Genomic DNA, 576716 nt, shown 5'->3' with positions numbered 1-576716 from the left:
TTAGAACTCTGACTAAACCAATAAGCTAGATCTCCAGGAAATTGGGAAGCCAGCGCATGGGCAAAGTGCTTGCTATGCCAGCATGAGGACTTGATTTGGATTCCCTACCATGCACATAAAAACCAGGCATGGTGGTATTCACCTATAAGACGGCTCTGGGGGACAGGGATAGGACAAGACCCAGAAGTTGCTGGTTAGTGAGCTTTTGGTTCAATGAGAGATGATACTTCAAATGGTAGGGGAGAGAATGAGGAAGACCCAATGTCAATCCTTCTCCCACAGCAAGCACATAATAGCAACAAATACTATCAAGAATTCCTTAGCAATCTAAAATGAATCTCAAAAGGGGGATGTCCCAAGTTCTTACCCTATCTAATTATTCTATTCCCCTTCCTTCATCCAGCCATGATTAGAGAACTGAGACCTAGCAGGAATCTTTTAAGCATGTGAGCTAGAAATCAAACATTCTATTTGCATTGTTCTTAGATAAAAATGGGAAATACCAACCGTTTCCCAGTAGAGAGAACATCAGTTAAAGCTTTTCATAACTATCTTTTACTAGGTCTCAAAGCTCCTCACAATGTGGGGTGGAAAGACATTTATCGCAAATGCAGAGTTGCTATATATTTTTTCTAAAAATTGGTTTTAAGTTAGCATTTTAATCCTGTACACTTGTGGGTATGGTGTCGTAGCATGTAACTAGTGTTCAGTGGTAAAATCAAGGTAGTCAGCTTTGGTGGCCAGCACTCTACTCTCATGTTATTCTTTTTACACTATGACATCTGCAAAAGGGCTTAGAAATGGGTCAAAGCATGTATATACTCAATGTATTGTTCTGAATCAGAAACAGCTTTTCAACATGGTAAATGCAAAGTCCTCCATGAGGTTAAGAATCACACAGTCCTTTAGTTTTGGATTGAGCACTGCTATCTTAAACATAATAAAGATTTCATGAGTATATTTGAATAAATTACCATCTAACTTGTTAATTTAGTGGCCTATTTTCTTGCTCAAGTGACTATGGTGATCTTGCCTCCAGGAAATCGCAGAATGAGACTGACTGAGAGCTGTCTCCTCCCATCTTATATTCTTCTCTAGTGTTGGGACTAAGAGCATGTACCACTACACTCCTGGTTTCTAGTGTGGCTACTGGGATTAAAGGTGTGTGTTACTACTGCCTGGCCTGTGGCTGGCCATTGTGGCTATTGTACTTCTCAAATTTTCAGGCAAGCTTTATTTACTAAGATGCAAATCAAATGCCTCTATACACAATAATAGAATTCATTAAATTTAATACAAACTAGCATGTTAATATCTACAGTATGATAAAAAGATAACTAACAATTCTAATTTTCAGTAAATTTCTCTAAATATCAAAAGGATTGCATTGTGTTCAGCATAACTGGAGTCTTGGTATATTATTTTTATAATGTTTTGAAAACTACAATATCAGGTTTACATGGCAATTCTTTACAATTTTTAACTAATCATTTCACTACCTAACATCATGGAATAAAAACACATAACACACTGAGTATTTCTTATCCAGAATGCTTGGAATTCAAAGTGCTGAAGGTTTTTAACTCTTTCAGGTTGTAGAAAATATTTGGATATAAATAACGTGCTAGGAATGAGACTCAAGTCTAAAGGCAAAAAATTCATAAGTAGTTTATATGTGAAGGATGGAGATAATTTAATATAGCATTTTTAGTGTATCTCTATAGCTGGGCATGGTGATATATAGTTAAAATACCAGTATTTGAGAAGCTGAGTCACTAGAATGCAAAATTCAAAAGCATATTGTAAAATTCCATTATATACAATAGCCCAGGAATTGTAAATCAAGTATGTATGTACTTTCATTGTGTATCCTTTTAAACCACAACTTACAAACTTACACAACTAATACCACACATATCTATGTTTATCTTCATAAATATTTTCTTATGTGTTCATTTGTAAGAAACCAAATTAAGCTTGTTTTACTAATTTATTAAGAGGGAAATCAGAACAATCCTATCTGGTAATTCATGCTAACAGATGAAAAAAAGTAGAAGTATTTACAAAATACTATCATTGACTAATATGTTACTTCAATTTATTATTTTTAAATTTGAAATATTTTTTACTTACCTGTTGCATGTAACAAGCTGGCTTCTACTCTGTGGGGAATTCTCAGTGGGATTTTCATTGATGCACGAATTTGGTAAAAACTAAAATCAAAATAAGAATATCATTTTAAAACAAATGTTCCTATCTCTACAGTTTGCATATATTAAAAAAAATGGCCCAAATCTACCAGTTTCTACAGTTCAACAAGTTTCCCTATAACATTTTGCTATTTAATTACAAAATATTAGCATAGATTAAAACCAAGAGAAACTTAGCATATATAAAGATGAACAATAACCAAATCGAAGACCCAGATATCAATCCACACACCTACGAACACCTGATTTTCGACAAAAAAACAAAAAAATATAAAATCGAAAAGAGAAAGCATATTCAACAAATGGTGCTGGCACAACTTGATATTAACATGTAGAAGAATAAAAATATATCCATACCTATCACCATGCACAAAACTCAAGTCCAAATGGATCAAAGACCTCAACATAAAGCCAGACACACTGAACCTCACAGAAGAGAAAGTGGGAAGTACACTTGAACTCATTTGGCAGAGGAGATCACTTCCTAAATATAACCCCCGTAGCACAGACACTGAGAGTAACAATTAATAAATGGGACCTCCTGAAACTGAAAAGCTTCTGTAAAGCAAAGGACACGTCAACAAGACAAAATGACAGCCTACAGAATGGGAAAAGATCTTCACCAACCCCACATCAGACAGAGGGCTGATCTCCAAAATAAACAAAGAACTCAAGAAATTGGTCATCAAAAGAACAAATAATCCAATAATAATAATAATAATAATAATAATAATAATAATAATAAATGGAGTACAGACCTAAATAGAGAACTATCAACAGAAGAATCTAAAATGGCTGAAAGACATTAAGGAAATGCTCAACATACTTAGCCAACAGAGAAATGCAAATCAAAACAACTCTGAGATTCCATCTTACACCTATAAGAATGGCCAAGATCAAAAACACTGATGACAACTTATGCTGGAGAGGATGTGGGGTAAAGGGAACACTCCTCCATTGCTGGTGGGAGTGCAAACTGGTATAGGCCCTTTGGATATAAGTATGGGGATTTCTCAGAGAATTAGGAAGCAACCTTCCTCAAGTCCCAGCAATACTACTTTTGCGTATATATATACCCAAAGGATGCTCAATTGTACCACAAGGACATGTGCTCAACTATGTTCATAGCAGCATTGTTTGTCATAGTCAGAACCTGAAAACAACATAAATGCCACTCTACCGAAGAATGGACAAGGAAAATGTGGTACATTTACACAATGGAGTAGTACACAGCAGAAAAAATGACATCTTGAAATTTGCAGGCAAATGGACAGATCTAGAAATCATCATATTGAGTAAGGTAACCCAGACCCAGAAAGTCAAATATCATATGTACTCACTCATAAGTGGCTTTTAGACATAAAGCAAAGTAAAACCAGCCTACAATACACAATCCTAGAGAACCTAGACAACAAAGAGGACCCTAACAGAGACATATATGGCTCTAAACTACATGGGACATAGAAAATGACAAGATCTCCTGAGGAAATTGGGAGCATGGGGACCATGAGAGAGGGTAGAAGGGGAGGGGAAAGGAAGTGAAGGGAGTGGAGAAAAATATATAGTTCTGTTGTAGGACACTTTTCCCGGCCTCCCAGACTCCTGAAATAATCATATAGAAACTGTATTAATTAAATCACCGCTTTATCTTCTTATTGGCTAGCTCTTACATCTTAATTTAACCCATTTCTATTAATCTGTGCATTGCCACATGGCTTGGCAAGGTGGGCAAGGTTCCAGCCAGCATCTGTCTCTGGTGGAGCTATATGACTTTTCCTGACTCTGCCTTTTTTCTCCCAGCATTCAGTTCAGTTTTCTCTGTCTAGCTCTACTCTACCCTATCACAGGTCAAGGCAGATTCTTTATTCATTAACCAATAAAGGCAACACATATTCAGAAGGACTTCCCACACCATCTCTCCTCTTCTGTCTAAATAAAAAGGAAGGTTTTAACTTTAACATAGTAAAATTACATATAAGAAAACAGGTATCATGCAAGAATTACAGTTATAACATTTATATCTACTTTATCTTTTATCATAACTAAGGAAAACTATAACTATCTATTCTTCAACTCCATCAAAGACTCCAGAAAGATATAATATTACCAAAGTTAACAAGAAGTACATCGCCATATTATTGTGTTTTCTTTGAATTTTTGACTGTGAAGGAGCTAAGTACAGAGAGACATTTCATTGTACGGGCTGCTAAGCTAAGCCAGAAAATATATTTTAAAGGTATCTTGATTTCAGAATTTGGCTCTAAGAATATGTTACTTTGGAAAGAGGTTCTTCTTTTGTTTCCACAGAGGATGAGAACCTGAGCAATCCTTCCAGATTAATGTGGTTTGATGGACCAAGACCACCTGAAAGATCTCTGTGAAAGCCCCCCAAAAATACTTCGCCCATCAAAAAGCAGGAAGCAGTTTGGAGAGACCTACACCCAAACTCGGAAGTGATTGTTTATAAATGTTTGTTACATTTAAAGGGGGATAAGCTATAGGGATTTGCATTGGTATGGATCTTGGTTTATTGATCCAAATTTAAGGTTAATTTTTTATACTGTGTATATGTATTTCTGCTCTTGATCAGGGTATTGTGTTTGTTCAGTTTATTTAAATATATAATGTATAATTAAGAAATATAGGTTAATAGATAGTTATCTATAATAATCAAACTTGTAGTTATGTTAGTTAGGTTTTCTAGATGTGCAGATGTATTTCAGATGGATAGGTATTCTTCAGATCTTTCAAAAACTACAGAATATGGCATTTAAAATGTTTTTAAGAAATTGGCACTTTTCATGACAATGAGACACATCTACTTCAAGAGGAAGATAGGCATTGAACAGGCTCCTTAAGGCATTGTTTAGCCATTTGGGTAAGAAACTGCTCTTGCCTGAACTGCTTGATGCTATGCGGTATGAACTGGACATGCAGGACCCACAGAGAAAGGAGTGCTGAACTTGCCTAAAGGTGAGACGATCCTTCTGGATTTCTGCTTCATGAAAGAGTCTGTAAGACATTCTGCAGGACACAGAAGAAAGTGACTGACAAATTGCCAACATAGGCAGAACTGTCTTTCCTGCTTCATGGAAAAGTCTGCTGGATAATATCTATGGGCCTGTAAGCTGAAGATGGATGCTCCAACAATACAGAAGAACTTTGGGTGACTGTCCAGGCAGCAAGATATCTCTGTGAATTCTAGAGTTTTGGAAGTTGTTTACAATGTACTTCCTGTTTACTTAGGTAATATTATATCCTTCTGGAGTCTTTAATAGAGTTGAAGAAGAGATAGTTATAGTTTTCCTTAGTCATGATAAAGTAGATATAAATGTTGTAACTGTAATTCTTGCTTGATACCTGTTTTGTTATATATAATTTTACTATGTTAAAGTTAAAACCTTCCTTTTTATTTAGACAGAAAAGGGGAGATGATGTGGGAAGTCCTTCTGAATATGTGTTGCTTTTATTGGTTAATGAATAAAGAATCTGTTTTGGCCAGTGGCTTAGCAGAAATAGAACTAGGTAGGAAAACTAAACTGAATCATGGGGAAAGAAAGGTGGAGTCAGAAAGCTGCCATAGAACCACCAGAGCAGAATGATGCAAGCTGCCAGCCAGAACCTTGCCAGTAGGCCAAGAGACTCAAGTAAAATATAAAATAATAGAAATGGATTAATTTAAGAGATAAGAGTGAGCTAGAAATATGCATAAGCTATTGGCCAAACAGAATTGCAAATAATATAGTTTCTGAGGGATTATTTCAGGGCTGAGGAGCCAGGAACAAACAAGAGGGCTCCTACAACATAGCTCAACAAAAACAATAAGAAAAAAATAGAAACTAAGGATGAACAGCAGAAACAGAAGCAAATGTATACATGGTAGCTTCTACTTTACAGCAGGGAATGTGACAGTAACCTACAGGGATAGAAATGCACCTAAGATAATAAAACTGGGGTGACAAGAGGGCCAGCAGCTAACGGAACTTGCTCCTACTCCTTAAGTTCAATGCTTACAACCTTCATGGCAAAAGAGAACTGACTTCCAAAGGCTGTCTTCTGACTTTCACATGCTAGTAAGTGTGCACTTGTATATGTGTACACACACACAATATAACAAATGTAAAAAAAAAAGAAAATGTTCTTAATTGTGGCTTTGAAAAAGACATTAGATTAATTTTAAATAGATTTTCAAAATGGTCTTGACACACATCTGAAATTTTAGTATGCAAGAATCAGGAAGCTGGGGCAGAAAGATTATAACTTTGAAGCCAGCCTTCACTTTGAAAGGCCTTTTTCTCAGAAAAACAACAACAAAACTCCTCTTATTATAAACTAGAAGGTGCAATGCATACTACTGGGGGAGAAAAGAAATTACTAGTGTGACCAGCTTGAGCCCTTTAAGTTATAATGATGATGACTTGCACAAGATCAGCTAACTGGAATCCCAGCATAAACAGGGAGGCACACATGAAGTCCTACCTACAGCTAAACAGTTATTGGTAACTAATGCTTGTTGGGAGAGGGAGAATATCCATTTTCACTGGGATGAAACCTGATAGGTTGTTTGTTTTCTAATGAGACAGAAGCAAACTTCAAATCACACAGCTAAGTTTTCTAGGAGCTTTTCAACCTTCCATGTGAAGAATATGGTTAAATATTAAGTGAAATATTGCAATTTTTAAACATAAGTATGTAATACAAAAGCTTATTAAGACTAAACAAACACTAGGCGATATTTCATTTTAAACTTCTGAAGCAGTACTATTTATTAAGTGTCCAACTATAATCCTATATTTAACAATTTACACAAAGGTAGGCATTTAATATATGTTAGCTGGGAAAAAAACTCATAAAGTCTAAATAAAATTCATAATTATTTATCACAGAATCACAAATATCAAAAGGAACAAGATTGGTAAGGCTACGGAACCAAAGGAACCTCTCTGTAAATGATTGGTGGGCATACAAATTATCACAGCCATCAAGGAGAACAATAGAGTAGTTACCCAAAAAAGCTATAAATAGTATGATCATATGATCAGCAATTGAAATTCCTATGTGCACTCACATACTGTAGCATTACCCACAACAATTAAGTAGGCAAGCTGTTTACCCATGGACGATACAAGAAAATGGAGTGCACACCATAAAATGAGCTCTTAAAGGAAACTGTCATTTGCAGTAACACGAATGAATCTGAAAGGCAGTTTGCTTTGTTAAATAATCCAGGCACAACAACTTCTACGTCAACTTAGTTATCTGTGAAATCTCAAAAAGCTGAACCTGTGAAAGAGGCATGCAGCATGCTAGTAGAAGACAGAGGTAGGAAGGGTGAGTGGTGGGGTAAAGGCCTGGAGGGTGGAGTGTGTTGGTCAAAGGATACAACATTTCTGTTACAAAGGAAAATTAAGTCTCTGTGAGATTGTACAGTATGGTGACCATTCAATAATAATGTATTGCATACTTCAAAATTTCAAAAGAACTTTAACTATTTTTACAACATACTAAAAGATAAGCAGGTGAGGCAATAGCCAACCTCACTAACTTAAATAGCTTCAAAATTTTCTATATCAAAACATAACATTATATCCTATAATAAACCATGACTATATATTTCTTCTAAATATGAAAACGTCCCAGTTAGAATACATTAGGGAAAACCTACTGGATAGTTCTAAAGGATAGGACACTACCTAAACATTCTGCATCAAAGACCAATGAGCGCAAGGGTTCAGTAATACACATCTCCTTAATGGTGGGCCATGCACCCTGTTGTGACTACTCTTCCCTGTACTTAGGAAAAGCAACTATACAGTGAACCAACAGATAGGACTGGATCTGGCCCATGCCTAGTTTTCCACCCTGTTTAGTATTCCCATAATTAGCACTATCACACACTGTCATAGTATTTTGCCTAGTTTTATATAAAATGTTAGCTTAATTAGCAAATAAGGATATCACTTTGTTTCATACTTAGATTTTTTGGTAATAACTATCACCAGCAAAGCAGAGATTAATGTGAGAGAAAAAACACCAGAAAAAGAAAGAAAAGAAAATACTGTTAGAAAAGCCAATTCCAACTGTATCCTATAATCACTGGTTCAGAACACAGCGATTAGATACTATAAAAGAGAAAAATGAGACAATATCATTAAACATGCTAAGAATTCTATGAGTTCATTCTGCCATTAAATAAAAACTATAACTGAAAGAGACTAAGGCACAAAACCCTGAATATAACTAAATAAGAGAAACAAAACCTTATGCCTTTTCTATACAGGCTGCACTTCAGAGTAACCAACAAGTTAAGGAAGCAATGTTTCTCTTTTTAGAATCCCAGGTAATAATGACAAAAGAAGTAAGAATTAGAATACACTGTTTGGAAACGCCTAGTAAAATAATCACTCTGGGCAAAGACCTTCAAAGGACACTATCTATTAGGTTATAGAAAACTTTGTAAGAGCCGGCCAGGCTGATAGCACTGGAACAAATCTTGTTACAAAAAGAAGCAGCCAGACACTGTAATGTTCTGTAATGTATCCAAAAAGGGCACAGCACCACTTGAGCATTATAGCCTTTAAAAAAAAAAAAAAATCTAAGAGAAAATCAAATGCACAATGTGAATGTAAATTTTAATAGAATAAGAATGCATTTCTATGATACATTTCTTTTGGAACTAAACTTAACTGTATGAGGCCAAAAGTGTTGAAAACAAGGTAGTAGGTGGTAATGATGGCTCAGTGGGTGCAGGCTGCTTGCTACCAAGTCTGGTGGTTTGAGATTTGTATCTGGAAAAGAAAGAACTGACTCCCGCAGGCTGTCCTCTGATCTCCACACATGTGCTGTGCCACATGAGTGCCCACAGGCAGGCAGATAGACACACACACACACACACACACACACACACACACACACACAAAAGTACATATAGCATTAAAATTTTTGATTTCATTTATTCATCTGTTTGTATGTATGCATACAGATATGTACATGCTACAGTGTGCCTCTGGCAAATTCTGTTAAGAGGTCTCTCTGAATGGTTTCTTTCTCTCTTTGGATCCTTGCCTACTCCATGACAAGATGTAGGATGAAAAACTAAAAGAAAGCTGTGTCTGCCAAGCTGAGGTCATTCTGCATCAGCTAGTACTCACTCAACCTGTCAGCTGACTGCATCAATCAGTGAACCCAGCAAAGATTAGCCAAGCCAAACCAGCTTAGCAAAACTATTGGGCCACAGCTTTAGGAGTGGAAACACATGTTTGATGCAATGCTACTGTAAGTTCTGTACTTGTTATTAGCTGTTTATAGCTGCAGTACCACAGTAATAAATAAAAAATATAGAAACCAATAACTAGGATTGTTACCTAATGAAAATTTAAAGCACAATGACTTCATGGACAATCTAAATTATAAGAGGCAGAACAATAAAGAAGAAACTACAGAAGATGAGAAAATGGTAACTTATAGTGTGAAATGATAAAATATGTTATCTATAATAACTTAAAATGAAATGCCTTCAGAAACTTTTGGACATGAAAAAGCAATCATGAACAGCTGCTACTAGCTGAGCCCTGTAGGACGGAACAGGAGAGGAAAGGCTGAAGAAAGAATCAGTCACGCTACATCAGGCTTTCAGAACTACAGAGGGATGAGGACTTGGGTGTGGGGAAATAAAAAAGTCTTTGCTTCTGGTCTCCTAAAATAAGATGAATCAAAGATTATATCAAGAATGTTGAGCCGGGCGGTGGTGGCACACGCCTTTAATCCCAGCACTCAGGAGGCAGAGGCAGGAGGATCTCTGGGAGTTCGAGACCAGCCTGGTCTACAAGAGCTAGTTCCAGGACAGGCACCAAAGCTATAGAGAAACCCTGTCTCGAAAAACAACAACAACAACAAAAACAAAACAAAACAAAAAAAAAAAGAATGGTGATAAATATTTTTCTTCAAAATTAACCAAAAGGATTAAGGTAGGCTGTAAAGTAGGCATCCTTTGATTGACAAAATGCTTTTTAGGAAGTTTATAGGCATGAGCTCACAGAACTCTGATCCCCAAGTGGTTTTTGAAACATGTTTCAAAAACAATTACAGGTATGGACTTTTAAAGTATGGACTAGTCAGCCCATGGCCATAGCAGGCATACAGAATGCCCATAAAATATGAGTCCAAAAGGCTAGCAGCTAAGTTCTGTAACTTTCTAAACCAACAGAATGCAATGGAAGAAACAATATGCAAATTCAAGGGGCTTATAACTTCTGTATAAATATATATATATATATTTTTTTGATTTTTCGAGACAGGGTTTCTCCGTAGCTTTTGGTTCCTGTCCTGGAACTAGCTCTTGTAGACCAGGATGGCCTCGAACTCACAGAGATCCGCCTGCATCTGCCTCCAGAGTGCTGGGATTAAAGGCGTGCGCCACCACCGCCCGGCATAAATATATTTTTTGACTTCTGTTGTGAGAACTAAATCAGGCTAACCTACTGATGAATGAGAACAGAGTGGGGCAGAGAAAAGCATAGCAGGTTATTTTCATCTTTTTAATAAGATGGTAAAAACAAGCTAAATCCTCTCAAAAACAAACTCTTTTAAAGCTAGGACATCTCTTCCTGTACTTATGTAGTTATTGATCACCTGTGACCATGAGAACCACCTAGCCCAAGACGTGGGCTAAATTCTACAGAAAGATACTTAGTCATGAACCACTTCCCACTACTCCCCTACCCTGCTCCACCCCTCCCTTTTCCCTTGCCCAAGTTGTCATTAGGAAGCAGGTTGAACTTAGCAAGCAGGCTGAGCTTGAAGCACATCTCCAAAGAAAAGATACAAAAGACTTCCTGCCCTCCATCTGCCAAAAGAAAGGACATAAGGACGAAGAACTCTATGTCCCTGAAAAAGTGGGGATCTTAAACCTACATTCCGTAAAACCTAAGAGCTTCTCAAAAAAATGAGGGACCTTTAAGAACATTTAACCACTGTCCCCTAGGGCCTCAATAAAAAATGGACTCCTAACAGAGGATGAAGGAAACAGAAATCTGCAGCCAGTGGCCTTCTCCTTGGGAAAAGGATCTGTTAGTCAAATTGTCTTACAATTGATCTACATATCTTCTAAACTCTGTCTCATGTCTTTCTATAAATTGTTAGACTGACATAGGAATAGTGGAATTAGTTTTTTTTTTCTCTTCTCTTCTTGTTTGGCTAGACTAGAAATAGATCCAGTTACTTTTACCAGGTTTTGCTACACTGTTTCTTCTGGAATATGGGGAACTGAGTCAGCAGGCTGTGGACGTGAGCACTGGAGAGCACAGCATGCCGTACAGCCTTCAGAGTTACAGCTGAGAGCTACTGCAGATGCCTCACTGTGCTAATCCCTTTTTGTCTTTGAAAAGTGTTTCCCGTGCCTGAAACATTCATATAATTCAGGCCAGCCTAACACTAATTTTTCTTTGTGCCCTTTCCCAAGTGCTAGAACTTATACACATGAACCACCATAGATAGTACACTGCAACCATAAATTTTGCTATGTGTGGTGGTTTGAATGAGGATGGCCTCCCTAGGTCTGTATGCTTGAAATCTTAGTCCCCAGTTGGTGGAACTGTTTAGAAAGGGTTAGATGAGGGCTTGGTGGAAGAAGTATATCACTGGAGAGGGCTTTGAGGTTTCAAAAGACTGGGCCCAATTCCCAGAATGTGTATTCTCACTCTCTTTGCTGCCAACCTAAGGATCAAGATATTAAATGCTCAGCTGTTTCTGCTGCCACGCCTCTATTTCATCACCACAGACTCTAATTCTATGAAACTATAAGACCTATATTAAATGGTTTCTTTTATAAGTAGCCTTAGCAATGGTGTCTTATCACAGCAGTAGAAAAAATAACTAAGATGCCACATTAACAAAGTACTCATAGCAGTAGTAATAATAATTCTATTCTCACTTGGAAATGACTCACCCTAAGTCCACAGTATTAACTCATCTCCAGATACTACAGCTTTGCCTTTCCTTAGGACCTTCTCTCTAGAACTCTAGAAAACAACCACTTTCCTACATAGCCTTAAAGAAAGGACATATTTCTTGATGGTACATACCCAGCACTTGGAAGACGTAGGAACAAGAATTGTCATGAGTTTAAGGCAGCCAGTGCTATGTACCAAGATATAATAATAATAATGTTCATATTTCCAACCCTTAGCTTAAGTTGCTTTCCTATTAAAAGAATCTTTCATTTTATCCTTTGCCTATTTAAGTCTTACCTGAATTTTAGTCCTATCTCTCTGAGGTAAGACAGACAGATGAAAAAGGGGACACAAAGGGAGGAAGAAGTCCCTAACCTTATGCTCTAGCTTGCTGCTGAAAAGTTAAGAAACTTCAGTATAAAGCCAAAATTGTCTACAGATAATGACTGTTTTTCTAAAGACTGTTCAAACAAGGATCTGCTAAACACAAATGGGCTGGAGACATGGTTCAGTGGTTAAGAGAGGATAGTACTCTTGCAGAGGACCCAAGTTAAGTTCCCAGCTCTCCTGTCAGGTTACCCACAACCAACTGTATCTTGAGCTCCAGGGGATCTGATGCCCTCTTCTGGCCTCTGTAGGCCATGAATATGCATACACACACATAGAGGATTATTTAGGCTTAGGGTCTTTGTAACCTTGACATTCACTATACTAGTACTTCTTTCTCGCTATTAAACCTAAACAATGCACCTCAGAAACCACCTTAAATTTTCATTTACAAAAGAAAATTAAGATAACAAAAAGTAAACCAGCTCATATAGTCTTCTTTAATTTTTAACTTAAATTTTAAGATGTGCTTAATTTTTAAAACTTATTGACAATTACACACTTTATACATACTACGGAGATAGAGAATCATATAGACAAGATCGTACTGGCACTGAAATGAGACTTTTCTTGAGAAGCTCACATCCATGTTTTGGGTATGAACTGTGATTTTCCTAAACAATTCTCATTCTTTGTTCCTCTTAAATGCTGACTCTTGAGAGCACATTATCCTTTATCTTGGTAAGCTAACTGCTTTACCCTGGCTCACTGTGAAGTACTTTTCCTTAGAGCATCAAAGATATGGCTTTCTCTGAATGGAGATCTAAGTGGGGAAGAAACGCCTCAGGCTACACAACAGTGTTGGGCTGTGTTTTCCTATTGCTGCTAATATCAATGTAATGACTTTACTAATAGACAAATCCAGAAAAATGTCCTGCTTGATTTCTACACTTTCTTATACCTTCCAAAGCTTCATTATGCATGCTTTGCATATCTGTTTAGCTGTTTCTTTGTAAACAACCTTTCCTCCATATATGCTTTTAAACAGTAAAAATGAGACAGGACATTTTCACTAAAGCACCTCCTCAATGATCAATATAAATTCACAAATACATATTGAAAACATTCAGCATTATCACTAAATCCATGAGCATAATCCCCAAATATCTACTTAAATGAAATTACTTAAAGACTATAATAACCCGAATACAGCTCATTTTTAAAATATATACTTAAATAAAAATCTGTAATTAAATTCTTACTATAAAATGCATACCCTCTTTGGAATAAATCCACGTTGTAGAACTTGTTTAGCTCCACGGAGAATTCTACCATTGCTTGAACTTCAGTCATGTTTAATTTATACCCAGAGGACAAATCTGGCAACAGCACCTTAGTGAAAAGGGGGAGGGGTCATGAGAAGCACAACAGAAATGCCAATTTATAAGCCTAACTAAGCTTAATCTAACTAAATAGTACCCGAGTCCAAAGACTGCCAAAGAGCAGTACTATTTTTACCACTTAAGACTGGTTGATTATGAAGCTTTTCCAACATTTGTTTCCCTGATGACATCCATGTAATAATCTATGAAAGGATTTTTTTGTTAAGAAAATATTGATTAAAGAGCAAAGTAATTTTTAATTTAAAAAAGAAATTTCCCCTTCATTATAAAAGCCTAAAAGCATTCATTTTTACATAAGTTAAAACAAAAGGTACACATGCGAGTGAAAATGAAAACATTCACAGAGCCACTGAGATATATACTCATGAGTGCATTACTACGACTTTTATAAAACTGGTGTCAGCGGCATGCATATTTTCTAATCTGCTCATTTCACATAATTTTCTGATAAACATTTAAGCCAATAAGTTCATAAGTAACATTACTTTAATGTGACTATGATACCGTGAGTGTGTCACAGTCTAAACAGCCATCTCGTGCTGGTGGTGCTCCAGCGGCTTCCATCTTAACTATCAGAAAATGACAGACACCCTTACCAAGAGCACAGGCTTTCAAAAGCAATTTAGAGAAAAGAAGTGCTAGGAGACAATTCTCCACTGATTCCTGGTGTCTCTGCACCTGGTCCCAGCAGAGACACTGCAGTCTTTCCTCCAGGTTCTCTATCCTGGGACATTTGCGTACAGTTCTAAACATCAGAGACTGGGTCTCACTTTAGAAAACAGCCGATGTGAGACTATTCTACACAGTAAAGTCTTCCAAAGCAGAAAACAGGTAGGCCCACTGTCCACTAATCAGCGTTTCCAGACCGTCTAGCTCAGGGTTCCTCTTCTATAATTTATCCCTGTGTAGCTGTCACCTGGCACACTAGCTCGAACGCTCTGACTACAAACCATTTTTCTCTGACTGGTGAGTCTAGTGTCTTCTCTCAACCTTTTGGCACCATGGCAAGCAACTCTTTAGCATGCAAGCATAGTAAAATCTCCAACTTTCACAGCTCTTGAAAACATACTTCCTTAAAATTCTGCAAATATTCTAACTTATAATGAATTACAAACAAAAGAAATACCATATGCTTACCTCTGCTGATCAAATCTTCACTTTACATTATTAAATAACCAATCTTGTATTTCCAGTTACTGATTCTTGTTAAAAATATATTGTTCCCCCTAGGAGGAAGAAGCAATAAAATCTCAAATAAAATTAGAGATACAAAATCTATTTTAAAAATACCTATATATCTTTATGTATTACTTAATATTCACAATTTACATACAGGACCTACACCCTCCTCAAGGCTAGGGAATACATTTTAACTTCAGCACTATTATGTGTTTCTATTAAGGATTCACATATATAGACTGCACAGTGAAATATGGAGTACTTTCTTAATTCAGTGGTTCAGAAACACTTCTCAATAATACCTAAAACACTGGAAGCTTATCAATAATTTTTAAGATGTAGAATTTCTCATTTATAATAATAAAGTAGTGATTTTTGAAATTTCATGCATATGCATGCATTTCATACAGACACATATGCATAAAACATAGTATCTAAAATAATGACAAAAGGTTGTTTGACTACGCTGTAGTTTTCCTTACATTTCAAATATTTAGATGAAAAAGTCTGCCTTTAACATAATTGTATTCCAAAAACATTAAAATGATCATGTTCATTCTTCACTGTTTCTTTTGTCATGAGGGTGTAGAATGTGCCAAGTACTAAGGCTGCTACTTTAGTAATCTCATCAACAATAATAAAGATTAATATCGATCAAATCAATGTATCTTTAGATAAGAGGCTCCCCATTTCACAGAAGTAAGTATAGGTCAGTTCTGGATCCCGATGGGCTCAGTAATCACAAGGAAAGGTGTAAGCACATACAGTATAGTAGAAAGATAACAATAAGGTTTTGAGATTTCAGGCCTGAGATGTTGCCTCCCTCAGATTTTCATCGGCTTTAAGGTACACAGCATCCATCTCACATAAACCAGTAGTAACCCATTACATGGGCAAGAGATAAGTTTAGATCTCTTGTAAGTTCCTTTCATTTTGGGATCTCTGCTACAATAATTGGGCTTTTCTTATATAAAGAATTTAATATGAGAAGTAGGGTACAGCTATAATAGAACCCTAAAATATATGAATCAATTACCAGAGGTAGGGTACAGTTGCAACAAAATCCTAAGGTACCTGGTTTTAGCTCAGTAATTGCAGGCAACAAGGAAACACACTACTAAAATACTGATAAGCTCCCTTACATATAGCAAAAACAACTTGCAAAAATATCTACAATGACCTCTAAGACCAGGTGTCCAGAGCCCCAGAAAAGTAGCTGAACCACACTGGTTGTGTGTGGGTGGTTCTTTGCTGTTTACTTTGGCTGATTTGTGAGTCAAGATGGAAGGAAATAAAGGGGCAGAAACTGGGGCCTTGCAGCCAAATATTCCAATATCCTAAAACAGGATGACTACCTTTCTCAAAGGAATTCTAAAAATTGTTGATATAAAGAGTTAAGATTGGGTTAAAGGTGTTGCCGACAAGTGCCTGTTATTACTAATAGTTTAAAGACAATGGCCACTAAAATGAGAGACAAAGATGAAGATAAAGATAAAAATAAGGCTATTAAAATGAAGTAGGTATATAAAGAAAGGGCAAGCATATGAACCACATCCACAAAGGAAGTTTAGTGAGTTGCTATCACAGAAAATAGAAGAGGAAAATATTATGGAAGTCCTTTTATGGTGTAGGAGGTCCTTCTGTCTTTGTGTTGCTTTCACTCGTTAATATAGAAACTGCATTGGGCCCGTTGATAGGGCAGAACTTAGGCAGGTGGGGAAAACTAAATGGCATTCTGGGAGAAAGGAGGCAGAGTCAGAGAGAGACACCATGGATCCACCAGAGACAGACGCTGGAAATTTTACCTGGTAAGCCACTGCCACATGGCAATACACAGATTAATAGAAATGGGTTACATTAAGATGTAAGAATTAGTCAATAAGAAACTAGAGCTAATGGGCCAAGCAGTGTTTTAATTAATACAGTTTCTGTGTGGTTATTTTGGGGCTAAGCTAGCCGGGTAGCTGGGACAAACAAGTGGGCCCTCTCCTTGCAACACTTTAATTTTTTTACAGAACAGTATTTGTCAAAGAAATAATGGACAAAAGCCTGTGACTAGGTATAGAATTTGCAATAGCAGGAAGCTATGAAAGGAAGGCTATGAAAACTGAGCGTGAGCTTTAATGTAGCTGCATGGAGGTTAACACAAGGAAGAATCCAGACAGCAGCAATCAGAGGCCTCCTAATGCAGAGAACACAGGTGTTCTTCCACTGCAGGACAGAGCATCTTCATCATTCCAGTCCAGCATTGCTCTCAACTACAAAGTCTTTCCTACTGTTTGTTTTCCCAAATGGGAGACTTTTTACTATTCTGTTTCTGATTTTATCATAAAATATTGGCACATGTAGGAGGGATGGGGTGGGGCAGCCTGGTGTTTTATTTCTAGGTAACCGGACTTGCAGATCTCTCAGTGACCTAGGATTAATGTAACACACAGTGGGTTCATTTAGTTCTTTAGTTTTGTTTTGATTTAGGAAGGGATGTCATGTGTTTCCGACAGGTTACACATGGAACATCTGATGGCTAGAGTAGCAGACTGGTGCACTGCGTGCCACTTCTTTCCTCTTTTCCAAGCCAAATGGTTAGCTAGTCCGAGACTGAGAACAATCTCTTTTGATGTCAAATTATTCTGCCCATGGAATGTGGCCAACCTGACCCTACTCATGGAATATAAACTGAAGAAAAATCTTCGCTCTGAACCTCACTTTCTTCATTGTGTCTAGGATGGAATACATTTTTGATCACACAGATTAGGACTAGCAAAGAAGGAAAGGACTACGGACTCCAGTGTCTGAGCTGCTCAGACCGCTCAGTTTTACAGTCTTGAGTCCTCTGACAGTGAATGCACGTATCCATACCTGGTCTATGCAGTTCTTTCCTAACTTCTCTGACCTCAACTCCTAGCAGGCTGCCCTCTCCAGCCATATGCAACTCCTTTCTATTCCTTAAGCATGCTAGATGGCCCCAAAGTTTTTGCATCCACTTTTCTCTGGAGCTCTTGTCCCTCCAGGTATGTACATAAGTCACTCCTTTACCTTCTCTGGGGCTAGACTCAAAAACCAGCTTCTCAATTAGGCCTGCCCTGGCCACATCATCCTGCCACACCCTATTGGTTTCCTAAGTTCTTATGTCTCTTTAAAATATTAAAGACTTTACTATAGTAAGCTTTTTCATTGGCCATCTGCTCGCAAACTAACAGAGACTTATTATTGATTATGAAAGTTTGGCATTTAGCTTAGACTTGTTCCACTAGCTCTTATAACTCAACCTACTGATATTGATCATTGTTTTTACATCATAGTTTTTTTTTGTTTTTTGTTTTTTCGAGACAGGGTTTCTCTGTGGCTTTGGAGCCTCTCCTGGAACTAGCTCTGTAGACCAGGCTGGTCTCGAACTCACAGAGATCCGCCTACCTCTGCCTCCCGAGTGCTGGGATTAAAGGCGTGCGCCACCACCGCCCGGCCATAGTTTTTTTTTTTTTTTTTTAATCTTTCATTCTGTATGTCCAATTCTCTCCATGTCTCGCTGGAGTCTCTCTGGAGTAATTGGCACACCTAGATTTCTCCTCCTTTTCCTCTCTCCCTGGAAATCCCGCCTATCTCTCCTGCCTAGCTATTGGCCATTCAGCTCTTTATTAAACTAATCACAACAATAAATCTTCACACAGTTTACAAATAACCTACAACACTTTGCCTACTATCTTTTAAAATCGGGGTATCGCTACATATCCCATGCTGGTCCTGAATTTCCAATCTGTCTACTTCTTCTAAATAACTTAATTGTAAGTAAATGGTACCAAATCCAGTCTTATTACTCTTATATCTAAAATATAAACTTCTATAAAAATGGGAAATTCTGGTTACTGTTTATTGAGCCATATCTATGGCCAGACACATGGAAGGTTCTCAAATTTAATTTAGAAATATTTAAGATACTATTATTAAAGATTCCATGAACAGAAATGATCATTTTTCTCCTATCTAAAATAAACCAATTTGGAGAAAGGACTTATGATATGGATATATTGAAAACAGGCACCGATAAACAAGCGCCTTTACTGGTGTATATTCCCTCTCCTCCAGTTCCTATATCCTGCTGTGCTCTTTGTTATGTTGCTGCTATCGCCTTTCCTTACATCCTTCCCTTTTTACTAAGCAACTTTAAAAAGAATCATATAAATGTACAAATATGCAGATGAGGCTTATAAATCACTGTGACTGTCACTGTTACCCTCTAAAACACAGGCAGTTATATTTTAATGAATTGCGAAGAGAAATAAAATTTTTAAAAAAAGGTAAAGGGATAACAGGAAAAAGAAAAATTTAGGGCTCTTAGGGTCATTAAACATGTCTGTGATTCTCTTGTCACAAACTAGGTTTTTTTCACCTATGAAACGCTAAGCAAATGCTGCGTGACTCCTTCAGTTCTTGCTGGCTCTCTGCAAGAGGAACCAAACATATTCTGTGATCCTCAGTTTATGCTTGGTGGCAATTATTGGTGATATAAAATTTTCAAGAGGAAGTAGGAAGCCGTTTTTTTCCCCTCAAGGTAAAATCTTACTTTTAAAAGTTGTCAACTTTTGGTGAGGGAGGGGGACTTGATCAGAGGACGGGAAGGGAAATGGGAGGCGGTGGCGGGGAGGAGGCAGAAATCTTTAATAAATAAATAAATTAAAAAAATAAATAAATAAAACTTAAAAAAAAAGTTGTCAACTTTAAAAATTTAAAAATAAGGACAAAAACTGTACACTACAAGCCAAATTCAGAAAGTGCAAATTCATTCTATGGATCATCAAATCAATCTCTAATTTATACAGATTTTTATGACACTCACAAAAAAAAGGTCATGGTCTGTCCTGTCTCAAGAACTAAAGCAAGTGCTAGAAAAGCCTTCTTTCTTTTGCTACAGTTACGCTTAGGGCATTCTCCAATGCAAGGACCTTTCTGCAACCTCCACAAGCCATGAGAATCACAGCCTCTTGAACAGTCCAGGGCTGGCTCAGAGCCCATCAATTTAACCCTGGCCTCTGAAGCTATTAAAATCAGCTGACTTATCTGAGACTAAATGGTTTACTCTTCTAGCCCTGGCAAAACAGAATGCAGAACTCAATAATCTGGAGGCCAATCAAACGATCCGTTCTGCACAATTTCCTAAATCACCAACAGATAATTCAGTTGAGCAAGCCACAAACCCTAATCCAGACAAGGAGATGACTCTAGTACTCAGTGAGAAATTTATGTCAAAAAGCCCTTATGGAGAAAAGAAAGGATTTTGCCACTCCTGCCTAGCAAATCTGATAAACAGGGAGAAAAAAAAAATACCTTGTAATACCTCAGGAAAAGTTAGTTCAAGAAAAAAAAATTCAGTGATAATCTGAAAGTCATTTTTGTTCTTTCTAAAACGCTCTGTCCAAAATGGAGAACACAACAAAGGGGTGTCTAGTATGACCGAAGAACCGATTTCTTAATTTAATTTTAATCTAACGTGAAGCCACGTTAGATTTCCCTGCTGTGGTGGTTTGACTACAAATGGTCCCCATGGACTCATATTTGAATGCTTGACCGATAGAGAGTGTCACTATTAGAGGTGTGGCCTTGTTGGAGGAGGTATGTATTGTGGGGGCAGACTTTGAGGTCTCACATGCTCAAGCTACACCCAGTGTGGGTCACAGTTCACTTCCTGTTGCCTTCAGATTAAGATGTAGAACTCTCAGCTCCTTCTTCAGCCCCATGTCTACCTGCTTGATGCCATGCTTTTCACTGTGATGATAATGGACTATACCTCTGAAACTGTAAGTCAGCCCCAATTACATATTTTCCTTTATAATACTTGCCATAGTCATGGTCTCTCTTCACAGCAATAGAAACCTGAAGTAAGATACCTACTAAACCTAGCTTTATTGTGCTGGTACTACTTTGAGCATTATATGTAGCGAATTAAAAATATTAGGGCCAGACATGACATTACACACTTTTAATCCTAACACTCAGGAGGCAAAGGCAAGAGATCTCTGTCAGTTTGGGGCCAGTCTGGTGTACATGGCTAGTTCCAGGCCAGTCAGGTTATTCAGTGAGTGCTATCTCTAAAAACAAAACAGAAAAGGTGGGGTAGATTAAAATACGCTGATATATTTTATATATATATATATATATATATATATATTGAAGATTTAGTACAAAAATCATGTTTCCTCCGGGCGGTGGTGGCGCACGCCTTTAATCCCAGCACTCGGGAGGCAGAGGCAGGCGGATCTCTGTGAGTTCGAGACCAGGCTGGTCTACAAGAGCTAGTTCCAGGACAGGCTCCAAAACCACAAAGAAACCCTGTCTCGAAAAACCAAAAAAAAAAAAAAAAAAAAAAAAAAAAATCATGTTTCCTTTTTTATATTGACATGTATCTTAGTTAAGGGTTTGCAAGATTGGGAGGAAAAGATTTATTTGGTTTTGGTTTACACCTCCACATTACTGTTCATCATGGAAAGAAACAGAAAGTCAGACAGGGAAGACCTGGAACTGATGCAGGCCCATGGAGCGTGCTGTTTACAAGCTTGCTCAGCCTGCTTTCTATAGAGCCCTGGACTACCAGCCCAGGGAGAGCCCATGTAGGCCCTTCCCTATCAATAACTAATTAAGAAATATCCTAGAGCCAGATCTTATGGAGGCATTTTCTCAGTTGAGGTTGCACCTTTCAGGTAACTCTAGCTTGTATCAAGTTGACATAGGACTATCCTCCACAACATGTCTTTCAAAAATATTTAAAAACCTTTTATGTGTATGTATGGGTACTTGTGTATGGGTGCCCTCAGGGGCCAGATTCCCTAGTGGCTATGAGTTGCCTGACATGGGTCCTGGCAACCAAACTCGAGTCCTGTGCAAGAGTAGCAAGTATTGTTAACCACCAAGCCATGTCTTCAGAACTTCATTTACTGACTGACATATCTCAAGGTAGTATTTTAGATATAATATCCTTCAGTTGGTAGCTGAAGAATATTATATTTTTAGATATAATATTCTGTATACATTATCTGAAGGATAGTGTATCTAAAATGCATATATTATATATAATATATAATATATAATATATAAATGCATATATATGTATTTTAGATACACTATCCTTCAGATACTTCAGAAACTGACATATCTCAAGGCAGTATTTTAGATAGAATACCCAAAATTATTTGCACCTGTTTCCCCATTTCTCAGCATTTTTATGCATTTAACATGCAGAAGCACACAATGTCAGCATGCATGAGGAAGTCAAAAGTACATCTTGCAGGAATAGATTCTTTCCTTCTACTGTGTGGGGTCCATATCATCAGACTGGGAACAAGTACCTTGATCTACTGAGACAGTTCACCAGCCCCTCAAAACTAATTTCATCAGTGTTTAAAATGTGTGGTCACTAGAAAATTGTAAATCTCATGCACTCACAACCTTCTACTGTAAACCAGTCTATTCTGGCTAGTGTGCATACACTAATTGCCCCAGAAGTAGTTCTAAATGCATAGTGCTGCCATGCACAGCTTAAGAGCTACCAAGATACCAACTTCCCATCAGGGCAGATGAGACAGCTATTAGTACCAAATAACTGCCAAGGGATACTTTAAGAAACTGCAAGAAATGCTCCTACATCACCCACACTAATCCTAAAACACTTCCTCAACTTAGAAGTCATTAGTGTTTTACAACACTATGGATGGGGAAGCACCTGAAATTGAGAGGCAAAGCTCAGAAGTTCCTTAAGATGGACTGGACACCACAGAAATTAATTGCTCTCACAGAAATCAAGAAGCAGCCTTAACTCTTCAGCTATGGGATCACAGATACCTGTGGGATATTCTGTTTACTAAGGCAGATGGAAAAGGAGCTGAACAAATTAGAAATGCCATACTTGTCAGTCCAAGGAATATAAGGGCCACCCTTCCAGCAATGGTGGAGGCAACAGCTAGTTTCTGAATTCTGCCTGTAATTTAGGGTCTATAAGATAAATGGAATCAGAACCTGTAATAATGATAGCCCAAACAATACCCAAATGATACCAACTACAGAAAAAAAAATGTTCCCTGAAAGGCTCCTTGTTAGCATTTAATATATCATTTTCTCATAAGACATGAAATACTTTTTCCTTTAGTACTGTGAACAAGTTCATTTTTTCCAGATAAATACTATCTAACATAGTTTAGCTTGCACTTAAGGAGCCATACAGCTCACATTATGACAGACATGGAAACTGATCTCAAATGAAGGAACAGCAGATTCCCTCACAACAGGAAGACTATCTAAGATGCAAAGTTAATTTAAGTATGCTAATTAGAAATGATAGAGAAATGTTCTAATGAGGTTAAAAATGGGGTTACCTCAATGCATCTAATAGCAATGAATATAAAGTCCATGTCAGTTTCCTTGGGTTTCTCTAAAGAAATAATTAGGAGGCCTTAAATAGAAGGAACCTAGAAGTCTTGAGAAAGCTGTTTTCTTGTGAGTAACATAAAGTTCTTCTAACAATCCTGATTGTAGCCCACAACTAGCAGAAAGCTGGGCCTCCCGATGAAAGGAATGCTTAGCTTTCCTGAGTTTCAGTCTAAATTTAGAACTCTAAATTTACATAGCTACTTTGAGTTAATCTTGACCAAGTCATAAACCACAGCATATATACTGAAAACAATCAGCTGATGACATCTGGATTTGCAGTTTTTGAATCAAGTCTGCTATCGTCTGTAAATTCTGGTCCTGTGATTAAGTGTTCACTGACTGGCTGATTCTGAAAATCTGAGCAAATCTTATTCTTAGGTTTATATTCTTTTCTGGTTGACTGAGGCCATGACACCCTATCCATCTTTGCAAGCTTCTTGCAGACGCTTACCACGCTCAGTACTGGATCATACCCTGCCCTATATGGCCCAGCCAACCTGGCATGCAGCACCCTCTAAAGATCACTACCACTCAGATAACTTGTAACCTTTTGTTTTACTCAGAATCACTTGTACATGTACATATACTCAGCAGTAAAGCCAGCCACTCATTTAAAAGGGTGACTTGCTGCAAAACTGAACTCATGAGTGTTGTTACAGTAAAAAGGACACATTAAGTAAGGAAAATCATACATCTAGACATTTTGGATGGCATTCCTCACTTATCAAAAGTGAACTCTGAACTTAGCATTTTACCAGCCATTTGCACACTGCGTGAATACAGAAAATTTAAAACTACAGAACTAGATTCTCTTCTTTGGGGAGGGGAGAGGACAGACCTTCCAGAGGAAAGGAAAGAGTAGCTTGACAGACATGTTTCTGAACAGCTTTATTCTCCACTGATGATATCAAATATAGACCAAACAGCAAAGTAAAATAAAAGCAAATACAGGCGCTTACAACTTGGCACAACAACTCCTGCACTGGTAGCTTTAATTATGCTACTTGATTTATTTCTCCTAGAAGTCTAGAAATTAAGGTTCAGATGTTTGCTTCAAAGTCACATAGAAAAGAAACTATTTCAAAGTCACTTAGAAAGGAAATAACGAAAAAAGACAAAGAATTAAAACGTGTTCAACCCACTGCCTATATTTGTACTTACAATACTCTAAAGTCCATATTAGCACTGCTGTAAAAAATAGTTAATGATCATGAAGCCATAAATGAATGTGTCCACTAGAGGAAAAATTAGAACACAACACTAGTGGGAAAAAATTACCTTACTGAATTAACTATATTCAGTTTCCCATGCAATCAACAGTATTTCCAATGAAATTCTAAAGTTCTCACACCCACAGCCACACAAACTAAAGTATACTTTGAAGAGATCATCTATTCTCATTTCTTTAAAGTTTGTCTCTAAACAGCTGACTACTAGAAAGGAAATGCATTATTACCAATATTAGAACTGACATTAATTAGGAACTCTTTAAGATAAACAACAAAAAGAACACTATGTCAACGGCATAAAAAGGGCAGCAAATTTTAAGAAGGACAATAGGAAGCATTAGTTATTCTGAGAGTTTGTCTAGGTTTCCTTCTGTAACAAAACGGGTGAACAAAGAACTTTTCCTGTGGCAATGGACAAACCCTACTTCCATTATTATTTAGACAAAAGGAATATTCAATTTATTAAAAGCAGTTCATATAAACTTTTAAAGGATGCATTAGTGTAAACACAATTCTCCCAGCACCATAGACTAAAATGCCTTTGAATAAGCCACGCTATTATAAACCTTTAAGACTTCAGACGAGTCAACAAAACAAAAGCCTAGTGAAGCACCATGATCATGTGATGTCTAGTTCAAGGGTATGTTCAACAGTGCTTGAAATATTTCTTTGGTTACTTCAAGAGAAAACAAGACTCAGTAAAAATAATCAAACCTTTCTAAAAAAATATTGTAGGAAACCAAGTTTTCTTGACATCCTACGCTTCCTCGGAGTTGTTATTCTACTAGAAACTTTAATACCAGACCTGAATTCCAATTCAGATTTAAATCTGTTTTCTCAAATGGAAAAATTATATAATCTCTAGCTGGAAAATTAATGTTTAAAAGATAATATACACAAAGCACTAAACATGGTATTTGGTGCATGATGATCAATAAAAGCTGATCTTGTGACTTTTATCATCATTTTTAAATAATTCTATTCAGGGAAATATCTATTCAAAATAATACAGATCAAGTAAAACTAGTTATAATTATATTTTTCAAGTGTATCACTTGAAAATATCTTCATTTATAGGACCGGGGACTTTAAATGGAGAATGATTAGCTCCAACTAAAATTCAATGAATCTATTTGCAAAGGCTGGGAGAAAAGTCTACTAAAGATTTCAATTAGATTCTCAATTTACTGATTTCACTCCTAACATTTCCCTGGCTCACCTATATGAGGACTATTTCAAAACTCCTCTACAAGCATTACATTACTATGTGGTGGGAAAGTCGTTATGAATTTTACATAAAGGAGCTGGAGAAAACCCGCATTCTAGCCTTGTTTACCTGAATAGGGGACTACTTTTAAGTCTTAAAACCGAGTAAGGATAGAGCAGTCTGAAACTCTGGAGCTCTCAATTGCAAAAGACAGAAGTGATGGTTGGTACAGGCTTCCAGGGAAGTGACAGCTGGGGGTACACAGGCTTCCGAGGTCCCACACAGAGATGATAATCCCTGATGGTGTTACTTAACGCCCGAGGGGGGAGCAGCATTTCCAAGTCTAACTTACTGGCAACTTGAACACCATGTGACAGTCACCACTGTTCTAAAAACAATTATGAATGCTGCACTTGCATTCTATGGGGCAACCTCAAGGGATTCAATAAAGGAATACCAATTCTAGGTCAGACTAAATTAATTGTAGCTAAATGCAGCAACAGAAATGTTCTAGATGCCTACAGAGAACCCACTACGTTTGGTCAGACCCAGATTTCTATACTCACAAGATACTTTAGAAATAATTTCTGATTACGACTGGTCTAACAAAACTCCTTAAAAGGAAATATACACTATAATTTTCTCAGAATGGTTTCTTGGTTGAGAGATAATTCACAAAGTTGGCTTCATAATAACAAGAACTATGTAAAAAGTATTCTAAGTAGGAGATATCCTTTAATAGCACAGTATACCTGGCACCTTTATATATCTATAAAAGAGACCAATTTTTATGTTTAGCATATATAACTTGATAACTAAACATGTAGGTACATGTTAAAAACTTCCAATCTTTAAAATATGCAACCACTGTGGCGGTGCCTCGCTAAATTCCTGAAAACATGCGTGCTTCTGACATGTGCATGCTACTTTTCTGAAAGCCTCTGGATCCAGTAAGAATGCTCTTGGTATCACGACTCTGCAGCTAGTTCCTATTCATTCCTCAGCCTTTTTCCTGACACTCAGGACAAGCTAACCCCACGCATTTTAAATATCCATGCTTTATCTCCACTTGCTCTCTGAAATAAACACATGCACGGATCACACAGTTCTCTAAGTAGTGTTTTCCTCAATATCTCAATTCAAAGCAAAGGAAATCCTTGCCTTTTATATCTCCTAAACAATCTCTAGCAACCCAGAAGTCTTCAGGGACTATAGTTTACAGAAACTAAAGTGAATATAAAAGACAATAGCAAAAAACTAGAGAGTTACTAAAGATAGAATTCTTGTAGTTCCTTTGAGTACCAACTCCTGGCAAATAAAGCATTTATCTGCTTTATATACTGAGTGATCCAATGTCTGCTCATTGTGTCTGAACATTAACTAATCTAAGCCGATCCATAGTTCACTAGTATTCTACTAGATATTACACAGAAATCTGAAAAAAAAATTAAACTGTTTAGCTTGATCCTCAGAGATCTAAGTAGTCAACTTAATTGTTACTAATAGAAAATTAAACAAACATAAATGGCATATTTACACAGAAATTTCTGTTTGTGGTGGCCCCAAGCACGTTTAAATGATGAGGGCTGACTACAGTTAGATTACTGGGTTGCCAGCAGTATTACTGCACTCTACAGGTGGAGACACTGAGGTTAGAAGCTAAATGGTTTCTACAAACTACTACTGAGTTATACTATGGGTTCAAATCTCTTGACATTTAGTCCTGTGCCAGCTATATAACAGAAACCCCTTATTTAATTGCAAAGAAAATAAAAGCAGTTCACTACAATAAGAATGTGCAGATGGTGACTTTCTAATGGATAATTCCCTACAGATAAAAAGATCTGCTTTTCGAGGAAAACAAGCTTCTTTGAGAAACAGCAATGATTTTATTTGCATTGGAAAAGCATTTAAAATGTTAAATGTAGGGCGAATTCGTCATCATTCACGCGGAATGCTAGCTTTTCTAAGAGAAATGTGGTTTAACAACACCAGATCCTTCTGCTTTCTATGAGTAAGCCACCTTGAACAAGGAGCAAAACTATTTTTTTTTTTGCCTTGGTATTTCCCTTCTTAAAATAGAAATAGAAAAATTTAATTCCTACCTGGCATAGGTAGCATAAGAAAGAATTTATTGTCTGTGGGCTGCTTTGAGATTCCAGATTGAGATACATAATCCGGTTGGTCTTCAACCCTAGAATAAAGGCAAACTTTACTGAAAATAATTGCCTCGGCAGATGCCTCCAGAATACAACACTACACCACTATCAACAGAAACAGAAGTTTTACTTTAATTAGATCTGGCTCGAAATGAAGAGAAGAAAGACTCCAATTTTTTTTTATTAAATTCTTTTGCCCAATTCAAAAGATTAATACTTCTATTCTCCTTTGTTCCTCCTCAGTGAGCAGTTACCCTATTCCTGTTAGCAGAGACCGCAGACATTTATTAAAGAGAACAGACTCAAAATGATGCGACCAGGCGTGATAGTGAGTGAAAACACCAAGTCAATAAATTTGATATAGTAAGTTTTGGTTAAATTTCATTTCAGATTTGTTCCTGGACAACTAGAGTTACTGGAGCATTAACCTTTGCCAAATCTTAACTCTTTATAAATGGCCAGAGTGTTTCTCATAAAATAAACTGGTATACGTTTCTTAAAGATTCAATAACATGTACTGCCATTCTTCAGACGATATTTTCAGGAGAAGAAAGATGAAATCGACTTCTCAGGAAGTAACACTAGGGATACCGAGCGTATCTCCAGATTAGGTCGAAAGCAGAAGAGGCAAGGGTGTGTTACAACTTTTTAGGGATGTAATAAAAAGTAAAACAAATGGACTGAATAAAAAGGCTCCATCCATACAAAGAAGAAAAAGTTTTATGATGAGAAACCAAAAACCACCCAAGACGAGAGAATAGAAATCGGTTCAGCACGGAGGTTTTGGGAGCCACTGGCCAGAAAGCAATGAAGCAGGGTAGCCAAAGAGGTAAGAGAGTGAGGGCCTATGAAGGCAAGGTGGAACACAGAGAGAACACTAGCGCAAAAAGATGCTTAGGCACAACAACAAAACAAGCAAAAAGCCCCCCCCCCAACCCCACCCTCCCACAAGCTAATAACTAATAAAAGAGCTAGGATGAAGTACCAAAGAAGGAAAACAGTGTCAACACTCAGAAAACTGGTCAGCGAAGGCTGAGAGCTATCGACTGGGGATACACAGTCCAGGGGAGCAAATCGCGCAAAGCAGGACCGACAACAAGGGACCACCGGGGCCGAAGGGCACGCAGGGGCGGGGGGGAGAGCGGACGAGGGTCGCAGGGCCAGGCGGAGAAGACGGAGCGGGACGAGGGCGGGCTGGACAGCGGGCGCGAGGTGCGGGAAGGGCCGGCTGGGAGCGCCAGGCTGCGTGCCGCGCCCCTCGTGTCCCCGCCGACCTTCAGCGGGCCCAGGACCGGGCTCCGACCGCCGGCCACCGCCGGCTGAGGCCAGGACAGCGGAGTCGGACCAGACGACGAGGCCGCTTCCTGTCCGGCCCCGCGGCAGAGGGACCCGAACCGGGTCGCGGGGTCGGAAGTCGCGCGGGGCAGTGCGGGGCTCACCTCTCAAGCCGAGCGGCCTCGGCTCGCGCCTGTGCGGTGGAGGAGTTCTGCGTCCGGCTGGAAGGCGTCCTTCCCCAGGTCAGCACCATCCCGCCCGGGGCCCACTCACATCGCCATCGCAGCCACCGCAACCACCGCAAGCCTGGAAGTCGGTTCGTCACGGGCGCTCGGCTCCCGGCCCAGCGCCTCCGGAGAGCATGCGCAGTCGCATCGGTCCCGAGGGAGCGCGGCCAGCGAACGATACCTGCGTTCAACAGGTCCCGGCCCGCGGCCCCGCCCCTAGCGCGCTCCCCTCCCCCTCGCGCTACGTCCCGCCCTCTCAGGAGCGAGGCCCCGCCCCCTTTTGGGCTCCACGTCCCGCCCCTTTGGAGCCGCAGCCGCTGTGGCCGCGCCGGCGCCAACCGAGATTTCAAGATTTGGTCTCCTTTCCCGGCTCGCTCTCCCAAGATCCCGCGAGAACGGGAGGCTTGCGTCAATAAAAGGCGCGAGCCCGGTTGAAGTGGGAGTTTGAGGGATAGTGTGGAGAGCTTGTCAAGACTTAGAGGAGCCCGAAGAGGCCAGAAAGGTCAATTTAAGACTGTAGAGATTGCTCTTGGAGTCAGCCCTTCTCTCCTTGCAGCCCAGGCTGAGCCGGCCCCTGCGCCTCTGTTAGGGCAATAGCAAGGAAGCTGCTGAGGGTCCGTGCTGCCCCTTCGGGCCTCCTATATGGTTGTGGCGATGCGGGGATGCTGATCCATTAGCTTCTTGATTGATGGCATCTAAATAGAAGCTTTCAGATCTTAAACTCCATTAACAGAAGCTCATGTGAAATAGTCCCTCATTGATTAACCTCATCCTTCCTTTCCCACGGTCCCAGCAGAACACTGTATAGCACGCTAAAGCTTCTGTGTGTGACGAAAGCAGGGTTGCAGCAAAACTCCTCAACAGCTTTTGCTAAAAATGAAGGGGGAGGACGGATAGTGGCGATGGTTATGTATAATGAGAGTGGGAGTGGTGCCACTGATCTAAAAATGGCAAGTTTTCTGTATATTTTGCTACAATAATAATGAACGAAACTTTTCTGTTCACTTGGCAGTGATGATGTTGCCTTGTACCTTAGGCCCTTTGAAATTAACTGTTAAATATGATTTACCCCTTGGCTTTCCTTCATTTTTGAACAGATTTTTAAACAGGACTGAAATGCCTCAGTTGCCCTATGATAACCAGTCTGTTAACATTTGCATAAATGACTTCTATAGACAGAGCCGTAGATACTAAGGTGGGTGCCCACAGTATGCAACGGTAAGTGAGTATATTTCTGTAACAGCTATGAGACTGAAACTGAGGAAAGCGAAGTTTAAATATTGCACTTCCGTTATGGGTACAACAGCTACAAGTCCAAAGAGTAAATCTATCACTTCATCATGTTGTGATGTTATTTCATGACTTGATGGCCATGGTCCTGTGGGAAAAGCATGACATAAAAGTAAGCATGCCAATCCTCCAGTTAAAAAGAAAGCGTCTGACAATGCTTCGTGGCTCTCACCTGTAATCATTCTGTTTGACAGGCTGAGGCCAACCTGGGCTGCAAAGTGCTACCCTGTCTCAATAAGTGAATGAATGAATTGCCTTCTTTTTTTTTTTGAAGCTGATAGTGTTACTTGCATATGATTGTTGAATGGAGATAAGTGTAATCGAAGGCTTTACTACTTGATCTAAGTGAATGTATTAAAGGAGAAGATTGGAATCTATGAAAAAGAAATCCAGATTTATAATGCACGTGCCATAGTCTTCAATATATTACCAAGGAAACCCTGATTCTGCATAACTGATTAAACTGTAAAGTAGTTTTTACTATACAGTGCGAAAAGGTGCAAACAGTTACTTCTGGGTCGCAACTCAGGTTATTTGGGTTTTCAAATGACGAAGCATTTGCTTGGCTCAGAACCTGTCAGACAGGAGGTATTGCTCCCAGCACCACACCTCTGAATCACCTCTAAAAAGTGTAATTATCTAGTATCAAGTGGCAGCAATGGCAGGGCTTCATGAATTGTGCTCGTCTTTCTATGCCTAATGCTTACCTTGTTTTTTAATAATGTGATATTTATGCTAATTATCCCTAGCTTTATGATAGCAAACACATCAGGGCAGCTATCTTGTTCTCCTAATGACTCATGCATCGCCTCAAGAACTTTTAGCCAGTTCCAGCCGCATCTCTGGGTCCCGTCAGACTGCTTTTCTCAGCTAGCCTGACGTATCTTCTCGTTCACTGTAGCTCAGACCGAGCTCTGACCATTTCCCTTTTCCCTTTGTGTAGAGATCTGCTGCTCACAACCTTGTAGTTTCTGACAGTGTGACAGATTCCCTTACCAAGCCTGGAACCTCCCAGTCATATTGGATACTTTTCTGTGTCTCCTGTCTATTGCATTTCTATATCCTATTTCAGTTTCCAAAACTTCTGTATTTCAAAATGGTTTTCAACTCCAAGGGAAAGTCTGACTTGGAAAAAAAGGAAAATCACTTCTAGTGAGACCAGAGAAAGGGATTTAAAGCATAGTATTAATGGAAATGAAGGAGATTTGTCAACTTTAAGTTATTTATTGCATGACAAGATTTTTTGATAAGACTGTCTAAAATAATCAGTCATGCAATCAATATTTAAAGTTATTCTTTAAACATTAATTTACTATGAATTAAAGTCTGCATAAAAGAAAAAACTTACTGCATCAAATAAAACGTTTTTTATGTGTATCACTTCATATTTGCTGAACATTGAAATCAGTGTTCTTGCCTTTTTCAGGTACAGAAAATTTTAAAGCTGTGTACTTATTTTGAGTTCATGAATTCATGACCTAATTTAAATTTTTTTGTTTGTTTGTTTGTTTGTTTTTCGAGACAGGGTTTCTCTGTGGCTTTGGAGCCTGTCCTGGAACTAGCTCTTGTAGACCAGGCTGGTCTCGAACTCACAGAGATCCGCCTGCCTCTGCCTCTCAAGTGCTGGGATTAAAGGCATGCGCCACCACCGCCCGGCTTGGAAATCCTATTCTTACAAAGAAAGACCTTGTTACAAAAGAAAAGTTCCGTGCTTTTAAATAGTTCTGTCCCTAACTAGATCAATTGAATTTCTAGGCAATATCTGTAATTAATACTGGACAGCCCTTAAAAATGCATCCAACTCTAAACTCCAATGTCCACACAGAATGCAAAAGTAAACATTTAAAAATTCTTTTCAATAGGAAGGTTCTTCTTTACAGTTCTAGGTTTGCATTGGAACCATCACTATAAACACAGTAGTCAGAAAAGCTACAACAATAAAATGACATTTTTCTACTCCAGCTATCATTAGGCTTAATTTCCTTTACGGTCAACTACAAATTTGTTTATCCTTTTGTTTCCTATTTTTGAAATTATTATTAGTTGCTGAATTTATCTAGGGTGCAGAAAAAGAAAAATATACAGTATCCTGAAAAATGAGAATCTAGTTCTTGAATTTTTCCCAGCCAGATACTAAGCAGGCCCCACTCTGTTTAGCTTCCAAGAACAAATGAGGTTGGTCAAGTTCAGTATAGCATGACTGTTGACTAAAAATTCTTGAAATGTTATTTAAATAACTATGTCATTCAAAAAATTCAATTTAAACTTACCTAGGTCAGTAGCAAATTGTCGTAAGTGACTCTGTTTATAAGAACACCTTGAACAAACTCGCTGCATGCTTGCTTCTGCAGGTTAAGGGAAAATAATAGTCTTGGTGACGGATCTTCTTTTTGGTACCTTCATCAGAGAATATAAGACTACTTAGCAGTGTGTGTGTGTGTGTGTGTGTGTGTGTGTGTGTGTGTGTTATAACATTCACCTCTAATCCCAGAGTCAGATCCCTTTGTGAGTTTCAGGCCAGTCTGGTCTATATAGAGGATTCCAGATCAGCCAGGAGTACATAGAGACTTTACTTTACATAGAAAATTTGCAGGTGCCGTATAACCAATGTTTGTTCATTTTCCTTTTACTGAGTGAGCCCTGGAGTTCTAATGTACCATAGTGACTATAAGTAATAATAATTTATATGCTTGAACTTTGGTGACAATGTATCTTCAGTATTTTCATCACATACAGATTTGTGAAATGTTGGTTAACTTAGCTGTAATCATTTCACTATATGTTAGAATATCACTTTGTATACCTTTAATATGTATGTGACATTTATATGTCAATTATACCCAAATAAAATACATTGCTTTTTTTTCTTGCTTTTATCCTCCTTCCCCACTCTGTGCCCTTTCCCTTCTTTTCCTTGTATTTACCATCTACTGGTATCAGGTTTATCCCAACTTTGTTAAATAAAATTGGAAGTACTTTTTAGTTATATCACATATTATTGAAGATAATTATTTCTTTACCAATGTAACCTTAATCTTTTTTTATTTTCTCATGCTACCCACCTCTTAGTTTTTCTTCTTATATCTGAATATATCTGTTAGTTAAGACATAAAGCATATGTTCATAAAGAGCATAGTCAAAGAGCATAGGGATTATGGCAAAATGTTCTACATAAGTAATAATCTGTGTTTTAATGAATATATTTCTACATAAAAATCTCACGTTTATATCTGTATATATGCATAACCCATCCAGTATAGCTGGAGGTTTCTCTCCTACCCACTGGTTCCCAAATAAACACTCAGAGGCTTATATTAATTATAAAAGTTTGGCTGATGGCTCAGGCTTATTACTAGCTAGTTATTATAACTTAAACCATTTTTATTATTTTATATTTTACCATGAGGCTTGTGTCTTGTTACCTTATCTTACTTCCCCAGGGGCTGCTGGCATCTCCCAGACTCCACCTTCTTTTCCCCTGTATCTTTGCTTGAATTTCCCACCTGGCTCTATTCTGCCTGAATATTGGCCAGATCAGCTTCTTTATTAACCAATGGTAATAAGACATATTCACAGCACACAGAAGGGCATCCCACATCAATCCAACCTATCTTGGTCCAATCTGAAAACATTAGTTGTGCTCTTTATGGCTTTCAGCAACATCACTCACTACTTTGCCACTCAATCTTAATACTGCTTAGATTATAAATTTTAGGTATGTTTTGGTGGAATTCTCTATTTCTCACTATTTTGAAAATTTTGTATCATTTTGTTTCAAGAATGGTAAACGACTATGCCAAAACAAGCTTTGACATCTGTATATGTTTTATATATGTACAGCCACATCAGTCATAGCTTGCTGTGTGGGGTACATGCTAGTAGTACTCTATTTTTAAAACAATACTACAGGAGGCTGGAGAGATGGCTCAGGGGTTAAGAGCATTTGTTGCTCTTGGAGAGGAGGGGCTTCAGTTCCCAGCACCTACATGAGTTCCCAGCACCACAACCATCCATCATCCCATCTGCAGGGGATCTACCTCTTCTGGCCTCTAAAGGCACCAAGCATGTGCTTGATTCACATACATGCATGCAGGCCAATACCCATACCAATTAAGTTAATAAGTCTTAAGAACATTACTGTATATGCAATATACGTATCCTCAGTTTCTTCCAGGCAAATGTACTGTAATTTAATAGTTCTAGTTCTTCAGAGCCGGGCGGTGGTGGCGCACGCCTTTAATCCCAGCACTCGGGAGGCAGAGGCAGGCGGATCTCTGTGAGTTCGAGACCAGCCTGGTCTACAAGAGCTAGTTCCAGGACAGGCTCCAAAGCCACAGAGAAACCCTGTCTCGAAAAACCAAAAAAAAAAAAAAAAAATAGTTCTTCAGAACAAATGTCTCCATCTGAGTTTGATTCACCTGTGCAGCTCTGGGAAAATCATAATCGTTTAAAGCTCGACTGTACAGTGATGGAATATTGGAAATGTTGTGAGCATCATCACGCACAAAAGCACACAAGTTGTCTTTGGCTTAGCACTTATCACATGGAACGAATTCAATAGGAAAGTAACTATCATTTGGTTTTAGGAGGATTTTTTTTCCTAAAATAAATTTCCTATGTCTTAACCTTTGGAAATTTATCTGTGTTTGTGTTTTTACAAATTATCAGGGTTATTTTACCTCTTAAGTACATGGTACTGTTAGGTTTACTCCTGTTTAAAAAAAAAAGCAGGAGGGTGGGAGGTGAGGGAAGGCTACCCAACATGCTGTCTCTCCCCAGCCTTCGATTCTTCTCTCTATGCATGTTTGGTAGGAGAAGAGTGATGGAAATTCTGTCACTTGGCATCCTTGCAACACCAGCTGCCAGAAAGCAAACAAGCCAGTGAGTCAAGCAGTTCTGACAGAGAGGCACATGGTCACGACCTCGACACCAGCAGAGGTAGAGCAGCTCATTTTTCAGTCCTGTTTCATTACAAACTGTCACTTTGGCTTTCTCACTCTATACTCTCGAAGTCAGAAGGCAGCTTTGTGCTTGATGGCAAGCCTTCACAGCTTCATCTTGATCAAGGCAGGCAAACGTGACCTTTTATAACAAACGGCAATGCCAGACAAAAGAGAAACACAAAACATGATTGTGTTAAAGCAAACAATGCACCTTTCTGGGTATTGGACCCTTGGCCTTTGAAGTATTGGAAACCTGAAGAAACTCTGGGTGTTGGGCATTCAGCCTTTGAAATATTGGAAACCTAAAGACAGATTTTCCAGGACATTCCGCCTTTAGCTGCAGCACCCAAGGCAGATTACTGGTTGCTAAAATATGAATATAAAAACACCTGACTCACCAAATTATTTCCTAGAATAGTTAGCTGGGTGGAGGCTCAGCAAGTTAATAACTAAACCCAACCCTCAAGTCTGTTGGCAAAGGGCATATTTAAGCTTAATGATGCTGTATCCACCCAGCAAGATAAACGAGCCTTTGAGATCCTACTCTGTCGAGTGGGGAGAGGAAAATGACTCACGAGCCACCTGGGACATAGGCTGAGTGGCCTGTACTGGAGACAGTTTGAAAGGTGAGTCGGTGTGCTAAACCTGTCTTCCAGAGAGGGCTCTGAGGAAAGCCTGAGGCGGATGATGATTCAAGAGATGAGACTGTCAAAAATTTTGCAAGAGAATCACAGAATTGAGCAAGTTAACCTTTCTTTTCTTTGTTTTGTTTTGTTTTGGTTTGGTTTTTTTTGGGGGGGTGGGGGGTACAGGGTTTTTCTGTGTTGCTTTGGAGCCTGTCCTGGAACTAGCTCTTGTAGACCAGAGATCTACCTGCCTCTGCCTCCTGAGTGCTGGGACTAAAGGTGTGCACCACCACCACCCAGCCTGCAAGTTAACCTTTCTATTATGAATATGCAAACCAAGTGTTATGCTGGCTTAGAAAAAAAACTAGTCAAACATGTCCACAGCCCTGAAAGGTTTCTATCTGAATGTTATTATGTTAAGTCACCAAAAACATGTGAGGTGTCACCCTCAACGTCTGGCCAGCGCACAGCACACACATTTCTCCCTGTCTCTTATCTTTGCCTATTGTCTTGCCCATTCTTCAGTACTCTAAGATGGTATTTTGATAGAATTTCACGCAAGTTTATAGTTCTGAGAGATCATTGTGTCACATCTAACTCTCTGTGTTGGTTTTTACTATCAATAATTAACAAGCATGACAGCAAGTTTAGCCATCTGTATCAAATTTCTGCCATATGGTTCAGAATTATTTGAGGCGTAGAGTACTTTAGAGTAAATAGTCTTAGCTCATTTTGACAAAGACTATAATTTTGCTAGAGCAACAACCTATCTGTATATAGCCGGAATACAAGTTTTTAAGATATTGTTGGTAACTCTATGTAGCTATAATATATATACTTTTAATATTAAACTACCAGTGAGTCAAGTATCAAAAATATCAAAACTGGTATTTTAAATCTGGAACAAAAGTTGGGCATGGTGGCATATGCCTGTAATTTCACCTAGTACTTGCAGCAGAAGCGTCAGGAATTCAAAGTCATCTTTGGTTACATGGTAAGTTTGAGTCTAGTTTGGGATACATGACATTCTATCTCAAAAGAAAAAAAAAATAGGCAGACTCTCCCTGGTCCTATTACCGAGAAAAAAAAAATACATTGATATTAGTAAACTGAAATGTTTTTTGTAATAAATGGTTCCCCAGTACAGAAGAAATAAGACCATAAATATTATCAAAAATAATTCTTTCTTAATCAGGGTAGCATATACTCTAATACATGACATATGTATAACAAACGATCTATCTAGCATATTTGGCTGTCTCTTTTCCAGCTCCACCTAGTCACGTATTTCATGTTTACTCAAGCTATGCATGAAATAATTCATTAGACTCACGTGCACGAGATAACCAAACATCCCATCTGCAGCGTTTGCTCCTGAACCCTCACTTCGTTTTTTACCGAAGTAAAGATTTTCATTTCTAGAATAAGCTAGAATCTTGTAGGTCAAAATAAGGTTAAAACCTCTGAGGTTTTATAAGACTGAGTGTGCATGCCGTTCTGATAGGCTACATTCTTAAACTTCTGAGCATCTAGTTTCCTATTTCACACACCACTGTGCCGTCCCTCTCCTCTGACAAATGCCCCGTTGGGCAAGTTTAATTACAACAGATAGAACCCAGTAGTCAGGCCAGTCCAGTTACAGACAGGCTGTAACTCGTAAGGAGAAGTTCTGTTGTGTTAGACAGATTGTTCACCAGCTGGAGTGCACGTCTGCCTCTTTGCTTGGTTTCCTTATGCATGCCCGCAGTAGGTCATTATCATGAAGGACCTCCAGAAGCTGTGACTGACCCAGGATCTTTATAAGAAAGAGATGCAGTGCACCCAGCAAGGTATAGGGTATAGGAGAACGTAAGGTGAAGGGATGCTTCCAATAGAAAGGAAAAGGATAGTTCAAGAATTCAAAGGCTTAAGAACTGTATTCTGCAGGCCCTGTGTGTGGGTGCGTGTGTGAATGTCTACACAGGAAGGAACTGCATTGTGAAATAACCCCAGAAGCTGCCGTCATTCTGTGAAAGACAACAGCTCAAAAAAAAAAAAACCTACGTTAAATAATTTCATAACAGGAAGCAACACAATGGAAACTAGAGAATTATGATGTGGAAAAAAATTCTAAGAACTTAGAACAAAAGAAGCTAAAAATTTATTAAAAGCATATGTAACTGAAATTAAGAATAAATACAAAAAGAGTTTTAGGCATTATGGAAATAAAAGAATCAACCACTTGCCAGATTTTCAAGTGTCTATAGATTTATAGAATTCTCATCTATGTATTTTTTGAGATGATTTTCTTTTTTATTGATTTTTATTGAGTTCTACATTTTTCTTTGCTCCTCTTTCTGCCTCTAGCCTCCCCTTCAACCCTCTCCAAGGTCCCCATGCTACCAATTTACTCAGGAGATCTTGTCTTTTTCTACTACCCATGTAGATTAGATCTATGTATGTCTCTCTTAGGGATGCTCTTTGACCGAGGAATGGATAAGGAAAATGTGATACATTTACACAATGGAGTACTACACAGCAGAAAAAAATGATATCTTGAATTTTGCAGGAAAATGGATAGACCTAGAAATCATCATTTTGAGTGACATACCCAGACCCAGGAAGACAATTACCACATGTACTCACTCATAAGTGGTTTTTAAACATAAAGCAAAGAAAACCAACCTACAAATTTCATCTATATATTTTTATATTACAACTTTTTTCTTTTTTTTTTTTTGCTTGTTTGTTTGTTTTGTTTCAAAGATATGATCTCTCTATGTAACCTTGGCTGTCTTGGAATTCACTATGTAGACTAGGCCGGCCTCTGATTCTTAGAAATCCATCGGCCTCTGCCCCCTGAGTGCAGGGATTAAAGTCATGCACCACCCCACGCCAAGCTGTATTGAAACTTTCTGAAAGTCAAATAATATTAGCAAAGAGCTGAAAATTTTGATGGGACAGATTTAAAACACTGAAGGAGTGCAGCGGAATTGTTCTACAGGGTAAAGGATGTGTGTGCCATGCTTTATTTTGTTCACATTAGAAAAAGGCTTTGTTACTGTTAAGAAGTAGAAATGCCATGTACATCATGAGGTGAGGTGTCAGAGAGCTATTGATTTATTGTGGTGTAATATCCAGTAAGAACACTTCTGAAAATCATCTGTACTCATGTCTAAACAGGTGAATACAGGAAGAGGCTACTGAAGTCAGAACTTATCACACCACGTGGGCCATCATGGAAAGTGTAAAGGAATAAGATTCTTTGCCATGATGTCTAATTTATTATAACAATTTCCCATGACCTGTGTGGACTGCATTTCCCCCTTTACCTTTAGGCACAAAATACCTCTGTTGTCTTATAAGCTCTTTCCTTCCTTCCTTCCTTCCTTCCTTCCTTCCTTCCTTCCTTCTGTCCTTTCTCCTTCTTTCTTCTTTCCTTTCCTCTCTTCTTTCTTCCTTTCTTCTTTTCTCCCTCTCTCTTTTTCTCTTTCTTTCTGCCTTCCCCTCCCTTCCTTTTTTCCTTTCTTTTTTTTCTTTCTTTTGTCTGTTTTTCTTTTCGGCAGTTGAAGAAAGGCATTTACTGGGGCTAGGAAACACTCATATGCAGCAGCCACACAGAGAAAAAGACCCTCTGCAAAGCAGAGGTGGGGGTTTGGAAGGCAAGGACTCCAGTTTCCTCATGAGGACTGGGGTTTTCAGTATCTGAGTTTTCCTCCCCTGCTTTAGGGCTAGTCCGTTAGAAGACAGATAAGATGGTTGATTAGCCCAGAACTGTTGAGTAACATGCCCTGATCAGGTCTTTGATTAGCAGGGGCCAGCTGGTGGGAGACAAGTCCATAAGGCCTTCCTTTCAAGCTGCCAGGTTTTTCTTCTCAAGTCAAGAGGTTGAGGAAGTTGCCAACCATCTTGGAAATTAGCCCCCTTTTTGACCTACCCATGGCCTCTCTCCCTATCTTTCTGCCTACCAGGGAGTACTAGATTATTAGAGAGGCAACTGAAGAGAGATAGAAAGAGAGGCTCAGTCTGACCTTAGGTGGGACCATGTGTGTTCGTGGTGATGGGCATCTTGTCACCCATTCGTGTTGATGGTCATAATGTCTACAGAGGAAGATGGGATATTGCCTCTTATAGGGATGGAAATAGGTGGTAAATGATGTCCTTAGTTCCTTAGTTATAGGGAAGCTGGGAAGTGTAATCCTTCAGCAGAAAATTAGTAGGGAGTTTGTCTAACCTGGCCTCTCATTTCTCCTTTTTTTAAGGTCGCTGTAACTGCTGTTAGGGTACTTGGGAATGACAACTGCTCTTCTCTGCTTCAGGCTGACAATGGTCGAAGATGAAGATGCAACAGTCAGAGTTCCTCAAATGAGTGCTCCTAAGTGGCCGTACTTAGTCAATAGTAATGATCCGGATCTTAAGACAACCATTTGGTGATGGTGTGTATCTTTGGAGTTTGTCATATGAGTGGGGTAGCATCACATAAAACATGGGATGCTTAGTAATCTATAATCCCTGCTGTAGACATAGTTAGAAAAAAATAGTTGGGGAAAGATTTTTGTCCTTATTAGAGGAAAAGAATGGGCAAGAAAATCAAAAACCCTGTGCATGTTTTGTCATAGGCATCAATGAGATTGATGATTTTTACCGTTGCCTACCATAAGATGTACACCACAGAGGATACCATTTGTCTCGTGCAAGAGTTCAAAAATCCTTTTATCCATCAGTTTAAGTTGAGAAGTTGGCCATTGAAAAATTTTTTTTCCTGTAACCTCACGGGAACATTACAAGACGAGGTTGATGAGTGATGGAGGAAGGTCATTGATTAAAAAATAAAGAAACTGCTTGGCTGGGCCTCATAGGTTAAAACATAGGTAGGCGGAGTAAACAGAACAGAATGCTGGGAGAAAGAAGCTGAGTCAGGGGATCACCATGATTCTCCCACTCCAGGCAGACGCAGGTTAAGATCATTCCTGGTAAGCCAGCTCGTGGGCTACACAGATTAATAGAAATGGGTTAGATCGATATGTAAGAGCTAGCCAATAAGAAACTGAAACTAATGGGTCAGGCAGTGTTTATAAGAATACAGTTTCCGTGTAATTATTTCGGGTAAAGCTAGCCATGAGGGCGGCTGGGTGCCGGGGACGCAGCCCCGCTGCCCTTATTATAACAGATGAGGAATGTTTTGATATTTGTTGAAGTCACTACTAGACATCAGCATCTGTCAACACAGTTTCTGGCATCCTTGTTGAACCAGGAAAGCATGATGGTTAGGACACATAATAGAGAATCAACAGTGGGAAAGAGTGTCCAAACAGCATCTCGTATAGTTAAGTATAACATCTGAGGACTTTAAAGAGATACACAAATTGGTCATTTTAATCCTGGTTATACATTCCTTCTCGGTATTTAACTGGGTCAAGGCCAGCTGACTCTCTGTTCCTGAAGGCTTATGTGTGCTTGGGAAGAACCTTGGCTCTTCTAGTTCCTCTTTAGCCAGTTAATCCACCTGTTGCCCGTAAGTCAAAGGCCTTGCTTGACCACTGCTTTGTTTGGAATTGTGGAGGTGTTTTTCCTCTGTGCTGGCCCTCCTCTTTGTGGACTGGAAAGTAGTTAGAGTAAAACCAGTGTCATCTCCATGGCCTCCCTGAGCAAGAGAACAGGTGATGTTCCACAGCTGCAGGACTTTAAGAGACGTCCCACCACTTCCTGGGATTAGATGATCTTGGATGAAAAGGGGGAAGGCATTTTCCCTATTCGTTCCTCTGTCCACAGCAGTTTAGGCCTCCAAATACAGTGACTGAACACTCAAAGGGTCAGTATCAGCATTTTATTATTTTTAATTAACCTGTAGTGTTTAGGTGAAGCTTGAGCAGAAACTAAGTACTTTTAAAAGAAACCTTGATTAAACACATGAAGTTTACTAGAATCTGTTAGCTAGACTCTGTGGGTCTACCCTGAGGTATACTAGACTGTCTCCCTCATTACAGAGCACCCCTAAGTGTAGAATGCCATTATAATTAAAGGGCTCTCCTGGGGGCCACTTTTTATTATATCCTAGGGGATATCATAAATATTTAGACCATGTATAGATTGCGAAAAAGACTGACTGTTATCATTTATGATGGGGGGACCTGAGGCCCATCCCACTAGGTGGGGGGTGACCTGAGGCCATGCAAGTCCCCTGGCAGGTGGAAGACAAATACAGCATGTAGAGAGAAATTGGGTATAGATTTTATTTGGTGGGTATTCAGAACAGGGTAAAGAGTAAGGAGTTATGGAGGTGGGGAGAAGGGGAGAGAGAAGAGTGGGATAGAAGAGAAGAAAGAGGAAGAGAAGGAAGGGAGTGAGGCAGAAGTTGCCTCTTTAGAGAGAGAGAGAGAGAGAGAGAGAGAGAGAGAGAGAGAGAGAGAGCACTCACAGGCTGGAGAGGAGGCAGGAGAGGAGGCAGGAGATCCACTTGCTGGGGGTGGGGCGATTGAGAGTGGGCAGAGCTTGTCTCTTAAAGGAACAAGGTACCCAGGTGACAGGCCAGGCCAGCAGATTTACACTGACTCCCTCTTCCTAAGCACCTAAGGGTCTAACTTGCTCCAGTTACCTAGGGGGCAAACTGGTAGAGAACTTGAAGGATTGGTGGAGGGTTCTGTCCCCATCTGTCAAGTGAAAACAAGGTTAGGAGAGACCATTAGAGGTTCTATTAATCCCAAAGATGGGAGGAGAAAGACCACCGACCCAGATCATCATGGCCAAATTAATTAAAGCCAGGAGTTAATTAAAACAAGCTTTTTTATTCATGTACATGGGCTGCCTCCCACTAAGATGGGTTTGAGAGGTCAGCATTGGATGTGAAGACAAGGATTTTAGGGTTGGGGGTTCCTAAATGGGGAACTTGGCAGGCAAAATTGGCAGGGTTATAGGAGCGGAACATAAGCATAACAAGTTAATCCTACATGGGCTCCTGAAACACAGACAACATGGAGGCAAGGTAGTCATAGGTGGTCGTATAACCCTTTGAAACAAAGGTAGGGTTCAAGTTGGCTATCAACAACTTTTTGAAACAAAAATAAGCTTACCACTCCTGGAACAGGCAGTACAGAACCATTTGTATTTAAGGTTACAGGTAGGTGACATTGCCCATGTTTGGTTGGAAGTGTCATCCCAGCCCCTAGCACCCTAATATCCAAGGAGTCTGGAATGTTTGGGTGGAACTTTCCATCCCAGGCCCCTGCCCTGGGAGTTGCCTCAGTCCAGACTTTGTCTCTGAGAAAGCCCGCCAAACGTGACCCCTCCCCAGGGAGCCTTGAGACCACTCCCATAGGCTATTTAAACTGTTCCTCAGAGACAGAACACGTGACCTTTGCCTCTCCTGCCTCTCCGTGGTTTCCTTCCTGTCTCCATCCCTGGGGGGCCTGGAAGGCCACCCAGGAGTGCTGGCATCCATTAAACCTGGCTTTTTCTAATTTGGCTTGATTTGGATCATTGTGTTGGCGGAGAGGTTTGTTGGGCTGTAAAAAAAACTTTTCAGTCCAATCTTTGAGAAACAAAAATTGATCAGGGATGAGCCTAATTTGTCTTTACTATAAGATGGCTTTTACTCCTAAAATGGAGGCAGGTTCTTCAGTTCTTCTAAGCCTTCTTGAGTCTCTCACTCCAGCATCAGGAGAGGCTGACTCCTAGCCAGTCAAAAGGTGGTGACTGGCTCAGAAGTGAGGAAAGAACCACAGAGCTAAACAACCTCACGTGGAAGTTTATCAGGAAGTTAGGGGTTAGAGGGGGCTAGAGAAGGAAGTGAAGGGCTGAACAGGTGGGCGGAGCTTACTTAAAGGGACCCTTTGCTGCCTACTTACAGAGCCATACACAGCCACACAATACTCTTGCAATAGGTGATGGGGGCCCCTGGGCTGGCTAGGTATTTTCTGAATGCCCCTGGGTTGCGGGCTGACTAAGTGTGTGGGGAGGGGGGGAGGAGGATGGAGTGGTGGTGGGAGGTGCCAGATGGGGGAGTGGAGGGGTGGGGTCAGTACAATGTGGGAATCCTAACACAGTTTGGTCCTGGTTCTAGCTTACCACACCTGCAGCTTCTGTCCTCATCAGTTTTCACTTTTACCCTAGGTGTCATTGTTAGGTGTCAGCTTCGGTCCTCATCAGTTTTCAATTCTACCCTAGGTGTCATTTTTAGGAGGAACACACCAGCTCCCTTCAAACTTCCCCTGCAGGAGGCACTGAGGTAAGAGCATGCTACTTGAACCTTCCCTGTTAGGACTGATCAAGGTTAGGGATGACATGGACTCACAGATAGAGCCTTTTGTTCCATTTCTGGTATCTACATAATGGCCTGGATTTTTTGTAGTACAAACCTAAGCAACCTCTAGCTCCTGCAGAGTGGACTTGAAACTTTGTTGTATCTCAAATAGTAGCCTAAACAGAAAGGACTGGTTGTGGCTTTGGGGTCCCCTTGATCTCCTGTTTGTCCTTTCTCTTAACTACTTTTTGAATACTATTTACATCAGGAGAGATATGTGAATTGGGTTTAAGTCCCTGGAATCTAGGGTAGTAAACAGAAAACAAAGCAGAATAAAACATTAAAAAAGAGCTTAGGTGGTGATCATGCTAGGTTTTGTTGTCGTTGTTTGAACTCTTGTTACTGCACCTGCAAGGCTCATAACTAAAACTTTAATGAAAAAAAAAAGAAATAAAGGAAAGAGGCGGACATGACTGCTCCTTGTTATGGTGGAGGAGAATGTTTATTATAGACAAGTGGGAGAGTATAGCCAGAGGCAGAGACATCTGAGAAAGTCCACTGAGGACCTGGACATGACTCTGACTGAGCTGAGCCATGTCGGGGAGAGGCAGAGGAGAAAGGAGAGGGGAGAGAATGGGACCAGGTGTCATAGCTAATAAGCACTCAGGCAATTTACATAGCCACCCAGGGTCCTCAAGCCCTATGTGACCTATGTGCTGCATGGTCACATCACATACACATGGTGCAGATACTTAAGCCCTTGTGCACATGTGTGAACTGTGTGCATACACTGGGCAGCCTTTAAAAGCTGGACACACCCGCTCTACTCTATCTCTTGTTCTGCTCCTCTTTTGAAGAGGTAACTACTGCCTCCCTCCACCTCTCTCTCTCTCTCTCTCTCTCTCTCTCCCTGCCTCCCTCTTTTCCTCTCTCCTCTACCTCTCTCTCCCAGCACCAACTTCCTCAGCCTGCACACGTGTCTTTCTCCTAATAAACCCTTAAAGTGGGTTTTGTTGTGTGTCTCATGATCCCTTCTCACTCACGCCCGGTAATTTCAGTAGCCAAGAGGACAAAGATGCATAAAGGGGCAGATAACCCAAATAATCTGTATTACATAGTGAAGAGCTTCTGGGGAAGGGCAGACCAGCCCCAGGACTGGAGAGTTCTGGGTAGAGGGAGGAGTATACCAGTGCCATTTTGTAACAGGTAGGGACTGATGGATGCTGGCAGAACTTTGATATGTTGAATAGGCACCTCAGCTGCCATCTGTCCTGGATTTGAAACTTAACAAAACCCAAGTAGAACATTAAGGGAGATAAAATAAAACAAAGCATCTTGGAGACCTGGTAGCATCTCATTAGTCTAATAAATAGGAAAGAGAGAATAACCTGAGGGCTCAGTATGCCCTGGAAGTTATAGGGATGTTACCATACTTGGTTTATGTTATTTGCTTACATTAACCAAGATGGTGGTGAAGTACATGACTGCTTCCATATTGATGAAGTCACTAGCCAAGATGACAGCAAGCCACATAAACCCAGATTCCTGATAAAGCAAATGTAATAGTTTTAGTAAAATGCTGCAGGTCCCTGAGTGATGAGTCCTGAGACCATGGCAGGTCACGAAGGCAGCTGGGTCCCAGGCAGGAAGCTGCATGGTGGGTGAGAGACCAAGATGGATAGGCATACCATGCAAAGTGAGGTTGGATATTTATTTAGTGGGTTATGGAAGGAAAGGGGAGAAAGGAAAAGAGCAGAGAGAGGGCCAGAGAGAGAGAGAGGGGAGGGGGAGAGGGAGGGAAGAAGGGGGAGAGAAGGGAGAGACAGAAAGGGACTCATGCTAGAAGCTGAAGATCAGCTTGCCTGGGGGGTGGGGGTGGGCGTGGCTTCTCTCTTAAAGGGACAGGACAGACCATTACAGTGACCGCCATCTCCCATCAGGCCCAAGTAGTCCCAGTGATATCCACATATCTCACAGATTAAATGTGTACCTACCTGATAAGTATTTTTGAATCTCTGCCAATGCAATAAATCAAATCAAGTCAAATTAATAAAACCAGGTTTAATCTAAGCAAAACAACGCCCTCACAGGTGACTCTCAGAAAAGGGAGGAAGAGAAGTCACGTGGCATATCTATTTGACCATAGTTTAAAGACTCTGTAGGTGTAGTCTTGAGATGCGGGGAGAAGCTGCCACTGCTTGGTGGGCTTTCTGGGGAGCAGGATTTGGAGAGGGAGGAAGGGGAGGGGTGTTAAGACAGAGCTTCTAAGGAAACAGTACCTTTATAGCCTCTTTTGAAAAGAGGACCTTTAGTTGTTAGGATAAAAGAGGAAGTAGTTTCTATGACCCCAGTAGGTAGGCCCCAATTAGCAAAATAAAGAAACAGGGGAATGAATTTCATAGTGTCAGCTTAAATTAGCTGTAATCAGTTTGCCTCTCTCAGATAATTTCTAGTGAGGGAGAGAGAAGAATCTTAAGCATCCAATTTTAATTTAAAACAGTTGTTGGCCTAAGTGTTGCTGAAGAGACAGACAAGGAGATACAGGAGCTCTGAAAAGTCCAAATATACCAGCACCATTTGCCTCCGGGTAGAGGGTAATGTTCTAAATTTCCCTAAAGATATGGCTTCTTTAGGTACTCTCATCAGAGTTCACCCTAACCACTGAGGTAACATAACTAGGCCTTAGGTTAACAGTGCAATTTTAGTGCTCGTTTACAGATCTCTAGTTACCAAACATGTCCACTGGCCTTGTAGGGTGCACAACCATGAGAATTGGGAGGTCTGAGTGAATCCTTGTTTGAGAGAAGAGAATAAAATATTCAGTCCCATTCTAGGATGAGGAAAAGGTACCTGCCGTTTATGGACACACTTTCCTGTCCTGATTTCTTACCTTGGTGATCCTCAAAAGAAATCCCAAGTTGAGGTCCTCAAAAATTACTATCTTCGGAAGAAATCTGGAAATGATACAATTCAGGTATCTGGGATGGGTTCATTTTCTCTGCCAGTTATGGAATTAAAAGCCAGGAGAAATCTGAAGCCCAAATCTGAATCACCACAGACAGAATCCGCAGTTGAAGAGGGCACTTACTGGGGGTGAGGAAGCACACACACATGAAACAGATTCAGAGAAAAAGACTCAGGCAGTGGGAAAAAATCCCCATGAACTCTTTCCTAAGTGACATTTGACCTTTTTTTTTTTTTTAAAAAAAAAAAAAGTTTTTACAGTTTTTTTTTTTTTTAAAATAAGAAGATTATCAAAGGAAGAAGCAGGTAAAAAAGATTTTAAGATGAGCTGCCCAAAACGAACTTTCCCTATTCACTAGCTTTGTCTGGCAGGAGGCCTGCTGGTAGCCACTAGTTCCTACCACTCTCCCATGGGCTGTGAGAAAGCCCCATGGCGGCATTTTGCAGACTTCTGATTTAGTGATAGGTAATTTTGAATCCTTGATAGTGGGTTTCTCTGCCGACACAATAAGCCAGAATAAACAGAATTAGAAGTCCAGGTTTAATGATCCAAGCACTCTCTGAGAATCTCCAGTTAGTCAGAAGTGAGGCAGGGGAGGGAGGAAGAGAAATCACATCGCAGGACTATAGACAGGAGCTTAAATACTCTGTGGGCGTGGTCTTGCGCTTTGGCGGAAGGGCCTGGACTTTTGGGGATTTGGGGGTGGGGGGCAGGGTTTGGAGAGGAAAGAGTGGGGCTGAGGCAGAGCTTCTAACTGAATTTAAGATTTGTTTATTTTGAAGAGTTTATCACCCCCAATTTTATTTATAGATTTTACCTTACTAATTTAATGCTCATTCTTATTTTTATTTTCTTCATCCCCACTTACTTTGCTGCTCCAATTTCATTGTCTACCCACATTTATTAACTAATTATTGAAACTTTTTTTAAATTTGTTGTGCTAGACTTTGAATCAGGGGCCTTATGATGCTAGGCAAGCACTCTACAACTGAGACAAACCCCTCCATCTTCAAGGGAGTGTTATTCTTAACCCTCCAATGTTTTATGAATAGCTGTCCAAATATGAAAAAGACTGTGTTTTTTAAATGATCCCTGTAGAGATTAGTTATTTATATTCTACAGCCAAGTGTGTATTGTCAAGGTTGAAGAGAACCGTATTTCCTTGTATAAAGTGCTCTCGACTGCCCTTTATGTTAGGAGTGATACGTGTAAGCGCTTTAGGCCACAGTCCTGTACAAGAGAAAGCCTCTCAGGCTTGTGTACTACGCGTGGAAAGCTCAGGTGTTAGACTGGTGTTTCTTGGATTCAGCCTGGTACTTTAGATAGCTTGTTATGTAACTGGTTATCTAATCTTTCAGAGTAGCCAAAAGAAAGGTTGTTAAAACAATGACCTTTCGACCTTGCTTTCTTTTTCCAATAACAAATGTACAGGTTAATCAGCATACCCAAGGCTTCCTTCTCATTAATTGTTTTTAAATTCTAGGAAATGTCACTCAGTGGGTGCTGGGTGAGATTTTATTTTAGGATTGAACTCTTTCTTTTCCTCCTACTGATACTCGTCTTATTAAAGATAGTTTTTGAGTGTGTCTTACCTGCAAACTGTATTTACATTTTCCCATATTTTGCTCTCTTCCCTCCCTAATTCTCTCTTAAAATCATGGTCTTGTCTTTAGCCATTGTTACGTGTGTGTGTGTGTGTGTGTGTGTGTGTGTGTGTATGTGTGTGTGTGTATGTTTGCTCATCCTGATATTCATTTGGTTGCCATTATGGGTGTATTTAGAGCTGGTTGGGACTGGGTAATTTGTAGGGCAATTATCCCTAGAGGAGACTGATTATTCTTCTCTCAGCAACTATTAATTGGATAGCTCTAGGGTAGGACCTTGGAAGATTTCTGCCATCTACAGCGACATGTCTGCTGGTGCTGTGATTGTGTGGGTCTTACTTAAGCAACCATATTTTTGAGATTTCATAGGTGCACCTTGCCTGTCATAGAAGACGCTATTTTGTTGGCGATGTCCTAGTCTTCTGGTTTCTTCAGTATTTCTGCTCTCTCTTAATCAATAGTCTCTGAGTCATAGAGGTAGGAGTTGTGTCGTAGAGGTATCGGAGTTGTGCAGACCATAGTCGGTGATTCCCTGCCAGTGGACCAGCTGTGGTCTCTACTACAAAAGGGAACTGCAGGGATTGAAGGCTACACTTCTCTGTGGATATAGGGATAATTATTTAGAATGCAGCTAGAAATTATACTGTTTTAGGATAATGGGGATAATAGGTACTCATGTAGGTCGGTGATATTAGCCAGGTTAATAGTTAGCTAATTAACTATTAGTAGTTAGTTAGGCTTATAGCATTGGGAATGAATTCCGTTCCACTGAGTGGCCCTTTGGCCAATTGGATAGCTGTTGGTGACCCCTAAGATGTGAATGCCACTATTGCATCCTTAGGGATACACCATGCTATTCATTGTTGTGTTTTACAGCTGAGTGGTGCCATCCCTGGGCTGCTGGTCCTCAGTTCTGTAACAAAGCAGGCTGAGCAAGCCATGGGAAGCAAGTCAGTAAACATCACCCCCACATGGCCTCTGCAACAGCTCTTGCATCCAGGATTCTGCTCTGTTTGAGTTTCTGTCCTGACTTCCTTCAGTGATCAAGTGAACTATGGAAGTGTAAGCTGAACAAACCCGTTCCTCCCCAACTTGCTTTTTGGTTATGACCTTTCATCACAGCAATAGAAACTCTAACAAGTCCTCACTCTGTTTCATGGTTCTACAAATCTGTTTTTGTAGCAGTTTTATGCTGTTTTTATGAATGTGATTCTGTAATATACCTTGAAATCAGGAATGGTGGTACCTCCAGTATTGCTTATTTTGCTTAGGATTCTTATGACTATACCATCAGTTAGGTTCCTTTGCTGCTTTCCAATTTATTGATTTGTTGACTGATTGATTGATGAGACAGGATCTTTCTCTGAACCTAGAGGTCAGCAATTGTAGAGAGGCTGGATGATCAGCAAACTCCAGAGATTGCCCCTCTCACCTCCTCCCTTTTCCAGTGCTACACGACTGGCAAATGCCACCAAAAAGGCTATACAGACTTTTCTCTGCTTCCGCGTGAAATTTAGGACTGTGTTTTTGTGAAGAATGGTGTTAGAATTTTGATGAGAATTGTTGAATCTGCATATTGCTATCAGTGGCTGCATTAGTCAAGGTTCTCTAGAGATTCGGAATCAGTTGAATATTTGTATTCACAGACACGCACACAAGACATAAATGAAAGGATTTGTGAAATTAACTTATGCAATATAGTTGAAATAGTTCAACAACACCTGTCTCATACCTGAGAAGAAAAGAAAATCTATGCTCAGTCTAGAAGGCTGGAGAGAAGGCTCAGCAGTTAGGAGTACTTGACTACTCTTTCAGAGAACCCGGGTTCAATTCCTAGCACCCATGTGAAGTTCACAATTGCCTATAACTCCATCTCCAGGGGATCAGACACCTTCATACAAACATACATAAAAGCAAAACACCATCAGTGCTCATGAATGAAATAAATAAATTATACTTAAAAAAATAAAAGCTTGACGTTGGTGACAAGCGCCTTTAATCCCAGTACTTGGGAGGCAGAGCCAGGCAGATTTCTGTGAGTACAAGGCCAGCCTGGTCTACAAAGTGAGTTCCAGCACAGTGTAAGAACCATTAAGTCCTGTCTCAAAATACCAAAATTAAAAAAAAAAAAACCGTTTAGGTTTATAATTGTTCTATAACTTTAGTGTTGTTACACATACATACCTATCATTCAAGACTTCTCTTGGTGTCCATGTAGCACTAATCAGTTCCAATAATGAATGATAAACCATAATTGTTTCCATGTTTAGTATCTTGGTTAACATTTCAATTTTGTTTCTAGGTTAAACACAAATAATCAAAGATTGAGACATAGTCTCCCCATGATAAAAAAGGCAATCTCTACCCCGGTGAAAATCAGAAGCTCACTTCTCTTTCCCTTTAGGAAGTGGGTTGTTTCTCTATTTGTGGCTAGGAAACTATAGAAACTGTATCTGAAAACATTGCTGGAACAAGAAAACTTAACTCTTTTCAGACTGATGATTTGACACGACCAGTGCTGAACCTGTCAGTCATCTGGAACTAGGTTGATGGTATATTTAGTGTTGAATGGATCTTGGCAACGTCTGATCAAATGTTTCCCAATTAGACTTCACCACAGCCTTGGGGTGTGAGTCCTCTGAGCCAGGACATGGGTAAATATTTATAAAGACCTGATGCACAGCTGCATTCTTGTTAGTTTAGTAGGCCATGTGGGGAGATCATGCTCATGTCTAAAATAGGGATGCCTGATAATAATATCTTTGGATTTAATATACTATATTTACCTTTTAAAACATTTTAAGAATTTATGTTATTTTTTTTAAATTATGTGTTTGTGTATGCATTTGTGTGTGGATTTGTGCACATTATTCCTTTGCCCACAGAGGCCCAAAGTGTCAGATTCTCTGGAGATGGAACTATAGACAGTTGTGAGCTCCCTGGTGTGGGTGTTTGATCCAGTTCAGATCTCTGGAGGAGCAGTATGTGTGGTTAACCACTGAGCTATCTCTAAAGCTCTTAATACATGTAAAATCTTCCAAACATAACCTTCGCACAGACCCAGAGGCACAATGTGACCAGCACCCTAGTGGGAGCTGCATTCCCAAGAAAGGCAGTTTACTAATTCCTCCCCTCCCCCATCTCAGTCCTCTTCTTGCTCCTCCATCTTTTCTTCTTCTTAATCCAGTATTGGGGATTGTACCTAAGACTTTGCCAACGCTGGACAGATGTACAGCCACTGAACTGATCCTCAGCCCTTATTTATTTTGATAAATAAATACACTCTCAGGGCCAAGAGTGTAAACACGGAACAGAGAGACTGCACCAGTTCTACCCGATTGTCAGCATTTCGCTGTGTGGATCGGGCAAGCCATTTATCCTCTCTGAGGCTAAGTTCTATGGCGTGTATATAAAGTACTAATTGGCAATTTTCAACCTGAAGTTCAAGGACCATCCTAACTTCTTATTTTAAGTGTAGATCCCCGAACCTTGTTGAACCCGCCGAGCCTTGGAACTGGCATGTTTATTAAACTCTCAGAAAACCATGAGGCAGGTGATTGCTTATGTCCTGTTTGAATGGAAAATGATGAGATAGAATTGAAATCTTGAGAACTTAAAATATATTTTCTTTCACAGCTTTGTATTTTATTTTAGAGTTCTATGGTTATATGAATAAAAGTAAATGTATGGGCATTCTAATACAAGATACTAAATATACATTGGTTACCCTTGTTAGGAGTAAGCTGTAACATAGGTCTAAGGTGCCAGTTATCAACATAGCTTGAGATTATTCAGTGTGCAGGCACAGAATTAAAAAGATTGTCCCCACATCATTAAAACCTTTTAATACAGGAAAATAGTAAAAAACAGGCAAGCTTTTCTCCGGGACCCAGCGTTGTTAGTGTGGTAACAGCGGGCAGATAGCATGGGGAGTGCTACACAGTCTTATTAGGAAAACTAAGTAGTTGTTGCTCATGTTCTCAAAACAACTTTATCACACAGCTCATTTAATTATAAAATAAGCTAAATATAACACCCAACAGATTGGAGATGGCCTGCTGCCTGGTTCGTTTTTACTTTGATTCCGCATTCCTTCTATGTTTTCTGAACTCTTTTGTGACGAGTAAGAGGGCGAATGTAACTCCCTATAATGTTAAGCACCTTCCTAGGGAAATTATTTTTCTCTCTTTTTTAAATTTCCTTTTTTCTCTTTTAAGTCATTATAGAAAGTCATGGGTCACATGGTATTTTCATACCTATGTGACACAACACGTGGTTTTCATTCTCTCCCTGCTGCAGTTCTTACACTTTTCTTTCCTCACATAGCCCCCTCTGCTGCGTTCACGCCACGTGTACCTCATCCTCTCCGGCTTCAGGATGTAGTACAAGCATCTCATCATTGCAGTCAGAGAATGAACTAACTCCAGCGGGGAACCCCGCCCCCCCTGCCCCAAGCATCTCGCACAACCTTGCTCAAGTGATTAGCTTCTCCTCTATTCACGTGAGATGATCATGTGGATCTCTGACTTCGCTCATGTGTTTCTGCGGTGGTTTGAATGAGAACAGCTCCCATAGGCTCATACGTGTGGATACTTGGCTCTCAGTTGATAGAACTGTGTGGGACGGATTAGGAGGTGTAACCTTGTTGGAGGAGGTGTGTCGGTCATTGGGGGTGGGCTTTGAGTTTTCAAAAGATACCTGTCATCTCCAGTGTGCCTCTTACTTGTGAATCAACATGTGAGCTCCCAACTGCTCCCATCATCAAGGCTTTGCTCTGCCATCTTGGACACTAACCCTCTGAAACTGTAAAGTTCCTTTTATAAGTTGCCTCAATGCCAGGTGTTGTAGTGCACACCTTTAATCCTAGCACTCAGGAGGCAGAAACAGACAAATCTCTGAGTGTGAGGCCAGCCTGGTCTACAAATTGAGTTCCAGGACAGCCAAGGCTACACATAGAAACCCTGACTCAAAAAACAAATAAACAAGCAAAAGTTGCTTTGATCATCATGTTTTGTTACAGAAATAGAGAAGTAACTAAGACAATGGCTCATAGTGATATTTATTTGTGTTTTATTTATTTTTTTAGTTTATTTATTTATTAAGGATTTCTGCCTCCTCCCCACCACCGCCTCCCATTTCCTTCCCCCTCCCCCGATCAAGTCTTCCTCCCTCATCAGCTTGAAGAGCAATCAGGGTTCCCTGACCTGTAGGAAGTCCAAGGACCGCCCACCTCCATCCAGATCTAGTAAGGTGAGCATCCAAACTGCCTAGGCTCCCCCAAAGCCAGTATGTGCAGTAGGATCAAAAACCCATTGCCATTGTTCTTGAGTTCTCAGTAGTCCTCATTGTCCGCTATGTTCAGCAAGTCCGGTGTTATCCCATGCTTTTTCAGACCCAGGCCAGCTGGCCTTGGTGAGTTCCCAATAGAACATCCCCATTGTCTCAGTGTGTGGGTGTACCCCTCGTGGTCCTGAGTTCCTTGCTCGTGCTCCCTCTCTTTCTGCTCCTGATTTGGACTTTGAGATTTCTGTCCGGTGCTCCAATGTGGGTCTCTGTCTCTGTCTTTGTCTCCTTTCATCGCCTGACGAAGGTTAATATTCAGGAGGATGCCTATATGTTTGACTTTGGATTCACCTTCTTATTTAGCTTCTCTAGGATCGCGAATTATAAGCTCAATGTCCTTTATTTATGGCTAGAAACCAAATATGAGTGAGTACATCCCATGTTCCTCTTTTTGGGTCTGGCTTACCTCACGCAGGATAGTGTTTTCTATTTCCATCCATTTGTATACAAAATTCAAGAAGTCCTTGTTTTTTACTGCTGAGTAATACTCTAATATGTATATATTCCATACTTTCTTCATCCATTCTTCCATTGAAGGGCATCTAGGTTGTTTCCAGGTTCTGGCTATTACAAATAATGCTGCTATGAACATAGTAGAGCATATACTTTTGTTGTATGATAGGGCCTCTCTTGGGTATATTCCCAAGAGTGGTATTGCTGGGTCCAGGGGTATAAACTTTGCCTGAAGATCAGAGAGTAAAACAGCTGCACTGGTCGGCCTTACAGACCAGGCAGTGGTGACACACACCTTTAATCCCAGCAGACACCCTAGTTGTCACAGAAACCAGGTGGTGCTTGCTTTTAATCCCAGTGGTGCAACCCTTTAATCCCAGCTCTAGAAAGGAATAAAAAATGCGAGGAGACAGCTCTCAGTCAGGCTCATTCTGGGATTCCTAGAAGCAGGATCACCATTTCAGACTGAGGTAGAGATAAGAGCCAGTGGCTGGTTGCTTTGCTTTTCTGACCTTAAGGTTGAACCCCAACATCTATCTCTGCATTTTTCTTAATCGTGCTACAATGATTCATTTCTTCTGCCTTTCCTCTGAATTCTTTAGCTAATGAACTACCTTTCTTTCCCCTTAAGACAAGGCCATTTTAGGAGAATTCTGGTTGAAGAGGATTGATTCGCATCAATTAGACTTAGCAGCACTGTAAATGTAATTGACCCAGTGTGTTAATACACCCGTCGAGCAGATTTAAAGTTTATGATTGTCAGCGTGGTGACTAATTCTTAACAGCAAAATTTCCAGGGGATGATAATCATCTGCAAATTATTGGGTGAACAAGGAGATTAAGTTAGTTGCTCTCAATGGTGGTTGCCACCAACATAAAAGCCTGATGTATACTTCGGCACTGTTGAGTAAATGAATCTACTTTTCCTTTACCTTTTTCATGAAGATGGATATATTTAAAAGTAACATCAGAACATATATTTCTATTTTTATTAGGAGGAAATCTACTTTGTAGACATTAGTTAATGTGTTTCAGATAAAAAGAATTAATAGGGTATAAATTGGTTCCTGTATGTTTGTACTTGTCAACTGCCACAATCACATGAGCTGGTCAAAAGACTTTTAAATACAGATTTTTTTTTTATTTAAAAGAACCTTCAAATGCATCCCACCAACAACTATTGGAAATTTAAAACAACAATTACAATTACTTTGAATGTGATTCAAGAGTCAGAATTTATTGTCTATTCTATTATTTTCTGTCTAAGTTTCTAATAATTTACATTTACTTTTCAAATCATTGTTATTCTTCAATGGTACTTTTATTTGAGTAAGTATCCATAGAGTCTTAAACTCTGCTGTTGCAGCTTAGCAGAGGCCAAGGTCATGTGTTCAGTTCACACACAGTTCAATTAACTCCACTTGCCTAGGGCCTGCAGCACCACTTCAAACTGTCTCCGGCCATTGTGCAAATGGATGTTATTGGACCCCTGAGGCATAGTCTGAACGAATGGATGGATGTGTGCACATCTGTAGTTATTAATGGAAAATCAATCAGAAGTCCATTCACTCTATGTGTAGTCACTCAGGAATGTATACAAAGCGCACTGGAAAACAGAGTGCTCGTGTTTTAAATTCACGTCTTTAATTATTTATTTGTGTTTTATCTTTAAAGACGGAAGAAATGAGAATTATGTGGGAAACTTCCCTTTTCATCTTTCCTTATCGGTAATCTGGAGATTTTTCTAGTAATTCATGTGTTTCTCAGAAGGATTGACCTTTTGTTTTATCACCACAAGGGTGCCACAAATCTTGCCTCTGATTCTCCTCTTACCCTACTTGACAGATAACCACATCCTCTCATTTGGTGCTGGCTGTGTCTCAGACATGATGACAAAGGCCAGATTTGACTGTATTGGGCACCTTGTCACCAAGGGTGCTTTTAGCTCTGGCAAAGTTGACTTGTCAAAATCAATGACACTTTTTTTTTTTTTTAAATTTCAGCTACATTGTCTACGTGTTCCAGTGTGATTCAATTCAAGGACATTTCAATGACACTGTGAAGGCTGAGATTGGGAATTTTGTTGTGAAAGGAAAGTCGCCTCCATCTTCCGGGAGCAAGGTCTCACCAGGATCAAGTAGGGTAATGCTGGAGCCGTCCACTCTGAGGAGGTCCACTGGGATCTTCTTTACCATGGGGAAATCCAGGGATCACTTGAAGCCACAAGAGTCATCTTTGCTCCTTCTGCCAATGCCTCCACATTTTTGAAGTGTGAAAGAAATGAAATAACTTCTCCCAGATGATCTATAATGAAGTAATAGGAGCGGCGGGGCTGCATTCCCAGCACCCCAGCCGCCTGCTCGGCTAGCTTATGCCTGAAATAATTACACGGAAACTGCATTCATTTAATCACTGCTTGGCCATTCTCTTCTAGGCTAATTCTCACATATTAATTCAGCCCATTTCTAATCATCTGTGTGTAGCACCCCAAGGTGCGCTTACCGGGGAGATTCTAGCCTAGTCCATCCTGGGTCGGAGCTTCATGGCGTGTGTCTGCCCAGGAGCGGGGCATGGCGTCTCTGCTGAGGCATCTGCTCAGGAGAGCAGAGCTGTGGAGTCTCTGACCTCACTTCCTCTTCCTCCCAGCATTTTGTTCTGTTTACTCCACCCACAGGGCCAAGCAGTTTCTTTATTGGCCAATGACCTTCCTCCATCATTTCCCCTTTTTCGGTTTAAACAAAAAAAAAAAAAGGTTTTAACATAGCAAAATTACATATTACAAAACAGTTATCAAGTAAAAGTTACAATAATCTTTATCATAACTAAGGAAAACTATAACTAACTATTCTTAACTCCATCAAAGACTCCAGAAAGATACAGTACTACCTAAGCAAACAAGAAAAAAGCAACTTTTAAAACTCTAGAAATGACAGAGACATCTCGCTGCCTGGACAGTCACCCAAAGTTCCTCTGTACCGTTGGCCCATGGTATCCAGCAGACATTTCCATAAAGCAGGAAAATTCAAAGTCAGTTCAGTCACTATCTGTTGTGTCCTGCAGAATGTCTTGCAGACTCTTTCATGAATCAGGAACCCCGAAAGATCATCTCGCCTTAGGCAAGTTCAGTAGTCCTCTCTCTGCGGGTTCTCTGTGTCCAGTTTATGCAATAGTCCAGGCAAGAGCAGTTTTTTGCCCAAATGGCTATCAAACTCCATAAGGATCCTCTTCGATGCCCATCTTCCTCTTGAAGTACATTGGTGCTGCCAGGAGCAGAGTGTCTCATTGTCATGAAAAGTCCTAAGTTATTAAAACATTAAATGTCCTATTCTGTAATCTTTGAAAGACATGAAGAATGTCTATCTAAAATATATCTCTATATATCTAGAAAATCTAACTAACATGACTACAAGCTTTACTATTATCGATGATTATCCATTAACAACCTATATATATTACATTTTTAAATGAACTACACAATCACAACACCTTAATCAATATCAGAAATACATATACATATAACAAAATTGACCTTAAATCTCTATCAATAAAGCAAAATCTATACTAATGCAAATTATTCATACCTATATCATATCCCCCTTAAAATGTAAAAGAACGTTTATAAACCATATTTGGGAACATGGGCGCAGTTTTTTCTCTCCAAACTGCTTCCTGCTGAATGGGGGCGTCGTTAATTAGGTCTTTTGTGGCGGACCTCTCGACCGGCGATGAAGAATGACCACCACACCAGGATTCCACTCAGATCACGCTTTTACTGGAGTGCCCTTGATTGACGGGGAGCATGGAATGAGGGGCGGGAAAACGAGGAACAGGGAGCAGACGGGAGAGGCAGCAGGAAGCGAAGGGGCCGGGGTGCCCTAAGGCAGCCGCTTAAATAGGGAATTGGCACACGGGTAGCCCTGTGATTGGCTGCCAACAACAGCTGACACCAGACCGCATCGGGATAGGCTCAAGGATCCTCATCCTCTGCGCATGCGGGAAGCGGGGACGCGCAGCTCTCAAAGCCATAGCCAAATATGGAGTTGTTTATAACCAACAAGACAGGATGTCGGCACCATCTTGTAATGGCGATCCTGTCCGGCTCACTACAAATCCCCCTTATTGTTTGTAAGCAATGAGCGCAGGACTAACGTCATCCAATCTGACCCCCACCTCATGATGTGTTGGTCGATCGAGGATGGAAGATATTTTCCATGGACACACCTTCCCCTGTGCAATGGGTACTCGAGGAACCCCGGGGGTGCAAAGGCTGTGTCGCAGGAACCTACAACCACACACCTTCCCAAGTGCAATGGATCGACAGATCCCATGGGGTGCAAAGGCTGTGCAGGAGGAACCTACATCCGCACACCTACCCAAGTGCAATGGATCAATCAACAGATCCCATGGGGTGCAAAGGCTGTGCAGGATGGAAGCCCTAAGCGTCTCTTAGTGCTGACAACCATATCTGGGGGAAGGAGCCACACTCCAGGGTAGCTAAAGCCTGAGAGATTATAACCTTATCCCAATATAGCCTTATCCCTATTGGTCTGGGCTCGAAGGCAGCAAACCAACCACAGGCACAACATATAGCCACCCAGGCAGCTTGCCAAAAAACATGCCCATGGAACTGAAAGCACAGGGACCCTTTCTCTGTAATGTTACGTGCTTCTCCTAAAAGGGCCACTTTAGACTTATAACTCAAGGTTTCTATCGGTGGTAAAAATCTGGGGAAATCATGGCGAATGGGCATCGCCTTTGGGAAGGCTGACAGGCTTCTCCTTCTGTGCTCCACCTTCCCCTGGATCCACGTCATCAGGGATGTTAGCAGGAACTTTCTCCAGCGACTCAGCCTCTTCCTTAGGAACTTCCTTGATCATGCGTGTCAGCCGGCTCGGAATCCAAAGTGGAGCCTCTTGGCCCTGTGGAAAAACACATACAGCTCCCCTGGATCTTGCCACCGCAAGATCCGGTCCATACCATTTGTTATCCAATATATCTTTCCACATCACATATTCCTTTTGTTCCATAGGGCCTGCTGCATGCTTTTTAGCTGCTGCAGTACCCGACTCATTCAGGTTTAAAAAGTTAAGTGTGAAGAGAGCAAGGGAGATTCTTTCCCTGGGGGAGGCGGATTCAGCTATTCCCCCTTTTTGTTTTTGTAGAATTTCTTTAATATTTCTGTTGGCTCTCTCCACAATACCTTGTCCTTGTGGATTGTATGGAAGACCCGTAATGTGGGTCACTTGGAGCTGTGCGCAAAAGGCACGAAATCCATGGGAGGTATATGCCGGGCCATTGTCTGTCTTCAGGCGTAGGGGTTTTCCCCAGGCAGCCCAGGCCTCAAGGCAATGTGTTTTTACATGAGTCACCTTTTCTCCCGCTAGGGGCGTGGCATGAATAATGCCAGAAAAGGTATCCACTGATACATGTAAATATTTTAATTTGCCAAAATCAGGCAGATGGGTAACATCCATTTGCCACAACGCGTTAGGTTGTAGCCCTCTAGGGTTGACCCCAACATTAGGAGGGTATAAAAAGGTCACACATGAAGAACAGGCTTTAACTATATCTCTGGCTATCTGTCTGGAAATATGAAAATTTTTTTCTAAGGGTATTGGCAGGCACATGCCAAAGCTTATGAAAATCTCGTGCTAATTTTACAGGGTCCGAGACGACCAAAGCCATGGACCGGGTAAGGCAGTCAGCCAAATCATTGGCCTCAGACATGGGTCCTGGAAGCAAAGTATGTGCCCGAATATGTCCAATGAAAAAGGGATTATCCCTTTGTAGAATGCACGCTTGAATTTGACATAAAATATTGGAAACTGTACTTGAATTTTTAACAAAGGCAGCCACCTCCAATGAGGCAACAGTATTTACCATATATTTAGAATCTGAAAATAAATTGAAGGGTTTTGAAAATCTTTTAAAAACTTCCAGCACGGTCATACATTTCGTGACTTGTGGGGAATCAGGTCGAAAATCAAGCAAAATGGGTTCCCTACCTTGAATTACTATGGCACCTTTGCCAGTTTTGGAGCCATCAGTAAAAACAGTCAAGGCCATATTAATGGGCTTTTTAAAGGTAACCTTAGGAAAATACATTAAGTTCCTTTCCACAAAATTCAATATGGGATGTCTTGGATAATGATTATCAATAAGGTTAGGAAAAGCGCAAACCAAAACAGCCCATTTATTTACTGTAGCTGCCAATGTCTCCACCTGTCCCTTGGTATAGGGAATAATTAATTTATCTGGCATGGTTGCAAAAGATGTTAAGCAATGTTTTATCCCCAATACCGCTTGAGAAGCAACCAACTCAGGATAATATTGAATAGCTTTGGTACCTGAAGAATTACCATGGAACCACCATAAAGGGCCATCTTGCCATAGCACCCCAGTAGGGTAATGTGTAGTTTTTAAGATGCATAAGAATATGGGCAAAGCAGGATCGACTCGGCACAATTGTGCCTTAGTCATTGCTTTCTCCACCTGTTTTAAAGCCTTTTCAGCCAAGGGGGTCAAAGTTCTGTTCGAGTTAACATTTGGATCACCTTCCAAAATAGAAAACAAGGGCAACAACTTTGCCCGGGGGATGTTTAAATACCCCCTAATCCAATTAATATCCCCCAATAATTGTTGAAAATCATTAAGTGTCCTCAAATGATGGGTGCGAATGGAAATCTTTTGAGGGGTCACCCTCAAAGGGGATATAATTGCCCCCAGAAATTTTATAGCAGTAGTCTGTTGGATCTTATCAGGTGCCAAGACCAGGCCCCAACGGCGTAGAAAAATGAAAATATATCTACATCCATCTTCATGTACAAAACTTAAGTTCAAATGAGTCAAAGGCCTTAGCATATAAAAATTATGTTGAACCTCATAGAGAAAAATTTTTGAAGCACATTTTGTCACGTCTTAAACATAGCCTTAGTGGCACAAACATTGTGAGAAACCATAAATTATATCTCTTGAATTGAGAAGCTTTTGTATAACAAGGCTAGAGTGGGAAAAGATCTTTACTTATTACAGACCTAAACTGAAAATTCTCAACAGACAAACTTAAAAATGACTGACACATTTAAAAAATGTTTAAACATAACAACCTTTAGCCCTCAGAGAAATGTAAACCAAAACTTTGAGATTTTATCTTAACCTTGTAAAAAATGACCAAGATTAAAAATTATTGTTAACAATTTATGCTTAAGAAAATGTGGGTAAAGAAAAAACCTTATTGTTGGAAGTGTAAATTGACACAGCCATCTTTGGATCACACATCGTATTGAAAAACCTGAACAAATCTAGACTCCTCCAGCAGGAAGAGAAGAACCAAAAATCCAGGACTAGCCGCTTCAGCGACCCTGCATCAGGAACTAGCTGAAGACAAAACCAGACTGCAATCCTGATAACAATCCCGATAAACAGTTGAGTTCTCTCCTTGTGATTATTAGCTTGCTGTTTTAGGAACTAGCTGATTATGACCTGGGGAGTGGTCCCGAGGCAGGGAGTCCCCCTGAGACCACCATTGGATTTTTGGAATTTATGACCCTCCCTGAGTATAGGGCTGTGGCCTCTTTTCTTAAAAAATTTTTTTCCAGGTCACTAAGGGTCAAACTCCTCCCCCGCCAATCAAAGCCATGTGACCTCAGCAAGGACGGTCTCCGGCGAGCCATGTGGGGGCCCGCGCCATCCCTAGACCTTAGTGAGAGTCTCCCCAGCACTGGGAGTCTCCCATTAGGTCTATCTTTTAAAATTAGGCAAATATTTACCTCAAAACTTAGCAATACCCCTTTTGGGCCTAAATACATAGTTGTTTAACCACAAGAACATGTGCTCAGCCTTGCTTGGAGGTGTGGCTGAGTGGAGCAGTTGTGCCGACCTGATCCAGGCCGGTTACTCCGGGCTAGGACAGAGGTTCAAGCTGGTGAGCCTCACCAGGGTCCCGCTGCGCTATGCCCTGAGGCCCACACTGGGAGTGGCCTAGCGTTCTAGCCTGTCGGTCCTCAAGGCAGGTCCTGTGTCTGTAGCTTTGCATCTTGGAGCCACAGCTGTTCACATTCTACAAAATCTGGAGGCCTCGGTAACTCGAACCAGAAGAATATAATTCCCTTCCTTAGCATATCTTGTTTAGCAGCCAGATCTCTATCAAGCCTATCATAGGATGACACATTAAGGTTGCCAGAGGCGGCTTTCTCCAGTTCTTCCTCCTCCTCAGACCGATCCAGGCCCGCAAATTCCTCCAGCGCTGGATAGAGGGGACTTCTCCCCTTCTCATTAGCCTCTCTTTTAGAGAGGTTTGTACCAGGATCCTTTTCTCTTACTTTTTTTCTTTCAGGCCTTTCCAAGTTTCCTCCCTTTGAATCTGAATCTGAAAAACTGTTCTTGTGTTTAATACGGGCCTTTCGCCCCTCTCTCGGAACGTCAACGCTGTTCCCTGTTCTGAGGTTGCGGCTGGACTTACGGCAGTGCAACCAGAGACAGCAGGCCAGTATAAACATCACAAACGCCACGAACACGAGACCAAACACCCAAGAACCCACTCCCACAAACAGCATACTTGGGGAGACTGAAATTAGCATACTGGGAGAAACTTACCGACGTCGCCACTCCGCGTGTTGAGTTCAGAATCCTCTTCGGCCCTTCGCCTGGCGACCGAAGTTCCCGGGTTTTCGGCACCAGCTGGCGGACCTCTCGACCGGCGATGAAGAATGACCACCACACCAGGATTCCACTCAGATCACGCTTTTACTGGAGTGCCCTTGATTGACGGGGAGCATGGAATGAGGGGCGGGAAAACGAGGAACAGGGAGCAGACGGGAGAGGCAGCAGGAAGCGAAGGGGCCGGGGTGCCCTAAGGCAGCCGCTTAAATAGGGAATTGGCACACGGGTAGCCCTGTGATTGGCTGCCAACAACAGCTGACACCAGACCGCATCGGGATAGGCTCAAGGATCCTCATCCTCTGCGCATGCGGGAAGCGGGGACGCGCAGCTCTCAAAGCCATAGCCAAATATGGAGTTGTTTATAACCAACAAGACAGGATGTCGGCGCCATCTTGTAATGGCGATCCTGTCCGGCTCACTACAGTCTTTTATGGTATAAACTGTGTGCTAGTTTCATCTCAGTTGGCAGTTGAGTGAAGCAATTTTTTGAAGGCGTTCACACCAACCCTTCAGGAGGGTGTGGTCCATCATACCAAATCAGAATAGAAGAAATGAACAGCGTCTCATCCTCTGTGAAAACAAAATAAGAAACTCCTTTCCAAAGCATCATGTCCTTAGATCCAAATTTCAAAGTCAAGGCATTTTCACAATATTTATGTTGGATTAGTTCAGCAGCATTTATAAATAAATATCTTTTAGCATCTGTTGCTCCTTCCTCAGCATTTAAATAATTTAAAGAGAGCATAATAGCATACAGTATCAAAATTCTCTGTGTATTTTCCATCTTTGTGCAGCTTTGTTTTAACCTCTATTTTGTTTATTTTTACTTTTAACTCTTTGCTTTTTGAGACAGGTTCTCTGTATCTTTGACCTGAAGTAACTCTGTAGACCAGGCTGTCTTTGAACTCTCAGAGATCCGCCCGTCTCTGCCTCCCCAGCATTCGGGATTAAAGGTGTACACTACTACACCTTGAACTCACAGAGATCTGCCTGCCTCTGCCTTCTAGGCCCTGGGATTAAAGGCGTGCGCTACCACACACAACAACTCTCTTCCTTTTTTTTTCTTACTTTAAGAACTTCAACTTTTAGCTTGCACATATTTTTAACACACTTTAAACCATTCAGAAATTTTCTCTGTCTTTGAATCTCTCTTTACTGTATATCTCTCTTTTTCTGACCACATGAATCTTTAATTTACCAAGCAATATCAGTAGGATTAAAGGCGTGGCTTTGCTGGCTGGATCCAGCCCATTCCTTAGCTTTCCAGCCTCATGGCTGAGGTACTGGCTGTAGCCAGCAAGCAAGCTTCAGCAGCCTTGCTTGCAAACCGCACAAACCGCCTGCGTAAAAGAGTCAGAGTTTGCCCTGGCAGGACAGCCCAGAAAGCTGGCATTTTTAAACGGCGCAGCTTTTTTCCTGCTATGGCTGAAAACCAAAACGCATGTGTTCAGCTTTTCGTCAACACCATTTAAGTGTTTCGTGGCAGGACCTCTTAATGAGCTGCAGGCTTTGCAGCTAAAGCTGAGTCAGGAAGCCTCTCTTAGATGAGGCGCTTGCTTGCCTCTAGCAAGCAGAGTAGAACCGAGAAATTGCTGCTACCAAGAAACCAGGCACAATGCTTTCATTTTGTTCTAGAATTACTTCCCAAGCTGTCTCAGGCTTTATGTGGAAGCAGTTGTCCACGTGGGCGCCATATGAAGTAATAGGAGCGGCGGGGCTGCATTCCCAGCACCCCAGCCGCCTGCTCGGCTAGCTTATGCCTGAAATAATTACACGGAAACTGCATTCATTTAATCACTGCTTGGCCATTCTCTTCTAGGCTAATTCTCACATATTAATTCAGCCCATTTCTAATCATCTGTGTGTAGCATCCCAAGGTGCGCTTACCGGGGAGATTCTAGCCTAGTCTATCCTGGGTCGGAGCTTCATGGCGTGTGTCTGCCCAGGAGCGGGGCATGGCGTCTCTGCTGAGGCATCTGCTCAGGAGAGCAGAGCTGTGGAGTCTCTGACCTCACTTCCTCTTCCTCCCAGCATTTTGTTCTGTTTACTCCACCCACAGGGCCAAGCAGTTTCTTTATTGGCCAATGACCTTCCTCCATCACTATAATGTCTTCAGGACCCCTAGCCACATAGCTCTTCTAGCCGAGGCCGCTCACGGTGACAAAGTAGGCACTGTAGAGGGATTCATGACCTCAATATATGATCTCATTGTCACCCTGAAGACTGTGGATAGGCTGCTCTTGGAAAATGTAGCACAGTAGCTAATATGTTACTAAAAAATTATCTGTGTATCTATTGGTGTTACAAAGGCTGGTGGGCCAGACCATTCCTGAGCTGTGTGGGAAACTCAGTGACTTGGCTTTTTGTGTACCCATCCCTAGTACATCAGACTTGCCAGATGGGAGAAAGGTGCTAAAACACCATGACCTCAAAGGTAGTGAGGCAGGCTTTGGAGGGGCACTCAAGAACATCTTGGATGTCACTGATGACCGGGCAGCCTCCTGTGACTTTGAGAATAGAATCCACACTTTCATATTTAGTGCCAGAACTTGAAACGTCCCCAATGACCGCTTTACCAACTTTTATTTCCTGATAGGACAGTGAGTTCAGGTCCTTCATAGCCCACATGGCCTCCTGAGAATAAGACCACCTTGGACTGGTGGCCCCCACAAGAACACAAGAAGAGGGGCTCTCATGCTGGAGAGTGTCTTGTTCCAGGTCAATCTCCCAACATACTGAGATTCTCCTCTTCGGTTTCTGTCTCAGACTCTGTAGACTCAAGCCCTGTACCATCAGGAAATTCTGTTGCCCTCAGCATGTACCCTATCCCCCTCCCCACTAGACTACTTTCACTGGGTTTCTGTATGGCACATGGAAACAAATGTAATCTTATCTCGTACTTTTAGAACATTTTAGATTAGGTCATGATTTGGAAAGCTTTTGGAGAGACTTGGCACATAAACAAATGACTTTCTCATTATTCTTTTTTTTTCACCCTTATCTTACCTTTAAAAAATGTTCAAAAGTGTTCAGAAAGATGGTTGGAAAAGTTTTTGGCGTGGCGATGGGAATTTCAGTTAGTGAGGTATATATAGTTCAGGGTTAGGGTTAGACAGAACTGGAGGTAAGATTAGGGATAGGGCTGGAGTAATTAAGAAATGACAAGCTGGAAAATATTTGAAAGATTTATTTCTTAAAATTAAAATTGTGTGTATATCTTTGTGTGTGGATGCATATATGACTGTGTGTGTGTGTGTGTGTGTGTGTGTGTGTGTGTGTGTGTGTGTGTCCATGAGTACAATGTCCTTGGATGTCAGAAGAAGACAGATCCCTAGAGCTGGGATTACAGGTGGTTGTGAACCATCTGATGAGGGTCCTGGGACCCAGGTAATAGGTACTGAACTTGAGTCTTCTGGAAGAGCAGCATTTATTTGCTTTTAGCCATGAGACCATCTCTTTGTCCTGAAAACAGTTTTTGATATTTCAATTTTAGGCTGTGGTTTGACTGGCTACCTGTCATTTTGTTGCTCCATGCTTGTTCACAGATAGTTTATTTCGTGTGAGACACCCCAGACCTTAAGTCCTTACACAAGAATCCGTATCAATATATTTGTCAGTTTCCTCCCTCTGTAACTTTCAGACAGAGACATCCTTTTCAGGGTTATCAAAGTGGGAGGGAAAGTTTAGAGTTCATTTTTTTGTTTTCTGAGAAATTGAGCTCCAAAGAATTCTACCACTGTCTAATCCTAATCATTACAGTTTTCCCATGTGACATCACTTAGGCAACTCTTATGTCTTCTCATCTTAGTGAACCGCTGATATCAGGACCTTGCAAAAGCATTATGTCAGAACTTGGTAATATGAATTTGCAAGCCTTAAGCCATTCCGTCCATACTTCATAAGCTGGCTAACTGGATCCTTGTTTTTTCCAAATTATTGTACTTTCCAGTTTTTAGTAATAGTTTTCTAAATAATGAAGAAGTATATTTAGTTAAGTCTTTCTCTACTTCTGTGTTTATTACTGTATATGACAGACTGGGTAATTTATCCCATAGTTCTAGAGGCTGGGAAGTCCCAGAGCATGGCATTGGGTGGGGGTCTCTTTTTCTTGCATCATAACGTGGAGGTGGGTATTGCATGATGGTACAGGGCAGGGAAGAGAGAATAAACTGGATCTTATAACAAAGCCACTCCCAGGATAGCTCATTAAGCCATGAATGCCTTCGTCCCTTCCTGAGGGATTTGCCTTGATGATGTAATCACTTCCCAAAGGTCTGAGCTCTCAAATATCACTGACTTTGATAATTAAGTTTTTAATGCATGACTTAAGGAACACTTTCAAACAATAGCAGTCATGTAACTTATTCATGAATATATTCTTGCCATTAAAAAAATCAGCCATTTTAAATAAAGCCCGAGTTTTCTCTGACCACCTGCATGCATCCTCTAGCAGCTTTTCTGGAAGCAAGAAGTTTCTGGTAACATGTACTTTTACAACCCTTTGTGTTGTGCAACCCACGTCACAGGCTTTTGTAGTACACCCGGCTTGTTATGTGGATGCTGGGAGCGGAACGCTTGTCCTCATGATTGCACAGCAAGTGGTCTTAGCTTCTCACTCAGTCACCTTTCCTGTCCCCAGAAACAAAACAAAATACTATGTACGTATGTGCCATACACACATTACTATAGAATGTGGGAATAGGCTGGTTAACATGTATAGTAGTACCCTTATTGATATTTTAGCAGTTTTCTCACTCAGAATATCTATTAGTTGAATTTGCTCCATTTGGTTAAATTATCTGTAGATATGGTCATGCTCCAGATTTCTTTTCTTTAGCAGGGCCTGGCTCAGTTCTGGTCGTAGCCCCTCGTGTTTCCTTTTTATTTTGGACCCACATTAACACGCTTAGAACCCCTGTTTTCTTTAGTTGATGAGCATATTCTAATCTCAGCGAGGAAACTGGTGACAAGTCAAATAAAATTGGCCATGGAGATTGTCTTTTCTTATGATTTTCATTCTCTCTTTGATGAATATCTAGTTCCAAGTGTCAAAGCTTATTTTTTTTTTTGGGGGGTTTTCGAGACAGGGTTTCTCTGTGGTTTTGGAGCCTGTCCTGGAACTAGCTCTTGTAGACCAGGCTGGTCTCAAACTCACAGAGGTCCGTCTGCCTCTGCCTCCCGAGTGCTGGGATTAAAGTCCTGCGCCACCACCGCCCAGCTAAAGCTTATTTTTTTAAGTATAAGTTGTAATATTTTTACCTTCTTTCCTTTTATTGTTTTTTTTTTATTTTAAAAAGATGTATTTGCTATTTTTCCTTATGTATATCCCTAGCTCTTTTAGCTACTGAGACATCTACCCAGGACCTTTCTTAACGTTACAGAGGAGTGAAAAAAATAGAGAAAATAAAAGATTTTGGATTCAGTGCTAGTTTTTTTTTTATATATGACACCCAAAGAAAAAGTGACAAAACAAACGGCAAACTGGAATTTAAAAGATTTATTTTAATTTTACACACACACACACACACACACACACACACACACACATTGAGACAGGGTCTCACTATATAGCCTCATCTTGTTTAGAACTTGCTATGTAGACCTGGCTGGCCTTGACCTCAAACAGATTTACCTGCTTTTGCCTCTGAGTGCTGGAATGAGGGCACGTACCACCATACCTGGCTGATTAGCATATGTGTGTGTGTGTGTTACTTGTGTTAATGTATGTGCATGTGTAGCCTGGGTATATGCACCTGTGCACCTGTGGAGGCCAGAAAAGGGTGTCAGATCCATCGGAGGCTTTTGTAGTACACCCGGCTTGTTATGTGGATGCTGAGAGCGGAACGCTTGTCCTCCTGATTGCACAGCAAGTGGTCTTAGCTTCTCACTCAGTCACCTTTCCTGTCCCCAGAAACAAAACAAAATACTATTCCGGTGTCTGTCTACAGAGTATGCCAATATGAAGTGAAAAGATAGACAGGCATCTTTTTTTTTTTTTTTTGGTTTTTCGAGACAGGGTTTCTCTGTGGCTTTGGAGCCTGTCCTGGAACTAGCTCTTGTAGACCAGGTTGGTCTCAAACTCACAGAGATCTGCCTGCTTCTGCCTCCCGAGTGCTGGGATTAAAGGCGTGCGCCACCATCGCCCGGCTGACAGGCATCTTTATAGTCAGGCACATGGCTTTATTCCCAGCACTTGGGAGGCCGAGGCAGGTGGAACTGAGTTCCTGGCCAGCTTGGTCTGAAAGCGAGTTCTAAGACAACCAGGGCTACATTGAGAACTCCTGTCTTGAAAAACAAAGACAATTAACAAACCAAAGGAAGTGAAAAGATATGTCATGGAACAAGAAAGACATTTGCAAATTATGTACTGGTTAGAGACATAAAAAACTATATAGAGGACTTCATACTAAAAAGACAATGCAACAGTAAGTTAGCAAAGGCTTCAAATAGGCATTTGTACATAGAAAACAGACAGTCCGTATGAAAAGATGATTAGCATCATCGGGATGATGTTAGGGATATGCAGATTAAAGGCTTAGTGTCACATTGTCATGCACCAGTCATCAGCAGGTATGGATGAGGAGAAACTTGTTATTAGCTGATTTTGTTGTGCAAACATCACAGTGTGTTTATATAAACAAAGATAGTAGGGCCAGCTGCCCCACATGGCTTCTTGATGCAATCGAGAGACTCAGGAAATGAGACTGGTATGGGCAGCTGCTATTATTATACAGCACAGTGTTTGTTTTTCAGTGACTTAAATAGAAGGCATACACTCTGCACTAACACAGAAAGCAGAGCATACTGAACACATAAACCAGTGATAAAGGTGTTTGTTTTCATTATCAGGTATCATGAACTGTGCGTGATTGTATATGCTGCAATTTTACAGGACGGGCCAGTGCAGTGGGTTCCTGCCGGCATCTGTGTAATGCATTGCCCCAAGCTGTTACAATGGCTAAAGCACTACTGGAGGACAAAAAATTTTCAGCTTCATTATGATTTTATGGTGCCACCAACGCATGGGGTGAATACTGTTAGCCTAAATGCCGCTCTGCAGTACGTGGCTCCGTTTCGCACCGTGTAGGTTGATCCTAAGAAACAGACACACATTGAATGCAGTAGAACACTTAATCCTAGCACTCAGGAGGTAGATGCTGGTTGACCTGTGTGTCCGAGGCCATCTTGGTCTACAGAGTGAGTTCCAGGCCAGCTAGCACTACTCAGTGAGATCCTTTCTCAAAGCAAACAAACGAACAACCAAGAAATCACAACTCTTCCTCCGAAATACCGGAAACAAACAAACAATCATAGTCCACCCCAGAAAATTGCTGTTGGCAAGCAGAAAGTAGAAGGTTTATACACCCCTGGTGGGACCGTGGCATGGTGGCGGGCCAATGAATACCTGTTTGGTAGTTCCTTAAAACTTCAGTATAGAATGATCAAGAATCCATGGATTCTACCCGTAGGCATATGTTCCAAAACCGGGAAGAGAGATAACTGAATACTAATGCTCATGACAGCATTATTCACAATAGCAAAAGAGGTGGAAACAAGCTAAATGTCCACCAACTGCCGAATGCATAGAAAAGGCATTAGAGAATGTTTTCAGCTGTGAAGAGCAGTGAGGTCATCACATGCAACAGAGGCAAACCTTGAAGACATGCTAAGCGAATGAAGCCAGTCACAAAAGACCATGCATTATATGATTTCACTTATGTGAGAGTTCTATAAGAGAAAAACCCACAGATGTACATACAGTAGGTGAATGGTTGGCACAAGGGTGTGCGTGCGGGGATAGGCATGAAAGCAATTTTAAGGAGTTAGAAATATTCTAAAATTAAAATGTGGTCACGGTCTTACAACCTGCTCTATGTATGAAAGCTTTGAATTGTGCAGTTTCAGTGGTTGAATAATATATGTTTTTTTCTTCCAATAAAACTGATACTACAATGGCAGTGAAAATTAGCATGGTGATTTATAATTAGCTAACTCAATTGAAAGGCATTTTAATGGTTTAATTGCCCTCGTTTTCTTTTTTTCTGGAGAGAAGAATATTCCTTTAATATCAAATAAAGACACCATGCAACAGCCTAGGGAAGAGGTGACTGCAGAGGGAAGATGGCTGAGCTTTCTTTCCCTAGCCTGCCTGGACCCGAACAGCAGATCACCAGCAACTTAGGAGTCTCTCAGTGAAGGGGAGGGGGAGAGGCTGGAAACCAAGGCTTGAAACTTAAAGAGAGGATGGCAAACAAAGAGAGGCCTGGTAGATAGAGGGGTGTTAAGGGCTGAGGCATCGTAGTGAAGTTCTTCATCAGTGGACATGCCCTTGGTAGTGCGCAGGATGGAGTCTTTTCTGAATCATTGGGATGCTCCTTGGATGGGATCTACAGATCTGCTGGAATTGAGTACTGGCGGGTACCAAAGGCAAGGAGAACCCTCTCTGTGATGTACTATGCAATGTTGATGAGAATAATGCCAAAGTCATCCCGGTTTGGAAAACGCCTAAAATGTTTTCAGTTTCATCGAACTGGAAATGACGTTGGTGTTTCTTGAGTTCTTGTTAATCTCCCTTATGCCGCCCAGCAGGAAACCAGTCCTGTGTCCCTGCCATTGTCTCCAATCATTGAGATTAATTTACTCCTGCCTGCCACTCCATAGGCCTTGCAGAGTGTACTCCAAGCACCTCGTTTATGTGTCTTCCCTTTATATCTAACTAACTTGCAGGCGTGTGCTCCTGATGGTTTATGTGTATGTAATTTATATATACCTATGTAGAATTCAAAAGGGGACCTGTGGGTTTTAGTTTCTATAGTTCTCCCTATTACTATTCTGTTGTGATATTTATTATAGTAAAAATAGATAAATTTAATGGAAAAGATTTTATTTTTACCACTAATTTTCTTCCTTATTTCCACATATGCTAATTTATAAAATTCTACTATCCTAAATTTTCATCCAAGAAAGCTAAATCTGGTATGAGGAAAAAAAAAAATCCTTACTAATTCTTCTATTTTTTTCTTTGACTCAAGGTATTATAAATTTTTTGATGTACACTATACCCACAGGATTTTGTGTCTTATTTAACATTACTTTTTAAAATTTTTCTTCTCTGTTTAATTATAATAAAATTGCACAATTCCCCCTTTCCTTGCCTCCCTTAAAACCCTCCTGTATACTTTTTCAAATTTGTGGTCTCTTTGCTCATTAATTGTTGTTACATACATACATGAATAGTTATATGCACATAAATTCCTACATACATAAATATAACTTGCTCCATCTATATAGTGCTGCTTACACATGTATTTCAGGGTTGACTGTTTGGTATTGGGTAACCAATCAGTGTGGTTTTTTTCCCACTCACTCTCAGTATTTACTTAGTTGCCTTCAGCTCTTGGTGTAGGATGGAGGTCTCCTGGGCTTTAACATACTTTTAGGGGCTGAGTCTCCAAGCCCATGCCATCTAGTGGTAACACTGGAGAATTCCTGGTCCTCTAAGGAGAGCTAATGCACACATGTCTAAGAAATTTTAAGAATCATCAATAAATTAACAATTAAATTTTATCTTTATTCTTTAATTCATAGTACAGAACTATGTGCTTAAATAAAAGTTTTATAAATTTCTCTGTTGTAATAGGAGCGGCGGGGCTGCGTCCCCAGCACCCCGGCTGCCTGCTAGCTTATGCCCCGAAATAACAACACACAGACTGTATTCATTTAAACACTGCCTGGCCCATTTCTATCTAGCCTCTTCTAGGCTAATTCTCACATATTAATTTAGCCCATTTCTAATCTTCTGTGTGTAGCACCGCTAGGTGCGCTTACTGGGAAGATTCTAGCCTATGTCCATCCTGGGTCGGAGCTTCATCGCGTGCGTCTGCCCGGGAGACGGGAGCATGGCGTCTCTCTGAGCTCACTTCCTCTTCCTCCCAGCATTCTGTTCTGTTTACTCCACCTGCCTATGTTTTAACCTATGAAGGCCAAGCAGTTTCTTTATTGCTTAACCAATGAAATCAACAGATTGATATATGACACTCCCACATCATTTCTCTGTCATTTTTTATGTTGACTGCTTGAAATACAAATGGGGGAATTCAAGACACATCGATTTATTACTAGTTCCAAAAAGTTTATAATTGAGACAGTTTGATTTTAAAAATATTCATGTTTCTAATATAGACATATGACAATTCAATAATCTTTTATTTTTTCAGCAATAGAATTGACCAACAGTCAATTTTAAGTTGGTACATACACATGTAAAATGGTGGTTACAGTCATTGTTTTTGTTTGTTTGTTTGAGTACAGCTTTGGAGCCTGTCTTAGAACTCACTCTGTAGACCAGTCTGGCCTTGAACTCACGGAGATCTAACTGACTCTGCCTCCCAAGTGATGGGATTAAAGGCATGTGCCACCACCACCTGGTCATAGTCATTGCTTTAAATTAAACTTTAATGAATTTGTCACAAGTCACATTTTGGGGTGACTTTCATCGTGGTCTAGCCATGATGGGTTTGTACATTCCAGGGTAGAAGTGTGTGAATTAGCAATGTTAGGTAGGAGGAACAAAAATATGAAAGAAATACAGAGACACAGGATACTACCAAGAGGGCGATTCAATGTATACTAAATATTGAATTTGCCTACATTTAATTTACGTATGCTTTTATACCCCAAAACAAAAGGGGACAAAGACGGCAAAGACTGCTTTAACAATGATACAAAGGACAACCAGAACATTTACTTGTATAGTACTATTAATAAAAACTCAGAGACAGATATTGGGGTTCAACCCGAAGACTAGAGAAGCAAGCAGCCAGCCACTGGCTCTTACCTCTACCTCAGTCCAAAAATGACAATCTTGCCTCCAGGAATCCTCAGAATAAGACTAACTGAGAGCTGTCTCCTCCCATCTTATATTCCTTTCCAGTGCTGGGATTAAAGGCGTGTGCCACTATTGCCCTGGTTTTTTTTTTTTTTTTTTTTTTTGAGACATGGTTTCTCTGTGGCTTTGGAGCCTGTCGCCCTGTTTCTATGGCTAAGAAATGTGGCTACTGGGATTAAAGGCGTTTGTCACCACTGCCTGGTCTGTAAGGCTAACCAGGGTGGCTGTTTTACTCTCTGATCTTCAGGCAAGCTTTATTTATTAAAATACAAATGAAATATTATTATATACTTGCTTCAATACTTGAGACATCAAGCCATTATTTCCTGAGTATAGCATTTGATGTTTTGGGCAGGATATGCAGTAAACACATCCTAGACCAAGTATCCTGTAGGCAGCCATTTTCTAGGTCAAACCTATTTTAAAGTGAAGGAGCAGGGATAGGCTTGAATTCTCTGACCTTTGGTCAGGGTGGAACAGATGCTCCTCTATGGGCCATCCTAATGTCCAAAACAGCAAGTAGCCACACTTTAGGTCAGGGTTTTTATTTTGTAGCCACACCTATTGTCAACAGCTTTGTTAGAGCAAAATAAGCTCAAACTCTTTGACCTCCAGTCAAGGTGGAACAGGCTCACATATGTGGGCCCTCACACGAATTGAAGACAGTTTTGAATCACAATAGGTCTCTGTATCATGTTTTTGTTTAGGAGATTAACGAAGTTCTGTCTGTCACATTGAAAGTCAAGAATAGCCTGTCTCCTTTCTTAGAATATGTAAAACCCAATGGTAGTAATGTCTATATGTACTGGCAGCATTCTAATGGTGCTATTTTAAAATTGTGTTATAAGTAAGAACGTTGTATTTCATAGCAAGCTACACTTACTTCAGAATAATCTATGTCAATAAAATTGTCAACAAAATTTACTACAATGAGTTGGTTTTATTCAGTGGCAGAAAATATGCTTTATTCAAATTAGAAAATTAATATAATTTACAGTGTCTCCTTTTCCTCCTATTGGTAACATTGATATAAATGCTAATGTAAGAAACAAATCACTGTGTGGTGTCAAAGTTTGTGTTCCTCGGACTCATCAGCTCCTGGGACATCCAAAGTTTTGCCTTTGGGCTTTTCTCTATATTTTGTATGGCAAGCATGATGGGAAATTTCCTCATCCTTTTGACCCTGGCTTCAGATCCTCACTTACACCCTCCATGTACTTTCTGTTGGTATATTAATAGACTAAAATGATATTAAGACAAGTTATAAAAGTCCATTTCTACTCTAACATGTAAGCCAAACTAAGGGCTTGCAGGCCTATGAAAGAGAGATGAGAACCGTTTAATATTGAGAAATGAACTTTTTTTTTTTTTGGTTTTTCGAGACAGGGTTTCTCTGTGGCTTTGGAGCCTGTCATGGAACTAGCTCTGTAGACCAGGCTGGTCTCGAACTCACAGAGATCCGCCTGCCTCTGCCTCCTGAGTGGTGGGATTAAAGGCATGCGCCACCACCTCCCGGCTTGAGGAATGAACTTTAAAATAAAAGTGGAATATCATTTCCCAAAAAGTGGAAAATGTCCAAGATTAATTTAAAGTGTAAAATACGATGCAATTGTTTAAAAGAGAGAGGAGAGGATTTTATTTCTTTAATTGTGAACTCATTTTAGCTCATTTCTCAGTAAAAGCTAATTTACGTTTTGAAAAGTCATGTTAGAGATGTAGGTAGCCTCTTCGGTCATAACTCAGGTAAGGATGTTGACAAACCTGCTTCCAGATACGCAGTTGCTGAATTTATATTCAAAAGAACCAACATGTTATTATTGTGGATGAGTTTAGAAGGCATAAGCTTAGAAATTAGCCCTGTGTGGATTGTGTGCTTGGAGAATGATGGAGAAGCTCTATGTCCCTGTAGAAAATAGACTGAGGGCTGTGTGTTTATAAGCCTTTCAGTTGCTCTCTGTTAGCAGGGCTGTATGGTGAGGACGGAGGATGAGCACAGGATCAAATTCTAGCAAAGAAAATCAATGGGTTTGTCCCCTCTGCTTCTGGGATGATGGCATTCTAAAGGAAAACATCTAGGTTTTTGTTTCTTTGTTTGTTTTTCTTAGCAGATTTCAATTCATGATCATACAATCTAGGGTGAAGGCTACTGTAGAAAACCCCTTGCCAATGTCCATACAATTTGTCTTAGTCCACTTCTGTCTCAGTTTGAGTGCATATTTTCTTCTCCTTTCTTCCAGTTTTGCTGAATCTCCATCAAAATATTTTTGGACATCTACATGGAAAATAATAATTTGCCTTTCTTAGGACAGCCTACGTGATTTACTCCTTAGAGGTTTGGGTCTCACATTCTAGACACTTGAATGCCAGGGTCGGAGAAGCAAGCCAGGGTGTTCACTTTAGCCCATAGGTGTCCACTCACAGTTCTTGGGAAGAAAAGCAGATGAAATTAGTACCACAGTGAAAGCGAAATGTTCCAACTCGCCATGGGAATGCACAGCTTCTATTGAGATTGAAAGTTCGCAAGGGTATGGTTTTCCCGTAAGAACTGATCCAAGCAGAAAGTATGCGGAGTCCCTGAGTTGTCTCTTTGAATCTGTCCATTATTCATGAGAGAAAGAAGAGGAGATCTAAGAAGTTGGGAAGAAATCTAGGGGAGCACGTTATTCCTGGAGCCAGACCAGAGTACTCAGCAGGAAGAGGTATCCATATTTCAAAGAAAACTCTCAGGATGGAAGAGAAAAAGAACCAAGTCAGGGGTTTTCAGCAAGACTTACCAGAGGGCTGCTAACGTAGTTACAGACTGATAACAGAAGGGGGCAGCAGAGAGCTGCCAGTGTGGATGGTTGAGAAAGGTCAAATTCGAAGATAATCAGCAGTAAAAAACAAGGACTTCTTGAATTTTGCATACAAATGGATGGAAATAGAAAACACTATCCTGAGTGAGGTAAGCCAGACCCAAAAAGAGGAACATGGGATGTACTCACTCATATTTGGTTTCTAGCCATAAATAAAGGACATTGAGCTTATAATTCATGTTCCTAGAGAAGCTAAATAAGGCGAATCCAAAGACAAACACATAGGCATCCTCAGGAATATTAACCTTCATCAGGCGATGAAAGGAGACAGAGACAGAGACCCACACGGGAGCACCGGACAGAAATCTCAAGGTCCAAATCAGGAGCAGAAGGAGACGGAGCACGAGCAAGGAACTCAGGACCACAAGGGGTGCACCCACACACTAAGACAATGGGGATGTTCTATTTGGATCTCACCAAGGCCAGCTGGCCTAGGTCTGAAAAAGCATGGGATAAATCCGGACTAGCTGAACATAGCGGACAATGAGGAATACTGAGAATTCAAGAACAATTGCAGTGGGTTTTTGATCCTACTGCACATACTGGCTTTGTGGGAGCCTAGGCAGTTTGAATGCTCACCGTACGAGACCTGGATAGAGGTGGGCAGTCCTTGGGCTTCCCACAGGTCAGGGAACCCTGATTGCTCTTCGAGCAGATGAGGGAGGGGGACTTGATCGGGGGGAGGGGGAGGGAAATGGGAAGCGGTTGTGGGGACGAGGCAGAAACCCTTAATAAATAAATAAATTTAAAAAAAAAATGTGTGAAAAAAAATGCAGGGGGCGAGGCTGGCGGGAGAGTCAGAACTCCTCCCTGTGAGGGTTCTGAAGGATCAGAGAGGATAATTAGGGGTCTGTGACCTTCAGGAGACATTTGACTAGAGTTTCTAGCCCTAGGATGCTTGTCCTAAAAGACCATCCAATCCAAACAGCTGTCAGTGTGGCTGGGCGGTGAATGGCCCAGATCCTAAGAGAGTCAGGTTCTCCTTTTTCTTCACCTAGACTTTTACATATCTCCAGCTAAATGAAGGGCACAATATTCTTAGCTATACATGTATCGACGAGCAAGTCTTTGTCTTTCTACTCGTTGCACGTGAACAGGGTTTCCACAGAGTCTTTCAGCACTGTCTATCTGTGCCACGCCTGTTACTGATGTCTGTGTAACTGCTTGGGGACTCCCACTTGATATTAATACAAATTCAGAAGAACGGGATGGTTTAAATACTCTGAATGAAGCTTCCCCACTGTTTCTGGCCAGTGCTTTTTGTCACACTTGCTCCTAGAAGTGTGATGGGTGAGACCATTGGCGGGTCTAAGCTAGTAGGGCTAGCTGAGAAGTAAACTGTGCTCTAGAACTAACCTCCTCATCAGCACAGGTTCTGCATATCCAAACCCAGGGGCTCCTGCTGGCTCAGCAAACATTTCATTCTATCCACTGAGATGTCTCACCAGCTCCATCACTTGATTCCACCTCACATCTTTTTGTTTTGTTTTCCTTCTTCTTCTCCCCTCCTCCCCCCCTTCCTCCTCTCCTCCTCTTCTCTTTCTGTTTCTCCCTTCCTCCTCTTTTTCTTTCCCTCCTCCTCCTCTTCTCCTTTTTGAGACAGAGTCTCATTATGCAACTCTGGTGGGCCTGGAACTCACCAACACAGCCTTGACTTAAAGAGATCTACCTGCCTCTGCCTTCTAAGGGTTGGAATTAAAGGTGCACATCACCATGCCTGGCTTTGACCTCATCTCTTGAATGCTGGCCATTGAGTTTTGATTTTACCTGATAGATAAAGGTTTACAATTCTTTTTAGGGCTTTAAGGAGGATTTGAAAAAGTGGATATTGTTACCAGCAAAAAAAAAAAAGTGCATCATTTGAAAGATTGCACAGAATCTTAGTGGCTTTTAAAATGGCCCTTCGTCCTCTTATGAATGCATGTATATAACCTATGTACATGATGGGGAGACACCGAAAGGTTTTAAGACTTTAAACTTGAAGCTAAGTTTATATAACATCACAACACACACACACACACACACACACACACACACACACACATATATATAGCTATATATAGTTATATAACAGTGTAACATTATAATGAAAAGAGGCTTTACCATAACCTGTGATGGGAAGTCTGGAGAATTATCAGATCTAACAGTAGGAATGAGAAATTTGAATAGAATATGATACAGTATAAATAAAGAAGTCAGCAGGTATAAACATACTTTAAAGGAAGAACAGAGGGGCTTAATTAGCTATCAGATGTATGGGGGAACCAACTGATTATTATTGAGTGTTGATAAAGTGACACCTGAAGATGCTAGAGTCTAGCCAATTGATGGGCCAACTGACACCAGAGCACTGCCCCCTTTAAAGACGGATACTGTTCTATATGAAGTAAATCGGTATTTGTAAGTCTCTATATTGATAGAAATTTCAAGAACAGTAAACTAGCATGTCTACACATCTTCTAATTTGGCATTACCACTTTAAAAATTTCATGAGAAGGAAAAGAGCCAGGAGGGGAGAGAGATTACAACTTACCAAAATTTCAGAGCTGGCATATTCCTGCATATGCTCCCTATCCCTTTCCCACTCCACAATCTGTTGCTTTAATTCAAAGCAGAGAGCACACTTTTCTGTAAGTTATATCTTTCCCATTATTTCTCCAATTCTTTATGTTTTTTTCCCCCTTCCATTTGATTCTCAGCTCAAACAAATCACTTTTCTGTGAAACCTGCAACTAACTATTGCTATTGGATTTCTATTCAGTTCAGGTTGGGAAACTCACGCAAACTTCTGCAGTTTCCAATCTGAGTTTGCTGTATTGCTAGGGTGCATGGAGCGTGAATAACTTTGCCTAGAATTGCATTAAAAGCATATAAGATTTAGAAGATATCAGGCTTGCCATAAATTAAGAACAGGTATTATGTGTGGTCTGTGGAGGATAAAGCCAAATAAATTCAAGCGTGCAAGAGAAGATTAATAGAAACTCAGTCACTTGGAAATTCCTTTGATTGCACCTCTGTCAGGAGGTATTCAAAACGGTCCATGTTTCTTAATTCAATAGGTTTTCTGAAAATTTTTAATAATTTCTCTAATTAGTCTCTCCAGTTATTTCATTTGCTCTTGTCTCTGAGCAAGGATTCCTTCAAAAACATGTCTTTTCATTTCTATAATTAATCTCAACTTTTCATCTCTACATGAAACAGATCCGCTTTCTCCTGCTCTTTCCATCGCCATGTCTCCTTCCTGGCTCCTTCTCACCTGTTTGTGCGAAAGTTCATACGAATTCATTATTCTTTCATACAGTCTATCTTCCTTCTGTTCTGTAGCCAGAGGTTTCCAGCATAGCCTGATTTTTGTCAGCTCTACCTCATCTCCCAGGCTTGTTGTACAAACCAGGTTGGAAAAGATAAAACTGTATTAGCAAATAAATACAGGTCTCAATGTCCTGATGAAGGTTAATATTCAGGAGGATGCCTATATGTTTTCTTTGGGTTCACCTTCTTATTTAGCTTCTCTAGGATCCCAAATTATAGGCTCAATGTCCTTTATTTATGGTTAGAAACCAAATATGAGTGAGTACAACCCATGTTCCTCTTTTTGGGTCTGGCTTACCTCACTCAAGATAGTGTTTTCTATTTCCGTCCATTTGCATGCAAAATTCAAGAAGTCATTGTTTTTTACTGCTGAGTAGTACTCTAATGATGGAGGAAGGTCATTGGTTAATTATAATAAAGAAACTGCCTTGGCCCATTTCATAGGTTAGAACATAGGTGGGTGGAGTAAACAGAACAGAACGCTGGGAGGAAGAGGAAGTGAGCTCCAGAGCAGACACCTCAGAGAGACGCCATGCTTCCAGCTCCCAGGCAGACGCACGCCATGCCCCAGCTCCGACCCAGGATGGACTTAGGCTAGAATCTTCCCGGTAAGACCGGTGCTCACAGATTATTAGAGATGGGTTGATCGGGATATCAGAATTAGCCAGTAAGGGCTAGAGCTAAAGGGCCAAGCAGTGATTTAAAAGAATACAGTGTCCATGTAATTATTTCAGGGCACAAGCTAGCCGAGCAGGCGGCTGGGGTGTTGGGGACGCAGCCCCGCCGCCCTTATTACTACAGATTGGCGCCCACGTGGACAACTGAATCCACAGAAAGCCTGAAAAAGCTTGGGAAAGAGTAAAGCATGTTTTCTTGATAGTGACAATTTCTCGGATCTACTCTGCTTGCTAGAGGCAAGCAAGTGCCTCATTTAATAGAGGCTTCCTGACTCAGCTTTAGCTGCAAAACCCTGCAGCTCATTAAGAGGTCCTGCCGCGAAACACTTAAATGGTGTTGATGAAAAGCTGAACGCATGCTTTTCGGTTTTCAGCCGTAGCAGGAAAAAAGCTGCGCCGTTTAAAAATGCCAGCTTTCTGGGCTGTCCTGCCAGGGAAAACTCTATTTGAGGCAGGAGGGCTGGCTACCGAGAGAGGACTTGAGTGTTGTCTGTTGTAGCTCGCTGGCTGGCAGGGACCTTGAAACGCCATAGAGTTGTGGCTATAAACATGGCTGCAGCCTGTATATCTGCCATGAGGTTGGAAAGCTAAGGAATGGACTGGATCTAGCTGGCAAAGCCACGCCTTTAATCCTACTGAGATTGCTTGGTAAATTAAAAACTCATGTGGTCAGAAAAAGAGAGATATACAGTAAAGAGAGATTCAAAGACAAAGAAAATTTTTAAATGGTTTACAGTGTGTTAAAAATATATGCAGACTAAAAGTTGAAGTTCTTAAAGTAAAAAACATAAAAAAAGGAAGAGAGTTGTTGTGTGTGGTAGTACACACCTTTAATCCCAACACTTGGAAGGCAGAGGGAGATTGACCTCTGTGACTTCAAGGTGTGGTAGCACACGCCTTTAATCCCAGTGCCTAGAAGGCAGAGACAAACAGATCTCTGTGAGTTCAAGGTGTAGTAGTGTACACCTTTAATCCCGAATGCCTGGGAGGCAGAGACAGGCGGATCTCTGAGAGTTCAAAGACAGCCTGGTCTACAGAGTTACTTCAGGTCAAAGATACAGAGAACCTGTCTCAAAAAGCAAAGAGTTAAAAGTAAAAATAAACAAAATAGAGGTTAAAACAAAGCTGTACAAAGATGGAAAATAGACAGAGAATTTTGATACTGTATGCTATTATGCTCTCTTTAAATTATTTAAATGCTGAGGAAGGAGCAACAGATGCTAAAAGATATTTATTTATAAATGCTGCTGAACTAATCCAACATAGATATTTTGATGCCTTGACTTTGAAATTTGGATCTAAGGACATGATGCTTTGGAAAGGAGTTTCTTATTTTGTTTTCACAGAGGATGAGACCCTGTTCATTTCTTCTATTCCGATTTGGTATGATGGACCACGCCCTCCTGAAGGGTTGCAGTGAACATCTTCAGAAAATTGCTTCGCTCAACTGCCAACTGAGATGAAACTAGCACACAGGTTATACCATGAAAGACCTAATTAATGACGCCCCCATTCAGCAGGAAGCAGTTTGGAGAGAAAAAACTGCGCCCATGTTCCCAAATATGGTTTATAAACGTTCTTTTACATTTAAAGGGGGATACGATACAGGTATGAATAATTTGCATTAGTATAGATTTTGCTTTATTGATAGAGATTTAAGGTCAATTTTGTTATATGTATAAGTGTTTCTGATTTTGATTAAGGTATTGTGATTATCTAGTTCATTTAAATATGTACTGTATAATTAAGAAATAGGTTGTTAATGGATAATCATCAATAATAGTAAAGCTTGTAGTCATGTTAGTTAGATTTTCTAGATATATAGAGATATATTTTAGATAGACATTCTTCATGTCTTTCAAAGATTACAGAATAGGACATTTAATGTTTTAATAACTGAGGACTTTTCATGACAATGAGACACTCTGCTCCTGGCAGCACCAATGTACTTCAAGAGGAAGATGGGCATCGAAGAGGCACCTTATGGAGTTTGATAGCCATTTGGGCAAGAAACTGCTCTTGCCTGGACTATTGCATATACTGGACACAGAGACCCCACAGAGAGAGGACTACTGAACTTGCCTAAGGTGAGATGATCTTTCGGGGTTCCTGATTCATGAAAGAGTCTGCGAGACATTCTGCAGGACACAACAGATAGTGACTGAACTGACTTTGAATTTTCCTGCTTTATGGAAATGTCTGCTGGAAACTATGGGCCTGTAGGCCGAAGATGGATGCCCCAATGGTACAGAGGAACTTTGGGTGACTGTCCAGGCAGCGAGATGTCTCTGTCATTTCTAGAGTTTTAAAAGTTGCTTTTTTCTTGTTTGCTTAGGTAGTATTGTATCTTTCTGGAGTCTTTGATGGAGTTAAGAATAGTTAGTTATAGTTATAGTTTTCCTTAGTTATGATAAAGATTATTGTAATTTTTACTTGATAACTGTTTTGTTATATGTAATTTTGCTATGTTAAGTTAAAGCCTTCCTTTTTTTGTTTAAACAGAAAAAAGGGGAAATGATGGAGGAAGGTCATTGGTTAATTATAATAAAGAAACTGCCTTGGCCCATTTCATAGGTTAGAACATAGGTGGGTGGAGTAAACAGAACAGAAAGCTGGGAGGAAGAGGAAGTGAGCTCAGAGACTCAACAGCTCTGCTCGCTGGAGCAGAGACACCATGCCCCGCTCCCGGGCAGACACACGCCATGAAGCTCCGAGCCAGGATGGACTAGGCTAGAATCTTCCCGGTAAGACCGGTTCTCACAGATTATTAGAGATGGGTTGATCAGTATATCAGAATTAGCCAGTAAGGGCTAGAGCTAAAGGGCCAAGCAGTGTTTAAATGAATACAGTTTGTGTGTTGTTATTTCGGGCATAAGCCGAGCAGGCGGCTGGGGTGCTGGGAACGCAGCCCCACCGCCCCTTATTACTACACTCTAATATGTATATATTCCATACTTTCTTCATCCATTCTTTTATTGAAGGGCATCTAGGTTGTTTCCAGGTTCTGGCTATTACACACAGTGCTGCTATGAACATAGTTGAGCATATACTTTTGTTGTATGATAGGGCCTCTCTTGGGTATATTCCCAAGAGTGGTATTGCTGGGTCCAGGGGTAGGTTGATTCCAAATTTCCTAAGAAACCGCCACCCTGCTTTCCATAGTGGTTGCACAAGTTTGCATTCCCAGTGTACCCCTTTCTCCACACCCTCTCCAGCAAAGGCTATCATTGGTGCTTTTGATTTTAGCCATTCTGACAGGTGTATTCGTGATCCTAGAGAAGCTAAATAAAAAAGGTGAACCCAAAGAAAAACACATAGTCATCCTCCTGGATATTAACATTCATCACGTGATGAAAGGAGACAGTGACAGAGTCCCACATTGGAGCACCGGACTACAACCCCAAGGTCCAAATCAGGAGCAGAAGGAGAGAGAGCACGAGCAAGGAACTCAGGACCGCGAGGGGTGCACCCACACACTGAGACAATAGGGATGATGTTTCGGGAACTCACCAAGGCCAAATGGACTGGGTCTGAATAAGCATGGGATAAAACCGAACTCGCTGAACATAGCGGACAATGAGGACTGCTGAGAAGTCAAGAACAATGGCACTGGGTTTTGATCCTACTGCAAGTACTGGCTTTGTGGGAGCCTAGGCAGTTTGGATGCTGACCTTACTAGACCTGGAAGGAGGTGGGAGGTCCTTGGACTTCCCACAGGGCAGGGAACTCTCATTGCTCTTTGAGCTGATGAGGGAGGGGGACTTGATTGGAGGAGAGGAGGGAAATGGGAGGCGGTGGCGGGGACGAGGCAGAAATCTTTAATAAACAAATAAATTAATAATAATAAAAAAATACAGGTCTCTTAGTGACTCAGCAGACGCCTCTACACTTCCATGTCATTCACTTCATGCCCAGCAGGTGTCTAGGCAGCTTTCTTGCACTGTTCCCTTTTGGTGGCCACCCAGGGAGCCAGTCTCCAGGACTGGATGTTCAGTGCAGCCCTGCAGTAGGTAAGCATTCTGTCTTTAGCCTGATAGCCACAGAGAGTGTGTCATATAGAAGGTACATTTGATTTCATTTGCCCAGACCAAACCGGACTAGACCTGGATCTGCTCACACTCACTTGCTGAGACCTTGAGAATGCATCAAAGAACATGGATATTTGATGACTGCTTATTGTCTTGATTTCCACAGTAGCTACTGTCTCATAGTTTCAATGTTACAATCACGTAGCTTTGAAGGAATGAAAGAGCAGCCAGTTTGTCATGGGCATATTCAGTGTCCTTCAGGTCATGACTAGCTAGTGTTTTGCACGACAATAGTGTGCAGACAAAGCAGAAATACTGAATCTGAAGTAGTAAACTGGCCTAGAATGGCCTGACGTTTTTAAATGGTCAAAGTGAAACTAGAAAGCTATGAGAACTGCCTGGGATAGTTGGAAAGGGAAACTTAACAGTGTTTGAAAGGTATTGGGGAAAAAAAATTAAAGCTATTTTATTTTTCTACTTTATTATGTTCAAAAGTATTCAGATGAAATTCATTATTTTATATCCTTGGATATAAAGGGAAGTATGTAACATTTTACAGTTAAATTTTTGAAATTTAAGCTACACAGGAGAAGAATAGTCATTTTTGAAGAAGCTTAAAATGTCTTTATTGCAGTTTATTAGATGGAAAAGGGAAACAAATGAACAAACAAGAAAATCAATAAAGCAAACATTCCAAAACAAAACGAAGTGGAAGATGTTAGGGTGGATAATATGATCAAAATGCATTGTATAAAAAATTTAAATACAGGAAAGGTGGTGGTGGCACACACCTTTAATCCCAGCACTCGAGAGGCAGAAACAGGGGGATCTCTGAGTTCAAGGCCAGCCTAGTCTACAAGAGCTAGTTCCAGGACAGACTCCAAAGCTACAGAGAAACCCTTTCTTGACAAAAAATTTTGTAAATATAAATTAAAAATGGGAAAGGGAATTTTATCACACTTTAAATTCAAGTTGGAGGCAGAACTTCTGAAAATAATTGAGGTTTGGGGAATGTCTGCTAGGAGTTTTGTGAACATCATAATTAGACGGATATGTTTAATCCTTCTGGAGTGTTGCAATGAACAAGAATCAGCCTTCATAATAAGCTACATCCCATCTAAAGAAAGAAACTTTAGTACACCCTTACCTGCCTGCCTGCCAAGCAGAGTTTTCAAATTCTTATAAGTTCTCCTCTGTACTTTCAACTCCTAGAGACTTGAGCATGAATTATGGTTCAAAGACAGTCTGCTGAATAATATATGCCCATGGATAATTAAAAAGTGCTCTTCCTTATGGAAGCAATGCTTTAGATATGAAGAAAATGTTTCAGATACAATTCAGAGGCCTGGAATGTGTCTGAGATTCCACATCTCCCTCATCTTCCTTGAGTCATCTTCTGCTCTTGAGACTTGGTACAACCGCTGGAGAAAATTCCAGCATTTCACGGTCCAACCATCCTTCTGACCACAATTAGGTCTATGCAGCATTAATCATACTGAACTTTCTTCATTTTATATTTCTCCATTTTCTTGCTCTTCTCCTTCTGTCTTCTTATACATAAAAACATCAATATTGCAAAAATGTTATTGTAATGCTTTAACCCATGTGGACATGGCATAGTGTTTAAACTATTTATTGCTCATATTTTTTTATGTTACAAACACTGAAAACCCTTTCTGCCTATGCCTGTTTTTATGCTAATACCATGTTGTACTGTTTACTACGTTTGAATATGAAAATTTCCCCATGGCTTCTTGTGTTTGAATGCTGGTGGCACTATTTTGGGAGGTTGCAGAACCTGCTGATGGACATAGAGCTACCGGTGTGGGTCTTGAGAGTTTCTGCTGGCTTTTACTGGCTTAGCTCCTTGCTTTCTGATCAGCACTTAGTAGCAAACAGTGGACACACAATTCTGCCATCACTGGCCAGGCTTGTCTGGCAGCTCTATTCCTTCACCACCACTTAGAACTGGGAACCAAAAGTGAACTCTGATTGGTTGATGTCAGGTATTTGGTCATAGGGGAGAGGCAGGTAATTACTATAGAAAATTGGTGCCAAGAAATCGGGTCATTTTTGTGAAAGATCTGACTTTGTGGTTTGTAGCAACTGGTTTGTGGAAGGGATGCAGAAGTTTGGCCTCCAAACTGGATGCTGTTAGAAAAGCTTCACAAGCCCTTCTGGTGGGAATGAAGACATGCAGAAGTCTCAGAGAGGTGTGAGCATTTAGGACCAGCCTCACCAGTTTTCATAGAGAAAGAATCAACACTTTCAGGGGTTTGGTTAGAGCCTGTTCATGTTACTATTCCTCTTCTGGGAAAGAATGTTTTTTATGTCCTAACCATATGCTGAAAAATTAAGTAAATTTTAAAATAATGGGCTAATGTATTCAGTGTAAGAAATTTCAAGGCAGCGTAGCAATTAGACTGTGTCATGGTTATTGTTGACTGATTACAACCAAGCTTGTAGTGATAATTCAGATCAAAAGGTAGTGCATAAAGATGTGAAAAATATGTAATTTGGCAAGGACAAAAACAGGGATGAGTTTAATGTGGACAAGGTATGTATAGACAAAGTTGCTAAAATTGTTATAAAGATTAGTGCCATTAAGGAGAAACTGGGGATTTGTGCCAGATAATATGGGAGACACCTTAAGGATAATATTCTATTCATCGAAGTGGTTTGTGTGTGAAAATGTAAGCCTACTTGAAGAATTTTTCATTGAAAAGGAAAGTGACCGGCAGGAGAATGCCTAGGTAAAGAATGGTACTAGGATACGCTGCCCCAGACAGTTGCCTAAAGAATAGTTTCCATCGCTCAGCAATGCAGGCCCCTGGATGCTGATGCAACGGCGAACAAAGCGGGCAGGCTACATCTTGCATAGTGTTCTATTAACCTTGAATTTCTTAATGCTTATGAAAAAGGAACAGCGTCAGCAGAGAGACATTGGATAATAAAAAAAGAAACTTTTAAATCAAATCAACCGGTGTATTTCAAGGCTGTGCTGATTGCAGATTGGAAATCAGGAGATGTGCTACATTGGGGATGGGGTTTTGTTCTTGTTTCCACGAGAGAAGAAAAGCTATTAATACCATCAAAATTCAGATTTGAAAGGGAGAAACCTTGTGAAATGACAGCTCATATGCAGAGGTGACAATCACTCAGGTGATAAGAAAACCTCATAAGGGTTGGGGCAGGATTTTTTTGAAGATGAAAATACACATCTTCAAAAAAATCAAGAGACCTTGGGCATTTAGATGACTAAAGAAAGAAAGGAAACTATCCAGAAAGGGTCACCAAGCAAGAGAAATCTGATTTATGATGACATGTCATCTGCAGGGTGAAATTTCATCACCTAAGCATGTATACACCTCTTCTTAAAAATCAAAGCTGGCTTTGGAGTTAGACAATGGCTATCCTTCTCTAAATCCAACATGTTGTTAAAGAAAAATTCAGAGTTTTTGTCTTTTATCAAGAGCTATCTGGTATGGGACAAAAAAAAAAAAAGAAAAAAGAAAAAATTTAGGAAAGATTTTACTTTTCCCCATAAATATGTATGTCTATATGAATGATGTTTACGTTTTCCACAATGAACAATAAATCTTCCTGCAGTAATCTATAAAGTTTCCAGGAAGAAGATCGGATCCCACAACAATGACTCTACCTGATTGATATGACATCATGATGCTGATAGCGCTACTTTAAGACCAGTTTTGGGTACCAGCTGCTCAAGATGACTCCAACTTGGTTAGCTGAAACGGTGTGCCATCTTGCAACACTCTGACCAGAACTTCAAATGAGAACTTCAAAAAACCCCTATCAACTACAAAGAGACTATTTGCAATTATACAAGATAGTAAACTTGAAACTTAACCACCATTTTAGTTTAACAGGATCCCATAAAAAGAACGTCACCCCTGTGACAGCTGGAAGTAATTAATTCTAAAAGATGATGTTCCCTTTCCCAACAAAGTTTGTCCTCAGGGGTAGGGGCATCAATTAGGGGTTGATTATAAATGGTATAGGGTTGGGGTTTGGGGTGGAAATTATGTAGGCTCAGGGATCTTCTTTAAAAAAAAAAAGGAAATTGAATGGGATAATAGATATATTAGTGTGAGCTTACTCACACTAATAATAATAGTGAGTAATAGAGTGAATACAAGTGAGCTATTTTTATAGACAATTTACATTGCTATAGATTCTTGTACATTGATAAAAATTTAAATTATATTTGTTATATTGAATATGGTCTTATTTCTGTTTATGATATTTGTACAGCTATGCAAAGTTATTTTGTCATATTGTATGCATGCATGTTTCTACCTCTGCTTAAGACATTTTGCATGTTGATCATTTTTAGGATATATTTATCATATTGCACTATACATTTCTACTTCTTTTTTTTTTTTTGGTTTTTTCGAGACAAGGTTTCTCTGTGGTTTTGGAGCCTGTCCTGGAACTAGCTCTGTAGACCAGGCTGGTCTCGAACTCACAGAGATCCGCCTGCCTCTGCCTCCCGAGTGCTGGTATTACAGGCGTGCGCCACCACCGCCTGGCCCTACATTTCTACTTCTAATGAAGATACTTATACATTGTTTACATTTTGAGGTCATTGTCCTCATTTACTGCATAGTTGTTTAAAGATTGTCTAATATTCTAATATGGAGCCTTAGTCTTTAAGGTAATAGGTATTAATAATTATAGGTCAATAGTCATCCATGTTTGTCATACTTATATTCAGACTAATCAGGTTCTTTTAGATACACAGAGATTGTATTCTGCGTAGATAGGTAATCTTCATCCTCTTCAAAGAATTGTAAAATATGACATTGAAATAACTTAGGGTTCTGTTGACGTGAGACACGACTGCTCCTGGCAGCACCGATCTATTCCTGAGAGAATGTTGAGCACCGAAGACACTCTACTTGGAGCTTGTTTTCTTCTTGGCAAAACTGGTCTTTGGGCAAGGAACTGCTCATGCATCAACCACTGACAAAATACACGATGTCCAGACAGGACAAGTAGGAAAAAAAAAAGACTGTCAAATCGTGCCAAGACAGGGTAAGATGGTTTTTGAAAAATTTTCTGCCTCTGAAAATGTTCTGTCAGTTAATCTAAACCTTTAGCCAAAGTTTGTTGCTCCAATGTTGTAAATGAGACTTTGGGTGATTTCCCAGGCAGTCAGTTGTTTCTGTCATTTATTGCACATTTTGGAAGTTGCTTGATTGTACTTCCTGTTTACTCAAGTAATATTATTTCCCTTCTCAGATCTTTGATGGGGTTAAAGACTAGATAGTCATAGTTACTTTTATCTCATGACTTAGCCAAGCCAATTTTAATACAAAAACTTAGACTTCTTAGAATAATTATTAAAACATTTAGCATATGTTTCTTGCTTAATATTGTTTATACTGGTTGTAATTCTATTTTTTTTTTATTTTTTTCGAGGCAGGGTTTTTCCGTAGCTTTTTGGTTCCTGTCCTGGAACTAGCTCCTGTAGACCAGGCTGAGATCCGCCTGCCTCTGCCTCCCAAGTGCTGGGATTAAAGGCATGCGCCACCACCGCCTGGCTGTAATTCTATTTTTTATACTTGATATTTGTTCTTACTGTGTATAGTTTTGTTTTGGGTTTGGACCTCTCTTATTTAGACAAAAGGGGGGGGGGGGTGCTGGGAGAATTTCAGCCAATGGCCTTTGAGATGTTGGACCACTTTGGGCGTGGCTTTGGAAACTATAAAAACAGATGTGTAGAAACAAAATGTGTGTGTGCTTTCTCTCTTGGCTGCTGGAATCAATTCCCATTTCCTGTGCATGCAGAGGACTATTGATCTGTGAGTTCACCCCTAAATAAAGAACCCTTTATTATACTCAATTCTGAGCTAGTGTGGGACTTCTTTATCCAGTCCTCTACTGCTCTTCAATGTGAACATTAAGCTTCATCTCTCACTCAGTCATTCGACCATGGTGGTAGAGACTAAAGAAATGATACTCTAATATACCACAGTACTAAGTTAACATTTGTTTAGCGATAGTAAATAAACGCCAATGTACTGTACAATATTTTCAACTTAGGATTTCCTTTCTTTGGTCTTTTGCTGTACTAGTGATCGACTCTAGGACTTGTGTATGCTGTGCAGGCACTCGGGCACTGAGCTATATCCACAGTCCTCCCTTCCCTTTTGGATTTTGAAACTTCATCTCATTAGGTTGCCCAGGCTGCCCTCAAACTTGATTAATAGTCCAGGCAGCCCATAAACTTGACATTCCTGTCTCAGTCTCCCAACTGGCCTGTACTACCTGGCTTGGCTCAACATCAATTTCTGTGAATCTATTTACTTAAAGAATTTTTTTTAGAGGATTAGACAAATCCTACCTGACTAGAGCAAAGGCATAAAGGCTACTGTCCCTTATCATAGTAATATATAGTAATGCATAGAAATTTTCTTATAATAGAAACTTGGGTCTGGATTATATGAATCACCCTCACTAACCAGGCGACTTGATTGCAGTAGCAGATGTAGACATGTAAATCATATTAAAATTGATTATGATACTTAAATAAGAGCGTTCTGGATCCCACAAGAGTGTGTTGGAATCTATATGAAGATAGTATCATTTCCCTCTGTCGTAATTTTAATCATACTGCCAGTGTGATATTTAAATTGCTTATACTAGAAAATTAATCAAAGAGCCTCCTCATTCATTTCAGTTTGCTTCTCTGTGGTGTTGGCTCACAAGCAGAGAAATAAGATGAGATACCATATTTAGCTTTGCACTTAATTCAAGGTTATGAGGCTCAGTTAGGTGTCTTTACACCTAAAAAAAAGCCCTGTTTAATGCTTTTTTTCTCTGCCCTTGTGGCTTTCTTTTTAAATGGGATCATTGCTAATTCTCCTCCACGAGGGGAACTGGAAGTATTCTGAGAATTCAGAATAAACCAGTGCTTGGAATTTAATGAGGAAGACACATCTTACATTTAAAAACTGTATTTCAATTATCAAGAGATTGGCCTTAGGTCACAGTAAGGTTCCTTTCAAACCCTTCCCTCCCCTCTCCTGTTTATTCCCTCTTCTTCCTCCCATTATGTTTTTTTAAGAGGTGAAATATAGATTGTGTTCAGTCTGTTTTTCTGATTAAGTTCTCCACGACTTTTCTCTATAAAGACACACGTGTGTATCATGTTGGCCATCTTTTTCTTACTACGTCTTCTCTACCCCCAGAATACTTAATTCTATATACTAGTACTTCTTAGGACATTGTATTTGACCTCTTCACAAGAGCATCATTCTTTCTCACCCGGAGCTCACTTTTTTTTCATCACGCCTTGACGATCTGTGGAACATGGTAGAGGAGCAGACAAAAGTTATGTCTAGTCTCACCTAAACACAAAACCAAATTATATTCTCTGCCAGGAGTGGATAAATAAGTCCAACTAACTGATTGTCAAAAGAGGCTTTGAAATACACTGGGGATTTAATACAAAATATTTCAAAGAATTTGCACTGGACTCGATGGGGAAAGGCAAACTAAAAGAAGAAATCTCAGAGTTGGATGCAGGAGATGTGAGGGTTGAAGGTGGAGGGGAAGACTCGGAGGAGTTAGGGGTGAAGCTATTCAAAATGCACTGTGTGCACTTTTCAAAGAAATTGTTTTCTTTTCTTTTCTTTTTTTTAAAGAAAGAATTTGCACTGCAGACACTGGAGGTTTTCTGTCCCTTGGGATCAGTAAGCCTTCAGCCCAGAGCAAGGCGCTTGCTAGCTTGCTGCTTTTAGGCAAATGTGTAGTGGAACTGCTTTCAAGTATAAAGGAGGTTTTGACTTTTAAAGTGTTCACTGAAAGAAGAGCTTTTGCTTCTTGTCCTAACCTAGTTAGACTTTACCCAGCAGACACTTATTTATGGAAAAATAAGCGCTGTCCTTGTCTGCTGTTAGGATGCCAGAAAAATGATGAGAAGAACACACTGGGTCCATTTATAAAATAAAAATATTTTAAGCCAATACTGACAGCATTCCACCTAAGATGCTTCAGATTTTATGGATGTCTGTAAATTTACAGAAACATTTTTTTCCCTGTTAAAAAGTTTCTCTTGGCTTTTGAAGTCTGAAGTTTTACTGTTTGATATTGAACTTAAGAATTAATGGGTATGTGGGAGCTGCTAGTTTATTTGAGCATCACACTAATCTTTTCGGATGTATAAAATTGCGGCTATGAATGCATTGGTTTTAGAGCTATGCGTGTCACTGATGGACTCTGCACATCTTGAATTAATTGGAAGTAGGATTTCCTGCGGAGAAATATTTGTTCTAGCTAACATTTCTAGGCTACTATGTACCCAAGACAAGGTCAATGCATATTCATAAGGATTGCTTTTTGTTAATGAGGTTGAAGTTGAGAAAAACGTTGACTGGTGATGTTATGGCAAATACCATGTATCTTGTGAATATTGGTGAAATCACTCTGTGTTTATATGTGTATGTGTGCATGGCTGTGTATGTATTCATCATTCTCTGTGTGTGTTGCATGTAGAGGCCAAAGGAGGATATTCAGTGGCTTCCTCTGTTGCTTTCTACCTTATTGCCATACAATAGTGTCTCTCATTGAACTGGAAGCTCACCATTTTGGCTAGTCTGTCAGTCTAGAAAGGTCTGGGATCATGTGTCTTTGTCCTCTAGTGCTGGGGTTATAGGCATGCACAACCACGACTTTTTATATAGCTATTGGAGATTTGAAATCAGCTTTTTCTGTTTGCAAATGAAACAAACTTGCTCAGTGTGCCTTCTCTCCAGCCCCTAAACTCTTAAATTATGCTAGTGAACAATTTGTTTTTGACTTCTTAGCTCATTCAGTATAAATTGTTACAAGTTGGCTTTATTTTCTACAAGCAACAAAAATTTTTATTAAAATATTTCTGCAATAATAATTAATAACAACATCTAACAGCCACTGAATACTTCCCTGTGACAGGCACGTGCTAAGCAATCGACACATTGAATATATCATTTGACAGTACCATCCAACACAGTGGTATCACTAGTCGATGAAATTCGTTCTTTGAGGTTTGGTGACTTGACCACATGTCTGATGATCTGTGTAGTTGGGTTATACCAACAACTCTAAGATTTATGCAGCAAATAGAGATGTAACACACTGAGTCTTCCCATCAACCCAACAGCATGTCAGAATAAGAGAATAAATAGTGAAATGTTCTAGAACTTCTCAGTTGAACTCCAACTGCATAATTATTAACCTGTAAATGTTTGTGGTCACATATGAAAACCACTAGCTACATGCTACATATTAATTAGCTTTTTTAAAAAAGTACAGCTGTCCATTCATTAGTTACGTTCAAGAACTCAATAGCCCTTTGTGACTGGTGGGTACCGCGCAGATTACATACAGGACACTCTGCCAGCACAAAACACTAGGTTGAGCAAGGGTTCTTTCTCAGTTTCATTCTTACCTTTTTCTGATGAAATTTCTGTGAAACATGGACTCAGGGAGAAGTCCGGCAGACACCTTTCTATTCTCAAAACCTTAGCAAATCACGGTTTGAGATGGATCTACTTGGCTGGTGACTCACTTCATTAATTTTTTAAAATTCTGTTTATTATAAATTTTGAGAAGAAAAGCATTTCCAATATTGTCCTCAAGTTTTGTGATCCTCATTATTTGGGATTTGTAATGGACTTTGCATGGATTCTGTTGCTGTTAATATCTTTATACTCAGGAATATTAGGTGTTTAAAATACTTCCAGAGACAAGAAGAGAGTATTTAACGTTCTCCAAAATTTGGAGTTCTTCCAATAAATAGATTTTCAGGTTTCTCTGCTAAGGAGAATAATGCTGCTTAAATGATCTGTTTCCTTCACATTGAATTCCCATTATTGTCTAGTCATTTGAAAAATGGCCTTGTCTTTTGGAGATGGTGCATATTGTTCTATTTTAATGTGGTTTCATGAATAAAACAAACAAGGAGGAATGGCCTTTCCTTGAATATCTTTTTATTACTATGTATTTGTAAGTAGGAATCACCATTTTTCACGTCTTGACTTTAAAATTAATGAATAAAAGGAGAAAATGCAGCTTATCGTCTATATGCTGACATTATGGGTACCTGCTGAATTTTTTTTTTTTTTTTTTTATTTTTTATTTTAATTTATTTATTTATTAAGAATTTCTGCCTCGTCCCCACAACCGCTTCCCATTTCCCTCCCCCTCCCCCGATCAAGTCCCCCCCCCCTCATCTGCTCGAAGAGCAATCAGGGTTCCCTGACCTGTGGGAAGCCCAAGGACTGCCCACCTCTATCCAGGTCTCCTAAGGTGAGCATTCAAACTGCCTAGGCTCCCACAAAGCCAGTACGTGCAGTAGGATCAAAAACCCACTGCAATTGTTCTTGAGTTCTCAGTATTCCTCATTGTCCGCTATGTTCAGCTAGTCTGGATTTATCCCATGCTTTTTCAGACCTAGGCCAGCTGGCCTTGGTGAGATCCCAATAGAACATCCCCATTGTCTTAGTGTGTGGGTGCACCCCTCGTGGTCCTGAGTTCCTTGCTCGTGCTCCGTCTCCTTCTGCTCCTGATTTGGACCTTGAGATTTCTGTCCGGTGCTCCCGTGTGGGTCTCTGTCTCTGTCTCCTTTCATCGCCTGATGAAGGTTAATATTCCTGAGGATGCCTATGTGTTTGTCTTTGGATTCACCTTATTTAGCTTCTCTAGGAACATGAATTATAGGCTCAATGTCCTTTATTTATGGCTAGAAACCAAATATGAGTGAGTACATCCCATGTTCCTCTTTTTGGGTCTGGCTTACCTCACTCAGGATAGTGTTTTCTATTTCCATCCATTTGTATGCAAAATTCAAGAAGTCCTTGTTTTTTACTGCTGAGTAATACTCTAATATGTATATATTCCATACTTTCTTCATCCATTCTTCCGTTGAAGGGCATCTAGGTTGTTTCCAGGTTCTGGCTATTACAAACAATGTTGCCATGAACATAGTTGAGCATATACTTTTGTTGTATGATAGGGCCTCTCTTGGGTATATTCCCAAGAGTGGTATTGCTGGATCCAGGGGTAGGTTGATCCCGAATTTCCTGAGAAACCGAAACACTGCTTTCCAGAGTGGTTGCACAAGTTTGCATTCCCACCAGCAATGGGTGAGTGTACCCCTTTCTCCACAACCTCTCCAGCAAAGGCTATCATTGGTGTTTTTGATTTTAGCCATTCTGACAGGTGTAAGGTGGTATCTTAAAGTTGTCTTGATTTGCATTTCCCTGATCGCTAAGGAAGTTGAGCATGACCTTAAGTGTCTTTTGGCCATTTGAAGTTCTTCTGTTGAGAATTCTCTGTTCAGATCAGTGCCCCATTTTATAATTGGGTTGATTAGCCTTTTACGGTCTAGTTTCTTGAGTTCTTTATATATTTTGGAGATCAAACCTTTGTCAGTTGCAGGGTTGGTGAAGATCTTCTCCCAGTCAGTGGGTTGTCTTTTTGTCTTAGTGACAGTGTCCTTTGCTTTACAGAAGCTTCTCAGCCTCAGGAAGTCCCATTTATTCAATGATGCCCTTAGTGTCTGTGCTGCTGGGGTTATACATAGGAAGTGGTCTCCTGTGCCCATGTGCTGTAGAGTACTTCCCACTTTCTCTTCTATCAGGTTCAGTGTGTTCGGACTGATATTGAGGTCTTTAATCCATTTGGATTTGAGTTTTGTGCATGGTGATAGATATGGATCTATTTTCATTCTTCTACAGATTGACATCCAGTTTTGCCAGCACCATTTGTTGAAGATGCTCTCTTTTTTCCATTGTATACTTTTAGCTCCTTTATCGAAGATCAGGTGTTCATAGGTTTGTGGGTTAATGTCAGGGTCTTCTATTCGATTCCATTGGTCGACTTCTCTGTTTTTATGCCAATACCAAGCTGTTTTCAATACTGTAGCTCTGTAATAGAGTTTGAAGTCAGGGATGGTAATGCCTCCAGACAATCCTTTATTGTATAAGATTGTTTTGGCTATCCTGGGTTTTTTGTTTTTCCATATAAAGTTGATTATTGTCTTCTCCAGATCTGTGAAGAATTTTGATGGGATTTTGATGGGGATTGCATTGAATCTATAGATTGCTTTTGGTAGAATTGCCATTTTTACTATGTTGGTCCTCCCAATCCAAGAGCAAGGGAGGTCTTTCCATTTTCTGGTGTCTTCTTCAATTTCTTTCTTCAAAGACTTATAGTTCTTGTCAAGTAGATCTTTCACTTCCTTGGTCAGGGTTACCCCAAGGTATTTTATGCTATTTGTGGCTATCGTGAAAGGTGATGCTTCTCTGATTTCCCTCTCTGCTTCCTTATCCTTGGTGTATAGGAAGGCAACTGATTTTTTGGAGTTGATCTTGTATCCTGCCACGTTACTAAAGCTGTTTATCAGCTGTAGGAGTTCTTTGGTAGAATTTTTGGGGTCGCTTATGTACACTATCATATCATCTGCAAATAACGAAAGCTTAACTTCTTCCTTTCCAATACGAATCCCCTTGATCTCCTTATGTTGTCTTATTGCTATTGCTAGAATTTCAAGCACTATATTGAAGAGGTATGGCGAGAGTGGACATCCTTGTCGTGTTCCTGATTTTAGTGGGATGGCTTTGAGTTTTTCTCCGTTCAATTTAATGTTAGCTGTTGGCTTGCTGTAAATAGCTTTTATTATATTTAGGTAGGACCCTTGTATCCCTATTCTCTCCAAGACCTTTATCATAAAGGGGTGTTGAATTTTGTCGAATGCTTTTTCCGCATCTAGTGAAATGATCATATGGTTTTTTTCTTTCAGTTTATTTATATGGTGGATTACATTGATAGATTTGCGTATGTTGAACCAGCCCTGCATCTCTGGGATGAAGCCTACTTGATCATAATGGATGATTTTTCTTATGTGTTCTTGGATTCGGTTTGCCATTATTTTATTGAAGATTTTTGCGTCGATGTTCATGAGTGAGATCGGTCTGTAATTCTCTTTCTTGGTTGGGTCTTTTTGTGGTTTTGGTATCAGGGTAACTGTAGCTTCATAAAAGGAATTTGGCAATGACTCTTCTGATTCTATATTGTGAAATACCTTAAGGAGTATAGGTATTAATTCTTCTTGGAAGTTCTGGTAGAATTCTGCATTGAAACCATCTGGTCCTGGGCTTTTTTTCGAAGGGAGATTTTTGATAACCATTTCTAATTCTTCGCGAGAAACCGGTCTATTTAGATCATTCACCTGGTCTTGGTTTAGCTTTGGTATATGATACTTATTTAAAAAAATGTCCATTTCTTTTGTATTTTCCAGTTTTGTGGCATACAGGCTTTTGTAGTAAGATCTAATGATTCTCTGAATTTCCTCTGTGTCTGTGGTTATGTCCCCCTTTTCATTTCTGATCTTATTTATTTGCGTGTTCTCTCTCTGTCGTTTAATTAGTTTGGATAGGGGTTTGTCGATCTTGTTGATTTTCTCCAAGAACCAGCTTTTTGTTTCATTGATTCTTTGGACTGTTTTCTGTGTTTCTATTTTGTTGATTTCAGCCCTCAGTTTTATTATTTCCAGTCTTCTACTTCTCCTGGGCGCGTCTGCTTCTTTTTTTTCTAGAGCTTTCAGGTGTGTTTTTAAGTCCCCAATGTATGCATTCTCCGTTTTCTTTAAGTGGGCACTTAGTGCTATGAACTTTCCTCTTAGCACTGCTTTCATTGTGTCCCATAGGTTTGAGTATGTTGTCCCTTTATTTTCATTAAATTCAAGGAAGACTTTAATTTCTTTCTTGATTTCTTCCTTGACCCAGGCGTGGTTCAGTAGTTGACTGTTCAGTTTCCATGAGTTTGTCGGTTTTTTGGGGGCAGCGTGGTTGTTGCCTTCTAACTTTAATCCGTGATGATCTGATAAGACACAGGTGGACACTGAGATTTTTTTGTATCTGTGGAGGTTTCCTTTGTTTCCGAGTATGTGGTCAATTTTTGAGAAGGTTCCATGAGCTGCAGAGAAGAAGGTATATTCTTTCCTATTTGGGTGGAATGTTCTATAGATGTTTGTTAAGTCCATTTGCTTCATTACCTCCAATAATTCTCTTAATTCTCTATTAGGTTTCTATCTGATTGACCTGTCCCTTGGAGAGAGAGGTGTGTTGAAGTCTCCTACTACTAGTGTGTGTGGTTTGATGTCTGCCTTGAGTTCTAGTAATATTTCTTTTACATAAGTAGGTGCTTTTATATTGGGGGCGTATATATTCAGGATTGAGACGTCCTCCTGATGAATTGTTCCTGTTATGAGTATAAAGTGACCGTCTCGGTCTCTTCTGATTGATTTTAGTTTGAAGTCAGTTTTGTTAGAAATTAGTATGGCCACACCTGCTTTTTTCTTAGGACCATTTGCTTGAAACACCTTTTCCCAACCCTTTACTCTGAGTAGGTGCCTGTCTTTGTGGTTGAGATGTGTTTCTTGCAAACAGCAGAATGTTGGATCCTGTTTTCGTATCCAATCTTTTAGCCTGTGCCTTTTTATAGGTGAATTGAGCCCATTAATATTAAGTGATATTAATGACCAGTGGTTGTTTACTCCGGTTATTCTTATTGCTTTTGGTAGTAGAGATTGTGTGTCTCCTTTCTTTGAGATGTGCTCGTGAAGGGTCATTAGATGCCTGGGTTATTGTAGGCAGTGTTGGCAGTGTTGGATTCCTTGGGTTGCGATTTTCCTTCTATTACTTTCTGTAGGGCTGGATTTGTGGCTACGTATTGTTTAAATTTGTTCTTACCCTGGAATGTCTTGTTTTCTCCGTTGATAGTGAACGATAGCTTGGCTGGGTATAGTAGTTTGGGTTTGCATCCATGGTCTCTTAGCTTCTGCAGAACCTCTATCCAGGACCTTCTGGCTTTCATAGTTTCCATCGAGAAGTCAGGTGTAAGTCTGATCGGTTTACCTTTATAAGTTACTTGCCCTTTTTCTTTTGCAGCTCTTAATATTCTTTCTTTAACCTGTATATTTTGTGTTTTGATTATTATATGGCGAGGAGATGTTTTTCTTTGATCCAGTCTGTTTGGTGTTCTGTATGCTTCTTGAATATTTAAATGAATATCTTTCTTTAAGTTGGGAAAGTTTTCTTCCATAATTTTGTTGAAAATATTTTCTGAGCCTTTGAGCTGTGACTCTTCTCCTTCTTCTATTCCTATTATTCTTAGGTTTGGTTTTTTTATTGTGTCCCATAGTTCCTGAATGTTTTGTGTTGAGAATTTGTTGGCTTTGCTGTTTTCTTTGATCTGTTCGTTTATTTTCTCTATGGTGTCCTCAGCATCTGAGAGTCTTTCTTCTAGCTCTTGGATTCTATTGATTATGCTTGTTTCTGTAGACTCAGCTCGTTGGCCTAGATTTTCCATATCCAGCTGGTCCTCAGTTTGTATTTTCTTCTTTGCCTTCATTTCAGTTTTCAATTCTTGAACTGTTTCCATTACCTGTTTGATGGTTTTTTCTTGGTTTCCCAGGGTATCATGTACGTATTTACTCATTTCTTCAAACTTTTTGTTGTACTTCTCATCCATTTCTATAAGGGCATTTTTTACATGTTGTTTAAGGGACTCTATTATCTTCATAAAGTCGATTTTTTCCACTTCTTCTGTGTTAGGTTGTTCAAATACTTCTGTTGTAAGATCATTGGGTTCTGATGTTTTCATGTTGTTTTTCGGATTATTGGGTGAGTTCTTGCCTTGGCGCCTGCCCATCTCCTCCTATTGATCCTATCCAATGGATCCTTTAGAAACCGGATCAGGTTTCCCTGCTGGCCAAGGGCTCCGCTTACAAAATGCCCTCACTCTCTTTTGTGGTTCCTGCTGCAGGCCAAGAACCCTCTCACCCCTCCGAAGGATCTTCAGGACAGGACCAGGCTCCCCTTGTGCCAGTGACCTGGCCAACCAAAGGCCTACCTCTTTGATTCAATTGTAGTAGGGCGATCTGCTCTCCTTATTGCAGCCTGTCCCAGCTGCTTGGGTCTGGCCACCGCTCAGCCGCGTCTGGCGCCGCCGCCGCTGCGCCGCGTCTGGCGCCGCCGCCGCTGCGCCTCTGTGCGTCTGGCGCCGCCGCCGCTGCGCCTCTGTGCGTCTGGCGCCGCCGCCGCTGCGCCTCTGTGCGTCTGGCGCCGCCGCCGCTGCGCCTCTGTGCGTCTGGCGCCGCCGCCGCTGCGCCTCTGTGCGTCTGGCGCCGCCGCCGCTGCGCCTCTGTGCGTCTGGCGCCGCCGCCGCTGCGCCTCTGTGCGTCTGGCGCCGCCGCCGCTGCGCCTCTGTGCGTCTGGCGCCGCCGCCGCTGCGCCTCTGTGCGTCTGGCGCCGCCGCCGCTGCGCCTCTGTGCGTCTGGCGCCGCCGCCGCTGCGCCTCTGTGCCGTACCTGCTGAATTTATTCTAATTTGTGAAGGTGTATAGAATGATAATTTCGGAATTGATGGGCTATATTCCAGATGGAAACCTGTTTCTATGGTAACATTGGGTACTGCATTAACTAAAATTGCATATGAACAAGATGATTCCCCTTCTCCAGAAAACTCATTAAAAACTGTGAAAAAGGGCCAAACCCCATTCCAGTTCCCCATAATGATTATTTTTGTGGGTTGTGTTAAATATTCCTAGATTGCTCTTCAGGCTGACGAGGGAGGGGGACTTAGTTAGGGGAGGGGGAGGAAAATGGGAGGCGGTGGCGGGAGGAGGCAGAAATCTTTAATAAATAAATAAATTAAAAATAAAAAAAACCCAAAAAAATCAGTTTCATAAACATCCAGGTCAGTGCCAGAAGACCATGATTAGATAGGTATCTTCACTAGCATTTCCATTGCTGTGACAAAACACCAGGGGCAAGCGCAGCTTGGGAAGGAAAGGATTTAGTTCAGCTCACAGCTTGTATTCTATCACAGAGGGAAGCCAGTACAGTAACTCAGGGTAGGATCCTGGAGGCAGGAGCTGAAGCAGAAGCCATGGAGCAACGTTGCCTAGCTGCCTGTGCTTGTTCCTTGCGGGTTTTTGATAGCATCCCAGGCCACCTGCCTAGGCGTGGCTCTCCGACATCTCTAACCAATCAAAAAAATGCCTACAAGCTTGCCAACAGGCTAATCTGGTGGGGGCACTTTCTCTCCTCAAATGATTCTAGCTGGTATCAAGTTGACGTCAAACTAGCCAATACAGTTGAGACTCTTAGTAATCGGTTATCTGCAGGAGCATTTCTCTAGAGGGATTCAGACACAAGAAGCAAGTAGGAACTAAGACCTTGGGGTAAGCATTTCTGACATCGGAGCAAAAACAAGCATGAAGAGAAGGCGTAAATAGAAGACAGAGAAACTACAGTGGTGCAAGAGGAGAAGATGGGGCAGTTGAGACAGGGAATGGAGAATGCGAAGATTCACAGAGAGTTGTGCTATCTTAAGCTTCTTGGAAGTTTTTTTTTTTTTTTTTTTTTTTTTTTTTTTTTTTTTTTTTTTTTGGTTTTTCGAGACAGGGTTTCTCTGTGGCTTTGGAGCCTGTCCTGGAACCAGCTCTGTAGACCAGGCTGGTCTCAAACTCACAGAGATCCGCCTACCTCTGCCTCCCGAGTGCTGGGATTAAAGGAACAGTCATGAGCTACAGAGTATATCATAGAGTATATCATATCATCAGGTATTTCACTGCCTGACCAGTACTGGGAGATAAATCCCGATGGGAACTTTAAGTCGGGGCTATGAGCAGAAGTACAGATTGTCTTGGTTACAGATTGTATTTTCGAAGATGTCTCTGTGCTGAACAGCTTTGGAAATACAGATAGGTCTTTACATGGAAGAAAGTCAAATTTTATTACTCTCCATATGATGCATATAACTGCTTCCAGAGGAATGTCTGACAGGCTTCCTGCCTCCTGATAAACTCTTGTTTTCTGAAACTGTTGTTCAGAATACCCCGCTGCCTATGCAGGTATCCTTGACACTGTGGTTTTGGAGGCTCAGAATACGGATGCTTATACTCGTGCTATAGCTAATACTATGAATTATAAACTGTCCTTTATCTTTGACCCATGAATCTCATGTCTGCCAGCATCTGTGGATATATGGCAGCCCTCTATAAAACTGGCTCCTTTAAAGTAACTCTGGCTTGGAAATGATTTTCCCCTCCAGCGACTCAAGCCCTGTAGTATTTAAAAATGATATAACAATCAGGTCCCTGTTTCTCTGGGCTCTGGCAGGGTTGGAGGGCTGCTGCTGTTGGATACAGTGCTTGTTCTTCTTCTTAGGTCTGGCCGTTCCTCCTATATTTTTTCTAGTATCTGTAACTTGTAGTGAAGAGAGCCACTAGTTAGTTCCTGGCCACTTAGCCCTGAAATAATCACACAGAAACTGTATTAATTAAATCACTGCTCGGCCCATTAGCTCTAGCTTCATATTGACTAACTCTTACATATTTATTTAACCTATTTCTATTAATCTGTGTATTGCCATGTAGCTGTGGATTGCCAGATAAAGTTCCATTTGGCTCCAGCGGTGCTACATGGCTTCTCTCTCACTTCACCTCCATTCTCCCAGCATTCTTTTTAGTTTTCCCCACAGAGCTCTGTTCCCCTATACCTGTGCTATAGGCCCAAAGCAGTTCCTTTATTTATCAATGGTAATCACAGTATACAGAGGGAAATCCCACATCACATCCCCTTTTCTATTTAAATAAAAAGAAAGGTTTTAACTTTAAAATAGTAAAATTACATATAACAAAATAGGTATCAAGTAAGAATTATAGTTATATATTTATATCTATTTTAACTTTTATCATGACTAAGGAAAACTATATTATTCTTCAACTCCATCAAAGACTCCAAAAGGATACAATATTACCTAAGTTAACAGGAAGTACATTATAAGTAACTTCCAAAACTCTAGAAATGACAGAGACGTCTCACTGCCTGAACAGTCACCCAAAGTTCTTCTGAACCATTGGGGCATCCATCTTCAGCCTACAGGCCCATAGTATCCAGATTTTTCCACAAAGCAGAGAATTTCAAAGACAGTTCTGTCTATATTGGCAGTTTGTCAGTCACTTTCTTTTGTATCCTGCAGCATGTCTGGAAGACTCTTTGATGAAGGAGGAACCCTGAGGAATGGTCTCACCTTTAGGCAAATTCAGCAGTCATTTCTTTGCAAGTCCTGCATATCCAGTTAAGCAGTCCAGGCAAGAGCAATTTCTTGCCTAAATGGTTAACCAATTCCATAAGGAGCCACTTCGATGCCCATCTTCCTCTTGAAGTTATTGGTGCTGCCAGGAGCAGATGTGTCTCATTGTCATGATAAGTATTAAATTCTTAAACATTTTAAATGCCATATTCTGTAGTCTTTGAAAGGTTTGAAGAATGCCTATCTCTCTGAAATACAGCTCTGTGCATCTATAAAATCTAACTAACATGACTATAAGTTTGACTATTATAGATGACTATCTATTAACCTATATTTAATTATACATTACATTTTTTTTCTTTTTTTATTGAGAAAATGAGAAAAAAAACAAGTTTCCACCTCCTCCCAGCCTCCCATTTCCCTCCCTCTCCTCCCACCCTTCTCCCCCTCCCCCCACTCCTTTCCCCCTCCCTCTCCAGCCCAAAGAGCAGTCAGGGTTCCCTGCCCTGTGATAAGTCCTAGGTCCTCCCCCCTCCGTCCATATCTAGGAAGGTGAATATCCAAACTGGCTAGGCTCCCACAAAGCCAGCACATTGCGTAGGATCAAAACCCCTTGCCATTGTCCTTGGCGTCTCATCAGCTCTCATTGTTCGCCATGTTCAGAGAGTCCAGTTTTATCCCATGCTTTTTCAGTCACAGTCCAGCTGGCCTTGGTGAGCTCCCAATAGATCAGCTCCACTGTCTCAGTGGGTGGGTGCACCCCTCGTGGTCCCGACTTCTTTGCTCATGTTCTCCCTCCTTCTGCTCCTCATTAGGACCTTGGGAGCTCAGTCCAGTGTTCCAGTATACATTACATTTTTAAATGAGCTGGACAAACACAATACCTTAATCAAGAACAGAAATATACACATAATAAAATTGACCTTAAATTTCTATCAATAGATCATAATCCATACAATGCAAATCTCTATATCATATTTCCCTTTAAATATAAACAAACATTTATAAACAATATTTGGAAATTTAGGCATAGTTTTCTAGATCACTTCCTGCTGATTGGGGGCATTGTCAATCAGGTCTTTCATGGTGCATCCTGTGTGCTAGGTTCACCTCAGTAAGCAGTTGGATGAAGTAATTTTGAGGGGTATTCACAGCGACCTTTCAGGGGGTATTGGTCTATCAAACCATATTAGTCTGGAAGCAATCTACAGGTTCTCATTCTTTGTGGAAACAAAGAAAGAACCTCTTTTCCAAAACAACATATTCATAGACTCAAATTTTGAAGTCAAGAAATCTTTAAAACATATATGTTGGCTTATCTTAGCAATCCCCAAAATCAAATGTTTCTCTGCAGCCAAGAATGTTTCAAAGAAAACACATAGTATATATAATCTAGACTTTCTTTGCATGTTCCATCTTTACATGGCTTATTTTTTTTTACTCCTGTTAATCTATGATTGTCTGTACTTTATCTCTTTAAAGATTTTACCTTTTTAAAAACCATTTACTTCTTTTTATAACTGTCTTTAGTCTTTTTCTTCTCTCTCCCAAGCCTACACACATTTATATAACACTGTGACTCATTTAGGGGTCTTTTATGTCTGAATCTGTCCTATTGTGATTCTGTAATTCTTTACTGTTTTGAAGAGCTTTTAAAATGAATGGTAAGTAGTTTGGTTGCAGACGCTCTGGATGCTGGCTCTGCCTCTCTCTACTTTCAAAATGGTGGAGGTACCATTACTGACAGCTCTGGGACTGCCAGGTAGGAGCCATGCTCAGCACTTCAACTCTGAGAATGAACATGCAGCACATAAACCCTTTTTTTTATCTGAGTAATAGTTAAATATGCCCTATAGCACACTGTGTAGCCTGGGAATATCTCTGTGTATGGTGGCAGGAATCTGTCATGTTCTTGGCTTGTGCACACCAAGTAGATCTGATCTTGTTGCCTGTCCAGGCAGAGAGTGCTGAGCTATGGGCATGGTCTCAGCTACTTTCTTCCTGACTCCGAGTGGGCACACAAACACCCAGACCCACAAATGCCATTCAAATGCTCCATAGCTGGAGTTCATGCTGGCAGCATGGCCCGGAAAGCTGTCTTTTTAAAATGGCATGGCTTTTTCCTGCTACTACTGAATCAGGAAAACCACTCTTAAAGGAGCTGCAGCACACCACCAGCAAACAGCAAGAAGCTGTGTTAAACTTTGTCTCAGGTTTTTAAGTGGATTTTAGTTTGCCATGTTGGTGCCAATTTGTAGGGAAGAGAGCTGCTAGTTCCTGGTTGCTTAACCCGAAAATAATCACACTGAAAACTGTATTAATTAAATCACTTCTTGGCCCATTAGGTCTAGCTTCTTGTTGGCTAACTCTTACATATTTATTTAACTCATTTCTATTAATCTTTCTATCGCCATGTGGCTGTGTCTTACTGGCTAAAGTTCCATTTGGTTCTAGCAGGGCTACATGGCTTCTCTCTCACTTCACCTCCGTTCTTCCAGCATTCTTTTTAGTTTTCCCACCTAGCTCTGTTCCCCTATAGCTATGCTATAGGCCTAAAGCAGATCCTTTATTTATCAATGATAATCACAGCATACAGAGGGAAATCCCACATCAGTAACTTAAAGGGCATAGAGACATAATTTTGCACATTCATTGCCTTATACTGTTTTTTTTATTTAGTAATACCGCCTAGTTTTAATCTTTTGTGATATAATTGTGTAAAATTATTGTATGGCAAATTTGTTTAGTTGGCTTAATTTCTTTCACCAGTAGATTGCATTCCCCCAATGAACATTGATATCTGCGTAGTGAATTGAGATGTCCTATTCCTCCTTGGTTTTGGCTGCTGTAAACCGTTGTTCAGTATTCATACTGTGACTTGCCTGGATGCAACAGTGTCTTGATAAGGTCGTTCTAGGAGAATTTGATGATATGCTAATATTCAGTACACAGAGAAGACATTGATGTGTCAATCAAGAAAGACTACAATTTTTACTATAAAGGCAAATCTGCCCAAGGATATAAGAGAAAAGAAGCATCTTTAGATTCTAATTTTGCTCCTGTTTTGTCCCTTGCATAGAAACAAAATACATCTGATTTCGATCAGCATAAGTTTCAACTTGTTCTCCACTGGTAAGAAGTTCATAGCATTTGCTCTGTGATTTTCCAGCATGTCCTCCATAATCCAGACCAGGACAGCTTTTAAATTCCAAAAGCAGCAGCAGCAGGGGCAGCAGGAGCAGCAACAACAAAAAACAAAGGCTCATAAAAATTTCTGTAAATTGCAACAGCAGCTTCCCCACTCAACAGTTTGAGAGTTCCTTCTTCCAGTCTCTCCACTTGCAAGCTCCTGTGGGACAATGTGACCTTTGGAAAAACATACAAATTAGGGTTTTAATTAGCAATATTATTCACACTCCAGAAATATGGGAATTCTAATGCATGGGCAATTAACTTGTCAATTTGTGCCCAATCTTATCTTACTAATGTGCAGTGATTGGTGTGAAAAAGAGAAGAGCCTAGGTAAATAGAAAATATGACCTATAATTTATAATTATACACATGCATTGGCTTGCATTGAAATTACATTTTGAAATACTGTGTAGCTTTTAACTCTTTGAACTAGGTTTTTGGGCAAAAGCCATATTTTATTTTGTTATTTCCTTTTGGAGCTTTTTTTCTGTTTATATGGCTTAATTTGTATCTCTAGTCAGAATGCCCATCTGTTCTTTATGGGTTCTGGGAATAAAGTGCAGATTGTACATTATTTTTTTTTCATAGAGAATGAAGCAGAATACAGTTAAAGGAAGAACACATCTGCATATTTATGAGACAAATAAAAATAATACAACCATTAAAAGTTTCAGGAGCTTACAGGTTTACAATGACAAAAATTGGTTTGCTTTTCTTCAGGTTATCTTTCTTTCAATGTTTTTTTCTGATAGTGCAGCTGAATCAGATATACTAACATTAAACATATTTGAAGACATTCAGATTATGTCAATTCCAAAAAGTATCCAACTTAAAAGGAACTAATTTCATCGCTCTTTCTCTTGGATTGTTTTATGTTTGCTCTCAGCTGGAAGAGTTCCCAACTGTGACTGTTCATGCCCACAAATACGTTATGAGAGTTTATTTAATTTACATACAAAGCTCATGGGAGCTCATCTTTGCCACTAGGAAAGACCACACACTTTTTGAGTCTTTAACTCAGGTTGGTCAAATTCTGTCCATCATATCTATCATGGCTGAAGGAATAAATCTGGTAAGAAATACATACTTGGTGCATTCCTGGAAGTATAATATTTCATTGGTCCCTTGTCTTTCTACTAAGGAAAAAGGCATATAGAATGTTTTTGGAAAAAGACACAAATCTCTAAAATGTGCTCTGTCCATGAGAATGATATTTTGCTGATAAAAATTATTTCTTAGGGATATCCCCGCCCTGCTCCAAAAAATGTCCGGAGTTTAATAATGTTTGATAGAACCACAATATTAAGCTTTGAGTGTATTTAAGAACCAGCTCTGTTATAACTGCTTGTTGACTCTGTCGCTTTTAAGTCTGATAGACAACCATTTCTGACAGGGCTTAGCATTTATAAAACACTGTTGAACAGCCTTAAGGATAGAATGAAGACCATATGTTACAAAAATGTAATCCAAGGTCTGCCACATCTGCTCCTCCACCGTGCTGCTGAGACATGCCCGGAGAGCTTGCCCTTAGCTGCTGTGTGTTGTCAAGATTCCCTCCCCTTTCACACTTGCAGAGTCTGTTCCCCTTCACAATGTGCTGGAGGGCAATGCTTTGGCTCGCGCCTTTCCAATGACTCAGACAAAATAGCACTTAACAGGCCTGGTGTGTCGTAAGACACTGGTAGCATATAAGAACATCTCTGAGACTAAGCTACTCCAGAAACACAAGCTGATTTAAATGTATATGAGGGCAAATCTGCATAGTTGGGATTTAAATCATAAACCAATAGTTTAATCACACTTTCAGTAAGTTCTTACATAGTAACTATATGATTCCATGTTATTTTTATTGCATGTTAAATAAAAAGCAAAAATATTTTTGTTAGGCATCTTTGCTCATTATGACTGGAAATATTCATATGAATAGAAGATCATTTTTGAACTTAAAGTGATATTTTTACTTGAATACTTGAAAGCTATCATAAAGAATCCCATGAATTTGACATTAAGCAGTTTCCAATCCATCAATTAGCTGCTTGTTACCTCATTTGGGCCCTATATTTGATTGAATTTATGTAGATACTGTATTTCTATTCCTCCTCTTTTTTTCTTTAGCTCATATGATCTTCATTTAGGTTGTCTTCAAGTTGGTAGTGATTGATGACCTTCAAAATGCAATACAGTGACTATGAAGTAGACTGAGCACAGTCTTTGACATCTGGTAGACCTGAACCTGAACCTCAGAAAGACTCCTTACTTCCATTTTGGTCCTAAGGAAGTCAGTCTCTCAGAGACCCGAGTTCCTTATCACAACACTGAATCAGGAGAAGTGATTTTACACTATTTCTGGGAAGATTCTACATAACATATTTGTCGCATGGAGGAATCACTCACATAATGCCTGGTGGTACCAGTCTGGTTCTCTTTGGCTGATATTATTTATCAATATCGGAAGAAAAATCGGCTTCGAGGTTGGGAACAGTTATTCATAGTTTATAAGAGATTAGATGCTGTCTTGTTTCTGGGGTAACCAATCATCCTGTGAGCCTGGCTGGAATGAGGATGAGAAGATGTAGCAGGTTTTCTTTTGGATCACCAACCAGCTCCCAAACCATGACACAGAGACTTAGTTACTAGTTATGAGTACCAGCCTTAGTTTAGGCTTGTTCCACTAGTTATTATAACATATTAACCTGTTTCTCTTCATCTACATTTTGCCTTGGGGTTTTCTATCTTTTTTTCTGTATGGCCTACATTATGTCTGTCTATCTGTCTGACTGGCCCAGGGCATCTCCCTTTCTTTCTCCCTTGTTCTCTCTTGAGTCTAGATCTCTCCTCCTACTTATTCTTTCTGCCTGACATTCCTGCCTCTCCCTCTACTGCCTAGCTATTGGCCATTCAGCTTTTTATTAAACCAATCAGATGCCTTAGGCAGGCAAAGCAACACATCTTTACATTGCTAAACTAATGCAGCATAAACAGATGTAACACATATTTGTCTAGTTATGGTAATATTCCACAATATGAGGAGGTTCCCAGGATGTGGACTTTTGATACTAAAGTTGAGGAACTACTGAAAAATCCAGGAAGAGTTGATCACCTGAGATGTTTTACTATATATAATTGAGGATAGGGGTCGGTGTTTTTGAAGAGACACTATGCTTGTAAACCAAAGTCAAAGGTTTGAACTGATGAAGGGCCATTCACAATAAGTATTAGGACAATTAGGCTTTACTATGTTTTATGTATTGAAGAAAGAAAGTACCTGTCTCCTGAGAAAAGGGTCTTTGTATTTTTTTTTTTTATTCTTCTCTCATACAGTACATCCCAACTACAGATCCCCTCCTCTTCCTCCCAGATTCACTGCTTCTCCATATCCCTTCAGAAAAGAGCATGCCTCCCAGGGATAGCAACTGAACATTTCGTAACAACATACAACAAAGGAAGGCACAAGCCTCATATCAGGCTTGGGTGAGGCAACCCAGTAGGAGGAAAAGGGTCCCAAGAGAAGGTGAAAAAGTCAGAGATCCCCCCCACCCCACACTACCATTATTAGGAGTCTCACAAAACACCAAGCTAAACAACTGTAATATATATGCAGAGGACCTAGCGCAGACCTATGTGATTGCCTCTTCTATCTCACTGAGCCCCTATGAACCCTGCATAGCTGAGTCTGTGGGCCGTATTCTCCTTGTGTCCTTGATCCCTTTGGCTCCTATAATTCTTTCTACCCCTCTTCATCGCGGTTCCCCTCCCCCACTTCCTGCCCAACTCCAAGGGGAGAAACCCAATGGAGGCCTCCAACCTGAACTCTCCCTGCCTTAGGTTTGCCTAAGGGCCTCTGCATCAGCTCCCATCAGCGACTTGAGAAAGGTTCTCTGATGATGATTGGACAGAACACCAATAGGAATCTTTTTACTGATTTGTTTTTTTGTTTGTTTGTTTAGTTTTTTTGTACCCTGGGTCTCAGGGCTATCCAGCCTGAGATATCCAGCCTGAGATCCTGGTCATTCCAAGTAGTGTTGGGCATGGGCTCCAGAAGGTTATCTCTTAATAGAGCTGTCTATCCTGGAAAATGGACCCGCCGGGAATGAACGGTAGCTGCAAACTGTAACCCAGCTATCTAACAGAGATCATTGCTTCACACAGAGTGTGAATTATCTTGCTTCATGACCTCTGATTTGGGTTTAATTCTTTAGGCTTCACTGATGATTGAAGGGAGAATGGTTTTGGAACTCTGGGAGCTGGCTGGAGTTACAGACAGCTGTGAGCCACCCATCATGGATCTCTGGAAGAGCATCAAGTGAACCACCTCTCCAGTCCCAAGTTTTATTATTTTAGATATGATCATTCTTTTCTCTAACCTGAAGGTTGATTTATATATACTTGGAAGCTGGGAATTAAGAGTGACATTTGCATCTCAATGCTCCCTATATATACAGATTTGCAAGTCCCAGGCTATGCGAGCTTTTTGATGGCATGGTTGTTTAAAAGACTAAGTAAGTCCTTTTCCAATTACTTTTAGCAGTAACAAGCTTCTGCTGCTTTCTGGGCTGAATCTTATTAACATACAGTTTTCTGTCTCAAATTACTTTGCTTCATTGTTGATGCTGCACACATCTGGTATAAATGAGGTCAGGTTGCCTGGTTTGTCCTGTGAATAGCCTTGAGCATGCTCTCTTAGTCTAATGTTTGTGTGCATGTTTGTAGGAAACAGAGATTATTTGGTGAATAGCTTTGACTCTAGTTTAACCTCACATAAAATCATTATCTTAATTAAGAAGAATCTAGATTTAGAATGTATTCCTCTATCCATTGTGTGTCTTTGTGTGTATTTAACCACATGCAAAGTTCTTAGGTTTCTGTATTGTCTCTGAACCAATGGATCTTGACTGGACTATTTTTTAGAATGACTAGGATAAAAGTGCAAGATGGCGTGAAGGATTTAAGAAGTTCTTGTGCCTATGGCCTATTTCAGGTCAAATATCTATGTATTTCTGGGGGGTGGATCCTTGTATTTGAATTCTTTTAAAAGATATGTTGTTCCTTCTTTTCTTTTCTTCTCTTTTCTGAGACAGGATTTCTCGGTGCAGGCCTAGTTGCCCCAGATCTCTCTCTGTACACCAAGCTGGCCTTGAACTCAGAGATTTGCCTGCCTCTGCCTCTAGAGTGCTGAGATTAAAGGCAAGTACCACCACCAGCTAGCTGATACCTTGTAATTTTAATGTGATCTTCTCAATAGCTTTAACGTTGGCAATAGGTTAAAACAAATGAGGATGGCAAAAAGTTCCCAGTTATCAGGCCATGTGTAGCAGCACCACTATAATTAGATTGAAAGAGAAGTCTACGTTCTGTTTTGAAGGCCTTCTCCCCTCATTCTCTAGTGAGCCCTCAGATTCTTGTGTCTCAAGGAAAAAGTGGGAAGCATGTGCACAGTGAAATCAATGCCCTCCTTTCCTGATGCGGATACTGAATGCAGGTTGATGCAAGGGCCAGCATCTGGAAAGAGGATGCTGTAACTGTCTCCTCTCCATGGCAGCCTCATTAAGCCTGTGTTGGAATTCAGGATGGAACCTGTGAAGAAAGTTTCCTTTTTGGAGTTCTGAATGTCCACTATGGAAAAACCTCAGGTGAATGAATTTCAGGGATGCAGTCACTAAGAGGGAAGGAGGGAAAGGGGGTTGTATACACACATAGAAATTAATGACAGAAGGGGCCATTTTGCCTTATCCACCCCTTAATTATTACCACCAACTAACAACTGAGCAACTAATTGTGATAATCATTAGGTTAGAAGACAGCTAAACTATTTTAAGATTGAGTGTAAAAGACTGAAATTTAGTTCATAACTTACCCCAGTCTGTAACCACAACAAAGGAACTAAGTGGTAATATCCTCGAATGACCACTTGGCTATCTATCTCATCTCTTGAGTCTCTACAACAAGGAAATAAGAGCAAATCATCCGCTGGTCCCAGAGGGTGACTCTATTTTCTATGGTTTAGGGACAATGGTGGTAGGAAAAGCAATAGTGGAAGGAGGGGTCGAGGGGGAGAAAACTGAAAGTAGATTCTAAAAACACTTGAGGACAGCAATATTGGGTCATTAGTATAGTGAAAGCTAAGTTTGGGGAAATATTACCAAGAGGCTGGTTTATTGGAGCTAATGATTTTTCCTTTAAATGTATAAATGCGCACACATGCACACCCACACAAACACCCACACAATACACACACACACACACACACACAAACACACACCCCTACCTCATCATATACCAGGGGCTGGATAATGGGGATAGGGAAAATTAAGACTCCATGCTCAAAGTTCTTCTTCTTCTTCTTTTTTTTTTTTTTTTTTTTTTTTTGGATTTTTGAGACAGGGTTTCTCCATAGCTCTTGTAGACAAGGCTGGCCTCGAATTCACAGAGATCTGCCTGCCTCTGCCTCCCGAGTGCTGGGATTAAAGGTGTGCACCACCACCACCCGGCAACCTTTGGCTCCTTTATTCACGTATTATTTTCACTTAATAAATTTTAATATTGCTTAAAAATTTTTGAGGATTTCATACATGAGACAAGGAACTATATTATCAGAAAGAGATTTTGCTGGTTGTGTGTGTGCACACATGTGTACGTATATATGTGGGTATGCATATAAATAGAGTCCAGAGGTTGATGTTGAATGTCTTCCTCAATCTCACTCCTACTTTTGTTCAAATTTTGTTTTTTTGTTTCTGTGTTTTGTTTTGATGACACGGCCTCTCACTGAACCCTGCCCTAACGAAATTGATGACATAAAAAAGAATACAGAGGTATCTAAACTTCGAGAACTCGGATTTGAGTTCTTACTCCCTCTGTGCGCTTCCCCTCACTGATGTTAAAACACCTCTGCAAAGTGGGGACTCTCCATAAAGGTTCATTATGAGACTGAATGAGTTATTCTTCATAGGGGAGCCTCAGAAGGCATAAACATTCTACTCTGCAAAGGCAAATATTATTTCAGCAACGTTTGATAAAGACTTATAAGTTTTATATGCGGGATACAGATTGAATACTCTGTAGCAATTAAACCTGAAAAAGGCAATTTCCCAAATGTCAAAACCCTTACAATATTGGGAAAGAATAAAGATGTATGTGTGAATGAATAACTGAAATGCAAGACAGCAAATAGTAACCATCTTAAAAACATCCCCAGGACATTGGGTCTTTTTAGCAAACCTCCATGAAACTGGCTCTCAAAGTATATACAGGGAAACATGGCAGTCCCTGTCAACTGTCTAGCAAGGGCAGACACACAGCAACAATACGTACAGGTAAGTACAAACTCTAGAGAGACAGTGCACACTGGATTTGCCCAAGTCGGACAGAGAGATATGCAGGAAGGCTTGGTCTAGATGCTCAAGAACCAAGTTTGTTGGTAGGAGTTAGAATTTGGAATTTGTTTTCAAAGCCTGGATTTTCACTTGTAAATGAGGTGGAAAAATCTGACACTGGATAGACCAGCCCTATATGCCTCCTTCCGCTGAAGCGTGCTCAACTTACCAGGAGCTAAATTCTTAGAGGAAACTGACACGGATGTTTAACAAACGCTGCTGATGAAGCAAGTCAATGATACAGAATTCAGAGTAAGAACCCCGAAGCAGCAATGGTCACAATCCACCTGACAGTTTGCATGAAGCTTGTTTACGACTCCCATTGGTATTTTTGCCAAAATACCACTGTGGTAAACCCTTGAACATAACTCCATCAGAGCACTGATTTGGCAACCAGTAAAAGGGACACTTTTTTTTTTAAAACTAACTTTTGACATCCTTTAATTTAGGAGTTAATGGGGGAAAAAGAGAGTAAGAGTCAACACTCTGCTGCAGAAGGAAATGAAGAGCTTTCTTCAGCACCGTGTGCATGAATAGGTGTTTATGAGCATAGTCCTAAGTAGGCAAAGCCTCTTGTCAGAGAATCCTGAGGCCGATATGGCTTGCTATATATTTCCCTTAGCAACTTAACGTTTTGAGCCTCATTTTGTCACTCGTAAAACGATAATGCTGATGAGTTATGTATTTTAAAAGAGAAAACTTTTAAACATTTAGACATAATTTCTGGCCGTAAAGAAGTGTGCCTTCTTCTATCATGCTCAGGGGAAGTCTTTAACCAGCATAGACTGAGACCACACCAGTTTGATTCCTCCCCTTCCTTGTCATCCTCGTAAGTCCTGTATACCCTGATGTCCTTGCTGGTACTCTCTGAGCAGGCCACCTCCCGGAATCACTGCACTGATGTTGGTGCCCAGTCAGACCCTCCTGGCTATAAGCTCATTCGTTAAGAACAACGGCTCTTTCTCACCTGTCCAGATCCAAGCTGCGACTGCATCAGTCATGGTTTCAGAGGGACTGGAAGTGAAAGAAGGCAGGAGGAAGGACTCCTGTGGGTGCCCCTAGGAACCACTGGAATGTCTGTGCATGTCTTTGTGGCTTTTCTGGCTAGCTGTTTGCCTGTGAGCTTACAATCCACATGGCTCTGGGTGAGAAAAGGTATCCTTTAAACGCCATGGGCTGCTGGCAGAGTCTCCCCCAGTTACTCAAACGTCTCTTTCTGTATAGATGTTTTTTTTTCTCTCAAGGTTGTGGCAGTTTTGACCTCGCCTAAGATTTTTACTCTTGGAGTTTGCTATTTTATGAGGTGTGTGCTCTATGGCTGAGTTGCATCCCCAGCTAGAATTTGATATGTTGTCTGTAACATAAGATTACATTTAGATTTTGTGAAAGCAAATGCATACTTTCTTTAAGAGATGTACATTCAAAGAGGTAGTAATGTTTTGTGTTATGTCCCCTCTGCCCACAGCTGTGCAGAAAAGGAACTTAAGAACACCCGCTAAACTGTTGTAAAAGTGTGTCATCCCAAAGTAGCAAAGCTACCAGTGATTGTTTTATTTCCTATTGCTGTATTTTCTAAAATGTTTGCATATTAGTTCCAAAGCAAAGAAACTGTGTATGCATAAGAATGCATACACACACACACACACACACACACACACATATATAAATAAAACAAACTTGCTTAATAAAGGGACTCAGGGCATTTGGTCATCATGAATGAAGGTGTTTTGTAGGCACCAGTTACTGGATCTGCAGTGATTGGTAGTGACTTTTTTTGACCTATTGACAATTCAGTCAATAAACCAAGATATTTTCTTCATCACTGACTGTGAACACATGCAGATGCCTTCAACTTAGTTTCTCTGCCAAGAAAGCAGAATGGCTGCATCTATTTTGTTGGATCGTTACAAAGTACAAAAGAGATTATGATGAGAAACATTCTTGAAAAAAATCATAGAGTATTATTGCCAGGAAGGTATTGATGGCGAGGTGAGCTTGAAGGACAGGTGTGCAGCAGCTTTGTGAGAAGAGCCAGAGTAGTGATAGCTGAAAGTAGGAACTAGAAGGAGGCTGTCAGCTGGTTTGCCTTGATGGTGCTAGGTGGATTTATACAAATATTTTTCTTGATTCTTTTGGAATTTTACATCATGCATCCCAACACGTTTATTTCCCAGTCCTTCCAAGTCAGCTCCCCACCCTCGTGACCCATCGCCCAAAACAAATTAAAATTAAAAAGAAAAGAAGAAAGAAACAGGTGTAATTTCTGTTATGTATATCCTCACTGGAGCATGGTCAAACTCTTAGTACCTGCCCGTTAGACAGAGCTGAGTCCTTCCCCTCCCTCTCCCCCCACCAGAAGCCATCAGTTGTGGAGAGCTAACTTCAGCATCCTTATCACACGTTTAAAACTCTTCGGTGGCTTCCTGTTTAAGCTGGAGAGGGAGTGTTGGGGTGGGGGTAGGGCTAGTTACAGAAGCCTTCCGTGTCCCCCTTTCTCAACTGTGAGTTTGCACTTATCGATATCACTGCAAAAGTAGCCTGCTGCTCTTTCCAGTCAGCTGGAGCACAGACCACGGGTTTCCACATGTTTTCTGGTGAGAGCACAAACCACGAACCTGCCTCCCTCGCTCCTTCCGCTCCTCCCACCCCTCGGTTGCCTTAGGACCATGAACCCAGACAAGGCCCTTGGAGGCAGACAGAACCATGGATGTCAGCTTGACCCTCAGGTGACAGCACAGACCACCCTTATCAATATGACCCTCAAAGGCAGCAAGGCCTATAGACATTAACAAGGCTTCAGGCTGCAGCTCAGACCATAGACATCCACATGGCCTTCTGTGGTAACACGGCCTCAGATGTCAACACAGCTTCCAGCTGCAGTAGAACAACAGACCCAGATATGGCCTTCGGTGTACTTCATCATGGGATCAGATGGCATCTCACATCAGCCTGGTCCTCCCTGCTGCGCCTGCGCATCTCCAGTTCTCCCGTTCCCACTGCTCTGCTTCCCTATTTTCCCTATCTCTCTACCACATTCTTGCTCATAGTAGTTGGCCCTGTCCTTGAGGCAAGGTGATGCGAGGCAGGGCAGCCTCTCCTGGTGGATGTTTTGAGTAGCTGTGGCTATTGTCAAGGGATGTTGTTATTTTATTTATTTTTTATTTTATTTTATTTTGCATGTAGTCACATTTTCTCCCGAGAGCTAAGTGAACCACCACTTACTGAAACAGAGTGAGGTTGAGGGAGGAATAAAAGCAGAGGAGAATGAGTTACAAAAGCAAAACAAGTCAAGCTAAAATTTTTGTGTGCCAGGTTCTGTATAAAGCTTTAATTTAATTTATAATGTACTTCCATAAGAAAAGTGCTGGTATGGGAAGTCCTTCTGTATATGTGTTGCTTTTATTGGTTAATGAACAAAAAAAAAATTGGCCTGTGATAAGGCAGAGTAGAGCTGGGGGATGGTGGGAAACAAGATAGGACACTAAACTGAATGCTGGGAGAAATAAGTTGGAGTGGAGCTTTCAGAGGAGAAAGACACAAGCTGCCAGTTGGAACCGTGCACATAGGCCATGACCCTCGTGGTAAACTATAAACTAATAGAAATGGGTTAATTTAGGAGATAAGAGTGAGCTAGAATTATGCATAAGCTAATAGGCCGGGCAATGTTCTAATTAATACAGCTTCTGTGTGATTGTTTCGGTTCTGGGCAGCCAGGAACAACCAAGCAGCCTCCATACGACAGAGTGCTTTTATTATTTATTGTTTATAATAAGTAAACTGAGTCAGAGAGATTCATTTTTCTTGAAACAAAAAAGCAAAATTTCTAGAAAGTTGAAGTTTAAGCCTAAGCTGTGGGGCTTCCAAGCTCACTCCTTAGGGTTGGCTTTGTTAGCTAGAAGGCTCAACTTGCGGTAGTTACTGAAGAGAATGTATATGGCTAATCAAAAACAGAGTTGTTTTTAACTGTTCATTTTGTCTTTCTTTAACAGACCTTTTTGAACAATCAGAGTGCATTGTATTTGTGTATTTGTCTTTCGAGCAGTCCTAAAATGGAATCAATTATAACACTTCACTTTTTATACATGCAAAACAACAAAGAATTAAGTATTTGCATAAAGTCAGTTTTCTACTCCATAATAGGAAATCAAATTCTTTGATGCCATAGACCAGAATCCAAATTTCAGGATTACACTGCCATCTAGTGCAGAGAGAACATCTTCCCACAAAGCAGAAAGTAGTTAATGGGCAGATGCCATGGGATGAAACCTAAGGAAATGTATGTTTAAGATTTCTCCTAAAAGAGAAAGAAATTTCAGGATCTTTCTATGTTTTATTACTGAATGTTAGCAAGTAATCCAGGAGCTCAATTTTTATTATTGATATTATTGAGTTAAAGAATGATGATAGTGCAAAAGAGGAGACATAGGTGTCTATACTTATTCTGCCAGGCATATTTTAAAATAGACGTCTAGTAAGGAATGTATTGCATGTGTTCTTTTCATGTGCTCTAGAGGTCTCATGAAGTCTTACGAGTTAAACTGATAATTATTCAAAATCTTATTCTGCAAATGATGATCATACATTTACAGCTCACAAGTCAATACCTGTGACAACAAAGGGGAGAGGCTTAACGGAGTTGAAAACATGGCTTGAATAGGCAGTTCTCAGCGGAACTTCATCATCATCACCATCATCACCATCATTATCACCATCACCACCACCACCATTACCACTACACCACTACCATCATCATCATCATCATCATCACCATCATTATCACCATCACCACCACCACCATTACCACTACACCACTACCATCATCATCATCATCATCACCATCATCACCATCATTATCACCACCACCACCACCACCATTACCACTACACCACTACCATCATCATCATCATCATCACCATCATCACCATCATTATCACCACCACCAGCATTACCACTACACCACTACCATCATCATCATCATCATCACCATCATCACCATCATTATCACCACCACCAGCATTACCACTACACCACTACCATCATCACCACCACCACCACCACCATCACCACCACCACCACCACCACCATCATCATCATCATCATCATCTGCAGCAGCATTTTGGAGCCTGTTAGAATGTAAATTCTTGGACCTGCCTTAAATCTTGTGAATCTGAAGCTCTGGGACCAAGGCTCAGTAATCTGCTTTAAGCACTCCAGTGATTGATTCCAATGGAGCTTTTGGCTTCACTGCTAGAAAAGAAGGTTTGCTCTACATAGAGAAACATGCTGATGAGCCAGCACGCATGATTTGGAGGAAGAAAACGAGGCTTAGGACACGAACCAGCTGCTGTAAACTTGGAGACCCACAGGCAGCAAATACAGCAACAGCTCCTCGAAGCACGTGTGCTATAGGGGTGGGAGCCTGGGGGATTGATTTTTCTCTTCTTTGGGGAACTGGAAATGAGCATATTTTAAAGGAAGCAAAAGTAATACCCTGAAAAGCTCTGGGGTAGGAAAAGGTTAAGGCTGCCGTGTTTTTTTTTTTCTTTTTTCTTTTTTGTATTATCATTCCACAGTGCGAGCACATTTATTTGTGAGTGATTGCACAGAGAAATGACAGTACCACGGGGCCCTGTTTGCTTGCTATGGGCCTCGATGATTAGACTACAATTACAGGCATAGAAGCAAAATAAACAGATTTTAAAATAGAGCTTTGATCATGGTGGAGTTTCTTTACAGTAAAACTGAACCCAGACTAGGACAGTGGGAGTCTTAGTTTTAGCAACTCTCTGATTGTTAATCAGGCTCCCAGCCAGAGATTTCTATGATAAATTTCAGCTCTGGCTGTGGCTAATTTGCTGCACCCTGACACAGGTGCCATGTGCTCCCGGGCACTGTGTATCCTTTACTCTTAAAACAAAGACAGATTAATAAGCTTAAAACTAGATTTCATTAAGAAGCTAGTTAAAACACTCCTCTTCATTTAAACCTATAAAGTAATTAAATATGGTGATCACAACATCTTTAATTATTGTCATCAGCTCATTATTACTTCATGCAAAACCACCTTTCAAAGAAAATCAGATACTCGTGTAGAAACCAAGGAATTCGCCCTACTAGTCTGTGAGTTTTGTGTGATGCCCCAAGTTCTGTATCAGGAAGTAAAGGGCATTTTCAGGGGCCATTGTGCTCCAATCCAGTGTAAACATGAGTTGAGACCCATTACTGGCTCTGTGATCAATAAATTGACTTGATCATCTTTGATGAAAAAAGGGGGGGAGTAGAAAATAAATCAAAAACTATAGTATATTTACATACATAGATGTCATTTTCTGAAACTTTCACTTTAGTTTTATGTATAAGTTCTGCAAATTGGTTTAAGCCATTTTTCAAGCAACGTCAGAATCCCTTTCAAAGACACACCTAAAAGTCTCATTGGGTTCTCAAAGACTTATTGTAGTTTCCATAGCAACCAGAACAAAGTCTCAACCCTTCAGTGCCATTCAAGATCCCTCACCCAGTTTCCCCTATTCACTGTTTTACAAAATTTCCTGTCTTTTTAGTTTTCAAAAGCTCAAAACTAGAAATACAATTTTTGTTTCCCTAATCCTTCCCTTTCCAGTCTGCTTCTTCAATCTTTTCTCTTCATCCTTATTCAGTCTTCCTTAATATTGATCACCCTAGAGCAGCCTTCCTTTGTAAACAGAGCCCTCTTGTTCATTTCCTGGCTGCCCAGACCTGAATATTCACACACAACTATATTAATTACAACACTGTTTGGCCTATTAGCTCAGGCTTCTTATTAAGTAACACATCTTAAATTAACCCATTTCTATTAATCTATGTATCACCATGAGGCTGTGGCCTAGCGGTAAAGTTCTGGTGTGTCCTTCTCCTTTGGCAACTACATGACATCTCCTTGTCTTCGCCTACTCTCTATATCTCTGTTTGGATTTACCACCTGGCCTTACTCTGCTAAGACACTGGCCAAAATAGCTTTATTCATCAACCAGTAAAGCAACACATATACAGAAGGATATCCCACATCATTCCTGGCCCTTCTGTCTCCACTCCTCTCTCTAGCACACAGTTTCCTCATAGTTTTCATTTAAATTCCAACTGAAATTGTCTTATAGTGTGTTTGGTGTCTCTCTCCCCAACCACATGTAAGCTCTATGGGACAGAGACCTGGTCATTGTGTGTTAGAACTCTAGGGCTGAGTTCAAGGTTTGATGGAGGAGGGACACGGCTGACTAATTATAAAAATGTCTCTGAGCTCAGCTTGTTATTCCCCCTGTGTTTCCTCCCTGCTTTTTTTTTCTATGATATTCTGTTTTCCTGCCTAAGATGTATTGATATTCCTTATTATCTTGGTAGGCTTCTGTTCACCCTTTCAGAGTTCAGCTCCTGGATGAAAGATTTCCCCATGCCCTTGGATTGAGTTCATACTTGGCAGTCATTTTTATTATCAGTAGTGCAGTCATCTTTCATTCCCTGATATGTTGTGAGTTTCCTCGAGGCAAGCATGTGCTTATTCATGTATTTTTGTCTCCTAAACTCCTAGTATGCTATGCAATACAGTTATTGGATAAATATTTATTGAATGGTTGAACAAACAAATGAAAGACAATAGATGATCAAGAAAGATGATTGCCTGCGACAGAGCCCCCTAATTTAAGTTATAAGTAATGAGTCATTTTGATTTATAGAAAAGGAAAGAGGGTATATAATATATACAGTATAGCATATTTGCATATAAGGTGGAGAGTTAAGTTAACAAAATTATTTATTCCATATAAAACTGATTACTTAAAATGTCATGTTTTCTTACTGAATTTACAATCTGTTGTAAATGACCAACTTTCCTTTCCATGTGACTTTTCGGGGAAGAGTCATTAGGTAGGGGGAACAGTGGTTAAAAACTGGGCCTGGGGAGATGGTTAAGAGTGTTTACCACTCTTGTAGAGGACCTGAGTTCATTCCCTAAGGCCTGTGTTTGTTGGATCACAGCTGCCTGAAATGCCAGCTCCAGCGGATCCGATGGTCTCTAAAGGCATCTTCAGTCATGTAAAAAATCCGACACAATACACATAACTTTAAAAAAGAAAAATATGGAAAAGCTTAAGGGTTTTCAACTTCAGGGTACAGTTTGATCCAGACCAGACAGTGAAATTCCATCCTGATTTCTGTGAGACCTTAATGCCACGTTAGGAAATACAATTAATGACAGATAAGTTAAATGGAAGAGACAAAAGTATCTTTAAATGTTGTGTGTAGCTTTTTCCCCCTCAGGTTTACTTTTTTTTTATTTTTTTGGTCTTAATAAAGCTGTTACCTTGTTCTTCACTATTTAAAATAAACAGCCAGCCTGGAAAGAAGTCTTGTCACTCATGAGCAAGCTTAGTTCCCCTCGATTCTTTTATCTTTTATTTAAAGGCCTGATCACCTGTTTTCTTATTTTAGTTGTAGAGATTCTTTCAAAGTGCGCTGGGGAGGGGCACACATAAAGGGGAGTTCTCTAAAACCCTTTGCAGGATTTCTGAAACACTTACAGGGATAAGAAAATCTGTCCACCCCATCTCTTTTTTCTTGCAGATCACAAATACTTAAATAGAAATTCCTTTTGGGAAATGCCTTTCTCTCTGCAGAGAGATGCTTGATGCTGCAAGATGGCTTGTTTCCCATAATTTCAGGCCATTAGGATGCTCCCCAAAGGTACAATCCTCTTTTTACATAAACTTCAACTAGCTTAAAGAAATAAGCAGGGCTCAGGCCATTCATAGCTCTATTCTGAGCCTTAGGGATTGGGGATTTGGACAGAGAGTAAAAACCTTGTGGATAGCACCACATAAGAAACAAATGTCCCTTTCTGGGAGAGAGAGGAACCTCTGATGAGTGGGCCAGAGAAGAACGCTATAAAAAGAGAGTAATTGCTTAATCAAAGTCCAACCAGAGCCTCTCCAGTGAGCTGAGAGAGGCTGAAGCAGAAGAGATCTTATTGAAGCTAGAAACAAGTAAGGGCTGGGGAGATGGGTCAGTGGGTAGTGTTTTGGCCTCACAAGCCTGCCAGCCAGAGGTTGAATCCTGGAACTCACGGAACAGAGAGGCAGACCTGGCAGTTACCTATAATCTCAGCCCTAGGGGAAGATCCCCCAACACAAGCTGGCTAGCTACGTTAGCTGGAATTGGCAAGTTCCTGGTTCACTGAGAGACTATGTCTCCTTAAATGAAGTGGAGCGCTAGGAAAGAAGACGCGCACTGTCAATTTTCAGCCTCTGCGGGGTCACGCACTCCATTCCCCACCACATGCAAACACACACACACACACACACACACACACACACACACACACACACACACTAAAATAAAATAAAAACAGCAATACTACTTGTTCTGTAATTAAATAAAAATTTAGCGAGGTAAAAACATTGTCTGTCCTCTAAGATGGAACCAGAAGTAGGTCATCCTATGCTTGGGGGGACAGGCCATGGGGCCTGCTGTTCCTTCTCCAGAGGTGCTCAGGTTCACGACGAGGCCCTGTGCAATTGTGACAGTGGTGTGGGCACACCATCTCTCAAGGTCTGCGATCCTAGTAATTTTCTTGCTTTGTTGTTCATCAAAAAGAATGTGTTGTGTACTCCCGTGTATGTGTATGTTCAGTTTGACACTATTAACGTCAGAGATTGAGAGAAAACAAGTAAAAGTATTGAGGTTACTTCTTATCAAACTTTCCTGCGGCGATTTAGAGTTGACACGCAATGCCCAGCAGCAATGATGCTTGGGACAGGCGCCCGGGTCTGTATCTTCATCCTCTCATCTAGTGGATAATGTTGGGTTGAGTCTAACTTCGTGCACGGCTGTGAGAACTGTACACTGCTAGGCTGTAGGCACGGACAAGAGGAGGAAACAGACAAAGAAGTGTTACCAGGAGAATAAGGGTGCCAAGGAATGAGTTTTGGGTCAGATCTGTTATCTTTGCCTGCCTCACCTGATTCCCCCAGTAACTGTAAGGGAACTGTTTTCATCCTGTTTTATACATAAGGCAGTCAAACAAAGGAAGGCTAATTACCCTGCTCAAGTTCATATAACTAACTGATAAGCTAGGAGAAGTGGTTGTCTAGGTTGTCTAGGCAGCAGGGCTCCAGTGAGTTCCTGCACCTTTGCCTCCTGATAGGCAGCTCTTTGCTGGGCCCAGGGGCCACTAAAAGCCTCCTCTGTGCCCTTGTAACAGTTCTAAAAGCCTCTACTGTGCCCTATAGCTGCTCTAAAAGCTCCCACTGTATTCCTATAGCAGCGGGCTGCATTTTTCTGGTGAAACTCCCCACATCCTGATTTTTTTTTTCCCTTGCAGCAAGGCTTTCCCCCATTCAATCCCTCCTTCAGTGTAACCTTGTTAGCTCTGAGGGCACACCCCTGGCTGGGCCCCGGCTTACAGGCTGCCTCTCCCCACCCCTTTCCTTTGCTTCAGTTTAAAGAGTTGTTAGACATTGTCCCTGACTCACTCTTTGCTTTTAGCCCTGTGAGGGGCAAGAAGGACCAAGATTGGGGCCCAAACTCAAGAGCCTTAGAAAGAAGGAGAAGGGGCCTTAGGGGGTGTAGTGACTCCCCAACAACCCCTTCTTCTTAGTGACTATTATAAACCAAAGAGAACTGACTGGAAAGATGAAGACCCGCTGGTAAGCCCAGGACTCTGGAGGGAGGTGGATGAGGCTTTTTGCAGTAGTGGTAACGTGAGGGGAGGTGAGAGACAGCGAGAACCAAGGGGCGATCGGAGGTAAAGACAGATGAGAAAATATAGCAAGTGAGTAAGCATTTGAGATAGGAAAAGAAGAGGCAGCTATGGGAAGAGAGGGGCAGGAAGCAGAGATAAAAGAAAGCAGAGACAAGAAGTAGAATAGTAAGTGAGATAGGGAGACATTGAGAATGTGTGATTGGGACAGTAGGAGTCAGAAATGCTTTTATCTGCAAAATTTCTTAGTCAGCTTTCAAAATGGAAATGTAGGCAGTGGTATGCCTTGGGATTTGGTTGCTGCCATCTGTGAGGTTTTTGGGATTTGGTTGCCGCCATCAGTCAGGTTTGGCAAGTTCCCATAGGAAGGAATTCCCGTTTGGGTCATTTCTTGTTTTCTCCTCTTCAGGAAGATTCCAGTTTTCTTCTTTGCATGCAGTTTTCTGGGACCCTGGGTATCTGCGACTCCTAAGCGTCGTCCAAGTAAGAGCCATGGTTTATGGAGTTTGAAGTAGCTCTTGCTACTGGAAGCAGGCAGGGCTGTGATGGCGCCGGGCTGTGGTTGGGTGAAGACTGGTTATGCCTCCAGCAGTCCTTTACACCTTCCCTCCTTGTTCTGCACTGATGGGTTGTCCTGTACAATGTTGAGCCTGGAAAGGGAGTCCGCACTGAGCTCAGTAAGCAGGAAGAACAGCTATGCCTTTTCTAGAGCCTAGCATGATGCCTCTTCAGACAGTGAATGGTACATGTTGAGTGAATGCTGGGGTGGATGGATGGGTAGGTGGATGGATTTCCTCAAAACACTGGGGTCAGGAGGATAAGAAAAAAAAAATATTTGATGTACTTTTGCTGGGTAGGCCAAAGCTTAGGTTTTATTGAAACATTTTGCTGCTTCTGCCTTTTTTTTGGGGGGGGGTTGTTGTTGTTGGTGGTCGGGTGTGTGTATGTGTGTGTGTGTGTGTGTGTGTGTGTGTGTGTGTGAGGTCTAAGACATCTCTTATCAATGCAGGAGGGGGCATTGCAGTTATAAAAACTCATCTTTGATGGTGATGATTCCCCAAGAACTTCACTTGTCTGGGAGTCCCGTTGAGGTGTCTCAAGGCTGACTCTGTCATGTCATTGTATGCTTAGAATCTGTGGTATTTAAGCAATATTTCTAGGTTAAACCACCAGAAATTTTCCAGACAGGCTCTGACCTGTGCCATCCAGGACACTCTGCAGCTCTGGTTCTACACGGAACAAATCCCCAACTTTTCCAGGCAGGAACATTTTTCCATCATCAATTATTATCCCTTCAGGAGAAGCTGAAGGTGAATAAATTCTAATCACTGAGGCATTGAGTTCAAGCTAAACACATGACTTATAAGCAAAGCTGTATAACATTGTATTTTAAGCAGTTGCTTGGTTTTAATATTAGTAAATATTAAATTAATTAATTAGCATCTTGTAGTGGATGGATTGGATGACATGGTACTACCTTTGCAGGGGTTCCTGCCAGTCCCAATGGTGGAACTGAACTGTGTCCCAAGATCAGGATTGGCCAAGATGACTTGCCAGGCAAGTAGCCCTGTATCATACTGGAAATTCAAGCTTTTAAATATAATCTATTTGGGGAGGGGACATAACCAGTCTCATTTCCAACTTTCTTTCCTTATCTCTTTCTGTAGGGTTTGACCTGATCTCTCAGTTCCAAGTTGAGAGAGCTGCATCCCGAAGAACGGTCCAGAGGGTGGTGGGGTCCACGGCACTACAAGTGGCTTACAAGTTTGGGAGTGATGTAGACTTCAGGATCCCAACAAGGTAACCCATCGGAAAGGGCTCTAATGAGCCTCCTTAAAGGCATTTGGAAATGCTTACAGCAATGCAATGTTAGAGGACTTTTTACTTTTCGGTAGTTCTTGGATTATTTTAAGATGAAGGGCGGGCTTGGGGTACAGCTCAGTGGTAGAACTTACCTGGCTTTCATTAGCCAGTGGATTAAATCACCAGGAACTCCTAAAGAAGAAAGAAAGCCAAAGGAATGTGTTCCTATCAATCATTAGCACCTGAATGCTGCTCCTCATGTTAGGTTGGTAATTTACTTTCCATTCCAGGAATGAAAACATCCCTGAGACCATTAGACATCAATTCGGGATATGTTCTTAGTATTTTGTTTTCTGTTTTTCTGTAATTTGTCTGGTTCTGACTGAAAGGACCCTCTGTGAAAAGCACCAGAAGTGAGGCATAAATTTAACCAGGAGCCGCAGTGTGGTTTGAAGGCTCACAGTGGAGCTGTTCAAGAGTCCCAGTGCTGAAACAGAACCACACACACACACACACACACACACACACACACACACACACACACGGGAAATAATTATAACAGAAAAACTGATGGAGATATACATACAGCTTTCATTTTACTGCTATCATTTCTTGGAATTAACGTGTAAATTCTTTATTGCTGAGGTTCTTTGGTATATGTGAATTGAATAGCTGTGTCATTGTAACAAATACCCTTCTCTGATCTAGGTTTTACACTATCAGCATATGTTATGATCAATAAGATTACTATATGGTTTTGGAGTCATTATTATTTTACATATGTCAATTGTACAAGCTAATGGTTTCATCACAAAATTTTCAGACATGTGTATCGTGTACTCTGCTGGTGTCCAGCTCCCAGTTCCCTCTCATTTCTCCTCCTGAAATAGTCTTCATATGCTTCTGTGATGAGGAATGAGATCTGCGCTTCTGTGTATGTGAACAGAAGGATATGTATTTTGAATGGAGTTAGAAACTGCACTGGTTTAGGAAAGTGCCATTAGTCAGTTCTCCTACAGGGTCCATGACCTCCCGAGCCGCAGGTGGTTGGCTAGGTTTGCAGTATCAGGCATGAATTCCCTCATATTAAGCAGGCCTTAAAGCCAATTAGATGACAACTGGTTGTCCCCAAGATGCGGTGCCACTATTGCACTTTTGAAATCCTTTGTCATGCTGGTCACTGTTGTGGTCTGTAGGCGGCACAGCTGTGAAGGCCTTCTGGTTGCTTTTCTCCCTAGGCACCTTGCATAAGGCTTTTCCTCAGGAAGAAAGATTTCAGGTCAGACCCAGTTCAAATCCTCCAGGTTCTGTGTCTAAAGTGTGTGGTATCTTCAGCAATAAAGTCTTGCCTTCAAATTCTTGGAAGAAACCAAGAGCAGTAGCAATAACTACATTGTTTGAAGACTCTCTTGACTCCCCGGGTTTCTCATGCCTAGTACTAGGCTTTTGGTTAAATAGTTTGTGGTTCTTAGGGTGATCAGTATTGATTGTCACCACATGACATAACTTTATTTAGACTACATATATATGTACTTTAAAAATACTATACTATATGTATTTTTAAGTAAAAATAATCCAGTGTGATTCTATGGCTTTTCCAAATATCCCGAGTGTGATTTATCCCTGCCCATTATCCCCTTTCCACTCCTCTCCTACGCCATTCCCTCTGTTTCCCACTGTCCCCCCTTCATTTCACCTGTATCATATGCTATTTCCTTCTCTCACGAGACCCTTCTTACCCCTCCACCACCACCACAGTCCCTTCCTACTTTCTGCTGATATTCAAGGTTATATACACAAATCTAGAGATTCAGAGCCAAGAATGGCAAATAAGAGAACATGAGGCTCTAGATTTTCTGGGTCTGGGTCACTTCACTCATACATAATATTTTCTAGTTTCATAATTTACCTGAAAACTTCATTTTTCTCAAGCAATTGAATACAGATCTATCACCTGACCGTGTCTTTCTGGGGGATAGGCACTTGCTCAGCTGTGCTTGTTGCCACCCTATTCACAGTAGCCAGGAAATGGAAGCTGCCATCGGTTTGGGAATGTCCTCCAACTGATGAATGGATAATGAAAGCTGGGTCCATATCCACTATGGAATGTCATTCCTTCTTTTTAAATTACTCACGCAAAAGCTAGATGACAAAGAAGGAGGGGATTGGAATCATTCTCAGGGAGCAGAAATGCTTTTTTTTTTCCCCAGAGAATATTCTGAGACAGTGAAAAAACATTCATAGGCGGTTTCTTCATTGGAGAGAAATATATCATACAAAGCAATGCTAGACAGTCACAATTTTTACTTATTTGTCTTTATAATTACTGAAGAATCAAGAGACATGATTCTGCTTCCGTTTATTCTTTATTTTAGGCACAATAGCTTTCCATTCTCAACTGCTGTTTACAGCCTAGTCTGCTTGTTTTCTCTAGCAGCACAGACCTTAGCTGTCTTCGTATTAAGGTCATAAACAAATATTTCAAGGTTCAAAAACTTTTGAATCTTTTATTTGAACCCACATGGTTCTCCATTTAAGGAACTTCGTGAAGATTGGAATACAATAAATCATTTATAGACGTAACTTCTTTTAAATTATGTATGCTGTTGGGTTTACTTATTGATAGGCATAGCATATTTTCAAGAACAGAATCTCAGGTGTTTAAAAATACATTAGGCAGCCTGTTCTGTATATTAGGCTTCAGAGACATTTAACAGTCTTCGGTACACTCAAATATGTATATTTTATTCATATGAATAATGAGGCAAATTTTCTTTATTAACCTCTTAACATAGTATATGCTAAAGTATTATTAACATATTAGTCATAGTTACATTTGTGAACAGAATCATTTGCTCTTCATATGTGTGGAGGGAGATGACATACACATATGAACATACTTGGTATGCCCGTGCATCTAAGAATGAAGCATTCTGTGAGTGTTCCAAATGAGGATATCTATGAATGAATAAATTTGGGGTTTTTCTTAGAGATTATTTTGGAATAGGCATAGTTCCAAAAAATATGGAATCAAAGGAACTGCGACAATCCAGTTGAGAAAAATTATATTTAAAACAAGTATCTGATCTTGGCCATCCTGTTTGGGGTGGATGGGTGTGGGGTAGGTGGAAGGTGGGGGGAAGTGGGAGGTGGAGAGGGAGAAAGAATTGGGATTGGTATGTAAAATGAGAAAAGATTGTTTAAAAAAATAAATTGAAAAAAAATCAAAACAAAAGGAAAAGAAGAAAAAAGTATTTGGAGTGATGTGGTAGTTCTTCTATTGTGGAAAAAATAGGACTTTAGATAGTTCTTTTGTCTTTCTCAAATGTATTCTAAAGTGTTTTTTTTTAAGCACATTCTAAAAACTTTTGTATACTTTTACAAAATCGTGTGTGTGCGCGCGCAAGTGTGTTCATGTGTGCTTGCATGTACACCTGCACACACACACTATGCTTCAATTCAACAAATGTCATATACATGAAATCAATACCCATTGTGATATTTCTTCTTGCCTTTCTTCCCTTCATCCTTTGTAAGAAGGAGCTAAGCACATAAGTTTGACCTTCAGGAAGGTTGTTTGGAACTCTCTGTCTTAGTGAGTAATTGTTTTCAATTTTCCTATTAGTAAACACATTTCACATTTAGTTTTCCTCGCGTTTCTTGTTGAGGAATTTTCTTATACAGAGAAGAAGATGAAACGAAATAACTTTAAAGACTTTGAAAGCTGACGTTAGTATTTAAAACCCTGCAGGACTTGCTTCAACAGAAGATCTGTAGATAAGTGTAGATAGATAGGTGGCAGATAAGGATGGTCTTAGGGATGCTGCTGGCTTTAGCTTCCATTTAAAGCAGCGAGGAAAGTAACTATGATGTAACTTTAGGAGGTGGACTGAGGAAGCGTGGAGCTGGAGGGGAGAAGGAAGTGCTGGTCGCTCACTGCCCGTTATTCCTCCAGTCACCAAACAACGAGCTACCGCTTCACTATAATCCTTGAAATCCCTAGAAACGCCATCCTTAGGGTGAAGAAGCCTTTAAAGAGATGCTGGGTTGTTTGTTACTAATTCTCAACATATGGGTCCAGAAGGCAAAATTTGAGAATAGCCTGGCCATTATAAAAATACCAAATAATTTTAATGTGTGTAAAAAATTAAAATCCAGTTGAATTAAATAGTTTTTTATAAGCTAGTAGATTTGATTTAGACTTCAAATGATCACCCTCCCTCACTTTTGAAGGAAATGTTGCCCCGAACATTGCAAAAAAAAAAAAAAATGTGGTTTTGGGTGGGGTGGCATTGCTAAATGGTGGCTCTTTGGGTAGAATAAATAATAATATCGTTGAGAGCCTTCACTAGTTATGAGGGAGGGGGTTCTTAAAACTGTGTATTTTAAGGTGGAGCATTGATGTGCATGGATGATTGAACTATGATGGTCTGTATAAGATGTCATCAGAGAACAAATGCTGCATAGTTTTCCTACACTCTAACCCTTCTGCAGGGCTAGAGTCTAAAATAACACAAACACCAGAAATGGTAAATATGTATAAGCACAGAAAACAAGGTTTATATTTATTATTTTCAAATTTTGCTCAGGCATTTGTATCCCAGTGGACTGCCTGAAGAATATTCCTTCTTAACCACTTTCCGGATGACTGGAAGCACACTTGAGAAGAACTGGAACATTTGGCAGATCCAGGATTCCTCAGGGAAGGAGCAAGTTGGCGTGAGGATAAACGGCCAAACAAAGTCTGTCTCGTTCTCCTACAAAGGACTGGATGGAAGTCTCCAGTCGGCAGACTTTTCACGTTTGCCGTCCTTGTTCGACTCCCAGTGGCATAAGATCATGATTGGTGTGGAAAGGACCAGTGCCACTCTTTTCCTCGACTGCGTCAGGATTGAGTCCTTACCTATAAAGCCAAGAGGCCAGATTGAGACCGATGGCTTCGCTGTGCTGGGGAAGCTTGCAGACAATCCTCGGGTTTCTGTTCCTGTGAGTATAAAACCACCAAGTTCCACCACTAATTCTAGCTGAAGACAAACTCAGGTGGCTAAGCTCAGCGCCCAAACATTCTGGATCATTAGCTACAGGGCATACAGTGAACAGTGATTCACTTTGTAAGGTTTATTAAATACATCCCACTACTCATTCAGAAAGCACTCACCACCAGCTTTGAGTGCCATGTGCAGTACTGACTTTTAGTGAAGCAGATAATCTTTTTTTTTTTCCTTGAAGGAGGTTAAGGTCTACTTGGAATTAAGGTGTTAGACACTCACTCGGAGCATTCATAGCCTTTGAGACCACTTACAAGGAGACCCACACTAGTTCAGAACATACCATGTATGTATAATGAATTAGATTTTTTTCAAGAAAAATTAGAGATAAATCGTGAATCCAGTTAGTCAGGGAGTTTATCATTTTTGAAAGCAATAAATTTTGAAAGGGAAGGATTTGGATCAGCCAAAGAAGGGAAGATAACAGTAAAAATGACTGAGGGAAAACAATTCAAGAACAACTAGGATTAATTCAAAAGTCTAGACACTAATTGATTTGAGTAACATGTATGTATGTAAATGGAGTGTTTGTGGGACATAAGTGAAGGCTAGTGAATGTGGATGGTAAAATGTAAAGTAAGGAAATCAAATGATGTTTGATAAGCTATATTATATAAAGGGCATGAGATGTATTTACTTAGAACTAGACTTTGTGTAATAGACATCTGAGGGCATTGAATTCCCTGGTGCTAGAATTACAGATGTTGTGAATAACCGATGTCGGTGCTGGGAGACGAATTCTGGTCATCGGCAAAAGCAGTGCAGGTTTTAAACTACTGAACCATCGCTCTTACCTGAAGTAAAGAATTTTAAATTCTGTTCATTGTTTTGCTGGAGAAATCCATTGTGATGGAAGTAAGAAAGTGACATCACAATTGTATCAGCTAGCACCTTCTAGCTCTATCATTTTGAACACTGGGTAGCAATTCTTTCATAGAATTTTGACAATAATTTAAAAATACAACCTTAGAGGGCAAGGATTCTTTGGGGGAAACAGAAGAGGATAAAATTCAATATAAATAAACTGTTGATGCTAATACAGCTCTCCTACTGTATGGAGCTGTTATATTCTAGTCACAGAGTCTATGTCACAGAGAGAGCAAGGGTGACACGGTAGTTTTGAATTGTTTCTGCGCACTTCTCTGGGAAAAAGAGGCTTTCGGGGATCTCAGTAATGGAATTGTTCAAATGACTTGTTTTTACAGGAAGTGCAGTGATGAGTGTGAAGGCTGGTGTGAAATTTCTATATTCTGTGATAGACAGGGAGCAATTTGGAGCTGCCACATTGCTGCTCTGGCTCGTAGACTCTTGAGGAAGTATTTCTTCACCTCATGAGTCATCATGCTTCAAGCGGCTGGGTTAGAAAGCTGATGCGGCCACTGTTGTAAAATGCTCAAATTCTGTGTAGCAGGAACTCTGAAATGACCCTGGAGTGTTTTTCAGACAACACAGCCTCTGCGATGCCAGTGCCATTTCTGGACCCGGGCTAGGGAGTGAAGGCCTAAATGCCTTCTCAAGGCACTGAGTATTAGTTGATTAAAAAATGGATTTGTTGACCTTAAAAACACTCCAAGATCTTATAATTCTGGTTTCTGGATACTATTAAAGATGCCTTCCAATTGTTTTATTTCCAGTGTAGCAAAGTCTCAGTATTACTTTGCTATGCTGTATCTCCTTTGGCTAGTTATAGATTTTCTGAAAAACCTAGTCTCACACCTCAGTGCGTAGAAGTTTATGTTGTCATCTTCCGTTTTCTTCCTCACATGTAGGAATGCATCTGAGTGTTACACGGTGCTTCTGGGATAGTAAGGAGCTTTTTAAAGTCATCATGCTGACACCAGTGTTAAAATAATTTGGTATAGGCACATGCAGTCTTTCCTTTTCAGAATGAATTCTGGATCCTTGACCCCTTCCTGGAAACAAAAAAGATCTGAGCCCAAATCCCCACTAAAGTTCATTATTAAGTGGTGTTGGTGGTATGGTAACATTGATAATTATATGGAAACTATAGGCTAACAAATAAACTCTGCTTCCATCAAAAACATCAAAATGATATTATCATACTCAAACTTTTCCCTGATGTAGCCTTCTTCCCTTTCCTCCAGCTCCTCATCTACTTTCTTCTTACCCGATACTTCTTCCTCTTTTTTTTCTCCTCATCCTTCTTAGGAGAAGAGTGTACAAGAGTAGTCCATTTTCCTTGAAGAAATCATTTCAGTGTCTTTAATATAACAATTAGATGTTTTCAAAATCCTGTTTTTCTAACTTTCTGATCTTTAGAATAATTTTATAAGATAACCCAAGGTCTCCTTATTAAAGGAGATGGTGTCCAAGAGAATCCTGGAGAGGAGAAAAAAAACGGTATTTGACGTGGATGGATTCTCACTTGGAAACTCATATATACCAATTTATTCCTTTCCAAACGTCTAAAGACTTTTTATACTACCCCTCATGGTTTAGAACTAAAGCAGTCAAGCATAAGTCTTCAAAATCCAAGTGCCCCTGAGCTGGCCCAGATCCTGTTTTTACCTTATAGCCTGTCATCTTGGGTTTTGCATCAATTTTCCTAAAGGCGGAAGTCCTTGGAAATTATTGAAGACCACCGCCAATTAGCTACTTCCTTTAAGGTCTTAAAGGGCAATGGCTAGTGATATGCATGTATCTCAAGAAGCAGAAAACTCATAATAGTGGGTCACCTGTCTCTCAGTTTGGGACAGCAAGTACTCAGTGTCAGTTTCTAAGGATTTTTTCAAGTTAAAAATAACATGAAATAGCTTGAAACCAGAAAAACATCTACATTTTTTAGTATTTTCCGAATACAATTGGATTATTTCTAATTTTCAACATGTTCTATTGGTTGAATATTTGTTTCAGGGTCAATTCTTGCTTTTTTTTTGTAAATAAACCAAAAGCAAGATATTCTCTCCACAGGCATTATCAGCTATCAAAGGTAGGTATAAGAACTGCATAATAAAAATGGAACCTAGACATTTGATAGATCACTAATGCTGTAAGACTCGCTTATGTTGTAGCTGTTTGTGACTTTCCCCATCCTTCCTATCTCGTGTTCCTTCTCTTTTTCTAAATTGGAAAAAGAAAACAATTTCAAGAAGCTTTCATGAACATTCTTGTGGGCTACAATTCAAACCCATTCTCATCATTTATAGTTATTTAGTGGGCTCAGAGAATTTTGTATTTTTCCCTTTGCATATCTGTAAGTTTGTTATTTTTGATTTTAAAGCAATAAATTCCTCATTTCCTATTCTCCCCTGTGCCTGTAGCTTAGGATGGTGCCATTTATCCTACTGCAAAGCATGGTTCCCTGGCAGATTACCATGAAAACATGTTACTTTATGACAGGTTCTTTATTGTTTGTTGTCAACATGATTGCCTGGGAGAGTTATTTGGTACAGCTCTATTAGAAAACAAAGTTAGCCGTTCTCCCTTTCCAGGGATGCACTGCATTGGGAGTTTGGTCTTGTTTGAGGGAGGATAAAAGTTTATGTGGATTTCCCCATATATAACTCAAATCATTCTTCTCTTTACCTGTGCATATTCCCAATAAATCACCATAGAACATGACGGATTTGATGCTATGTGAAGTGTATCTCGGAGGCCTTGCTGTAATTTTTTTCCTTCAGATTTAGAGAAAAATGACTGAGTGGGAAAAACCATTGCTAGAGGAGCTCTCTGTCTTTTTCTTTACTCTGTAGCACTGGGTCACTTTACATGAAAATGTGAAAACAGTGCAAGGTTCATGAACAATAACCTGGGAAAAAAGATGTTTGATGTTGTAATCAGCATTTCTGGCATTTGAGAAATATACGAAGCTATGGTTTTAGTGATGTAAGCAATGTACAATCCTTGTGTTCTGTATTAATACTCCTTTTTAAATTGTTTTTGAGACAAGGTTTCTTTGTTGCTTTGATGCCTGTCCTGGAACTCACTCTGAAGACCAGGCTGGCCTTGAACTCACAGAGATCTGCTTGTCCCTATCTCCCAAGTTCTGGGATTAAAGGCATGCACCACCCACGCTTGGCTGTTATTAATATTAAACAACTATTTTTAAAAAATATTTACTAAGTTACAGGTGTACTTTATGTGACTAAGAAATACAAAAGTTAATGCCTAAATGGAGGTTACATTCTGGGGAGAGGCACAAGGAGGAGCTGAATAGTTCATAGTGTACCAGGAAATCATAAATGTTATCAGGGAAAGCGGAATGGAAGGTTGAGCTGGGGCTCATTCAGGAGTAAACACTTTTGAGGTAGCTTTAAGGACCTGAGGTAATGGCCTGAAGATACCTCAGAGAGGAAGGTTGCAGGAAGAGAGAACATGAGTGACAAGGGACAAGGATGGGTGTTACCTGATATTTGAGTGCTACTTGCAAAGCAGGGAGACTAGGAGAGGAAATGAGAAACAGCCAATGAGGTTGCAGAGTCATGTCATTAAGCTTCTGAGGCAAGACGTTGAGCAGGCTGTTAGCTGTGAGCTTTTGGCGTTTACGAGCCAGGATCATACAGGAACTGAACCCTGGGAGCTGTGAACATTTATGCATTATGAAAGCCATCAAGTCACGTCGTAAGTGTAGGACTGAAGACTGTCTTCTGAGATGTCCAGGATTATTGCCACAACGAGGAAAGACTTAATAAAAAAGGTGGCTGTCATAGCGAAGTGAAGGAGATTGCTGTGTCCTGAAAGTTGAGGGGAAAGACTGATTCAAAGTGAATGGCACAAGAATTGTTTCAGATGCTGGATAAGCCACATAAGAGGATGACTGACAGTTGCCTGTTGGTTTTAGAGACCCATGAGAGTGGTTGGATCAAAGATCCGCTGGCCTGGTGGGAGTGGAAATCAAGGTGGAAAGGATTCAAGAGCAAATGTGGAGAGGTGTTGGAGACCGAGTGTAGATTGTTTTGAGCTCTGTAGAAGGAGGTACAGGTAACTGAACAGGAGCTGGACAGCTTGTGGAATTAGGAGAGGGATTTATTTCCGCTTGGCAGATACCTTAGGACGCATTGCCAATAGCGCAGTATGTAGGACTTCTTGAAGCCTACTGTAATAGCTTCCTGCCTGAAGTATCAGACATGCATGATCAACGGACTCTTCATGAAAGTCCCTTCGAATTCCATCCACTTGTTACCATATTTATCCACTGAAGAAAAATCTTTGATGCTCACACTCGAGCATTGAAATTCCTCAGCTTAGAATTCATAGTGTGGAAAGCCCTGATGCGTGCTCTGCCTCAGCTAATCCCGGTCCCCCTCTGCATACTCTGTCCTACCTGTGGGCTTTGTCCTAGTCCCTCTCTCCAAAACCCCGGGTTTAGTCTTTCATTGCTGCATGGGAAAATCTCACTTGCCGTTTGGAACTATTCACATATTATGTGTTACATGATGGCTTTAGCCAGGAAAACATTTTACCATCTCATGCGCTTTAGCAGTATTGCTAAAAATACTTTTTCAGTACATATACACCCTTAAGTAATATTTTGTGCCTTCCATGATGTTTATATCTAAACACACAATTTAGTAAATGAATATATTCCCAGTGTGCTAACTCCAGGTAGGACATCTTCTCCTGTCACCATTCTGCCCATATTTAATTCTATTTCCAGCACTATGTCTGAACTGCACTATGTCTGAACCACACGACTCATTTTACACAACACTTGATTCTGAGGCAGTTCAGAACTTCCTGCTCAGTGCCTAGGAAGTGCCATCTGGAGACATTTCTTGATGATGGAAGAATGCAACATCTCAGCAAAAGTGGTACATCAGGATAAGATCTGAACCCTCAGTATTGTCAGCAAAAATTAGCTTAGGTGCTTAGTACCAGCAAATTGTCAAAATAATTTCGTTAACAAAAATCACAACTTGTACCATTCTAAGTTAGCTGGAATTGAGTTCAAATACTTAATCTTTCTCAACAGCCTAGCAAAATAAGTAGCCATGGTTGTAACACGATTAATAAAGACTAGAGAGTTGGCATCTGGGCCCCAACGCTAACGTCCTTCCATTAGCTGAGCACTACCTTAGCTTCAGAAATGAAGTTCTCTGAAGGTTTTTTTTAGAGATGAAACATTTGGATAAGGCCAAATCTGCACAGGTGTGAGGACTTTCCACTCACATCATCCCATTCTCCCTGAGAGAAGGAGAAGAATTTCCTGTTGCAAACAACGGCATTTCCTGAGGCGCATCTTGCCTTCATAGATTTTTTAGAAGGTTCTAGTTCTCTATTCGCATTTTCCCCTCATCTTACAGACTGGGAACTGTTTGTGCATGGGTGCTATCTGGCTTCCATACCCTGTCTCCTCGGTGCTTGCATTATCCTGGGCTTTGAAATGTTGACTGAAAACCTAAGTTAAAATGTTTGTCACGTATGTTTTGTCAGGGAATATTCAAAGAGCACGAGGATCCCAGGTATGAAAATGAGAAATCAGCATTTTGGCTGCATAATGAAACTGTTACAAAAGCGCTCTGCCAATCTTCCTTCAACATAATTAGCATGCAAATTGGAATTCACATTGCTTGCCAAAAAAATGGTTGTTGTATAGCTGATTATTAGTGTGTAGGTGTTTATGTGGATATGCAGGTGTGTTCGGAAACCCTTGATCACTTTGAACAGCCCAGCTTGTATTCACAGATGAAATGCATTTCATTTCTCCATTTTTTTGTGCCACAATTGCATTTTCTGCATATTTAAACAGGTGCAGCAATTTATCCAGAGCGTTTTACAATTTTAGGATGACAGCTTAAAGAATGACTTCAGGTTTGGAAGAGGTGGCTTTGACAAACTATCTCAAAGAAGGATCTACATTCCCTGGATAGCCATCTGATCAATGTTCCTCAGGGTGATCACTTTTCAAAACTAGTATTTCATGGACCTGCAGTGCATACCGAGTTTGCATGACCAATCCACACAGGCCTTAGTGAATAAAATTGTGTGGTGTAGTCTTCTATTTTGAAGATTGGGGATGAGAAATATATATTTTCGTATTATGTAGTTTGTTGGAGAAAAAGAGCGATAATTCTCTTTCCCATGTGCTATTTTGCAATGCATGTGTATATGCAGTTGCGTATAGGCACAGCTGTTGATCTTCAGAGGATGTTTCTGGGTGTGTTTCTATAACAAGCACACAAATGGGGAAAGTTTTGACTCTTTAATGAAAGGTTCTTAGCTTAGCTCTGGTGGTTCTAGAAGATGATAGATTTAAACATGTACAGTTTTAATTTTTAGTTCTTGCTTCAATCCCCCTTTAATATAGATGATTGGTTGACAAATATATTGGTTACCTGTATCAAACAATATGTCACATTATGGAGATAGTGTGCATTTTTCAGAAACATTGGGAGATGTAGAAGAAAAACTATTAATTTAATATCTGAGACATTTAGAAACTTGCCCTTTCTCGGCTCTATGAGCCGCTACAAGTGAGTTGACTTCTTCTTCACACTTTGTCTGTGCCCAACCTTAAGTGACATGCATTCCGCTGTCATTAAGTCAAAATTCATTTCAATTCTTCTTCTCATCTTCCTTTTAAAGCTTCTATTGCAACTGAAAGTAAAACTCAATTTTTTTTTCCCCCAGTAAACAAGACTAGTCTGATAAAGGTAGTGTTTTGCCGAAGTGGTTTCTTTAACTCTAAGAGGCTGTGTAGCTTTGCAAACTTTTTGAGGAATGTCTTCATTCTATTGTTAAGCCAGCACAGCACAGTGCTCATGCAATCTGTAGATTTCCATTTTAACGTCTGTCCTGATGGCTGCTCAGGGTTTTTATTTCATTTGACTCTGTCCTTTTCACCTCCTTGTAAGAGGGGCACTTACCCACTTACCCTCAGCTTTTCTCTCCCTACTTTTTTGGAAGTGGACGACTTCTCGTTGTTTTGTCTCAGGTTTAATTTTCTACATCCACATCTCAACTCTGGATGTGTGTGCGTGCAGCAGTAGGGAAACAGGTATCTCATATCTTTCTAGAGCTGGGAGTTCTAGAATCCATTCGGCAGGTAGGAAAGAAAGGGAATCATGATGGGCTGAAAAGAAGGCCATGGTGTTTAAATCTGAGACCTAGCCACCTAACCAGCTGCCTAGGGCCAGTAGAACCTACTGACCAAGAAAGAAGGAGCTAATTTTGATTGCACAGCAAGGAACCTACCTCCCCAGAAGACAGGCTGGCATGTCTTTGGCCTTCTGGTGGGGTTTGCAGGTTTTCTTGTCTTTCATTTAAGACTATCTTCAGATTTAGACCTGGAAACCCTTGGCTTACCCTGTTTCTTCCTTGTTTTAATCTTTCTCCCTTAATAGCCTACTGAGAGCATTAGAAGTTGTCAGGACTAGGTTTCAAGTTTTTAAAAGTTTATCTCTCTTCAAACATGAGTACTCATATACAGAATTGAAATAGTTTGAACTCTCTTCCAAAATAGATTTCTCCACTATTCTATGGAGGATGTTTTCTTCAGGAGTAAGTTTTCTTTCTTCCATCTGTTTTGTCTGTAGTCACCTCTTGCTATTTCTATCTCTAATCTCATAGGTGAAGTTTAAGAGTGTGTTTCCTGTGGAGATGGCAATCCTGGTTTTCAGGGTTTGCTTTGGCCATCCATGAACCATGTTTTAATAGCATCGACTTCTAGAGGGTGTGGCCAGGACAGAAATTGTTGACCAAGGTTTTCTGTCCTGCCCAGTTCTGCAGCCGTTAAGTCTTAAAGAAACACACAGAGGTCTATATTAATTATAAAACTGATTGGCCCATTAGCTCAGGTTTCTTATTAACTCTTATAACTTATCTTAGCCCATTATTCTTATCTATGTTAGCCACGTGGCTCGGTACCTTATTCAGCAAGGCTGTCACATCTTGCTTCCTCTGCGTCTGGGTCACGACTCCAGACTGAGCTTTCCTCTCTCCAGAATTCTCCTGTTCTCATTGCCCTGCCTCTATTTCCTGCCTATATTTCCTGGCCAATCAGCATTTTATTAAAAATAATACAAGTGACAGTGTAAAAGACCATTGTCCCACAGCATTCAAGAATAATAGGCTAATGTAAGTTATAAGAGTTAATAAGAAGCCTGAGCTAATGGGCCAATCCGTTTTATAATTAATGTAGACCTGTGTGTGTTTCTTTGGGACTTAATGGCTGCAGGACTGGGTGGGACAGAAAACCTCTGTCAACAAGAAATGGGAAGTCAATGCCAATGGTCTGCTTCCAGGCTAGGGCTACACTGGAGTGAATCAAATCTAAGGACATCCCCTGCCAACGAGCAGAGGAATTTGGAAAGGTTTCCAGACAACTCCACTAAAAACTCTTCTCAGGAAAAATTAAGAGCTGTGCTTGCTGTTCTGCTAAGGATTATAGACCATATTAAAAAAAAAAAAAAAACAACAACAACGAAACACTCCTCTTTGACCTGATCTCTCCTGTCTCTCGCCAGTTTGAACTCCAGTGGATGCTGATTCATTGTGACCCACTGAGACCCAGGAGAGAAACATGTCATGAGCTGCCAGTCAGAAGCACGGTGAGTCCTTGAACCACCTGCAAAAGCGACTTCTCCCCACCTCACCTTCTCCTCAGCACCAATCTCTCTAGATCTCTCCTCCCACTTTCTCTTTCCCTAGAGTCTGCCTTGCTATACTGACTAGCTTGGAATTAAAGAAACACAGGTCCTTCTTGCAACCTGGGGGCAGAAGCGATCTCTGAACAGGCCAGTGTCTGCTACACTTGGCAGCTCAGCATCTCCAGAAGCACTGGTAGTCTGCTCCTCTGTAAGGCACAGAGCCTTGGCAGGCTCCTGGCACAGTCAGCAATCACACTGAGGAGGGGTATGCATTCAAGCTGGGTGCAGCTGCCAGGAAAGAGTTAAAGGGGACCGTTGTCATTCTATCCCTCCTCCCAGACCTGTTAGCTCTCCTCCAATCCCCAGGACCCTCTCCAGGCCATTCATAAACAGGAGGAACCCAGGTCCCCTTAGCAGGGCACCTTTGCAACCTCTACTCCCAGTGCATTTGAATGTCCAAGTGCCACTTTACAGTGCTCAGCTGGGTCAAGGAGTCTGGAAGGCATCAGGTTGCAGAGTCCCACCAGAGGATTAGCAGAGAGCAACCAGGATGGCCTGGACTGCCTGGGGCCCTGGAGCACTTGGGTTGCCACTGCTGCTGTCAGGGCTCTGCTTCTGTGCTGCTCAAGTAAGTTGTGCGTGGGTTTGCGGGGTGCTTGCTCACTTTCTCTCCATCTTTTTGTCTACAGCCCAGCCAGACCACTGATGACGAGGTAAGCTGGGAACGGGAAAAAAAAATGAAAAATGCTGCATTTTCCAAGTGTATGGTGAGAAGGCACAGAACACTCTTAGGGCTCTCTGGCCAGCTGCCCTGCAGCCTGGAGTACCTCCAGCAAGTAGGGTCCGAATCGGAACCTCGGGGGACCCACTGATGTGGGAAAGGGGGCCATTTCTCCCACTCGAACACTGGCACTAAAGGCACAGTACTGGAGGGCTTAAATCTGCCTCTTGTTTGTTTGTTTGTTGTTACTGTTGCTTACTTATCCTTCCCCTCGATCCCGGCCCTATTCAAGGGCAGGCTGATGGGCAAGGCAGAAATTCGAGCAAGCTTTTTCCTGCCACAGGAGAGAAACCACTAAACCTCAAGATCCTGCTAGCAGTTCAGAAGTGAAGCCTGGCGGTCCTGGATCCCTTTAGAACTCTAGTAATGTCTCCAGAGTCTTTCCCCACCCCACCCCTGGCAAGGGAGAGTGCAGCAGCCAGGCAGGGAGGCCAGGGGAGGTATGAGGTTTCACTTACAGAGACCCCATTGTAACCTGTCTGGTCCTTGGAGTTCAGGAAAACAAAGTCTTTCTTGATGAAAGCAGCCTTCTTCTCTCTCCCTCTTCTCTCACCATTCCCTCTCCCTCTAGAAGCAGAGGGGGGAACACATTCCCTAAAGCAACAAATTAATACCGTTTCAGGCGCCAGTATTCCCTGCAGACCCTTCGAAACAGTAGCCTGCTTGTGACAAGGGACACACAGGGCTCGCAAAGCGAAGGGTCCTTCTGAAATTTGTGTAACTTTGGAAGCAAGGCGCAAACACCTATTGTCAGGGAGTGTCATGTGAAACAAAGTCAGGTTCCTGAATTCAGGGCTCTACCAAGCCATACCTCCCAAACCTAAATCCCCCCCCCCCCTTACCCCCACGCACGCAGCGAGCTCCCAGTCTACTGGACAAAGAAAGGCTTGCAGCTGTAAAGAAACTGTTTGTCCCGGGACTGCTCGAGCCTGACCTGCTCCATTCGAGACAAGACTGACCTGCAGTGACGCTATCAATGACCCCCATAGTCATTTCTTAGTTTCTGTTGGGGGAACGTTAGATACCCGCTTCTTCTTCGCAATTTCTGTCTTTCTGAAGCCTTCTGAGAAAGTGGTGCCAAGCGAACTTCTATTTGTAGGCATTAATTCTACTCCACCATGGACAGTGTATCTCATAGGAGGTGGAAACACACTATATTTTGGTTCTAAAACTTATCCCATCAGAGAGGCGTTCTTGTCGGGGTGTGTGGGGATGGAGGGGTGGCAAGATTTTGCTCGGTTGCTCTCGATGGTGCACAGTGTTCTTCATTAATCCCTGTGCGTTGTTTTTGGCAGAGAGGTCCTCCTGGTGAGCAGGGGCCTCCAGGGCCTCCTGGGCCTCCTGGAGTTCCGGGCATAGATGGCATTGATGTAAGTTTGTATCTCCTTTGTTCTACAAGACAGACCTTTCCCATACTTCTTTGGCTTTGGATGAGTTTTTAGAAAGCACCTCGTGACCCCTTCCTGTCACCCCCAAGAAGAGGTGCCAGTGAAAGTTCGGGGTTGGATACTGTAACCTGGGGATTGTTATAGAGGAGACCTAGACCTGTTGCCCCATGGGGCATGAACTTTCATCTTTAGGCCCTCATCCTGGCTTCGCTCCATAATTTTGGGGTGTGAACGCCTGAGACTGTCCCGTGGGTCCCCAGCTACTTACTCTTGCTTACCTATTGCTTTTACTCTTTTCTCTGTCTCCAGGGTGACCGAGGTCCAAAGGGTCCCGTGGGCCCTCCGGTAAGTTGACTGGCGTCATGGCACCTCACCTCCTTCCTTGAGATATGTTTGTACCCGTGTGTGTTTGGAGAATCTTAAATTTGCTTTGTTTTCTTTCCCTGCCTCTCCTTCTTAGGGTCCTCCTGGAGACCCGGGCAAGCCAGGAGCGCCAGGCAAGCCAGGCACACCAGGCGCTGATGTGAGTAGAGAGAGAGAGAGAGAGTGTGTGTGTGTGTGAGAGAGAGAGAGGGGGGGGGGGGAGAGAGAGAGAGAGAGAGAGAGAGAGACTGTGTGAGTGTGTGTGTGTGTGTGTGTGTGTGTGAGAGAGAGAGAGAGACTGTGTGAGTGAGTGTGTGTGTGTGTGTGTGTGTGTGTGAGAGAGAGAGAGAGAGAGAGAGAGAAAGAGAGAGAGTGTCTGTTTGAGTGAGTGTGTGTGTGTGTGTGTGTGTGTGAGAGAGAGAGAGAGAGAGAGAGAGAGAGAGAGAGAGGAAAGAGAGAGGAGAGAGAGATATGCTGTGGTACCCTGCAAAGTGTCATGGGAGGGTTCCACCGCACAGAGCTTTGGCATCTCAGAAAAATGGTGAATTTATGGGTTCCCGTCTCAACAGTCTCTCCCTATTCACCCTATGAACGCGCACCTCCACTGCCTGCATAGGGAGGAAGGTGGCGGCTTGTGGGTTCTGGTGAGTGGAGGGCTAGGTCTCACAGTAGATGAGCTCTGCTTTCCTCTGGAACTCCCTGGATTAATTAGAAAGATGGAGTTGCAGTGACGGCTCAGTGGTTAAGAGCTTTGGCACTGTTCATCCAGACGGTCGGGGATTCTAGTCCCAGTATCCACAAGGCAGCTCACAACTATCCCAAGGGATCTGAGGTTCTCTTCTGGTCTCTGGGAACACAGCGTGAATGTGATACAGGGGTACATGCAGGCAAAACACATGAAATAATAAAACAAAAAAAAAATTAGAAAAAAACCCCCGGCTGAAATCAAGATGGATGTAGGAAAGAACAGGAAGTATTTCAGTTCCCAGTAATATAAAAAATGAAAATTTGTTCAGAGTGAGTGGAGGAGTGTGTACGGATATAGTAGGGGCAGGGAGTGGTCAACACAGAGACACAAAAACTTAAAATTCAGCTTGGGAAACAGGAAGCTAAGGATCGGTTTGAGATGTTAGATGCTCAGTTATATGGTAAATAATACCTCCCCAGAGTGAAGTAGTCCCAGTTCTCAGCATGCCCACTACTCATAGCTGATTTGGTCCTTCATCAGGACTTGGCATTTGTCTGTCTCTGGGTTGCAAAGAGATGGCATTTACTTTCTAGGTTCCTCAAGTCTCTCTCCCATCAACTATCCCTTACTTGTTTTGCAAAACCCAAAGGCTTTTCTAAAGAAAGCCAGCACCTCAAAACCTATACCTGCTATTTCCAAGAGTTTTTGCCAGTGACAAACAAAGCTCCATTGTTACGAGAGAAGCAACTGGCTGGATTTTAGTTGTTACTCTGACATGTGTATTTTGTTGTGATTAACTTGGTGCAGATGTCTATATGTGTATTATTTAGTGTGTCAGGAGCCACCCTTTGTTTTACAGTTCAAAGTGTGTGTGTGTGTGTGTGTGTGTGTACATTTCAAATATGGCGACACATGAGCTAGCTCCTGTGGATTAATGTATGGATAATATCAACTCATGTTCGGATACTACAAGTGAGATTATGTAACTTGTTGGCTATCAAGATTTTTGAAATTGAATTACTTGGAATTGTCAGATCCTAGTAAGGCTATTTCTTAAATGCCAGGCCACTAGGTCAACTACTAGTATAGTATCAGTTGATTTCCTCACTAGTTTTTTTTTTTATTGAGCTCTACATTCTTCTCTGCTCCCCTTCCTGCCTCTCCCCTCCCCTTAATCCCTCCCCCAAGGTCCCCATGCTCCCAATTTACTCAGGAGATCTTGTCTACATTTTTTTTTTTTTGAAATTTCAACCAGACTTTCCTTTTGGAGGAAGAGAAAATTTCAGATTAAATTTTAAAAATTGTGCTAGAAACATAAATAATTTATTTAAAATCTTGTCTTCCTGTTGAACTTTAATTTCAATTCAGTCCGAATGCTAGAATTCAGTGTCCCTCAGTCTGTCTGTCTGTTTATGTGTCTAAGGTGTTGCAGTGTAGCCCAGCCTGGCCTGGAATTCACAATACTTCCTCAAAGTGGTAGAATTACAGGTTTGTACCATGGTGCCTATAATGGCCCAGGTAGTTCCTCAGTTTAGTGGTGCTTTTGAAACTTGCTTAACAGTTTTTTTTTCTTAATCTCAAATTGTAAGTAATCTTTTTTTTTTTTAAATTATGCTCCCATTTGGACAAACAAACAAAAGTGTTCTGAATTTTGTAGTAGTAGACTAGGAAAACAGTTACAGGTTGGTTTGTTCTGTCTATATTTATAGACAAGAGTGTGGGAAAGACGCACAGGATGCAAAAAAGACACCATTTTCAATACTGGAAGCTGTACGAGCTTGTTAGATGATTACTTCTATCTCTAAAGGGTTCCATAAGAAGAAACCAAGGACAGAAGAAGAAAGCAAAAGAGAGGAAAAGAGAGGTGGGAAAGGGAGAAAATTCACACATGTGCCAGTGTCTTAGGCATTTCTCAATCTGAGAGAAAATTACTGTGGCATTTTCATATACTTGGGGCATTTTTCTCAAGCATGGTCACAAATATTCTCCCTTCATCCTTACCATAGCCTAAGAAGAAAGTTGTTCTAATGCTATTTTTCCAATAAAGAGGAAAATAAAAAAAATTATAAGGTTAAATAACTTCCTCAAAGACCCAGAGTTACATAGGTGCTAAGACAACAAAGACTTTCATATTTATTGAATTCATTTTGGCAACTCAGTTCTACCTCGAGCAGGTACAAATGAGTTTCTTAATACATTGGCAGTCATACCACCCTGAATATGCTGGATAGCATCTTCTTAATAGATGGGTGGATGGAAAGAGTAGAGGAAAAGAGTGGCAGTGGATTTTTAGTACCCAAGTTACCAGCTAAGAAGAATGGCATGTAATACGGTAAGGGTTGAAAATTATTGATGATTGGCACCCAGTGATTGCTTGTAAGTATTTTAATGTTGCATTTCCTTCAGTTTTTGAATTAGAGTCATTTAGGACTTCTTTTTTAATTTTTATTGAGCTCTACATTTTTCTCTGCTCCACTCCCTGCCTCTCCCCTGTCCTTCAACCCTCTCCCAAGGTCCCCATGCTCCCAATATACTCAGGAGATCTACTTTCCATGTAGATTAGATTCATGTCTCTCTTAAGGTCCTCATGATTGTCTAGGTTCCCTGGGATTGTGATTTGTAGGCTGGTTTTCTTTGCTTTATGTTTAAAAACCACTTGTGAGTGAATACATATGATAATTGTCTTTCTGGGTCTGGGTTACCTCACTCAAAATGATATTTTCTAGCTCCATCCATTAGCCTGTAAAATTCAAGATGTCGTTATTTTTTTCTGCTGTGTAGTACTCCATTGTGTAAATGTACCACATTTTCCTTATCCATTCTTTAGTCGAGGGGCATTTAGGTTGTTTCCAGGTTCTGGCTATGACAAACAATGCTGCTATGAACATAGTTGAGCACATGTCCTTGTGGCACAATTGAACATCCTTTGGATATATACCCAAAAGTGGTATTGCTGGGACTTGAGGAAGGTTGTTTCCTAATTTTCTGAGAAATCGCCAAACTGATATCCAAAGAGGCTGTACCAGCTTGCACTCCCACCAGCAATGCAGGAGTGTTCCCTGTATCCCACAACCTCTTCAGCATAAGTTGTCATCAGTGTTTTTGATCTTGGCTATTCTTACGGGTGTAATATGGAATCCCAGTGTTGTTTAAATTTGCATTTCTCTGAAGATGTTGAGCATTTCCTTAAGTGTCTTTCAGCCGTTTCAGATTCCTCTGTTGAGAGTTCTCTGTTTAAGTCTGTATTCCATTTTTTTATTGGATTTTTTTGATGACCAATTTCTTTTTTTTAAAATTTATTTATTTATTAAAGGTTTCTGTCTCTTCCCCTCCACCGCCTCCCATTTCCCTTCCCCTCCCCCAACTAAGTCCCCCCCCCCCCTCAGCCCGAAAAGCAATCAGGGTTCCCTGTCCTGTGGGAAGTCCAAGGAACCCCCACCTCCATCCAGGTCTAGTAAGTTGAGCATCCAAACTGCCTAGGCTCCCACAAAGCCAGTGAGTGCAGTAGGATCAGAAACCCATTGCCATTGTTCTTGAGTTCTCAGTAGTCCACATTGTCCGCTATGTTCAGAGAGTCCGGTTTTATCCCAGGCTTTTCCAGACCCAGGTCAGCTGGTCTTGGTGAGTTCCCAGTAGAACATCCCCATTGTCTCAGTGTGTGGGTGCACCCCTCGCGGTCCTGAGTTCCTTGCTCGTGCTCTCTCTCCTTCTGCTCCTGATTTGGACCTTGAGATTTCAGTCCTGTGCTCCAATGTGGGTCTCTGTCTCTGTCTCCTTTCATCGCTTGCTGAAGGTTAATATTCAGGAGGATGCCTATATGTTTTTCTTTGGGTTCTCCTTATTTAGCTTCTCTAGGATCACTAATTAGAGGCTCCTTGGTTTATGGCTAGAAACCAAATATGAGTGAATACATCCCATGTTCCTCTTTTTGGGGATGACCAATTTCTTGAGTTCTTTGTATATTTTGGAGTTCTGTTTGATGTGGGGTTGATGAAGATCTTTTCCCATTCTGCAGGCTGTTGTTTTGTCTTGTTGACTGTGTCCTTTGCTTTACAGAAGCTTTTCAGTTTCAGGAGGTCCCATTTATTAATTGTTTCTCTCAGTGTCTGTGCTACTGGGGTTATATTGAGGAAGTGGTCTCCTGTGCCAAAGCATTCAAGTGTACTTCCCACTTTCTCTTCTATGAGGTTCAGTGTGGCTGGCTTTATGTTGAGGTCTTTGATCCATTTGGACTTGAGTTTTATGCATGGTGATAGATATGGATTTATGTCCATTCTTCTACGTGATATCCAGTTATGCCAGCACCATTTGTTAAATATGCTTTCTTTATTCCATTTGATATTTTTTGCTTCTTTGTCAAAAATTAGCTGTTCATAGGTGTGTGGATTAATATCTGGGTCTTTGATTTGATTCCATTGCTCCTCCTGTCTGTTTTTATGCCAATACCAGGCTGCTTTCAGCACTGTAGCTCTATAGTAGAGTTTGACATCAGGGATTGTGATGCCTCCAGAAATTCTTTTATTTTATAGGCTTGTTTTGGCTATCATGGGTTTTTTGCTTTTCCGTGTGAAGTTGAGTACCATTCTTTTGGTCAATCAGGACTTCTGGATCTGTTAAGTTTTCTTACTGCTCTCTCATTGAGTTGACATTAGAGCCTTTCACAGTCATTGAGAAAGGACATTTTTGATAACAGTGAGTAATAGCTCCCTCAGAGGGCATGGGCGCCTCTGCCTAGCCTCTGGGTAATAAAACACTCAGTAAGAAAGCTTTGGAAGAACTCTTTTGACAGTGATATCAGGGATATTGATGTCCAATCTCTTTGTCTTCTACTCTTTATTTCACAGTGAAAGTTACACATATTTTTGGTGATGATTCTGAAATGATTATTGGATGATGTTTGTCCAAATCTGAGAAAGTGACTTCATTTCCCATGGGCAATGGATTTTGATAGGTTTGTCATTACAGCTATGCTTCTAGTAGTACACTTTGTTGTCAGTAGCTGAGCTGCTGGCGTGCTGGAAGGAAGCAAGAGGCAGGATGCTGGGGACAGGAATTTTCTGACTAATGTGATCAAAAGGCTCAGGGCACAACTCCAATCCTGTTCTATATGAAGCTCTGTCTGCCTAAACACCCATATAAAGGCAGTTCCCCCTGCCACTGGAGAGATTTTTCTCTGTAATTTCTTTGAAGTTAGATTTAGAGGGTTTTATTGCAAATTGGATTTTGAAAATTGTGCATGCTGTGTGTGTTCATGTATTTCCAGTCTCTCTTCCCACCTATCGACGCCTGGTCTTCTTTTCTTTTGTATTTATATAGAATAGAGAAGCCAGAGCCTTACACCCAAAGGACAGCTGTGTTACTCTTATGGATAATACTCGATAGAGAGGTTGTGGCAAGTGATGTTTGTTGCAGAGTGCCCAGAAAGCTCTGTAAACAGTATTTAATTCTTACAGGAACCACACGAGACAGGTGCACATAGGAATGTGGTTAAATTATATGATACCAGACAGGCATGATGTTAAATGCTTTTTTCCCTTTCAATGGGATATGTGTCCCAGCAGGAGTAGTTGGTTAAGACATTATTCTGAAAGGTCAGTGTTCATTGAAGAAATCTGAGGAGGCAAAGAAGTGTCAGGCTGTGGTTAATACCCAGATGTTTGTTTGTAGGGACCTGTCTGAATGAGGAATAGCATTAGAGTACTGTATAGCTAAGCAATGTGCACAAACCTGCAGCAGTAGGTAGGGTCAGAGCTGGGCCAAATAATCAAAGAGGACATAGAAGGACCCTTCTACCCAAAAGGTGAACCAAAATGTAAAGTGTTCATTCATCATGCATTGACTGTGTTAGATGCCAAGGGGCAATGTGCTAGGACTCTATTAAGTATGGAGTCCTTTCTCCTCCTTTTTCTTTTGTCTCCTCTTCTCTCTTTTCTCTTTCCTCTCTCTCTCATTCCCCCTCCTGTTTCTCATCTTCTCTCCACTCTTTCCTATTTTGCCGAGACATGGTCTTGCTTTATAGCAGCCAAACAACTTGAATGTAGCCGCAACTGGCTTTGAACTAATAGCTTTCTCACCTCAGACTCCTGATGATATAGACTTTATGAGATATTTATATGCATGTATACATAAATACACATACGCATATATACACACATATTTTTATCTTTAGGAAAATAGAATTTCAAGATAACATTACATAGACAGCATCTGAAAATATCTGGATTAAACAGAAAAATAGTAAAAACTGAAATTTATCTGTCAAATGTGGAAAATGTGGCCTGCATACAGTATTATTATGGTTTCATCTCTCTACTTTTATATTTAATAAGATGATTAAATAATTATTAATAGAAAAGAATAGATAGAAAGTACATTTAATACATCTTAGAATGGGATATGATCACTAGACATATATACTAGGCTTAAGCTATACCCAGCAGATAACATACATTGTTACATGTTTTAATAAGGAAAATGAATGCTTTCAAGTTTTTTTTTAATCAAAAGTTAATATTCTTTACTAAGTCGTTGCTAGAAGATGGCTGGAGGGTATAAGGTGGCTCTAAGTAATAATAAAATTATTTGTCTTTAATTTATTCTAAGAAAACATTGCATTAGCTTTCAAAACATTATTGACCCACATCTAGGAAGACATACAATATTTTTATTTTGTAGGTGAAGTAAAGTAGACACATAAACATAGCAAAGGGGCAGAATCAAAGCCCATCAGACTCAACTGGAGAAAACTGAAGACACTGCATTTTCTCAAAGCAGAGATTTCAAAATTTCACTAAGTTATTGAACTTGTGGGCACTGCAGTTACCAAATCATAAAATTTTCAAAAAAAAATGAGAAGTCAAAAGCAGATCCCATGTAAAGGGTTTTAAATAAGGATATGTTCGAAAGTGTTACTTGATAAATACTTGTGCTATCCATGTGCAAACCAACCTACAGTTAATTAGTAAAATAAAAAAAAAAATCTGCCCAGTGGTTTTTCTAGGCTATTACGACAGTGCTAACATCATTTTCTTGCTTCATTAGGGATTAACAGGACCTGATGGATCCCCTGGCTCTGTTGGACCAAGGGGACAAAAAGTAAGTTAGCCTCTTGGTGTTAATTATATAGTGTCCTCAAATGCCAATGAAAACACCTCAAGAGAAAGTTTGCGAATCAACTGAAACGCTGAACATCTAGTAGGCTGGATTAAAGATTTCGGTATCTATTCAGTTTTCTTATATTCATATTCATGCTTCAAAGAAAGAAGAACAGTGAAACTGGTTTTATTTATTTTTTTTTTAGGGAGAACCTGGTGTACCTGGATCTCGTGGTTTTCCGGTAAGTACTAGTAGCGAGAAAGCAACAAAACTGAAAACCTATATTTAGATAAAAATTCTTCCAGTGGGAAGAAAAATGTAACGCAGTTTCCTACATAATACACACAACAAAGGGCCTATGAGCCATTGGGATAGTAAGTACACTATTGCGGCCACAAAAGGTCAAAGGTATGGGATAAAGCAGGCGTCCCTATCAGGTGGGGTTTCTCAAAGTGATTTTCTTTGGAGACAGAAGGAGTGAGTCTTACTCTTATGTAGCCCAGGCAGGATTTAGTCTTGCAGTGATCCTCCTGAGGTGTGAACCACAATGCTTAGCTGCGTCTGGCGCTTCTGCCTCAGTGCTAGGAACCATTGAGCAAAGGTCCAAGTGTGGTCTAGTGTAAGTCTCATGATGCGTCACGCCCCTCACAGCTGTATATCCAGATGAGCTGTTGCTCAACAGATGTGTTCTTCACCAGAGAAGCGCAGTGGTATCTCTTCGCGTGCAGGAGGACTCGGCTCTGTTCTCCTTTCTTGCTGTTTTCATCATTCTGTGTCCTCTCCCCATTTGATCTCCTTTCTTTGCTTCCTTTTTATCAACCTTTCTCTTTTTTATTGGTTGTCTTGGTCCCCTGTGATAGTTTTATTTTTGCATCATGTATACAAACATATAACTATTATATAATAATATATTATTATATTATAAATGCATTACAATATAAATATTATTTGTATAATTCTCTATAAAAATCTAGAATACAACAACTTTAAAAAAAAGTGATGTTTGTCTTTCCAAGACTGATTTGGTATGCTCTCCATGCTCACCTCCAGTAGCACCCGTTTTCTGGCTTGCTGGAGTTTGTTGTATACAAGACTCTGCACTGGGAATTGCGAGGGGAGGATAAGTAAGATGTGGCTTCAGCCTGAAATAGTCTGGCGTGAATAAAGGGATATGAAGGACAGAGGAAAGGGAGAGTCAAATCATGATCTTTAAAACCAAATAGTATATTCCATAAAGATCCCATTATGAGAAGTATTATCAATTTAATTTAAATATCTATTAAAGTGACTGTGCAGAAATATAGTCATACTTGTTAAAAGGGGTACATCTGTTTTCAAAATATTTTTATTTGTGCATGTGCATAAGCCTGCATGAGTTTATGTGTACTCTGCTCATGCAAGTCTCTTCAAAACCAGAAGGCACTGGATTGCCTGGATTTGGAATTGAAGGGGATGTGAGCTGCCTAATGTTGGGCAGGGCTCAGGACGTCCGTAAGAGCAATAGCTCTCTTACCCATGGAGCCAGTCCATATTACTGAAAAAAGGTGTTACTCCTTTGTCTTTCTGTGCCAACAGCTTGTTTATAGGAATGTGTAAATACCATTATTACAACCTATAAAGCTGTGTTGTCTTAAATACAGGTTTCTTATACAGATGAAGAAAATCTTTAGACTATCTGGTTGTGATGTGCCTCTGTGAGTGAGGGCGAGCACACATAGCTTCTTCTGTGAGTGATGGCGAGCACACATAGCTTCTTCTGTGAGTCAGGGCGAGCACACATAGCTTCTTCTGTGAGTCAGGGCGAGCATACATAGCTTCTTCTGTGAGTCAGGGCGAGCATAGAAGGCTTCGTTATTGATTTTCTTTTAAAAATCCTTAGCAAAACAGTACTGGTAAGCATAGAATCAAAGCAAGGCTTCAGGGACGGAAACAAACTCCTGGCTTTGTCTGAGGTAGAGTGATATTGCTTCCACCGTCCAGGGCTTTCCAGTGAGCACTGCTTGTCTATTTACACAGTGTAAGAGTTTCAGCTTCTTGTGCATTGAGCCATGTCGATGACTATGTTTATATGATGTTCAAACCTCAAGCCATAAATATTTTTATTTTGATCTTTTAGGGCCGTGGCATTCCAGGACCCCCTGTAAGTATCATTTTATTGTTTATAGTTTTACACATTCTAGAAAATACTCTATTTCTAAAAGTCTGACCTAACCCTATACCTACTACTCTAACCAGTTTTGTTAAATGAATTATTGTCTCACTGCAAGCCAGCATGAGAAAAGATGGGTGATTCTAAGTCGGTTCTTTATCAGTTTTCATATCATTTATGATAGACTGTAAACACTATTACAAATCAGATTGATTGTCCCTTTGATTTGTTGACTTCAGGGTCCTCCTGGGACCACAGGACTTCCTGGAGAACTTGGCCGTGTAGGACCTAGTGTAAGTACCATGGTGCCTTTTGGTTGACATTTGATCCTTTGAAAGAAGGTGCTACTGTTGCAGGCAGTGGGGTCACTGTGCATCTCCCCCTGAAATTCCCAATACTGTAGGTGAATTTTATTCCAGTTAAGCATTTCTTCCTAACCTGCAGCAAATTGAGTTTCAAGTTAAAGATATCATCCCATTATTACACTTTCATCTAGGATTGGGATCCAGTGTCTTTTCTGTTAAATTATCCATATGAAATTAAACAATATCACTCAGTTATCACTATAAATACCATACTAGAAGCATTAAATTATAGCCAGGATTTTATTCTAATTGAATAGAAAGAAACTGAAATTGACTGAGAAAACTGTTGATAAAAAGTGTTTTGTGTGATATTCTATAAACACTTAAAAATTGATATGAGAAGCTAAGAAATTATAATCTCATTGAGGGGAGGAGTCAAATGCCATGTATCTTTCTTGCTCTATACATGTGTTTCCTGTATGCAAAGTTACTTACATATATGTTACAAATGAATGAATTATGATTGCATATTTAAAATAATTATGATGTTTTTGACTTTTTATGTAAAATATTAAGAAATAAGATGTACCAATAGTAAAAATAGGGCATTCAGAGTAATTTGAACCCCTTTTCATCTGAATGGATTATTTTAATTTAGCTATCCTTGCTTCACTGTCCATTGCAAGAGTTCAGTGATAGCTCAGACTAGGGGTTGCAGAGATGGGTCTTCCACTCTCAATTTAGGGCTGGGTCCGTGCTTTCTTTTGCTTTAATTATCTGAATAACACTAGCAATACCAGCTACTCTGTTCTGTAAACCAACTGGATCAATCCATGGGATTTCTGATCTGTGTTTCAAGTAGGTAGAGGGATAACGCTATAGATAGCTGACTCGAAATCTGTGCCCCCTTTCCATGTCTTTCTTTGCTTTGTTCTCTACCATGGTAAGACCAGAATTTCTTTGTTTGCCTGGTGTTGGATAACTAATCGGGTTTTGGTGGTAGGCTCACGCCTGCCTGAGTTCTGCTTGACTTTCTAGCAATGCCTTTCTCTCATGGCTCCTTGGTTTTATGAACTGTATTCTGAATCTTGTGTAACTACTGTGTCTCTATTTTGAAATGGCCTAGGGTGACCCTGGGAAAAGAGGACCACCTGGCCCCCCTGGCCCCCCAGGACCCAGTGTAAGTAATTTCCACCTTAAATTTCTTTCGTATCTGAACGGGAACTAGTCCTAGAAGCAAACATGGAAATATTTATAAAGTCATTGTTCTGCATTTCCAAAATGGCTACTGTGTTTTTCTTCTCTTTTCTTTTTCATTTTAATCTACTCAGTCTGTTTCATTTTACAACCAGAAACATAGAGGAACCACAATAATCTAAAGGATGCTTTCCCAGAGAGGTCTTATTTGTTTACAGCTTTTTGATAGTTGTGATTTCTTAAGAGCTTAAAACGTTGACATGAGAAGAAGCATTTTCATGCGAATTAGTTCTTGCTAAGTTTTTCAAAGTTGAAATCAAAACAATAGTTTAAGTATGTGATACTCTATATTTTCATTCATGTGCCAGAATTCCCCACTTTCTACACTGTCAGTTATTTCATCTCCCCAAAGAGTTAACCAACTATAGTTTAGGGATCTTTGAAGGAATCACCCATCAATAAATCTTCAAATATTAACATACATTCTTCTATTTTTCCTTGTATTTCATAAAATCAATACCCTTATTATAGTTTTGCACCCTTGTTATATATTACAAAATAGATTTTGAAATTTCTATCATTCATAACTTAGAGTAAATCATCTAGTTTTATTTTCAATTTTTTTTATTTTACTTACTTTAGGGAACAATTGGATTTCATGATGGAGACCCATTGGTAAGATTTTTCCTTTGATTACAATATGGTTTGTAACTCTTTCTTATTAGTATCTATTAATATAAAACAATGAGTTTAATCGTGGTGTTTTATACGTGTGTACAACGTAATAGTTTTAAAGACCGTGTGGTCTTCAGATGAGCTGTCTTTCAAATGATCTGACTGGAATTTGCTTGTTCTCCTTTAACCTGGATGGCAGAGCCGTGTGGACTGTTCTCTCACACAAGGGTTTTCACTGGAGAAGGGTCACTGTTTCTGTTCACGCCTTTGGCTCTATGCCCAAGGTGTGATTTCCCATGGGAGTACTCCAGTTTCGGGAGATGTTTTATGTCTAGATGAGTAGTCAACAATGGCAAACCACACTCATGGAGTTTTGGTCTATGGTGAAAGGCTGTGACCTCAGGATGGCGCTGTTTCAGCAGAGAAGGAAGAGGCCAGACAAGGTCCTGCTACAGTCTACTGTCTAAAGAATTTCATTTCTTTTATTAGATCTGAAATAAATACGATAAAATGTTTACATGTAACATGTGGAAGAGGAGCACATGGCAGGATGACTGTTGAATTCTCCATGCTTTTCTATAAAGTTAAAAGAAAAACAAAGGAAAGGGATATTCAGAGTTGTTTAATGTTTATGATTGCCTTGGGACTCTGTAGCTGGACTCCTTGAAAAAATATTTCTCATTTTCACAAAGTAGGTGCTCTAGTTTACCTCTCTCCCTCTCTTTGTCAGTGCCCCAATTCCTGCCCACCAGGTCGCTCTGGATACCCAGGCCTTCCAGGCATGCGGGTAAGAAGAATTCCATTCCTTTAAAGAGTGGCAACATCTAACCACTGGTCTTGGTTAGATTAGTCAAGTCTGCCATTGCTCTTTCTGTCTGTGGCACAAATTCAGCCTGGAAAATCTAACTAGTGCCCCTACCGAGGTGCAAGTGTTCAGTTATAGAATGTCTGTAGTTAGCGAGGAAATGCTCCCAGCATGCACTGGGCCAGGAAACTTGAACATGAAATCCAGGACTGGATGTTTGTCTTCTATAGGGGAAAATGGAGGTATGGATGTGGGGGGAGACTGTGCATATACACTGTGTAGATGAGAATTTGAGAATGTCATGGTAAAAAAAAATAATTGGGGGACCTGTGCAGAATAGATTTTCCTGAAGGTTCTTTCTCTTACTTTGCCATCATGATACTTAAAAATGTCTATTTTGAAAAAAAAAAGAAAACAATTGTTTTCCCCTCCATTCTCTGAATTTGAAGTGATTTTGAGAAATTCCAGACCCTTCTTGCTCTGCTATGATTGGAAGACGCTGGGCTGAGAGGCACAGGTTTCCAAAGGGTTTTCTATAATTGCAGTTTGGCGAATTCTCTCAATTGCAATGCTGTGGAAGGGTTAGACTTATATGGGAGGTGACTTATTTTTCCAAAACACCAGAGAGAGGCTGTAGAAGGAATTCTAATTGGTCTTAATAATAAAATCTCAGAGTCAGATGTTAGGGGGTGAAAGCTGAGAGAGCAGAGGAACAGAGCAGTCAGCCACTAGAGAGTTCTCACCTCTACCATTGCTCAGACATAAAGGGCGATCCTGTCCAATGACTGTCTCCTCACACTGTCTAGATTGCACCTCAGCCTGCAATGAGTCCCCCTTTCCTCCTGCCTGTATTCCTCTCTCCACCCAGCCATATTACTCCTGTCTCCACCTCCCTAGTGCTGGGATTAAAGCCCTGTGATCCCAAGGGCTGAGATCACCTTTGCGTGAAACTCTGTTTCTTTTAGACTGATTCAGTCTCGTGTAGCCCAGGGTGGTCTTGAACTCACAAAGATTCGTCTGCTTCTTTCTCATGAGTCCTGGGAGTAAAGGTGTATGCCACCCCTCCCTGGCCTCTAGTGGCTTATCTCTGCACTCTGATCTTCAGACAAGCTTGATTTGTAAAAGTGCAAACACATGATCACTACAAGAGGTGGAAGTTCCAGCAGACCTAATTTGAGAACTTGTCTCACAGTTTGCTGGGTGTTACTGTTCCCAGCCCATGTGAGATTGGCACAGCTGGGACCCCCAATCCCCTGCTGCGGTGCAGCTTTTGTTTTCACTCTTTGCCCCTTCTCTTTCACACTTCCCAGGGAGGAAGGAAGTAATGCTGCCTCTGAGACACCTACTCTCATGCCAGCCCTTCCTCTACCTCATGGAAGGAGCTGGCTATAGAGCAGGCAAACGAGATTTCAGTGTGGTTATCTGGGAGCAAGGGATAGCTGGGCAGCTTCTGAAAGGGTTAAGTTTCTTGTGCTGGAGACTTTCAAAGCTAACTTTGGTGGGGAAGCTGGGGAAACTGGAAGCCAAGGTGAGCATCACCTTGCTGCTGAACTGACTGGCAGAGCAGGTGTTAGTCTAGAGGAGTGTTATCCTCCTGATAAATGAATAAATAAAGCTGATGCCTATTATATACATGAGTCACATGGTGTACATGGTGCTATTAAAGCTTCCAAGGCAGTGTTGTGCTTTGTGACATAATCTTTTTTCATAGTATTTTAACACAAATTTAGAGAGGCAGAACAATTTTAGGAGCCTTCTGGCCGCTTTTGACATCAAACCCAATGCAGCTTTATTTATTTGTGTTTTTATTTTTTTTTTATGTTTGTTAGGGTCATAAAGGGGCAAAAGGAGAAATTGGTGAACCGGGACGACAAGGACACAAGGTAAGGGAAATGAGCATTTAGTGGGCCAATGTGATTAAGAGATAGTGTGAATATCCACTACAAGGAATTCTAAGGAATAGTAAAGTGTGATGTGTTATTTCTTTGGAAAGTAAATGCTTGTGTATTCTAACTACAGTTTTCTAAACTGTTCAGTGATTGAAATGACAAAGAAAATGCCAATTTTTTTTTGCCTATTTGCCCCATATTGACTGCATTTTCTTTGTTTCAAATAGGCCATATTTTGATTTTTTTTAATCAAAGCTGATGACAGCCAGACACTATGTCCCTAGTTGTTTTACCTCTCCAGAGTTCATGATAGCTGTAAAGTTGTACAAGTGTTTTGAAAGTCAGAAACACGGGATTTAGTAGATAATTGGCTTCGAAGTCCACTTCTCTAGACTTGAACTAATTTGTCTGTTTCTTTCTCATCTCCTTTCACCATAACTTTGACATGAAGTAGCTGGTAGTCAGCAATATTATCCAGTTAGAAATGTAGAATCTTGGCTGGGCAGTGGTGGCGAATGCCTTTAGTCCCAGTATTCGGACTGGAGGATGGTGCAGAGGCAGAGGTAGAGGCAGACGGATCTCTAACTTTGAGGCCAGCCTGGTCAACAAGAGCTAGTTCCAGGATAGGCTCCAAAGCTACAGAGAATCCCTGTCTCAAAAAAAACCAGCCAAACAAACAAACAAACAAACAAAAAAAGAATGTGGAATCTATATTACACTGAGGTTGATATACCCTTCCAAAAAAAAAGCTGAAAAGTACTTGAAGCAAATCAGCTTGGTTGCCATTTCTTCATCTTATAATTTTACTCCCTGCATAGTGTAGATTCTTTCTCTTAGTAAATTTTATAATATTTTACAAAACCATACCACTATTATTAGTGCAGGATTGCTAGATTTTGTTGATTGTGTCTGTCCATATAATTACTAGGTTATGGTAAAATATTCACCTTTTTACTCAGTAGTAATGAACAGGAGAGGCAATTTATTTTTTTGAGTAAAATATCTTTGAGTATTAACATCCTTGAACTCTTCATCCCAAATCAGTCTGTTAAATAACCTCACTTGTATAATCAGGATAAATAGGCCATTTTCTGTGCCCTATTATTGTTTGCACATTATTTTCAGTCATTTAATATGAAGGCTGTGAATTGCTAAGGTCTTTTTATTGATCTGGAATGAAACCACTGGGTTTCGGGTGTCAAACCTGAATAAAATAGAAAAGGTGAATGTCCTGTTTCTCTGTGTGCCCGTTCCTCCCCAGAATTTTAGATTTCTCCATTTTGAAAAATCAACCAATATTTATCAGCTACTCGCTATGTGCCATTGTTTGTCCAAAGTTCTTAGAGTTCAGAAGAAAACAAAAACAGTCACAGGGGACTGATTAAATTGAACATGACATACTATTACACCAGAACACTAGCTAAGTCACTAAAATGGGCAAGCAAGAACGTTAAATCACACTCAGAGATTTTTTTTTTTATTTTTCTGTGAGGCGTGTGTAAAGCAGACAGTAGGCTTCCGTTCATGCCAATATTTTTATCCCCTCCTCCTGTGCTGTGGGCCCCTTTCCTTTGGAGAACCATCTCTCCCTTGTCCCGCAGGATTTAAAACTGTTGATCAGGGCATTTCTCCCTAATGTCCATCAAACTTCTATTTTTGGTGCCTACAAATTAGCTATACAGAAACTATTTTTTTTGCATGTTAGGCAATTGGATAAACGTCCACTTTGATGTTGAAGATTCCTGTAGTTCCTCTGATATTTTTGTGCAAACCTAAACTTTAAGTAGTGACTTTCAAAATTGGCTTAGGAAGGTGGGATGGCAATAGGTCATTGATGACCGAGCCCTGAAAGAACTGAGCCTTAACTGAGAGCAGAGGGGCCTGGAGGTCTGCAGTTGGCACGCGGCTCCAGTCTGTCTTTAAATGTATCCTGCACATTAACTAACGAAGATTAAAAAGCTTTGTGAATACGAGTGAAGTCCTAATAATAAAATTGTGGTCCTGGAACCATCAATCTACACTTCAATCAGCATCCATTTTAAATTCCTCCAGGGACATGATGATAAATAAGGTCTCCTAAACTTGTCATTTAGAATTTGTGACTATTGATTGGGTGAGTCCGTTTTTATCTGCAGGAGAAATGTTTAATTCAAACATATTACTTCAAGTTTTATTGGAAATCTATGAGGAATATGCCATATGCTGATAAGAAAACTTTCAGTCGACTATCAATCACTGCTGTTTGTACAGCGATGTGATAGCTCTGGAGGAAAAGCAAGTACCAATTAATCATATTCGGGAGGTGCTGGAGAGATGGCTCAGCAGTTAAGAACACTTGTTGCTCTTGAAGAGGATCCTGGTTCAGTTCCCAGCATCCACCTGGCAGTTCAACCCAGTTCCTGGGGATTCTGGCTTCTGCCGGCACTGCCTTCACATACACATACATCCAGGCAAAAAACTCATACACATAAAGTAAAAATAAGCCCTTGATAGTACTCACATAAAGATTACCCACTCCCATGAACTAGCCAATTTCAGTAGCTTTTAACTTGGGACTACCTCTTTCCACTGTCAATCGTAAGTTCTAGTAAAATACAACCTGAATTTATTTATGGTACTAAAGCAGTAAAAATTTCATAATTCATTTGGAAATTAAGTGCCAAGGCTCGTGAGATGGCTCTTGTGAGTGGGTAAATGGTCTTGCCGTCAAGCCTACCTTAGTTTGATTTCCAGAATAATGTGTTATGGGAAAGAACCAATCCCATAAGTTGTTTTCTGACCTCCATAGATGCATATGGTATGTGCATGACCCCTCCAAATAAATAAATAAATGCAAAAATTAAATGTAATTCATTGAAACATAATCTAGTTGTTTTTTACACTTAATGTCTAAATGTTATCTATTAATACTCTATTAAATTTTCTAGGTGTACTTGGTTATTAGTGTGTGTGTGAAAAAACCCTGTAAATATAATATATAAGCTAAGGAAATTATAGTATTTTACAATTATATTATATTTATATAAGTAGTATCCATTAATCTATTATATATAAATATGATATAAAATTATAAGCAAGAAAATGAGTTAATAAAATATGTATATTCATAATTGAATGACAGAATTGATTTTAATATGTAATATAAATAAGAAGGTTTCCTCATTAATAACATCACAATTAAAGATACGTATTAACACTGAAATGTAAAGTGTTATATTTAGTATTTTCTCCATCCGTAGAGTTGCCTTCCTGTAAGAGACAGCCATCAGACTTTTCTCTCTTTCTTCAATGATGCTGGAGACTTGAACTTAGGGCTATGGCGTGCCTAACCAGTGCTCTGTCATGGGGCTATATCCACAGCCCGGGAAGCAGACTTCGTTATAGAATATTCTAACATTTTAAAGTATGACAGAGTTTACAAAATAACAAAATGTCCCAATAACAACTAGATAATATGAGAGACGTTCCCAATGACAATAAAAACCCACGTGCAGATGGCTTTGGACAAACCAGCAGTATTCAAGTCTAATATAAAGAAAATGACAAAACTTTCTTCATTAAATAAAAACAGAAAAAAAGATTTTACTAAGTAGAGTAAAATACACTGACTTCAAGAATAAAGCAGAGTAGTATACGTTAATACAAAACAAATGGTGTTTTTGTGAAGGTACCCCAGACAATTCTGTTTTTAAAATTCATGTGCATATGTGTGTCTGTGTGCATGATGTGTGCATGTGTGCGTGTGTGTGCATGCATATGTGTGTGTGTGTGCGTGTGTGACTTGTGCATGTGTGTGCGTGTGTTGTGTGCGTGCGTGTGCATGTGTATGTGCACGTGTGTGTGTGGTGTGTGCATGTGTGTATGATGTGTGCATGTGTGTATGATGTGTGCATGTGTGTATGATGTGTGCATGTGTATGTGCATGTATGTTGTGTGCATAGGCATGTACACCTGTGTAAACACATAGAGGTCTGCCAAGCACACTGGTTGTTTCGTTTGATCAGTCTCCATTTATTCCCTTAAGACAAGATCTCTCAGTGAACCTGGAGCCAAGCTAGCAGCCACAAGCATCAAAGACCCTCCTGTCCCTGCCCTGCCCCCATAGCACTTGGGTTATAGGAACATGTGCAAGCCATAAGCAGCCTTCATGTAGGTTCTTTGGATGCACACTAAGGTTCTCATGACAGCACAGCAAGCAATATTACCCACAACACCATCTGTCCCTTTCTGATCAGCGACTCAAGTTCATCTGGAAGAATAAACATTTAGGCAAATACGAAAAAGAAGAGTATCTATAAGTAAAACATATAGAGAAATTCTTTCCTCTGTAGATGAAAACATATTAAAAATTCGGTAAGTAAAAAAGTTTTGGTAGTAACGACATCACAGCAGGTCAACGGTAAAAATCAGAGCTCCCCATCTCACATTTCCACATTATATAGAAAGTATTTCTTAGTCAACGCATGATACTGAAACAAGTGTCTGATCACCACAGCAAAGACATTTTTAACCAAAAATTAAATTATTAATAAATTTTTTTGCACAAAAATTGAACTATGGAATGGTTCAAAGGAAGTATAAATGAATACTAATATTCTTATTGGTGAAAGTGACCTTTCTGTTATTGATATCATGGGCATAATCTATGAAAAAATTGATTGGATGTATTAACATTGTTTGTGTGTAAATTTATGATAAGAAAAGCCAAAATGGAAATTACAACAAAGTATCTTACAGTAAAAGATTTCATGATGTGATTATATTTTCCTAGTAACACTTGCAACCTAAATACCCTCTCTTCTTTCTCCCCTCCTGGCCTTCCTCTCTCTCATTAGAAAACCTTGAAAGAACAGCTTCTAAGCAGTATCTCCCTGAATGACTCCCTGTCTGCCCATCTGTATTGCCTGAATACCATGCAATTGACACAGACTACCCATATAATTTAACAAGACACAGTAGAATCATCCAGAGGATGTCAAACACACTTCACACCCTGAGCAAGACCTGGCGTATTCATTTGCTAGTTAATATTTACTGTGATTTTTCTCTGCTGCTTTTTAGGGTGAAGAAGGTGACCAGGGAGAACTGGGAGAAGTTGGAGCTCAAGGACCCCCAGTAAAGTATTTTTTAAAAGATGTTTACCTAGGATAAGCAAATCTTTGTAATGGCTCAGTATTATCTTCTCTTTAGCGTGTGGATTAATGGTTTACAGCATAGGAACTTGGTATTCTCTGTGCTTCCAGCCGGCCAGTACCAGGCAACCACTACTTTTTCACAATAAGAAAGAGTCCACATTGTCCCTTCAAGAAATTTTTAGAAGAAAAGTTCTATGTAAAATCATATGTAACCTCCAAGACGTCATAACCTGAAAGCAAATGTTGAGCCCAACAGGACAATATGTTTTAATTTCAGCAGTGCTCTGGCATGACAGAAGTAACATCTTGTATGCCTTGAACACGAAGTGGGTTAAGTCCCATGGGATTACTGCAGTTCATTCCAGAAAGTAATCAGACATTAGAATGCTCTTAGTGGTTCATAACCATGCCTCTTACTGCAGTCCCACACCTACTGTGACGTACAATGGCTGGACATAACATACTTCAAGTTTAAGATGTTTTCTAGGTTGGAATTCATGTTAATTTTGTACCATGTGGAAGCGCAATTGTTGGCCTTTGTCCTAGTCTAAATTACAGCGATAATAAGTGTTGAGGCTTCCTTGAGCATTTGAAGCTTCCTAAAATAAAGCCGATGTAAAAGGCTACCAGCAAAGAGTCGGAAAAGACAACTCGGGATCCTTCTCCTGCGTTGATCTTCTCCTCGGGACTACTCTTTTGTAAAAAAGATTTTACTTCTTTATTTTATGTGTATGAGTGTTTTGCATGTATGAATTGCACCATGTGCATACAATGCCTACAGATGTCAGAAGATGCCTTTGAACTCGTGTTATAGACAGCTGTGAGCTGCCATGTGTTAGAGCTGAGAACTGGACCTAGGACCTCTGCAAAAGAAGGAGTGCTCTTAACTCCTGAGCCATCGTGAGAGGCCCCAGAACTGGTCTTTTAAAGGGGCGAGAAGGGCTGTAAAGATCCATGCTTTTTAGAGTTTAAGGCTAAAGGAAATGGTGATGAGCATCTAAGAAGTGATTTCTTCTTCTGGGCCACATGAGATCTTTAAGAGACGTTTGTAGGAGAGCGAATGTTTGCTCTTTCTGAGTCTTTGCAAGGAAGCATTAAGAAGCTGAACTTTTACTTCCTAAGAGATAGTGCCAGATAGTGTTATTTGTTTGCTTTTGCTTTTTGGATCTAATGAAAATAGGTGTGGGTTTATATATTTTCAAAAAAATCCATTCTCAAAGATTATGGAGTTATGTTGTGTAGCTCAGCAGATCGACTGGGAATTACTGTCATCATCTGCTCACCTCCTGGTGTTTGGGAGGAAGATGTTCCAATGTTTCGGGTGAATTCACAGAATTTTACCTCTTGACATAAAAGCACACTTATAAAGCAATACATATATTTATAAAACTGTCTATGGTGTATTTTTATAAGGAATAATCATTTTAAGGGCTTATTCATGTGATTCCTGTATCACATCTACTTATTAATTTTTTATGTACAGGAATTACCCACAGCGGCAGTAAACAAGTTACATAAGTTAAAACGCTGAATCTGATATGGCCGCATTTCATTGGAAAACCTAAGGTGCCAATCCAGCCTGGTTCGTACTGTACTCAGGAATTTTGAACACTTTCTGACTGACGTGCAGAGAGTTTGTGACTGAGCTAGATAAATGAAGGCTGATTCTAGAACTGTCCATCTTTGCTGACTGTGAAGATGAAGACGATGGCCACCTAAAGCACCTTTACCTTAAGCCAATGTGAGAAGTTGGCAATGTCAAAAGTATCTAACTTCCTTTCTATGGAACATGCACTCACAACTCCGCCCCAGGGAGCACCCAGGCTCACCCTTGAGCAGGTAGCACATGGAAGAGACTTTTCAATACTGAAAGAGTGTTCGAAAGCCACTCCGCTTTTTCATGCTTAGGCTTAGTCACCTCTATGTCTGTGATTTCTTACCATGTCATGCTGGAGTTGAGAACACTCCTTATCATAGAAATAGCGTGATAAATACTGGTGACAGGTGGTTGTTGGGCAGTCCAGCTCTATTTCTGATAATACACTGCCTTCCTTTGCCAGCATGGATTTGTAGGTAGCTATTATTTTAAAAGTTAAAATAGTGCTACTCCTCATGGACCTCAAAAGAGGTGGCAATGAGAGTGTGGGTTCTACCCATGGGTTAAAAGATGCCAACAACACTGTCGTAGTTGCTTGTATTTACTTTTTTAAGCCATCAATTATTGTGTTCACTCAATTTGTATAGAGTTATATAAGCCTTTAGAATTTTACCAAAGGATTTTAAGCATTAGAATTTTACTTGGACCTTTCTTTTTATATTGGAAGTGTTTGCCTGTGTATACTGTTGCCGTCTCTTAATGTCTTCTTTCATTATGGTAACATGCCTTTTCTGGATCAGCATCTGCAAAAAAGTGTGTGCTTTGACAGAAATCATTTGCCACCCCTCCCTCTTGCTTTTCCAGGGACCTCAAGGTCTGAGAGGCATCACAGGAACAGTTGGAGACAAAGGAGAAAAAGTGAGATATCTATAATAAAGACATAATATAAGAGTGATTTTGCCTCCTGTGGCATCCCGTTTTAGTTTATCTTTTACGTGTTTATATGTTTTATAATACCCAATACAATGCATATTTTGTAAATATTTAAAATGACAAGAAAACCATGTGTAATTATTAAAGAGAGAGGCATTTTCCACTAAATATTTTTGGTGGGATTCCTGGCACAGAACCCATGGGCTTGAGGCAGTACTGTCTTGGGCAAATTAGGGTAAGTGGGGATGAATTGTTCCAGATTTATCATTATTTGTAGCCAGTGCTCACAGTACTGACACAATGCTGGGAATGAATCTGGTCCAGCATGGCTAAGACAAGGGAAGATAGAAAGGGAGAGATAGGGTCCTGAGACCATATTAGCTGTTTTGCCTTAAACAGGGGCCATACAGTTGTAGCCATAGACACCAGCCTGTCCTTTGCCAGTCTCAGAAGTCAGGTTTTTTTGACTCTTGCCATGCAAGGCATCTGCAAACTTCAAGAAGAGTTTGAAGATCGGGCTTGCACTAAGTGCATTACTTCTTTGGAGAGGCAGGTAAATAGATAAGCAATTATGATACAATTAGGGAAGACAGAAATCTGCAGTCAGGCAGTGCAAGGAATGTGCAGCAAAGCAGTGGCTTAATCTTGATATGACATCTGGGAGGGCGGGCCCATGACAAAGCCAACCTCAGAAGGTGATAGGAGGATGAGGTGCAGGTGATGGTGAAGGATGAAGATGTAGGATGCTCGGTGGAGTGGCCCTGTCTTTGCTCTATTCAGAGCCTTTTCCTGCTAATTTGTATCAGTTCCACAGAACATAGTAGTTTTTAGCTAAGATTTCATTGTTGATATACCATGTATATAAAAAAAACAAAAACAAACAAACAAACAAAAAAAAACACTTTTCTCAAGAGCCACACACCCTGTGGGTTGCAGGCCTGACTTGTCTACCACATTTTTTTTCAATCTCTCTTCTCACACTCGATCTTTCTAGATATTTCTCTCCTGTTTTCTCCTTTCCATCTCCCCTAAGGTATTTTTTTTTTTTTAAAAAACACACAACACTGAAGTCCCACTTATTTTTACATCCACGCTTCTTTAAGTAACATTTGATGCACATCTCTCAGTTATTAACCAATAAATTCCATCAATTTTGATACAGTGAACCCCCAGGCTATCGTTTTACCCCCATGGATTTAAATCACCCCATAAAATAGGCGACCTCTCCTTGAAGCCAATTACTGTTCTTGATATGCTCTTTATTGAGGTATTTCTCCATTTGATATGTTTCAAGATTTTTCATTTCTCTTCATTTCTATCAAATTGCTTCAAAAAGACAGCTCCCCTTGTGAACACAGATGTGGAAGGGTTACTTAGTAACAGCACTTTGGGCCTGAGCTCATGCTGAACTGCAACACGGCAGAGAGCGAGTGCATCAAAGCCATTTCCGTAATGCAAAGGCTGGGGTGTGCTCTGGTAATGCAAGGTGAATGATGAATTCAAGGTCTTTTTCCGGTGTTCTTAATCCTTTCTTTTCTGGTGAATGGAGAAGGGCTCTGCTCTTTCCAGCTTTTAGTGATCAAAGAATTTCAGGGCTCTGTGCCCCCTCTGCTTCCACAGTGTGTTTTTTTTTTCTCCCCTTTGAGTCCACGTATGTCTGAACTTTCTATCAAATGTTTTCTAGTTTTTCATTCTTCCCCGGTCCACCTGGTTATGCCGGCCTGACATCTATCCAGTGCCTTTGACCGCTTTCTGCTTGTTTCTATCGCCTCCACCCTTCAGCTACTTCGTTAGGAGACCATCTGTCTGCCCACTTGAGTCATCTTAGTGCTGTCTCATTTGCTTTGGGATGAGAGGAACATCTCAAGATGGGGCATGCATTTTGTTAGGGAGAATATGTAGGGAGCACAAAACCCACTGTAGTTTTGTTTTCTAAAAAAAAAAAAAAAAAAAAAAAAAAAAACACCCTTTGGTTCTAATGAAGAAAATGAAGAGATGGTATCTGTCCTGTAACCAAGTCTGAGACCATTTCCGGAGGTAATGTAAACAGTTCCTATGCCATTGCATTATAGAGCAAATTACTATATAGAAAGTAATATCAGTCCAGGAATGGGTATGTCTAGATTCCTCTTGGAGTCTAACAGTTCCCTCTTCTGGGAAGGGGGGGGGGGTGGTTTCTAGAGCCATAGAAGTCCTTCTCACACTTGTGGCATCGCAGAGTCCACTGTAGCTACCCCTAAATTCACACTCACCTAGTGGCTCTAGGACCCCTAGCATTAGTGAATTCCCATAGACGTCCTGAGCCTTTTGAGGCTGCCTGCTGAATCTTGTTCAGTAGATCTGCTAAGTTCTGTGAATAAGGACCAGTTTTCTGTTCATGCCAGCACTTGAGTAGAGAGCCATGGTTCACCTGGAATATACAGAGTGGTATCAAAGGCTGTCCCAAGTGCTCTTGGCATGATGAACAGTACACACTAGTGGCTTCATGTCCTAAGCATCCTATGAATTATTCTTCAGTGTTCATTCACAAATACAGTACGCGATAAGAACATAAAGTTTCCTTTTCGTCTGGCTGGTATGCTTCTTTAGAAAGATGATGATGCCCTTTAACTTGCATGACTGGTCTGAATTTTATTTCTTTGTCTCGTTTTCAGGGTGCTCGGGGATTAGATGGAGAGCCCGGGCCACAGGGGATTCCAGGTGCAGCTGTAAGTAGCCTTTTTCTCACAATCAGGGACAGATTTTTAAAACAAAGATACTCTCCCTTCCATTCCCCTCTCCTACCCTTCCCTTCTCTACCATCCCTCCCCTGTCCATTGTTCTGATATATCATCTTGCTATGTAGCCCTGTCTGGCCTTAGACTTGCAGTGATCCTCTGGTCTCAACCTACTAAATGCTGAGATCACAGACGAACACTATCACATTCAACCAAAACACATGTTTTGAAGGCTTTACCCCATTTACCCCAGTTTTCTTTTCTTTTTGCCTTTTCTATCCACAGGGATAAACATAAGTAACTTTTACATATAAATTATTGAAATGAAAAATAGAAGCCAGGTCTGACAGGCCAGGCCTGTAATTGCAGCTACTCAAGAGGCAGAGGTAGCAAACCCCCAAATTCAAGGCCTGGTTGGACTACAGAGTGACTTCAGGGCTAGTCTGACCAACTGAGTGAGACCCTGCCATAAAATAAACAGAGGGCTGGGGATATAGTTCAGTGACAGAGTGCTTTTCTAGCATGTGAAAGGCCCCAGGCTTGTTCCCCAGTGCCAATAAATAAATAGAAACCTGGGCAAAAGTTTTCATATTTATTTAAAAATTACATATTTTCCCTTGGGTGCAGAGAACTATTTCCCTGGTTTTCTTAGGGGGTATGTTTTGTGGCTACCTGCTTATATGGTTGCATTTTTCTTTTGTTTAGGTTATTAGGATACTTTGACTGATAGCTGTGACTATGTTTCTGGGGCCTAGACTGTTCAATCTTTTCCTCTTTGCTGGTTTCTGATCTCCTTGTTTCATAGTTTGACTACTATGTACCCATGGGTCATTATTCACAGATGAAAGAAATCATTATTACTCATCTATACCACAAAAAGGTAGACATTACACACATAAAACAGAATTTCTCACTACCAAGGTACAATGGGGAAGGCAAGATAGGACTCATTGATGAGCTACAAGATCAGGTGCTTGAGTTGGGACAGAGGCAGTTTGCTAGAGGCAGTTTCCAGATTGCTCTGGAAAGGCCTTCTGGGAAAGGACGCGAAGTGCAGGGGGTGCTGTTGGTGGTGGTGTTATTTGTGTTACCGCAGGGAAAACGTGTGTTTTGAGAAGAGGAGACAGAATGGCTCAAGTAGAAATGCATTATGGGTGATGCCAATGCCAACCTGAGCAGTCTGAGCTGAGAAATGGCAACAGAGAGCCGGATTAAGCTTGGAATAGTTTAACAATTCAAAAACCCTATATTTTAAGAAAGACATCTTCTCATCTTTTGGGGGTTGGAGAGATGGCTTAGTGGTTAAGAGCACTGGCTGCTCTTCCAAAGGTCGTGAGCTCAAGTCCCAGCAACCACATGGTGAGTCACAACCACCTGTACTGAGATCTGGTGCCCCTTTTGAGAAAGTGGCCTGGTCAGTTGTCCTCATCAACTTAGACCATGAAACCCAATGTGGACAAGCTCAACAGAATTGCCATATACGGGCTTCCCATGCATGCTTCAGCATTGCCAGGGTATACGTATCACTTTTTCTTCTAATCTATTGCCACATATAACATGTATCATTAGTTGGATACTTTTTCCAGAAACTATTATTGAAGAGGGCACCAAATAGCAAAGAGAAAATCCAGGTGTCCAATTCATCCCTCAGCCTACCATAACAGCCCATGAGATTAGCTTATTCGTACAAAAAGTGAACAATGTTGCTGCTTTAAAAGTGAAATTCAGTTTGTTTCACGTGCACATCCAGAGTGCAGAACCATCTTGCATCTAGAATGGAAACAAATGACACACAACCTCAGTTAACCTATGTCTATATCAGTGATCAAGTTATTTACTTTTGCGGACAAAGAACAACATTCCTCAATAGCAGCTGGAGAGATGGCTTAGTAGTTACAACACGGGTTCAACTCCCCGCACCCACGTGGCAGCTCGAAATCCATCTACAACTCCACTTCTAGTGGACCTAACACCAAGGCAAAACATTCATATACTTAAAAAAAAGTTACTCAGTAGTCTTCAATGTGGATGATGTTTTCTAGCCTTTGGGTACCCCCAGTAAGCAACTTCTGTTAACATTAGGAACTTTTGTGTTTCTACAGGGTGACCAAGGACAGCGGGGCCCTCCAGGAGAAGCAGGTCCCAAGGGAGACAGGGTGAGAACAGATGAGACCTCACCACGGCAAAGCAACCTGATTTTCTGAATTATCTGTCGATTTTGTGTATTTGCATGACCTGTGCACTGTGCTCAGTGAAGATGCCTGGTTTCCTCTTCCTCTTCTGCCCTGCAGGGTGCTCAAGGTTCCCGAGGAATTCCTGGATCTCCTGGGCCGAAAGGAGACACGGTATGTCCTGAGCTGTAGGTGTCAAATATAGTTCCCAAGATGGCTGACTAGCGGTGGGATTTCAGGAAATAACGTAGAGAAGAGGAATGTGGCTGTTTCTAAGACACAGTGTGCTCTTTGTGTGTCCTTAGGGCTTGCCAGGTGTAGATGGTCGCGACGGAATACCTGGAATGCCGGGAACAAAGGTAGCTGTGTGGCTGAGTCCTGTGTGAATGCGGAGAGCTTTTTTCTGCACAGCTAAATTCAGCATTTCCATTATATCATTACTAGGAAGTTTTCTTAAACAGCACTGCTACTTTTTCTCCTTTCAACTTTGAAATTGCCAACTGCAAAATTCTTATTAAGATAGCACACTTACTTGCTTGCTTTAGGAACTCAGTAAAATAGACTCATTGACGAAAGTCGTCTGAAAGAAACTCTGTTTGAATATGTGCCCCTTGTCCTACCCACCACCTAACCCGAGCTAAGTAATTTCAAAGTACACCTAAGGTTAGCTGCTGGAAAAATATTTTCACCTGAAATGTCTGCAGTCTTCTTTCATCGAAGAACACATCCGTTCATAATGGCACAATTGTGTGACTAACAACTTTGCTTTCAGGGTGAAGCGGGAAAGCCTGGACCTCCGGGTGATGTGGGCTTGCAGGGGTTGCCGGTACGTGCTCCTCTTGGATTGCTTACATGTTCATGTTTTATGGATGGGGTAAAAAAAGATGAATTCAGAGGGATGACTATGTTATGAAATTTGTTAAGTTTTGATGGAAAAAATGATGCTCTATTTTTTTTGTTTTCTTATTTTAATGTTTACATTTTTGATGTTTTTTCCCCCTGTGATTAGCTGGTCATTTGCCCAAGAAGCATAAAGAGAGTAGTACATTATGTGTACGCACCATTTAGCTTTATGGTTTGGGTCTGCCTTCTCTACTACCTTCCTTGAATAGTCCAGGGCAGTGGGCACTGCTGCCTCTTGTCTTACTTTTAGCCAGTCTTGCAGTTCTTGGTAGCAGGGCTGAGACACGAGGAGATTGTAAGAATTCTCAGGGACAGTCTGAGAAAAGTTACCAGTCTTGGGTTAGGTGATATTTTGAAACACTGCAACTGGTATTTCCCTTTATTACTATGACTGAAAATTCATAGGAAATACATTGTTTGTGTTTTTTGAGTCTCTGAAGGCAAATCTTTTGAGTTAACAAAGGATATTTGGTAGTATCAAGAACTGACTCCCAATCTGTTATGGCATCTGGCACTCTGTAAGCTGCCAGGGCATATGAGGACTCCCAATACTGAAATGAGGGTTTTATTATTCTGTACAAGAAGTAATGTCACGTCCCTGTAGCATCTGTCCTGCCCGGAAGGTTGTCTGTTGATGTGAGGACAGGGTTGAGTTCTAGCTTGAAAAGTCATTCCGAAAAATAGCTTTAGCTTGGAGATTTTCCTTACGGTTCAGCCTTAGCAAGCCGGGGACAGCAAAGCAGAGCTGGCTGCACACCATATGTAGGTCCCGCACTGACCCATTTGGGAGATGGCAGCCTCTCCCACACTGCTCTTGAGGCTGCCATGATCCCTTCCACCTCTTCTCTGACAGCTTTGGTGTTTGATGGATTGTCAGATGAGATGCCTAAACCCAGAATCTGTGTGTATTCTTTTAGGGTGTACCTGGGATTCCTGGTGAGAAAGGCGTGGCCGGTGAAAAGGTAAACAAACAAACAAACAGACAACAACAACAAAACAAAAAACCCTGTCAGTTAGCATTCGCTTTATCCCTTTAGAAGTTTATTTTGTTATAATTTTAATACATTCCGTCTGGATTTGGTTTTATATTTAACTACTGGGAGAAATCAGAAAGCAAAAAGCTTTAATGGGTCACGTGCTCAATCTCTTTCCCAGCTGCAGAAATCTGCTGACCAGACTTCATGAGAACGTCAGCCTTTCGCTAGGATAAAAGACAGAGGCAGCCTTGTGGTTTCTGGCTATTTAAAATAGCGACTATACTATTAATCCATAGAATGAATGTTGGACTATATTCTACAGAGAATTAAAGAACAAGTTATTAAAAACAACAGGAGAAAGAGAGAAAACAAAGTGCTAACATAGCTTTTCTTACATTTCTTTAGAGTAAAGTAGGTGAAACATGACCTGGTAGAACTTGCGGCTGGTGAGGCGGTGCAGTTTGTGAAGAGCTTGCCTGGGTTTGTTCCCCAGAGTCCCTGTAAACGGCCAGGCATGTGCTCACAGTCCTCAAAGGACGCCTTCAGCTTGGTGAACAGCCAGCTTAGCCTACATGATGAGTTCCAGGCCAGTGCAAGATTGTCTCCCTAAACACAGGTGGACCAATGACACACAAAGATGTATTCTGGCCTTCACATACACACAGGCGCAATCCATCCACAAACATACATACACACGTGCACATGTGTGAACATGCATTCATATGGACATACAAACACACACCTAAGAAAGAGATTATGTATCCTCCCAGAGTCCCAGTGCGAAACCAGGAGATCAGTGCTATTAAACGCATAGCGTGGGTAAGGCAGGTTGATGGCTGCATCCGCAGTCTGAATTACTCTAAATGTTGCATTTTTTTGTCCTCAGGGTAACACAGGTGCTCCCGGGAAGCCTGGCCAGTTGGGAAGTTCAGGAAAACCAGTAAGACTGCACTTGAGTTTTCAGTCAATTACAATCCGTCGTGGCCAGGAGGTGATCACTAACTGTTTCTCTACCTGCTTTTCTTTTCACAGGGCCAGCAAGGGCCTCCAGGAGAGGTGGGACCTCGAGGACCCAGGGGTCTCCCTGTGAGTACTCCTCCCTACTCTCCCCTCTGACCATTTCGCTTTGTGTCCCTTACTTATGACTGCATGAGTGTTGGAGCACGGACATGTCTGTCTGTCCAGACAGACAATAGCTTGGGACTGCTAATCTATATATACAGTGTGTCTTCTTTTCAAAAAATGGTAACAAAATGGTGCTTAAAAGAAGCATAAAGTCCCCCCCTCCACCGAGACAGTGTTTCTCTGAGTTACGGTACTGGCTGTGCTAGACCTCACTTTATAGATCAGGCTGGCCTGGAACTTACAGAGATCTGCCTGCCTTTGCCACCTTCGTGCTGGGATTAAAGGCACATCCTACCCCTGGCTAGGGCTTTTTGTTTTCATCTCATGTTGGAAGTATTTTAGTGTGGTTCAAAACCTTTCTAAAGATGTATAATTCACACGCTGTATAAATTACCCAGTAAAAATAGACAAGACCCTTATTTTTAGTATATTCATGAAATTATGTAGCCACCATCATGATCAGTTTCAGAATATTTTCATCGCCCATTGAAGAGACCCTGTCCTCACTTTCAGGGACTCAGCTCCCCTTCCTTCAGCTCTGTGCCTCCCAGCTCCCCTTCTGTCCCTATGGCACGGCTGATTCTGAAAGTGTGTAGGAAGGGATCCATACAGTATGTCCTCTGTCCCTTGGGATAGTGGCTCAGCATTCTTGTGCTCTGTAGTATGTTCCAGCATTTCTTTCCTATTTACCGCTACGTAGCAGTTAATTGTGTGGATTAATCACACAGATAGATCCCATCTCTTGCACCCATTCATCCAGAACAGGTATTTGGTCCTCCACTTTTGGCTGTTTTAAGTATGCCACTCTGAGCACATGTGTCCACACTTTTCTGTTGATGCCTTATAGCTTCTCTTGAGATTATGTTTACGAGTGACTCTCCATTTAAACTTCGAGAAGCTTCCCTATTTCTTAAGTGCAAATATGTGAACTTGTGTATAAGGATGAACTTAAGTACTTGTTTTATAGACAACACAATCTCCTACTAGAGGATACATTTTAATCCTTAGAGAGAAACTGCTCAAGATTTTCATGCTGGGGCCAAAGAGATGGCTCTTCAGTTAAGAACACTGGTTGTTCTAGTCCCAGCAGCCAGGCAAAAGCTCACAACTGTCTATAACTTCTATCTAACAGGATCTGTCGCCCTCATATGGTCTCCTTGGGTGCTGAATAATGTAGTCAGTCACACCTGCAAAATAAAAAGAATTCACAAAATTCACATTATGTGCTTAACTCTGACGTCCTAAAAACTCTCTGGCCTTCATTTTCAGTTCTTAGTTGCAGTCTTCTCAGTAATAAAAACAAGGAAGCAAGCAAACACTCCAAGAGAGAAGATTAAACAGATCTAAACATCCTTCCCTTGAAGCCTTTCTTGAGTGTGTGGAACGAAGGTTTCCATGCTTGAGAAAGTGAACGCTGCCGGCTGTCTGCTTCTAACACGTGTCTATAACTGACCCGTATCAGGCGGTTTCTCAGAGTTTCTCAGCAGCCAAAGAAAGCAGCGCCTGTTTCTAGCCTTGCTCTTTGCTCGCTGATGATTTTTTTCCCCCTGGGTTTGAAGCCTGTGAATTTCTAACTAAAATGCTTGCCGTGAGTGACTTTCCAGGCACTGAAGTTAAAGCCAGATCATATTTCTCAGGCAGTGAAAACACTGCGTGACTGACTCAGGGAGCAGAGGAAGAGTCCGGGAATTAGTGTTTTTGAGATGGTTTCCTGTTAAATCAATTTATTTTTAGCAGAAAGCTGTGCATGGGTGAATTGAACATTGATTGTGGGTCTATTGTGTACTAAAAAAATGCACCGAACATACACACCCACACACATGCACATGCACGCACACTCATGCACACATCACACAGGGAATGCTTGCTGTTACCGGGTAAGTGAAGGGAACACAAGCTAATATCTCTCCAGAGACAGAACTTGAGAAGGACGTAGGATCAGTCCTTCTCTCAGGTGTGGCGAGCTGCTTTAGACAAGGTTAGCAGGTGGAAGCGTTGGGATTTGAACTTCAGGTTTCGCTTTTCACATTTCTGTGGGTCTGTATTTTTCCTTTTGTTCCTGTCACTGAGGCCCAAAGCATGACCCTTCTGCTGTCCTAGTTCCTGTCTCTAGCAGGGCACTTCGATCTGTCTTCTTCCAGCCCCTTTTTTACTGAGCTTTTTGGCTTCTGTTTCCTTCACCCTGGCTGACTCAGCACCTCTGGGTTACTGCAGTAACTCCTGATTTGCTTTATCAGCTCTAGTCTGTACTCCCTCCACCAGTTTGTCTCGATAGGACACCACTGATATCCAGTGCTTTCTAGTCCTCTTGCCTGTTGTGTGATGTGTCATATCCTTGCCTGACACCCTAGGATACTGTGGGAGAACCCATAATCACTGGGATGAATGAAACTGTCAAACACAATCCCAAAAGCCCCAAGAAATGGTAGTACCTCCTGCCTGCACACTCCAGAGTACTGGTCTTTTTAAAGTACAGTTTTCATATTATTTTTCCCTCCCTCCTTCCCTCCTTCCCTCCCTCCCTCTCTTCCTCCCTCCTTCCCTCTCTCCCTCCCTCTCTCCCTCCCTCCCTCTCTCCCTCCCTCTCTTCCTCCCTCTCTCCCTCTCTCTCTTTTTTCTTCCTTTTTATCATGTGCATGTGTGTATATGGTGTTCCCACGTGTATAGACACATGTGGCATGTGTGTGGAAACCCAAAGTGGATGAGAAAAATCCTTCCCTGCTTTGCTTCACCTCATGCATGGAGTAGGAGTCCCTCTCTTAAATCCAGAGCTCACTGATGGGCTGTTCTGGTTAGCTGGCTCATTCCAGGGATCCTCTGTCTTCATCTTTCTTGTGTTGGAATTCCAGGCTGCCGTTTATATGGGTTCGGAAGATCCCAGCAAACTCTTCAACCCTGTGACAAGTGCTTTAGCCGCTGAGCCATCACCCCAGTCCTTTACTTCCCACTTTTGACATCCGTGCTGAGGTCACACTTACTTCTGTAAAGTTCACAATTAACTGCTCTGATACTTCTTGGTGCACTGTTTCCCTGTGTCAGCTTTTGCATTTATCTAGTTGGAGCTCAGCTCCACATCTATGAGTCATCATTCCCTGCTGAGTTGTTCTGAAGTTCATAACCCTTGACCCCTCTGTGTTCCCTCTGTGACTTTCAGGGAGGCTGGAGGGTATATTTGCTCTCCCATTTACATCATTTTGTAGACAGATTCACACATTTCTATTTACGGTTGGTGAATTTGATCAGATTTTTCTGTAAATCTCAAATCAAACTGAGTAGAAAGGCTTTGAACATATGTCTAATGTAACCCCGAAGCAATTGATTTTTGTTGATTTGATTGCAAGAAGATTAGGGTTTTTTTTTCTTCCATTTTGACCTTCTCAACTTTCTTAATTCTGTGACCCTTTAACCATACAATTATTTTCATTGTTACCTCATAACTATAATTTTGCTATTGTGATGAACATGATGTAAATATGTGTGTTTTCTGGTGGTCTTATGCTACCCATGAGAAAGAGTCATTCAACCCCTGGAGGGGTTGAGATCCTCAGGTTGAGAACCACTGCTTCAGTCATTTCATGGGAACCTCTACCACACACAGTAGGCATTCTCTGCTTGGTTTATAATTGGTGTGAGTGGCTCTTGATTCAGAGCAGGCAAACAGACTGGCCTCGAATGTGGCATTGCATTTTAGTGGCTCCTAGCCACTTTGAAGAAGCCTCTTTGAACTTGCCAGGCTTTTGGATGAGTGGATTATGTTTGCTCTGCTCTCTTGGTTCTAGTGGGGATAGCAGTCTGCTGACTTACCTCCTTCTGAACATCCTGTGTCCCTGTTGTACTTTTCCTGGAAACCTCCACCCCATCCTAACACAACAGTCTCAAGCAGAGAGGTCTCCATATGAGGACCAGATGGTGTGTTTTTGAACAGTCTAAGCTGCACCCCATTCTGCCCAACCCTCGGCAATGGTGTGAGAAGCTCATATGTGTGACGGTAAACTTTCAGACAGATTTCTCTCTGCCTATGTATCGGCGAATATTTAAAGCCATGCAAGATAAATACAACTGTATCATATCGTAAAACTGAATCCTTTAGAACATCCTTGCAACAAATGGAAAGTTATTCCCTGAGGTAGAGCTTAGGTGATTTTCCAATTTAATAGGAAAACGAATTGATAAAAAGAAACAGTCTAGAGAAATCAAGATTGATCTTTTGGGTTGAATCGGCACCTTCCCTTTTTGTTGTTGCCAGAGAGAGGCACTCAGTACACAGAGCAGACTGAATATAATGATGTATAATTTCTCACTTCTAAAATTTAGCCAGCATGCACCATGCTATTTATTCTTCAGCTCATTAGCATTTGGGGTAATTTTGGAAACATGGGGAGTATGAGATTCATGACAAACTGAAGAGATGGAATAGAGTCGATCCTTTTGGGAAACAATCCTGGTAACATTACGTCACACTAAATTTTCAGATTTTTTGTGATCTTTTATAAATGTCTATTAGTTCCTATAGAAGGGAAGGGACATCAAATTGAAAAATCTGGTGCCTATGTCTCTCTGTAGTTGCATGCTGTCACGACCATTGCATGACTTTCAGCTGGTACCTGTTTGCCCAAATCTGCTGGTATAAGACATTTAGCTATTTTTGAATTTAAGATTTATGAGACGTTTCAGTCTTAAGCTTTTATTTGAAGTTTAAGCAAAGTTGACAAAGACAAATACACCAACTTCTACTGATTCCTGGGTGTTTGTTACTCTAGAGGCACAGAATTAGAATCAGAAGGGAAGAGGGATGAGTAAACATAGGGATAAACTCCCATGCAGCCCAGATCTGCACGGGATCCTCCCAAGAATAAACCAAAGGTTCTATAGTTCTGATGCTCGGTCTTTGGAAAAGAACTCTACTATTCATCCTTGATTGTGATGCAGCAGCATTGACTCTTTTACTTAGAAGTGAATTAGAAATGAATACTTGAGACTCTGTTGGAGGCCAAACTTTCTGCTTTCTTTGGATATCTGCTTTTCCTCACCAGCGATTATTTGTTTTTAAAATTAATGTCATGTTAGACCAATGACTTTGGGGATCTGTGTCACAATGGAGCAGAGAACAGTTTGAAAATGCCACTGGCATATGTATGCTGAAGAGAAGCCATCTTGAATTTGGAAGGTCTAGGGCAAATTAATTGGAGCAGAAGCCAATCTTCTCTTTCGTTGCAATTTTTAAAAATTAAGCTTGTTCTCTGGTAATGGTATACATGTATTTAATGTATTATGAACTCACTTACCCCATACATCCTACCCTCCTCCTCACTCCTCACACAAGCCCCCCCACCCAGCTTTTATTATCTTCTTTTTTTGTCTTTATTTAGGGATTCAATGAGTTTTGCTAGGGTATCTGTGTGAGCATATGTGTAATTCAGTCCCTGGAGCATGGGGGACTCACCAGAGCCTATACTACTGGAGACAATGACTCTCCTTCAGAGTTAACGAAAGAGAAGGTTGGCTTCTGCTCCAATTAATTTGCCCTAGACCTTCCAAATTCAAGATGGCTTCTCTTCAGCACACATATGCCACTGGCATTTTCAAACTGTTCTCTGCTCCATTGTGATACATATCCCCAAAGTCATTGGTCTAACATGACATTAATTTTAAAAACAAATAACCTAAGGAACGGTGGGTGCATGAGCCTTTCTTGTGGTAGGTGTCTGGAGGGAGGAGAGAAGATAACTTTATAGATGGATAGAAAAAAATTGTTACAGTGACCACTTTTCATCTAGATTTACATCCTTACAGCTGCTTCTATCCTCGTGGCCCTGCCTCTGGTTTCCAAGATGCTCAAGGGATTAAGGACCAATGTATTATTCCAAATATTTACACCTGACAGGTTAATATAAATTTTATTGAAAAGTACTTGAGAGCATTGAGTTTCAATCACTTACAAATCATCTGAAATGACTACAATGAAATTATATTCCACAGCCAGAGGCTGTTGTAAGGTGTTAACCTTTAGGGAGATCAAAAGTTCAGAAGGTTTATGGATCTTGACACCTCGTTCAACCTAAAGATGAATGAATAACATATAGTCCAGAATAGGCCAGGAGCATTTAGAAGTATCAATTATTAAAATGGAGCTTTTATATCATTTTAAAGGAAAACAAACTCAAATTATTCCTCCTAGTTCTTTGATAGATCTCGAAGGGAATGTGGTTGATTGTGTACAAGTGTTCCACTCAGCTGAACACAGCATGAGGTATACAACAGGCTTTAGTCAGATCACATGAAATTGTGGTGAGTTCTTAAGAATACAAGTAAAAGACACTCATCACCTTCTCTCAAAAGTTTCTTTTCTTTAAAGGTTAGGGTTTCAAGTAGAATAGAAATTTGAAGACTTAAATTTCAAATTAAAAAAAAAAACAACAACTTGAAATTGGCCCAAAAAATAAAATTGGCATTGCCATTAGCAAATCTTCATAGTGAGTCACTTTTCAAAGTCTGTAATCCTTGAAGACATATTTAGATCTAGAATGAGGGAAACAAGACATTTTATCTCAGAAAGTTTATAAATGTCTTCCATCTGTGCCTTCTTGAGGTGCAGTGATGATTCACAGACGAGCATCTCTGTCTCATGTTTTCCTTTTCATGCCTCTCTTGAGGTAAGCAATCACTTCCAGTTGCTCCTTTGAGGTGTCCATAGACACAAGAGCTTGCTCGGCATCACAGACATGGCACCATGCCAAATGGATAAGTCTGGAATACCCCAAGAACATGCATGCCTAAGTGTGGGCATAAAATGTGTATATATATAAATATCCATAACGTAAAATAGAATGTGACTTACATGCTGGGCCTTGCTAATTGTCATTGCATGTACAGACTGTGGATATTTCCAATGTCCTGCATCCTTGGAAGAGCACGAGCAGGTCCCGTGAAGAGTGTGCACAGAGGATAATTAGATCTTGATAGAGTGGCTTGCACCTTCAACCGCAGTGAAGGGAGAGGATCTTGGCAACTCCTAAATTTTAACAAAAACCTATATGGAATGTTATTTATTTTTTCATATAACAATTAAGCATTTGACTCTGGCCTAAACATACAGCTGATGACAACATGTATGTTTTCACAGGGAAGTAGAGGGGAAGTAGGACCAGAAGGGTCCCCAGGCATAACAGGCAAACTGGTAAGTGATGTTTCCAATCTCTACGTGTTTGCTTCCTACAAAGCAGATACGGTTTTTGAAACAGGAAGGGGAAGAAAAACCAATTTACAACAGGTTGTCTGATCAGCTATACATTTTTTGTTGTATATGAAATGTGAAACTGGAAATATGGAATTTCAAATTCTATCTATCATATCCTCCGCGAGTATTTATTTTAATCAGTGTGGTTTGAATGCGTTTGAAAATCTAGAGAGGCTTGGAGTGCTGCATTTGGCATCTGCCTCTTCTTGGAATGGAAGAGAACTGTGGATGAATGCCGGCTTTTGCTTCTTGTGTAGCTCCTGTTTACATAGTAGAGGCGACAGCGGCCCATGGGACCTTGACTGAAAGAGTCTACTGTTGCTGAGTTGTGCAGTGGGAACTCAGAGGTGGGGTGGAAGGTGGGAGGCCACTGGCCCCTCTTCTGGGTTACAAGACGGAGCCAAACTGAAGGGGGCAGCTCTAAACCAACCACACATTAAATTTAGATATGTGTTGATACCCCAGCGCCCTGTCTGGCCTGTCAACATTGAGTATTGTGGGTACTGCGACTTTGGAGATTTCTCTGTTTGTTTTCCAGGGACCTCGTGGGAGCCCTGGCCTTCCTGGCTTGCCTGGGCCCCCTGGACTTCCTGGAATGAAAGGCGACAGGGTAAGAGATCCAGCATTCTACACGCCTTTTCATCTGGAATGATGAATCCTTCTTTGTTGAGAAATCAAGCTTGCTTTGTCCAGTGACGACTGTCTCTAACGATTATCACAAAGAAACACGTGAAAGCAAATGAAGTTAGCGAGAGATGACACTGAAAAGAAAGAAACAAAACAAAAAAGTAAATTCCTGGAAGAAAGAGAAATAAAGGCTGAAGTACCAGTTGTAGTTATAGTTTTTATTTAGTTCTAAGTTTATATTCCTATCAGTGAATGTTCATTAACATGGATATAGTCAAAGAATGTTCCCCTGTTGCCAGCGATTTTGAGAACAAGTATCAATAAGCACAGGTCTCATCTGGTCCTCATTTAGCAGCGAGAAATGGGGAGCTCTCAGTCAACACACCATCCATCATTCCATTCGGGGATGTTGGCTCATCTGAAATTGCACACACGACTCAGAATACTGAATAAGTGTTAAATCTTATTCATTTCAGGGTGTATTTGGCGAACCAGGTCCCAAGGGTGAGCAGGTAAGCTGTGTGGGCTGGTTGGTGGTATTGGCTATATGCCACTTCTCAAGGGCACGGCTGGCTGGTTTGCGGGCGTGGTGAACGATGGTGACTCAGAGCTTTTCTCCGTGTACTGTAGAGCGAGTGAACGCTACAATGAGGTTTGCTGTGCAGCCAGGCTGTGTTCATATGCTGGAGCTAGCGGCTGTCTCTTGTGCTGTGCTGTGCTCTTCATTTGAATAGTGTGGCCCCGACTCTCTGGCTTGCCGGGTTTTAGTCAGATGACATGGACTTTCAAAGCCACAAAATAGCATTTTAAGTATTGTGTAATTAAGACCTCAGCAAATTAAATGTGTAAATAGAGTCAGCCCTGTGTCTGGATACCTATTTCTACTGTAGGGTGCCACTTTCAAGGGTTATTGAACTTTAAAATTTCTAGATATCCTTGTTGGCTTAATGAAATAAATTAAACTCAGTCAGTAACTGATACCAGGTCTCACCTCTGTCCTCTCTCATCTACTGTTTTTTTTTTTTTTTTTTGGTTAGGGTTAGCCTGCTGGTATGGAATCGAGAGCTCCTACATGATCCGTGGGGGCATTTGGGCACCTAGAAATGCTCATCAGTGTTGATTGGTTAATGCTGACTCATGAATAGATGATTGAAAAACATCTGACATTTTATCTTAATTTTTTTTAGGGTGCCTCTGGTGAAGAAGGTGAAGCTGGGGAAAGGGGCGATCTTGTAAGACTTTTTCTTTTAATTGGGGATATAAGACTTCGAAATTTTTGAAAAAATACGATTTCTCTTTCTGACCCTCTTCCCATTATCTCAAAGGCTAAGTGGGTTTTCCCTCTACCTTGACTGATGATTCCCGATCCTGAAGGAAGGAAAAGTAGTTGGAGATGTAGTTTTAAATTTCTGCAGAATTCCCTTAGAGATAGCGAATTCTTCCATGGTCTCACACGGAGACATTCAAGTTGCTCAGATAGTACTACAGAATGTGTAGGAATACAGTCTAGCAGAAAAACCGTGTCTCTTTATGGTCAGGGAACTGTGGCCTGCAAATATGGCTGAGAGCTTCCTATCTTCCCCTATAAGCTCTGGAGGAATGACGCCCATCTCCAGAGGGTGAGACCGCCGGGTCTCCAGGACAAGGACAGGGCACACTGTCTGTGTGCAGAGCTTCAGGCTCGCTGCCTCATTACCATGGTGGTTTGGGCGGGAATGATCAAACCTGATGTGGAAATGTATGCCTGAATCCTTCTGTGGTCAGCAAGGTCTTTCCTGTGAAGTAGCCTTACAGCTCCTCAAGAGCAGAGAAACTGTGTGCTAATATTTATTCAGACTTATAGGGTCTGGAAGAAATAGGAATGAAATGTCTGAACTGGGCCAAGTTGCTGGAATTTTGTTTAAAGGAAATTACTGAGATTACCGCATTTTAGCTTCTGTAATGGCTGATCATTTTATGCGCCTAGGGAATGTTTTAAAATTTAAATCATTCCATCTTGTAGTGGAGATATGCTAACTCTTCAACCGAACTCATCCAAAATTAATGACGGGAAGATCGCCTAGGTGGTTTTTTTTTTTTTCTTAAAGACTGAAAGCGTGTATATTTTGTTCGATAGATTTTGGGGAATGAGTTAGGAAACATAGAAACATAAAAATAAAATGTCAGTGTATAGTTTTAAATGTCTACCGTAGTTGGTAAGAAAAGCTCTTTTATTTTATTACGTATAGATTTTCATTTTTGATGCTGAGCGTGTATATCTGGGTGGACTTCCCACAGCTCTGATCTCAGCCTGTCAGTCAACAGCTCAGTTGGCCAGGGGCTGGGAGGTGGCCTTGCTCACACAGAAGCACAGAGTTGGGTAGCCGAGCTGGAATGGCAGCCCACATTTTGAGTGAACTGTTTGCTACAATTCTGGGCTCCATCTGCATATGGTTTTCTGTATGTTAGCAGTACAATAGCATTGGAAAACATGGTTTAGGAAACTGTAAAGTGAATGAATTGTACTAATCTAATTTTGTTTTACTGATTTAGGGAGATATGGGATCACCTGGCCCAAAAGGATCTGTAAGTATGATGAAATTAAATGGTACAAAATTAAAAACATAAATAAAGCTGTAGAAAATGTAATATTCCGCTTCATGAAATGGTGGTATAAAATTAAATCCCACGAAGGACTAGGAGGAAATAAGTCTCTAAATTTACTCTGTAAATAATAGATTGGACCAGTAGGAAAAAAATTCTTAACTGTGTAAATGGATCTAGCTTCTGAACCAACCACTCTAAAGAAGGGGTTTGTTTTGATATTCTAAAAGGCTCAGTGGATGTTACATTACAAAGCCCTGACACCCTCCCTAAATGGGCCATTTCTTAAAGGTGGCAGGCACTCTGCAGTGAGGAGAACGGCTAAATCTCAGCGGCAGCCACGCTTCTGCGGAATGTTTCAGTAACTGTCTTAATCTCCCACGTGTTCTAGTTGAGGGAACAGAGAGAGAAGCCGAGCACATAACAGAATATAACAGAATCATCAGAACCACAAAATGATCAGCTTCTTCCATTTTGTTATTTTATAGAAACTAAGCTCATGTCCTTGAAGTAGATGAATTCAAAGTTGTAGACCTAATTCATAGGAAACCCGAGGCATCTTGCTAATGTGCATATCAGCACAATCTGGAACTGAGAATTTAGAGAGAAAAGGGAAGCTCAGATGGTAATCTCAAAGGCCATTACTACTGGCTTCCAATGGATTCTTACATTCTCTCTGTTTCTGAAATATTCCCTATTTCTGTCTTTATCTGACAAATTATCTCCTCAGCAGCTAACTTAACCCTACTAAAAAAAGAACCCATTACATATCGCTCTTTCCCTCTGAATCCTAAAGAAGAACTTAAAAAAGATAACCATTGTAGAATCAAATCAAGCTCCCAGTAGAGTAGACCACACCTGTCTGGAAGTGTTCTTGATTTTTCCATTTTGTCTAGAACTTTGGAGAGCTAGAACTTTGTGTGTTTTCTGTGCTTTTATATACTGTGCCATATAACACTTCCTAGTGTGAACTGACTTTTTCCTTCATAAGAATTCCTACCTCCTACTTCCACATGTTGATCCCTCCTCTACCTTATCTGCCAGGGGCACCCACCCTAACTTGGTTTCAGGGCTCAGATGCAGGCTTGTTTGTAGGCTGCAAGCACACTAGCGTATGCATGCAATCACATTGTATGAACATCCCTTCCTTTAAACAGCAAATTTCAAGAATGTTTGTGCTTAAGAATACTTGACCAGGTGGTAGCAGCACCTGCCTTTAGTCCCATCATTTGAGAGGCAGAGGCAGGTGGATCTCTGTGAGTTTGAGGCCAGCCTGGTCTACAGACGAGTTCTAGAACAGACAGAGCTATTACACAGGGAAACTCTGTCTTGAAAAACAACAACTAAAGAATACTTGAAAGGAATGGTTTAAAATTGCACTGACTATAAAGAGTAAACCCTGATGTGTTTGGTGAGAGAAATTTTATGTCATTGTCTAGAATAATTCGGTGATGTTCAAGGAACAGATTTAAACTATAAAAGAAAAATTGATCATAATGTAGTGACCAACACTTACTGCATTCTAATTTGGATGTATTAGGAATTAGCTCTTAATTCATCCCTTCTCTTCTACCCACTTCGTATATGACACTGCCCAAGCAATGCTGAAGAAATTGAACTGTCCTGCCCCAGAGTCTGGAAAATAATTTCCTAACATAGGAGCTTTTATCGTGCACTCGAATGTGAGCTCAGATGAAAACCCAAGGTCTGCTCAGTGCACAGAGTTGAAGAACTCTTCCTGGGAAATCCAGGATCCTTATGGCATCCTGATCTTTGCATCCAAGAGCTCCTGTGCTTTGTTCGGTAGTAATCTTATCCATCGCCATCAAGAGAGTGTAAAAATGTGGCCAGTTCTGGAGTGCATGTTTAAACTTCATTTTGGCATCTCTTTGGTTTGTTTTAGAAGCTGCTGGAGTTTTTCACCTGGGTACCTGACAGTTTTGCAGCCTTTTGCAGTTTTAGATCTCTTTGTTGGTGTTGCTTTCCAGCTAGTCTTTCAAGTTCTAATTCTCGTAGAGAGGCCATCTTGTCACGTTGACTTAGATGAATATTATTTTCTTTTACATCATAAAGCAAGATTGAGAAAGCTTGTGGGACCTAGTCTGGGAGCATGTGGTGAATTTGTGGCTTTACGTCTTCCCTTGGGCTGCACACATTGGAATATTTGAAACAGCTCTTCACAGATAGATACTGCACAGGAAAAAGAGGCAGGGTGAAGTCGCTCTATGAACATCCCCACCTGCAAGATTAGCACTCCCGGACTTCCTTTTGTCCTGACACCCCCCCCCACTTCCTCTTGTCCTATAAATTTTCATTCTTATTCAGAACAACAGTATGCTGTACTGCTTGACTACAAATTGCAACAAATTTTAGTCTCACAAAAGAGTGAATTTGTAAAGTCTCTTTTTAAAAGCAGTTATTATATATGAAGATTTTAAAAATGCTTTTAGTGGTGCTTTCAGGGGGAAAAACATGCAATTTGTGTTGTATGTATGCCTCCATGCTGAGGAAGAGAGTGGTTTGCTGGTTAGCTTCTTTAATATTTAGGCTTTAATTCCCTTATTACTGAAACTGTGAAGTCGCCCCCCCCCCCTTTAAATGCATCACTTTCAAGGGTATTCTGAGTGCACTGGCTTAGTTAATGTTAGCATTTTCTGATTCCTGTTTATTACTAGTGTCTTCAAGTTCATCAAAAACATCTTAGAAAAGTCAAATACCATAGATTCTTGGATTGTTACATTGTTATACCTAAATAACACATCTTGGAGAAAACCTTTGACTAGGAAGAAGTTTTTTTTTTTTATTGCCAGAAAATGTTACCAACTGTTTTTTAAAAACTAATGACAGGCTGGGGAGACAGCTGGGTGGGTAAAAGGACTTGCCGTACAAACTTTATGATCTGGGGCTGGGGAGATGGTTCAGCGGTTAATAGCACTGTTAACCTGCTCTTCCAGGGGACCCAAGTTCAATTCCCAGCACCCACATGGCAGCTCACAACTGTCTGTAACTCCAGGATCCAACAACCTCACAGAGACAGACATATAGGCAAAACCACCAATAAAATAAAAATAAATTAAAAACCAAAAACAACAACAACCCCCCCCCCAAACTTTATGATCTCAGTTAAGATCTCCAAAAATCATTTCAAAGCTGTTGATGGTGGCGTGAGTCTCCGTAGCCCCAGCATGCCAGTGGGAGATGGGAAGCAAAGACTGGGGACTTTCCAGACAGGCCAGAAAACTTGGCTTATGATATGAAACAGCAGAAAGATCCTGTCTCAAACAAGGTGAAAATGTGAGGCCTAACTCCTAAAGGTTGTCCTTTGACGTCTGTGTCGTCATCCCCCCCCCCCAACACACTCACAACAAACAAACAAAACAAACAACTTGCTTGTACCAGGGCCGCGTCTTGGTGGTAGGGCATGTGTAAGGACCTGGATTCAAAACCAGGAGGAAGCCTAAAACCACTGACTTGTTCTTAGGAAGCGGCTTAAGGGATGGCAAATGAGTCCTGAAACTGATCTCATCTCAGTGGAGATTTTGAAATAATAATAAAATAATTATAAGTTTATTTAAATTCTAAGTGGCTGGTGAGTGTCTATAGTTGAGGTAACTTCTAGACAGACACCACTGAAGGACCTAAATGGTAGAAAACCTAAAATTCCACCTAAATATTTGTATTGATACTAAGCAGAACATTGCTTATGTCTAGCCCCAGTTTCATAGTGCACTCTTTGTTCTAGGTGGGTAATCCTGGGGAACCTGGCCTGAGGGGCCCTGAAGGAGTCAGAGGGCTTCCTGGAATGGAAGGACCAAGAGGACCTCCTGGACCCCGGGGTGTGCAGGGAGAACAAGGTGCCACTGGGCTGCCTGGTATCCAGGGCCCTCCGGTGAGTGGTCGACACATCCCAGGGTTTTCTATGGGTATAGCTCCATTAATCTCAACCAAGTTCTTCAGCAGTAGCCCTCTCATCGATTCCGGCACCTGGTTCCTTGTGATGTCTGTCCTAACAGCTTAACAGTCTTCTATTTACGACTGTGAATACAACCTGTGCTTTTCTTTCTCATCCTAGGGCAGAGCACCAACAGATCAGCACATCAAGCAGGTTTGCATGAGAGTTATTCAAGGTAAATCAATGGCAGGGTTGAAATATTTCCATTGCCCGCTTTTGCTTCTTTAGCTTTTATTTCTGTATGTGTGCAAGGCTAAGTTACCAGCTTTAAAGGTGGGAGATGTTGAGTGATGTTAATACCAGTTATGTTATGAGGTGATGCTTACCAGCTTATAATAAAATATTATCTTCTCTCTTAGCCTTCTCTCCACTCCCCATCCAGGCTCCATCTCTATGGGTCTCATCCACCCCTTTCCAGAGGAGAAGCTAACATAGGGAAACAAATGCATATACACATGTCATTTTCCCCCCTCATTTGCAACACAAATTCCTAGGCATCCCCTCTCCTGAAGATGCTACCCTTTAGTGTCTATCTGGTATGGTTTTTAGGATCTCACAGCCCAGGGCCCATGAGTAGCATAAGGACATCGTTGATACCCACTTAGAACATATGTTTAAAAAGTAACAAGTAACAGTTTCCCGAAAAATGACTTGAAAAAAAAGTATTTCTGTATTCGTTAATCTTGATCTAAATTTATCTAAGGCTATGGAAATCATTATTCATTTTAGAGTTTGCCTACTCATAAAACCACAGAGAAAATGAATATGTACAAAAATACCCCCAACTGAGGAGACACCATAATTTTGGCACTTTCTGCAGAAAACCCTCTTATTATGGTAGAATTGTGTCCCAAAGGAATGCTTGTCTTTCACGTGCTGGTAGACAATTCACTCTGTCGAGTAGACTTGTAGAATTCTCTAGAACCAAACGAGAATGAAACGAATATTTCTGTATTCGTAAGCCAACATAAGTCTCGTCACTGCACACACTTTATTTTGGCTCCTATTTGAGCTTTAAGCATTACTAACATATCTGGAAAATTATAATTTTATGTTTATAAATTAAGAAATTCAAAATAGTCATACTTAAGTAATTTTTAAATTGTTGGATCAAAATGTGTTTTTAGTTCCTGTTTTTTTTTTTTTTATTTACCCTAAAGCTTTAAAAACAATATTGCACTAGAATACTTGCCTCAGCATTTTAATGGGGTGGATTTTCTTGCCTTCCACAGCTTTGGAAGCTGATTCTGAATGTATGTAAGAAGCCCACAGAGTTATTAATTTTTAAGACAAACTGTGACTATTTTCAAGGAAGGTTATTTTTAATGATTGTTACCTACTCCAAACATGAAAACAAACTGGAGGGGAAAGAATTATTAGAAGCCACGAATTCTCATGATATTTCAGATTATAGAATTGCTTTGAACCAAAAAAGCTTTTAGTTTCGATGATCGATCTCAAAGAGTGTCTGAACCTTAATTTTGAGCTATGCTTCGGTTTTGTTTTGTTTTGTTTTTTTAAAGCTCCGAGACAACATTTCCACCCATGCATGATAAAAAACTCAATTTCTTCGCATCCTGGGGTTTCACCGAGTACCAGATAGGATTCTGGTGTCTTTCTCAAGGTTCTGGATCACCACTCCTCTCAAAACCCCCTCACCCCGAGTTGTCTCAAAATAGCTGTGCCAGATAGATCCAGGGCAAGCTCAGGAAAGGTCGCTGGGGATGTTATCCTCTTCTCCTGGGCCAATCGTTGTGTTTGTGACCTGCAGTCTTTTTTTTATTATCTTTCAGAGCATTTTGCTGAAATGGCTGCTAGTCTCAAGAGACCAGATGCAGGAGCCTCAGGTCTTCCTGGGAGGCCTGGTCCCCCTGGGCCTCCAGGCCCCCCTGGAGAGAATGGTTTCCCGGGTCAAATGGGAATTCGTGGTCTCCCTGGCATTAAGGGCCCCCCTGGCGCTCTTGGGTTAAGAGGACCTAAAGGTAAGTTTTATCTTATTTTCAATTACGTGTATGTGTCTGAATATGGGGGTTCCCATGGAGGCCAAAGAGTGCATCAGACACCCTGGAGTTGGGGTTGTAGGGACGTTTGTGAGGTGCCCAGTGTGGGTTATGGGAACTAAACTCGCGTCTTTCCCAAGAGCAGTGTATTCTTTCCAGCGGCGGAACCCTCTCTGCAGCCCCAAAGTAAGCTATTCTGCCCAGGCGCAAGACACCCTTGCTGCCCATTTTCTTTAGATGTTTGATCTGCACCCAAACTCACAGACTCAGAAAACTCCGAGACTCTAAAGTCGTTGTAGGGATTTCTTAATATAGCATCTAGTCTAAGGATGTCGGGTGTCTGTTAACCTAACAAAGGCGCAGGATATGTGATGGTGTCGCGGATTAGCGCTGTTCCCCTCCTCTTTGAAGAGTTAGTCTGGTACCTTCATTCTTGATGGGCTTTTATTTTCAGCCTCAGGGTGCAATCTAACTTGCTTCTTTCCTTAATCTAAAAGCAAGCCAAGTGCTTGTAGCCAGGAAATGTTGCAAAAACAAAACACAGTTTTGTGAGCAGGTAAGACATTCGTAGAGCTGACAGAAAGACAGGGTGCCTCAGACAGCCTTTGCTAGTGGAGGTATGGGAGCCGAGGTGTGTATGGATAATTTATGGAGAATTAAGTAAATCGAGGAATTTCTGTGCTGTGACCAGTTGCTGACAGCTCTCCAGGGAACTTCAAAAGGATGTGACATAAAAAAACAAGAGCCCCCCACATTATTTTTAACATTGTGATGCTCCAATTAGGGGCAAATATTACGCTGTGAAGGGTCAGAGGGCAAGTCAGCTGCCTCTTCGGATCTATAAATGAGTTGCTGATGTGGTTGGCTAACTGCACCCCCAGTTGGAACAATTCGTTTAATTACTTTTTTGGCAGGTGCAGAGCTGTGTGTTAAAAATGGACTCTAATTGGGACGCTTGTAAGTCTGGAGAGATGAGGGAAAACACAGAGCGCTCTGTTCTTCTCAGAAAGTGTCCGGTGCTTATGCATCTTTGTCCTTTTTTGCACTAGCTCAGGACTCTGTTGCCAGATGAATCTTGTGGGCAGTCCCATCCACCCTGAAGACCATGGCTTGGGTGGGTTATTGGGTTAGTTGGACCGGTTGGACCACAGGCATCAATGCAGCCTTCCCCGACTTCACATGCAGTCAGCTTTCCCTGAGTGTCAAGAACAGCCATGTGAAAGGCTCCTGAAACCTTATGAAGGTCTCCAGTTCTCTGCCCCACCCCAGACACACTGAATCAGAAACTCAGGAGGGAGCCTAGTACTTGGACTCAACAGAGTCTCAGAAGATCTGATGTGGTCAAACATCAGTGTACCGTTCAAGTTCCTTAAATGGTCTAGGGAAATTAATCACAGAAACAGAAAACTCACATCCCTGTTCTCTTTAGCAAATCAGTGATTGGTTCAGATCTTGACTTTGTGCTAGTACCAAACTTTCCTCTAGGCAGCTTATGGAGCCCCCTCCTCCAGTCTGGGCTGCATGAGGAATGTCCCTGGGAATTTTACAAGCAGTCCAGCAGCAATTCCCCTTCCAGACTCTCAGGATCAGATCTGGGCTTTGGGGGTTTACGATGCCCTCGCGGTGGTCTTAACTGTAGCCAGCATTTTTGTTTTTTTTTCTTTTCTTTTCCTTTTTAAAAAAAAATTATTTATTTATTTATTTATTTATTTATTTATTATGTATACAATATTCTGTCTGCATGTATGTCTGCAGGCCAGAAGAGGGCACCAGACCTCATTACAGATGGTTGTGAGCCACCATGTGGTTGCTGGGAATTGAACTCAGGACCTTTAGGAAGAGCAGGCAGTGCTCTTAACCTCTGAGCCATCTCTCCAGCCCATACATTTTTGAAGTGCTTTCTGGAGGAGCTTTTGGCTGCATGGGACAGCGGCTGTGTGGAGCAGGTTTGGCTCTAGCAGGAGAGCCTCATCTGAAAGGAAGAAAAGCACATTTCCAAATTTGGACCCCAAGAGAGGCCTCAAGCACGAGGCTCATTTTTCAGTCCCTGCTGGGTGACAGGGGTTTCTTCTTCTTTAGTGGCCACAGCACAGTCTACCATCCAGTCCTTCACTCCCAGCCTTCCACCCCTCCCTCCTTTGATTCCTTTAAATTAGAATTTTCTAAGGTTTACTTCTGAAATCTGGGGTGGAGGCAGGCAGGGTAGGTGGATTTCATTACCAGCACTACAACTAATTAAAAAATACACAATTCTAGGTAACTGACCTTAACCTTACTCCACCACATATAGGACAGTAATATTTAATGAAAAATATTTTATTCTACTAGTCAGAAGCTTACAGCTTAAAATTTCCCCAAGAAAATGCATTCTACTGTGTTGAAATTTGAATTTTGAGTCATTAGAGATGCTCTTCAGTCTGTCTGTCTCTTTTCCCCACTTTCATCTAAGAAGAGGAGATAACGTGAGACTCACTCTTTCATATAGTCACTTTGAATCTTTTCTCAGAGAAAGAAGGAAAGTAGGAAGCTACACTTATTATTAGGGCTTTTGATAACCCAGTCTATGTCTTAGTCATTGTTTTCCTCTTGACCCTGGAACATTTATATAAGAGCTCGTCACCTTCCCCAAGTGTCCCTTCCCCACCAATGTAGACTGACATCTCCGTCCACATGGGTAGTTCTCCCTGACACCATAATACGTGTAACTGCACACATGCAGGACCAGTGTCCATGCGGCATGCACCGTTGTACGCATGGCGGGGCCGAAGAGTGACAGCAGAGCGGCCTTCTGCTCAGTTTGCTTAATGTTTTATTCGTCTTTCTGCCCATAAATCTCATTTGTAAATGTTCACAATTAGGATTAATTTTTAAGCTCCTTTGAATAAAGGCTGTGCATTTTTAGACATTTCAGTGTGAGCCAAGCAGATGTGACAGCATGGAAGGGAAGGTGTGAGAAAATACATGTTGGAACGGTGATTCATACGTTTACTCTATTAATCCGCTCTTGGGGGCGGACGTGCAGAACATCAGTTAGAGCTTGTAAGTAATGAAGGTGACGTAAACAGCATCCAGAAAGCTCAGCATCCTGCTTTTCCTCTCAGCCTGGCTCTCACTTCATACTCCACCTAAGGCTTTCTCGTGTGTGTGTGTGTATATATATATATATATATATATATATATATATATATATATTTTATTTACATGTGAAAACATTTTGCAGCCTTGTTTTGCAGTTGCCGAGCCCCCAATTTCGACTGTCTCATAAATGCCTTGTGCACATTTGGTTGCCACCCGCAGGATATCCCCAATCAACTCCAAGTTAGGAAGTGAAAGACACTTGCGATAGCACGCTTTAATTTTTAAATTAAGTTTGCTTTTGATAATATTACATTTACACCGTTTAAAAAGTTAAATGCGAGAAAGGAGTTTAGTAAGGACTTTCTCCCACAAGCTTCCTATCTGCTTAGTTTCCTTTGAGGACTTTTTCTTATGATAAAGAAACCCATAGAGCCCTACAAGTGATGCTGTAGAAATCTGGGGACGGAGCTTTGTCTGCCCCCTTATGAACAGAGCCACATTGTCCTTCGGTAAGCAATCCGGATTTCATTTGTTTTTCATTTAACAATATGTCCAGGAGACCACGCCAAAGAGTTTCCTGTGATTTCCCCAGATGTGCAGCTGTCTGTTCTGTGGCCGTAACTCAGTGTTTACCTTTAATGATCCTTTTGACAGTTTCTAGTCTGCCGTTGCTGTAGCAATGTGGAGCGCACAGCAGCACACACATCTCATCTTGGTCCAAAATATTAACACGGACTTCATTGCTGCTTCTAATTCCAACTCCATTCCAAAGTATTTTGCTGTTCTGAGAGTAAAGGTCTGGAAGGAGAATTCCTGGGCAGCACGGAGCTCCATTTTTAATTTGATTGTTGTTGTCATAACCTTCCAATGAGCTCATGCCTAGTTGCACTTTCCTAAGCAATACACAGTTCTTTGTTTCTCTATAATCTCAATATGTTTGCATAACCATAGAACTTTTGCTAATTTTATAGGATAAGCATCTCTGTTCCTTTCTAATTTGTGCTTATCTGGAAGCAAACCCAGGGGCTCTCTCATCTATGCGACAGCCCTTTCTGTTTTCTTTTCATGGCTGCCTAATCATGTGTTGCGGGAGGTCCTTTCACTCCTTCAGCCAATAGCCGCTGAGATACCACACGGTCCTTCCGCTCCTCCAGCCAATAATCATGCAGTTTGCTCATCCTTTTAAAATTAATTTTTCACTGCTTGTGTGTGTATGTGTGCCTGGTTGGGCATATGTGCACCATGTATGTGCAGGTGCCTGTGGGGTCCACAGGGGGTGCTCGATCTCCTGGAAATGGAGGTACAGTGAGTCACCTGATGTGGTTCGAGGAACCGAGCCTGAGTCCTCTGTAAGAACACAGTGCCCTTAACCACTGAGCCATGTTCCCAGCCCCGTGTTTTCCCATGGTTCCTAGACATTTGATCACTTTGTGATTTATCCTGTCGTTTGATAGATGTTTAGCTGTAACTTCTTTTCCTCGTGGGCTCCTCACTTTTTCTAAGCATTTGATAACTCGCTAATGCTTTCCACTTGAGATGTCACCTTCGTGGCTGGAAGGTGGTTCAGAAGTTAGGAGCACTTGCTGCTCTTGCAGAGGACCCAAACCCACGACTGTTCTAAGCACCCACATCAGAGCACTAGCACAAATCTTTATCCCCAGTTTGAGGGGACTCTATGCCTTCTTCTGGTGTTTGCAAGCAACTCACACACATGTGCCCATGCACACACACACAAAAACAGACAGAAAACACAATGAAAGTAATTTTAAAATAAAAGATGCCATCTTTGTTATAAACCAAATTTCTCATACATATTTGTATCTATTAGGACCTTGTGCCTCGTGGATGAGAACTACATCATTATGATAGGTTTAATTACTGGTGGGATTAAGTCCTTGGTACTACTTTCCTTGGGTGAACTTTATGGCTATTCCAACCTACGTGATTTTTAAAATATAAGACAGGATTATCTTCTCTGGTTTAGTGCACTTTAAAAAAAAGGGGGTTGTAATCAGTATTCCGCTTAGGGAGAAGGATGACGCTGTATTGGGCTGTCAGTCCACTCCAGGATGGTTTCCAAGCCTTTTCACGTGCATTAGAAATGCTCAATTTCTTTCACATGTTACTCGAACATTTCCATTAAGCGCATGTCTAGTTGTTGAGTATTTTAATTGCTGCTATAAATAGCCTCTGCCATTTCTCATAACCGATGGCTCTTTGTATATGTGAAAACGATTGATTTCGGGGTATTAATTTTGTATCCTGCTAGATGACTGAATTCACTTATTGCTTGCAGTGGTTTTGAGCCAATTCTCATCTTTAAAATATATGTTCCCATTATTTAAAAATAGAAATGGTTTTAATTCTCCAAACCAAATGATGTCCAATAGTGGCAAAAGAATATTCTCACTCTTCCTGGGTAAGGGTCACCGTCAAGGGTTATGCTTACAGATTGAGACAGATTTGATCATATCAAGGAAGGATCCATTGATTCTCGCCTTATCAAGTGTTTTACTGAAAATGAACATCCAGTTTTGTGAAACAGTCATTTCAGGGGCTACAGATCAATCCTTTGTTTGTTTGTTTCTTCTTTGGTCTGTTGATATGCTTTTGGCCTTGCCTCATGAGTTTGTGTTTCTTTCAAAGTTTAAAATACAGAAATTTATTGATATATTGAAACGTAACATTTCTGTAATGAAATGCAGGTGACTTGGGAGAGAAAGGAGAACGTGGCCCTCCAGGAAGAGGTCCGAAGGGTTTGCCTGGAGCTATAGGTCTCCCAGGTAAGTGAGTTCTGCGGTAGAAGGAAGGGAGGAAGTATGTGCGTGCGTGGAACATTTTAAAGGAAGTGCTGCTCAGTCACTAAAGCTTATCAAGTACCATCATGGTGGGCACCGAGTTTTCACAACTGACTCTAATGAAGAAGTAAGTGATTTGTAAATCAGGTCTGCTGCGGTCTGCATTCCTTGCCAGCAGATAGATATCAAGGCTTGAACTATTAATTTCTTAAAGGAAACTATTATTTCCTTTAAAGGAAAATAGTATCAAGGTCCATTCTCACTCCACTTATTAAAAAAATTTGCAATGAGTGCAATTGTATCCATGTCTAGCCCAGGTGACCATTTATTTTATTATAATTATTAATCATTACTATTAGTTGGTGGTCATGGGAATCAAGCCCAGGGCCTGGCACACACGAGGCAGGTGTGCTACCATCACACTACAACACTAACCCTGACATTTTACAAAATCCAGAGCAGTCGTTAAAGGAATCCAAGTTCTCAGTTACTCACGTGGTACGTGTAGTAACTGAAATTTTATTTTAAAAGCTTTCCTTTCAGATACCCAGACCCTCCAAAAATCCACCCTGCCCCAAACAAACATTGAGGGAATTCATCTCATAGCTGCAAAGAACTCCACGCAGGAGCAGGTCAGAGCTGTGTGGGCCAAGGTGACAGAGCAGCTTCTGTGAGCAGCAGAATCCTCTCCCTGGGCGCTCTGTGTTCTCTTTCCACATGTGGTGTTGGGGTCTGGCCTGAAATGGACTCGTCTACTGGGGAGGTGACTTGTAAACCCAGCTACTGAAGGAGCTCTGTGGACCCAAGGCCTGGCTCAGCTAAGCAGTGGGTAGGATGTGCAAGCTGCCCCCTCCTGACAGCTGAGGCACAGCTGGGGAAGGTTTGGAATCTAGTTGAGGGCAGTTAGGGACAGAGAGGCGGGAGGGAGAGAAAAGAAAGTAAGGTGTGGCTTGTTTCAATCACGGATTTGGAAAACTTGGTTTCGAGAAATTTAGGAGAAGAAATTACCATTTTATAATTCTGCCAGAGGTTACATATTTAATCATGGCTATAATTATAAAATTATGACAAAAAATAAAAAAATCCTTGCTTTCCAATTATCTATTTCATTGCTCTCGGGAATTGCTTTCTTATTAAAATTTTGGAGGGGGACTGAATTTGGACAGAGCTCAAACGCTGCCAATCTAAAACTGTGATTTATGAGCCTGTCCAGATATTTTCATAAATGAATATTTTTTATGGTTGGGTAAAAGAAAAAATCTAGCTGGACTTTGAAGTATCAAGAAAAAGACTTTAGCAGACAATAAAATGTGGGTTTGTTGATGGCTGAGACAGAGAGAGAGGAAAACAGTTCGCACTATGAGTACCCCCCTTTGACACTGAGCATCATATGGGGCTTTTTTTTCTTTCTTTTTTTTTTTACATGGGTCATCTCTCCCTTCCTTCCATCTTTTTCACACTGATTCTCTCCTTTCTCCATCTCCCGCATCCTCCATCTCCCGCATCCTCCATCTCCCGCATCCTCCATCTCCTTTCTCCTTATCCTTCATGTATACTTTCATCTCAGTTTCCTTTGGGGGAAGGCTTTGTTACTTTGATGAGACAATGACATCATTGGGTGAATTTTGAACTTCAGATTAATTTTCAAAAATATAGGCTAAACTTCCAAATCATGGTCACTGGAGAAGGATGTTCTGCTGCAGGTTGCTTCTCCATGGGTTTCAGTAGACTATAGGGTTAGCATTTACCACTCCCCAGGGTGCATGTTCAGGCCTGTGCTTTTCAGACAGGTTCACATTCTCTTCTTTGCACCGTGACTATATTTGCCTAATTGGGTCAGACACGTCCCTGACAAGGGGTTTCCTGCCTGAAAGCTTAGGCCCTACCATCTAGAAACCCGGGTTCAAATCAGGCCACGGTCCTTTCTTCACCTTATGGCCTTGGGCCAATTAGTTTCTCTCTGTGCCTCAGTTTACTTGTTTACAAAATGCCAGGGAGGTCATTCTGAGCGTGTAATCTTGAGAATCACCAACAGGCAGTCACGTAAAGTGTTTAGGACAGTTTCTGACATGACAGTTACCACGGAATGTGGCCTATTAGTTCAGTTTTGCTTTTGACATTGACGAGGGGAGCTAAGGGCAAAGCAGAAACTTAGTGGAGCCCTTACAGCCCAGCGTTTACTCCTGCTGCCCTTAGTGGGCAGCAACAGGGAAGCTTGCTCTTCATTGGCCCTCCTCCCGAGGCACCGGCCTTCCTTCATGTCATGACTGTGGAGACCTGGTCGCTATGGTCATTCCACTGCTTAACTGTCCAACAAGTGGATGAAATTTTAAAAACGAATTTCCTAATAGAACTTAGAATGTGGTTTTGTGGTACTTTCCAAATATAATGCTAGTAATAGCATTCTGCGCAGGAACTTGTTGCCAATCTTCTATGTAAATACACATTTTACCTGAAAGTAATATTGGCCTCACCCTTTTTAAAGTTTTACCTTTTAAAACTTTGAACACATTTCAATTAAAATCTACTTAGTATCACTTTCTTTATACCACTTAAGCTCTAATTTTTAAATTTCATTTTTAAAATATGTTTTAAATTGAATTAGAATTACCTCGTTTTCCCCCTTCCTTTTCTCCTTCCAACCTCCCCGAGTGCTCTCTGTCTAATCCCTGCATGTCCACCTTGATTATCATTGATAGCCTCTTTTTCTTTATGATTGTTATACACACTCACATATACATGTATATGTATGTACATGTTAATGCAATCTGCCAAGTCTGTTGGTGTTGGTATATATATTCATGTATATATATATTCATATATATGGTTTAAGGGCTAACTAGTTTGCATTGGACAACCCATAAGGGGCTCATCAGAGGGAGAGGGTAATCCCCTCATTTGTTAATTGCCTATAGTTTTTTTTATCTAGGCTTGAGACCCTGAAAAATCCCCCCCTCCACATTAATATTCCATTGTCATTGCCATGGCTCCAGTCTTGTTTAGTAGCCATCTCCAGGAGACAGTTTCCCAGGAGACTTCCTGGTGTTTTAGCTCTTATGGTCTTTCCACACTTTCTTCCTCTGTGTCCCTGAGCCATATAGATCAGGAGCTGTAATGTAGATGTGTTCCTTGGGGCCGGGATTCCCACGATCAATTTTCTGTGCCTTGTGTCCAGTTGTGGTTTTCTGGTTATCTCTATTGTTGAGTTTGGTATTTAAATCCAATGGAGTGGGAAAAGATCATTTCATCATTTTTTGTGCAAACATACCTAGCATTTAAACACTGTAATGAGTACCTTTAATAGCTATCGGTTGTTAGAATCCCTGTCATCTTTCTGTGCTGTTTCTGCTCTGTCTCCCTTCCCAGCGACATCTCTCTGTTCAGTGGTAAGCATTACATGCTCTGGGATTTTTGGGTGACATTGCTTATTATAGACCAGATGTCATCATTGTAATGTTGATTATCATTTTTGGCTATTGTACCTTGTTATTTAAAAGCAGACACGTGCTGTATAGTTTGTTAGTTGAACTAGAAGGGACAAACATTTAAGGACTATAGTCCCAGATGCAGGTTCCTAGGATTTGTGGTCCCTTTTCTTCCTTATTTCCAGTGACCACTGCTCTCAGTTCCTTCTTATGGAGCAGGATTCAGAACCACGCCCCCTATGGGTGTATCTAGGAGAATATATGCCATTGAGGAGACATGCAAAGCCCAAAGAGTAGGTCCTTGCTAATCCCCACGCTGAGAATTAACTGTAGTTAATCCTCTCTTTATTTTGGCCATACACAGACTGGCCCAGGTGTCACACACCCTGACAACGGTATCTCCGGTTGTAAGTGGTAGAGGGAAATATTTGTGTTTCCTGAGTCTAGGTTCATATAAAGCACAAAATGACAGGTTTTCCAGTGTGATTAGTTTGTCTTTGTCACCATAGTTACCCGATGCGGGCATATCCCCAACCTCTTATTTTTCCGCCTCTCTCCGAGAGCTGTGCAGATCTCATAAATAACCTCAGGGCCTTTAATCCCCCTCTTCTTCGTTCTCTCACCAGAGCTAGCTGGAGCTGGTGCTGAGTTAGGTCATCTCATTAAGGGACATCCTCGCACGCCTGCTGCCACTGAACTGCTCATGTGTGACCAGTAACTCAGCACTCAGAGCTTTCCAAGGAAAAATATTTAATAATAAATCCTGACTTCTCTGTGCATTCAAACTCACCAGGGAAAGGAATAAATTAAATAAAGAATCTTGTGAAATAGCACAGAAGTAAGCTCCACATAGAAAAAAAAAATGTAACTTTGGGGCAAATCCCCAAAGATTAAATAGTCATTCCATTCATCATCAGATCGCCTACTTAACGCTGACAATTGTCTGTGTGTCTTTTCCCTTCATTTGTGTGTATACCTTATTTTATTTTGTAAGGCATTAGGGGAACGGGCTTGTCTCCATCAGTGTAACACGCCTGCCCCCTAGTGTCAGGAAAACTTTTGGCAGTGTGGCCGTTGATGCTTCAGAAAGCCCTGTAGCCATTAGGTAGTTGGTGTGGTTAACAGGCCCACAGACTGGACAAGGAATTCGGCGGGCTCTCCAGACCCTAGTCTTCTCAGCACAGGCTGAACAAGGCATTCGGGGGGCTCTTCAGATCCTAGTCTTCTTAGCACAGGCTGGACAAGGCATTCGGGAGCTCTCCAGATTCTGGTCTTCTCAGCACACAGAGAGCTTCAGCTGGACACTGTAACGTAGCCTCTCAAGCTAGCATTTGCGCTGCTCTGTGAACAGTGGCAGTGAGTCCTCTCCAACTGGAATCCAATGTCACCCCAATATGAGGCTCCCTATCCGCTAGTCTAGAGCACCCTGGGGAGCAAGCTGTGGCTCTCAAGAAATTGATAAGCTATTATGGTAAGGCCATTACCTGACCTCCGGCATGAACACAGGACAAAACTCACTGAAGTAAGTTAGTTTCTTATGACAGAGACCTCAAATCGTAAATTTTTGTAATTGTGGCTCTTTTTTATTTCTTAGTCAAGTTAGACCCAACGAATTCACCACCAGCATCACCCCCACCACACATATAACCTCAGGAAAGTTGGTCAATCATTATTTATGGAAGGTTAGTTCACTTAGAGTAGGGTGAAGGGCCCTTATCGCTAACTACAATGTTTTCTAGATCAGCGACTTGGAGACTAGCCTTCTAACTCTGTTTCCATATGAGGGAGATGAGGTCAACCATGAGCACAGCATATGGCATGTGAGAGAAGGGCACTATGTGATGCTGGGGATGCTGGGGGTGCTGGGGATGCTGGCGATGATGCCATCATTCATAGCTACAAGGGTGTGCATTGCTGGTGCCCTTGCTGAAGGCTGACTGGGGCTAACTGGGGCTCTTCTAAGATGAGGCTAGGGTAGCAAGGGACAGTGTCACTGCCTCTACGTCAAAGGTTAAGAAGAAATTTGAATAAACTCAGCAAGTTAAAATAAAACAAAATAAAATGCCCATGTCCCTTCAAGTGTGATAGGTCCGAGCCAGGCATGGTAGCTCCTGCCTGAAATCCTAGCACTTGGGAGGCAGACGCAGGAATTGAAGGCCAGCCTGGGCTACGCAGTGAATGAGGCCAGCCTAGTCTACAGAGTAAGATCCTCACACTGCTCGCAGTGTGTTAGCTGGGAATATGTGAGTGAAAAATGGAAGAATCTTTCTGTTTTTGCTGTTGTTTATTTGTTTGAGCAGGGTCAGACTACACATTACTGACTAGCTTTGAATACTATATGTTGAGCATGCTGGCCTCGAACTCATAGAGATCCACCTGTCTCTGCCTCCCACGTGCTTGGATTAAAGGTATGTGCCACCACATCTGGCTGAACAAATTCCCTTAAAGGTGTGAGCCACCACATCTGGCTGAACAAATTCCCTTTAACTTAAGGTTTCAGGGAGGGGACTAGTTTACTAACATGAAAGAAAAGTTAGAACCAGTGTTCACACCCAAAATGGGAAGGTCTAATTTGAATCATGGCTGTTGTTTCCCTGTGGTAGCAGCTAGCAGGAGCAGGCCTGGGGCATCCATCCTCCATCTCCCACCCACTCACTGCCCTCTTGTGTTTCCCCAAACAGGCACAGAGCATTCGTCCTGTTGGTGGATGACGTTTGTTGCCAAGGATTCTTCTCTCTACAGGCTTATAGTTCTTGGCTTTGAGTGTGGGGGTCCTCTGTGACAGCCATTCAGCCATGCCTTTGCCTTCCAAAAACAGCTGCAGACAATATGTAAACAAATTGGCACTGCTGTTTCTAATACAGCCATTTTTACAAAGAAGATTTGGCATGTGAATTGAGGTAGCCTAAACTATGCTACCTGCCTAGAGTTGGCCTAATTTACACTCCTTGCCTAAAAGTTGGCTCTATCTATGCTGCCTGCCTTGCACCCATAGTCTTTAGACTTGAATTCTTCTTGTGAGCATGGTCATTTTCTCCTGATCTTGATCTGATTTCAAGATGAACTTGACATATCTAAGTGGGACATTCCTATTGATAAAGTACATGAAAATCACCTTTTGTATGTAGTTAGATGTGTCCTATTTTTTTGAGCTAAAAAAAAAGTCAACCTGACCTTCAGCTGTCTCTAATGTCAGGGGATAGATAGAGAGGTCTGTGCTACAGGAGCTGTTGTGACAGCCTTTTCTATAGAGGCTGTGGATGAGAAAAGCCTTTCTCCCATTAGAGAAAATGCGTAATCACCTGCTTCATCTTAACTTAGAGTTGGATAAAAGCCTATGAGATAATTTATTGGAAATAACACATTTCTGCTTAACTGCAGCCTTAAGATGCATAATTCAAAGATAATTATGCTCCCGTAAATCTTGCTAATGGTTTGCCCTCTAACATTGCTTCGTGCAGTGCTTGATGTAAAACACACAGAAGAATGAGATGTGTATAAAATAGGGTCTCCCACCCACCTTTACTTCAAAATATATGAGATCTGCAATAATCATTCCATTTATTATGACCAGGTCATTATAGTAGGATGTATGTAATTAGACCACTAAAACAGAAATAAAGACCAAAGACCCTGGAAAAAGCAGGAGAATACCTTTACCTACAAAAAAAAAATGTGCAATTGAATGTGAAGATTTGGCTTTCAACTTCTCCACAGAATGCCTACGATAAGAAAACTGAGACAGAATAAGGATCCCTGTAGCAAGACTGCCATAGCGAATGCAGTTGCTTCTACGCTGCTATCTTAGAATCACTTTTGGGATAATAGAATGAAAGCACTGTTGCTGCAAAGAGGGACACATTCAATAGAAAGTCCTCTTTGTTATGGGCACTCTGTCTCAGGAGGTGCCAAAATAAAAATGTCTACAAGAAACTCACTGTGGAGAAACTCATGTCGGGGTAAAATTATGGAATTTTGTAGGCAGCATGGTGTGATCTTCTAAAAGACATTAATAAATAATATTTGATATTTGAGACAGTCCCCCATTTAACTGATGCTGTCAATCACAGAATTTAATAACAAACACATCATCCCATTTTGTAGATGATGAAAGTTAGAGTTTTTTTTCTTTTACTGGTTCTCGTTGTTCATAGAGTTACAACTTAAAACCATTTGTCCTGAAAGTCTATGTTTATCTTTGTCTGGCTATGGATCCCTATTAGAAATTAGGGAAGCTGCTACTGCTCATAAATCAGCCCAGCATGTGTGATTCTGAGTCTTCCGGTAGCCAAGATGCAAAGTCAGGTGAAACCGACTTTAATAGTGCAGGTAGTCACTGACTTAAGGTAGTTAGGTTTTTCAGTGTTGTGAGGATATGAAGCGAGACAAATTTAGTAGAAACTTCACTTAAAAATTCTGAATTTTGATGTGTTTTGTGGAGTCAGTGATCTATAATATGATAGTCTCTCCTGATGCCAAACAAAGTTGGCTATGCACTCACTAATGTAAAGACCTGTACCTTGCAGTTTCTAGTCGTGATGCTTGAGAGCTTGGGTGCGATATTTACTTAACTGTGTTGTCAACATAGCCACATTATACACTGAGGGATGCCTGTGCCTTTTACTTAACCCACTAGCTTCAAAATATTATTGTGTCAGGTTTAAAATTTTGCTATAAAATATTTTACACCTTTTTCTGTTAAGCCTTCAAATTTCAGCTTTATTTTATACCTACAGTTCACCTCCGTCTGGGCCAATCACATTTCAGTAATCAGTAGCCATATATGGTCAGAGGCAGCCATGACGGAAATGTGAGAAACAGACACGGAAATCCCTTTCCGCCTTTTCCATGAAATCCACGTCCACCAATGGGGTTCCCCGTTTCATCCTTGTGCATGATCTCCAAGGGCATTGGCTAAGCATCTTGTTGCATGCACCCTGCTGGGCTGTATGGTCTAGCGTCCTCTGCTAATCGATAGTTTGTTCACACGTGTGGGTTTGTGTCTGTTTTAGGTGATCCCGGCCCTGCCAGCTACGGGAAAAATGGCCGAGATGGAGAACAAGGTCCTCCAGGAGTGGCAGGAATTCCTGGTGTGCCTGGGCCCCCAGGTCCCCCAGGCCCTCCTGGTTTCTGTGAGCCAGCTTCTTGCACCCTGCAGTCTGGTCAACGTGCCTTTAGCAAAGGGCCTGACAAGTGAAAGCCTTAGCGTTAGGGGTCCTCTTCACAAACCATGCCTTGGAGAGGAGCAGGGGGGAGAAAAACACCCAGAGCTGGGGCAATGACTAAAAGTTTCATCTTCAGCATGATTACACAAGTCCTACTTGACAATCAGATTTAGAAAAATGGTGCTATTCATTAAGTCTTGTTCCTTGTTTATGGAAGGAAGACTGGTGTGACATCAGACAAAAATCAAATTCAAATTCCCTTTAGCCGAATTTATAATCTTCTTCCAAGGATCTTGAACTTTAGTTTGTTATGGATAAATATGTGATTTATTGTGGGCCAGTGTGCCAACGAACATAATCAACTGTCCAGTTTACCTCAGTTGCTATCGTTATCTTCATTTCAATTCAGACACTGTTCTCAGATTATTAATTCAGTTATATTATTAATTCAGGTATTGCTAGAATAGTAAGGAAGAAACCCCACTACATTCAATAAAATTGGTGCTTAAATCTTTCTACGAGCTGTGTCATGGAAGTGATCTATTTACATCATACAGTGGTTTCTATCTTTATTCTGAATTTGTGACTTGTATGTACTGTACTCCAAACCTATTTGTATCTCCCACATCAAAGGAAAGAAGTAATTTTAATACCCTGACATACATACATTTTATTGTTGACATTATTTATTTAAAAATTTGAGGTAACATCTCTGGTTGTACCAAAGAACAAATAAACACAGTTTCATAACCTTTTGTATGTTTCTAAATGAGTAATTGTGTTAAAGGCAGTTAAAAGTTAATTGAATTTGTTTATATACATTAAAATTTTGACTTGTTGCTACTTCTAAAATCGTGTTTGTTTTACTGGTTTATTCCATCAAGAGAAATCTGAAAAGTTCCTACTAGCCCATAGAGTTACCCTGGGACAGATATTGTGTGTGTGTGTGTGTGTGTGCTGAGAAACTTAATAGATTTCTTCGAAATTCTAATGAAAACTATGACATCATTTCTCCTAGAAGAATGCACTTTGTGCCGTATTTCAGAGAGTTCATGGTGCCCTTTAATCTAGACTTGTTTGGTCTCTGGGTTAGTAGCATACCTTCATTTTAGAAGTTATTAGCTCCTTTTGGAAACCTCATTGATGCAAAAATGACTAACCTTCCACCACTTTTTATAAGCTTTACAAAGCAACTTATCCAAAGCACCACATATTTTTTTCTAAAGTGATAGTTTAGGGTTACATTATGGCAATTAAATACATGTGTATAATATATCATAATTAAATCAGGGCAATTCTCCTTTATAATTATTATTCTTCAACTATTATGCTATGTGTTGGGAATTGTGTGTTTTAGTCATTTGGAAATTCATCATAAATATTTTCAACCTGTAGTTGTGCTGATATGTCAAAGATGAACTATAAGTAATTCCTCCAGTCTGGGTTTTGGTGCCCTGTCCTAAAAATCTTCCTCTTCTGTCTCCTGTGATCCACACCCCAGTCTCCAGGGACAATTCCATTCTAGTTTCCATAGAACAGCAAGAATGTGTGGCATCTGTGTTTCCAAGTCACATGACCATCTCTACTTCCATCCATGTTCCTGTCAATAAGATACCATTGTTTTCGTGGCAGAACATACAAAGAAACATTTCTTTGTTAATTCATCCACTCAAGGGCACATTGGTTCCATAGTTTGGGTATTGCATAGTGCTGCAACAGACATAGAGTGTTTGTTACTAATAGACAGGAGTTTGTTGTTAAAATGATTTAATCGTCTTTGAACATATATACAAACATACAGTGGTTGAATTTCATGTTATTTGTACTTATAGGTTTATATATATTTTTGATTCCCATACTATTTTTCATAATGACTTTATTATAATCCTCCTAAGAGTTTGTAGGGCTTCTCTTTTCTCTACATACTTGCTAGCATTTGTTAGCGTTGGTTTTTATTATTGCCATCTAAGTAAAGCTGGATTGTGGCTTGTTTCACATTCTCTAATCATCACTGAGATCTTGTTTTATACGCTCATTGGTTATTTATATGTCTTGAAATTTTGAGAAATATCTGTATTTTTTGGCCATTTTACTACTGGATATTTTTCTTCTTCAGTTGAGTTTACTACATATTCGGGATCTCACTCATATACTGGAGAAACAGTTTGCTCATAGTGGACAATGAGGAATACTGAGAACTCAAGAACAATCGCAGTGGGTTTTTGACCCTACTGCATGTACTGGCTTTGGGGGAGCCTAGGCAGTTTGGATGTTCACCTTACTAGACCTGGATAGAGGTGGGCGGTCCTTGAACTTCCCACAGGTCAGGGAACCCTGATTGCTCTTTGAGCAGATGAGGGAGGGGGACTTGATCGGGGGAGGGGGAGGGAAATGGGAGGCGGTGGCGGGGAGGAGGCAGAAATCCTTAATAAATAAATAAATTAAAAAAAAATAAAAAAATTAATAAAGTTCAAAAGGCAAAAAGAAACAAATAGAAAAGGAAAAAATGAAATTATTCCTATTTGCAGGCATTATGATTCTATCTATAATAAACTCAAGAGAGTCCAGCAGGAAACTTTTAGAATGAATGAACCTTTAGCAAAGCAGCAGGATACAAAGTAAGTGGCTGTCTAACCTCCTGACAATGAACACACGGAGAAAACTGTCATGAAAGCAATCTTTCATTATAGTGTCAAAAAATATAAAATACCTGGGAATAATCCTAACTAAGGATGTGAAAGTCCTCTACACTGAAGATAACAAGACACTAGAGAAAGAATGAAAAAACCTTCCATGTTTACAGCTGGTAAAAATAATATAGTGAAAATGGTTGTATTACCAATAGTAAGTTATAGATGCAGTGTGATCCTGTAGACAGAGGCTGCTTATTTGTTCCTGGTCGTTCAGACCCAAAATAATCACACAGAAACTGTATAAATTGCATTACTGCTTGGCCAATGGTTCTTGCACATTTTTAGCTACCTCTTACATCTTAAGTTAACCCATCTCTATTAATCTGCGCATCATCACGGCCTACTGGCAAAGTTCCTTCCAGCATCTGTCTTTCGCAGCAGCTACAAGGTGTCTCCCTGACTCCACCTACTTTCTCCTCTATCTTTGCTTGGAATTCCTGCCTTACTCTATTCTGCCCTGTTATAGGACCAAAGCAGCTTTATTTATTAACAAAACAAATTCACAGCATGCAGAAAGGAATCCCACATCACCTCCCTTTTTTTGTCTAAATAAAAAGGAAGGTTTTAACTTTAACATAGTAAAATTACATATAATAAAACAGGTATCAAACAAGAATTACAGTTATAATATTTATATTTCTTTTATCTTTTATCATTACTAAGGAAAACTCTAATTATAACTATCTATTCTTCAACTCCATCAAAGACACCGGAAGGATATAGTATTAACTAAGTTAACAGGAAGCGCATCACAAGCAACTTCTAAAACCCTAAAATTGACAGAGACATCTTGCTGCCTGGACTGTCGCCCAAAGTTCTTCTGCATCATTGGATTCCTGGGTGATCTTGGGGAAAGAGAAGAAATCACGCTGCAGGTCTAGGGACGGGGTTTTAAATACCCTGTAGGTGTGGTCTTGAGCTTTGGGGGAGGAGTCACTGCTTGGTGAACTTTCTAAGGGGCGGAGTTTGGAATGGGGGAAAGTGAGACTGGAACAGAGCTTTCAACTTGAACATCCCAACCTTCTTGGATATATAGGCACTGGTTCAAGACTATCTACTTCCTATGGCATGGAACAACATGAAAGGGAAAGTTAGGAGTCAGTGGGCTCATGTTTAGTGACCCCGACAGAAGAGCAGATGTGCTGCTCACTGGGACATTTTGAAAAGACAGAGGGTGGAGGATTCCAATTGTTGGACAGACCATTCATCTTGGGTAGGTGCCCACTTGAGCCAGGAGAGGTGGTACCAGCACTGATGTCCCAGGAGTTTGGGGGAACGGCACGCTAAATTGGGAAATGATGTGTTCCAGGAGTAACTGAGCCATCACATCTGCTGTTTCCCTGGAGGTGGAGAATACCTCTATTCATCCTGTAAAGTTGTCAGTAAGAGTTAAGAGATAACGGAGGTTTTTTTTGAGTGAGCATGTGGGTGGAGTCAACCTGCCAGACCTCACCAAGGTGATGTCCTTGGTTGGTGTCCCTGGTACTGATGCAGGGGCTGGTGTATTGGAGGTCCCCCTGCAGGTTGGCCTTGGCACATGTCTGGCAGGAGGAGTGAACATGTAAAATGCAGGTTTGCAGGTGGGTGGGAACAAATAGGGGCTCTGGAGACTTTGATTAGTTTCTACCAGGCCAGATTTCTTAATACAGTAGCAGAAGCCTTTCCCCAAGAACAGGCAGGTGTCTGTAGGACAGCTGGAATAGATTTACATCTGAGTGTCAAAGAAAAAGGCTATGGCTTTGGGTTAAAAAGTCATTAACATTTTTCCTAGAGCCTGGCTTTAGCCTGATGAAACACACCTTTAAGTCTACACTTAGAGAACAACCAGAGGAAATACATGAAAGAGGTTGAGCGAGAGAAGGAGGAGGAGGGAAAAAGGGAAGGAGGCTGGGGAGCAGGGAGGAGGAACAGAGTTGAACACACCCGCAGACTTCCATGGCCTCTTTAATGCTAACCTGTTTCAGAGGAGGAGGAGTGGGCATTTTAGCAGCATTTTGCTATATGTGGCTGGAGACAGTACAGTAACGCTGAAAAAGTCTCCATGCACTCCCAAGAGCTGGGCCCAGTAAAATCTACAGAAATTGAAGGACTCCTGAACGCTATCTGTAGTCAGTGCTCTATCTGTTTATCGGAACTGCATTTATCACTGCTAAAACTCTGAGCCTCCAAAGAATGTTACATCTGAAACATGTTTATCCTGTACTATGAAGCCAGTGAATGAGGCAAACCTGTCTGTAGTTTTAACAGGAAACTTCACTAATGAACTAAGGTGCAATGAAGGAGGTTGTGGCTTTGGCGGTCAGGGGGAGAAGTGTTAAACTGGTAAGTCTGTCGGTATCCTAGTCACAAACACCATCAGCTCTGAGGAGGATAAATTTCACCTGAGTCATTTTCTCGAGGATCAGGGGATCATTATCTGTTAGGTATATCTAAACTAGATAAATATTGTTTAAGCTCAACTTTGATATATATGTATCACTCATATATATATATATATATATATATATATATATGAATGAGAATATCTGAACATACTGAACATATCAAAGAAGTTGATCCTTTATGAAGTAATTTATATGTCTAAGTACACCACTACAGAACAAAACAGTTTTCTCTATGACTTTGTTTACCGAATTAGCTACAGCTTACAATGTTAGTAAAAGCAAGAAGGTGAGATATATGTTTTGAAACTGTTTTCTGTCAGCCTGAATAGACCTTAGATAAGGAGAGACCCTTTGTCAGACCGTTTAGGTCACCGCCTTGCTGCATCATAAAACAGGAATACCTCAGTCTCTGGTGTTCCGCTGTGGTCAGAAGACATAAAGCCTAGTCTTAATCTGTGGAAGGCAAAACCAAGTTTTAGCACTGTAAACAATCTAGTCAAGGGGATTATTCTTAACATTGTGGAATCTGGCTGCCTGCAAGATACATCCCTGTGCCTGAATGCTTAGAGGTGCAGCTTTAACACCTCAGTAACCAGCATTGTTTTGAGTTCCATCTTTCATAAACCTTGTTTTTAGGACAGGAATTGTCATACAGAAATCTATACTAATCTAAAAATGTATTGGAGACCTAATGTCTCTTTGGTGGGGCCATCTCTAAGTGGTAATTTTTGTTTAAGATGGTGTGAACTCATATGATCTCCCTCTTTTTCAACCTTAGTCAAAATGGTGTATTTAATTAAGGTGGTGGCAGACCATGTAGTGTTTTCCAGAACAGTTTCAATCTGGAGTTACCAGCTTTACATATTTTAAATCATATCCAATTTCTTAGTTGTTTTTGTTTAATAGGGTAGAACAGCATAAAATAAATTTGACTGTCATTATATCAGATTCAGGGCTAGAAAAGCCGAGAGGCAAATTCTGATCCCAGGCAGTTAGCTGCGATAGTAACAGCTGACACACGGAACACACACAGGCATCTGAGACCAGTCAGAAACAAGCATGCAGTGGCCTCACGTTTACACATCCAGCTGAACCTGATCCTTACTCACAGACTTGACCGGACGTTTTCACAGAAAGACAGGCAAGACTTTCCCCAGGAAAACCATGTCAGATGACCAACTTACAAATCTTGAAATAAGGAATTACGGTATCTAGCAGCACATAAGAAACCTTAGCAATAAAAGCCACTTCCTGGCCCTGGTGGAGGGGCAGCAGCATCCACCATAGCTCATATAGGGCCAGCCCACCACCAGCGCGAGGTCCTGCCACTCATGGTGCCCTCTTGTGGGCAACAGTGTCCAAACTGGGCAGGGGGCTGCAGGCTTGCAAACCCCATGCACTGGAGCCTGAAGAAGGTGCTGCGGAGGAAGCTGCAAAACAGAGCAGCAGCACAGGGGAGAGCGGGCAGAAGCATGGAGTGGAAGAGTTGGAAAAAGAGATGTTTAGGAGAGAGGAAGTAGAACCCTAGAGACCCTGGAATGTGGCTCAGCAGGCTCAAAGAGCCAGAGCCATGTGTAGAAGCTAAGCCGAAGTCCAAGCTGAGGGTCTCCCAGGCCGTTGGGGAAGCAGGGCAAACAGTCACATGCTGGTCATGAAGCAGCCTGCTTCTCCAGCTTTCCCTTACGGGCTGTAACGTACAGAAGGACGAGACATTTACACAGTTCAGTGTGGAAGAGCAGGCAGGAACAGAGTGTGGGGAAGGGGTAGAGATGGAGAGAACAGAACAGGACAGGAGGCAGGAATTCAAAGCCCCTAAACATGGATGAGGGAACTCAAACTAACATCTGGTGTGAGACAATCCCAACTTGAATAAATTTTGTTGGAGACACCCCAGGAGTGTCTGGGGATCGAACTTGAACCCCCCGCAAGTACCCATTCACAAGCCTTTTGCCTGGGATCAGAGTGTACAGAACTGCATCCAGTTTTATACATTTACAGTCAGGAGGGTTGTGCCTTTGTGAAGACTGTCTCCCCTACAAGGGAACCCCAAGGGGCAGAGACTGCCTCTGCTTTAGAACTGGCTGGAGTTACCTTGGCAGGTAACCTCGAAGCCTTTATCACCAGAAGGGTTAAAAAGACTCAGAAGGGATCCTGGATCCCTTATAGGATTTTGGTTTGGAAATGGGTGACTTAGCCAGCAAGTCTGGTGTGTCCCGGGTGGGATGAGTAAGAGGAGAGTGACTTCCCATGGCTATGGTTAAATCAAACATAAAATCTGTATCATAAAATTTCTTTACATTTTTTTTTTTGATTTTTCGAGACAGGGTTTCTCTATAGTGTTGAAGCCTATCCTGGAACTAGCTCTTGTGGACCAGGATGGTCTCAAACTCACAAAGATCCGCCTGCCTCTGCTTCCCGTTTTTAGCACGTAGTTCAGTGCTTTCATCTTGAATTGTTCTAAAGAGAAAGGTTCCAGCTTGGCTACATGTCAGCACCATTTATCTAGACTGTCCTTCCCCTGTTTGGAAGACAGCTTTGAGAATGGAGGCATCTGCGACAGTTCTCTATGACATATTATATAAAAATGGTATATGTTTTCTATGACACAAAATAACAAGTGCAAAGAAACAATCTTTTCATCAAAGTGCTTTTATTTTTAATTAGAGTGACAATAACCAAATACAGGGAAAGAAAAATTAAGTAATTAAACATGTTCCTCAGTCCTATAACATCGTATTCATAAGAAATAAAAAAATAAAATTTCAAATATCAGTTCACCCAACTGTTACACAAACTTGATGCATATTGAGGCAGGACAACAAGACCCACAGGTACAGTAATGTTGGGGACAGCCACTTACAGACAGCTTATGCAAAACTAGCACATCCCAAATGGCAGGAACAACCAACCCACTGTAAATCTCAGTTAAATGAAACAGTTGACGGGAAGCACTAATATTTGATGAAAAACTTGCAAAAAAAAATGTGCCTAGTGAATGCTCCCCGTGAAAGACAGCTGCTAAACCAGGCAGGCCTACTATGCATCCCTAGCAAAGAGAGATCTCCACATCTTCCTTGATGTGCTTTAGAGATTGGATAGTGTCGATCAGAGAACGTGTCAAAAGGGGAATGTGTAGACAGCTGAAGTTGCTGAGAAACTGGCATATTAGTCAAGAGCAAATGATTTCTGGTTTCTTTCTACTCATGCTTCCAAGGCGGGATGATTTGATGTGTAATCCTAATAACCAACAGGCTGGTTAAATAAGTATGAAAATAATTTTCTAGTCTGAGCACATATATTTGTTGATGATTTTGGATAATTGTCTTCTGTTTGCCAGAAGAGTATGAATAAGTAGTCATATCATACAGTTTGGTGACCCATGTAGAATATTTTATATTTCAAACTGGTTAAACCAATATTGCTACCCTTAAACATTATCAGATCTGACCCCAAATGTGCTTAATTTAAATCCCTGCTTCAAAGATCACTTACAATTGAATTATTTCATTTTGGAGGTATATTGTTTCTGAGGTATAAAATCTCCACGTTTGAAGTTAACCAATATTGGTGAAAAATCTCCCCTAACACAAATAATCCCAAATAGCAAGAGAATTACCTTTAAGCATGCTGGTAACCCTCGGGAAGGGAGTATATAAATGGCACTAAAAATGAGACGTTAGTGAGCTATTTCTTTTGTTACAAATGGAAAATGGCCATAAATAGTCTAAAACTCTAAGACAATATTCGTGCTTAGGCCTTATAGGTTATGATTTTTGTGTAGTAAAATACTGTCCAGTTGTGTACTTAAATTGTTTTTATCAACTTCTGATGTTGAACATTAAGTATCAATGGCTCAGTAAATATTAAATACAAGTCGGCCATTTATAATATTGTATATGCAATACACGCGCTCAAATGGCATTGAGAAGGTTATCCAAATACCTGTAGCATGCTTGATAGATCTGGTTATTGGCAAGAGGGAGCTGTCTGATAAATATTTGTGTCTTAAAAACTGTCAAGTTACACTAACTTTCTGTTTCCCATGCTTTTGTGTGCTGCCGTTCATTCTACATTTGTAACTGAAGAGAAAAAAATGGAAGGAATTGACTCCAAGGAACGTTTTGGGATCCATGTCTTCTTTTTCAAGTTTATTTTGATGTGTTTTTATTTGGTCTCCAGGTTCACAGTTGCATGTGAGAAGACAATACTTGTTAGAGAGCACCCACTTAATTTATTGTAAGGGAATATGAAGGTAAGGATAGTTAAGAATTGTTTAAGCCATTAGCTAGTCCATATAGACATATAAAGCCACTGGCATATTTTGATTTAATTAATTTCTGTTAGAAAACATACTATATATTTAAATATGTATTGCCATGCTAAGAAACTTATTATAGGAGGAACGTTAGTCACGACTCATCTTAGCTTTCTAAGAGTTCTCTCTAGCAAGAAGTCCATCTTGATTTTAACTTCTGTTAGAAGAGAACATCATTTTGGACTCACTCTTACTTCTGTTTCTGTTTATAATTCTCATCTGAAATCAATACACCGGGCTTTGCATAGTTTGCCAGGGAGGAAGGTCATAAATTCAAACTGTGAGGCCAGTGTGGTAGACACTGAACCTCCAGTAGAGCAGTCCCGGGCTCCACGGACGCTGTGGGCTTGCTCTTGGAGTGAGGGTGACTGTAAAGCCTCAGCGTGGCTAAGAGCTAACAGAACAGAACTGGGGTGGAGCTTCAGCCATGGAGAAGGACGGAAGTGTAGACAGTGTTAAGAATTGCACCTTAGAGGTCCCTGATTTAGAGTGGATTCCTTTATTGCTGAGAGAGGCGAGGCATTCCTGACGCATAATAAAGCGAGAGGAACCAAGGCCGACAAGCGTATATTCACTGGGATTTATTATAAGTGAGGAGCATTCCACTTGAAGTGAGTGTAATAAAACTCAACCTTAAATAGCTGATGAAGTAAGATAGTGCACAAACAAAATGGAGAAAAATACATCCCAAGTGTTATTTTAAAAATAAATAGTTATAAAATAGTCCATAATACAATCTGAATTCAAATTCACTACAAGTATTTATCCTTTAAATACACCTTAAGAACCAAAGCAAAATAAAAAGTTGTAAAATTAATGTTGATGCCTGTCAGCTTGTTATGGTCAAGCAACGCCCAGACTCTTGTTACATGCTGAGCAGTTAGTCCGGAGTTTAGTGATGCTTCCATTTCCAGCATTCACTTTGGGCAAGCCTGTGAAGTAACCAGCTGACATCTTCAGTCAAACCATACATCACTACTGAAATCAAACTTGAAAATTTTTCTGTGTAGCTGTTTCTTGCTAGACTAAGTTTCCTCTTTGTCTTTCGGATAATTATTTTCTTGCTGATTTGCTTGCCTGAATCAGTGTTCTCTGGGTCTGCTTGGAGCTGCATTCAATCAAACCAAACTGATGAACAAAGTCATGACTTGGTTCAGTGACATGTTGCTGTGGTAGCTCCAGCTACACTAGTAAATAGAAACAGAAATAACCTCTTTTTCGGTGTCCTGGAACTCCTACTCATTGAATATGTTTAATCCAACAAACGCCACTTTACACACTGATGATGAAGAAATACAAGTCAATGGGCTACAACATTACTCTGATGCACACGACTTAAAGGGCGATAATTAAAACTCTCCTGGGATTCTCCTCATAGAGGTTCTTTAATCTCTGAGATGAGAGGAATACAAAGGGAGAGTATGTCCCACTCTGAAGCCAGGAGAGAAAACACCGTGTGTCTTGGTGTGGTAGATACGTCAAGACAAGTGTAGAAAGTAAGTTAAGGACAAGGGCAAGTGTCAAATCTGTTCAGCTTTTTTCTGGGTCATTCAAATCACCTCAACATCACTGCACCCAATTCTCAGTCTTGAGCTAGTGCTACCAACACTAGAAGAAGGATGGCATTTAAAATAAAAAGGATGGCATTTTGAAAATCAGTTTTCTTACTTATTTTTGTAAAGGGTGACATATTTCTAGAAAAATAGACATTGTACAAATTTAATTGCAAATTTATCTTGAGCAATAAGGAGTTTAGACATTGTGTAATGTGTAAATAGCTCCTTGTGCTAAGCTAAATGTGTTTCATTTGTCAGAGGGACACCTGCCCTGTCTGCAAGGCGGGAGGAATACTTAGTGTGTGCACATTAGTCACCAAAATGCAAAAGTGTCATAAGACAGCCTTATAGCAAATTCACATGTCGCATATAGGTATACACATAATAAATAAATACAAATGAGACAACCAACAAACCAAAAGCTATTGTGCCTGCTTCATAAAGCTACTGAAAATTCTGAAAAACGCAAATTAATTAAATGAATAACAAAGAATATTTACAAAACAAAAGTGCAAAGGCCAATGTCTGGCTTAGTTGTTCACCAAACTTTTTTAGGGTTTAGACTTCTGGGAGTCTGTTCAGTTCTGAACAAACTGCCGCCAACACCATCTTGTGGACAAAGGAGGTATGTAATAAGTTTCTCAGAAATGCTGAAGAGCTGAACCATATCTAAGACATAGCCATAGAAATTGCTTATAAACTCAGAATCAAATGGTAATTTGTATAGGCAGTATATTGTGGAGTAATTCCTTAAGCTTCGTAGTAGGCAAAATTTCAATCTTCAACTATATCGTGAAAGACAGAAAAAAAAGCACAAGAGGTCAAAGTCTTTAAATGGCTCTGATCAAGGTAAGATGTGGAAAATCTCAAGCCAGACTGCTTCTGTTGTGATTGGAAGTAATGGTCAACGCTTTCATGTGGAAAGGTCATTCTTCTCTCTTTTCTTTTGACTGTAAAAGCCAGCAAAATGAACTGGGAATAGATCTTCTCTACATAGGAACATTTCTAACTAAAATTGCTACCTGAACTGGCATAAAATTTAAAAAGAATCCTAAAATCCTTGTTGATGGGAAAAAACCAGTTGTAATATTGTCATCATGGCCTATAATTATTTTGTATTTAAACATATGTGTAGTACGAATGAGAGAAAACTAATAATTCTTCTTCTTGCTAAAGACAACACCCGAAGTAAACAGTTTTTTAATTATTTTTTTTAATGAAAGAAATGGTTATTTAGAGGGACATTTCCTATTCTACTTGGGGGACCAAATTATCCTGTTTATTTTTATCGAAGGGTTGAGCACCTGCCAATCTCTTTGTTATGCTAGTTAGACTGAGTGTTCCTTGTAGCCCTTTGTTATAAATAGAGCTGAGGCCAAAAAAGAAAAACAACTTTCCAAGATGAGTGAGGGTTTGTGCTATGTAATCTCAGGCCCCTCTCTCTGGTTACATCAGACTTCGTCACATGCCCCAGTTTAAAAATGAGCTTGAATCATGGTGACAGGTCACTCTCAATATGTATCATGTAACATTTATCCCCTCCTCAAGTCACATGAATCAATCTAAATCCTTGAAACAGAAATAAGTCAGCCTCACAATCACAGAAATTAGAAAAAGGAAAAATAATAACTATACCACTTATAAGAAAGGTTTCTGTTCTGTGGAACTGAAGTGAATGCAATTGAATATAATTTACAAAACAAGAAATCTTTTTATACATATGAACTGATCAATAAAAAAACCCAAATGCATTGATCACCAGTCACATGTTCATGAAAATATTAAAATTATGAAATAAATATGTTTGAATAAACCAAAAAGCAAAAGGATAAATAGCTTGTCAATTAATATGAAAAATAATCTTTGAAAACATATAAAAGTCTTAGCTTTACAGCAAATTCAAGTAAATTAATATGTGCCAGGTATTTTGTAAGTTTTCAGAAAAGTTAACAAATTGAAAGCTCAAAATATACACATAGCACCATCTTTTCACCTTATGTACATGGGGGGGTAGACTGTCGTTTGATTATGAAGATACATATACAAATGTCTGCATCTTCCAATTGCATGAGTTTAAAACACAGCACCATTGCAGGTATTGCATAAGAAAGAAAATAAAAGAATAAGCAACAAAATGTTTAAAACATTGGGAATAAATAAAGTAGATTTGGAAAATAAATAAACTTGGATGGAAATACACAGCGAAAACTCAATATTAAATACCTAAAAAGCTATATTTATGCACAATTATGTTGACGGCACCCGGCCAGCAGCTCATCTATTTGTAAGGAAAGCCAGTTCAAATTATGGGTGCGTTTGAACAAACTCTGCCTTACGTCAGGCATGCTTCCCGGGAAAACCCTTCACAGCTTTCCCCACTCTCAGGGGGCTTGCTTTCCTAAATTCACTGCCTGCTTTAATTAGTAGGTAGAAAACACCGTCCTATCCTGTGGAATATGTGCTGCTCCTTGAGGTGTGAATTAGTCTCTGTGACCCGAGGGCTCTGGTGGTGTGCACTCAGCTTCCGGGGAAATCCAATGAATTAGATCCCAGCAACGTCTGTCCTTGTGCTAAATATTCTAGACAAGCAACAAAAAGTTGCTCCAAACAATGAATGGGTAGGGAGTATAAAATACTGTTGGATAATTCAGCTAACCCCACTGGAGTTTTGCTTTCTTTTAGAGCATATGTTTGTTTATTTATTTTCTCCCCCGGAGCTGAGGATGGAACCCAAGGCCTTGAGCTTACCAGGAAAGTGCTCTACAACTGAGTGAAATCTCCAAACCCAGAACACTGTAAGCATGGAGTGCCTTTCACGTAGAATCTTCATGTTTTCTTTGCAGAACCGGACTCTTTCTAAACAGACATCCATGATTCTCCTTAGGATGGTGTGTGCTCCACCTATTCATTGGCTGGCACTTCACCCTCACTTTGCAAGGCGAGGACTCTTCTGTTTCTGTCACTACAAGTCCTGTGCTTTGCCCTAATGGTGGGTCTGGGGATCACAAAGTCAGAAATAATTTATGAAAGAGCACAAAAGTCTTGCCAGGCTACTAAAGTTTGTAAAAATCCAAAGACTTGGTACTTTGACTTTACCACCAAACACCTCTTAGGGAAAAACCATTTTCTCCATCACTGGAGACTCATTGAAGTGAGCATAGGGTTAGTTTGGTTCCTTCTTTCTCTTGTAGCATATGTTCAATGTCATGAGGAGTACTTCAAATTGAGCTCACAGCAAGGAAGACGCAAAGTCATTTCGACGGTTAGCTATGCTCAGTTTGGGGGCTCCCTGATAAAGAGTCTCCCATAGTTTGTCATTTGAAAAATAACTTAAAAGTGGATCTCTTATTGCCTATTTTTCTGTATAAATAGAATGAATGTAGAATGGTATAAGACTTCTCATAAAAAATCAGTCATAGGACAATCAACAGCAGTAATATGCTGTCTCAATCTCAAAAGAGCAGAAAAATGACTTTCAAGCAACAATTGTAAATTTAAATATGAAGAAAATATCAATATAAATTTCAAAAATTCAAGTTCAGAAATCAAAGTCTAACCATGTTGATGAGTTCACAAATCGTATGTCGTCTGTGGCCCATATCACCTCATGGGATTTCTTCTGAAGAACCCGTGACAGGCTCGCTTGCATTTTCATACGAAACTGAGTAGAACTCATGGCCACAGTAAAGCAAAATCACACAGAACGAAGTTGGGAAACATCTGAAAATACTGACTTCCAATTACTGTCAGGATAGGATTCAGATGGTGGCTTCAGACGTTTGCGCCACATCAGAGGCAAAAAAAAAAAAAAAAAAAAAAAAAGCAAAGAAAACCGATCCAGAAATCATAGGCCTTGACAGCACGTGGCTGTAAGGCACGGATCAACGGCTCCAATGGCACGGCGATCTCACCAGGAACGAGTCTTCTCTGTAGTGTTCATTTTCCACCTGCCTTCTGCTGGGCAGAAGTCATAGGATAGAGGCAGTCTTCTGGATTACACCTTCCACTGGGGCCTGGGGGTCCTTGAGGCCCTGGGGCCCCTGGTGAACCTGGCAAACCTGCTGCCGATGAAATAAAATACACCGTGAGAATGCCGCTCACATGCGATCCTGCCTGTCCGTGTCTCCCCCCCCCCCCACACACACACCCGCCATAGGCCATTCAGCTGAACGGGTAAGGCCCACGGGGGCGGGTGGGGGGGGCGGGGAAGAGGCTCATCTTTTAGAGGCCTGCATGCATAAAGATAATATGTCTATTACCTGAAGATCCAGGAAGGCCTGGACTCCCTGGCAGCCCAATCCCAGGTTCTCCTCTTTCCCCCTTCTGTCCTCGGTAGCCTGGGTGAGAGATAAACACAAAGAGAGATAAGAAAACATGAGTATTCAACACTGGCATGCTCGTGGAAGTCCTGTGTTCTGAGGCATGTTGATTCTTCACTCATTATACATTAATATTCATTTCACATTATCAAACATGAGACACAAATGAGTACAGTAATGCATGAAGGATCTGATAACTATGCAGCTAATATCTAAAGTTAAAACAAACCAAGCTTTTGATAGTGAGTCTTACTTTTAAAAATAATAAAAATAGGCCCTACAGGGGTGGCCCACACCTTTAATCAGCACTTGGGAGGCAGAGGCAGGTGAATCTCTGTGAGCTCAAGGCCAGTCTAATCTTCAAAGCTAATTCCAAGACAGTCAGGGCTGTTGCACAGAGAAACTCTGTCTCAAAAAACAAAAGCAAAAAAAAAAAAAAACAAAAAAACAAACTAATAATAATAATAAATCTTTAAAAATGCATTGTAAGTACTTTGGAGACTTCTCAATCTTTCACAATGTGGCAGATAAAATTTCCGGTCCTTTACATTTATAAACGGTCACAGTAAAGCATATTTGTGTTGTTATCTTAACTGATTTGACTCAAATTTCTATTTTGCCAACCTTGAAATTGTGAGTTGTTTGTTCCTTTTATTTCATTTAATTAATTGATTATTTCATTTCATAGAGTCTATATTGTTATGCTGTCTTGTTCTCATATGAAATAGAATTTATTTCTGTATATTTCTTTCCTATTTTTTGTATGTAGACTCCATCAGAATTTCTGTTGAAGAGAGCTCACACACCTATCATAAACATATAAGAGGAGATAGGAACAACATATTTAAGGATATATCTATAGTACCAAAATTCTCATTATTAAAAGCTTGGTTTGTTGGTACTTTATATATTAGCTGTGTATCTGTAAGATCCTCCATGTTTTATTGTATCCAACTTGGTATTTATCTTTACTATATTATAAATATGAAATAGAAGATTAATATATGATGAGAGAAGCAGCAGTGTACACAGCATGAGCTCAGAAAATAGCCTGGATTCTGAGGGTGTTGCTTTCATATGGACAGACAGACAGACAGACACACACACACACAGAGTGCTCAGCTTCCCTGGTTCTGGTTCACTAACTGACTGCTGAACCCTTCAGCCATTTTGACAGTCTTGTCCTTTTGTTTCCAAAGGACACCATTGCTAATTGTTTTGTTCAGTCAGAACTATCCTAGGACTGTCAACCAGTCTATGGGCCACTGCATTAAAAACAAGGGTTTGCCTTGACTTAGAAGCTGCTGTTACCTAAAGTTTAAAAGTTCAAAAAGAAGAGCAACGATCCCCAGTATTGTCCTCTTAAAATTGATGGCAGTGGATAGGTAGACTAGATCCTTTGCTTCTTCCTCCCCCATCCTCCTCCTCATCTTCTGCTAACTTACATGCAAAGTTCTTTTAAAAGAACACCAAATCAACCTCTCTCTCTCTCTCTCTCTCTCTCTCTCTCTCTCTCTCTCTCTCTCTCTCTCTCTGCAAACTTTATTTTTCTGCTGTATTTCCAGCAAATTTAACTTTACAAAGAGTTGAAGTGTCAATAAACAGCGATATTCACTGTCAGAAGCCCCACGGGGGAAACAAGCAGAGGCAACAACTTATAAGTGTGTTTGTTGTCAGAAACTCTGGTGGGACAGAATTTGTGTCCACTTCAGTAGATCTTGCCTTAAAGAAAACTGGAAATCATGTGGGGGAATTCCTTCAAACTCAAGAATTGCACTCAGATCTCTGTTAGAAGTCGTAGTCTGTGATGCTGTGATGTACACACAGCCGCAGGCTAAAGCCACAAAAATCTCTTGCAAAAGGGCGGCTCCTCTTCTTTTGATTAGTTGCCTGTGTAGTGAATATGAGTCTTGTTTTCAACTGCTCCCCCTGACATTTTTGACATAGAGTTGCCCGTGACAGAACCTTCCAGATCACCTGGAAAGGTGCCTGGAGCGATGAGCATGTGTGGGAAAGGCAACTCCAGTCGGAACTCTGTTTTACCAGGTCACCCTATTTCCCATCTTGTGTATTCTCTTGGACTAGAAAGGTTTGAAGGATCCATCTGAATTTTTCTACTGGTATTAACCTGGCTTATTCTTCATGTGGTTTGAGTAGCATATGCTCAGATGGCATTTAGAGGTCTTTCCAGTTCTCACTCATTCTGACTTCAGAAGAGACTCAACGAATGAAAGATAATAGTCACCCTATATAAGTGCAAATGGGGAGGGACTTGGTCCTGCCATAACTTGATATGCCAGGCTTAGTTGACTCCCCATGGGAGGAGGCCACAGCCTCTCTGAGGAGTGGATGGGGGTAGGGGATTGGGGGAGATGGGAGGAGGGGAGGGAGGGGGAAGTGTGATTGGTGTGTAAAATGAGTAAAAAAAAGAAAAGAAAAAATTTAAATTATAAAAAAATAAGTGTATACACACAGAAGACTACCTATGAGTCTACACACTTCCCTTTTCTTCAACTCTGAGTCAAACCTACTGACCTAAGAGAAATGGAAGATGGATATTTGTTGGGCCAAAATTATCTCAGGGCCTGTACCTCAAGGCCTGTAGGACAAAGAAAAGCCAGATTAATTAAGTTTGAGGGATAGTCTCAAAGCTACTGAGGATGAGACAGCAATATCTAGGTAGACATCCCTCCAGCCAGAAGAAGGGCTTGGCTATCTCTCATTGGCTGGAGGTACCCCCACATCACATGATGTCACTTAACCTACATAAGCTGATGCTCACAGTAGTAAACTGAGCTCCTTCTTTGACTTGACTCCATATCACTTCTGATTGTCCTGTATCATGGGGCTGTGGATCTGACTGTCCTGCGCCATGGGGTTGCAGAATGGGCAGATGCGCACTCACCCAGTTTTCCCTGGGGAATAAGGATAAGGAGGCCTGGCAGCTATTTAAGGAAACAATAGTGGTTTTGAAAATGACCATAGAGGCCAACTCTTATGCTGACCTCCCATTTAACTTGATGTGACTCATGTCTTTCGTAGTTATCAGGTGCAGTAGGTTTTCTTTTGCCGTCAGTTTGTTTATCATGGTTCAGACATATTAACTAGGCATTTCTCTGTCAGAATTCATGAATCGTCTGAATGCAGACCTATCGAGTCAGTTTGCAGATTGCTAACCACATTTTTTACAGAATAGCTGTGTCAGGATAACCGAATCAAGCAAAATTTGAGAGCATTTGTCTTTTCAAGTTGTCATCAGTGGGACACTTCCTTTTTTTCCAACTTAAGTTTGTCTTTAGAGACTTTAGAAGTCATACAAAATATCCTTTAAGGTAGAGGATTTCAATAAACCCATCTTGGGCGCCAGATGTAGACACTTTCAATAAATTAGTCCCACACTAGTTCAGAATGGAGTATAATAAAGTTGTTTTTTTTTTTTTTTAAATTTGGGTAGACAATCCTCTGCACGAATGGGGAACAGGAACTGAATCCAGCAGTTGAGAGAGTACACACATTTTTACATTTGTATTTATATTACCCAAGACCACTCCCAAAGTGGTCCAGCATCTCAAAGGTCATTGGCTGAAGGGTTCTGATAGCACTTTAAAGATCATAAGTTATCATTACCTGCCCAAGACCTACCCAAGATTAAGCTATCTAAAAGTTCTGGCATTGATGGAGTAGAAGACCCCCAGGCCCTGCCCCTTACTAGGGAACTATTGACAGTGGCTGGGGAAGGGGGACTCATTCTTTTTTGTTTGTTTTATTTTGTTTTGTTTTGTTTTGTTTCTTGAGACAGGCTTTCTCTGTGTAGCTTTGGAACCTGTCCCAGAACTTGCTCTGTAGGCCAGGCTGGCCTTAACTCACAGAGATTTGCCTGTCTCTACCTCCCAAGCACAGAGAGGACTCATCCCTAATGGATGATGTGACCACCGGTAGGTCCTAGGGGATGGCTCTACACCTGTGCACATATGGGGAGCCCTAACTGGACTTAGTGAGTTATTAAAAGACAGACAGGAACTTGGGGAGGGCCTATTGAGGGGTCATGGGAAACATGGATGGGGAATGGGGAATATAAATCATTATATTTCCCTGCATACATTTATGAAATTCTCAGAAATGAATATAAGTTAAAAGAAGATTATATCTATACTTTAAAAGTTACCATCTACAAAACTCTACTACACAATCACTCTAAATGCCCCCCCATTAGGTGTTAGCCCCAAATGACTATTGTAGCAGAATTTCCTGACTCTTTCTTCAGTTTCTTTAAGACTCTTTGAAGAGAAGCCTTGCCTGGCAGTGAGATGGAGACAGAAACAACTCTAGGATCCTGCATAACAATAGAGCAACAGAGAGCATTGATGTTATTGTTACACAGGATTTCATGAAGGTGAACTTAGAGTAGCAGGCATATCAGTTTTAAATTTGCAGTAGTAATATTTATCACTAGAAAATAAAATATTAACAAAATAGTTCACAACAAGTCATTACACACATATCACACATCTGTTTTAATTGCAATTAGCATGTTTTAAATATTGAGGATTAAAAGCCTGGCAAATACAATATTATACTTGTACATTACCTTGGGGCCCGGGGTCTCCCGGGGGCCCAGGTAACCCATCCTTCCCCGGTGGGCCAGGCCTCCCTTGAGCTTGAGCGGACAGCATTGCTGCTGGCAGCTTAAGTTGGGACAGAAACACAGCCATTCTCTCTGCATTCGTGAAAGAAAAAGATACATCACAAAATGGAAGTGTTTTTATGTCAAATGATTTCCAAATACTTTTCTAAGAAGTTGAAAAAAAATTCAGTTACTGATTTAAGCACATATTATATACCAACTGGTCTGACGGCTGTGTTTTTATAAAACAAAGAATCAATTGCATGAAGTTGTTTTTGTTAGGCTCTGAGGGATACATCTTTGTGAATTAAGTCCTTTAACACAAGATGCTTTCCCAAAGGGCACATCAAAGGCATTGCCACTTATTCATTTAACAGACTGCCTGGAGCACAACACTATGTATACGGGTTCCAGAGAAAATGTCCAGTGATGACAGAGAACATTAAGCGAACACACCCTCTCAGGGACTCACCATCAGCTCACGAAAGCACCTTTACAGTAGGTGCAGTGGGGTGTAACTGCTAAGTCTTTGACAGTTATTAATGTCGTGGGACTTTGAGATGAAAGTGAGTATACAAAACTGAAAGTTAACATGTCAGATGGGCTTAGGGAGATGACTCGGTGGGTAACAGTGATTGCTGCACAAGCGTGTGGACTCCAGTTCAGACCCTTGGCCCTCCTGTAAAAGCTGCGAAGGCTTGTGTGCATCTGTAACCCGAGTGCTCAGAGGTCAGAGACAGGAGATCACTTGGACGTCTAGCGATCTGCCTAGCAGAGAATGCAAAGTCTAGGTTCAGTGAAAGACCATGTCCCAGGGAGTAAGATGGAGGGTGGTAGAGGAGGACATTTGACATCCTCTGTGGCCTGTGTGCAGGCACTTGGTCACATGGGACGTATCCCAGCCAATCGCTTCCTGCCCTGCACACAGACATATGACACCCCCCCCCCCAAACACAAGTAGAACCAAGAAAACTGGTGTGCTAATGAAACTTGGAAGAACCATAAAAAAAAGTTCAAAGACTATAAGTATGAAAATATGAATAAGAATTTTCCATTTAAAATCAGCTTCTGAACATGGTATATTATTAACTAAGTTAACTAAGCATTCTTTATTTTATTTTATTTTTTAAAAGATTTATTTACTTATTTATTATGTATACAGTGTTTTGCCTGCATGACAGAGGAGGGCACCAGATCTCATTATAGACGGTTGTGAGCCACCATGTAGTTAGTTGCTGGGAACTGAAATTAGGATCTCTGGAAAAGCAGTCAGTGCTCTTAACCTCTGAGCCATCTCTCCGGTTCCCTCTTCATTTTATTTTTTAAGTAAAAACATATTTGATTAAGGGTCTCATGCAGTTCAGGCTACCCTTGAACGCCTGGGGTTCTGGCTGCTACTCCAACACACCTGGCTCAACATTCTCTGTAGCAGAGCTTTTCATTAGGGATTGTGGACTTTGTTTTGGAATTACGGAATTTACTCATTTAAGCTGATCATTTAAGTAAGAACTATTACCATGTCTTTATGAAGCTCATATATTATAAAGGATGTTTCTAACCTGATGTCTCAAACTATTCCCAAACAGCTGAGCATCTTCAGCTCAGTCTGAGACAGCGGATTAGGAATCTGTCAGCTCATGCAAGACATTTCTTGTCACTATTGAATTGTTTGTTATTAATTTCAGACAGAGCGTTGCTCAGTTAAATTTTATCTCAAGAGCATACTCAGTGTTTTAGTCTGGAATTCATTTTGAGAAAAATCATGATTTCACTTGTCTATAAAGGCTGCCACGAGACTCCTTAAACTTGCTTTGCTTATATTTTATATATTTCCATTGTAAAAATCTAATATATGGGTGATTAATTTTTAAAATATAAAACTAGAAGAGGGTATAGTCTTGCCATGATAAGAAGAAGCTGGGTGGTTAATGTGTCTCCTCACCACACAATTTCTTCAAAAAAAAAAAACGGTCTTAGTAATTCAAATGATTTCACTGGTAAAACTAACTTGCAGCTGAGATGGCTCAGCTGGTAAGGATGCTTGGCACTAACCCTGACGACCTGAGCCCAATCCCTGGGATCCACACGAGAGGAGGAGGCACAGACTCCAACAATTTTTCCTCTGGCCTCCACAAATGTACCAACACACATAGGTGTGCATGTGAACACACACACACACACACATACACACACACACACACACACACACACACCAATAAATAAGTGTTACAAAACATGCTTAGTACCTTTAATGCCTAAACAGTTATTTGCCACCCTAATTTTCTTCTCTTTAAGCTAAGAGGTAAATTTACAAGTACTTTGTTTTGGGAGGATTTTTAAGAACTTTAGCAAAACACAATTATTTTAAACAATTACTCCTAGCTGTAAATGAACTGGCTTTAAGCTACACTAAGAAACAGTCATCTAGCATAAACTAATTAGCTCTTCTGAACCCTACCCTAATGCTCTATAATTGAAACTAATAGTTTCTTAGCATCTAAATGAATTGCGGAGGCCTGTATTCTTAATTGCCTTCCCTCTGTTTTCAGGGCTCCTTAGTAATTTAAACTGTTTTTTTTTTTGATTCTGCTTTCTAATGAGGCAGAAAATTAAAGACTTTGGAAGAGGTGTATATAAACCATTCATATTCCACCTGCCTGGGCAGAACAAGAGGAGCAGTCACAAGAGAAACGACTGGTAGGCGAGGCTGAGCACTTGGCTTCCTTGGAGAATGAAGTTCCCGTGACAAGGCAGACATTAACAGGGATTGAAGAAGTAAGGGACACTCAGGTGTCACCCAGTCCTCATCTGCCTCTTGTTTCACAAGTAGAAATTATAACTTATTTTTCAGAAGACAATTGAATCTTTTCTCCTAACTCATTCACATGTTGAGTTGCCCACGTTCTTAGTATAACCTCATCTTATTTTCTTTTGATGCTTCATTATGGAAGCACTAGTTACATGATAGATCAAGGGAAGTCCTCATCACTTGATAATATTGTTATCTTTTAGCCTTAAGGATAAAGAATTGTCATTCACAGGATTACTAAACTGTTCTAGAAATCACTTTTGGGGGTATTTTCCATGACTTTCCCTTATATCTTATAATTTTGGAAAATAAAATAACATGGAGTTTTCACCTATGGGGCAATACAGCAATAATTTCTTGTGATATCTGAATTATTTCCCAGTTTCATTTAAATTGCTATTTTATATTTTGGACTCATTTATTTTATACAGTTCACAATGCTGTATTTGTTCACAGTCTTTGTAAAGTATGTTATTTTGAAATGTTGTCATGGGTAAATACAGTGAATTGAACACTCGCATCTGATTTCAGTCTCCTGGGGATGCTTGAAAAACAACCAAGACATTTTTAAAATCACGAAGCTCAAGAATGAGGAGACTCTAAAAGGAAAAAAGTAGCTACACGGTTTTTGAAGCTGAGGGTCAGATTGCCAAGGGATATTTGTCTTGGTATAAAGCAAGAAAACTGAGACTTTCCACTGAGAACAGAAACCAAATTTAAAATGCAAATTCTAGAGACTCAAAATGGGGATGTAAGTTATCTCTGGAAGTAAGAAGCAAAGGAAAGGAGTTGAAATAAAGTAAATAGATCAAAAGCTTAAGTATAAAGTGGTAGAAATGTTTCTCTAAGAATCTAAACAGTCTACCCTAGCTCTAGCAACTAAAGGGTCCCTTTCTAAAAAGGGGATGGTCTGGGGGAGGAGAAGGATGGGGAAAGTGAGGTGATTATTATTCCATTAAAAGGTAAAATGAATAAATGAAGGGAGATAGACTGTCTCTGTATTGACAACTCCAGACTTCAGCAATAATCTGGCTTTAATACTGAAAAAATAATGAATAAATGAATTCCTAAAATGCTGCTGAGCTGACAGTCAAGGTAGAAAACCGAAATGCATTCATGGAGAGACTTAAGACACTGAAATCCAAAGACCTTCATTTAGAATGCCCAGCTGGCTACCCCATTGAAAACCATGATTGGCAAATTCTACATTCACTTTCAACCATCAGTTATGTATTTCAGAACCCATTTTTCTGTGTGAACAGACAACCACAGCTCAATAGAGATAGAGGGAATCCTGTAAGCCGCATGACCGATTCTGGTTGAGTTCCTGGTAAACAGAAGTTGTAAATGAAATTAACAGAATATGTTGTGGAAAATACTTACTGTATCTCCCATGATGTGTATCTATTGGATGATGTGTATATTCACACACACACACAAATATCCTACTTATAGATGCATATCTATTTGATGCTGTGTCTATGCACAAATATATACACACTTATAAATATCTTACTTATAGAGAGGAAAGAGATGTTACCTTGAAAGAGTAGAATGGGATAATATGTTATACTCATTCAAATACACGTGTGTGAAATACGTGTGAAAATGGAGAAAACATGGGTTTTCTGAACATTGGAAACCAAACACAGAAATAAACCTAACCTTCCTTATCTTCCTCATTGGCAGGTCAGACTTTGAGGGTTTAAAGAGTGGAAAGAGTTTGTTAGTTTATATACACTATTTCATAGTTTTCCATATAGATGCAAATGCTCAATTATTTTAGGGTAGGTCATAGCAAAATCTATGCTTCTCTGATATGTCAAGCCTCTGATTTATGTAGATAGCATCGCTGGGAGCTGCTAAGTCCTCCTAAGGACAAAAGATGCTAAGCTGAGTCATGTGGATGACATCTGTCTCTGCCTTGTGTGATCTGATCACCCTACCTGCAGAAATGCTTTGACATATTGGCCAATCAAAGTGGGAATTTAATCTAACTTTAGAATGAATGCATGCTTGTGTATTACTATGCAGCTGGAACCTAGGTTTGAGGTCATGGAGAATCACCTCCCTCCATTACTTGGGGTTGGGAATGAGCATTTAGCATGCTGAGGGACAGGGTAATGGCCTGTAGGACAGCCCAAGGTGAGAAGCCTGTGAGGGTCACCTATGAAGTTCAAAGGAGATTGATAAATCCCTGGAGGAGAGCTTGAAACTTGGGTCCTGGTGTAGGGTTTTACACGAGGAGCCACCTGGAATAAAGCATGCAGCAGGACCTCCTGAGGACCACCTTGGACTCCTGCTGGAGACGGAGGACCCTTCCTGAGGCGATGGCCAGGCATGGGTGTGGAAAGACTGCAGGAGCTCCCACTGACATCTCCTCTAGTGAAAATGCTAAGAAAACAGTCTGCAGACGAGCGTGTCTGAACCCTAGCACTTACGGTACTGAGCTAGTTCACTGAAACTGTTTTAAAATGTGACAATTAATCTCTGCCTTTAGAGAAGGCTTTGTGGAAAGGGAAACTGACCTGGCAGTGCTATGATTTGTGAAAGAGGAGTTTTACCTTTTTTTCTTCTTGGAAAATGGTGTTCAGAAGCCATGGAAGAAGAGCAAATGGACTGAATGGAAATGGTTTGAGGGCAAATGAACTTAAGTGTTAAATAACCACACCGTAGGTTCAGGCACACTTTGTGTGGGAGAAGATAGATTTGCCAGGCTGCTGTCTGGGGAGTGAGCAGGAGAGGGGATAGCACACATGGAGCTGGAGGCTAGAGATTCCAAGCAAAAAACGTCCTTTGGCTCTTTTTAATAAACCATCTTGAGGAAAAGGTTATCTGTGGCTTTGGTGGTAAACAAGCTCTCTCAAGGTTAGAGTATCCTGCCATTCACCGGGACCCTAAGTGAAAGGCGTTGGGCGATATGGGGTGAAGCTGGGGGACACAAGGGTGAGAGCTCTAGAAGAGATTTTAGAAAATACCTAGAGTCAAACTTCAACAAACAATAGATTGATAGATAGCTTATAGGTGCAGAAGGAATCCGATGACATTTGGAAAGGCCTAAGCCTTGATTCAACTTAAAATTTGAAACATTCACATTTTATTGCTGCTATTACTACTAACTTATTATTTATTGTTATTGTTATAGTGTGTGTATATGCATGGCAGGTGTGCCAAGGTGTGTGCGAAGAGGTCAGAGGACAACTTGCAGGAGCCATTTCTCTCCTCCCACCATGTGGGTCCCAGAGATGGAGCTCAGGTTGTCAGTCTTGGCAGCAAACACCCTTACCCACTGAACCATCCTGTCAGCCCAGCTCTTGACTTTTCAATTCAACATTTCCATCCACAATCAGAATGATAACATGGTTATACCTTTAGAGATGACCCAAAGCTCTGTCAGCCATCTGACCTTTCATGAATATTCTAAACCATATTTTCAGGTTGGACCAATGTCAGAACATAAATCACTTGAATTTTATTTGATTTTGTTTTGTTTATTTAATTTAATTTTTTTTGGTGTTGTAAGTCAAACCCAGGACCTTAGACATGTCGAGCAAGTGTTCTGCCACTAAAGCTACTTGATGTTTAATAATATCAAACATAATTTCACCTGTTTAAGGTTTTTAAAATAACACACAATTAAAAACTCTTAAAACGTTTTCAGAAGGAAGAACCATGCTGTTAACTGATGACTCAAAATGAATGACCAGCAAGTATTAACTGTTGAGAGAAAGCATTGATGGGCTGGGATGTGGCTCAGCTGGTAAGTTTCCACTAGTGTACACGAAGCCCTAGGTTTAAGTGCAAGAAAAGCAATAATAACCCTGGTAGGATGGTCAAGCACTATAATCTCAGCACTTGTAAGGTGGAGGCAGGAGCATCAGGAGTTCTAGGTTATCCTCTGGCTACATAGGGAATTCAAGGCCAGCATGGACACCGCGTTGTTTTATTTTATAAACAATGCTATCTTGGGCTTAAATATCTAGAGCTGGGGCAGGCAAACTTACTCTGAAAGAGCCAGAAAGTGAATATGTAATTTTTTGCTGGCTACATGAAATCCGTCACATCTATTCAACTATTCACCTGTAGTCTGAAAACACTGAAGAAATATGAAAAGAAGTGAGCATGACTGTACCCCAAACCACTTTATTAGAAGCCAGATCTGAATTTAGGTCATTTTAAATATGTCATTTTGATCTTTTTTAAAAATGAGGATGGGAAATCCTCTAACAAATATATAGAGCTGTCCTCAGCTTGTGGGCCATATAAAAGTTCATCTGTAGCAGAAGGAAGTGGCCGGGAGTCTTTAGTTTGCTGACCCTGGTATAGATCAAAGGTCATTGTAACCCACCCTGGTTAAAACCTTCATGGGTAAATTAAACACCTCCCCAGGGTGGCAGGGATGGGGGAGCTGGGCGTACTCCATAGAGGAGGAAAATCAAGATGGAGTGGGATGGGTATTGAAATATTTGAAAGACAGTTACACCAACAGCACCAATAGAAGGTCCTTCATCCGTGTGGTTTACAGACAAGTGGCACGGAAGGGAAGTTCAAAGAGAACATTTGACAGCATAAGGCAGACATTTCTGTGCGAAGGAGCTACCTCTCCACGAAATGGATCTGCTAAGGTTGCTGTCACGGAGTCATCTTTCATGAATGTCACTAAAGGAATTCCCCAAGAGGGAATGGGAAGTGGAGACTTGTTAAACATTCGGAACTATTACAAAGCGAATCTAACCTTCAAAAATCCGTAGGACCTCTTGATTAATGTACTTTTTGATTTCTTCAAACGAAACAGCATCAGCCTAAAGGAGGAAAAAGAACGACTATTAAAAGAGAGCAGAACACAAGTAGGTGAGAAACGGAAAGGTTGGGCTTGGGAGACCTTTGGCGGTAAACATCTGCCAGGCAAAATCTCCAGGCAGTGCGCTGTTTTGGACAATGAACACTGTTTGGTCAAATGCTTGGATAAACTGAAGTTCATAGTTGCTTTACAAGTAACTGGGATTATAATCAGTGATGCTAACACTTTGCCTAAGAATGGCAAATTTTCAATAGAGAACACCTGAGATACCCGAGTAACTACAAGTAGGTAAGTGTTGTCAACTGAATGCTTAGTCCTTTGACAAGAAACCACATTTATTATAGCCATGTTTTGATGACATACTTTGAAATTTTCAGAAGGGATCTCTCACTTTTCAAGACTGCCAAGATTTGAAGGTATCTTAGTGCTATTCTTTGTTTGCACAGTTATTCTCTGAGGCTTCCTGTATGGCAATGAAGACAACGTTGCACACGTGAGAAGCTGTGATGTAGAGGCTCCCTCCTATGGCCAGTCACACACTTTGAGGAATGCATAACAAAGCCCAGTGGGCTGTGACCAGATGAGGGACATGAAATATCTGTGGGAAATCTCCATGGGAGGTGATTTTCAGACATGGTCCTGCTTATTCCTACAAATTAGGCTGATGCCCTTAATCTGTCAAAGTCCCTGTCTTGGCGAGTTCTCCACCATTCTCCCCTGATTCCTTCATCATGTTTGCATATCGAGTATATATATATATATATATATATATATATATATATATGATAATAAGACTGTGATCTTGTCCGTGCACAGCAGTCCACCCATGTAGAATGCAAGAAGGAAGAAGACAATGTGATGTCCCCATAAGGTGCTGATTTCTATTGCTCAGAACTGCTACCTTGTCTTCAAGGTGCATGAGAAAAGGTGCATGGGAAAACTTGAATGAAAGTAGTGAGAAGGCAAGGTGGACACAGGTCTCACCCCTAACCAAGAAGCCATCTGCAGCTAACACCTGCTAGCAAAGAGAACTCTCAGTTTTCTCCAGTGGAGTGTCACCGGGCAACTACACTCCAGGGTGGGTCACATGTCCTGTTATCCAATGGGAAACAAACTCAAAGGCATTTGTGTGGATTTCTTGTTTGGTTTTGCTTTGTTTGAGCATTTTTTTTTTTGTCTTTCTGGGTTTTTGCCTGTTTGTCTTGATTTTTGTTTTTGTGGGATTTTTTTTTTTTTGTTTTTTGATTTTTTTTTTTTTTGGCTTTTGGTTCGTATGTGTTTTGAGAGAAAGAGATAAATTGGGTGAGTTGGGTGGGTAGGGAGGTGGGGAGGATCAGGGAAGGGGCAAACATGATAATATACATTGTATAAAATAGGATCAGCACATAACTTTAAATAATGGTCCAGACCAGCTTATTTCATATGTTTACAGATGACTGGTATTTCTTTCATTACAGAAAGTCACATGGTCAGTCTGAGCCAGGAGCTCCACTTACCGGCATGCCGGGGATGCCTGGAGAGCCGGGAGGGCCCTGGTGGCCAGGTGATCCTATTGAGCCCTTGCTTCCTGGGGGCCCCACAGGACCTATAGCCCCTTTCATGCCCATAAGGCCTGGTTTGCCACGTTCACCTTGTGGGCCTCTGTCTCCTGGAATTCCCTGATCACCCTGTTTGGGGAGAAAATAAGGAGTTACCCTTTCTAGTAACGCTGTGACTAATAGCAAAGTCAAGGGAAGTGCCCAAGGGAAGTGTGCGCCCACAGCAAGTGCTTCAGTTCCATGCCTTCAGTTCATGTGCGCGACTCTGGGAAGTGAGCATGAGCTGAGGGTGACGGACAGGTGCTAGAGGCCTCCCCACACTTCCCGCACTATTCCTGGGTCTGCAATGCTCTGCAAAAGACTCACCTGTATTTCTCTTGATTTTAAAAAAATAGTGAAAATAAGTGAACAATCACAGGTATTGATGTGATCATAAGGTACTAAAGGAGATAAAGAAGCCATGTAGAAAGAAAACACATGCCTGTAATATCAATGGCGTTGTCTTATAAAATGTATCAATACGTAGACTTCTCAGCTCATGTCTGCAGAAACTTCCAAGATTAAAAAATATTAACATACTTGGATCTATGATCTGTATTTTATGATCATGTGAACCTTTAATTTTTTTTTTTTTTGTGTTTCAAGGCAGAGTTTCTTTGTATAACAGTCCTAGCTGTCCTGGAACTAGCTCTGCAGACCAGACTGGCCTCAAACTCACAGAGATCCTCCTGCCTCTGCTTTCCAAGTGCTGAGATTAAAGGTATATGCGCCACCACCGCCTTGCAGAACATTTAAATTTTTATGTATGGGACCTGGTGAGATAACTGAGCTGACATCTGTCACCCATTGTCACTTCAGGCCTCAAAAGGGAGCATGGCTTCCACCACCAGACTTGATGTGTGGGTTTAATCCACACGCGCAGGCCACAGGGTGGAGGCCGAGAACTCCTCTAGACTCACATAACTCTTTTTAATTTTTTTTTCTAAAAATAAAATGTTTGTAGTGTTTATCATTAAGAAAACTGGAGATAAAATAGCTGCTTGGAAAAAGAGGATTAGGGAAGCCATATATAGTCATTGCATATTCGTAGTAGAAAAAATGTTTACAAAACACTGCCAATCTGATTTCGAAAGAATATATACTTTACATTGATTATATGTGTACATTAAACATAAGAGTGAAACATTAAAATACATTCAAAATATCTAATGTTTATCCCTGTGTAACGATGCATGGAAGACTTTTTCTTCTTCAATTTATGTTATCTTGTTTTTCATACTTCCTTCCATCATCACAAATTACTTGCGTAATATTTTAAAAAATGCCAATAAATTAGACACCAGTACACAAACACATATATAGACACAAACATAGGAGCAGCCCTAAAAAGGACTATGAGAAGTAGCAAGGCTTGTGTAACTTAAACTGGGAACACAAGTCCTACTAGGAGATTATGATTCCTTACAGAAAATGCCGGTAAGTTCCAGTAACAGCACCGGCGGCCTCCAGAGTTCTAACAAAAGTACACCCCACACCTGCGTGCGGCACTTCACATTCCGTTCCCTTACTGCTCCTCTCCAACCTCAGTTTCCCCACTCCACTTAGCGTTCCTGTGGACCAGTGTTTCTCAGCCTGGGCGGTCTTGCTCCCTGGAAGGCATTTCGTGATGCCTGGGTACTGACAGCGGAGGCATGACGGTGCGGCTGCATCAGGACAGGGCCAGCAATGCCAGCAGTGTTCTGCAATATGCTAGGTGGCCAAACAGCACAAAAACTTACCTGCCTCTACGTGTCAATACCACTGTGGGTGAGAAATACCTCTGCTGGCCAAAAGAATTTGGGTGGTGGTTGTAGTTGGCCTATGTGTCTCAGACAGGAGGGTGGTAAAACCCTTAAGAGGCAGACTCATGGGCACAAAGACCAAACAGCAGGCACACTGTCCACATGGCTTGCTCAAGTGTGGCATCCTATTCCTAGTGGATACATTGTTTTGTGTACATCCTAACCATTTCATGTCAGGAGAACCAAAGTTGTCTACAGGCTTCGTTGTGTGGCTAAAGAGATGGATGAGTTGTATCAGACAGGTGGGAGCATCAACCACAGTAGTGATATACATACGCGCTCTCCTTTGGGGCCTCTGTCTCCAGGTTTACCCATGATGCCCTGGAAAACACATGTCAACACTAAAAATCATTGCTTACCAAGATTTTCCATCAGTCTAACTGACCCAAAACTGGTTCTGAGGTACATATACTTAAAAAGTAGAAATTTTAAAAATTCATACCATTTAATATTTTTTCCCATACCTGAGCACCTGGTAATCCATCTTTTCCATTTATGCCCTAAAAAGATAAAAAAATTATCTATCTCATGTCTATATACAGTCATAGTTAAACACACAAAAATATGTTACATATTACTTCATATCTTGGTGAGTCTGAATGGCAAAATTGAATAGAGAATCTGTACAGCCTTGTGGCCCCAAGTTCAAATTTTGATTGCCGTTTACTGGCTCCATTGACCAGGCTCAGGAATTTAGTCCATCTGATTAACACCAGCATCTTCACATACACAGTGAAGAATGTAAGAATGAGTTTACAACCAAGAAGGAAGCACAGCAACATGGACTTGTGGCATCACCCAAGACAGCTTCCTACACCTCCTATGAAGAGTGACGGGGCCTCAAAGCATTGAATGAATGGATGAGCTGTGGAGATATTTTATACCTCTGTTGTGCAAGAGTTTTCTCTGGGATAAACCTTCCATCTTGGAAGGAAGACTCAGGATAGTTTAAAGAAAGACGGAACACTCCATCCTTCAGGGAAGCTACTTAAAATTCAGGATAAACAACCTGAAAGCTTTAGGAAGTTCCTGAAACTGACCATATTCACTATGCTCCTCCTTTCCAAGGTTAGATGATCAGCAAGGACTTCTGAGAGATGCCCTTAGATTGGCTGAACTGCCTGGAAACAGTGGAAGAATTTGGAGAACACACTCTCCATCCTGGTGAGCTGCCTGCAGGTTGTGCACTGAGCGCCAGGGCTCCAGCTTTTGTGAGCATTACCCACGGTGATGCAGCTTTCTGGGCATCATTTGTGCGCCTGCCAGGAGCTCCTCACCTACACTCCTGTAAGTCACGCCAGTTACACTCACTAGTTGACCAAGCTGTGCTTCACAGGTGTCCTTTCTTTGCTCTGCTGTTGATTCCCTATCTGTCTGGGGAGACACTCACTGACATCTTCCTGGGATTCACATCTCCACAACAACCTTCTAGCAGTTTTAATTCCAGGTTCCCTCTCAGCAAACGCTGCCACTTGGTTCTGAGGGAATTTCATAACACGGCCAGAATGTGTTCCTACTATAAAATAAACCATCAACTGGAGAAAAATGATTATTTTTCGGTTTGAAAGAATAGTAAATGAGAGCTGGGAATCCGTAATCGTAGTTTTTGAGACTATTAGGCAGTGACATTTTTTGTTTTTATTAGAAAATGAGAACTCCTGGGACCTCTAAAAGGTATTCTGGAAGTGGTCATAAACCCAGCCCCCTAATGGAGATTTGTAAAACTGACAGAATGGCCTGTCAGTTACAGAGGGAGGAAAAGGGCTTGGGGTCAAATCAAATACCCAGAGCCCAGCTGCAGAAGCGGCTTTGAGATGTGATTTGAAGAGAGAGAGATGAAGGTGAGGGAGCGGCATTTCCTAGCCAGCGGGCATGGCATAGACACACACTGGGAAAGCCTGAGAGACTTTGATTCACGGGCACAGACTCCCCAAGGACACAGCTGCAGACAGCCACCTGTTTAAGGCCGGAAACCACGCTGGCATCTGTTGCGGTTGGTAACCCAACCATAGGCTCAGGACTTCTCTGAAGCGCCCTGGGAATTCTGGAGAGCGCTTTAACTAAGGATATGTTACCTGAAGCGTATAGTTCAAAGACTTTTTTTTACCCACCAGAACACTAGCATCACAGGTAAAGCTGATTAAAGAGAGCATGAGAAACAACTGTGACGCCTGAATAAAAGATAAATCAAATGTAAAACTGGAACTCAGGTTTGAACCTTTAAATGTACATGTTTCTCTTTTTCAAAAACATCCATACACATATACAAAGAAACACGATCACATTTATGCCCCATTTTTCCACCAACTCTCCATGAGTCCCTCTCAATACGACCCCTTCTCAACTTTATGTTCTCTTCTTTTGATAACAGACTAAATCCAAGCTACACCCCTGCTATACTCCTAGGCATAGGGCGGCAGCGCCCCAGTGGGAGCTCCCTCAGACAGGAAGGAGTGCCTCCTGCAGCAGTTTTCAGCACCAACCATTGCTAGCATGGAACAGTTGCTCAAAAATGTTCGTTCAATGAAAAACAATTGCCAATTGTATTATATACGGGGGAACTCAATCACAAGCCTTTTGTGGGCTGACTCGCAAGGGTTAGGGAGGAAAATTTGTCAAGGGGAGGTGACAGGAAGCTCAGAACATTATAGTGTTCACTCGGTACTTCCTATAGCCAGCACTGCAGGTCTCTTCACTCTGCATGCCACCCGATTGACTCAGGGAACACCCTGGCATAGATCGAGCCCAGAATGCCTGACTCTGAACAGCACATGCCTTTTGTTTCCTGCATTGCCACCTCTGAGGAGAGGAAGGCCAGAGAATTCATCAACTCTGAATGTCAGAGAAATAGCGAACAAAGTTCCTATGATTCATGATACTCATTTTCAGTACTTCCCTTCCATACATGACAGAGCAAATGACCAAGACCTTCTGTAAAGAAACTTTGATAGGCTGGATAGGTGACTCGGAGGTTAAGAGCACTTGTTGCTCTCCCAAAGGACTGGGTTTGGTTCTTAGCACCCATCTGATGGTTAACAATCCTCTCTAACTATAGTTCCAGGGGATCGGATGCCCTCTTCTAGTTTCCACATGTACCAGGTACCCATATGGTACCCATATGGTACACACATATACATGCAGTCACGCATACACATAAAATAAAATACATATTAAAAGATGAAAAATCTTTAAAACAAAACTCAGAGCTTCACATGCCTCTCTCCGGCCTCAGGACACTCTCGGCTCGCAATAGGACCTAGGTGTATAACTGCTGGGTGGGTGTGACTGTCACAATGTCATATCAATACACAAGCTTTTTTAGGGCTCTGGGCATGACTCATTTGCAGTAATGGTTATTAATGACATTGTCAGGACAAGAACCATAGTAGGTTTTCTTCCTTAGTTTATCACTCAGGCGCCATGCCAGCAAGCTGTTGGCTTCTTCCTATCTTAGGATGTGACAGGACATTTAATTTGAACTCTACTGAAGTTACTAGACCTAAGATGTTAACAACGAGTCCACTTTAGTGGCACTTACAAAAATCACATCTTTCCCCACACCATTGTTTAAATGATAAGGATACCACATAGAGATCTAGGAAACTCCTGGAGGAATTCCCCTGCCAGTACCCCAAATTCAATATTTAGAACCTGTCTGCACTTCATTCTGAAGCTGCTTGCTGAGATCTTCGGTTTCTGAGGAGGAAAGTGAAGAGACAATACATAGAACATCTCTTAGGATAGCATTATCTGTGTCCTAAGTACTTACTGGTCTCCCCTCTGGTCCCTCTGGTCCAGGAAAACCTGTATCTCCAACAGGCCCTCTCTCACCCTAGAAGTGTGAGCCAAGAAAGAAGTTCATTGGTAAAAATTTCTTTAAGATAGCACCTAGATACTACAACAGCGGTTCTGCTGCTAAATTGCTGGTAGCTCACCGGCTCCCCTGGTACTCCTGGAGGGCCTGGGGCACCAGGTTTCCCCTGTAAGAAAACCAAATAAAAGTGTTAGGAACCATCTTATGGATGCCATGCATTTCTGCCTCCACAAGAGTGTAGGGTACTGTCTATTTGGACTAGTACATGTTCCAGGGCACAGTAGACCCCAGAGGCTGTAAGGTACACACTACAGAGTCCTGAGCGGGAGAGGGAGGATATTATTGAACATGTATCCTCATTGCTGGATCTCCTTAAGTCTTTTTTTCCTGGCAGTTCTTTCCTACTCTAGGCCAATGGTTCTCAACATTCCTAATGCTACGCCCTTTAATACAGTTCCTTATGTTGTGGTGACCACCAAGCACATTATTATTTTTTTTGTTGCTTCATAATTGTAATTTTGTTACTGTTATAAATTGTAATGTAAATATCTGATATGAAAATAACAATGTATTTTCAGTGTTACAAATTGACCCAAAGGGGTCACGACCCATAGATTGAGAACTGCTGCTCTATGGTAGGAGATGGAGGTGGGAGTTTGGGGAAGGTGTACTGGTTGGTTTTTGTTGTTGTTGTTTGTCAAGTTGATGCAAACTCGGGTCATTTAGGAAGAGGAAACCGTAATTGAGAAATTCCCCCCTCAGACTGGCCTGTGGACAAGTCTGTGGGACATTTTCTTGATTAATGATTGATGTGGGAGGGCCAGCTCACTGTGGGCAGTGCTACAGATGGGCTGATGGTCCGGGGTTGTACGAGAGAGCAAGCTGAGCAAGCCATAAAGTGCACGCCAGTAAGTAGTAGCCTTACATGGTCTCTGTTTCAGTTCCTCCCTCCTGGTTCCTGCCCTGTTTGAGTTCCTGCCCTGATTTCGCTGATGGATGGGCTGTGTTCAGGACACATTAGCCAAATAAACTTCCTAAGTTGCTTTTGGTAATTTTTTAAAAATCACACCGACAGAAAGCAAAAAAGGCAGAGGTGAGAGGAATTTACGTCAAGTTCTGAGTTTCACAAGGGAGCTCTTTGTTGGTAAAATAATATGAAAAGAAAACATTTTATTTGAAAAGCTGTATTTGGGTAAAAGGTTGAGGAATATATCCCCCCCCCCTTCAATGTGCTATGGCCTAAAGAACAAGAAGCAGGAAACCCTGGAGCAGACAGACCACAGGAAGAGGTAGGGACATGATGCCTCCACAGTTTGAATTTCACATGTGCCCTACAGGCTCATGTATGTGAACACGAGGTCCTCAGCTGCTGAGGTTTGGGGAAGTTATAAACCTTCAGGACTGTGGTTTTACTAGCAGAAACAAGCTGGCTGCTCAGAGGCAGGCCTTGAGGCTCATATCCACTTCTGGTTCCAGCTGGAGCTCTCTACTGTTTGATCTACCGACACGTAGAAAAAACATTTCAAGTTCTTTCTGCGTCTGCCCAGCCTACCCCAGCAGCTATGCCTTCCCTGCCCTGATGTACTTGTCAATGGACTTTGAGCCTTAAGCTGCTCCATCAAGTATTTTGTCACGAGGATGGAGAACGTTACTAACACCGGGGTCTGGCCAAGGCAGGAAGTGAAGCTCAGAGCATCAGATTGAGTTTACCTTGTTATCTCTGGAAGAGGACCCCCTGCTCTCCCGGGCTACCCAGGGCTGGGAAGGATATTGTGGGGATAGAAGGGAGCAGCTGAGACTTTAAAAGGGAAGGGTCTCATTTTTCAACCTGTTTTAGAATTTTAGAATTCAGAGAAGGGAGAAAGACGGACATTCTAGAGAAAGCCCTGGGTTACCCTGGAAACAGAGGAAAAAGACAGACTACTGTGTTCTAGGAAAGGCAGGATTGGGTATGGTGGGTCTCCACTGAATAGTCATGGCAGGCCCAACTGGCCTTAGCTTTGCTTCAACTGCAAGAATCACCTCAAGAGTTTTAGACAGTGCACAATACATCTCTGTCTCTGTCATCTGTTACAAAACTTGACATGTACTCACTTGAAAGTGTATGGCACAGCAGCATTGAGTGCATTAATAATGTCTTGTAGTCATTACTACTTCTGTACACCCTCCTAACTGCTCTGTTTTCCAAGGACCAGTTAAAAAATACTTATTTTGAATCGCACAATTGCACATGTGTAATATGACAGTTTTTACCCTTCCCTAATTTAGAAGTTGCCAAGTGCTTCTAAGTGTTGTGAATGCTGCTTTTAAAGCAAATTTATCAGCTGTGAGGTATTCAAATATATGTCTGATATTTCAATCAAACTACAGCCTTCAAAAGTATTTCTGGAATTTCTCATTTAAACTATCTTTTGAAACTAATACACATACTTTAATTACTTTGCTGGTATCTGATATGGGAAGCCCTTTTGTATATGTATTGCTTTTATTGATTAATGAATAAATAAGCTTGTTTGGCCTGTGATAGGGCAGGATAGAACTAGGTGGAAAAACTAAATTGAATGCTGGAAGAAAGAAGGCAGAGTCAGTGAGATGCCGCAGGAGACAGACACACTCGAACCTTGCCAGTAAACCATGAGCCTCATGGTAAAATATAAAATAATAGAAATAGGTTAATTTAAGATTTAAGAGCTAGATAGAAATATGCTTAAGCTATTGGCCAAAAAGTATTGCAATTAATATAGTTTCTGTGTGTTTATTTTGAATCTGGGCTGCTCTTTCAGGAGGTCCAACTAAGGAGCACTTGAATGGTGTTTGTGGGCTGGGTGCTTGTATGGCCACTCAGTGATTAGGAGGAAAGTGGGAGACACCATGCCCATGGCTCAAGACAACCCACACCGCTGCCTGGGCAGGTGGTGGGATTGGGTCTGTTGTATGTAATTTTACTATGTCAAAGTTAAAACCTTTTTATTTAGACAGAAAAGGGGAAATGATGTGGGAAGGCCTTCTTTATATGTGTCGCTTTTTTTGGTTAATGAATAAAGAAACTGCTTTGGCTTGAAATAGGGCAGAGTAGAGCTAGGCTGCAAAACTAAATTGAATGCTGGGAGAAAGAAGGCAGAGTCAGTTAGATGCCATGTAGCCACCACAGGGGACAGACATGCTGGAACCTTGCTGGTAAACCACAAGCCTCATTGTAAATATAAAATAATACAAATGGATTAATTTAAGAAGTAAGAGATATCTAGAAATACACTCAAGCTATTGGCTAAAGAGTATTGCAATTACTATAGTTTCAGTGTGTTTTGTTTGGGTTTGGTCTGCTGGGAATGGCCTCTGGCAACAGATATCTAGGAATATTTCTCTGAACACAGACAATTTATGGTAATAGTAGAAAGTATGTTAAAGTCACATGTAGATGGATATAATGGGAAGATGAATTTCTTTGTGAGCATGAAAACGTGAATGTAAGGGAACTGATTGAGATGGCATTCTGAGTATGGTTCCAAAAAGAGAGCCCCCAACGCTAATGAGGAGGAGAGTCAGATGTGTGTGGAGGGTGTAAGATTAAGTGTGAAGTCCGTTTTCATGAACAATCTTCATTGTATATAAATTCTAGAGAAAGTATTTTTCATTTTTTGCCTTGACAATTGTACACATTTTTAGTCTCGGTATGGACAAATCTAATAAAGAATGTCGTTCTCTGTAAGGCGTCTACATGATGGGTAACATTTTGTTATTTATTTGAGCTAGTTAAATGTGATAGTGAGAGGTCCATGGACCTTTTTAGGATGGCGGTAGATGGCAATGTATGGTGGTTGAGGGTCTTAGGTTGTATACAGTGATGCTCAGTGGTGTTAGTAAAGGAGCAGTGGCGTGGGGCTGACAGTCGGGCCCCTTCTCATCTTCAGGATGCTCCTGCTAATCAAGCACACGATTTCCATGAACTTTCTTGTAATATGATGCTGGACTTTCCCTGTGGGGTCACCTGCCAAGAGGATAAATGGCCTCTTACTCACATACCGTGACCACCAAATTTTAATGAGGGCATCACGAATGAAGATCAGAATTGTCCCAAGGGCTTGCTGAAATGATTTCAACCTTTCTGGGAGCACTTCCTATTCATTTGCAAAGACCTTGATGAGATTAAAGCATTTGACACCAGAGAGCAACAAAAAATGACTGAGAGGACTGAAGCCTGGTTTACGAGAAAACATTAGCAGCAATAAAGCTCTGCTAATAACCCTGGGTGAAGTGAGCACCCAGGCAGACTGCAGTTTAATGTGGGAGCCCGATGCACATGTCCCTCAGGGAGATAGAGAACTGCTGAAATATGACAGGGACAGAGGTATAAAAAGTGAGTTTTCAAAGCTGTGCACACACACACACTAATGCACAGCCATGTGTAAAATGATTTCCTCTCTTTCCATGAAAGAGACTTGGGAAGGAACAAAAGGCAAAAAGGAGGGGAACAGTCAAAATGAAGAACAGACATGCTAGAATCAAGAGCAGCGAGACAGGCTCTGGACAACTATTGCCATCAGCCACCATATACTCAAAAACCCTTCATCACTAGCTATGGACTGAGATGGAAATGCATATCTGAAAAGCTAACATGACACAAGCCAAACTCACCGACATGCCGGCTATTCCTGGGGGACCTGCTGGGCCTCGGTCTCCCTGTTGAGGTTAAAATAGAAATGGCTACTTATAATGATAGCTATATACTCTTTTCTTTTATAATCATTGCTCAAATAGTAATTTGACATGCTATTGTGGATGGAGAAAATCTCACAAGGCGCCACCCCTAGATGAAAAGTGCAGAGGGAAGAAGGGAGGGAGGGAGGGAGGGAGAGAGAAAGAGAGAGAGAGATTTTCAGTCTTCTTCAAGGATGAGCCTCCTGATTGATTATCCAACTAGAAGTGGGCAGCACACACACACACACACACATACACACACACACACACACACACACACACTACTAAATGGCCTAAACAGACTACATTTATAACAAATTGTTTACATATGTGAGTAATAATGAAGAGAAGGCCATGAATTGGGCGGGGGGGCAAAGGAGTTGGAGGCAGAGAGGGAGGGGTAGAAATGTTGTAAATAGAATACTTATGTACACAATTAAAAGAAATTGGATTTGTAAAGCCTTTGTTGAATATAATAAGTGCTATTGTTATTAACTTGTATGAAGAAAACTAGAAAAGCAGAAAAAAATGTATACACAATTCAACCTATTATATTTTCATCCTCTAAAGAACAAAGTAATTCATAGTTCTAATGAAAACCATTATTTATGATATTACTTTGGCTTATTTCAAGAGGAAGCCATGCATTCTAACAGCTAAAGTTAGTCAATATTTAAAATTCTACACATAATAAAAATTACTACCATGATCTGAAAGATTAATCACACTGAATATCTCCTGAGAATCTCTTCTTCACCTACTCCTGTTGGAGGCAGGGTTAGAATAAGAAAGACTGAGAACTAAAGATCTGTAGTTCTCCTCCAATGACCAGTCAGAAGATCCGTGCAATTGTTCTGACTCGGGTGCCTTCAAGAGGCAGTGTGTTTCAGATGTGGTAGACATTGCTGTCCGTGCTGGGGATGACATGTGGAGAGCAAAATGGCAATTTTATTGAGCAGAACCCATAGCTAAAAAAAAAAAAAAAGGCCTCACAATTTTGCTTAGAGATGTAAAAGAAGACTTGATGAAATAAAGAGATATGGAGCGTAAGACCATGCCATAATTTATAAACTTAGGTGACTAAACGGGAATAATATACCTTGTAAGTTAAGGGGAGACCCAAACAGGAAAGCTATACCCTGTAGGTTAAGAGTTCTGTTTGTAGTTTTCCTCTTTGTCCTGTGAAAGTTAGAGTTTCTATTTGTAATAAAAAAAAAAAAGTCTCAACCGGGCGATGGTGGTGCACGCCTTTAATCCCAGCACTTGGGAGGCAGAGGCAGGCGGATCTCTGTGAGTTCGAGACCAGCCTGGTCTACAGAGCTAGTTCCAGGACAGGCTCCAAAGCCACAGAGAAACCCTGTCTCAAAAAACCAAAAAAAAAAAAAAAAAAAAAAAAAACAACTCTGTCCTGTACAGGTTAAGGTTTTTGTTTGTAGTTCAAGAAGAAACTCCTGTTTGTTCTGTAGTAAGTTCTTGCAAGTTAAAGTTTTTATTTGTAATCAGGAACAAGCTCCTGTTTCTTAGATCTGATTTAAACTGCTTGCAACTCCACTTACATGATGTCCATCCTTCCTTATCATTGTACCCTTTTAACAATGTATAACAGCCAGCTCTCTCACCTCTGGGAACACCTTATCTCTCCTATAAAAGGGACTTCAAGAGGTCAGCAGGGGCTGCTTTCTCAAACCTCAAACCCTGACTTAGGGGGAGACAGCTGACTTGGTCAGCCCCCAAAATACAGCTGGCTTTAATCGGACACTGTGGATTTGGTCTTTTCTCCTCTAGAAGGATCTTAATAATTCCTCCATAATTTCTTCAATTTCTGCCTCTAGGTTCCTGCTCAAGTTCCTGCCCTGACCACCTGATGATGGAGTGCGATGTGGAAGTGTAGTCAAGGAAACCCTTTTGTTCCTCCAAGCTGCACTTGCTGAGACTATTTTATCACAGGGACAGAGAGCGAGCTAGAAGCTTAGATAATGCCGGAGCCTACCTCGGTCTCTTCCATCCCCTGTAGCTAAGAGCACAGCCAGCACCATTCCTCCAGTGGCCACAATGAGCAGCACTGTTTGATATACTGGGGTCACCTTTCTACCCTGCCCCCACTTCTCAGACCTCACATCTAAGACTTCTGCGTTCACGCATTGACGTTCCCATTATCGCTGGAGCTGGTGGCATGTATCCGGGTCCTCACATCTGTGGTTTCTGCTTTATGAATTGTTCTTTCTTCAGACTTATGTGGACGTGGCTAAGTCACCTTCCTTAAGTCACTGCTCTTGCTTTCTGGGATATCATATGATTGATGTTGGAGGACCCTCCACTCCCACACCAAGCACATGTGATATCCTTTAACCTGCTCTACTTTCAATTTCTTTCTGTAGCATTTTCTGAGAACTTTGTTTTTTATCGTGTATTCCCCGTTAGTCTCTGTATCCCTCCCTGGAAAACAAGTCCCGTAAGTATAAAAGCTTCACCTGTTTCCTTCTCCTATACTTAATAAACATAAAGCAGTTATTGGCATAATAGCAGGTGAACATACATTTCTTAATAATGAACCAACACTGCCTCTGTGCTTACCTTTACACCAGGAAATCCTTCCAGTCCTGGCAAGCCCATCGCACCAGGCTCTCCCTGTAAATGGGAAAACGAAGCATGCAGGAGCAATGACCAAAGGTTTATAAGCAATGATTTAAAGTCGAGGTCTTTTTATTGCTCATATCCATCAACTCTGATTCCCAACCAGGCTAGTGAACGGCATCCTCTATTTTCAGGCCCTAGGTATATGAACGTAGCTTGGGAATTAAAGCTATCCTCCAGGCGCGAGTCTGTTTTCTGATTAATTATTTTTACTCTGATTAAGAATCTAATCAGGATGAATCCCTGTAGTATATTAATAACTCCAATTTCAGTAAGGATTAGAATGAGGAGCAGATTTTAATAAAGTTTGCCAATTTGGGAGACATCTGGGGTTGCTAGCTTACGATCTAATAAGATTGGACTGTTTAAGAGTGAGCGGAAGTGGAGCTCTCGAAGCAGACGGTAGCATCCTTAGCATGGATTGTAAATGCTTAGGAAGATAACCCCACGAGTGGCACGGTCAATAATTTAAGGCATTGCTCAAGCTGACAGGTACTGAAAGCGGATAGACCAGCACTTTGTATGTTCTATTGCACGGTCCCAGTCTGTGGGTCTTTAAGTAGCATTTGGAAAAATCTGTTGAAAAACACTGATGATTTGAACAAAAAAAAAAAACCATTTTGACCAAGAAAGATAAGAGTGGGTCCAGAGTGAGGCTCAACAGTTGGCTGCTTCTGCAGAAGATGGGGGTTCAGTTCCAAGCATCCACAAGGTGGCTCACAACCACCTGTAACTCCAGTTCTGGGGGACATGATGCCCTCTTCTGGCCTCTTGTGGGTACAGCATACATGTGATGCATGTACATATCAGGCACAGAAACATAAACAAATCTCTAGAAACATAGAGAAATAAGTAAAATGGAGTTATTTGATAATTTCTTGTGAATTAATTACTTTTAGCTAAAAATATTTTCTTAGGACACTGGCTGCTTTAAGGCTCACAACCCTGGCAGGTGTGGTGGCGCATGCCTTTAATCCAAGCACCCGAGAGGCAGAGGTCACATCACTGTGAGTTCCAGGCTAGCCTGATCTACAAGTGAGACCTTGTCTCCAAACAAACAAACAAACAAAAACAAATACACTAGAAAAGCGAGCTTTCAAACTGTATTCTCTGTAGATGCATTTTTGCATAAAATACAGTTCTGCTTAGAAAATATTTCTAAAGCTGTAACAACCATTATTGTTTATCCCCGTATTATATAACCTAATAAATGCGTGTGCAACTTGGTACATTTTATGTTTCAAAACATTTCTTTAGTGTTCACTAATAAATAACCTGTCAGTCACAAGAATAAAAACTAAAAAGGTGTTTAGAGTCTAGTCTGTGAAAGTCTGTGTGAGGAGGCCCTGAGTTATCGATGTGTGGAATATATTCTGGTATCATGCCATCTCTTTGTTTACACTTCCGGCAGTCTTTCCTTACAACAGAAGAAGTAATCAATTAATTAATCAGCATTTGTTTGGGAGCAGATAATAATTAACTATTTAATTGAAATCACTTTGATATTGAATAACTAAAAAAGAAGTGTTCTGCATCAGGAAACCATTCACTTATTAGTATATCCAGCTGAAGGTAACCTTTTTCTCTACAGAGGTTTATTCAGGAGAATATTACTGCTATGTGTTATATCTTGAATCTTAACTATCTTCCCAAAGTGCATGAGTTTAAGGGCTGATCTGCATGTCCTTGCACACAGACGCAGGACTCCTGGGGATTCTGACCTCATCAATTAACCCACTAGAGATTTATAGCTTAACAGGCTTTAGGGATGGAGCATGGTTGTAAATGAAGACTGTGTTTCATTTCCTGCCACCACGAGGCTAGCAGCTTAGCCCCACGAAGTGTTCCCTGGTCCTCTGACTCCCCACAGGCCCAACAGAGCAGCTGACAATGGACAGAAATCTTTGAAACTGTCCATCAAAACTAGTATTTCCTCCTTCTCAGTTGTTTATCTCCAGTATTTTGTCAGAGTGGCACACAGCTGAGTGAACATGTCAGAAACGTGAAGGATATCCAGGGAGTGCATTTCCTCTGCCCACCAATGTTGGGGTTTCAGACATGCGCGCTGGAAGGTACAGTCCTTCCACTCCTTGTTTATTCCTGTTCTGTGGGGCGCTATTTCTCTATACCCAGCACACCGTGGGTGGGAGATGATGATAATAGCAAGGGGTGTGTTCACGTTGTATGAATGTTCACACATTGTTTGATTCCATGACTCCATATTTCCAGTTCATATTCTAAACACACAGACTAACCTTCAATTAGTTTTTATTCTTTGCCCTGCTGAAGCTAAGAAACATGGGGCCTAATTTCTTTCAATTTTACTCAAAAGGTCTTAGTTTTTGACCAGCTACTTTCCAGCACTAATAAATTGTAATTTATTCTCCAGGATAATATGTTTTTAAAATGTTCTCACCTTAACCTACAATTATTAATGTGAGAACATGAAAGAATGTTCCAGAAATGTCAGTGAGAAGTCTGAATTCATCTGTATAACTCAGAGGGGTGCTGTTCTACAAGATTGTAAGAAAGTAAGACTAGGGGAATTTTTATCAATACGATGAAAAAATAGAAACAAAACTGAACACCATGTTTCTGGATGTACACATGGAATAGTATTTTCAAAGATACAAACAAAGAAAGAATGACCAATCACGGAAAAAAGTCTACATAACACATTTGGGATTCAGAATATAGTACTTAGGACTTGAAGTAATTATTTTAGGGTAAATCACATAGACATCTAATAAAAATAATATTCAGTAACAAAGATAACTTCTTTGGTAAATCTCTCTTTGAAAATATATTTATATTTATATATTAAAAGCTATTTTCTATGGTTCGTCTCTTTTATGGTTTAACGTTTATTCAGACAGCTTTACCAACTTCAATTATAATAAAAAAAAGACTGGTTTTTGTTTGTTTGTTTGTTTATTTCAGAGCAACCGAAAGTGTTTTGAAAGCCTATTTCAGTGTTAGGTACATTTAAGTTTCAGGTCTCTCCTCAAAGGCTAAAAGGCTATACGAATGGAACATGAAGGATGGAATATTTGCTTGAAAAGGACATGGCAGGGAAAGAAATGCCAAAGGTTAAAGGGAATCTAATTGAATTTGGCAGAAGTTTTGTCGCGAGGCTCCACGGCTGAGAGGGATGCTGCGAACAATTATCACCCTTTGGGCAGCTTGAGGACACAATCTCCTTCTTGGCTGAGTGTTAACCTCCGGATATATTCCACTCAATAAGCAGGTTTATGACAGTCTGCACTCCCTGCAGAATAATTGCCCGAGACATGCAAAGTAAATAAACAGTCCTTTCCCCTTTTCTTGCTGGCGAGATGTCAGACATATTAAGGAATTTCTCTCCCTTAAGTATTTCTCTTCCACGTGCTACTTAAAACTGAATCAATCACCAAAAGAAGGCCATTAGAGAGAAGGTTCCATTTGTCAAGAGCCTTATATGTGCCTTCCTATATCAGAGGATGATTTTTAAAACCTGCTGATGTAAAGAGTCCCTCAAGGGCAGGGACAGCATCCGCACTAATGCATCCTGAAAACAAAGGACGCGTTAGCTGGCATATCTCCACCTGCTTGCTTGTCTCTGACACCTTAACTGAGACACAGCTAAGATGGCAGGCCGCCTTTGCTTGGTTACCCTTTGCAGTGTTAACCAAGACTACCGCACAGAGGTAAGAGCATACATACCACTGGGCCGGGATCACCTTTTGGGCCCTAGAAGAAAAACATACAGAGATGTCTTAATTGTAATGAAAACACAGTTACAGAATCTGAGGCATTTTTTTTCTTCAAAATGCCCATTAACAAATGTAAGGATGGTACATATTTTGCTGAAGTTTGGATTTGAAAAAGAAAATTAAGAAATGTGACTTGGGGACGAGAGGAATTGCAGCTCAGTGGTTAAGAGTGCATAATTCTCTTCCAGAGTACCTAAGTCCAGGGCTCGGCACCCATGATGGGTGGATCTAGCTCCAGGAAATCTAGCATCCTCTTCTGGCTTCTAGAGGCATTGTGTGTATATCCCATGCATATACTTACACACCACTCACAGTAACAAACTCTAAAGAAGCAATATGTTGCTATTTCTGTGAGCATGATTAGACGTTGATTAGAACTGAGTTTTGCAATGGAAAAGTGGCACTCTGCTAAATATTTTCCATTAGAAAAGGTTTGTGAAATTTTTCTTTTATTTAAATTGATTTCACTTATTATTTACTATGTCTGTAAAATTTGGTTACATTTGTGGCGTTCAGTTTTCACTGAGCTTGAGAGATCCCCCCACCATCAATCATTACTGTGGTCGAGCTAAAGCAACTTCAAGATATTCATCTGTACTTACAGGGGGTCCCGGGGGTCCTGGGTAACTGGGAACATTCATTCCTCCCTTCAAAGGAAGAAAAAAGAGATAAGAAGAAAATACAGAACCCGACAAGGGGAAAATGATCGCAGGTAACTAGACATGGCGATACCTGGATTTTGTACAAACTGCTCATGCCGTTTCCTTCATTGAGTGGGACACCCTTAGGGAAGAAAGGAGATGCAGAAGTGAGCGTTTGAACCTCAGTCATTTTACCAAATGGCATTCTTCTGATATTATTTTTTACTTAAGTTTCTCTATTCTATACTTAAAGTGGATTTAATATAACAAACAAGCTATCATCGTGTCTCAATGTCTCAAAATGGGAAAGCGGAAAAAAGGAGCCTGAGCCACGTCTGGAGCACCTGGATGTTTCCCGTTTGGGTTTGAGTAGTGTTCAAGTCTGCAGACGAGGCACTAATGTATTCGGAGGGAAAATATTATTTGCTCATTAAAATTCAGTTTCTGAGTCGCCAATTAGCGTGTTTACAGCCTGCTGAACTGCAGGCAGCCGGGTAGTAAGACTGATGAAGATGTGAACAGGGAACGATTTGGTACTGCAAAGTGAGGCTTTCCTACAGTATCTTCAAACCAAACAGAAAACTGAGGTGAACTGGAGGACAGCTTCACTCACAATCCCGTGTCGGCACTTCTACAAAAAAATCCCTAATACCTGGGGAATGTGGAGAAAAAAAAAAAAGAGAGAGAGAGAGAGAGAATCCATAGTACAGTTTGAAAATTTCCATCCATGTTAGCATGGGGAAAATGCACATGAAACATTCAGTTTGGAAGCACCTAGAAAGGACATTAAAGTCTTAGATTAAATATCCAAGTGTTTATTTTCATTTTTTGGTATTTTTTTTTAATATCTCAGAAGCAAAAACGAAGAAGCCATCATTTCATGCCGCTTGGGGATAATGGTGGTGTGCCCAGCAAGCACGGTTCTCACGCATCTGCAAAACAGCAGGGAGGGAAGAAAAAGCTCTGCCTGTTTCTTCTTCTGCTCTCGTTCATTGGGGAATAACTGAGCAGGGGCTATATTTTAGTATGCTATGCCCGGAGAAGACGTAAAAGACTTAGGAGACTTCTAAGAAAGTTTCCCGGAGAAGATGTACAATCTGTCTCAGAAATGAATTATTTTTGAAGAATCCAGAAACAAGAGGAAGATTTATTAAGCCTGATATAAAAACACAGGTCTCTTGATATAATTTTTTTTCCATTGAGAAGAGGAGCTTATTTTAGAACAGAACACCAGGAATTTTCTGTCTTGCTCCTTTATGAAGAAAGAATCAGATGAAGAACATGTTCAAAAAAAGAGAGAGTCGAGCAGCTAGCTTGTGTGCAAAGCATGCAACTGTACACAGGCTCCTAACAGCCACTTTAGGTTTCAGAAGGCTGCCGCGAGACACTACCTCTCTCTCCTAAATTTGCAATGCGAGGAAATAATGGCTGTGGACCTCAGGCTTGCTGCAATTCGACCAAGGCCCCACATGAGGGCAGACTTGCCACAGCGTCCCTGGAAGAATGAATGCAAGTCTGTGGAGACCATGGGGACAAATGTCCAGGGCTCTCGTGAATTTTTCTCACTGCATGCCGTAGAAGGAGAATTCCCTCACGTCTCAAACATCACCCACCGGTGAACACACACAGCGTCTTTGAAAGTCCGAATTGCATGAGAAAGAAAGGACGTCCTTTCAAAGGCCTTTTATTTTCTGAGATGGTAGAGGGTAGTCAAATGATTCTCCATCCTTTGTAGGAAGTCTAGAGGCAGGCCAGCGTACAGCCATGCATTCTGACTCCACACACAACACACACACACACACACACACACACACACACACACACACACACACACGGGAAACTCAGAAGACATAGCTTTCAAGCATCTAAGCCATCTGCCTTATGAGTCTTAAGTGCACAGAATTAAAGTGTAAATCTTAAACAACTCACAGGGGGTCCAGGAGGTCCAGGTTTCCCAGGTGGCCCCTCGCTGCCCTGCAGGAGATATACAGGACCAAATGAATGGCTTGGACATTTCCACTCGAGATTTGTGATCCAGGTTGTCTGAAGAACTGTCTTCTAAAAATCACCATGGCCTATAATATTGCCTCTGCCTTGCAGTCTTTTTCTGCTTACCTTGCTCCTTGGCCCAGTAAAATACATTTTCCCTACTCTAGGAACGTGAATGCCTCTCTCCAACCTGTGTGAACTCTAGGGAAGGACCCTTAGCTTCACTGGGGGAAGACAAGCTAGGTGACCTGCTATGGGCTTTGAGTCCAGTGGGGGATTCTCTCCTCCTCTGTATACATGGGGAAGAAGGGGAGAGTTCGTGCACAGATTGCAGGCTCTGAGACTGTGCCTTCACCAGCCTTCACTCGTGGCTTCACCTCCACCAACTTCAGCTTTGTGGAGCCAGAGAGAGCATTCTAGCAAATTTAGCCAAAGTATCAAATCACACCCGTGTCACACCTGTTGGCTAATATCAAACTCTACAACCAGGTGAGTCGTGTCTTACCGAGCAGAAGTGACTTTGGTATGACATCACTTAAGAGAAATGGCCTGTTCATTTTGTTTGTTGATACCATTTAAATAGCCTTAGGTTTCTGCCTATAGGAGACACAAATTGAAAACGAAGGGGCACTACAATAATCGCTTACTATAAAACAGTAACTAGTCTGTGATTTGAACTGAGACTTGGAAAACGACTCTTACAAAGCACAGACTCCTTACCAGCTCACAGCCAGCAATTGTTGGAGCCCCTTTGGGCTCTTCGTCAGTTGTTCCTATAACTGTGCACTGTTTGTAGAATGGTACCTTTATAAACTTTTCTATGTTGTGGTTGTCAGGGACAGAGATAACACATGGTGAATTGACAGAGTACCCAGAGGGGCTAACACACGAAGTCCAGGAAATTTGAGGGATGCTAGTCCTCTTCCAGAATTTGGCAGACGATTTTATTTCAACAGTCACCTTTTTCTCATAACAAAGCATCACCAATCATATATTTATCAATTTAAAGAAGCTGTGATGGTTCTCACGCAATGCACCGCCTGAGAATGTGTGCACTGAGTAAGCACACTGTATCGATGGCCACTGTCTCCCCAGGACATCCTCCGTCCTGCTGACTGCCGGCAATGTCCTTTGAGCATTACATCATAGTGCTCATGAGTCAACAGTGTGTGCCTATTGAGAACACGTCTTTTCTTCCTTCCTGGCACAATCAGAAGTCAGATTCTCATTGGTGCCCTCAAGCTCACTTCAGTGTGGAATTCCCATTAACTTCAAAGGCCAATCTAGGACAGAAGAATTTTCATAGAAAATAGAGAGGGGAAAAAAAAAAGGCTGGTGGAGCAGAGAAAGATTCGTGAGATATTAGCAGGATAAGAATGTGCTGTGGCTCTTCAGAACAAGTAGGTTGTTTCATTTAAGTGTCCTGGGGGATACTTTGCTCCTCGACGCCACCATGCTCCATTGCTCAGGGAGCTGGCATCCTGGCAAGGGTGCAGGAGACACTTAGCTAGCTTATGTGGCCCCTTGGCACTTAGTTCCTTAACCTGAATAGTTTTAGCTATTTCACCATTTGTGAGTCTATGCCTGGGCTGTCACTGTAATGCCACCTTCAGTCCTACACCCGGACAGCCTGGTGCTCTTGCGCTGTTGGTCTTCCCGCCCTAACACAGCACGCACGGCCAGCTGTGAGCTGTGGTGGTTCATCTTCACTGCCCAGCTGATGAGATTTAGAATCAGCATGGAAACGCACCTCCGGGTGTGTCTGTGAGGACATTTCCAGAAATGTCTAGCAGAGCAGGGGAAGACCCACAGTGGATGTGGACACCATTATCACACGGACTGGAGTCCCCACCGAACAAGAGTACCGCACCAGCATTCACCTTCCTCTGCTTCCGCCTGCAGGTGCAGGGTGACCCCAGGATCTCCTCCTACCATGACCTCGCTGCCGTGATGAATGCTATGAACAAACCCTTCCTGCTTTTGACGTTGTCTCAGATATTTTGAAGTAGCAGCAAGAGTAACCAATACATTCTTTCCCCCAAGAAGCACATTTTCAGTGACTTCCCACTATTGCCTTCTAGGGCCAGCATTTCCAGATTGTATCACAAGACCTTAGGTTACTGATCATTGTCTTTATAGCCGGTACTGCATCTGGAGCCAGAGAGCTTGTTCAGAATCTTTGGGCACTCCTCCCCCAAAACTTACAGCATGGATCCAATTCACAGGGTGATGAATTAGATGGACCCTTTGGGAGACAGTTAGGTCACAGGGAAGAACTTTCATGAATGGGATCAGTGGCCTTATAAAGAAGCCCAAGAGAGCTGAGTTACAGTTGAACTACAAAAGAACTCATTTAGTACATGCCCTTTGTGAACAAGAAGATGGGCCCCAGCGGCTGCCAAAGCTACCAGTGCTTTGACTGGGGACTTTCCAGCTTCTGAGGCTGTGAGAGGCGCTGTTTAGGAACAATTTATAATATTTTGTTATAAAAGCCCAAGAGATTAAGACTCAGGCACAGCTGGAACTCTCTGATATGCTATTATCAATCCAGCTGACCTAGATCTCTTTAGGAGACTTGGACCAGTCACTCTTCCACAGAGACTCATGGCCTAGTCTCAGACTTCAGTTTCTGGATTTTCTCTTTTGTTGTTGTTGATTTTTATTGAGCTCTACATTTTTCTCCGCTCCCCTCCCTGCCTCTCCCCTCCCCACTTCAATTCTCCCCCAAAATCTCCATGCTCCCAATTTATTCTGGATTTTCTAAATCTCACCCCAGTGTTCTCTCTCATCTTACTTTCCTCTGGGAACGTGCCTGTGCTCACACCCACTTTTACACCAGCATCTTTGCACGCACACTTCACGAGTGGCCACTTTCTGACACCATTTGCTCTTGTAGGCTGTTCTTGATTGCATGGATCTCTGAGCAAATGGTTCCACCTTACCCATAACCCAAGCCCCATTTTCCTCTGTACCTTGTCACCTTTGGCTCCAGTGGGACCGGGGTGTCCAGTTCTTCCTGTTAAGCCCTGTGAAATGGACAGCTGAGTTTGTCATAGAACCAACAAGTCAATGCTCAAAGGATGTTGGAAGTTGGTTGCTAAAACTTACCCATGTTGAAGGTCATTTAATCTTAATTAAACCAGTTCTACAAGTTTATATTTCTTGAAGCTGATACTGCACCTGTATTCTCCTGATAACTCTTTGGAAGGGTAAAATTTCTGTCTGTGGGTTTTTTCACCTTGGCCTAACACGTTTAATGACCTTAATTGGAACCTTTTGATACACTTAAGAATTTAGTCTTGCTGTTTAAATGGCAATTTACATAACATTATGTCTTTCTAAATGAGGCATAATTTTGGTAGCGATCAACATTTTAAATACTCTAAGACTGGGCAGAATTAACAATGTGCACATTAAGTTATGTGATCTGCATTGTAAAAAGGAAAACAAAAAAATAAGTTTAATTCTTCTTTGAGAGTAGAATGAGCAGTAATTCTTGTGGTTTCTTTTGCAGTTCTCTTCCATAATTTTAAGTTTTACTGTGCAAGTTTGTTTGACATACTTTGCATATCATATGTGCAAGCATAAATGATAAACTTTTAATTATGGCAAACCCATGATTCAAAACAGTAAGGAATGATCACACTCTTGAGGGATAAAAATAATTTCCTGGCATAGAAGCTTTAAGAGGAGAAAGAAACAGAGAAGTCAAGACATCAACTGAGGGAAGTTAATTCAGTCAGGAAAATGCATTATTTGGGACCAACTTATACAAACATTATTTGTTGGTCTGAAACTCAAGTGTGATTGTGTATCCAGTCTTTTACCCGGCAATTGAACTTTAGAATTGCTTAGAAATAAACTCCAAATAAGAGACTTGGTTTGGCAGGTTGGAAAATATAACATATTCTGTTCCAGAAAACAAGATAACCCAGAGGCCATATTGTTGTGTTCAAGGGGGCAGCAAAACAGTTTTTTTTTTTTTAAAAATTCACATATAGGAATAAAACAAATTAAAACTGATAATCTTTAGCCTGTTATTTTTCTTTGGAAAAGTCTCAGCTTGCGTTGCATCTGAATCTCTTGTCCAAGGTTAGCACCAAAATTTGAAAGTAAAGAGATGATGCACCTGTGTATCAAGCTTTTATTTCCAGTGGAGTGGGAGGATGCTCTTTGGCTTGGCCAAACTTTTGACAGGAGGTCTCCAGGTCACTAAGTGGCTTAACTGATCTTAGAGGAAAATTGGAGGTGCTGATGGAAGCTGCAAAACAATGGCTGATCTACAGAGAGCATGAGAGGCCCCAGGAATACTAATGTACCTTGTAGCATTCCTACAGGTATGACCTGTGAGGAAAATAGTCTTATCAAATACTTACAGGAGGTCCAGTTGGGCCAGGAGCTCCTGAGAGGCCAGGGATTCCTTGAAGACCCTGGAAGAAACAGTTTCTATCATAAAGTTTATTCTAGGAAACAAATCATTTTTGCAATTCAAATATTTTTATTATTGAAAATTAATCATGGGCCTTAACTAATTGAGAAACTTGATATGTAAACCTATAAATAACTAAAATGAAAAATTATCTGTATGGGTGTTTGCTTACATATATATCTGGGTACCACATGTGTGCCTGTTGTCTGCAGAGGCCAGAAGAGCACATTAAAACTGGAGTTACAGATAGTTGTTAAGTCACCACTTTGGGGCTGAGAATCGAACCTGGGTTTTCTGGAGAGCAGAACGTGCTCTGAGACATCTCTCCAGTCTCTAAATACCAGGTTCAAAGAGTAGGTGTGGCAAGCTAAAAATGCCATGGCACAGGATATGTAACAAAGGTAATTGAATCTGTTGGTGATCCACAGAACATTTCTGGTGTTCTATGATACCAGCCAGCAGTAGTATTATTGAGAATTGTGTACTACTCAAACATGCAAATACAGGCTTTGGGTTGCTATAATACCAGTGGGCAAACATTTGCTTGCACCAAAGCTTCATCCAGCAACTGGCAAAGTAAAAAAAAAAAAATGCTTTAGAATATACTTAGTTTATCTGTTTGGTTCACTATAAGAAAAAAAAAAACTCACCTGTGAGTTTACCTGAAAAAATATGGCTTAAGCATCAAAGTGAATGTCTTTTCCCACCCCCTTCCTTGGATTGCCAAGATAATAATTAAATGGGTATGGTTGAAAAACTGGCACATTTATTTACATTTGGGAAGAATTCGTAAGGTAATTTTATTTCTTTATCAGGTGTTCACTACAGGATATTAGCTGAATACATCCCGTAAAACCCATAATATGGAAAGTTTCACAATTACTAAATTACTGTCTAGAAAAACCAGTGGATGGCATGGAAAATAGATGTCACAAATGTATATAGCAGAGGCTAAATTTGTAAACAGCTAGCAATTCATTTCTAAAATGTGTGATTTTTTTTATTTTATCAACCCAAATAGATCATTTTTTAGTTTTGGAAATTTGTGACCAAGTTTATTTGAAAATTCTGGATTTTCAGATTTTTTCTTTCTTTAGCACAGGGAACTGCATCTGTTAAGAGTGATGTGGTGAGATCCCACCAGTGTCTGCAGAAGCGTTTCTAACAGCACATGAACACATGAATTCTTCTGTAGAGGAGTGTGATGTTCTGATAGGACCAGAAGACAGACCAGACCTGTGTGAGTTTGTGTCAGACTTTGCCGTTAGTTGGATTCACTGTCAGCCTGAGTGAGTTTTCCAGATTTTTCAGAGGTTTCCTGGAGTTTGGAGTGTGGGCCATCCTTAATACTCCAATGACCACCTCAACGTGTTGTGGGAACAGATGGAAAATTTAGGTTTCTACAGTTTTGTGTCTTTGCCAATTTTTCTGTAAGAGGTTTAGATCACTTTTTAATCAAAGAAGATAAATTAATCGCCCTTTTGTTGTTTCAGATTAGCATGAAATGCGTCAAGTTCTATACTGAAGGGCTGGGTTGTAGCTCAGTGGTCTAGCACTTGCCTATCAGTCATGAAACTCAGGCTTTGGTTCCCGGCAGTGTAAAATACCAACCAACCAACCAACCAACCAACCAACCAACCAACCAACCATCCAACCAAACCAAAGCCAGACCCAAGTTATGTATAGAATGGTCCCATTCTTTCAAGATTTAATCCCCTTTATCAAATAAAATATTCTTTTTAACTGCTTTAATATTATTTGTTAAAATAGGACTCCTCTGTCTACTGTTCTTAAATGATTATTTTTATACTTATTATAGAGACCAGGTGACATAGCTGTGGGAGAGTGATTGCATCTTTTATGAAACATCAGCAAGACTGAATTGGATAGAGGTTCTTTGAACCCATAGGGAGAACAAGCTCAGCTCTTCCAATTCTAAATAGGATCACAAGTTATTTCAGCTTTATTCATGAGGTGCCGTGGTGGTTTGAATGAGGATGGCTTCTGTGGGCTCGTATATTTGAATGTTAGGTCCCTATTAGGGGTGGTGGTGGAACTGTTTGGGAAGGATTAGGAGGGTTGGCCTGTCTGGGAAGGATTAGGAGGAGGTAAGTCACTGGGAGTGGGCTTTGAGGTACCCAAAGTCCATTCCAGGCTGGGTTTCTCTCTCTCTCTGCCTTGTGCTTGTGGATAACAGGTAAGCTCTCAGCTACTGCCCCAGCACGATGCCCGCCTGCCTTCTGCTACGTTCCCCACCCTGATGATTATGAACTAACTCTTTGAAAGAGCAAGTAAAGCAAACCCCCAACTATATTATTTTCTAAGTAACCTTGGTCATGGTGTCTCTTCACAGCACAGCAATAGTAACTCAGACAGAAATGATCTGAAGAAATACTAAAAGACTCTCTTTGAGTGTGCAGAAATGGCTCACATACTAAGTCTTAGGGAAAAATCTCCTCTATATTTGTGTTAAAGAACATAGTCATTTTTCCTTCAAGACTCTACCAGTCCCATTGGCTGTCTGTCTGTGTGTACACATGCCTGTGCATGTGTGGACCATTCCCATCAGAATGATAGACTGACTCTTTTCATTTTCCTAGTATTAACTTCATGGTCTAATTATAAACAGATTTCTAATTTTATAAGTAGAAAGGAAAAATTTCTATGGGGAATTTCAATGACCGAAATTTAGGCACGTGTATCGTTAAGTTTATCTTGGAACATCTATGTTTCCATGTTTTTCTATACACACCTGTTTCAGGTACGCATGTGCATATTTCTTCCTCTCTCTGCTACTTTACGTCTCAACTTTGAGTTTGTCTAGAGATGCTGAGTGAGGTTTTAGGCTGTCTAATTTATAAGCATGGGACTCATTAACCTTTGATGGCCACATTAAACTTTAAAATAAACCCCACTGCATAAGTAAAAACCATCATTCTCAGCAGTCTTTCTCTCAGCCACATGAAATTTGTAATAAGAGTGGAAAGTTCCTATGGCGGCCCAAAGGGCAATGAGATGGTTTTGTCAGGCCAGACAGCCACTAAAGAAGACAGACATTCAAGATGAAGACAGCCAAGTTAATTACGTATTGCCAGATTCAAGTACCATTAAAATCTATTGCATAGGTATCCAGCCATCATTTGTATACTTCGCAATGAATGATATTTTCATGTCTTGTTTGTCATTCATTATCATAAACTATTATATGAGTACATAAGTCCAAAAAAGAATTTTCTGAGGCTCATTAGGGCAGGATCTGTGTTCTGTTTGCGCCTTTGCAACTTGGTGCTGAGTCAGAAACATAGGTGGAGAACCTGGCTTCCAACACTTTCGAGGATTGACAAGTGAGTGATCCCTCTAACTTAATAAATTATTGATCATTATAAAATCAAAGCTCTGAAAGATATGCTCTACCCCTGTACCTTTTCCACAGAATGAGGAATAGATGTCTGTGGTTTTGTAACGTTAGATAGAATGCAATCTGTTAAGAGAGAATAGCCTGTTGGCCAGTTGGTCAACATTTTATTCACTTAAATGAATCAACGAGCTCTGTAACAAAGGTATTCTTTGAGTCCAAGCAGATAATGCAATTATGTTTACTGTTGTTGAGCTATGTGAAAGATCAAAGTAATGTTGCTTTGTTCCTTTCAAAAGACCAGACTAAGTCAGTATGTTGGGCCAGGTTTATTCATGCTATGATGTAGAGAACAAGGGAAAAGAGCCTTCTGAACTCCATGGGTCCTCTGCAGATTTCGTGTGATCCATGTCAAAGAGTGCACAGAGTGTACCTAAGAAAGACCACACTAAAATATCGAGGACTATAAACCATGGGTTCAGCTCACCAAGACAGTGAAATACCTACAGAATCAATAAAATTTAATGTCTAGTGAATTTAACAGAGTCACTTATAAAAAGCCCAAATTGCAATCATTTCTCAATCTTTTTTTTTATTACTGTCTGAATTGCCTCTACAGCCCAGCTCTGGGATCTAGGCAGTTAACCTGCCTGCCTGCTAAAGCCCATTACTGCGCTTTGCTTCACCAAAACCTGTGCAACTCCAGGAAGCAAAAGCTCATCAATTCTTACTTGTTTTCAAAACACAAATGCCTTTAATGTTTCATTTAGAAATGAAAATAAATGCCATATTTCTTATTCTTTAATTTTTTTAACTTGGAAAACAATCCCAGGCCGATCTTAAAGGTTTCTAGAACACAATGAATATCAATAAAAAACAATAATAAATGATGATAACTTGTAATGTGAATACAGTTCTAAGCAGGAAAATAGATGGACTTTATAGTGTCATAATTTCCCACACTACCATCAAGGTTAATATATGCCAGATGGCTTTCTTACTTTCATTAGGAGAGATTAGCACCAAAACTGTTTAAACTAACAGCAATTCATCATTCTAATTGGTTTTTCTAAGAGTTAATGTGAATTACGCAGGACAAGAAGGATATCCTAAGCATCACTGTGGTTTACAGTCGGGAATTTACACCATTATCTCGAAAGCACGTTTGAGTTGAGTGCTCGGTCCTGGGGTGGGTGAGCTGCTGACCTCAACCAGTATGCATAGACGCCTACCACAGCTTATTTCTCCCAAGCTGAGCAGAGCCATGGAGAAACCAACGTTGTTAAAGTTCAGTCAGGGCACAGGGGTCTTCCCTGGCTGGGCCCTCGGGTCTATGCTTTTTCATTTACCCTTTCCATCTCTTGGCTATCCTGAGGTTTGTTTTTGGGAGTTTCACTCTTCTTTCTTTTCTTGTAAGGACTCGGATCACTACCTGCTACCTAAAAACAAAACTCCCATAACTTTTATATCAATTATTAGCCTTATTTTGTGGCTCCACATCTAGACCACTGGAGATAAATGTGCATCTGTAATTACCAAACATGTGTCACTTTGAAACATCTAACTGTTCTTGGTTTTCAATGGCCTCGATATTGAACACGCATTAGTGAAAACTCAGTGTCTTTCCTTTGTGGAATCAAATAGAGAGAAGCAGTAGCTGAGTGTTTTATCGGAGAGTCTCTTACCTCATCGCCTTTCTCCCCATGCACTCCAGGGTAGCCCCGCTCTCCTTTGCTTCCCTAGAAAGACAGCAACTTCAGTTAGCACTGGACCATTGCAGTATTATTTGTAACAATGGGAAAAACATCACCCATCAGAGCACATGGGGTGTGTCCTTTGCACAGGGCCATGGGATAAACTGATAGCATCATCTGGACATGCCCTTTGCCCCGTGTTAGCAAGGTAAGTTTCATAGGAGTAGGGTATTTTAAAAATGGGATTCTCCATGTTTCATTTAGTTAGAATCTCACAGAAGACTTTCTTACCTTTGGCCCCTCTCTGCCTGGGACTCCTGGAGGACCCCGTGGTCCTGCATCCCCCTGGAAGACAGAGGAGTCAGACCTGCGGGAGGACACCCAGTAGGTGTGCTGCAGGACTCACAGGCATGCCAGCAACCTCTCACCTTCCTGGCTGCTGAATCGTATCTTCCAGGTTCCCCAGTACCTCCTTCATCCCCTTTGTTGCTCTTCAGCCCGGGAACACTGGCTGGACAGTTGCCACAGAAGTTCTAGTGAGCATAAAGACAGTTTCACTGAGCGGTTCCTAAAACCTGTGTATGAAGCTGAGGTTTGATCTATTTGCACCCTTGTCAAACGAGCAATTGTGAGGCCGCTCTACCCTCAGAGACTGTCCAATCTGAAAGATGGCTTTTTGGGGGTAAATACTGAACAAGCCTAATCTGTAATCTTCATTTACAATAGTGGTGAACTTTTAATTAAAACACACACACACACACACACACACACACACACACACACCTCTGCTGCCATTTCAATGGAAAATCCCAAACAAATAGTAGGGGTGGGGAATATAATTTGAGAACACAATCTGATAAAGTTTGTGTGTGTGTGTGTGTGTGTGTGTGTATATATATATACACACACACAATATAGAGCAAAACCTCCAGATACTGATTTCAGAAACATTTTCAGTTAGATGATTCCACTGATGATTTTAGTGGAATTCATATTTAGTAAAATAGGAAAAACATTAAAAAATGATAAAAACCGATAATTGTTTTAACGCAACAGAAACATCTTAGATTTATTTGATAACAGTCTCATTTTCTTCAGTTAGATAAAGCAAGGGAAACTGATTTTTAATAAAGGTTTCTGAAAAATGACTCAATATTATTTTATAGAAATGATTAAGATGCATTCATCACTAGTCAGTGCTCAATCTGCTTCTAAGAGACCTGCCACACAGATTAACCCAGAAAAGCTGGGAGGGATGGTTCGGGGTTAGCATCAGGCCAGGCGCTCTCAATGCTCCAACCGAAGGCATCTTAAAAAGCAGAAAGCAGCTGACAGCTTGTAAAAGGCTCAGGCCTGGAGCTTGAGTCAGTGTGCTGGGTTCCAGGGTCAGGATTTAACATTATGTTATTAGATTGCGTCCACAGGTCAGTCACTAAATCAAATTCTGGAATTTGGGGTTTGGGTGGGGGCTACTTGCTTCCCCTCTTTCTTCTGTTGAATAAAGGTCGTTGGGATCAGCTGCCAAGATTTCCTCTCTGCATCTCACCTGTCCCCTCTTTTGTGACTCAGAACCTCACTGAGATGATTCTGGGATGTGTCAGAGGAGGCTGCCTGGGCAAGACTGTCAGCTCCTCACATCCACAAGACCCCTGAGGGTCTGGTTCTCCTCTTGAAAGAGTCCACTCAGTCTGCTGTCTGTTCTGTGAGGCATCCCACACTCTATCAGAACATTTAATTCTGCTTAAGTATACAAATTTTTCATCCTTCAAGGATTCCAGCATCTAATTCCTACAATCTTGTCTTTTCTAACATTATAGCTGTTAGAAAGAATCTGGGGCCTAATATCCGAGGACGTGCTTGCCTGTATCAGTATCACACTTAATCGCTGTGTATCTGGGCAAATCACACAGCTACTTGGGGTTTCAAGTATCTTCAATGAATGAGAATGGTCCTCCAGCCTGAGCTCATAACATTTTGGTAAAGACTAAATGGGAAAGAAATTAGTAAGGTTGCACTGACTGACACATAATTATAATTCAATATGAGAGCTCCTTGAAACCCTCACAAATATTCCGTATTATAAGAAAATGCTGCTTTCCTTGAGTTCCTAATAACCCCTCCAGAAGTTTTCTTTTCTTTTTTCTTTTTCGTATTTTTGAGACATGGTTTCTCTGTAGTTTTAGAGCCTGTCCTGGAACTAGCTCTCGTAGACCAGGCTGGCCTTGAACTCACAGAGATCTGCCTGCCTCTGCCTCCAGAGCACTGGGATTAAAGGCATGCACCACCACCTCCTGGCCAGAAGTTTTTATATTAATATTTATATTTACATATATTTACCTATCTGTTCTTGAGACTAGACTATGTCTTTTGATTGGCTCAATGCTATAACTCTTCATGTTTACATGTATGCCATTTGGCAAATCATGAGAATAAACACCAGTTGTATAAGGGAAATCACCTGTTAAGTGTGAGTGGTGTACACTTAACAGTTTAACACTTTCTCTTCATCCGAAGACAGGAAATCTCAGAGTGAAATGAAGGGCTACATTTTCATTTGGGATCACCAGCTCTTACTAGACAGCATGGAGACTACATAAACATAGTCTTACCCACTGCCAGACCCCCAGTCTTACTGATAAAACATAGCAAAGTATTTAAGAAAAATGGTAGCCATAGTGAGTGCACATGAGTGTTTGCATGTGTGTGTATGCATGTGTGAGTGTGTGTGAATGCATGTGTGTGCGTGCGTGTGTGTGTACGCGTGCGTGTGAGTGTGTGTACACGTGCGTGTGAGTGTGTGTGTACGCGTGCGTGTGAGTGTGTGTGTATGCGTGTGTGTGTGCATGCATGAGTGTGTGAGTGTGTGTGCGTGCGTGTGTGTACGTGCGTGTGTGTGCATGCGTGTGTGTACGCGTGTGTGTGTGCATGCGTGTGTGTGTACGCGTGTGTGTGAGTGTGTGTGTGTGAGTACGTGTGTGCGTGCATGCCTTTGTGTGTGTGTCTGCATAGTTAAGAGCTGGTCTGAAACTTGTACTCCTGTTTCAGGCTCTTAAAGCCTCGAATTGCAGGTGTGTGCCATCATGTCTCGCCTGAGGTACTTTATGGGATGGATAATCAGTAGAGATAATTTTTGTTTAACAGGGTAACAGATTGTTAGGGCGATTGTTGGCGTTGGAATTTTATAGCTCATTTTGTAAAATTCCATGATATAAAAACTCAATCTGTAAGTGAGTGGCATTGGCTTTCTTCTTGAGACTGCCCAGAACTGACAGAGTGGCAGACAGGCTTCAGGGCAGTGAGCCAGAGGGGGTTGGAGAAAGGAAGAGAAAGCTAGTACTTGAGAGGAGGCAGGATCTACTTTAAGGTATCAACGATGTCACCCCTTCCTGTATGTCATCTCAGTACTGCCTTCCTCCATCTCCGTATCCACAGTGTGGATAAATGGACCCAGAAAGAAGGCAATGGGAAGATTGGTATAAATGCTATACGCTGTAATAAGACATGCATGCTCTTATGTCTTAAATGTTTTCTAGCAGAATTTGAACTGTTTCGGATGAGCAGTTAATTGTTCTATCTTTGGTAGAAAGTTCCTTTTTAACCTTTTCCACACACCGACATCTAATTCCTTTTATACCAAAAGAATACCTTCAGCAAGGCGCCAATGTCTCCCAAGAGAGGAAGTGCAATCTGTAGTTAAGAGAGAGAAACTCAAATCCGTGGCTATTCGCATATACATGAACATAATACGACATGAACATAGAAGTTGATATGTGTTGTGTGTTCCTCAAGTGCCATGCCAATTGTTTTGGAGATGGTGACCCTAACCAGCAGGCTCACTGGCTTAGCTTTATGTTTCAGGGCATGAAACTTACACATAGTACGGCTAGAACCAGAATGTGAGAACAGTCACTGTTCCGTCAGCAAGATCATGCGAGCTTACATGTATCCTTGCTTTGATCATAAACCTGTATGTTAGAGATTCATGACAAGGGAACCTTTATGTTTTCCCTGTGCTGTTGGTTTTAAGTAATATAATGTTTTATTTAATCATTGGGTAAAAGGAAATCACTCATCAAGCATATTATCAGGCTTCTGAGAAATAGGAAGATTGCATGGGGAGTCTGCCTTAAAATTAGCTCTTACAGAAATTCTAATGGTACTTAAGTAGGGACAAGACAGACACCTGGGGCGTGTGGGCTGTGGTTGGGCCACGGGTCTTCAAATGTCCTCTCAGAGGAACACTGTATAAGCCCGAGTGACAGCTGACAGGATGTGAGATGAGGGGCACACGATTCAGCGTTGGAAGTAAAGAAAGCCAGATAATGCTGCCGCATGCGGCTCCTAAGGGCTCAAAGGCACAAGCAGTGTGGGAGGGGAGAGATTCTGAGAAGACGCAGTGAGGGGCCAGGTTTGGATTTTATTATACAAACTCAATGGACAATATAATGCTGTGTGCCATGTGGCCTCTCAAAACTGTAAGTGTTAGAGCTGGGGCTATTGAAAGGGACTTACTGTCACTCATAGCAAGGCTTAACATGAAATAAAGCTATGTAACACACGGTTAGCATCGAAATGCGTTTTTCTGAGATTTTCAATCCAATTTTCATAATTTAATCATTGCATCTGTTCAGAGGCACTCAATCAATGGCTAGGTACCACACTGGAGGTAACTTACCTGCAAACTTTCATTTAGAAAAATGAAATTCATTTACTCACCCAGCATTAGAAAGACTAGAAATTGTGGCTATCTGTTTTATCTCAATTTTCCATGGAACAAAGACTTTAAATGCTAAGGCTCAGCCTGGGGCAAAATTGTACAGCTGAATTATACCCTTAGGAAATAAGAATTCATCACACACGCACAATAATGCTGACCCAGCTTGAATTTTCCCCCCTCTACAAAATAATGGGGATAAACAAAATCACCAAGTAGTCACGGAGCATGGCAATTAGTTTGGACAGCAAAATTTGCTTGGTTGGCTGTTTGGCTTCTGGGTGCATTAAAGATACATAAATCAGGCTTTGCCTGCCTACATACCGGGTCACCTGGGGGGCCTGGAAGGCCTGGCTTCCCGTCTCTCCCTGGAGGTCCCTAAAAACAGAAGTCGCTCATTCAAACCTCTGCAAGTTACAGCTGATTAAAACAGACACGGGTGGGAGCTGGGGAAAGGTCCTTACATCATTCCCTGGGGTCCCTGGAGTTCCTGGCAATCCAGGCAGACCTCGAGGACCCTAGAAAAATGAAGAAAACAATGTTACTAGGATTGTCTTTTGAGCAGTTTCCGGCAATCAAGAAAACTGAACTTCTTTTGTGCGTAGTTTAGTGAAGTCACTTACCTGAATACCTGGCTCTCCGGCGGGTCCTTGGAAGCCCTGGGTAAAAAGAGAGAGAATTATCTAACTTCTACCAGGGATATTCATAAATGCCCCATCCTTTACTTAGCAGAAAAATGAGGTTTGGCACTTGCACAATCTGAAAACTCTGTAAGTCTTGCACACAGTTTCTGGTGGGCTCACCATGACCTCAAGCCGTAGTTAGAGAACCAGATATTCAAGGCTGGATGCACAAGACTTTGCTCACTTACTTGGATTTTTTTTTATTCCACTCTGCTGCTGCACACTCAGAAGTGTGCAAGCAATGTGTTCATATCCTGTCAGGTCAGAAACCAATTGCCCATGGGGCTCAGGAACCTGAGCCTCCTTTTTCTTTGTTGACTCAGTTTTCTCTTCTTCATTTGCTTATTATTTTTTTGAAAGTAGATTCTTCTCGCATACAATACAATTCCAAGCACAGTTTCCTCTCCCTCCACTCCTTCCAACTCCCTCTCCTTTCTTCTCTCCCTCAGACCTGCCCTACCTAGGTTTCTTCTGCAGAAAAGAGACGGCCTCCAAGACACAACAACCAAACACAGCAGCACAAGATGCAATAAGACAAGGTAAAATCCCTCATGTCCGGGCTGGACAAGGTGACCCAGCAGGAGGAAAAGAGTCCCAAGAACAAGCAAGAGAGTCAGAGACTCTTCCACAGTTAGGAGTACCACAAAAGCACCAAGCTAACAGCTAGAACATGTAAACGTAGAACCTGGTACGAACACATGCGGGTTCTCGTTTTCCTCTTTAGAAAAAGCAGGGCCCAGTATTCAGTGGTGGGCGTCAATGGCTAACTAACAGCACCTGGAGTTATTTTCTACTTCTGGAATGCTGAGGTTTGGAATAACTCAAGTGAGGCTGAAGTTAGCCAAGAACCCAATGACATTCATTCTGGCTATGTATATCTTTGGGTCATTGAATTTCTGGTGCACATGACTTCAGTTTTAGCACTTGGGAGACAGAGGCAGGCCGACTTCTGTGTGCTCCAGGGCAGGCAGTCTTAGGCAGTGAGATTAGCCAGTTATCCCTATGTAGTGACACCCCATCTTTAAAATCTTTTTTTTCCTTTAAAGCAGTTGGTATCAGCATTTGCTGGGTTCTTTATTTTATTTAAAACTATTCATAGCATCGTTATTATCTAAGCCTTTTTGTTGCTTTTTTATTGTGGTATTTTTTCCTATAATCTTGTTACCTGTTTAAAGAGTTATTGACATAATGTTTTATCAACTGTTAAAGTAGTGTGTAAATCAATGGTTTCCATTCTGGCATTTTCACACACACATTGCTCCAATGGGTATCCCTCCACCATTGCCCCCTCCTGGCCTGTTTTCTTCCTGGTGGTCTCCATTCTCACCATAAGACATGCCTTCTGCTTCCCTCTCAGATGTATTTCATTACTCTCTCTTTTCTTTCCCTCCCCTGCTTCCATTTCTACTTATGTGACTTACACACACATACACACACACACACACACACACACACACACACACACACTTACACATGTACTATTTGTCTTTCTGAGTCTGGCTTATTTCACATAATAGAATGATTTCCAGTTGAATCCATTTTCTGCAAATGTCATGATTTCCTTTTCCTTTATGGGGATGAATAAAACTCTTGGTGTATACACATGACGTTTTCTTCATCTGTCAAGAAAGCCCCTGGGCTGGTTCCATCCCTTTGCTATTGTGAAGAGTGAAGAAATAAATATCAATGTGCAGTCTCTTTGGGGTAGGCTGAGCTAGAAGGCTTCTGGTATGTTCGCAGAGCAGGATAGCTGGGCCATGTGGTTGTTCTCGTTTTAGTGTTTAGGAGACCTCCTAGTGATTTCTGTAGATGTTGAAGTAGTTTATATACACACCAGTTGTGCATGAGAGCTACACTTTTCTCAGAGTATTTGTCTCTGAGAAATACTCAGGCGATGATAGCTTTTTCTGACTGGGGTGAGGTGTGTGTGTGTGTGTATGTGTGTGTGTGTGTGTGTGTGTGTGTGTGTGTGTGATATACTTGTGTACACGGGAGTCTTGGTGTTGGAAGCCCTGGAACTGGAGTTACAGGATGTTGTGGGTTGCCTGATGTGGGTGCTGACAGAAGAACTTGCTTCCTTGGAAAGCTCACATATTCAAGACCTGAACTGATGAGTCATCTCTCCAGTACCCAAAGTAGCTTTAACTTTTATTTCCTTGATGGATAAGGACGTTAAACACTTTAAAAGTTATTGATTGGCTATTGTGCTTTTTCTTTTAAGAGCTATTTAGTTCATTAATCCATTATTGATAGAGGAATTTCTTTCTTTCTTTCTTTTTTTGGTTTTTCGAGACAGGGTTTCTCTGTGGCTTTGGAGCCTGTCCTGGAACTAGCTCTGTAGACCAGGCTGGTCTCAAACTCACAGAGATCCGCCTGCCTCTGCCTCCCGAGTGCTGGGATTAAAGGCGTGCGCCACCACCGCCGGGCTTTCTTTCTTTCTTTTTTTCTTTCTTTCTTTCTTTCTTTCTTTCTTTCTTTCTGCCTTTAGTTCTTGTAGTTTTTATAGATTCCAGATATTAGCACAGAGATGCCATCTTTACAGTCCTCTCCTGTCCGGTGGTTGCTTCCTTTGCGGAGCAGAAACTTCTTAGCTTCACAGTTTCCCAATTGCCAGTTTTTAGCTTTCTATGCTGCTGGATTTCATTTCAAGAATGGTTTCTGCATAGACCTGTATTTCGAGGAGTTTTTCCTCATATTTCCCCTATAGTTTCTGTTTTTATATTAAAGTCTTTGATTTATTTTGACTGATTTTTTTTCTTCATGGTGTATGATATGGGTCTATTTTCTTGTATATCTGATGATCTGTTTTTCCCTGCACCATTTGTTGAAGAGGCTATTGTTGTATTCCAATGAATCTTTTTGATACTTTTCTCAAAAACTAAATGGCTGCGGCAGTGTGGATTTATTTCTGGGTCTGTCATTCTCCTCCCTTGGTCTACATATCTGTTCACGTGTCAGAACCATGTCGTGTTGGCAGTATGGCTCTATAGTGCATGTTGAGATCAGGTATTGTATTTCTAGAATTTCTCCTTCTGATTAGGATTGCTTTTGCTGTTCAGGGTCTTTGGGCTTCTATATACATTTTAGCATTGCTTTTTCCAGTTCTGTGAAGAACATCATTGGAATTTTGACAAAGATATGTTGAGTGTATGGGTGACTTTTGGTAATATAGATATTCTCATGGCACTAGTTCGGTCCATTTGTGAGCATAAGTGATGTTGCCAACTCCTAGTATCTTCTTCAGTGCCTTCAAGTTTTCATTGAACATGTTTCTGCTCTCTCTAGTCAGGCTTATTTTTAGGTAGCGCCCCTTCCATGCCTGGCTAATTGAGCGAGAATTTTCCCCCTGATATTTCTTGTTAAGTTTCTTCAATGCTATATAGAGAAGGTACTACTTTTTAATGATTAGTTTGCACTCTGCTACATTGCTGAAAATGCTTTACCACTCTTAGAGTTTTCTGGCAGTGTCTTCAGGGCCTTTAAAGGCAGTGTAGGGTGAAGTAGTGTCTGAACCGCAACAATTTGATTCTGTCCTTTCCTGTTCATATCTCTTCTATTTTTTCTCTCTTCTGACTGCTTTATGTAAGACTTTGAGCACTGCAATGAAGAAGACTGGAGACAAAAATGTAACCAACTGGGGTGCAATAACTTGACTGAATATTACTTACCGTCCTGCCAGGGATTCCTACCCCTGGTGGGCCTGTGTCCCCAGGGGAGCCATGGATACCTGGTAGTCCTCTTTCCCCCTGTGAGAGCAAGTGCTCCTGTTAGGATGAGGTTCCAGACATTTGCATTTCCAGTTACATTTTCTTAATTATTAATTCTTTTTAAAATTAGCTATGAAATCTGTATACCTTTGGCCCACGTGGGCCAGGTGCACCAGGATTTCCATCTAATCCCTAAAAGGAATAAAAAAAAGGAAGATGATTACATTTATTTTTCTACATAACTAAAAAAAATTAGAAGTTATCATTTGAAAACATGATTCATTACCCTTCATTTTACTTGAGTAAGCCTCATATTAAGAAAAGAGAGAAAATTTTAGAAAGTTCTAGATTTTGCATAATTAGCTCAAAATATAGGGTTTTATCTGTGAAATTAAACACCTAATCTTCAGAATTATTGCCATTGATAATTGTTATAAAATGTAGAAAATAGGCCAATCAAATAAGCATATTGGCTTTTGGGTTTTCTGGTAATACAATTTCCTGCGTCCTGAGTAGAGCATGGATCATATACACTCTCTATGAATGATGGTCTGTGGTTATGTCCTTAAACTCCAGAAGGGCAAGGTTGAGCGTTTGTTTTAAGGCAGTGTCCTAATACGGTCTATGGCTCACAATTTGTGTTTAAGGATTTATAGATCCTTGAGGAACCAGTACATAAGGTTCTGGGACCTTTGAAACATCTCAGTTTATCTGTAAAATACTGCAGCCTGTGTATCTTCTGCAGCTGAGACCTCTCGGCTTACATCCAACATTCAAATTGTTTTAGCTTTAGGAGCTATGGTATAAGATCTATCCTTCCTTCCTTCCTTCCTTCCTTCCTTCCTTTCTTCCTTTCTTCCTTCCTTTCTTCCTTATTTCTTTCCTTTTTTTGGCAGGCTTAAAGACTACAGTTGTATCTTGAACCCGGGGGCCCAGACTTAGCAGTACATTAACTCTCAAGGGCAATCCTAGTGAAAGGGTGATACTTACTGGTTTCCCTGGCAGGCTTTTCCCTGGAGGCCCAGCATCACCCTTTGGACCTGGAAGTCCAGGAGGGCCTAGCCTTCCACCTGCATCTCCCTGTGAAAACAAGATGAGATTCTTTCTTTCTCTGCTGAGGTTAATGATGGGAAGCTGGAAGATGGCAGTTTCCATTGCTTTATTTTGTCATAGCCAGGCAAACTTCATCTTTGTGTTCACTTCTGTACTCACACCCTCAAAAGCATTTACAAGTGCCTAGCTCACTCTAGGACCTGCCCTTGTTATTTTAAATACATTCACATTCTGAAACGAGTTCTGTTATATAAAGTTGAACAGTACCAGGAAACACAGACTTGTATATAAAATGTGGAGGCTCCAAAATTTGAGCCTATTTCCACCTTGACCAAATATCGGAGAGTTGGAATTTATTTCTAGAAGACAATAACTCCTTCAAGGTTATTGTCTGTTTCTACCTCAAACAAAGGTTCTACCTAGATTTTAGGTCTGTGGGTTTTGCTCTCCCAAGGTTATTGTCAACAGGTGTGGCTAATATCCAGACTTGTAGTATTCAGGAATAGAGAAGTAGATATGTTTTTACCCCAAACAAAAGTCTAAGGGTTCAACTAAATTCCAGTTCCCTTGGGAAGGTATCAATGGATTCTACTTAGAAAGTGGTTTGCCTACGAACGTTTTGGTCTAGGGTGTGAGCATTTCTTATCTTGTTCTAACCACAGGATGTTTATTTTTTTAATTTATTTATTAAAGATTTCTGTCTCTTCCCTGCCACCGCCTCCCATTACCCTCCCCCTCCCCCAATCAGGTCCCCCTCCCTCGTCAGCCTAAAGAGCAATCAGGGTTCCCTGCCCTGTGGGAAGTCCAAGGAACCCCCACCTCCATCCAGGTCTAGTAAGGTGAGCATCCAAACTGCCTAGGCTCCCACAAAGCCAGTACGTGCAGTAGGATAAAAAACCCATTGCCTTTGTTCTTGAGTTCTCAGTAGTCCTCATTGTCCGCTATGTTCAGAGAGTCCGGTTTTATCCCAGGCTTTTTCAGACCCGGGCCAGCTGGCCTTGGTGAGTTCCTGATAGAACATCCCCATTGTCTCAGTGTGTGGGTGCACCCCTCGCGGTCCTGAGTTCCTTGCTCGTGCTCTCTCTCCTTCTGCTCCTGATTTGGACCTTGAGATTTATGTCCGGTGCTCCAATGTGGGTCTCTGTCTCTGTCTCCTTTCATCGCCTGATGAAAGTTAATATTCAGGAGGATGCCTATATGTTTTTCTTTGGGTTCTCCTTATTTAGCTTCTCTAAAATCACTAATTATGGGCTCAATGTCCTTTATTTATGGCTAGAAACCAAATATGAGTGAGTACATCCCATGTTCCTCTTTTTGGGTCTGGCTTACCTCACTCAGGATAGTGTTTTCTATTTCCATCCATTTGCATGCAAAATTCAAGAAGTTTTTGTTTTTAACTGCTGAGTAGTACTCTAATATGTATATATTCCATACTTTCTTTATCGATTCTTCCATTGAAGGGCATCTAGATTGTTTCCATGTTCTGGCTATTACAAACAATGCTGCTATGAACATAGTAGAGCATATACTTTTGTTGTATGATAAGGCCTCTCTTGGGTATATTCCCAAGAATGGTATTGCTGGGTCCAGGGGTAGGTTGATCCCCAATTTCCTGAGAAACCACCACACTGCTTTCCAAAGTGGTTGCACAAGTTCGCATTCCCACCAGCAATGGATGAGTGTACCCCTTTCTCCACAGCCTCTCCAACAAAGGCTATCATTGGTGTTTTTGATTTTAGCCATTCTGACAGGTGTAAGATGGTATCTTAAAGTTGTCTTGATTTGCATTTCCCTGATCGCTAAGGAAGTTGAGCATGACCTTAAGTGTCTTTTGGCCATTTGAACTTCTTCTGTTGAGAATTCTCTGTTCAGCTCAGTGCCCCATTTTCTAATTGGGTTGATTAGTCTTTTACAGTCTAGTTTCTTGAGTTCTTTATATATTTTGGAGATCAGACCTTTGTCAGTTGCAGGGTTGGTGAAGATCTTCTCCGAGTCAGTGGGTTGCCTTTTTGTCTTAGTGACAGTGTCCTTTGCTTTACAAAAGCTTCTCAGTCTCAGGAGGTCCCATTTATTCAATGAGGCCCTTAATGTCTGTGCTGCTGGGGTTATACATAGGAAGTGGTTTCCTGTGCCCATCTGTTGTAGAGTACTTCCCACTTTCTCTTCTATCAGGTTCAGTGTGTTCGGACTGATAGTGAGGTCTTTGATCCATTTGGACTTGAGTTTTGTGCATGGTGATAGATATGGATCTATTTTCATTCTTCTACAGATTGACATCCAGTTTTGCCAGCACAATTTGTTGAAGATGCTCTCTTTTTTCCATTGTATACTTTTAGCTATTTAATTGAAAATCAGGAGTTCATAGGTTTGTGGGTTAATGTCAGGGTCTTCTATTCAATTCCATTGGTTGACTTCTCTGTTTTTATGCCAATACCAAGCTGTTTTCAATACTGGAGCTCTGTAATAGAGTTTGAAGTCAGGGATGGTAATGCCTCCAGACGATCCTTTATTGTATAAGATTGTATTGGCTATCCTGGGTTTTTTGTTTTTCCATGTAAAGTTGATTATTTTCTTCTCCAGATCTAACCACAGGATGTTTAACTATGAATGTAGCCCACAACCTTTAGTTGGTATGTTCATTTCCTTGTATCATTTTAATGCAGTTTTTTAAAAATCTTACTCTTATTTTTTGGGATTGGGGTATTTTAAGAAACTGGAAATTAAATGCAGGTGATTTCAGTATTCACTGAAACTCCCTCCCGGTATTGTCCTATGCTTCTGTTTTATTATTTTCACTCACATCTTCGCCCTCTTTACTATTTTTCTGATCCCCGTGTTTCCACCCTGGTATTTTTGCTGAAGCCGGTCTCTGACAATAAAACACGACACAAAGGGCACGACTGTTCATGAAGTTCTTTAGATGATCTACATACCTTATTCCCTGGGGAGGACACACCATACTGATATGCCATCTTCACACACATCCAAACAGATGGTAAGAGGCAGAAAGACTTTTGAGAATTCAAAGCTTGACCTCAGCCCTAACATTTTCATTTTCAAGTTAGCTCATTTGGTTACCTGAAATTTCTGTGCCATATCCATGCCCGCGATGATGCATGACACCAGGGGCGCATATCACAGGTTATGTGAATGTATTTCCCTTGTACTAATAAGTCCTGGGAGGCTCAAGTCTCATTAGGCTAATCTTTGGCTTCTCTAGTGACTTTAGAATCCTTGGTTTCTTCTTTCTATTTACTTACATACTGCACAAAAGTAAAGTTTAAACGGTACCTTCTCTCCTTTAATGCCTTTTATCCCTGGGATACCATGTTCTCCTGGCAATCCCTAGAAAATACAGAATTAAAGGGAAAGAGCAGTTAGAACCTCTCTTAATGTAAGGGGATGGAATTTTAACATCTCTCTATAAGGTAATGCTGATTTGGCCTAACGGGAAATGTTATTTGAAAATACGTGGCTTGTTGTCTCAAGTGAAGTCAACAGCTATAATGGGAATGGGAAAAGAACTGAAATGTTACACCTAAGAGGAGGGAGGGTGATGGTTGGTGGCATTGCAACCCAACTTAAGTAGTCAAGATACTTTTATTATGTTTAACCACAAAACCACAGTGACTCTTTTCCTTTTGATTTTATTCTTTTTGTTGTTGCTATTGTTCCTAGACAGTTTAGTCTAACCGGAGGATTTTGTGGTTAATCTTGTGTTATCAATATTTTCTCTTTTTATGGTGTCTTTCAAAGGGTTATCTCAGATGTGGTCCAAAATTGGCTTGTAGGAAGAATAAAAAACAACAAACTTTCCCTAGGCTAATAGTGGTGATGCATGCCTTTAATCCCAGCACTGGGGAGGCAGAAGTAGGTGGATTTCTGAATTCAAGGCCCTTGTCTACAGAGAGAGTTCTAGGATGGTCAGGGCTATATAGAGAAACCCTGTCTCCAATAAACAAACAAACAAAACCTTTGCCCTTTGGATTGGTTGTTCAAATTAGCAAGCACACTATGATGCTAACCAGGAGACTCCAGGAGGCTCAGGCCATAAGCATTGGAGCAGGGAAAGAATTCATGGACTGCTCCCAAGATGATAGAAAAGGAGCCATCTCAAGTCTGCCTACCTAGAATCCTAGTCATGGACAGAGAAAGAGTCACTGTGAGCTGAGGCCAGGAATTTTCTCCATTTTGATCTAGTATCTGATTGTAAGCTCTCAATTCATATGGGGAGCCCAGGATATTATCCAAGGGGTAGAAATCTGGGGGGAATAGATGAAAAAAATGCTTCCAAAGAGCATGAGGGTTTGTCTGTGTGAGAGAGAGACGGGGGGGGGGGGGGGCGGAGAGAGCCCACTACAGTGACTTTATTTCACAGAACACTGGAAATGCTTGCTGTCTTTCTTGATTTTATCTTATTTCCTCGGATATTTCTACTTTCCTCTATTCTACAGTAGTATTGACTATGACAATTGAGTTAACCTGAGTTTCAAAGATTGGATTATTAGGCTCCATCCCAAAGGACTTCCCAGTAGCAACCCCCCACCCCCGACATCAGAAGTGACATTCTGGGTGGTGGCGGTGACCCATGTTTTTAGGAAATGTAGTATAATTCAGCTCATTGATATGTTCTTTACGACAAATCCTAATCTCAATTTCATCTCAAAATATTGAAGATACTATACATACAACATCTCCTGGTGGTCCTCTGGGCCCCATGGAACCTGCAGGTCCTTGCTGACCCTAAAATAGAAGATAATCGATGCTTTAACTCTGCATGAAAATAGATTGTATCTGAGTGTTGGTGAAATACCTTGTGCCCTTGACAGGGTAGAGACGGACTTCTCAGCACCCCACCTTTGTGTCCAGTACTGACACATGCTCTGAGCTTAGCTAGACAGTTCTGAGATGCTTCATTTAATGGGTCTGCTCTTATCAGCAGGTGATAACCAGGTAACTGGCCTCATGCACTGCTAGGAACATTCTCTGAGAGTCTCTCTCCCACCTCCCCCAACTGCTTTTTCTTAAGACACTCCTGCAGAATTTCCTCTGGGGAATGCAAACATCTCAGGGATGCATAATTTTAGTGTAGAAGCAGAGCCTGAATCCTTCCTCTCCCTGTCAAGAACGTGGCACAGGGTCATAGATTTAACTGATATTGTTTACTCTGAAAGCTTTTGTGGATGCCATTGTGAACTGCCATTGCTCTTAAAAAGGATTTTGAAGTCCCACTGTATAGCAAAAGGCCTAGCTTCTGTGCCTGTAACAAATGCAGCCAGTGGTGCGGTGGGGAGGGAGGTCACCATGGAAACGAGATAAAATCTCTGAGAACATCTGTGAAGAAAATGAATGGCATGCCAAGGCCTTTGTGCATACAGGATGGCTGTAATTCCCACATTATTTCCCAATAGTGACTCCTTATACACCTTAATATGTGAAGTACATACCTTTAGCCCTGGGCTCCCTGTTAGACCAGGGGGACCAGCATCTCCAGGTTCCCCCTAAATGCAAGAGTGGAAAGGAAAGTTAGATGTTACTATTATTTTCAGCATCTCATGAAGGCTGCAAAGGTGAATGAAGAAATGCGGGGGTATTACCTTCATTCCCTGTGGTCCTAAAAGGCCGGGCTCTCCCTGTAAATAAAAGAGTTGCCATATGGTTCATTGCTGAATCCAGATAGGGTTGGACATCTTGATACTTTAACTGACTTTCTATCTGTTAGCATACAACAAAGTGGACATTGTGGAAGCAATGTAGTCCAGCAATGCTCACCCTAAGACCAGATCCAGAACCCTTATTGTCAGGAAGTAACAAAACTCCTCATTTCATTTCTTTACTTGGGACAGCACATACGGTAGTTTGGATGTATTTGACCCCCATAAGCTCATGGAGAGTGGCACTTTTAGGAAGTGTGACCCTTGTCGGAGGAGGTGGGAGGACACAATCCAGACTTGAGGATGCAGGGCACACCTTTAATCTGAGCCACACCTTCTGTTGGAAATGTGTCACTGGGGGTGGGTGGGCTTTGAGGGCTTTTTCTTAGGCTTCACTCAGTGTGACAATCAGTGGACTTCCTGTTGCCTCTGAGTCAAGATGTAGGACTCTCAGCTCCAGCACCACCTCTGCCTGAATGCTACCATGCTCTCTGTGATGAAGGACTGAAACTCTGAACTATAAGCGAGCCCCCACCCTAAATATTTTCTTCATAAGGATAGCTGTGGTCATGATGTCTCCTCACAGAAATAGAAACCTAACTAAGACATCATGGCATGTTAGCAATGAGCCATTCTCCACCAATAGTCAACCTCAGATGAGAGGCAGGATAGAATAGGTTAAGTTCAAAAGAGTGTGTGCTGGTAATCCTACTTCCAGGTGCTTAATAAAAAGAGAAAAATTGTATGAAATAGCACAATCTTTGCTTATTTTCCATGCCTCACTTGAAAGTTCAATCCTTTGCCTTTAACAAAAAATTTAAAAACCTGTACTCACTGTTTTAGTTTTATAGTTTAGATATTCTTCTACTTCTTCTCCCTCCCTCCCTCCCTCCCTCCCTCCCTCCTTCCTTTCTTCCTTTCTTTTCCCCTGAGACAGGATTTCTGCCTTGGCTGTTCTGAAACTCCCTCTGTAGACTAGGTCAGCCTTGGCCATTAACTCACAGAAATCCGCCTGCCTCTGACTCCAGAACGTTGGGATTAAAGGCATGTGCCACCACTACCTGCCAGTTTAGATACTCTTAATTGATGACTTTTATGACATTGAAGTATAACCACTAATAGCAGTAGGCTACAAAAACCAAACCAAACCAAACCAAAACCCTGAATAGGGCTGGTGAGGTGACTAAGAGAGTGAAGGCAGTTGCCCCTGAGCCTGAAGACATGAATTCAGTCCTCAGGACCCACGTGATGGAAGGAGAGAGCAGACTCCCACAAGCTATCTTCTGATCATCATATACGTACCAAGGCATGCATACAAAATGTGGTACACACGTACCATCCCCGTAAAATAAATGTAAAATAAAAATACAAAAGAAAGCCTTCCTAACCCAAATCAAATGTAAAAGTGTTACCACAAGATAGCATTGACCAAGCATTAAAAACAATAGTAAAAAACAGCAGAAGAGAGTACAAGCTTCAGGAACTTAGTCTATCAAATCAATTAGGAGCCGAACCACAAAAGGGAGAGAGAATCAAAGAAATAGAAAACCCAAGGCAGCACTGAACAGCTACTTACTCTATCTCCCTTTTCACCTCTGGTTAAAGGCTCCCCCTAGGAGAATGGGCAGAAACCAGAATCAATTATAAACACTTAGAAATCAACTCTGACAGGGGTAAGTGAGAATGACTTTACAGATTCCTCCACATTCCCAAACGAGCACAGAGTTAATCATTTTAATACCATTTAGGGGCTCCCAACAGCAGTCAAATTGAAATGCTGCCCTAAGCTAAACCTTCCTATTCTGAAATGAAGACGCACACACAAGCATCCTTAGCTATCAAGAAGTTGCTATTATTATATCCATCTACAGTAGAAGAAACTGAGGCACAGATTGGCCACAATTCTTCAGGCTCACTTCCTCTCCAGTGGTGACTGAGAAGTTTGCATGTGCCTAAGGATGAAGCCATAGGATCTGGATGAGCTTGGTGGCTGAGTGTGGGGGCGAGAAACAAGCACCTCTTCTAAATGAACCAAGCTGCCCTCTAGTGCATGCCGGGGGCTAACTTTTCTCATGTTAAAGCCATAGATATGTTACCTGGTGTAATCACACAAACTGTGATCTATGTAACGTAATGTCATTTTTTGTTATGGGTTACTTTTTACATGTTAGATCAGGGCCTTGTTTATAGTCTTACTTTGCATATTTTCATCCTAAAATTATGTGTTCAACTACTAAGGCATTCATGGTGGGCCACTTTGTTTCCACCTTTGCTTGTAACCTTGATATCTACATTGAATTCCCCACTCCCTGGGGCTTAATCCAGGCCAGTGCCTTATGGAACTGAATCCTAAATTTTCTCATCTTACTTTTTTGTTTGGAGATTAGGTTTCACTAAGTTGCCCAGTTAGCACCTGAACTCTGTATCCTAGGATAGCTTTCAACTTGTGGTCCTCCTACCTTATCCCCCTGAATAGCTGGGATAACAGGCCTGTGCCTCCAGGCCTGGTTCAAAGTCTACATTGATTGGTGTTGTTTGTAGGAATCTGGTTGACTGAGGTTTCCAATTTAATCTCATCTCCTCTGAATACTAACTGGGAGTAGCCATTTGAAGTTTTTGAGCCCCCTTTTCCTTATCTATAAAATTGTGAATTTTAACTAGATCCTTCTGTATACATATTTTAGAGCTCTGATACATAGCACATACCATCATATGCTAAACGCATGAACATTGCTACTAGCTAGTCAGGCTTGCCAGATGGTTGAGTTCCAGGTTCAAGAACACACACACACAGACACATACACTAAAAGTTGAAACTGGATTTTGTAACTAGGCTTCTGTTATTTCTTAGGTGGTCCTATCTGAATACAAATGAGGTGATGGAGTTTTCTTTTCTTCTTTTTTCCCCACGCGAGGAAAAGTTTTCAAAAAAAGCAGCCACAGCGATATTGGAAGGCGGCTGTGCGAAGTCACTGTGATCTCACAGAAACCAGGAAGGAAAATAACTTCAGAGGTGTGCTGAGAGCAATTGTTTGAGCAGAGAGAGAAGCGTTTTCAATTTTTAAGACAAATTTGTACCAGTCTTGATATATTGATTGTGTTTCTCACTTCAGATACGGTGTTCAGTCATCTCCAGGCAACTTAAATGGTTTGAGTGTCTGGGTTCTGGAACCAGCCTAACCTATGTGCAGAATGGGCTTCCTCAGGGGACTTTTTATATGAGTTACATGAGTTAATATATAAAAGATCTGGTGCCTGGCATGGTGTGTACTTGCTTCAGAATCTGATCTACACGGCTGTTCAGACTGTTAGAAGTAAAGGGCCATGGAATTGCTGCTGGGAAAAGACTTTTAATTCTTCATCTGTTTTTTTCTTTCTCCCTCTGTTCTCAAGGATAAAATACTTACGGGTTCTCCTTTCTGTCCTTTAGGGCCAACAGACCCTGGAAATCCTGGCATCCCAGAGTCACCCTGTCGAGACAAAACAGAAGAGAGATACCGCCTGAGTGAAGAGAAATTCTCCCTTCAGCCTCAGAATCCAGCGGCCTGGGTCCAGGGCCTCGGTGAAGCTCCATACCTAGGCAGTCTGTTTGCCTAATAAGGAGTCTTTGCCCTCCTCCATGCCGTAGGTCTTCCAGAAGTCCGTAACATTTTATTAGGACATTTAAAATTAATGCGGAACAATGTTAATTATTTTTCAAGGACAGGACACATAGAGGAGAAAAGAATTACAGTTTTGTTCTGGTGTAGCTAAAACATTATTTACTTAATTTTGCCTTTAAATGACACAACAGTCTGCTCCTGTTTTCTTTTCAGGACTAATTTCTTATTTTGAGTGGGGTGGGGGGAGTCAGTGATCGCAGAGAGAGAAATGAGTCTGCCCCAGCATTTCCCCATGCTATGTGGATGACTGGCTGGATACAAAGAGATCACTCTCATGGATATGGTGACAGCAGCAGCTTAGAAATGTCTAAGATGCCCTGGTCAAAAGTGTTGAAGAGGGATTTGTATGTGGCATGGAAAGAGGACTTTCAGTTGGAGAGAGTGACCCTCGTCGGGGCAGAACATGCTCTTAACTGCTGAGCCATCTTTCTAGCCCTGATATATGATGCATCCTAGCAGAAATAGAAAAACAAAATGCATCTTGTATATCCCTGGCAGTACTTTACCACATTGTAGGTGGTATGTCTTATTCCTAAAACCATCCCCGTGTGGGCTGGCGGAGTCCACCATGAGACAAGTGGCTACAGCTTCCCACCAGCAGGAGGCTCCGGCGGGTTACCAGCAGTGCCGGGCGCCGGCTCCAGAGTCCGGCACCCGAGCGGAGGCAAAGTTCCCATCAGCGGGAAGCCACGCGGCAGAATTCCCATGCAGCGGGCGCATGTGAGCAGACCCATGGACACAAAAAGTAGCCATAACAGCATTTATTAAAAGGGAGAAAGGGGGAGAGAGAGAGAGAGACAGAGAGAGACAGAGAGAGAGAGAGAGAGAGAGAGAGAGAAGGAGAAGAAGGAGGGAGGGAGGGAGAGAGGGAGGGAGGGAGGGAGGGAGGGAGGAGGAGGAGGAGGAGGAGGAGGAGGAGGAGGAGGAGGAGGAGGAGGAGGAGGAGGAGGAGAGAGACCAAGCCCACACCGGGAGAGAGCAAAAGAGGAAGATGGCGAGTGGAGGTCAGAGGTAAAAAAGGAGTGGGCGTGGCTAGGGCAGGGACCGAAAGAATAACAGTATGTGATTTCTAGAGAGAGTAAATCATGTTCGATATAGGAAGATAGAGAAGGCAGTGAGCACTTACGGCACCAGTGTGTAAGTAACTGGTTTGGAAAACTCTAAACTGACCTCCGTGTCACTCAGCAGGTTTGTGCTATAACATCCCCAGAACATAGTCATAAAAGAAGCATACACCTGACAATTCGACTCATCTCGTTTACCAGAAGTAAGCAAGTGTAGGGGCTAGGAATAACTTAAAAACGCACATCTGCTCAGAATAACAAAGGATGGGTGGAAGAATGAAGGTCGGGGTTAAGATGCTGTGATGTTTGAACCGAGGTAGGCAGAGCACCAGTGACGGACAGCAGAGGGACCGAACAAAGCCTGCGCTCTGCCCTCCCTGGGTGGGGTTGGCCTTGGCTAAACCATAGGAACACATCTTGCACATGAAATCTCGCAAATGTTTAGGTCTAATATTAGACACATGTGGGTTCTTTTCATGCTTGAAATGCATTGCAGTGGCTTATCGCAGTAGATATGAGTGGAAAGGCAGCGATGAATTTGTGGAGCCTCAGAAGACCGTCTTCCAGCCCGACGGTTCTGATGCTGCTTAGAAGGTCATGTGCTGTTGTTTGTGCCACATTCTGCTCCAGGAGAAAGCTGCCGTTTTCCCAGGAGTCCTTGCTCTGCCACGTTGTCCCACAGTCATTTGTACCGACCAAATAGATGCAAATACATGACCCTCCACCCCACTTTGGGGTGTGCAAAGCCATAGAAGACAAGGCACTAAGAATGGCAATAGCTCATAGCAAAAAAGAGCTAAATGAGGCCTTATGAGCAGAAGGCACAAACAAAGAAGAAAAACGATGTTTATTAAGAGACCAGTTTGCTTCCAGGTGAGTTCATCTCATTAGATCTTAATCCTAGCATCAGTTCTTCCTGTAGATGATGCCTACTGTACAGATGGGGACACCGATGTTTGGGGCAATGAGGTGGCTTCCCAAGGTAACACAGCAGCCAACGCCATAGTCAACGTCTGATCCCAAAGCTGATGCTCCTCCCACCCCTCAGTGGTTCCCAACCCTGAGGGCATGTCACAATCATCTCACATGTGTTTAAGTAACAGAAATACTGGTCTCGGAGTCCCTGTGTGTGAGGCCTCAGAGCAGGCATCTGTTTTCCTCATCCTCTCCCAGGGGGTCTATGTACAATCAGAATTCAGAGCCCCTGGCCACATTGCAAGCATAGTCAGAGACCCACACTAAGGCGTTTACATTTTCACTGTGGAAAACACAACTTTAAAAAGCCAAGAGATGGATCCAGAATAGACAGGAAGTGGAAGTGCAGGTTGAGTTGACTTCCTTCTTCCCGCAGTTGCTACACTAGGGTTTCCCTTTTTACTCGATGCATGGTTTATTGGCAGTGGCGCTCCTTCATGATGGGTAATTTAAAAAACCCTTCTGTTGGTGCACCGGTACGAGGCTCAATGACAAGTTCCCTGTAGACTCTTCTATATCATTTATTTGGGTAGGGTGACAGGACAGATATGCCACCAACTTTTCCTGACTCCCCATTAGATTCTGAAGCAATTAGAAGAGATTCCAAGTGGTGGAAACTGTCCCTGGAGTTTGAGATACACCTGTTTTCCAGAATCAAGTTTCTCATCAGCGAGGTCTTAAGAATTTCGAAGTGACATGTGCTTGCCAACGAGGAGGGCGACGCAGAAGCCAGCTGTTTGGTTTCAAGAAATGAATCATTTAAATGCTTTAAGAGTGTCGCACCCCCTTCTCCACACAGCTGTGCCACGTGACAAGCTTTGTGCCCTGTTGACCCCGCAGCCTACGTCTGTCCAATAGTGATGTCTTGCAATGGAATGCCTTCGCGAGGATGGGATGGCACTACAAGCTGTTGACTCACAGGAAATAGTGTTGTTCGAAACCCAAGACACTGGAGTGACTTGGATTGCTATGGAATCATTCTCAAATCGTTTTCAGAGTGTTCATGTTTTATTTATGTATTCTGCAGGCTTTTCCTTTTGAATGGCCAGTCTATAAGGAATGTACGGTTCCTGCTGAGAGGATCTCTTAGCGACACTTCCAGGAGAGAGACTCGCCATCTTTTGAATAGATTGTGCTGATTTGGAAGACACAGACGTCCTATTTCTTGGTCTCATGTCACAGTATCATGCCCTCAATCAAGAGAACTTTTACAGGGCGAATGAATGAAGGCAGTTCTCACAGGCCATCTGCCTGCAGAATATAATATTTTTCAAACCTTCATATTCCTGTCTGCAGATTTAATGGGCTTTTTTTTTTTTCTCTGACCATGCGTCTTTGACTGTGTCCACACTCACAGTCCAAGGTCATCACGGCTTTACAATCAGATGGGAGTGGAGTGATATTTTCCGTCGGAAAGTTAATCTGCCATCTTCACAAATGATAAAACCAGGCTTCCGTGTGCGAGCAATGAAAAGGCAATGGAAGCACACTGGTGTTTGAACTTGAAAGCTGTTTCTGAAATAATTGCTTGGCTGGACTACTACTGGGCATGATGAACCCTCACGAAAACAAAACAAAATAATCCCTCGGCAGCCTCTGTTTTAAGAACAGAAAACCAGTGAGATTGAGCCATAGGCATTTTGCCATTTGGATCTTCCTTCAGATGGTTTTGGCTGCCTGCAAGGATTCCTGACCATTCTTTTTTTTTTTAATTTTTTTTCTCGTCTAATTCTTTTATTTTAATTTTTTTAAATTTATTTATTTATTAAAGATGCCTGCCTCCTCCTCACCACCACCTCCCATTTCCCTTCCCCTCCCCCATCAAATCCCCCTCCCTCATCAGCCCAAAGAGCAATCAGGGTTCCCTGCCCTGTGGGAAGTCCAAGGACCACCCACCTCCATCCAGGTCTAGTAAAGTGAGCATCCAAACTGCCTAGGCTCCCACAAAGCCAGTACGTGCAGTAGGATCAAAAACCCATTGCCTTTGTTCTTGAGTTCTCAGTAGTCCTCATTGTCCGCTATGTTCAGCGAGTCCGGTTTTATCCCATGTTTTTTCAGACCCGGGCCAGCTGGCCTTGGTGAGTTCCTGATAGAACATCCCCATTGTCTTAAAGGTGTTTTATTTTTATTTATTTATTATTATTATTATTATTATTATTATTATTATTATTATTATTATTATTATTATTATTATTATATACAGAGCTAGTTCCAGGACAGGCTCCAAAGCCACAGAGAAACCCTGTCTCGAAAAAGCCAAAAAAAAAAAAAAAAAAAAAGGTGTTTTCTCTTGACAGATCTCCTGCCTTGTAGCCCAGCCCTGCTCAGCAGCGCCCCCAAGGGGCAGCATCCAGCTGCTAGTCAGCAGTCAGGGGAGGTGTGCCTGCTCACAGGGACTGCTGCCCCCTGTAGGTGAAAGAGTTTAATGGTTTTGGAAACAACAAAAACAAAAAACCTGACATTACCTTTTCTCCTTTTGGGCCACCAGCTTCGTGTTCACCAGTTCCCTGGGGAAACAAACAAACAAACAAAAAAGTCCAGTTGTTTTTAATGCATTCAGTCTTTAAAAGCAGCTAGCCAAATGTTAGTACTTCATGTTTTATGTATTCTGTGTAACACTTCGGCAGACATTTTTGTCATTCTCATTCTTTATTCCTGTTAATGTAATGAATATTCAATCTTGTTAAAATACCGCTAAATAAATATCTCCAGCGCCGGAGACCCCGTTTGTTCTTTCCTGGTGATCTCTACAGGGGAAACATCACAACTCAAGGGCCTGACTCCCTTCTCCATATGCGTACCAGCCAAACTCAAGTTGCTGTCTGACGCTCCTGCTTTTTCTATCGCAAATATTTATTGCCTTAATTTGACTCTGCTCACCCTGGGAGGATGATTGTGCTTGTCAGCATGCAGAAAAGGTTAAATATAAATTGCTAAGAAACACTTAGGCCTCAGAACCCCCTGGGTGTTGAGAGACAGAGACCATTATTAAAGACCGGAAGAGGACAGACAGGCTCTCATTAGTGAATTTCAACAAGTGTGGTCCAGAAATCCTCCACCGAAAATTTAAGCTGTGCAGAACCTGTAACTGGACACCTCAGAACTGCAGCCAGGTGACCCCGGCCTTTGCCTAGCACCAAATATTGACCAGTCAGGACTCCCCTAATCTGCACAGTAGAGACAGAAAACTGAAAATGACATGTGCATGTGGCTCGTGCTAACCTCCCAGACCCCAGCGCTGACCGGTTATGAATGTCCCCTTTCCTGCAGAAGGAATTGCAGGCTGGGAAGCATAGTAAGTCACCCTGCTGGGATCAGGACTTCTCCGAAGTAGGGTCCTGCCTATCACTGCCTTGGTGGCTACTGGTTCTTCTGTTACAGGGCATACTGACTGCTCTTATGATGGTTTAATGAATAAACCTAATTCTCTTCTTCTCTGGTTTAGAGTGAATTTGTCTGTTGATCACCAATATGCCCCGTGTGTGCCGTGCCTCTGCCTTCTCAAAAAATGCTATCATTGCTGTTATATGAAAATGGACAGTTTATGTAAGCTGTAGCTGAAGTTGGCCAAATTCTTCAAACGTTTTATCTTGCCTTGGTCAGTCCACCTGTTCTATCTTCTGCAGACACAACAGAAAACACTGTTACCACCAGAGACTTGCTTCCCATTCTTGAACAACTTTTCCAAGATCTAAATGGCCTCAGTGTTCCCAGCAGCCCGGGTAATTGATGCAGTACTAACTTCAGACACACTTTCTCTGACTCTAGCTTCCCTGCTCTTAGAGCATCTACTGTAGGAAACTTGTGCTCTCATGGTTTGAAGAATTCCTGTCCTGGGCTTACTGTGATCTCTGAGTGGAACCTGAGCTGCCCCTGTCCCTCTTTGGGCTCCCTCTTCTGATCTTTATCTCTGTCTCGGGCTTTTTTCCTTCTCTCCCCATCTAACTGTAGAAGGTTGCTCTTCCTTCAGACTTGGCTCTTGGTTAGGGTATTGTTTAGACAAACAGAAGTTCATAAGCCTATCATGTCTCTTCTTCTCTCTGTTTTAGACTTATGTATCTAATTCTAGAAGCAATTCATACTCAAAAAATTAAAATATAGAATGAGAACCATGCACACATACATATGAGAAGAAAAGACGGGGTGACACGAACTTTAACACTGATTAATCCAGAAGTAGAGGAATGACAGTGACTGTCTTCACAAAGTATTCCTGAATAGCTTTTAAAAAATATTAATTTTACTTTATGATTGAAAAATAATTAGGGGATGAGAGCTGCACTTATCCCTCTTGTCTACAGAAGCTAGCCCGTTAAATCTTGTATTGTCTTATATCCCCTTTCCCCTTTTTCTGAGACAGGCTCTCATGTGGCTTAGACAGTGACTTAGTAAGCTTAAGTGGCCTTAAACTTACCATGTAGCCATGCCTGGCCCCGAACTCCTGATTCTCCTGTCTTGACCTTTCTAGTGCTGGGATTATAGGCACGGGCCACCATGCATGCCTTCATCAGTTTTTTTTTTTCTTGTCCCTGTTGGCCATCTGGTCTAGCCTCCCTAATCTACACAGAAGCAAACTCCAGATAGTTCCTGAAAACACTAGTCACTTTGACATGGTGTCAGTCACTGTTCCTAAAACATCAGCATGTCCCCCTAGCTGTACTTTTGCTTGGATATTTTCAGGGATGCTGGAATGTGCTTTTGTCTTTACACATGACCTTTAGATTTTGAAGCTCCAGGTGCATGGAGCACAGGGCAGAAGAGCATGGAGTATCTCTGGTGAGGGTTTATCCTGGTGTATGCCAGCAAACTCCAGGGTACCATACCATAGCTGAGGTAGTTTGGATATAGTAATTTCCCTGTAGCCTCAAGTCATACTGTTCTAATAGTATTCCCAAATTTTGATTTTCTGATGGCTTTAGTCTAGAAAGTCATCAAGATCATCAGAACACGGTATACTTGTTTTACTCTGTAACCAGGTCAAGAAATCCAGTTATTCCTTGGGAAAGTGGAGGAAACCATGCATTTAATCTTGACTGTCATCTTGATGAGATTTAGAATCACCATGGAAACTGATCTCTGGGAATGTCTGTGTAGGGGTAATCTAGACTAGGGAAACTGAGGTGGGAAGACCCACCCTGAATATGGGTGAGACCATCCCATAGGGCTGAGGTTCTGGACTGAATAGAAAGGAGAAAGTGAGCTGAGAACCGGTATCCATCTCTTGCTGCTTCTTGGGGGCTGCTGCAATGGGACCTGCTGCCTCGAGCTGTTACTGCTGTGACCTCCCTGTCATCTACCTGCCAGCCCCAGAAAACCCTCCTTTCCTTAATTGCTTCTCTCAGGCATTTTGTCACAGCAGCAAGACAAGCAACTAATTCAGGAAATTAGGATTTAAAGTTTAGTTTTTAAAAAAACTCTTTAGGGACCAGAAGGGTTGACACCAAGGAAGGCTTTGTTTTATATATCCTTGTTAGATTTAATTCTGTGTTTGAAAAGACCTTGGAGTCTGTTTTTGGACAAGAGTTTTCCGTCCTTTGTAGTCTGTGAACATCAGTGCGAAGTTATACTTTGATACACGGAAGGGAAATAGATGATTTTGCTATCATTTGTTTTGGATCAACTGCTTGGAGAAGGGAACACTGGGATTGGTTGCTGGGAGGTATTGCATCAATCTCCAACAGCTCAAACTGAGCCTCATGATGGCACAAGATGATATTACTGGGCATTTTCAATGTCGATCTTTGAAAACATATCAGATGTATGCCGCACTAGTACTCAGCGCTCAGTCTACATAGAGAGCACTCCACTTCCGTGTACGGAGCTCAATGCTCAGTCTACATAGAGAGCATTCAACTTCCGTCTACGGAGCTCAGTGCTCAGTCTGCATAGAGAGCACTCCACTTCCCTGTACGGAGCTCAGTGCTCAGTCTGCATTAAGAGCACTCCACTTCCGTCTACGGAGCTCATGACTTTAAAAGGTGATGGAACCTATCTAAAGGTGACTAAAATTTCCAGAGATAAAGACAATGAAGAACAGCGTGCCTTGGTAGTGAGCAGACTTTCCTTCGGAGGACAAGGGAGTTGATGTTGCTTGCAACCAACCCAACAGGATAAGAGCAACTGTCTGAAAATGATTTCTGTCAGATGAGGGAAATTTACTCTCTTTTCCATCATTGCACATGAGAACACACATGTAATCCTTCCAACTTCACCCTCCAGTGAATCGCTCTCATTTTCCTCTCTCTTCTCCCTTTTTCCTATTATTTTTGATTTGTGCTGTGAAGGGAGAGGTTTCTTAGGCCCGTGGTTCTCCTTTGGGTGCGACAGGGAAATGCAAGCGCAGGCTGCTGGAATGAGGAACAAGCCATCAGTCTTTTAGTCTGGAGCAGGGAGGGGACATGTTTGAGGAGTGTGCTTGCTGCCCGCCCTCCCCTGAGCAGCTGCCTCAGCAGAATCTGGGCTGTGCACCAGCCATAGCTCCTGCCAGAGGGAGAGCTGAGGTCCAGGACTCGACGCAGGCGTCACATAAATCAATGCCAATTTAAAAGGGAAGATTGTTTTAACCTTGGAGTGTCACTTTATATGTCTCAATACATGGTCCATTATTTAATCTCAGCTCCTCCTCCTCCACTCTGCTCATTTGTTATAGCCAGACCATCAGGCGTGCAACAAACTGCAAAACGCAACAACCTTACTATCCCAGACCAGATGGGGGTGTCAGGGGCAGTGCCGAGAGAAAAATGCATCTGGCTCATCACAGCACACTTGGCCCTTTGCTTTGTGAAGAAGACACGGTGACAATACAAAAATAGCATTCCTGAGTTCGAGACCAGCCTGGTCTACAAGAGCTAGTTCCAGGACAGGCTCCAAAACCACAGAGAAACCCTGTCTCGAAAAACCAAAAAAAAAAAAAAAAAAAAAAAAAATAGCATTCCGTGTGGGTCACGGGGGAGGGGCTCCCTATCGATCCTTGTGGGACCTCAGCGTAGGCGCCCCATCTACTCTCTTGAGGAAACAGAATAAACTGTTTAATAAGCTACCTCCCAACAATCACAATAGACATAAACACTTCTGACTCAAAAGGGTTCTGTTGCGTTATTTCGGGGAAAAAGCAGCTTTGGTTCCTCTCCCTGTACTCTCATCTTCCAGCCCCAAAGTCACATGCAGAGCACACGTGAACTAACGTGAAGCTCAGCTCGTAGTAGCGACGATAGTAACGGAGGTTCTTTTAGGAGAGACAACAGCTGAGCTCCAGGTACCGGTGTGCAACTCTCAAAGCTCCCCACTCAGCTGCTAAGCTCAGTTCCCCTTAAAGCAAGTATAACTTTAAAGTCTGAAAATTAACGTTTTCAACTTCAGTCTCTAAAGTACAAAGGTTCCATATATTTTCATTTAAGGGCAAAGCGACTCATCAGCAAGAAAAAGTATATCTAGAACTAGTGTTGGGAGACCTGGAAAGACCCAAGCCTTAAAAGTTTCGCAAAAGTTAGCAAAAATTTAAGCAGCTGAGCAGCGACTTGGTACATCTGTACTGATGGGGAGAGGGACAGATTATAGCACCTCAACTCTTCTAGCTGACTTGTGACATCAACTTATTCTCATTATTTTGAAGCTTTTATTGTAAGTCCTATTTTATAACAGTAGAGGTCATTACAAGTGTCCTTACGCTGATTCAATTTAGATACCCTTCAGGCTTACATTGTTTTTTTAAAACTTGCCAGCTTATGTTTAAAAAAAAAGTTGGTATCAATTTAGTTAAGATATTTAATAGTCGGGAAACACTTTAACCATCCTAACATAGCACTCCCTGGAAAATCTAAGATTCAAGACTGGATCATGATCTTAAAATTATCAAGAGCCAACAGAGTGCTTACATGTTTGATTTTAAATTTGTCAATTATGGATTTCCCAGGCCTTTCCATTAAATTTAATTTGGCGAACAAAAGACTGAGATTTTTAAATTAATCAATTTGTCCTTGGAAAGCAATGAAAAGGTAGTTTTGAGCACCAGGTGTCTTCAAGACTTGATTTGGGAGCTTGAAGAATAGAAAGAACACTAGCTCCTCTGGCAGAAGGCCAAAGTTCAATTCCCAGCACCCGTACAGTGTGGCTCACAACTATTTGAAACTCTGTTTACAAGGTATCTGACACCTTCTTCTGGCCTCTGTGGGCACCAGACATGTGTGTTACACACACACACACACACACACACACACACACACACACACACACAGAAAAATAAGTAAATCCTGAAAAAAAAGACTTGATTTGGAATACAGGTTCTTGGAAATGTGTGAACAAAGGTGCAGTATTGGTTCCAGAAACATATAGGGAACAAATGCCAGAAAACAAAGCAAAAACACAAGGGTCTGTCTCTACTTTTTTCTGTGGTACAAGGTATGAGCGATGAGCTGGTAGCTACAGAAAGGACCCCTTGCTGTCCTTTTGGGCAATGAAAGACAAAATGACACTGTATTGGTTTCTCCATGTGATTAGACCCCATGTGTTGTTCTTGAACGATGAACCCATCAGTGACTTCATTCCTACCTGTGTAGTCATCAGCTCGGGTACACTCAGGAGCTAGGCACTCCAGTGCTTCCATGGCAGTAGTCTTTGTTCCAGGTGTGGTGAAAGAAGAAGTTACAAGCTAGTCCTATCCATCCCTGGGGAGGCTCTCACCCTTCATCTATGGACGTGTGCCTGGGACCTGTGTCTGGAGAGGTTCAGTTGTGGTATGACCCAGAGCTTCAGATAACAAATAATTTTTTCTAGCTCTTCATTATCAAACTATGAACTATGACTTCAAACTCTCTAAAACCCAACTCTTGGTTTATAATATGTCTAGGAACCTTTTAAAGATTTAAATTGGGAAACATAATGTTCAGTATGGGAAAATGTTTTGAGCATATGTCTCAAGGTCTGAGATGTTAGGAATTAAAAATGCTTTTGCCCCCTACACATATAACCACATAAAGATCTCTGCACCCATTAGCTGTGTGAATAAAGAAGCTGTACCTTATTGACGTAGCTGCCAAAAGTCTGCTGTAGTCCTTGCAGCCCAGGAGGTCCCTGCAGGAGAAAGCAAAGACAAACACATTTCCTGAAACACTGTGTTTTTAAATAATACACCCAGAATCTATTTTGTCAAATATTCTATTGAATAAAGAATTTCATGGTTATCAACATAGAATCAGATTTCTAAAGTTATTTTTTCTACGTTAAGTCTTATATGAACCGGAAGTACAGTCATAAGTGGCAACAGGAAACATTTACATGTTCAAGCATCATCAAACTCTCTACTAAAAGGAATTCTACCCACTATTCCAGGAAGGACGTCATAACTTCAGTTTATTTCTGTGCTTTTCACAGGATGGAATGAGTGTTTTGCAGAAATGCACAGTACCACATATTGTTAACATAAAATGTGGGGAAGTACATTTTTTTTTCTGTTGATTTACTCTTTAGAATTGTTTGAAATGGGATACACATGAATCCTAAAATGGGATACATATTTTAGACCAGGAACAGACATGTAAAACCTTACTTCTAAGGCATTTTAATACTGGCAGTTATTGTCTTGGGACTATTTGCTTGGCATTATATCCAGCTTCGGCTGGATAGAAATATTAAGTAGACAACCGTCCATCTCTAGAGCTACCAGGAAAAGAGGTAGAGAAGAGTTCTCTAAGATTTTTAAAGGTTACATTTTTGAGAGAGAATTATAAGAAAGACCAAGTTTAGCATATTTTATGAAGGAGCTGCAGTCAAGTTAGACTGAGCTATCTCAGACAGGAGATGCATATACTTCATCTAGACCTCAAAATCTAGGAGGAGAGAAAATCCTACAGAGGCAAAATTCCCCGTGTTTTACCTAAGAAGATAAATTAGATGATTGAACAAATTAAGGAGCCCCATTGAGCAAAGAATATTTTTAAAGAGAGAACTTAAGTTTTGAAATGTCAAGAAAAATATTTGAAGAAACAATAGCTAGTTGTGTTCTGATTCAGGTTAAGATCTTAGGAGTGTGGACATACTTAATGCAGGCTAACATTTTTTTTTGCCAGGTGTTTCCTACAAATGGCTTGTGTTTGAAGATCATTTAAATATGAAATCTTGGTATTGTGTCAGTAAACACAGAGGACATGAGGGTGGGGTGATGGATTCCTGGGAGCAAGTTGCTGTAATACTTGAGACAATAATGGGGCCTGCAAGCATTTGAGCTGGCTGTGATCAGAAAGATGATGCTGTTACCTTGCTTGGAAAAAAAAATAGAGCCAAAGAATTCTCATGATGTCATGTACTTTTCCATCATACAACCTTGTGTAAAATATTCCAGGTTAGTTAGATGAAATAATGAGGAAGTCAACCATTGAATTGAGGGCAGCTGTAGACTTTCTAGCCCAAAACATAGAGTTAATAACTTATTCTTCACAGGAGACAAGCTATTCCATATATGTTAATACCATACATATTCCATATATGTTATTCTTTCTGAAAACATATATGAGGCAAGGAGAAATTTTGGACACCATGAGTAACAGCATCGACTATGTGTTAAAGCACTAAGGAGTCTAAGTGTCAAGAATTCAGTCTGTGTGTTCATGATAGGAACCTTTATAGGCAATTACTGTGATACGATGAATTAATTTAGTTTCATATGCCTTCTTCAAGTTTGAGAATTGATTATGATGGCTTCTAAGTAGAGTAGAACAATTAAAAATATTGCCTCTTGAATAGAGTCTAAGGATCAATCAAATACTAACATTCCAAATTTATATGGTGCTAATTGTGTGCCATTTATTATGATTTAACTCATTAAGTTCTTGCAATGCCATTGCAATAAATGTGCCATCACTGTTTATGATTCAAAGATAAAGAAAGAGAAAGTTAGAGTTGTTAATTGGCTCAAACTCAAATCACTGTCATCTGGTTAGGCTAAAATTAAAGTCATTTTTGACCTATTCTTTTTCTGTTGCAACTGATGTGTATTCATTGTACATAGTGCCACGTTTCATGAGAACAGCTTCTTTCAAGTGTATCATGTATTCAGTCATATTTATTGTCCAGCATCCCAACCTCATTCTCTTTCTTCCTGCTGGACTTATCCCTGTATCTTCTGTTTTCATCGTGTGTGTATGGGAGGGGGGAGGGCGTGTTTAAGCATCTATATAAAATCTAGGACCCAAAAAATGAGAGAAATCATTTGATATTTGTCTTTCTGATTCTGACTTTTGTTTAAAATGATAATTCCAATTTGCATTTACTTTCTACTAAGTAACCTAATTTAATTCTTTATGGTTGACTAGAACTTCATTGAGCATACATGTATAAACATTTTCTTTCCTTCTTTATCTACTGGTGGATACCAAGGAAGATTTTACTGCTGGCTGATATGAATAGTGCTTTAATAAACATGATATGCAAAAGTCTTTCTTATTAACTCAACATCCTTTGGGTATATTCCCATAAGTGGAATATCTGGGTTATAAGGTAGATATATTTCTGTGTTTTGGGGACCCTCTGTACTAATTACCATAGTGGCTGCACTGACTTACATCCCAACTAGTAGTATATAGGGATTCCTTTCTTCATATCTAAAATTTTGTTGTCAATTATTTTCTTAGTTGTAGCCATTCTAATTAGAATAAAGTAGAATCTCAATGTAGTTTTAATTTTCATTTCTTTGATGTCCAAGAATGTTGAACATATTTTTATTATCAATTTGTGTTTCATCTTTTGGTAACTGACTGCTCATTTTAATAGCCCTTTTATTGGCTGGGTTGGGTTTTTTTTTTTTTTTGTTTAGTTTGTTGAGTTCTTTCTCTCCCATTCTATAGGCTGTTCTTCACTCTATTTGCTGTTTTCTTTGAGGTACAAAAGCTTTTAGATGTTGTGAATTGCTGTTGTTGGCAGTACTTCCTGAGAAGCCTGTGTCGTGATGTGTTAACTGTTTCAGAGATTTGAGTCTTACAGTAATGTCTTTGATCCATTTGGAATTAGATATATTTTTGGATTTTTGTACAGGTTGCAAGTGAGGCAGAGATGTCTCCAGTTTCATTTTTCTATATATGGATATCCAGTGTCTCCAACACCATTTGTTAAAAGAGACCGTCATTCCCCCAATGTATGTTTTTGCCATATGTGTCAAAAACTAGATATCTTTATCTATTTCATGACTGTATGTCTGGTTATTCTTTTCCTTTGCTAATACCATGTTAATTTTCTTTCTTTTTTAATTTAAAATGAATTTTATTTTCATGCAGCATATTCTGATCACTGTTTCCCTCCCTCATCTCCTCCCAGATCCCTCCCACTTTACCACTATTCCAAATCTGTTTTCTATTTTTTTATCTTTAGAAAACAAATGGGCACAAAGTAAAAACAAAACAGGACAAAATAAAACCAACCAACTAAATAGACAACACCAACAACACCAACAAAACAAAGAAAAAGCAGAAGAAACATATGCATACATAGAAACAGAACCCCCAATCAGAAACCATAATATACGAGCAAAAGATCAGCACGGTAAAAAAAAAAATCTCAAACAAAGCACTATGAGACAAAACAGTCCACAAAATTATATCTGAATTTGCTTCACGTTGTTTATCTACCATTGGCCATGGGTTCTTCCCTTCAGTTGGTTTGTATTCCCAGTGAGACTCCTTTGGAGAACTCAGGCTGCTTGTCAAGGCTATAAGCTTTCTCCACAAGCTGATGGGAAAGCCCTACTGTTGAAGACAATACCTATGCAAATCACTGAATGAGGGGAAAGATTGGGTGCCTGCCTTGAGCCTTTGCCTCTCCTGACTCGTGTTTCGTGGTACTGGAAGGTACTGTGGACACTCTTAGAGTAGAAAGGTAAACACCAAATCTGTAGTGTAACATGAAGTCAGATATTATAATACTTCCAGCTTTGTTCTTTCTTCTTCAGATTACTGTGACTATCTGGAATATTTTTGTGGCTCCATGTGAATTTCAGAATCATTTTTTTTCTAGTTTGATTTCTCTGTAGAATAGCACTGAAATTTTAATAGAATTTCATTCAGTGTGTAGATTATTTTTGATAATACAGCCATTTTCATAATATTATTTCTGTTGATCTCTGAGCATGGAAGATGGTGATGGCTAATTGCTGCTTGTCAGCCTGACACATCTGGGAAGAGAGACATTCAGCTGAGGAACTGACTCTATCAGATTGACCTGTGGGCACATCTATAGGGATTTTCTTAATTGTTTGCTGATGTAGGAGCAATTGGCCCATTGTGAACAGTGCCGTCCTTAGGCAGGTAGACCTGTGCTATGAGAGAAAGTTGGCTGAGCAAGACAAGGGGAAGCAAATCAGTAAGTAGTTTTTCTCCATTGTCTGTTTCAGTTCTTGCCTCTTGGACCCTGTGTTGGCTTCCTTTGATGATGGACTATAACCTATAAGAAAAATACATGACCCCACGAGTTGCTTTTGGTTGTGGTGTTTATCACAGCAACAGGTATCAAATCAGAAAAGAAATTTCCATCAGTAAAGTGAGATGTTGGTGTGATCGGCCTAACTATGTTTTTTGTTCTTCTTTTCTTTCTGTCTTTGTATTGTGATGACATTTGAAACATTAGGTTAGAAAAGTCAGTGAGTGGTGACCAGAGCTTAATAGGCTCTTATTGTGGGGGTTTAGAAGATAATGTTGAGGGAGAGGAACAGAGAAAAATGGATACCTCAATAAAATCAATTTTAAAAAGTTAAACAACAACAACAAAAAAAGGAAGATAACGTTGAGAGCGCACGGGCAGTAAAGTCTGGCTTTGCAAATTTTAGAAGCAACTTAAATATGTTGAATTAAGAATCTGTGAAAGTTACCCCTGATAACGGGGAAGGGAGGAGGAGGGGAAGGAGAGGGAAGCAGATGAAGAGGGACTTGGCTTGAGGCTGGGCTTGCTCTCTGTCTTGCACAATTGAAAAGTGTACCAGCCCAGGAGGTGCAAATCCTTCTCCTGGGTTTGGATAACACTGGCAAGACAACTCTGCTGAAGCAGCTCTCGTCTGAAAGCACCAGTCAGGTTACACTTACACAGGGTTCAGACCTCAAAAGTGTAGCGTCACAGGTTTTAAACTGAAAGGATGGGACACTCACTGGGGGGGCAGAGGAATACCAGACCATGCTGGGGGAGTTCTTTTGAAAATACTGAAATTCTTATAGATGTAATTGACAGTACAGACAGAAAAAGATTCAATGAGATGGACCAGAAACTAATGGGATTACTGTAGGAAGATAATCTAAGTCGTGTGCCAGTGTCCATCTCTGCTAATAAGCAGGATCTGCTCACAGCAGCCCGGGCCAGCCTTTGAGACTGGGGAAGGACTGATTTTACACACCCCAGCACCGACGCTGACATATTCAATCTCACGGGCAAGGGCAAGTAGGATGGCATGAACTGAGCAATCTGCAATTGTCAATGCAAAGAAGACATAAAATGAATGCAGACACTGGGGCTGTGGGAGCTGAATTCGGCCCCGAAAAACACTGATTTGCTGCTTTTTGACCAACTGCTTTTCCATCTCACATCTGTGTGTAGAGAGAGGACCGCAATTTAAAAAGGAGCCCTGTTCTGGCAGTTGATTTTAACTGATCTCTGAGGTTTAATATAGGTTTTCAAACAAAGGAATTATATTATTTCCTGCGCGGTGGGGGTGTCTGTGGAAGTGAAACCTTCGCTTCACCGGGATAACCAATGCTGCATCTGGAGCTTAGAAATCAAGAGTGACTAATAAGAGACCAGCATCAGTAAGGCACCACCTTCTAAGGAGATGGCCTGTTTCCTTCCTCAGGGTCAGCATGCAAGCCGTGGTCCACAGGACGCTGATGCTGCGTTTCCTAGCTGGCTGCCTAACTTGTCTCTATGAAGGAGCCACGTGGTCCGGGGTTTGCTCTTGTGAAATCAGCAGAATCCGAGGGCTAAGGAAGAGTAGCTGAGACTTGGCACCATGCGGCAGGGTCAGAGCGCCTGAAGAGAGGCCAGGAGGCTATGGGTGAAGGTGCAATTTCAGTTGCCATGGAGACCCCAGCATCGGAGATGCCTGGAAACTGGAACACAGCTCTTTCCTCCTTCTATGGTCCTTTTAAATTTATTTCTTCAGCATTTCAAAACATGAACTGTAGAGGGATTTTACTTCCTTGACTAAATTTATTCCTCGGTATTTTATTTTCTTTGAGGCTATTGTGATTGTGTCGGTTTTTCCGACTTCTTCCTCGACGTGTTTGTTCTTGGTAAACAAGTGACTGGTTTTGAATGTTGACTTTATATCCTACTTCTTTGATGAAATGTGTAACAGTTTCAAAAGTTTCTGAAACTCTGGGAGCCTTTTTTTCTATATAGATGACATCATGCACACATAGAATTTTATGACTTCTTCCTTTATTATTCATAGCCTTTATTTCTCTTGTCTTATTGCCCTAAAACTTCAATAGCTATAGTGAATACCGAGGCCCTATCTCTAGCTAAAATCACACTTGTAGTAATTGTCATCATAGTTTTTTTTAGGTGTTGCCGTAGAGAATGCAAGATGATGACTCTTCTTGGTTCACTTCTCATACCACAAAGAGTGTAGTGAGCACGTCTCATCCACCAACACCGTGTGGCTAGATGGAAGGATAGAAGTGCTTTGCTCTTAGCTATAACCCTATTGCTTAAAGGAAAGTCCCATTTGTTTATTATTTTTCAATTATTAGTTCTTTGAGAATTATTCGTTTCTTGCCTCTCTCATCCACCTGCATGCATTCTTTCAATTTGCCAGAACATTTCAGAATACGGTTGCAGTAAGAATGTGTCCTCTTGCATATTGGGAGAAAACATGGCTGAACAATGCAAGGAATGTATGTGTGTGAGGGGAGGGGCTTCAAAGTAACTCCGAAGACAGGAAAATAGCAGCAAAGCAAACAGGGTTAGCAAGGCAGCAGGGTGTTGACAGGAAAGTTTGCGAGAGAATTGGGTATGGTTCTATGTAGATGGTTATCCGCCCCCCTGAATACAGCTGTAGTCCATGGACACAGAGCATGTTCTGAATGTAGAATCCTAATCTTGTAAAACTCACCTTTGGGAGTAGAGAGGGAAAGTCCTGGTGGCTCAGTGTGGCTGTTTCCTCTAACACAGTAGCAAGAATATAGCCCACTGTAAAGAGCCACAAGCCAATAGAAAAGTGAAAACAGTTATTCAGATACCCAGAAGATCAACACATCTACAAAAGTGACACCCGTATTTTCACATCTTCTTGTTATGAAATGTCCTGTCTGCAAAATAGTGCTCCGCGTGGATTTGATCTGAAGTGTTAAGCTCTACTTCTTAATCAGATGATGGGCATTTATGGTGATGTTTTCCTTCTAACTTCTTAGTCAGTGGAGTACTCCGGGTACCATAAATTCATGGATTACTGTAATAGAGATTTATTGCTGACAGCCCACTAGTGCAGCAGTACTTTAAATACGCCCTCCCAGACAGCTGCGGAACCACACTACAGCTGAACGCAAACGCTGGCAGAGATAGGGAAGAGTCCATGGACACCGACTTCAGCTAGCGGAGAAAAGACTCACTTGATTATTTGAAACATGCAGAAAAAAAACTCCAAATAAAGCAGAGGATGATAACCATGGATAAACTCCAAGAATATATGTGCCAAGAGAAGCTTGGTTAGAAAAGCAATATAGACTTTGAGGTCTTAGAACTGAGGCATTTCTATAGCCACATCGTCAAAAAATGTGCTATTTTTCCTAGCTTCTCTTCTAGGTTGCAGAATAGCTGGGGAAGACTCAAGGAATCAATTGTTTCAAGTTTAGCAAGTGCCCGCAGTCCTATCGAGCATCAATCAATTCTAAGAAAGAAGTTAAAAATGGATGGCGACAAGTCTCCAGGCAACACGAGCTCCAGGGCATCTAAGAGGTCATTTTCTCTTAAAGACTTGTGTTTAAGAACCAGTTGAGAAGACACTGAGACAAGTCACCCTCAGTGAAGAGGAGGGGACAGTCACAGAGGGCACACCACCATTGGTTAATCCACTTACATGTTCTAGCTAAACAGAATACAGCTTTGTATAGAAAGAATATCAGAGTCTCTTGCCCACAACAGAGGCTGGCAACATGTGTGCAGGTGAATCAGGGCTATGGGTTTTTGTTGTTGCTGTTTTTTTGTGTGTAGAGCTCTGATTCTTTACTTGGATGCCCCAGAAGATACAAAGCATTAGATTAATGTGAGTAGCACACAATTATACAGCAGCTTTTAATGACTAATGAACTCCAGGGAGACACACCTCCATCTGGAACACAACTGTACTGATGCACACTGATTTGAGAGGTCTATAAACTTAGCATGAGTAGAAATGTTGAGGTTGCAAAGAACCGTGTCTGGTTGATACACGGGATTAAAGCTCTGTCCATTTCGGGAACTTTGTACCTTCAGCAATAGTCTTAGTAGCATTTAAGGAATCTGGCTAAATCCTTGCTGGATGTGAAGAGCAGAAATACCATGACATCTCTCACCAGTTACCTCAGACATCCTATCACACCACCGTGGCGTGACATGAAGAACTGTGGCTACCATCTTTTTAATTGATTTCACTTGGGGCTCCGCATTCTTAAAAGGTCTGGTGAATCTACTGTTAAAATCGAGGCTTTCTTAGTGGCTTAGCCGTATTGTCATTTTTCAGCAAGTCCACCTAGTATGCAAAGCTCAAAGAAATAAGTGTGCCTCCCTCGTTGTTTTTATCATGAACTCTGTCTGCATGTCTGAGTGTTTGATGTAGATTTAGCCCATCTTAAACACTGCATCACGATCTTAGTGGTTCCTCAACGTCTGCTTATTCACTGATCTTTGCTTGTTGAGTCCAACTCTGTTTAAAAAAAAAAACCAAGAAAAACAAAAAGCAAACAAACAAAAAATCACTCTTTCCTGACTCATAAGTATGCCGACTATAACTATATAACTATAACTACAGTTATATAACTATAACTCATAACTATCCTCGAACTATCTCAGTACCACTTATCTCATTGTACCATAGCCCTTCAATGTCTTATTAGTACAAGGAGGTCCTCCCAGGACTCATAAATAGGAATTGTGAGCAATACGCAACTACCTCTGGCCTTATGGATTTCTAAATAATTTCAGTAATGACCTTTGAAATATCAGAAACGTCTGTGAGGAAATTTTTGCTAAGAATACTCTTCAAGTTATAGTAAAATTAATTTTGCTTTAAGAACAAGTAGAAAGCTAATTATTGGTCAGTTATTTGGGTTCATATTCCAAGGATCATTTCCACTGTTCAAATGGCTAGCGGGAAAGGCAGAGAAGTAATTATTTTTTCATTGATAATTAAGATTTTCATGAGGAAGTCTAAGATCTCAGACATACGCATAGTGACAATGATTGGAAATGCTAATGTTACAATGTTTCTTTTTCTCATATATGTCCCCACATGTGACACATTGTACAGGACTTAATACAACACATTTACACTAAGTATAGTGTGTCATATACTGATACACAGTCTGCTCGGATGAAAACTTCTTGAGGCCAGGATTTCAATTACTATAGAGATTCAGCATTATAACACCAGTCGTGGAATAGGGAAATGTTCCAACGTATGCCTCACCCCCCAATTCCTGGTACCAGATACTGTCTGAATTCAATCAATCGTTGCTTTTACAAGAAAATGTTTATGAGAAAAGCCCAGTTCCTCCTTGTTTGTTTGGCTACACTTACAGATGGTCACGGAAAGAGCAAAGAGCTCGCTGCTTCTAGGTTCACAGAGGGCAGGCCCCAGATTCAGATTAATCTGGGAACTTGTCAAGTCAATTGGAGGCAAAGCTGTGGGGAGCACTGCTTAAGTAGGAAAGAGATAATGGGTGGGAATTTGACTAGAATTACAACATTTGAGATTGGACTATAACTCTGAAGGAAAAAAAATCAATAAGGTTCTTCAGAGAGAAACAATTCGAGAAAGCATTGTTTTGTTTCTAGGAAACTGAGATCCTTGGGCACAAAGAGATTGCTCAGGGGTTAAGAGCACTTGCTGCTCTTCCAGAGGACCTAGGTTTGGTGCCCGGCACCCACATGATGGTTTTCAAAAGCACCTATAAGTCCAGGTTTAGGGAATCCAAAGATGTCTTATGACCTCTGTAGGCACCAAGCATACAATACATACATGTAGGCACTCAAAATACACATAAAATTAAATAAATGTAAAAATGAAACATAGATCCTTTCATTGATCTTAGTATTTATTATCAATTGGTTTTCCCAGCATTTCTTGAGATTTCATTCTGTAAATTAAATGGATGTAACTTCACAATGGACCACTTTATTGGCCTGCATCTACTGTAAATTGCAGTGAGAAAGGAGATGGTGACACTGGCTTTCTCTTCTACACTTATGCATTTTTGGGAATCTGAGTGCAAGCATGTATACATACACACATACATATACTACATATGCTCACATATATGCACACACATACATGTGTTGGCATGTATGCAACAACAAAAACAATGACAAACCCACAAATAAACAACCCAAAACAACCACAAAAAAACCCCACCAACAAATACATTCCATATACTCAACTATCAAGACAGGATTTATGAAGCTAGAAGACTCACTGAGTGTTTCTAGTTGGGATTCCAGTGGGACATCCTAGATATGTGGCCAGCTACTTCATATTAAGCCATATTTGAGGGCTGCTGGGAGGCGAGACTTTTTATCCATACATTCTACCTACTCCTTGGTTTATGCCTACAGCTCCACAAATGATCCTTATTTTGTTGTTATTACGTTCTACTACCACCTCAGATGCAAATATTCTTGGATGATGCAATTCTAAAGTTTCATATTTCATAGTTCATGGTAAATCTATAAGTATCTGGACCCCCATTTTTCCTCGATTGCAGGGTAGGGTGATTGCAGAGACGATAATCTAATCTGAGCTCACGAGAGCTTAACGAAGTGGGCACTTGTATGTTCCCCACTGGGCAGATGGCAAAACTAAGTACTTTTCCCATCCAAACTACACAATTATTGACTAGTTGTGGCAGAATCAAGTGCGAAATGCATTTCATTCTACTACACTAGTATGAAGTGTTCTTTATGTAGTTATCCAGACCAGGTGAGGTGGGGAGGGAAAGGAAACATTAACTTGGAAGAAAAGCAGGAGAAAAGAGTACCAAGAGAGGGAAGTGGTTCAATAAAAAGCACAAAAACTCTAAAATCAGGAGATCGCACTACCCCCAGGTAGAGCATCTCACTTACTATTGCTGGGCTCTATGGAAAGGAGTGGCTTCTTTGGAGCCAAATCTAGTTCCCTTCAACTATCAGCGGTGGGAACTCAGACGAGAGTACAACCAGAAGCTGGGTTCTGAAGAAGATCCACATAGAGACAAAGAAAGTCAACCGGGAGGACTTTGACAGTCAGGAGATTTGAGGTGTTTTCCTTAAGTAGTCCTCCCTATGTGCTTTTGTTCTCGTTGACAATCAGATTTAACAAGGTATCCAAGCATGTATTTATACCAACAGCGTTGGACCAAGTTTCTTTACAACGATTTGAACAGAGGATGGTTCGAAAAGAAAAACAAAGCAAAAAAAAAAAAAGATATAAGCAGATGGTCCTGATGTTGAATGTTGGATGCTGAAAAGCAAGCATCAGCCCCGTTGTCCCGAATACAGTAGATCCAGGGGTAAATCCCAAGGCAGACATAAATAGTGACAAGGCGGGGGATGATAAAGTGGGGGTGGCTGTAATAACAATATTAGTAAGTCATAGCAATTACTCGTGAGGATGGTAGCTGTGACAGCCCATTTCCTCTGTTTGTGCTGCTATAGCAGAATACCCCGGACAGGATAGTTGACAAGCAATAGATTGAATTTCCCATAATTCCGGAGACTGGGGAGCCTAACATTAAAGTTCTGGCCTCTGATCTCATGAGGACCTTCTTGTATCCATATTTGGCAGAAGGCAGAAGGCCAAGATAGCGAGCTGGCCACACGCTGGGGAGATTTCCTTTATGAACTGCCTTAATCCTGTTAATGAGGTCAAAGGCTAACAGATGTAGATTAAACTCAGAATTTGAAAGCAAAGCTATGGAGAAGCTTTGGCTTAATCATCTCTCCAAGTCACCATCTTTCAATAGCGGGAATGTGGATTGTGGAAAGAACACGTTAAAATCACAGCATAGGTGTATTTATTATCGCATTAACTATTTCAACAATCCAAGAAGGGGACTCTCCTTCTTTTATATGTAGGACTAAATAATTTACTCAGGTTCAGCCAGTGGAGAAGAATCTGGTTTTAACCCAGGCCCTGTCTGAGGCCACAGCTGTAATCTTTTAACTCTTTCTCTGAAACTGACAGGGAAACGAAATCTCAGCCATCTTTTAAAACCAGTTAAAAATCTCCAGATGGGGGCCATTCTGTTGTGAAAGATGACAGAACGCCTCAATATGATATAGGATCAATGAAGGCCACACAGGGACAGCTTTGGAATCTGCCATAGCATTTCAAAGACCTCAGTGAGAAGAAGAGATCGAGGGAAAAGTGCCAGAATAGGCCCAGAGAGTGAGGAGAAAGAAAACAACACAGAGACAATGAAATCCCTGAGGACTTAGAATATCCAGACAAGACAAGGGAGGAAGACAGGGCAGCTGCGAAGGAAAAGGTAGTAAGACTATGACCTCCGTCACAGCAGTCAGAGCATCTGAGGCTAAGTCACACCAGCGAGGGTCGGAAGTCTCTGCATTTACACCACGGGAAGAGAAAAGGAGAAATAACAGTTTGCAAAGGCGGCGGAAGAAACTCTGTAACCAAAAGAGCACAATCGCCTAGGGAGAATGTTGATGATAGCAAAGTCCCGTGAGCACAGAACCGGAGAGAACATTGGTTGTGAACTTGTCACGCAGAGACAAAGAAATATCCTTCTAATAAGAACACAGCAGAGCCTCTGTTGTCTATCCTAGAGGAGGCACTGGTACATCAGCACTGAGGGACAGGGAAGGCGTTGAGTGACTTGACAGGGCACTTTGGTTTCAATATTTTGGGGAGATTTTCCCTATATAAAAAAGTTTGCCGCAGTCACATGCTCCTTCTAGGTGAATTTCTGGAACTTCTGGGTAGTACTGTGACCCATGACATTCAGTACTGTGACCTACAGCCTTCTCCACTGTGACCCATGATGCTCCTTACTGTGATCCACTGTCTTCAGTACTGTGACCTAGAGTCTCTGCACTGTGGCGTTCAGTCCTGTGGCCCCTCTTATTCTCCCATCTTGGTGGCATATACTCACACCATTTCTGTAAAGATTTATAGCTCTTAAGGGTCTCGGCCTGAGATATTACCAGTGCCCGGTTCTGAGATTTAGAAGCTGTGTGGTTAACAGGTGAGGGATTTGCAGAAGAGGCAGCCTCTTGATCTTGAAGGAGAATTTTTCCTGTCTGCCACTTTGGACATTTTTCAAACTTGTCCCTCTGTGTATTCTAGGAAAGCACTCACTCGCACTGGGCTTGTCTGTTTCTGGCCTGCATACTGAGCTGTGTAATTGAGGGAACTCAAGCATGGACAGTTCATGGCTGTATGAATAAGCAAACTGCTCAATATGTGACCTGATTGTTTTCCAAAATTGCACAGGCCCCGGTTTCACTTGTCAGTCTGGAGCAGGAGTGGGAGGCTGAGGCTGAGACAGTGACTGCTTTTCAATGGGCATAATTAATCCATTTCGGGAAAACAGATTTTCGAAATTAGGCTAGGAATTGCAAACATGTTTAACCCTTTACACTCCAAGTCATGGAAGCATCATTTTTGTAAGGTGCATGTTTCCTTAGAGATCAAGCTAATTCTTCTAAACCTCATTGCATTATTGACAGACAGTGCTTTTTGACTGATCCCCGTGGCATGGAAGCTAGATAATATAAATGATTCCTCCCCAGCACTGCCACTCTCCTTACTCACCCACTAAACGTTCCATACTCATCTCTCTGCGCTATGTCCCCCCCGGAAGAAAAATAGTATTTGTCAGCTCCCTGCAATCTGAGGAGCAGCAGGAATCTTTCAAGTCCTTGCCACCACAGAAGCAGCATCAATTATCCAGTGCAAGGTGATAAAACCAGGGGACATGAAAGCCAGCAAGCATGGGCATGTGTGAAAATAATTGTTCGTATCCAGCGGTATCCCCAAAGGATCACCACCAACCAAAGCTACACCATGGGGACAGCTGTGCCTCTGACCTCCTTGTCTGGCCTCTGGAAACCTCTGCATATACCACCCAAGTCAGGAAGAAAGTCGGCAGCCTTTGTCTATCAGCTCTCCGCACCACCATTTACTGTAATTAAGTGATAATATTCGCTCCCTTTAAAAGCACCGAGAGAATGACAAGGCTTCCTGTGCCCAGAAAATGAAATTTTTCAGGTACACTGCTGAGACTCAGGATAACCAGGCTGCTCTTGGTGGCTCTTCCACAGCCAAGTAGCATAGCGGCTAGGAGCAGGTGGGAAATTCAAATAGCTGGCCACACTGTGGATTGCTGTAGACAACGGAGAGATTACAAGCTTTATTTTATAAGAAGATTAATTCCTTGCTTCCAGCTCAAATGTTTGATACTGCTTTTGCCCTCATTTCCATGCTGAACTAATGACAAATCCGCACATGGCAATCGAGGCTCGACTGAACCCCTTTGTTACAGAAAGTGTTCAGGGTTGTTGCGGAGGGGGGGAGATGATGGTTTTACTTTAAAAATATTTAGTGCCATAGGACAGAAGATTCTAGAAGAGAGAACACTGATGATCTTGGGGGTAAAGACACGGTTAGTGACAGTGACCTTTACTAATTCTGTAAGATGGGCTTCCTGGTTTTAAAGATGGATTTGAAATACTGCAAACACATGAAATGATACAGAAAATAATATAATAAAGTCATGAATTTGGGAGGTGGGAGGGCTCCCAGGACCCCACCCCCTAACTTAGTAGCAGTAGACAGTTGATGGGCGCTGGGGGGGGGGGGAGAGAGAGAGAGAGAGAGAGAGAGAGAGAGAGAGAGTTTCTTTTAAGCACATAGCTTTTGGTAGGTTCATGTGGATGGCCCAACACCCAGAAGTATATGGATAGAACAAATTGTCCTTGGATTACTAAAAGAAGAAGGACACACTTATTTAGGAGGTGGTTGGGGATAGGAAGGAGTTAGGGGCAGAAATTGGGAGTTGAATATGATCAAAATGCATACATTCTCAGAGAACTAATAAATATTATATTAAAATGCCTCGTGAAGCCACAATCTAATATTATAATCAAATATTAACTGTGGGCCATATTTGCTCAAATCTGCATCCCATTTAACAAAGTTAATAGGCACGTCAGAAGTTGCTTCCCATCTTATTTTCTTCAGATTTCCTTTCATGTTGCAGACTCCCCAAGACAACCCTGAAACCTCGTTGCCTCTCCACTCAGAGAATGCCCATTGATTGGTCTTTCCCTCTGCTAAACTGAACTGTAGTTGGGCAGACAAAACTAATGTCATAGGTGGAGCTGAGTCTCGGTTTGCTGGGCCTGGAGTCTTGCTAAAACAGAAATGGTCTTTTTCTGCTGACCCTATGAAGTTCTATAGCTATAAAGCTAAATACCCAGTCAGCATCTTTTGGGGGTTATTGAGATAAGTGTGAATTATAAAATTATTTCAGAAACAAGTCCCCCTTTCTGAACATAAAAGGTTCTAATAAATCTGATTGCGCTTTGCTTCCTTACACCTCAATCTTTACCCAACACAAAGAAATCATGAAAATTCATGTACTGGGCCAACTAATTACCAGTTTAGTCCCCATAGAATTTCAAACATCGGCCTCACTGTTGATAGAAAGAACATAGATTTGTCTAAATAGTCAACCTGAGAAAGATGGAGATGCAGTCAGTAGAAGATGAAGATGACACCTCTTCCACCATTGTCTAGCCATGACCACAAAAGACTTAGGGGAGAAAGGGGCTAATAATGTCCCATGACTGCTGCTCACTGAGAGAAAAGGGGGAGTGGGAAAGCAGATCTGTGCGTTGGGTTTGAAACCTCAACCTGACACCCAGCTGCCTCACGCGCACGTCTACTTATCCTGTGGTCACAAATTGACGCTGGAATTTTAGTAATGTTGACAACAGCTGTTTTGTCTGGAACCATGACCCCAATAAGGGACAAGTGGCAGTAAAAATAATTAATGGGTCAGGTCTCCAATTTTTAGATACTATGTGTCTGTATTTTTAAATCTACGGATATCATCTTATTTTTCAATAAGTAATGAAATTATTATCCCATCAACTCAAATAAGTGGTTAGGTTTATTTTCTCTGAAGATATTGCCATTAAAGTGCTTGGCCTTTAGTCAGTTGATAGACAGAAGAGGCCAGGATCACTGCTGAAATGAATATGTAGAAAAGCTTTGATGAACTGGATTCCCACTGAAACATGTGCCTCAAAATGCACACAGCCGTGCACAGGATATTTTAATAAGAAATAACTCTGCAGTCTGATATTTTGTCATCTGCCTTATTTAGTAGTCTGAGTGTGGTTTAGGGCACTAACTTGTTTTGGGAGGCGGTCATTCTATCGGATACAATGGCGTTTTACATTTGCCCCTCAGTGCACTGCAACAGTCGGAGAAGGAGGGCACAGAGTGGAGGACAGTGGTGGACAAGAGGGAACACATGCAGTAGTTCTGTGGCTCTGGGATGTTTGGAGGGTGGGCAGCACCGTGCTAGGACTTCATCTGACCCAACTTGTAGCCCATTAGAGAGCGTCAGGGTTAGCAGTGGAGGGAAAAGACTGATATATTTGTGTTAGAATTCCTATGTTTGATAAAAAAAAAATTGAATCCAGAGTTCACACCAAGGTTGAAATTAAATAGGCTACAATCAAATCTTTGTTTTTTTTTTTCTTTTGGCAAACAAGTCTACTATCTTGATGTGGGAGTCTCCTCTGTGTGCTGTGATTACCATTAATGAATAAAGGAACTTCCTTGGCCTGTTGATAGGGCAGAACTTAGGTAGGTGGGGAAAACTAAACAGAATGCTGAAAGGAAGAAGGCGGAGTCAGAGAGAGATGCCATGGAGCTGCCACTGTGGGAGATGAACGTGCTGAAACTTTGCTGATAGGCCACAACCTCGTGGTGATATACAGATTAAAAGAAATGAGTTAAATTAAGATGTAAGAGTTAGCCAATAAGAAGCTTTAACTAATGGGCCAAGCAGTGTTTTAATTAATACAGTTTCTGTGTGATTATTTCTGTTCTGGAGGCTGGGATGAACAAGCAGCTCCTCTTTCAACACTAACTGTCTACTCAAAGACTAAAAATGACAGGCTAAAATTTAAATCATCTTCATAATAATTATTTGACTCAGAAAAGTGATTATTTCATCACATTAAAATGAAAGCAAAATCAATCAATCAAACAAACAAACAAACCCCAAAAGACAACCAATTAAAACACACATGAGATTTAACAGAAAGGAACAGTAAGCACCCAGTTGTTTTAATTTCTGCTTGTACCACTCTGACTCCCACTCTTATAATAAGGCCTTCATATGATAAAGGTTCCCATCCCTCATCCTTTTCTCAAACTAAGTTTTCAGTTCTGTCTATTTTTTGAACACATCCATCTTTCTGGTTGGAAAGCTCTTGTCCATTTTCCTTGTGTGGCCAGTCCCTTCTTGAATCATGTTATTGACCAGAGAGATACTTCCTTGGGTCACCTCTTTTACACCTTACCACGTTCATCACTTTATCTGCACAGAAATCCTCAAGTAATGTATCATTCTGAAAAGGTTTTATCTCTTATTTGCTTATTAACCACTGTTATATGCTCCCCCGACAAAAGTGTTCAATTATTAAGCAGAGACCTCTGTGGTTTGCTCTTCTGCTTTTGAAAACACTGTATGTACACTGTTTATAGTAGTGATTAAAAGATGACTGCATTGGTCCGCCCTTATCTGCATAGAGTAAACATAAAAACCTCAGTCGATACCAGGCAACCACTAATAAACAGTGGAGATATAACCTCACATTTGTCACGTGTGAACTACATGTTCACAATGTGTACATGCTTTTGAAGTTGGCGGTACAAACAGTGCAAGTTTTGTACCTTTTTCTTTTCATGATTTCACAAATAGAAGACTTAATTTTTTTTAACCATAGATCCTAGAAACCTCAGCAAATAATGTCCCTTTAAATTGACAACTTCTGCCTTCTCACTTAAAGTAAGCGCATTTTCGCTTTGGCATTTCAACCGCGGTTTCACTACTGATGAGATTTGAGTTAAGTAGAGTAAGCGCTGTGTTAATACCATTTGTTATACTATGGTGGTCAATCTGATGACAATGGCTACCAGGCAGGTGCTATATAGAAACCGGATACAGTGGGCAAGGAAGGAAGAAGGAAACAAAATGAGGCTTCACTCAGTATAGGGTATAAAGGAAAAGTTATGAATTATTTAATTCTAAAATTTCCTTAACATTGTTGGACCATGGTTGAATATAGTTAACTAAAACCACAGAAAATGAAACCGCAGATAAGGGAGTACTGTTTAAAATGAATTAAATTTTGCACCCCAAATTTATTCCTTTAATAAAGGGTGTTCAATCGGTCACACCCTTTGGGGCCGTGTGATGACTCTTGTTTTAAAGGGAAAAGAAAGTATTTTACAGTGACGTTAAAATCAAAGTAAAAATAAGGTGGCCATAAATATTTAAGACCAGACTGTTGCCCTAGAAAACAGGCATTTCTCTGGAGTGGGCGCCACAAAACTCACGTCTATATCAGCATTTTACCGTACATGGGCATTCTAGAGAAGCAAGGGCTGGGACTGAATTGGCAACTTAATGAAGCGTCAAGCTGATGTTAAAAGCTACTGTCACCGGAATGATAAATATATTTAAAATACATGAGAAATAGAAAGTGCCACAAATCATTAAAATAAGGTTCTAAAATTACACTTACTCACAGCTAAACCCCAAAACACGTTAAAAAGAAATGTCCAAATCTGCCTGTTTTCTGAGAAGTGTCTTTGCCTAGAAAGTTTCCAATGGTAACAGTAGAGGGCGCTGCTGGCCCATATTACATATTTCTTGAATTTTGTTTTTTCAGCCTAAATCGCTCTGCACTCAAATGTGACATATTTGAGCCCACTGCTGGATTCTCATACCGCAATAATGAAACAATCCACAGAAACAATGCCGGAAAGAAAATAAAGATGGTTTAAAGCCATGCCTGTGATAGAAAGAATAATAACGCATTTCAGAACTAACGTGGCTTTTAATCAATGCGCCTTACCGAGACGAAAAAGAAAGTCAGCGTCAGGGGGGTGGGCTGTCACCCGCTACACTTAATGGCTCATTAACTTCTCTGTCTTTCCCTCCTACTCCAACTCATTTCCACGGCTCTCCAACCTTTTCAAAGGAAACTAAAAACTAAGATGCTTACGGATACCCTAAGGCGTCCTGAGTTTCCAGGCTTTTCAGTTTCGCTATAGTAACAGGGGGTCACTATTTCCCATGGCATACCCTACTCAGGTCACCAGAAAGCTGTTTCAGAGCGATGTTTTTATTACAGTGTGAGGAGCATGTGGTGAAGACTCAGAGAAGATCCCCAGTAATAAAATACAGCATCTCAGATAAACCAGTAAACCAGCTCCGTAAGCTGGAAAGACAGCTTGAAGCTGCGGGAGAAAAAAAAAACAAAACACCATTGTATTCCTTGTCTCAGCTGCAGTAGTGACTTGGAAACAATTTCTCTGTCTCTTCAAGAGTGGGTTTACATATGGGGAGTAAGTATTCAACATGTAGTGTGCTCGTTTAAGCAATTCAAAGATAGATTACATTTTCGGTAGCTATATCTTGGGAAACTAGAAAGGAGAAAAACGACATTGGTTCCACTGTAGTTTTGGACAAGCTCTTCTACCCAGAATGCAAATAAATGATGCTCAGAGCAATCCTAATATTTTTACTTGCATACAGCCGAAAATTTCTACGCATACATGGCAGCTGGTCCCCCTAGCCACCGTAGGAAGTAGGTGGGGCTGGCACTATGATTTCATATTTACAGAGAAACCAGTGTCGGGTACACGGTCTGGAAAGGGTTGCACAAGGGGAGGGAGATGGCACCTCCACACCCCAGGCTACCTTACATTCCTGTGAGGTGGGTGCCAAGAAAAGTCAAACAATGCTTGGGTGTGGAAGGCTGGTCCATATCGAACCGTAACCGGGAAGAGCTCAAGTACAATAAAGGTGGGTTTGGGGCTCAAATCTGGAGTCTGAATTCTGCTTCGCTCTCGTGCACTCTTGGTTTGGTGTTTGTAAGCACTGCTTATACTGTTTCAAAATGAAGATAATTCTGACTTCCCAAGGCCGTTTCGAGGTCTAACATAAACATTAGTACTGTAATCAAGCTTCCTGGGTTCCCCACACCTCTTTCTTTCTCTGTTAGACTCTTCTTTCGTGAGGGACTTGAGTGTTCTTATATTTTGCCTCTCTGGAAAATTGTTCTCAATTATAATCTTAGCACATCCGAAGATATTATTCATTTAAGGTATCTCTATTTAATGGTTTCCTTCTGCTCTTGTTTACTGAGTCCTCCAAATTTTATGTATTGGAAACTCAACCATTAAATTCATATTTAACAGTATTTGGAGGTGGGTGGGATTTTTGAGGATGTAATTAGTATCAGATGGGGCCATGAGTGTGAGGTCCTCATGATACAATTAGTGGCAGACAGGGATCCTGACACCCCCACCACGCTATTGTTCAAGAACGCCCTTACCAGATGGTGGTACCATGTTCTTGGATTTTGCAGGCTCTGCATGTATGGGCATGGTAAAAAGCAAACACTAAATTAGATCCAACCTCTCCACCTGGCCAGATACCACACATTCTTTTCCAGTATCATCTGATAAGTGTATTCAAGGAATCTTCTCTTTGCAACAGATGGAGGTCATTACAGAAAACCACAGTCAATCAGAATGCAGAGTTATGGAGTCCTGTCCCAGTTGACAGCACACGACTCCCATAACGAAGGCTCAGGGATCACCGCTGAAGTGGGGTTGGAAAGACCGTATGGGCCAGAGGAACAGGGAGTTTGCCGTGAGACTGTTTCTCTGAGGAATGTCCGAAGCTACACCCATACATTCTCACTAATACGACAGCTGAAAAATGAGCGGAGCAAGGACAACAACAATAAACATGTCATATCGGACGGGAAAAGAGCACAGGGCCTCAACTCGATACAAAGAACTACAGGCTGCTAAGGAATGATGAAAAGAAAAACAGCCTTCTCCAGGGAAGAGCACACAAACTTGGCTATCCAATTCCAAATGATTAGTTCTGAGAATACACATAAAAGTAACAGCCATAGACTGAATAGGCTATATTTAGGAATCTATATGTATACATATATACATGCATGTACATATCCATGTGTATATAACAACAATAAATGAAAAGAAAGGCCAGGAATTTGAAGGAGAGTAGGGAGGTGTCGGTGAGGGCTTGGAGGAAGGAAAGGGAAGGGGGGAAATGATGTATTATAATCTCAAAATAAAACGACACATTGGCAAAAGTCATTTAGGAAATTTGGAAGCATTTGCCTTTGTATAGATATGTCTGCCGCTTGACAGAAAACCATGAAAAGTGATTTTAAGAAATATGTCCCGCATAAGTGAGCAGAACTAGCCCTGGCAACCAACTGCAGATTGCATATATGAGCCACAAATAAGTCTTCCCCGAAAAGATAAATTTCCCCTGATGATAAAACTGAAATGGGGTGAGCTAATCTGCAGTAATGTATGTGACATTGAGGCAGTGACTCATAACTTAGGAGCACTCTTCAGTAGACATAGTAGATGTCCTGGTTAGTTATTAGTGTCACCTAGACACAGCCTGGAGTCACCTAGGAATGGAGAACTTCAGCTGAAGAATTGCTTTACTTAGATTGGCCTTGATCATGTCTAGGAGAGATTGTCTTGACTGATGATTTTTTTGGGGAGAGCATCCACGCCCACTGTGGGTGGCACCATCCTTAGGCAGGTGGGTCTGGGCTATATAAGAAAGCTATCTGAACAAGCCAGGGAATGGGTCAGCCAGTACCATGCCTCTGTTGTTTCTGCTTGAGTTGCTGACCTGATTTCCCCTGATGGTGGCCTGGATGTGTAAGTCAGGTAAACCCTTTCCTCCCCAAGTTGCCTTTTAGTCAGAGTGATGTATCAGAATAAGAGAAAAGCAAACAAGGATAGTCAATACCTCCTTCTAGAATTTTGTTTTTTCCCCACTAGATTTAATTTTCTTCAAATGTTAGTCACACGGCTCTGTGGATACAGCCCTTTCTATGCACATCCTCCTGCGTGTGGCATGCACACGCCCACCTAACGCACACACAGCACACAGCTCTTTAGCTAACTCTAAAGTTATAGAAAGCTATTCCTTGTAAATGATGTGTCTTTTGGTTGAATCGTTTCTTAGGGAGGTGAGAAAATACAAATTTGACCCCAGAAGAAGAAGCACAGGTAAAGGATGGGCTCCCGCTCTTTAATTATTTCGAGTTGCTGCAGGCCATCAGAGATCTCCCCTCTGAGTCCCAGCTCCTTTCATCTTCACTGGCACTCCCCTAAACAACAACACTGCTTTGATTCGGCAAATACCCCGAAATTCCCCAAAGGAAAGAGTGTTCTCTTGAGGACATTGAGTCAAACACTCTATCTTCAAAGGTTTGTCCGCTGGAGACTCACATTCCTCAGCTCCTTTCCAACTCAGATTGATTAATATTAAAAAAAAAACAAACCCTCAAACATAGTGTTATAAATACTTCAGTTATTTATTTATTTCGGGCATATTGCTTTATTTATTTGATTAGAGGTAAGGTTAAATTTTCCTTCGTTTTGTTTCTATATTCGCACTTGTCACAAGCCATTCTTACACTCGCTTTAGGAAATTCTAAGTCTGGACCACTGGGATGAGTCACACAACGTCTCAATTCTCATCTAGAAGAATTTTAGCCTCCTACCCACCCTCTCTTAGCTGTCTTATCTCCTGTCATAAAATAGGGCTTGTGTAACGCAGAATACAGTTCTGGAAAAGACAAAAAAAATATTTAAAAATAGACTAGACTGCTCTTAGTAACCTCTCTCTCTATATGGAAATAAAATACAACAGCTCCAAGGGCCAGCCACACTGAGGCAGCAAGCATCCTGCGGAGATTTCGGGGTCAGTAAATCTAATAGTTCCAGTGAGTCTCACTTGCCCTCAGCAATCTGCTTTCAGTGTGTTGCTAGAGTGACCATCGGTGAAATCTGGCCTTGTCCCTCTCCAGCTTAGGCCCTTTGTTTACTTTCATAGCTTTCCGTGAGGTTTGCCAGGACCCTGCAAAGATTTGACTTCATCCCTGTTGGCCTGGGGCTGTGCCTCAGTTGTCTATGGCAGGGAGCCCACCTCTACCCACGGGAGGCTTGACAATTCTGGGTGTTTGTTCACACTGTCTTCCTCCTCAGGCACCCAGCTGGCTCCCTCCCTGGCTCTATTTGCTTTACTTCTCAAGCCTCAATCTTAATCCTTTGCTGGAAGTTTCTCCAGGAACCCATCTGTGCTATCTTCACTGCATTCTCTTCCTCACCCCACATTGCCCTCACCTGAACTTGAACCTCATAAAAAGCAAGGACAGTGTCTTCTTCAGTTTTTCAAGTCCAGCTCCAGTTACACACTTAGTCGGACCCTACATAAATGTGTGAAATGCTTGAACAATGAAAATTCGGTGCGACTAGATTCTTTTGATGAGTTAGTTAGTGAAAACATTAGTTATTATGACCTTGAAAAGATTCAATATGAAGAACGCTATTCATTTCTAATCATCTGGGAAGCAGCAGCTCTCTTTCAGGAGGACCTTGAGTTTAGAAAAATTACGTGTTCAGTCCACAGTTACACTGTGAGTGTGGTAGACACAGGTCATCAGTTTACCCTGTGATGGGAACAGCCTCAAACTGATGAAAACCAACGGGACCCTAAGATGAAGTTTTGATGATGCTTGAATGAAAGGAAAGATTTTAGTCATTTAGAGGAACCAGCCTCCTTAAATCACATCTACCAAGCAGACAGGAACCAAAGGCTTGGCCCAATGTTTTCTTCTTCAGTAAATGCTGACCTATGTATAAAACCCGTTTATAGTCTACATAACTGTTTTCTCTTTTTCTTAGTCTTAACAAATTGGCTCTTTTATTATATTAAAAAGTTCATAAACCATGTTTATTTCAAATACAAGATTTAACGAGAGCTCTGAATCAGAGCCATAGCTGAGTTTAAATGTTAATACTTAAAATATGCACACACCTCCCCTAACGACTCTAGCAATAAACTGAAACCCGTGAAGCATAGTACTACAAATCCTTTCTCTTGGTCACGTATTTCTTCATCTTCCTGACCCTTCAGTAAATGTATCTATCAGTAGCTGAGACCTCCCTCTAGATTCCAGCATATTCACCTTCTCCCCAGGCCTTGGGCCCACTTAGTGCTCATGCCTTCATCATCTAGATTCCCTCTTGGAGACAAGTCTTGAGGCCCTGTCAAGTATTTAGGAATGACAAGGAGGCTTCCCCTTGCCTGCCAGCACACCCTTACTGTCTTCTTCAAAGCACAATTACTGAAAATGTAAGAAGCGTTCTTTGTCTTGCCAAAAAAAAGTACAATAAAAGTCAACATCCTATCCAATTCAACTCACGCTCCCTTGTTTTTCCTTGTAATCAATACTAATCAACAGCAATGCACTGCTGATAGCCTAATCACTTGCATGGATAAAGGGCAATGAAATGAATGAGGCTGCAATGGGCGTGTTTATTTTGCCACGTGACTGCAGCCTTGTTACTCACTGGTGGTCCTGGAGGGCCTGGGTTTCCTGGAGGTCCTGTCTTCCCTCGTCTTCCCTTGAAATGAAAAGAAAATAGATTAAGTGTTGTGGTTTGATTTCATTTTAATATAACAATATTAGGCAGCAATGTGGAAGACAGTAAAAGTATTTTTAAAAATAAGTTTAAAAAACAATTCCAAGTCCACACAACTCTTGCACATCAACGAATTCTGAAAACTGTGGGCCAGTACACTACCATGTTGGGGAATATTCGGCCGGAAATGTACTGATTCTAATTGCTGTTGACCTTTCCCGTGCAAATTATCTTGACACTCCACTCAATGTTTGATGACTCTGCAGTTCTAGTTCAGATAAAAATTGCAATTTAGATGAAATAACAAATGTTTTTTCAGCAGTTGGAGAAATGGTTTAGTGGTTAAAAGCCCCACCTGTTCTTCCAAATGACCAAGGTCCAGCTTCCAGCACCCCCACACAAAAGTTTTCAACCAGAGGATCTGTCACCCTCTGCTGGACTCCATCGGCACTCAGGTAGAGGATGCAGGAAAGACGTATACAATAAATAAAAATAAAAATAAATAAAATCTCAAAAAAAAAAGAAGGTTCCGAAGGGGGTCTGAATTCTAGTGTGATTAATTAAGGCACCCAGTGACTAATTAAGAAACTGGTTTAAAGCCTTGGGGCTAAGAGCCCTGAATCTGTACTTCAGAAGGACTTCCAGGAATCCTTACACTCACTAAAATTTGAAAAGCGTCGCATTGATCAAATCATATATCCTATCTACAGTATACAAGCTAGCTCGTTCCTTCCAGCTGGATAAGTGAACTAACTGCATAATTCTTGCAGATCACTCATTATTATAGCTCAGTGTTCACACTTCCAGATTCATGACGGGCTGAATTCCAACCGCAGGGGCCAGAGACATAGACTTGTGGTGATATGGTTAATAAACTGCATGTCTAAAATTAAATAAAAGAATTTAGGTGCCATTATTATTATTGTATATGCGTGGAGGTGCACTTTTACATATGGCTTCCAGGGTACCCACTGAGTCCACTCTCTCTGGCCCTAGCTATTAGTTAAAAAATCACTTAATCTTTTTTCCCCTTAAGACAAGGAAAATACCTTTGTTTGAAGCAATATGTTCTGAATGAGGAAGATTTCTGAGCTTATGTTTCCTAAACACTGCAATTCCACCCCAAAGACACGACTTTAGTAAGAATGATGTTGCCATACTGAGAGGTACTTACACAATTATGGCTCCATGGCAACAGTACTTTTAAAAGTAAAGACACTATTAGGTCAACCTTTTCAATGTTTTTGATATGTTTGAGAACTATAAGTACAGAAAAGCCCATTGCATTGATGAATTTTATTCAGGCTTGATGTTGGGTAGGGCGTCTAAACAGCAGCTGGGTCTGTTGGTTCAGCTTTGAGAAGTAAGCAAACATTATGTTGTGACTGGGGCGAGAAATGTTCCCATTGCTATGGGAGAGAAGTCAAGGGCAAACTGTTAGGGACTTCATGTAATGGCCGCTCCACTCAGGGACTCTGACTGGCTGTGGTTACCTGCGCAAGGCCTGCATGGGATTGAGCTGTCAGCATTCTGTTAGGAGTGGGGAAGGATCTCAGGAGGTCCCAGTCCTAGAGGGGACTAAATGGCCGCTGGGGGTGGGGATGGAGTTCTTCAGTGGTGCCACCAAAGGTGAGTGTCCTTGCTTCCACACCCTTGCTTGTCCCATGTTTATGTAAACAACCCTGATTTAACCCAGTGAGTCAATTTTTCTTTTTCTTCTTTTTTAAGAGACAAAAGCAGGAGGGGGATTGGTTGGGAAAACGAGTTCAGAGGGAGGTGAGGAGTAAACATAATGATGAAAATATGATCAAAATACATAATATACACGTACAAAATTGTCAAAGAATAAACAGAACCCACCCTTTCTTTAAATACTTCTAAGATTCACATTCACAGAACAGAAAACGCACTCAAATCACCACAGCCATAGAGTTAGTGGTGTTTCCATATGCTTTCTGTTTAAACACTAGAAATTTTGGCTTTCTTTGGAAGGACCGTAAGATTGGAAAGAATAGGTAATTTTATATTCTGTGTATTTAGTGCAGATTATACATACATGCAAGAAGCTAGTCTTGCAGTATATATATTCTGGCAATCGATATATTTGATTTTTACTAAATGCGAGGCAATTGCCTTTGAGAGCTAAAGGAGGATAAGGAGTTTACTCAGAAGTAGAAGCATTGTAATTTACTCATTTGCAAGAGTACTAGAAATGAAATCAAAGACCTCTAAGCAGGTGATCCATTTCTTCTGTAAGCATGCATTAGGTTGAGTTTAAGTTAAAAACCGGAGTGTCGGGTTTGTTTATAGTCCCCTTTCTTCAAAAGAGAAATGGGTATCTGTTTGAACTGGAAGCAGGGAAAATGAGGCTATTGATCAATTTTTATCACAGAGTTTACGCCAAGACAAACCAAGTGTCAGATTCCATAACACAGCGTTGATGTGCTACTATGAGGACCAAAAAGCGTCCACGGTTCTGGATGGAGAGGGCAAGCATCCAGACGCCTTCATTTCTCCACTGATTTACGTGATGTGTTACACAGCCCTGCCGGAGCCCTATTGGGCTTACTGAGTGCAGGGAGGGCTGGCTCGCTAGTACATCCTTCCAAAGAGTGGACAAGCAAGTAAGATATTTGCGAGGGTTGTAAACATAAAGGAACATATTTGTGAGGGTAACTTCGGCCAACACATATTTTCAGCTTAAGGCCTGAGAGTCTTGTAAGTGCCAGAAGCATATTTGAACAATTTGAAGTGTCTGCTTCACAGCCCCCATCTCCCTCCCTCATTCTAGCTTTATTAAGCATAGCATAGGGAATAGGCGAGGCAGGACTGAAATTTCAGGTCCCAGTCTCAGTGTCCTGCAGAGGGCACTCTGGCACAAGGCGGACAGAACCATGAGGGGAACTTCAGAGTATGAGAGAGATATTAGAGTTCCCGTTCATTGTCAGACATTGTCTCTCTTCCCTCCAGGAAGCTCCAGGATCTCTCTCTTACTCCCCTCTGGAAGGTCACAGCAGCACTCACAGGAGCTGCGCCATCTCCTCTTCTTCTGCAAAGTCTCTCGAGTCTACCCCAGAGCTAAGAAATTTCTCTCTCTCTCTCTCTCTCTCTCTCTCTCTCTCTCTCTCTCTCTTTTCTACTGCAAAGTGTATTGTTTGGGGGAACAATAGAAAGAGTACTTTGTTGCTGATACTTTAGCCAACACAACAGGCACAAACCTCTATTCACATTAAGACTGAAATTGGGTTTCTTCATTACAGTAAGGTGTCAAGATTTTCTTCCCAAGGCTCTGCAGCACTGGCTGGGAGCACATGGGGCTTGGAGTGGGAAGGTGTAGATGGGAGTGTTAGGGAGGAGTCCACCATGCTGATGGGGGAATGTTTATTACATGTCTGCCTCCATGCTTGTCTCCTCTTGTTTCTCTCCTTTCATCTCAAGTCTTATTATAGGTCCGCTGTAAAGGAAGACAAAAAGTGGGAGCTCGGATATTCACAAGAAGGGAAATCCTGCAGATACCTCATCCAACTGCAGATCTAGGGGAGACTGTCCTCCTTAGGGCAGCTGCTTTCAGGAGGTTATTTCTTCAGAAACAGCTTTGATAAACCTCACCCCACAAACCTCCCAATGCAGAGAGATCTGCCATTCCTGCCTTATGATGATCAAGCTAATCTAATACATTCCCGACAACCAAGGTAGAAAGCATAAAATCATAGATTTACTCCAGCCTGTTACCCTGGAAACCTCAGAGAGTTTTTCTGTTTGGCAACCGTAGAAAGATTTTGAGCTACAATTTAGATTTCTGCCCAGTGTTTGCTCAAACCCAAAACACCAGTTAATATGGATGGTCTCTGCCCTAGGCTGGCGTTTCCAGAGTGGAAGGTCTCAGATCTGGGAATTAGCATCTCCACTAAGTCCTGTAGAGCATAGACCCACAAGTCTCATAAAAAGTAGTTCTATCGGTTCACTGATTATGTGAAACTGAAAATGATCTTTGTCAAATTAAGACGCAGCTAGGCTGGGTTAACTGTCTTTTTTGCACATATAAACATTATGTGTACGTGTGAAAGTTCCATTGCTATACAACGGTGTTTAAAAGCAGCCACAAGTTTGTTGAAGATTTCAAAAGAGATTACTTGTAAAAAAAAAAAAAAACAAATAAAAAAATACCCAGGAAGTAGTAAACCATGGGGACTTATTAAACCATCCTTCGAACCACCAAAAAAAAAAAAAAATACCCAGGAAATGACAAGTGTTGACAAGGATGTGGGAAATGAATACCTATGGACTGCTGGCAGGACTGCCCAGTGGTGCCATCGCTGGATAAAATGTTATGGTGCCCAGAAAGTTGAAAATAGGACTGCGTATGGTCTTCTGGGAACATACCCCAGTACATACTTCTTGGGGCTGAAAGCATCCCAGGGACTCACAGGCTGCTTTTGATGGAAGCATTGACTCTTCTCTGGAGCCCACAGATGTCCCATGGGTAACTCAAAGCAGGATGAAACGTGGTATCTCTACCTCTATACTTGACCTCGGCCTTTGCTAACTCTTGTTTGTCTTCCTGTCACTCAGACAAGTTCGTCATTTTAGGAGTGTCTAAAATTCCTAATGCAAGCATCCCAAATTAACCCAATTACTTTTCTCTCACTCAGAGGCTAAAGACAGTAAGGTAAGAGCAAGATATTTTCCTGACTTCGAGGATCATCATGTCTGATGGACATTGACCATCTGATGTTACAGTACCCGCTGTAGACCACAAAGGTGGCACCAAGAGTCTCCAGCCATGGCCCTAAACCTGAAAGAAGACCCTGTAGTCATGGCTGCAGGCAACGGTATTTCATTCTCTAACTTACTCTTTTTCAGCGATTGCTCCTTTCCAGCTTACTGAAAGTTCCAGGAACAATGAGCCTTGTCGGCAGGCCATCATCTCCCCTGGTGCCAGGAAACCCAGCACAGCCAGAGCTGAGACGACAATCAGTCAAACCACAGTTTGCACAAGGCTGCTTGATTGTGCATGCCTTTCGGTCCCAGATTTTTTTCTTCTATTGTCAGCACCGTGAAGACAGAGTGAGGAAGGCACCAGATTTGCTCTCTTTCCAGTGTGACCACACTGAAAAAATATTTTCCCGTTTCTGCTATCACTTAGCTCTTTGGTTAGAACTTCAGGGTTCTGAGTAATTGACCTTAGTCTCCTGGGTTCCCCCGGGGTCAGGTTTCTGTCCTAAAACTCAGGTAACACAAAGTCCATTGCAGTAATATTCTCAACAGCGATGAGATGGAATCAATCATTTCCCTCCAGGGAGAGACAGCTAAGCCAAATGCGGTACACACATACAGTGGGTTGGTACTTAGTCTATCAGGATGAACATTTTATAATATGGCATAGCATGGAGGGGCCTTCATCACATGACTCACTGAAGTAAACTGTTCACATCCTGACAAATACTTCATGGCACTTTTCGTATTGGCAGTTGAATATTCAAATTCATAGAGACAGAAAGTAGAATGGTTGTTTTCAGGAGCGTAGAGGGCAAGACGAGAGGAGTTGCTGAATGGGGAATTTCAGCTTAGGAGGTGAAAAAGTTCCATAGGTCTGTTTTGCAACAACGTGAATATAGCATGTATTTAAAAATGGAAGAATGATAGATTTTATGTTACAGGCTATCATCTCTGGAACCTGGTAGTGCAAGAACTGCCAGTTCCTTTCCTTCCCTATCCTTTTACTACTTGATCCAGTCTTCTAGTTCATCATGTGAAACTGTTTGTAATGTCACAAGGGAAGTTACTTGGGGGCTGGAGAGATGGCTCAGAGGTTGAGAGCACTGACTGCTCTTTCAGAGGTCCTGAGTTCAATTCCCAGCAACCACATGGCAGTTCACAGCCATCTGTAATAAGATCTGGTGTCCTCTTCTGACATACAAATATACATGGAAAGAATGTTGTATACATAATAAATAAATAAATCTTAAAAAAGGAAAGTTACTAAACCATAAAGAGAAATCCTTTACAAGAGAGCGACCATGAGCTGGCAAGATGACCCAGTGGGTAAAGCATTCGGACACCAGCTTGATGAGCCGAGTTTGATGATAGCAATCCACATAAAGGTGGAATGAAAGAACTGACTTCACACAGCTGTCCTCTTATCTTCATGTGTGCTGTAGCATGTGCATGCCAGTCTCATGCCTGCATTATACATATATACAATAATAAATAATGTATTTTAAAAATGTGCAATCAACCCTGAGTTATACATATGGATGTATAAGAACTAACATAACAGTCAAACGTCCATAAAAAGTCCAAATAAAGTAAATGTTATGGAATAGTATATAACATTTAAAAATGAGTGAAATCGAACTATATAGAGCCATATACATTCTTAGAAGTGTTATGTTGGGGCTGGAGAAATGGCTTACTGGTTAGGGATGTGTACTGATCTTCAGAGGATTTCAGTTTGGTTCCTAGTGCCCATGTCAGGAGGCTCACAACATCTGTAACCCTAGGGAGTCCAATGACCCTTTCTTCCCACCTTGGGCACCTGGTCTTGTGTGTACATACCAACAGGCAACCCCCCACCCTACCCCACTAAACAAGTAAAATAAATCTAAAAATTTACAAGCTTGATGTTGATCAGTTTATACAGAGGACCACGCAGGGAGAACAAGACTATGCAATTAGGAATGACAATGAGTGACCCATGTGGATGACAGTGACTTATGGGAGCAACCACAAGGGGCATTTCTGCTTCTTCAACTCGGTGCTGGTTACACTGTGTGTGTTCATTTGGTTAAAAATTACCAAGCCACACCATAGTAAGACCTATCTTTTTAATGCACATTTAAGTAAACTTTCAAAATGAAACCAAGATATTCTCACAATGGAATAAACTTATTCATTGAATCTAAATAACAATCTATCTGTATTTGCTGTGTTCAAGGCAAAACAAACAAACAAACAAAACAAACAAACAAACAAAATAACTAGTGACAGAGGGTGACTATTGTCAGCAAGCCATCAAGCAGGCCAGGCTATTAAAATGAACGACATCGGCAGGCGGGCAACAGTGAAGCATCACCCGATCCTTTCAGGATGACTTGCAATAAGAACACACGTGCATCTTAAATTTGATACTTAGAAACACTTCTCCCTCCACCAGCATTCCACAGAGAAGAAAACACATAGCAGACGATTGGTCCTTATATAACAGGTGCTTTTTGTTGTTGGTAAGGGTTGTGAGGATGTAGAAGGAGTTACGGCAGGAATTAGACTCAAATCAAGGGTTAATATAGAGACCCCCAAACCCACAAACTGAAAGCTGTGTCCAACTGTGTCTCCCCGGAATTGCTGATCGCAAATGCAGGTGGCTCCTTTCAAGTATTTCTCTGTTCTCCTGCCTGTCTGTCTCATACGCTTAGGTACTGGCTTAGTCCAAGCAGGTATCAGGGATATGTCAAGGGAGAGCAGACAGTGCTTTGACTGGCACTCACAACTGTGAATGAGGTGTTAATTACACAGGAAAACATTAGTGTCTATCTGGGAAGTTTGAATTTCTTTTTTTACATTGTGAACGGAAAGAAGATTCATGACTGATGTCGTAAAGCGTTACCATGTTTCAAAAATCAAGGCTAGGGGCAAAAACGAGAAGCACATTCTCACGTGAGGAATGTGGAACATCCCAAGTGCACTTTCTCTCTTTGCAGCCGTTTAAAAATACATCTGCGACGGCAACGGCACTAGTCATAAAGGTCTTGTTACTTCAGGGATCAGACAAGAGGCTCTTGTAAGGGCTGGAGAGAGGATGTAATTCAGTATGAACAAGAGATTTGGAATAAGTTTAGAACTGTAGAAAGATGAATCCATACTGCTGCCTCCTCCACTTGCAACGGGATCTTAAAATCTTCAAATCATTCCACAAGTTCTCAACTTGCCTCCCTCGCTTCTTTCTCTTTTTTCATCACTCCTCCAGTGTGTGTGTGTACATGCATGTGTGTGTGCGTGCGTGTGTGTGAGCGTGAGTGTGCGTGTGTGTATTTGCTCCCCCTTTTCTTTTCTCTTTCTTTTTAAAAAATCCTCCAGTGTGTGTGTGTGTGTGTGTGTGTGTGTGTGTGTGTGTGTGTGTTTGTGTGTGTGTGTGTGTATGTGTGTGTGTGTTCATCCAAACCATGGCATATGTAAGAAAATCAGAGGGCAACTTCCAGATGAGCCCGTTCTCACCTTCCACCATCTAGATTCCAGGCACTGCTCTGGGATTCTTGGGCTTGGCAGAAAATGGCTTTATCTGCTGAGTCATCTTGCTGGCTCCCCTTTCTTTTCTTTAACTAGACTTCACTACTAACTAATGATGGGTTTCAAAACAAACTGCAAGCTGTCCTGACATTTATTGTCTAACCCCCCCTGGGCTATCCTGAGTAAATGATGATCTGAATAAATACTAATACTTCACAAGAACAGGATTATAATGTCCCCTCAGAGTGGAGAGTCTTATCACTTGCAAGTCAAGCATTTTCTGCGTCTGTTATTCTCCCTTTATTACTATGACTTGTTTTGTTTTGTTTTTTTGCACGTGGTAGTTGCAGAGTGTGGCTGGATGCTGTCTTGAGCATGTTGTGATGTGTATCAATACCCTTGTGACACACAGGGAAGGTGGAAGCTGCAAGTGACCTGCCTTCCTGCTTCACATTTTCCCAGACTGAGGAAGTGGGCTTCAGCTCCACACTCCATCTCAGGGACTGAGAATGGGACCACCAGGTTTCCTCATCCCCCAAACCTTCATCATGCCTCAGGAATGTGGGGTTATTGTCTTTCATGTTTAACAGGGTAGATATATAGTTTCAGAGTTAGAGCAGGAACAATCTGCATGTAGAGGGACACATGACACAGGTAAATGTTATTGTCTTGCTTACTGGAAGTGCTAACGTGAAAACAACGTAGTGACATTTACCCACAAACCTATGGGCAAATATACCCACAAAAATGCCAGATAGCTCACAGTGTAAGTCAGAGGAACAAGAGCAAACCCTGAGTTACTGGACAGCATCAGCAACAAGAAACAGTCAATAACACTTAACACTGTGATTTCCATCAGGGTACATACTCACAAGATACGTTTTCAGAGTTTTTGAGTTATATGCTTTAGACAATATATCCTTAAGAGTTGGAATTTTAGGGTCAGTTAAGTGGCTTAGAGCATAAGCACCAAGCCCGATGACCCGAGCTTAATCCTGGGGACCCACAGAGTAGGAGAAAACAGACTGCAGCCAGTTGTCCTCCGACTGCAGTGTGTACACACACATACACACGACAAACTAAAAATGAGGGCGAAAGTCAAAAGCTGGAATTTTAGAACCACATGCTCATTCTTAAAGACCAAATTGGCCAGCACCGAATACATCCGCGGGCACAGATTTCAGTTATTAACACACTTCTGACAAATGAAGTGGATGCTGTAGCTAACCCCGAGACAAAACTGCAGGTCACGCCGTTAGGAAACAAAGCTTTGCCTCACACAGTTCTTGACTGACTGAATTGCCTTTGGGTATTTAAATGCTGCCTTCAGAAACTAGTCCTGTGGAGATGACTTATTTAGGAAAAATTGACCATCAGTGTTTTACCCAGGGGTGCTACAGGGAAATGCTCCAAGATGTCTGCGACTTGGGTCCTGTCTCCCAGGAAGAAGGGGCGGGCAGTCACTCAGGGATACTTGAGAACTCAGCTTCTTCAAGGTGGGCAAATTACAAAGATGTGCCTCCCAAATGTGCTACTTTGTGGCACTCTCTCCAGATGTCACTTTGAGGCCAAGGGGCCACATGGATGACAGGAAAGGATGTACAGGCAACACAGATTCCATATCCCTAGCGGCAAGACAGAAGTGCAGAGTCTCCCTGTTGGCTTTGACTAGATGCTTCTGTGCCAGCTCAACGGGGATGCGTGAGTCGCCTGCGGTTTTCTTCTCTGACTCTTATCACCAATCTAATTCTGTAGGCCTCTCTCAGGCCACCCTCATTTCTCCTTGCACAAGTGATTAAATATTACAAAAATACATTGATAGTGTTCAAAATCTGAACACATGGGTCACACTGTTTTGCAGATGCTGGCAATATGTGTGGGGTGGGGTTTTTGAATTTCTTGCTGTTGTTGTCTTTATTTGAACGTTATTTTTTCTTCTCTTAAACTTAACATACAGTGTCAGTTGAAACTACAAGTGGGTGAAAGTAATTTAGACTCTGTCCTTATCAATCTACCTCCTCCAGGCTCTCATCGGTTCTAGTTTCCAGAATAAAACAGAGACTTCCTGGAAAGGCTGGAGCTGCTGAAATCCCCTGGACCACTTCCCAGGTGCCACGTGTTCTCTTGTGTTCTTGTTCTGTTCTCTTGTGGCTCTTTCTCTGTCCCCCTCTGGGGAAGTCTCTTGTTCCCAGCATCTAGTAAAGCTACATCTGGTAATATATATCCTAAAATTAATGTAACTGAGCCAGCTTTTTCAACTGCATGAAATGTCCGCTTTGACTTGTAAGAATCTCGTTTGCTTGCCTGCTACCTCTTCGCTGTTTTGTAGACATTTCCCCCACTTTGAGCTCATATTTACCAGTCATTTATTGACCACCCAAGAATCATTTAAGCTTTGCAAGTACCTTGAAGCCTGCTCTCATGAAGCATACGTTCCCCTGTGGACAACGGCAGTAAAAGATAACATAAGACCTTAGCATTGGCGACTCCAATAAAAATCAGTTTATACATATTTATTTGATAATTCACTTTGATGTGGTTCCATTTTATAAATGAGATGAATGTGTGATAAAGTGATTTATCCAAGGTCATTGACTAATGAGCAACAGATTTAGGACTTGAATCCGGGCAATCTGGCTGTACCATCACTGCCCTTTACTGCTAGGCTATATTTATTGTTTATGTAATAAACAAACACACATAGGAATGTTAGGTTGGGACAAAACTTGTAAAACAATATAACGAGGCAAAGAGGCAACTCTTCTGTAGGAAGATGAACTATTTTGGAATAACATGGAAAGTTTCAGAAGCGGTCTGAAGCAAGCATGTCTAGGAGCCATGTAAGGTCTGAGGACCAGGCAGCAGAGGGGACAGATGCAGGGGACAGACGCAGGGCTTGCTCACGGAATGGTGAGAAGCAGCTGGCTGGTGAAGAGTGAGTGGCAGAGTGGCTGGATTATGCTGGGCTTTGCAAATTACACCAAGGGCGCTTAGTTAGAACTCCGGGCTGAGCTCATTGACTGTCACTGGAAGCCAGAGAGCTTTGCCTCTAAAAGGCCACCTAGCCAAGATGCAGCCAGCACCTGTGTGGGTCATCAGAGTCGTTTCCACAGTAAATCTGCTGTACTGCCGCCGCTTAACACAGGAGGCCAGGAGAACTGAAGTAAGATGATCTGAATTAGAGTGTTTACAGCAAGGCCTCCTTACAGCTGTGCAGCCACTGAGGCCTTCATTCTATGTAAAACACTTCTACCTCACGTGAACCTTGTGTGTTACTAATTGTGCTAGCTACTATTTGCTGTTTACTCAGAAAAGGTGTGTGAAGAAGACAGCTCAATTTCCCTCTTCACCATGAACTATGATTTTTAAAACAGAGAAAATTTTTTTTAAATGTAAATAATGCTACAAGACTTATCCAAGGATATTAATAATTTAATGAACTCGCACTCCAGGGGGAAGAACGTTCTTGAAACATGTCAGGATGGATTTCCAAGGGAAAGGCCTAATTAGCAGGGTCTGTGGCATGTGTCATCACGTGGAGAAAAGAAGATCTAGTCCCTGTGGACAGAGTGGGAATTAGGCTTTCAAAACGTTAACTACTCCAGTTACTATGTACGATTAATGAGCAACATGTCAGTGGGCTGGTCTAACTGCAGCCGAAGACCTGATGGAGGGAGAAGGACACGTAAACTCGGACGTAGAGAATATGTAATGTAGTTTATAACCTCACGTGCATTATGGCTAGCCTATAATTTAGGGAACTCGAGGGAAGCAAGGTCGTGCTTCAGAAAACCGATGCTCAGTAGTGACTAGAGGTCCCAATGACGTTACAAATGAGAACACTGAGACGTTAGTGATTTAAAAAAAAAAAAAGTCCCTCGTGTTAGATCATGTCTGGAAAACCAACCACTGGGAAAAAAAATTTAAAGAAAGCTATACCACTACTTTCTCTTAAATATTATTATACTGATATTTTGAAAGTCACTTTAATGAAACCTGATTTACTTCTTTGTCTTTATTTATTTATTTATTTATTTATTATGATGCACTGAGTCCAATGAGAACTATCCATATCTGCATAGTTATGCGGTCATCCATTGGAACATGGGAAACCCACCTGAGGCAACACTCCTAAGGAAAACTGGCTTGCCCTCCTCCAGCAGCTACTCCCCGGCAAAAACTCAGTAGCTCTCAGTTAGAGTGCAGCCCCATGACCCCTCCCCCATCCAGGCTAGAATGTTGGCTGACATGATCTCCTGCCAAGAGAGAAGTTGTGGGGGGAAGGGGTCGATCTGATCAAAATGCATTGTCTGCTTGTGTGACTTTCTCAAATAATAGATAAATAACATTCAAGACTTTAAAAAAAATTAAAAGATATTCAGAGCAGATTATTTGTGCACAGCAACCCCAAACTGGAAATAACACAGGTGTCCTCCAGTGAGTGTACGGTTAAACAGAGTATGGATTCACTCAGAACATGAACATCACTCACAAATAAAAACAATTAATTTTAATATTGAAAAAGAAACCTGATTTAAATCCATACAAAACGTATGCAAGTGAAATCTATTTGAGGTAAAAAAAAAATCTCAAAGACAAGAAGGAAAATTCAGTGTACTGTCTGTCTGTGAAAGTCTCCAAAATAACATGGTTATATTTACATGTTCAAGTGGATTTTGGAGCTTTTGATGCAGAAATCTAAGGTTTTTGGGATCACCAGTAAGAAAAAAAAAACTATAAAAGCTAATGTGAGAACCAATTAAAATTGGATATTTATTTACTTCTCCAACAAGAAACAATCTGGCAATGAAGAACACAAATAAGTAGGGAAATAAAGAAAGACAATCTTAGATAGATAAAAATATGTGTCCACTATTGAAGGTTAAAGAGAAATCTGCACATAGATCCAGTCCCTGACACTCGCACAACATGACAGTGTAATCTGGACGTATGCTTTTCTCTTTTGCTGCATGCCTTTCCCTCCAAACACGAGTCAAGGCTGTTTAGAGACCCCCACTCCTCATGCGCACCAGCCCACTTGTCTATTGTCATATGCAGCAACATGAATGGCTAGCATGGTCCTGATTAGACATGAGGTGTACTTACGTGTTGCAGTTATAGTTTATATTTTAGTAAAGAATATCATCAATTTAACAGGAACCAAATGGAAAAAATGCACATCAAATTGAGAAATCAGAGCTCTGGCCATTGGCGTTCCCTCTTGCTCATTAACTAAGCAAATCTGACCAAGCAGCAAATCTCTGTCTGTGATGTTTCTACTGTAGGAATTAAAATACCCACGCAGAGGCAGTGGGTTAACCACACAGAGACAGTGGGTTGGTGTATGTGAACACACTAGAGATATCTTCTTTAACAAGAAATACATAACTTTGTGAAGGCATTCCCATTGTCTTCTCCTTGTTACTAGACTGTAAGTTTCTTTATGGCAGGGGAGGTATCAAATGAGCAGTACTCTTTACACAAATGTCTACCAATTTCTGGAGAGTTTAATCTGCGAGGGACCATGGAAGTTAGCCATTCCCTTTAATTCTAGAACACACCTAAGAGAACTGAACCCTAAATACTCCATTTGTAAATTAGATTATTGTTATTACTATATGTTTTGGTGCTGGGGGATTGAACTCAGGATTTGTATGTACTAAGTATCCACTCTTCTATTGAGCTATACCCCCGCCCCTTAAAATACAGTTACTTAGGCCAACCTATTAGCCTAAGAGAAAACGAAGTCTATAGAATGTACTGTCTGACACAGACATGAACTACTTATAGAAAAGACAAGTAGCAGAAATGTCTTTAAATTGACCAGGCATGTGGTCAACAGCTCTTTTCCTCACAGTAAGAGTAAGAACAAGAAGGATGGCTGGCAGATTAGAAGTGTATAGTGTCTCACAGACAGAGATAGCATCCTCAGCTTTAGTCCTGGTCTCTAAATGAAGTAAGCATTCTAGATATCATAAGGTGGCAAACAGGGGCCTTTAATCATCATCAGCTGGAAGCTTCAGTGACCTACAGGGTTGAGTTCAGCATGGTCCCATGGACTCTCTGACCTCTGCTCCCTTTCCATCCCATTCTTGCCACAGCAGCCCTATGAAGCTCCTTAGAATTCATGTCTCAGAACTCTACCTCTTCTCCTTCTGCCTGCATAGATTTCCCCAGATCTGAGTCTGCTCCCTCAGCTCTGTGATATCTTTGGTCAAAAGTCATCATTTTTGCAGGGGCACTTTCTCTGATGTCTCCTCAGAACTCACTGTCTCATCCTCCTGCTTTCCGGCATTTTGTTTCATATCGTCACACACACAAAGCTTACATTACGACTATCTGTATCAGAATGGGTGCCATGAAGGACAGAGGCTCTTGTATACTGCAGAGATGGGGAATACTTCTTCAGAGGAAAAGACAGCAAGTATTTTAGGTTTAGAGAATCACTCATTTTTATATAATTATTCATCTTTACTGTTGAGCAACCGAAGAGGCTACAAGAACAAAAGGGCATTGATGTGTGCCAATAAAACTTTATTTACAAAAGTTGGTGACAATGGGAGTTAAAGACTCTCATTCTGTTTGTTGCTCTTGGTGAAATGCATTGAAATATAATAGATGCTAATTATATACTTTTTTGCTTTAGGACTGAGCTAATAAGGAAAATGGGATTAAATGTAACTTCCAAAATGATGAGCTTATAGTAATGAGGAAAGCTGTGACTACATTCATTACTATACTTTAGACAAACATCAATATCAAAGCTGTGAGATTAATTATACCTTGAACGTTCTTCAGGATATGGTGATGCTTATGTTGTTATTTTGGTTAATGCTGTAGATTCCTTGAAATTATTTAGCCAAGAAAAATTTAAAAACAGATCTTATCCAAAATAGGTAGCATTAGAAAATGATAAATTTTAGAATTAACAACTAGTGATAAATTCAGAGTATTTTCTTCAAGTCTTAAAGAGAAACAAAACACCACAGATTTAAGGGAAATCCCTTTTACTATGACAAAGTTTTGTTATGAAGCTGATGCTGGCCTCAAACTTAAGATCATCTCATCCCCATCCCATCTGGTATTTCAATCATGTCTCCCATACCTGGTTGGAAAGCCTTCTCAAATCACCTAGAGTTATTTCCCTCACGTCTGCCTATGGGTAAGTACTCTCATGAGTTTTATGCTATACTTCTGGTCAATGGTACTTTTCTGAATTATGTAAATATGCCACATTAATACATACAATGTATTCCGTTTTAACATTTATCCTTCTGTTTGTGTGTTGATATTTTAAAGTATGGCCAATCCTCAATTCCATTGTTAGTAGGTGAAATTTTCAAATGGAATTATCCCTAAGTAAAGGAATACAGAAGTTATTAGATATTTAGCATTTTATGAGCTAAAGGTTAAAGTAGCTTTTGAGGTCATCCATATAGGGATACACCAAGAAGATCAAGCCTTTCATCCAATGAAAAAGCTAACAAGCTGAGAGACAGGAGGATTTAGCAACATTCCATTATTCTCTGCTGGGAAAACCTCATCCTGTAATGTCAATTTTGTGTTAAGTCTTCCAACAGAATACCCCACTTTCAATATTTTAATTTATCCAGCTGCTTTTGAAAACACAAAACTCGGTATCATATGGCACTTCTCCATAAGAGCAAACATAATGGCAAACATTTTAAAATTGCATCTAAGTACAAACTGAGCGAGTTGAAATTGAATGTAGGCAGACTGCTGCAGAGTCTCCAGGTGTAGGAGCTTTGAGACAGAGAATACGGTTCTAAGATGGTTGAGATATCCCATGCTTTTTCAGACCCAGGCCAGCTGGCCTTGGTGAGTTCCCGATAGAACATCCTCATTGTCTCAGTGTGTGGGTGCACCCCTTGGACTAGCTGAACATAGCGGACAATGAGGAATACTGAGAACTCAAGAACAATCGCAGTGGGTTTTTGATCCTACTGCACGTACTGGCTTTAGGGGAGCCTAGGCAGTTTGGATGCTCACCTTACTAGACCTGGATAGAGGTGGGCGGTCCTTGGGCCTACCACAGGTCAGGGAACCCTGATTGCTCTTAGAGCAGATGAGGGAGGGGGACTTGATCGGGGGAGGGGGAGGGAAATGGGAGGCGGTGGTGGGGAGGAGGCAGAAATCCTTAATAAATAAATAAATTAAAAAAACAAAAACAAAAACAAAAAGATGGTTGAGATATGGTGACCTTACTAATGCCTCCTGACATATGTCATACCATCAAGGCATGGGAAGGGGAATGAAGAGTTTGCATGAAGCATGTGTGGTCCATAAAACACTCCTCAAAGGTCTGTGTCATCCTGTGTTATAAATAGCTCCATCATGGGGCGCTGCGTGTCTCACAAGTGTCTGTCTAATGACAGAAGGAAGACTCAAGACTACTCTGTAGCAGCTTTAGAAGTATCAATAGTTTTCTGGGGGAACCAACGATAGTTTCTTTATTTAGCATCCCAGTAAGTGGAAAAACCTACCAAACAGCACCTGTGAGTGTCTATTGGTGGTGCTCCCAGGCTTTAATGCGCCAGGAGCCAGGGGCACCAGGTACCACAGATAGAGCTACTGGCCTTAGGGGGAAAAGGCTCCTTTACTTAGCTGCAGCCCTACCCTGAGGACCACAGTTGGCTGGGTTTCACCTCCCAGCTCTCTGGAGTTTAGTCGCACTTCTCGAGAGAGTAACCTGGGCAAGAGTGCTAGGCAACAGATCCAGAAGTGTCCTGAGATTCTGCATGAGCCCCTGAGCTTTCCCTAAATCGAGTGCTAGAGGATTTCCCTGTGCTCAAATCATCAGTTAATGTAGAAATTCTGATACTCCATTGTAGGCTAGGCACAGGCAAGAAAATAGAGTGTTTTGTACAACTACCATGTGTGACTTTTTATGACTCACCTGTTCTGTATTGTTACACTTTAAAAAATATCCTGTTGTATTCTACATCTTTAATGATGTCTATATTATGAGTCAATTTATGATTTATTCATGTATTAAAATGCGCACTATGGAGAACCTAGCAACTGTAAGAACAGAATTGGTCTGGAACTATTGGTTAGAAACGAACTCTGTTCTTGCTCTGTGGCCTCAAACACAATATTGTAACCTCTTTAAATTCCAGTGTTTTCATCTGAAAAATGGAAATAATAACCCTCAACACAGAGGAGTGTTTTGCTAAGGGATAACATCCCTTGTGGGGATAATCTAGGAAAATGCAGAATTACATGTTATGAAGGCTATTTTTATTGCCAAAGTGTTGCATGCGTTATCAGTACCCATGAAGCGATCTGAAAATTTTCTGTTTTATCATTTCGTTAAATTTACTTATTCCAAACTCAAGTTTGTTCATTTCCCTTAAAAAATAACCTGTTAGCATAAAATCTTTGAGTTAATTGCTCGCACAGACCTTCCCCAGGATGCCCTACACTGTAGTTCCTCCCTGCTTGTGTTTAGCCGTCATACACCCAGCCTTTCTACTGAGCTTTAAGGTGTTTCAGCTTTGGAAGGTCACACAGTGTGTCAGCTCTTGAAGCTCTTTGAGGAAGACGGATCTTCAGATCTTACAAAGAGAATCAGACTGTTCACACTTCCCCTTTTCCGGATCATTTTATGCTCTACCTCACAGGAGGAAACACCCAGAAGAGTAAAGGAGCTAATCGTTATTTCTTCTTAAAATACCTTTTCAGAGATTTCGTTTAAAAGCCAGTTTTCGATTCACTGGCTGTTATGCCCTGCATATATCCTTTAAGGGAATTATCCCAGAATAAATGAAAATGGATAATAAAAGATGGCTGTTGCCATCCTAACTCTGCTTAGTACATAGGACACAGCTAAGGGTTCACTGTGTAATTTACTTGTTAGAGAGGTGACCCGGCTATGTGTATATTTCTCCTAATTACTACAAAATTAAATTATTTTTAAAAGGCTAATAATATTTAAACAAAAATAAAGCTAAATATATATGCCTACTAATTTTTGATAAAGACATGTCTTTGGAGAATATATATGTATACACACACATATATATATGGATATATATATTGGAGAAAAGTCACAATCTTTTCTCAAATGAAGTTGGGAAATCAGTAATTCCTTATGTAGAAGAATGAAGTTGGGGTCCCATTTCTTACCTGTGTAAAAATCAGAGTTCTTTATGTATGATCTGAAACTCTGTTAGAGGACAAATTAAGGAAAATTCTTGAAAACATAGTTAAAGTCAAGATTTTTCTGGAATGGACTTCAAAAGCTTAGGAAATAAAGTTAAGAGTTGAAATGAATTTTCATGAAATTAAAAAAAAATCTAGTCCTCTCCACATTAAAGGAGATAATTAAGTGAACAGGGGAACCGATGTCAACTACATGTCTGACAGGACTAATATCTAGAGTACATAAAGAACTAGAAAATTAATAAAAAAAAACCTCAGTCAACTTACAAGCTAATGAAATGACTAATTTTCAAACACACAGCCAAGAAACATAGGGAAAAAAACGGGCAATTCCTTAGTTATTAGGAAACTGCAATTTAAGTCTATTCTGAGATACCATCTCCTCTCAGGCAGAATAGTATCATTTAAAAAATGACAAGAAATGCTGGCTTTATAGAAAGAAAACCTCTATACATGGCTGGTGAGAATATGAATTGGCTCAACTATTATGGAAATCAGTTTGGACATTCTTCTAAAAGCTAAACTATGTACCTATCATATGGCCATTTTCTGGGAATAGAACTTCCACTGAGATCCTTGTAAAGCCATGGTTTTTGCAGCACTATTTACGATAGCAAGGATGGCGGCAGCCTAGGTGTCTTTAAGGAGATGGGCGATATAGGGGATGTTATACATATACACAGTGAAGTTTTATGTAGTGACAAAGAAGAATGAAATTAAATCATTTATAATCAAATGTATACAAGAAGAAATCATCATATTAAAAGCATATTAGAATCAGAAAGGTAAATATGTTGTTTCATTTGTGCATCTTAAATTTAATATAAATTCATAAAATAACACACACACATGGGAATGTGCAGTAACACACATCCTGGAAGGCAAGTTTGTGTTTCTAAATGTTTAAACTTTTTAAGTTTTTAAAATTTTTTTATTTATGTATGCATTTCTCTCTCTCTCTCTCTTTCTCTCTCTCTCTCTCTCTCTCTCTCTCTCTCTCTCTCTCTCTCTCTCTGTGTGTGTGTGTGTAGGACAGAGAGTGTGTGGGTCACCTGAAGCTGGAGTTACACATAGTTGCTAGGACCTGAACTTGGGGACAACCTCAGAAGTTTACCTATCCCTGTAACTGCACCATCAGACCAAAGCACTGTACAAGAACTAAGCTCCAAATTATATTTTTTGACAGTGTAGTCTACCATAGTTCTCTGCAGTGCAGTCATAGTTGTGGGCAAAGACGCTGAAGAGGAAATTTCTTCAACACTACCATCCCCTACAATCACCAAGAATTGCTGCGGGGATGTTACCTGCATGCTAGTGAAGAGGCAGGGACCACGATTCAGGAGTTTTCTTTGTTTCCCAAGTGGATACATACTAGTTTTTGTATATGTCAGGCCATAGAATTATTCTACATATTCATGTCACAGTTTCAAGGAAACATCTCTGAAGCCTTTGCTCACAATTGCCTCAGCAATTATGTTTCTTTTGTAGTTGCAGCGATTTAAAAAATTACTAAGAAACTATTAATGTTTGTATTTGAAATAGTGTACATTGGGTTTAATTGGCTTTTTAAAATCAGTATTTGTTTTTCCAGAAATCTTTTTGTCTTTGAATTTACATTTAAGTTTTTTGCATACATGTTGCTAATATTTTTATGGTCCCACTGCCTCATTACCCAGCACACAATTGCAGACAGCATGCTGTGATTTAATGCTTCTCCCAAGAATTAAGAGACTCAGTTATGTTTAATCACAATGCCTAGTAAAACCACACTTAACGGTTTTGATCTGCATTTCGTCAGACTGTTTTGCAAGCCTCTCATTTAGCTTATTTCTATTATAATGGGATGTAAGAAATTTAGTGAAAATTGTTTTGCCTTAAGTCAGTAGGAAAATACAGTTTCCTTCTTTCACATGAATACAAAATAAATAATGAAATGTAGCTTAACAATTCAAATATGTAAATAAATTAAAATACAAATCGCCAAAAAATTCTGTAGACGCAAATAATCGCATTTTTCTCAGGGCTTCGCGTGCTCTCTTAATGGCTGACTTTAATAAAAGTCACAAGTGTGTAGACCTGCTGTTTACAACTCAGAGGAAGCCAACAGAAGCTGTAGCTCTCCATGAGCTCCCTGCTACGCCTTGATGGATTGTTCCACTGGGAGGGTCCAGTGATTCCAGGCTGAGATTGTACAGCCATAGTTAACTGTTATTAAAGTTTCCAAGCCAGCATGTTCAGTTTATGGACACATCTTTGCTTGTTTACGGTTTCCTGAGTACTACAGTTCCACTACTTCTTCTACTCTGCAAGGATGGTTCACCAACTCATCTTACTTGAGACAGGATCATCCTCTCAATTCTTTTAGTTCCCTTTAGCTAGGCAGTTCCCTTTAGCCTAGGCTAGCCCAGGCTTTAAGAGAAAGCAAATATAAGGCCAACTTTAAAGAAATGGCTCCCAATAGATCAGCTCCACTGTCTCAGTGGGTGGGTGCTCCCCTCGTGGTCCCGACTTCTTTGCTCATGTTCTCCCTCCTTCTGCTCCTCATTAGGACCTTGGAAGCTCAGTCCAGTGCTCCAGTGTGGATCTCTGTCTCTATCTCCATCCCTCACCAGACGAAGGTTCTATGATGATATGCAAGATATTCGTCAGTATTGCTATAGGCTAGGGTCATTTCAGGTTCCCTATCCCCAGCTGCCCAAGGAATTAACTGGGGACCTCGGCTTGGGCACCTGGGAGCCACTCTAGGTTCAAGTCTCTTGCCAACCCTAAGGTGGCTCCCTTAACTAAGAATTGTGCTTCCGTGCTCCCCTATCCAACCTTCCTTTATCCCAATCCTTCTTTTTCCCCAAGTTCCCCCCTTCCTCCCCTTCTCCCGTTTCTCTCCCCATCTCCCCTTTGGACTGTGACTGAAAAAGCATGGGATAAAACTGGACTCTCTGAACATGGCGAACAATGAGAGCTGATGAGACGCCAACGACAATGGCAAGGGGTTTTGATCATACGTAATGTGCTGGCTTTGCGGGAGCCTAGCCAGTTTGGATATTCACCTTCCTAGGAATGGACGGAGGGGGGAGGACCTAGGACTTACCACAGGGCAGGGAACCCTGACTGCTCTTTGGACTGGAGAGGGAGGGGGAAAGTAGTGGGGGGAGGGGGAGAAGGGTGGGAGGAGGGGGAGAAGGGTGGGAGGAGGGGGAGGGAAATGGGAGGCTGGGAGGAGGTGAAACTTGTTTTTTTTTTCTCATTTTCTCAATAAAAAAAAGATTTAAAAAAAAAAAAAAGAAATGGCTCTTTAACCGAGGTCTGTTTCCCTCTGTCCCCATCCTCTTCCCGCTTATGGTGCCTGTTACGGTTGCATATGAAGTTTACCCCAGGGATGGATACCTTGCTTCTTTCACATCTAGCTGTTGGTGCTATTTTAGGAAGCTGGAGGACACAAGTTTCAGAGGATGTACCTGTGAAGGTCATCCCTAGTACCACTTCTCTCCTCTTTCTTCCTGCTTCCTGTCTGCCATCCTGTCATATACCAGTTTCCCAAGATTGAAAGCTTTCATCTCGGAGGGCAGTTTCTTAAGACATAGATGTAAAAGGAAAGGAGACCAACCTGATATTTTATGACTCATAAGCAAGTAAAACAAGGAGCTGTGAGGGGAGGTAAAACAGTGCATCCTGCAGGGAAGCTCATTAAGACAGGATGTAACCAGTTCAAAAGAACTCCAGGAAGGCCCTGAAACTGACCAGACTCACTAGTTCTTTCCCAAGCCCTCTGGGAATTTTTCTTAGCCAAATCTAGCCACTTGGAAGCAGTGACGCACTGAGCTACCTAAAAACGGCTGAGACCAACTGAGACCCCTACATGGGAAAGTCTCCACCTTATTGAGCTGCCTGAAAGTTTGTGGGTGTATGAGAAGGCATTGGTGATGCACCTGTCTTCGAGTCACTTCTGTTCCTCTAAGTAACACCTCCCCCCCCCAAAAAAAAACCTCATTTGGTTTACAAAATTGAACTTTGGTGCTCTCCGTACTTTGGTCTGTCTTCATGTTCCTATCCTGGAGTGAGCACACATTTGTTCATGCCTTCCCTGGAATAGTGTCACACACCAGCCCTCATGGATCCAAAATCAATGGAACCGAAGGCTGTTAACAAAACCTTCCAAAACCATGAGCCAAAGTAAGCACTTCCTCCCTCTCAATCGTCTGTGTCAGGTGTTCAGCTACAGCACTGAGCAAGCCAGCTGATACATAGTTCCCATTGTTCCCACAGGGCATCAGTAGGCACAACCTCCGTGACTATCTTTTCTTATTGGCTTTTTCTTCCCCTTTAATGAGTCATCCGTCTTAGTGATGAAGTAGCTCATTCTGTGATCTCTAGGTGATGGTGCAGAAGTTTTTCTACTAGAATAAAATCGAGGATCCTAAACAACGATCCTCTTTCTGAGCCATATATTCCCCGTGCCTGTTATGATTTGTGTTCTCACAGGAAGTCTGCAAGTCTCTCTAAGTTGGATCATGAACAACAAGATCTGAGAAAATTTCATAGATTTGTTCATCTTTTTTTCTAATTGTGCTCATGACCGAAAATCTACTTAACTTTGAAAATGATGTGGCAAAAAAAAATTGCTTTTAAGAAAATTAATTATAGATAATTATATTTGAAACCAAGTAGCAAAATATAAAGATATATGGAGGGTGTGTGTGTGTGTGTGTGTGTGTGTAGAGGGGAGGGAATAATTAGAATAAAAAGTTAAAAATGAAGGCTTTTTCTACTTAATGCCATAGGGCCATGGTTCTCAACCTTCTTAATTCTGCGAGCCTTTGATAAAATTCCTCATGTTATGGTGACCCCCCCCAATTATAACATTATTTTGTTGATATTTCATAACTGTAACTTTCCTACTGTTATGAATCATAATGCAAATATCTGATAAACAGGATATATGATATGTGACCCCTGTGATAGGGTCGTGTGAGCCCAAAGAGATCACAACTCACAGGTTGAGAGCTACTGCCCCCAAGAGTTCGCCTATTTCATTTTCATTGTTTCTACTTTCCTTAATTGAGAAATATTTAATCAAAGCAAATTAGGCCCACTCAAGTCACACAATTTTGACAACATAAGGAATAAAAGTAAACAGTGCACCTTTTAAATCTTACATTAGAAGCCTAATTCTTCGATTAGGAATTTTTATTTCATCCCTCTTGTGATGGAGGAAAAGATTTTTATCTCTATGGCAACAGCTGCAAAGGAGTACACAATATTCACCCCAATCAGCTCTCATGGAAAGGAATTCTAGCTTATAGTGAGTGAGCACAATAGTATATACAGATCTAAGACGCCAGAAATACTCGAGCCGTAAACCGGTCTCTTGCTTTGGCAAAGATGCTTCATCTGCACACTTCAGACATTTCGTAGAATTCAGGAAAATGAGAGTTGAAAAGAATGAGCTCAGAGATATAAGACATGAAATCTTCAGAAGCAATAAATATAAGGATAATTTAATTTTAATAGTGTTTTACCCTGACTCTATTTATATCTTGCCAATAAAATTTTCTTAAAATTAGAATTGTCTTCCAGAGAAACATATTTATAAAATAAAATTTAATGTTTTGTTTTAATATACCTGAAAAAAGGGGTTTTTAGAAAAGACATCACTGCCTTCTAAATGTGACTTTAAGCTATCTCCCTTTTAATTCTAGTTTATGGGCAGGGGAGAAAATACAGTGGTTAATGCACATGCTAGCAAACCTGAAGACGTTTAGTCCTCAAATGCAAATAAGCTCTGGGTGGGTGAGTAATCCCAACCTCTTAAGGCAGAGGTGGGATCTCTAGAGGCAGCTGGCTAGCGAGATGAGCTCTGGTCTGCTGAAAGACCCTGCCCCTGCCTCAGTAAACAAGGATGGTTTCTGACATCAACCTCTAGCTTCCATCCAACCTCCAGTGTACACATGTGCATATATACACACACATGTGAGTCCATTCATTAAAACACGCGTACACATATACACTACATATGCATGCAAGTTGAGAAAGAGAATTCTTAGCTTCTGAAAATGATAGCCCCCAACCCTCTGACTTTCTTAAGATTGGCAGCATTTCCTCAGAACACATCCTCCTTATCTACTCCTAGATGTAGGGGTTACCCCAAGTTCAAGGCCCTGTCCCCAGTCCTTTCTTTCTGAATCCAGTCCTTTAGAGGCAGTCGGCCTTCAGTATCCTGCCTCCTCTGGAGATTTCCTACTAGTAACTTCTCTCCTCTCTTCTTGAGAGTTCAGATGACTTTATCTTTATTTACCAATACTTTCTCCTTTAGTTTTATTATTTTATGTATATGAGAGTTTTGCCTGAATGTATGTATGTTCCACATGATAGTGCACATCATGCCTGAAGAGAACAAAGGAGGGCATTGCATCTTCTGGAACTGGTGCTGTGGATGGCTTTTAACCACAGTGTGGGTGCTGTGAATCAAACCTAGGGCTTCTGAGAGAGTAGCCAGTGCTCTTAGCTGGGGAGCCATCTCTTTAGCCCTGCTCACCCTAGGTTATAAGGGCTGATGCTCTTCTTGCCTGCGTTCCTTAGCTGTAGCCTTTAAACAGATTCTTCTCCAAAAGAAAGATTTGCTCTATGGTTTCTTACTGTCATCAGAGACACTATCATTATTTTCAAATTGTTCCGAAATAACTGAAGACTTTGTGTGTGTTCTGTGTCAGTTTCAGACATGCATATAATTAGTTTTAGTTGTTTTTACCATCAGGCTATTGCTTCGGGTCTCTGTTCATTTGCTCTTCTCAATGTTCACAGTATCTGGCTAGTTCACTTGCTTAGGTAATCATGTTCTATCATCTACCTTACATAAAAGATGCACAGGTGCCCTCTTCCTCTGCCTTTCCTGTCATAGTGCGATTATAAAATTTATTGTGTTGTCTTTGCTTCTGCTCAGAAGCCATCAGATTCTACACAAATGGCATTGATGTCTGTGTTTTGCTCGACCCCTAGCCCAGAGCCATGCTTAGTTGGTGGGTGATTGCCACTAATTGCTTTTACCCAAACCTTTCCGCAGAGGTCTCCTTTGTTTCTATGAGCTGCCTGTTGGGAGTTAACTGGGAAATTATTTCCCATATTCCAACCCAGAAAAAGGAGGCACAACCGTTTGCCCCAATGTGGGATAAGGTCTGTGTGCCCCAGAGAGCCCTGTGGATTCAAACTCTTCTAGGGTCCTCTCAAAGTCACATGTCCCTGTTTATTGCTTTCTCTGTGTGCTTCAGCTGCTCACAGGTTCCTTTCACCAGCTGCTTCAGTATTCTACCTCTGCTTTTAATGAACACCAGGGTAGCTAACTTCCACAGCGTGTCACAGAAAACATGAATTCAAGTACTTCGTCCTCATTTTTTTCTGTTATCTAGCTCTTGTTTTTTCATCCCCTCAGTGTACAGGGTTAAGTTTGATTTCTTTTGTAAGAATACTCTCAAATACCCTAAAAAGAAAAACTTAATAACATGGTTAAATAAATGTATACAGGTATGCAGATGTTTTATGTGGAACACTTCACAAAAAATACCATCAGTGGAAAGTGTGAAGACATGATCAAGGAATACAGTCACTTTCCTCAATGGTATCTTAGTCTATGGCCCTTTCTTTGGCTTGTCTTGATACTTTGGTTATGAGTCTAAACTTTAATGACAGGCATCTCTCCATTCCAAGGGTTGCTTTTTTTTAGAGTGTCATTATGATTGAGCATACGCAAGATTTATTTATTATTTATGGGAATATATGTATATATTGCAAATTTCATGTGCATTCATGTATTAGGTGTTACTTTAGATATTCATTAGTCATGTTTTCATAATACCGTCTCTGACATAAACAATGAAATAGTAGCCTTTGCTAGTGCTAAGGGTGGTTGTAGTTTAGCACATGGTTTCCATTCCGGAACCACAAACGATAGCCATGCAATGTATCCTTCTTAACTGCAGTGACTCTGAAGACCACCGTGGTGAACACAGCCACATAAATACAAACATGTATGAATGTGTTTGTATTGAACTAATTAAAAACTATCAAGTGGGTATCCCTAATTTCCAATGAGAACAATTCAAAGGACTTTTAAAAAAGGAAAATGAGGAAGAGAAGGGCATGAATTAGCTTTTTCTGAAGATTTCAAAAATGACTCTGAGTAGTTACGTCCATCCCACATGGAAGAAATGTCTGGTTTTTCAACGGCTACGTCATCGCATTTACTTTGCACCCGATGCTGTCTCTTGAGACTTTTGGTATGATACTAAAATATTTGCTTTCAGAATTCCCTTGTCACTGAAGGTTATTGCAGATACTAGAGCTGTGTAAAGTTGAGGTTTGAAATGTAGCTTTTGGGCTTTTAAATCTTTAGACTATAAAAAATGTTCCATTGTTCCTCATGTTTCGCCTTAAAAAAAAAAAAAAACCCTCCACATTCATAGTTCCCACACTTGTTCTTGGCGCTGGCAGCCATCCGCACACATATTCGCTGTCTCTCAAATGGATGGAAAAATGTTCTGCTTGACATTTTCCCTGGCAAAGTTAGCAAATTCTCAGGAAGGTGCTCTGTGTGATGTGGGTGCAGCTAAACCAGGGTGCAGGAGGCTGAGTTAGCACCGCCCACTCTGAAGAAACAGCTCCTTCTCTTTCCTGTCCCTGTACCCGCCCTCCCTGCTGCCCCACCGAGGGCTTCTGTGGCTCTGTAGGTAGCATTTATAGGATGCTTCAGTAGACACCTGTCACCAGAGAACATTCAAAGTGCCTCTGGTTTAATTCTCTAATATACCTGAGAGCCAAGTTGTGATAAAACAGACACATTTACATTAGAACTTGAAGCGGTTTTCCTGGAGTTGAGTTAATCCCACAGCTGAAGCAGGGTGACTCCGACAGCCACCCTCCCAGCTTCCTTCCCCCTGGCCGGGCAATTCTGGCTATTAGCTGCTGACTAGATAAGCATGCCCGGGGAAGCAATGTGTGCCTTTCTCTTCACGGAGACCAGAAAGGATCGGCTGCACCAGTGTCCCTTTTAATGTGTGGTCTTAAAGTGAAAATTGAAGTGGATCTCAGGTCAGTGCTCCAGTTAAATTCTCAATATTCTCCATTTTAAAGATATGCAAATTCGTTTTTTTATGTGGAACCACAAAGTCGATAATATTTCTTCTTATAGAGAAAAATATAACTTGTCCTTCTTTAAAACACTATTGGGTTTTTATGGCTTTGGTTTCATTTGATGGGCAAGAATGACCCTACCTGTCCTTTTTATTTTTAATTCCCCCCCCCCTAAGTTATGGCATTTTCATCTTCTGGAGATGAAGCTCTTTACAGGCTGGTCTTTCTGAAGGAGGCTCCATGATGGGCCTCTTCCACGGCACAGAATGGCTCTTACATGGATCTGTAGAGAAACTGCTCACAGTCAGTTGCCCATTTGGATACCACGAAAGGGCTCTTCTTTGCTAGTCACCAAATGGAGATAGTTTGCACAGCCATTTTATTCCACTACAAGTCATGTCACTTGGCCCTTTGTTTAAATGAATGTAAGAACCTTAGCTCATTGTGCCTCGGCGATCTATTTAAGTATTGGGTTGTAACCAGAGGCTACAATCGTTTTTCCTCCTCACCGATAGATAGTCCTTTCTGAGCATTTTATCTTTCTGGCTTAAGTTCATAGCAGGCACCACTAATTGGAGTGAGTTTTACCACAATGGACCACAGACACATTGTCAGTAACTAGCTGTGACATTTAACTGGATCTGAAGGATGGCCTTTTCTCCCCAAGTCCAATCCATGCCTGCTGCTGTCTCCTTCTGCCTGACTTCAATTAGACTGAGCTAGAAGTTGTCGCCATACGTCTTGTCTCTTGGATTTATAGATCCCATGAGGCAAAGCGCGAGAAGCAAAACTAGAAGATGTTTACCACTGATACGCAACTGTACCTTTGCCAATATATATTTGATATTAACAAACATGGGAATCTTCTCTGCCTTCCTGTCTTAACTCAGTGCTTCAGCAGATATACATACACACAAACACACACGCAATTTTTATTTGATGAAGATTTGGGAAATACTATATACTCAAAGACTGCTACAGAATCTATAAAATGGAATACTTAATTAATGCAGATTTGATTACTTTATACATTAAGTCTGATGCTGGGTTTTGTATACTCAAGCAAAGTGTTGCTGAAATTACATACCTCTTTCCTGAATCCTGTGTGCGTTGTTTAGCTTCTCATTCGTTCATCTAGAAATTCTAGAAATTAAAGATGCTATCTCACATGACATCTCAAGATAATCCTCATGGGGAAAATGTCTTCATAAAATAGTAGAAAATATGCCATCTGTGTGCTTGCAAGTATATGACATTTGCAGTAAGCATGAACCATGGGTTGTAGAGTTCAGAATCTTAAAGATACTGTCTACAACAAATTTACATACAGACTTAAGAGAGACTTCTTTTTCTGTATTTATGTCCTAAGTAGGAATAGAGTCAAAATAGTTTTTAAATAAAATTTTTGGAGTATACATTGTTAATATATCCATCGTTTTTTCTCAAGGTCAATATCAATTTTAATAAATAAGAATAGCAAGTTTATCTCTTCTGTTTTTAGACAAAGTCTCACTATGTGTCCTTGGGTGGTCCTTGAACTTGCTATGAATGACAGGCTGACCTCAAACTCACAGAGAACCGCCTGTTCCATCTAGCCTTCCAAAATGCTGGAATTGTAGGCATGTGTTCCATGCCTGGAAGCTTCCTTCTTATTGTACGTAAAATTAATCAAATGACTCCCTGAATTCATTGCAATTCGTCATCATCTCAAGTAGCCGACTTACGCCCCTGTAAGTATGTGAAACTGTGGGTTCACTTAACGAGCAGTTTCTTTAATGGCTTGGCTGTCTGAGATGATTTGCATAGGTGCGAAGTTACTGCATCTAAATAAAATGCTCTGAAGAAAGAGACAGGATAATGCTTTAAGCTCAAAGCCAAAGACCTGTCAGAATGCTGTGTCTTTAAAAGCACAAGAAAAGGACATAGGGCAGTGGTTTTCAAACCTTTTAATGCTGCACCCCGTTAATGCAGTTCTTCAGGTTTGGTGACCCCCACCATAAAATTATTTTGTCGCTACTTCATAACTGTACATTGCTTCTGTTGTGGATTGTAATGTAAATATCTAATAGTCAGGATGTTTTATATGCCAGCCCTCTGAAAGGGTCACTCAACCCGTCTCAAAGGGGCTGAGACTCACAGCTTGAGGACTGCTGATGTAGAGGCACAGCTGCACATGGGAATTGTGCTAAGTCCCACAGAAACAAACAGGCTTGAGGAAGAACTGGCTCGGGTGAGTGCTGAAGTCTCTGTTGGTTTCCTAGAAGCAGAGGCTTTGACGGCTGTTGTCCTAGTGTGGGGTCAGTAAACCCAGTTATTATCAGAGCATCATCTGTGTTATTTATGCTACCTTTGGTAAAGCGTATCACCCACATCAGAAATAAACAAGAAGGAAAGCGAGGCGCTTGCCAACAATCCTGGCAAATTTACTCGTAAAGCAAAGACCGAGGCCTTGGCTTCTCTACAGTAAGAACATCAATCTTCACGTCTTCCCCTTCAAGGGGAAGGAAGTAGTAGTGAAAAGCATTTTTCTTAAATGACTTCTCTTGATCATTACACAGTGTCGCTAATCGAGCTCTTGTAGGTGATGTGCCCTGCCTCCCCTTTCACCGTCTCTGGATCTCCAGGCTGGAGATGAGAAGGATGATCATTTCTGGCACGTACTTTGTACTCCGTATAAGCGGGCCTTGGTGGGTGGTATTATGATCTACATTTTCTAAGTGAGGAAACAGGTGCAGAGGGCCAGAGGAACTCACTCGTGATGACACAGTCAGGATTGAAATTCCATCGGTCTGGCCTCAGAGCCCCTGTGGCTCTACTCTAACCGCCGTCTTGCCTGTGGCATGAGAAGTAGGCAGACAGGCTACTCTCCCTGACTTCCTTTCATTTTGCTGGCTCCAACATCATGAAGGAAATATGATCGTTCCTTTGCCACCAAATCTGGGCAAGTACAATGGGGTGGGGTCCGAGCGACTCCATTTCTCTGTGTTCCGTTAAATGCAAGGATTCCTGATGCCAGACAGGCCGGGCATCTAGCTCTGTGAGGGAAAGTCATCCACACCTCAGAATCAAAGGAAGAAATCAAGGCAGAACTTTCCATGCCTGAGGGCAGGCTCAGGTACACAGGGTAACCTGGCAATATGACGAAGGGGGTTATGAGGAAAGTTATAGGAAAATTGAAAGTATTTCTGTTAGTATTGACATTAGATTCTAGTGACAGAGGGTAAGGATGAGATGTCATCTTTGTCTAACAATGCAAGTGCATATAACATGGTAACTAGCTGACTAATTGAGGCTCATTTTTAGACTTAGAATAATTTTTTTTATAAGAAATCGTATTAGCTTCACATTAAACTCACATTGTTCACATATATTCAATGTGTATATAAGAAAAGAAGAAGGCTACATTGAATAATTATAGCTTTTTTTTTATACGTTGGGAGATTCTATTATAAAGAACTTCTCAGGGAATCTGTCTCTCAGAGGGGATCTTTGTCAAAGTCAGCTCTCTTGAGGTATTTCATGTCAGCACCGATGAACACATGACCTGCCACCTGAACTAAGTCACTTAGCACAAATCTTTTCTGGGCTTCCATCCAGTTCCAGTCCCCATTGCTGCTTCTGCTTCCTCACAAAGACCCCTCTCATTTTCTTATCCCATCTGTTCCATTTTCTCTTCTAAGGCCTTGTCTATTAATCAATTGAAATTTATTCCTCGACTGACACTGGATCCGCCTTTTTCTCTTAACAATTTTTTTTTTGCTGACGTTGCTGCACATTGTGTGTGTGTTGTGTTATGTGTGTTGTGTTGTGTGTGTTTGTGTGCACTTTTATATGTCCCATGTGTGCTCAGGAGGCTGTAGCGACCAGTAGAGGACTCCAAAACCCTGGATCTGGAGTTTCCCTATGGTGAGCCACCATGTAGGTGCTGGGAACTGAACATTGGACCTCTGCAAGAGCAGAAAGAACTATTAACCTCCAAAATATCTTTCCAGCTCCTGATGTGAGGTTTAACCCTACTGTTTAAACCATAAGTGTTTTTAGAAATAATTTATTTTATGTGCTTTGGTATGAAGGTGTCAGGTCCCCTGGAGTTATAGACAGTTGCGAGCTGCCATGTGGGTGCTGAGACTTGAATCTGGCTCCTCTTGAAGAACAGCCAGAGTGCTTCCCAGCCCCTCTCCACAAATGTTAAAGCTCTCTCCTTTGACTTCTTGGTCCTGCTTGTATCCTGGGTACCTTCCTACTCCCTTCTCTGTTCTCATCATAAGCTGAACACTCTCCAGGCCTTCACATAGTGTGCCTTCCCTCATTCCTCTCAAACACACAGTATTCATAGCATAAGATCAATATATATTAGCTAAATTGTAAAATGGGTATTGACTAATAATGTGTTTAAGACTAAAAGTGTGAGTCAAATATTTTACTTACAGGATTTGAAAAAAGTTAAATTAATAAAGTTGATGGTATAAAACAAAGATGAAAATCAGGTGAAGAAAACATTCCTATAAATCTCAGATACACACTGCCATAGGATGTTGCTGAAATTAAAGTTACTCTTCAAGTATAAGAACATTAATTTTTATGGCTTATTAAATGAATAGGTTTTAAGCTAATGTCAGTTTAAAGGACAAATAAAATCAACTCATTAACATTTCAAACAGAGTTCTCTTTAAGTACCCATAAAACAGTATTGTCACTGAATCGGATAGAAATCTTTTTATTATACAGAGAGAGACAGACAGACATAGTGTCTTAATAAAAATAACTTAGCAATACATACCTATTTCTGTAATAGTTACATTTTCAATGTATGTCTTTACACCAGACTTGTTTGTTATTTTTTTGTTTTGTTTTGTTTTTTTGAGACAGACTTTGTCTGTAGCTTTGGGGCCTGTTCTGGAACTAGCTCTCATAGACCAGGTTGGCCTCGAACTCACGGAGATCTGCCTGCCTCTGCCTGCCAAATGCTGGGATTAAAGGCGTGCGCCACCACTGCCTGGCATATAATTGTCTTAATGTGAGATACTGTTATGTGTGTAATAGCAAAGGAAATCTAGAAGTTAATGATTTATCTACTATTAAACGTTCCCCTTTAAAGACATTGTGCCTAGAAGTTAAGTCCTGGGGACCTGTCATGCGTTTTATATTCCATTTTAACAGTCGTAACAAGAGTCAGACACCTATAACCAAATTTGCATGTTTGCTGACTGTTGATCAATATATTTTTATAGTTACAGATTTTTTCTATAGTATTTCAAAATTCAATGAAGTGGAATAATTATAAGTTTTAATTTCAGAAGGTGTGTGTGCATGCTTGTAAATAGGTTTATGTGTGCAATGTGTGTGTATTTGTGTTTGTGTATTCAGACATGTCTACATCTCACCTATACGTATAGTTAATGTGTTTTAAGGCTGAGTGATACCTGGCACCCTTAAAGAGAAGAAATGGTGACACTTAAGGATATAAGGATAAATCTACAGGGGAATTATATTAATTCACTTCCTGTTTAAGTAGCTCATATGGCAGAGGAAACATCATTGGGCACATTCAGAAATTAATTTAACTATGGATAATACTATTTATTTTCTTTGAAATACATGGAATTTTTGAGAGAGCAGTAGAAACAGGGACAAGCTATCCACAACAGTGATTATAAAATCCTGTTTCATTATCTACTGTCTGAAGCTGTTGCTCTTCAAAGAAAACAGAAAGAAAGTAATAGGAAATAGTCTGGAATACACACATTGATAAGTGGGAGTATATTTGCCTTAAAATTGTGATTGAGCTATAGTTCAAATAATTGCCTCTGCAATTATAAAAATCTGTCAGCTTTATTTATCCTTTGACCTATCTTTTTCAGAAGTGAAAGCTTTGATAAGGCATTGTTTCAATGGAAATGTATTAAAGCAAAAAAAAAAAAACCAAAACTCTCATTTGAATAAAAACTCTCATTTGAATAGTTTTTTGTTTCAGCTAGTAGCTGACAAGTCTCTCATAATCATCTTACAAACACAATTAAGAAACGTGGGTGAGAAGGAAGCAGAATTCACATGCATTGTATATGCTCTGATTAGCATGTCACAAGCCTGTTATAAAATGGCAGGCTGTGCTGCTGTTGCTTGGTTTGGCAGGTCTTTTCTGTTTAGAGTTTATTAATGATTTCAATGATGTAAAGATGTGTCCTGTTTGACTGGAAATCATGATTTTTATACTTCAAAATAACAAAATCACAGGAACATAATGTTCAAATAATAGAAGATTAGAGACTGAAATCCAGAAGATGAAATAATACAAGGTTTGTTCCAACACTGTGATATAAAAAGACAACCATACAACAGAGAGAACATGACTGGGCAAATGTTTTCATTCTAACAAAAGAGGGCAGTGTTTACCTGAGCACATGCCAGCACAAACCCAAAGCATCATCCCAGACTAGAAACATCTTAGAAAGCAGTGAATGTCTACTGTCCGTGGTATGGGGCTTACCCCACATACTGCATTGCACCCTATTAAGACTATATATTTCTAGTTCCATTCTTGATACCTGCAGGAGGTCATTTAGTGTTTCCTGGGACAAACTACCAGCCTGCAGTGGGCTTAGGAAAACATACAATGAAGGAAAAACGTATCAAGAGAATCCTTTCTTTATTAACCCAAAAAGGCAAAGCTAATAAATTGGTCTTTAGATATTTGAGGTACAGTGATATATTTGAAGGGTTTGACTTATTTTACATAGGGTAGAAATGAGATTAATATGAACAAATGAGAATAATTTAAGGTATACCTGGGCAACAAGAAAAAATACGACCTCTACTTCAGGAGCTAAAAGCCAAGTCATTTGAATACATGTTACAGAACTCTTATCCACCCTGCTGTAGCACTGATAATGCCTGATTTATGTAGCACAAAGGCTTGACAAACAGCATATGAGAAAGCATCCAGAATCAACTGAAAACAGTTCAACATGACCCAAGGAAGGTGTGCCAAGAGTCCCAGTGGAGTGGACCAGTTACCAGAATCCTTCAGGGATTCCCTTTCGTGGAGACACAGAGATTCCGCTCTGGCCAGAGATAGAGTTATTGTGTTATGTCCAACTATAACTGATATTCACTTATTGCCTATTTCATCTCGGTTAAAACCAATAAATAATAATTAAATAAGAGTTACAAAGAGTCACTAATGTCAATTAGCTAATTTGGGTCAAGAGCACAGCTAATATCCACAGTTTTTAGAGAATATGTGATAGACTGGGCTTCAACCAAAATACTCCTTAGCTTAAGGATGAAAACTATAGCCAAACTATTCTAGACCAAATTAGGGCTAATTTATTTTCTACAAATAATTGTCTGTAGATTTGTGCTGCCAATTTTGAAACTCTGTAGACTTTTCTGACCTTAAACTTCTGTCAGAATCTCTAATCTTATATTCTGTCTTTGGCAGTCGGTACCCCATATGCACCTGTTTGCTATATTTTTATTTTATTTTATTAGTGCTCAAAAAGAATTATCCTCCAAGTTAGCAAACTCTACCAGCTGTTCCTAGCTTACTTACCCTTTGACCTTCTTTTCCAGGTGGACCTTGGGGGCCTTGGATCCCTATGGAAGCCTGCGAAGAAAACGGAACACATGTTACCACTGGAGCTCTGTGCACCTGCCATGAAAGAATGTAGTGATAATTGATACTCATTTCAGTGGTGAAACCTAACAAGTTCAAGTCATTTGAGCTCCTGCAATGTTAATATATCAGTATGTCAATATATTAATAATGATAAGTGGCTCTTCCTGTTTCCAGAAAAGAGTAAATGGAAGTTCTGAGTCAGACGAAAGGGTAAACAAATGAACAAACAAGCAAACAATCAAAAAACCTCAAAAATACAAACAAAAAAACCCTCTTATTACTGAAACCCCATATTGTCAAACTACCAAACACGGAGGCTAACAATATTTATAAGCAGAAAAATTACCTTTTACATATTTAAATTTTATAAATAAATTACAATTTTGTTGAGAGTAGCTTTGTATAGTTTTAGAAAACACATGATTGGCTTCAAATATGTCTATTTATAACATGTACCTTTTGGTACCTTACATGTTATTGAATGATTTCTCTTATTGCCATCAAATGATGAAGGAAACCCATTATTTTTCAGACCATAAAAATGTTGATGAAACCCCAGGAGCTGTTATTCTGAAAGTCAGCTTTTTGAATTTCAGAAGAATTTGTTATTACAAGATGCCCTGCTCAACCTGAAACTGAGACTATATCACTCTTCTTTATCTTCAGCAATTATTATTTGGTATGGGATAATTCTGTATTCTGTCAATTATATTTTAAATAAATGCTGATTGGCCAATCAATAGGCAGGAAATATAGGTGGGTCAACCAGACAGGAAGTAGAGGCTAGTCAATGAGAATAGGAGAATTCTGGGAAGAAGGAAGCCCATTCCTCTCCAGTCCTGCTCAGACCAGGAAGAAGGAAGATGTGACCTGCCCCGCTGAAAAAAGTACTGAGCCATGTGGCTAACATAGATAAGAATAATGGGCTGATGTAAGTCATAATAGTTAATAAGAAGCCTGAGCTAATGGGCAAATCAGTTTATAACTAACGCAGACTCTCTGTATGATTTCTTTGGGGCTAAATGTCTGTGGGACCTGGTGGGAAGATAGAAACCAGGCAGGACAGAAACCTCAGTCAACAGAATGCCCACGTGGACACCTGCATCCACATAAAACCTGAGAGAGTTTGAGAAGTAATTCTAGACAGAAAAGAATAGAGTAAAGCATGGCTTCTTGGTAGCAGCAATTTCTTGGATCTGCTTTGCTTGCTAGAGGCAAGCGCTCTCATTTAAGAGAGGCTTCCTGACTCAGCTTGAGCCACAAAACCCTGAAGCTCTTTAAGAGGTTTGCCAAGGACATAACCCATTACTGGACATTATATAGGATGAAACATTTATTACATTGTCTGTACATAGAGAACATTTAAAATAGGAAGGCAGAAAGATAAATAAAATTGCAATTCCCAAATGAAATACAAACACACCAAATATCAAATTTTGAATCCATAAAAAAAATTTTTTTGAATCCATGAAGGCCAATTTTAACTATGATCATATTCAGTGCCTACACTCTGAGGCTTTGCAGATGTACTATCTACTAGTAAAGAGAAGGAAAATCTACCTAAAATTAGCTTCCTAGTAATTTGGCTTTACTGGAGTTCTAAACAGCACTAAAGCACCAAATGCCACAACCTTGAATGTAAATGTATATAAAACAAATAATGCAATGCATGGATAGTACATTTTTAAAAAGCTATTAAAGAATATATGTCTTAAGCAAAAAAAAAAAAGGTCTGCCATGAAACACTTAAATGGTGTTTATAAAAGCTGACCGCATGCTTTTGGTTTTCAGCTATAGCAGGAAAAAAAACTATGCTGTTTTAAAAAAACTCTGACCCTTTCAGGCAGGAGATCTGGCTGAGTGTGGTTTGTGAGCACATTGTTGCAGCTTGCTTGCTGGCAGGGACCTTGAGTTGTGGCAATAAACATGGCTCCAGCTGGTACCTCCGATATGAGTCTGGAATTTCAGAAAGCTAAGGAATGGGCTGCATCCAGCCGTCAAAGCCATGACTTTAATCCTACCCATATTGCTTAGCAAATTAAAGACTCATGTGTTTAGAAAAAGCGAGAGAGATACAGTAAAGAGAGATTCAAAGATGAAGAAAACCTCTAAATGTTTTACAGTGTGTTAAAAATATATGCAGGCTTAAGATCTCCTATGCTCTTGGATGAATTAACATAGTAAACTGGTAGAATTAACATAGTAAAATGGCAATCTTACCAAAAGCAGTCTACAGATTCAACACAATGCCTATCAAATCCCAGCAAAATTCTTCACAGACCATGAAAAAACAATACTCAACTTCATATGGAAAAGAAAAAAAAAACCCAGGATAGTCAAAACAATCTTGTATAATAAAGGAACTTCTAGAGGCATCACAATCCATGACTTCAAACTCTACTACAGAGCTACAGTACTGAAAACAGCCTGATTTTGGCATAAAAACAGACAGGAGGACCAATGGAACTGAACAGAAGACCCTTATATTAATCCACACACCTTCAAACACCTGATTTTTGACAAAGAAGCAAAAAACATCAAATGGAAAAAAGGAAAGCATATTTAACAAATGGTGCTGGCATAACTGGATACCAACATGTAGAAAATGAAAATAGTTCTATATCTATTTCCATGCACAAAAGTCAAGTCCAAATGGATCAAAGACCTCAACATAAAGCCAGCCACACTGAACCACATAGGAGAGAAAGTGGGAAGTACATTTAAACTTATTGACACAAGAGACCACTTCCTAAATATAACCCCAATATCAATGTCACTGAAAGCAACAATTATTAAGTGGAACCTCTTGAAACTGAGAAGCTTCTATAAAGCAAAGGACATGGTCAACTTGACAAAACAGGAGCCTACAGAATGGGAAAAGATCTTCACCAACCCCACATCAGACAGAGGAGTGATCTCCATAATATACAAAGAACTCAAGAAATTGGTCATCAACAGAACAAATAATCGAATAACTAAATGGAGTACAGATCTAAACAGGGAACTCTCAACAGATGAATCTAAAATGGCTGAAAGACACTTAAGGAAATGGTCAATATCATTAGCCATCAGAGAAATGCAAATCAACTCTGAGATTCCATATTATACATCCCGTAAGAATGGCCAAGATTAAAATCAGTGACGATAACTTTTGTTAGAGAGGATGTGGGGTAAAGGGAACTATTGGGGGAGGCTGTTTGTTCATTCCTGGCTGCCGAGAACTGAAATAATCACACAGAAATCTGTATTATTTGCAATAGTGTTTGGCCAATAGCTTATGCGTCTTTCTTGCTAGCTCTTATTCTTAAATTAACCCATTTCTATTATATTTTACCATGAGGCTCGTGGTTTACCAGTAAAGTTCCAAGGCATCTGTTTCCTTTGGCGGCGGCTACATGGTGTCTCATTGACTCTGCCTACTTTCTCCCAGCATTCAGTTTATTTTTCCCACCTATCTATTCTTCCAAAGCAGCTTCTTTATTAACCAATATACAGATGGGCTTCCCACACCATTTACACAATGGTACATTTACACAATGGAGTACTACACAGTGGGAAAAGTATAATGACAGCTTGAAATTTGTGGGCTAATGGATAGATCCAGAAAACATTATATTGAGTGAGATAACCCAGTCCCAGAAATACAAATATCATATGTACTCATAAGTGGCTTTTAGACATAAAGCAAAGAAAACCAGCCTACAAATCACAATTTCAGACATCCATGAGGACCCTTAGAAAAACATACATGGATCTAATCTACATGGGAAGTAGCAAAAGACAATATCTCCTGAGTAAATTGGGAGCATGGGGATCATGGGAGAGGGTAGAAGAGAAAGAGGGAGGATGGGAGAGGAGTGGAGAAAAATACATATCTCAATAAAAACAATTTAAAAAATAAATAAAAATAACAAAATTCTGTATAAATTATTGAAACAGATATTCGAACATTAGTACAAAATTTCTGATTTTTGCTAATTGTCAAATTCTTGACTTCTTCACCATGGTTGATGAGTAAAAGCTATACATTTATCACTTTGGTTATTTTATATAATTTGGAAGAATAATGGTATGAAAGTATGATGAACTTCCATTTTACTATCTTAGGAGTAAAACTTGGGGACTGAGAAATTGATCAATTTTGTTTGTAATTTAAAAACCACTGTCAAAATGATATATAAGCATGGAAAGTTGGCTCGTTAGCCTAATTCCAAGATAACAACAAATTCCTAATATTTATGAGTAAACCGAATGTTGAAATTAAAATATACCAATATTAATTACAGCATAATTACAGAGGCACATTATTTTGTATGAGACTGACACATTCTTGGCTCTAAATGAAACTCTTCTCTTTTGCCCTCAGGAAAGCTACCGTATTTCAAGAATAATCAAACTAATACACAACATTTTTGATATTCATCCAAATGCTGACAACTCCTTCAATGTTTTTAAACATGTTTCTAAAATTCATACACATTGGCTATCATCAAAGGAATATGCTTAAATCTTGGAAATATTAGAACTGTATTCCCTTTACAAGTATGGAAAATTATATTGTGAAGTCTGCACAATAATGCAAAATAGTACATTTTATTTTGAATGAGTTCAACATATTAGGAAATATGAGAATCTTTTGTGCAAAGGTCTACTCGGGAAGAAAATGGTACACGCATAAATGCCAAGTGTGCCATACAGCCACAAGCTCTGCTCCTACTTCACTCAGGCTAAGTGAAGGAGCCAAGTAGCAGATTGATGAAAGCTCACTAAATTCTGTTTAATCTTGAACAAATAACGTCCAATTAAAATTATCCACGGCATCTTATATTTAATCTTCGCCATGCTGCCCCAATGCTCAGAAATTTTGCTCCTGGTGTGCTGGATAGTGTTATCAAACTCAGGACGCAGGCTGCTGTGTGTAATGCCCTGTCTTTGATCCAGCTCCAGTACTTTTTATACTGCAGTATGGAACATTAGCTGACATTTACAAAGAAAACGAGTTTTAATATTGACAGTAGTAAAACAGATCCATCAGTTACACACACATAACATTTTTCCAACATGAGAAATTGTGATTTGGGGATATTTTTATTATTTACAGTTTTTCAAGCCTATATTCTTTCCATTTAGTAAGGCCAAGCAATGAATTTATTCATCACTAACTATGAAAATCAGAGATCTACTTGAGTGGTTGGCTGCTTGAATTAAATGTGAGAACTCAGCTCTCATTTCAGAACCATGCTGTTGTATTGTCTTACTTGGCTTTGTAAATGATATTCTGTATTTACTGTATTTAACCTTTCCTTTGATCCTGAGTTCTGGAGGATAGAAGTTATTATATATTCTGTTTCTACCTACTTACACCATCTACTCAATACAATGCAAAGTAGGTCAAATCATGAAGAAGAAAACATTGTCATAGAGCAATGCTTGGTGATGCTAATGGGAACACAACTCTCTATACATACAATTATTATTGTTTTAATAACTTGATTTCACTATTGCATTAGGGAAGTAATTTCCCCCTTTCATTTCAGCATTCCATATTCATAAATATCATCCTTTTACTTTCAAGTCTTTTTTCATCCTGTGCTCTATAAGTGAGAGACATCATGCGATACTTTAATTTAGGGTATCCTCCAGAACTTGATGATAAGACCCTACTGCTGAAGACCCCATATGCTTGAGCCTTATAATATGGAGGAATCAAACTGGTAATGACCTGAAAGCTTCATGCCTACTGGCTGGCTTTTTCATTGCTGGAAGTGTCATGTACCCTACTTGGAGAGAAGTAACGCTCAGTCCTACCCAGAAATACACTCCGTGAGCTACAATAATGATCAAAATGGCAAGAGAGGCATTGTAGTATAAAAGTGGCATGAATGTTTTGGGGATAAGTAACCTCTTCTAATTTTACCAGAATTTAAGCCCTGCCGCATAAAAGGAACTCTGAACATGAGTCATAGTATTAAATCGACTTCTAAAGACGTCTCATTATGCATATAGATTAGGCTATTTCTCAACTTTCATCAGAGAAGCTTCTTCTTGTAATTATGGTGATTAGCACAGAGACTCGAAATGGGTCAATGCAGAAAATAACAAATGTGGGATTCCCAGCACTAAAATGGGTCCTCAGGACCACGCCCTTTCCTCCTGAGGCTCAAGGGTTATCACACCAAAGGAGCTGAAAGATTTTAAGAGCCATCAATTTAATCTCTGTATTCCGTGTGACTTAATTAAACTCCATTGGGTATCACTTTTCCTTTAAGAGACAGAGAGGGTGGGTGGCTCCTGTGAGAAGGGGTTTGCTGGGCAACCGGACACTTACACACAGGACTCAGTGGTTGTCACTGCATACACAAGACTATCGGAAGATCAAGCCAAACCAAGTCTTGGTGGTGAACAACTCCACCCCTAACCGAGGAGCTATGGACAGTTTGAGCAGCTGGGAGAGGGAAGTCAGTTTTCTTTCTTTCTTTCTTTTTTTTCATTTTTGCAATCCCAGAGAGAATATCTATAATCCTACCCCATGAACATACTGGCAGCATTAAGTGGATTTTAAAAAAGGAGCATATGGATTGAGAGATGGAGTAAATAGGGTGGAAAGTGGGTGGAAGGAAATGGGGGATTGACTTGATAATGATATATTGCACACATATATAAAATAAAATTGCAGATAATAATAATTATCACTGCATGTAAAGGAAGTGTGTGGCCTGGCATATGTGTGGAGGTCAGAACACAATTTTGGCGAACATTTTTTTTCTTCCAGATTCATGTGGACTCTCCGGCTTGTGTGTCAAAGGCTTTTACTGTCTGCATCTCCTCGTGAACCCAAGGATAATCGTCTTTTAGAAACTGGCTTGTTTCAGTTAACACGATGATAATGATGTGCCATCCATTTAATTTAATTTCTCTCTTCTGTGTGACTTAATAAAACTCCATTAGGTACCACTTTTTCTTTATCGATGCACCTGCTCTTTAACATTGGACTGACTTTGTTACTCATCTGCTGTAAATATACATCAATAAACATAAGTATGCATGTTTCTGTGTTGCATACTGGCAAAGAGGCCTTTGGACATGTACCTATGTGTGGGTATCATATGGGAATTTTATTTTCTTTTTTATAATTGCCATAGTGGCCCTACCCATTTTACATTGCAGTCAGCTGTATAATAAGGATTTGCCAGTCCTCCCTATCTTCATCAGTTTTTATTTTGTTTCTTTTGCTTTCTTTGTTTTGTTTTTGAGACAGGTTTTTTTTTTTTTTTTTTTTTTTTTTTGTAGCCCTGGCTGTCCTGAAATTTGCTACATAGACCAGGTTGATCTCCAGCTCACAGAACTCCACCTGCCTCTGCCTCCTGAGTGACTGGATTAAATTGTAACTGGGGTGAGATGCAATTTCAATGTAGTTGTGGTTTTTATTTCTCTTGGGCTAAAGATTTTTTATATATTTATAAATCATTTGTTTATCTTTTGGAAATGTGTCCAGTTTATTTGGTAAATTATTTACTGGAATATCTCCTATTTTAGTATTGACCTTTGAGTTCTATACTGTTTATTAACCCTCTTTCAGATGACTAGATGACAAGATTTCTTTGCTTGTCTCTTCTTTTGGTATTTTTTCTTTGCCATGCTGATGCTTTTCAGTTTGACACGATTTCATTTGTTACTTAGGAGTCCTTATTCAGAAAGTTCTTGTCTGTGCCTATATCTGGGCATATTTCTCTTATGGTTCTCTCTAGGTGTTTCAAAGGTTCAAGTCTGTGATCCATTTGAGTTGATTTTGTACGAGATGAGAAACAGAGACCTGGTTCCAACCTCGACACATGAATATCCAATTTCCTCAGCACCATTTAGAGAAGCTATGGACTTTTGTCTAGTACATGCCTTTGTCACTTTGGTTAGAAGGCATATGGCTATTGCTATGTGGGCTTATTTCTGTGTCCTCTGTTATAATCAATTGATTTACATATCTGTTTCTGTACCAGTCAGTACCATGTTGCCATTGTTACTATGGTTCTGTAGTAGATTAATAATTGGAGATCAGGTATTGTGATACCTCCAGAATTGCTCTTTTTTTGCTCAGGATGGTTTTGGCTTTTTATATCTCTCTATTAATCTTATAACTAACTTTTCTTTTTTGTGAATAATGTCATTGGAATTTTGATGTTGTCATGAATCTGTAGATAAATAGTTTTCAGTAATATAGCCATGTTCACAGTATTATTTCTGCTGGTTTATGTGCTTTGGAAAATCTTTACATCTTCTAATGTCTTCTTCAGTTTCTGTCTCTGGGGTTTTATAGTTAGCACTGTAGAGGCCTGTCATCTCTTCACTTAGGATTACTAATAGTTAATTAATTTCCAGGCTAGTTCTTCTCTCTCTCTCTCTCTCTCTCTCTCTCTCTCTCTCTCTCTCTCTCCAGGGTTTCTCTGTAGCTTTGGAGCCTGTCTTGGAAATAGATCCTGCAGACCAGGCTGGCCTTGAACTCCCAAGTGCTGGGATTAAAGGCGTGTGCCACCACTGCCTGGCTACTAAAGTTCCTTTCTTTCTGAACTCATTTATTATGGTGCATAGAACAACATTGATTTTTGCATCTTAAATTTGCATTCTGTTTGCTAGAAGTATTTATGTAGTTTCAGACTTTTCTAATGAATTCTTTAGAATATTTAAAAATAGGATCACAATATCTATAAATAGAAGCAATTTGAGTTATTTTCATACTTCCATCTCTTTTTATCACAATGTCTATAAATAGGAGCAATTTGACTTATTGTCATACTTCCATCTTTTTATTTTTTCCTGCCAATAGGGCAAACTGAGGATTCAAATGTATAGGATTACACTATATCTAATATTAGTGCGGAATAAACACTCATGACTCATTTCTGATTTTAGAGGAAATGTTTCCAGGTTTTTTTTTTCCTTTTTTTTAATTGAAAAAAAAACTTCCGCCTCCTCCCAGCCTCCCATTTCCCTCCCCCTCCTCCCACTCCTCTGCCCCCCCCACTCCTTTCCCCCTCCCTCTCCAGTCCGAAGAGCAGTCAGGATTCCCTGTCCCGTGGAAAGTCCAAGGTCCTCCCCTCTCTATCCAGGTCTAGGAAGGCGAGCATCCAAACTGGCTAGGCTCCCTCGAAGCCAGAACATGAAGTAGTTCAAAACCCAGTGCCATTGTCCTTGGCTTCTCATCAGCCCTCATTGTCTGCCATGTCCAGGTTTTTTTCTCTTCATTCACTATAACGCTTACAACATTGGTTGTAGGTATATCACGTGCATCCTGTATTTTTTAGGAGTATGCTCCTCCCAACCCTTTCTGCTTAATCAGGGACTTTAATAATTGTTTGGAATGTTGGGCTTTTTAAAAGGTTGTTTGAAAGTCCCTTCATCTATCTGTATTATGTTACATTCATTTACATGATATGAACAAATCCTTGCATCTATGTTCATGAAGAAAATTGAACTATAGGCCTTTATTTTTGTATCCTAATCTTAGAACTGATTTAGGATTATACCGACTTCATAAAATAAGCTTGGTGGTGTTTCTTCCCTTTCACTTTTATCAAATAATTTGGGATAATTAGGCTTTTTATTAGTTCTTCTTTAAAGACCTATTAGAATTATGTCCTATGCAATCTTGTTCTTTTTTATTTATTTAGGTACTTTCTAGCAATACTTCAATCACATTTCTTGTTATTTGTTTATATTTTCTCAACAAATTTTGGTACACCAGTCAGTGTATGAATTTATCCATTTCTTCGGGTTTTCCTGTTTTACTTCATTAATGTCCATTTTTAACACCTCTGAAAAAGCATTTATTTAAGTCTTTATTATGTGTATATGCATATTTCTTCATGTGGATATGTGCATGCGAGTGCAGGCCATGAAGACCGGAGGGATCATTCTGGAGTCAGAGTTAAAGGTGGTTATGAACCACCCAACTCGGGAAACAAACTCAAGTTCTCTAAGAGAGCAGTAAGCCCTTCAAAACACTGACCCTTCATTTTATCCCCAGTGACTCTGTTTGGGTCTCAATTTAAATCTGAGTCCTTTGCTTTTTTGGTTAATCTATTTAGTTGAAGATTTGGTGATTTAGCTTGCCTTTTCAAAGAGATAACTCTGAAAACCTCGCTCCTTTGTGCTATTATGGGGCTTTTCATTTTATGGCAACCGGATATTCAGTCCTTCTCACAAATGATGGGTTTAGCTTGTTCTTTCTTTTCTGAACCATACAGGGTACCATTTTAAACTGATTTATGTGAAATTTTTAATGGACACATTCACAGCTCTATGGTTTTAGAACTGTCTTTGTTGTTTACCAAATATTCTGCAAATCAACTTTCCCCCTGCCTTTTTCGTTGTTCTAGAAATTAAAAAAAATGCTTCAAATGTCTCACTAATCACGTAAAATCTTTGAAAATACCTGATTGATCTCTATGTGTTTGTTCAGTTCCTAAGTTTTTTCTTTGTATTGATTTCTAATTTTATTCCATTATAGTCTGATAAAGAAATATTTTTCCATGCTTTTATATTTGTTAAGACTTTCTTTATGGCCTAAATAGTGCTCCACTTTGGAGAAAGTTCCTTGGGCTATGTCGATGAATGGGTAAGCTGCAGCTGTTGGACAGAACATTCCATTAATGTCTGTGAAGTTCATTTGATCTGAAATGTAGTTTCCTCTGAAGATCCATTGCTGACATTTGTTTGGATATCTATTGATCAAAGTCAGGTATTGGAATTACTCAACATTATTGTATATGGAACTGTCTGCTCTTTTGTGTCCAGCAGCATTTGTTTTAGGCAGCCTGGATATATCAGTGTTCAGAGTATATGGATTTACAGTCATATTTTCTTATTAGATTGAGAAATTTAACTCTCATTCATCTTCCTCATTCTGGAATTATCATTTTGTTGATACTTCAGTCTGACTTGTGGTTCGTTAACTAATGAATCACACATTGACTGAATTTCATCTCAGTTATTAAACTTAGTAAAATCTTTGGTCACTCCCTCACCCTATTGTGTATATTTTTCTAGATTTTTGTATTATTAACTGTTTAAACACGTGGTGCATTTATATGTTTTTTGAATGTTTTCATTCATTTAATTAGGTACTGAGTGCCTATCCCTTTAATCTACTCCTGCCATTTATTTAGTCCGCTATAAGGGTATCTGAGATAAGGTTATATCTAAAATGTTACAGATGTATACACTCACTTTTGTGAAAGAGAAACCTGAGATTGTATTTAGCATTTTTATAATCTAAGCATCTATTTGTTCACCTGTTGTTTGTCAATGGAGTTCTGGATGTTAAAAATGTTGACAAAGAATGGAGTTCATAAGACTGATCCATCTTTTGGCTAAAATATGTAGAATGCGGTCCTAGCCAGCTAACACATTCCAGTGAGTAGCTGTTACAATGTGTTACATTTCACATAGTTCTCTCTGGACAATGGCTGATTATTTAAGACACACTTGGGATTATCATTATGGAAGCTGGTGTAAATATTTAGCTGAGAAATGACTTAGCATTAAGTGGTTCAGAACAGCACTTTGAAATGTTTGGCAAATATAGCAGATGTTTAGAAAAGTTAATTGGATAGATTAATTGCATTTGAACACATTTCCACTTGTGAAAAGAGGCAAGATAAGTTCATAACTTCTCAATCAAAGAAAGGAGCTGAATTAAATCAAAGTGTTTTCTTTGTAAGTGTTATCTACACCCCTTTGTCAGGAATGCTGAAGTACAGAACACGTAATATTATCTTGACTAAAATGTTACATGGGTAAGCATACTGTAAGTGTTATGATTATTGCTTTATAATATGCTTCAAAGGCTTGAAACATAAGATTACGCAGTATCTGCATAAAGTTTTAAAATGCTACCACTGTTTTCAAATAGAATATATGATGATAATGCTGGAAACAGTTCATCTGTCAATGTAAAAAATTCTTATTATTTGTATGAAAACAAGAACAAATTCTTCTTAGCTGTGTATATCAGAATAAATTATTTTCTTTTTAGTTTTTTTATTAGTGTTTTTTGATTAAAAAATGTTTGATTCAAGACAAAGTGACTACCTAAAATAAAATGAAATAGGATCCAATCATAAGAAATGTTTTGAAATATAAAATAAAAAATTTATGAGAACAATGTAAAGGACTCATTGGTTTATATTATATTTAAGAATTAGAAGGATACAAAATTTCCTTAGGATATATGTTAAGAAAATTAAATCTGTATTTATTTCAAAAGTCTATGGTTTTATTATAAGTAGTTTTCAATGCACAGTAGTAAGTGGGTGTCTTTAAAATGAAGAACAGTAAAACACCTTCCACAGATTGAAGAAGTCTTTATCAACCTTCCCAGGAACATGAACATGCGATAGTTTTTCAGTCTGTGGCTTCTGAAATATTAGTGTGCAGCAGGGATTTGGTCATCAGCCTCTGTAAACAAGTTTCCTAGCTGGATGGACAACCGATTCCCACCAGTAGTTAAGTACAGAGCCTTCTGTCTATTAATTCAGCCCAAAGCCCTTGAAGTTTCAGTCACCAGACACATGCGGTTTCTGAGGTACAGTTTGGAAGTAACCTCAGCCTGTGGTGGGTGAATTCAGAAAACAGAGCCTTTTGTGTTAGAGATTCTGAAATAGCTATTCTTTGTTGCCATAAATGAGTTTTCTAAAACTAGGAATCGTATAGGTTAAAAATGCAACATGTCTTTGGATTTGGAAAGGGAGACATCTATATTACCCACAAACATCCCTCCAACACTGATGTTTTGCTCTACTGTAGAGCTTTCTACTGGCTTGTTGTGTGTACACCCTCAGCTTCCTTTCTGTGGGCACAGGACCTAGCACTGCCTCCTGAGTCTGGCAGGTAAGAATGGATGAATGATGATTGAGATTCTAATTCTTGCCATGGCTCGCAGTATTTCTGTCGTAGGTAGCAGTGAGAACACTGATTGCCACAGATACAGAAAATCCAACTCAAATGATTCCACTATTCTCCCACAAATCCCACTTGATGTCAAATAATGCAAGAGAGTTTTTACTACCTGTGGGGTTAGGGATGAAAGCAGACACTAGCGTCCCACTTGAAGAAGTTTGCCCTTTATTACAGAAAGACACATAACCTGTATTGCTTAACTTGTCTCATGCTGACGAAGATTTATTTTGAAAGTATTTACTCTTGAAAAATAGAATTGCACAAAAAATCAAAGAATCTGTGTAAATTCTTAACTAGTGACAAAGAGAATCGGTAAAGTTGCTTAAAATGCGTGTGTATGGAGCTGGCTCAGTTAGTACAATACTCACTTTGGAAACATGAGGGCAGATTTTTCTCCAGCCCCCACACAAAGGCCAGGCATTGTTGCCTATATTTAGAATGATCCCAATTAGATTAATTAAAATGGAATCTGTCACAAGGCATGGTGGCACACACTCATAATTATGACACCCAGGAGTTGGAGGCAGAAGGACTGTGAGTCCAAAGCCAGATTTGAACACAGCAAGACCCAGTCTCAAGTAAACAATTATCCTATTTAGAATATTAGACTCTTAGCACTGGGAAGATAGAGATAATAGAATCCGTGGAGCTCCTAGGCCAGTCAACATAATGCCATGAGAGATTCTTGCTTAAAACACAAGCTTGTTGGGTCCTGAGGAATGATACCCAAGGTTGATCCCTGCCCTCCACACACACCCATACATTCATTTACATGCATTCGCACACATATTCACACCACAAGCCAGCCGTACAAATAAATAAATAAGGAAAGAAAGAATGCCTATATCATTTTAAATACCAAATATAATTTTTCATTGATAATAACTTTTAAATTCACCTTCATTTATTGACTACAAATATGTTCATATGGTGGTAATTCCACCTTTAAATTATTCTTGATTACAATTTTAAAAAGAGGATTTATTTCTATGTACGTATGTATGTATGTGCATGTATATGTGCATATGTGCCCAGGTGCTTGGAAGGCCAAAAGGGAATCAGATCTCTCTGGATGTACCTGGATTTACAGGTGGTTGTTAGTCACCAGACATGGGTACTGTGAGTACTAGAAACAGCTTGGGTCCTCAGGAAGAACCTCAAGTGCTCTTGGCTAATGAACATCCTCTTTGATTCTGGCTTACATAAATTTTATTTAGATTTATTTTGACCCTGATTTAATGAAAGAAATGGTTTGGTTGTCGTTAACTCAGTGCTCTTTTGACAAAACTAGTAGTTCATAATTTGTCAACTCCACTTCTGTGATCTGTTTGATGACTTACATGAGAGACATATGGCAGCTTTAATATTTTCCCCCTTTTTTTGTGTGTGAGTATTTGTTTCCTTGAGACAAGGTCTTGGTATTTTCAAAGCCAGCCTTGGACTCACAATCCTATATTCAACACCTGTGTGCCATAATTATGGGTGTGTGTCACCATACCTAGTGACATGTTTCATTTTAATTAATATAATTAGGATAATTATTTAGAGTTTGAGACTTGCTTTTTCACACATTCTTGGCTACATGAAGATTGTCATAAATATTAATTTAGACATATGTTGCTTTAAAATATCTTCTAAAGATTGGCTGTGTGGCAGAAAATTAATTTAACATCATTAGCAACTCTTGTTATTTAGAACTTTGCAGAATAAATGATTGGACTTTACCAAACTCTCTGGAATTTCAGAATTAAAATGAAATTAATGCTGAGATATTTACTCTATGTGAAACACCGTCATACTTACTGCAGACGACAATGCAGATGCTTTAAACAATACAAAGATGAGGAAGTTGTAACTGATTAATGTTATGAAAACCACAGGAAACACAGAAAAGTGTTTTGCACTGTATTAGAGACATTTAAAAAGTGTTAATGTATTTAAAGTATAATTCCCTTTTCTATTCTTTCTACTAGCCCTGCTCCTTTATACCCGAGGAAGTCATTTCCTAGGGAGGATTGGGGTGGTGACAAAGTTGAGGATCAATTGAATAAAGACGATGAAAGAATCCATGCTGGACTTTCTATTGCAAAGAAAGGGTTGTTTAATCAACCCAGGGTAGTAGTTTGGAAAGTGATCCTCCTAAGACAAAAGTGCTTCTAAAGATCGTGTTGTTCCTCCCTATAACCCAGAATATGCTTGCTCGTGTCCTCTAGTAAGCCATGAATGACCTGGTGCAGAAAAAGAAGAGGCAGGTCTAGTTATACCCTATCAGAAAGCGGATGTAGAAATGGCATTTCCTTCTGGTTTCCTTGTATGAAGTTCCAGAAGGATGGAATAAGCCATTGTTCTTGTTTTCCCTCTTCTCAGGAAACTAAGAGAACCAGCAATACAAACAGAAGTTGAACTTCTTGGCAGCACAGTCTAAGGGAAATATTTTCCTGTCTGCAATTCAATACTGGCTCAAACTGTCACTCAAGTGCTTGAGTAGAAAATAAAATTCAAGACATGCTAAGTCTCTGGAAAATGTCTTTCATTTCCCATATTTTGCATAATTTGCTTAAAGATACATCTACATAAATAAGGACACAAAAGCAAAGCAGAAGATGACAAGGAAAAGAAGCAACAGCAAATCAATGCCAACCAACAAAAAATGAGAAAACAACCATCGACAAACCAACAAACAAAACAGAACAACCGATAATAAACAATCAATGAAAAAAATGAAAACAAGGGACATGGCCGATGAATTTCCTGTCCAGATAACCTGGAAGCTAACCATGGAGAGAGAAGAAGGCCTTAGTTGGGTTTCAGAAAAGAAGAAATGGTGAGCAGTGTGGAAAGAATGAAAGGCAATTACAGGAAAACAAGAGAGTCACAAATGCCAGGAAACAGAACAACATTAAAAACAAGCAAACAACCCTATTCAACAAAGGAGATGTATACACCCGACTCTGTAAATAACACTTATATTTGTAAAAATGCAAGCATATTAATAACAAAAATAGTACTGCTGCTGTTCACCCTCTCCTCTTCCGGACATGCATGTCATTTCTGGGGTCTGTGTGATGTCGTAGATGAGGGAGACTATCCATTGCTGTGTTTTCTGGTTCAAAACAAATGTGAATTGTGATGATACCCGCCAGTCCAGAGACTGAATTCACACATACTTCCCCTAAAGTGTAAGAATCTATTTCACATCTTTGTCAACATAATGAACTACCAGTCCTTTTAAAACACCTTTGACTGGTTTCATTTGCTTACTCTTACGAATGAACATAGGTATGTCTAAGAGCCACCTGATATTTAAATCAATTTAGTCTTTGTCTTCTGGAAACTGAGTTCACATCATTAACTACTTTATTGAACTGAGTTTTGATTTTTTAATTTGCTTGTGAGAGTCTTTCTGTATATTAGGAAGTATAATCCCCTATGATAAATGATAAATATTTCCCTTTTGGCCATTCCATGGTATATCTTTTTAAAAACCAAGTAGTTGTTTATGCGTATGATACATATGCATTTTTTTTCATTTATACTCTGTTCTTTGACATTTAAAATTCACTTTTTGGGCTAGCAAGATTCCTCAGTGGCTAAAGGCACTTGTCAGACTTGACAATCCGGATGCTGATTCTGGAATGTACATGGTAAAAAGAAAGCGCCGCCTCCCTGCATGCTGCCCCCTGACATCCACCAGCATGTCCCTGCACATCTACACCCCCCTGCTGACACATAAGTAAATAAATACAAAAGTCTATTTGTTACTATTAAAACCCCAACATTTCTATAAAACATTTCAGTTCAGCTGCCCATCTGTAAAATCTTGATCTATTCAGTACTTTTATTGGCATACTCACCCGAAGAGATCCAACTTTGTTTTTCTAAATACTACATAGTTAATCCCAACCCCATTTATCTAAAACATGAGTTTTGTGATAAGTCAATCAGAGTACTACTTGATTTTTGACTCTGTAAATATATTGATTTGGGAAGAATCAAATTTTCATTTGAAACACCGAATGCAGCGAGATTAATGAAGCTAATTCTCAAAGGTATTGCGTGAAGAATCAAACTGAGCCCTTGCAATAGTCAGAGTGTGCATGATTTTCGTTTCTGGCAACTTATCCGAAAGCACGCTGAAGACAAGCTTCCCGCACTGGCAGAAGTGATAACTGCACTGCAATGATTTACTAATTTGGGTAATAGAGAATGGCTTTTATTATAATGTAAAATTTGTGTTTAATTATCACCTTGTCATTAGACTCAATTTGTACTTAATGGTGCCAGGACCAGAAAAAATGTGCTCTACAAACTGAATCAACCCACGCGACAAAGCACAGCATCGGGAAAAGTACCAAAGTGGCTTCTTAAGAGTTACTTCTTCATTCACAGGATCGCCAAGAACTCTGGGAATTTACACTAAAAGGTGGATTTTGAAAATCTATGTACTAGTAAAAGACAGTTATTGCATTGCTTATATTTTCTGTAATATTAAGTCAGGAAATATATAATAGCTGGTTTTATACTGAGAAAAATATCTGACCCTTGATAATGTTACTGCGACCAATGAATCCAAGAGCCAACGGTTTTCGGTGGAAATATCTTTCAGCTTAACAGGCAAATACCTATGTACAAATATTTTCTAGAGATTCACCTTTTAGAAGCTGGAGTCACACTATGAAGCTATGTAAGTGCATCTATTTTGCAGGCTAATGGGTAAAGTCTTTGCCACCTGAATTCCAGTGTCAGTAGCACCAACAGGATTGATCATGGCATGTCACACAGACCCCTAGGATATCTTCAGTCACTTTTCAGTGACTTTATTAGGTTAGTTAAATGGGTTGGGTGTACTCTCCAAATAAACAGACTGCGGGGATATCAAAGCCACCTAATTTTCAATTTTCAAAACCCTAGGAAATTGGCATGAAAGCAAATTATAATTAGTGTTTTCATAGTATCTCAAAGAAGCAAAGCAATCAGAAAATTATTTTCTTGCTTCTGAAAAGTAGGCGGGGTGTCTAGTGTATAAATTAAGAGACTCTTAGAGTCAATGCACTCTGAAGTCAGAAGAACACAGAGCATCAGAAGCAAATACACAATAGTGAAGAAGGGGAAAATAAGCACGGCCAATATCAGCTTTCCTTGCATCATGTAAACTGACCTTCTTCAAACTTCCTTTCCTCAACTCATCCCATTATCCCAGCCCTCAACACCAATAGGCACTTGCTGGGACCCCAGCAGCCACAGTAGCTAGGGAAGCAGAAGGCTAGCTGCAGATCTCCACTCGTCTCTCCCCTACTCTCCCAGCTCTAGCAGACCACCTGCTGCAGACACCCTACCCTTCCCCATGGGATCTCATAAGTCTTACCCTGAAAATTTACTTCCCCCAACACACTGCTTTAGCCCTGCCCCAGCTTCAGTGCACATTCCCTGAGAGCCAACCAAGCGAACTTGCCAGAGAAACAAGTAGAATGACAAAGCAGGTAGGTGAGCTTCAGGTCTTCACTTTCCCCTTCCACATCCAGTCTCCCAATCTCGTGGTCAGCTCTGTAGCAGACTGCTTGTTGTGACTTTGGCTCATTCTCTACCCTCATTCCCAGGAGGATAAGCAGATCCTGGTAGAACATCTTTCTTTCCTTCCTCCCATGTGTCCCCTCAGTGCCCCTACCAGCCCATCCTCAATCCTAAGGGTCAGCTCCCAATACCTAGAAACACATTTAACCAGGAACCTCCAGTGGCCACACCTATCAGGTTCCCAGAAGAATTTATTACTAGGTAACCCACAGCCAGCACAATTTAAGTACCAGAGAGGGCAGCAGAAAGCAATAAACAAAACAGTCACCCAATAATGACAAGACATACATCAGTACCTGTAATTACAGTCTTGCAAACCAGAAGCCTAGATGCCAGTGTAAAAAACACAATCAACAACAGCAAAGACAATGTATATCTCTACTAGAGCCCTCAAAATTTACTACAGTAGGCCCTGAGGAAATCGCAACCTAGCTAAAGTCCAAGACAAAGACCTAAAAAGAGCCTTTATGAATATGATAGAGGTCCTTGAAGAAGAAATGAATAAATCGCTTAAAAAAATTAATGAAAACTTAAATAGTGGAAGGAAACAAATAAAAACGTTCAAGACCTGAAAGTGAGAATAGAAGCAAAGAAAACTCAATCTGAGGGGAATTTGGAAATGAACTTGAGCAGGAATCTCATTGTTAAGCCTTACCAACAAAATAAAAGAGATGAAAGAGATAAACTCCGGACCTAAAAACATGATAGAAGAAATGAATGTGTAGGTCAGGGAAAACATTAAATTTAAATATTTCCAGCTACACAGCATTCAGGAAATCTGGAACACTATGAAAAGACAAAAATTTAAGAATAATAGGATTAGAGGAAGGAGAAGAAATCCAGGACAAAGGCAGAGAAAATATTTTCAACAAAACCATAGAAGAAAAAAATTCCTATCCTAAAGAAGGAGATACCTATTGAGGTACAAGAGCACCATATACAGACTGGAGCAGAAGAGAAAGGCCTCTTGGTACATTATAATTAAGACATTAAATGTATAGAACACTGAATGTATGGAACAAAGAAAAAATAAGAGCTCCTGGGGATTTGCTAACTTTGCCAGAACCTGAGAGGAGATAGCTACTGCTGCAATACAGATAAACACATAAAATGTAGCAGTAAAATCACTCCCAGTGACATTCTGCTATACTCATAGAGAAGTTCTTGCACAGTATCATCAGAGAAACTTCCTCCTGAAGCAGATGGGAACAAATAAAGAGATCCACAACTTGACATTATGCAGAGAATGAGAGACCTTGGAATGTTCAGCCTGAAATAGAATGTCTTCATTAAATCCTTACTCATAAGGCCCAGGGAACCCTACAGCAGAAGATGAAGAATGGTTGTCCTTTGGGTTTGTATTGTGGCTTCCAGTTTAGTGTTTTTATGGAATTCCTGGGTGTGGGTATGAATGGAGTTCTACACCTATATCTGTTTCTTGTACCTTTTCTAGGGCTCTTTTATGTTTGATTTTTCCCTCTTTTGATGTATTAGTTTTTTTTGTCTTACTACATTATATTATATTATATTGCATTATTATTGTATTATTATTCCTTAGAAGCCAGTTTGTTTTCTTTTTCTTTTTTTTTAAATTTATTTATTTATTAAGGATTTCTGCCTCGTCCCCACAACCGCTTCCCATTTCCCTCCCCCTCCCCCGATCAAGTCCCCCCCTCATCTGCTCGAAGAGCAATCAGGGTTCCCTGACCTGTGGGAAGCCCAAGGACACCCACACACTAAGACAATGGGGATGTGCTATTGGGATCTCACCAAGGCCAGCTGGCCTAGGTCTGAAAAAGCATGGGATAAATCCGGACTAGCTGAACATAGCGGACAATGAGGAATACTGAGAATTCAAGAACAATTGCAGTGGGTTTTTGATCCTACTGCACGTACTGGCTTTGTGGGAGCCAGTTTGCTTTCTTTTTTCTTTTTTTTTTTTTAACTTTTTTTTTATTGAGAAAAGAGAAAAAAAAAACAAATTTCCTCCTCCTCCCAGCCTCCCATTTCCCTCCCCCTCCTCCCACCCTTCTCCCCCTCCCCCCACTCCTCTCCCCCTCCCTCTCCAGCCCAAAGAGCAGTCAGATTTCCCTGCCCTGTGGTAAGTCCTAGGTCCTCACGCCTCCATGCATTTCTAGGAAGGTGAACATCCAAACTAGGCTCCCACAAAGCCAGCACATTGTAGATTTAGATGAAAGTGGCGGTGAGGAGGAACTGGGAAGTGTAAAGGTAGGGAACCCAAAATCATGACATATTATGTGACATAATTTTTTTTTTTTAGGGAAAGGAAACTGCTGTGGGACAATGGTTTTACCCTGTAAAGATTTGTTTCTTACACTTGTTTAAAAAAATGCTGATTAGCCAGTAGCCAAGCAGGAAGTATAGGCAGGGTGCCCAGGCAGGAAGTAGAGGTGGGGCAATGAGAACAGATGAATCCTGGGAAGAGGGAAAGTTTCAGTCCACAGTCATCACTTAGACGCAAAGGAAACCACACATAGAGCAAGCAAGATGTGACTGCCTTGCCGAAAAAGGTACCAAGCCACGTGGCTAACACAGGCAAAAGTTATGGGTTAATATGAGTTATAAGAGGTAATAAGAAGCCTGAGATACAAGGTCAATCAGTTTATAATTAATGTAGACCTCTGTGTGATTTCTTTGGGACTTAACAACTGCGGGAACTGGGCAGGACAGAAACTTCAGTCAACAGGAAACGAGCAATCAACCAATCAGCAATCAATCAATCAATCAATTAATAAAATGCTCATCCTTGAAGAGTAGAGAATCAAAACATTTCTTTGCATGGTCTTCACCTATTCACAGTACTAAACAGGAAAGGGGACAGAGCAATGATATTTAATTGAACGTTGGCTTCTGTGCTCATGGTTTTATCACTTTACATGTATGATCTTATTTAACTTTATCAATGTTTAGAAACAAAATTATTTCCTTTTATTGATACATGAAGAGAAACTTTCAAAAGATAACCCTATGAATAAATGGCGAATATTAACTAGTAACTCAAATATGTCTGACATCAAAACAATACTTCTAATATATTTAACTTGTACTTTTCAAAGAAACTTGTGGACTCTAAGAGGTATCTGAATATGCTTCATTTTAACCTGCTTATGAGGATTCAGGTTAGGCTTAATAACGAGACAACTCTTGACATTTTTGACTCGTGAATATGATAAGCCTTCTAGAATATTTTATATTTGGAAGGACAGTGTAAGACTGCGCTGTAAAATTGCATGACATTCTGCAACAAAAGGGATGAAAAACCAACAATGCCATAAAGAGGAATAAGGCTAGCCATGCCCCGGGGGGAAAGCACTCAACAACCAGGCCTGTTTAGAAACGGAATGATTCCCCAATACAACTTGCAGTGGTAGAGGAAAGAAAAGAACAGCTCTTTCCTAGGTTTTGTTTTAAAAAAAAATGCAATACAAAGACCTGGTTATTGCTATAATTCTCCATAAGCTCATGCATTTCCCTTTATCCTGTTAGTGACTGACTGTCCTAGCTTAGTTTATGTTGCTATGATAAAACAAAAGCAACTTGGAAAAGAAAGGGTTTATTTCAGCGTACTGGCTAGAATCAGTCATTAAGGGAAGCCAATGCAGGATCTCCAGGTAAGAACTGAAGCAGAGGCAATGGAGGAACACTGCTTACTGGCTTGCTTCCTGGGGCTGGTACAGACAACTCTAAATCCTGCTGCCTAGGGACAGGTCTGCCCACTGGGGTCTTGACTTTTCTATTTCAACTAGCAATTTAAAAATTGCCCCAAAAAGACAAGTCCACAGATCAATCTGATAGAGGCAATTCATTGTGTGAGGTTCCTCCTTCCCAGGGCGCTGTAGTTTGTTTCAAGTTGACAAAACCTCATTAGTAGAGCAGCTAACTTCTCTGTTGTTTTACTGTTCAAGTAGAGGCACCGACAAAGGGAGCCCATGAGGATGAAAACAGTTCTAGCATGGTTGCCTGAATCTCCTTGATTATTATATACCCTTAATAATAAAACAAAAACAGTACCCAATGTAGCACCTTATTATTTCCCTTTGGTAGTACACCTAGGCCAAAGTGGACAGAATGAATCTCTAAAGTTTACAAGGAGTTGTGCATATCATTGATGTTCCTGGACTAATGTATTCATTCAAGAAGAAAGTTTAATACAGAAATGTAAGGAGACTGTCACCTAAATTTTTAAGATAGGTCTGTTTCAATCACTTATGGGGTTGGTTCCAATTCTTGGATGTGGGGTCTCAAAGAAATACCAACTTGACTGATCTACCTACTCGCTTGGAGTCCTGCCATCAGTATCTTTTATTAAATAGCATGTGAGATAAGCTGCAGAGTTTTAATGTCAACTTCTTTTGGTGAGATTAGGTGCAAGCAGTTGATGGTGTGGAATACTCAAGAAAAATGGCCAGAAGTCAAGACAGCATAGAAAAGGAGAGTGGAAATTGTAGAAGACAGTGGGTCTTTCTGTGTGTTATTTCTGTGTCTGCATGTCTTGTGAGATGGATATTATCTGTTCTTTTGACCATTCTGTCATTTTTCCTGTGGTGCTAAGGATTGTTTTGCCTCAAACTCTGATCCTGTTGCTACAGCCTCCCATGTGCTAGGGTTGCTGGCATTCACTACCATGTGTGACTGAACTCTCCTTTAGAAGATTTTTGTTTCTAGCAATGCAAATAACACTTATTATTTGGAACATCAGAGATTAATCCTTTCTCTGGACAAACGGAAATTTTTTCTTATAGTCCATTATAAAAGTATTTGGTTTCCGTATTTTGGAATTGCTTAGCTTTGACAAATTCACAGTAGGTCCAGCCCTGACCTGGGTGCTTCGAATGTGAGATGAGAGCAACAGAGATACGACCCAGCTCATGTGCTTATTCTCAAGCTCTCACATGCCTTTTTCTCTGACTCAGGAGTCTCACGTCTGCGTTGAGGTTTCAGGACACTGTAACAGGCTAAATGGTCTTTCAATAGAAGCATATGTCATGACACATCTCTCATAGTTTTTGACACTGGTAATCTTCTGTGTTAGTAACTGATAGTTAAGCCATTCCTTATACACAGAGAGAGTGGTGAAAAGGATATTTAAAAAATAAATTGTTGAAGAGCTAGATATTAAGAGTATGTAGCTAAAGAATGCTTAAACTGTTTGTTTGTTGGATTTTTTAGGGTCTTGGGAATTGGGCCTTGTGGTAATGGGAACTGGGCCTTGTTGTATAGGCTAGGCAAGCATCTACCACTTAGCTTTAGCCCCAGCCCTGTGGCTAAAGAAATGAGAATTACCAAGGAAAATGGTAAAGGAGACCTATGTGGAATTCCCCTCTGTATGCTGTGAATACCATTGGTTAATAAAGGACTGCTTTGGACCTATAGCAGGACAGAATTTAGCAAGGTGGGAAAAAACAGAACTGAATGCTGGGAGAAAGGAGGTGAAGCTAGGGAGAAGTCATGGAGCCACCATTGTGATGATGCACAGGTTGATGGAGATGGGTTAAATTAAGATGTAAGAGTTAACAAATAAGAAGCTAGAGCTAATGGGCCAAGCACTGATTTAAATAATTCAGTTTCTGTGTGATTATTTCAGGTCTGAGCTGCCAGGCGGCCAGGAAACAAACAAGTGGCCCTCTTCACAACAGGAGACTATAATCAAATTTTAGAGTTTCCAATGAGATTTATATCTTTGGTTTAACCCTAAGTGTTAATAAGTGACATACTGGAGGTGAAAATGAATAAAATAAGTTGTATATTTCACGTTAGAGTCTGATTCCTGACCTTATGCACAATGTTTCCTTAATTTTTCTTCCAAAGATGAATTTATTAATAGCTTAAACATATAAAGCCCTAATTACACATGCAGGATATTTAACAGATGGTAGGATTTTCCAATCAAGGAGACAATACTATTTACTCCAAAACATGGCTTTGAAATCAAGCAGACACAAGTTTCGTAATAACTGACATCAGCATTGCTACTGCTGAAAAGTTTTGGTGCAGGAGAAGTCAATCACTTGTCCAAATTTAATTAGCTTTAATGTACTTCATGTGATGCTCAAGGCACTATTTTACATTTCCTGGGGGGGGTTGCTTTCAGTGCAGGAATGGATTACATTATAATAATATGTTCGTCAGTGTGGTGAAATGTATTTGCTTTTTTAACCTATGAAGAAATAATGTTGAATACCTAGATTGCATTCAGCACTGTTAATCCTGAGAGATGCAGCTCTACATTCGATAGACAAGAATCATGTCCTCTTAGAGGTCATACTGTTGATGGAAAAAGAAGAAACACCTGGAGTGGATTCATCTTACATTCAATAGTTTTCTTAAGATGAAATAAATTTTACCTAGACAATGTGATTTTTATGAAAATTATTTTAAAACATTTTTAGAAATTGTTTCATAAAAATCATTTACTTTCACACATACTAATATTTATTTGTGATTCATATCAGCATAATAATAATAACCATGAATAAGTGTTCAGTAGTGGTTTGGGGAGCAAGTTATTATTTTAAAATGTTTAATATAGTACCTCGTTTAACTACAATATTGTAAAGCACAAGAAATTACATTTTGTAAATGATGAAACTTAGACATAGATGATTAAGACGCATGGCCAGCTTCAAACTCATGTCAATATATTGCCTAAAATACCCTGGATGAGTTCTTGCTATGCTATCAAATGGGTGGAATAAGTAATCAGAGAGAATCTGATTCTATTCCTGAGAGAGGGTGCGCACTGAAAAAGTCCCACTTTGTCAATCAACATGAGGCTCCCCTACACATTTTTTAAAAATGCTTTAACAGAATGGGATGGAATTTGACTAATTTTGATGTAGATTAATAGCTTGAATTGTATGCACTGTTGCACATAAATTTTTGCTCACTTTATAATTCTCTAATGCATTTGAGGTATATTTTCCTTCATTTCCCTAGATTGCTTAGCATTTCTTTAACATGAGATAAAATAGGCTATCATAAAAGTCCCAACATGCCAATTTATTTCACTTTTAGTAAAGTGAACTGTTGAGGTTTAAAATGTGTAATTTAGATGTTTGATGAAAACAATTCAAAATGCGTTCTGAGAAAGAAGCAAAGTGTAAAGTGAAGGGCAGGATAAGCTACTGTCAAGTTATTCATCTAATAAAAGACATATAAATCATGCCCATGTCAAGCAAGTTGACTGTATGTTTTCAAAAACATAAATCTTCTCTGAGGCTAAAGCATAAATCTTTCAAAACCTTTAAGCATTTGACTTGTCTGTATTTCTGCAAAATATATAAAAGTAGTTTAAATAGAGGCAGTTTCTATTTTTTATTTGCATTCTTGAGATTCTTTTTTTGTCCATGAGCAGTGTGTTTGCATCATTTCCATACCTCTTTTTTTACCCATCCAAGCAGCTCCTATTCTGATAAACTAATTTACTTACAGAAATATTTGACTTGCAAATTTAAAAAACACATTTTTTTAAAAGTAAGACTTTAAAATTTATCTTTACTCTTATTTTGCGTCTATTGTTTTCTTCCTTCGCATGTGTCTGTGCACCACATATGCTCACAGCCTGTGGAGGCTGGAAGAGGGCATAGGATAGGATGGGAAGGGAGATCAAAATACTTGGGAGAGGCCCTGTGGGTGCTGGGAACTGAACCAGGGTCCTCTGAAAGACCAGCAGGTGATCGTAGCCACGGAACCATCCCTACAGCTCCCTAAAGCACCGATTTAAAAAAAAAATGTGTTAAAGCATTTCTACTTATTTTCTCAATAGTTCAAAGATGCTCTAAAAAATTCCAATATTGAGTTGGATCACTAGTTTCAAAGATTTAAAATGATTTTAGGAGAGTTAAAAATGATTTTTAGGACAAATGTTATTCATGTAAGTTTAGTGATTGAAAAAAACATGCCAAAAGTTCAGTTCATTATATCAAAGATGAAAGTAATCTTAAGTAGAATGACCCTTCACTTATGCTATAATATGAAGACATATGTGTACATGTGATATCTATGGCACATATACACTATAGAGCAGATAGATGTTGAGTCTAGTCAGAACAGAAAAAGTATTTTAGCTGAAATCTATATAACAAAACTTTTGCTAAAAAGAGCTCACCATAGCTCTTTTGGGAATTCAATAAGAAAGCATTATTTAGTAGGTGAGTTTGTAATTCTAATGCAAGTAACATCTTATATTACAAAGTAAACGTTTATAAATAACCAATTTCCTTGGAAATAACTAAATGTCTGTATATAGTACCACCTAACTACAGCTGAATAAATGGTTGTAGACTACTTGCATATTAGCTGCCAATCATGATTGAAAAAGGCTCTGATTTTACCTAAGTGGTTGTTTAACCGGCCAAAAGTAAGGCTGGCCCTGTTTATCCTGGTGTTCCCTGTGCTTATTACAGTGTCTATGTGTGCTAAGCATTCAAGAGAGGGAGGAAGGTGGGCAAGATTCTGCATCACTTGCTGAAGAATTGTCTTTTCACATGCTGCCTCAGAGAAAGAATTATGTCAAGACTTCCTCCGTGTGTGTGCTTTATGATCTGGGCATCAGGTCATCTGTTAACGGAGTGCCATTTTATTTATAAATGGTCAGCTGAAAATTTCTCTCACTTGCCTACAGTATTTAGGGTAGTTATCTCTCTCTCTCTCTCCCTCTCTGTCTGCCTCTCTCCCTCTCTCTGCCTTCTCAGTGCCTCGTTTTCACTTAAGTAGGGTTTATCTGGGCCCCAGGGAGCTGGTAATCAAATATCATTTAGTGAGCACAGATGAGGCACCTCTGCTGCTGACTGACTTAACCTTTGGCCTCTGTCTAAACATATGGTGCCATGTGGAGGAGTATTTAATAACTTGCCGGTGAGACAGGGCCAGAGCAACACAGTCATATTCCTGGGGACTAAAATTAGGATATATATTACATGAAATAGCACTCTGTGTCTTCCTCACCTGTCTCTCTTCTGACATGACATGCAGAAGCCAGAAGTGATGGGAGCGGGGGAGGAGAGGGCCAGCCAACTGTCTCATTTCAGTCATAGCCCCCGTCTTGTTTTTGAAACCACTGCTGGGGGTTTTAGTAAACCCCCCAGTTCAAAACAGCAGTGACTTTTTTTTTTTTACTTAAAGGGAATCTGATTAATCATGAAGGTAGGAAGAACACAGAACATCCACAGTTTAAGAGCCTGCACACAACAACTCCATATTTATATAAAATTAATGACAAGTGATAACTGTATTTAAATATAAGGGTTTACATCTAATCAAATGTAAGAAAAAGCTAATATCGCTTGTCATAATTCAAACAATATGAACAAACAGGGAAATCACTAAATTTAAGAGGAGATTTCAAAGGAAAAATCTTCATGTTTCCTAATAACTTAGATAAATCACATCTCAGTCAAGCAACTCTTAATACTTATAATAAAAATATTCTCATTTAGACTTGATGTTACCTTCTTTGTATATTATAAATACCAGCCGAAGAGATACTTTAAACTCAGTGGTAATTAGGTCTTTAAAACATCTTGATATTAAGTACATAGGTTTCCTATCATTACCTTAGAAACAAACTGACTCTGCAAATGGTTTTCCCAACCTACTCTTTTAAATAATTCATAAGATAAATTATTATTGCTTATTAGGCTATTTAGAACTCTTACCCTAAATGATATCTATTGTGCATCAGTATTTGGCAACGATATCGGAAATAACACCATTTCTGTTCTAGTGGTAGCCAGGAAAGTCAAGGAAAACTCTAAATTAGACACAGTTCTTAAACTCATAATTTAAATGTGTGTATCAATATGAAAGATACATTCATATGGAGTTATTCTTTGTTAATAATTTACTCAATTAGAAAATTTCAGCTAGAATCATGGCACTATTTGAATTTATTTGACTTTATTTGGGCTAATAAAAGCAAAAGCAGTCAGCTGATAGCAGTTTGTTTGAGATTTTGATAGACTACTTTATTTCCCTTCTAAGAGTTCAGCGAAGTGCTAAGAAGTGAATGAGTAGATATGGTTACGACTTACTATAAACCATAGGTAAAGCTTGTATAAACTGTAGGCCAAAGACTTATCCAGTGTATACTTTAATAATTACCAGACATATCACAGGGATTAGAATTCAACATTGACTCCCCCTTCCCTTCCCTGTGAACCTGAGAACATTGAGCAGAGTCAATGTCCAGCGGTAGGGCAATCCATTACATCTGGTTGTTATCTTGCTTTTAAAAACCTGAATAGTGGACAACTTTCTGAGAAAGTGGCTTAAGAAGAAGCAGAAAGCCTCAATGAACAAATTACCTTGAGAAGTTAAAAACACTCAGTTTGAGAAAAGTCCTTTAAAATGTGCCGCTTTACCAGTTTTACCCAAATCTTTTGTAAGAGCTAATATTTATACAAACTCTGTCAGAGTAGAAAGAATCTGGCAAGCTAAATTACTAAAGCTAATATAACATTAAAAAATTGCCAAAAGATAATATTCACTAAATTCCAGTCACTTCTGGAGGGCAAACAATATGTCAAGCAATGCTAGATATGCTTGGAATTCCAAATAAATTACTTTTCTAAGTGGGTCATTGTAACACTTATATTCAATGTCTTGCTGTCTAACTCTTATTGTGCTGTTTGTCAATGAGCAGAACTCTTAAAAAACTCTTGTCTTTGTGGAGTTAATATTCAAATGGAGAAGGAAAGTGAAAACAAAGTAAATGTAATAAACACAAGTTCTGAATACATTAGAGCATCAGAAAAAATGAGAAATAAGAAAATATGGACCATAATGATGGGTATTAGAAACTCGTGTCCTTTCAAGAGAAGGGTAGCCTATGTGGTCATCGAGAGGATGATGGGTAAACAGAAAGTGTCCATGGGCAAGGAAGTTGTCTATGTATTCATCAGGGGGAGCAAAGAGAAGTGAAGCTTCTACGACGGGAGTATGCCTGGAAGTGGGGGAGAAGACAGGCAGAGAGGGATATTATGACATCAGAAAGAAAATAATAACACAACTTCAGAAACTCAGGTGAGAATTTAATTCTGTAAGGCTTTGTAGGCCATTGTATTACATGTGGATGTTACTTTAGATCACAGCAGGAGAAGACAGTGAAGGTTTTGAACAGAAGAGTGACCAGGGATGTTCTGTTTTGTGCGTTAAGAAATGGCATAAGAACAAGGACTCGGTGGTAAAACGGTTTTTTCTTAGTGCGTGTAGTACCACCGTAGAAAACTCCTAGGAGAAAAAAGAAGTCTCTAGGAAGACAAAAGGAAGAGCAGGGAAATGGCAGATTGGTTGACTGAAATAACCACGAGGCACATGGTAACAATTACGAGTCAGTGGGAGTGGAAGAGAACGTGAGAAGCAGTCAGACCCTGCAGGGTTTTCAAAGGTAAGGCTAATAAAAGAAGTAAGCATACAAAACTTATGTTTAAATAGTCAACACGACTAAGAAAAGTACATACAATTCACTATTACATAAATATGCGCCATGTTTCCATAAATGGCCTATCAGTTCCTATTGGACCAACACCCAGATGATTATCAACTATGGACCAAATATAAAGATACAGATGATGAAAAAGGATGCAGTGTAGGCAAATGGATGGAGTGTAGTAGTAAGGAAATAAGCTATTTTTTCTAGTTTTAATTTCATTATAATTTTTGCTTATCTTTTCCTGGTTACTATGTGAATTTAGTTGTGAATTTTGAAATCCAGGAAGAATCAATCATACATATCTCTTTGAGTGCACTTGTGAAAGCTGGCTTTCCTGCTTTTGTTCCTTTGATCATTAGCTCATAGGAGTTAGGGACAGTGAGCCAATAAATGCAGCCAGTGCACCGAATCTTAGAATAAGTGAAATAAAGACTTTTTTCCTAGGATGAAGGATTTCTATAATCTGAAAATTTGATCATTTTTTCCTATTTAAAACAATGTTAAATCATTCTACTATAGCTTTATCTAATATGTAAATTGTATAAAGTATGGTATGTGTGTGTGTTTGCGTGTGTGTTCGTGCTAACAATCACTTGAATAAACTGGAAATGTAGGGAGATACAGAACCGGAGTCAATATTTGAAAACTTAAGCAGCATGGGGACTATTTTCTTATTTTTAAGAAGTGTAGTCTGAACACAAGGTCATATCTGAGTTACACAGTAGCTGAAAGAAAAGCCGGCAGGCAGCTAAATTGAAAGATTCAAGTTTAGCATTTTGGGCAAAGGTCATCCCTGGAAAGTCAAGGGGAAGGGTTTACAAAGCCCTGAAGAAATGTTTGCCACAGATTCTGATTATAAATACTGTTCAAATCTCTGCTGATCCTCTCCAATTTATGGGGAAATTTTTAAAAAGTAAGGTTAGAACTAGTGCCAACCAGAAAGAAAAAAATTTATAAAATAAATTCAATTGATGTAGTTCATTAAAACTATTATTGGACTGAAGAGAAATAGAAGAGAATACAGGATGTGTGCTGGTTAGTTTGGGCCAACTTGACACAAATCCAGACCTATGTGAAAGATAGGAATCTTAATTGAGGATTGCCTCCATCAGATCATTCACTAGTGTGTCTGTAAGGAAGCTTCTTGGTTCATTATTAAGGTGTGAGGGTCCAGCACACTTTGGGAAGTGCTCCTCACTAGTGATGACCCTGGGATGTGCTGAGTAAGAAAGTAGGCTAGGAACACCATGGGGAACAAACCTGTAAGAAACATTCTTCCATATCCTCTGCTTCAGTTCCTGCCTCCAGGCTCCTGCCTTTGAGTTCCTGCCCTAATGTCCACTGTAAGATGAAATAAATGCTTTCCATTCCAGGTTACATTGGTTATGGTGCTTATCACAGCATAGAAAGCAAGCTATGACAGCATTCCTCTAACTCATCACTCACAGGTGCTGGTGGCCATGTCACAGGAGCTGCAGGTGGCAATTGAAGTGCAAGGTGTCAGCCCACCAGGGTGTGACTCCCTGATGGGTGACTCTCAGACAGGCATGGCCCCCGAGACCCTAGACCCTGGAATGTTTTCAGCTTCTGCTGTGCCTTTCCAATTTTATATTAAAAGCTTCACTCAATGATTCAACAGTAGACCAAAAACAACCAAAACATTGGTGAACCTGACAACAGTGCAATAGAAATTGTCACTTCAAAAGAAGGAAAAAGGCACAGAGGCGCAGCTGCGGCGCCAGACGCGGCGCAGCGGCGGCGCCAGACGCGGCGGAGCGGCGGCCAGACCCAAGCGGCGGGGACAGGCGTGCAATAAGGAGAGCAGATCGCCCTACTACAATTGAATCAAAGAGGTAGGCCTTTGGTTGGCCAGGTCACTGGCACAAGGGGAGCCTGGTCCTGTCCTGAAGATCCTACGGAGGGGTGAGAGGGTTCTTGGCCTGCAGCAGGAACCACGAAAGAGAGTGAGGGCATTTTGTAAGCGGAGCCCTAGGCCAGCAGGGAAACCTGATCCGGTTTCTAAAGGATCCATTGGATAGGATCAATAGGAGGAGATGGGCAGGCGCCAAGGCAAGAACTCACCCAATAATCCGCAAAACAACATGAAAACATCAGAACCCAATGATCTTACAACAGAAGTATTTGAACAACCTAACACAGAAGAAGTGGAAAAAATCTACTTTATGAAGATAATAGAGTCCCTTAAACAACATGTAAAAAATGCCCTTATAGAAATGGATGAGAAGTATAACAAAAAGTTTGAAGAAATGAGTAAATACGTACATGATACCCTGGGAAACCAAGAAAAAACCATCAAACAGGTAATGGAAACAGTTCAAGAATTGAAAACTGAAATGAAGGCAAAGAAGAAAATACAAACTGAGGACCAGCTGGATATGGAAAATCTAGGCCAACGAGCAGAGTCTACAGAAACAAGCATAATCAATAGAATACAAGAGCTAGAAGAAAGACTCTCAGATGCTGAGGACACCATAGAGAAAATAAACGAACAGATCAAAGAAAACAGCAAAGCCAACAAATTCTCAACACAAAACATTCAGGAACTATGGGACACAATAAAAAAAACCAAACCTAAGAATAATAGGAATAGAAGAAGGAGAAGAGTCACAGCTCAAAGGCTCAGAAAATATTTTCAACAAAATTATGGAAGAAAACTTTCCCAACTTAAAGAAAGATATTCATTTAAATATTCAAGAAGCATACAGAACACCAAACAGACTGGATCAAAGAAAAACATCTCCTCGCCATATAATAATCAAAACACAAAATATACAGGTTAAAGAAAGAATATTAAGAGCTGCAAAAGAAAAAGGGCAAGTAACTTATAAAGGTAAACCGATCAGACTTACACCTGACTTCTCGATGGAAACTATGAAAGCCAGAAGGTCCTGGATAGAGGTTCTGCAGAAGCTAAGAGACCATGGATGCAAACCCAAACTACTATACCCAGCCAAGCTATCGTTCACTATCAACGGAGAAAACAAGACATTCCAGGATAAGAACAAATTTAAACAATACGTAGCCACAAATCCAGCCCTACAGAAAGTAATAGAAGGAAAATCGCAACCCAAGGAATCCAACACTGCCAACACTGCCTACAATAACCCAGGCATCTAATGACCCTTCACGAGCACATCTCAAAGAAAGGAGACACACAATCTCTACTACCAAAAGCAATAAGAATAACCGGAGTAAACAACCACTGGTCATTAATATCACTTAATATTAATGGGCTCAATTCACCTATAAAAAGGCACAGGCTAAAAGATTGGATACGAAAACAGGATCCAACATTCTGCTGTTTGCAAGAAACACATCTCAACCACAAAGACAGGCACCTACTCAGAGTAAAGGGTTGGGAAAAGGTGTTTCAAGCAAATGGTCCTAAGAAAAAAGCAGGTGTGGCCATACTAATTTCTAACAAAACTGACTTCAAACTAAAATCAATCAGAAGAGACCGAGACGGTCACTTTATACTCATAACAGGAACAATTCATCAGGAGGACGTCTCAATCCTGAATATATACGCCCCCAATATAAAAGCACCTACTTATGTAAAAGAAATATTACTAGAACTCAAGGCAGACATCAAACCACACACACTAGTAGTAGGAGACTTCAACACACCTCTCTCTCCAAGGGACAGGTCAATCAGATAGAAACCTAATAGAGAATTAAGAGAATTATTGGAGGTAATGAAGCAAATGGACTTAACAGACATCTATAGAACATTCCACCCAAATAGGAAAGAATATACCTTCTTCTCTGCAGCTCATGGAACCTTCTCAAAAATTGACCACATACTCGGAAACAAAGGAAACCTCCAGAGATACAAAAAAATATCAGTGTCCACCTGTGTCTTATCAGATCATCACGGATTAAAGTTAGAAGGCAACAACCACGCTGCCCCCAAAAAACCGACAAACTCATGGAAACTGAACAGTCAACTACTGAACCACACCTGGATCAAGGAAGAAATCAAGAAAGAAATTAAAGTCTTCCTTGAATTTAATGAAAATAAAGGGACAACATACTCAAACCTATGGGACACAATGAAAGCAGTGCTAAGAGGAAAGTTCATAGCACTAAGTGCCCACTTAAAGAAAACGGAGAATGCATACATTGGGGACTTAAAAACACACCTGAAAGCTCTAGAAAAAAAAGAAGCAGACGCGCCCAGGAGAAGTAGAAGACTGGAAATAATAAAACTGAGGGCTGAAATCAACAAAATAGAAACACAGAAAACAGTCCAAAGAATCAATGAAACAAAAAGCTGGTTCTTGGAGAAAATCAACAAGATCGACAAACCCCTATCCAAACTAATTAAACGACAGAGAGAGAACACGCAAATAAATAAGATCAGAAATGAAAAGGGGGACATAACCACAGACACAGAGGAAATTCAGAGAATCATTAGATCTTACTACAAAAGCCTGTATGCCACAAAACTGGAAAATACAAAAGAAATGGACATTTTTTTAAATAAGTATCATAAACCAAAGCTAAACCAAGACCAGGTGAATGATCTAAATAGACCGGTTTCTCGCGATGAATTAGAAATGGTTATCAAAAATCTCCCTTCGAAAAAAAGCCCAGGACCAGATGGTTTCAATGCAGAATTCTACCAGAACTTCCAAGAAGAATTAATACCTATACTCCTTAAGGTATTTCACAATATAGAATCAGAAGAGTCATTGCCAAATTCCTTTTATGAAGCTACAGTTACCCTGATACCAAAACCACAAAAAGACCCAACCAAGAAAGAGAATTACAGACCGATCTCACTCATGAACATCGACGCAAAAATCTTCAATAAAATACTGGCAAACCGAATCCAAGAACACATAAGAAAAATTATCCATTATGATCAAGTAGGCTTCATCCCAGAGATGCAGGGCTGGTTCAACATACGCAAATCTATCAATGTAATCCACCATATAAATAAACTGAAAGAAAAAAACCATATGATCATTTCACTAGATGCGGAAAAAGCATTCGACAAAATTCAACACCCCTTTATGATAAAGGTCTTGGAGAGAATAGGGATACAAGGGTCCTACCTAAATATAATAAAAGCTATTTACAGCAAGCCAACAGCTAACATTAAATTAAACGGAGAAAAACTCAAAGCCATCCCACTAAAATCAGGAACACGACAAGGATGTCCACTCTCTCCATACCTCTTCAATATAGTGCTTGAAATTCTAGCAATAGCAATAAGACAACATAAGGAGATCAAGGGGATACGTATTGGAAAGGAAGAAGTTAAGCTTTCATTATTTGCAGATGATATGATAGTGTACATAAGCGACCCCAAAAATTCTACCAAAGAACTCCTACAGCTGATAAACAGCTTTAGTAACGTGGCAGGATACAAGATCAACTCCAAAAAATCAGTTGCCTTCCTATACACCAAGGATAAGGAAGCAGAGAGGGAAATCAGAGAAGCATCACCTTTCACGATAGCCACAAATAGCATAAAATACCTTGGGGTAACCCTGACCAAGGAAGTGAAAGATCTACTTGACAAGAACTATAAGTCTTTGAAGAAAGAAATTGAAGACACCAGAAAATGGAAAGACCTCCCTTGCTCTTGGATTGGGAGGACCAACATAGTAAAAATGGCAATTCTACCAAAAGCAATCTATAGATTCAATGCAATCCCCATCAAAATCCCATCAAAATTCTTCACAGATCTGGAGAAGACAATAATCAACTTTATATGGAAAAACAAAAAACCCAGAATAGCCAAAACAATCTTATACAATAAAGGTTTGTCTGGAGGCATTACCATCCCTGACTTCAAACTCTATTACAGAGCTACAGTATTGAAAACAGCTTGGTATTGGCATAAAAACAGAGAAGTCGACCAATGGAATCGAATAGAAGACCCTGACATTAACCCACAAACCTATGAACACCTGATCTTCGATAAAGGAGCTAAAAGTATACAATGGAAAAAAGAGAGCATCTTCAACAAATGGTGCTGGCAAAACTGGATGTCAATCTGTAGAAGAATGAAAATAGATCCATATCTATCACCATGCACAAAACTCAAATCCAAATGGATTAAAGACCTCAATATCAGTCCGAACACACTGAACCTGATAGAAGAGAAAGTGGGAAGTACTCTACAGCACATGGGCACAGGAGACCACTTCCTATGTATAACCCCAGCAGCACAGACACTAAGGGCATCATTGAATAAATGGGACTTCCTGAGGCTGAGAAGCTTCTGTAAAGCAAAGGACACTGTCACTAAGACAAAAAGACAACCCACTGACTGGGAGAAGATCTTCACCAACCCTGCAACTGACAAAGGTCTGATCTCCAAAATATATAAAGAACTCAAGAAACTAGACCGTAAAAGGCTAATCAACCCAATTATAAAATGGGGCACTGATCTGAACAGAGAATTCTCAACAGAAGAACTTCAAATGGCCAAAAGACACTTAAGGTCATGCTCAACTTCCTTAGCGATCAGGGAAATGCAAATCAAGACAACTTTAAGATACCACCTTACACCTGTCAGAATGGCTAAAATAAAAAACACCAATGATAGCCTTTGCTGGAGAGGTTGTGGAGAAAGGGGTACACTCACCCATTGCTGGTGGGAATGCAAACTTGGGCAACCACTCTGGAAAGCAGTGTTTCGGTTTCTCAGGAAATTCGGGATCAACCTACCCCTGGATCCAGCAATACCACTCTTGGGAATATACCCAAGAGAGGCCCTATCATACAACAAAAGTATATGCTCAACTATGTTCATGGCAGCATTGTTTGTAATAGCCAGAACCTGGAAACAACCTAGATGCCCTTCAACGGAAGAATGGATGAAGAAAGTATGGAATATATACATATTAGAGTATTACTCAGCAGTAAAAAACAAGGACTTCTTGAATTTTGCATACAAATGGATGGAAATAGAAAACACTATCCTGAGTGAGGTAAGCCAGACCCAAAAAGAGGAACATGGGATGTACTCACTCATATTTGGTTTCTAGCCATAAATAAAGGACATTGAGCCTATAATTCATGTTCCTAGAGAAGCTAAATAAGGTGAATCCAAAGACAAACACATAGGCATCCTCAGGAATATTAACCTTCATCAGGCGATGAAAGGAGACAGAGACAGAGACCCACACGGGAGCACCGGACAGAAATCTCAAGGTCCAAATCAGGAGCAGAAAGAGACGGAGCACGAGCAAGGAACTCAGGACCACGAGGGGTGCACCCACACACTAAGACAATGGGGATGTTCTATTGGGATCTCACCAAGGCCAGCTGGTCTAGGTCTGAAAAAGCATGGGATAAATCCGGACTAGCTGAACATAGCGGACAATGAGGAATACTGAGAATTCAAGAACAATTGCAGTGGGTTTTTTATCCTACTGCACGTACTGGCTTTGTGGGAGCCTAGGCAGTTTGAATGCTCACCTTACGAGACCTGGATAGAGGTGGGCAGTCCTTGGGCTTCCCACAGGTCAGGGAACCCTGATTGCTCTTCGAGCAGATGAGGGGGGGGGGACTTGATCGGGGGAGGGGGAGGGAAATGGGAAGCGGTTGTGGGGACGAGGCAGAAATCCTTAATAAATAAATAAATTAAAAAAAAAGAAGGAAAAAAAGAATGATAACAATGAACAGAGGTTAGTAGATAAGTAGAACACTATTTAAAAACCCAACTATACGGAACTGATATCTCAAAAGAGAAAAAGAGATATTAGAACAGAAGACATACTGGAAATGAGCAAATTTTCTCAAGGTATATGAAAGCTATAAACTGAAAATTTCTGAAACTATTTAGGACAAAGTTAAACATATGTACACATAACCGCATCATTAGTAAATACCTAAAATTGATGAAACATAATGAAGGCTGTCTATGAAAACTGGGACATTATGATTGGTGAGTTCTTATCATAAATAATAGAACCTAGAAGAGAGGGGAGAGGCTTCAAATAAGTGGTCAGACCAAAGCCCACATCTTTCATTAATGTGTTAAAGATATTCATCAAGGCAAAGTAGGACTTATACTAGGCAGTGAGATGACATTCACTCAGAAAATATATAAGGTAGTTTATTATATTGAGGTGTTTAAAAAAAAGAATATATATATATATATATATAAACATATGCAGAAAAGACCACAAGTCCAACATGTAGGCTATGTAAAAAGTTTGCCAAATAAAGTGGAAAGAGATTTCTTTTGCCAAATCCAAAATCAGAACAAAACAATCATAAAATATAAAACTCTGGCACACTAAGATGCAAAAAGGCCAGCTCTACTATCTTCTTTATCCAATACTCTCTAAACTTCCATAAAAACATCAAACAGAAAACAAGAAACAAAAAGATCATATTTAATATGAAACTTATGAGCTTTCATGCTTGTGTCATACGAGGACATTTTGGAAAGATGAGAAAATCGTTCTAAAATGAGAACAGTATGGCTAACTATGAGGAAATATATGAGACAATAGAAACAAATCTGATATCTTACTAAGGTCATAAGTATTTGCCAGCATGAAAAAATATGAGAGAGTAACATATTTTTTTCTGCTTTTTAGAAAAACCACTGTCTCTATATAGTGTTTGGGGTGGTCTGTTCTTTTTCTTATTCTCTTATTGATTTATAATGTCTTCCATATTATAATCCAAAGTCCCATAAGTATTTGAATGTGTTACAGGGTTTTGAGAGTCCTAAAAATAAAACATTTAACAGTGTTAAATATTGTTGAAATGTAGTTACTTTTAGAATTCTCATAAATTGACAAGCCAGTAATTTGTGTAGTTACTTTGGGGAGGGGAATTAGACAGTATCTTGTTAAGTCGGACAAAGGACATTCTTTATCACACAATGACTTTACTTGTAGGTATATAGCCAAGAACACTCATGTTCATGAGAGATAAACACAGAACGATTCATACATTGTTATCAAATGAAAACATCAACAACAGGAAAATTAATCCATATTTATTCATGCAAAAGTTTTCTACCTATTGGAAGATTGTAAGTCAGCTAAAAAGAATAAATAAATCTAACCTACAATATCCTCACAAATAAACCTCAAAGCCTGATGAGTATCAGCACACATCAAATACTTCTTCCTACCAGAATAGCATGTATGGGAAACATCTAGCCCAACATAACTTTAAGAACATGCCTATAACATAGACATGTAGTAAGTACACATTATTATCAATATAGTGACTCTTTAGAGTAAAAAGACAGCAGTAGACATCAAATAATATTTTTCTTATTTAGAAATATCTAGGGTGGTATCATTGGTTAATAATGCTGTCTACATTAAATAATAAATATAGTGTCCATTATGTCTCATATTCTTCATTAAACAGGAGGGAATGCATGCTTGCTATTCTAAACTGGACAAAAGCCTATGGTTAGAGAGATCACAGGCCACAACAACCTATTATTATTGTTTTCTCCAAATGGTCATGCCGTCAAATTGCTTATTAAATATTGATCTGTATCTATAGAGTTGTGCTGATCTCAATCTTGGCTATAGAAACTCTTTGTTCAGTGAGTAGCAGTTACTTCCCTACAAGTTATTGGCCAGAGACGCCCAAGAGATACTGGAAGCAACAGAAACTATTGCCATTGCTTTTGATATTTTAGCTAGATGGCAAGACCCTAGTGCTGAAGACACCACACAGTTTGGTTGTAGGCTACAGAGGGATTAATCTTGAAATTAAAAAGAAGAAACTCTCCCTGCTGATTGTTTTTCATAGTGCTATAATGTACTATGCAGGATGCTGGGGGAGAAAGGGCACCAATAGTCTTGCCCAGTACTGAATACTTCATGCTACAATATTGACATGCCAGCCAAGATGTTTCCACAGGTGCCATACTGGTCAAAATGCTTAGGGCAGTGACCAGTTTCCTGCTGACTGCATTTGAAGGCTGCTCTACAGGAAAGAATTCATGGCTGGTGTTTTAAGCATAGCCAAGCCCCAAGAATATGGAATTCATAGGCCTAGTGGTATTGATTTCTAAGTGGTCCTGTTCTTAAACTACCTTTTAAGTATTTGTATTGATGGTTTAAAGTTTAAAATATTTTTCTTTCTTTTTTTTTCTGCTCCCAACCTTGGTCAGAGAAATTTGTAACTGCAGTGGGTAGTGGTTAACACAGAAGTATTACTAGAGGTGTTGAGTACAAAGACTGAATGTAGTACAAGAGCTTGGGTATAGGCGGGGCTCTCTATCAATCCACTTCTCTACAGGCCCAGGGAATGTCTTAGAGTGTTAAGAAAGAATCTAAGATAGGGATGGGTGCTGCGAAATGTGGTCCTGTGGACATGAAATCACAGTGATCATGTTTACTTTTGCAAGACCTGCACAAGATTGAGGCAGTTAAAAATTCAAGCATATTTTCAAGGTTGACCATTTAGTACTGGACAACCAATTGGTGTGCTTTCTTCTAGTGAAGATCATTTCTCCCATTCTCAGTATTCTTCAGCTGCCTGTAGTTTTTTGTGTAGGACTGAGGCCTCTTGAGTTTTCTTCTATTCATGTTATTATGTCTATTGCTCTCTTTGGTCAGGTTGTACCTATATATTTATTTTTTATTTTTTTTATTTATTTAATTTTTTTTTTGAGTCAGGGTTTCTCTGTGGTTTTGGAGCATTCCTGGACCTAGCTCTTGTAGACCAGGCTGGCCTCAAACTCACAGAGATCCGCCTGCCTCTGCCTCCCGAGTGCTGGGATTAAAGGCGTGTGCCACCACCGCCCGGCGTACCTATATATTTAATATATAATATATATATGTGTGTGTGTGTATAAACAACAGTTAATGAAAAAAGAGGTCATAAATTAGAAAGAAAGCAAGTATGTGTATATGGGAGGTTTTGAGGGAGGAAAGGGAAGGGAACAAATGATGTAATTATAAATTATAATATCAATTTTTTCTTATTGTGGAGGGACAAGGACTATGGAGACCTATCTGAGGACATACTGTTAGTTGATAGGTGTTGAAGAAGGGAGAGTAACTTTCCTTTGTGTTTAAGTATTTAGAGAAGATTCTTGGGCAAGGTTTTGCAGATTGTTTCACTCTCAGATTTACTGGGTTGTTCTTGAGGTTATTCTTTAATGTTTTGTTATTTAGAATAATCTGGGAAAGCTTTAAATAAGGCATCTGGGAAGGTTTGAAACTTTATTCACATAATGTCCAAAGTCATCATTCAGATTTGTAAAGCCAAGGAGACTGACAGAATAATTAAAGGTTAAGGATAGAAGAGACATGGGGGGTAACTCATCTTTATGCTTTTAGTTCCCAGATTATTCCTTTTTTCCTTTCTCCCTCTCTCCTCCTTCCTTTTATCCTTTCTTCCTTCTCTTCTTTTTCTTCCTTCCTTGTTGGCCTTCTTTCTCTTCCTCCACATCCTGATTTTTTTGTTTGTCTATTTGGTTTTGGGTAACTATTTCTCCTCTCACATGGTAACTTTGGAGTTCTGTCTGTATGATCTGTGAAGATGAACCTACAGAAGCCAAATGTTATCATAGGGATTCAACTCTGGAATCTGAACATGAACTATGTTCACTAAGTCAAGAATGAATTTGGCATAGAATGTCTGTGGAAACAGCAGTGCCATTTTGGTCAATCTTGTCAGCCCTGTCCTCCCTATTTTCTAAGGCGTCCTGTACAAGGAGAAACAGTCGGTGGCTGCGGGTGGCCGAGAGCATAAGAACTGCTGCAATTGGGCTTCTCTGGCGAATCTGCTTCCAGGGTTCTGTCCTTCGTTCCATTGCACCAGCTTTTCTCTTTTTCTTGCAAATTTGGCTCCTGTCCCTCCTTTATCATCTTTCTTCACTGAGACCCAGTTATAGTTATATGTGAGAAGTTAGAAAAGTCCAAATAAGAAATAAAAATACTGTCAATGAGAATAGATGGTTTTGGATACTGTTTTTAATTATTTACAATGTGGTTTTACTTGAGCCAATAGCCAAAGCACAATGATTCACGGGGATAAATAACTGCAATAAACTTAGCCCTGCACAAACTTCCTGCATGCAAAGAAATTATGCTCAATTGTTATTTTTCTTCATTCATTGTTAAAAAAATCTTTATGTTAAATCAAAATGAGTAAGTAATATGGTTTAAGTGAGGAAAATAATCCAGCCTTTTCACTCTCCTTACCCAGCTCAACAGTGTAAACTCGGATAGTCCTTAGTACTCTATGACTTGGAATTATCAACACTTGTGGATTTGCTTAGGAAATAGAAAAATCCCTGTTGGACTTGCCAGTAGATTGCAAATATGTAGTTTGAAGTTTATCCTTCACAATGAAGTCATCAGGACCAAATATTAGATATTACTGAAGGGTCGAGTCTCTCCCAGAAGTCTCTAAAGTGATCATGCTAGTCATTTCTTATACAAATACTAAGAGGTGACTCCAAAACGTTTGTTCCAGAATTTCAAGAGGAAGTTGCCGAAATCGCTAGGTGTGCTTTCAAGACCATGGCTCTCAAACTATGTAGGAGTTGCCTTAGGAAAATTTAACCTCTGACTGCATAGTTTTTTTTTTCCAAGAGGTTCTAACTTCTTGGTATAGACGATAGCCTAAAAGTTACATCTTTTCAAAAAGTGCCTGCGGTGATTTGAATGTGAAGTAAAGATGGAGAGCCACTGACCTGAGCCAGAAAGAGCATTAAGCTTTGTTGGAGCCATAGACCGGGGGTACCTTCAGCTTTCAAGTAGGTACTTACTGAGAATCTATAATTTCTAGTCTCAGCCCCACACTTACAGAATAAAAACATGCACTTGAATAAGATTCCCTGGGGGGCTTCTGCGCACTTTAAATTTCGAGATGCATTAAGGCATCTAACCCAGCAGGCATATTGGAATCGTTGGATTAAAGTTGTAATTGAAAGGTGTTCCTAGACCTAACCCCCTCTACTTAATCACGCCATTTTGTATCTTGATTTTTGCCAAGGTGGTTCCCCAAGATAGAGATATTTCTTAATTGCTGTTCCGTAAGTCGAATTTCAAAACCAGAGTACTCCAACATTTTTTTTTTTTAAATTGCGGGCAAAAACAAAGCTTGTTTCACTACAGTTTTTATAAACAACGGTTTTTCACTCCATTTTCATATTTAGCTTGACTTGTGGGGCTTTAAAAATGTACTGGTTCCACATTAAACTTATTAAATTAGAATTTGTGGGGAATGGAGGCCCAATGCTGGAATTTGCTAAAGCTTTCTGGGGGATTTTAGTGAGCAGCTGGTTTTGGGAACTATTATGGATGAATTCTTTGATGTATTTGTCTTGTTTAATATATTATAGAACAGTTAGTCATTTTGGCTTCCTGAAAGACTGGTATCAGTTACTTCAATAAATAAAATATTAACCTGCATTATAAGACGAATTAAATATTTAGAGCTTGTAGGTTGATATTAACCTCAATTCACCCCTATTTATAGATGACGGTTAATTGTCTACATAAGAAAACGAATTAATGGCAAGCCTATCAAATAACAATACCCACATAACATTATTATTTCATTTTTTAAAATGCAACACTTTTCATTGGGACTTGGATTTGCCATATCATTAGATACCACAAAGCAAAAATATCTTATCTTAATCTCCGTAAGTGCATCCTAGATGAATGGCAGAGACCACCATGGGGTGTTCCTTAGCAGAAGGGCTTTAGCTGCTATGAAACAGGCACAAGGAATATAGAATCCTATACAATTTCCCAGGTGAGACTCCAAAATTCCATTTCAAGTGAAGTGATAAAGATCACATGTCAGCCTTCAAACACAAGTTGAAAATGACTAGGAAATCAAATGACTGAGTGAAGTAGTGGAATTAGCTGCAGCACAGCAGCCATGCCTTGCACAGATAAGCAAGCCTAACTCTAAATGAAGCCAAATAAATTTTAATTCCAAAATGTAAAAGTTCCTTTCAAAGTCATTTTGTTCCACTTTGAAAAGAAAAACCTTAAAGAATCTGACTATTCTTAAGTAAGACCCTTTTTTGGCTTCTTGAGTTTCTTGTATACCAAGAAATAACTTTTCTTTAAATGCCAGTTGGAAAATGTGAGCAAGATATTACTATCATTCCGTTTGGTGTGTTCAGCTTCTAAAAAAATTACACATGTATAAAATCAAAACTCCTCAAATTCCTGTGCTCTACAGACAGCAATGCTTCATCCAGAGTGTTGGGAGACATCCTTACAATCCCTGACTTTCTACCATCATCAGGGGTCCTCGAATATTAGTGACTTTAATGCTTCATTTATATCACCCATAATATCAACACAAAATTTGACAAACCTACACTTGATCTTTAAAAAAGCCTTCTTGGGATGGAGAGATGGCTCAGAGGTTAAGAGCACTGACTGCTCTTCCAGGGGTCCTGAGTTCAATTCCCAGCAACCACATGGTGGCTCACAGCCACCCTCTTCTGGCCAGCAAGCATACAGATAGACAAAACACTGTATAATAAATAAATAAATAAATAAATCTTAAAAAAGTAAAACAAAAAAGCCTTCTTCTTTTCCATTAAGCTTAGAGTATTTCTTAAGTTAAACAAGAATCTTTAATGCTCTATGTAGAAAATAAGTTGTACCTAAATGGAAATATTTTGCATATTTATGATTAAGTGCTTAAGAAATGATGAGATATTTAATTGATAACTATTCTATCATGTGTGCATTATTACATTTTCTTATGAATCTTTTGCCATTTTATCATTTGCAATTCTTACAAGGAATCATGGGAAAATAACAATACCCTCTGGCAGGTTTGGGGGCAAAGTAACTATCAGTGGGAAAGTGTAGCTGTTGGCTAGACATCATGGGACACACCTTTAACCACAGCACTTAGCAGGCAGAGGCAGGCAGGTCTCTATGAGTTCAAAGCCAGCCTAGGCAACATACTGAGTTCCCGAGTTCTGGGTGAGCCAGTGGTGCTCAGTAGTGATACCATGTTAACTGGTTGGGTGGGGAGAATAAAAGAAAAGGGAGGAGAGGAGCTATATGTTCTCCTTACTGGATGGTTACGTCTGGTGTTACTTTTAGAACTTTTAGACTAAGTAGAACTTTCTATTCCCATTTACTCACATATTTTATTACAAAAGAATGTGCAATCAAACACAGAGCCATGGTATTAACCATGGTAAGGATGTAGAGAATTGTTTGAGGTAGGTACTGATTACAGACTCCTGTGGGAAATAATCTTAAGACTTTGGGTTAAGTTCTTCACTGTTCAGGGAAGAATCCCATCTGTAAAAGGAGAAGGTTTGCTAGTCATATTCTGATTTCACTATCAATTCCTGTAATACTACATGGCTTAAATTGTATTTGCTAGTATGGTTAGCAAATAGAACATTTTATTTCTTTATTTATTTTGGTTTAAGATTACTTACAGTTGAGGCTGGTGGCCCTGGAGGTCCCATATCACCCTAAAATAGGTGAGAGAAAAGTTGCAATTACCATCAGCACCTTTCTACACATTATTTCAGTTTCTGGAAAGAAGCAATACATACAGATAAATCTTTTTTATGTCTTTACTTATTCTTTAAGAATTTCATATGATATATTTTGATCATCTTTTTCCCACACTTCCCAGTTCCTCCCAGACTCCCACATTTCCCTACCACAAAATTCATAATCTGAAAAGACATAAAAATAGATTTTTTTCTTGATAAAATTTTCTACATAATGAGAGCTTTATCATGTTCCCCTTAGGGTTTATGATATAAAAATCGCCTTGTGTGCCCTTGTGCTTTCTGCGGTAGCAAAACGTGTTTTGAAAAACTAAAATAATCTAGTTTTCTATTCTTTTGACTATGAATCCAAAATTAGGAAAAAATTATCTTTCCAAATACGGTTACTTGCCAACAGAGCAGCTGGGAAGCGTCATAGCGACAGATAATTTTTCTGACAAAGTTAGCATGAGCATCAGCAGAAATAATAAGTGGGTCCCCCCCCCCCGTGCCTTCCAGCTGCAAGGAACAGTTCCCACCACCTCTCCTAGGTTCTGCTTAGTAGGCACCACTCGTGTCTGGGGCATTCAGAGGCTTTTCCTCCATCTGAGTGTTTTCCAGGGCTAGGATAGCTTTGTTGACCTACATGAATCCAGACATGTGTGTTGGCTATTAAAAAGTCTTTGAAAACGCTGTCTATAGTGAGAGTGGTGTACACTTTAATTCCCAGCTCTAGAAAGGCAGAGGCAGGAGGATATATATGATTTTTAAGGCTAGGCTAATTGACATAGCAAATTTCAGGCGAGCCAGGGCTACATCGTGAGACCCGGTTTAAAAACAAAGGTTTTGAAAAAGTGTCCACTAGCTCATGATGTGTTACTGCAGTGTTTTTCTGTCTCAGGGGCTCTACTCATTTATGAGAATGCTGTCATTAGGCCTGGGTGTTTTTTCCTGTGATTTTTGTTGCCTAGGACATTATGGAGTCCATGTTCCTGTAGAGCGTGCCATGGGTCTGTCATGCCAATTATATCAAGGTTTTTTCTTCTTCTCATTAAACACAATTATCTCTAGTTTTAAGACATAGCATTGTATATTCATTATTTTCGCAACAATTTCACTAAAATAACAGTTGTTAAGGAACTAAAATCAGTCTCTAAAAATTGCTCTGTGACATCATCTCTAGTTCAAAGAGAAATATGTAAGATGGACAAGGAATTCTGCATCTGTTGACCATGGACAATAAAATGCAGAATGCACAACTCCCATGAAATCAGGGTTGCTAACTTACCTTACTCAACACAACCCTTTCCTTTAATATTTGTTAGCTCTCACTGAGAGGCCACTGCCAAACTCCTTTTATAAAGTGGTACACAAGAAATGGAGCATTTAATATAAGGCTGAGGCATGACGTTAGCTTCCTTCCCTCCAAAGCCTCCTGCCTGATCATTAAGGTGACAGCTTGGAGTTGTTGGCTGAGTTTCCTGACATAGGACACCTTTGCTAATGTGGTGTTGGGACACCTCATGCTGTCAAGCAAAGGTGAGAAACAGGAGGTTTCACACGTGTGTTAATGTCAGCTATGGCGGCACACACAGTCTCTCACACTAAAGCAACCAAAAGGCTTTCCTTGCTTAGAGGATTTTCATATAACAGCCTTCCATTAATCTCAAGATGTTTGTGGCCCGGGTCTGAAAAAGCCTGGGATAAAACCGGACTCGCTGAACATAGCGGACAATGAGGACTACTGAGAACTCAAGAACAATGGCAATGGGGTTTTGATCCTACTGCACGTACTGGCTTTGTGGGAGCCTAGGCAGTTTGGATGCTCACTTTACTAGACCTGGATGGAGGTGGGTGGTCCTTAGACTTCCCACAGGGCAGGGAACTCTGATTGCTCTTTGGGCTGACGAGGGAGGGGAACTTGATCGGGGGAGGAAGAGGGAAATGGGAGGCGGTGGCGGGGAGGATGCAGAAATCGTTAATAAATAAATAAATAAATAATAAAAAAGATGTTTGTGCAACTAGATGCGGTCTACAAACAGTCAGTTTCTGGGGAGGTGGGTCTTAAAACAAGGTCGGGACACTCAGGGGTAGATACAGTACCTTTTCTCCTTTTGGGCCAGGTGGACCTTGAGGACCCAAGTCACCTTTCAAACCCTGAAAAGAACATAACAAAAATCATTTCGATATAAGAGTCACCAAAAGCTTCAATTACTGACAAATTATTAGTAAGAAAACGAAGCATGTTTTCCTGAGCTCCCAAATCCCATTCTTCCCTTTGTAGTGGAGAGAGAGAGACAAGCAACTGGCACCAATGTGATAAGCAACATCTGTGCTGTGGTGGCTTCAGATACATTAAATCAGTGCGAGGCCTCAATACTGCATATTTGTGCAACTTTCCTTCCTGCTAAAATCACATTAATTCACCATCTGGGGGAACATCATTTAGATCTATATGAGCTTTTAAGTATCCTCTTTGGATTAAATTTGTGGGTGTTGTAAATACCTCTGATTTAGCATTGATTTAGTCTTTATAAAGCTTGCCAAAAATTCATGAGTTACATAAAAAACATGTTCATTTCTCTATCAAGAAATTTGATTATTGGGAGGAGGGCTACAGTAGCTGTATTCTCCTGTCACTCACTGGGCTGGAGCAAAGGGGAGCATCCTGCCCATCTGAAAGTAGGTTTTAGTTTTCTAATTTCTTTCCTATAAAGCTATCAGATGGAACTACATGAGACAGAGAGAGAATGTCAACTAAATATCCCCACAAGTCCTTTGGACTCGTGGGTGTCTTAGAGGTATTTAGGTGACATCAGCCATATCAGTTCACAGTAGAAACAGAGGACAAGTTGGATGGACACATCTTGATGATGTGGCAAATAGGAAAGATATCTTCCGTCATCTTTAACACATCAGTTGAGGGAGAAGGAATAAGGAAAAAGGAAACACTCAGGAGTGATATTACACACAGTTTAAGTCCAAACGTCATACTATCCTAGCTGAGGAATCTAATTATTGCTACCCTGGCATTTTGTACTAAGTAAATAACATACAGGTAGGCATTCAATATGGAATCCAAGGACAAAGTGAAATAATAAAAACAATTAGATAAGACCATTTTGTTACAGAGAGAGTGTAAAAACCATTTCAGACATTAACAACAACAAAGGCAGGATAAAGACCAGACCTTCATTTTGCAAATCATTCAATTAAAAAATCCAAATCCAAAAGAAACCAAAATCAAAAACAACCAATTTTGAAATGAACAAATACCTTAATATGTTTTTAATCATTAGTTTAGTGTTTAATGAATATATCTGAAGTGCAGTAGTCTACTATATTTTGGATTATCCATCTATTCCTTCCCCAAACGCTAGACACTTGTGAGTAAAACCTGGCAGAGGAATATCTTAACCACTTGTAGGGAGACAACTGCCATTTCTGTGAGTGGATTTCTACCATTTATCCAATAAACCTTCACCAGGTACCCACATAAAATGTATAAGCAGTAGTAATTTTCAAGAGATGCTCAGAATTAAAGTGGTGAGAACAGTTAGTAAGATGGTGGCATTTAACAAAGGCTACTTTTTTTTTCAGGACACGTAAGGCATTATTAATAGTGCCTTTTGCTCTATTTCACACTCAGGTTGACAGATATGTAACAACTGTGCTTTAAGTCATGGAGAATAAAATGCAGTTAAGAAGTACTGTATTAATCAAGCTTCGGCAACTATGGCCATGGATGTAGACACATGTAACTCATGTCCCTTATGACAAAGTACTGTGAGGCTGAAGCTATGGCTTTGTAATAGGCTCTGAAAAACAGCTCAGTAATGCTTTTTACAAGTATGGTTTTTCTCTTCCTGTCATGCCGATGCTGCTATCAATGTTATTGAGTGCCAGAGGGGTAAAAGAAAGACACAGTGCAAAAGTATAAAACACGTTTAGAAACGGGAGCCTTTGTCTTTACGCTGAGCTGTGCCTTCTAGATAGGAGCGAGATGCCGCAACTAGGAAATCTCGATGTTGTGGTCTCCTAAACAAGACCTAAGTAATGATAACACCTGTTGACATGACGGAGCAGATAAGGGAAATTTCAGAAGGCCTTGTCTCTAGAGGACAGCTACAGCAATCAATGACTGCAAGAAAGGAATAATCCATCTTCTTCCCCTAGGGATGTGGCCAGTGATAAATTATCCAATCTTGAAAAGGGTGGTTGACTCTAAACACATGTACATAATAACATCATTAAATGGACTCAGTTTTCTCCCTCTCCTCTCCTCTCCTCTCCTCTCCTCTCCTCTCCTCTCCTCTCCTCTCCTCTCCTCTGCTCTCCTCTCCTCTCCTCTCCTCTCCTCTCCTCTTCTCTCTCTCTCTCTCTCTCTCTCTCTCTCTCTCTCTCTCTCTCTCTCTCTGTGAAACAAAGAAAATTATAGCCAAGGTCATGAGCATGAGAGGGAGTAGGGGGGAGATATGATAGAAATTAGAGGAAGGATGAATAGAAATGATGTAAGTACAGGAGTCACTTAGGAAAGGTTTATTAATCTATGAAAACTTTAAATTAAAAAGCACAAAACACCAAATGAAATGGATACTTAGCTTAAGACTTGGATGGATATCTATTATTAAGGCTTCCAATAATATTATTGTACATAAAGTGAAGAGGGGGAGTTTTCTCTCCAAGAGTAATGAAAGCTGAGGGATGGCGTCACATCAAGCAAATGGATTTCAGGATTTTTATTGGAAAATACACTGTTCATGTGATATAGCATCTTAAAATATCCTATAGTCTAAAATAATATTGTTTGTTTAAAAATTTAAGCTATTAATTCCTCATCCCATCTACTGATGAAATCTTGTTTTCTAGCAATGGCAGCGTCTATCACCAAATGATACCTCTGGTTTTGTGATTTCAGGGTTTGTGTTATTAGTAGTGCACCTTGCACTGGAGTATGGAAAGAAGTTTTGCTGATTATTTTAGAAAGGTCAGATATGTTAGTTCTGAAATGCTTCAAAGATCAAAATGACTATGTAGAAGAGACTAAACTCGGTGACTGAAATCTACTTTTCTGAGATTGTATAACTACCTGAAAACAAACTAATGAAAGAGATAACCATTAAAACTAAATATGCCACATTTAAAAGATTTTAATGGAGAATGATTACATAGTTCTCACTGTGTGCTGAGTGCTATTTTAACGCTGTATGCATCATAATGCCCTTGATCCTCTCACCATCCCTGTGAGCACGAATAATCTTATCATCCTCCATGTAAATAAAGACAGTGAGAGAAGAAATAGGGCAGCGTGACATGCAGTTACGGGAAGAGCTGGGGTTCGAAGCAGACAGCCTGACTTTGGTGCTCACAATAGTACATTTATAGTACTCCCTCTAAAGTCTGTTCTGAGATACTATTGTGGAACACATTTCATACTGGGCCACAGTCAGAATCACTTAACAAGCTTTTACGTTTTGCACGGCAAATTGTAGAAATTTAAAAATCTTATAATTTCTATATTGCTTAGTATGCATCACTTAAACTGCAATGAAAATATGTTTATCAATACTTTAGCATTTAGTCGAAAGATCACACACATGTATACATGTGCATGCATATGTGCATGCATTTGCACATATTCACACACACATATTCTGGAAGTTATAATTCCTATAGTGACTTGACTATAGAGAGTTTAAAATCACCATTAAAATTCCATACACTCCCTAAAAAAAAATGTGCCTGTAATTACAAGGGCAGCATGAATTGTCCCAAGTGCTGAAATACTTTGGTATGGAGTCAGGAGTTTAGCATTAAAGAATAGGTAATTGTGTATGGAATGATTTAGTAGAAAAATGAGACCTTTTAGTAGAGCATTCAGAATTAAAGAATGATTTTACTGTTTCATAGAATAAAATTGATTAAACTCTTCATGTGACTTTTTTCCTTTTGAAAATAACTTGCTATAATGCCCTGATCTAGCTAGAAAATAAAGTTGGCAAAAGACTAAATTTCAATTTCTAATAAAAGCAATTTATGAAAAATATTGTTACTTACCACTGCCACAAATGGCAATGTCATAATAGCACTAGATTCTTCACAAGTAACTGGGTTTTCATTAACAATGATAAAGGGGTTATGTTTTAGCTTCCCCTCTATTCAAGTACCAAGTTACATATATGTAAGACATCTGCCACAGCACCTCCAGGTCTTTCTTTCTCTTTCATCATTGTCTTAGGTCAGGCTTCAGTTACTTAGGCATGAGACTACACAACACAGTGACTGTTTCTAATAAAAGTAAGATGCAGCAAACAGCAACTGAAAACTTAGCCCAAGCATTCAATAAGTACTTGGTAGTATAATACACCTTTACTTTCTTGATAGGACTATAGAAAGGACAGAAAACTAGACAAAGACTCAAATTGTATCTTAGAAATGACTCACCCTTAGCCATAAGGTGGGACTTACAGGAAGGACAGGCCTTGTCAACTGGACAGGTTCTAGATTCTCCCAGGAGTCATATCTCGGGGACTGTCTGAGAGGAGGCTTCTATATTGGCTTAACTAAGATGGGAAGACCCTAAGTGCGGGAGGCACCATCCATGGTCCAGATTCCAGGACTGAATAAGGGGAGAAACAGCGCTGTCACCAACTTCCTTCTTTCTTTTTCTGGACTCTGGATTCAGTATGACTGGCTGTCTCATGTTCCTCCCACTGTGAGTTCCCTTTAATGATTTGACTGGACCTTCAAACTGTGAGCCAAAATGAATGTTCCTCACTTAAGTTGCTTATTGCTAGATTTTGTCAAAGCAATGAGAAAAGAAACTAACACTGCAATAAAGTGCTTTCTATACTTTGGTTCTCAGTGTGTTCCGGATTTTCCTTCTCTATGGTCATAGAATTGGTCAGTTATTAATAGGAAGAGTGCTGGAAGCCTCAAATTTTCATAAAAATCATGTCAATAGTAAAGGTTTAAAAAAGGATTTCTCGGGCTGGAGAGATGGCTCAGTGGTTAAGAGCATTGCCTGCTCGTCCAAAGGTCCTGAGTTCAATTCCCAGCAACCACATGGTGGCTCACAACCATCTGTAATGAGGTCTGGCGCCCTCTTCTGGCCTGTAGGCATACAGACAGAACATTGTATACTAAATAAATAAATAAATAAATAAATAAATAAATAAATATTTAAAAAAAAAAAGGATTTCTCCATCACTTGGCAACAAGACAATGAAATCATAAAACATTGTCTTACTTGCTCCTTCTATAACCAAATTCCTTTACCTGCAGGAAGCAACCTTAAAGGTATGCAAAGGAATGAAATTTGACAAATAGATGTGCTTCATTTTTGAAAAGTTGAAAAATTAAAATATGTGCACCATACAATAGACACATTATTTATGATTTCAATGGGCAACTGCTTTGAGTTCTGAAAGGGCTGATTCTATAATTACACACCTGTTAGAAGTTATAGCTGTCATGGGTATAGTTTCACAAATTAAAACTAATTATGCTCCAACATATGCTTCTAGCAAGATAATACAGCTTTTAAAATAGTGTAACATAAAGCATGTTACAGGTATATCACATAATCCCTACAGGACTAAGAGATCTAATAATAATCAAATAAATGCTTAATAAACAGGTAGGGGAACCAAGAACCTCAGAGATAGACTGCTCAATGCCTTATTAACGTTAAATTTTCTTAATGCTAGTGATAAAGGAAACAGCTGTGGAGAGACATTGGACAACAGAAAAACACTTCTGAATTAAATCAGCTGGTGTATTTCAAGGATGTGTTGACATCAGAATGGAAATTGGGATATGTGCTATGCTGGGGAAGGGCTTTCACTCTTGTTTTCACAGAAGAAACATTATGGATACCATCAAAATTAATCAAGATTCAGTTTGAAAAGAAGAAACCTCTTGATAAAGTGAAATAACAGTTCATTCACAGAGGTGACAATCCTACAGGTTGTAAGGAAACCTCACGAGGGTTGGGGCAGGGTTCTGTTCTTGTCTTTGCAGGAAAATAGGAAATACCCATCTTCAAAAAGTCATGAGATCTTGGACAATTAGACGCCTAAAGAAGCAAAAATAGTTACAGAAATAATCACCAAGCAAAGAAAAATCTGACTTATGATATCAATATTCTCTGCAGGGTAAAAATCTCACTACTTAAAGATACATATCTTCTCACTTCTCAGTATAGGGGTAGTCCTGACTCACTTAAAAAAAAAAAAAACTCCTCAAGATGATTCTAACTTGACTAGCTGAGGTGGTGCATCTTCTTACCACACTCTGGCCAGAAATTCAAATAGAAATTTCAACAACAACAACAACAACAAAAACCCTACCCACTACTCAGAGACTATCTACAATTGTTATAGGCAGTATCCTTGAGACTTAACCAACATTTTAGTTTTTTACAGGATTCCATAGCCCCCATGACAGCTAAAAGTAGTTCTAAAAAATGATGTCCCCTCTCCCTACAGATTTCGTCTTCTCAAGGTTTTGGATAATTGCCATCTGTGCGGAGTTGATTATAAGTTTTATAGAGTTGAGGTGAAATATGAAGTAGGATCAGGAATCTCTTTTTGAAAAAGAAAAAAAAGGGAATGGATGAAATGGGATAATAGGTAGACTAGTGTATCTACATGTGAACTGTTATAAACAATTTACATTGGTATAGCTTCTTGAATATTGATACATATTTAAAATTATCTTTGCATTCCTAAGATAATTTGTATATTAATACAAATTCAAATTTAATAAATTTCTCCACAGTCCTAAAAGATTGGTCTTCAGCCTTCCTTCCTGCTGTGAATGTCTACTGCAAACAAGATAGATTTCATAATATCTTTAGAGATGGCAAGGATTTCAAAGGCTTTCAGGTATTACAGAATTGAATATAACCTTGGTAGTGTTCTTTATTCTTGACTCATAAGAAGGAAGGGCAATAATTCTCCAGGAAAAGGGAAGGATATGTACTGGATTCAAAGATTTCAAAGGCTGTGGTATACTTTAGCTTGACGAAATCCTGTATGGGATGGTTAGGGGGTCATTGTTTTCTGGAAGAGTTTATACTATTAGCACACAGCTTCCCCCCCTTTTTTTCTTCCCCTGTTTATATGAATATCACCCTACAAACACAACTTTCCCTGCAGGGAGGCATTGGCAATGTGAACTATAAACTCTGACTGAGAACGAAGGTCACGGATGAACGTGTGCTGGGAGAAAAATGACAGCAAAAGCAAGGCTTGAAAACAAATCAAGCAGGAAATAGAGATGAAAAAGGATTAGTGTGGGTAAGGACGTGTGTGAGACAAATGAAGCCTATGGGAGCCCGGTGATGGAGCTGAAAACACTGCTGCAAATTACCTTGTGTAAAACCTACCTCCATCCTTCATTTTGTTTGAATGTGGCTGGTTCTGCCAAGGAGATCTAACTCTAATTGCGTTACATAGAATATTTCAGTGGTAAAACTAAACAGAGCATTATTAAAGAGGGAATTAGTCTTATATCATGTGCATTAAGGCCAGCCAGACCAGTGTCACCTTTGGCCCTGGTTCACCCTAGAAAGAAACAGTTTATACAATAAAAAAATGTTGTATTTCAAACCCTTTACTAAGAAAAAACAGGAGCTTTATAATGTTTGGATATCTATGAAACAAAGTGATTAATTTGTTAACCTGCTGAAAGAAACATGTATTTGAAAAATAAACAGTTCTGAGCCCTAAAACTAAAGAAGTTCAAAGGTTCAAAGGAATCCTGCATAAAAAATGATTAGAGTAGAATTAGAGCAAGGATTATTTCTTTTCTTCTATAAGCAAGAAATAACTTTCCAGAGGGCAATTTGGCAATGTATACCAAGGATCTTAAATCAGTTCCTTCCACCTGGCCCTGTGATTTTTCTTTAAGAATGTATCCTTAGGAAATAATCAGATGAGAAGCTTAAGGCACCTTATAATAAATGCAGTGGTATTTACAAGAAACATTCCACATTCTTAAGAATAAGGAACCGATCCAATAAATTACTGCATATAGATGAATGGACTCTGGTGCAGCCACTAAAGTCACGTTATGATTTTATGTTATGCTTATTTTATACTATAAAATTATTAGTATCTAAATAGTAGAATGCAATAAACAGATTGAAAACTCCAATGAGTGCATGTTAACTAATAAGTATTTTTTTTAAGAGAGTGGTCATCCCTTATTACATCCTCACCGTCATGCAAATCTAAGGGAACTTTGTGGGAAAGAAGGCAGAAAGAGCTGGAGAATGGGGAGGAGAGCTGTGAAATGTCTGCTGGACATGACAGCTAATCACACTCATGAACACAGAGGAGCTATAGTAACCTGCTCCAGACCTGACCTGCACTAGACCAGGCCAGTCAAATTTCTAGCATAGTTGGCAAAGCTGCTTGTAGGCCCTGCCTTAATAAGGGGCGACTGGCAGTCCGCATATATTTTTAGGAACACACAGTTATTCAAAATGGCCATGAATATCATGGTGGATAATACATAACAATAGTGACACCTATTTTTGTTCAGTTTCTCTCTGAAAGATGTATTTACTGGCATACCATGTAAACCTACAGCACAATTCAATTTCTGAAAAATGCTATCTACCTATCACCTGCACATCAGCTTTCTACAGGTCTTGGGAGTAATAGTGGGGAAAAAACAAACCAAAGCAGTTAAAGTGGATGCTTGATGCATTCTAGTAATTATGAGTGCTTCTTCTCATTTCATACTTTAGTGTTTTTTGCTTCTTTTCCCTAGCAATAAATATGTATTAACTGCACTAGCAGCAATGACTTAAAAATAAATACATATAAAAAGAATTCACTCCCCCCATAGGTCTGTGTTGTGTGATACAGTGTAAGTGGCTAATACATTTAATGGCATGTGTATAGTAAGTGTGTGCATGTGTGTAGTGTTTGTTGTGTGTAGAGTGTGTTGTGTGTATAGTGTATGCATATGTATGGTGTTTGGTGTGTGTTTTGTGTATAGTGTGTGTATGTGTATAATATGTGTGTTTATATATGTGATGTGTATATAGTATATGTTATGTGTATATAGTGTATGTGTGAGCATGTGTATGCAAGACATAATATGTTTGTACTATACTTTGCATCACTAATGTGATTTTTTATTTCTATTCTTTCGAAATTTTTTTCAATGACCATTATTATTTGTACTTGCAAGAATATTAAAATGGACATCCAATCTTAAGAACTAGTACATTATAGAGTGAAATACTCCACAAATAGAAATACATATGTGTCATCTCAATACTCTTAAGATTATTTGTATCTAATGAAGTATAAATAATCATTGGTGTATAATAATATACACACAGGAACAATAATGTGCACAAATCTAATTTTCACAGTGAGCAGAAACTAGAACGCAGCAAGGAGTTTAAGGCTAAAGCGATGGAGGAGGAGTTACCCCAGAATTGTGATGTGCTCTGACAGCATGTGGCTCTTTGGATTAGCATCTTAAAAAGTTAAAAACTGGTTCTCTATCCAGTGAGACCGCTCAGAGAGTAAAGGCACTTGCGGCAAAGCCTGAGCACCTGAGATGTGTTGAACCCACATGGCGGAGGAAGAGAGGAATTGATTTGTCCCACGTGTGGGTGATGGCTTGCACACCTTCTGCACCCACCACACAAAAGACATGAACAAACCTAATTTTAAAAATCATTCTTCAAGTCAGGCAGTGATGGTCCACACCTTTTGTCCAAGCACTTAGGAGGCAGAGGCTGCAGATTTCTGTAAGTTCAAGGCCAGCCAGGTCTACAAAAAAAATCATTTCTCAATTGTCCTAGACACAATTAAGTGACTCATTTTAATGAGTCCTACACATTTTCTATTATGACAGAACATTTAATTGAAAATGATGATGCAGAGAGAGAGAATATTATGTGTGACAGAAAGCTTAGGAGTTGTGAGCATTGCACTGTGGGATGGCATTCACGGGGTGGACAAAGGACCAGAGAAGCTGCAGGTGAAAAATGACAAGATCACTATCAACAGGGCTGGAGAGTTGGCTCGGCTGAAGGGAGCACTGACTGGACCCAGGTTCAGTTCCTAACACCCACGTGGTGGCTCACAACTGTCTGCAATCCTATTCCCAGGGATCTGACATTCTTTTCTGGCCTCCAACGGTATTAGACACACAGGTGTTGTATAAGCTTAGATGCAGACAAAACATGCATGCACATAAAAATAGATTTAGAAAAAGAGTCCCATTGACAGAGAAAGAAAATATTTATCTACTTAAAAAATAAAAAAAAAAATGCCTTTAAGGCATATAAAGTTGTTAATAAAATGCAGTGAAATTTGTGGCATCAGAAGACAAATGGAATTCCCTGGGTACAATCAGAAACATTTAAAATTTAATTGACAACAAACATAATCTTGAATTTGAAATAATTCTGGAATTAGTGATTCATGTCTGTGCTACACTGATATGTCTAATCTAAATTATGTGAAATCTAGGGTTCAGCTTTCATCACCTCAAAATAGAACAAAATAAAATGATGGTCCCTAAAGATGAAAAAAAATTAAGTCCTGTACCTATTAAAAGTATATGTACTTACAATGACATTACAAAGTTAGATGATAGTGTTTGTGATGATGGTAATGATGGTGTTGATGATAGTAGTAATAATGGTTGGTGATGGTGGGGATGGTGGTAATGATGGTGATGATGAACATGGTGATGGTGGTGATGACGATGGTAAAGATGTTAATGTTGATGGTAAGGATGGTTGTTGTGGTGATAGTCAGAATGGTGGTGGTGATGGATAAGAAAGATGGTGGTGGTGATGATCATGATGGTGAGGATGGTGATGGTGATGTTGCTGATGGTGATGCTGATGGTGGGGCAGTTGTGGTGATGGTGAGGATGGTGGCAGTGATGGTGGCAGTGATGGTGATGTTAAGAATGGTGGTGGTGATACTGAAGGTTAGGATGGTGATGGTAATCCTGATGGCGAGAGTGTAGTAGTGATGGTGAGGATGGTGGTGGTGATGGTGAGGATGGTGGTGGTGATGGTGATGATAATGGTGATGGTGAGGATGGTGGTGATGGTGAGGATGGTGGTGATGGTGAGGATGGTGGTGATAATGGTGATGGTGAGGATGGTGATGGTAATCCTGATGGCGAGAGTGTAGTAGTGATGGTGAGGATGGTGGTGATGGTGATGATAATGGTGATGGTGAGGATGGTGATGATAATGGTGATGGTGAGGATGGTGGTGATGGTGATGATAATGGTGATGGTGAGGATGGTGGTGATGGTGATGATAATGGTGATGGTGAGGATGGTGGTGATAATGGTGATGGTGAGGATGGTGGTGAGGGTGATGATAATGGTGATGGTGAGGATGGTGGTGAGGGTGATGATAATGGTGATGGTGAGGATGGTGGTGATGGTATGATGTCTGTAATGAAGATGCAGTGAACAGAGCTGATAATCTGATGAAGTTTTTTCTGTAGGGTAAGAGGACATGGCATGATAAAGAGCTAAAGAAGCAGCATATTGTTTCAAACTGATCTCTAGTTTAAAAATAAGTTATGATAAGCACCAACATTCTACATTTGAGGAAACTAAAGACAAGAGATTTCAAGAAATATGCCAACGTTCCTAATTCAATTCAGGCACCCTTCCTTATAGTCAGCATCCTAAACCTATTAAATTCATTTTTTTAAAGAAATGTTTCAATTATGAAGCTGAAATACAGCACATCTGGCTGGATCTCTTCAAAGAAAGAGACAAAGTTGTTCAAAATGTTCTCAGCATGGGTTTTAGAAATAGAGGCACAGGGATTGGAGAGCTTGCTGGTCTAACTTAGTGGTCTAGAGCGCTTGCTGCTCTTCCAGAGTTTGGTGGCCAGAACTGACATCAGGTGGCTCATAGTTGCCTGTAACTTCAGCTCTTAGGGGATGTGATTCCTTTTTGTCTCTATGGGCACCTGTGCTCAAAAGCACACACACACACACACACACACACACAGAGAGAGAGAGAGAGAGAGAGAGAGAGAGAGAGAGAGAGAGAATAAACAAATATTTATTTTTAAAAAGTAAAAATGGCTGGGCGTTGTGTTATTGAAGAGTGTGCAACTGGCAGAGGAATGGTGCATAGTAAAAGTTTGTTCACTGTCTACCCCCATACCTCTCTATCTGTCACCTATCTCTTCTAATTTCAGAACTCTTGGCCACTCTCTCTTGTAGATTGTCCTCTACACTGCACTGTATTTACCATCATCCCAGGCTTCTACTCACTATAATCCAGAAACCAGCCTATCCTCTACTCCATGAATCTTTAGTAACGGCAACTAAAAATGTCCGTAGACATTGCTAAAAATTCCCTAGAGTAATGCTACTTCCAGTGAAGAAAAATTGCTGATATTTCTTGCACATATAAAGTATCTATGTAGCATATTTGTTATATAAAACATTATAGTGATCAAAATAATACATAGTGTTAAACAAAAAAATTAAATAATAAATGTGTAGTTAGCATTTAAGTTAATTTTGGATCCATCAAACAATCACATTGTAAGTATTAAAAAATAAAAAAAAGTATAATTGAATGTAGCAAAGACTCATAGAAAATAATACATCCCAAAGCATGGAACAAAATATTCAAAGTAGAGAAAAGGTAACATATTTGATAAATTATAAACAAACTAGTAATATTACAATAATCTAAATTAACAATAACTTTGAAAAATATTACTTGATGGTATATTATTTAGCATAATTATTAGACAGAGAATTTTCAGCACTCATAGGAAAAAGAAGGTTATTCCAACTGGTAGTCAAGTAAAGGGTGTGTAGGTTAAAGAGCAGAGGATATAGGAGAAAATGCTGGATGATAAGATCGCAAATTCTATACTGGAACCATATGATCTTTTCAGTTTCTCGGTTTTAAATTCTATCATTGTTCGCAAAAAGAAAGAAGTGATGAGCTCTAAACTCAGACGAGAAAAACATACATTCATGTGTTGCATATTTAATAATTCTCAAACAAAAGAAAGTCGAAAATAGAAACCAGCTGCTTCTTTCTTTCCATTGGAAGAAAATGGGTAAAAACAAAAACAAAGCATTAAAAATTTAATCTAAAATAAAAAATACTTACTTTGATATCAGGGGATATTAGAAAGTATGATGAACATAGATTGTTTCTTGATATGTGACTCAGTTTTAAAAGATGAAATATGAAAAATAGAATGTCTGAATATTTCTTTAAAAATATAATAAATCATGGAAAGTTTGACTGATGGGAACCTAAAAGCAATTCTAACCAAGTATGAAAGACACATGGGAATTAAGTGCCACTGATAAATTTCCCATTGCCCATTCTTTCATGAAACTGTGTTAAAATCATATCATAACTTAATGACCCTCCAAATAAAACTTCAATGCCTCTGCAAAATATGTTTTGTAGTAGTTGAATAAGAATGGTGCCCATAGACTCCTATATTTGAATTCTTGCACCCCAGTTGGCTGAATTGTTTGGGAAAGTTTAGCAGAGAGATGGCCTTTTAGGAAGAGGTTTGTCCCTGCAGGGATGGGCTTTGACATCTCAAAAGACTTTTCCCAGTGTGCCTCTCACTGCTTCCTACCGGTGTGGATAGAGATGTGAACAGTCAGCTAATCCTGCCACTGCGTCTTTGTGGTACTATCATGAACTCTAACTCTCTGAAAACATAAGCCCAGTTAAATGCGTTCTTCTATACATTGTCTTGGTCATAGTGTTTTGTCACAATGGAAAAGTAATAGATGACCTTAATTAACATTGATCTCTCTCTCCAGCCTGTAAGTGTTGTGATTCATTCTATCAGAGATCACATATGGCTATTATTTTCATCCCTTTTCACTGGTACAGCTCAGAGACTATAAGTCACTTAATGGTCAAAGAACTTCTGTTATTCCAAGTTACTGTTCAATAAAAGCACATACACATAAAAAACTTTCATTCATTGTGCTTAACTTTGTTTTGCCCACAGGCCTAGGGTCTTTCTTTGATTTTAGCTGCAGCTGGGGGACAGTTCTTGAAAAGTTTTGTACACTTGCCAGCGTTGTTGTTAAACTCAATCCTCTCCTACTTTCTTTGGTTTTCTGTTTTGTGATTGTTCTGAAGCCAATAAATTAGTTTGGCCTTGGCAAGATAGAATAGAAGGGTGAGAGCAACTGATGCTCTTGGAATACCAAAGGGTAACAAAAGTTAGTCCATTAACATATCAGCTTCTAGAGAAGGACAATTCCAAGACACTCTCTCTGGTTTCCTGAGGGATCTCAGTAGCATTCAGCCCCAGGTGCCACCAAGGATAAGCAAGCTCACAAACACATTCTTTCCGAACCTCCCTTGACTTCTAATACATTCTCTGGATCCCTCCAGTCTTGTTTCTTGAGATCTGTTTCCAATTTTATACCTGAAGAATAAATCATTCAAGAGTCACTTTCAGTGGGGTTCATTACTTCAAATAACTTGAAATACAAAATGAATGTCTAACTAAATTTTTCTCAAGTCATTGGTATTCAAAACAGACTGGGTGTGGTGGTGCACACCTTTCATCCCAGCACTTTGAAGGCAGAGGCAGGTAGACCTCTGTGAACTCAAGCCTGATCTACAAACTGAGTTCTAGACCAGCCAGCCAAGACTGTACAAAAATGAACAAGCAACAACAACAACAGATCTAGAAAGACAGTCTTCGTGATGATTTGCTGACTTAAACATGAAAGAGTTCTGGTTGAGAAATACTTTCACCAAAAGCCTATTATTGTTTCCATGGTCTTGGCTAGGCAGTTAGCTCAGCTAATTGGTGCAGGAGGAAAATTGATCAGTTGACAGTTCCATGGGCCGTGCAGAATTCAAGATTCTCTTAGCATCAACCGTTGGGAAACATACAAGCAGGCAATGGTCACTGGTGTTCATTAATGCAGTTTCAGAATTTCTAGGCTCCTTAAACCTAATTTTTGTAATAGACACACAAGAGAAATGTTCGGAACTGTTGCCATAAGAAGCCACAGTTAACCAGTGCACCATGGGAACCGTGACAGTCGGACATTAGCAAACTGCTCGTTATAGCCTACCCCTTCCAATCACCTACAACTCTAGTTTCTATACTATAAATAAAAAACAGTAAGAAGCAAGTCCTTTGCAGATTAGTTGAGAAAATCTGGAGCAAGAGAGTGAGAATGGAGAAAGGGAGAGGCAGAGGGGAAGTGGGGGAGGGGTATCTTTTCTGTAAGAGGAGGCAGCACAGCAATAAATCCTGGTTAATGGAACAGAACAAGAAAGTGGTGCTTTGGGGGAAAGCCAGGTCCAAAGGGATGTCTAAAGGAAGAGATAGATGATGGGGAGAAGCAAAACATCAAATGAGACATTAAAGGCCCATTCCTCAAAGTTAAGAAATCTGGGCTGACTCAGCTCAGATGTGCACATAGTAGGTCTCCCACAAACACGTCTTAGAGGAAGGTCACAGGTAATCCTGGGTAAAGCAATGGAATTTGAAATGAGAATGTCAGTCTGACTTAGGCCTGGTGCCACATGTAGAACAAGTCCCCCACAGTGCCAAATCTCCTGTGTAATAGCCTGACCATTTCCAAATTATAGCAATGTCAGCAACAATATTTCAGGCCATTTCCAAAATCCCTCATTTCATTTTATTTTGCTGATGCAGAAAGGAAATGAAACGCGATCCACATTTGGGAGAAGCATTTCAGTCTCTTGCAGCTGCTGCCTGGTATCCGGACAGAATGACAGATCCAGGGAATTCTCCACAATCATCGTGGGCCAGTTGCAACTTGTTCTGGGAGTTATTGCTCTCTTTGCTGTCTCAAACTCATTTCTTGTCTAAGTAGGATGAACCTTTGAGAGGGTTTTTTCCTTTGTTGGTTTGAGAATAAATTTTTTTTAATTTAAAATGAATTGTCATGCACTTATAATTAACAAGATGCTGAGCATTAAGAATATTTTGATAGGAAATGACTTATTTTCTGACTTGTAGTTTCTTTATCCATAAACTTGAGCTGAGGAGTCACCGACCCCCCCTCCCCACCGGCTTTCTGTGAGCTAACCTGTGAAAGGTGTTTATGAACTGCCCATAAATTGTTTTTGCAGAGCATCCCTTACTCTAAATTTATGATGCTGAAAACTGTGTGATTTCTTTCTTCTGGGTTGAAACATCCTGTTCTGGAAGGAAGAAGAGAGATCACCCAGACTCAAAGAACTAACAGGCTCGGTAAGCCTGGAAAGTTACTAGAATCCCAAGGCTGCTCCACAAGTTTATAAAGCATTGAACAACCAAGGGATGGAAGATACTTCTCTAGAAAGCTCTATGAGTCTTCCTCAATGCTGGGGTGGGCCTTTGGCCTTTGTATCACTCATGCTCCTGTAAGAAATACCAATAAATCCATTGGTTCCCCAAGCTAGATTATATGGACTCATTTCCTTATTCGATGATCAGGTCCCCCCAAGGGATTATACAACATGCAGTAAAATGAGATAGTGTCTGAAATCGTAACAAGGTACTCTGGTGTGTAGAGAGTAAGGTGGCACCTTAAGCTACTTATTATTAGATCATGTTGGAAAAATGTGAATACTTTTTATGTACTACCTGTGACTATTTCATCTGTGCTATTTTTACCTTTACAACATTTTATGCATTTATTTAGTTTTAAATATAAAGTTTTAAAAAGTTGATTTACATTATTATTATAATAAATGGCATGCCTTAATTCAATTCACTGGACCTTGACTGAAAAAACACACACAACTCTACATCCAAGATTGGAAAACATTGTCAACTAAATTAGATTTAAATTGCTAGAATAAGCAAGCAAAGGTAGCCCTATTGAACGTTGGATATATTTATATGATCATAAGCTTACTTAAATCGTGAAGTATTAAATAATCAAACAACTTGATGGCATCCCAAGTTTATGTAAAGCCGCATGCTAGCACTGCGGATGTAAGACCTCAACACTGCTGTTTAGAGAAGAGCCATCTACGGTCATCTGCAAGGGGAACCAGGGCATTAAATGCTGCATGAGTTCAAGAGTAAAGAAAGTACTAAAAGCAGTCAAGCTCAGGGACTTTTATGATGCAGACAGAAGCTAAGTTAGTCCTTGCAGTACATTAAAACTTAAATGATCTGTCATCATAACAGAAGGAGCTTCCAAACGCATGGCTCAAGGTGAAGTGACTCAGGGGCTAGGTGAAAGTTCTTTTACTGACCAGACAAGGCAATTTTAGTATCAATAAGGACAAGGTCGATGGATTAAAGCAGACCCATAATACCAAAAAAACAAGACAGTAAAATATAACTAACTGGCAACCATTTGTAGATACTAGAAAATCAACTTACTTAAAAAAAATGTATATAAGTGAAAATAGTATTGAACAAAACCTTTTTACTGATGTCTAACATGGGGTAATTAGGGAATTGATTCAAGAAAGTTTCTTCCTATAGAAATAGTATATCTAATAAAATAGAGGGGATAGTAGAGTTAAACTATCATTAATTTTGCTGCCGTAAAGGTAAGAATGGATCTAGATATTGATGATAAGTGAATGTTACACACAGAAGAAGACATTTCAAGGTGGCATGAGAGACGTCCAAGCTACACAAGTCTGAGGACTCAGGTTCAGACTCCTAGCACCCACATTAAAAACATAATATCAAAGCCCTGTAAGAGGTGCATTCCCATGATCTAAGGTTTGGTGTGGCATAAACTGGCAGATTTCAGAGCCCACTGGTCAGCCAGCCTAGTCAAATAGAACTCCAGCTTCAGTGAGTCACTGAACCCTGCCTCAGAAACTAAGGTGGGGAGTCCTTGAGGAAGACACCTAAATGTGTCCTCTGGGCTCCATATGTGGACACACTTGCATGCATATCTGCACACATATAAGAACTGAAAATAAACTGCAAAAGTCCAATAACTCTCTTAGACAACTCAGAGGAAAGCCCAGCAAGTAGAGTGTATTAAGCAAAATACAGAACAGCAGAACTCTAATCTAAAGTAGAGGATTAGACAAAATAAACAAGAAATATAAAAAATTAAAAAATATATACCTACAGGAAAGAAAACATGAAAACATCAAAACCATGAATTATAGGCATAGATCGGGGAGAAGAATTCCAGGTCAATGGCATAGACCAGATCTTCACCAAGATCATAGAAGGAAACATCCCCAAAGTAAAGAAACACCCATACACATGCAAGAAGCACACAGAACACCATATAGACAAGACCAGAAAGGAAAGTCCCATGGTATATCACAGATAAAACACTAAGTATGTTTGCTAAAGAAACTGTAGTGAGAGCTACAAGAGAAAAAACACAGGTCACACATAACGAATAGAATAACACTGATTCTTTTTCAAGGGGAACTTTGAAAGCTAGAAGAGCCTAGAGCAACACATTCCAAGTCCCAAAAGACCGTGACAGTCAGCCTTGACTAAGATACCAAACAAACTTATATGCTAAATTAAGGGAGAAATAAAGTTTCAGAATATAAACAGCCTTACAAAGTTTATATTTCCCAAACAAACCTAAAAAAACAGGAAGCTCTACATAAGGATAGAGAGAATAGAGAGCATAGCTGGGAAGCTGGGGAAGAAACACAAAGCTGCAGTTATTAAAACACAGAACATCACTGAAAATGCACCGCCATGAAAATTCAACAGCATGATGACTAATTAGTACACACATTTCAATGATAACTTTGAATGTCAGTGGTCTCCGTTCTCCAACCAAAAGACACAAGTTGATTGACTGGATTAAGAAACACAATCCATCTATTCTTTTTAAGAAACACTCATGAACTTTATAACAATAAGCAGAGCTTTATGGTACAAAGCTGGCTGCAAGTGCTCCAGTCAGGGTGTGCTCTTTTCTGAAGGGAAACAGAGTAGCAGTAGATCTGGACAAAGGGGGAAGGTGTTGGGAGGAGTGAAGGGAGAGAATCTGCAGTCAGGATGTACTGTATGAGAGAAGAGTAAGGAGAGCAAGAGCAGAAAAGAAAGTTCTCCAATTGGATGGAACCAGGAAGCAAGCAGTCATCTCTAGCCTGTTATCTGATAAAACAGATTTCAAACTAAATCTAATCAGAAGAGTTAAAGAGAGACAGTTCATTCTAATCAAGGGAACAGAATAAAGACCAGCAAGCCATAATAACCCCGAAGGGTACAGTAATGGCATTCATACCTTGGCAGTAACCAACAGCTCTCTAATTGGACTTGAGACCTGATCAAAAGTGAAACCATGCTTAGTATTGTAAATCTAGCCGACTATTCAGGACTCGTGAAATCACAGATCTTGGAGGAGAACTTAAAACCACCATTTACTAGACCAGCATCATCTTTATCCACATTCTAAATATGTGTCCTTATGCCCACAAATAAGTCTATTCCTCATTCCTTACCAAGGAAACGTCTCTTTAAACAGATGGAGACCACCACAGATTACCACAACAACCAGAACACAGAGTTTTGGAGCCTGTACCAATGAATTCATCTGCAACACAATTCTTGCACCTAAGGCTCAGGGAACATTGCAGAAGAGGAACAGAAAGATGGTTAAGAGTCAGTTTCATGGAGTTTCCGGTGAGTCTCTGTCTCCTGGTAATGTCAGAACTTACAACCACAATGTATCACTAGCATGGCTGACTACATATAAGATGAACAAGAACTACAGGCAACTAAGGAATTCCAAGAACGGGAGAAATATTCTTCCCCAGGGAGAAGCACACACACCAGTTATTAAATATCAAACTGCCAATCCTGAAAACATACTTATGTGTAACCTTATGTAAACTAAACAGGTTATATTTAGGAATATGTGTATATACGTGTGAATTTGAAAGAGGGCAAGAATGGGTAAATGAGAGGATTTGGAGGAATGGAGGGGAGAAAGAAATGATGTGATGATAATATAATCTTAAAAATAAAATAAACAATAAAAATAATAAAATATTTATTTAAACATTAAAAAAATAAAAGAAATAATTAAAAAAAACAAGAGAGTTATCTTTAGATGAAATTCTCAAGCTCAAATCATTACACTGAGGTCTCACATAAAAAAAAAGTACTGAAAACAAATAAAAGGACAGAGGAAGGGGCAATGACAGGAAAATAGACAGTTAAAAAAAAAAAAAACAGCAGAAGGGTAGCCAGGTAGAATGTATTGAGCTAATTGGAGTGCCCACTAAAGCAAATTGTTAAAATACATTTATCATTTTCTAGTGGTATTCGACCTTTGAATACCAAAAGACAAGAAACAAGGTTTGATAATGTTATATTGGGAATGCAAAAGGAAATATCATATAGAAATTCATGCACACTAAACTGCTTATGATAAAAAACACACACACAGGACTGGAGAGATGGCTCAGAGGTTAAGGACGCTGACTGTTCTTCCAGAGGTCCTGAGTTCAATTCCCAGCAACCAAATGGTGGCTCACAACCATCTACAATGAGATCTGGCGCCCTCTTCTGGCCTGCAGTCATACATGGAGGCAGCACACTGTATTGTATACATAATAAATAAAATCAAAAAAAAAAAAACACACGCACACATACACACACACATACGCAGTAAAAATTGCCTCAAAATAATGTTAAATGGTGTCTAACTGAAACAAGGTTGACTTGGATTAATGTCAGCCTCAGTCATTATGTAGAAGGCACATCATTATCCTAGTCTCTAACCTTTTGTTTGTTTAAAATTGTCCAAAGTAATTTTACTCCCATTCCTAAATACATTTTAAAAAATTACACAGAGATAAATGGAGTTTATTTCACATGTCCACAAATAGAAATGGGATAGCTACATACATTCACTGTTAAGCTTTCTGATATCCCTCTAAGAATTTCCTTAATACGTCAGAGGACTGGGAACAAAGGCAAAGACTGCCCTTTCACAGATGGTGTATGGTATGAATATAAGATCTTGCATGCATGCCCCTCATCTATGAGATTCAGCTCACTCACTTGCCTCATCACAACACTAGGGCTACACGCTACTACTATGTCCTCTCTCTGTATGATCAAAGAAGGAAAAGGTGAAACATTATCTCTTATTTAATAAGGGCAGATGCAGAGCCTATTCTAGCTCCTGATCTTTTGTCAACATATAGTTTTGTAGATGATTTTTGACAAATTAGGCAAGATCTAGTATGTGTAAAAAATGTTAAGAAGGCTAGATCAGGGAAATGACAAAAGACACCTATAAGGGCTGGAGGTTATTGGTTTGGATTAGAGCATGGGATTTTTCTGTAAAATGAAGTTAGAAATGGCAGGCAGGATTTGGAGCAAATTGAGAAGAACTTCAATTTTACCGAATTTCTGAATTTGGGTAAAGTGTGGCGGGCATTTCTACTGTGAGAAGAATTAAAAGATTTTGGATTCATTACATCATATAATTCCACATTTTATTATTCATTTTTTGAGGAATACTGTAGAATGAAAGAACATGACAGGGTTTAGACTGTGTGTGTGTGTGTGTATGTGTATGTGTATGTGTGCGTGTGTGTGTGTGTGTGTGTGTGTGTGTGTGTGTATGTGTAGTCTGTTTGTATGTACGTGTTGGCACAGCTTGGTGAATCAGTTACAACCACTAGTAAGTTCGTAGGACTTGAGGGGGTAGAGGTGGTAAGTTTTGATTTGACCCATTAAAATGGATTTTGCAAAAGACCACAAATCTTAGAAGTAAAGAGAATCTATAAATTGCTTTTAAATTTGTACTTAGACCTCCATGGTTCCCTGTTGGAGTCACAAAGCTAGGTGACTTCCCATATGTGCCAACGTGGCCTTGGTTCCTTTGCTGCAGAAAGCAGATACTATGCCTGCTGTGGTATTTTTCCCAAGGGAATGTTTACAGAGTTGTTATATACACTGTGCAGGGGAAGCGTACAGGTAGGGGACAGTGTTCATTCTATAGGGGACTCAAGGTATTCATTCTCTGTGTATATGTATTTAGAGGTAAAAATAACCACTGCTCTTTAATCTTTCCTTGTTGTGCAAGGATTTCTGAGGATACGTCTTACAATGCAAACTTCTAAGGCATATGGCTGCTTCTGATCTAGTGGGCCAGGAGGTTTTAATGTAGGCAGTCTACAAGCTATGCTGTGAAAGACACTGAGTATAATTTGTATCTGGTGTTTCTCATTACAGTCTATCCATTGGTAATTAACAATAGCCTCAGTTTAAACAGAAACACACAATCTCTCACATTCTGCCATGCAAAAAAAAAGCTAGTTTTTCAATTCACATCAATACGCCATAAACTGCTTTGCACAGCAATTACTAATTTTGCTAGACATTCTCTATGTGTGCTATTAAAACTAAAGACAATAAAATTAAATATAAATGTCATTTTGTCTTTTTCTCTTTTAGAAGATTAACAGACTTGAAAATTTATTTTTGTATCTTTTATGTTTATTTTATTTGTATTTTATATTTATTTAATTAGACATATTCAAGCTTACATAGGTAAAGCAAAATCTCTAACTAAAATATGACATGAAAAGAATGCATGTTTTAACAAGGCCCTCAACCGGGCTTTCAAAAGACCCCGCTGGGCCCACTGTAGCTGTTACAATCTATTAAATTCAATTTATATAGGTGGAAAGTCCTTATTATGCATTTTATGATAATACGCATTGTAAGATGTCCCATGATAAATATTATCCTCACTACAAGACCATAATGGTTATTAACTCAGTAAAATTAATAATAGGCCTTTTAAATGATCCAAACTTTTAAAGATTCTCAGGGGAGTACTTTTGAAGTGAAGTGTTGAAATAAAGGAATCCCTACAATTTTGTGAACAAAGCAATATAAGCTTAAAATATTTTTGAAAATGTTCACAAATGATAAAAGAATCTTAGCTCCGGAATTCAGGTGATTAGACTTTCTTCTCAACTCTTTTTTAACAACTGTATTTATAGCTTCTAATCATAACTCTCAATTCCACTTTTATCATTCACCTAAGCAGTCTTAATTTTTCTGACTATGTTATCCACAGATGGGCCAAGATAAGACATTGGAGCCTCCCTCACCCTTCTTTATTACTCTATCAGGAGTCGCTCTTGGGCCACACAGTTCTGAGCACAGGGATGATTTGTAGTGCCTCACGCTTGGCATTAATCATTTCTTTGAGGTGAGCGCCTCTGCAAGTCAGAGCTTGACAAAGCCCAAAGTGGGATCAGAACATTTCTCCAGTGCAGAACTTAGGCTGACTGTAACGTTGAACCTTGTACTACTGTGATTTCCCCACCGAGGAACTCAAGTTTTGCAATCCTGGTGAAAATAATTTCTCCCTAAAAAAAAAACCTATGTTGGAGTGCACTTTATATTTCAAACCCTGTGAATGAAGAATATTAAAATCAGTGTGGCGGTTTCTCAGCAAATCCTTCCTTCTTAACAGTCAAAAACTGTCAAATATCTGCCCTGCACCCCTATACTCAGTACTGTAGTGTGTACACTATTTTGCATGCCGGCAGGAAGGAAACTTAAGAAACGAGAGCTTGAACGGGAGTATAGACGTCTTTGTTCACATGGCATGGTTCTCTAGTTTGCCTTCCTGTGGCTCTGCTGAAGAATTCTGAACAAATGCACCCTGGGCGAGTAATGCATTTATTTAGCTTTTAGGATACAGCTCATCAGGAGGAAAGCCATTGTGGGAACCCAAGCCAAGATCCTGGTGGCAGGAACTAAAGCTGAGATCATAGAAGAATTCCGCTAACTGGCTTGTTCCTCTTGGTTCATATTCAACCAGCATTCTTATACAACCCAGGCCCACATGCTCAGGGTTGCTATCACTCACATTGGGCTGGCCACTTCTACATGAATTAACAATTAAAAAAATATGCCTCTGAGATAGGCTAATGGGCCCACAGGCCAGTCTGCTCAAAGCAGTTTTTCAACTGAGGTTCTGTCTTCCTAGGTTCAAGGTAGATAATTACAACTAACTGATACATGGTGACCTAGAAAGTCATAGACCTTGTCTCAGAAATAAAGTGGAGGGAAAACTAGGAAGCTGCCTTTCATCTCTTCATTAGCCTTTGGCCACATATCACTCATCAACACGCATGCATATAACACAGACACAGACACACACAGACACACACACATGATACCTAGTAATAATTCTAACAAAGGTTATCTCTAAAGTGAAAATTACAAGGCATTATTAAGAAGAAAATAGATCTTGGCTGGAAAGATAGTTAAGAGGCAGCTGTAATTACCTGTAACTTCAACTCAGGGAACCCAATACCTCTGGCTTCCATTGACACTAACATTTATGTACTCACATGTTGGTTATTTTTTACTCTTTGGGTCTTTGAGGGGGCCCTACCATCTAGCTCCCAAATAATCACATGGAGTCTTATTCTTGCTTATGAATGCCTGCCTTTAAGTTGGCTAGTTTCTTGCTAGCTTTTCTTAACTTCAATTATCCCATCTATCTTTTGCCTCTGGGACTTTACCTTCCCCTATTCTATGTACCTTTCTGTACTTTTTACTCCGTGGCTTGCTGTGTACTGGGAAGTTAGCCCCTGGTGTCCGTTTGCCTTCTGCTTCTCTTGCTCCTTGATCTTCTTTTTCTTCTCAGCTTCTCCTCCTATTTATTCTCTCTGCCTGCCAGCCCCACCTATCCTTTCTCTTGCCTAACCATTGGCTGTTCAGCTCTTTATTAGACCAATCGGGTGTTTTAGACAGGAAAGTAACACAGCTTCACAGAGTTAAACAAATGTGACATAAAAGAATGTAACACATCTTTGCATCAATAAACAAACATTCCACAGCATAAACAAATGTAAAACATCTTCAACTAATATTCTGCAACACTCAAGCTCACAGACACACATACATACACACATTAAAAAATAAAATAAACCCTAAAAAAGAATAAGAAAAAAATATAAGTAGGTATATTATGAATTGGATGATTCTAATGAAAGACCCCCGTCCAGCTTGCTAAGCAGCTTAGCACCAGATAAAAGACCCCCCCCCCCCGCCGCCCAGCTTGTTAAACGACTTAGCACCCGTAATGCCATTTTACAAGGCTTGTACTGAATATTCAGGGTTTGAACAAAGGGCAGTGGGGGAGGGGGAAGGAAATGGGAAGCGGTTGCAGGGACGAGGCAGAAATCCTTAATAAATAAATAAATTAAAAAATAAAATAAAAAAAATAAAGTGTTGTCAAGCACTATAAAAAAAAATAATAAAAAAAAAAAGCTGCCAAAACTAGCTAGAGACACCTGTGGCTGGGCCAGGGGAGGAACAGGAATACCGAGAATGTGGCTAGGCGCTGTCTGTCCCAGGTGGGGTGGAACGGTGAAGTCTGCCCTAGATAAGAGCCAAGGCAGCCCATATCTGAATTCTCGGGAACTAGAGACCTTGTCCCAACCTGAACTCGGCCACATTCAAACTGACCAATGAAAACCCTGTAACTATGCTTCTCGCTTCTGTACCGCGCTTTTTGCTCCCCAAAACATATATAAACCCATTACCCCGACCTAAAGGCGCACAAGTCCTCTGAGAGACTTTGTCGCCCCAGGTACCTGTGTATCTGAATAAACCTCTTGCTGTTTGCATCCGTACAAGTGGTCTCGCTGTTCCTTGGGAAGGGTCTCCCCAGAGGAAAGACACTCTTGGAGGGTCTTTCATTTGGGGGCTCGTCCGGGTCCCCCATGTCTCTTATGACTTTGAATGGAATCTTCCATTCACTATAAAAGATCCAATTAAATTACATACCAAAAATTTCATTCAAAATATCAGCAAGTTGTTTGTGAGAGCTGAAGGTGACTGGTTAATTTTGAAATTGATGTGCAAATCCTAAGATACTAGTTTGCTCAAGAATACCTTAAAGAGCTAGAGATGGGTGTTTGTGGCTGTATGCTCACTCTAGATGAGTTACCTACCCAGTGTGTGTTGGTACCAGAATGGAAAATATGTAGGCCAGGGGATCAGGTTAGAGATTTCTTCCTCGGTTTCTTTCTTTCTATTTTCACTTCCATTAACTGATTCAGCATCTGTGAATTCCCTGTCCCACTGCTACTGTGGCATTACCATTGCTGTTCTCACAAACCTACTTCAATCTCATTACTGGCTACTTTAGCAGTTACCTACATTGTGCTACATTTGTAGTTAAAAACTTTCAAAATTTAGCTCAGAAGCAGAGTGCAAGGCCTTATGTTTAATCTCCTGTACCATTAAAAAACAAGACAAAATTGAGCTAACATGCATACGTATTGATATTATATACATAAAATATATATGTTATTGCAGATGTTAAAGTGTTATCCAATATTTATATATGAATGACAATACCTGGAGTTAATGAACCTACAAAATACAAATATGTATTTAGAAAGTGTTATGAATTTAACATTTATTAATATGAAAATATAATTTACACATTAGCAGTATTTCAAAAATATAAACTATGTATAATTTCATGTTTTCAAGTTAAACAAGCAACCATTTCTTATGTTCTTGCTATTTTCTTCTTTTTCTTTATTTACTTTTTGATGTGCTGTTTATCAGGCCCTGATCCCTGGGCACTCTACTAGTGAGCTATAACCCCGGTTCTTTCATTTTTAAATGGGTATTTGGTCATCTGGACATCATATTTTATCAGTGTGGTGTAGGCACTTCTATTTTATTTATCCAAACTCACATAATCAAAACTGGATATATATGCAATATACAATCTTGTCTTTCAAAACAATTGGCCAATATATGTATGTGTGTATATTATATATTATTATATACAGTTATATACATTATATATACAGTTTTACAATTTTAAATTCTTCAACATTATCTTCTGTAAATTAATTTGAATCATGTCCAATTTTCTTAAGTATTTCCACTATACTCTATGACATACCATAAATAATTCAATTATTTCTTGCTAAGGACATTGAATATTTACTGTTCTGTACCATTATATATAAAACTACAATAAACACCGTTGTATTTCCCACATGGAAGCACTCTACACGGTTTGTACTGTATAACTAATAAGTGATACTTATATTAAGACATTTGTGGGCCAACTGTGCAGATCTCAGTAAATGGTTGAATTCAGCTGCCTCCATTAGGACTTGTATTAAAGCTTTATCCTCCTTCAAGCCATAAACACCATCATTTGTCTGTGACATACTTCACGGTAGTAGGATTCTCAAGATGGTGATTGCTAGGTAAAAGGATTATGCATTTTTCATTGCAGAACAGATGTTGCCAAATTGCTTTCCCAAAGAGAATATAGCTCTGCGCATACCACCAGCAATGCATGGGCATGCCTTCGCCCTTGAATTCCATCCAGCAACAGGTGCCAAATGGGTGTTAAGTCACGTCTCATAATTGCTTTAAATTACACATCACAGACTGCCATTAAGCTCCAGATTTACTGTGTTAGCATTGTGAGTTTACTACTGAGTGCCTGCTTGTTCATTTATCTTTACACACTTAAAAACTGACTTACTTGGGGTTTTTTTCTTGTCAAAAATTTAAAATCCTCTGGAGAGAGCAAATGCTAATTATTACAGTGTTGGTAGAGCTATCGTTTTTAGTTGATTTTGCTTATTAAGACGATCGTGTGCCACTGCAATGTTCGATTTTTATATGGGTAAACAATCTTTCTTTTTAGTCCTGTCTTTTCACATTTTGGTATACATACCTTGTTATTCGATTTCACAAATACAACATATTTACTTCGCTTTGATTTTGGCTCAAGTCTTTCACCAATCTGGAATTTGTTGTTGGTAGGGATAAGGTATTCCTTCAGATGGATAAATTCAATAGTTCCAGAGTCTGTATAGAAAAATCCTTCCTTCCCAACTTGATTGGAATTTAAATAATATTCCAGTTTTAGAATAGAAAGGTTGAGTTCCGGGCTCTGAGGCTTACTTCTATATGTGATGTAAGATGTACAACCATGCAAAATCGCACAGCATGACAGTTCTGAGCCTCTATCTAAGAAGAAATGAAGAATTGTGTAATATCTTGGGCTAGTAATTATCCTAGCAGGACCCTGTGTGCAAACCTGGCTGAATCTGAGCCCATGAACCCATGGTGGCAGAAAATAACTGAACCTGAAAGCTTCCTCCAACCTCCATAGGATGGCACCCATCCTTTGTAATCATCATAAACTCACAGGTGGCCACCTGTCCCCTGTAATATTATTAAACAATGCCTTTAAACTTTAAAAGGAAAAGCAATGCTATGATGATAATGACTGATAAAACAAACATTTCTCCCCTACCCCCTAAATGACTATGTTCATTCATTAAATATCCATATAAATGTCAAGAGATAGTCTCCAACTTTAAAAAGTAATTGAAAGCATTTTAGAATTTTTATGGTATTAAATTTGTGTATTAACTTTGATCATTGAACTATTTTAATGGGTTTTTTTGGAGAGCAAATCAACACGTATGCCTTTAGACTTTATTCTGTACTCATTTTTTTTTTGTTAACAGATGATGTGGAAAATCTATCTGTATTTATGTTGCTTTTATTGGTTAACAAATAAAGAAGCTGGCTTGGCCCATGATGGGGCAGAATAGAGCTAGGTGGGAAAAACTAAACCGAATGTTGGGAGAAAGTAGGTGGAGTCAGTGAGAAGCCATGTAGCTGCCTGCCGGCAGGAGACAAACATCTCTGCTGCCACGGGAACCTTGCCAGTAAGCCACAGCCACATGGCAATACTTAAGATATAAGTGTGAACCAGAAACATGCTTACGCTATTGGTCAAACAGTATTGCAATTATACAGATTTCTGTGTGATTATTTCTGGGCAGCAAGGAACAAACAAGCGGCCTCCATCAACAAACAAATATTCTTTCTGTTCTTAAGATTTCTCAAAGTTGTTATTGACTTTAATATTTAATAACTCATTTATCATTTTTACTTCAGTTATTCCTGGGTAAATATAGGATATCAATTTTCAATACATTTACTATTAATAAAGTAACTTTTCTTATAAATAATTGTAATATTTTTCTAACAAGTTCTCCTAAGTTCTCTTAAAACTCACTTTATAGTCAGGGATTAGTATCTTTTTTCCAATTCATGTGATTTAATTTTCATGTGAAATAATGGTGATGGACATTTTGCTTTTAGGTATTAATTTTGCTAATTCAATTTCTAATACGTTTTTTCGTTTTACAATCAATATTTACTGTTGCATTTCAGTAAAGATATTTTATCAGTTCCTATTACCTGGGTATTTTATTAAGAGTGACTACTTCATGCTATTCAAAACTTCGGTCTGTGCCGAGAGGGCAGCTCAACCAGACCCTTTAATTGGCTAATTCAGTACACTTGATAATCCCTTAACCTGAATCTTCACAGTCATCCTTCTCTAGCCCCGTTTTTTTTTTCTTGATGAATAGTTCAAATCTAACTACTAACGTCTTATTTAATACATTTGCATATGTGCTTATGAATGAAATCCAGCAGCGGTAGTTTAGGTTTCAATGACTGTGCGAGTGAATTCCGGCAACTTCCTGGAAACTATCTTAGAGCATTTTAATGATTTAAACACTTAAACAATTTAAGTCTTGGGTCCATAAAGCCAAACTCAGAAAACCAATTGCTCCTTTATTTACTGGGGTGTTTTCAGCTACTTTTCCAGTTTCTTCCATAGCAATTGAGATAGCCATATTTTCCAGGTGTTATTGATTACATTTTTACATCTTTTAGGTTATGCAGTTGGCCCGTTCAGGTTGCATGTTAGAAAATCCACATTCTTTTAGTCCATCTACTGTCCATGATCTTCTGCTACTAGTTTATCTTATTTCTCTTCCTACTTTCTGTCTACTTGAATTTTATTCATTTTCTTGATCACACGTTAAACCAACATTTAAAGTTATTTTCCCTCTCTACAGATGTACGACTGTTGTGTTTCATAAATTTTACTGACTATGTTTATTAATTCACTGTTACTATTTTACTTTGAAGTTTCTTTTTTATTTCAGAGTAAAATCTGTTTTTCTCTATTTCATTTGATTCTTTGAAATAAACAACATTTGTACTGTACCATTTCACACTTGTGGCAGCTTTGGATTTTCCCTATGGGTCTGGGTGTATTTTCCTGGGTGTTTTTTTTTAATGACCTTCACTTCATTTACTCTATTTCTTAGTGTGTTCTCCACTTCCCCATTTTATTATTATATACAAGAATGTGTTTTACAAAATGCCTACATTTTATTTTTACCTTTTGCGGCCAAAACAAAATTTTATATATGTTAACACATGTGCGCGCGCGCGCGCACACACACACACACACACATACACACATTGGGGGCTACAGAATGGCTCAAAGGGTAAAGTGCTGGCCTTCCAGGTATGAAGACCTTAGTTCATATTCCCAGAACGATCTGATGCTTGATGAGATACAAAATACCTAAAGGAGAGATGGAATGGAGAGGCAGAAACTCTAGAGACAACAAACCTTGTACACAACAGTGAAGAAGAAACCTTGTCTCAAATAAGGTGAAAGGCAAGGCAAGGGTTGTCATCTTGACTTCCACACACAGACTTTGGCATACCTTTATTGACACACGTGATACATACATGGACACACATGCACACTTCTGAAAAATACCGCTCAGATAAATGGTAAAATGGTTTCTTTTTTTCTCTTTTCCTCCTTCTCACTTCCCATGTTCTTACTTGTACCCCCCTATTTTTCACACTTGGCTTCTCCCTCTCTCTATCCTCTCTCTGTCTCTCTGTCTCTCTCTGTGTCTCTGTCTCTGTCTCTCTCTCTCTCTTTCTCTCTCTCGGCTTAGCTTGCTAAATCCAGAAATACCTTGCTTTTTTCACTTCTCAAAAGCCAAGATGTAATCCTAGTAAAAGGAAACTGTTGAATCCATGCTTATCAATTTGTAGATGTAATACAGAATCCCTGCAGTTTCTCAATTAGTAGAGCAGATCAGAGTAAAATACTAGACACCTATTATTTTTCTTGTTGTCTTGCAGTTGTTAAGTGACTGTGCCTTCTCATTAGCAGGTAAAGTCAGTAGCTCACCACTTAACACTTGACAATCAAAAACAAATCACGTCTGAGTTATAAAAGAAGTAGCTATGTTTCTACTCTCTCTCTTTCTCTCTCTCTCTCTCTCTCTCTCTTTCTCTCTCTCTCTCTTTGTCTATCTCTCTGTCTCTCTCTCTCTCACACACATGCACACACACACACACATTCACATTTACTTAAAGGAAAATTAAATGATTGGATTAAATTGCCTTAGATTTTGGCTAGCAGAATAAACTTATGCTAGAGGTCAAAATTATTCTGCCCGTTTAAATAAGCTCTTGAGTTTTGATAAATGGTGAAAATAAACAGAGAACTTAGTAAAAGTCCTATTCATGCCATCCCAAGTCTGTCAAAAGGGTTTCGGCCTCTAATCTTCTGTCTTGAGGCTTCAGGTAGGCATTCTCATGAGAGGATTCTCCCAGAAACAGCCAGCTTCCTCACCAAGGTGGTTGGTTGCTTTTGGGTCTGGTAATACTTCTGCAGAGAAAAGGGGTCTAAATTTGTCAGGAACTGAATGTTCCCTCTGATGTTATATTTTGATGTTTCCCTCTCCACCATCTTTGGACATTCTTCCCAAAGCTGAGCTTCAGTCATTTTTCTAAAGTGCTTTTCTTTCTCCTCCAGTGGTCACTGCTTTCCATCACGCTTCCTATACATCCCCCATAATGCATTACACTGAACTTTGAACTTTCTTCTGCCTCTTCCTGCTATGAGACCTCTTACTTAGCCCCTCAGTGCTCACTAATGAATAACATTTGACCTAAATTTACCTCCGTCTCTGAGGCACTATGTGTTCCTTTCTCTTCCTCCACACCCCATTCTACACAAGCCCCCAGCAATCCCTTGTTCCCTGGAGGAGGTTTTGCCTTTGTCATGTTATCTGAGTGCTGAACACAGCATCTAGTCTGCAGTAGGTCCTCAGTGATCAAATCAACGAATAACTGAACAAACAAATCTGGTCTAAAGCCCAGTATGTGTTTGAAGGGAGTCTCTGTCTTGCCGAGTTTCATTGACATCAGACAGGCTGGAAAAGAAACTGAAGGTCTTGCGGGGCGGTGGTGGCGCACGCCTTTAATCCCAGCACTCGGGAGGCAGAGGCAGGCGGATCTCTGTGAGTTCGAGGCCAGCCTGGTCTACAAGAGCTAGTTCCAGGACAGGAACCAAAAAAGCTACAGAGAAACCCTGTCTCAAAAAATCGAAAAAAAAAAAAAAGGAAAAAGAAAAGAAAAGAAAAAGAAATTGAAGGTCTTGTAATTAATTGATTGCAGCAGAGACTCCTGGGACCAAGATGGACATGAAGATAGGGAGGACAGATGAAGGACAGATAACTGATGTGAGTCTCAGAATCTTAAGGAAAGGCTGGCCCGCTACACAATATCTTCATGTTAATATATATATATATATATATATATATATACACACACACACACACACATATATATATACATACACACATACATACATTTAATGGACTTTAAGGATTCTTGGTAGATACCTGGATTTCATTACTTTTAAAGCATTTTAAGGAATTTATATGGAATAAGATGATTTCTAAAGCAAAACTCTTGTCTTATGATTTCTGTTTATAATTGAGTAAAACATTTAACAAAGGATGGGTTTAAATGTTAGTTGTTAGCGGGGTAAAAAAAGTGATTAAGTAACAATACTTTTTTATCTTCAGATGTGTTTAGCTATTGCCCAGAAAAAGGATTCTTTTACATCATTTATATTAATTATTCAAGTCACCATAACTCCTATATATAATATCCACAACTCTTATAAGGCTAAAAGTGTGATAACTGTAATAAAACAGAGTTAAAGGCATACAGTGTACCATAAGGCCCCCAAAGAGAAGTGATCACATATAAATTTAGATACTTATATTGTGGTTCAAGATAATTACCTTCCTATAGCATAACCCCTCCATATTTTCAGAGTTTAGGCCAGCACACCTGTGATTCTAGAGGAGGCAACACAGCCTCTTTCTTTATGTTCCCAGGTGAAGGCTCTGAAACAGCCATAAAATTAACTAGAGTTAGACTAAGGCTCTGTTCATTGATACACTGCCTAGGTGATTCAGTGATCACACCAGAAAGAGTAATCATTGCAATTTCTGAACTGTGTCAGTATAGTGGCATATGAAGGCAGCAATGAAAAATCTTAGGAGTCTGTGAATTTATCATTGGAGCCCAAAGCAACCCTGACTCACCTGAGATGTTAACAGTATACCTGGTAGTACATACACTGCCTTGGACTCACCAAAACATTATCAGAGCTCAGGTGTATTAGCAAAAATAACAGATTTTGACTTACAGCAAATAGTTTTTAATTATCTTCTATCAGCATTAATGAGAAAACCCATGAAGACGGTTTAACAAAATCTGAATAAATGGTGAGAGCCAATGTAGGTGACCTTCTAATTTCCTGGTAACTAAGAAGGAAGCTTTGATTCAACCTGCGCTTATGGAGGGAAAGGGGGGAGCTGTCATGTGTCTTCACCACAACTGCTGCTAAGATATTATCGTCATGATCATCAGTAAAGCTTAAGAGGCAGCAATATCCCTATCACTGAGCTCCTGGAATGTAGCCAGCTACTGCCATCTGCATTGCTACCCTCCCAAGGCTGGACAATTGCAGGTATATGAAATAACATCCAATGAAATCCTTGCTCCAAGCCTCAGTGCTGTCTAAGTGTGTCCTTGTGTCTGATCACGCAGTATGACCAACAGACAGGGAGAGGCAGTGAGGAAGAGTACAGCAAATGGAAGTGGATGCTAATGGTTTGCTGGGTCTTGTCTCATTAATCCTCCCCTGCTATTAAAGAAGATCATTGGTAGAGAGTTATGCGGCTTAAAGGGGATCATCAGGATTATCAAGGAAAAGTGGAATCTGGAGATAGTTTCTTGAAGATATTAGAAAAAGAAGAGAAGGCTGACCGTAAGCCTGGATAGTAAGCTCACACAGGCAGCCACCGCACACACTTCATGTTCAACAGCAGCTGTGTCAATGCCTCTGCTTGCTGTCCAGGAATTCTCCTATTTTGGTGAGACACAATCATTCTGCAATTGCTATACAGTGAGTTGTTTATACAATGATTCTGAAAGAAGTTCCCGCAGCGGTGGTTTTTACATAAAAGCGATGAACCTGTCAACTAATATTTTGTGACATGGATGGCTTTTCCAGCATCTAGAATGTCAAATTTTGTCAATAATGTATACTTATGAACTTAGAAAATTACAAGATTATGAAATTATTAACCCATTCCACTTAGCACATTTTAAATCACATATTTTTGTTTCATACACTAAACTCTGTCATCAAATGTGAAGACAGCGTTGACCTTTTAAATCACATATTTTTGTTTTATATACTAAACTCTGCCATCAAACATGAAGACAGCCTTGACCTTACTCTTAATTTAGAACATGGTCTCATTCAGAAATGTTCAAGAATAGAGACGTGGGAAACAATTCAGCGATAGAGTATTTTCACAGCATGTGCAGAGCCCTGGGTTTAATCTTCAGAACCGCAAAAAAGTTCAAGGGTGGTAACAGTGGCAGGAATGTATAATAGACCTCTTTCCTGGAATGAGAAAACACTCTCCAGTCCCCTGCTGGGGAACCCATACATTTATATTAAAAATGAGTTGCTAGAAATGAAAATGCTGAGGAGAAACTCACAGGGATGTCACAGAAGTAAAATGAGGGTAGAGAATGGGGTGGAGGTTGAGAAAAGAACGAGAAGTCAGGAAGGGAGGCAGCAGAGGGCAGATGAAAGGGTTGGGGCCTAGGATGGCCAGGGCAAGGAGAACTGGAAGACAGAGCAGAGACAGGGAAACCTGGGAGCCCGAAACCTGAGTAAGGACTGGGGGGCATGAAGTGAAAGTCAGAATAGGAGCAAAATCACTAATCACTGATTAACAAAAACACTTCCAACCTACAAATGACCAGGTTCTCCTGCGTGCCCCTTAAGCACCCCAGATTTTATTTCTTCATTCCTTAAATTATGTAAGAGAATGAATGAATAAGTTTCATTAACCAAAGTACCTTAAGGTCACTACAGTTAACAGCCCACAATTTCACCATAATTAAAACTAAAAAAAAAAATTTATAATACAACAATCAGTAGATACTTCTAATATTGTCACTAAATTTAAAAGAGAGTGTCATAGCTGGCATTAAACACATTATATATTTTTACAGGTAATATAAAGCTAGACAGCACCTCCCAAAATGTAATTTGTAAATAATAAAAGTTGAAGTATTTTAATCAATTTATTCTATGCATATTTTAGCATACTGCTGAATATGTTAATGATTTATATCTTCACCGCGATGCAATTACAATAATCATACACACAGAATTAGTGTAATAGAGCAAGTGCATATGCACATACATTAAATATCACATATATGCAACTCTGCCGTACAAGTTAAAGAGCGAGATTTTTAAGAGACGAGATATTGATTGCAACAAAATATTTACCAAATAATTTGAGAGGATGAGAAGAAACATTCAACCTTTTCCACACTATTCCCTGGTGGTAATGAATGAATTAATTAAATTCTGTTTTGTGCTAAGCATTATGCTAGGTGTTGCAGATAAAAGCAAAACAGTAGGCTGATATCTTCTGTCATGGCATGTCTATTTGACTAAGTGGAAATGAGTATAAAAAAACCTACTTGTCGGAAAGTTATAATTGCAAACTGTGATAAGTAATTAAAGGTGAACTACTGTGTTAAAGGCTTAATGAGAATTTATGACAGCAGAAATATTAACTTTCAAATGTAATGACTGAATAGAAGTAAGGTAATTGCGATGGTTTGTTTTGATTGTTAATTTGACACAATCTAGAATAACCTGGAAAAGAAATCTCAATGAGAGAGTGTCTGGATTAAGTCAGCCTGTGGGCCTATCTGTGGAGGGTTTTCTTTTCAATTACAATAATTGGAGTGGGAAGACCTGCCCATCCTGAGTAACTCATCCGCTATGCAGGAGGTCCTGAACGTAACAGAAGAGGAGCAGCGTGGTATGAGAGCACGCATGTTGCATTAATTCACTGGGCTTTATTGTGAATGTAATGGCTGGCTGCTTCGGGTTCTTACTGTCTTTACTTTCCATACAACAATAGACTGAAATTTTCACAGCAGCAGGAAAGGAAATAGAAGCAGTAAATGAAGGGGAGCAGGATTTACAAACCCATGCAGGCAACAGTGGGCAGAAGAGTTTGTCGAAGTCAAAGAACTGAAAGACGAAAAGCAACTGGGGTGTGGGGAGAAAGATTCCTGGGATAAAGTGCAGGTCAGGCCCTGCAAGGCTTTATGTACTGTATTGGGGGTTGGACCTTAACCTAGTGGAAAGCCATGAGAATGTTTTTATAATAGTAGCCATGTGCTTTTTTCCTAAAGATTCACCTGGCCACAGTTTTGGAGAGTGGAAGAGAGAACAGGATTTGGTTCATGAGTGGTTAGGATGTGGTGGTGTTTAAGCAGATGAAGACAAACAAAATCAGTTGTATGTAGTTTAGAAGTAAAATTAATATTGCTCCAAAAATCCCAGGTACTGTTAAATAATAATGTGTTAGTCATGTTATATAGACAGAGCTGTCATGTTGCAGTTTAGTGGGAATTTCTTAAGAGTGAGGTATTACTCGCTTCAGACGGACAGTCCTTAGGACATGTGAGACATCTGTAATTCCCTGTAAGTGCATCCATTCTTTTCTTTTGGTTCACATCTTGCTCAAGACCATGTCCTTTCAAGGATGGTACTTTTTTTGACGCATACACATTTTCCTCTGCAGTCATCCACCACCCTTCCAGCATTATTGCTGTTGACTTTCACATCAAGTCTTGAGAGGATCCCATGCCATGCCTTTACTTTGTTACTTATATAACTACTTAGAAGTCAATAAAAACATCACCACACCAAAATTACTTAGCCAAAGTTACCAAGAACACATAGAAAAGAAAGGTTTCCAATCAGGTAATCATTAAATAAAATAATATATAGTCACATATTTAAACAGTCTATGATTATTGGAAATAATACTTGAAAAAATTAACATTTGTGAAAATGATTCTATTTGTATATATGCATCTCTCTTTAGTATGCCATTTTCTGTAATTATTAATGAATAAAAGAGGGTTAAGTATACTTTATTTTAGTATTTATTCAATAGCTCTGTAAGGATTTGGGGAAATAACATACAATCTGTACTGACTAATGTTAAGCCTTTGCCTTGGCACTGCCATTCCTGAGTCCCAATTGCCTGCCACCATGGATAATTGAAAGTTGGCATGGTTATTCCCATACCAATTTTCAATGGCCACACATAAATTTCTCTGATTTTTGAAATTATAGTTATTCTACTCCATCTGTTCTCTTCATTTTTCAAGTCAGTTGTCAAATGATACATGTGAGTCCCAACTAAAAGCTTGAGAAGTTTCTCACGTGTTATCAGGAAAATGAAATAATTCTATATCAGGCTAATGTTCAGAAAAAATTCACAAGGTGAACCACAGGAAAATTCACAGGAAGTAAGGTGACAAGTTGACATTCGCTTTGTAAGGATGATGGTAAATTGCCTCATTGTAATAACAGGGTTTAGCAATCTTGCCTTAGTTCTGAATATTAAATATTAAGCATAATTGCCAGGAAAGTTTTAATAGTAAAATTCTGAAAATATATTTCAATTCTGACCTGCTTTTTCCATTTATTCTAGCAGTTTTATTGTAACTAAAATTAAAAAGCACACGATATTAAATAGAAGTAGAACATAATTCATTGATATACCTAATGAGTACTTCTTTTCTAGAACCACTACAATGAGTTTTATTTTTCTATAATGGTTTTACGTATAAGGTGGTGCTGTCAATCAAGTTGGAAAATATATTTTTACAGTTTCTAAATCCTACTAAGAACAACTAATGTATTTAAGGTTATGAGAGAACAAAAACAATAAAATTGTTAAATCACTCAGCTTCTATTCTAAACTATTGATTTAAAGGTAAGGTAGTTTTTATCATTTGTGTTACTTTTATTAGGAAATCTAGCATTTTGTGTTCTTCCATATATCCATACTTTCTGCAACCAAGAGGTGAGTGAGGTCGGAATCACACCTCTTGAACCTGGGCTGGTTTTAGAACCCACTTTCTAATAGAACATTGTGGAGATGTGGCTTGCTGTTTAAGAGACAGAAACATCGAAAGGCCTTACAAGTTTTGGCATTTTTGCATATTGTCTTTGGATCCTTGCCTTGAGAAAAGTCTGTGATGACGCTTGGAAAGAGAGCAGTCCTCTAGAATAAAGACATGCTATGTCTTAAAATCTAACGTAGATTAGCTACCCTCAGTGAGTATCCTAGCTCAGGAGGTGATACTTAAGCAAACCCAGCAAGATCAGTGTGACTATAGAATCCCTGAGCTAAGCTACAGAAAAACAGGCTAAACACAGCAATGTTGGTTTGGGGTTATTTGTACTGTACAAGTAGCTAAGAATTCTGAATACTTTATTTACTTGTTTAGAGGGAAAGTTAAGAATTAACTTTATACATCTTAAAAAGTAAGCATAGTAATTATGTCAAAATACCAATATTTTGTGTATTTTTTGTAGTACGGCTACTGATGAATTAGTTTTAATAGAACATATTTTATTCATTAGGCATTTTTTAAAAAATTCCTACAGCTTTTCTGTTAAAGAGGAATTGGGTGTTTTATAAAGGAAATCCCATGGTAAAGAACCCACAAAGGTTCACACAGCTGACAGAGCAAGATGGACTACAATATAAGCATACAGCAATCTATGATTCATTTATCCCAATCACAGAACACCATGAGCACTGCAAGGAGTTGTCAATCTAGTCTCTCTCTGGAGTGCTACTGGAAAGGCCAGAAGCTATGTTCCTGTTCTTCTACATAAAATGTGATTAATTTTGGTCCATTAATGAGTCATTTTTACCATGGGCATACGTGGACAAACTGTGACACGGCTATAAAGTATCTCAGCTAGTGTAGACTTCTCCAGCTGGTAAAGGGACTTCTTGACTGACCTAAAATTCTTCACTAGACTATCTAGAAGAAAAGTTTATGAACACTGAATAAGTTCCTTCTTTGGCCATTTTCTCATGCAATTTTATGTGGTGAGATCATGGTTCCCCTTTCAGGGTTTCAAGTTCTTTGTGTCTTTAACAGGACAACATTTACGTGAACAACTGAGTAGAGCAACCACATTGTTCTGTGTGCTAGATCTTAGAATATTTGGAGTCATAATCATGGTTTATTGGGGCAAATAATTACCACTGATTGTCTAATTGGGTATAACCATGATAGACACTGCTAGAAGACCATGTTTCAGTTATGTATTTATGGGTGACATTTACTTGTGGTACTGGTACAAAATATTGTCTCTTTTTTTAAGTTTGATTATAAATTAAATGTACATCATAATCTATCAAAAATAAATAAACAAGACTCTACCATGTACATTGCATCCCACTTTTTTGTCGTTATTGTTTCAAGACAGAATTTCTCTGTGTATCAGTCTTGGCTGTATTGGAACTCACTTTATACACCAGAGTGGCCTTGAACTCAGTGACATTCACCTGCCTCTGCCTCCCAAGTACTAGGATTAAAGGCCTGTGCCCCCTCCACTCAGTGCCCACCCCACATACTAGCTTAGCATTTGCATACCATTTTTACATGTGTAACACACTATATGCTGATGCTACTATATTCTAATTCTACATTTACAAAGCAACAGAATAGCAAGAATGGGCTCAATACTGCTTTTTCACTTGACTAACACCCAACATGAACACCAAAATCAAAATCATGGGTGGAGACATTTTCTAATAAGCATTGGCCATCTCTCCTATTGAACCAGCAAAAACAATCACCAGAGAGCAACCCTACTGCATGTAACTAACACAAGAAAACTCATTTTTTAAAAAATTTACAGGGGGACCACACACAGACATATACATGTGTTACATCTTAAGCTGGCATCTGAAAATGAATTATGTCACCTAAAAATTGCCTGATGTGGATTTATGATTAAAGAATAGAAATGTTTGGTTACATGGCTTAATTATAAATGACACCATACAGTTTTCTAGCCATACAGTAAATATATACACATACATATTCACATAGATATGCATACAGGTAAATAACTCTAGGTTAGAAAACACATATTTGTAATTCAACTTATTGGAATTTTTATGTTTTATAGTATTAAATAGTATGTATTTTAAAGAACCAAGTAAAAATAGGGCTCAGTGGAATATTTTTCCAGCCGACACTCTCAGGTAATAGATATGAACAACATTTATAAAACCAGAGGAATAGATGGCTAAACATAATTTTATGACTTACAAACATGCATCATATGGAATTTCAGCATGTAAAAAGGACTCTGATAACAGCCCAACAATAAATGTCACATTCCTAGCCATTTACAGGGTCTAGTTTTTCCAGCGGTGATTTTAAGAGAGTGGAAACCATATGCATTTGTTAGTTTTGTAGCTTCTTTATTGTCATTAGTTTAACCTAGAGTAGGAGAAAACATCAATAAACAACATAGTGGAAACGGGTCATTTTCATAAGCCTAAACAAGAGTCACCACATCGTGGACATTCAAGGCTAGAGGTGCATCAAGTGCTCAATGCTGTCAGCACCTCCCCGGCTCAGTTTACACAGAAAGAACTCACGCTCTCATTTTATTTTAAATTAAGAGATTTGAAAATCTTGTTCACTTTAGTTTCCCAAATAAGAACGCTGAAAGTAGCTGAAACACCGTATATTTCCTTACTAAGTATGTCTACGGTCACTATCACTCAATAATCAATCAAAACCAACTGCATTTTAGGTAATAAACCAGGAAAAATATGGCTGCCAACTGTCATTCTTTATCTGCAATGGTATTTCACAGCAGGTTTAGCAGGACCAGCTTTTCAATTTCTCCTTATTTACTTCATGTATATGAATGTTTTGCTTACATATATGCATGTACAACACGTGTGTGCTTGATGCCTGCAGATGCCAGAGAACATTAGCTGCACTACAACTGAAGATACAGTTATGAGCCACCTTGTGGCATAGTAAATTTTTTTTTAAAAAAAAAGCTGTCTTCTTAAAGAATCCTATCTGATAAATAACTATTTTTGAGAGGACAAAGCACCCTTATGGTAAATTTCACTTTAAAAATGACTTGGCTCAATAATGTGCATGGCTGTGATCTATTAGTGGGAGTGCAAGTTGGTACAGGTCCTATGGATAACTGTATAGAGATTTCTCAGAAAATTAGGAAAGATCCTTCCTCAAGACCCAGCAATACGACTTTTGGGTATATATCAAAAGATCCTCAATCGTACCACAAGAACAGGTGCTCAACTATATTAACAGCAGCATTGTTTGTCATAGCCAGAACCCTGAAGTAACCTAAATGCCCCTCAACTGAAGAATGGACAAGGAAAATGTGGTACATTTACACAATGGAGTACTACACAGCAGAAAAAAATAACATCTTAAAATATGCTGGCAACTGGATGGATCTAGAAAACATCATATTGAATGAGGTAACCCATACCCAGAAAGACAAATATCATATGTACTTGCTCATACATTGTTTTTGAACATAAAACAAAGAAAACCAGCCTACAAATCACAATCCCAGAGAACTTAGACAACAATGAGGACCCTAAGAGAGAAATACATAGATCTACTCTACGTGGGAAGTAGTAAAAGACAAGATCTCCTGTATAAATTGGGAGGATGGGGGCCATTGGAGTGGGATGAAGGAAAGGGGAGAGGCAGGGAGGGGAGCAGAGAAAATGTATAGCTCAATAAAATCATTAAAAAATAAACCAAAATGCAAATTATTATTACTTGGCATGTGATACCTCTCTGAGTTATTGTTCAGAGTGTCTCTAGAGACTCAGAAAATAATTTAGGCTCTTTCCCCTGCTCTTAGTTGTCCAGCACTGCGTGGTAAGACCCTCTTGCTGAAGACACCACGCACCTTTGCTGGGGAACATAAAGAAGTGAGTCCTCAACTTACTGGGAAATATCATCTATGCTGGCTAGCTTTCATGCTGCATAAAGGTGCTGTGTAGGCTCCAGAAAGAGAAAAGATGTCAGTGGTCTTACCCAGCACTGGGCCTTGCATGTTACAGTATGGCTATATTAGGGAAGATAGTAACACTGGTGTAATAGTGACACACAGAGGTCACCAATATCTGTCTGGGTGGATTTGATGCCTGTTCCACAGGGAGGAATTAGTGATGGGTACTGTAAACACAGTTATAAGCCAATGACTGGAGAGAGGAGCCACTATTGTTTTGCTAAATGATTATATTGTCAAAATGCCTTCTAAATATTTCTGTTTATACCCATAGAACTAGGCTACTTCCCACCTTGGTCCAAGAAGCTTCTTTTGCAGTGGGTAGTAGTTAACGCAGAAATTCATAAACATGAGTGCTCAGCCGGAAATGAGAAGACACCTATATAACCCCCCCCCACACACACACACACAAGGTCCAAAGAACATCATGGGAGGAGCGATGGAAAGATGGAAGAGCTGGAGGATGGGGAAGAGGAAAGAGTGCTGTCAAGTGCCATCTCTAAACGGCAGCTCAGAGTATCATCTTCTGGATATGACATTGTTCTTGCTCTCATGAATAACAGCAACAGTGGTTGCCTGTCCAGGATCAGCACAAGATCAAAACTATCAGAACTCCAGAATGAATGAGGAAAACGCTCATAAGGCCCCACTCATAACTGAGGAGCTATCGGCAGTTGGTGGTTACTGGGGGAGAATTCTTATTTTTTGGGGGTGTGGGAATATGGTTACTAGTAGGTTCCCTGTGCTCTGGTAGATGGCTCCACACCATTTGCATATAAGAAGCACTAATTATCCTCAGTTAATTAGTTATAAGAAGGAAAGAAGAAAGAAAGGGAAGGAGGAAGGAAGGATAAAGGAGGGAAGGAAGGAGTGAGTAAAGGAGGGAAGGAGGGAGGGAGGGGGAAGGAAGAGGAAAGGAGGGAGGTAAGGAGGAAGGGAGAGAGGAAGAAAAGAAGGAAGAAGGGAGGAAGGGAGAAAGGAAGGAGAGAGAAAGGAAGGAAGCAGGGAAGGAGGGAGGAAGGGAGGGAAGGAAGAAAGGAAAGGAAGGAGAGGGGAGAGTGGGAGGGAGGAAAGAAGGAGAGGGAATGAAGTTCAAAGAGAACAGTTTTATGAGGGTTGTAGGTGGATATATTGTATTCATGAAATTCTCAATGAATAGACACAATAGTGTTTAATATGTGTCTGTATTGAGAACACAGTGTTTCTCTTGTCATCATTTCCTAGGGTATACATATCACTTGCATTGTATTGGGTATTATAAAATAATTTAGAGACAATTAAAATACTCGTGAGTATGTACATAAGCCACACAGCAAGTACATACATGAGTATGCACTTGAATATCTGTGGATTTTTGACATGTTCAGAGGAGTCTTCAAACCAATCTCCTATGGATACCAAGGTACAAACAGACAAGTACTTCATAAATCAAAAGTTTTTGGACTAAAAGCAGTGCATCTGTAAACTGGACTTTTGTGGAACCTCTTGGGCATTCCTAGTGAGTAAATCAGGCTGAAGTTTTATTGTCTCTCTATGTGTAAATAGCAGACTTCTGAACCTGGTCTCCATTGCCTATAGAAACAACACCTGGAAATCAACACAGAGCATGCTATCCATCAGAGTCAATATTATCTTTTACCATAACCATGTGTCCTTGATAGATAGGAAATTCCTCATAATCTCCTGAATTACTTAGTCCACAATCATTGTGTTGTGTCTCAAATTTTAATTGTGTCACTCAGAAGCATCAAATTTTAAACATGGGAATGGAGAAAATAGGATAGTTTAAGAAGAAAGATGTTTGTAAAGTAATTATATGTTAATTCTTCCACAAGGAAATGCTATTGAAGTGTAGTTGGCTGAGTTTGTTCAGAAAAAAATGCATTGCAAGCAACCCAAGAACGCTGGACTCTTGTCACATCAAATTGAGACCTGTCAGAGACTTTTCTTTCTTTTTCTCATAACCAAAGTCAACCACATGACCTTATTTATTTATGCTATGGAAAATGATTTATGGATCAAATATAAAGCTTTTTACAGTTTGCAATACTGAAAAGAATCATTTAATGTACAGTAAATAGTAATCAAAGCAGACCTTCTAAGCTTAAAGGTGATTACATGAATATTAAATCTGGCTATAAATCATCAGGATTACGATTCTCATTACAGTCACTGTCTTTTCTCTTTGATGCTTATTTCTTTCTACCATATTTAGGGTATTCTCCATAACTGTTTCCACCTTATGGTTGAAATTGGTTGCTTGAATGCAACACTCAATAAACATGAGGAAGCAGAAGTAAAATCCTAGGTGCAAAATACATGGAATGGGTGTTCTTTGTAAATGTTTGATTAACATATATTAATTATACACAGTAATGAATTTCATTGCGGCATTGTGATGCATGTACATAATGTATGTTGTTCATGTTCCACCTATGGGAATCTGTTTAGTACCACAAAATATCAGCTATGTTCAGAGAATAACAAAATAACCAAGTTTCAAGGTGTTGGTGACTACATCATAGAAAGGATATTATTCCTTACTTAGTTTCATTCATTCCTACAGATAAAATTCTGTATAATGAACCAAAACGTACATCTAAATAAGAATTAGAGACACAAAGTAGGATCAAACCCCAGTGCCATTGTTTTGATCCTACTTCATGTTCTGGCTTTGTGGGAGCCTAGCCAGTATGGATGCTCACTTTCTTAGACCTAGACGGAGGGGGAAAGACCTTGGACTTTCCACCTGACTGCTCTTCGGTCTGGAGAGGGAGGGGGAATTTTTTTTTCCAAGAGACATGGCTTGATAATAACTATTATTCTAAAGCAAAAGTATTCAAGAATTTCTAAAAAACCCATTCAAAGTGGTTATAATTTTAATGGATTTTTCCTCAATTGCACGGTTATTATATGGCTATCTTCTCCTTTTTATCTCTCTTTCCCACTTCCGTGAGGGAGAGTAATTATTATGTAGCTTACAACATGTGTAATTTGTACTGTAATTATAGAAGATAATCATTGTCTCTATAAATACTTATAGGAGAGGCAAATAACTGATCGCTGCCCGAAAGCTAAACGCCAGCAACGCTGGCTGATTTGAGAGCACCCGTTCCACCTGCAGAGCCTGTTTGTACAGGAAAGACTGTTCTTCTGCTTTTCAAGGACTACAAGATGACTTGGTAATCCTTTCTTAGAATAAAACACTGCTTGAAGGTATAAAATGCAGAGTTTAATTTTGTGAGCGGGTGATGGACTGACACTTGGGTTACAGGGATGATATCTGTCTTGGTTCCTCAGGGACTACACTCTACCAGTATCTAACCTCCTTTGAGCCCCAGGGTTCCCAGGTCCATGGGTTACATCCACCTGACTGGCTCTGCTTTGCTTGCTTCACTAGGAGGAGTTCGGGGCTGAGTGGGGTACGTCCTTCCAAGGTTCTCACTGGGGACTAACTGCTTTGGGAAAAGCACTTGCAGTCTGCAGCCGTCCCCACACTTTTCTCTGCCTTTGCATCTGTAACCTTGTGGCATCAATCAAAGAGTCAGTTTCTCATACATCACCCACACCTTTTAATCACCCCTATATTAAACATTTTGGAATAACTCTGATTTTAGTGTGTGCTATTTTTTCTGTAGCATTTAGCTCTTTTGTTATTATTTTTTCCTTAACTTCCCCTTAGGAAATATTCCACTGATAAACAAACCAGTGTCCATGCTAACAAAACTTTTAGCCAGAGATATAGTCATAGTAGATAAATGACACCATAATATAAAAATACCATGTCCAATAAATATTTGTATCTTTTATATATAAATGAAATAAATGTAACTAAAGATGCCTGAGCAAGTAAATTTAGAACAATTTCTGTCAATCACCAATATATAAAAGTTACTCTAATTGATTCAAATAGTTTTAGTTCCACTATAAAATTATTATACATAATGTATAGAACATATGAAAGAAGCTAAATGTCACATTAAACTATTTTGGGAGCATAATTCTTTGATGGAGGAAGGTCATTGGCTAATAAAGGCACTGCCCTGGCCCATTTTATTGGTTAGAGGATAGGTGGGAGGAGTAAACAGAACAAAATGCTGGGAGGAAGAGGAAGTGAGCTCAGAGACTCCACAGCTCTCTCGGGAGCAGACGCCTCAGAGAGAGACGCCATGCCCCGCTCCCGGGATGAAGCTCCGACCCAGGATGGACTAGGCTGGAATCTCCCCGGTAAGCGCACCTTGGGGTGCTACATACAGATGATTAGAGGTGGGCTAAATTAATATGTGAGAATTAGCCTAGAAGAGAATGGGCCAGGCAGTGTTTGGAGGAATACAGTGTCTGTGTAATTATTTCGGGGCATAAGCTAGCCATGTGGGCAGCTGGGTGTGGGGGACGCAGCCCCGCTGCTGCCCTTACTGCTTCATATGGCGCCCACGTGGACAACTGCTTCCACATAAAGCCTGAGACAGCTTGGGAAGTAATTCTAGAACAAAATGAAAGCATTGTGCCTGGTTTCTTGGTAGCAGCAATTTCTCGGTTCTACTCTGCTTGCTAGAGGCAAGCAAGCGCCTCATCTAAGAGAGGCTTCCTGACTCAGCTTTAGCTGCAAAGCCTGCAGCTCATTAAGAGGTCCTGCCACGAAACACTTAAATGGTGTTGACCAAAAGCTGAACGCATGCTTTTTGATTTTCAGCCGTAGCAGGAAAAAAGCTGCGCTGTTTAAAAATGCCAGCTTTCTGGGCTGTCCTGCCAGGGCAAACTCTGACTCTTTTACGCAGGCGGTTCGTGCGGTTTGCAAGCACAGGCTGCTGAAGCTTGCTTGCTGGCAAGGACCTTGAAATGCCATAGAGTTGTCACAGTAAACATGGCTACAGCCAGTACCTCAGCCAGGAGGCTGGAAAGCTAAGGAATGGGCTGGATCCAGCCGGCAAAGCCACGCCTTTAATCCTACCCATATTGCTTGGTAAATTAAAGACTCGTGTGGTCAGAAAAAGAGAGATATACAGTAAAGAGAGATTCAAAGACAAAGAAAATTTCTAAATGGTTTACTGTGTGTTAAAAATATATGCAGACTAAAAGTTGAAGTTCTTAAAGTAAAAAACATAAAAAAAGGAAGAGAGTTGTTGTGTGTGGTAGCACACGCCTTTAATCCCAGTGCCTAGAAGGCAGAGACAAACAGATCTCTGTGAGTTCAAGGTGTAGTAGTATACACCTTTAATCCCGAATGCCTGGGAGGCAGAGACAGGCAGATCTCTGAGAGTTCAAAGACAGCCTGGTCTACAGAGTTACTTCAGGTCAAAGATACAGAGAACCTGTCTCAAAAAGCAGAGTTAACAGTAAAAATAAACAAAATAGAGGTTAAAAAAAAAAGCTGCACAAAGATGGAAAATACACAGAGAATTTTGATACTGTATGCTATTATGCTCTCTTTAAATTGTTTGAATGCTGAGGAAAGAGCAAAAGCTACTAAAAGATATTTGTTTATAAATGCTTCTGAACTAATCCAACATAGATATATTGAATTTGGATCTAAGGATATGATACTTTGGAAAGGAGTTTCTTATTTTGTTTTCACAGAGGATGAGACGCTGTTCATTTCTTATATCCCGATATGGTATGATGGACCACACCCTCCTGAAGGGTTGCAGTGAACATCTTTAGAAAATTGCTTCGCTCAACTGCCAACTGAGATGAAACTAGCACACAGGTTATACCATGAAAGACCTAATTAACGACGCCCCCATTCAGCAGGAAGCAGTTTGGAGAGAAAAAACTGCGCCCATGTTCCCAAATATGGTTTATAAATGTTCCTTTACATTTAAAGGGGGATATGATATAGATATGAATAATTTACATTAGTATAGTTTTGCTTTATTGATAGAGATTTAAGGTCAATTTTGCTGTATGTATAAGTGTTTCTGATTTTGATTAAGGTATTGTGATTGTGTAGTTCATTTAAATATGTACTGTATAATTAAGAAGTATAGGTTGTTGATGGATAATCATCGATAATAGTAAAGCTTGTAGTCATATTAGTTAGATTTTCTAGATATATAGAGATATATTTTAGTTAGACATTCTTCATGTCTTTCAAAGATTACAGAATAGGACATTTAATGTTTTAATAACTGAGGACTTTTCATGACAATGAGACACTCTGCTCCTGGCAGCACCAATCTACTTCAAGAGGAAGATGGGCATCGAAGAGGCTCGTTATGGAGTTTGATAGCCATTTGGGCAAGAAACTGCTCTTGCCTGGACTATTGCATAAACTGGACACAGAGAACCCGCAGAGAGAGGACTACTGAACTTGCCTAAGGTGAGATGATCTTTCGGGGTTCCTGATTCATGAAAGAGTCTGCGAGACATTCTGCAGGACACAACAGATAGTGACTGAACTGACTTTGAATTTTCCTGCTTTATGGAAATGTCTGCTGGATACCATGGGCCTGAAGGCTGAAGATGGATGCCCCAACGGTACAAAAGAACTTTGGGTGACTGTCCAGGCAGCGAGATGTCTTTGTCATTTCTAGAGTTTGAAGTTTCTTAGTTCTTGTTTACTTAGGTAATATATCTTTCTGGAGTCTTTGATGGAGTTAAGAATAGTTAGTTATAGTTATAGTTTTCCTTAGTTATGATAAAGATTATTGTAACTTTTACTTGATAACTGTTTTGTTATATGTAATTTTGCTATGTTAAGTTAAAGCCTTCCTTTTTTTTGTTTAAACAGAAAAAAGGGGAAATGATGGAGGAAGGTCATTGGTTAATTATAATAAAGAAACTGCCTTGGCCCATTTTATTGGTTAGAGGATAGGTGGGAGGAGTAAACAGAACAAAATGCTGGGAGGAAGAGGAAGTGAGCTCAGAGACTCCACAGCTCTCTCGGGAGCAGACGCCTCAGAGAGAGACGCCATGCCCCGCTCCCGGGATGAAGCTCCGACCCAGGATGGACTAGGCTGGAATCTCCCCGGTAAGCGCACCTTGGGGTGCTACATACAGATGATTAGAGGTGGGCTAAATTAATATGTGAGAATTAGCCTAGAAGAGAATGGGCCAGGCAGTGTTTGGAGGAATACAGTGTCCGTGTAATTATTTCGGGGCATAAGCTAGCCATGTGGGCAGCTGGGTGTGGGGGACACAGCCCCGCCGCTGCCCTTACTACTTCAATTCTTCTTTACAAACACTAAAGGATTACCTTTTCACCAGTTTCTCCTTTGGTGCCTTCAAGTCCTTGTTCTCCCTGCAAAAGAAGAGCATCTTGTAAAGTAATTATGGTTCATGGGATTTTCATAATAATAACAATATTTCTAAGAATAAAATATCAGTGATTTAAATAGTTTCCTGCGATATGAAGTCCTAAGCAAACACTAAGCAATGCAAAGTCTGAATAGTACAAAATACTCAAGGATCAGCTTTTTTGCATATTTCCTTATCTTCCCAAAAGATTACATCCCATAAATTCAAGGCCCCTGCACATTAAAGGTCAAGGAATGATACCATCTAGATTTGCTTTGAGAACGAAGCAGCACAGACTGAGTTTGCAATTCTTTTTGTCACTAACATCTCATTAAATCCAGACGACACAATCTTCCTTGAAACCTACCTTCCACATGAGTATCTAACGAGAGGTTCATGAGAGGGTTTAGAGTTGAGTCCTCTACCCCCAGCCCCAGCACTTCCCTGCACCTGGAGCCACAGGCTACTCTCTGTTTTGCTCATGTGGTTTACAGTCACAAAAAGAACTGTTTTCTAAGTCTAGATGGAGGAAGGACAGAGATGAGAGCAAGGAAAAATAGATCTTGATTGAGGGAGCCATTATGGGGCTAGCAAGGAACCTGGCACTAGAGAAATTCCCAGGAATACACAAGCATGATCCCAGCTAGGATCCTAAGCAATAGAGGAGAGAGGGCCCAAACTGGCCTTGCCTTGTAGCCAGACTGATGAATATCTTAAATGTCACCATAGAATCTCCATCCAGCAACTGATGTAAACAGAGGCAGAGACCTGTATCAAAGCACTGGACTGAGCTCTCAAAGTTCAGTTGAAGAATGGGAGGAATGAGAATTTGAGCAAAGGAGTCAAGACCATAATGGGTTCACCCATTGAAACAGTCTACCTGAGCTAAAGGGAGCTCGCCAACTCTAGCCAGACTGGGAAGAAACAAACATAACACCAAACTAGTCCCTCTGAATGTAGTTGACAGTTGCATTGCTGGGGAAGACTGGGGCAGGGCAGTGGCACCAGGATTTATTCCTACTGCATGTACTCTTTTGGGGAACCTATTCTCTTTGGATGATACCTTGCTTAGCCTATATATAGTAGGGAGGGCCTTGGACCTTCCCCAAAGCAATGTGCCTTACCCTCTTTGAGGAGTGGAAGGCGTGGGGTGGGATGATATAAGGGGAGAATGGGAGGAGGGGAGGAAGTGGGAACTTGGATTGTATGTATAATGAAAAAAGATAGTTTATTTTCTTTAAAAAATAAAAATTAAAAATAAATAAATTAAAAAGAGAATTAAAAAGAACTAGCAAAGAAAAAGAAAAAAGAAATTCTGAGTCCTTCAGCATATTTCTAATCAATAACTGATCAATTTCTCTATTACCTCGTGCTTGAGCACCTGGCAGACATGCATGGTGTCAGATGTGTGTTTTGTATATTGGGTGATTCCAATTCCTGACTATATCTTGCAACTGAATGAATAATAAAGACAATTCTGTATAACCTGGTCTAAAAAATAAAAAAAAAGACAAAAAAAAACCTGTTTCCTATGCCATCCTCTAAATCTACAAAGTGCAAGTGTTTTTTTCCTCAGCTGAACCCTTTCCAATTTCATAAGTTTATTTTTTGACTTAATTTTTCATGAATAAACTAATGTTGCTCCCACCAAGCATTTAGTAAATGCTCACTGAGACCCTCCTATACATCAGGGACCTATGGTGTTTGAGATGGGTTTTATCTGCCGTCCACTCATTCACTGGGTGTCATGGTGTAAGCCATCCAGCCTGTATCTTTATAAGAGACCGATATTTGTGTTTGCTTGTTTTATTTTTCTATTTAAGTTTTTAAAGATAAAATGTTATGCGGGTCAGATTGTCCTTGAGTTCACTATGTAGCTCATAATGATCTTGACCTCCTGATGATGCTCTTGTCTCTATCACAGAAGTGCTGGGATAACAAATAAACACATGCCATCATACCTAGCAACAGATGAAAAGTCTCTGATATCAGCTTTTTTGTACTGCCTCCACAAAGTGGTATATGACATAATTAAAATCCACATGTATTATATAGATTAGAAGGTGAGCTCTTGTTATCTATACATAGATAATTTATGAGTATATTACTACATGCATAGTCAAATAAATGTATATAAAGAATGTAGAAACTTGGTTAAATAATTATTTTCTGCTTCTTTTGTTCTCAAAATGTTACTAGCAAGCAATATATTAATTCGTAGGGATTTTTATCATGAATGCATAGGCCTGCCTTCCTTTTGGTGGTGTTTCCCCTAAAATACAGACTTGAATTCCGTCTGGTAACTCAAGCCGACACTGAAGCTGCTGAAGCCCGTAGCGCACTGGCCACGATGTCAGCATGATGCAGCCACCACAAACAGCTGCTGGAAAGTCCAAAACCACTTCCCAGCAGATAAATCTGCACATCCTCGGCTTGCAGCTCAGCTCACAGACGCGGCACATGCTGTACCAGTGGGGTTTATCTAGAACTACTGGGAAGTGTACGGTTTCATGGCTCCCGCTGCAGTCTTATTATCTCTACAGGGATAGGTAAAGAAACGGTTTTTGTTTTTTATTTTTTAAAAGCTCTAATTCTAAATGAAAATGTGACTTATCAAATGGCATTTCCGGCTATGGAAAAGCAAAGCATAGATGCATAGCGACTTCAGACATTTTGTTATGAAAACCTGCAACCTTCTGCCACACGTCGAAATGACTGCTATGGCTTTGGGGCGGAGGCATCTAAAATTGCATCAGTAATGCTCTCCCCTGTGGTGAGATTGTCTGGGCTGTATCACAACAGCTGGACCCACCGGAAGCGACTTCTTTTTGCTCCAGGAATCTAGTGTATAGTAGTTTCTGTGTACCCAATGATGCATGGCCCATATTGTTGCTCTCAGAGCAAGAAAGCTGTCCTTGGATAGGGAGTAAAGGATCCAGAGGATCCTTTTGGTTCATTTTGGTGAAGAGAAAGATGTGAGGCACAGAAAGACTCAGCCTGGGTGGTAAAAAATTTCTCCTTCATCATGAGCATGAATGTAGATTCTATTTATTATTATTATCATTATTATTATTATTTATAGGGGATTGAGTCTATAGCCTCATATAAGCTAAGCAAGCACTCCACACTGAACTATCTCTTCAGCCCTCTTCTTCCTTTTCCTTTTGAGACATGATCTCACTAAGTTGTCCATGTTAGCCTTGTACTATTAGATATTTCGTGACATCATAAACATTTTTGCTTAACTCAATCTGAGAAGCAGAACACATGAATGTCAGAAATGATAAGCAGAACACGCTGTTCCATTGTTCACTCTGACTGAAAACAGTCAACATGTTTCTGATGCAGCTTTAACACCTCCATGGCCCTTAGAAGGCATCTATACTGATTCCTCAGGATGGCATGCTGCTAACACCCTGGAGCAAATGCTTCTTTGAGAGGTCTCTGAGAAGGAAATGCTTCTTTGAGTCCTCTTTGGAAGGATGGATTTATTAGCTTAGTTTGTAGGAAACATTTATAAAACCCCTTACCTTTTGACCAAGTAAGCCTGGAAAACCATGGATGCCATTTTCACCCTAAAAAGAGTAACCAAAATAAATCTTATTAGCCACAATAATATTGAGAAAGACCCACACACACACACCTTTTGTGTCTGTTGATTGTTTTTTTGAGACAGAGTTTCCTGGCTGCCCTGGGACTTGCTTTGTAGACCAGCTGGCCTCAAACTCACAGAGAACCACCAGCCTCTGCCTCCCAATTGTTGGGGAAGCTGCAGTGTTATGAGGTAAGGTATTTTTTTTTCTGGCTATCTGTCACATGCAGGGTCTTTAAACTTTTGTCAGGTCACAACTCCAGAACAATCACCTCAAGTTTTAAGATAAAGGGACGGAGGCCCTGAGATGCTAAGTCTCATAGTCCCGGTGTCATCCAACTTACAGCATCGCCTGAGATGTCCAGCGCATGCTCAATGTGTGTTCTATATGTTATGAAGTAATCTCTTCCCCCCCCCCTCTCTCTCTTTCTCTCTCTCTCTCTCTCTCTCTCTCTCTCTCTCCCTTCCTTTCTTCACCTTTGCTTTAAAATATCTGGGCAAATTAATAAATGCTTTTTATGGGATAGGCATCATTCCCTGAACAAACTTATCAGTGAGTTACTATTCTCGTAATCATCTTATATGAATGGACACACAGTAACTGGTCTTAAAACTCTTCTCCCTGAGCTGTGGCCAATGTCTTGCTTCCTACATGGTCTTTGTCAACCAATTTAATAGTAGTTTCTAACTTACCTAATATAAGATATCACATATGCACATATGCATAGTCCTACCACATTAGAAACATGCTTATTTCCTTATCCATATCTGTTGACTGCTGTGAAATCAATTCTACATGAAACAGTTCCCTTTCCACAGGGTCCCTGCCATGGGCATAAACATTTTCAGCAGATACCTATCAAGTTTTGTTACTGGAATTCTTGATCATTGCATTGACACTTCTGCTCTGGGGAGAGCACACCAGCTAAAAGATGCTCTATGAGGGTTTCAAGCATTCTCAGTAAACCCTTGTCTGTTTACTTCAGTCTAGGAATTCACCATGGCTCCCAAATGTCCAGACTCAGGCAGCTCCAAACAAGCTAGCAATGCTCTGACCTGCTTTACTTCTGTGAAATAGTTATTAAATTCACTTAGCAACAGTTTATAAGCATTCCTGAAAACATGGGCATTATTTCTCATAATAATAAATACCTGAAGGAGATTTCAGTATATTATGAAGAACATCATGTCTTCAAATTTTTCAATGACAATGTGATGCTTTGCCTAAATATTGGGTTCTTAATTTTATTACTAATACTTTTTTTTGGAAAGTTTTACTGTTTCTTTTTTTAAAAAACCAGAGATGTACTGTCATATACATGCACATTATTTTAAGAGCTAAGGTTTTTATTTGTTTAAATTATCAAAGTATTCTATAGTGTAGCTGCTGTCATCATAGTGAGGACACGACTTGGTTGTGATATGTAATTACATGAGGATGCATCCAAAATAGCATTCATTATCAGCGTGCTAAGTATTTCTACCACTTAGAAGTTATTACAGCTCTTGACCCTAGGCACCAGGCAGCACAAGTAGAAAGCTGTAGTAACATCTGATAAGGAGATAACAAAATTACATTAAGTATCCGATACCAAGGGGGATTCTGTGGGAATAGAGCATCTACTACTCATCACTGAAGTATGCCCACTTGTCCCTAAGAAGCATATTATTTTCCTCAGTTGATCTGATATAATATTTTATATCATATTGCAAATTACTCAGGATAACAAGATACAGCATATAATCCATTAAAGCACAAGGATACGGTATTTACCCTGCCAACAGCCCGTTTCGGAGAAAAGGGAGTGGTGATGGTTCTTCCCCTCTTCTTTGCTAGCTGCCAACATTTACATTTCATGTGCCCTGAGTGCTGGCCTGGGTGTGTTGTGAGTTGATGCTTTGTGAATATTGGAGTTGAAATACGGTGTTCCCCTATGACAAGTGTTAACTGGTCTCTTCTCTTTCCCCACATAGAGACTTAAAATCACCTCTAATTGTCTATAGACCATAAGAGGAGTGTGAGCATCCTGGTTCCCATCATTATATCAAAAAAGGGAGGAAAATATAGAATCACCATAAAAAACTTCAAAGGACATAGTTCATGCTAATGACAAGTATTGGTTCTGTAAAACTTCAAACTATTTAGGCTAGTAGCAGCAATCAGTGCTTATTCTGAAACACAGGAGCAAAGCCCACAGAGGTGCAGGCAGTCGGGATAAACCCAGATTTACATATAAAACCAGTATTTGCCTGACACTACTGGAAAAGCATGTATCAGTTTTGTGTGTGTGCACACGTGTGTGTGTGTGCATGTGTGTACATTTGTGTTTATGTTTCTGAATTCCTGCTGCCTTTTTCTCTAGTACCATCCTAAAGAAGGCATAGATGCTTCTCTTTTATTTCCCAATCAAGATTTTAGTTTATTATTGGAAAAAGTTACAACCAAGAGTTTTAAAGAAATTATACCTTCCAAAACTCATTTCTTGGGATATGCTTTCTATTCATGCCTTTTAATTCCTGGAACACACCTGGTGGGAGGAGCGAATTGACTCCCAAAAGTTGGTCTGTGACCTCCCTGTGTGCACCACTCACACATGAACACACTCTTACCAAATTAAATCAGACATTAACTGTATTTATATATCAAACACCATTATAAGCTTCTAACTAACGTTTTTTGTCTGATTCACACTGTGGAGCACAGCTTTCTGAACCAAAATTTCTGCCAAATCTTCCAGATCTTATACATGACACCCATTTGGGTCACTATTAAGGCTTCCATTCAGTAAACAATTAACAATAGTTTGGAATCTTAAAATTTGACCCTGCTCTTTGGGCAGTCAATACACCTTTTAAAATGTGGCTTGCAAAACTCAGCATATTATGTCAGAAATGGTCCCAAACAGAACAGAAAGCAAGACCATTACCCCCCACCACACACACACACACATATGCCATGCTGTTTTGGATGCTAAATTGTTCTTCTATTAATGTATTTTGCTTCTAAACTTGTGTTTGCATATACTGAGTTTGTAAGCAAGTATAAACACTACTAATATTTCCTTTCAAATGAAAAATTTCTATTTCCAATCCTTTTTAAGTTATACATGTGTAAGTTATAGTAAGCTTAAAAACACTAAACATCTTAGAAATTATCAGGGAGGTAGTAAAAGTTTCCTTCCACACCTAGTGAAGTTAGGGAGACAGCAACTTTTGTAAAATCGTATAAAAATCTGAGATTCCATGAAATTAATATAATCTTCTTAAAATGGATCTGTCCTAAACAAAGATTTGGGCTAATTATATTGTCAAATATAGGTTAAATACAGCCTCAATAAGTTTTAAACTGCAAAACCAAGGTAGGGAAATCAAGACCTTTAATCTGAATTATCTACTGAAAGATCTGATTGTGGAAACAGACACCTGCATTGCGCACTCCTCCAAGTGAAAGATGATTTAAGATACAGAGCTCGGTGCCATCAGCCAGCTCCTAATTGTGGATGGTGAGATACCAGTCACGGCAAACCATTTCCTGTCCAGAGTATTCCTCGTGATGAGTAATTTATAGTGTGAGTCCGTATCAGTTACCTCTGCTAGGGCTCAGCTGTGCCTCGGCCATCAGTTAACTTAGCGTTGGCCTTGCAGTAAGCGATCATGGAACCTTAGAGAATGAAACATTCCTTGAGATAATATAAGAAGCGAAGGGGATTTTCAATCTGAGACAGGGTGCACAGAAAGCCAGATAACAAAGGCTGGCTATGCTTTAGAAAGCAAGGAGGGCAGGAGACCAGGAAACGGGAAGCAAATTCCGGAGCTGTCATACACCATCCCTATTACATTTCATTCTAGAAGGCAGCACTTCTAAACATTGCTAGGTAGAGTTCCCTGAAGTTTGTTTTTACAGAAAGCCTTGGGAGTTCTTACTAATTCACCTTTCCCTTTCATCACTCAACGTAGTTGTCTAACAGCTGCTTATTTCCCTTCTGGACTTTGGGGTTAAGTTTCTTTGAGCTCTGCATAGCTCAGCAAACACTTATGGAGGTTCTATTAGCATGGGTGTCCTCTATCAGCATGTATGTCCATGTGTAGGCATCACAGATTAAAAAGACAATGATTCCTTCTAGTCCAGGAGCTCCCAGGGCTATACACACACAGATATTGGTGATGTAAGCAAAATACCATGTGAGGGGAATTGAGGAGCTTCCAATTTTGCTTACTGGACTAAAAACTTTCATAAAAGAGCTGCATGATCTTGGAATGTAGTAATCAGTAATGATGATGGTAAAGGATCAAACTATCAATTGTCTGAATCCATCTTCAATCTTTCAAATTTATCTGACAGCTTTATTTAAGATTGTATAGTGGTACATGTGGTCCTAACTGGGCTGGCTAAAAGATGCTTCTAATGGAACCACTTCAAGAAAGCTGTCTTCTAGAGCCACAAAGATGACTTAAACTGTTGCAGATATTTCTTTAAATCCACTGTTCAGTGTATCAGCAATCTACATGAGGAATAAGATAACTAGCTAGTTAGCTAAGCGATGTAATATTTATGTACTAGATACCAACTGCATGTTAAACCAAAAAGGGACATTAGCAGACTGGGTTTCGGAAATCTGGCTAACTGTTTGGTAAATAAAAGTCAAGTGCTTGGGTGCCAGCTAGGCTGCATGTGTTGAGTTCGTCCTCCATCTGTTGCGGTCTCTGCCAACTGCTCTACTTGGGATGTGAGTGGAAGGCATTAGAAGGGAGAAGCCATTAAGAAAGAAAGTCAGCTGCACAGGGAGCAGGTTTCTTCTGCCTATTTCTCTACTAGCTCTGTCCTCACAATTCTGCTCATTGCAGTGATGGATCCTATCAACATTCACCTCCTGACAAGACAACGACGAGACAGTCCACATCAAAGCCAGAGTTTTTCACCAATAAAGTTTTAGCCTTGGAACTTTAGCCAGTGAAACTAGAAAATATCACAGTGAAATGATAATTTTTGTGTCATTTTCTATAAATATTGGTTATTATAAAAATTCCAATGCTATGTCTGCGTTTGATAAAATTTTCATTATTATATTTTTTAAATACACAGGTAGATAAGATGACTTTTTTGCAAAATACAAGTTGATTACATAACTAATCAATAACACTAAAAGATATTATTAGTTTTAATAGAAAGGTGAAACATAATCACATTGAGATTGTTTTTCTTACAAACAGCATATTTTTTATTGGTAATACTTGACATAAATGTAAGACTGGTATTTTTGTTCACATAAAGTTCACATTTATTTCTTCAGCCTTGACAAAATATCCTATTGTTCCACATGAGCTAAACAAAGATGACCAATAGACATGCCAAACTGGACAGGGGAAACTCATGAGTCTCCACCCCTACACAAAGAACTGAAAGCAACTAAGGAATGTTGAGAGCAAGAGAAATGATCTTCCCCAGGTTATCCAAGACCAAATGCCCAGCATGAAAACATGAACACAAGTGATATCACACAGGCCGAGAAGGTTACATTTAGGAATATAACAGAACACACACACAGATATTCATGGAACAACAATTTAAAAGGAGGCCATGAATTTACAGAGAGCAAGGAGAGGCATATGAGAGCATTTGGAGGGAGGATTGGGAAGGGAGAAATGTAATTACACTATAATCTTAAAAAGTTCCTTTTCTCATTGGATAAAGTTGTGTGTTCTTATTTAGAGGTTTCAGTTTCTATAATCGCTATGTGCAAATACATATTAATTTTTTTCTTAACTTAGGGAGAAACTGTGGAAATAAGCTTAATTCTGATTGTCTACGGAAAAATTAAGTGAAACTAGAAATGCAGAGAGGAAGCCAAATGGCTTAAACAAAAATTATTTTCACTAAACGCCTATAAGTTTTTTAGTCTCCGAGGCATTAACGCCACATCTGGACCAGGCTAGAGCAGAGCTCATTAGGATTCACAGCAGCTACAGGACCCGTCTGCACGTTCATAAACCGAAGCAGCATCTGCCTTTATTTCCTGGAGCTGCAGTATTCTCTCAAATGCCTTTTTAGGAAAAGTCAAGATTCAAACATCACCATCCTTTCGTTTCCCAGCAGAAAAGAGGTGCAGAGACAATTAACCATGGATCAGACTTGTTTGTGCTCATGCCAGTGCAATGGCTGGGGACCCAGAGGTTATGGAGAAAAGAGCTGCCATCGAACGTCCGGTATAATGAGGGTAGTTTAGCAGCTTATTATGACAGGCAAGTTAGCAACTGACCCATTGTGTTATTAGATGTAATTCTTCAGTATCTTAAAGAATATGGCTTTTTACCATTACAGGTTATTTTAATGAAGTCATGGAACTAAGTTTAATGTCTTTGATAGTGAGTACTCTGTATGTATATGTTCATTTGCCTGTGTGTTCATGCATGAGCATCAAAAGCATATTTGGTAAAAGGTATAAAAGGTAGATTTTTCTATGTTTTAGGTCAACTCAGAGAGTAGTCATGAGTGGGCTACTGTCTACGGAGTGCAGATTACAGATCTCTAGAGTCACCTTTGAACACGTTGGAAATATTTCAATTCTAGTTTTGAATTTGGAAAAATGAGCAAAATCAAACCGTCATAGTTTCATAATTCTTATTTGTGTGGGTAAAACTGTAAAATCCTCACATTGGGTGAGTGAACTGGTTTTCAGTAATTCTCAGGAGATGGATATAATCTTCTGCAGGTGGTGGAGCGAGAGGATCTAATGTTAAAGACGTTCATAGACTTAAAGATGGGGACACAGCACTCTCTGGAACAGAATTTAGAGAGCCAACGTCACAATCCACTCCCTAAGCTGCAAGGCAAATGGATTTGTGCTTTAATTCAAACTGAGCGCGAAAGGAAATCTGGGTCTTTGGCCACATCCAGATGATGCCACAGCAGGAAGGCTGGTGTGGGCAGAGTGTCACCTTCTAACTCCACTTCTTGCAAGTTATGAAGCTTAAGGAAGTTCTAATTCTCTTTATATATTAGATCCTAAATCAAAAAAAAAACTAACAACAGCTCTGAACTAAAAGGTCTTTAATTATTGAATGAGTTAATTTAAAGGAGGCTCTTGGCAGTGTTTAGAACATAATATTTATTACATAAGTGGCTATTGTTATCGAAGTAATACAAGTTTGTGATTCTATGTGTAATTATTTTGAAGGAGTTCACTAGTTTGGAAACATCGCATTTTTTTGTCAAAGAAGCCAAAGACACAGATGATAATTTGAGTTTTATTTTAACACTACTGCTAAATAAATTTTGAATAAGATTCATTTCCTTAAGTGAGTTCTAATTTGGTCTCATTTTAAGCCAGGATTTGGAGCAAGAACATCAGCAGGCTGTATGTTTGAAATATATCTTCTAGATATCAAACATTTATGCTAGTCACTAAGCTGCCTCTTCTATGAACTTCTAATTTCATCACTAAGATAAACCACAAGGGGTACGTGTATGATCTCCATTTGATAACGGAGAAAGATTGCTGTACTGGAACCCACTCCAGGAAGTGTAACTCTGCTTGCCTAATGTCAAGTACACACTAATGACACTAATGGGATCTATGTTCTACGTACTCTAGAAGGAACAAAGGAATTTAATAACTCTTTCCTCCTGCTTGGCATGGCGATAAACACCTTTTAGCCCCACACTCAGGAGAGAGAAAGAAGCTTGAGGATTTGAGTTTGAGGCCAGCTTGGTCTACTTAGTGAGTTCCAAGCCAGTCAGGACTGCAAGGTGAGACTGTCTCAAAGATAGATAGATAGATAGATAGATAGATAGATAGATAGATAAAAAAGTTATTCCTCCTTAGGTGAAAGTTAATCAGTTAGAAAACAAATATTACTTTAGCATCATTTAGGTTCTATTTTAGTTATATTTTTACTACCGCATAAGTAAAATAGACATTATTGGAAAATAATCTTATTTTTAAAAACTATTGATATCTCCCTCAAACAATGGACAATGTACTGGCACATAGAGAAGTAGGAAGTAAAACAAATTTTTGTATACAATATGCAGACAGTGAAAGCAAGTATGGCTCCCCAACTGGAGTTGCAGGACGCTCAGCCACTGTTCACATCACCAAATTTTCCCACCTTAGACAAGAAGGACAAAGTGTGTCTGTATGTGCATATGTGTGGGTATGTGCAAGGGTATGTGCATGTGTGTGGGTATGTGGGGGGGGTTGTGTGTGTGTATGTGTGTGTGTGTGTGTGTGTGTGTATGTGTGTATGTGGGTATGTGTGTGTGTTTGTGTATGTGGGTATGTGTGGTGGGTAGGGGTTGTGTGTGTGTGTATGTGTGTATGCGTGTATATGTGGGTATGTGTGGTGGGCAGGGGTTGTGCATTGTGATTCTATGCATTCCTGTATTTCTTTCTTCTGGAAACTCATCTTGCCTATCTACATAAGCTTACCAAAAGTAGACAGGTATTTACTGTAGAATGGAACATTCCCCTATGAACCAACAATAGCTAGTTTACTAAACGTAAGCAGAATTTCAGGTGAGCGGCATATGTGATGCAGACAGTTGCTGTTTTGTGATATTTGACAGGAAGGCTCTATGTATAAGGTGAGGAACGCCTACTCAGTGTCTGCACTGGCTGATAAGGGTAATTTGTTAAAAAAAATATAATTAAGTGCTATAATTCTTTATTCTTAAAGTTCAAATGAATCCATTCTCCAAAAATACATTTCACAAAACAGTGTTATGCAGTGTATTAATTTGCTTCTGTCTCCACAGGGCAAAGAAAAGCCACCTTGGTTGAGTGCCACTTTGTTCAGGATCTTCACTAAGAATAATTACTGCCATCACTTCACCAGATGTCTAAGTACAGGTCTATCTTACAACAGAATTTGCATGTGAATAATTTATTACAATATCATATTGGGGGAAATACACATTGAAACTAGTGTGCAAATTTTGCTTAATAATGTTCAGAATATGCCTAATTCCATAATCATAAATCAGTTTCTGGTTTAAATGTAAAAAATATTTCCATTTGAAAACAATGCGCCAGAGGTGTATGCACCATGGCGTGTTGCCTACATACTTACTCGAAGATGTTTCAACATGTCATATTTTTATTTTGACAGTACTTTCTTTTTTGTGTGTGTTTAGAATTACTTTTTATTATTTTTTGGTAATTCTATACATGTATACAACATATGTAAAGCATATAGACCCACCATTTTCACCCTCCAACTCCTCTAGGGCTCCACATTCCCCCGCCCCAACCTATCTCCATCATTGCCATCTCCTGCTATCCCTCCTCCTCCTTTCAAACCGTGGAGTCCAGTCAATGCTACCAATATACGCGTAGTAGTGGGACAATCCATTAGAGCAAGGGCAACCTGGCCGGGGCCACATTCCTAAAGAAAACTGACTCTCCTCCTAAGAGGTGATCAACAGTTCATAGTTCCTCAGCTAGGGGTGGGGTGGCACGAGTTCCTCCCCATTCATGCTGTAAACTGAGCAGTCTGATCTTATGAGGGTACTGTCCTGAGTGAGGTAAGCCAGACCCAAAAAGGGGAACATGGGATATATTCTCTCATAATTGGTTTCTAGCCATAAATAAAGGACATTGAGCCTATAATTCGTGATCCTAGAGAAGCTAAATAAGAAGGTGAACCCAAAGAAAAACATATAGTTATCCTCCTGGATATTAACCTTCATCAGGCGATGAAAGGAGACAGAGACAGAGACCCACATTGGAGCACCGGACTGAAACCCCAAGGTCCAAATCAGGAGCAGAAGGAAAGAGAGCTCGAGCAAGGCAAGGACGTCTAAATTTAAGGGGAAAAAAAATCAATAACACTGAAAGGCAGTAACTAAATGAAGCTCAGTGATGCTATTTGGCTGACATGAAAGATACCGTAAGTTCAATTAATGAAAATGGGGAAACATAGCTGTGAAGATTTGTGGTTCTATTCATTTAATCACATACTATATGTGAACCAATCATTTTCTTCAGAAATTTATTTATAAAAAACAAGACTGAAGAGATGACTCGGCCAATAAAGGTTACGCTCACAGGCCAAAAATCAAAAATCTGATACAGTATTTTTATTACAAAGCAATAGGAGCATTTTATCTGAAATGTTTAACTAGAGTTTGGTTTAAAATTTTGAAATTTAAAAGACTGACATTTCTTCATTAGAGTCAAATCTTTGTAAAATATATCAACTATACCATCGAATAAAATAATAGTGACTTGCTATTATTTTCATTTTGCACGGGCTCATTAGAATTACATAAAATAAATGTTAAACCTTCGATTATAGAAGTGAGGAAACACCTTCTTTTCCAGAAGTGTTAAATGCCTTTCACAACTGAACGAAACTAAAGTTAGAAGCAGAGCTGGCACCACCATGGACGCAGACCCTGGGATGAGTAAGTGGTTAAAGACTGAGTTAAAAGAGGTATTTATTTTGGGGGGTAAAACTTACAAAACACCAACCATCAGGAAGGGAGCCTAGTTGCTGGAGCAGGAGCCGGAACCAAGAGGCTTTCAGCTCAAAATAGACCACGCCCCAGTGGGCTGGTATTTCAGCGGCTATTGGATGAAGGGGCGGAAGGCGCTTCTGTAGCACTGAGTGTTTCTCTAAAAACCAGGGCAATGCTCGCCACTAAGTAGGGTCTCTAAGCTGCACGGAACTGGCTGCAGAGAAAGCAAACTAAGCTGATACTGTATTTAGCTCCACTGGAAGCCGAATGAATCTGGACCCTGCGCGACTCTTGGAAGCAATTGAAGTAGCCTGGATGCAAAAGAAAACTGCTCGAGGTACCTGGGGAAGGAATTAACGGACAGTTTTACTTTCTTTGTTTTTTTTCCCCTAACATTAGTTGTTCGAATTCTCAGAACACTTGCCTTTCAGTTAAGAAAATGAAATGTCAAGAGCCAGAGAGGCGTGGCCAAGTTCACACCGTTCAGCAAGGAAGAGTTGGACTGATCCCTGCATCTTTCTCCGCGGAATTCACTTTATTACCTCTGCAGGCCGTTTACCTATGCATGGTCCCCCCAGTTGTAAGACGATGGTAGGAATGCTAGGCTGACACTCTGCACAAGTTGATAAGGATGAAATAGTACAGAGTAGAGAATACCCGAATGACAGAACACACGTAATACGGAGGTACATTTCAGAAAAGGGAGTCGCTTTCAAAATGGAGGCCAGTCAAGAGAAGGAAAACGGACTCGGCAGACCTGGACTCAGTTCTCAGCCTCAACCTATGCTGTTTGGGCAGTAATTAAGCCTCACTAACCCTCAGTTTTTCCATCAGTAAAATGGCATTATTAATTTCCAACATGAAAATTTGTATGAGAGTCAAACACAAAAGCACCAAAAGCATTGGCCTCAGTGTTTGCACACGGTGAACAGGGAATACGTATATTTACTGTCTGGAATGATTTGCATGCTTAATGAGATTTAAGTCGTCTTTACATAATGTGTTAATTATTTTGAACTTTCATATAATGATACCAAAAGCCAAGGAGCCCACGATCCACATACTCTGTGGAAGTCTTGAGGCCCTGTCAGGCATTAATCTCCTTCCAAAAAAAAAAGCTCAACTAGATTATGTAAATAATCATGAATTTCCAAGTGAGGAATTGAAGTCTCTTTTCCCTTTGAGAGGAAAGCACAGTCACCTGACCATAGTATAAATAAATTTATATGATTAGCTAAAAGACACATTCAAAATACCAGAAAACATTACAGTGTAGTTGAGCTTGTCCAAGGGAAGACAAACCTTGACACATGGTTTCTCGCCTATGAGTGATTGCATACTAATAGGTCAAGAGCTTAATTGTAACTTTCACACATTGAAAGGGAGTTAAAAAACACCCACAGTCAAACATGAGGCAGAGCTGGGGAAACCCCATGGAAGAGGGGGAGAAAGGATTGTTGAGCCAGAGGCATCAAGGACACTACAAGAAACCCCACAGAATCAATTAACTTGGCCTCATATGAACTCATAGAGACTGATCCAAACCTAGGGAGCTCACATGGGTCTGACTCAGGCCCTCTGCATATATGTGACAGTTGTGTAGCCTCATATACTGTGGGACTCCTGACAGTGGGAGCAGGGCCTGTCTCTGACTCTTTTGCTGGCTTTTGGGATCCTTTCCTCATACTTGGTTGCCTTGTCCAACCTTAACATGATGGGAGGTGTCTAGTGTTCCTGCAACTTGATATGCCATGTTTGGTTGATATCCATGGGAGTCCTGCCCTTTTCTGAAGAGAAGTGGATGGGGGAAACAGAGGGGACATGGGGCTGGGACTGGAAGGAGAGAAGGGAGAAAAACTGTGGTCAGGATGTAAGAAAAAATGATGATAATGATAATATTTCAAAAAAGGAAAGCATAATCCAATAAATGAATCTTAGATTTCTTTTTCTGATGTATTTTGGTGGCTGTATTGTTTTTTATATTTGATTTCACCAGCACTGAAGCAAAGAAGGTACCTTCTGAGGACCACTGGCCTCAGTCAAGGAGTCCAGACCACTGTGAGGAGTGACCTTTTGTTGCGTACATATGAAGACTAGCATACCTTGATTGGAATGCACTGGCATGGGTCTTTAATTTCCTGCTTTCCCGGCAGATATAAAGACATTTCACCAGTGTGAGTGGTCACCCATGATGGAGTGGTACTTCCAAGGTTGTCTTGCTCAGGGCACTAAAATCCCCAAAGAGAATGAAGAGAATGATGTCAGTTCTAGATGCTCGTCCTATAGAACCAGAGATAGTTACAGCCATCCTTCCTTCTTATTAACCAAGCATTGTCATCCATGTTTAAAAATTATCGCGCTTTTGTTCTATCACAAATCCTCCAGTGTGTTTACCCACACTGACAACACACAAATAATATATGAAAACTGATTAGCTAAGTATAGTAATATTGTACATTTAAAATATTATATACAAGACTTTACACAAGCAAAATGTAAAAAGTATCTGGCAAACAAAAGTTTAAAATCACATACATTTAATTGATAAAATATAATTACCACAAGAAGTTGGCTATAACTGTACATAAAACTGGAAGTTACTTCTTTTCACATGCTAAGGTCATAATTAGTTAACAATAAGTATACTCTGTTCTGCTCCAATGTCCTTTAAAGTTATAAAAGTGGAGGATATCAAATCTTGTGAGTTTAGAGCATGCGGAACAACATAAAGTTAAGTTTGGTTAGAAAGAGAGAAAATCTTCCTCCCATCCCAATTTAGTTAAGGAGGCAAAAGAGAGAGCAATTAAGAGTGGAGACTGCTTTAGCAGAGAGGCCAAGGGCAGTTCTCACCACCTACAGCTGAGCTGTTATTCTCGCCTCTGACGCTCTCTCCTATTCTTCTGCACCTGCACCCAGAGCATATATCTACACGCCCACAAGCACACGCATGCACACGCCTCACATCTACATACGTAACTAAAAGAAATACTTCATAATATAGAGGAAAATTGATTAGCAAGGTGGTTCTGAGGAGAATGGCTCCTGTGGACACCTGACACCACGCTGGTCCTAGGCTTATCCCTTTATTTGCAGCTTCGGTAAAGTGAAAACAACAGGTGGAAGAACATGCCAGCTGCTCTGTGTGCTACAGATTACACGTGAGGGGAAACACGTTTTCAGGTTAAGAATATGAGTGATTCTTGGGGGTTTTCTTCTGTGGTGTGAGACCATGGTGGATATCTATTTTTGCCCTTATATTTATTTACTTCTTGTATTTACTTTCTAAAATAAGAATTCATAAATTGTTTTTTAATAGATAGAACTCTAATACTTTTGATAATAATAAAACCTGTAACAAACAGCACCCGAGACACTGGGATTAGATTCCTATGTTTAGCCCTAGTGATTTCATGCTCTTTGCTTCTAGATTCGGTGATCACTGGATATCCTAACACATTTTTAAAACCAAGATCTTAAAAATTATACTCAGATGAAATAATAGCACTACTCAGACTATTTATTCTTCCCAGATAACTCACTATTTTCTAAGCAGTTTTCCCCTTACATCATCAGTCATGTGGAGTTTGCTTGAGTGGTGGGTTTTGAACTCAGGTCACATGGTTCTACAGTAAGTGTTCTTAACCACTGAGCCATTTCTCTGGACCCCTTTAAAACGTTTGTCAAAAATAAAAAGCAAAGAAGACGGTTGCGATCAAAAGTTCGTCCAGTGTGTCTAAATGACTTTTGTATGATTATCTTATTTAAGTGTCCGTGAAATGTGTCAGGTTGCTATTTATTATTAACTACAGAGTGGGTGGTGACGTCCTCACCACAAATAATTATCAACATGAGAACGACTGTGTTTGGTTGTTTTTATATGCTTGGTATGAATTCCTTACTTATTTTCAACTACAAAACCAATTTCCAAATAATCCTTATAAACATTATTTTTATTTAATTTTAAGGTTAGCAGTGTGAAAGTAACAAGAACTGTTAACAATTGTGACGTCAAGTCTTACTTTAGCTACTAAAAGTTACTTTATCCAATTCTTCACCTATACATATATAAACCATTTTTATAGTACCATAGTTTACATAAGGCAATGAATACTGGTCAAGAATATTACATTTACAGATATTAAACCATCACTGTATTACTTTTAAATGGCAGAAGATGGTTATTTTAAGAACCCTAATAAAATACAATCATAACCACTTAAAAGAAACTTTTGGATTTCATGATTAAAGGTATAGGCTCAGGCAGCCTTGGTATTTCAAGTCTGTAGATTGGCATTCAAGTTATCTTTTCAGATATTTATAGAAAGATATTTGGCAGACTTTCACTTCGCTTGGAATGGGATCCATAAACTGAGTTTGAGATGTGCTTTGTACAGCCAAGTTATATAAGCAAGACAAAATATTTGAAAGACTGGAGTTATTTGGCTAGATTTTCACCCTGCTACTCAAACTGCATGAGAGAAGGTATGTGAATTCTTGAATTAAAAATCCCTGGTTAAAATTTCATGTAGTCTTCTTAGCAAGTGTAGAAATTTGGGGAAATTTAAGATTCAAAGAAATAGAACTTTATCAAATCTTGGATTTTTGTTTTCTGTATGTGCTTTCGGTGAGTTTTTTAGAATTATTCCCTTCTCACAACTTCGTAGTGGACAAATCAGCAAACGAAGAGGTTCTGTTGATTTTCAGCAGAAATGACCCCCAAGGGCTCAAATAGTTCAACACTTGGTACCCGGATGTGGTACTGTTTGAGGGCTGCCCTGCCTTGGAGGAAGGGAGTCACTGCCACGACCTTGAGACTTCCTAGCCTTGTCCTACTTCCAGTTCTTACTCTCTGCCTTGTTTTTAGGCTGAAGAGGTGACCTCTCAGCTTCCTGCCAGGTCTACCTTCCCCACCACCATTTTGGACTCTTCCTTTGGAATCATAAGCTAAAAAAAGTCTCCCATGAGTGACCTTTGGTCATAATATTTTGTCAGACAGTGTAAAACAAACTAACACATACTTCGACAATCTTTTGCTAACAATGTGATAGATATGAAAGAATTTGAAAGTAAATCCTCCATCTCTGTCTAATTTGTACTTCAATCAATTAAAAACAATTATTATATTCATAATATTATATTATGGTACGGAGGACTAGTGCAGTGAGACACAGAACACACTGACTCTTTTTTTGTGGGAATGAAGAACATGGATGTGGGAGCAATGATTTGTCTAGAAAGTCAAGACTAGTTAACATGGGAGACTACTCTACTGGGTTGATATTTCATTGCCAACAGGGAACCACTAAGGACTTTGAGAAAAAAATGACCAGACAGGGACTCTGTTCATGTAAGTAATTTTTTTTTCTTAGTTCGGTGTCTACTAGTACCATGGTTAAAAGCAAATATCTACTGTAGGAAAACAATAAACATATAATCTAGTGATTTAGAGACTCATTCTGGTCATGCCGCCAAGAAAAAAAGGTGTGCTAGAAAGGCAGTTGGCAGGATGCTGTGAAAGCCAGGCATCAGGTAAAAGCGGATTTGGCAATGACAGGGAAAAGAAAAAATAAAAAATAAAATGTATCACAAAGCAAAACTATACAAGACAGACAGGCTGACTTAACTTAAAGTGTGAGTCCAATTAATGCAAAAAAGACCTAACTTTAATTGGGGTAGCACCTCCAGTCAGCTGGGGTCTCAGATGAAACAAGAGTGAAAGGTTTAGGGGAAAGATGTTAGTCCTCTTCGAGCTATGCTAAGTCCAGAGTGAGAACAAATCACCATCAAATTGCAATGATCAACCCGGTGGTTGAAGTTTGGGCAGGTACTTGGAAGGGCTCCCTACTGGAAATAAGGGCTCATCCATCCAGTCTCAGGTGAGATACTTCAGACTGTCCCACACACAGAATCTGCAGACCTTAAGTTAAAAGATAACGAACATGTGTTCGTGTTTTACCCGGTAAGAAACTTAGCCTACCTTAGTAGCTGCTAGGTCACAGCATGATTCCTTAGCTAGGAAGTCTGCATTGCAGGAGATTATGAGCCGGTGAAGTTCAATCTGTAAAAGGTAAATAGTAATACGCATCATTGGTGTTGATAATCAAATCCAGGCATTAGGAGCTATAGCAATTCAAATAGAAGGAAAAGAAAGTTAATGTAAGTGATGGATACATAACATATTTATGGCGTTCAATTTTAAGTTATGATTCATTACTTTAAGGATCATTTGAGAAGCCATCAGTTACACAGGAAGATCTTCAGACAGGAAATGAGTTAATGGTCTCAAGCAATAAAAATGAAATGTTGAATTAAGGAGGCAATAGAGACAAACATTTAATTAGAGATATATTGCTATGTGCTACCATATACTATTGTACAAAATGGCATTTAAAAGTAAAACTTTGCAGGAAGGTAGACGAAGGTGTGGACATGGAATGGAAAAGGCTTTCTCTTTAGGTCCAAACGTCCTATTTGAGGTATGAAGTAAATGTGTCATTCCTAATAAAGTAAACAGAAGATATTTAGTTTTCACCTATGCTTAATGAAATCTGCATAAAGCCTATTGATTTTTTATTAGTGCCATCCTCAGCAAGACTCAAAAGCTGAACCCTGTAGCACCTGCCTGAACTACTCATATTGCTGACTTTGATGCAAGAAGAAGGTTATCTCGAGGCTAACTTGAGTTATATGTGGTTTTCCAGACAGTCTGGACCACCTGAACGATCCTGAGTCAATAGCACTAAACCAAAAGACTCACAATCTTTTTACAGAAGCTTCTTCTACTTGCAGAAGAGTCACTTTTTTGGCATTTGGGCAGCTGGTGGTACTAGAGGAAGGAGCGCTGGTTCTGCTCATGGAGCTGGCTCCTGACAGGCCACCCATGCTTCGGTGGGTGGCTCTACACCCATGCATGTACTGGAAGCCTCGGGTAGATACAGTCATTTAGAAACAAGGCCATGAAAGGGAAGGTGGATGTGGCAGACTGGAAAAATGGGTATGGAGGAAGATGGTGGACATGAACAAAATACTTTGAATGAAATTCTCTAAGAAAAATTAAAAATATGTGCTGAAGTTTTAGTACCATTGTTATAAAGGATACAATATGTACTGGACCAAAAGACAATAAATTCCAAATTCGCCTTCTAGAAATTAAGATTACACTTTGGTGGTTGAGTGAGGTATCTCCGCAGTTAGGGGCACTTGCTGAGCTTTAGAAGACACAGGTTGTTTCCAACACCCACATGGAAGATTATAACCATCTTTAACTGCAGTTCCAGGGGATTTGATGCCTGTTTCTGGCTGTCAAAGGCACCAGGCATGGACATGGTGCATACTAAGTACATGCAAGCAAAACACTTATACACATACTATAGCTAAATCTAATGAGCATTCCATTTGAAATAAACATGTTTTCAAATGACTGGATGAGCAGTTACATGCATATCTGTTAATTATTAGTGTCTTTTAACAACATAATTTTGATCAGTAAAAGAAAATAAAAGTGCTTGTATCCAGTTAAAATATGTAGGGTATATCTTTAAAAAATAAATACATGTGGAAGCTGATTTTGTTCTCCAATACCATTGCAAGGCGTCCCGGTCTGTAGATTATAAAGATGAGTCACAATGGTGATGGACCACATTATGGTCTCTGCTTCCTCCTTCATGGAAGCTTTGTCAAAGACCCACTTAGTATACTGTACAGTGATAAATGATATGTTAATAGTTACAGCCACCATTTATTGACATATTTTAGTTCTACTACAAGCTTAGAGGTTTTGGAGAGCAAAGAACAGTAAGGATTTTTTTTGTTGCTGTTGTTTGGTTGATTGCTAGGTTGGTTTTTCTTTGTTGTTGTTTTAGGGTGTGTGTGTGTGTTTCTTTCATATTCTAATCTGTAGAGACCAGATTATGAATAAGTAACCATGGTGCAAATCCAACACTATTACAACAATCAACTCCACCAAATCTGTTTTGTAAGTGAAGACACTGACAAATTAGCAGATGCAAGCTGAGATTGTGACTCAAGCTAGCGGGCAATCTCTGTGGCCCTGTCATGTCCCCAGGACAGGCTGTTCTGCTCTGCCTATTCCTCATCATCCTGACCACAGAGCCCGACAGTCTTGTCTTTCTGATCTGCTCACGCACAATCTCTAGGAGAAAAATGCTTTAAAAATCATGTTTCCTGGCCAGGTGCTGATGGCACAGGCCTTTACTCCCAGCGCTCTGGAGGTTTAGGCAGGAAGATCTCTGTGAGTTTGAGGCCAGCCTGGTCTACAGAGAGAGCTCCAGGACAGACTCCAAAGTGACACAGAGAAACCCTGTCTTGAAAAACAAACAAAAGATACATATTTCCTAAATATGTATTTGTATCTATACATCTTTCCTTCCAAACAGATCTTTAGAAATAACATACTCCCAAACTTTATTTCTGAAATGCGGTTTCAATGTCAGCACTTTGTGTCTACACCTCTGGCATTTATTCCCGGTCATCCGCATTCAGATTTCTGGAGACTTTCTTACCATTTTACCCATAAGAAAATATTTAGCTATTAAATATAGGCAGATCTCTCCCTTTAAAGATCACAGCCCTTATTTTGCAAGAAAATCGACAGTAAATCTATATCACCTTAGCTTCAAAATGTAATTTTTAAAGGGCCTTTCATCTGAGTTTTCCTAGCTGTCTGCTCATCCAAATGAGCCACTGTTAGATTTAATGACTGTTTTTCTGTGCAAAGGAACTCTAAAAGGACATTATAAGTTGTGGAAAATGCAGTAAGTAAAATTGCTTAAATGAATTGCCTATTGTTCTTGAAAAAAACATCAGATAGTCTGGAACCATTTAAAGTTTGCCTTTTTCCCATCTTTTTACTTAAAACACAAAAGTTTGGCCAAGTTTATACTTTCTTTGTCTCCTATCTTCAATTTTTTGCTCAAAGTTACTCCCAATCATCTAGTGTTTAAAGGCATGATACATTTATTTTAAATTTGCTGACTGGAAAATGAGGTTGAAAATAAAATATAGAATATAATTATTTGAGAAAATAGGGTTGGGAATAAATATTCTTCGGATATTTAATGACATTATAAACATTGATGAGAAGGAGGTTTGTGTGTGTGTAATCATTAAAGGAGGAAATGGGTTCCTCCCTCGCTTCTTTCCTTCCTTCCTTCCTTCCTTCCTTCCTTCCTTTCTTCTTTCCTTCCTTCCATTTTTCCTTCCTTCCTTTCTTCCCTCCTCCCTCTGTCCTTCCTGTTTCCTTTTCCTTTCTCTTTCTTATACTGAATCTTCTGTAGCCATGCTGACATTATACTCACAATGTGACTAAGAATGATCCTGAACGGAGCTTTCCATCCCCTTGCCTATACCTTTGCAGTCTGTGGTTGGAGACACACCATGAACCACCATGCCTGGTTTATGTGGTACTGGAGTTCAAATCTCAGGTGCCATGCAGGCTATGCAAGCTCACTTCTTATGGAGTCACATCCACGGTCCCAGGAAGCCTCTCTTAATGATATATTTTGCTTTAAATTAGAGATGATGGAAGTACCGTGTAAGTATTACTATTACACTTACGTCCACAGGCTTGCCATCTGAAGCTCGCGCGGCAATAACTGTCTTCCCATGAAAATCCACAGAGTCCTTCTCTTCCGTGTGCCGACTTGCAATTAGATTACAATCCATATAGAGAGAAAGGACTCGGGATTGCACACCAATGCCAAGTTTATGCCACTGACGATCGAAGAGAGGGCGGAGTTCTCGATTCTTAAAAACGTAGTTCAACAGATCCCCCTCAGCACCACGGAATATAAATTCTATCACCTTCTTTGTGCCGTCAATCACTATAGAAATCTGAAAAAAAAAAAGATAACAGAGTATCTCTATATGGCTTGAGACTCAATGCTCAAAATTAGTAAAGCTCTCAAATAAAAGCTCCATGTGTTCAACAGTGTGACTGAAGAACTGGCTAAACAAGAGACAGTAATTGTGCCTGCCACACTGGTGGATACAAAAGAGCAAGTATTTTGCTTCAAGTGTGTTAGCATGAAGCATCCTTCACAAAAGAACATAAAAGGGTGTACATGCGTATACAAATGCAAATGATTATTTCACATTTATAAATGCAATCATAACTATATACTTGTGTTATGATTTCATAAAAGTGTCATTTTATGAAGTATAAAAGTTATTGATATTATCACATACCTAAACATGCTCATCTATGTCATTGTTCTACGTGAGTATGCAGACTACAATTTAAAAGAAAAACAATATATGCATTTCTTTTTACATGACAACTGACATGGTCCTTTTAAGCCCTTAATCATTTTCATGGCAAAGATAGATATTTTATAGATGACATGCATTTCAGTTCAAATTGTCTTCCCATCATAAAATTTTGAACTATATTAACAGAGAAGATCAGCCAGAGCTAAAGGTGTCCAATGGTTATGTACAGAAGTGGACACAAATGAGTGATGCTAATAACTAATGTTCAAGTCTGTAGGGTGCTTGCGTCATCACTTTGGCTCCACCGTCATTTCCACAAGGTCTCCTGGGTTCTCCACTCTTCCTTCTTGTTCAGACATAGCCCATCACACTTCCTTCAGTATAACTGTGCTGTATAAGTTCTCATAAATGTTCTCCCATTATATAGACTTTCTGCTCCATAAGAACATGACTTATGCTTTTAAAAATCTCTTATTTTCTTTTGATGTGTGTGTGCATGTGTGTGTAAGTATGATGCACATATGTTCACAAGAATGTAGAAACCAGAGCTGACATTAGGTGCCTTTAATCAAGTGCTCTCCACTTTCTGTATTGAGGCCAGGCCTCTCCCTTGAACCCAGAGTTCATTGATTTGACTAGTCTTGCTAGCTAAACTGCTCTGGGAATCCCATCTCCCACCTCGTGAATGTTGGACTTACAGGTGAACCCCACCTTCACCTGGCATTTATGTGTGTGCTGGGGTTCTGAACTCCACCCCTCAGTTTTGCATGACAAATGCTTTCCCTTAGACACTGAGGTATCTCCGTAGACCTAAATTTCTTATTCTCATCACTTCTTCGCATAAGGCATGTGGCTCTTATTTGTGTTTATTGATGAAACAAATAATTGTTAAGTATCGGGATAATATATGATATTAGTTATGAGAGGAAGTGAAGGTCATTAATGGGGTGAAGTCAGTCAATTAGCCCCCGTAGAAAGAAAGTAATTTCACTGTCTTCAGATAAAGTATGAATCTCTAGGGCTGGAGGCACGGTTCAGTGGTTCAGAGCGCTGACTGCTTTGCAGAGGACCTGGATTCAAGTCTCAGCATCGACTTGGTGGTACAAATTGTTTATATCTCCAGTTTCTGGATATCCTGAATCTCTCTTATGGCCTCTCTGGTTATCAGATAAGGACATGGTGTACACACACACACACACACACACACACACACATGTACATACATACATGTAAATATTTCGGTACATAAAATAAAAATAAATCTTTAAGACAAAACAAATCTCAAACCTCTGGTGTACTAATTCCCACATCGTTGATATCATCAGTGCTTTCCTATTTATAATGCTTCCATTTTCTGTTGATGAGTCCTCTAACCAACACAGTATTTGAGTACTAACTATGTCTGTTTCCAGATTTGGGTGCACAGCACAGAGAACCATCTGACCTAATGAAACAAATTAACATCTTACCTGTGGCATATTCTGCTGGTTTAAAATCCGCCATAAAAACCACCGCTCCTTCTTGGTGCTTCTCCGTACTCGAAACATGACTGCTACAGAGTACTCCTCAGGAAGGCCTTTGGGAAATATCTTACTATGGGAAGAAAGCAAATAACTATTCAGGGGTGACTCACGGTGTCCAGGGAAGAAATCCAGGTATGAACCCTGTGAAATGTGATCTCTCAGTCATAGAAACTCTCAATCAGTTTATAATTTATTGTTCATTTTTCAGCTATTAGAAATACGGATGCAGTCATGTCAGCATTTTCTATGTAATTATTATTGTAATTCCCTAATATGTAATCATCTAATATGGTTTTGATAAAGGTTTTAATATGTAAACGAGTGGGTAGACTACAGTAAGTAATATGTTGTTCTCTTATTGAGGGGTGTCTAACAGACAAGTTGTTCAGATGAACATCAGTGGTTTATCAAAATGAAAGTGGTCTTCCCTGGTGGTTTTTGGTAGAGAAAAGTAGAGATAATTTCAAAAAACATTGATTATAAATCAATGAATATTTTCTGATGAAATTTTACCATATTTATCTCTTGCAGAGGAGTTCCTAATGTTGACCTCTTGGTAAGTTATGATGACACTAAATTGAATGATATTTAGCTTTATTTGTCTTCCTTTAGAAAAAGTAATCTTTCTATATGGTAGAAGCAAAACATTCCCCCAATATCCTTCTACCACAGTCTCAGGTTCAAAATATTGGTCTTAGTAAAAACACAAAGAAACAAAAAAAATTCACCATATACTTATCCACATAGTCATTTCTATTAGATAATAAGTAGTGGTTAATTTTTTTATTGAATTTTGGAATTCTGCAATATTGTAATATTGCTTTTGTTTTCTTTTTTTAAGTAAGAAAGTATGTCCCTTAAAGACAAACAGATTTGAAGTCATCGTACATAAATAAAGCACCAAGCACTTAATTCATAACTACTAACTTTGAATATTATTCTCAGCTCTACTAACAGTGATAACCAAGACATTGACCACCAGACTGTTATGGAGAACACTGAATTTTTATTTTTTCTCTTTGTGTCAGACTCAGAGTCACATGGAGTAGAGAATTTACAAAGAAAATATAAAAAAGATGTACTTGCTTAAGGTTGTAATTTACTTACTTGATTAAATAGAGCATTCACATATGTACCTATAAATATATTACTATGCATACATATGTATGTGTGTGTATGTGTGTGCCTCTAGAGACAGACAGAGTACGATGCCAGCCTAAGAGAGTTTTGACGTTATGATAGTGGGAAGGTGACAGACATTAAGGGGAAACAGTACTACAGGCTGGTGAGAAACTAATTGAAGCTTTTATATTGCTAAAATATTCTCTAATATGTGAATACATTTTAATAAATACACTTATATTCTATAGCATTTAATGTGCATTTCTTACTTTCTTTTATTTTTTATTTTTGCTGAAGATCCTTATTCCCTATTTTTTTAGTTTGGAAATAATATTAGACAAAAAAGCAGATGCAGGTGATTTTTTATTCATATTCAAAATGGCCCATGAAGTGGTGAAGACAACTTACGTCTTCAGCAATGAATTTGGCACAGGAACTACTACAAATGTACATTTGGTACACAGTGGTTCAAGAAGTTTGGCAAGAAGAGAAGAGCCTTGAAGCTCAGTGACCAGTTATCAGGAGTTGGTGATAACAATTGAGAACAAGCATCTAAGCTGCTCTACTTCCAAGTACATGTGAAGTTAACAAAGACTGCAAAGTTATTCCATGATCCCTCAACATTTGATCAAACCAGAGAGGCAAAATCTCAGTAAGTAGGTGCTTAGTATTTAAAATGTCCCCTTGAATTGTCATTGTCTGTTATTCTACGCAACAACAAACCGTTTCTCAATCAAACTGAGTTGTGGAACCAAAAGAGGATTATATACCAGCAATGACCATTGAAGAATACCAAAGCACTTTCCAAAGCCAAATGGTACCAGAAAATTGTTATGGTCACTGTTTAGTGGTCTTCCTCCAGTTTCACTGGCTAAACCTTTTTGAATTCTAGAGAAATTGTCATTTATGAGAAGTATGTTCAACAAACTGATGACAGGTGTCAAAATCAGCAACATTTGCAGCCACCATAGCTCATAAGAAAGACACAATTCTAGGCCATGCTTAACAGCACACTGCACAGCCAACATCTCATAGTTCAACAAACTGCGCGGTCAAGTTTTGCTTCATCTGTGATATTCACCTGACCGCTTGCCAACCAACTACTATTTCTTCAAGCATTTCAGCAACTTTTGCAAGAAAGACACTTCCACAATCAACAGGATGAAGAAGTGCTTTCCAAGAGTCAATCAAATCCTGAAGCACATATTCCCATGCCAAGAAACAAGCAAACTAATTTCTCATTGACAAAAAAAAAAAAAAAAGTGCTGACTACAAGGTTCTTCTTTTACTTAACAAGGCTATGTTTCAGCCTAGTCATAATGATTTAAAATTCATGGAAAACTGCATTTCTTTGTTTTCTAATATAGGTTGTTAGCTTGATATATCTGGGGAAATGGAACATCAAATAAGGATGAGTAATTGCATCCATCCCATTAGAGACTAGTGTGCACGTCTGTGAAACATTGTCTTAATTACGAATTTAAATTGGAAGGTCCGGGCAACCATGGACAGTGCCATCCTTCAGTGGCTTGGTTTGGGCTGCAAAATAAAAAGTAGCCGAGTGTCAGCCTAGGAGCAGCCAGTGTGCAGCATCTCTGCATGGTTAGTGCTGTAATCTCTAGCCTTGAGTCCCTGCCTTGGTTTCCCTGATTTTAGACTGGAACCTGAAAACTGAAAGAAACCCTTTCTTCCCCAGATGACTTCTGGTCTATCACAGCCATAGCAAGCAGTTAAGCACAGCTGAATTTTACAGTGTGGTCCTTTCTGGATCCAGATATTTGATGCACTGTACTCATTTGTGATACTGGAAGGCAGCAGGAGGCCACAGGGCTCCATCAGTCACATGATGATGAGAGTAGAAACCTGGTCTGCAGTGCACTGTGCTGCTGACCTATGCTGTGAGGGAGACAGGTGAATGACATATATTCTCTACTTTAAATATATTCAAATTAATAAAAACATATTCATTTGCTTATATGCTGTTATCTAGGTCTAGAGAGAAGGTTCAGCACTTAGAAGCACTTTTTGCTCTTGCAGAGGACTTGGGTTTGATCCCCAGCACATGCAAAGAAGCTCACAATTGTCTGTAACTCCACTGCCGGGAGATCGAGTAACTTCTTTTGGTCTCTGTGAGCACTGTATGCACATAGTGCACATACATTCATGCCGTCAAACACTCATAGACATAAAATTGAAAAATGATAAAGAAATCTTAGGGCTGGAGAGATGGCTCAGCAGTTAAGAGCACTGACTGTTCTTCCAGAGGACCTGAGTTCAATTCCTAGCAACCACATGGTGGCTCACAACCATCTGTAATGAGATCTGGCGCCCTCTGGCCTGCAGGCATCCATGGAGGCAGAATGTTGTATACATAATATATAAATAAAATCTTTAAAAAAATGTAAAAAAAAATCTTAAAAATAGATGAATTAACCTACGTATAATCTAGATTTATTTTGTTTGTTGAGAGTTTAGCAAAAGAAGCAACAGACCTTACCACAACTACATTATTATATCCCTTTAATTAATCAATTAGGAAACAACTTTTTTTATCAATTTCCTGAAAATAAATCCCAGTAATGGGATATTGTTTATTCTGGGATTTTTTTCCAGTATCAGATAAAATTTTTACTAAATTACTATTGACAATTACTGTGTTGTTTGAAGTAGTGTTGCTGACTTAAACATAACAACAACAACAACAACAAAGCAGGCACAGATACCTGCCACTCTTTGGGAATATTTAAACCTGAAAGGTGGGCACATGTAGGGTTGAAGAGATAACAGGAAACTCACTTCCAAATGGAAGCTTTGAGTTAGGTGCCGCAAAACTACTGTTGAAGGGAATCCCAAGCCCCACATTAATCCCTTATCACGTGTAATAGTAGTTGATATTCTACTTTGCTTTCAATATGAAAAGCAATGTCTCGAGACAGAGACCCACATGGGAGCACCGGACAGAAATCTCAAGGTCCAAATCAGGAGCAGAAGGAGACAGAGCACGAGCAAGGAACTCAGGACCACGAGGGGTGCACCCACACACTGAGACAATGGGGATGTTCTATTGGGATCTCACCAAGGCCAGCTGGCCTAGGTCTGAAAAAGCATGGGATAAATCCGGACTCGCTGAACATAGCGGACAATGAGGAATACTGAGAACTCAAGAATAATCGCAGTGGGTTTTTGATCCTACTGCACGTACTGGCTTTGGAAGAGCCTAGGCAGTTTGGATGCTCACCTGACGAGACCTGGATAGAGGTGGACGGTCCTTGGGCTTCCCACAGGTCAGGGAACCCTGATTGCTCTTCGAGCAGATGAGGGAGGGGGACTTGATCGGGGGAGGAGGAGGGAAAGGAGAAGCGGTTGCGGGGAGGAGGCAGAAATCCTTAATATATAAATAAAAAAATGTAAAAACAGTAAAAAAAAAAAAGAAAAGAAAAGCAATGTCTCTGTTGGCATGATAAGTCAATGGGCATGCCTCATTGCCCAGCATTAGTTGGAAGCTTTTACCAAGGGCTCTTCAAATGCTAATGTGTCATGGTCATTTATCCAGATATATTTCTTTTTACCCAAAAAGATTACTTTTGTTTTATACCTAGTAAATGATGTTCACCTGCTACAAGCATTTTACAAGTGTGTGTATGTGTGTGTATGTGTGTGGGGGGGGGTAATGTAAGAGTCTCATGGTTCATTATAGAATTTTGCTTCTTCCGACTCATTCTTGTCTTTACTCTCTTGTTGAAGTCACTCTAGCAGATTTGGAGCTCAGTTTGTTTAGCTGATAAAACCCTCACCTCCTTTGTGGTTGGGTCATGACGGTGGTAAGTTGGTAACATGGAGCTCCATATTCACACGCTTATCAGGCACACATACACAGACAAACATGGGAGTATTTGCACAAACCTATACATGTACACGTACCTACACTCACTCCCTCATTGGTTTCTGCAGAGGCTGATTCCTCTTAACCATGCAAGCTTCAGCAATCTGGTGGGGTAGATTCACTTCTTACCAATATTGCCCACCTACAACACTGAAGGTTTAGCTCCTTGCCCTTGTTCAGTCAGGCACATAGTCCCCAATTGCCTTCTCTCTTCTAGAATGAACTATAATTTTTTGTGATTTTTTTATTGTTTAATATCCCAGCCTACAGATGTATTTGCATATTTGAGTAAACCTCTTTTTCAATCTTTAATGCATCATTTTCAAATGGTCTCATAATCTTGCTTTGAAAATTATCTGTTCTCTTGCTATAAATCAGACTTCCTCTGACCTGGCTGTACAACTGATAGCTTCTAGCTCACTCATCAAACTAATGAACAGGACATATTTGCCATCCGTTCATTCCTTACCCACTGCCTCCTGAATTCTAGCATTATTTCAATCAGCTAGCCCACTACCCTCTTCTCAGCCACCTTTCCCACTGTTCGTGCAGGTTTGAAGACTACTGGCACATATTTTTTTTTGTTGTTGTTTTTCATGCAAACTAAGCCTTAAACCGCAGTGGCTACAGGTCCCTGCAGGGACGACTGAAATGTAAGTTCTCTGGGTGCTTACATCTAATCCACTCACCTATATGTCCTTAGCAGCTACAGCAGTGTCTGCACAAAGTAGATAATGCATACAAAGCAAACAAATAACTGAGCTGAACTTGGACTGTTTTTCAGAAGAGAACATGACTGACCCTCAATATACTTCCCCCATTTTGATAGAACAGTGAATACATAATATTTCAAAAATTCACAAATTCCTCTTATGCCTCTGTATGAAAACCAGAACAGTAAGTTAACCACAGTAAAGTGACACTGGTCCTTATGTAGAGGACACACATGAGGACTGTAGGCAACAGCCCAGTCCATCTACAGGGACAGCTGTTAAATAGTTCCAGCCAGCTGGTACCATATGGGAACATAGATTCAATGTTGCCAGATCATCCATTTTCCCATAGAAGCCCAAAGCCGAAAGTCTAGATTTATACCTAAAAAGTTTAGAGTTTTAAATGTTGGCAATTAATCACATTTTTTTTCAAAAAAAAAATACTGTCCAGACCAACAATGGACAAACCGAACAAAGCCAAGGAACAGCAGTTAGTAAACTTGAAATTACACGGCTGTCAGCTGAATTCTAATATAGAACACTATAAAACTTTGAAAGGTGACAAAAGGAAGGCCCTAGCCTACACTTGCTGCTTCTTCAAACCGATTGAGAGTGGAGAGTGTTCTTGGGACATAAAGAAGTAATATAAATTGGTTCAGAACAGGGAAATGTTAAGGTGGCCAAAACCAGAATTGCATGATACGAATGGAAAACCTAACATTGAAAGTAAAATCAGTTTTAAAACAACTTATTAATAACAAAGCAAGATGGCAGCTGTTGGGGATTCTCACAGTGATCTGTTGAAAGAGTAGAGTTGTGAGGGTGTAGTGAGAGATGTCTTAAAATACCTTGTCTCGGAGTCACAGACCCTAGATCACTGTCAACTGTATCTCCAGGATTTGGTGATACTTAATGCTTCTGGGACTCCTGCTTGCTGTTTTCACCAAAATGCAAGGGCTTAGTAAATCATTTCTTAACCCACTTCTCTGAAACTCCTCATCTGACTCCTCTTTGTGGGTGATTCCTCTATCTTTATTTCCATTCCTAAGACATTTACTAAAGCCACAGTTAGAAATGCTGTGGAGTCTATGAGCTGGATGTAGTCTCTCCTGGGGAGTTCATGGTTGTGACTTTCAGCTTTGCTTCCATAGCGAATACCAAGAGTACAAGAAGAATGGGAAGAGCTTGTCCTCTTACTCCCTTGTTCTGTGTGTTTTTGTCTCTTTTTCCTCATTCATACAGTTTTCTTTAGACTGTTATTCCCATTCCCCTCAAGGTCTCTTACTTTGTCTGGCTGTGTTCTCTGTGCCTTTTCCAATATTTCTAACAGATAATCTCTCAGCTCATGCTTTCACTCTATTGGCCCCAGGCAGTAGGAAGGGATTGTGGTGTGCAATTCATAGAACATGCCAAAGATGGTCTTATAAGCATTGAGTTATCTGCAGTGGGTAAGTTTTGGAAAATTTTGTTTTCTACTCATGAATCTTAATATAGTTGATCCATGGGTAATTCAAATGCAGAGTATTTAACATGTACATGTTTTTATACGTGGAGTATGTTTTGCTGTTTTCTGAGTACTTTATGACTGGAAAACACCATAATCCAATGTGAATATGAAACATTTAAATTTTTAAAATGTATTTATAGCCTATTCCGGACAATGTTCCATGCACACTTAAGAAGCACATGTATTTTTTTATTTCAGGAAGGAATCTCCCCCAGAAAACGGTTAGGATAAGGTATCTCACAGACTTCAAGCTTCCTATTTCCTTGAGAATTTTCTACCTAATGGTCCATTAATCTTTACATTTGGTATTGAAATTTTCCACATTTTTTATTGAATTATCTATGTCTGTCTTCAACTCTGTTAGAGTTTGTGTATTTTAGGGCTGTAGTGTTGGGTACATATGTAATGATCATTGCTATCACCTTTTGAAGCATTAAAAATGATACATTATAAAAATAGCCTTTCCTTAAAGTCTATTTTGTCTGACATTTGTATAGCTATTATAGGAGTCTTTATAGACAATAGTGCAATCTTTTAATTCAGACTGAGTGGCATATTTCTTCTCTTATTTTTAATGATTTTTTTTACTAAAATTTAAAAAAATAGAGTATGTCTATTTTAAATTCTACATATATGTATCATACTTTTATGAATTTGGTAAATGTCTGAGATTCATATAATAATCATTTAGATGAGATCTATACTTGTTATTTGCTGTTTGTTTTCCACTTACTTTATGTTTTTATTGTTCCATTAATTATTTATTAAATGTTATTCTACAGCGCCATTTTATTCCTTTTAAAAATATACCATTTATGTTACTTTCTTACTGACTGCTCTCCGTATGATACCTAACATAGATTTACAACACTGTGGTTTAGATTAATGACAACTTAATTTAAATTACACATATAACATATTTTATATATAAATGTGGTTCTTATATAACCATTTCTTCTCATTGTGTTATTTATGCTTCTTTATACTTTATACTTTATATACCTATCAACATAGATTTATAATTATTGATTATATACATACACGTGTATTTACACCTATGTGGGTTGATAGCTCAGTAAATTATTATCTTGGCCCACAAGCAAGAGGAAATGAGTTCAATCCCAATACACACAGTAAAACAAGGCATGATGTCTTGAACTTGCAGACCCAGCACTGATGAAGTAGAGAAGAGAGAGACCCTGAGACTCAGTTATAAATCTTCCAGCTCTGCTCTAGGGGTGCACTCATAGGGTACTAGATAACTAGAGTACACTCAGAGGGTACTGGCTAACTTGGGTACAGTCATATGGTAATGAATAACTGGAGTACACCTAGAGTTTACTGGATAACTGGGGTACCCTCAGAGGGTACTGGATAACCATTCAGGAAGTAATCTACAGTTCTTGTGAGTCTTCTGGTTAGGTTTATCCAGAGCTCCAAATTCATCCAAAGTTAGACTCTTAAGGCCTTCTCAAGTCTTTCCTGTCTTTCCCCACAATCTTATGAACAGCAGTGTCTGGGTCCTCCAAATGGTAGTTGTAATTCTCTGATTGTTTTCTGCTATTTCCCAAAGGAAGAAGCAACTCCTATTGAGCGAGCTCTGCCCTGGTAAAATAAAGATGAACTTTAAATATCAGCCAGGTAAAGCCAGGTCTAGGAGGATTCTATTACGAACCCAGAGCCCTTGTTGCCACCCTCCAGTGGCTCCTATGCTGCTATCAATGCCTGCTAGACTTAACCAGTCATTAGATTGTCGTAAGCCCTTGCTGTATTGACAGACTTCTGAAAACACTGACATAGACAATTTTAGTCCATATTCTCTTTGCTTTAAATGGAGTAAATTCTTTTCCTTTTAACTCTTTCACTTTTTAGAAAAGATCAACATTGCAGTTATTTTAACTCGTTTTATGGCAAAACAAAAAATAATGAAACAACTCTTTGTCATCTTCTACTTGGATTATCACTGTGCTCATCTCTGACACTGAACACAAACATGGAATTTATATTTACCACAAAGTCTGTCAGCGTTTCAGTGGGGGCACTAATGACGTTGTATTAAAGAAAGAAGCAGTTGAGCAAGAAAATAGGTAAAGACTGACTCAATTCTAGGGTGAAACTTAAATACTTCATACAACAAGGTTCAATATCATTATTTTCAGCAATTTATAATCTAATTTTAAAGTTTAAATGTTTTATATCATGAAACTTCTCTTGTGATAAAATGACTACGTAATATAATTAATATATAACAATTACACCCTCAAATATGCAGGGAAGGAATGTCTCTGGTGTGCATTTGTAGAGGATGAAGATCTTTATAATTATCATATTCCTCTTTCAGAAATTTATATTCAGTCTTTGAGAACAAAATACTAATTTTATTTTTCTTGCGAAGCATGTAAATTTTAAAGAGAAATTTCTATGCTGTAAAAATAAGATGCTAAAAACGAGATCTGTTCCTACCGTCTTGGTTTTGTGTTTATAGGACACACACACAAACAGCCAGTGTGACACAGAACAGTTTCTCTGGGCCTTGCCAAAGTTCTATTATAAAAGAGGCCATATTGGATTACTTGTGTGCTACCAGAGAGATATAATGACAGCTTGCTATGCCCAAGATATCCAGCCTGAATGTTTTTGAATGGAGTGTAATTTCCTATAAGAAACCCTACCCACTGCTTATTCAGTGATATTGCCATTAAGGAAAATATTGTTAAGCTTTACTCGAATAAATATATATATATATAGCTTTGCTATAAATTATCAATGGAATATTTTTTGACTTCGCCCTATTTTATATTCATTGCTTCTAGTCCAATATCATCCATATAAATTTTAGCCCTAAGCATTAATATTAACCTACTTTTGAGGGCTCAATGGAATTTTGAATATGACATTGTTTTCCTCTGGGTGTCAAAATTGAGTGAGATTTCATTTTTTCCTTTGTATTTTCTACATTTACTCATTTTTTCCAAAGAACATCATCTCATTAATGATCATTTAAAAATCCCAACTGACTCTCGCCCTCTGGAGGCAGAGGCATGCAGATCTCTGAGTTTGAGGCCAGCCTTGTCTACAGAGCCAGTTCCAGGGCAATCAGGGCTACACAGAGAAAACCCTGTCTGAACAAACTAAAGCCAAACAAAAAACAACAACAACAAAAAACCCACAACTGTTTCTATTTAGAAAAAAATAACACTAACCAATAAAATGACTATATGTTAACTTGTTTTCTTCAGACCTAATAATATAGTAGTATAGACTATACCACCACCTCTTCCTAATTCTCCAAATGCCACATGTATTCATAGGAAATTAGTTAGGCAAGTTTTTTGAATGGTGATAAGTAGACTAATAATTACATTTCTCTATTATAATAGGTAAATCTAAGTCACTAAAGTCTGTAATTACCACTTTACATCAAGGAATACCCTGAAGCATCAGAAAAGACTGAAAAGGAAAACATCAAATGAAAATGTGCCTGAGTGAATATTTTCTCTATATACTTAAAATTCATCAATTAATGACAAAACCCTAAGACGTATGAAACTGCATTTTATTTTTAAAAAAATTCCATTTAAAGTATCCATGAAAGAATTCATTGTTCAGAACTTTAGACTAGACTGTGCTGATCCAAATTGTACATTTGCTATATTCTCTAGTGTTTTATTTTTCCTTGCTGATAATGAGATTTCTTGCTAGGCAAAATTTATTTAATGCCATTAGGAAGGATAAATAAGATAACAAAGTTTATACAGTTTTGTATTGTAAGAAACTCTTGACAAGAAAGAAAGAATGACTTTGGTAGAGAATGACTGTGTACTTTTAATTATTGTGAAATGGAATTGTGCTTCCAAAGTCATTTAAACATGCGGTCTGAGGTCAAAAAGTGTGGGAAGGTGTCAGCATTCTCTCTAATTCTGCAATGCTTTCGCTGAATGCCCAAGCTGGTGATAGCCACTGGTAGGCTGCTCCTCCTCCCTGGATAGTGCTTCTGTTTATAAAACAGACGCCCTGCTAGCCCTAGACCTTAGTCAATATTAATCCTTGAAAACCAGTTACACCTTGTTACCAGGTTATCTAATAATCAGTTCTCACTTGGGAAAGTACAGAGTCGAAATCTGCAGGGATTATGATAAAGGATGGAAATTTTAATAGTGAACCTAGAGGGAAGACCAAGTTTGATTTCCAAAATATCCCTGAGTTAGCCAGACCAAAATGACACACCTCTGTTACGAGATCCGAGCACTCAAAAAGTCACCTTGAGGTATGGAGGGGAGAGAAAGAAAGAGATGTGGAGAGGGGAGGGAGAGAGGGAGAGAGGAAGGGAGAGAAAGAAGAAGAAGAGGGGAGGAGAAAGAGGAAGAAGGAGAAAAAGGAAGAGGCAAAAGAAGAAAGAAGAGGAGGGAGGAGGAGAGAGGAGGAGGGGAAGGGAAGAGGGGGAAGGAGGGAGATAAGCCAGAAGGGAGCTAAAACCCTGGTCAGCTTTGTCAACTTCCCTCTTGTGTGTGCGCTGGACTCACATGCCTATGTTTCTCCTGGGCATTTCTACTTAGAGGCCAAGATCCTGGCTCCAGTCACTACCTGATGCATCGCCTTGCTCTACTTTCTTCAGTCTTCTGAGACTTTAATAATTTACCATCTTACACATTTATCACCTATTTCCAACACCATAGAACAATTTCCATGAAAACAGGGATATGGCAAACTTGCGTCTGTTACACAACCATTGGGACTGTGACCTGTGCCATTTCAGAAACCCACAATGCCCGTGATCTTGTCCTAGGTGCCAAATGAGCCCGAACATCTATGTTCACCTGCTTAACCTTAGGAAACAAACAACACCATATTCTATTCGACAGGAAAATGGCAGAAGAAGCAATTAAAGGACCAGGTGATGCTAAAGTTTCATGAAAAATTTAGAAACAAAAACTGTCCAACAATGAGCCCACCAGACGGCCATTCCCAAAGAGGAATGTAAAATCCCCACAGAGATTTAAGACCACTGACGGGAAAGCACTAACACCTGAAGATTTCAACAAAAACGTTATTCAGTATTAGCCTTGCATTCTTGCACATGTTTCAGGCCTGAGAAACCATACACTGTACTCTTAATCTGAAAGGGATCCTGACAGTAATTTTTATCAACCACCTTAGTTCTGAAGTGAGAAATCAAAGCCACAGTACATAAATGATTGCCCTTCCATCCCTCTGCCAGGCAGAGATCACGATGGGACTTGAACTCATGACTTTTTGTTCCAAGGTCAGCTTTTCACAGGAGATCAAGTTGCTTGCATCCTCTTGGTTACAAATAAGATTCTCCTCATTGTTTCTGATCTGGCTTAAAAGTAATCTTTTCAGACTCTGATGAAGAAAAGAGGTCTCTAGTTCTTTTCCTGAGCATGAGGGAGTGAGTAAATTAATATGAGATACCAACGTTACAAAATCTAAGGAAAGGATCGGTTCCATGTTTACAATCAGACAGTGATACTAGCAACAACAGCAAATCCTGTTTGGTCTCTAAGGAAAATAGTCACTGTGACATTTGTCCTTCCTAGGCGCCTGGTATCCCTGAGGTTGATAATTACAGCTCCTTCCCCTCCTGTTATCTGAGTGCACCAGGAAGTGTCACAAAACACGCAGTAATATCTTTAAAATGGGCTACTTAAGGCCTTAGGAAACATATATGCTAAGGAAGGTAAAATGAGAAATAATTGCCATTATAAACCTGAGAGATTACTTGTTTATTTTGGACAAGTGTGTCTTTAACAGTAACTCAGCTTTCAGGAAGGAGTGGAAATCTCGAGGGCAGTATATACATCAATAGTTACACAGTCGGACAAAAAGGACTGAAGAATTGAGAAATGTCTGTGTGTCTTGTAGAATAAAGGTACCAGAATGAGACTTTAACACCCAGGGAAGAAAACAAATAGAATAGTACCCTAATTAAAAAGATAAAGAATTCTTTTTATCAAAAAAATACAGACTTAATTCACTTTATTTTTCTTGTATAAAAACCCTTCCTTATGTGTTAGCCATGGCTGGAGCCTGAGCCATCTGAATGGAGACTGAGCTGGGGTTTCACGGTGGAGTGTGAAAGGGGCTGAGGAGCCTAACTAGGGTACTTAGTGAACACAGTCCAAAGGTCAGGGGTCAAGTAGCTGTACAGCTGTGACCTTGGCTGGATAGCAATCCTAAGGGATTCGTGGCTTAATTTTTTAAAGCTAGAAGCCCTTCTCATCCGGGAGCTGATGCTCTCCTAGGATCAGGGCAGACACCTTGGGGCAGGTCTACTATGTATTAGGAAGGCCATCCTCTTCTCTTGCTCGAAAACCCCCCAAGCACACACTGGACCTGTGTGTTTGCCAGAGCTGAGGAAGGCAATGAACAACCCTTTAGGGTGCAAAGAAATGATCATATATCTGACAGTTGTGAACAATGATTGACAGGAGAACTCTTTGCTCAGATCCTGGATCAGTGTCTGTTCCACCCCGTTCATCCAGAGTTTCCAAACCAGGATCTGGCATTGCTACCTACCCACAAGGCTAACTTAATGAAGGTAAAGATTACCCGCGTCCCACAAGGACAGAAGAATTCAACCGAGCAAATTGAAAGGCAGCCCTGGCTGACCAACTAATGAGAAGGCAGCAGGGCCTGACTCCAGGGGACAAGTCTTCACTGCCCACCTCCTTTCCAGGTAGCGGGCACTGGAAGTCTGACAGATTCAAGAAGAATGACACTGAAAATAGCTCGCTTCTAAAATATGCCCAGATATGTACCGGCTTGGCTGTTCTATGGGGAGAAGGAAGTGTAAGACAGATTGATTTATTCCCCATCAGAAGCTTAGATGTTTCTCTGATGAGAAAAATAAAGAGCACAGCGAACAGTCATCAATTTTTGTTTCTTGGTGTGTCAAGTCATTTCCTTGTATAGAAAGCTCAGCCTGGTGGAGTTTTCTGCCTTCCTATGGGGATCACGGTCTGCAAGTGGTAAACAGCAAGCACTTCTGTCTCACACACAGAGTAAAAGATAAAACCAACTGCGGAGTAAGAGGCCGGGCAGAGAAACAACCTCCTAACTGCTATTTCCTTTCCGCAGACTTCCTTGTAATAAGGAATTTGAGGCCAGGAGGAACCTATGAAAAACAAGAACAGAGATTTTTTTTCAAGCTCTCAGCGCTCATAAACCACAAGAAGGAGGGCTTAATTGTTTTAGAAAACCTTTACTTCATAAATTATGTTCCCCAAATCAAGTGTAATTTGTTCCTAAACAACAACGTGTTGAAAAGGCTTAAGTGTTGATTACTGGGGTCCCAATGCTAATTCTTCAAGCAGCTCATGGCCCGGGGCTTTAAGGAAAGCGGCCTTCAGAAGAAAGCTCTGTTCCGGTAGAACTAAAGCGAGTTTTCTAGATCATCGTTAACAAGACGGACATTTGTTTATTTTTTTTCCTTTTAAAATGAAAGACCACATGGAAAAAAATTCTATTTTTAAACATTAAGAACCGGCTTCCAAATTAATTCTTCCATTCTGAATAAGTGTGAGGCAGGGTTCATGAAGAACTTCCGTATTTACCAGTATCGCTGAGGTCTCTGCCTTGCTGAACGTCTTCCAGGAAGAGAAATATGATCCAAGTTACATTTCCTGAGAGTGAAGTGAGAGATGCCTGCAGTTTATAGTAAGTCATTTCTTTCCCAGCTGACATCCACAATCACCTGTCTCCTTACAGGCGAGTGTGGCTAGCTGGGCTGGAGAGTCTGTCAACATGCCTTCCCTCAGGCTTGGGGATAATGTTTGATTTCAGAGTCACAGAGAGTCTGAAATCTTAGCCTTTTTGTGTTTGCTAAGAGGATTCAGACAGATGGGTTGTTAATGGGAAAACAAAGCTTGGTGATGCTCTAATAATTTCTCGCCCGTTCTGGTAAGCACTTGCTCATTGTGGTGTTGAAATGACTTCCTGCTGAACACAAGCCCTCCTGCAAATGCCGTCCAGCTTCCCAGGAAAAACAAAACCAAAAACACCATGGCGGATTAAGCGAGTTGCTCTTTGGAAAAAGGGAACCATCGCAAGTGAGTTCTGTCAGGTGTTTCTCACTCAAGGAAGAGCAAAACATCCTGAGTAAAACTCAGTCTTCACAAGAATCCCTGGAGATCAGAAATGATTTCTGGGATCTGGGTGCTTGGCGTCTGCTTCAAAATCCACTTCAGAAGTCTCACACCTAACTGAAAGCTGGGATTTCTCAATGGCATTCACACAGTTCCTATTTTATTTTCCTAGGGTGTATGCTACTGCTCCCAAGCCTTTGACTTTTTAGATGAATGAGGTTCACACTCTTCAGACCTGCACATACGGCCTTTCAGAATAGCCTTGCCTGTCTCGACTCTCTCCCACTGTGGTTCACTAACAGCACAGGATTCTCTTAGTATCCCTCCAAGTGCCTTGACCTTTAAAAGGACTTTAATACTCTCTTTAACAGACATAGCACATGCTGTCCCCCAGCTCATCTAGCAAATCATACTTTTAATCCCAACCTTTCAAATCCTCTGTAAAACTGTTCTTCATCTGCTCTCCCAGAGTGCATGTCATATATATATATATATATATATGACATTACATTCCATAATAGCTAATTGTTGGCCTCTCTGGCTTTTGAGACAGAAATAACTTGAAAGCATGGACTATGCCTTTCTTCATCTTTCAACTCACAGTGAGCACCCATGATCATTTAGGAATTGAGTGAAATGCTTTGCAGAATTTCTTTTCCTTCAGTGGCATCAAAGCTGAACTTAACAGTGACATAATATCATGAAGCGCTCTTCTCTGTGGTCCTCCTAAGAACAGATAATTTTATGTGATTATTATGTGTATTAAAAAGAGCAAGGCAACATGAGGGCAGCTGAAAGAATTGATCATATTCATATCTCTAACTTTTGAGCCTCATGGAAGGAGAACTGCGAGTCAATAGAATTTCTTTACTGAGAATTTTGTGGGGCTATGCGGGTATACTGTGTGGCCTCAGTGCCCCAGAATCAGAGGTGCTGCATCCTTAACACACCCCTTCAAAGGATGGATGTGTGTGTAGCTACAGGGTAACTCTGTAACCCGAAGACTGAAGATGAGCAGGTCTGAACAGAATTTCACTGGATCTTGGGGAGCAACATTTTCTTGGATAGGAATTCCAGCAAGGGTAAGACCAGAAATTTAGAGAATATTGATGGAAGTGGACTTACTATTTTTTTTGTCTTGTTTCAATTCCTATTTTCTTTATAGCACTGGGAATTAAACCCACCCCACGGGCATTACATGTGCCATGGTAGTAGTCAGTGCTGGAACCACTGGGCTAAAGCCCTTGCTCAACCATATCTTTTTGTTTTAAACATGTACACATGATGAACATCCCTGTGGTTCCCAGAAAATAAACCCAAATATTTGGGGGAACTGACATTTCCTAGATAACCAGGTAAGGAGGAGGTTTCACAGTGATGGAGGTTTTGTGTGCTCATGACATCATTTGGACCCCCAAATTGATCGAGTCTTCTCAATATAATTGAGACCAGTTATGTGACTCTGGCCAAAATGAGATCAGAATTGTGGGCAAAATTACATCGAACGTGAAGTGTATTGGAGCACAAGATTGAAGTAAATTTGACTGAAGACATCGGCAGGGAATGAATGCTGAAGATAGGACTGCACAAGGTTTTCTAGGCTACATAGCAATCCAGTTGGCAGGAATGAGAAACACAGGTACGAGAGAGACATTGTAATGCTGATATGATTGGCACTGGAAATGGAAGAGTAGTTACTAGGATCTCAGAAGAAGACATTTTTATAGGACTGAAGAAATCTTGGTCAGATGTGAATGGGTTAGGGGATGATTAAGAAAATGTGTGAGTCACATGAAGGGTTTGTGAGTGAATGGGACTGTTTAGGAAGTGTTTCTAGACTAGGGTGGGATTAAGAATATATTTGAAGACTAAGAGGCTAGGGTACTATGAAGAGACAAGTTGAAGACACAAGTACAAAGGATCAATTGTGGAAGAAGGTCTCATAGGAGGTTGGCTGGGAGGAGTCTAAGATCACAAATGAGGAAAGCAGAAAGGCCACCTCTGGAGAAGACAGCTGAGACAAGGATTCCAAGATGTAAAGAGGAAGATGAGAGGGTTCAAGTAAGATTGCCTAATTCAAGCCTACATTCAAGCACCTAGGTGTTAATTCTTACAGTGCCATCATGTGTGACAATGCTGATCAAAACTTTTACTGACAAATCTATCACCAATGCACTTAAAATGTCTAGTCACAGCAAATCAAATTTTTCTTCTCAGTTATTTGAATATCTTATTTTTTGTTTAAATGTTATAAAATATTCACCTTTTTAGAGTATTTTAAGAAATCTAAGTTGTCATTAAAATGAGGCCATGGACAAGGTAAGTAAAATATATGTACCGCATAAAATAATATAAGCAATTTTAGGCTACCATTTTGATTAGTCTTCATTGCTAAGAAAAAAAGTTGAAATGGTAAGAGGTTTATGAGCAATTAGGTACCACAGTTATTCTTCCTTGGTTGACATAAATCCTAAAGTTTATCACTGAAATTGTGCTTTTATCTATTTATTTGGTAGCATCCAAGAGTAATTGTAAAACTATTTTATGATTATAGTGATATTTTATAAAAATAGAGTCCTACCACTTTATAAAAAGTCTGTAGAGTTGCTATAAAGGTATTCTTATATAGCAAGAAGTCATATATTACAACCATCAATTCTTTAACTAATTCAACAATTTAGAGCCAGAGAGGTGAATCAGTGGGGGTAGAGGTGCTGGTAGCCAAGACAATAAACTGACTTCAATTCAATTCAAAGCCACATGGTGGAATGAGGGCACCAAATTCCTCATATTATCCTCTAAGTCCACGTTAGATGTGATGGTATGTTTGCATACACACACACACACACACACACACACACACACACACACGTGCATGCACACACGTACTAAATAAATAATAAAAAAGCAAAATTGATTCATAAAATTTAAGCTTTGCAAGCATTATAAAAAACAACACATTTTCCAATTCCTTAAGTTAATTATTAATTAATCTTCTCAGGACTGTTATGGGCTTAATAAGATCAGAGATGTGTGAAGCATGTGCTCATCCACCTGGGTTATTTTGTATAGTGTGAAAATGCTCCCCAGATATGCTCATAGGTATTTTGATTGAGGCTTTTTCCTCAACTGAGATTTCCTATTCCCAGGATTGAATCAAGTTGACAGAAAACGTGTTACAAGCCTATCATTTGATCTCATTTCCTCTCACTTCCTGCCCTTTCTTTTTTCTTTTCTCCCACCACAAAGTTATATCCTATTTATATGGGGTTTTTGTTTTCCTCTGAATACTGTTTGCTCAAAGATACAAAGCTGGCCTTCAATTGCTTCCCTTCCTGTAACATGAGGGCCTGCTTGTTGGGGTTTCTGTCCTCCCACCAGGGCCCACAGCCTTTAGCCCCAAAGAACTTACACAGAGAGTCTACATTAGATATCAACTGATTGGCCCATTAGCTCAGGCTTCTTGTTAACTCTTATAACTTATATTAACCCATTATTTTTATCTATGTTAGCCACATGTCTCTGTACTTTTTTCAGTGAGGCAGATCACATCCTGCTTCTTTGGTGTCTGGACAGGACTATGGTGGAATGGGCTTCCTCCTTCCCAGAATTCTCCTGTTCTCATTGCCCTGCCTCTACTTCCTGTCTGGTTGTCCTGCCTATACTTCCTGCCTGGCTACTGACCAATCAGTGTTTATTTAAAACATAATTGACAGAATACAGAATTGTCTCGCACCACCTTTCCTTCTGCTAAGAGAACATACTAGCTGTTCCATTGGAAGAATTGTGTTTTACATGGCTAGCATTCTGCTCCACTATAGCAAGTGGAGGGGGAAAAAACACTGTTTTCCTAAGAAATGGAAACACAGTCACTTTCTTTATATGCATTTGAATCTAGAAAGAGGTAAGTTTGTAAATGGACATCAGTATTTCACAGGCATTTGTTTTCATTTTATTTGACAGAGGGTTTAATCTTTGAAGGTGATTATGAGACTCCTTACTTTACTAATATATTGATATTACTTTACTAATATATTGATAATATATTGATAATTGATAAAATATTGATGTGGGGTTCCCCTCTGTATGTTGTGAATACCATTGGTTAATAAAGAAACTGTCTTGGACCTGTGCAGGGAATAGAAGTAGGCAGGAAAAACTAAGCTGAATGCTGGGAGAAAGGAGGTGGAGTCAGAGAGAAACCATGGAGCCACCACTGGAGACAGACATGCTGAAACTTTGCTGGTAGGCCATGACTTCATGGGGTTAAGTGGCCAGGAACTAACTAGTGGCTTCTTCACAACAAAATATAAGTTAATATTATGCAAATAAAATCTCTTCATAGTGTCTTCATTCACAACTCATGTGAAATAAAAATATTTAAGGTTTATAAGTGGGTTTTTTTTTCCACTAGCACTCCAAAGAGATACAAAATTTTCAAAGTTTCTGAACAAATAAGATTATCTGTCTCTGGGTTCACACTCAAGTGAATCTTCAATTAAAGTGATAGCAATGAACATCTATGCACTTGTGATCCGTTACGCATGCAGTTTAGCTTTCCAAAATAATACTGAGTTGTGTGAAATCTGAAGGAAAAATATTCAATTAACTAAGTCTGATGAGGAGAAGATAAAATCTTATCAAGTCTTCCTAGGTGACCAACAAGAAAGGCACGTGGACTTCATATGAAATACAGTAAAGCGGTCGGAGCAGGAGGATTTCCATAACCACGTGACTTCATAGCTGTAATCTCAAAAGGATCTCTTTACTTTCCCTTACAATTAATGCATATTCTTAAATCTCCTGAAGTGTTATCAGTAGAGACAGTGTAGTAAAAATGAAAGGTTTTAGCCATTTAGCAGGTGTTTATTTCTTATATTCTTGAGGATATTTGTTCCTTCAACTCAGTGATACTGTGCTTTAAAATGATGAGTAAATGAAGCAGTCTCCACCTATCAATCAATACAATTTTTAAAACATTGTATTGAGTATTTAATTACCACTTTTATACATACGGAATTGTCCTGAAGGTCCTTTCTAATTGTATTATAGAAGAAGTTATGTAATAAATAGTTAATATGTCAGTCAAATCAAGTATTATTATGTTGCTTAATTTCTGTGATGAAAAGACTTAAGGACGAACTTGAAACATATTGAAATTAGATTATCAGGTTCTGTAAAATCGTTGCATATATCTGGCTTAACTTCTGATCATTAATTTATATCCAACCAGTTACAAAGTAAATTTGAGAGAAAAAAATAAAACTTTCAAGAACAAATAAACAAAAATTCTAGAGGATTTTGCGTCATTTTTACATTTTTATAGTCATTTTTATGTTAAATCACTTGTCGATAGATAAAAATGTCCCTGAATTTCCTAAAGAGGTCTGAGATATTTTTTGTAACTATTGTTAATATTTCCATACATTATTTAAAACGTCTACAAGAGTTATCTTTAAAATCCTTCCGATCTAATACTAGTAATTTTGCTAAATAGTTTGACTTGACTTAAACAATTCCATAGTTATGAGCCCAGCAGTCTTCTCTTTCCATTTTAGAATGTATGAGCAGTGACTCACCTCACATTCTTAACGGCGCCAGATGATAACTAAGGAAGTACCACCGTGATGACATAAAGAATCATGTGTAACAGTCAGTCAGTCTCATAAAGCAGCTGGGCAAGGTTTTAGCTAAGTCACATCGCCCTTATATAGGAAGCTTCCTCTCTCAAAACAAAAGAATGTCCAAAGGAAAGCCCAGGGGACACATAGTCATTCTCTATAGCTTAATGGAACTGCAAAATGATCCTTCAAAAACGCGTAGGAATTAGAAGCCTGTGTCAGAGCTCTGAGCACAGCTTCATGCCTCAGAATTCAGCTGGTTTTAAGTACTTGGAAAGGACCCAGCTAAGAGCGAAAAAAAGTGAATCACGGGTTAGAAAACAAGCCCTTATGAGGGAAAGAATGAAAATACTGAAAATTGACCCTTACACGCATGGTGCTTAAAGTTTAGCCTCAATGACAGAGTGGTGGGCTTCGAGCCACATGGCTTAACCATGTTGAACCGTGAAAGACCGGAGGTTCCAGGTGCTTCTCAGACCAGCACAAGAAGAAATTATCATTGTTGTTGGTGTTATTAATTATTATTATTTGCTGGGTTTTTTAAAGATTTCTTTAGTTTTAATTATTTCTATGTGTGAGTGGTTGTATACATATGAGGTCCAATAACCTAAGAGGTCAGAAGGACAGAAGTTTTGGGTCCTTCTGGAACTGGAATTGCAGGGTTCCATAAGGAGCCAGATGTGAGTACTGGACACTCAACTCAGGTTTGGGAGAGGAACATGTGTTCTTTTCTTTTTTGTTTTTTTTTTGTCAGATTAATTAGCAGTTTTATTTTTGGAGGAACCTCCATACTGATTTCTATAGTGACTGCACAAGTTTATACTCCCACCAACAATCTGTAAGTTTCCTTTTTCCCCACATCTCTGTCAGCATTTGTGTTCTTTTTTATTCAATTTTTTCTATAATTTTTTCTATTTTTTTAATGGCATGTGTTCTTAACAGCTGATCTGTCATCTCTGCAGTCCCTAGTAGCTGTTTCTTTCTTTCATATATTTAAAGTGATGGGTTCCATTATGGTGTTTTGATGCATAGTTAGTTCCTATTGATCCTCATCCTCCCCTTCCCTCCTCATCCTCCTGGTCACTTCCCAGTTGACTCACTTCTTTCTCAGGGCATGTGTACTCTATACCATCCTTTTAATTTTCCTCTTCCTTATTTTCCCCTCTGCATGGCCTCCTTTTTAATTTCATAATTATATATGAACATATATGGATAGCTACCATATATAATATTTATTTTTTCTATTATATCTATGTATAAGAGAGAAAATACTCAGTATTTGTTTTTATTAGCCTGGGATGCTTCACTTAATGTAATATTTTTATGTTTATTGCTATTTTATTTACAATAACTAAGAAGTGGAATCGATTTTGTCTCTCAGTAGTTAAACAGATGAAGAAAATGTGATGTAATGGGATCTGCTTCAGTTGGAAAGCTAAAGGAAATCATGACATTTGTAGGGAAATAGTCAGAGCTGTAAAATTTGTAGGGAAGTGTAACTTTTCCTGTATCCTGTATCTCTCTAATAGGTTCCGGGAAGGGAAGACAGACTCACATCCCTTACCAGTGGAAGCCTGGAACAGTGTTCAATGCTGAGTCGTAGGATGTTCGATGTTTGCTGACTGAAATAAGCGTTGATTGCATAAATTAGAGGGACTTAAAAATGCTGCTTCTCATTCATCCTTTTAGCTGAGGGGAACCATTTAGGAACAGCTATGGCAGGTGGAAGACACACCTGCTCCTGTTAGCAATTGCATAAGGGTTAAGTTTAAAAACAACACCTTTGAATTTAGAACCACATGCCCTAACTCTACAGACGACTTCAAATAACACAAAGTATACAAGGATATGAATGTGCTGGGACAGAGCTAGTACTCTATCGGGATCTCTGAAGCTGGCTCTCAGGTCTACAAATCAGTGTTTTGGAAATAATCCTATGTGGAGCGTAAAACCCCTTTCCAGTAGTTTGGAGTGCTGTTTGTACTCCTAAAAACCTGAGTTTGACTAATGACAGCTGACGGTGGAGGAGAGGAGGGAGGGAAACCCGCAGCCAGGATGTACTCAATGATAAATCAGAAGATTCATTTCTTGAAATTTATTCCCTATTTCCTAATCCAGCTCTGACTGTGGTGGCTTTAGGATCAATAATACATAGAAACTCAAAATTTATGAACACCTTTGTATTGTTAGATTATTAATAAAGGCTCACTAAGGGAAAAAAAAAACTCCTTCTGGTCAAGAGAACAGAATCTCTGGTGACGTAACATCCCAGTTGGGTCAAGTGAGTAACCTCTGCAAGGTCCAGCTCCTAGGAAGGCAGGCTCCTCTCAAGCCAATCTAAGGAGAGAGGTGGAGCACGCTCTCCTTTAATGTGGTACTGTATCTTTTCTATGCTGGATTCTTCCCATTGCAGTGTCCTACAGAGTGCATTCATGCAGCTTTCTGTGCCCGCCACCTTCCTGAAATACACAGAAGACTGTAGTGTTTCCCTTCTCTTCTATCTGTTCCCTAAGCACACCTTACAGCTGCCTGACTCCTTGCCATGCAGTGGCTTGTCTTCCATGGGTCTGACCAACATGCTTTTCTTTTCTCTCTTTCCCCTTCTGTTTCTCTGGGGAGAGTTACGGCTTGACTGCTCTGAGAGTTTTTCATTTAAACTCTGATAAAATTAATTTCAAGATTCCACTTGAATTCATTTTTAAATTCTTTTAGCAGTAAGACTAAAACCCCTAACAGGGGGAAAAGCTTCCTCTGGAAAGATAACTCAGACAACTAAAAGCACGCCACCCAGAATCTTTTAAAGCACAGAGACTCACCCTTCGTTAGCTCAAGAAATACTGAAGAAATGAACAGGAGTTTCAAATCAAGAAAAACACACCAAGTTGTCAAGACACACTTTAGTCAATATAGTTTTACATGTACAATAATATAGATATAGATAGGTAGATATAAGTATAGATATCTTGAGGACCCTTGTCTGAGCAAACTTTGGGTGTCAGACAGGAAACCAGGCTAAGGATATTGAATGTACTCTAATAGGTTTCTGATCCCCACATTTGTGAGGCTTCTACCCTCATGAATGTCAAGTAGAATATGCCAGAACAATAAAAACAAGTTTAGGCACAGAAAGCATTTTCATTTTCCATATAAAACAGCATCTGCCTTTTCCCATGCTGAGTCTGCAGGGCAGCTTATTTACAAATATATAAATAGCTGCAACTTTACTCCAGGCCCATTGAAAAATCAAAACGGTATCATGCAAGAGAAGCACCCTAGCATAGTTGGCTCCATGAGGAAAATGTAAGTGGAGATGAGCCAAGCGACTTGACACTCACTGGTCAGCTTAACCAGACACCCTCCAGTTTCCTGTCATGGAGGAACCCACGGTTATGCTCTGCAGAGTCAGATAATTCACCTTCATTGATTGTCCAGAGACTGGAGAGTGATTTCGAGCCAAAGGTTGAAAAGCAAACTTCAATTCATTGGTAATCCCGTGGGCTCAAAGGGAGATCACCTCATAGTGGCAGTACTTTTAAAATCAGCTTATTCTGCTTTCGTGAAAGTTCGGTGAATTTAGAATGACTCACTCTAGTCAATTCTTTTCCCATATTGCCAGACTTACAGGGATTTAAATCAACAGGAGAAAAGAAGTAAGAAAACTAATGCATCTTAATGTTTGAACAGAATGTATTGCCTTTCCTAAATTTATTAAGTAACATTATCTACCAAGAATTAATCCCTCTCCCTCCCTTCCTCCCTCCCTACACACACACACACACACACACACACACACACACACACACTAGCATGTATCTTGCTTGTCCTTACAGCATATGCATAACCAAGCATGGAAGTGTGGGGCTGTCCTCAGTGTCTCCTCATGAGGTCACCTGAACAGCTATACCTTATGGCACCTAATGACAATCACTCCTTATATATACCTGCAATATCAAATCACGCTCTTCCTTAACATCTTTGTTTCTCATCAATGAATGAACAGAAGAATGCCATTAAATTAAAATCTTCCAAAGCATCACAAAACAGGAAGTTTAAAAGGAACATTTTACCAGGAAGTGGTGGCGCACACCTTTAATCCCAGCACTCAGGAGGCAGAGGCAGGCAGATCTCTGTGAGTTCAAGGCCAGCCTGATCTACAAGAACTAGTTCTAGGATAGGCTCCAAAACTGCAGTGAAACCCTGTCTCGAAAAGCTAAAAAGAAAAGAAAAGAAACATTTCCAGAGGGGAAAAACGAGTTACAAACTTAGTCTGTGTCTAGAATCTGAGGACAGACAACAAGATACATAGACGCGTGTCGAAAGTAAGAACACTCATGCATGCTGTATGCACTTTCTCAAAAAGACATCTGGGCTGAATATTAAACCCAGGATGGCTGCGCTGCTTATTCACAACACTGCATTGATACACAAGGATGTTCAAGTTTGAGCCAACATATAAATGCCAAAAAACCAAACTGCAAACCAATTTCTCATCACTTCCAGCGCTATTCAGTATTTAGAAGAAGGGCCCACAAATAAACTGTTGTTTTAATTCCCCACAAAACATAGTATATAGGAATAAATGCAGTAGCCATCTTTTGTCTCTAGATCTATATTGAGCCTTATGTTGCAAAGTTCACTTTTTAAATTACTTTTAAATTTATGTCTACTTTAAATGCTAACAAGATTACTCCAAAAGGATATGTAATTTTCTGAAGACTTTCTGCCTGTATACAAAAGATTGGATTGCAGAATTTTATAAATAAATACATAAGTCGTATATTCATTACAGCATTGAGGGGCACAACTGAGCTTTTATATTTTTGAGCAGGAATTTGGAATATCCTTAGAAAATATTTTTTTACTATTGTTGAAATGAAAACGAATTAGTTTACTCACCCAGTGTCTCTGAGAAGAAGGGCACTTCCCAACTTGAAACAGGTTTTATCACCTTCGCAAAATGCACGCCTCAGAGCAAAACTCTCTCCCAGATCAAAGCCTGTAAACGGGCACACGCTATTAAACCCAGCAATAAACTCGCAGACAGATTGATTTTCTTTAAAACAGGAACTTGTTATCACATCTACAGGTTGATTGATTTAAAATAAAATCCTTCTGTTTGAAATCAACAAATATGCTCGATTTCTTTTTTGTTTATTTTCCTTTTAGGGTACAGGAGAATAAAATCCTCTTTGCCTAAAGAGGCATGGCTATCTTTCTGAAGAACAGTTCATAAGTAGAGGTCTCTCTGGCTTCAACCAGCCTGATTGCACAACCCTCCCACCTCGGCCTGCCCAGTGCAAGAGCATACTGGATGCTGGGAGTGCAGGCATACACCTCCACTGTTGCTTCTCACAGGTGTTTCAAAGGAATACAATATCGCTTCACTTTAATTTAGGAGCTGACCTAAACAAATTGTGATGGTAGTTCATTGTACCCTCTCTAAAGTATAAAGAGAGCATTAGCCAGAATAAAAATCATAGCCATTCTTTTCGAATCTAAACAGCCTCTTACAAAAGTATGCTTTAGGGGAATTATACAGATGTTCCTAATTCAAGTGTGAGCTATGTGTTATTATCATGTACATGTGAGAGAGTTGAGGACACACAGAAAGAGAATATGGAAAGGAAAGGCAGGAAGGAAATCAAAAATAGGAATGTTGACTGTGTTGGTAGAATATGCCTATGATACATTTTTGAGACTGAAGTAGAGGAAACTTGAGTTTGAAGCCAGCCTAGGCTACACAAGGAGATCCTGTATAAAACAAAGAAAAAAAGAAAAAGCAACAATAACAACAGAACCAGCAAAGGCAACATTAATAGCAAAAGAAAGTGTAAAGAAAAAAACATAAAAATGTTACACCAACATAGTGTGTAGATTATGACTACATCTGGTTGCTATAACATCGTCTCGATATTCTTTCCTCTTTTAAAAATTACAACAGAAGTCACAACTTTTGTGATTTTGCCATAACGTTGGTTCTCCACCAAGGTGAGATGTTGTTACCTGAGATTAAAAATTTAGAACTCTGCTGATAGGATTTAACCTGCAGCATTTACTCCATTTCTCGGTGAATGTTGTGATCTTAATGTCTTATATTGGGAAAGAAGCAGGCTGGCCCACCTAGGCAAGGCTTCGGTCAGGAGGATAAAATCTCTGGCTTGGTGGAGACCTAACACGCCATCTGGGCAGAGTCAGTGAGCTGGCTGCGGAGCCACCCCTAGAACGGGGATGGAGTGAGGTGGAGGGGGATGGCCTTAAGTATTTTAGTCTCTCTGAACTCCCACTCCCCAGAGCAGTCTCGTATTGCTGCACCCACACAGTGTGTGGTCACTATGGATGGACACTTTGCACAAAGTGCTGCTCAACAAAGGATGCTCACCTGAAACCTGAAGTTTGCTTCTGTCATCTTGATATCCCTCCATCCTCAGTATCGGGCAGGTACTTTCTATTTAAAAGACAAGCATGGATTATTTGAACTAAAATTTCCATCCTACATTTTCTAAATAAAGTTCAATGCTACTGTATAATCAAAAACAAAATAACAATGAAAATAAAAATAAACTGAACTACCTTATTAAATTTCTATAAGGTGGGGATGAAAATCCCCATCCCATAGTATGTCTATGAAAATTTAATGGTATATCTATAAAAAAATAGAATATTGCCTGGCCCGTGGTGAGAACAGAGTGATGCTGGCTATTATTATCACTATTACCCAAACATCCTCCATGTTTCTGTGGAGATATATATATATATATATATATATATATATATATATATATATCCACAGGATTTACTTAACTTTCATGGCTTCATTGGACAATTAAATTCAATGCATATTCTCTCAAATAAACAAGTGAATTATTGCTATATTTTATCATAATCTTATTCATATTTTATTTGATGATCCTAAGCCTTTATAACAGAAGGGGACATGAATGGAACAAGTTAAATAAAATTAGAAAGCAAAGAAAGTTCTATATGATAAAGCTGAGGATGTTAATACTTTATAAGCTTGTTCATAATACTCATGGATATATATAAAGTTAATCTCTACTCGGCGAGTTTACATGTCCAATAAAACCACGTAATAATGTATATGCATATATTAGTCTTTGAAGTAATATGCTTAACTCTAACTCAGACTATAACCACAAATGAGGTAATGCTGCCAAAACTGCAAGCCATTTTTCAAGTCATGCCACTACACAACAATACAGCTACACTCTTAAACTAAGTGCATCAAACCTTTTACATTGTATCATCACAGGTTCAATTCTCCACATCAAAAATTTGTGTTTGAGTTTCATGTCTTAAAGGTCATAGTATGGAAAGGAAATAAACCATTGATGGCAAACTGACCATCTACTGGGCTGAAAGTGACAGCCTCTGATTTTCCAGTTAACGTCTGACTGCCTCAGCCCTTCATTTGATAAGAGCACTTCATAGCTAGAGCTGTGGCCAGGATCAGTGTTGCATATTTTACTAGAAGAGCCTCAAAGTCTAAGTGATGCTATCACATCATTGGCAAGTAAGAAGCAAATAACATATTCTTTCTGAATGACAATTAGAATCGCAATTTCGATAGATTGGTGTGTGTGTGTGTGTGTGTGTGTGTGTGTGTGTGTATGAGTCTTTGAAAACTGACAAGTTTATTGTCTGGTTTAAATGGAAAAGCAAAGATAGCGAAAGGCAAAGTTGAACAATAACTTAGAGACAAACCATGAGATATAAGGAATCATATCAAAATGGAATATGCAAATTATCAACTCACATATTCCATGGCTTCGGTGTACATATAGAAAGACATCAATCAAACAGAATAGAAGATCTAAATGCAAACCCTTCACATGTAGCTCCACTTACAGCAGAAACTATTGCCATTCAGTTGGAAATGGAGAGTCTTTTAATCAATGGGACCTGGTATTATATATTGATACAGGAAAACACTGACTCTTGATATTTCTTGTTTTTTATACTACATGAGGAAATTGGAGAAAATTATAAATGTTAAACGAAAACATAAAGCAGATTTAGTGAAGCATAGAGCTTGGTGAACCTGGAGAAGCAAAGAGCTCTGGAGAGAGACAAAGCATTGCTGTCAAAAGAAACTATTGATAAATGGGGTTTTGTCAGCTGAAAGCATGTATTAATCAAAATATCAGAAGTGTGAAAGACAAGCCAGAGAATAGGAGAAGGTATTTCCAATAGAAGCATCTTAAAGAAAGAAGGCAAACCACACATAAGGAGAAAATATCCAATGAATCCAGGACAAGCCCTGAGCTCCCACAAATGAGCAAAACATAAAAAAGTTTATTTCCAATACACTCTAAACTTTTTAAGCACTTTACAAAATGGAATATGCAAATTACCAACTCACATATTCCAAGGGGTGTCACCCCATCAGTAGAGGAAACCACTGAGAGTCCATTAAATGACCAAAATTAAAGAACTGTCACTCCAAGTGTTGATGAGGCTGTGACAAACGGCGAACACTTTCAGCTCGTCTACATTGCTTGTAGGGGCCGAGAGCGGTGCAGCCACTTGGGAAAACGCTCTGACAGTGTTTACTGAAGCTAGCGATGCATGAACTCCAAGAGAAACTCAGTGACCCAAGAGACAAGAGAGCAAAACAGAAATGGAAATGACCTTTTAGATAAGAATGCCTATGTTATCATTACTCGTAGAGTTACAACCTAAAAGTTCATCAAGAGGACACACTGCAAAATAAACAATGAGAAAACTGAACAACAGTTTAAAAAGAAAGATTTGGCTTGATACATTGAAATGTTTGGATATTAGAGGCAAAGTAAGTGGTGGAGTGTCATTCCCCTTAATATATACTACCTATTCCATTTATGTGATAATTACACAGCCAATCTCTGCGGAGAAGTGATTACCATAGGGGGATCTGTATACAGAGCAAGTATACAGAAATTTTTTAGAATCCAGGAAACATTTTATGAATTTATTTGAGTCATAGTTACATTAGTGTACATATAAACATAAAAATTCAGTATATTGTGCTTTTAACATTTACTGACTTTAGACTATATAAGCAAAATCTCAACACAAGGAGGAAAGTAGTAGCTCTCTTGAGAAAATATTTTAATTTAAAAGTAGCTCTAAAATTTAAGTGATTAAAATATCCCAATAAAAATGTCTATTGGCTATTAATGTCTATATGGCAATATGCCATAAGAGGAACCTTGCGTCCTTCATAGGCACATAGAGGAAAGATGTAGTGTGTGATTGACAGAAGGAATCTTTGGGCAGCAGAAGGGCTTCCCCGCTGGGAGACTTGGGAAGGGAGGAGGAGGTATGTGGCCTGTTTCCAGTAGGAAACTGTAAATCTCATTTCAATTCTTCCTAGGGAATATATGTTGATGTCAACAGAATAAACACATTGCTTTGGAATAAATGAGATTCAACATTCCCAGCAATATGTATGTATTTCCCCACTAAAAGTATTTCATTTATAAAACATTAATGCTGTTTCCTACCTTTAAAACACATGCTTTGTTGTGAACAGCTGAACAAAACAAATTAAAACTAAGTGTTTTAAGATTTCAGGGGTAATAAGATAAATTCATGAAGATATATGAATTTATTGCATAAAAATGAGGAAAGAAGTAGTGGCATTTCCTATCATAAGCTAGCAATGCTAATCAATTTAAATAGTGACATATACATTATAATACAAAACAGTAGAAGTAACACTATCACAAGTTGGGCATGTTAATTTATTCAACTATAAACATATAAACATACAGGTATATTTTAATATTAATATATCTTTAGACTTATGCCGAAGATTCAAATGTTTTCTTAGGCAGACAGGGCCAAGCACAGCAACTCTGTCCCTCAGAGGCTCTCAGGAGTATTTCAGAGTAATGAATATCATCTTTCTATGGATGATACATTGCTTGCCGAACTCGACAGCTTTTCAAAAGCGAATAAAAGTAGCTTTAACCAATGCATGCTAAAGTGTTAATGTTAATGATTGTCAGGCTTCATTTCTTCTTTTACATGACTTGAAAGACCTGGGCAGTCTCCAGGATAAATGGGGTACTGAAAGGAGCCACAGGAAACAAAAGGGAAGTCATCTAGCTCAGCTTAGCATATACCATGACTTGATTGAATAACATCTTTCAACACTCTTGTTTCCTGGTCATCTGAAAGAATCATCCTGGAAAAATAGGTCATGCAGCTACTCAATGAGAGAGTAGAGAAAAACACATTTCCTGCAAACCAACTTTCTCTCGTTCTGTATTGAACATCTCTCAAAAGCATATTTTAAACAAAATAATGACAACCTAAGAAACTCTTTCCATTCTTTTTTACATATATATGATTTTTTTCAAGACAGGACTTCTCTGTAGCTTTGGAGCTTGTCTTAGAATTTGCTCTGTACATCCACCTGTCTCTGCCTCCAGAGTGCTGGGATTAAAGGTGTGTGCCACCACCACCCAGCTTGGGCTGGAGAAATGGCTTAGCCATTAAAGGCTAGGCTCACAACCAAAAATGTAAGACTCTTTTCATTCTTTAATGAAATGTATTTGTTCCCATCATCTGTTTTAGCTATGTACTTAAGAAATGAATCCTGTTTCACAATACACTAATAGATCTAATCTATTAGTTCTGGTCCTCATTTTACCAGTAGGCATGACCTACTAGATCTTGGGACTGGTTTACTTTTCTTCTTAAAGACATTTTAAAATATATGTGTGTATTTGAGTGGTTTGACTGTGTGTATGTATCTGTACCACATGAATGCAGTACTCTCAGGAGCCAGAAGAGGGCACTGAATGTCATGGTACTAAAGTCACAGGCTGCTCTTAGCCTGTCATGAAGGTACTGGGAATTGAACCCAGATCCTCTGACAGATCAGTGAGTGCTCTCTTAACCACTGACCCATCTCTCCAGCCTCATAAAAATGTGTCCTATGCTTGGTAAGGATATAATTTATATTTTATCTTTGCTAAAATGTATGGATCTGAGGCTGGAGAGATGGCTCATCAGTTAAAAGCACTTGTTCTTGCGGAGGACCAGGACTGGGTTCCTAACACCCACCTGGCAGCTTCCAACCATCTCAAATTCCAGTTCTAGGAGATCCAACACTATCTTCTGAAGTCTGCAGACACCAGACAGACACTCATATGATGCACATGCATGTATGCAAACGAGACACTAAACACATAGAATAAAATAGATGTATCCAAAAATTGAAACAAAGATAAGAATAAAGTGTACAACATCTCTGCACATTTGCATTTTAACAGTAGCCCCCCCACACCATGGGTTTTACATTACAAAATCTTAGGAACTCAAAATGAATTGAAATATGCAAATATAAAATGGAAAAATTCTAGAAATAATTTTTTAAATTTAAATTTAATTTCAGAATATTGGGGTTTTTAAATTTTATTTTAGTGCCAGCTATTGCTGTCAATATCTCACTAGGACTAATCTATAGATAGGTCTTCATTATAGGTAAGTAATGTATACATAGGAAAAACAGTGTATGCAGGATTTACTGCTACCCATAACTTCAAACACCCACTGGAAGCCTTGCAATACATCTCTTGTGGATAAGGGATGACGCTATCATAGGTCTCAGATAATCATGACTTAAGTCTTTCTGAGAGAGATTGTACACCATAAATCTAGAAGTCCACCATTTGTATGTTATCTGGGAATAAACAAACAAAGCACTTTTTCCCAGGAGAACTCACAAGACAGCGTACATTGCTCTGGTAAATGTGCCAGAGTCCATGGTCCAGCTTTTGACTTTGCAGACTTAGAAATCAGATGATTTACAATCACAGTAGCATGTGCCCCTATCCCCTGTCCCCGACCCTCTACTCTCCTGCCCCTCATTCCTTTGACTCCTTTCTCCTGTCTTTGTGACATTTCTCCCTCATGTTGAGCAGTAATCGGTCTCAGAACCTTTGTGCTGGCTGCTTCTCAGGTGTCCATGCCGTATTCCCACAGGCTTTGTGCTTCCACTTAAAAGCCCCTGCATGAGCCCAGCCTTCCCTGCCTGTCTGATTCTTGTATTACATCATATAGGATTGCCCAATATAGTGGATAAACAGAAGATTCATAACCAAATACCAGATTCATAATGATAATATTTTAACGTCAGTATGTCTGATACATTGTCTGGAACATCCAGGCACGCTTGAAAGCATCATTTGCTATTTATCTAAACTTCAAACTTAGCTTGGTTTTTGAGATTTTATCTGGCCACTTTCCCACACTCTGTGAGCCCAGAGATGATGTTAGCGTGGACTACAAAGATAACAGCGGGGATGGGGAAAGGCAGAAAGGATGAGCTGCAAGAATCAACAAGCCGTGGCGGTGAGAGAAGGGTTCATTAGACAGCATGCGTATTAATCAGCGACAGTTAGGAGGAGCTAGAAGTGTTCAGACTGAGGAGCCACTAAATAATTCAAATGGCTGGACAGAAGTTCATGAATTAAGGGCATGGGAGTGTATAAAACTGGGAAGCTGGGTACAACACAGAAGCAATCAATACAGTAAAGAGACAGCACACAGAATGTGAGGAAATGACTGCAAACTTTTCATCTTTTTCTGGAGGTTGATAGTTAATAACCAGAACATGTGACTCTAAAGTCTCGACAGCAGAAAAGACGCTGACAAATGCATTGCAAACAAATGCATTTAAAACGTTTCACCATCACCAATCATCATGGAAATGCAGATTCAAACTCAGTGAGAACATCTTGTTCCAATTTTAACCAACATGAAGACAAGAAATAGATGGGGATGGTGAAGAAAAAGGGGATCTCTTGTTCACTGTTAATACAAATGTGTTATTACATTTTTTGAGGGAAATACTATGGCGCTCCTTGGAAAACATAAAATGGAACTAAATATGATCCAACTACCCCACTATAAGACATTCCCAAGTGAACTGGAATTCTTATACCAAAAGATGTATATTTCTATATCTATTACAATATTATTCATAACAGTCAAGCTATAGAAATAACCAAAATGTCTATTGACAAATAACGGGACAAAGAAAATGCAGAAATTTTAACCATGAAGATGAGTGGAATCTTGTCATTGGTAGAAACATGAACAGAAATGGAGGACCTCATATCAAGTGGAATAAACCTGCCATAGAAATAAAAATACCGTGTGTTCTTGTTCAGATGTTGGTGCTAGGGTAAAATAGTAGTCACAGGAATCGAAGCTGGTGTGAAGGTGAATGCCAACTTGGAAGGATCTAGGATCACCAGAAAACAAACTGCTTGGTATATCTATAGGGGACTTCAGTTAGGTTAATTGCAGTGAGATGACCCATCCCAAGTATGGGCAACATCATTCCATAGGCTTGTGTGCGGGACTCATAATAAGAGGAGGAAGGAAGCAAAAACACCAACATTCATTTCTCTGCTTCCTATCTGAGCGGCAATGTGACCAGTCACCTCAGTCTTCTGGTACCATGACTTCCTGGACATGCTGGAAACCGAACCCTTAAACTATGGGCCAAAATAAACCCTTAGTGGTTTATGTCAGATGCTCTGTTTCAGTAACTGGAAAAGCAACTAACACTGAAGGATGAAGGAACAGGAGGTGGGAATGGATTTCAGTGTTCAGTCCTAGAGAAGGAGCAACTACGGCTAACAATAATTTATTAGAAATTGTATAAGTAGAGAGAAAATAGAATTTCAAGATTTCCCAACACAAAGAAATGTTTAAGAATATATAAATCCTTTTAGTCTCATTTGTCATCACACACACACACACACACACACACACATATATATATATATATATATATGCATAATTGAACTATCACAGTGCATCCCAGAAATACATACAAATATTATACGCCAATTAAAATCTTTATCAACAGAGGGAGAAGGAAGGAAGGAAGGAAGGAAGAAGGAAGGGAGGAAAGGAAGGAAAGAAGGAGGGAGGGAGGGAAGGAGGGAGGGAGGGAAGGAAGGAAGGAAGGAATGAAGGAAGGAAGGAGGGAAGGAGGGAAGGAAGGAAGAAAGGAAGGAAGAAAGGAAGGAAGGAGGGAGGGAGGGAAGGAGGGAAGGAAGGAACGAACGAAGGAGAGAAGGAAGGAAGGAAGGAGGGAAGGAGGGAAGGAAGGAAGGAAGGAAGGAGAAAAGTAAGGAACGAAGGAGGCAGGGAGGGAGGGAAGGAAGGAAGCAAGGAAGGAAGGAGGGAGGGAGGGAAGGAAGGAAGGAGGGAGGGAGGAAAGGAAGGAGGGAGGGAGGGAGGGAGGGAAGGAAGGAAGGAAGGAAGGAGGGAGGGAGGGAGGGAGGGAAGGAAGGAAGGAAGGAAGGAGGGAGGGAGGGAAGGAAAGAGGGAGGGAGGGAGGGAAAGAAAGAAGGAGGGAGGGAGGGAGGGAGGGAAGGAAGGGAAGGAGGGAGGGAGGGAGGGAGGGAGGGAAGGAAGGAAGGAAGGAAGGAAGGAAGGGAGGGAAGAAAGGAAGGAAGCCAGAGGACTGGCCAGACGTCTGGACTGCACTATGTAGTCTAGGTAGCTGGCCTGCAGGTCTCAAGACTTTGACTGTCTCTTCCTCCCAAGAGTCAAAGTTACAAGATTGGGCTTTAAAAAAGGGGGATCAAAGCATTCTTGGGGGATCAAACTCAGGTCATTTAGCTTGAAAGGCAAGCCTCTTACTGACTGAGCTATCTCTCGTATTTTTCAAAAGCTAAAACAGAATTCTTATTGGATAGAGGCAGTCAAGGGGCGGCTTACTCATTGTTCCTAGTTGTGCTTCAGATCTCTGTGCACTACTTTCTATGTAGCCCAGGCATTTGAGAAAGTAAATCAAAGGCTAACAAAAGTAGACAAAGCATGCTGGGCTATAATATAACAAACTACTATGAAAAAAAAGCTGCCAATGGGGAAAAAAGAGTCATAGCTATTTTGGGGAAAGGTCACAAAAGTACCTCCACTACTTATCTTTGATTCAAACCTCTTCCTCCAAAAAAAAAAAAAATACCTGGTAAGGAGCATGTTCTCTGGTCCCATGCAGGCGATAAGTACTGCATGTGTCCCTATGAGGGATTTTAGGTGGTCCCATATGAGCACTGAGATTTACTAAAAATTGAGAAGACAAATTTCTATATGGGGTTAATGGGAGATTTTTCTGTCTACAAATATAAGCTATATTTCAGAACAATGACTTTTACCTCTAAGCTGGTAGAGAATGGACTTTGTGAGGTTTCTGTGTTTAGCTTTCAGCCTGTGAGAATCCTTCATACCAGAGAGTACATGAAGTTGGAAAATTGTTTGAAAAATATTCTCCTAGATGGTACCCTGCCATCTATTTTACCTAGGCTTTTCACTCTGGTGTTTCTGTTTTTTAGGATTTCTTATAATAATTCAGTACTCACGTTTAAGGCCACATTAAGAGATGAAACTAACCATGTGATATGGACATTTCTATCATAGAGGATTCAGTTTTAAGCAACTGACTAAGCCAATTTAAAGGTTGTGGAATATTGTATATGTTAATACATTTTTCTTCTCTGCCCTGAAAGCTGAGCTTAAGCTGTTAAGGTTGAAATTTATCAATATTATGAAAATACACAAATGTATCTTTTTCCACAATGTGAATATAAAGCAAAATGATCAAAAATGGGAAATAGCTGAATTCAAGATTTTTCAGTTTATGATATGGACTCTTCCATATTATTTTTGAAGTCTGTCCCACTCACAACGATATTCCAGGTCCTCATTAAGGCTGCCATTGAGCGGAGGACGGCAGTGAAGCCTCGAGTTATCCTTTATTACATTACTTTTAACTGTAAACTGTTGACAACCTCACCAAGTCCAGAACTGAAACCCTAGCCTCTCCCTCAGATTTGCTAGATTTTATTTTTAGATGTAATCACTTCCCTCCGGTAAATGGTTAGTGACCACACACACAGGTCTGCACATGAGGAAACTAAAAAGGGAATCTTGCCCCGTGAATCAGACACACAAGACACGACACAAGAAGAGTCTCCTGCCAGGCCAGGCCCAGTGTGTCATGTTCTCCAACTGTCCCAGGGATGGTGGTGTGCTGACATTTTCAATTAATGTAAATGATATTTGAGATGAAGCAATTTCCATGGCAGGCCCAAATGCACTTCTTGCTCTGCCAAATGGAGTGAGAAAACTTGGAGTTTTCTAAATTAATTTCCTTTACTGCTACCTGCTTTGGGAATCTTATTACAATTCAGCTTCTTAGAAAGAAAATTTTTCAAAGAAACCAATTCAATTAGATATTTGAGGCTATATTACATTTGGGTACTTTTATATACAATATAACTTATTCAAAGAACTGTGATATTCAATGTAGAAAAGTAAAACATTCAGAAAAATTCCAAAATATGGAATTTGGGTTATGTGAAATGATTGAGTTCTAGGGATATTCAGTAGACAGGGCCATTTTGGCTAATACTAATAATGCTTTCTGTACTTGTATAGAAGAACATATTTTAGTGTACTTTTTACAAAGTAGAAAGCAATAAATGAGTTATTAAAGCTGGAGATTAAAATAAAATAACAGAAGATAACCAGATAAAGAATAGTACAGAAAAAAAATTGGCATTTAATTATCCCAACAGTGAGTATTTTCCCAAGTGCTTCACAGTCATCCTGCATTAGACTCAAATGGTTGGCTTGTCAAAGATGGAAAGTACTGACTTTACCATGGCTTCCACGGCAAATGGGAATCTCTGCTAGACAGTCAGGAATCAGTACCTGCTGTGATTCTTGCTCTTGCTATAACCAGAGTCATTTGTGTAAATCCTTCAAACCATGTTTCTACTCAAAGCTATTTCCTACATACTAGCATGGCCAAAAACGCTGTACCACTCAGCTAAAGATTTATCCTCCATTCTAGGTAAAGGAAGCCCACCTACTCATGTTAAACTGCAAAACATAGCACCTTCGCTTCCTAACAAAACAAAAATTTAAGGGAGCAGATTATCAGAATATAGTTGCTTTCTCTAAGTAACTTTCTACTTTAACATGGCTGCAGTTGTTGGGCAGCATAGTTCTCCCTGAAAAAAGTCACATTCCCTCAAGACCACATGACAAGCACAGAGTATCATAAATACGTAATAGAAAATTTTAATTTTTGCGTGAATTGTTTTTAGGAAATGGGCTTCCTCTGAAGTTAGTGATAAATTATCAAGATGTACATAGATTTGCTAAATGGTTATAGGTGACAGTTTTTATTTTGTATGTGTATAAACTAAAAGACCTTTATGAGATGGAAGTTGTCCTATTCATCAAAATTATTAAGAAATATTCTGAAGAACATACACAGAAAGATTCAGTCTGCAGATCTCAAGATAGATCACCGTCTGTGGTTATTGTTAGAGTACATCCCACGTGATCTTTCCTTAGCAAATGACCTTATATATTCACTTCAATTTTGCAACATGAAATGCATGAAGGTTGATGATCTATATAGGCACGATTAATTTTAAAAGTCAGTGATAAAAATGAGTGCTCCAAATTGCTGGAAAGACCTTTGGGAGTATTTAAGAGAAGATTCATAAATTTAACACTTGAAAATAAATGTTATCTATTTCTTGGATACTGTAAAGATTGCCCGCCCTTTGTTTCTCTCATCTGAGATACCGCAAAGCCGACATATAATTAAACTCTATTTCTTTTTACACTTCAGAGACTGTTTTTCACTTTTTCTTAATTAAGGGCAGACACATCCTTGTTAATCCTAATTAGTGGTGAGGTTTTCGACTTATAACTTGAACAAATAATTCTTAGAGGCTAAATTGTGAGATAATATCATATAGATGCACAGAGACATGCAAGCATATAATCACACTTACAAGTTCCAATTACAGAAAAAGATAGGATGCATCTGAAAAAATCTGGAAGTTCACCGTGGGCACTTTCTGAAGGTCAGTGGTAGAAAACAATGATTTCTCTTTTCTGGATCAGTAGATCTAATCTGTAGCCTCTCCAATCTTAACAAGATTTGCTTTGATGGATTTTTTTTTTAATGATTGAAGGACTATAGATAACATTTATCATTCAAGGAGAGAGGTGACCCACATACCTGACTTGTCCCTGACCGTCACACAAGTGAAAGCAGGAAGCAGGAACATTGCCACCCAGGTCCACAGTTTCCAAGAGCCAGTGTGCCTCATTGTGCCGTGAAACCATGGGAACAAATGACCATGAATCTGTAATGGCAGAAACATTCCAGTTGAGATTCTGTACTCTGCTCCATCACAGCCACAAAGTCAGTAGCAGCAAAGAGAAAACAATTGATTTCTATATATCATATAATTTTATATGAGGGTATATGATGCTCTAATGTGCAACTGTTTCAATACATATCTTAATCTTTATGAGTGCTCAGGAAATATTTCTAGATCTTTCTTAGTTAATTAGTCAATTAACTACTAATGATGACAGATACTCCTCACTTAAGTTTTCTCACCTTTTCAACGGTTGTAAAGCTATAACATTCAGATGATTTCTTTATTTTAAAAATTGTAGTAAAGGGGCTGGAGAGATGGCTCAGAGGTTAAGAGCATTGCCTGCTCTTCCAAAGGTCCTGACTTCAATTCCCAGCAACCACATGGTGGCTCACAACCATCTGTAATGGGGTCTGGTGCCCTCTTCTGGCCTGCAGGCATACACACTCACAGAATATTGTATACATAATAAATAAATATTTTTAAAAATTGTGGTAAAATATATTGTAATGCAAAATTTGTATTTTGACCATTTCTAGGTGTGCATGTCAGTGTAATTAAGGTCGTTGCCACTGCTTTCCAACCCCCACAGCTATCCATCCCAGCAATTCTTGTCAGTTCACAGAAGTGGGTATCTTTGACTGCTCAGTAAACCTTCCCATCTCATTGTCCGCAATTCCTGGTTATAATTCCACTTTCCCTGCTACACGTGGAACTGCTGTAGGCACCTGAATATTGGTTGATTCTGCAATCATTCCACTTTGCCTTCTGGTGACTTTGTTTTACTTAATGTGATATCTTTGGTGGTGGTGGTAGTGGTGTGTGTGTGTGTGTGTGTGTGTGTGTGTGTGTGTTGTGTGTACTCACAAAGGTGCCTACAGTCTTGGGCTTATGGGTGCACATATACATGTGTATGTGTGGAAAGTGGAGATCAGTAAGTACCAGGTGTCACTCCTTGGGAGCCAGCTGCCTTCCTTTGTGACACAAGGTCTTTCATTCAGAGCAGGCTGACTGGTTAGCGAGTTCTCTTCCCTGTGACTGGGTTTACAGACACACACCACCCTATCCAGTTTTTCACAAGAGTTCTGGGAACTGATCTCTGGTCTTCACGCATGTGCATCAAGCATTAACTGACTAAGAGCTTTCCTGGCCAATAGTATAAGGACCTAAAAGCTCATTTGTGTTGAGAGGTGTGTCAGGAATTTCTCTTGTTTGGGGCTAGATAATACTTCACTGTTCCTAAGTGCCCATTTTTGTTCATCATCCATCAGTGGATATTCATTTGTTTCCATCTATTGGCTGCTTTGAAGGCTCATTTTGAGCAAAGATGTACAGCCATCAACCTGTGCCTCCACTTACAATTCTCTTGGGTATATGGTGTGAGAGGTCCTGCTGTCTATGGGTTGCTTTCATTGGTTAATGAATAAAGAAAGTGCCTTGGCCTGTGATTAGGGCAAAACTTAGGTAGGTGGAAAAAGCTAGGCAGAATGCTGGGAGAAGGAAGGTGGGAAAGAGATGCCATGAAGCCACCAGAGTCAGACATGCTAAATCTTTCCTGGTAAGCCACTGCCACATGACAATACACAGATTAATAAAAATGGGTTAAATTAATGTAAGAGTTAGCCAATAATAAAATAAAAAACACCAATGATAGCCTATGCTGGAGAGGCTGTGGAGAAAGGGGTACACTCATCCATTGCTGGTGGGAATGCAAACTTGTGCAACCACTTTGGAAGGCAGTGTGGCGGTTTCTCAGAAAATTCGGGATCAACCTACCCTGGACCCAGCAATACCACTCTTGGGAATATACCCAAGAGACACCCTATCATACAACAAAAGTATATGCTCAACTATGTAAATAGCAGCATTGTTTGTAATAGCCAGAACCTGGAAACAACCTAGATGCTTTTCAATGGAAGAATGGATGAAGAAAGTATGGAATATATACGTATTAGAGCATTACTCAGCAGTAAAAAACAATGACTTCTTGAATTTTGCATGCAAATGAAAGGAAAGAGAAAACACTATCCTGAGTGAGGTAAGCCAGACCCAAAAAGAGGAACATGGGATGTACTCACTCATATTTGGTTTCTAGCCATAAATAAAGGACATTGAACCTATAATTTGTGATCCTAGATGATGGAGGAAGGTCATTGGTAATAAACAAACTGCCTTGGCCCATTTTGATAGGCCATCCCTTAGGTGGGTGTAGTAAGCAGAACAGAATGCTGGGAGGAAGAGGAAGTGAGGTAGATGCCTCAGACAGACGCCATAGCTCAGCTCTCGGGGACACACGCGATGAACGATGAACCTCCAACCCAGGATGGACGTAGGCTAGAATCTTCCTGGTAAGCGCACCTTGGGGTGCTACACTCTTTATTAGAAATGGGCTAGTCCAGGTGCGAGAGTTAGCTGAGAAGAGGCTAGATATAATGGGCCAAGCAGCACTTAAAAGAATACAATTTGTGTGTTGTTATTTCGGGGCATAAGCTAGCCAGGCGACCAGGAGCTGGGACGGCAGGAACACAGCCTGCAGCTCCTACTATACCTAGAGATGCTAAATAAGAAGGTGAACCCAAAGACAAACATATAGGCATCCTCCTGAATATTAACCTTCATCAGGCGATGAAAGGAGACAGAGACCCACATTGGAGCATCAGACTTAAATCTCAAGGTCCAAACCAGGAGCAGAAGGAGAGAGAACACGAGCAAGGAACTCAGGACTGTGAGGGGTGCACCCACACACTGAGACAATGGGATGTTCTATTGGGAACTCACCAAGGCCAGCTGGCCTGGGTCTGAAAAAGCATGGGATAAAACCGGACTTGCTGAACATAGCAGACATTGAGGACTACTAAGAACTCAAGAACAATGGCAATGGGTTTTTGATCCTACTGCACGTACTGGCTTTGTGGGAACCTAGGCAGTTTGTATGCTCACCTTACTAGACCTGGATGGAGGTGGGTGGTCCTTGGACTTGCCACAGGGCAGGGAACTCTGATTGCTCTTTGGGCTGACGAGGGAGGGGGACTTGATTGGGGGAGGGGGAGGGAAATGGGAGGCTGTGGCGGGGAGGAGGCAGAAATCTTTAATAAATAAATAAATTTTAAAAAATAAATTAATTAATTAAAAAATGAGCCAATAAGAAGCTGTAGCTAATGGTACATGCAATGATTTAATCACTACAGTTCCTGTGTGATTATTTCAGTTCTGGGTGGCCAGGATGAACTATCGGCCTCCTCCTATAGGTATATGTTCAAAGATGAAAATGCTAAGTGAAGCACATGGTTCTCCAACTTTTAGTTTCCCAAGGAGCATCATGGCGTTTTTCCAAAACACCCACACCATTCACATGGCCAATAGTGAAGGGTACTGATTTCTCCATATCCTCTGTTACACTCCTTGTTCTCTTTCTTTTTGATTGAAACTGTACTAATGGTTATTAATGTTATAACTATAACAGTATAGTTATGCTATACTAATGACTCATTGTGGTTTTGATGTGTCTTTTTCTAAGGATTCTTAATGCTAAACATGTTTTGTGTACATTATGGCCATTCTTATGACTTCTGTGGAGAAATGACAGTCATACTTTCTCTTTTTAATGATTAGCTGTTGTTGTGCTTTCATATATTCTGAGTTTTTGACTCTTTATCAGCTTATAATTAACAAATGTTCTCTCTTATTTCACAGGGTTCCATTCAGTCAACTGACTGTATCCTTTAATACATACACTTTTAAATATATCTTATTGTATTTTTTCATTTATTGCCTACATATTTGGTATAAAATACCATGATTCAGAATTTTTAAACACAATTTCATCGTTCATGATTTTGTTTGAGAATATTATATTTATATATTATGGATTAATTGACATAATAATATTTTACATGAAGTATTTTGCTATGGGATTGCATTCCACTCCTAAAATTACAACTGCACAAATGCATTCTTCATACTATTTAAAGGGAAACTGATACATGAAATGCCAAGTGGACATTTTATAATAGTCTGTTGACATCACTGCTTTTAAGAATTTATATTCTCACTCTACAGGTATTACAATGAAAGTTTCAGCATACAAAATCCATAGAGGGCCAGGAGGGTTTGCTCAGTGCTTAAGAGCACTGGCTACTCTTCCAGAGGACTTGGGTTTGAGTCCCAGCACCCACAAGGCAGCTCACATTGATTTGTTACTCCAGTTCAGCTGATATGATGCCCTATTCTTGCTTCCATGGACATCAGACATAGAATAAATGCATGCAAGAAATCCATACACACACAAAACTGTGACAGATAAAATAAAATATATTTAGATACCTATAACAATTTTTCTAAATTTAGCATTGTTTGAATTAACTTTACTGTAGTGAATTAACAAAAATGGAAATAATTTGGAAGGAAAATGTACTTTATCCCTCAATTTTACTTGACAAATACACTTTTATTAGAAATAGCTATTCAAGAGTCATAAATCACTTATTTGCCATTATCTACATTTTAATAAAGAGCCAATCATGAAAGAATTCATCACACAAATGTCTAAATTCTGTCAAGAGTGTCTCTTGAACAGTAAGCCCACCTCCTTTGATAGTCTACATACACATGCCAAATACTTAATTCAGCATTTTGAAATTAATTCAAGATTCTAGATATTTCTGGATGAATAGCTAGAGGCAGCAATTTCAATGTTAAAACTGTATGTGTGGTTCTAAACACCAAACATCTGGTCGTATGTCTTATTTATTTTGAATTCTAGTACATACATACTCCTAATCCTCACACAACCTTGCAAATTGATCACAGCTTTTATTTCTTGTCTGTTAGCAATTGTTGAATCAATGTATTCTGGTTCAAATAAATTCTATAGCTAATTTCGATCCAATTGTCAGGAAGATCTATGATTTGTTTTAACTGGGGGATTTCTCTTAATTGATCAATTAGCACTGTAACATAGTAGTTAAAATCATGACTTCCTGTGTGAATTCTCCTAATTGTATGCAAGTTACAGAACATTTTTAAGTTTTGATTCATTCACCTGTAAGCTAGGCTCACTGACATTGAACTATGTACTCTGAAGATGTCTGCTGTTATTTCTGCTAAAGAATAATTAGTCTAATTTGCAGCTACATTTATCTCTTTTGCTCAGGTTGGTTTGGTATCTGCAAAGGAGAAGTGTTAAATGGTTTTAGAAATTCATTTTCATCAAAACTTTGGTTCCTGCTACAGCGACAAAGAACTAGAGAGCGATAATGTTGCAAGTAGATCTTGACATCCCCCAACAATTTTTCAGAGACACTCAGAGGATTACAGACTCAGCATTAACCTTATTTGTCCAGAGTGTTGTAAGTATAAGACCGTATACTTACAACATTCAAATGTTTGAGTACTTGAGCCTCCTACCACTATCTTTCAGTGAGATTAGCAGGAACTTACACAAGAATCCATTCACTCCTCATTTTAACTCAGTCCTTTCTGAATTTCCAATAGTTAAGCCTTCATCCTTTTGTAAATACTCACTGGGTTCCCTAACTTCACATTACCCAGAACCTCTTCTAACCTCCCTACAGATCCACTGTTTTGGACTTGACTTCTTCTATCTGTCTGTCTGCTTGCCTACTACCATCTGTCTATCTATCTATCTATCTATCTATCTATCTATCTATCTATCTATCATATATTTATGTATCTATCAGTATGTCCATTTATCTACTATCATCTATCCATGCATTCATGCATCCATCCAACCATCCACCTACCTATCTCTCTTCTATCCAGTTGGTTACCTCATTTCTATCATCCACTTTCTTATTTCACGAGCATGTATTTTCTAGATTTTTGTTAAAGTTATGCTGGAGGCATTTTCTGGGTTGACTACCAATAAAATTGCCATGGAAATAACTTTTCCATATCTTTCTGAGTCTGTTCGCTCTTTTCTCCCTGTCTCTGTCCCAGACACAGGCTGAGTTTAGGCTGCTGGTTGCTGCCCTAAGTTTACCACTGTTTACCTCCTTGGATTTCTTCATCCTTGGTTTTAACCAACAACCCTCATATTAGAATGTGGCAGTTTTCTATATGTCCCCTCAGGTTTAGGTAAGATGATTATCAAGATAGCTTTGTAAATTAATTCAATTAATTCCAATGTTATCACAGTCTAGTGCTCTGCCTTTCATGGCTGAAGTTAAGCTCTAAGACAAATGTCCCAAGTCTTCCCAGGTCAGTGACATACCTAAAGCCACAAGACAATATATGCAGAGGCAGAAGTTTCTTAACACCCTGGAATTGCTTTCTGAAAAGCCTGTACATGTCCTGATGAGGTGGCCAAGTGGTTAAGGCGATGGACTGCTAATCCATTATGCTCTGAAAAGCCTGTACAAAGCCATCTACAATACATTTTTAATAAAGTATAGAAAATATTTGTTCTATGTGGTTTCATTTTCTAAAATAAAACATATTTTGTGTGTAGCATTTATTTTACTATTTATGGTTCAGAAAGATATGCCTGCCTCTAATATTTACAGGGTACAGAGTATTTAACAAATGCCTAAATATTTGAAAAAAAAGTGGGTTTTTTTTTTTTGGTTCTTCTTCTTCTTTTTTTTTTTTTTTTTTTTTTTTTTTTTTTTTTGAGACAGGGTTTCCCTGTGTAACAGTCCTAGCTGTCCTGGAACTAGTTCTTGTAGACCAGGCTGGCCTCAAACTAACAGGGATTCACCTGCCTCTGCCTCTCGAGTACTGGGATTAAAGGCGTGCGCCACCACAGCCCGGCCTATTTGAAAAAAAAAATTAAAAGAGACTAGGAACATTGATTTTAAAAACACACATTTTCTCTTTCTACCCAAGCAAATATCTTGGTCTGGCAAGATGGTTCAGTCAATAAAGGCACTTGCTGTCAAGCCTCAGGAACTGAGTTTGCTCCCAGAACCTACATGATTGAAGGAGGAAGATGAGACACGCTTGCCTAGGCCCTAAGTCTTGTAATTCCACAGGCATGAATGCTCGTGGAATGATCCGTCTGGAAGCCTTGGGTTCAAGTCCAGGTTTGCTTGATCAAGAAGTTTTTGTTACTACAATTTGTCATCTAATAGCAAGGTGCAGGGTGTGGCTCTCAGATCATTATATATCACATCACCTCCTCATAAATATTCATTTATCCCCTGTCAAGATCCCAATCAGAACATTGATAGTTCCTATCCAGATCCATACAATGTAAAGGCATACTTGTGTGTGTGCTCAGCACTGACAGGCCTACATAGACAACAGTGGACCTTCTAAAACAAACCTCTGAAATCCTGCAGGTAGCCCTGCCTGAAACCTATTTCTCACTGCTATGACAGCAACAACATAGTGGATGTCTGGATGCCTAGTCCTGATCACTACTTGTAACCCAAATATTCTCCTCCACCCCTTGCTGACCAAGTAAGTTTTGGATACTATCTCTTATTCTTAGTACACTTATCAAAATCTGTAAAGCTTTTATAAAATCTAATAGATTTTTAAGAAAGACAAGTTTTGAAAAATTCCATATTATGTTTTATAACATAAAGTCTATATTTGTACACAGAAAATATGAACAGCACAGGAAGGATCAACTGAAAACTTTATTCCTTAATTTCATTGATATGATGAGAGCCCTACTACGTACCATTAATTGGGTGGAGATATAGCAATGAGTCAAGTAAAAGTCTGGTGTTAGGGCTAAGAGATGACTCAGTAGTTAACAGCACTTGCTGCTTTTGGAGATAACCCAGGTTTGGTCCCCAGAACCCTCATCAGGCAGCTCACTGCTGTCTGTAAATCCAGTTCCAGGGAATCTGATGCCATCTGGTCTATATGGGCACCTTTTTAATGTTATAGACATAAAGTCAGGTAATACACATACACATAATTTACACCTACTTGTGTAAATAAGTGCTTGATGTCACTGTGGTCCACGAGAGAAAAGTAAGTAGGGTAGATGCCTAATTTTTAAATCAAACTCTCTTGACTATTCTCCTGTATGTCTGTATGCAACTCCACCAGGAAAGTCTCATTGTGTAAATAAGCAAAACAACAGGTGTCACACATCTGTTCTCTTGTCAATGTTGAGAATCTAACTTTTATAAAGAGAAAAATCAAGCCAGCAGAAAAGTCATCAGAGTTAAAAATCCTAAGCTAATAATCAAATACAACTGCTTTGTAATAGATGTTATTTTATAATTTCATCATTTCTTTTACTAATGAAATTAAAGTCAGTCTACAGAAACCTCCCACAACTTGAACGAGGTTTCTACCTCTTAAAAACCGCACAGAAATCTCACCTTTATGCTTTTGTTACAAATACTGTCAAAGTAGGAGCACACTACTTCAAAAATCATCTTCAATTTCTTCTTCACTCTCTATGCACTTCAGACCTGGAGAGAAGCCTGTCATATCTCTGTAAAGCGTGTCTTTTGAAACCAGGCACACTTTCTCCACACACAAAAGAAGTCTGTTCACTTTGGTGCCATCACTAGTCCTGGAAGCTACAACAGATTCCACTAGACTCTTTTCTAGTTGTTACAACAGCTACAACAAGACTCTTTTCCTCCACTCTTGTTTCCCCAACTTCCATTTCCCAACTGCTGAAAATTGATCTCTTCTTCTCCTCTTCTCCTGACAAGGCTTTGTAGGTATTCCGGGATAGCTGCACACCAGTGATTAGCACAGCAGCGGAGTGCCAGATTGCAGCAAAGTGTGGGAAGTCCTGCCTAAGAATTCTTTCTCTAAACCCATGAGGGCTCTCTTTTCCATCCTCGGTGGTATTTCATTGTGTACTATGAAGCAAGGGACTTAAGGCTCTGGTACAGTGGAGCCTTGCCTCCCCAGCTCTCTGCCTATCTACTGCTTTCCAAACTGCCCCATCAAACTAGAAGCAGGACCCCAAGTACCATGCTTCTGCCCATGCTTTCAGGATTTGCACTGGGCATCAAAAAAAGGGTTTTGTACATAATAAGCTGTTTGTGCTTTTTATACTTTATTTATTTATTTATTTATTATTTTCTTATTTCCCGCAGAAGCATTCTTCCAGTCTTCTCACCACCTGGGTACTCTTACTCATTCTGCCTTTAACTTGCTGTTGGAAAGCCATCTTCTGTGTGGTCTGTGAGCACCATCCAAGGCAAAGTTCGCTAGCCCCTGCCTTTTGAGCTCACTGATCTCCTCTCCTCTCCATCAGCAGTCTCTACTATGCGGTGATAACTTGCTTGCATTGTCTCCACTCTTAAAGGAAAATAAATGGTTGCATTTTATTCGTTCATCCCCTGCAAACCTAGCATCAGTAGGCAGCTATGAGACCAGCTGGCAAAAGGAACACAGTCTCTGGCAAATTTGTAGATGAAAGCAAAACAGATATTGAGAACTATGAGCCAATATAGTGACACCTGGACTACTTCATATTTGTAGAGAGATACATGTGAAATAAGGAATTGTAGGGAAGTATAAAAAATTGCAAAAAGTTGGCTTGATGAATTTAATTCCGCGAGATTCAAAAACAATAACAGTATTGAAGTGGGTCTTTGGCATCACAAAAAACACTCCTTGACTGCGAATATTTGTACTCCTGACCAATTTGCCTAAATACTTCAAAGTTCTATAAAATTACTCCTTTCATTTCAGAAATAGTGCTCACTTTCCTGAAGACATCCACCCCCAAATTCTATATGCACACACCTAAGGGCGTGTCTCCCTTCTTGACAGTGCATCTGCTTTGTTGACATGCTGCTCGCAATGACAGCTGTCTGCCATAGCTTCGCAGATACCCCAGATCTCAGCAACTGCGGCTTGCCCACACTGCCTTCTTGTTGGTCTGTTGGTCTGCCATTACTGTCTTTCTGTTAAATTCAGTGTGCAGCCTCCTCACCCGGGTGTCTTGCTGTTGGTCTACACAACAGCATCCAGCGACCCCTGCTCCTCAGCCTCTCCATTCCAGTCTTCTTGCCATCTCTCCTCATCCTAGACTTCACATCAACTGTCCTTTCTGTCTTACCAGGCACATGAATGCTCCCGCTCGACACCTTTAAGCCTTTATGCATGCCGTTCCTTCTGTCTTCCCTGCTTGCTCTCCTCTGCAAAGCCTATCTGTTCTCTGCCTCTTTGGATGTAAGCTCTCGACAAGGCCGGCCTGGCGTTATTGAACTCAGCTCATTCATTCGACTTCCCAGTCCGCAGTATCCCTTCAAGGCTATGTATTAGTCTCTGCTGCCCCACTTCTTTGTATCCCTGCTTGCTTTTCATTCGTCATTTGGATTTCCACTTAAGACGCGTTCTTGTGGTTCCTGTCTCAAGAATCGCGCACTCAGAACCCACTGCCCATTTCTGCTGCCTCAGAAGAAAACGAACTGAGATTTCAGCAAAAGAGATCAAACTGCAGGACCAGAAAAATAGATGGAAAGTTTCCATTTTGAAGAATACCATGGACTCCCATCTGTTTGAAAAGGATTTGAGGAGAACAATGATTCGGATACAAACATAATTGCACGGCTTTCTTCCCTTCCCTTGGGCATTTCTCTTACCTGTCCATATGGAGCCGCTCTCCCTGCTCTATTGTCACAGATGTCCTTTCTCAGAACGCCTCACTTAGGTTTCTGAACACTCGCAGAAACCGTTCTGATCAAAACCACGTGGAAGCACCTGGCAGCTACTTCCAACATTTCCTCCTAGAGGGAGAATGAGTTCTCTAGCCCTGGCAGCTACTTCCTCTTTTGTGCCCTGAACGCTCAGATATTGTCCTGTCCGTTTGTCTGGGGACTGGGAAATTACAGTGTGCACCATGAAAATATCCCGCCGCCCCCTTTGCAGGAGCCTTCTGGCAAGCTCTTTACTTAGAAAGGGCCCTGCAGCTTTGCTTGCCTTTTCGGGAGAACCTAAAGGCCACCCTTATCAAGCCAGACTTCTTTCCCTTCTCTCACATAACAACCAACCATAGGCCTTGGTTTGTGCAGGACTGTTGCTTTCATTAGCTCCCTTTCTAGGCGGTGGGGAGTGGGCAGATGTAAATTCTTGTAAAGCGCCTTTACCTCCTCTCCTAGGAGAGGCTGGAAGTAAGTAGTCTCTGAATTGGCGATGGGGTGGGAGGAGGCAGCACAATTTATTTCTGTTACCCTTCCATTTCCCAGCCTCGAGCTAGGTCTCACATCACCCGCTGTCGCAGTTCCTGGATGGTTCTATTAAAAGTATACATTTTCAGCATCTGGGTCCAATTCTTTCTACTGCGGAGTCTACTGTCCCCCGAGACCCACCATGCGTTCCCCACTACCTCCCATGCAGTGGGGAACCTGCGCACCCACTCGACTGGTTCCAGAGCCCTCCACGACCTAGCTGGGGTAAGGTTAAGCTTCATCGCCCGCCTGCTTCAAAGGAGCTGGCTTGCGCGGTGGCGCGCTTGGTTCCGGGCCAACAAACTTCTCCCGGACCGTGCGCGCCGCCTCCCTCCTCCCGGTCGCGGTGGCTGCGGCGCCGGCCGGATTCCCGCAGAGCCGAGGGCCGCGGGCGGAGGCGAGGCGGCGTTCCCTTGCGCTGGGACCCTGACGTCCCCGCGGCGGCGGCCGTGGCAGTGAGGACGACGGGGAAGGCGGCTGCGCTCCGGCCATATGCGCTGCGCATTCTGCGGGTAGAAGGCACAGGGCCGGGTACTCGGGGACCAGTCCCGGATTCTCGCCCCTGACAGCCCAAGACTGGCTCAGAAACCCCCGTGCGGGTCGAAGTGGGTAACTCCTTGGAGGACTGGGGTGTCCGAGCTTGCGCGTCCTGGCTTTCACCTCTCCTAACACTGCATCCCAGTCCCAGACCACAGCCCCGCAGAATTCGTAGCTTGCTCTGTGCGTACCCCTGTAGATTCTCCTTCAGTGTCCGTTCCACCCGCATCAGCATCGCTCACACTTCTGCTTTCCCAAACCCACCCAGAAAACCCACCGAGAACTAAAGTGGAACGCGCGAGCCCGCGTGACCTGGACGCACAAACACGAACCACATTATAGGTAGCGTATCAAAGTGGCCTGATCTGGCCAAATGCACTCGGTCCCCTCGGCTGGAGCGTGGGAATGCGTAACCGCAGGTGGGCAGATTGACCCCCGAAATATGTGCACATGTGCTTTACCGTTTTGACATTTTCTTAAAAAACAGATGCAAGCAAATGACCAGAAACACAGCATATGACAGAGACCGGGCTAGTGTGGGCGACATCAAGCAAAAGGGCCAGTGGTAGAGCTGAGCAGCTTACCTTGGGTTGGTGTCGGAGCCCCTGGGAGGCGCGGTGGAGTCCGGACAGGTCTGCCGCACCACCGCGGAGTGGCCCGCGCCAGCTCCCAGCGAGTGGAAGCGGGACGCATCTCTGCCCTTATTCGTCCCTCCACTGTGACCCTCCCACTCGGTGAGCACGGAGGACTCCGCAAGACAGTCTTCAGCCAACTCGTGCCCAGGTTTTCCTTGATCACACAGAGCTGGGAATTAGGTCTTTCAGGCTTCTGTTTTAATAGCAATATCATAGAAGCAATGACAGTTGGAGGCAGACCCTTTCACACTTCTGACTATGAAGAGTCCTCAAAGTACAATGTGTGGCGTACGTTCACAGGTAGATAATTGCCCTTTTAACAGTTGAGCTAAAAATAAAAAGGGTATCATGTATATTTTATTTTTCACTTCCTTGTCTGGCGTTTATTTAAAGTTAATCGAGTTGGCGCGAGTTCTAATCACTATCCTGTATGTAGGTTTGTGTTTGCATAAAGGTATATTGTGACTGTTAAATACATAATCCTCCCACGGAGTGACGTTATAAACACTGATCTTTTAATTCTTTGAGTTTTCTTTTGATATGTGGAGGGAGTGGGTATAGCAGCAAATATACAGAAAGTATGTATGTATTTTCAGATCGATACTTATAGTAGATGTATAAAAATATTTATATACATATAGTGTGTGTGACTTTTTAAATTCTAGAATTTGGAAGATTAAGCCAAGGAATAGAGAACATTTAACGAGTTTTTTTTTTTTAGTTACATGTTGACACAGTTGGAGCTAAAGATGTATTATTGATCCATAATGATGGAAATCAGGAAAATGTTACCTCAGAACCATGGGCATAAGCACTGAAGGTCACAAACCAACGTATACATAAAATCAAGGTGGCAAAGATTTAAAAAAAAAATACGCAGAACGAAATTTAAAAGCTCATTTTCACCTCATCGGAGTGAGACCATTACAACATCAACTGGTGGGTGTTAAACACACCTGTAACCCTGAAGAAAACACTGAACAGTCCGAGAGTTCTCAGGGTGCCAGGAACCACGTTTCTGTCGGGATTTCAAGCAGTCTGATGTGTGATTTCTGTTACCAATTTTTGGTTGACTCTGGAAAGAGGCCAAAAAGGAGGCTATCACGAGTCGAGCGCCCGGGGTGACCATTTGGAGACATGATTCATAAGCCTTTCCTGGGCTTCTGGTGAACCTTTCCATTTGCTCAAGTATCCTTATTTCACTGGCTTTCCCATTTGTCAACTATAGTTTAAATTTGCACTCTTTTTATGCCTGGGTTTTACAAACTACTAAAATCAGGTATTTGCATCCTACTCAAACTCTTTAAAGGAAAACTTTAAAGCTATATGGCAAGACATCCACAATTTTGACCCCACTGCTCCAATGTTTCAATAATTTCATAACCTTTAGTGTTTATGAAAGAACTAAGCACAGTTTTGTTTCTGTCATGATTCTCATTTTGTTACATATAACACTGAACCAACAAAATTTTGGACACCATTAGAAACGAATAAGTAAGTTTAAAACACTGTTATCAGCTACCTTCTCTGTTCCTAGATACATCTGACCGAGTGTGCTCTCTCTCTCTCTCTCTCTCTCTCTCTCTCTCTCTCTCTCTCCTTCCCTCCCTCCCTCCAGGAAATGGTTTGAATCTAGACTGGTTCTATGATCCCAATCAATTTTGTCCATAAGTTTTGAGGTTTTATCAAGTTTTTTTGTTGACTTTTAAAGTGACCTTAGGTAGAAAGACAATTAAACCAAACACCTTTTATTTATCGAAGTCAAATACAACTCTAAATGGTCCCCTTGACTCTGAAGCTGCTGCTGGGAGAGGGGGACGTCTCTGAAAATAGCCGAGGAATTTAAAATGACTAAATTCCCACAGCAAGCTATAGAACTTGTCACATCCAGCCTTTCTCTCTCTCCTCTCTCTCTCCCTCCTATCTCTCTCTCCCCCCCCTCTCCCTTCCTCCCTCTCTCTCTCCTCAAATCTTTAAGATTTAAAAATCACAACCTACTTTCAACATGTATGCCTCATAGAAGACACAGTTCACTATTTGTGACCCATGAGAGACAAGTTTCTTTTGAAGTATCTTAAATCTTCATATTTTTATATGCTCTGCTTACATAAACTAGACACATTGCAACCTATCTTGATACTTTGGGCAGATTAAATGTATCCAATGTGTTTCTGTTAAGGTTCCAGTCTGGACATCTATCTTTCAGTTTCCCGGATTTTCTGCATCTGTACTCCCAGCCAGGCCGCTTCTTTTCTCCTTTGTTGTTTCTTTTACTTTTCTCCTTCACAGTTTCCATTTCTTCCTAGAAGAAAGAATTCCAGCATTGCCTCCAGCTAATTTCTTAGTTACCAAAACATGAAAGTGTTCATTCTTCATTGACTTTTCAGGGCACAGGCATACATGACTTCCATGCATGTCCCATGGAAATACTTCAATGCACCCATAGTGGATGAACAGAACTCACTGTTAGCTGTAATTGCCAAATCTGACTTGTCGTTGTTCAAATGCCCTTCCCATTATACTCCTTTCTAAACCAGTGTTACATTACGCCATTTTTATTCATATCAACTCTAAATTCTCACAAATCATCCAAAGCAGGCTAGGCGTCTGGTGATTTTAAAGTCTTGTTTTGCCACTGTTCCTGAAAAATTCTTGTCACACAGAAATTAATATTCCGCGGTTCGCCTTTCTCTTTGCTTCCTTTCCTGGAAGAATCTATAGCTCATGACGTGGACTCGGTTTACAAGCGATGGGGGAGGGAGCACAGCTGCATCTTTCTCCTGGTTTCTTCGTCCCTCTTCCTAGGATCAGTGACACTGAAAGGAAATATGATAAAACACAAGTGACTGGCCGAGTCATGGAGACAGTTTAGCAACATGCGCTAAGTTCTCAAAAACAATTTAAGAGCGACAGAGTGACATGCCCGGGTAGGAAAATTAGTCACCAGGGGGGGAAATCCCCAAGAGACAAATTACCCAGAAATATATATATGCCATAAACTCATGATGAAATATTTAACCTCGTTAGCTTTAGAAGAAATACACATTCATTTTTTAAAATTCTTTCTTTCACCTATTTTGCCAGGATTAAATATTGGTAATTGTGAGTGATGTTGGTAGAAGCAAAGAGCATGCTCCACAACTCGAGAAGTATAGAATAGCTCAGTCTTGCTAAAGGACAACTTAGCCACATGCATTTCAAATGAAAAAAATAATAAAGCAGGGTGGGGCAGGTGTCAATTGCATTGTAAATTCCTATAAAACAGTAACTCTGGCTATTTTGAGGGTAGGATTATAGGGATTTTCCTTCTTTTGCTTATCTGTAGCATATAAAGTTTCTACAGTGCACATGCAACTCTGCTATAATAAAAAAGCACAACAGTGTGTGTTGTTCTGCTCAGGCATGTTGATAAAGCTGTGGTCTTATGGGAATCAAGAAACTGGCCTTGTCAGTACTTTTCAAAAAAATCAAATAAGCCGGGCGGTGGTAGCGCACGCCTTTAATCCCAGCACTCGGGAGCCAGGGGCAGGCGGATCTCTGTGAGTTCGAGGCCAGCCTGGTCTACAAGAGCTAGATCCAGGGCAAGCTCCAAAACTATAGAGAAACACTGTCTCAAAAAAAAAAATCAATTAAGAGCATTTTGGATATAAATTCATATGTAACTTGGTTCATTTAAACTGGATCTAGTGAATTCATTAGGAAATGGGTTATCTATCAAGCCATCAGATCATTTAACATATATTTCAAATGGATTGTAAATCCAGAAGCAGGTTTAATGTAGCCCTGCTCCTTGGTGTTTGCCATTTGGTAAGAACACACACTCACATGTTTAATTACAACATTAAGAGAACATGCAAAGCATCACAGGCAAAGGAGATCTAAGAGATGAAGACACATCAGAGAAGACCATCTTCTCTTGTGAAGTTCTTAAAATTATAGTAGATGAAATACCATCATCTTTTTGCCGATCTGAATAACTACACTTCCAAATCATTGCACAATCTTACTTCTGGGGCGGGCATTGGACTTCTCAATTTGTGAAGTTGTAAACTCATCATGTCACCAATAAATGCTTGCCAACAACACCAACAAAGGGTGAGAGCACATGTCTCTTGTGATGAGAACGTGAGGTTTCTTGTTTCCTGCAGATTTAAATCCTTTCCCCTGGAATTCAAGGGAGTAAACTCTACCACCCCAATCTACTCCTACCTGTTCCCTCAATCAGAATCAGATTCGGTGACTTGGAACCACAAGCAGAGCGTGTCTAATGCTCACTCACCCTGCCGACTCCTGCTAAAACGTGGGAGAGCCACTGAAATTCTGCCAATCAGTCAGGGATTATTTAGGTGTCACGGTTAGCATGACTCCCTTCCTGCCACCCTCCACATATACAAACCTTCCCCTCCCTCTGTACAGCACGGTGTAGGGTGCTGCTTCAGTGACAATCTGTGTTCCTCTGCCCGGCTTCTCACATATTTCTACACCTGTATGTCTGGAAGAGGCCAAATAACCAAGGACATACAATTTTTAATGATGACAATTATGGATTGAATATATGAAAAAATGATAGGCTCATTTTTTCCCTTCTAGTTGAGGGAATTACATTACCCCACTGATAAAATCACTGGGCAAAGTATTCTTACCTTAAAAAAAAAAAGCCTCTAGAGTATAGGGATTATGTGGACAGCAATACATCAAGACAGGACTGCCCTGGTTTAAAACAGGATTGTATGTAATCTTTACTTTTTCCTAATTCAAAATTAATTTCCACTATTAAAATTAGTATATAATACCATTTGATTTCTTATTACTCTTTTGTTTGTTTATCTTTTGTTTTTTGAGTCAGAGTTTCTCTGCATAGCCTTAGCTGTTCTGGAACTCACTCTGAGGACCATGGTGATCTCCAATTCACAAAGCTGAGTTATACCTCTACCTCCCAACGCTGGCATTCTCCACACAGCCCGACTTCTTCCTATGTTACAACTCTTAAAGGATAAAATACTCTCTATTTGAACTTTGTTGTTATTCATGAACATTCTTAAGCAGCTTATCCCACCTACAAAATAATTTTAATAATATCTCAGTATTGGCACAATACTGCTAATTTATTAGCTAGGTTTATGTCCACAATATTGTGATTATGTTCCCTGAAAATTCATTGCAGTGGGCATTTATTTTTCATTCAGAACTTACTTAGCTTGATCAATAAAAATCATTAAATCAAAATGTGTTTCTAGAGAGTTCATCAAGTATTGTTCATGATGCTAAGTCCTTTCTATACTTGGTTCTTTAGAATGTGAAGTGGCTCCATTGTCCTACTCAGACAGTGCAGGCCCTGGGCTGTGAACAAATCACAGGCAGAGTGAGGATTTTCTCACAAGCCTGTCTCATTCCACAGCCAGGTGTCACTTCACTAGGATATAGGACCTTCTCTTCAGCAGCTTCCATTAGATCCTCTTGGAACTTTGTCAGTGCTACAACCATCAGGGGGTTGGATCAGCAGGCATTCTGGAGAAGCAGAGGCCCACAAGCCCTGACAAACTTACAGCCCGTTCCTCACTAAATGTTACAAAAAAGAAAATACATAAAGTCAGCAAAGCAGTCCTGCCTAAGAATAAATTGATTTTACATCTCATGTAGCTCAGGCTGGCTTCAAACTGTGTAGGCCATGATGACCTTGGATTTCTGGTGCTATTATTCCCACTTTAGAGCCAGATCACCATCAGGTGCCACCAAAATCTGTTTCCTGTAGTGATAGGCACTGGAGCCAGGGTTCCATATTCTAGGTAAGAATACCACAAACAGAGCTACACCCTGAGCCAGCAAATCATCTCAAGGAATGCAAAACTGGGGATGGTGTTAAATGGAGCTAGTGTTATTTTATTTACTCAGATGCCCTGCTGCAATGTGCTTTAACTATTTCCAATAAAGAACGAGAGTTACCAGACAGCAAACTGGGTAAAGGGCATTTCCCAGCTGAATACTCAGCTAAGGTATGAAGACAAAGTAAGAAAATTCTGCTAGACTCTGCTCTCCATCACGGATGACAGAATTCCCTGTCTTTCCAATATTCAAAAATATTCTTGCTGTCAAATAATGTTACCACAAGCCTGTTTTTTACCTATCTGAAATATAATATGTTTATAGAACCCCTTCCAAGTAATCAGGAGTGGTCATGCAACAAGTGAAAAATTATGAGACTTAATTACTCTATACACGTTCTAAGTCACTTCAAGTGTTAGCCAAAAACCACAGCTCTTTTTTTTCTTTTTCTACATAGATCTGTTGTATTTACACACCCCACTTCCAGCTTTGTTGTTGTTGCTGTCATTGTTTGAGAAAGGGTCATCCTATTATGTATCCATAACTGTGCTGGAACTCATAGACATTCACCTGCTAGTGCTGGAATTAAATGTCTGCACTGCTACACCAGGCCCATGTTTGTTTCATTCTTGAAACCTCAACATAAGCTTTAGTGTTTCCGATAGCCACACTGAAATTTCCTAAGCACATTATTTTTCAAAGGCTTTGTCTCACTAACTGCCTAGCAGGTCCCCTCATTGCCATCCCATCTCAGTGTGGTCACCGTTAAACTGCTTCTGCTGTATTGTCATCACCCCAGCCCTAGAGATGTGGACTGCTTCAGGAGTCTGCTCCCAGCCAAAGCAGAAAATTACAGTTGGAATGTGTGTGACCTGCCCACTTCATGCTGAAATTCTAACCCTTTAGAGAGATGGTCCAAGAAGTTTGGACCTTTGAGCAGTTATCAGGACATGATAGTGGAGCCCTTGTGAACATTAGTACTCTTGTATAACAAGCCTGTAGAGACCCTTGACTGTAGACTGAAGCTTCTGTCCTGCCTAGTCCCATAGTCGTTCAGTCCCAACAAACAGACAGAGGCTTATATTAATTATAAACTAATTGGCCTATTAGCTCAGGCTTATTATTAACTAGCTTTTACAACTTAAATTAACCCGTAATTCTTATCTATGTTTAGCCACATGACTTGGACCTTTTCTCTGTGCAGCATTTTTATCTTGTTTCCTCTGCATTTGCCTGGTGACTGCAGACTGAGCCTTTCCTCTTCCCAGAATTCTCCTAGTCTGGCCACGCCACCTATATTTCCTGCCTTCCTACTGGCCAATCAGCATTAGTCCCTGTGAGTTTCTATGTGCCTCAGTCTTGTTGTGTCTAGGAGGCCTCATTTCCTTGCAGTCTTCTATCCCCGTTGTCTCTAAAATCTTTCTATCTCCCCTTCTTCAAAGTTCCCAAGGACAAGAATGAAGAGACTCGATAGAGACAATCCATTTAGGATTGGGTGTTTCAAGGTCTCTACTCTCTGTACATTGTTCATCTGTGGGTCTCTGTATTTGTTCCCATCTACTGCAGGAAGAAGCTTCTTTAATCATGACTGAGCAAGGCATTGATCTGAGTCTAGAAGAATGCCATTAGGAGTCATTTTATTGCTGATCTCCTTTAGCAGAATAGTAATAACTGGTTTTCTCCTAGATCCCTGGACTGCCTAGTCTCAGGTTCTTTTCTACCCTGGGTGAATTCTATCTCATGGAATGGAACTTAAATCCAACCAGATAGTGGTTGGTTACTCCTATAAGCTTTGTGTCACTACTGCACTCGTGCATCTGACCTGCAGATCACCAGTGTAGACCACAGGGTTTGTAGCTAAGATGGTGATTACTTTATTCTCTGGTAGCACACAGAGTATTTTCCAGCACCATGAACTCTAGACAGTAATGTTGAAAGTTCTAGGTAGGCACCAGTTCAACTTCTTCATGTTCAATTAGCTGTGTAGGTATTGTCTTCAGCAATAGGGCCTTGCCATCAATTTGTGGAGAGCAACCAATAGTATTGGATATAAGCTGGAATGTTTGGGGATTCCCATGGGCCCCTTTGGCCAACAATACAATGACAGGTAGCCTATCACTCAAACCGGAGGCTTCATTTGGTGATGAGAGATACTTAGTTGGGGTCTGTCTCTGCAGTTATAACATTTAGATCTTCTTCATATAAGTGCATAATTTAGGAAGCCTCTACTGTATTAGGTTTCTATATGATCCTCCAAATGACCCTTAGTTTTAGCTGCCCCTTTCTGTACTCTTTCTCTCATCGCTTTTTCTTCCTCCTCCGCATTTCATCCTCCCATCCCACCGAACCCCAATCCATCCATACCTTTCTATTCTATTTCTCCTTCCTAGGGTTTCCTAGAGTTTCAGGTTTCCTCTCTAGTCCTTACTTTATACCTAACTTCTTTTGATACGCAGACTGCTTATCAAAGATTTAATAGCTGATATCCACTTGTGGGTGAATGCATACTCTATTTGTCTTCTTTCTGGATATGTATTACGTTACTCACCATAATTTTTTTCTAGTTCTATCCAATTACATAAAAATTTCATAATTTCATTTTTAACAGCTAGGTAATATTCCACTGTGAAAAATGTGTCACATTTTCTTTATCCATTCATCTGAGAACATTTTAATTATTTGATTAAAAATTAAATTAAAAGCTATTTTAAAATTTTTCCAGCCTTCAGAAAAATGAATAGAGGATACAATATCTAAAACAATAGATATGTCAGGTGTTACAATTTGCATTAGAGTACCAAGGGTAGGTACAGAGCCATTCTGAGAGATTTATTATCACATTTGAAGTGGGTAGGTTTCAGGGGAGGAAGGTTGAGCTGGAATCTCATGAACTTCTCCAATATTAACCAGACTGAAGGAGTGAGGGCTGCAAAGGAACCAGATTGTTTTTCCCACAGAAGGAAGGCTATTAATAGCTCTTCATGGTCCCTGAACTTCAACTGGAGTGCCAATAGCCCCAAATGATTCTTTTTTCTAATCACGCTGGACAAATGAAAGTAGGAGAAGGAGACGGTGGAAGAAGTGGAAGAGGATTCCAGAAAAAGATCTTAAGCAATGAACCTTTTTGCTGCTCATGAATCGTAATTATCAGCACAGAGACTCTTGCAGATATACAGAAATGAAAAAGAAAATTAAGCTTTGTGTTTTATAGATGTTTTATGGTCTTAGAGAAATAAATCAACTTTAAAATAACATACTAATCCAGTATTTAGGGATTTTTTAAAAATAAAGTTGATTGCATAAGACTTGGCAAAATTCTATTGAGGTACATTTTAGTACTTGGTTGGGTCCTGAAGAGCTCAGCTTCCAGACAGCCCGGCACCTTCGTTACTGTTCTTGTAGTGGTCCTGCCCTACACAAAACCCAGATCTCCTAGATGTTTAGTGCAACCATTGGGGGGAAATAGATCATTTTCCTAACATGTCTTCATTTATTTAATGATCCCAGAATGTTTGAGAGGCTGAGTTTATTTTAAGAAAAGATGAAAATAAGCCAGTTATGAACAATTAGTATTCAGTATGTATATTTTAACATTAAGATCCCAGCAGGCTTCATATAAACAAGGTAAAGTAAAAATTGGTGGGTTTTTTTGAAGTAGTTTATATGGAAATATAATTTTGAGATTATTTATAAGCAAAACAAGTGGTTTTTTTTAATGATCAAAGTCTGTCTAGTGTACAGATTTCTGTGTCTCTCATTGTGTCATTCCAATGGTGTGGTCTGCAGTAAAAAAAAAAAATTCTGAGATGATTCTGCTTCTGTGACAAAGACGCTTTTCACTTGGTTGTACATAGAGGGTTTAAAGATGGTGGTCAGATAGTTACTTTTTTTCCAAACATGGACAACTTTCAAGAATGAAAGGAAGATTTATGAACATTATAATAAGACAATCGACATAGGTGCCAACATAAGAGCCAAATATTTAAAGCAGATAACTTGGTAAAAGAATGTCAAAGGCTATAGAGCCTGCTCTACTTACCTTTAGATTTAGGAGTTATTTCTAGGAGCCAGATTTGGGATATAGTAGCGGTGGATCAGCCAGAGCCCTGATGGTTGTTCTGGGACAAGTGTCTGCAAATATTGTCAGTATTCTCCCTTTATCTCCAGATGTTGTCACTCCTTCATATCTATGCTACTGAGTTGTGTGTCTTACAGTTCTAAAATAACTCCCTGGATGCTTGCAAGCATGACTGTCCTCTAAGCCAAATTGAGTCTCCTGTTCTAGCTTCTGCTTGGTGCATATTTAAGGTGATACCATGGTCTTTAATACTGTTGTCCGATTTATCAATGGTTTCATATTGGCCCTCACCTAAATGACTTTATCATCATTGTGGATACTTTTTATAGTGAATCCAATATCCACAACTCTGGATTGTGTTATCACATTCGGTATAAAAAGAATGGCCTTCTAGCATGAATGTCTGTGTGCGCTTTCCTCAGAGAATGTTGAATGCATCGTTGGGCTTAAGGAATCCCTATAAAGAAGGATTGTGTACTATAAAAAAATTGGAGGGCATGGACAAAAGAGATCAAATGCTATTCAATATCAAGGAACATGCAGGCCCAAGCTGGCTTCTTGATAAAACAGGGGCATTTACAATTTGCAGCTGGCTTCAGTTAATACCTTGCTCATTTACAAGGGTGAAGCATTTGGCTTTCTGTTTTAATTGGAGGTGCAAGAGAAAATAGAATCTCTTTTCATCAAATAATCACCGAAAATGTTCAACTGCTATAGAATTTTACATATATCATGATACATATAACACACACAAGTAAATCCCAATTCAAAAATATTTTTAATTATTTAATTACACTTGTTTATTTTGAAACAGCTATTAGCAAAATAGACAGCATTACACGATCCCAACATAAACAGTGATGGGAAAGGTCTTTTAAAGAAAGATAATTCCAAGTCTTTTATCAATGTTTTGGACTAACCAGTCTCAAAGTGTCGTCGTGATCTTCTAGATTAAATCAACACAGGACAGTGTTCCTATGGGCCAGTGCTCTGTAGGATTAGATTTGTGAACAGCTACCTCCTAATGGCTCAGAAGATCTGAAATCCTCACAAATATTTTCTTAATGTATGTTCAGCATGAACTTCAACGCATATTTATGGAGTGCTACCATGTGCTAAGCTCTGTTGTCGTCTTGGAGATCCAGACCTGAGCAAAATGAACGTTCTACCCTTACAGAGTTTATATAACAAGGAACAAGGCAGAGAGTATTGCAGAAGTAAGGGAATGATATGTATGATGTCAGAAAGTGACATGTGCAAGAGAAGAAGATAAGCAGGAATGGGGCAGAGCTTCCCAGGCTGGGCCAGGGCATAGCTAGTTTCTCTTATATGAAGGATTTCCAGGAGACCTCACAGAAAGAGCACATTTGAGTAAAACCTGAGCGAGGAAGGGGACTGACGTGCAGAGACAGCTGGAGTAGGAGAGGAGAGTGTGGTAGGTAACAGGGAAAGCTAGCGAGCAAGTCCTCATTTGATAAGGTGCACGGTGGAGTTGATGAGGTGCGTGGTGTGTGGTGGATGCAAGAAGCCCCAGAAATGGCAGTAGCTGCAGAAACAAGCAAAGGCCTTAGGAGAAGGTGTGAGAACCAGAGGGTTCTGTGTGGCCTGTCGCCAAAGAGCAGTCTACTGCAGAACCCCAGCTGGTGAGAGAAGAAATGCTCACTTTGGTCTGTTTATCCTGCTAAATTCTTTCCAGCCCTTTGCACTCTAATCCTTGGGATTTTGGGGTTGTATATATAAAATAAGATTTCCTTGGTAATTTTTAGAATTTTGTTTTTGGCAAAGGGTACAACAATATTCACTCACCGAGGTGTCATTCAAAGGAGAAGCAAGAATATTTTTCTCCAGTCCTGGAAATCTTGATATATTTAGGTGCTAGATGCACGAAAGGATGCCTGACTTATCTGTTATGGGAAGGAAAAGCATTCTTTTCCGAGCATGCACATATATAACTATGCACAATTAGTGTGGGTATTTACATTTTCAACTTTATTCCTAGAAAATAAAGAAGCTAGCCTTAGCACAAATTGCATATAACCTTTTATATTGTGTACTCATTAGCAGTTAGATTTGTGTAAAAAAGTAGATGTTTTCTTCAGCAGAGACAGCACCAAAGGACAATTAAACCTCTAGTAACAAATATGATTTCTGCCATATGTGTGTGACATAAAAATACAGGTAAGTAAGGCTACAGCATCTTTAGTCTTATGTCTAGTGTCTTAGCATCTTAGATGCATGGCTATAAGCTGTAGAATCAGAGAGAGCCGGGTTTGAGGTCAACTTTTGATACTTTCATGTAAGTAACTTAATCTTACTCTTAATGTCTACATGCGGTGGATCTAAAAAGATTTCTTCAAATAATTAATATGGATATTAATTAATATCGGAAAACTATAAGATATATATTAATTGCTCCATAGAGTATAGTAATTGTCTTTTCCTTATCTTCTTCATTCTCCTTAATCCCTAAATTCAGCCAATTGCCATTTCCTATTAGCCCTTCACCAGAAGGGATATGAGTTTGGTTCCTTTGTCTGAATTTCCAAACCAATTAACCAAAGAACACATTTATTCATTCAAGCAGTGCTTGTTGAACACAAAGAGAGCCACCAAAGGGACTCCAAGGTGCCATTAAGCTTTTATTCTAAATTGCACTGCCTTGAATACTAAATTTAGATGAAGGGGCCACACAGTATCCAGCATAAAGCCTGTTATTAGGGATATTCCAAAATGTCCCCAAAAGTGGCATTATAAAATTAGGAAAGAACATTCAGATAATTTTGTATAAACTTTTTAACTTTCAAGTAAATTTTAAGGATAGACCAGCATTTAGGTGATGCTTCAAGTGGTGAGAATCAGAGCAGTGTTACTTGTGAAATAAGAGAACTCTTTGTCTGATAGAGATAGAACAATGAAGTATGAAGTGGTATTGTCGAGTTCTAGAAAGAGTGGCCAGTGGCATTGCTGGAGTTGAAAATCTCAAAGTTAAAATAATTAAGGATCTAAAACCAAGAAAGAGATAAAGTGTGTGTTAGCAAAAATTGAATGATATAAACAATGATCAAGTGAAAACTTTAGGAGTAGACACACACACACACACACACACACACACAGAGAGAGAGAGAGAGAGAGAGAGAGAGAGAGAGAGTAACAGAATAAATGGAAATTAATAGCAAATTCCATACAGTAGAAGGAAAAACTGGTAAAACTGGTAAGGACTGATCAGGACAAAGTAGAGTTATCTAAGACAAAATGAAAATATCACTTGTGAGTAATTAGAGTTTTCATATTAGAAAGTAGAAAATAGATCAATAACGTGGGGGAAGACAACGTGGCTCATGTTTTTCTGGGTCTGATGAAAGCTATTATGCCAGGCAGTGATGGCGAACGTCTTTAATTCCAATACCCGAGAGGCAAAGGCAGGCCGATCTCTGTGAGTTTGAGGCCAGCTTGTTCTGATGAAAGATATAAAAGTCAAAATTCAAGAATATAAGTCAAAAGGGGCAATCACAAGTAGAAACGTAAGAAATAAAATCATATAGGGGTGGGGAAAGCTATAATTTCTAATGAGCAGCTAGTTTTGATTGTGTGTTTCTTAACATAAATGATGTGAGGCAGACAACAGTGTAAAAAAAATCACTGAAGAATTTGAAATAAATAACTTTCCTAGAATTTCAGATCACCGCCTCCCACAAGGTTGTTCTTAAAGCCAAAGATAGAACAATAATTTCTCAGGGGCTGGAGAGATGGCTTAGATGTTACGAGAGCTTGTTACCCTTACAGAGGACTGAGCATGCGTCGTCCACCATTATCGTCTGCAGATATCTCCAGCCCCAAGAGCTCTACCACCTCTTCTAGCCTTCACAGCCATCTGCACACACACAGCAGACATATAAACATGCAAATAAAAACTGAAGAATCTTAAAAACAGAGCCAACCAACAAAAACATCTCTCAACAAAAGCAAGGTATTTCTAAGCCAGCGCATACTAACAAAATCTATTTAAGGGACATTTGGCAGACACAGTGAAAACGATCCTAGTTGACAAAACAAAAATTCAGAAACAGAGGAGGGGCAAAAATAAAAGGAAAATAAGTAGGTAAATTGCATAGGCTTTGGCTGACTAAATCAAAATGCAATGGATTATTTTCGTTTGATACACACGTGTTTGGCGCTGCTGAGATGATGATGCAGCCTGACAGCCTGTGTTCTGTCTAGAGCACTCACCTGGTGGAAGGAGAACACTCCTTCTGCTTGTCTTCTGGGCACCCACACCCCAGCGCACATACAAATAGATACATACATAAACAAACAAATAAATGTAATTAAATGTTTTAACGATTTCTTTTTATTAGTTCTGTGTGTAGAGAAATGCCTGCATGTGGGTGTGTGCACACAAGTGCGGATGTCAAAGCTGGAGTTACAGGTGCTAGTGAAGCCACTTGCTGTGGGGTCTGAGAATCCTATTTAGGTCCTCTGGAAAAGCAACAGGTGCTTTTAACCACTGGGCTATTTCTCTAGTCCCAAATGTAATTAAAAATTTTTAAAGGTATCTGTATCGTTATATATACATAGAATATACATATGTAAAGTAGAGACTAGACTATAATGTATGTGTGCTTAATGGCACAAAAGAAGGTAAGTAAAATATCCAAAGTTTACTGTGTTGTTTTGAAAAAATACAATGACTAAATAAATCTCATCAGGTCTCTAATAAGCTAGCTATTTATAGTTTATGTTCTATGGGCATATTCAGTCCTTCAACACAACATAGTCATCTTTAACATTTATGGTCAAGAATTGAAATAATCAAGTTACAAAACTTCATTTAAGAACATTTCACGCCAGGCGGTGGTGACGCACGCCTTTAATCCCAGCACTCGGAAGGCAGAGGCAGGCGGATCTCTGGGAGTTCGAGGCCAGCCTGGTCTACAAGAGCTAGTTTCAGGACAGGAACCAAAAGCTACGGAGAAACCCTGTCTCAAAAACAATGGCAATGGGTTTTTGATCCTACTGCACGTACTGGCTTTGTGGGAGCCTAGGTAGTTTGGATGCTCACCTTACTAGACCTGGATGGAGGTGGGTGGTCCTTGGACTTCCCACAGGTCAGGGAACCCTGATTGCTCTTTGGGCTGACTAGGAAGGGGGACTTGATTGGGGGAGGGGGAGGAAAATGGGAGGCGGTGGCGGGGAGGAGGCAGAAATCTTTAATAAATTAATAAATTAATTAATTAAAAAAAGAACATTTCACAATATTTTAAGTAATCCTTTTGTGTTGGGCCACATTCATTTCTCTGTGCCTTCAGAAAGCAGCAAGTTTGACACACCTATTAGATTATGTACTTTCACAGAATAGTGAAAGATTAGTGGAAGCTACACATTCTTACATGTGGTTGATGGAATGGGGAAGAAATTCATGAATGTATGAATAATTTAAAGGAGAATACAGAGTAAAGAACATATGAATTAGAAAAAAAAGCACATGAGTACCTCTATAGGTAATATAACTGAATGTTAGACTATTAATATTTTAAATGCAGCAATTTCCCTATATTTATCTAGAAAAAAAATGTATTCTGAGACCACAGAGCAAACTTGAAATTGCAGTTACTACTGAACCCTGTACACATAGTGTTTTATCTACATATAAATATCTGTGATAAATTTCAGTCATAAACTAAGCAAAAACAAAAAAAAGCAAAAAATCCTATATAACATTGAGTATTTAACCTTTTGCTTTAAAACTCAACCCTTCATGCAATTTTGAAACACAGATTGTCTTAGTCAGGGTTACTATTGCTGTGATGAAACGCCATGATCAAAAGTAATCTGGGGAGGAAAGGGTTTATTTGGCTTATACTTCCAGATTACAGTCCATCATCGGAGGAAGTCAACCCAGGAACTCAAGGAAAAACCTGGAGGCAAGAGCTGATGCAGAGGTCATTTAGGGTGGAGCTGCTTGCTTCCTTGCTTCCCCTGCCTTGCTCAGTCTGCTTTCTTATAGAACCCAGGACCACCAGCTAAGGAGTGTCCCCACTCACAATGAGCTGGGCCCATTGCCATCAACCACAAGTTTCTTGATTAGTGCACTACAGATCTTATGGGACTTTTTCTCAATGAAGCTTCCCTCCGTTCAGAAACTCTAGCTTGTGTCAAGTTGACATAAAACCACCAGGACATAAATACATGTTACAAACTTTTAAAATATGCTACTTATATGTTAACTTATCTTCATGTTTATAAATGCTCTCACCTCGTGCTCATTCTTAGAAACACAAAACTGAAAGTTTATACCATGTTAGAACTTAGAATTTTTGAGTCAAAAGAACTGAACTGAGAGATTGTGCTGACAGAAGGGTTCTATGAAAGCAATGGGATTCAGAGATGTTCAGTTTTCTCCCTGCAGTCTCTGGGATGGGTAATGTCAGAGCCAGCAGTGAACCCCAGTTCTTTAAAGCTGGATAATGCCTGCCCTTTCTTTATACACTTTACTCATTTAAGAACACTTGCTGACTACATTGTATTTGGAAAACAGAAAATAGTGTCTGACACCCCTTCCATTCTGATACAAATATCATGCTAAATATCTACGCATATGTGTTTATATGTCAGTGTTTTTAGGTACAATAATAACATTACTATATTGATATAATCAAATATAAAATGTTTATTTTATTTATATTATATTCTAAAACATTAAGTATTAAATATAAAGTTGACTTTTCTTCCCTTCAAGCATAAAAAAATTCATTTTGGTCCTAAAATCTCTATTTATAATGCTTGCATAGAACCTCAGCAATTACATAAGATCTGTCTCTTCTAGAAAGTTTTGGTTTGTGTCTATTTTTTAAGTATGTAAAATCATTCTGAACATACTTGTTAATGTACAATCTCCCGAACTTGAGACCACTTCTCCTAACCCTCTTATTCAAATTGTCTACCTTCTTGTGACTTCCAATATATACTAGTTATTTTTTAAATAACAATGAAATCAGCAACTTGTTGGGGGTGGAAATGTGGCTTAGTGTTTGAGAGCCCTTCTTAAACTCCAGCTCCAGAGGATCTAATGCCCTCTCCTGGTCTCAGGAGAAACCTGCACTCATGGGCACATACCCACACACCTCACACCCTTATTAGTTCAGACCTTGCTGTTCGTGCTTTTCTTCTTGACTGGAGACACACTGTGACCAGTCTCTTTACATCCCTGTAATGCTGCCTTCCCTACCATGATGGACTATATTAAACTACAAATCTAAGATCTGTCTTACATTTCTTCTTCTTGGGTGTTTAGTCACAAAAAGAAGTAACTGATATAATGAGCACCCATTTCATTGCGAAAACAATCACTCTTTATGTAATAATAAAAGTTATGGACTTCATGTTTGTCAGAAACAATATTAGCATCATACAAAGATCACAGGAAAATATGAGCAAATAATTGGCTAATAATATAAGTTAACACTTAAAGCTATTTCATGTGCATTGGGACTGCAAATTTAAGTATACCATAATTGAGATCATCATATAAAGTGACTTTCTTGTTTTTCTATAACTGATCAAATCTTTATTGCTTAGTTAATCTATACATTGGAAAGTGGAACAGGAAGTCTAATTGCAGTCTTCAAATGGCAATCTAAGTATCTGTGCAGGCTAGATATGACAATCCTAAAATCCTGTGAAAATGCCTAATTATCCTTCCTCTATGTCTCTTTTACATGTTATTTAGATCTTCAGGAGAGGACTGTAAATAAAATATTATCATTCTAGAAAGAAGGAACATGCTAGCTTCATGCTAGTCCTTGAGTATGCGTTGACAAACCAGTCAATGGGATATTGTCACCGTTATTGGTGACAATAGAAATAGCTAAATCCCAGCAGAACATGGGTACCTAAGAAGACAAACTATGGTGGTTGGTACTCATTCTCTGTGTATTGTCCAGTGTGCATCTGTTGCACAGGTCTGATGCTAATAAGCCTACGTAGGCCCTTTCAGGATCCATTGCCATTTTTGAGCATGTTACATCTCCTTCTACTGATGCTGTCAGCACCCCTCCTGACTGTCTCCCCAACTCTCTGAATAAATCTCTGAACCAAGGAAATAGATTTCTGCTACATCATAGCCCCTTCTTCCAGAAAAGAAACCTGTCTGCACCTCTATTTTCCTGGACTTTAAATATTTCTTACAATTTGAATTGTTTGTGCATATGCCTGGGTGGGGAAACACATGCATGTGAGTGAAGGTGCCCAGAGAGTCCGGAGGAAGGTGCTGGGAGATGAAGACCTTGATACCAGGAACCAAACTTGTGTCCTATTCAACAGCAAGAAGCACTCTTTCCAGCCCCATTTCCTGGAACATTTTGACTTTATTTAAACAAGCTTCTTAATAATTTTTTGATCATATTCGCCGCTGCCCCCTCCCAAATCCTCTAATCTGTGTATCTACTCAAATTCATGTTTTTGCCCTTTTTCTAAAACCCATCAAATCTAAGTGCCATTTAAAATGTATGCCAGGATGTCAATAGATGAATTAAAAGCTTTTAGTAACATTTACTTACAGATTGTTTAATTTTTTGTTCTAGAACATTTTACAATATTCCTAGAGGACTATAGACCAATTTATTAACTTTTACCTTTGAGATGGTAATATAATTACATTTCCTTTTTCCCTTTCCCATCTCCAAGCGCTCCCATATAAACCCAATCCAGTTCTTCTTGAAATTATTTGCCTATGTCACTAACTGATCATGCATATATGTGTATATATATGCATATATGTGTATATATGCATATATGTATATATATATTCTAATTATAACATGGTCAGATTGCATAATGTTACCTATATGTATATTTTCAGGGCTGGCTATCTGGCACTGAACAACTAATTGGTCGTTACATGTTCAGGTAAGTGTAGTCTTCACCCCTCATCCCGAAAACTTTTCTTTGCAACAGACAGACAACATTTCAGAAAACCTCAACCAATCAAAAATGCAGAGTTCAGAGCTCAGTGCCAATGGATCGATCTACAAAATACTCCCACCCCTAAGACTCAAGAAACATTGCAGATAAGGGGTCTGAAAAACAGTAAGAGCCAGAGGACCAGGGAGCTTGCTGTGAGATTTTGTATCCTGGTAATATCAAAAATTGCTCCCATAAAGTCTCACAAACATGACTGAGTGTGAGCTTCTCCAGTGCGAGCTGAACAAAGATGACACCAGGGGACCTGCCAAACTGGATGGGAAAGCCCACAAGACCTCGGCTCTACACAGTGAACTGAAGTCAACTAAGCAAAGCTGCGATCAGGAGAGGTGGTCCTTCCGGGGAAGAGCACATCAATTGGTTGTTTCGTACCAAAGTGTCAGCTGTGAAAATAAACATACCTGCAGCGTTGCATGGAATGAACAGGTTATATTTAGGAATATATATGCATATATGTGAAATCACAATTAGTCAAAAAAAGATCAAGAGGCCATGAATGTAAGGCGGAGGAGTGGATATATATGGGAGAGTTTGGAAGGGGGAAAGGGAAGAAAAAAATGTAATCAAACTATAATCTTGAAAAAACATGAAAAATATATCGGGATATAACTTAGTGGGAGAGCAGTCTCCTAAAATAAATGGGACATCCAGATATACCCACTAACAAGGCTGTGGGGTGTTATAATATCTCAGAAATAAACTTCATCTTAACAAAAATGTTAGCCTGGGAGACGGACATTTGTGTGTGCAAAGGCATCCATGCAGAGAAGAACATCTGTGGAGTCACGTCTTGCTTTTCCACTTTATGTGAGCTCCAGGGATGGCTGTTGCTCGCCAGACTTGTACAGCAAGAGCTGGTACCCACTGAACCTTCTCTCCAGTCCCCAGCAATGTTTGTCTTAAAAAATATGTGTATGTTGTGATGCTGGCGTGCTGAGGGGAGGTGGTTTAGTCTATTTATGTATTGTTGCCAGATTTCTGTGACAGGCTAAACATGTTCACCAAGATATTGTAGCATGTGCATTAAATATCAAACCGCGGATGCGCTTTTAAAAATTAGATATGCTAGAACTGTTTCTAAGTCTGTCTCATGCAATGCATAATAATTCTCTTCAGTCTCATTGGGGACAAAAATAGAAAGTTCATATGGTCCGCTATTGCTATTTATAGTTTTAATGACAAAAGAAATCTAAGTTTTAATAAAACAGAGACTGGGTATGCTGTCACCAAAATTTTAATATGAGAAAGTCAACATTATAAAAATAAACAAGATTGAAACTGGACCTCCTGTTATTTCGAGGCATTTTTTTTCAGGCTAATTTTAAAAAGACTCAGGCTCAATCCCAGGCATTTGAACTCACAAGCACAGCTTGACATTGTCCTTTAACTCCATGCAACTCTAATGCCAATATACGATAGCAATAAACACATGTCTTCCTTCACTAAATCAACTACCAGTTGATATCAGTTGGATCTTTCCTTTTATGAATAGTCGGTATTCTGTGCCTTCACAAAGTGGCTCCCATGTGAAATGGAAACATTAGGGCTACCTCAAATGTTGGCTTTCTTTAAAAGAAAAGATATAGATAACATAGGAAAATGCATAATTTTGTTTACTTATTTATGAAACACTGTTCTGAAATTTTATCAAAACTAAAACTACCCAGGCTACATCTTATCCAGGTCAAAATACTGAAAACTTTTCCAGTAAAACTTGGTATGTTTTATTATGACAACATAAATTGAAAATATTTTACCTGCTTGTCTAAAATGTTCATGATCGTGTTTAGTGGTTTTGTTTTGTTTTTCAGTATGCTGTTTCTTGTTGTGACTCAAGCATTCTCTTCCACATAGAAGACTTCATCCAATAGTGCACAAAGAGGACTGCTCTGGGAGTCCTCCCCACCGAAGCAGAATTATTCCTTTTTCTAGGTTCTCATCTGCAATAAATTAAATCTGTTAATTATTCTAAACTATCAACTTTTATTTAAAATTGTACATCAACTACTTTAGAATAAATGAACATTTATTTCTACCCACACCCTTTTGCGTTCTCACGTTTATTCAGATGTATTTCTATAGGGTTATTTAGGGGCAAACAAAGGTGACAGAAGCTAAGCTTGCATTCATAGTCCTGTCACTCATTGTACCACCAGTACTGGATGCACCCATCACCTAACCCCTAGGGGTTTCAGTTCCTCAACACATGAAAGAAGACATTGAACTCTGTGGTATGGGAACATTCTAGCATTATAAGAGACCTGGATCAATCGTGGACCCGCTGGGAAACACCCCGAAGACATATGCTCGAGCCTAACACTTCATAACTTTGTGACAATCGACTTCTCTTCTCTGTCCTGTGTGTTCTCTGATAACCTTCATTATGCTTCTCCCACACCCTATGGTACCAGATTAAATAAAACTGTGAACTCTGGAAAGACAGATTCTGCATTTAACTTAACTTTAATATCTACTTTAGTGATCTCAGTGATGTGACTTCAACATCTGCTTAATTTTTCAAGCATTTCTTTATACTTATGCATGCATAAGTATGTCCATGTGAGGGTATGCGCACAAGATGACCAGAGCCCCCTTAAAGCTGGAGTTATAAACTGTTGTGACTATGTTGGTTCTGGGACTCAAGCTTAGGTCTTCTGCAAAAGCAGTAGGTGCTCTTAACCAGTAAGTCATTCTTTCAATCCTTTAAGAATCAAAAAATCTATTTTGTAAAACTTTAACTTTTTTCTTCATTTTTCTCAGTATAATTGGCACTGCTAATCCTAATGTAACAGGGTTGTTCTTGAAAGTTCTATATCAACTGGACACAAACTCGTGTCATCTGAGAGGAGGGAACATCAATTGAGGTAATACTTCCATAAGAATGGGCTGTAGTCAGGCCTGTATGGTATTTTTTAAATTAGTGATTTATGGGGGAGGACCCAATTGATTTTAGGTGGGGATAACCTTGAACTGTTGGTCCAGAGTTCTGTAAGAAAGCTTGCTAAGTAAGCTATGACTGTTCCAAGGTCTCTGTTTCAGCTCCTGCCTCCAGCTTCCTTCTCTGATTGAGTTCCTGCCCTACCTATTTCCAATGATAACCTATAATATGGATGTATGAGTGAAATAAACCCTTTCCTCCCCAAGTTGCTTTTGGTCACGGAGTTTCAACACAACAATAGTAACCCTAACTGAGATAAGTGTTTGCATGATAAATCTATGTATTAAAATGTAAAATCAGATGATTTGATTCATGAGCCCTAGAAATAGTCTATGTATTATTTTTTCTAAAGTAACCTCACCAGTTTGTCATTTCTCCTGTAACTGTTGCAATACCCAAGAAAAAGGGAGGGAGGGTTTCTTCTGGCTCGCAGTTCAAAAAAATGTGGTCCATCATAGCCAGGAAGGCATGGCAGTGTGAAGAGTTTGGTCTGCAGTGCCAGCAAGGACACAGAGAAAGGGGAAAGCCAGTGCCATCCACATTCCCTCTTATTCCCTTCTCAGCTCATCTTATTGGGTGCACACACACACACACACACACACACACACTCATACACACACACACCTTGTTAATTTTCTAAGTATTTATTAATTCAATCAAGTTAATAATGAAAATTAAATATTAAAAACATAAAAAAATAAAAAAGGTAGCTCCTACTCCACCAGAGGCCAGGCCAGCAACATGAAACCCAGGTAAGACTGTCCCCTGACCTGGCCTGTGCCTGCTCAGCATAACTCTCACAACCTCTCCTCTCCTTGTCACCATATCCTGGCCCACATCTCTAGCAGAATCCTTCTACCACATCATAGCCCAAGCGAGCTCCCTGAAAACCAGGTGAGCCACTACCCCACTCCATACCCTGCCTGTACCCACCCAGAATAACCCTAACTGCTCCTCTTCTCCTTGTCACCTTATCCCAGCCCAACTTCTGGAAGAAACCTCCTATTCTACTGGAGGCCAGGGTAGCATCCTGAACCCCAGAGGCCAGACTGGCATCCTGAACACCAGAGACCAGGTTGGCATCCTGAAGACCAGGCAGAAGCCTCCTGTTCTACCAGAGTTAAGTCAGTATCTTGAACCACAGTAGACCTGTGGTCAGTGTGGGGGCCAGCCACGAAAAACTAAATCTGGCCAGGTCATCAAAAGGAAGTTTCTTTACTTCCAACCATTATCACCTGGGACTTTGGCCAATGATAAATTTAAGTGGAGTCTGGAGTCTAAATAGTTTACCCTGAGACAATGCCTGACAGACCTAGATTACCCAACCCCCACCCAAGAGCAGACCATTCAAAGGAAATCCCTGGCATTCCAAGCACTAAAATAAAAGTGCAGGCAATACAAACCTGCCAGCACTTCACCAGGACACCCCTAGACAAATATCAGCCAATCAGGGGTCCTGAATCTCAGAGACCCTTCACCCCCGTTTACTACTATAAAAACCCAATTTAATTGCACGCCAGGCTCTCCAGATATTTCAATACGTTGACCAAGTTTGCAAACTTGATTAAAATAAAGGCTCTTTGCTTTTACATATGGGACTTGGTCTCCTTTGTTGGCTTTTGTGGGAACCCACGGATTTGGGCAGAACAGTCAGATCAGAGGTCATACACAGAGTCAGAAATCCAAACCTAATCTTGGGCAGCAAGTCCTTGCTGGATCAGAGACCATCCAGGTCATCAGAAGTCCAACCCTTAACTCAGACAAAAGCCCTATACTCAATCACAGACCCCTGCAGTCAGAAGACCAGGGAGGAACAGAAACCGAGGAAGAAAACACCCACCCAGCAGTCCAGACATTGGCACCTATCATCACTCCAAATCTAAATGTCTAAATGTCAGTGTAAGAACACAGACAACAACAGCCAGGGCAACATGTCACCACCAGAGACCAGCTATCCTGCTACAGTAAGCCCTGAATTTTCCAACACAGCTGAAGCATGAGAAGATGACCTTAAAACCTACTTTATGAAGATGATAGAAAGTTCTTAAAGAGGAAATGAATAGATCCCTTAAGAAAATTGGGCTGGAGAGACGGCTCAGTGGTTAAGAGAACTGGCTTCTCTTTTAGAGGTCCTGAGTTCAATTCCCAGCAACCACATGATGGCTCACAACCATCTGTAATGAGATCTGGCGCCCTCCTCTAGCGTGCAGGCATACGTGGAGGCAGAATGTTTTGTACATAATAAAAATATATTTTTTTAAAAAAAAGAAAAGAAAATTGAGGAAAAGATAGCAAAAAATTAGAAATCAATAAATCCCTTAAAGAATGTGAAGAAAGCCAAGAAAAACAAATGAACGATTGAAGGAAATCAATATAATTGTACAGGACTTGCAAATAGAAATAGAAGCAATAAAGAAAACACAAGCTGATGGAATTCTGGAAATGGAAAATCTAGGTAAGAAAACAAGAAAAACAGATGAAGTATTACCAATAGAATATGAATGACTGAATAAATCCAGACCCCCCTAGCAGGAAAAAATAGAGCCAAAAATCTAAGGGAGAGAAGTATCAGAAATCTAGGATTAGTCAGTTCAGTTTCAGGAACTAGCTGAAGATAAAGTTAGATTGTAATCTTGACTATAATCTTGAGAAACAGGGAGTTGCCCCCTTGTGAACATCACGGGTATTTTTGGAATTTTCTATGATGCCCTCCCCACCCCCTTTTGGGATTACTGGGCTGTGGTTTCTTCCTATAAAACCCCCTTCTCCAGGTCACTCAGGGTCGAACTCTTCCCCTGTGTGGGTTATGACTCTTGGCCCTGGTGCACTGGTTCCCATCTTGTCAATTAAACCTCGTGTGATTGGAGCAAGGACGGTCGCTCGTGAGTTACTGGAGGGGGGGGGGGTCGTATTTTCCCGAGACTTGAGTGAGAGTCTTCCCACACAGGGGGTCTTTCAAATACAAGAGATGAAAGAGAGAATCACAGGCACTGAAAACATAATAGGCGAACTAGATGCATCAGTCAAATAAAAAATGCTAAATCTAAAAAAAAAAAAAATATCCCTGACACAAAACATCCAGGAAATCTGGGACACCCTGAGAACAAACCTAAGCATAACAGGAGTAGTAGAAGAAGAATAATTCCAGATCAAAGGTCCAGAAAGTATTTTAACAAGGCCATAGAAGAAAATTTACCTATCCTAAAGAAGGAGATGCCTATAAGAGTACAAGAACCTTACAGAACACCAAATGAGAAAAACCTCTCACCACATAAAAATGAAAACACTAAACACATGAAACAAAGAAAGAATATTAAATGGAGACACTAGAAGCTGGAAGGGCCTGGACAGAAGTCTTGCAGATTCTAAGACACCATAGATGCCAACCCAGACTACTATACCCAGAAAAACTTTCAACCACTGTAGATGGATAAATTAGATTATTCCATGATAAAATCAAATTTCAAAAACACCTATCCATAAATCCAGCCCTACAGAAGGTAGGAGAAGGAAAACTCCAACCCAAGAAGGTTAACTATACCCATGAAAACACAGCAACTAAATTATCTCACACAAGCATAACCCAAAGAATGAAAACACACGCAATAAAACACACATACATTGTCACCACCAACAACTACATCAAAATAACAGAAATTAATAATCATTGGTCACTAACATTTCTCAATTTCAATAGGCTCAATTCTCTAACAAAAAGACACAGACTAACAGAATGGATGCAAAAAACAAGATTCATCCTTTTGCTGCATACAAGAAACACAATCCATCACCAAAGATAGAGTAAAGGGATAGAAAAAGATTTCCCAAGCAAATGATCCCAAGAAGCAAGCTAGTGTAGCTATTCTAATATCTAACAAAATTGACTTCAAATCAAAATTAATCAAAAGAGGTGGGGAAGGACACCATACTCATTAAAAAAAAATCCACCAAGATGCCATCTCAATTCTCAATATCTATGCCCCAAACACAATGAAATCCGTGTTTGAAAGGAAACACTAATAAAGCTTACATCACACATTGACTATCATACATTAATAGTGGAAAACTTCAATTCTTCACTCTCAACAACGAATAGATTATCCAGACAAAAACTAAACAGAGAAATATTAGAACTAACAGACATTATGAACCAAATAGATCTAACAGATATCTACAGAGCATTTCACCCAGACACAAAAGAATACACCTTTTTCTCAGCACCTCATGGAACATTCTCCAAAACTGACCACATACTCAGTCACAAAGCAAGTCTCAAAAGATACAAGAAAATTGAAATAACCCTCTGCATCCTATCAGACAACCATGTGTTAAAGCTAGATTTCAATAACAGAAACAGCAGAAAGTCTACAAACTCATGAAGAATGAACAAGTCTCTACTGAATGAGTACTGTGTCAAGAAAGGAATAAAGAAACTAAAGACTTCCTAGAATTCAATGGAAATGAATTCAACATACCCAACTTATGAGACACAATGAAAGCAGTATTAAGACAAAAGTTCATAGCACTAAATGCCTACATAAAGAATTAAAACTTAAAAACACACCTGGAAGCTCTAGAAGAAAAAGAGCCAAAAGCACCCAAGAAAAGTAGACAACAGGGAATAATCAAACTGAAATCAATAAAATAGAAACAAAGAGAAAACATAAAGAATTAATGAAACAAGAAAAAAAAACATAAAGAATTGATGAAACAAAGAGCTTGTTCTTCGAAAAAAGCAACAAGATATACAAACTGATAAATCTTTATCCAAAGTAACTAAATGTCAGAGAAAGAATATTCAAATTAACAAAAACAGAAACAAAACTGGGGACATAACAGACTCTGAGTTATTCAAGAGAAATATTAAGTCATACTTAAAAACCTGCATTCCATAAATAAGAAGGTGAATCCAAAGACAAACATATAGGCATCCTCCTGAATATTAACCTTCATCAGGCAATGAAAGGAGACAGAGACAGAGACCCACATTGGAGCACCAGACAGAAATCTCAAGGTCCAAATCAGGAGCAGAAGGAGAGGGAGCACGAGCAAGGAACTCAGGACCACGAGGGGCGCACCCACACCCTGAGACAATGGGAATGTTCTATCAGGAATTCACCAAGGCCAGCTGCCCTGAGTCTGAAAAAGCATGGGATAAAACCGGACTCGCTGATCATAGCGGACAATGAGGACTACTGAGAACTCAAGAACAATGGCAATGGGTTTTTGATCCTACTGCACGTACTGGCTTTGGGCGAGCCTAGGCAGTTTGGATGCTCACCTTACTAAACCTGGATGGAGGTGGCGGTCCTTGGACTTCCCACAGGTCAGGGAACCCAGATTGCTCTTTGAGCTGATGAGGGAGAGGGACTTGATCGGGGGAGGGGGAGGGAAATGGGAGGCGGTGGCGGGGAGGAGGCAGAAATCTTTAATAAATAAATAAATTTAAAAAAAATAAAAAGATAAACCTTAAGAAAAAATAAAAACAAAACAAAAAACCCTGCATTCCAAAAAATTGAAAAATTTAAAAGAAATGAGCAAATTTCTTGATACATACCACTTACCAAAGTTAAATCAAGATCAGATAAACAATTTAAATAGACCTGTAACTGCTGAGGAGATCGAAACAGTCATTAAAAGTCTTTCAACCAAACAAAGCCCAGGGCCAGATGGTTCTAGTACAGAATTCTACCAGACTTTCAAAGAATAGCTAATACCAGTACTCATCAAATTATTCCACAAAATAGAAACAGAGGAACATTACCAAATTCATTTTATGAGGCTACAGTCACCTTAATACCCAAACCACACAAAGACTCAGGAAAGAAAGAGAATTACAGACCAATATACCTTATAAACACTGATGCAATGGAAATACAATCCAAAACCAAGAACACATCATAAAGCTCATCCACTGTGATTCAGCATGCAAAAAAATCTGCCAATGTAATCCATCATATAAACAATCTGAAAGAAAAACAAACATGTTATCTTCTCATTAGATGCTGAAAAAGCCTTTGACAAAATCCATCACCCCTTCACGATAAAAAATTTGGAGAGATTAGGGATTAGGGATTCAAGAGACATAAATGCCTTTATGTAATAAAGGCAATCTACAGCAAGCCAATAGTCAACATCAAATTAAGTGGAGAGAGTTCAAACAATTCCATGAAAATCAGGAACAAGACAAGGTTGTCTGCTCTTTTCATGTCTATTCAATACTGTACTTGAAGTTCTAGCTAGAACAATAAGACAATAAAGGAGATTAAGTGGATACAAATTGGAAAGAAAAAAGTCAAAGTATCTTTATTTGCAGATGATATGATAGTATACATAAGAAACCCCAAGAATTATACCAGAGAATTCCTACAGCTGCTAAACACCTTAAGTGAAGTGGTTGGATAAAAGAGTAACTCAAAAACATCAGTAGCTTTTCCATATACAAATGATAAATGAGTAGAAAAAGAAATCATGGAAACAAAACCCTTCACAATAGCCATAAATAACACAAAATATCTCAGTGTAACTTTAACCAAGCTAATGAGAGACCTGTATGACAAGAACTTTGAGTCTTTGAAGAAAGAAATTGGAGAAGATATCAGAAAACGGAAGGATCTCCCACGCTCATGAATTGGTAGGATTAACATAGTAAAATGACCAGGACTTCCAGAGACTGGATGGACCAAAGACCTAGGATTGAACTGAACAGGACTGGCAAAAAAAAAAAAAAAAAAAAAAAGTCAATGCCTAATGATATTCCACTATACCATACATTGGTGCCTAGAAATATCAGAAAAACTTCATCCAGCAACTGATGGAAACAGATGCAGAGACCCACAACCAAATATTAGGTGGAGCCTGGATAATCCTGTGGAAATTGTAGAAGGGGAGGGAGGATTGTAGGAGCCAGAGGGGTCAAGGACACCACGAAAAAACCCAGAGAATCAACTAACCTAGTCTCTTCAAAACTCAGAGAGACTGAATAGCCAACAATAGAGTCTGCATGGGACCGACCTAGGCCCTCTTTATATATGCTACAATTATGTAGCTTAGTCTTCTTGTGGGACTCCTGACAGTGGAAGGAGGGGCCATCTCTGACTTTTTTGCAGGCTTTTGGGACTCTATTCCTTGTACTGGATAGATTGCTTTGCCCATTCTTCATACAAGGGGAGGTGCTTAGTCTTACTTGATATGCTATGTTTGGTTGATATCCATGGGAGGCCTGTCTTTTTTGGAACAGAAATAGAGGAGGTGGAGGAGGGGGAGGAGGGGAAGTAGGGGGAGGGACTGGAAGGAGAAAAGGGAGGAGAAACTGTGGTCAAGATGTAAAAGAAGAAAGGAAGGAAGACAAGAAGGTGAATAGTTGTATTTCAGTTTGTAATTTTTACTTCATCATAACTGAACCTATCCCTACCTGCTACTTACAGATTGTAATAAGAAACATGATTGAAAAATAGTAATAAAGAAATGAAGAATAATCAATCCGAAAAGATAGTCAAGTAGGAGAATAAAAGCAATAGAATTTTAAGACTGAAAATTTTGTTATGGAAACCTTTATGTGTGCTGAAAAGAGACAATTACTACATGGAAAGTTTACCCTGAGGAAAATATGAAAACAAAACTTCTCAGGCACAATTTATAAATCTAGGCAGTTGTTTTCATTGGACATGGATGTAGCAGCATAAAGAAGTTTTTCTATATTTATTTTAATGTATCAAAGGCAAACAGTAAAAGAATGCAAGGTTTGGAACTTACTAGCAGACATTATTTTTTTTTAATGCCAACACTACAGCATAGTTGAAATGGAAGAAGATATCAGGATGTTCTTTTACAGAGACACTAAGTAATAAAAGGAATCCAGAAGGCAGAGAAACTTGAACTTTTATGGTATGTGGAGAAGTTAAAACACAGAAGCTCTTCAAAGTCAAGGGAACCTATAAATGAGTAAGAATGCTTCAGGCAAGATTGAAAGCTGAGCTGGGAGAGGAGGTAGTGCTATGAATAGCGTGTTGAAATGTAAACAATTCAGCCTGCTTACTGGCCACAGAGAAGCTGAGATGAGAGATACAGGCTGATACATAGAAAGAGAGAAATGAGACAAATGATAAGTGATAGATGACAGATAGGCAGATGGAAGGATGGACGGGTGTGTAGATGAAACTCCACATATTCCCAATTGATTGATGGTGGCTGTTTTGTTATGTAAATAGATTAGAACAAAGGAAAAGTTAAAGAGAACTATCTCAGTAAGTATGGATCACAGCACAAGTAAGGTGTAATGTCCAAATGCATAACCAAGTTGATAATGAATCCTTTAGATCTGAGATGAATTTGGAGGTCCCATATTGGGAGTTCCAACCCCAAAGCATATAGCTGTGACCACGGACAGCCGTGTTGCTTATGGCCTAGGACCATTCGATGATGTACGTTTCAGCTGGTCCACATGCCTGTCTAAGGCAGCACCACCAGGAGTGAGCAGGAGAAAGGGGTCAGAGACGAGTGAGGTGAGGCTTTATCTGCAGAGAACCTCGATTCTGAAAGAAGAGACAGATGTGACTGAAGCAATGGCAGAAGTTTTCTGGTTAGAACAGAAAATATAGAGTTATAAACAAACTTCTGAGTCTGGAAGAGAGAAATCCTTCTTCCCCCAGGGAGAAGAGCATAAAATGGGTTAAAGGTACAGCATATGCAAATGTACAGGAGCAATACAAATGCATAGTCCTTCTGTTCTTCCATCCTTGTTTCTTTCCTCCTTCCTTCCTCCCTCCCTCCCTTCCTTCCTTCCTTCCTTCCTTTCTTCTGTCCTTCCTTCCCTCTATCCATCCATCCCTCTTTTTTCTTTCTTTTTACTTTTGAGACCAAATCTTGCTTGGTGGCCAAGTCTGATCCCAAACTTTTCTTGCCTAGGCATTCTAAGTGCTGGGGTGAATTACTGTGGCTGACTGATTTACATTGCTTTTAACATCTTGATTTATTATTAAGTCCACTTACTCATCAAAAGGGTAAAACAGGCATATAAATACATATTACATATATGAAAGTGCATATAAGTTTTAATCAAGAAATGGGTAAATAAATAAATAAGCCCATTGCTTGGACATTAGCCTCGCTCCTCAAAATGGAGTCCCAGAGCTCCAACAACAGCATCATGAGCCTTCACAGATATGACAATTGTCTGGATCTACCTCAGACTGAGAATCCTGGGGGTTGATCTGGTATTAGCCCATTAGTTCTCCTGGTAATTCTGATGCCAATGTCTGAAAAATGATGCATTTGTATCAAGAATTCACCTCTACTTGTGAGGAGTGGATCTTGAGAACTCAGAAACAAATCCCTTTTATTTCAAAGGCTTATTTAACTTCATAGATATCAGGACTGTGATTTTTAAAATTTTAGAACCACCCAAGAGCCCTTTTTGTGTTACGTGAGATACAATGACACCTAAGCCAAATGGATTTTCATATCACCTTTACAGAACGAAAGGAAAGTTATTTAGTGTGAATATATATGTACAATTTAAAAGGATTCTTAGGTACATTTTAGTGTCATGGGGAATGTGACATCTGTACTCAGTGTAAGGAGAAATCATCCAGAAGAAGTAGCCCATCTTCTTGCTTCATGGAGATGTATAGGAAAAGCCTATTGATATTGGCTTTGATAATGACCTATTGTTATTATACCAAAATCTCTAAAATGAAGAATAAATTTACAACAGTTTATATCAACTAGAAAAGCTGATGGGTATGACCCAGAAGGGAAAAGATGTGAGCACATCATAGAGATATCCACAGTTTTATGTTTACTGGAGGATCATTTTCAATCCCCAAGACATGGAAACAATCTCAGTCTTCCTTAGAGGGTCAGTGGGATAAATTGTGGTATAGAGCTACAGGAGAGTATTGCTCAGCCTTTGCAATGGAGATGGTGCCACTTATAATAGCATGAGTCAACCTGGAAGACATTAGTCTGGGCTACTATTGCTCTTGTGAAACACTACAATCAAAATCAACTTGGGGAGGAATGGTTATTTGACTTGAATATCCAGAGTCAGAGACCACTGACAGAAGCCAAAGCAGGCATTCAAAAATGGCAGGAACCTAAAGGTAGGAGCTGATGCAGAGACCATGGAGGGGTGATGCTTACTTGTTTCTTCCCCTGGTTTGCTCAGCTTGCTTTGCTATAGAACTCAGGGCCACCAGGCCATGGGTGGCACCATCCACAATTGTTTAGGTCCTCCCACATCAATCACTTGTCAAGAATATGCCTTACATGTTTGCCTACAACTTTTTATTTTCGCTGAGTTTTATCTTTTTTAAATCATTGTATTTTAATATTGGCTTCTGTTTAGTGTTTCTTATTTACTGTTTACTGTATGCATTTGAGGCATGGGGCATACTTTGATTAAATGAAACTCTCTTCACATCCGTTTTCAGTACACAATGTGCCAGCAATAGTCTTTACAGCAATAGTCTTTGCACTGTGCACTGGGTCCCTAGATTTATTCATTGTGTTGGAAACCTGTGTTGCTCTAAACAAAAGCCAACATTAAAATTCAATAATTATAAAAAGATAAAATTTCAGTGAAAGTAATGAACTTTGAAAACATCTCTGTCTCTTGAATCTTAAAAAAAAAAATTAGAAAACGATTGGAATTTACTGATACACCACACCAAAACAGCAGTTTTGCAAGAGAGAAAAATGATTGCAAGTCTAACTGTGTCCAAGAAAAGAATGGGCCATCACAACACATAAGGCAAAATTACGAGGACCACAAATCTTTATTCTTTCCATAGATTGATAGGATTAAGGAATAAGCCTATTTGTGATTTTTGCTCTTATAGTTCTGAGACTTCCAAAGGCCTTTTCTTCTTATTTAGTCCTTACTTCAAATTATCCCAACCTTAACAAAGCAGCTGTAGGTTATAGTCTACACTGAAAATACAGTTTATGAGAATGATTGGTGTTGTGTCTCAGCAACAAGTATTCCTTACTAAATAGAGTTGGGGGTTTTTGTGGGTTTTGTTGTTGTTTGTTTTTACTAGATATACTCTATGGTGGATTGAAGGGAAATGGCCCACAAAGTGAGTGAGACACTATTAGGAGGTTTGGCCCTGTTGGAGTAGGTATGGCCTTGTTGGAGGAACTGTGTCACTTGGGGAGTGGGCTTTGAGATCTCCTATGTTGAAGCTACATCCAGTGAGACAGACCACTTCCTGTTGTCTGCTAGTCAAGATGTATTAACTCTCAGCTCCAGCTCCAGCACCATGCCTACCTGCATGCCACCGTATCCCACCATGAGGATAATGGACAAAACCTCTGAAAATGCAAGCTGCCCAATTAGATGTTTTCCATTAGAAGAGTTGCCATGGTCATTGTGTCCCTTCACAGCAATAAAATCCTAACTAAAACATACTCTTTTTATAAAAATTTGAAATAATTATCACAGTATAAAAGAAACATTAATAACATGTATTTGACTTTACTTTTATAAGATACACCAGAGATATTTTAATAATTGTATGAAATTTTTTTGAAAACAAAAAATTTCTCTCTTGAATTTCACAAGTATTGTTATTTAGTATTTACCTCATTTGCCTTCTTCCTCTCCTCCCTTCAATGTCTCTCATGTTCCTCCTAATTCCCTCTCAGATTCATGAATTCTTATTCTTTAAAAGTCATTGTTGGTCACACACACACACACACACACACACACACACACACAATTAGAAATATAACCTACTCCCTTTATTGTTACTCCTATGTATATATTTAGGGCTGGCCACATGAGATTGAATAACCTATCAAGGGGCTCATCTCTGGAGCAGACTGATTATTCCTCACTTGGCAACCATTAATTGTCTGTAGCTCTATATCTAAGGGTGTGGCTTTGTGAGACTTCCTTCATCCATACTGTCATGTCAACTGATGTGACCACTCTTCAGGTCACAGTTAGGTGACCATATTGTTGCCATTTCATGGGTGTAGCTTCCCTGTCTCACTGACATGTCCAGATCCTCTGGCTTCTGCAGTCATTCTCCTCATTCCTCCACCTGTGTCCCCTGAGCCTTAGGTATAGGAGCTGTATTATAGGTTATTGATGGAGCTGGGTACCCTATGGTAAGCACTTCTCTGCATTTTGACAAGATGTGACTTTCTGTAATAGTCTTTGTCTACTGCAAAAAGAAGCTTCTTGGGTGAAGTGTGAGGGTTAAAATTACTTGTGTAATTTATGGCTTTTCGGGAGCATTATCATCTCAAGTGGCACAAGTTTATTAAAAAATTGCTGAATAGTGGTGGTGCATGACTTTAATCCCAATCTGTACTTAAGAGGCAGAGGCAGGCAGATCTCTGAGTTCAAGGCCAGCCTGGTCTCCAGAGCAAGTACTGGGGCAGCTAAGGCTACACAGAGAAACCCTGTCCCAAGAGAAAATTAATAAATACAGAATATACTTATGTATTATAGGAAATGTTAAGTAAAAAAAAGAATATGATTCTAGAGTTCTTCTTCAAATGCATACTTATTTCTATGTATGCCTCTTTTCTTCCTCTGTCTCCTTATTTCCCTCTCTCCCCTGTCCGCAGGAAAGTCTCCCTTCCCCTGTGTTCCACACTCCCATGCTTCACAACACCTGTGTTCTGCTGGTCCCCTTTCTAGAACTCAAGCCCCTACCTGTCCCACACGGTCCCTTTTCCACTTTCCTTGTTTCTCTGGTTACTCTAGGTTATAGAGCCACATCTAAATTTTTGGAATAGGATCCACAAATAAAGGAGAACATGTTGAATTCTTTGTCATGCTGTTTCTGAACAGTTTAAGAGTAGAAGCATAAAGATCAACAGTTAGGGAGCCTGCATGGGACCGACCTAAGCCCTCTGCATGTCTATGACAGTTGTGTAGCTTGGTCTGTTTTTAAGGATCCTAGCAATGAGATCAGGACCTGTCCCTGGCACTTAGCTGGCTTTTGGAAACCTGTTTCCCATGCTGGATTACCTTGGCCAGACATTATACAGGAGGAGGAACTCAGTCCTACCTCAACTTGATGTGCCATGTTTTGCTCAAGCCCATGGAAGGCCTGTCCCTTTCAGAGTGGAGGTAGAGGAGGAGTGGATTGGGAGGGGAAGAGGGAGGGGAAATTGTGGTTAGTATATAAAAATAAATAAATAAAAGTTAATTAAATAAAATTTAAAGAAAGTTCAGTGTGTAACGGTCTGTCCTGTCCCTTTTAGAGGCAAGCCTCACCCACTCCCTCCACCATCGTTGAGGCAAGCAGATCTTCCTTCTGCTTCCAGCCTGAGTTCCTTCCTTTCTACCTCTCTCCCAAAGAGGTAGCATGCTGCTCCTCTTCCCCCCTCTGCTTCTCTCTCTCTCTCTCTCTCTCTCTTTCTCTCTCTCTCTCTCTGCTCTTCTTCCTTCTCTCCTTCCCCCTTCCCTTCCATAACCCACTAAATAAATATCCAACCTCATTCTGCATAGTGTGCCTTGGTCTCTCACCTGCTGCACAGGTCCCACGCAGGCTGCCTTAGTGGCCCATTGTGGTCTCATGCCCACTGCCCACCGCCGCCACTTGGGGACCTGAGGCATTTTATTTTTACCATAACACAGTATAAAAAAATAAGCACATACAAATGAAGAGAAAATGAAAATGGGAGGGATTTTTATGAGTAAGTTTTTAGTGCAAAGCCTGAGTTTTTCAAAGTGACAGCAGGAATAGAAAAAATGGCATTAGTTGTGGATGTGGATTGAAGTGTTTCCTAATGATGACAAGGGTATCATGGTTTGATTTGATCAAGTGTATCACAGTTGTAATCTATGAAGACTAAATTTTGACCATGAAAGCTAAGAACTTTTGGTATCAGACATCAAATAAGTGTCTTTTTGTGCTAACTGACCTTTATACCAGTATTGACGCACCTTCTGGCTCTGGAGATGTATGTTTCAGGTTATCCTGGCAATCATAGGAAGTAAAATTGATCTTTCAGCCTCCAGGCTAACTTGCAGCGACCATGGAAAATGACAATTCTAAAAATTACACCTGTGACAAAGTTATACAACGTCAGCAGCTCTCCGTTTCTCATGAGTGCTATCCCTCGCTATGTGATCATATTCTAATCAAATGCTGAGAAGAACTAATGGATTACTACAAATTGTCAACTGTAAAATTCATTATAATGGAAAAAGAACTCACAAAGCTGGGGAAAAAATGCTGTCAGGAGTAAAGTCATTCTGATTATTAGCCATCAGAAAACGTCTCCTTGAGTGGAATCATAAAGAGAATGGCTGCTTGGGTTCTAAATCATGAAAACAGAACGCAGAAACCAGGGAAGCAGCTTAAGACTTTTACCCAGGAAATATGATCAAGAATGAATTGCACATTAAAAATAAACACTCTCTTCAATTCCCCAAAATAAAAGCTAGACAGAAGTAGGTGAAAGACTGAGGAGGGAGTCTTTTCCATCTGGCGAAGGGACAGTTTGAAGAACCCATCTGCAGAAGTGGGTTTTTCATATGCCAGACAGGAAATGAGGTCTTGCCAGGATAGCAGTAACATTTCCCCCAACTGTCAAGTGATGTTTTTCTCCCCATATCCATTGTCTTAGTCACTGTTCTATTGCTGCGTAGAGACACCATGACCAAGGAAATTCTTATAAAGGAAAGCATTTCTTTGTGGCCTTGCTTACAGTTTCAGGGCTTTGGTCTGTAATCATTATAGCAGGAAACATTGCAGCAGGGATAATGGGGTAGGCACTCATGGTGCTGGAGAAGTAGCTAAGAGTAATATCCTGATCTATTGGTCAAGAGAGAGGGAGAGAGAGAACCTGGCATGGAGTTTTAAAATCTCAAAACCCACCCTACCCCTACCAATGGCATACCTCCTCCAGCAAGGCCATACCTGTCCCAGCAAGGCCATGCATCCTAATCTTTCTAATCTTTTCAAATAGTACCACTTCCTGGTGACTACAAATTTAAATAGTTGAGCCTATGGGGAGCATTCTTCCTCAAACCACCACATCTATGTCTAGAGAAAGGTAACTGTTAATGACCTTGGCAGTGCCTGGGTGGTACTTGTTCCTCTATCCTTCCCATTAGGGCCTCATGTAGTCATACTTAACTCTTGGAGTCTTAAGTAGAAGCTCAGTGAATAAATTTTAAGCACATTTTCTGCAATAAACCATCAAGAGCTTCAAGGAAGGAACTGAGCCTTGTCTTTGTTTACATTCTTTACAGTATAAAAAGTTAAATAAATTTAAATAGATGTTTGTTACAGTGTGATCCAGCAATAACACTCCTGAGTATCTACCCAAAGAAACCCAAGTTACCATAAGCAGAGCTTCCTGCATGCCCAGTATTATGAAATTGATCACAAGCCGGGCGGTGGTGGCGCACGCCTTTAATCCCAGCACTCGGGAGGCAGAGGCAGGCGGATCTCTGTGAGTTCGAGACCAGCCTGGTCTACAAGAGCTAGTGCCAGGACAGGCTTCAAAGCCACAGAGAAACCCTGTCTTGAAAAACCAAAAAAAGAAAAAAGAAAAAAAAAGAAATTGATCACAAGGCTAAAGGTCAAACCTAGATGCCATCAACCTATGAACGGATAAAGAAAATGTAGACATGCACAATGGAGTGGTATTGACCCACAAAGAAGAATAAGATTCTTTTGTTCCTAAGAAACTGCAGGGAACTAGAGATCATCTTACTACGCCAAATAAACCAACTTTACCACAACAAATAGTACACCTTTCTCCATGTACAAAATTTAGCTGTGTGTGTGTGTGTGTCTGTGTCTGTGCCTGTGCGTGTGCGTGTGCGTGTGTGTGTGTGTGTGTGTGTGTGTGTGAAGGCAGCAGAAAGGTAGAGAATAAAGGGTCATGGTTCATGCATAACATATATACACGAAAATGTTGCAATGAATATACACTATTTTTCAAAGCTAATTTGGATGCTGTCTGTTTGCATTTTAGAGACATTACTTTATGGTCCCAGGATATGCTTGTGATCCCTTGGTAACTAGGAAAGTTACAAGCCAAAATAGTTTATATCCATGACAACGGATTTAAAGAAAAAAAAACCCACAGATTTGTGAATGGACAATTTCTGTGTCCTTCAATTTGTTATTAAAGAGCATAGGCTGAAGGCGTTTGCGCTAACTGCCGGTTTTAAGATGGACATTTCACTTCCCGTTTGTGGAGTTGCTATTAGGCCAAGTGAGGCAATAGGCAGGACACTGCCTTGTACGGTGTATACCTGGCACTGAGGTGTGCATATTGTTCATCGCACCAACTGGGACTAGCTTTCTGGAATGTGTCAGACATAATCGTAGAAAGCTCATTGTACGATTAGCAAGCGTGTGGCCACACCTAACATTTCCATACTGACTTGAGGAGGTCCTCCTTGAAGTTCCCACGTTCTTCACAGATAAGACAATCCACTCATTCACACTACAAACCATCGCTTAAGAATATAAAGAAACCTGTAATGCTTAATTCAATGCCTGGCACAAGCAGCGTGCTCACTGGAAGCCATTTTCCCCTCTTTCTCTTCTAGTTCCTCCTCGTTGCCATCATTGGCACCTCAGAGGTGCAGACAGTTAACAAGAATCTTCAGGGAAAGAGCCAACGCTACTCCAATGCCAAAAGGAACCAAACCTCCCAGGCCTCCCAGGTTATAATCATGATTTCTCTTTTCCATAATGATCTTCATCTGAGGGTCTGCAGGGTTTCACATGGCTGGAGAAAGTAACTAGCTTTAAAAGACCAAAGACCTGGCCGGGGTTGGGTGGGGGCACTCTGACCGATAACTTTACTTGCTGTCTAAATGCTACTTCTTTTATGGTTACTCTGGAATTTAATTTCTTTATCTAACACATGACATCACAGGTAGGGTTGAGAAATAAGAAAGGGATTATGGAGATGGTTAACAGACAGCATGCGTCTCTAGAAGAAGAGGGAATGGCGAGACAGCTCTGCTGGTTGAGGGACTTGCTCTGCATGTGTTAGGGTCTGGGTTTGGTCTCTAAAACCCATGTAGAGGTGGAGAAAAAGAACCAGACTCCACAAAAAGGTCCTCTGACTGTATGCCCCTCCCCCCCCTCCGATAAAAAGCAAATAACACTTTAAAGGTGGGATTAGGAGGGGATATGAGATTAGAAAGGGTGACCGGCGAGTCTGAAATTCAGAGTACATCCTTCATCGAGCCCTTGAATTCAGGCGCTCTGGAGGGTTGGAAAATCAAGTACAGGCAACTGCAGAGCGCCATCTAGTATTGGTTGCTAGAACTGCAGCCGCGTTTCTGACCGGCCAGAGGGGAAATTCTTCACTGTTGAGAATTCTTTAATTATTAAGATGCTGAATTACAGGTGTTGCCTCTCTATGACCACAGAGGGGGCAGCCTTCTCTGAAACAGCCGCTGTTCAGCTGACAATTTAGAGTATCTCGTAAAAAATAAATAAGCTACAAACAGACAGCATCCGAGGTTGTGCATGCAAGACAACATCAAGGCACTCGTTACGACCTGTTTCCACAGCTGTGGAAATTTGCAGTAAGTTTAATTTTGGTGCAAAAACTCGAGTATATTTCAGAAAAAAATAGTATTTTTTTAAAAAATAAAGTTGGCATTTTATAAAAAGAACAAGGTTTTATTTAACAACAATTTTAATTCCAAAAGTATCTTTTGATCTTGATTTAAAAAATTAGCTTGAATTTTCTGAAAATGACCCACAGCACACAATATTCCCGTCATCTTAATTTCTCCTTGACTTAGCAATCACATTGTTTATTTCAGATAATTGTATGTAGACTCTGTCTTGACACACAATCTGGAACCACCGGGAAGGGAGTCTCAGTGAGGGATTATCTCGATTAGATTGTTTATGGCCATGTCTGTGGGGAAGTATCATAATTATGTTGATGGATGTGGGCTGCAGCCATGCCTGGGTTTAGGTCCTAGATTGAATACCAAACAGAAAACCAGTCAAGCAAGCACGCTTGCGTTCATGTCTCTCTGCCCCATAGATGCTCTGTGACCAGCCACTTTGAGCTCCTGCCACTGCGACTTGGACCTGGGATCTGAAATGGATTCTTTGTCTTCCACATTGCTTTCATCGGGGTATTTTACCAGAGCGGCTGTTGAGATTAAGACTGTCCCTGTCCTAATTCAGTTCCGATCACTGTGATGAACGCTGTGACCGGAAGCAGCTTAGGGAGAAAAGGGTTCATTTCATCTTGCATTTTCAGGTAACAGTCCATCACTGAGGGACGTCAAGGCAGGGACCTTGGAGGCAGAAACCAAAGCAGAGACTAAGGGCGAGCATCACTTACTGGCTTGCTCTCCTTCTCTTACTTGCTTGATTTTTAAAAATACTACTGATAACCCTGTCCCAAGGTGGCAACACCAACACTGGTCTGGACCCTCCCACATTAATCGTTAATCAAGAAAACGCCCCCACAGGCTACTCTACAGGACAATCCGATCGAGGTATTTCTCAGTTGCGTTTCCCTCTCCCAAATGACACTAGCTTGTGTCAAATTGAGAAAGAAAAAGAAACTAGCCAACACTGTATAATTTTGATTGATTTGGACATTCCTCCAGTTTAGTCTACCAAGCGTATGTAAATACTGCGAAAAGATTAAAAAAATAGGAACGTTGTTTATTATTTGATTTTTTTTTTTTGATTGGTTGGTTTTTTTGGGATAGGGCCTAACGTCATAGTCAGATGAGCCTGGAGCTTGGATCTTTCTTCCTCAACTGCTTTGGTCCTGAGACTACAGGTCTGTGATACTCCCAGCGACAAATACCGTATTTTTCCAAGAAGGACTTTTAAAAGAATGAATCTACAGACTCAGTCAGCCATCTTGAACTTCCTCTTTTAAAAAGACTTTCTTCATAATACTCTTGTTAAATTTCCATATAAACTTCTAAATTTCTCATTAGTTAGAGTGAGCATTGTCACCTTTAATCTGACAGAAAATCTCTTTAATAGTTTGCCTAAATAAATTACATGTTATTGGTGATTCAAGAGCATAATGCTTTGACTTCATATGCCATTGTAACATTTCAAAGGCACTAAATCACTCATTATAATGGAATCACTTCTCTGACAGTAAACGTCATGTAACAAATTACTTAACCACTTCAATAGTTTTCCTTTTCTATTCTTCAATTGTTCTCTTTATAATTAATTGAACTTCAAGGGCATTATTTTTTTCCTTTAGTGTTATAGTTAGAACTGCATTTTTCTCTACAGAGAAACAGTTATCATTGGTGCTGATGTTCCGTGGTTATTGGAAGGAAATCATCCTTCCATGCAAGTCATGCTGCTTTTGACTCCAGCCCTTCTCAGGGGCTAACCTCTAACTAGATAAAGCAGAGCCTAAAGAAAGGTGAAAACAGAACCCCCTCTGTGGAGTCCTGACGCCCTGCTGAACTGGTCCCCTGTCCAATGCCCTCCCCATGCTGTGCTCTATAAGGCAGTGAACTGATTTATCAGTTATTCTTCATTATCTTTTAAGAATGTGTCCTATTGTTTGCATCTATAAAAACCATATTTCCAGTCTTCTCTAAAATATTGCTTAGGGTTCAGATTCTACTCAGTGAGTTTCAGGTTTTAAAAAAAAAATGTACCTGTCAGATACCAAGAAGAAAATTTAGGTGGCAGCTAAGGGGGACACGATCAGTCACTGGTTTTCCAGATAAGGCAAAACTTAGTTCTGTAGAATATTTCAGTGAAGCTGACAGGTATAAACATGCTTCTGTTTTCAAATTGGCTTTTAGTGTTCTAGCAAAAATTTTAAATGTCAAGAACTAAAATTATTTGTTATTCAAATTAAAATATGTATATAAGGCTTAGCAAAGAATCATTACATATGTTATTTTGGAAAAGTGATTAATTCAGAAATGTTTTCCTCCCAAAGAGAATCATTGTCATCTTTTTCTGATAATACAGAAACTGTGTTTGGCTATATAACTGCCACCAAATAATTTTTTGATGTTTTAACCTAGAAAGGCAACTCAAAAACATATAAATCCCATATAATATATACAAAATATATGCCACCCCCTACGATAAATGTTCCAAACAGCATCTTTCTTAGAATTGATAAAAATACAAATGTCAAGAAGAATTTGCAGTCTGAAAAATAATAAATAGTGCTCATTGGTCTCCTTCAACATTAGTGGTCTTAATTTCCTAAATAAAAAGACACAGACTAACAGAGTGGATACAAAAACAAGATCCATTCTCATGTTGCATCCAAAAAAACAAACCTTAGCATATGATATGTCTATGGATATGAAAAACGGGAAAAGATACTTTAAGCAAATGGACATAAGAAGCAAGCTGAAATAGCCATTTTAATATCTGACAAAATAGACTTGAAGCCAGAAATAATCAGAAGAGATACAGAAGAGTACTATATATTCATCAAAGGAAAAATGGCCTTTACCCCTATGTTCCAGTGTATTTAGCATAGCCTTCTGTAAGCTACCAAAGGAGAAACATAAACACCAAGCCAATCACAAAGTCTTTGATCTATAGTGGTGTCCTGCCTGCCATCTATGCTAGTGTAATGATGGCACAAAGTTTGTGTGAGTAACCAACCCACCTTTGACTTGACTATTGCCTATTCCACAAGATGGAACCCATACCTGAAACTGCTTGTATGAGCAAGATCTTGAGATTAACTCCTTGAACCTAGGGTAAAACTATGTACTACTGTTCTTTTAAAATAAAAAAAAAGCATCAATAAAATGATTCCTAATGACATTCTGCTATATTCAGACCAATGTCATGCTCAATTAGCAACAGAGACACTTCCTCCTGCAGCATATGAGAAGGAATACAGAGGGCCATAGCTAAACATTACACAGAAAAGGAGAAACCTTAGAACACTCAGCCCTAACCTGGATATCTCCATCAAATCCTTGCTCTCAATGCTCAGGGAACTCTGAGGAAGAAGAGACAGAAAGAGTGCAAGAGCCAGAGGGGATGGTAGACACCAAGAATACAGAAAAACTGATGAACACAGGAACTCAAAGATACAGAGGCAGGATGCATAGGGCTACAAGGATCTGCACCAGATGCGTCCTATAGCTGAAAGGAGAAGTGAACGTATGCTCACATCCTGTGGCAGAAGCAGTCTGCTATTGATAACCATTTGTAAATGAAAACTTAGTTTCCTCCAAAGGAGTCTCACTGGGTAAACAAACTACTCCTAAGGGTAGACATCATGCGCAGAAGTAGAGCGCCAACAGAAAGCAAACTTAATGGCACTTTTGGACGTCCCTTTTCTTGCAATGTCATTGTGAGCTCAATTGGATTAAGGAATGTCTAGAAGCGCACAACTCTGGGTGTGTCTATGGTGGAACTTCCTACTGTGAATGTTCGGGCCTAGTCCATGAATTAACTTCTTGATGGAGTTCAGTATGATGATAGCTTTACAAGCAGATGGAGAAATGTAGGTCAGGAGGCTGGGACAAGTTGGAGGAAGTAGATCACTGGGGCATGTCTTTGGGCATGGTACCTTGCAACAGGTCCTTCCCGTGCCCCTACTTTGTCCCATTTCCTTTTTCTTACCACCATGGTGGACTGAAATCCCTGATACTAGAAGCCAAAACAAATCCTTCTCTTGGGTTACTTCTGCCAGGCATTTCATAACTGGTCGCAAATGATCTTAAATATTAAAAGCATTAATTATCTAAGCATTTTAAGGAAAATAATTTAGACAAGGTGATCTAAAATAGAAGCAATGAAATTAATTTGAAAGTATTCATACTCTTCATGTAGCTTTTTATTTTCTATTATAATTCCCTGACCCTGTCCCAATTATTTCTACTCAATGGGCTCTTGTGGTAGACAGTCAACTGTGAGATTTTATCAACTTGGCTGAACCTGCATCTCATGGTACCATGTGTTCTTTATACAGGTGTGTTACAATAGCTAATGGTTTTTCTGACATCTTGATATTTCTGTTCTGAAGAAAGGACCACATGGTGGATATTCTATCTAGTCTTTTCGAAGCTTCTGGTAAGAATGAACTTTGTGAAAAGTCTCTATTTCTGTGACCAGTCTGCATATCTGTGTGATAGTGATACTGAGTGGTAGACTTTGGAATGCAGAACCTTTGGTGTCTCAAAGATTCTGATACTTTTCCCAGGCTAATGATAGTTCATGGAGACACACAGAAGTCATAAATATTGAGTGCTCCTCCACACAGTTTCCCACTTGTCCTTCTAGTGAGTGCCCACCTGTTGGACTTCAGGAATGTGAGATGGAAGTCTAAATTGGATTGGAGTGGGAGATGAGATTGTGTTACAATGAGGACTTAGTTCATTTTGTGTTTGGGTCCCGTGCTTGTACTTGCTAATAGATATCCTGAAATCACTACATTTCCCAAGTTCCTGTGAAGCACACCGACCTACATGTTTTACAATCCTAATTCTACACTTTACCATCAAAATAGAAAACCTCTAGGTAGGGAGTCTTGGAATTTTCAATTTTAAAAACTTTCTTGTATGCCAGGCATGGTGGGGCACACTTCCAATCCCAGCACTTGGGAGGCTGAGGAGAGGGATCATGGGTTTGAGGTCATTCTGAATTATATAGCAAGCCCGACACAGCCTTGGCTGCCTAGGAAAATCATTTAAAGCAAACAATGACCCTTTGATTGACAAGTTTAATTACTTTAACACAGTTTTCTCAATATTGAAAGGATTGCATTGAACTAAAGAAATGTTAGAGTTAAAATATGCACCTTCTCAATCATGATTGTCATGTTTGCAGCTCTGTTGGTGCTTATCACCATTCAACAGTTCATAGTTGCCTATGAACTGTTTTGCTCTTTTATCCTTACATCACAAGGACCTTAACAGTACACAGTGCTTCTTCTCCACCAATGCCCAGGAGAGTTTTTAAACATACTGTATCATAGGAATGGTTGTTTTATTGAACTTAGTTGAAGATATAGATGGACATTTAATTTACACTATGGTTTCACACCCAGGATTTTCCTGTCTTGACTAACTTAGCACACTTGATATAAAGAATGAGTCTGAAATTTTTTCTAATGTTTAAATGGCTTAATGTTTAATTAAATAAAGCAACATTAGGAAAATTTATTGTGGAATTAACATAAAAGAATGTGACGTGTGAGACACAGAAGTCAAAATTCCATTAGAAGGGATAGTCCCTCATGAAGTGTTTTGGTTCAGTGTGTTTGGTATTTCAGTGGCCTCTCAATGTGAGCAACAGACCAACTGCAATGCAATGGAATCCAAGAGGTCAAACACATAAATTAATTACATTGAAATCTGAAATGCAGAACTCTCCAAAACGATGCTTTCTATTTAAGTAGTTCATGGAATGTTTTTGGAAATTAGTCTTCAATATTAACAAGCTGTTAGGTAGGCTGATTATTGATGGATTTATGCAGGTATATTCCCTGGTAATGAGCATAAATTATCTGCAGCAGGAGGGTAGTTAAACATCAGAAGGAACTTGATCTTATGACACGTATGAAGTTATAGAAATAATATTAGTCAGAAGAAATACTTAAGTTATTCATAGATGATGAAAAAATTATTATCTTATCAGCCTGAATTATGCAAATGAAACTCTCTCAGGTGCATACCAGCTATGTCAGACGTGCAGATATAAATAGAGTTTATTAGGAGAAAAATTATAAAAAGAATAACGGCCATGCTGAACTCATTGGCTTAGGTCAGGCAGAAATAGGATGCACGCACCTGCCTGGCAGTCCAGGTGAGACTCTCATCAGCTCTGCACAGATTTACAAGGAAGAAGGTCAGAGGACATCTGCATAGTCATGTAACAGTAGACGCCCGTGTTTGAGCAAGTGGCCTTGCTAAAAGGGGGTAATATTTGGAAACCAGTATCTGGTGTCAGCCAATTCTTCAATTGCACTAAGTGACCTGCAGAGTCAGCTCTCTGAGAAGTCACGAAAGGAGAAGAAAATAAGCCTTTGGCACCATTCCATTTTGTCATTGTCAGTCAAGCCCCTTGGTCCCTGGGGATGAAATAAATGTGAGCATTCCCTAGCAGTGAGTGACTCCAGATGAATATGTTTTCCACTTTGTTCTTGGGGGTCAGGCAGTGATGCGGCACTGGCTGGGAGCAACGCATGGTGGCACACGCTAGGTGAGACCTCTAGTGCCAGCTCAGATGAAGTGGCCCACCACACGCACTTCTTCCACCGAGCATATTAGTTATTTTTTTTTCTCCTCCCTGCAACAAAATTGCTAGGAAAAGAATCTAACTCAAAGGAGGGAAGATTTATTTATATTGTGGTTTAGAGAATACAGTTTGCGGGGAGCTTAGGCCATGGCAGCTCAAGTGTGTGACTGTGGCTTCTCACATCCTACAGGGTCAGGACACCGAACACTTGAGCTCTAAGCAGGGCAAAGCCATAACCCCCAGTGACCTGCCTTCACCATCATGCCTTCCATCCAAAAAGGTTCCAAAACTTCTCCAGACACCACGAGCTGTTCAAATGCATGACCTTGTGTGAAACATTTCATATTCAAACCACAGCATTGACTAGTATCAGATACTTTGACAAAGGACTTTGAAAAATTACCTGAGGACTCTGAAAAGTCTAACAGGAGAGAAATTAGAGAAGAAACCAAAACCTCAAAGGATGACTCTTACTGTGGAAAAGAATGATTCTGCTTTCCTATTTTATTCCCTACTTCCTTCTACCCTTCTCCTCTTTCTCCATTTGCCCATCCCCCGATTATGATTACTTTCCCTTATGATTTTGTTTCTGTCTTTGTTTTGTGTTTTTGAGATCTTTATATGCTATTTGCCCAAGGTGGCTTTGAACTCATTATTCACCCAAATTCTGAGACGATATCTCACATCTGAGGCCCGAGCAATGGCTCAGTGAGTAGTCAAAAGAATCAAATGTTCTTACAGGGTACATGCGTTCAGTTCCCGGCACCCACATGGAAGTGTGCAACTGCCTGTGACTGCAATTCCATAGGTTCTAATAGCCACTTCTAACTTTCAAAGGCACTGCACTGCACAAACGGAGACATTCATACATTGGGGTCTACAGTTCAGCTGCAGCCAAGGGCGTGTTCATGTCTGAGACCTGTTTTAGCAATGAAGGCCATGAAGATGTTAGTGGTCTGTGTGCTGCCTGTGCCCATGTTGATGTCCATGGGCAGGCCTGCTGCGGAGGCTATATTAGTGTCAATGACCTGTGTTTTGGCAGAGGCCTGTGCTGATGTCTGTGCTCTGTACTGCCACCATGTTGAGGTCTGTGGCACATGTTGGCTCTATGTAGAAGCCTGTGATCCATGTTCTGCCTGACTGAAAGGGCAAGGAAGCTAATTTTGTAGTGGTATCAATAATGCAGATGTACAGTTAAAAAAGAGAGACATAGAGGGTTTTTGAGACAACCCCTACCTCTACCCCACCCACTCTTCCCAAAAAGTAACATCCTAGACAGGAAACCATCAAAGAAAACTCTTAAAATTGTGATAAGGAAGCTGAAGTGTAGCTCTTCAGAAGTGAGGGTTCCTGGTGGGGTTACTGGTGGGGAAGAAATCAATTTTCTTTAAGGGGCTGGTTACTGGGAGCTTGACCCTGTTCCAGTGAGGAGTATATGAGCAACACAATTTGAACTTGTGGTTTCTTCTTCTTCTTCTTCTTCTTCTTCTTCTTCTTCTTCTTCTTCTTCTTCTTCTTCTCCTCCTCCTCTTCCTCCTCCTCCTCCTCCTCCTCCTTCTTCTTCCTTCTTCTTTGTCAGGGTTGGGATAGGCCTGGGAGGACTGGGACATGAATGTGATGGAGTGCATAATGTGAAATTATCAAATAATCAATAAAAATATTACATTGGAAAAATGACTTAAAATAAAAAATAAAATCCTTTTAAAACACATATATGCTACCATGCTGAACCATCACTTGATTTCCATTCACAATTTGCACTAATTCATGCAGTCATTAGACTAAAACTACTAATCCTAGTGCCCACAAAATGATTCCAATGTGTAAGACCTGTAAAGAATCCTTCATATTCCACCTCCCTATTTCTATTTCTCTCCCAGATGTTCTCCCGTCTATCAGCCTTGACACACAAGCATACAACATTAAACCATAACCTTTTCTTTCCTTGTTTGTCCCCAAGATTTCACATTAATATTGCAATATAAAATACAGTACAACTTTTAAAGTCTTAGAATCTTTAATGTTTTCAACACTTAAAAAGTCCAAGAGAGCTTTAAAAATTCAG

At 40.0% G+C, this 576716-nt stretch overlaps 3 protein-coding genes and 1 pseudogene across 8 annotated transcripts in view; 1 reads left to right on the top strand and 3 right to left on the bottom strand.

Moving 5' to 3' along the window:
• Window positions 1–29720, bottom strand: part of Fam135a (family with sequence similarity 135 member A) — a 74159-nt gene extending 44439 nt beyond the window's left edge. For 4 of the 6 annotated variants that reach the window (XM_041655782.1, XM_041655786.1, XM_041655785.1 and 1 more), the window contains exons 1-5: window positions 29519–29720; window positions 28026–28114; window positions 15028–15116; window positions 13764–13879; window positions 2134–2213 (exon numbers count right to left, since the gene is read on the bottom strand). In XM_041655782.1, the coding sequence (XP_041511716.1) occupies window positions 2134–2213; window positions 13764–13840 (157 nt within the window). In that variant the 5' untranslated portion in view covers window positions 13841–13879; window positions 15028–15116; window positions 28026–28114; window positions 29519–29720. The remainder of the gene's footprint in view (window positions 1–2133; window positions 2214–13763; window positions 13880–15027; window positions 15117–28025; window positions 28115–29518) is intronic. The other 2 variants (XM_041655783.1, XM_041655784.1) reach the window with 2 other exon arrangements.
• A 42142-nt stretch (window positions 29721–71862) lies between these two features.
• Window positions 71863–73145, bottom strand: LOC121450709 (annotated as a pseudogene).
• Window positions 73146–125747: 52602 nt separating this feature from the next.
• Window positions 125748–206089, top strand: Col9a1 (collagen type IX alpha 1 chain). Its single transcript, XM_041656223.1, has 38 exons — window positions 125748–125794; window positions 126257–126330; window positions 127333–127404; window positions 127515–127647; window positions 132240–132636; window positions 142124–142207; window positions 142936–142959; window positions 144323–144397; window positions 144725–144760; window positions 144876–144938; window positions 152508–152561; window positions 152767–152802; window positions 154678–154701; window positions 154950–155003; window positions 156142–156195; window positions 156855–156887; window positions 157618–157674; window positions 159522–159575; window positions 164643–164696; window positions 167178–167231; window positions 169901–169954; window positions 172066–172119; window positions 172255–172308; window positions 172440–172493; window positions 172907–172960; window positions 173955–173999; window positions 174901–174954; window positions 175047–175100; window positions 182263–182316; window positions 182915–182986; window positions 183480–183515; window positions 184191–184235; window positions 185536–185568; window positions 189329–189475; window positions 189659–189713; window positions 191332–191520; window positions 197322–197399; window positions 205852–206089. Exons 1-38 carry the CDS (start codon window positions 125781–125783, stop codon window positions 206034–206036), a joined length of 2763 nt encoding a protein of 920 aa, XP_041512157.1. The 5' UTR covers window positions 125748–125780; the 3' UTR covers window positions 206037–206089.
• Window positions 206090–220838: 14749 nt separating this feature from the next.
• Col19a1 (collagen type XIX alpha 1 chain) lies at window positions 220839–528711 on the bottom strand. The gene is made up of 49 exons (XM_041655913.1): window positions 528604–528711; window positions 516218–516344; window positions 504521–504586; window positions 503038–503137; window positions 477137–477260; window positions 475014–475289; window positions 471415–471495; window positions 467540–467665; window positions 454917–454961; window positions 451346–451390; window positions 402062–402115; window positions 399899–399934; window positions 354450–354503; window positions 319295–319348; window positions 294418–294471; window positions 287868–287909; window positions 283109–283171; window positions 281278–281313; window positions 279645–279680; window positions 279495–279548; window positions 278737–278790; window positions 277339–277392; window positions 273985–274074; window positions 273142–273186; window positions 272956–273033; window positions 269228–269263; window positions 269069–269122; window positions 268929–268982; window positions 267536–267577; window positions 264319–264423; window positions 264182–264235; window positions 263882–263935; window positions 258789–258842; window positions 257385–257438; window positions 254353–254397; window positions 252515–252565; window positions 252385–252429; window positions 251733–251759; window positions 247971–248024; window positions 245334–245378; window positions 240820–240864; window positions 240654–240716; window positions 237349–237384; window positions 237161–237205; window positions 235002–235172; window positions 233440–233506; window positions 225860–225988; window positions 221212–221289; window positions 220839–221013 (listed from the first exon to the last, which is right to left on the bottom strand). Exons 2-49 carry the CDS (start codon window positions 516306–516308, stop codon window positions 220889–220891), a joined length of 3291 nt encoding a protein of 1096 aa, XP_041511847.1. The 5' UTR covers window positions 516309–516344; window positions 528604–528711; the 3' UTR covers window positions 220839–220888.
• Between the last annotated feature and the right edge of the window lie 48005 nt (window positions 528712–576716).

Source organism: Microtus oregoni, unplaced genomic scaffold, assembly GCF_018167655.1.
Source record: "Microtus oregoni isolate MIOR12 unplaced genomic scaffold, Mior012 000007F_ref0000211, whole genome shotgun sequence".
Lineage (NCBI taxonomy): Eukaryota > Metazoa > Chordata > Mammalia > Rodentia > Cricetidae > Microtus > Microtus oregoni.
The sequence above is the reverse complement of the archived record's forward strand: the minus strand, read 5'-3'. Positions and strand labels throughout refer to the sequence as shown.

What these genes read in the sequence shown, in the direction of transcription:
- Col19a1 (XM_041655913.1), bottom strand. Translation starts at nt 516,308, where the DNA reads ATGAGGCACACTGGCTCTTGGAAACTGTGGACCTGGGTGGCAATGTTC. An exon ending in CAGGGAGCCCAGGGCTAAAG is followed by an intron (nt 278,791 to 279,494) that starts GTATGTACTTCA and finishes CTTCTATTTTAG; the next exon opens with GGTCAGCAAGGACCTGCAGG. An exon ending in CTGGAGCCAAAGGTGACAAG is followed by an intron (nt 254,398 to 257,384) that starts GTACAGAGGAAA and finishes TATCTCCTGCAG; the next exon opens with GGCAGCGAGGGGCCACCTGG.
- Col9a1 (XM_041656223.1), top strand. An exon ending in GACTTCAGGATCCCAACAAG is followed by an intron (nt 127,648 to 132,239) that starts GTAACCCATCGG and finishes AATTTTGCTCAG; the next exon opens with GCATTTGTATCCCAGTGGAC. An exon ending in CTGGAATGAAAGGCGACAGG is followed by an intron (nt 182,987 to 183,479) that starts GTAAGAGATCCA and finishes TATTCATTTCAG; the next exon opens with GGTGTATTTGGCGAACCAGG.